Source organism: Apostichopus japonicus, chromosome 15 (assembly GCF_037975245.1).
Source record: "Apostichopus japonicus isolate 1M-3 chromosome 15, ASM3797524v1, whole genome shotgun sequence".
NCBI classification, from domain to species: Eukaryota; Metazoa; Echinodermata; class Holothuroidea; order Aspidochirotida; family Stichopodidae; genus Apostichopus; species Apostichopus japonicus.
In genome coordinates, this window is record NC_092575.1 from 2,108,968 (window position 1) to 2,685,683 (window position 576,716).

A 576,716-nucleotide genomic window follows, 5' to 3' on the forward strand; every position below is an offset into this window, starting at 1 on the left:
GGATCAACCGGTTCGTCGTTTTGGTTTTTCGTGCTCAGGTGACTTTTCTTCAAAAAATATCTATCTTACTCACCGGTACTGAATTTGTCGGTCTCCGAGGCCCCGGCCTTTATACTGCGACTGGTATGTCCTGCCTAGTACCCACACCGTACTAAACAAATGATGGTTTGGACTATATATATATTACCATTAAAGTTGAAACTTTACCACGACCGTAAGCCATAGTTTTTTAACTATATTGAAGACGGTGACACTTTAACTCAGTACTTCCCAACTTGTCAGATCTCGTTGCGTAATCTTCCTACGTGCCTATTCACCAACGAATTCCTCAAATGCTTTAAATCGCCTTCAATCGTCTTAACGAATACATCATCAGTATAGTCTAGTTCATACTCTGTAATCAATAATAATAATGACAAATTGTAAGGATGTCAAGAAAAGCCATATCAAATGCTGTCTCTTCAAGGGACTTTTTCCGGTTTACCTTTCTGGCGGATGCATTTCATTCTAATTGTAGTTTATTCTAACTGTTGTATGATACCTACTTTGAGACATCCACGCCATTTTGGGTCGACGATAGTATTTTATCTACAAGGTATCTAGCATACGCCATATAAATGCATGCACATTGACTTACACATTAAATCGTCAAACAGTATAGAATGTAGTCTCTAAGCTCTTGTGAAAGTGATCCATAGCTAAACCCATACCCCTCACTGGATAGCTGACACGTTGGCCATTCATGGCACCTTCAATTTTCCGTATCATGACCATGTATATATATATTTTTTAATCTATTTTAATTTAAGTTTCCTTCAACCGACTTAGTAAAACACATCAATCCGACGACACTGCCCTCAACTATCACCGACGCGGAGACATTCGACGGCATTATCGAAATTGGTCTGAAGTACCCTTGTTTACTTGACAATTAGTTTCTATTCAACATTATAAGATGGTAAAACACCACATTAACGATGTATTGGTACATTAACAATGTACTGTTCACTAGCATGACTAGTCAAGTATCATTTCGAAATAGTAAAGAATTAGTCGAAAATGTAGAAAATATTCCTTTCCATTTCAGCAAGTATGAAGCCTGTATCTATAGCAGAGGTGTTGGAGCCGTAGGGAGAAGCACACGGGGAACACCATCCAAAAACTTGTGACAAAAATATATGTCGTATCGTTTTACTTGTTACGTAACATTAAAAGGAATATAGGCTATACCTTCTTTCGATAAATCGAAAAGACCGACTGGTGAAAAGCATTTAAATTATTACTCTCAAAGAAATTGGTTATTATGGTACGGACGCTCAGAGGATTCACTTTGTCGGAACATTTTGATGTATATCCTCCCCAGTCATATTCATACGTTCTCTGGTCACAAGAAGTTCATATATTACCCCCTCGTCAATATGGTGCTGAATAGAAATATTAATCCATCGTTTTACAAATGAATGTTGAAAGCCTTTGAAACTATTCTTCCTGCTTTATTAAAGCGGAGGGGAAGGGTGGGGGAAGGGTGGGAGAAGGGTGGAGGAGGGTTGGGGAGGGTGGGGGAGTTAAATAAAATCTCATTAATTTATAGTAAATGATTAAGGAGTTAATTGAGGCAAAATATTACGCTTGCTTTCTTTCTTTTTTTCGATTTTTCATAAGAGCCGGATCGAGGACTTGAAATAGGAGAGGGTAGTGGCCCTGAGGTTGTTGAAACCGAAACTCACATAAGGGGTTTTTGGTTTACCCACCAACCCACCCACCCCTCTGGATCTTAGCATGTTCATCTTCATTTTAATTTTAGTTTCACTAAGAAGTCGATTTGATCAATGAGTCTGCATTGTGTTAAAGATTAATTTTTCAAGCCATAAAAGTGGTAGGCTATACACGAGCGATGGAGCATGGGGCTCTGTTGGTATGGGAGGGGGGGGGGCTGTAACCCGCCCCACCCCGGTTTTGTATAATTAAACACTTAAAGATGCCCACTTTGCAACATTTTCCCTCTCTTATATTAAAAATGCCCTCTTGTTATTTGAAAACAAAAGCCATTTGCTACATGTAAAAACATTCAAATTCTGGAATTTGTGTTATACGGGATACACAAATGTTTTCCGTAATATGTTGTTTGTGTCGTGTCCAGGTAATAGACGATTTACATTTCACCCTGGCAAACCATCTCAAGCAGATAGTGACGTCATCATACTACCTCTCGACTCTCTAAAGCCTGAGATACATTTACATAAACTTATTCAACCTCAGTAATTTATCCCACCCCTTCAAAGTCTGTCAACACTTAAAGAGCGACGCCCAAATATAAGTTAACGTAAGTGAAGCCTTGGGAAAGTCTTAAACATACATGCTGAAAAAGAAACAAAGGAAAAGAAGAAGAGGGGAAAAAATAAGAAGACTTTAGCAAATATTGGAAGTGGATTCGGCAAATATTTTCAGACGCCCATTTGAAAAGATTATAATCTGTTTGTCATATAAACCGTTACCTTGTTTGGTGTTAACTTTAGCATCGTCCTTTTGCAGCCACTTTCCTTTCATCTTTGGACCTTTGCTTTATAACTGTTGTAAGAGAAATTTTAGAGTCATTATTGCCTCTGGTGGTTAACGGGAATAAATCCAAGATGAAGGTCTATCTACTCCTTTTGGTGACTTTTCTTGCTCTTTCGGTCTTCTTCATCCAAGAAATCAATGGCTCGAAATTTTCGAAAAAGTCTAAAAAGTCTGAAAAGATTGAAGCTTTGAAAGAATTGATGATGGCTAAGAAGTTAGCTCAGGTAAGTGAAGTATATATACTGTCAAGTTAATAGACCTATGTATAAGTGGCGATACTTTTTTCCCAAACTGTTATATAATACAATCAGCTTTACCATAACCAACTCTCATTTCCAATAACGAATCAAGAGTGTAAAGTTATAAACATCTCCGATTAGAAGTTCTTTGAAAAGAATTGTTACTTCAACACGATTTTTGACTCGAATGGCATTATTAGTTCATCCTTATCTGTAACGTTCATTTTCTGAGAACACGTTACAGACAGTCTAACCAGGGAGTTCCATAACAACTCCCTGGTCTAACGTCAAGATAGGTTGACTGTTTTGTTCAGTATGCATAGACGTATGAATACGGCAAATAATTTGAATGAGGAGAGGTGGAGGGGATGTGAAGGGAGGTGGGTGAGAGGGGGAGGGTGAGTGTGAGTGTGAGAGGGGCTTTGCCCGAATATAACCAATTAATTGAATACCTATGATTGAATACCTTTAAGTGAATACCTTTATTTGAATACCTTTAACGGGACCTACAGTCAGTCAGACCAAATCTCAGAATAGTGGTTGAAAAATGGGAATCTCTTTAGTGTATTTTGGGATTGGAAAGGCATGTTTATGTTTGCATTTTGTATAGGACGCTGAGAAATTCTTACTCTTAAAATGTCGAGAAAGCCCGAAAAAAGATCGGATAAAGAATAGTGTTAGGGTTAGTGTTAACCCATACCCTAATGAAAACCGTAAGACAGGGGCAACAGCTATAATTGTTATAAAGAAAAAGACGCATGGCATTATTTTGTTATGCACATGATAGATGAAAGCAGCCCGACGTAATACCGACGTGAAGGAAAGAACTCCAGACAAGACCAATGATCAGAGCAAGCGCAGTAAGGTCAAAAAGAGGCTTCATTCTCTTTACACGGAAGCCAAGAGGGAGTACGAGCAGGATAAGAAACAGGAAAAGAAGATGGCGAAACGAGATGAGCTGTTACAGAATAAGAAAGCCTACATGCTGGAAAAGGATGCTTACAAACAAACGGTGAATATATAAATTTGTAAACCAACAAATACATATCAACAGAAATATATATATATATATATATATATATATATATATAGTATGAACACTGGAACAATAAATATACAGTTATCCTTGAATCACATTAAAAATTGGACGTATAACTATATGTGCAGATGAATTTGTGGAATTTTGCAGGGGGTTGTGTAACAAACTTGTTCTCTTGCATTTTGGGCTTCAGAAATTGAAAAAAGCAAATGAGAAACTGGCAGAATCCAAAGCCAGAAGAGATGCCATGATGACTAAGTATTCTGTGTCCATGAAGAGAGGCGTTCATCCATTCCACGGTATTTTATAGCTAAATTTTTCTTTACTTTAATTTACATTAAAATTGATTAGTATACTTCGATGTAGTCGATATTGCCTACAAATATGATAGGGAAATCGGAAATGGTCAGCAAGAATAAAAATGTACACAAATGTCTTCACTGCATTCGCGCCTCTTTTATTTTATTGACTGGTATAATGCTTTTATTTTGCCCGATTCAATGTTTGGAGGGCTAGGACTTCTAGCATTGCCGTTTTTGACAATATTTGTCAGCAATTCTTATCACATAACGTAGAGGCCGATATTAATGATGATTAAATTGAGATACCCAGCTTCCTCGCTTGAGGTAACATTTTTATGCAAGTATTCATGTTTCATATTGTGAATATTTATGTTTCATATCGGAACGTTTCATACATATTTCATACATGAACGTTCCATACGTTAAGATGGAATAATGTTTAGTATTAAGAGACGTAGAACGACAGGGGGTCTTAAATGAACATCACTTGAACAATGTCAGCCTTTAATACCACAAATGGTTAAGAACAATTGTAATTACCGATACTGAATGAAAAATCATCTGAAGATGCGGGTGTGTATAATATTTGACTGAAATATGATTACATCCCATTTGTAACCGTAAGTTCTTCCATTTTTTTATTTATTTATTATCTATTTATTTTTTTTTCCTTTTTCTTTGCAGATGCCATATATTTGACCAAAAACCAAGCAGGTGAGTTAATGACATTACATTCATTAATAATGGAAGTAGTTTTAATAAATTAAATTAATTAAGACTAAATCATTTAACAAGAAATACATCTGTTATCCACCCGATTTGATCTTTGTATATTCTAGTCAAAATTATATTCATTATTATCCAAGCAAAAAAAAACTAACAAAAACAACAACAACAAACAACCAAAACGTAATGATGATGTTTGTACACATGCCAAAAAATCATTCCAGAGTTGTGTGTGTTGTTAGTAGTTAGGAGGGGGATGGGGAAGAGAGGGGTAAACTGCATTACCATTTTCCCGAAAAGGAACCGGTGTACTTCTGGGGTTTAGGTGCCAAAGGGTGCAGCTAGGTCGAGGTGTCGACGGTAACGATTTGCACTTGGTCACGACAAATGCTTGTTTTTCGTCTGAGCAATTCAAGTAATCCTGGGGTACTTTTATTCGGTGGGTCTGATACTAATACTGTACAGTGAATAATTTTCTAATAAATAACTGGATATTAATATTAGCTACCGAATATCGTCTTTGTATAACGTTAGCCGTTTCGTTAATGCATGTTTTTCCATAATTCACCCATATATGGAAATTGGAAGATATGATTGTTTCTTCAAATCATGTTGATTAAGTCGTCTATCGTCTTCTGTTTTTGTCAGGTTGCAACAGTGGTCAGTTCGAATGTCAAAATGGCCAATGCATTCCTGATCACTGGGAGTGTGACGTCATCAGTGATTGCTCTGACGGTAGCGATGAATCAGGCTGTGAGTTATTCATACCATCATCAGATTTACAAGTTCAAAACAGTAATTGGCCGCCTTTGGTTGTGGCATAACATGTAATGGACGTGTCGTTCGAAGTATGATAAAATGGTACCAACATGAAGTAACGAATTGAAACGTTATTGAAAAGTGTACTTAACACTAACCTAAAACATGATCAATGAGCACTGGTCTGCCAATGAACACTGACATAAGCCATGCGTACAAAACTAAACACTAAACTTAACTCTGAACACTGACATGAAAACTGAATTGAACTGTCGGATCTGAACACTGGAATGAAAACTGACGTTGACGGTAAAATGGATGCTTTTCATCGACCTGCACACTGACCTAATTAACGTTGAATTGAATGGTGATCTGAATGAAAACTGACTTGAGCACTTCAATGTGACCTGTGCACCACACGGTAACGTGGAATGAATATGTACTGACCACTATACTAAACTGAACACAGAGCTGGACCCTTATTCGAACACCTAAAGACGAAAGTGAAGATGTAATCCCAGAATGGAGGTAGAATTAGAGGCACTTAAACTGCAAACTTGCAATGCACTCAACAATGACCAGAACAATGAACATTGAACTATAACCTGCAAACTGAATTAAACTATGACCTGAACGTTGTACTGGACCGAAACTAAACTTTGCATCGGCAGTTTATATAACTTAACTTATTTCATAGTAAGAAGCTGTACTTGTGCACAGGGGAATTTGTATAGCTTGGAAATGTTTGATAAGCATATACTTTATGCTTCTTTCTCATAGGTTCATGTTCATCCTCTCAGTACACATGTGATAACGGTAACTGCATTCCGTACGCCTGGCTTTGCGACTACGACAATGACTGTGGAGATTATTCAGATGAAAAAAGTTGCTGGGGTATGTATGTCCTCTAAAAACCCAGAAATCAATTTTCAGTTGTAACCGTTTCCCAGTAGTTTCTTTGCTACGATTTCAACCCCTGGTTGCTGGTTACGGTTCACATCAACACACCAAATGTGTGCACAATCCAAACAGTGGCTACCGGGGCATTTAAGTGCACCACATCCCATGCCGCGTTCACTGGGGTACATTATATGCACCATAACCCGGTTTTTCGGACCTGGAGTAAAAGAGGAAAGTACGTGCGTGCCCATGGAAACAACGGCCAAGGCTTGAACCTGCAAGCCCGTATATCCATTACAACCGTGACTTCACCCACTTGATCGCATCGATATGTTAAATAGAGTTTTTCTCTTTCAATATGTGTGTCTTCACCTTTCTCAGTAATCTGTTTGAAAAAACAAGAATAACATCTCTCCTTGTAAATGTGGAAAACAGTGGTCACATATTACGATTTGAAGTCTCTTATACTTGCGAACAAATGGATATGAAGGGGAGGTTTTGAGTTCAGAACATTTTATAACATCCCTATCTTTGCAGATCATGGACCCGATCCTAGCTGTTCTGGCGATGAATTCCGTTGCGGGGATGGAGAATGCATCCCTTGGTACTGGGAATGTGACAGTTACAAAGATTGTGAAGATGGTAGTGATGAAGAGGATTGTAAGTACAGTTTTTTCTTTAGTTCTTCGTTGGATTGATTTAAATCAGTTTCACATACAGTTGGGAGAGGAAGGTGTGGGTGGATGGATGCGGTTTCTGTATGGAAGTGGCGTAAATGGCGTATATGAGACGCAGCTGCCTTGGCCCCATTTCTGAATAAAATGTGAGCTGAAAAATTCAAGTCCAACATTGAATTAAACCCTCTCTTGTCCATGTAGCATCACTTGATTCTCCCAGAAATGTTTTAAACTTCATTTTAACATATTGAAAAGATGGTTACGTTAATATTAATTGACGACATGTTTCTTTGACATTATTTATTTCTTTTCATCTCTTCCATTATCTTGCATTGTATAGGTCAATGTGGTGATGGTACGTTCACTTGTGACAGTGGGTCTTGTATCTATGCTAGCTGGGAATGTGACGATTGGGATGACTGCGGTGATAATTCCGATGAAAAGAATTGTGGCTCCCAAGGTTTGTTTCTAGTAATTCATTCGTCAATAATTTGTAATTATTTTCATCATTACTTTATTCCTTTGCTGTTTTTATCACACATCTGTTCACGTCACTGAGGTGAATATACACAAGTTTTACTTCCAATTAGCATTATATAATCATACAATATTATTCAATTATATTAAAACTATGTTATATTATGTAAAAGTATATTATTATTTTTTCTAGTAACACTCACGTACCGTAATCTTCAACTATTTTGTTATCTTCGTATATAGAGTCTTCCTCCAGTTTTAGCGGATATTCCTCTGGAGTCAGCTCATCCATAGTTGAACCATCTTCCAGTCTAGCCTCTTCTTCCAGCCTAGCCTCTTCTTCCTCCGCTTCCCAAAGTTTATCATCTGCAGTTCAAAGTTCATCATCTGCAGATTACTCATCTTCCGACAAAACTTCCTCCTCGGTATCTTCGTCCGAAGCAAGTTCTTCCAGTGAAAGTTCATCTTCCGCCGGCTCGTCCTCCTCCTCCTCTGGATGCGACGGTTTCACCTGTCAGAATGGGAATTGCATCCCTGCAACTTGGGAATGTGACAACTGGGATGACTGTGGAGATTCAAGTGACGAAAATCATTGTAAGTTGTTCATCCTTTTTTCTTAATTCCCATGTGACGTCAGATGTGTACAAATATGCCTAGTATGCAACATTTTGATTTTCAAAGCATCTTCTTCCATTAATAATGTCAAAGATGACTATAGCAAGTATTCCAAGATTGTCTGTTAAATTGTTGAATTTAGATTGAAAAAAAAAATGTTATTTGATCGAAAGATTGAGAGTCGACGAAAGAAAACAGAAAAGAAATATGACCAAAGCTGACAAGGGCTTAGTGGAATACGACCTAATGAAATGATCAGATAGGGAGAGGGGGGGGGGTGTTCATTGTTCTCATGCATACTTTCCGTTCCTCTTTATTCTCTATCTCCCTTTACCTCACACACTCATCCAATACTCTGGAGTTACCAACATGATGCGTCATGTATAACTTGCGGTGAAACAGATCCAAATGATGTGTCTCCATTACATCCATACTGTATTATTGACTTTGAATCAAAACCTAGAAAATAGCAGATATAATGACTTTTTCCTTTAGTTTACCATCAGCATGGTATGTTCTTGTACCATCGTAGCAAATGAAACATTAGGGAAACAAGGGAGGGGACGTGTAACGCCCAGCGATAGGCCTCCTCTTGATCACGGAATAACATACCAATACAAAGCTGGTCATTATTTTTAAATATATTTTGGAACTATTGATACAATAGGTTCTGGAGATTGCCCCTCTAATAACGTCAGATGCCCTAACGGCTGGAAGTGCATTCCAAATTCCTGGATATGTGATGACTACGATGATTGTGGAGATAACTGGGATGAACAGAGCTGCTCTGGGCAAGGTTCGTCTCTTTTGTGTTTACTTGGCCAATCAAACGTTGGGTATACTAACATAAATAAACTGAATTTGAGTGACTATCGCTAGCTAATATGTATTGTGAAGCAACATTGTTGTAAGAAACCTATCGTTAATTATCTGAAAGTTAAGAGGCAAGTGGCTTCGTGGAAGTAAACTAATATCATGGGTTACTGTTCTGAACCTTTTTTAGAGACAATATACTCATACCAATTTGAAGCGTTGATAAACAAGTGTTTCAATTGCATGGGTACTGATTCATGTCGTCCCATCGAGCGCCACTCATGTTTGAAATGAAGAAACGACATCATATGGTCGTCAACGTAAATGGATGTGTTCTAGATTTCTTGTCTTATAGTTTGATAGTTTGTCTTTAAATCTACCGTTGCACACCTAAAGCACATTGTTCCTTTATTTAATCTAGTTATATTTTGCAAAATATTCCCCACCTTTACCTCTCAGGTGATTCTTCCACTCAAGCTCCCTGTGGTTGGTCTGCTTGGGGAGATTGGAGTCAATGCAACACAGGGTGTAACGCAGGTCTGAAACAACGAACTAGGACCTGTCTGTGCCAAACAGGTGGCTGTGCAGGGGAAAGCACAGAATGGGAAGAATGCCCGGATGACGGATGCTTCCCCGAAGCACGTAAGTATTAATCTGCCTTATTAAAATATAGCCATGGGAACACCCAAAGACACACAATAGCAACAACACAATTTGAGGTTTCTTTCGTCTGAAATGACCTGTAAATAAAGTGCTTGAAATCATTAACGGGGAAGTGGTGTATCTAGGAAGGGCTATCTTTTGGCAAGGGAACCGTGGGCACGGTAAATTGCCACCCAGGAGAAATTATATCGATTCGAAGAGTATAGCTCCAGGCGAATTAATAAATCTTTCCCGGCTCAAATCTTCTCTTCTACTAGATGGAAATATATGAAAGAAAAGTGGGAAGGGATTCATCCCTCTTCTCTGTGATGTACCCGTTTTGACAGCCCTTTTTTCAAAAGTTCATGACTTGTGCAAATTTTGTCTGAGAGCTGTAACTTTTCTGTTGAAACTTCGCATATATATATATATATATATATAAGTACTACAATATTTCATTACAGATGAGGGATGTGGAACTCGTGTACTTCAACAGCAGATGGGGCGCATTGTTGGTGGCGAGACTGCACCAAAGGGTGCATGGCCATGGCAAGCACAACTTTTCGTCTCGGGAAGCTATTTTACCTGCGGAGGAACATTGGTTGGACCACGTCACGTCATTTCCGCCGCACATTGTTTCCAGGGAAGAATGTGAGTTTTCAAAAGGTTCTTATAAAATTTATGTTAAAACAAGGTAAGAATTGTGAAAAACTTTTCATTGATAGAAGTTATTATTGATTGAAGTTAATATATTAGGTGGTGTGAAAATGAAACTGTCCTTGAACCTTTTTTTTGTTGTAACAAATCAGATCTCTGAAAGAAAGACATATATATATGAAGAACAAATAAAAACAAAAAAACAAGAAACAAACTTCACAACTCTGCCTAAAGACATATTTCAAGAGCATTTTCGAGTATTTCCAAACAATAGTTGAAACTAATTTTTATGCAGATATGGAGACGCCAGTAACTGGAATGTCCATTTTGGCAAGCATGACCTAACCTTGAGTGTCGGTACTGGAGAGTCTTCGTCTTCGGTAGAAAGGTTGATTATCCATGAGAATTACGACAGCCAAACACAGGATAATGACATCGCCATGATGATTTTATCAGAGGATCAATCACCGTCGGATACCATCAACTTTGCTTGTTTAGATGTCGATCTCAGCAAGATCTTCAACCAGACATCCGATTGTTTCATCACCGGCTGGGGCGCCACCGCTTGTAAGTTTACCCACGATCGATAAATTGTCTTAAACATTGAAAAGCGGATCAGTAGCCTAATGTCTTCCAACAGGCAAGAAAGTGACATAATTGTTACTCTAAAAGAAACATTGTATTGCCAATTTATCACTCAAAGATAATAAAAGAGATTTATTCGCATATCCCTACTCAATGTATGAGGGAAAGGGATTGGGTGGGGATGGTCTGATAAAACGATAACATGTAAATGTAATACTGCCGACCGATAAGTCCCTTAAGTCCGTGAGGAGTTTTAAATTCAAATGTGGGATGTTTATCTGAGGCGGTGGGACGGGGGGAGGGGGGGGGGGTAACCATATCATCAGTAGACTCGTTGATGAAGACTTGCTAAACTTATTTATTGACTGCCCTTAATATATCATAATGAACTCAATCCATCTTTTATTCTACATTCTTAGGGCAAGGTGACGTGGCAGATCAATTGCAAGAAGCCAACGTTCCGTTAGTAGATCGAGCCACCTGCAACCACAGTGGATCATACGGCGGGGCTATTACTGACAACATGATCTGCGCTGGATTTGCGGCTGGTGGGGTAGACGCGTGCCAAGTGAGTCTAACCCTTATAATTGTTCGGAAATGTTAGAAGCCACTCGGTACAAACAAAATCATAACTTGACAAAGTTGCTCAAGTATTGCACCTTTTCTTTTTTTTTCATTCTGCCTCATTGTTTTGTTGTTGTTTTTTCCCCATCAATTACAGGGTGATTCAGGAGGACCTCTTGTCTGCTCCGCTAAGGATGCCAATTCTGACGAGGACAGATGGTACCTGGTTGGCGTCACTTCCTGGGGTTATGGATGTGCCTTTGCCGACTACCCTGGAGTATATGCGGATGTCTCCAAATATATGAGCTGGATCCTAAACAACATTAACGCTAACTAACTAAACTTTAGTCTTCACATTAGAAAATGAACAGATGTTTGTTTTCAGTGTGTTTGTAAGTAAGTTTATTATAGTGATTAGTATTGGATTTGAACAAGAGACCTCACGAAACTCGAACGGTCAAAATTTCTATCTCTTTATATTTCCCCCTACTTCGCTCTACCCATCACCATCCACTTAAAAAATAATATATTTAACATCGATTCAAAGAAGCCAAAAGAATATATATATATATTTACGTAGCGTCAAGTGTTAATAATTCCTTATCTATCGTTACAATATTCAATACAAATATTGAGAAAACCGAATATATTGTAACCCTGCATATACCGTATATTTGTCGTTTTTAGTTTTTGTTTGTATTCCTTCATTTGGCCCGTATTCATAATTCTACGTTATTAAACGTCAATGGATAATGTAGACATAATGACTAATCATATCATTCACTATATCTATTCATTATTAATTATTAATTATTCATTATGAAAAGGAGAAACAAAAGATCGCTACAGATTTGACGCCCTTTTCATAAATTACTATTAGCTTAAATATAAAGCAATGTGACTTAAAGAAGACGCCGAACTTGAGAAGACAGTCTTATATGTATATTGACAAGAAAAACTCTGCAGAGATTAGTAAGTCGAGCAAGATGTCGAAGGACAATATTGGTGCAGGGAGTCCCTGATACATTGAGCGTGGGGGGGGGGGGGGAGTTAGGAAATTAATGACAATTTCTTCGACGTGTTTTTATATCTAAAACTTGTCCTAAGCTGGGATTATGATTCATTTTGGACAAAAATGAGATATTTCAATAATGTAAGGCTATTTACAGAATGAACAGCAATAAATGAAATAATGAAATAAATGGGTTGATGGTGGAAATAAAATGACACGCCTCCCCGCCCCCTTCCAACCCTTTCTTTGTGTTGAACATTGTCAATCAGCTTACATCTAATCCTCTATGAAAATATTAGTTTCCAAGTATTGAATTTATTCCCTAGCAGTATTTTGGTAATATGACTATGGCCAACACCTTGGATCACAACATAAGTTAGGAGACTGTTTACACTTTACAACACTTCTAGTAGATACTCCACTCTAAAATGTGAAGTAATTCCTGGACCCCATTTTTCGTTAAATTTTTCCGGACAATTTTTCAGACGATCAAGTCTAGAGTATTCTTCGATCTTGCACCAATCACCTGCCAAAAATATGAAAGAATATACGACAGCTTGTCTAGAATCAACCTTGAAATAATAATAATAAGCTGTCAATTCTCTCAAAGACAGCGGCATTGTCTCAAGAACGGTTATCAGAGGTCATTTTATAACCTATAACTTTCTAAACAGGGAGGAATACTTGTGTGTTACGGGTGGAGAATGTTTTCAAAGGGTAAACAATATATTATAATGATGGACACATCTTTTGGACAACGGCCGGCAAGAGGGAAGGAGGGATGATGAACAAAGAGGAAAGAGTGGGGAAATACTGAGGGCACATTTGAGATAATCAATTAGGGAGAAGGGGGGGGGGGGTAGAAGGAAAGGTAGTAAATGGGGGTGGGGATAAATTGGGCAGTGGGTGGTAATACTCTCTGACGGGCTTGTCCTTCCTGCCCAGACTCCCTGAACACCGTAGCAACCTACATGACGTGAACGAACAACGAGATGTTTGGTTGACTTCCAAAATGTGCTAATATCTAGATTATGAAAATATTCACATTCTATTTATTTCTCGCGACAGTCATAATGAGATGTTACATTACTAGGGACGGAGCCAGGATATCGAAATGGGGCGTGACCCTGGGGTCGTTGAAGCCAACTCCAATGTATGGGCCCTGGTTTCCTCTCAAGAAAAAGTTATTCTAATAACTTTAAATTATTCACCTGAAACTACTCTAACATGTTTAATAAATAATCCTTAATTATTTTATGGGGGTAAAAAACGGGGTGTGCAAAATTCACCCCCTTCCATCCGCGCCTGATTCCCTTAAGTTCGTTTGAGTATAATTTAGGAATAATATTAAAATACATACCGAATAAAGTTTCCACATCCTTCCTACAGACTGGATAAGGTGGTCCTGTTACAGTAAATAAAAGAGTGATGTCAATTATGAATATCATCAGTAGTCGCCACCAATGAATATGCTAGAAATCAAATAATGGTCACTAAAAAGCTCAAGTTTTACGGTAAACATGGGTTGGTCAGTCCAAATCGGTTGAATTCAATGAATCGTTTCACGTGTTAAAAACACGTACACATTTAATTATTACCGTCAAACCTTCCCCCCCCCCCTCCCTACTCCCCTCCCCCACTAATTCTCCTCCCGACCCAACAGTATTCCTCCAATGACACTGATGTTATCACATAAATATATTTACCTTTGATTTTCCGTTCATTCCAGTCATATTCTTGCACTGCTAGTAATATTTTACAACCTGTTTTGGAGACGCTCTTCATTAGTGTGACATACCTGGAAAAGAGACGCAAGGATTGTATAAACCGTCAAAAATTAAGACATTGCCCTCATCGAAGCTACGTTTTGCAAAAGATTTGGTTAATCCTCTCAGTTTAACTCGAATAACTTCAATTGTGATTACAATCTTTTGGGTACACATACTCCTCTGCCTCCGATTATTAAAGGATGACTTTAACATTCCAGAACATTCAGTCTACAAAAGAGAAATGTTTGTATGGTACTGGTGTTTCTAATATAATAGTTATTTCATTTGTTCAAGGTAATCAAGTCCAACATTTGCTATCTCTCTGGGAAAAAATGCTCTTATTGTCAACCATTTTAATTGGTGTCACAACTCAACATAAAATAAGTATAGGTTTACCCTGGCTCAAAGGGAATATGAAAAAATTTTTCTCTTTAAAGCGAACTATGAAAGATCACGCTCTCAAAGGGCAAAAATTCCTTTCCTCCTTGATAGATTTTTCATTCCTGACAAGCAAACTCAAGGGTTGATTAATAATGATGGGGTTGTTTCTCGGGAGTGAATCTGTTACGGTATATATGTATGAAAACTGAAAGAGGGATGGTTAGATGGACCTTTGATACCCATTGTCACAAACTGCCACCACATAAGAACACATCGTTAAAATTGGTTTTCATTAGTTTGTTATATATATGAGTCTAGACTTTAACAAAATCTATGTTTCCGTTTCGTTGCTAATAATCATGGTGCCCAAATCAGTACATGCACCAAATAGCAACAGGAGTGGGTTTTTCATGGGGTCGTGTGCGCTGGAGTAGGGCTGAGGTTTGGGCGGTCATAACTGTGCCGGTAAGTATGGCGGAGGGAGGGGAGGAAGGTGTATTTTATATGTGTGCATCTGAGGGATACAAATATATCAAAATGTGAATCCCTGGTCAAAAATGTAAAACAAAGGAAACATATATTGTTCTACTATATACCTTTGCTGTTACAAAAACAGACCAAAAAACAATTTGCTATGTGGTTCTCTATCGTAATATCACATTAACTACGGTATCTCATATCACCATAGTAACATAACTCTTAAGTCTATACCTGTATGTGTTATGTTACTTAATGTTATGTTCTACTACTTACTTTGGTCTTAGTTCAAAATCCATTACAACGAATGCTCCTCTGTCGAATACGGCATCAAATTCTCCTAAAATTGCACTGAGAAGACCAATCAAATTCGAGCAATCAATCAATCAATTAGTAAATTAACATAATTTATTCATCACAAATGTATAGGCCAAGAATGTCACAACAACAAAACGCAACAAGAAACAAGTATATAGATGTACATTTGCTCAAATATACGGAAAAATCAAGCAACCACTATTTGGGAAAACAATTAAGTCAGTGACATTTTGTAATGACAGCTGAGCCAAGAGAAGCTGATTTAGCGTATACCGATATTCACCTACCTTTCCAGTTTTAAGACATCACAGTTGTATATTTCAACCCTCCCGTCATCACTCTGCAAGAAAATTCATATTGATGATCGAAATTTAACAAAAACCTAAAGAATTCTCTTAGATAGTTTAAAATGCCGTAATGTATAGTTTGTCTTTTAAAGTCAATAACTTCTTCAGTAAAATTTATAGTCCTGTGGAAAATTTCCGCCTTTCCCTATACCCCACCCAGCGAACGAACACCCGGTAACGTCAGCGTGTAGTAGCAATAATATACTATTTTGTATATCATACATATTTATACACAATCCATGTATGTAAAAGAAAGGGTTAGCATATATTGCAATGAATATTCATGTAGACCTACTGTAATGTTGACTGTAGGCACAAAATTAAATCTGATGTCTTAGCCCCTTTGTAACAACACAAGCTGTCAATCCAGGTTATATTGTATCGAAACCAAGTTCAATTGTGCGAGAAATCTTCACGAGGAGCCTCATGCTCATCAATTAAAGTGGCTGGAATTGTTAGTCTAACACAGAGATCCTTCGGTCAGTAGTACAGGTGCAACATAAAGCTCAACAGGAAAATATAAAATATCTGTGGCCTAACACAACATCTCTGTCACAAATCATTGCAAGGTAGACTCAATAGTTTTAATGCAATTGTTGATGTAATGAATATTCATTTGTCTTTCTCCAATCAAATGAGTAATTTTGACACGAACCTTGAAATGCTTACCGCCCGGTATTTCAGAAATATCAGCAACGGAATAATCGATCTGTTGCCGTTTGAAAAATTCTTCGCAAGGTTTTTGAACGCCTTCTATACCGACAACCACTTGACCTTGATCTACGAGCCTGTATAGAAAGAGACACGTAATTAAAAGTGATTAGGTTGCAAGTACACTCAGCAGTAATGATGATGGTGATGGTGATGGTGATGGTGATGGTGATGGTGATGATGATGGTGATGATGATGACGACGACGATGACGACGTTGACGACGACGTTGACGATGATATTGATGATATTGATGATGATGATGATGATGATGATGATGATGATGATGATGATGATGATGATGATGATGATGATGATGATGATGATGATGATGATGATGATGATGATGATGATGATGATGATGATGATGATGATGATGATGATGATGATGATGATGATGATGATGATGATGATGATGATGATGATGATGATATCAATATCTTCATAAAATCATAACAGACTTTTAAGGATGGCTCATAGTAGTCTTTTTGTTTCTATTTTTTTAAGCCAGATCCATCTACAACCACCACTCCAGAGAAATGACACACGTGACCTAAACCTGACCCGGAAGTACTAAACGTGCATGCGCAATGATGATAACCCCAAAATCCCCCCTAACCCTCTCCCTTAATTCAGTCAGTCAAGTCGTTTGTTTTAAACTCAACGAAGCTTCCAAAACCCATTTTATTTCTTTTCTTACTTTATGATCAATATTTCTTATGTCTGCCCATTTTATATGCATTACATAATTTCCCCTCAACCCAACGGGTCATTTTAACATCATATCCCTTTTGTCTTGCCCTTCCCCACTCCCCCCCCCCCCTAACCACTTCGAGTGAGTCTTCGCCCTCGACCAGACCAAAGTCTCTACCCTGGCTCTTATAACTTATGATGAACGAGGTACAAACGAGGTGGTAACATCACCTCGCTTGGAACAGCTCTGACAGTTGATGTCAATTGCTACTACTTCTTACCATTTCATTTCAGGAGACTTCCCACAAAGAGGAACCAGAAATCTCAAACCTGTCTTACCATCTGTTAACTTTTCAATGTGTTCTTCTGTGAGGTATCTGAATGTAAGAATCAACGAACGTTATTAAGTACAAGACTTTAACTTGCTGTTTCACCACAAATGGTCTGAACCAACAACAAAAAATTGGATGCATCTCCGAATCACAGATCTTTGGACATAAACCTATTAGCTTCTTCATCACCATTATATACTTAATCTCCCAGAATGTAGGAATAACTTAGAGCTGCATTCCGGGACTTAGGAAACGAGAAATTCGTATTGTTGGCACGTCAGAAAAGCAAAGTGTTTTCATATGGGTAACAAGTATTATTCCATAAAAATTGCTGAAATCTACACACAAAAAACGATCCTAAGCCTATACATTTATGTTAAGAATTGTACGCAAGGGGGGGGGGGTATGGGGTGCTTTCTGTCTGACAAACGTTCCTTAGACGAATATAGAGGGGGAGTGGTTGGTGTACGTCTTAGAAGAAAACACAATCAAGTTCGACAATGTAAAACTGTAAAGTAGTTTGTAAATATGATATGGTCTATTTATGAACACCAACTTACAGGTAATAGTATAGGCCTACAACAATTATGCGGAATCAGAGCAAAAATATATATGTTCTGAATAAAACTGTACAGCAATAATGGAAACTTACTGTTTCGGCTGTCGTTCATGAAAGTTCATTTTTTCACCCTCTTCCCATCTCTCAGACCATAAGTCCAGACCAGCCTTGCTGGCCATTTCGAGAGCTTTGTCAAAGCAGTCGAGAAAATGGCAGTCATGCAGAACTTTTAAGTTCTAGCCCTTTAGTTATAATTCTGTACGCATATACAAGTAACTGTCTTATATCCACCACATATATAAATACGTTCCGATATACCAGCAAATTCTTCGTCGTAAAACAGATTGAGATGTATAGGGCTACCTTTTCGTTTCGGCTAAGTATAGCCTAACAATTTAGCTACTATGGGGATAAGTTCATAACCACTGCACAAACAGTGATGCGTTCTGGTGTACACGTATCCTATATGATATGCTATTGCAATACAACGCTTGTTGACTGTTGCTCCCTGTATGATGGGCCTGCATACTTGAGTATCGTTCTTTTATCAACGTGATCTCTGCAGGTTGACGTTGTCAACAAAACGAGTCCCTGGTAAATCGGCATAATAGTTAACACGTGACATATCCTGATAGGGTTAGCCAGGCTGTACTCTACTCCATATTTACCAGGGACGCCATTTCTATGTGTGTTTTGGCCAATATACCAAACTGCACGGGAATTGTTTGTGATCATAACACGGATGTGGTGAGGGGTTGGGAAGGCTGTGGGTGGGGGGGGGGGGGTCGGGGAGGGTGTTATATCTCACGCCATTACGCAAGCATTTCCACATGGTGGTGCGTTTTATGAAGATGTTTGACATACATGTTTGTATTAAACACTGTCCTGGGAAAGAGGTCTATTTTTTATATAATTAAGGGTGCTTAAATCACAGATAATTTGTGACATTTGAGGCAGTTAATGTCATCGTCCCTACAGCACGAACACGTCATTCTTTGCCCAATACAATGGGGGGGGGGTACGGGTACGCCGTACGGGTAGCGTAAATACGATGTGAACACTTCGATTGGTCGCAATTCTAAGAAGATCGGCGATCAATATTCATGAAATATTAAGTTAACCCGCTGCCGAAAACCGTAAAGCTATCAACCGATAAGGCATTCGTTTAATGCCATGATGGGAGTGTATTTCAAATTATCATTTTATTATAAGCAATTGTGGCCTGAATTTTTATGGGTGGGCCAGAGGCGAATGAAGGATTTCATAATGGAGGTGTACTGTCCCGGGGTAATTGAAGCCATCACCTTTGTTACTGGGATATAGGGGTCCACCCCCAGAAAAAAAAGGTGGTCAAATGGTCAGTGCATTCTGTCTCATATATTAAGACTACGATATAGGCCTACTACATTTAATCACTGTAAGGGCACAAAGATAGTAAGTCCACCCTAAAGAAAGAGATCAATCCGTTTGATATATATATATATATATATTATATATATATATATATATATATATATATATAAATATATATATATATATACATATATTAATATATATATATATATATCTTTATAATATATATATATATATATATAAATAATATTTATATATATATATATATAGGCTATATATATATATATATAGTTGTCTTTTCTCAAATAATAAGAAGTACTGTAAACATTACACATGCACCGATGGAGGTGGTCCAATGCGATTTTAACTTCGTTTTGAGAAATTGGAATTAGTGACCAATTCTGGAAAAAAGACAATAGCGAATTTGAACTACATAAAATTATGACGTCACAGAAAGAAAATCACCCACAACTTATTTCCTTCAAATGTAAAATTAATTTCGGTAACCTTTGACATGCTCAATTCCGTAATTATCCAACCTGAGACCATTACAATGTCAAACATGGAAATATTATCCCAGCGGAGTGACCTTCCGCGAACTTATCCCCTTCGAAACTGGTCTGGGGCAATGTCGCTGGTAGGTAAGGAGCTACGTCTCGGAAATATCCCGTTGCGTTGATCAGTGTCATCGACATGGGGCAACGTTTGCTGAAAAGCATCGATTCTTGAGTGCAAACGTCACTTCCGGCTCGCTGCAATTGACATTGGTAGTCGCGGAATACCTTGCAGTAGCTGACATCTTCGAACAATCTGCCACAACCCCAGTTATCGAACGGCATGGGAAAGTCAGTGACGTAATTCTTCTTCCCTGCCAACTCGTTTATGTCCTGTTTCAAAGTTTGTTGTGCAGCTTTGTCGCACAGCTCATTGGCATATTGAATATTCAACACCATTACGTCGTCACCTTTAGACATGTATAGATCACCATTATCGGTCATTTCGATTTGATCAACTCGTTCTATGATCTGAGTGTTCGTGTTGTATGGTAAGAGAACATCTCGAGTACTGTTAGTAAAAATCGCCAAAGCAAGGGTCCCGCGCTTTGATGCCGAAATGAAGGGTAGCGAAAAAACGATGTAACTGTATTCGACAGCGATACGGTCCTTCAATTCACTCGTCAGTTCATTGTCGAGAGTCAAATCCGTAATCGTTGAGAAAAGAACATCGAGTTCACCTTGAGATGGGTCAGGAGGAGTGATGGTTTCTAATAACTCCATGTGTACATCTGATAATATAGAGAAGGAGAAAAAACATACGCTCATTGACCATTCAGAAAGTTGGTACCCTATAGGCTAACACGCTTGAATAAAACGTATAACCGCCATAATCTCTCAATAATCTAGTCTTGCCAAATCTTCCTTGTACACATTTTTTGGGGGGTGGGGGTGGGGGGTAACAATTGATTTCATTGACCATGTATGGTCCTATCTATAATTATCTGTTTTGCTTTTAATACGCTAATGTCTGTTAGTCACCAAACCATCATCAATACACATCTGAAAATTCCCAATACATAACAACCCTTGCCCCGGGCCCGTTGTTTGAAGTCTTTGCTGTTCGTAATTATATAGGTATATTATGAGAATTTGAAAACAATATTCTTTATCGAGTTTTTAAACCGGGCGTATGCAGCCCCTTCTCGACATGCGTTTTTGGTGAGAGCTTCACCAGTTCCGTGAAATAATGTTTGGTAAATCTCTTCCCCGAAATTCAGTGGCGGAGCTAGGGGTATATATTGGTCAGGAGGGGCGAGAATGGTCTGTAGGGGCGCTTTCGACATTATCTAAGCGGAGCGCCACCACAGGTTGGCGCGTAGCGTACAGAAATTTTTTGAGTAAAGATACTCCCTAGATCGCCGGAAATGACCCTTTCCGGGCCTGGCTAATTTGCAGATAAACGAAGAATAAATAGGTGTCATCGCCAAATTACACCTACAAAATGTGACAAATGTCAATAGGTAGATGAGAGCGCAATAAAAAAAGTCAATAATCGCGAATAAGTAAAAAGTTGTAAAGAGCTGAAAAGGGCAGTCCATTTGAGTCCGTCAGGGGGGGGGGGGCATCCGCCCACCTGACTGTATGGACGCTCCGCCACTGCCGAAATTCTTCAATCGCATAAACTTTGAAATTCATTATAGTCAGTTTCGATGTTTACTATTGTAACAGTGACATGTCGAAACTAACTTATAAAAAAATGTTTGTATAGTAGAATTTACTAGACGATACTGCATACACTTACGTCGACTTGAAACTTTGAAAAAGTGAAAAAAACACTGGTGGAGACTGATTGAGACCAATCAAAGAGAAACATATTTTCAGAATCTGGTAATGGCGTACTAAGCGGGGGTGGGGGTTCTGCCCGGGTACCAGTAAGAGGGGTGTGTGTCATGCAACAGCTTATCAAAATGAATATTTTTAACTAACAATAGGATAAATTAAGAAACATTTTTGAAAGAAGGAGAATTCCCAAACTTATAATCAGTTCAAAGCTTTGCCAAAGATACCACCATTTTGAATCAAAGCCACCTTACCTTAACAAAAACTTCTCACACCCTCCCTCCCCTCCCCTCCCCTTACAATTCTCCCCAAGGACGGCATCCGGTGCACGGGGTGACAAAGAAATTATCCAACTATTCTAGGTACGCCACTGTAATAATGACAAAGCTTATAAACCCAAATCTCAAATAATTGCAATTAATTTATTTAGACGAATTAAGGAATAAAAAGCGAAATGCTTTGTTTGTTCTATTTTCTGTTCTGAATGATTTCCTCAAGTCAACAAGAATTATAATAACTGTAATGAATTTTACATTTAAGAAAATATGATTTATATTTACCATCCTTGCATGGATTATCTCCTTCGGAAACCCTTTTCTGAAGCTCATTTTCGAGTAGAAATCTTGGAACCTTAAATCTACCGGCCAGTCCATCGATATTGAAATTACGGAGGTCAGCTAAGACCGTTGGCGTAACACCCTCCGCTGATGTAGAGATGAATGTTGCACTGATGAAGAGCAATGACAGATTCAGAAGAAAATACACGGCCGCCATGTTGACTGTTTGTTGTATTATCAACGACGAACTATATACTGATTTGACTTATTTTGGTTACTTATTTTAATCAGACTTTAATCAATTGCAAAACCTTAAGGTTTTATCATTGGCTCTACCTGTAGGGAAATATAAATACTTCTTAATTGGACACGGTTAAACGCGATCATAACTAAGACAATATCATTTCATGACTGAAGTCGTCGGAATAATTTTCTACTCTCTATTAATTTTTTCATTGAATATTTTTTATCTATTTTTTTATGCCGATTGGTAATACGGGTACAGTTTATAAATGGCACGTTTGTCGACTGCAGTTTATGCATCTGTAGTCCAAAAGAGACGTATTTCCCTGTTCCAAAGGCTCATAAAATTATGTAAGTTTAGAAAGAATTGGATATAATCTGTTTGGAGAAATGTATACTTATTACCTATAAATACATCTTTGACAGCCTCTTCCTTATCAACAAATGATCTCTGTTCCCCACAACTATGACACAACAATTTGATAAAAGTTCATGTTTTCCTCCACTTTCTTCTCGAAATTTTACAGAAAACGACTGGACTGATAATCCAAACTCAAGTGCGTCTATATATGACGGAAGTTCAACTCTTGTGATTTCCATAATTTTTTTCATTTTCAGGAATTGGTGAGGAATAAAAGGTTCGTAGTAGGATTCGAGAGTTGGATATACCGCGGATAGTTATATGGACAAAAAAAAAACAAACAATTTTTAGTGGTTCCTAACGTTCCAAATGTTTACATAAATATGATATTAATATAACGAATCTATCACTGACAATATATTAATTTGGCAGAATCGCCCTCCGTTACTAATTTGCAGCAATTTTACGCAGTAAAATTATATATATTATTTATGATACATAATATATTTATTATAACGTCCATTAAGTGAAACGAAGTGAACCAGAGTTTGTTTTAAGCTACGTTGTGGGGAGTCGTCTAAAGTTTCCCGGAAGACTGGAACATGTTTCCCGCCAGATGGGCTTAGTAGTAATGAGAAAATATGATCTGCTACAACGATTTTGGAACAGCGCCCTCGTTTAAGCGCTAGGCACAGCACACTGTTTTCCTGAGCTTTTTTGTCCCGAAATATGCCAAAATGCTTCTCAAAAATGGTGCCAAAGTAACGAGTACATTTTTCTCTTTCAACTCAGGGCCAAAGCTAAGAGCTAAAGCTTGCTGGATGTTGGGAGTGATGAAGGTTTCAGAGGTGTTAAGTTTCCCTCCCAGGAGCAGCGTACTAACATTGTTTGTGACTAAGAAAAGAGGTCAGTTTGTTTACAAGTGACGAAAACTTCCGGTTCTCATAGCAGAGCAGCTTTACGGTGCCAAAAAAAAGGCGACTTGTCAGCTATCCAGTGATGGATAGCGCTTAGCTAGACTGTGTAAGTCAATGGGGGTTTTAATGAGAAAATATGATCTGCTACAGCGAATTTGGAACAACGCCCACATTCTCAGCTCTAGGCACAGCACAGTGTTTTCCTGAGCTTTTTTTGGTCCCGATATCTGCCAAAATGCTTCTTAAATGTGGTGCCAAAGTAACAAGTACATTTTTCTCTTCCAACCTTGGATTGGGTAGGGTTAGTAGTTTGTCTAAAGAGCATGGTAAGTTTATAAAATACCGATACCTATGGTACATTCACATTATTATGGATGCATCCAATTGTGGAGTATAAAATTAGAAGGAAACATAACATTATTTATCAGTGTACAACAATGACGTCACGCCTGTTTGCTCCAAGTTCCCTTTTGGTACGAAAGGTGGCAACTTCAACTGTCAATATCTCAAAAATGGTATAAAGGAATTGAATGCAAATTATACCAAAATGCTTAGATTATGTTCTTCTTAATCATATCAAAACGATCTTTTGACCTGGACTATTCTTTTAAGTGACTCTTTGCCTCGTCTTTCCAATGATATTAAACATTGTGCAACATGATTATGGATTCGAAATTATTTAGAATCATCGTCTAGATGGGTCAACAAAGGGAGCTAGCCTTTCAATCGAAATATACTCAAACATTAACTTGAGAAAACCGTCGCTGTCGGTTTAATGATATAGCTTTAAAAAAGAGGGCGCTATACCTGTTTAAAACACATCTTTGTATATTACGCTTAACCAACATTGAGTCTGAATTTAGTAACAGAAGTAACTTGATACGCCTGTGTGGTGAAGCAAAGCAGAAAAAAGACCTTGGTACTATTTCTGTGAATGATACAGCCTACCTCTAATGTGAAAGATGGCTATAGGCATTTACTCGTCTTTGATTCACGACGTGAATTCAAATCATGCGCGTGTGTTTCAAAAAATGCTTGCTGCCTTCGATGCATCACCGTTCAGAAGCGAGAATTTAGTCACTGATGTAGGAAAGTTGCAGGGGATGGGGTAGGTATGTGAATGGCGTGGGGAGGTTGCCATTGTGGTATACCAAGGATCCAGAAAAAGGTGCAGGCACAAGCGTTTGCCTTTATTCTATAAAGAATGGTGGGACCATTGTGACCGGGTAACGCAACGCAACGGAAGATGTGGCAGGCAGCACGTGTGTCTTTGTGAACTGAGTTACGAAACAAGTTGGGCAAGCCACTGAAGTACTTTACTATAAATAATAATCAATATACACGATAAAAATATTGTCTCCCTTATAAAATACATTATGTCTAATATATGTCTCTTATAACTAGTACAAACTTTTCTCACTTCCCAAACGTTGGCGTGCAAATGGACCCCCTACCCCCCCCCCCCCCCCCCCGCCTTCGTTATTTGGGAGAAATGGGATTTGTTCACATTCACACAGGGAAGGATTTGACCACTGCTACTGATGTACACCGCCAAATCTTATTCAATGACACCAGATTGCATCTCTTCCTATTATAAAAATCTTTCATTCACTTCTGCCGTTTCACAAAGGTACATGGCCACAACTAAATTTAAAAAAAATTGAAGTGTGGGGGGGGGGGGCTGAGGTATGTACGATCCCTAATTCCCTCCCTGAATCCGCGCCTGATACTCTGGTCGCCATTTTGGTCATATTCAGCTCAAATGTTACAAAAAGTACATAAATATTTGCACTATTTGTTGGCATATGAAAATCTCACCTTTTAAAAATTGTTGTAGTACTCTATACCATTACGTATAACAATTGAAAATCCCGCTACCTGACAAGGTGACGGATTGCAACCATAGTGAGAAATATTTTATAGGTTTCTATGCCAACAGATATCAAAGTGACAATCTATACATTTAATGTTACGAAGGAGTGCAAAAAAATATCCAGGGGTAACATTATAAATTTGTTAGAATTGCAAAAGTCGAAGCAGCGCCCTATATAATATATGTCGTTTAATCAGGTAAGGCAATGATCAGAACAAAACATTTAATCTAATTATCAAACATATTAGAACATATTGCAACGTAACCAGACTGACCTTATATTGCTATAGCTGTTCATACTTGTCAGCAAAATTTTCTCATTGTTCTGCAGATTACTTAGTTTTTAATTGTAACATAATTTCCCTTTCTGTACTTTCCGACGTAAACACAGACCTTTTGCTTCTTAATTTGTAAAGCAGCTGTCGATAATGAAATTATGGTGGATATCGATAAACAATCTTGTGAAGACACCTTTACATTCAACAAAAGGTAACAAAATAGACCAGTTGTTAAGCTTTATAGTCCCTTGATTTCATACATGTATCTTGTTACCCGTTCTTAATAGCATTAAGTCTTTTAGACCAGGCTATGAATGAGCTAGGTATCACCTGGAAGGAGGATTTATCTCATGTGGTTTTTCTAGACCAAAATTTCATAAGGAAAAGAATATCTTGGATAAAAAGCCCAAATTCTGTACGCACCCCTGAAAAGGGTGGTTTCTTTCTCGTTGGGGGGGGGGTGGTCCATGAAACAACCACATGAGATAAATCCTCCCTCCAGGTGATACCTAGCTCATTCATAGGCTGGTCATTGGAATGAAAGGTAGGCATGGTGGAAACTAATTAGAAAACTAATTATCAAACTTTCGCCAAAAATAAACTGAAACTGATAAATTTTTCTAAGGCTGCATGACAGTTGACTGTAACTACTTTTATTTTTAGTGTTTGTTTTTTTGACACCAATCTTATCCAATGCGAAGGAGTATGGCAGATGCGAAACTAACAAGGGATAACAAGAGGAAACAGCAATTTTATTTTTCGTTATCTGTTAATGAAGCTGAGTTCATTAAAATAGCAAGCTCCAACTTAAAATCAAATAAGGAAGCAGGTAACGATGGTTTTAAGCCAGGTATTATCAAACATGTAATTCATTTTATTGCCAAACCCATGACACACGATAATGCTGCACTTGCATCGGCGTCTTCCTCGACCTGTCCAAAGCATTCGACACAATTAACCACTCCATTTTATTATCCAACCTATCTTTCTACGGAATCAGAGGACCTACCCTAAATTGGCTAGACAGTTATGTCACCAATAGGTTAAAATACACTACATACAAGAATTCATATTCTGGACTTGGTGAAATCGCCTGTGGTGTGCCTCATGGCTCTGTATTAGGTCCTTTGTTGTTTATTATATACGTTAATGATATCTGCCATGTCTCCAACATCGCTCATACAGTCTTATTTGCCGATGACACCAATCTTTTCTTCCACTCGAAGAACGTAAATTCACTCCAAAGTACTCTCTCTTATAAACTGGATAAGTTCTGTGATTGGTTCGCAGCAAACAAATTAAGTATTATTATTGATAAGACTTAGTACATTGTTTTTAGTAGTAGAGCAGTTCTTTGGGATAAGGATATTACGATGAACGGTAAAATAACTAAATGTGTAACTGAAACTAAGTTTCTTGGTATTAATATTGATAGCAAACTTTCTTGGAATAGCCATATTTCGTCAGTATGTAATATTGTAGCTAAAAATACTGGTAAATTATCTAAACTGAAAAATTTCCCACACAACATGTACTTAGAATGCTATATCAAACATTAGTTCTGCCACACCTATCCAACTGTACAACTATTTGGTCTGGTACATACAACGTTAACATTGACCGCATAAATATTCTCCAAAAGAGGGCTATACGTCACATTGCTAATGCCCCACCACTTGAATATACTAGTGGAATATTCAGGTCCCTAAATTTATTAAAACTTGGTGATATTATAACAGTCAAGGTTGCTACCTTTGCTTACAAAGCATGGAATGGATTACTGCCAGTCACTTTTAATGACTTTATATGTATGTGTAAAAGCAAGTTGGCCTGACGTTTCGATCCTAGCAGGATCTTCTTCAGAGGCTAAATGAAAAGGAACAGTAACAGAAGGGACAAAAACACGCACAGAATAGCGAGATGAGTAAATGACCAAAATGAATAAAACACAGGAACCCAAATACAAGTACAAATACAGAGTAGATAAGGAGAATCACCCAATCACCCAATAGTTTATGGCTGGCTTTTACTTTGTAATCTCTTCGCATATAGAGACTTTATATGTAGTAACAGAGTCTTACATAACCATCACACAAGACAATCCGACAACGCTCATTGCAATTTTTACCATAGTAACATAGGGAAATTCGGTCTTCGTAATAGAGCAATACAAATTTGGAATGATTTATCGAAAAATTTGAAGTCTATAACTTCAAAATTACTGTTTATTTAATCCTTACCTATATACTGTATTATATATATTTGTACATATATATATTTTATCCCAGGGAGTCTCCTACCTTCTTAAGTCTTTTTAAGACTTTATAGGAGACTTCCTTTCCCATTGTGCACAATTGGCGATAAAAAAAACCCATATAAATACAACAACAAAAATAACTCAATAGTTCATAGCTGGCTTTTACTTTGTAATCTCTTCGCATATAGAGAAAGCCTCAGTGTGTTAAGTTGCTTTTATGCACTGTGTTACGTGACCGTTCTCAAACTCAATGTGGGGAACAGATCACGTGACGTGAAAAGGAAACACACGCTGTAACGCGGAAGTACTTAAAACAGACCAGGCTATGAATGAGCTAGGTAACACCTGGAAGGAGGAATTATCTCATGTGGTATTTCTAAACCAGAATTTCATAAGGAATAAGAATATCTTTGGTAAAAAGCCCAAATCCTGAACGCAGCATCGAAAAGGGGGGTTCTTTCTGGTGGGGGGTCCATTTTTTAAGGAAGAAATACCAGAGGTTACATTTACACACAAATAGGATAAAATGTGGTTTTTGTAGACCATAATTTCATAAGGAATAAGCCTATATCTTGGGTTAAAAGCCCAAATCCCGAACGCACCCCCGAAAAAAAATTCGAGGGGGGTCCATTTTTGAAGGGAAAAATACCATAAGTTATATTTACACTCAAATAAGATACACCAAACTCTTATTAACCTCAAAATGTAAACCCAGTTAGTTAATTAAGCCTTATATATTGGATGTGGTAATACTGTGGTGGTGGGGGAGTATTATGGGGTCTCTTAAGTACCCAATATTTAACCCTAACTGCACTTGGGGAGCATTATGACATTTTTGCCACGGATTTTGAACCGTTTGAGATATGAACTAGATTCTTTCATAACCTTTCCCCCATGTCTTGCGCACATTTTGACACCACTTTTGTCCATATAGGACCTCTGTAGGGTGAGTTATGTACCAATTTGTGATGATGTCACAGAAATGTTTTCAATATTTACATTGACTCATGTACAAAAACGTTAGTTTAAATAGGATACATATACTCTAACTTGGGACAAATTTAAAAGTCTGTTTGCTTTGAAGTACATAACAATTATGATTACTTAATCTTCTGAATCGCTTTATCATCACTGTCGCATAGAAAGTCTTCACAATCATTATCTAGAAACAGTTCTTGCACATCGTCAGGTATAACTCGGGCCATCTCAGCTCTAGTGATTCTGTCCATTCGTTGTCAACGATGTTTCCAGCTTCATCACTACTTACGATCGCTGAGCGCTGATCGCTGACCTCTAGTAATGAAGTTTGATCTAAGAATGTGTAGCTTAAGAATCTGCTGGCATGGTGGTAGCAATGACATATCAATGATCTTGTTCTGCTTTGTAAATTTGCGATCAAAGATTGCATATCTGGCTGTCAGTGTCCACTTTGACCTCATGTGATTCCGGGGTTCGCATAATCTTTACTTACTGTTTAGTTGTAGTCTTTGCTTATAAGGCACAAGAAAATGGTCATGTTTAAAACATACCACTGCAGACGGGGAAACCGATCAACAGTAAAGATGTATAAGGAAGCAAAACATATCCCACTCAATTCAAGAGAAATGGAGAAGACCGAATTGAGAGACCAAAGGAAGATTTCTAGATTTGACTTAGTTCCCTTTTTGTTTACCCGTTATCGCGATCGAAACCACAGCTGCTCGTAGCTAATTTGACTATACCTTTCTTCTTAAACAAATGCGGAATCAAATTAAAGGGGAAGATATTTTTGAAACTTATAGAACCAATTGATTGAAATACGAATTTTAATTTCCGGATTGAGAAAGACAATTGGTTGTCAATGGAGCTATAAACAGACTGTTTATAGCTCCATGGGCTGTTCGACACATAGATGTATGTGGACATTTGGTTATTAAAGATTTCCAGACTTTGACCTATGTTGAACTCAAATGACATTTGACCTCCTATTTAGACAGGGGTCTTGTAGAAATATACCCCCTTTCGTACTGAGAAAGTGACTGTCCTTTTGTGAGAAGCAAAGAAATATCATGTAAAAATCCCTGTTGTTAAAAATCATTCAACTGAAGACCCTGTTCTAAAAACACATTCAAATAATGCATCTTCGTATAGTGTATAAGGAGTACTTACAAAATACAAATTTAAACAGTTGAAAGTTAAAAGGTCATGAAAGAGCATAAGCAAAACTTGAAAGATAATAATTGCAAAATGTGGTATTGCAAAGTAGAAATTAAAGTTATATATATAGCCTATTAAGTTTCATCATCGCTGGAAGGATGGGTGAGGGGAAACCCCTTCTCCGTCATCCACTTGTATGGATTCAGCTCAGTTAACTGAAGTTCTGAGAATTAAAAGAAGATGACAAAAGATACATGGTTACATTTGGTTCGGTTGTCTATCCAGTTGTGTATGATGCCACTCAGCAGTGATTCTAACGATTCTAACAACCCCCCCCCCCCTTTATTTCTTCTTATCATAACTGGGAGATATAAGCCGAGAACGCATTGATGTTATTGAAACAACAAGTTTCAATTACCTAGTAAACTTTTGCACTTACCCTCAATCAATAATTAATTATTCATTTTATGTGTTAAACTTTTAAGAATCTTACTTACTATTTATACACATATATTTAAATTGTTTTGATGATTGTAGTGAGGGCAAGTGGTGGTGTGACTGAAGTCATTTTCTCTAAACCAACTTACCTGGTTTGATGCATTCAAGCTCTTGTTTCAGGATCAAATGGAAGTGAGCGCCTTCTCTAACTTCAAGATGATGATCACTACATTGGATCGGTGGTGAAGGAGGACCTCCTAAAAGAGACACATGGTGAAATATTTTCAAATGATTTTGTTTTCTCGAATTAGATGAGATTGCTTTAAGCTAGCTAAAGCCGTTAACTATTCAATATGTTCTATTGAACAAAACTTTCCATTTCCCTGCGCATCACGATCAACTGTACTTTTGTACCAACCATACGATTGTATTTAACATCACTATGTCAGTAGTGATCCCTATACTGATGCGGATATTACCTGTCCTACTTTGTCAGGGACCATGGTCATGTCTGGTAGTGTGTTCATGATAACATATTCTAAATATATATGAATGTCATTTGCTATAGGAAATGGTGTTGCCTCGACATTTATGATTACAAGCATGCACCTTGATCCCACAAAGTGATAGGAACAAGACATCTTGTTCCTATCTAATTTGTGTTCAGTCATTATTTCATTTCCGGTACATTGCAATAACCTTTTCACATCTTTCATCAAACTGAGTTTAGTGCAAATCTCAATGAAATTTAGCCTGATGTTAAATTCTGCAAAAGTTAGAACACACCACATTAAAAGAAATAAGTTCTTTCTCTACTTGTTAATAATCAGATCAATATTAGCTGTACATAATATCAGCTTAACCTGCTAATTTACTTAACACAGTCTGCATTAATATTTTGTTACAACAAACATGATATATACTGAATACTAGATAATTTAATTTGTTTCTCCTTTCAAGGTGCTCATCTCGGTAGAGTTAAAACCAGAAAAAAAGATAATGTCCAGATACTATTGGAAAACTCTTAATACTGATGTGTCAATGTTTGCCCAATGTTTCAATGTATACCATGCAGGAGACAATACCCCTATTGTTTTTGGGTGTATAGCCACGTACAGTAGACTGATCTGTGTTTATTATGCCATAGTGTCAGCTAGTTCTGGTTATACTCAAGCAGAAGTCTAGTGCATTGACGTCATCGAAACCTCAATCTATTTTGCATTCTGGTCTAATGTGCATTTGTCATCTTTTGGGGAAAAAATTATATTCCATTGTAATTTTAAAACTCAAGACACTTTTTATTTACTTTTTCCACTTTTTATTGGGGTGTAATAACTGCAATTCAAGCAGACTGGAGGCAAACTAATTGTGCCATTTGAAGTAATTGATTTAAATGACAAAGACAACCTGCTGAACAGAGCTATAAATGCCTCTTCTATGTCCCAAGTTTGCTACTCTATCATCTTTTGTTCGAAAATATTAAGGACAGAGAATGGCAAAATAGTATTATGAGAAAACACATACAGATATGATAAAGTACAAGAATGATTCATAAAATCGACTAGTTTTGTAAAAACATACACATATAGAAGTGCACGTTTTCGCAGCTGCTTTTTTTTTTTTGAGTTTCGGACGATTTAGGAGCCCTAATTTAGTGTTAAAATAATGTTTTCTGTTGGTCAAGATAATTATGAGGGCATCTACGGTAACTTGATTAAAAGGGCACCGCAGTTGTTGCCGTTAATACGTCTGTTAATAAAGTAAACAGCGTCTTTTTCTATGATTTTTTCAACCTCATTGACCCCACGATGCCGTTAACTAGCTTATCTATTCAAATCTTTGAACGTTGTTTTTCTCGAAGATATTTTCCATTTAGGATTGCAATCAACCCCGCCCATAGTATGAATATTTATATTATATGAACGTCATTGAATAATGAGGTAAATAATTGTCACTTGGCCGCGTCGTAAGCAACCCAGTACAGCGGTATGTACTACAACACTATACTTTATTTGTGTGCATTGTGATCGGCTGTGATACGGACGCAACTTTTTCGGATTGTTGTGAAATAATCTATTTTAAGCAACGGCTCATAAATAAACATGTTAGCTTTTCACTGATTGCTTGAATTCAAACAGTTCCAAGCAATGACACATCGGTGAAACGCTGGCAATCTATTATCATTTAGTATATAACTGATCCCCTATATTAAAGTGAATTCGTCCAACGCGTCTGAATAACTTTTCCCGCCTTTTATACCTTTGGGTATATTGCACTGTATTTGAACTCTTACTATAGCAGAGCTGTTGAGGCTGTTACAAAATGAGATCATCCTGCATTTTTAAACTCTCAGTAATTAGCCCAGTGTGAAAGATATAAACAATATGTGTCTACGAATACAAACTTATAAAAGCTCCAAGCAAGATATGTTGTCCAATTGACATTTTAAGAATTTAGCACGTGAACACTTATTTCCAAAATCAATTCAAATCAATGACACATCGGTGGAACGCTGGCAATCTATAATAATTTGGTATCTAACTGGTCCCCTTTACTAAAGTGTATTCGTCCACCTTGTTTGGACAACTTTTCCCGCCATTACCAGATTTAAATGGCAAATTGTAAGTGCAAGAAGGGAAATTTACTTTTCAAAATGAAAAAATTAAACTATTGTAGGCCTAAGCCATAAAACTGATAAGACTGGTCGGTATAGTATTGGCTGTTAATTGGTTTATTGGGAAAGAGTTTTATCTGTGTATAGGCTACATCCTAAGCTTTTTCTATCGAGCTATTGGAATTTTGAAAACAATTCTTTAATCGTATAGGGGGTGCACTTGTTTGTGTCAGAGATGATCTGCTGATCTTGTTACTCCATAAGGTATGGTCAACTATAGATCCCATTAATCCTTTGAGTTTTGAAAATCAAGAAAATGATTACTTTGTTAATAAACCAGCCAGTAACTTAACAATTCTATAATATAGCAGATTATTTCGCAGCTGATAGAATTTCGTCGTGAAGTTGTTGATTGCTGTATATGGCATTGCGACAAGAACATTAATAGATTGTTTCTCGTCTACAGTTCTAGCTGCATCATAATTTAATATTTAAAAAAAGGTGCCCGACCCCCAGGTGCCTCCAGATTTGGTGTGTTAAAAAAAAATACTCAAACAAAAACTATTTTTTACAAAGGACGAAACGTATTATGTTCATCAGTAAAATTTCTTTCCACCGACCATCACAATAACCAGTTGTTTTTTCACTAACAAGGTCACAGAGGCACCTGCGTGAACCGCTGGTGCTTAAACTAAACTACTACCCTGCATGAATTTAAATTTCATATTTTCAACACTCTTATTTAAAACATTATCGAAGCAAAAGTGTTCATTTTCATACTTGGTTTCGATGATAATCGTAACCTATGCATTCATGCAGGCGGAGAGTATGTGTATGTATGTGTGTGTATGTATGTATGTATGTATGTTAAGGTGACCAGACGTCCCCGATTTTCGGGGACAGTCTCCGATTACAGTGTACTGTCCCCGATGAACAAGTGTCCCCGAAAATGTCCCCGATTCGTCAAAATGTTCAGGAATTTCTAAAATATCCCACGTTATTAGTAAAATAATTGTAAAAACAAAATTCCGTGGAGTAATGCATCAGTAGAAACTGAAGGGTGTTTCCTCTCAGCTGGAAGGTAGAAACGGTGAAAGCCATGCTGCAAGTCAGAACCCATTTCAGTATGTCTTGTTTGGAATTTAGCAATAAGCTCAGTAGCACCAATGAAGTATTGATGAAAATATACTCTTCAGAGAAGTACACTAAGACCAATTGATCACGAATTTATGACACAAGCAACTCAAAAGCTCTCAAAGAACCACTTTAAGTAAGTGAATTTCATCTAAGAAAAAGCTAAATAAAATTGATTTAAAAAGTGCTTCTAAGTATCACCTTAATGTATGTATGTATGTATGGGTGTATGTATGTAAGAACATAACTATCGGACAGACTAAGCCCGAAAGTCTTGAACATAAAGTTACTTCAAGTTGCAAAATTAATATTCAAGTTAAGCACACCTTAAACACGTTATGTATTAAACAGAGACTTACCTTTATTCTGCGAAAACATTTCTCTAGTGAAACCAGCACAAAATAGGCTGCATTGATCTAGTGAGACGAGTCCATATAACAACTGCCAGTGGATGTCTTGAGAGCGAATCGATATGTATATATTCGCGCCGTTCACCGCTGATGTACGTCCCGAAATTCGACCTGGATGCGCGAAAAGGGCAAACTGATTTCGTTGTCAAATACTGTCCCTGACGTAGCAGAATGGTTGTCCAATGAGAGCACGATAACCGAGCTCGAATTCTGTCCCTGACGTAGTCAGAATGGTTGTCCAATGAGAGCACGATAACCGAGCTCGAATTCTGTCCCTGACGTAGTCAGAATGGTTGTCCAATGAGAGCACGATATGAGAGCACAGAGTCCAATGAGAGCACAGAGACTTACCTTTATTCTGCGAAAACATTTCTCTAGTGCAACCAGCACAAAATAGGCTGCATTGATCTAGTGAGATGTGTCCATAACAACTGCCAGAGGATATCATTGAGAGAGAATCGATATGTATATATTCGCGCCGTTCACCGCTGATGTACGTCCCGAAATTCGACGTCGGCTTCTCGTGCTCTCATTGGACAACTATTTTGAATACGTTTCGCGCTCTGCCTACGTCAGTATTTATTCGTCATGATCATTACATGGATGTCGCATAGGTTAGTTTTACTGTGCAGTCGCTTGCAACAACTTCATTGCATTTCAATCTCATTTTCATCACCCCTTATTTTGTAGCAGAAATACGACCGCATTCTAAGCTGTAAGGATCCAGTGCTATACCTTGTCGATTTTCTGACGACTTTTCTTTACCATCTGCGATCCACGTTTAGTTGCATAGTATAGGCCTGTATAGCATTGAACATTGTCAAGTATATTGTCCACCGACACACTTCTCCCAAAAAATTGTTTCAAAATATGCAGACATTCTGGAATAATTCTGGTTTCTCTTCTGGTTTTACTCTCCATTTTGCATGACTGAAGAAATATCAGTGCTTTGTAGTATAAGGCAGAGGAAGGGCTGTTTCTGTCCACGACCGCGTACGTACATTGTTGACATTAACATCCGGGTAGTAGCACCACCGTACAGGCATATCTGTATATACCACACGCTAGACTGCAGAATATAGATCATTCCAACTACACTGTCACAAAATAATCTGAAAACACTAGGAATAGAGGAAGGTATTTGTTCGCAAGCTGTAAATTCAGAAGCATTAATCCAATTAACATAAAACTTAACAGAAATCCAGGAATCATAAAAGAATGAAACGTTTTTGAAGTTAACATGTCATCACTTCCTCAAATACATAGCTAGAAAACTGCAGTGTATCGCGGTAATTACACGTTCTTTAGTAACGATACATACATACCCTATAACTGGTGTGCTTTTTCCTGGTGTACAATAGAACCAGTAACCGTGGCGGAAATAGGTTCAAAGATCGTTAAAGGGAATGGTGTAAGTGCTATCAACGATTGACGAATATAGGCTGCATTTATTTGAAAATTGTTAACGGACTTAACACAACTGATGCATAAAAATGTATTAAACCCAGCTTGGAAGAACGAATGCAAATAAATCACCCACATGTTCCACGTGACGTTAAGTCCTTCAACGGATTTGTTACCATCAGCGCATATAATGGTAAACCATCTTAGCCTTCTTAATACCTTGCCATAATTCTTCAGTTTTAGCCAAGCAATGTGGTACCGATTCAACGTGAATACTTAATTATTACATTCAGTACAGTAATCAAACCTAAATAATGCTCATTCTTTTAGAAAAATCATGTGATAGTGGTAACGTGCATTCCTATGATCTGATGGTTAATTCATGAAGCTGCTGTTGTTGACGTGCACTGTATGGCCTTCCTTTCTTTCAGTGTAAAAATTCAGTAAGAAACATTGTCGGAAAGTATATTCGCAAACCCTCAATTAGTATAACCACCAGTACAAACCATCTTACCAATATTGTTTTTGTTAGCAGATCCATTTACAGCTACAAACACTTGAACAGATTACATGAGAGTCCGTTACTCCTCGAGATCAGAAGAGATACACTCATATCAAAGTTACGCTCATTTACGATGAATAATTGGAACGAAAGCCCACCACTATATAGTGATATATTTATATAAACCAAGCATTGGCTGTTTTACTTTCACTCACTTAATTTTAGTTTTGTATCTCATCTCGTAATGTCACACATATATTATACAGGCCGGTTAGACACCCTGGTAATGTCACATATATAATATAAAGGCCGGTTGGCACCCCGGTAAAGTCATAAAAGAGAATGATTAAAGTTACTTACAATTATCAACCTGCGATGCAAGAGAGACATTGCTAGCAGGATCCTTTTATCCTTGAGTGTTCCATTACATAATATAGGTTATGCGTAACTAACATTCAGTAAGAATACGTGAGTACTTTCAGTTGACAGTTGCTTCCTTCATAACATTTTACATACTGTTATGTTAAACCGAACATCCTTACCTAAACCATTCGTTAACCATGTACGGTACGTTTTATTCTGTTATAGCGAATCCAACAAAGACCAGAAAGGAACTCGTTCCCTTTCGACCACCGCTCCATTTGCTAAACTTTTGGGTTGATGTTACCGGTAAGTTGTCCCTTTAATATGTCACCGTTGGGTCACGGGCGGGGTGCGAGGGATATTATGGGATGGGGATCAGGATACGAGAATTTGGGTGAAAGCTGGATAGGCATTCATTCGACATTGATTCCCTCTGATCATTAACGTTCACAAATCATCGATTATTCCTCACATTTAAAATATACTTCGATGTAAATATGACATAGGCCTAACGGTCATATTTGTAAATGATGACCACATTCAAATCCACATCCACATTCAAAGAATTGAAAAGAGACCTTGCATACTGAATGAAAGATTGCTTCCTTGTTACGTTAATGTATGGCGTGGTCGAAAATCAGATAAAAGACGATACCCAGATTCGTTTTATTCACCGAATTTATATCTCCGTCTGACGGTAAATTATTTAAAGTCGATGAAGTCACAATTTTCTCTAAACAGCCGCTCGTGAGGTTGCTCGATCATTTGATACCATCATGGCCGCCACAAAAATACATCAAGATCTGAAAGAACTCAAGACCTCATGACTTGACACGAGAAAAAAAGTTACTCCTTCAGGTGAGGGTGAAGGTCTAATAATTATTTTAATTGGCATTGATGATGTCACGTGATATATTGTGTTAACTGGACTTCGAATATTTGCAATCAAGAGATCACTTTTCGATATGATACGTTATAGCTAATGAAACAGTTATTGTGGACAGCGAAGAACAACTGGTAGAGAGAACTGACTCAACCCTCAACACAGGTAAGGAGAAATAAATTCCTTTCTATTTCTATTTAATACAAGTTTACGATGAAAACTTTTCTAGGTATTTTCATCTTGGAAGGTTTAATCAATCGCTAATAATAATGTCGCCCTAACATTCCATTTGTCGTTAAAATGCGACGTAACAGGTGAGCTTGGTCAGCAAATTTGAGTAGATGACATTTGACTCCCCCGTTATTTATTCTGGAGAAACACAAGTATAAAAAGTTGTTATTTTAAAATCTGAACATGCGCATTTGGCAATCTGCCCGTTCTTGTCTTTTCAATAGCTGCTTGTGACCTTGCTCGCGTGTTTCAAAACATGCTTGCTGCCGTATCTCTATATACGTCTCTGAAGGCGATATGTAGCTAGCGCCCTCTATTTCAGATGTAGGATAGCTGGGCAAAGGTTATGGTTGAAAAGAGGACAACATTATGAGCCTATATAGTATATAGGTTTATTGTTAATAGTAAATTTTATTGTATCAATCTTGAACAATAATAAAAAGATATTCAAATCGGTGCTAATAATGAGAAACAAACATAATTTTGAATAAATTACAGCCTCAGCCGACTGACGTCATTGTACTGGACATGTCACAGGAAAGAAACGATGAGAAAAAATACCAAGATTCTCACCAAGATCAGCTCAAATTACTTTATTGTTAGGGTAACACATCATCTTAATTTGCACGAATTGGTGGTCCAATCCTGCACTATACCTTTTGTGGAAGCAGCTTCTGTTTTCAGTTCTATGGAACCGCCGTATACGGCAAGCCGTTTTACTTTTTATTCGATATTGATATCAACAATTATTTGGTGATATCATCAATTCATTGCTGATATCAACAAATATTTGCTGATATCACCAATTATTTGGTGATATCAGCAAATATACGATAGTTAATTTTGTAACTGTTACTAGAGAACTGTATATAGAGCCATCCTGAAAACATCTAAACAAGTTGTCAACTATATATAATTGTTGTTTGCGAGAATTTAGTCACTAATGTAGGAAAGTTGCAGGGGATGGGGTAGGTATGTGAATGACGTGGGGAGGTTTCCATTGTGGTATACCAAGGAACCAGAAAAGGGTGCAGCCACAAACGTTTGCCTTTATTCTATGAGGAATTGTGGGACCATTGTGACCGGGTAACGCAACGCAGCGGAAGATGTAACAGGCAGCACGTGTGTCTTTGTGAACTGAGTTACAAAACAAGTTGGGCAAGCCACTGAAGTACTTTATTATAATTAATAATCAACATACACGATAAAAATATTGTCTTCCTTACAAAATACATTATGTCTAATATGTCTCTTATAATTAGTACAAACTTTTCTCACTTCCCAAACGTTGGCGTGCAAATGGACCCCCTGCCCCCCCCCCCCCCTGCCTTCGTTATTTGGGAGAAATGGGATTTGTTCACTTTCACACAGGGAAGGATTTGACCACTGCTACTGATGTAGACCGCCAAATCCTTTTCAATGACACCAGATTGTATCTCTTCCTATTATAAAAATCTTTTATTCACTTCTGCCATTTCACAAAGGTACATGGCCACAACTAAATTTAAAAAAAAATTGAAGTGTGGGGGGGTATGTAAAATCCCTAATTCCCTCCCTGAATCCGCGCCTGATAGTCTGGTCGCCATTTTGGTCATATTCAGCTCAAATGTTACAAAAAGTACATAAATATTTGCACTATTTGTTGGCATATGAAAATATCACGTTTTAAAAATTGTTGTAGTACTATATACCATTACATATAACAATGTAAAATCCCGCTACCTGACAAGGTGACGGATTGCAACCATAGTGAGAAATATTTTATAGGTTTCTATGCCAACAGATTTCAAAGTGACAATCTACATTTAATGTTACGAAGGAGTGCAAAAAAATATCCAGGGGTAACATTATAGATTTGTTAGAATTGCAAAAGTCGAAGCAGCGCCCTATATAATATATGTCGCTTAATCAGGTAAGGCAATGATCAGAACAAAACATTTAATCTAATTATCAAACATATTAGAATGTATTGCAACGTAACCAAACTGACCTTATATAAACAATCATTAAATTGGGATTCATTCTCCCTTAACCTACCAAAACAAAAACAAAAGAAAAGAAAAGAAACAAAAAGGAAAACAAATATCTTTTCATATACAATTCGTTATTTCCTCTTTTCTACACTTCCTCTCTATTTAATATCCTGAATATCAGGAAACAATTAAAACATAACGTTCCACTAAATAATATGGGAATTTCCTGTAGTTGATTGAGAAGCTGTTAAAGACATATAATTGAGTCAAGTCATGATAAAGGGGTACTGGTAAAGATTGTTAATAATATGCTAGTCCTAAATGTCTAAGAACTAACACTGAAAAGGGACGCAACCACAATTATTGTACTGGGTTGCGACGTTATACTTCCTCCGGAGCAAGGTTTCCCCCTGCCAACCCACCCCATCGATAAACAATCTTGTGAAGACACCTTTACATTCAACAAAAGGTAACAACATAGACCAGTTGTTAAGCTTTATAGTCCCTTGATTTCATACATGTATGTTGTTACCCGTTCTTAATAGCATTAAGTCTGTTTGACCAGGCTATGAATGAGCTAGGTATCACCTGGAAGGAGGATTTATCTCATGTGGTTTTTCTAGACCAAAATTTCATAAGGAATAAGAATATCTTGGATAAAAAGCCCAAATCCTGTACTCACCCCCCGAAAAGGGTGGTTTCTTTCTCGTTGGGGGGGGGGTGGTCAAATCCTCCCTCCAGGTGATACCTAGCTCATTCATAGGCTGGTCTAATTACCTTTCACTGAAATGAACTAATTAGAAACGACTTAACCTTTGGCACAAAAATAAACTGAAACTGATAAATAATTCTAAGGCTACATGACAGTTGACTGTAACTACTTTTATTTTCAGTGCTTTGTTAGAAACCAATCTTAACCATTGCACATGAGTATGGCGAATGCGAAACTAACAAGAGATATTAAGTAAGAGAAGACAGCAATTTTCTTTTACGTTATCTGATACTGAAGCTGAGTTCATTAATTAAAATAGCAAGCTGGAACTTAAAATCAAATAAGGAAGCATGCAACGATGGTTTTAAGCCAGGTATTATCAAACATGTTATTTATTTTATTTTATTGCCAAACCCATGACACACGCCTGTAATATCTCTTTTAATACTGGCATATTTCCTAACAAACTCAAAGTCGCAAAAGTAGTACCTATCTTCAAGAAAGGTGACATGAGTTCTTATCAAAATAATCGCCCTATATCACTGTTATCGTGTTTTTCAAAACTGATTGAACGGTTAATGTTCAATCATATTTTCGGTTTTATGTGCAAGTTCAACATTCTTTGTAACCAACAGTATGTTTTCCGCCCTGGTCATTCTACTGAACTTGCTCTGGCAGATGCTATTGACAGACTTTACATTAATCTCGATAATGACAACACTTGCATCGGCGTCTTCCTCGACCTGTCCAAAGCATTCGACACAATTAACCACTCCATTTTATTATCCAAATTATCTTTCTACGGAATCAGAGGAACTACCCTAAATTGGCTAGACAGTTATGTCACAAATAGGTTACAATACACTACATACAAGAATTCAAATTCTGGACTAGGTGAAATCGCCTGTGGTGTGCCTCAGGGCTCTGTATTAGTTCCTTTGTTGTTTATTATATACGTTAATTATATCTGCCATGTCTCCAACATCGCTCATACAGTTTTATTTACAAATGACACCAATCTTTTCTTTCACTCGAAGAACGTAAATTCACTCCAAAGTACTCTCTCTTATAAACTGGATAAGTTCTGTGATTGGTTCGCAGCAAACAAATTAAGTATTATTATTGATAAGACTTAGTACACTGTTTTTAGTAGTAGTAGAGCAGTTCGTTGGGATAAGGATATTACGATGAACGGTAAAATAACTAAATGTGTAACTGAAACTAAGTTTCTTGGTATTAATATTGATAGCAAACTTTCTTGGAATAGCCATATTTCGTCAGTATGTAACATTGTAGCTAAAAATACTGGTATATTATCTAAACTGAAAATTTTCCCACACAACATGTACTTAGAATGCTATATCAAACATTAGTTCTGCCTCACCTATCCTACTGTACAACTATTTGGTCTGGTACATACAATGTTAACATTGACCGCATAAATATTCTCCAAAAGAGGGCTATACGTCACATTGCTAATGCCCCACCACTTGAACATACTAGTGGAATATTCAAGTCCCTAAATTTATTAAAACTTGGTGATATTATAACAGTCAAGGTTGCTACCTTTGCTTACAAAGCATGGAATGGATTACATGCCAGTCGCTTTTAATGACTTTATATGTATGTGTAAAAGCAAGTTGGCCTGACGTTTCGATCCTAGCAGGATCTTCTTCAGAGGCTGAATGACAAGTAACAGTAACAGAAGGGACAGAAACACGCACAGAATAGCGGGATGAGTAAATGACAAAAATGAATAAAACACAAGAACACAAATACAATTACAAATACAGAGTAGATAAGGAGGATCACCCAATCACCCAATAGCTTATAGTTGGCTTTTACTTTGTAATCTCTTCGCATATAGAGACTTTATATGTAGTAACAGAGTCTTACATAACCATAGTAACATAGGGAAATTCGGTCTTCGTAACAGAGCAATACAAATTTGAAATGATCTATCAAAAAATTTGAAGTCTATAACTTCAAAATTACTGTATATTTAATCCTTACCTATACTGTATTACATATATTTGTATATGTATTTTTTCTCCCAGGGAGTCACCTACCTTTTTAAGTCTATTTAAGACCTTATATGAGACTTCCTTTCCCATTGTGCACAATTGGCGATAAAAATATGTATATATATACAACAACAAAACACTCAATAGTTCATAGCTGGCTTTTACTTTTGTTATCTCTTCGCAAATAGAGAAAGCCTAAGTGTGTGACGTTGCTTTTATGCACTGTTTGGCTATAAACACGGAAGTACTTTCAACAGACCACGCACAGAATAGCGGGATGAGTAAATGACAAAAATGAATAAAACAGAAGAACACAAATACAAGTACAAATACAGAGTAGATAAGGAGGATCACCCAATCACCCAATAGGTTATATTTGGCTTTTACTTTGTAGTCTCTTCACATATAGAGACTTTATATGTAGTAACAGAGTCTTACATAACCATCACACAAGACAATCCTACAGCGCTCATTGCAATTTTTACCATAGTAACATAGGGAAATTCGGTCTTCGTAACAGAGCAATACAAATTCTGAATTTGGAATGATCTATCAAAACATTTGAAGTCTATAACTTCAAAATTACTGTATATTTATTTAATCCTTACCTATACTGTATTTCATATATTTGTATATATATATATATATTTTTTCTCCTAGGGAGTCTCCTACCTTCTTAAATCTTTTTAAGACTTTATATGAGACTTCCTTTCACATTGTGCACAATTGGCGATAAATATATATATATATATATATATATATATATATATATATATATATATATACACACAAAAAATAATAATAACTCAATAGTTTTTAGCTGGCGTTTACTTTGTCTTCTCTTCGCATATAGAGAAATGAAGTTGCTTTTATGCACTGTTTGACTGTAACGCGCTTGAATGAGCTAGGTAACACCTGGAAGGAGGAATTATCTCATGTGTTATATCTAAACCAGAATTTCATAAGGAAACAGAATATCTTGGATAAAAAGCCCAAATCCTGAACGCAGCCCCCGAAAAGGGGGGTTCTTTCTGGGGGGGTCCATTTTTTAAGGAAAATATACCAGAGGTTACATTTCCACACAAATAGGATAAAATTTGGTTTTTGTAATATATGTCATAAGGAATAAGAATGTCTTGGGTTAAAAGCCCAAATCCCGAACACACCCTGTGAAGGTTTTTTTCGGGGGGGGGGGGGGGTAGGGGGGTACATTTTTGAAGGGAAAAATACCATAAGTTACATTTACACTCAAATATGATAAAACAAACTCTTATTAACCTCAAAAGGGAAACCCAGTTAGTTAATTAAGCCTTATATATTGACTGTGATAACACTGTGGTGGTGGGGGAGTTTTAGAGGGTCTCTAAGGACCCCCTATTTAACCCTAACTGCACTGGGAGGAGCATTATGACAGTTTTTGCCACGGATTTGAACCGTTTGAGATATGAACTAAATTCTATCATGACTTTTTCCCACGTCTTGCGCACATTTTGACACCACTTTGTCCATATAGGACCCCTGCAGGGTGAGTTATGTACCAATGTGTGATGACGTCACAGAAATGTTTTCAATTTTTACATTGACTGTGTACAAAACGTTAGTTTAAATAGGATACAAATACTCTAACTTGGGACAAATTTAAAAGTCTGTTTGCTTTGAAGTACACACCAATTATGATTACTTAATCTTCTGAATCGCTTTATCATCACTGTCGCCTAGAAAGTCTTCACAATTATTATCTAGAAACAGTTCTTGCACATCGTCAGGTATTAACCTTCTCGGGCCATCTCAGCTCTAGTGATTCTGTCCATCCATTGTACGTCAACAATGTTTTCCAGCTTCCATAACAACTGAGCGCCATTCTCTAGCAATGAAGTTTGATCTAAGAATGTGTAGCTTAAGAATCTGCTGGCATGGTGGTAGCAATGACATATCAATGATCTTGTTCTGCTTTGTAAATTTGCGATCAAGGATTGTATATCTGGCTGTCAGTGTCCACTTTGACCTGATGGGATTCCGGGGTTCGCATAATCTTTACTTACTGTTTAGTTTTAGTCTTTACTTATAAGGCACAAGAAAATGGTCATGTTTAAAACATACCACTGCAGACGGGGAAACCGATCAACAGTAAAGATGTATAAGGAAGCAAAACATATCCCACTCAATTCAAGAGAAATGGAGAAGACCGAATTGAGAGACCAAAGGAAGATTTCTAGATTTGACTTAGTTCCCTTTTTGTTTACCCGTTATCGCGATCGAAACCACAGCTGCTCGTAGCTAATTTGACTATACCTTTCTTCTTAAACAAATGCGGAATCAAATTAAAGGGGAAGATATTTTTGAAACTTATAGAACCATTTGATTGAAATACGAATTTTTATTTCCGGATTGAGAAAGACAATTGGTTGTTAATGGAGCTATAAACAGACTGTTTATAGCTCCATGTGCTGTTCGACACATAGATGTATGTGGACATTTGGTTATGAAAGGTTTCCAGACTTTGACCTATGTTGAACTCAAATGACATTTGACCTCCTATTTAGACAGAGGTCTTGTAGAAATATACCCCCTTTCGTACTGAGAAAGTGACTGTCCTTTTGTGAGAAGCAAAGAAATATCATGTAAAAATCCCTGTTGTTAAAAATCATTCAACTGAAGACCCTGTTCTAAAAACACATTCAAATAATGCGTCTTCGTATAGTGTATAAGGAGTACTTACAAAATACATTTAAACAGTTGAAAGTTAAAAGGCCATGAAAGAGCATAAGCAAAACTTGAAAGATAATAATTGCAAAATGTGGTATTGCAAAGTAGAAATTAAAGTTATATATATAGCTTATTAAGTTTCATCATCGCTGGAAGGATGGGTGAGGGGAAACCCCTTCTCCGTCATCCACTTGTATGGATTCAGCTCAGTTAACTGAAGTTCTGAGAATTAAAAGAAGATGACAAAAGATACATGATTACATTTGGTTCGGTTGTCTATCCAGTTGTGTATGATGCCAGTTAACAGTGATTCTAACGATTCTAACAACCCCCCCCCCCCCCCTTTATTTTTTCTTATTATAACTGGGAGATATAAACCGAGAACGCATTGATGTTATTGAAACAACAAGTTTCAATTACCTAGTAAACTTTTGCACTTACCCTCAATCAATAATTGTTTATCCATATAATGTGTTTAACTTTTAAGAATCTTACTTACTATTTATACACATATATTTAAAATTGTTTTGGTGGTTGTAGTGAGGGCAAGTGGTGGTGTGACTGAAGGCATCTTCTCTAAACCAACTTACCTAGTTTGATGCATTCAAGCTCTTGTTTCAGGAACAAATGGAGGTGAGCGTCTTCTCTAACTTCAAGATGATGATCACTGCATTGGATCGGTGGTGAAGGAGGACCTCCTAAAAGAGACACATGGTGAAATATTTTCAAATGCTTTTGTTTTCTCGAATTAGATGAGATTGCTTTAAGCTAGCTAAAGCCGGTTACTATTCAATAATAATCAAGTATGTTCTTTTGAACAAAACTTTCCATTTCCCTGCGCATCACCATCAACTGTACTTTTGTACCAACCATACGATTGTATTTAACATCACTATGTAAGTAGTGATCCTTATACTGATGCGGATATTACCTGTCCTACGTTGTCAGGGACCATGGTCATATCTGGTAGTGTGTTCATGATAACATATTCTAAATATATATGAAATATCATTTGCTATAGGAAATGGTGTTGCCTCGACATTTATGATTACAAGCATGCACCTTGATCCCAGAAAGTGACCAATACGCAAACTTACGAATGGGTTTGACAAAATAGCCTTTAACGTACGACAATGTGAGAATACCATTCTCATTAATTTAGTAGCTCAGGATAATCCGTGCAACAACTCTTTTGCTATAAGTTGATGAGAATAAAATACAGTATGCTTTAACTTTTGGAAATTTGCCATTGAGTAAAACAAATATATATATGTTAGTAGTGTCGGTCACATATATTGGTGAAAGTATAATTAAGGAAATGACATATTTCGAAGTATAAAGATGAAGGGCTAAAAAGGTATACAGTTACATGATTGTCAATATGATTTTCAATTAGAGAGATGATTGGCTGATTGCATAAAATATTGGCTACACAGAAGAGTAACATTGACCTACTTAGTAAATAAAGACTACAATTTTCATGCACAGGGAACTTAACATATTAATTACATCAGCGTGACGATTTACTTCCTCTGCATTCGAGTATGCATCACAATACTTCATGAAATGTGTGTTGTTCAGCAGAAGTTGGCTATGAGTGTAAGTAGATCCATGTGGATCATGTTACACAAGTAACTCAAGTAACTAACCACAGACATGCGGGCACTTTTATGGCAAGCCGTACTGCAATAATTTGATAAGCTGTGGTTCGCGATAAACTTAGTTTATCGAACGAAAAGCAGAGTTAACGGCGAACTCGGGTTATCGAATTATTGCACACGTGGCGTGCCATGTCCTATTTGATAAACTCGGTTTATCAAGCGATAAACTGAGTTTATCGATAAACTGAGTTAATCGATCGAAATACAGAGTTAACGGCGATAAACTCGGTGTATCGAATTATTGCACATGTGGCGTGCCATACACTTTGACAACAGAACGACATCTTGTTCCTATCTAATTTGTGTTCAGTCATTATTTCATTTCCGCTACATTGCAATAGCCTTTGCACCTCTTTCATCAAACTGAGTTTAGTGCAAATCTCAATGAAATTTAGCCTGATGTAGAATTCTGCAAAAGTTAGAACCCACCACATTAAAAGAAATAAGTTCTTTCTCTACTTGTTAATAATCAGGTCAATATTAGCTGCACATAATATCAGCTATAACGTGCTAATTTACTTAACACAGTCTGCATTTTGTTACAACAAACATGATATATACTGTATACTGATAATTTAATTTTGTTTATCTTTTCAAGGTGCTCATCTCGGTAGAATTAAAACCAGAAAAAAAAGATAATGTCCAGATACTATTGGAAAACTCTTAATACTGATGTATCAAAGCCTGTCCAATGTTGCAATGTGTACCAGGAGACAAACATTACATTATCTCGACCCAGAACAAATCTAAATAGCATTCCAGTAACTGGATTGTGGCAATAGGTACATGTACCCATATCTGATGTTGAAGGAAACAGGTATACACTGGGTGATTGGGTGTGTATATATATATATAAATATATATATATATATATATATATATATATATTTATATATATATATATATATATATATAGGCTATATATATATAGGCTATATATATAGGCTATATATATAGGCTATATATATAGGCTATATTTATAGGCTATATATATATATATATAGGCTATATATATAGGCTATATATATATATATATATATATAGGCTATATATATAGGCTATATATATAGGCTATATATATAGGCTATATATATAGGTTCGAAACCGGTAAGGAAGGTCGTAATCCCACTGTAGGCGTTTGGAACCTGTATCGAACAATACTAGTTCTGTATTTTGGTGACATATTTTGCCTTACTCTAGAGATCAAACATGATGCTAACCAACTCGAAAATCATTTGTGATTCCTACTATACAGCCGGATCTCGAAACGGATTTTGTTAATGAAATGGCGGTTTAAGAGCTATAGATATCGAGAGATTTATCCACACTCGGAAATGTACGTGGGTAAAGCGATACTGTATAGTGAACACTTTGGCCCGTGGAAATCATTTGTTGATATTCATTTGTCATCGTTTGCGGAAAAACCTTATATTCCATTGTTATTTTTAAACTCAAGTCACTTCTTATTTATTTTTTCACTTTTTATTGGGATGTAATAAATGCAATTTAAACAGGCTGGAGGCAAACTAATTGTGCCATTTGAAGTGATTGATTTAAATGACAAAGATAACCTGCTGTTCAGAGCTATAAATGTCTCTTCTATGTCCTAATTTTGCTACTCTATCTTCTTGAAAAGATTTGCTTGCCGACCCACGGCGCTAACGAGACGGATTTTTGTTCGAAAATATTAAGGACGGAGAATGGCCCCAAAAATATTCTCACTGTGTTTCACAACTTCTCTTAAACCCAAACTGAAGTACTTTTCATATAGATTACTTCACAGAATTTTACCAAAACAACAACTTGCTCTTTTAAATAAAGTGAAGGGCAGATTCGCCTCACCGTATGTTGTGTAGTATTGAAGTGGAGACGCTAGTGCATTTATTCTTGGGCTGTAGTTTTACTGCGGAATTTATTCTGAACGCAGAATGTAGATTCCTCTGCAAACAATTTTGATTCTCTAAGAGAATATCAGTGTGAGATAGCAAATTGGTATGCAAAATTGGCAAAAGTGCAGGATTGTAAAGATGTATCGTACTTGATTACACATTGAAACATACAGTACTATTTGCCAGTGGCGTAGGAAGGTATACTTTTGAGTGGGGGGCTGAAGACTGATGGCTGGCCTGGGGGAGGGGTCTAAGGGGAGGGGGTGTCCCCCTCCCCTTTGGAATTTTTTTTGCATTTCCAGGTGGCCTCAGATGCAATTTGGTGCAATATAGCACACTTCAACCCACCACTCCATTTTGTATATAATTTTGCATTTTCACCTGCATGGCCTTAGATGCAATTTGGTGCTCCAAATGAGATTTTTTTCTCATTCGGAAATGAAAAAGGGGTTTTCTGACTTGCGAAGCGGGGGGGGGGGGCGGAATGATACTTCCGCCCCTCCATATTTTTCACTGGGGGGCTGGCGCCCCCAGCCCCCCGGTTCCTACGCCCTTGCTATTTGCAGTAGCATAGATAGGGCCAAGATTCATAAATCTTCAAATAGCTACAAACAAAAAATTAACACAAATATTTGTATTCACTATCCTATAAGATCCTCTTACTCTGTATTTCACTGCTTACAGTAACCAATGTGTATCTCTTGTCATTGTTCCCCATGTCGTACTTTACATGACCGAATTGTTTGCAATATATTATCCAAATTCTGTGATGTGCACTTTGTGGTGAATTGCACTAGCTGGTGATATTGAAGTTGAATTTTTGTTTACCAACAGTCTGGTATGTGAAAGGCTTGTCCACAGTCCAGAGAGAGGTTGGAGGATGTTGCAACGGAGCTTCTTCGAAGAAAGCCAGAAGCCTTGAGTGATTTCACTCCACCACAAACGACAAGAGAAAACCAGCCTACAGAGATTCCACCGTGGTGCAAGTGTACCAAATGTAGTCAAATGCCAACTATCATTGAAAACAGGTGTTGTTGTAGGAGGATTGCTGCTTGCATTATAGAATCTCAAGCATTCAGAGATATTTGCTTGAATGCAAATGTTCTATCTGTCAACATGCTAGTGCGCGAGGATGAACTGGCCAACGAAGAAAACAGATCAAATGACAGCTACCGTCACTATGCATATGGGAACTATATTTACTGGAAGTTTGGACGTCTTGGCCGTGGCAACAGACTGGTCATCCCTGCTTGTTGTGTTATTAAAATAAGTCAGAGATTCCCATCAGCAGATGGGCAGTTCAAGGGTTTTATTGCAGGAGAGAACCTCTAAGTTTAGACAAATGGATTGTTGCCAGGCTCCAAATTAATTCATTTTGATAGTACACAGGAACTTTACTTGTTGATTTAACTAAGAGACATATGCAGTTGAACCCCTAAAATAAAGCCCTTATCATTACCATCATTATATCATCATAAAAAAGCTCAAATCCACTTTAATGTAACACTATTCTGAATGGGTATGCCTTGATATGCATAACATGTGGCTCATATTCCAGTGTCAGTTTCATTTTCTTATGGTAATTTAAGATCATATATATGAGGGCATCTACTTACGGTACTTGATTAATCGGGAACCGCATGCAGTTGTTGCCGTTAATACTTCTGCTAATAAAATAGACAACGTCTTTTTCTATGATTTTTTCAACCTCATTGACCCCACGATGCCATAACGACATACATAACTAGCTTATCTATTCAAAGCTTACTTCAAAATGTGGAATGAAAGTCTAAAAGTTTACAACTTTGAACGTTATTTTTCTCGAAGATATTTCCGTTAGGATCGCATAAACCCCGCCCATAGTATGAATATTTAAATTCTATGAACGTCATTGAATAATGAGGTAAATAATTGTCACTTTGCCGCGTCGTAAGCAACCCAGTACACCCAGGTGCGTATCCAGGGGGGGCGTTGGGGGCGCGCGCCCCCCGGGTAAGAAAAAGAGGAGAGAAAAAAAGAAGAAAAAAGGAAAAAAGAGGGGAAAAAGAGGAGGAGGAGAGGAAGGAAGGGAAAAGAAAAAGAAGAAAGAGAGAAGAAGGAGAAAAGGAGGGAGTAAAAGAAAAACGCGAAGACACCGGGAAGAGAAAGAGGAACAGTGACATCATTACAGCGCTGAAGGGTAGCCAGTGACGGATCAATGATTTCGTAAAAGTGTGCCTCACCCTACCCCTTACACCGACAACTCCATTTTTGTTGACGTTTCCATTTTCCTCTCTCACTAATGATCTATATATATACTATATATGGTCTATCATAACGCGTGTGTATAGATTGTGCTATGAAACCAACTGTGCAACTGATGCATTTTGGAATGGGGCGACCGCCCCCCCCCCCCCCATTCAGCATTTTTTTAAATGATATCGCTAAGTAATTTCAAAATAGAAAGTGCTTAGATGCAACTTACAAGGCCTGGGAAGTGTCCTTTCCAGCGATCTGGGAGACATTTTCGGCCAAAATTTGCTTGTACGCTTCGCGCTAACAAATGGTCCTGGGTAGTGCCATTTCCAGCGATCTGGGAGGCATTTTCGGACAAAATTTTCTTGTACGCTTCGCGCCAACCTATGGTGGCGCTACGTTTAGATAATTTGCCTACAGGCTTCGCCCCTCCCTTGGCAAATTCCTCGCTACGCGCCTGTTCGAATTTGTAACGCAAATAGCAGATATGACATCATATCAGTGAGCATGAAAATGGCGTTCCAGGATGAAAATTCTCAAAACTGTCCGACTTGCCTGAAAAAATAACCAAAATTTTTCGCTCGCGAAGCGCGCGTTCAACGTGTCAATGTCGAGATCATATAAGCAAGCATCGGTTATTACATCGCATGCCATCATGTATACCGTACGGTCCGTTAAAATTGAGCAGTATACCGCGGGATGCTAATGTAAACAACGACATGTCTCATGCAGATGTATAAAAAGCATGGAGGTCCAATTATGTCAAAAGTTTCTTTTACATTAGTAATGGCGAATTAGGGGCTGCACCCCCGCCGCGCAGTGGCGGAGCGTCCATACGGTCAGGGGGCGGATGCGTCCCCTGACGGACTCAAATGGACTGCTGGCGCCTTTTTCAGCTCTTTACCACATTTTACTTATTCTAGATTATTGACTTTTTTATTGCGCTCTCATCTACTTATTGACATTTGTCACATTTTGTTGGTGTAATTTGGCGATGACACCCTATTCTTCGTTTATCTACAAATTAGCCAGGCCCTGAAAGGGTCATTTCCGGCGATCTAGGGAGTATCTTTTCTCAAAATTTGTCTGTGCGCTACGCGCCAACCAGTGGTGGCGCTCCGCTTAGATAGTGTCGAAAGCGCCCCTACAGACCATTCTCGCCCCTCCTGACCAATACCCCTAGCTCCGCCACTGCCGCCGCGCCTCCTACGCCTATGTGTGTAGTGTTCGGTTTCGGAAATATCTGCTATTTTTTCATTTCCTTCAACCAAGTTTTATAATAGCCGTTATAAGAGGTTTAATATTTGTACACCAATAAATTAACTGTGTCTAAATTTTGGAAAATTTCTGACCAACATTCTGCATCACACTTCCCTCTACTCGTGCAATTTTGACCGGTCTGTTGGGGTTGAAGGTAGTTTTTCTATATTGGTTGTCCATAGATGAAATTTTGTACAACATTATGGGTATGTTTTGAAGTGAGTTTATTCACGAGAAATGTGAATTTTCAAATTCTGAACAAATTTGGGGCTTAAAACCTTGAAAAGTGGGGCTGACGGGTATTGTGGGCCGCGACGTAGAATCACCTACAAAAGCAAAGACCCACAGGACATGCGATCAGGTCGAACATGACGTGTGCCGGGTTGACATCTTCAAAAAGGTTATGGATGGAAAAAAAAAACTATTAGGAAATACTTGGTTCTCAGGCCAAAAGTGTACATCTGGTTGGTCATTTCAAGCCCGAGAAGTGCCGTTTCCGGTGATCTGGGGGGGTATCAAAACCAGAAATTTTCTTGTACGCTGCTCGCCAACCGATGGTGGCGCTCCGCTTAGATAGTAATTCGCGCCCCCCGGGTTAGAAAATCCTGGATAAGCGCCTGTACACCGGTATGTACTACAACACCATATGATTTATGTGTGTACATTGTGTATGGCTGTGATACGGGCGGAACTTTTTCGGATTGCTGTGAAATAATCTATTTTAAGCAACGGCTCATAAATAAACATGTTAGCTTTTCACTGATTGCTTGAATTCAAACAGTTCCAAGCAATGACACATCGGCGAAACGCTGGCAATCTATTACCATTTAGTACATAACTGATCCCCTATATTAAAGTGAATTCGTCCAACGCGTCTGAATAACTTTTCCCGCCTTTTTTACCTTTGGGTATATTGCACTGTATTTGAACTCTTACTATAGCAGAACTGTTGAGGCTGTTACAAATGATCATCCAGCATTTTTAAACTCTCAGTAATTAGCCAAGTGTGAAAGATAAAAACAATATGTGTCTGCGATTACAAACTTATAAAAGCTCCAAGCAAGATATGTTGTCCAATTGACATTTTAAGAATTTAGCACGTGAACTCTTATTTCCAAAGTCAATTCCAATCAATGACACATCGGTGGAACGCTGGCAATCTTTAATAATTTGGTATCTAACTGGTCCCCTTTACTAAAGTGTATTCGTCCAACTTGTTTGAACAACTTTTCCCGCCATTACCAGATTTATCTGGCAAATTGTAAGTGCAAGAAGGGAAATTTACTTTTTAAAATGAAAAAATTAGGCTATTGTAGGCCTAAGCCATAAAACTGATAAAGACTGGTCGGTAGTATTGGCTGTTAATTGGTTTAATGGGAAAGAGTTTTACCCGTGATAGAATTTCGTCGTGAAGTTGTTGTTTGCTGTATATGGCATTGCGACAAGAACATTAATATATTGTTTCTCGTCTACAGTTCTAGCTGCTTCATAATTTAATATTTAAAAAAAGGTGCCCCCCCCCAGGTGCCTCCAGATGTGATTTGTAGTGTTAAAAAAAATACTCAAACAAAAACTATTTTTTACAAAGGACGAAACGTATTATGATCATCAGTAAAACTTCGTTCCACCAACCATCACAATAACCAGTTGTTTTCTCACTATCAAGGTCACAGAGGCCCCGGTGTGAACCGCTAGTGCTTAAACTTCACTACTACCCTGCGTGAATTTAAATTTCATATTTTCAACACTCTTATATAAAACAGTACCGCATCAAAGCAAAACGGTTAATTTCCATTTTATGTATAACTTTTATATCCTCCTCAATTGAAAACAGTGGCAGACTGACCACATGACCATTTAGACCATGCCCGGTGGGCCGGTGGGCTGGGGAGCCTGGTAAAAATTGCAGCCCATTTTCACAGTAGTTAATAGAATACAGACGGGCTGTGTATAAATAAATTTTTAACTGTGGGAATAAGCTCATGAAATCACCATGTTAGTTAGTCGGTTAGTTCGTAACAAAAGAACGTGCTATTGGCAACCCGTCCGTGCTAATGGATTTTATTTAGTTTTTTTTTTTCCATTTTTTTCAAGCACGTTGTCACAAAATGCTTGAAAAACTAAATAAAATCCAGTCTAAAACATATATTTTTGTTTACGTTTTGAACTTTCCTCGGTTTAATCAAGTGTTGCCTCTGGGAAATTATTTTTGGGTCATTTTTAAATGATTATTGTAACCTACAAAATTGAGAAATATAGCACCATTTTGCATGTAGGCATTCCTTAACTTTAATAAAAATCTCAATGGGTAGGGGGACACCCCTCCCCTTAAGGATTGTCCCCCAGGACGGCGATCACTATGTCAGTAGCATATCAATGAATAAGGGGCCGGTCTAGGTGGAAAATGCCCGGGCCGGTTTTAAGACCCAGTCCGCCCCTGATTGAAAACATAAATATCGGACAGACTAAGCCCGAAATTCTTGAACATAAAGTTACTTCAAGTTGCAAAATTAATATTCAAGTTATGTATTAAACAGAGACTTACCTTTATTCTGCGAAGACATTTCTCTATAGTGAAACCAGCACAAAATAGGCTGCATTGATCTAGTGAGATGACAGTGTCCACTGCGATTAGATCTCATTGATTGCGAACCAATATAACGCGCCGCTCACGTACGTCTCAGAATGGCGCATACACAGTAACTGAACAGAGCCGTATATATATCTCTCTGGCTCTCTACGGCTCTGGTACTGAAAAAATTGATTGAGCCAACGCCCTCTATCATCATGATCATTGATGTTGCATAGGTTAGTTTTACTGTACAGTCGTTTACAACAACTTCATTGCATTTCGATAAACTCATTTTAATCAAATCCCTTATTTTGTAGCAGAAATACGACCGCATTCTATAGCTGTACGGATCCAGTGCTATATAGCCTATACCTTGTCGATTTTCTGACGACTTTTCTTTACCAGCTGCGATCCACGTTTAGTGGAATAGTACATATAGCATCCAACATTGTCAAGTATGTTGTCCACCAACACACTTCTCCAAAAAAAATGTTTCAAAATATGTAGACATTCTGGAATAATTCTGGTTTCTCTTCTGGTTTTACTCTCCATTTTGCATGACTGAAGAAATATCAGTGCTTTGTAGTATAAGGCAGAGGAAGGACTGTTTCTCTCCACTACCGTACGTACGTTGTTGAAATTAACATCCGGGTATAGTAGCAACACAGGGATATCTCTCTATATATACCACACGCTAGACTGCAGAAAAGAGATCATTCCAACTACACTGTCACAAAATAATCTGAAAACACTAGGAATAAAGGAAGGTATTTGCTCGCAAGCTGTAAATTCAGAAGCATTAATCCAATTAACATAAAACTTAACAGAAATCCAGGAATCATAAAAGAATGAAACGTTTTTGAAGTTAACAACATGTCATCACTTCCTCAAATACATAGCTAGAAAACTGCAGTGTATCGCGGTAATTACACATTTTCTTTAGTAACGATACATACATATACGCCTGTATGCTAACTGATTTGCTTTTGCCCGGCGTACATCCGACAGCTGTATTGACAGACGGTTCAAAGATCGTTATAGAGTACGGGGTAATATATGTCACATGGGGTGATATAGGCGGCATTTATTTGAAAATTGTTAACGGACTTAACACAACTGATGCATGGAAATGTATTTAACCCAACTTTGGAGAACGATCGAATGCAAAAAAACTCACCCACATGTTCCACGTGACGTTAAGTCCTTCAACGGATTTGTTACCATCAGCGCATATAATGTAAACCATCTTAGCCTTCTTAATACCTTGCCATAATTCTTCAGTTTTAGCCAAGCAATGTGGTAACGATTCAACGTGAATAATTGATGATTTCATTCAGTAGTGTAATCAAACCTAAATAATGCTCATTTTTTTTAGAAAAATCATGTGATAGTGGTAACGTGCATTCCTATGATCTGATGGTTAATTCATGAAGCTGCTGTTGTTGACGTGCACTGTATGGCCTTCCTTTCTTTCAGTGTAAAAATTCAGTAAGAAACATTGTCGGAAAGTATATTCGCAAACCCTCAATTAGTATAACCACCAGTACAAACCATCTTACCAATATTGTTTTTGTTAGCAGATCCATTTACAGCTACAAACACTTGAAGAGATTACATGAGAGTCCGTCACTCCTCAAATTCAGAAGAAAGAGATACATATATTTTACGTATACGCTCATATCAATATATGTATATATATAGTGATATATTTATAAAAAAAAACAAGCATTGGCTGTTTTACTTTCACTCACCGTAGTTTTGTATCTCATCTCGTAATGTCACACATATATTTAATAGGCCGGTTAGACACCCTGGTATTGTCACACATATATTATATAGGCCGGGTTGGCACCCCGGTAAAGTCATATAAGCGCATGATTAAAGTTACTTAAAAGTATCAACATGCGATGTAAGTAGGCATTGCTAACATGATCTTTTTCATCCTTAGGTGTTCATTACATAGTATATAGGTATATGCATAACTATAACATTCAGTAAGAATACTCCATGTGAGGAGATGAATTGTCTGGTTCATCTTGTACTATTTTGTTTTCCTCTAGGACAGGACCAGACTACCGCAAGTAATAATGTCCTCATCTGCCTCTTTGATATATGTCTCAATCAACCTTAGACCTTAGATTGACCTTGCTTACATGAGTACTTCCAGTTGACAGTTGCTTCCTTCATAACACTTTATATACTGTTATTTTAAACCGAACATCCTTACCTAAACCATTCGTTAACCATGTACGGTACGTTTTATTCTGTTATAGCGAATCCAACAAAGACCAGAAAGGAACTCGTTCCCTTTCGACCGCCGCTCCGTTTGCTAAACTTTTGGGTTGATGTTACCGGTAAGTTGTCCCTTTAATATGTCATCGTTGGGTCACGGGCGGGGTGCGAGGGATATTATGGGATGGGGATCAGGATACGAGAGTTCGGGTCATCGGGTGAAAGCTGGATAGGCATTCATTCGTCATTGATTCCCTCTGATCATTAACGTTCACAAATCATCGATTATTCCTCACATTTAAAATATACTTCGATGTAAATATGACATAGGCCTAACGGTTATGTTTGTAAATGATGACCACATTCAAATCCACATCCACATTCAAAGAATTGAAAAGAGACCTTGCATACTGAATGAAAGATTGCTTCTTTGTTACGTTAATGTATGGCGTGGTCGAAAATCAGATAAAAGGCAATACCCAGATTCGTTTTACTCACCAAATTTATATCCCCGTCTAACAGTATATTATTTAAAGTTGATGACGTCACAATTTTCTCTTGACAGCCGCTCGTGACGTTGCTCGATCCTCTGATACCATCATGGCCGCCAAGAAAATACATCAAGATCTGAAAGAACTCAAGACCTCATGTCTTGATACGAGAGAAAAGTTACATTTTCAGGTGAGGGTAAAGGTCTAATAATTATTTTAATTGGCATTGATGATGTCACGTGATATATTGTGTTAACTGGACTTCGAATATTTGCAATCAAGAGATCACTTTTCGATATGATAGGTTATAGCTAATGAAACAGTTATTGTGGACAGCGAAGAACAACTGGTAGAGAGAACTGACTCAACCCTCAAAACAGGTAAGGAGAAATAAATTCCTTTCCATTTCTATTTAATACAAAATTACGATGAAAACTTTTCTAGGTATTTTCATCTTGGAAGGTTTAATCAATCGCTAATAATAATGTCGCCCTAACATTCCATTTGTCGTTAAAATGCGACGTAACAGGTGGGCTTGGTCAGCAAATTTGAGTAGATGACATCTGACTCCCCCGTTCTTTATTCTGGAGAAACAAAAGTATAAAAAGTTGTTATTTTAAAATCTGAACATGCGCATTTGGCAATCTGCCCTTTCTTGTCTTTTCAATAGCTGCTTGTGACCTTGCTCGCGTGTTTCAAAACATGCTTTGCTGCCCTCTATTCATCACAATCACGACTCAGAAACACAGGAAGGATTTTGCGCCTGCTGGAATGGAAGTTGTGGTTTACAGACCTCGCACTTCTGCCATGGATTGACCCTTGACCTCAAAGGTGAGTTAATACCTGCCAAGTTAAATAGGTTTTGCATAACTTGACTGACGTCATCAAATTGTAAGTGATCTATGCATAATCTTAGAAGGAATATCAAGTGAATGATAAATTGTAAAATAAATGAATTGTTGTTACAATAGATTAATAATATTACTTCTTCCTTACTTTTTTTGTTCAAGTTGTATGTGATGTCGCCCGGAAGAAAGGGGAAAGCAGAAGTGGAAAAAAAGCTTAAGAAAAAAATAATGTGATCAGAGCCGTATCTCTATATATGGCTCTGAAGGCGATATGTTGCTAGCGCCCTCTATTTCAGATGTGGGGATAGCTAGGCAAAGGTTAAGGTTGAAAAGAGGACAACATTATGAGCCTATATAGTATATAGGTTTATTGTTCATAGTTAATTTTATTGTATCATTCTTGAACAATAATAAAAAGATATTCAAATCGGTGCTAATAATGAGAATCAAACATAATTTTGAATAAATTACAGCCTCAACCTACAGCCGACTGACGTCATTGTACTAGACACGTCACAGAACAGAAACGATGAGAAAGAAGACGACCGAGATTCTCACCAAGGTAAGCTCAAATTACTTTATTTTTAGGGCTACGTATCATCTTAATTTGCACGTATTGGTGGTCCAATTCTGCACTATACCTTTTGTGGAAGCAGCTTCTGTTTTCAGTTCTATAGAACTGCCGTACGGCAAGCCGTTTTACTTTTTATTCGATATTGATATCAACAATTATTTGCTGCTATCATCAGATCATATGAAGATATCATCAAATAATTGCTGATATCAACAAATATTTGCTGATATCACCAATTATTTGGTGATATCAGCAAATATTTGATAGTTAACTTTGTAACTGTTACCAGGGAACTGTATATCGAGCCATCCTGAAAACATCTAAAACAAGTTGTTAACTATATAATTGTTGTTTGCGAGAATTTAGTCACTGATGTAGACAATTTTCAGGGGATGGGGTAGGTATGTGAATGGCGTAGGGAGGTTGCCATTGTGGTATATTAAGGAACCAGAAAAGGGTGGCACAAACTTTTGCCTTTATTCTATGAGGTAATGGTGGGACCATTGTGACCGGGTAACGCAACGCAGCGGAAGATGTGACAGGCAGCACGTGTGTCTTTGTGAACTGAGTTACAAAACAAGTTGGGAAAGCCACTGAAGTACTTTACTATAATTAATAATCAACATACACGATAAAAATATTGTCTTCCTTACAAAATACATTATGTCTAATATATGTCTCTTATAACTAGTACAAACTTTACTCACTTCCCAAACGTTGGCGTGCAAATGGACCCCCTGCCCACCCCCACCCCCCCCCCCCCCGCCTTCGTTATTTGGGAGAAATGGGATTTGTTCACATTCACACAGGGAAGAATTTGACCACTGCTACTGATGTACACCGCCAAATCTTATTCAATGACACCAGATTGCATCTCTTCCTATTATAAAAATCTTTCATTCACTTCTGCCATTTCACAAAGGTACATGGCCATAACTAAATTTAAAAAAAAATGAAGTGTGGGGGGGGGTATGTAAAATCCCTAATTCCCTCCCTGAATCCGCGCCTGATAGTCTGGTCGCCATTTTGGTCATATTCAGCTCAAATGTTACAAAAAGTACATAAATATTTGCACTGTTTGTTGGCATATGAAAATTTCACGTTTTAAAAATTGTTATAGTACTCTATACCATTACGTATAACAATGTAAAATCTCGCTACCTGACAAGGTGACAGATTGCAACCATATTGCGAAATATTTTATAGGTTTCTATGCCAACAGATATCAGAGTGACAATCTACATTTAATGTTACGAAGGAGTGCAAAAAAATTTCCAGGGGTAACATTATAAATTTGTTAGAATTGCAAAAGTCGAAGCAGCGCCCTATATAATATATGTCGCTTAATCAGGTAAGGCAATGATCAGAACAAAAGATTTAATCTAATTATCAAACATATTAGAATGTATTGCAACGTAACCAAACTGACCTAATATAAACAATCATTAAATTGGGATTCATTCTCCCTTAACCTACCAAAACAAAAACAAAAGAAAAGAAAAGAAACAAAAAGGAAAACAAATATCTTTTCATATACAATTCGTTATTTCCTCTTTTCTACACTTCCTCTCTATTTAATATCCTGAATATCAGGAAACAATTAAAACATAACGTTCCACTAAACAATATGGGAATTTCCTGTAGTTGATTGAGAAGCTGTTAAAGACATATAATTGAGTCAAGTAATGATAAAGGGGTACTGGTAAAGATTGTTAATAATATGCTAGTCCTAAATGTCTAAGAACTAACACTGAAAAGGGACGCAACCACAATTATTGTACTGGGTTGCGACGTTATACTTCCTCCGGAGCATGGTTTCCCCCTGCCAACCCACCCCATCGATAAACAATCTTGTGAAGACACCTTTACATTCAACAAAAGGTAACAACATAGACCAGTTGTTAAGCTTTATAGTCCCTTGATTTCATACATGTATGTTGTTACCCGTTCTTAATAGCATTAAGTCTGGTAGACCAGGCTATGAATGAGCTAGGTATCACCTGGAAGGAGGATTTATCTCATGTGGTTTTTCTAGACCAAAATTTCATAAGGAATAAGAATATCTTGGATAAAAAGCCCAAATCCTGTACTCACCCCCCGAAAAGGGTGGTTTCTTTCTCGTTGGGGGGGTGGTCAAATCCTCCCTCCAGGTGATACCTAGCTCATTCATAGGCTGGTCTAATTACCTTTCACTGAAATGAACTAATTAGAAACGACTTAACCTTTGGCACAAAAATAAACTGAAACTGATAAATAATTCTAAGGCTACATGACAGTTGACTGTAACTACTTTTATTTTCAGTGCTTTGTTAGAAACCAATCTTAACCATTGCACATGAGTATGGCGAATGCGAAACTAACAAGAGATATTAAGTAAGAGAAGACAGCAATTTTCTTTTACGTTATCTGATACTGAAGCTGAGTTCATTAATTAAAATAGCAAGCTGGAACTTAAAATCAAATAAGGAAGCATGCAACGATGGTTTTAAGCCAGGTATTATCAAACATGTTATTTATTTTATTTTATTGCCAAACCCATGACACACGCCTGTAATATCTCTTTTAATACTGGCATATTTCCTAACAAACTCAAAGTCGCAAAAGTAGTACCTATCTTCAAGAAAGGTGACATGAGTTCTTATCAAAATAATCGCCCTATATCACTGTTATCGTGTTTTTCAAAACTGATTGAACGGTTAATGTTCAATCATATTTTCGGTTTTATGTGCAAGTTCAACATTCTTTGTAACCAACAGTATGTTTTCCGCCCTGGTCATTCTACTGAACTTGCTCTGGCAGATGCTATTGACAGACTTTACATTAATCTCGATAATGACAACACTTGCATCGGCGTCTTCCTCGACCTGTCCAAAGCATTCGACACAATTAACCACTCCATTTTATTATCCAAATTATCTTTCTACGGAATCAGAGGAACTACCCTAAATTGGCTAGACAGTTATGTCACAAATAGGTTACAATACACTACATACAAGAATTCAAATTCTGGACTAGGTGAAATCGCCTGTGGTGTGCCTCAGGGCTCTGTATTAGTTCCTTTGTTGTTTATTATATACGTTAATTATATCTGCCATGTCTCCAACATCGCTCATACAGTTTTATTTACAAATGACACCAATCTTTTCTTTCACTCGAAGAACGTAAATTCACTCCAAAGTACTCTCTCTTATAAACTGGATAAGTTCTGTGATTGGTTCGCAGCAAACAAATTAAGAATTATTATTGATAAGACTTAGTACATTGTTTTTAGTAGTAGTAGAGCAGTTCGTTGGGATAAGGATATTACGATGAACGGTAAAATAACTAAATGTGTAACTGAAACTAAGTTTCTTGGTATTAATATTGATAGCAAACTTTCTTGGAATAGCCATATTTCGTCAGTATGTAACATTGTAGCTAAAAATACTGGTATATTATCTAAACTGAAAATTTTCCCACACAACATGTACTTAGAATGCTATATCAAACATTAGTTCTGCCTCACCTATCCTACTGTACAACTATTTGGTCTGGTACATACAATGTTAACATTGACCGCATAAATATTCTCCAAAAGAGGGCTATACGTCACATTGCTAATGCCCCACCACTTGAACATACTAGTGGAATATTCAAGTCCCTAAATTTATTAAAACTTGGTGATATTATAACAGTCAAGGTTGCTACCTTTGCTTACAAAGCATGGAATGGATTACATGCCAGTCGCTTTTAATGACTTTATATGTATGTGTAAAAGCAAGTTGGCCTGACGTTTCGATCCCAGTAACAGGATCTTCTTCAGAGGCTGAATGACAAGTAACAGTAACAGAAGGGACAGAAACACGCACAGAATAGCGGGATGAGTAAATGACAAAAATGAATAAAACACAAGAACACAAATATAATTACAAATACAGAGTAGATAATGAGGATCACCCAATAGTTTATAGTTGGCTTTTACTTTTTAATCTCTTCGCATATAGAGACTTTATATGTAGTAACAGAGTCTTACATAACCATCACACAAGACAATTCTACAGCGCTCATTGCAATTTTTACCATAGTAACATAGGGAAATTCGGTCTTCGTAATAGAGCAATACAAATTTGAAATGATCTCTCAAAAAACTTGAAGTCTATAACTTCAAAATTACTGTATATTTAATCCTTACCTATACTGTATTACATATATTTGTATATATATTTTTTCTCCCAGGGAGTCTCCTACCTTCACTCTAAAAACTGTTGGGCAAAACTGGTTGAGCAAACAAAGCATTGCCCAATAAGAGTAAATATTAACCAACAACTGGGTAAAAGAAATTACACAACTGATATGGGTAAACTTTGTCGTGCAAAAATTAAGATGTAGTTTGTTGTTACTTTCTGTTGGGCAAACAAGCTTGATTTGCCCAATGTTGTGCAAAAACCAGCATTTTTGCGCCATTACTATACTTGTACTCTTCGCGATGTGCATGCATCATGAGTAGATCGTATATAGTGAACGTGTTCAGTGGCGGCGGAACCGGGGGGGGGGCTTGGGGGGCTCAGCCCCCCCCCAATAAAAAAGTTGAGGGGGCAAATGCATGATAAGCCCCCCCCAATATTTACCAAGGCTCCGAAACGTGCATCTGCCCATTTTTCAATGCATACTTGTCGATCTGTCCGATGCACACGTATACTCTATAGGTGTAATAATTTTAGTAATTGCTGGGGGACCCTCGGCCCGTCCCCTGGCTATAGACCACATTGTCACCCCAACCGCGTCTTCACGCCCCGTGAAAAGTGGAAGCAGTGAGTGTGAGTACCGGTAAGCGTAACACAACTTCGTCTTAGGCCAATGACTTGCCTCATTTCAGCCAGTTCTCCAACATCCCCTTACTTAGTGGCGGAGCGTCCATATATACAGTCAGGGGGCGGATGCCCCCCCCCCCCCTGACGGACTCAAATGGACTGCTGGCGCCCTTTTCAGCTTTTCACAACTTTTTACTTATTCGCGATTTTTGACTATTTTATTGCGCTCTCATATACCTATTGACATTTGTCATATTCTGTTAGTGTAATTTTCCGACAAAATGGCGACGACACCTATTTATTCTCCGTTTATCTGCAATTAGCAAGGCCCCGGAAAGGGTCATTTCCTGCAATCTAGGGAGTATCTTTACTCAAAAATATTCTGTACGCTCCGCGCCAACCTGTGGTGGCGCTCCGCTTAGATAGTGTCGAAAGCGCCCCTACAGACCATTCTTGCCCTCCCTGACCAATACTCTAGCTCCGCCACTGCCCTCACTACACTCAAAAACATCTTTGCGAGTACACTACGACGAGTAATAGCTACTCTCTTAAAAAACCATCGAATATACAAATTACAATGTTTTTACAGACTTTTACGTGCAATCTGAGAAATTGCAGGCTTGAGACCCATATTTTAGGGCTAGGTATTCGCAGCATAAAACACTCGGAAAGTGCCGTTTCCGGCCATCTGGGGGTTTGAAAAAACCCCAAAATTTTTTGTACGCTCCGCGCCAACCGATGGTGGCGCTCCGCTTAGATAGTCTCCACACATTAGCCCCCCCCCCAATAATTTTTCCGTTCCGCCGCGCCTGAACGTGTTATAATTTACACAATGGCTGACGAATTTGTAAGCGCAGTACTCAAGAGGTGGGAAATGCCAGAGTTATGTGCTACATTTGAAGGTGAGCGTAAAGAAAAACAATCCTCTGCTTGGTGTGTGCATCGAACACTGCGATCTCTACATATTAGTGGTATCGAATGATCGTTCGTTCTCTCGGTGCTACATGTAGACTATACCAGGCATACGTAAAGCCCGGGTCGCATCTGCAACTCGCAATACAATTGAAGGTTGAATCGCGTAGTTAGACACGGGTATCAACTTGTTGCGCAATAAAAGTTGCGCCGTCGATTTGGGTTGATTTGCAATAAAGCAATGTCCTAATCAGCGCAACTTCTCAGAAGCAACTTTTCTGATGCGCGTGATTTTAGTTGCGAGTTGAATCGCGTGTTGAATCGCGCAGATGTGACCCGGCCTTAAAGGCTACTAATACTAATTGTATTTCCAGCATAGTTGTATTACGTTAGGCTAGCTTGTAGTGAAGCGATTGACAGGCGCCACAGGCGCGCCCGCAAGTGTGTAACTAGGCCTCACATTGTATTAACGTTGCGAACGCCTGTGTAATACAGATGCTTGTCAACTTACGGTAAGCTATGCGTATGCACCAGGTCTCTCTAGCCTATATCTTGGCTAGACAAGGTTTCATTGTAGCACATTTTCGTTGTAAATCATAAATTGTACTCCCTTTTTTTCTTTTAAGTTTTATACGGCAAATGACCACATGAACCCTTATTAGCTTAACGTTAGACCTAGCCTGTCATAACTTAGGCCTAATGTTAGACTTACACGTACGTTGTTAATGCTAGTAGTAGTACGTACATACAGTAGTATAAATAATGGACCCTTCGAAGTTCGAACACTTTAGCACTAAAATGCTCTAGAATTGTATCTGTTCACACTTCTTTTAAAATGATACTATCGATGGCAGAAGAAACATTCTCGTTAGAAAAAAAGTCGCTTCATAGGTTTCGTCAAATTGATCCTATTGTAGCCTATTTGTGCCATGGTGAAATCATGCATTCGTTAGGGGTGTCCGAACTTCGAGGGTTTTTCAAACTTCAAAGAAGCCTAAGTTAGGCCTGGCATTTAATGAGTTCTAGGCTATAATAATATTAGTATAGCATAGAACATCAGCGCTAGTAATGTTATAGGCCTATAATGCTGTTTGCATATTTTTCTCTTTCCTACAAGTAGAACATACAGGACTTCGAATTATTACAAAAACCAACTGCCAACAAATTATACAACAGAGTGGGATATTTGACAATGGACATTTTGTGCTATACAGGCGATCATCCCAAACTGGCCGAACTTTTTGCATTTAGAGAAGACGTTGGATGCACTGACTGATGGTAAGCCAAATTTATTGTATAGTCATGGCCTGTGAATTCATAGCTAGCTTCATTCAGAGCTTATGCCATGACAATATAGTTTCTCTTTCCAGTATGTCTGTAAAGATGGGTCAATATTTGGATTAACCTTCAAAATATGTTTTTGGTGGTTTGTTACTTTTTAAAAATCTATCAAAATCAACTGATCTGAATTGACCAAATCAGCTGGTTAATGTCAAATGGTGGCTTCTGAACCTTTCTGCAAACTTTCTCCAAACATTGCACTCAATATGATTAATTGGCTACTATTTTATTTGTAGTCGTGTTCGGGTTTGTGTGTGGTTGAAGTGAGACCCAGCCCTGTTATAATATTAACTCAATGACAGTCACTTGGACATGTATCAGTGTTGTTTGCCTGTTCCACATAGGGTTTGAATAATTCCTGTTGATTTCTCAACAAGTGAAATGATTTTTTTGACAGCAGGAGTAATGACTGAAAACCTCATTATTAGCCTTGTTTACTCATTAATGCTCAATTGAATATAATATTTGGATTAATTCTACTGTCGATAAGCACAAACTTGAAAATGGCCAATGAGATTGATTCCTTATGTGTATACTTTTCCAATGCTGAGGAAAAGAAATTAGCTTGTTGTGTTTTGTACTCTTCTCAAGATGATTTATGAGCAGGAAGATTAAACATGTTAAAACGTCTAGAAGTTGATTTTTCCAAAAATCTTTGGACAATTGTATTCAGATTTTAGTACGACTGTGTCAATGAAAGGTTAGCACATACTATGAGCTTTTTCATTTTTTTCCTTCAAAGTCTTATAAAATTTGGCTTGAAATTAGTGTGTAGGGTAGGTAATTAAGTCTTCTAAAACAAATGTGTAGGTCCCCTATGAGTACACATGCCACATTAACTTTCATGTTGCTGTTATTAATGTGTATGAGCATAAAGTTGTGGAGCACATTTAGGGCGGTGTAGATCCCTTGAATTTTATCCTCAGTCCTTGAAGTTTTATATGGTCAGACTATAATGTGCCTTATTAATATTTTTGTCGTTTATACCTGCAAGCATTCTCATTTCTTGCCTTAATCTATTTTACAGATGAAAAGAAGAACTTAGCTTTCTTTCTGTTGCCATTGCTTTTTTGAGGATGGGCAAAGAAAAGCGGATCTGCTACGGTGACTAGTTGCCTTCAAGCATTCATATAGACGATCAGCCAGTAAGCAAAATCATTAATTATATATATTTTTTGGGTATTCTTTTGGTGGTACACCTTTTGGTTCACACCAGCTCAGCTGAAACTTTGTTTAACCTCATAAACTTGGTGTGTTGTTGTTTATAGTGAGTAGAAGAATGCTACTTATTGTGCTAGTGGTCAAAGGTCATGTGAGGTTAACAAGGGCCAAACACTTAAAACCTTGAAAATATGCTAACTTAAAGAGTGAAAGTTAGATGAATCTCATATGTGATGCATATAGGTTTGCCAACATGAGTACATGAATCCCATTGATTATAGTAGAGGTCAGAGGTCATTAGAAGCCACCAGGGCAATTTTTTTTTAAATTAGACTAGTGATGAAATTGGGGGAAGGTTCAATAAATTTCATCGTCGGTATGTAAACCCTGGTCATAATAATGAAGTGATCCGGTACTTGATAGTGCAAGGGAAAGGTCATTTGACATTAATGGGGTGGGCGTTACACTTTGAAAACCTTCAAGATAACTATGTTGACTTTCCTGACCTGTTTTTTCTTTTTAATTATACTGGTCCACAGTATCATAGCATTGTGCAGAAGTCTTAAAACTCTGTCTATCCACCTGTTTTTGTTACATTTTATTTGCAGCTCGAGGAGTTTATTTTCTTTAATTTGCAGTCGGTGACAAGTGTTAGAGGACTACTGCAAGACAATATCGAAGGATGAGCGACCACAGCCATTCCTTCTGTGCTTAGGAGAGAGCAAAGGTTCCCCTCAGCATTTTTTTGTGATAATTGAGAGACGTCCAATAATGCAGTCCTCACTCCTAACGGCAGTAGACTATTTGTTTTAAAGTCATTATGTGTTGGACATTAACTTCCAAACTCAATGTAAGGGGGTTTGGGAGTTTTTTCATGCTGAGGTATATGAACTTGGTTTTATCAAAAGTCGTTCACTGGGTGCCTTTGGAGCTTTCGTAGCAAACAGAAGTGTTTAAGGGTCAAAGTGTCTGCAACAAACTTTTCAAATGGTTTCTCGGTATTAACCTGACATGTTTACATTTTAAGGTTGCTTTAGTTTCATATATATATTTAAATATTAAAGGGAAATAGTAACTGTTTGCCTTGGCAAACTGTACCTACAAAAAATCTGTATTTTTTTTGGGGGGGGGGGGGTGGGGGTAGATTTGTTATTGTATACAGTTGTGAAAGGTTGAGGCAGGGTTGGTATATCAAACAAACATTTAATTTTGTGTGTTTAACAGATCAGGTGCCAGCAGTGTCCCTATATGATCACTTATAATTGTGATCTTGAAGCTGCTTTTATTTCTAGTATGTAGAATCAATGTGGGATGTGTAACCATTTGGCTTTTGTTTGAAAAGATGTCTAAATTTCACAGTTCATCAAGCATCTAAGCACAATCAAAATGTTAGCAAAATATGCCTTGGCTCCTGTTAAAGCAATTGCAGATACAATGGTGTATCAATATTTTTCGGTTTGTGTGTCCTTGTTTAAAACATAAAATGGTTAGCTTCAATTGACCAGAGTTGCTTGAAAGAGACCAACATTAAGCTGTACATGATTGTGTGTTGCACCTGTACCTTGTGTAGTTGATGTCAACATACAGGAGGTCTTCTGTGGTCAACACATTTCAAGAAATGAATGTAGTAAACAATGGCAAAATATGGATAGCTAATATTTTCAGCTTTAATATTGTTAATATGTGTTTATCCCCATTGTGAGTTTATGAAATTATTGCTTTGGATGGAAGTCACAGATCATTTAACTAGGTAAATAGAGGTCAAGCACTGAATGCTGTGAGAATTCATACCGGAGGAACAATCTGAAGTCGGCAAAGACCAGAAAAAATAAAAGTATGAAAAACATGTATTACTTGTTTGTTCTTTATCATTCTCTGTTTAAGCTTTATAACCTATTAAATAAACCCAGTTGTATGAAAAATGTTTACAATCCAATGTTGGTATTGTATTAGTTAACCAACCATTATTATTTTTAACTAGCTGTTGGGCAAGAATCATTGGGTAAAGAAAAATCCATTGGTAAAAGGTTTCACACAACCATTGGGCAAATCGCTGACCAACATTGTTGGGTAAAGGCGTTGGGCAAAGGTGTTGGGCAAAGGTGTTGGGTATTTATTTAACCGTTTGCTGGGCAAAATCATTAACCAACTTAGTTGGGCACTTTTTTGCCCAATATCAACCAGGAGGCATACGGACCCAACGGTTGTGTAAATAATTGCCCAGGTTGGGCAATAATTTGCCCAACAATTTTAAGAGTGTTGTTAAGTCTTTTTAAGACTTTATATGAGACTTCCTTTCCCATTGTACACAATTGGCGGTAAAATATATATATATATACAACAACAAAACACTCAATAGTTTTTAGCTGGCTTTTACTTTTGTTATCTCTTCGCAAATAGAGAAAGCCTAAGTGTGTGAAGTTGCTTTTATGCACTGTTTGGCTGTAACGCGGAAGTACTTTCAACAGACTTTCAACAGAAATGAATAGATGAATGAATGACCACGCACAGAATAGCGGGATGAGTAAATGACAAAAATGAATAAAACACAAGAACACAAATACAAGTACAAATACAGAGTAGATAAGGAGGATCACCCAATAGTTTATATTTGGCTTTTACTTTGTAGTCTCTTCGCATATAGAGACTTTTAATGTAGTAACAGAGTCTTACATAACCATCACACAAGACAATCCTACAGCGCTCATTGCAATTTTTACCATAGTAACATAGGGAAATTCGGTCTTCGTAACAGAGCAATACAAATTTGGAATGATCTATCAAAAAATTTGAAGTCTATAACTTCAAAATTACTGTATATTTAATCCTTACCTATACTGTATTACATATATTTGTATATATATATATTTTTTTTCTCCTAGGGAGTCTCCTACCTTCTTAAATCTTTTTAAGACTTTATATGAGACTTCCTTTCCCATTGTGCACAATTGGCGATAAATAAATATATATATATATATATATATATATATATATATATATATATATATATATATATATACAAAAAATAATAATAACTCAATAGTTTTTAGCTGGCGTTTACTTTGTCTTCTCTTCGCATATAGAGAAAGCCTCAGTGTGTGAAGTTGCTTTTATGCACTGTTTGGCTGTAACGCGGAAGTACTTAAAACAGACCAGGCTATGAATGAGCTAGGTAACACCTGGAAGGAGGAATTATCTCATGTGGTATATCTAAACCAGAATTTCATAAGGAAAAAGAATATCTTGGATTAAAAGCCCAAATCCTGAACGCAGTCCCCGAAAAGGGTTTTTTTTTTCTGGGGGCCATTTTTTAAGGAAAAAATACCAGAGGTTACATTTACACACAAAAAGGATAAAATGTGGTTTTTCTAGACCATAATTTCATAAGGAATAAGAATATCTTGGGTTAAAAGCCCAAATCCCGAACGCACCCCCGTAAAGGTTTTTTTCGGGGGGGGGGTCCATTTTTGAAGGGAAAAATAACCATTAGTTACATTTACACTCTAATAAGATAAAACAAACTCTTATTAACCTCAAAATGCAAACCGAGTTAGTTAATTAAACCTTATATATTGGATGTGGTAACACTGTGGTGGTGGGGGAGTATTAAGGGGTCTCTAAAGTACCCCCTATTTAACCCTAACTGCACTGGGAGGAGCATTATGACAGTTTTTGCCACGGATTTGAACCGTTTGAGATATGAACTAAATTCTATCATGACTTTTTCCCCACGTCTTGCGCACATTTTGACACCACTTTGTCCATATAGGACCCCTGCAGGGTGAGTTATGTACCAATGTGTGATGACGTCACAGAAATGTTTTCAATTTTTACATTGACTGTACAAAACGTTAGTATAAATAGGATACAAATACTCTAACTTGGGACAAATTTAAAAGTCTGTTTGCTTTAAAGTACATACCAATTATGATTACTTAATCTTCTGAATTGCTTTATCATCACTGTCGCCTAGAAAGTCTTCACAATCATTTTCTAGAAACAGTTCTTGCACATCGTCAGGTATTAAGTTAAACCTTCTCGGGCCATCTCAGCTCTAGTGATTCTGTCCATCCATTGTACGTTAACAATGTTTTCCAGCTTTCATAACAACTGAGCGCCATTCTCTAGCAATGAAGTTTGATCTAAGAATGTGTAGCTTAAGAATCTGCTGGCATGGTGGTAGCAATGACATATCAATGGTCTTGTTCTGCTTTGTAAATTTGCGATCAAGGATTGTATATCTGGCTGTCAGTGTCTACTTTGACCTGATGGGATTCCGGGGTTCGCATAATCTTTACTTACTGTTCAGTTTTAGTCTTTACTTATAAGGCACAAGAAAATGGTCATGTTTAAAACATACCACCACAGACGGACAAAACCGATCAACAGTAAAGATGTATAAGGTAGCAAAACATATACCACTCAATTCAGGAGAAATGGAGGACACAGAATTGAGAGACCAAATGAAGATTTCTAGATTTGACTTAGTTCCCATTTTGTTTACCCGTTATTGCGATCGAAACCACAGCTGCTCGTAGCTAATTTGACTGTACCTTTCTTCTTAAACAAATGCGGAATCAAGTTAAAGGGGAAAATATTTTGAAAATTATAGAACCAATTTGATTGAAATACGAATTTGTATTTCCAGATTGAGAAAGACATTTGGCTGTTCGACACATAGATGTATGTGGACATTTGGTTATGAAAGGTTTCCAGACTTTGACCTATAGTATATCTACAAGACCCAAATGACAATTGACCTCCTATTTCAACAGGAGTGTTGTAGAAATACCCCCTTTCGTACTGAGAAAGTGTCCTTTTGTGAGAAACAAAGAAATATAATGTAAAAGTCCCTGTTGTTAAAAATCTTTCAACTGAAGACTCTGTTCCTAAAAACACATTCAAATAATGCATCTTCGTATAGTGTATAAGGAGTACTTACAAAATACAAATTTAAATAGTTGAAAGTTAAAAGGTCATGAAAGAGCATAAGCAAAACTTGAAAGATAATAATTGCAAAATTTGGTATTGCAAAGTAGAAATTAAAGTTATATATAAAGCCTATTAAGTTTCATCATCGCTGGAAGGATGGGTGAGGGGAAACCCCTTCTCCGTCATCCACTTGTATGGGTTCAGCTCAGTTAACTGAAGTTCTGAGAATTAAAAGAAGATGACAAAAGATACATGGTTATATTTGGTTCGGTTGTCTATCCAGTTGTGTATGATGCCAGTTAACAGTGATTCTAACGATTCTAACAACCCCCCCCCCCCCTTTTTTTATCATAAATGGGAGATATAAACCGGGAACGCATTGATGTTATTGAAACAGCAAGTTCCAAATACCTAGTAAACTTTTCACTAACCCTCAATCAATCATTGTTTATCCATATAATGTGTTTAACTTTTAAGAATCTTACTTACTGTTTATACACATATATTTAAAATTGTTTTGGTGGTTGTAGTGAGGGCAAGTGGTGGTGTGACTGAAGGCATCTTCTCTAAACCAACTTACCTGGTTTGATGCATTCAAGCTCTTGTTTCAGGAACAAATGGAAGTGAGCGTCTTCTCTAACTTCAAGATGATGATCACTGCATTGGATCGGTGGTGAAGGAGGATCTCCTAAAAGAGACACATGGTGAAATATTTTCAAATGCTTTTGTTTTCTCGAATTAGATGAGATTGCTTTAAGCTAGCTAAAGCCGGTTACTATTCAATAATAATCAAGTATGTTCTTTTGAACAAAACTTTCCATTTCCCTGCGCATCACCATCAACTGATGTACTTTTGTACCAACCATACGATTGTATTTAACATCACTATGTAAGTAGTGATCCTTATACTGATGCGGATATTACCTGTCCTACGTTGTCAGGGACCATGGTCATGTCTGGTAGTGTGTTCATGATAACATATTCTAAATATATATGAATGTCATTTGCTATAGGAAATGGTGTTGCCTCGACATTTATGATTACAAGCATGCACCTTGATCCCACAAAGTGACCAATACGCAAACTTACGAATGGGTTTGACAAAATAGCCTTTAACGTACGACAATGTGAGGATACCAGTCCTATTAATTTAGTAGCTCAGGATAATCCGTGTAACAGCTCTTTTGCTAGTTTTTACAAGTTGATGAGAATAAAATACAGTATGCTTTGACTTTTGGAAATTTGCCATTTAGTAAAACAAATATATGTTGGTAGATATGTCGGTTACATATATTGGTGATAGTATGATTTAGGAAATGACAATATCATTATCAAAGTATAAAGATGAAGGGCTAAAATGGGGTGGCTACATGATTGTTAATATGACTGTCAATTATAGCGATGATTGCAAAAAAATATTGACTATACACAGGTGTAACATTGACCTATTTAGTAAATAAATAGAAGCATTAACTAGCATAGAATATACATAGCTTGTGTATGTATGTGTCATGTACTGCATAAAATCCTTACTGTAGTTCAACGCAAATGTTTCCACAACAAGGGAAAGACTCCAATTTTCATGCACAATGAAATTTATTATGTCAGCGAGACGAATTATTTCCTCTACATTTGAATATGCAACACAATACTTCATGTAATGCTATGCAATGCATGTTAACTAATGTCCAGCAGAAGCAGCTGAATACTATGTTTGACTTTGCATGAGAAATTGACCATAAATATGTGAAATTTTAGACGGTAGAAGTAGGCACATTATCAATTAATGTTTAAAGATAGAGGTATCCTAAGAGTATGGAGCAAATATTGGTATTTGAGTGATTTCTTCATTGCAAACTTAAGGGTAAGGGGTGCTTTCTCTTTTATCTGAATATCATCTGCTTTAATGTGCAAACAATCTGAACAAAACCTGCTATATTACGCTTACCATTATATACTTAGAATTTAGCTGTAGGGTATAGTGTTAGTAGATCCATGCACCCTCATAATGTTACAAAAGTAACTCAACACAGGCCTACATGCAGACATGTGGGCACTTTGACAACGGAACGACATCTTGTTCCTATCTTTATTTGTGTTCAGTCTTAATTTCCTGTCCGGTACATTGCAATAGCATTTCCACCTTTTTCACTGAACTGAGTTTAGTGCAAGTCTCAATGAAATTTAGCCTGATGTAAAATACCACCTTAAAAGAAAATAAGTTCTTTCTCTACTTGTTAATAATCAGGTCAATATTAGCTGTACATATATCAGCTTAACTTGCTTATTTGCTTAACACAGTTTGCATTAATATTTTGTTGCAACAAACATGATATATACTGTATACTGTAGATAATTTAATTTTGTTCATCTTTTCAAGGTGCTCATCTCGGTAGAGTTAAAACCAGAAAATAGATAATGTCCAGATACTATTGGAAAACTCTTAATACTGATGTGTCAAAGCTTGTCTAATGTTGCAATGTGTACCAGGAGACAAACATTACATTATCTCGACCCAGAACAAACCTACATAGCATTCCAGTAACTGGATTGTGGCAATAGGTATATGTACCCATTTCTGATGTTGAAAGAAACAGGTATATGCACTGGGGGATTGGGTCTGTTCTTGATTGGGTCTTGTTCACATTGTTCACAGCCCATAGGGCTGCCTTTTGAGCTGACGGTATGGAAACACACATTTTCCGAACATGCGTCCATCAGTTCGATGCTTCGGAGTTCGTATTGGCAGTTTGAGCACAGGCGGGAGGGGGGGTGGAGCTGCAGCCTCCCAATCAAATATTTTTGTGATAATTCGGGCAATATGCTGATAATTTTCGGGCACCTACTGAAAGAAAAATAAATTGCAATGTGTTTTTCAATGATTAAACTTATATTATTATTATCATTATTATTGTAACGACTTCCCCCAAAATGGTAATAAGACGGCAAATGATTGTATGCCATTGGCATGCGAAGTAATAACCGAGAAACCCCTAATTCTTAGTTTACCAAGAAATTTTTCAGTATGTGTTAATTAATGAGCTGATGTTTTGGTTAGTTCTGTTTTGTTAATTGGTTAAGGTTTTCTTTTGCTTTGTGGCATCAATTTGCCTACCTCAGTGTTTCAGAAAATGGTAAAAAGTTGGGTTTCACTTCCTGCCTTTGGATGGGGATTGTATTAATACCATTACTAGGTTTCAAATTGGCAAATGATTAACTTAACTAGACTATGTAGTTTGAATTCCTGTAAATGCATTAAAATACATGATAAAGTGTAAAATGTTAATTGTCTTTATTTCAGGAAAGTTCAGCAACAAGTGAGGAAAGCACTTCTGATGAGGGAAGGACTGAAGAAGTTCAAGGGTCAGTTGGAGAAGCCATTGATGAAAGTGCAGCCTCCATTTCCCATGAGGCGAATATTCAGGTAAGAAATAATATTTCATTAGTATACATTAAACATTCACACACTGTTCTCGCAAGTAAGAATCATATTTACAGTCTTCCTGGACAAAATTTATAGAACAACCCTGATCTGCTGATCAAAACCATTTTGTCTTTTAAGGAGTAATTTATCCAGTATGACATAGCAAATTGGTATGCAAAATGGGCAAAAGTGCAGAGTTGTAAAGATGTATCGTACTTGAATACACACTGAAACATACAGTACTATTTGCAGTAGCATAGATAGGACCAAGATTCATAAATCTTCAAATACCTTCACAAAAAAAAAATTAACACAAAATATTTGTGTTCACTATCCTATAAGATCCCCTTATTCTGTATTTCACTGCTTACAGTAAACAATGTGTATATCTTGTCATTGTTCCCCATGTGGTACTTACATGACCCAATTGTTTGCAATATATTATCCAAATTCTGTGATATGAGGTTTTTATTAAAAACCTCATATCCACTTAAACTATCAGATTAACAATATGTAATACTATTCTGAATAAGTATGCAATGTGAAATATGATATGCATAACATGTGGCTCATATTCCAGTGTTTTCATTTTCTTGTGGTAATTAAAGATAATTATGAGGGCATCTACGTACGGTACTTGATTAATCGGGCACCGCAGTTGTTGCCGTTAATACTTCTGCTAATAAAATAGACAGCGTCTTTTTCTATGATTTTTTTCAACCTCATTGACTCCACGATGCCATAACGACATACATAACTAGCTTATCTATTCAAAGCTTACTTCAAAATGTGGAATGAAAGTCTAAAAGTTTACAACTTTGAACGTTGTTTTTCTCGAAGATATTTTCCGTTAGGATAGCATAAACCCCACCCATAGTATGAATATTTAAATTCTATGAACGTCATTGAATAATGAGGTAAATAATTGTCACTTTGCCGCGTCGTAAGCAACCCAGTACAACGGTATGTACTACAACACCATATGATTTTTGTGTGTACATTGTGTATGGCTGTGATACGCGGGCGGAACTTTTTCGGATTGCTGTGAATTAGTCTATTGTAAGCAACGGCTCATAAGTAAACATGTTACCTATTCACTGATTGCTTGAATTCAAACAATTTCAAGCAATGACACATCGGTGAAACGCTGTCAATCTATTATCATTTAGTATATAACTGATCCCCTTTATTAAAGTGTACTCGTCCAACGCGTCTGCATAACTTTTCCCGCCTTTGTCACCTTTGTGTATATTGCACTCTGTATGTGAAATCTTACTATAGCAGAGCTTTTGAGGCTGTTACAAAATGAGATCATCCTGCATTTTTAAACTCTCAGTAATTAGCCAAGTGTGCAAGATAAAAACAATATGTGTCTACGATTACAAACTTATAAAAGCTCCAAGCAAGATATGTTGTCCAATTGACATTCACATTAGCATGTGAACACTTATTTCCAAAATCAATTCCAATCAATGACACATCGGTGGAACGCTGGCAATCTTTAATAATTTGGTATCTTACTGGTCCCCTTTACTAAAGTGTATTCGTCCACCTTTGTTTGGACAACTTTTCCTGCCATTACCAAATTTATCTGGCAAATTGTAAGTGCAGGAAGGGAAATTTACTTTTTAAAATGAAAATATCAGGTTATTGTAGGCCTAAGCCATAAAACTTATTAAGACTGGTCGGTAGTATTGGCTGATAATTGGTTTAATGGGAAAGAGTTTTATCCGTGATAGAATTTCGTCGTGAAGTTGTTGTTTGCTGTATATGGCAGGCATTGCGACAAGAAAATTAATATATTGTTTCTTGTCTAAAGTTCTAGCTGCATCATAATTAAATATTTAAGAAAAGGTGCCTCCAGATGTGATTTGTAGTGTTAACAAAAAATACTCAAACAAAAACTATTTTTTACAAAGGACGAAACGTATTATGATCATCAGTAAAATTTCTTTCCACCGACCATCACAATAACCAGTTGTTTTCTCACTAACAGGTTCACAGAAGCCCCGACGTGAACCGCTAGTGCTTAAACTTCACTACTACCATGCATGAATTTAAATTTCATATTTTCAACACTTCTATCTAAATCAGTATCAAAGCAAAACGGTTAATTTCCATTTTTTTGTATAATTTTTTATCCTCCTCAATTGAAAACAGTGGCGGCCTGGCCACACGGGCATTTAGGCAATGACCGGTGGGCTGGTGGGCTGGGGAGCCTGGTAAAAATTGCAGCCCATTTTCACATTAGTTAATAGAATACAGACGGGCTGTGTAGAAATATATTTTAACTGTGGGAATCAGCTCATGAAATCACCATGTTAATTAGTCTGTTAGTTCGTAACACTTTGAAAAACTAAATAAAATCCAGTCTACAACATATATGTTTGTCTATTTTTGTTTACATTTTTAACTTTCCTCAGTTTAATCAAGTGTTGCTTCTGGAAAATTATTTTGGGGCCATTTTTCAATGATTATTGTAACCTACAAAATTGAGAAATATAGCACCATTTTGCATCTAGGCATTCCTTAACTTCAATAAAAATCTCAATGGGTAGGGGGACACCCCTTTCCTTAAGGATTGTCCCCCAGGACGGCGATCACTATGTCAGTAGCATATCAATGAATAATGGGCCGGTCTAGGTGGAAAATGCCCGGGCCGGTTTTAAGACCCAGTCCGCCCCTGATTGAAAACATACATACCGGACAGACTAAGCCCGGAATTCTTGAACATAAAGTTACATAAAGTATTAAACAGAGACTTACCTTTACTCTGCGAAGACATTTCTCTAGTGTAACAAGCACAAAATAGGCTGCCTGGATCTAGTGAGACAGTATCCACTCTGAGTAAATCTCATTGCGAACCAACGCGTTGTAACGTTGTCAAAATTTCCACAAAAAAAAGAACACATGTTCCTGTTTGTGCACGCCTATCTTTTGATACAAACACGAGAAAACGTCGCTCGGTTTTCTCGTGCTCTCATTGGACGAAAGATTCACAGGGCGGATCCAGACTTCTGGCGGGAATTATTTTTCCCACTTCGACGCGGCATATTAGCGTAATGGGCGTGGACTATCGGTCGTTGTTACGGCTTATTGGTCCACGTCACAGACTATGCAGTGATATCTCTCGGGTGTTTGTTTGGGTGCTGGAAGTTCTCAATTAAGTTACATGTCAGGGATTCTAGTACACGTATATGGCAAGCCATGTGGGTCAAACACTGCATAATATATCCGCGTATTAATTTATCTGTGCAACCGATGTGAATGCTCCGCATTCGAATACGAAGTGCTAAGCACACAAGTAATACACGTCCGTGTCGCGGGCATATGGCAAGCCGTTTTAACATTTACCTCGCAATTCGACTTAAGTCGAATACATTTCACTTAAGTGGAGTTCAATTTCACTTAAGCAGAATACTATTTAACTTAAGTGGAATTCTATTTCACTTAAGTGGAATACCATTCCACTTAAGCTTAATTGTATTTTACTTAAGCTGAATTCATCAACTTGTCACTGCATTTTACTTAAGCTAAATTCTATTTCACTTAAGTGGAATTGCATTCCACTTAAGTGGAATTGTATTCCACTTAAGTGGAAATGCATTTTGCCCACCGAAGAAAACGAAACTTGTATTTTTCTTAGAAGACATTCGATTGGATTGTACTTGGTCCGATTGAAGATAGTGACCAATGAAAATGAATTTAACATCAATTTAAAGTTAAGAAAAATCCTTTCCAAAACCGTTTGAACTAAATTTGTCAGATCACCGGAAATGGCAGTTCCAGAGCTTGAGAATGACCAACCCGATGTACACTTTGGCCTGAGAACCAAGTATTTCCCACTAGTTTTTTTTTTTGGTCAATTTGTTTTAGTGCTCTGACTATACGTCAGTCTGCCCTCTATCGTCATGATCATTGATGTTGCATATGTTAGTTTCACTGTCCAGTCGCTTACAACAACTTCATTGCATTTCGATTAACTCATTTTAATCAAACCCCTTATTTTGTAGCAGAAATACGACCGCATTCTATAGCTTTACGGATCCAGTGTTATATATACCTTGTCGATTTTCTGACGACTTTTCTTTACCAGCTGCGATCCACGTTTAGTTGCATAGTACATATAGCATCCAACATTGTCAAGTATATTGTCCACCGACACACTTCTCCCCCAAAAAAATCAAAATATGCAGACATTCTGGAATAAATCTGGTTTCCCATCTGGTTTTACTCTTCAATTTTGCATGACTGAATGAATGAATATCAGTGCTTTGTAGTATAAGGCAGAGGAAGGGCTGTTTCTGTCCACTCCCGTACGTACATTGTTGACATTAACATCCGGGTAGTAGCACCACAGGCATATCTCTCTCTATATATATAACACACGCTAGACTGCAGAATAGAGATCATTCCAACTACACTGTCACAAAATAATCTGAAAACACTAGGAATAAAGGAAGGTATTTGTTCACAACCTGTAGATTCAGAAACATTAATTCAATTAACATAAACTTAGGAGAAATCCAGGATTCATAAAAGAATGAAACGTTTTTGAAGTTAAAAACATGTCATCACTTCCTCAATTACATAGCTAGAAAACTGCAGTGTATCGCGGTAATTACACGTTCTTTAGTATCGATACATACATACCCTATACTAACTGATGTGCTTTTACCTGGTGTACAATAGAACCAGTAACCGTGACGGAAATAGGTTCAAAGATCGTTGTAGGGTATAGTGTGAGTGCTATCAACGATTGACGAATATAGGCTGCAGTTATTTGAAAATTGTTAAAGGACTTAACACAACTGATGCATTAAAATGTATTAAGCCCAGCTCGGGAGAACGAATGCAAATAACTCACACACATGTTCCACATGACGTAAAGTTTACGTTTAGAATGAATTCGTGAACAATTAAACATTTTGCAGAAAAATGAGTTGACGAAAATTTTTATTTGTTTACTTCATTCTAAATGCTCAATTGGACAGAAACATGTTGAATTGACGAGATACGATAAGTTTTCAATTAACAATTTTGCAGAAAATTGTTCAATTGCTCAGTTGGAATGAAGTGAACAATTGAACATTTTGCAGAAAAATGTTGGATTGACGAGATACGATAAGTTGTCAATTGAACATTTTGCAGAAAATTGTCCAATTGCCCAGTTAGAGCAATTATTGAGCAACCCAACAGTTCCGGATCTTTAATAAGATATTATCTTGTTATCTAAACAATTTACTGAAAAATGTCAACTTATGGGGCAAAGTTTTTCTGATGTTGAAGTAACTTTGAAGCTTCCGTAGATTAGCATTTAGCGTTTTATGAATAGAGACAATACATATCCTGAATTTATTGAAGCTAGCGAACAGGGTCAATTAACCCAATATATGAATAGGCCTAGGTAATTTAAATTTCCGACTGTCGCACTCCAATTTTCCAACTATCGTCAGCTTTACCAAGTTTGGGGTGAGATCCCCACACCCCTCTCTAGCGACGTCCCTGTGCCCACGTGAGTACTTTCAATTGACAGTTGCTTATTTCATAACATTTTATATACTGTCATGTTAAACCAATCATCCTTTTACCTTTCATTAATCATGTACGGTACGTTTTATTTCAGTGTAGCGAATCCAACGAAGACCGGAAAGTAACTCGTTCCTTATCGACCGCCGCTCCGTTTGCTAAACCTTCTGGTTGATGTCCTTTTAATATTTGATCGTTGGGTCACGTGCGGAGTGCGAGGGATATCACATGATGGGATGGGGATCAGGATACGAGAGTTCGGTGAAAGCTGGATAGGCATTCATTCGTCATTGATTCCCTCTGATCATTAACGTTCACAAATCATCGATTATTCTTCACATTTAAAATATACTTCGATGTAAATATTACATAGGCCTAACGGTTATTTTTGTAAATGATGACCACATTCAAATCAACATCCACATTCAAAGAATTGAAAAGAGAACTTACATACTGAATGAAAGATTGCTTCCTTGTTACGTTAATGTATGGTGTGATCGAAAATCAGATAAAAGCCAATACCCAGATTCGTTTTACTCACCAAATTTATATCTCCGTCTAACTGTGTATTATTTAAAGTTGATGACGTCACAATTTTCTCTTGACAGCCGCTCGTGACGTTGCTCGATCCTCTGATACCATCATGGCCGCCAAGAAAATACATCAAGATCTAAAAGAACTCAAGACCTCATGTCTTGATACGAGAGAAAAGTTACATTTTCAGGTGAGGGTAAAGGTCTAATAATTATTTTAATTGGCATTGATGATGTCACGTGATATATTGTGTGTAAACTGGATTTAGAATATTTGCAATCAAGAGATCACTTTTCGATATGATAGGTATTCGCTGATGAAACATTTATTGTGGACACCGAAGAACAACTGGTAGAGAGAACTGACTCAACCCTCAAAACAGGTAAGGAGAAATAAATTCCTATCCATTACTATTTAATACAAGGTTACGATGAAAACTTTTCTAGGTATTTTCACCTTGGAAGGTTTACCAAAGGCCTTTTATGAATTCGATTAAATTTTTGTAATATTTCGTCGCCAACTCACATTTCCATCAAATAACAAATCAGGTGAAAACTTCAAATAAAATTCGACTTCATTATTTGACATGAACGTAAGTCATGTTATTTAACCAGATTTTATGCGATGTTAGTTCGAATAACATCTCTTATGTCAAACCAAGTAAAAAAAAAAACACTGTTTCCAAGACCTAATGAGAAAATCAATTTTAGCAAATGAAAGTTAAAAAAAAGTAACATAGGATCTCGTTATAAAAAGGATTAACACATATTCCCATCAATGGCAACTGTTTTCACGATAATTTGTTTCTTCTAATAGCCCGGCAATTAGCAAGATCGGAAGTGATGCTTTGTCGCCCTCACATTCCATTTGTCGTTAAAATGGGACGTAACAAGTGAACTTGGTCAGCAAATTTGAGTAGATGACATCTGACTCCCCCGTTCTTCATTCTGGAGAAACAAAAATATATTAAGTTGTTATTTTAAAATCTGAACATGCGCATTTGTCAATCTGTCCTTTCTTGTCTTTTCAATAGCTGCTTGTGACCTTGCTCGTATGGCAAGCCGTTTTACTTTTTATTCAATATTTAATGATATCTTTAATTATTTGATGATATCATTAAATCAATTGTTGATATCAAGAATTCGAATTGTTGATATCATTAAATCAATTAATGATATCATTAATTCAGTTCATTTCTTGATATCAATAATTCATTTAATGATATCATTAAATGAATTAGTGATATCAAGAAATGATTTAAAGATATCTTTAAATGTATTTGTGATATGTACATATCACTAATTCGAATTGGTGATATGTACATATCACTAATTCGATTTAATGATATCAACAAATATGACGTCATATTTACTGATATCACTAATTCGAATTGGTGATATGTACATATCACTAATTCGAGTTACTGATATCATGAAATATGACGTCATATTTACTGATATCACTAATTCGAATTAATGATATGTACATATCACTAATTCGATTTAATGATATAAACAATTATGACGTACATATCAAGAATTCGGCCATATTTAATGATATCATTAAATATGGCTGCGATATGTCTGGTTATACGGCGTAGTCTCAGTAACTCATCCGTACATAGGCCTAATGGAACTAAGCTGGTGGTAGTTGGTATGGGTCTAGTGCAGTGCAGTATACATTACATTAGTTATACGGTAGGCTCAATACGTAAAACTACTCTTAATATGGCGGGGATTGAAGCTCAACCAGTTCTAGACAGAATATAATGCACTAACCGCACTGCACTGTACTTCCCGCCACATAATCCCAGGCGCTCAAACTGAGAGCGTAATTGATGATATCATTAAATATGGCCGAATTCGTGATATGTACGTCATATTTGATGATATCATTAATTGGAATTTATGATATCAAAAATTCTAATTAATGATATCATTAAATATGGCCGAATTCGTGATATGTACGTCATATTTGATGATATCATTAACTGGAATTTATGATATCAAAAATTCGAATTAATGATATCATTAAATATGGCCAAATTCGTGATATGTACGCCATATTTGATGATATCAATAATTGGAATTTATGATATCATTAAATATGGCCGAATTCGTGATATGTACGTCATACTTTTTGATATCATTAATTTAAATACAGATATCTGAAATTGCATTTATGATATCTTAAATTGAATTATTGATATCTATAATAGTTCATCTATTTTAAGATATCACAAATTCAATTCTTGATATCAGAAAGTTTAATTATGATATCATCAAATAAAATAATGATATCAATAATTTCCTTGCACCAATTAATGATATCATCAAATATGACGTACATATCATTAAAACAATTTCAGATATCATGAAATAATTCATGATATCATGAAATAATTGTTGATATCATTAAATAATTGTTGATATCAATAAATACTGAATAAAAAATAAAATGGCTTGCCATATGCTCGCGTGTTTCAAAACATGCTTGCTGCCCACTATTCATCACAATCACGACTCAGAAACACATGAAGGATATTGCGCCTGCTGGAATGGAAGTTGTGGTTTACAGACCTCGCCACTTCTGCCATGGATTGACCCTTCATCACAAAGGCGAGTTAATTCCTGCCAAGTTAAATAGGTTTTGCATAACTTGACTGACGTCATCAAATTGTAAGTGATCTATGCATAATCTTAGAAGGCATATCAAGTGATGGATTTATTGTAAAATAAATTAATTGTTGTTACAATAAATTAATAATATTACTTCTTCCTTACTTTTTTTCATAGTTGTATGTGACGTCGCCCGGAAGAAAGGGGAAAGCAGAAGTGGAAAAAAAAGCTTAAGAAAAAAAAGGTGATATGTAGCTAGCGCCCTCTATTTCAGATGTAGGATAGCTAGGCAGAGGTTATGGTTGAAAAGAGGACAACATTATGTAAGTCTATATAGTATATAGGTTTATTATTCATATTAAATTTTATTGTATCATTCTTGAGCAATAATAAAGAGATATGCAAATCGGTGCTAATACTGAGAAACAGAAATTATTTAATTTCTTGATTTTGAATAAATTACAGCCACAACAAACAGCAGACTGACGCCACTGGACTGGACACGTCACAGAACAGAAACGATGTAAAAGAAGGAAACCAAGATTCTCACCAAGGTTAGCTCAAATTACTTTATTTTTAAGGTTACATATCATCATAATTTGCACGTATTTTGTGGAAGCAGCCCCTGTATATTTTATGGGACCGCCATCAAATTCCATTACATTTCCACTTCTACCGTGAATATTAAGCTTTCAATGACTTGATTTATGTTGCCTCTACTGCCTTCCTTTACGATGAACATATTGCCAAAACACCCATTCGTCGAACCAATCAGACCGCAAAAACTGGTCAAGTGGGAGGGGCCTAGTGACGTATCTGACAATGACCTCGATTAACATCAGGTATATTATTATTTTTCTTCTTTTCTCGTTGCACATAATTTTATGACGTCACACGATGGTGTCCAGCCGACTGAGCCGAGCCATAGTGTTAAAGAAAATCGACCGTGCGCGAACACTTTTAATTTTTTTTCCTTCAACTTTTAATGTACAATAATTGCAGATGTTTGAACATATTACTTTTTTCTTATTACGATACTTATGTAAATGAAATAATGGAGATTTTAGACAATCGAAAAGCGCAAAGAAATGTAAGTCAAGAATGTGACCTCTGGAATGTTAAAAGTCCACCGCTCTACCAACTACAGCTATCCAGCAATTAGTTGGTGGCGATCCCGTGAAAGCCTACCCTACCGCTCTCAGGATTGTATCGCATGAAACTGGGGCGTGATCAGTGGTTACACGGTATGCAATGAACTGTGGCTTCTGACTGGCGCCCCAAAGAAATGTAAGTCAAGAATGTGACCTCTGGAATGTTACAAGTCCATCGCTCTACAAACTACAGCTATCCAGCGATTAGTTGGTGGCGATCCCGTAAAAGCCTACCCTACCGCTCTCAGGATTGTATCGCATGAAACTGGGGTGTGATCCCTGGTTACACGGTATGCAATAAACTGTGGCTTCTGACTGGCGCCCCCAGCAAACAAATGGCTATACAGGGATCGCCACCAAACCAAGGGCTAAATAACTCAGTTGATAGAGCGCTGGACTTGTAACCCAAAGGCCACTGGTTCGGATCATGTTAGCAAATAATTGCCCTTTTCTGTGTACGATTGGACTTGATGTATTAATTGTTCTGTTACTGAATGTGTTTCTACAAGCTTCAACTAAATTGATGTAATTTTACCTATATCAGCAGGGTGAGGCCTGGGACGTGAACGATATGTTTGCTACAAACGAGGCTGGCTTTGGTTATAAATCATCCTTTGATGGAACCATGTCTGAGTGTACACGTAAGTGATTCTACTTCTGTTAAAATCATCATGGAATTAGTCTGGTCAATATTCGTCCAAGGAACACGGAACATAATTTTAAAGATTGGTTCAGGTGAATGTGCAATGCATCCACTGAGTGTGTACCTTTCTATAATTGGACTTACTACAGACGGGAGAGGGCCTGTCGTCCTGCTAAAGCAGATCAAGGCAACAGGGGCGTAGCGAAGGTTTTTTTGTTGGGGGGGGGTAGAGAATTTGATTTGCCGACGGATCTGGAAGTGGTGACTGAAATGGGGGAGGGGTCTAAGGGGAGGGGGTGTCCCCCTCACCTTTGGCAATTTTTTAGTTTTGAAACGTCCTTAGATGCAATCTGGTGCATATTTTAAGTCAAATTTGATTTGCCGACGGATCTGGAAGTGGTGACTGAAATGGGGGAGGGGTCTAAGGGTAGGGGGTCTACCCCTCCCCTTTGGAAAATTTTTAGTTTTGAAACGTCCTTAGATGCAATCTGGTGCATATTTTAAGTCAAATTTGGCACGGAAGAAGCTCCCGTTCTCCTTTTCTCTATTCAGCTTTCCTTCTTTCTTCCCCTTCCGCTCTCTTCACCTTTTCTCCTTTTGCCGACAGACCCAAAATTTGCCGACAGCGACCAAATTATTGGTCGCTACGCCCCTGCAAGGCAATGAAGAAAGCAGGGCAAGCCAATCAGGCCAACAAAATCAAAAAGCGTACAAAGAAAACCTGTCAGTCAAAGAAAACAGGCATTCCCTCCTGATTAAAAAAAAAAATTCAAAACTTAGAATTCAAAATAAAAGAATTCAAAACTTAGAATTCAAAATACAAAGATTCAAAAAATTCAAACTTCAAATTTTAAAAATTAAATATTAAAAATTTAAAGAAAAAAAAAATTAAGAGAATTTTTCACAATTGTCAGTTTTGTCTTGTATTGTATTTAATGTTTGTACCTCAAAAAATAGATCAAAATTATATGTGTATTTCAAAATGTATTTTTCTTATTGTTTTGTAATTGTTACTAGACAATTGTACCTCGTGCCATCCTGAAAACACCTAAACAAGTTGTGAACTATAATTATTGTTTTCCAGAATTGTAATCACTCAAGTAAAAATATGGCTGTGGAGGATGAGGTGGGTATGTGAATGGGGTGGGTACTCTGGGGAGGTTTCCATTGTGGAGGGGAACCAGAAAAGGGAGGCACATACAATTGCCTTTATTCTATAACTGGTAAAGGGTGGTGCCATTGTGGCAGGGTAACGAAACACAGCGGAAGATGCGACTGACTGTCTGTACTATAATAGCTGACTTTCTGTAGGAACGTAGGTAGTTAGGCAAAGCCACTGAAGTGCTGCTTAAAGTAGTGAAGTAGTAATCAACATACATGACGAAATCATGTCTTCCTTAAAAAAAAATCTTTTATATTGCTTGGAACAGCTGCATTTCATTACAAACCTTTTTCCATTTCCTGATCAGTGGCATGCACAAGCCACGAATTCCCCCCTCCCCCCCCCCATTGTTAGTTGTGGAAATGGTTCATTGGGGGATTGTTTACATTCAAACGTGGAAGAATTACACCGCTACTACTTGTGTACACTGCCCCTATTCCCCTCCCGCCCCCCCCCCCTTCATAAGTGGGCGAAATATTCCATTTGAAGGATTTTTTACATTCAAATGGGGAGAATAACACCCCTACTCGAGTGTACACTTCCCCTCCCCCTCCCTTCCCCTTTTTAAACCTCACACAATAAAATAAAAGTTAATTTATCACAACCTTGCATATAGAGCTCCTTATAGAACTAATTTATAGTGTAAATATGCTACAAAATGCACCATTTGATATTTAAACTATTAACATTTTCTTGTGGTGATGCCCCAGATCCCCCGACACAGACGTCTTCTTAAACGACACCAGGGCTGCACCCCTTCCTTTATAAAATCCTTCATTCGCCTGTGGCCATTTCACAAAAGGTAAAAAGGCCCTAGCTAAAACTGTCAGGGACAATTTGTCATTTTTGTCCCTCTCCCCCTCCCCCCCACCCCCTCATCTTCAACATGTCCACTCCTGTCTTGTTCAAATACCAAAGATGTTAAGTAATATCTCCTGGAAAAGAAGTTGCCACCAAGGAAAAGATACATGCTTTACAGTTTAACCCACTTTCGGTATAATATTTTACTTGTACCATACAAGATAAATGAATCCCTTGATGAATTCACGTGGGGTAAACTTCCTTACAACTCAAAAACCAACCATGTGAACTGGTTTGTCCAAAAAAAGCACACGATCGCAACATCTTTCAAAAACCTATACGGCACCCACAAAAAAAAACTGTTAAGCTACTAGTACTTGCTATTGTATTATATTAGTCACACATGTCGAGGCTACTCAGGTTACCCATATAGCAACTGTATACAATAACCGTGCAAATCCCACTTCCTGTTTATACAGGGAGTGGGAAGTGTTACATCTACTTGGTTCCACTAATTTAAAAGGTATTCACATTTTGCAGTGCTGACAGAGTATTTGCCCCAAAGTGGCACGTTCCAGGTAAATTTCCCCCTTGCCCCAAAGTGAAGCAATCCAGGTAATAGTTAGCCTAACTGCCTGGTCCTGAGATGGCAACGGCTACTGTCTCCAAACCTATTACGTGGATATCATAGTAACAGCCATGCAGGTCCCCGTGGATGTCCGGTCGATCATCGAAACACCAGGAGTACATCTTCATCCGTGCCGTGTGACTTTCTGGCTTCATCGAAATTATCAAACGAGCAGTAACAGGCGGCACACAGATCTGAAGTTTAAAAAACAGGTTTGATGGATCGTGTAAAGTCATACCAAATATATAAACATATCTGCATGGACTAAACAATTGGAAGAATTTGTAGCGTATGTATATTCACTAAATGGCAACCTTTGCTCGTCAGGAACATCAATGCCTTTATAAACAATACTTTGCAGCTGTTTTTTCAATACAAAGGAGATGATACACCAGGGTGGATCCCTCGAGGGCGTGGATCCCTCGAGGGCGTGGATCCCTCGAGGGCGTGGATCCCTCGAGGGCGTGGATCCCTCGAGGGCGTGGATCCCTCGAGGGCGTGGATCCTCGAGGGCGTGGATCCCTCGAGGGCGTGGATCCCTCGAGGGCGTGGATCCCTCGAGGGCGTGGATCCCTCGAGGGCGTGGATCCCTCGAGGGCGTGGATCCCTCGAGGGCGTGGATCCCTCGAGGGCGTGGATCCCTCGAGGGCGTGGATCCCTCGAGGGCGTGGATCCCTCGAGGGCGTGGATCCCTCGAGGGCGTGGATCCCTCGAGGGCGTGGATCCCTCGAGGGCGTGGATCCCTCGAGGGCGTGGATCCCTCGAGGGAGTGGATCCCTCGAGGGCGTGGATCCTCTAACAGAATTAGCATAAATGTCAAGCTCTGAGCGGACGGGGACAGCGAGATATATGGCGCCTAGAAGACTTGCATGGTAAACCGGTTTTAGTACCGAAACCGGTGTTTTCCAACCGTATTTCGGTTCTATTTTTTATTTTAAGAAAACCAAAAAACCGAAATGCAAAATCTTGTCCTAGATATGGAGTATGGTAACCGTACATCGAGGACAACCCTTAATAATTAATTCAAACATTGAAACAGAAACTCACCTGCATGGAATGTCGGATTTTTGAAGAGAAATCTTCTCTTAGATTTGTTATAACCACACAGCACTATAAAATGTCCTGTGAGATAGCAACAAAGGAAACTTGATGAAATTTATTCATTAGGCTTAGAATTTGGATCACAACTCAATCCTGAAGAGGAAGTTTTGGGTGTATTGGTTTGTAGAGAGTTCAAGGGTCAATTGGGACGAGAACAATTATCACGGCTGCCACACCTTCAGAAATTAAAACACTCAACTTTTATGAACATCTGTCATGACCCAGTTACGTCTCTTATGCAATGACTGTACCTCAATGTTGCTAGGTAACTATAGACCGAGTCACTTTGACCCTATGTAAAGATCTGCTTTCTGAACCAACAAACTTAAATTTCAACTTATAAACATTGCTTAAAGTAGGTATACCAAGACCAGCATATACCTGTGATAACCAACTCTGATTTGTTCAGGACTAAGCCTGATTTTGCTTATGATACTTATGAAGTTTACATCATAATCCAGGTTTATCAAATTATTTCTTCTATTTGGCTTGTCATAAAAGGCTGTTTTGAAAGTAAGCATAATAAACGAGACAATTCTCACTATTGTACCACAAACAATGAAAATGAAAAAATTGAAAACTTGAGATGAAAAAATAAGATTGAGATATTTGTTCATACCTTGATATTGTCTTTCCCTAGTCGGCATTCTATTCCAGATGCAACAATCACACTTTCAAATTGGGAAACAAAAAAGGACAATATCAGAATATTTAAATGATTTCAAAATCATAAATGGATGCCTTACAAACCAAAAGTGAGTCCTTAGTTACTTTTCATACTGTGTTGAAACCTCACAAGCTACTTTACATAAAAACAACCTAGGCAACATCTTTTAATTTTTTCCCTTCACATAGCTGCTTTTTAAACTGGCCTAAATATTGAAATTATTGAGTATTAAGTGCATCAAGTATGAATATGATTTTTGTCACTACAGGTACTTTCAAACAAACATTAGGAATCCCATCCCTCGACCACCACCACCCCTTCCTTTCCCCCCTCCCCCTCCACATTCATTTCCCAGATAAAAAACTGCAAACAGTCCCCTAGTCAATTTTACATTATTTTTCACATCCTATGAGGAACCTAAAGTATTTGATCTTTTCTTGTTCAGCTCGCCTCTAAATCTAAAATAAGGGACTCTTTATCTTTTGTTCAGTTCCCCCCTCCATGCAACGTACTGAACCTAAGATCAACATTACTGCACAGGTCGGCCACTTGTATATACACAGCATTTCGGTTAAACACAGATTAAGTTAGTTCAGGATTTCATATGGTTAATCATTATGCAAGGTCTTGAAAATTTACAAACAGCTGACCAAACACAGATATTGTAATATTGATCATGAAATTCTTATGCACTTAATCCAGAGATCATCCCCTACGCACCTGATCTAGTAAATCCTCCCTGATCTGCCTAAATAGATCTAAATAAAATTTTATCCCACATTGAAAGATAAGCATTATTTATATTCACCTCCACTTCATGCTTTCGGTCACAATTCACACACCGTAGGAGAGACGAGTCCACCAAAACAATGGCTACGTTTTGTCTGCTGAGATGTTGGATTAGCTCCTCTTTTGTCACTGATCTATCAAGACAATGGGATTAAGAGGGAGATTATCACTGGTGCAAAGCAAACATCTTCCTGCATTGTTCATACTGGTATCATTTTATTCATAATCCACCTTTATTTTTTTATTTTTTTCTATTATTTTTAATAAACACTTTGACATTATGACTAACCAGAGGGCAACCCATGGTGTAGTGACATATTGAAAGAAAAAGAGACTTTCAGAATAATTTGTCCACTGGTCAATCCATTTAAGGTACCAGGAATAGACTAAAACTCTCTCTCACAAGGAGGGTATATATTCTAAACCTATTTAGAAGTTTTCACAAACAAAACAAAGGTATTCCTGAAACACTATATGAGCTATGTACCTTTTCTCTACGTTGATGCCTTTTTCCGAGGCTTTAGAAAATAAGTCATTAATCCTTTCTTCTTCCTCCGTAAATCTCTCTGCCTCTTTCCTCTTGGTGTAAAAATCCTGAAGGAAAAAAAAAACAAGTATATATATGACAAATGAAAGGGTATATCTAACCTCTAAAGGGTGTTATAGGCAGAATTTTAGTCTTGATATGTCATAGTACAAGAAAGAAAAGAAAAAATTGGTTTGAGTGCAATTTAATATTTCTTCACAAGTTATGTAACTTTAAAATATGCGATACATCAAGAATGCTCCTTAAAGGATGAGGTCTTTGAGGAGATGATGATGTCGATTCCTCAGCAGAGGCATCAATGTTATTGTTTATGTCTTGTTTTATTAATCCTAATAATTCAACCAGTTATGTTCTTATCATTTTAACAACAACAAACAACCGTTGCTGTCGCCGAGTGGATAAATGGGAGGGCATTTGAAGCAACAAGGCTTAGCAATCGGGACGTTTGGGGTTCGATTCCTGGCTGGGTGATAGCAAGGTGGGTTTTTCATCCAAAAGCAATCTACGGTTTTTCCCATCTGAATGGCCTTTCTGAATTGAAAAGATTCCAAATTTGAGTTAAAATGTTGAAGTCACCCGACCTGTAAGTTGTTATCCATAAGGCCCTTGGAGGTTTCTCCCACATTTGTTGTCGCTTAAGAGTCGTAAAAATGACTGCTGATTATTATTATTTGTTATTATTATTATGTAAACAACAGTGCATCCTAGGATGACACTGATCAATACTATTTGTCCTTGACAAGTTCGTTTTGTTATTGTAAACCTGTCATTTCAGACCATGAAATTCTTAATGTTTTCCATGTTGAGTTTTGTGTAGCATTTGAGGAGTTGACCTGATGACCTGTACAGGTGTTATTAGAGTAAATAGTCCAGTCATTTTAATTGACAGACCATATTTTTCAAAAGGGAAATTCTCAAACATTAAAAGTGGTATAGCTATACAACATGAACTGATAGCAGTGTGTTTTGATGGTCTACAACTTATCAAAATTAATTAATTATGAGACTAAATTCATTCTTTAACAATTGCCACAGACACAGACCTTTGTTAACTTGTGTTTTGTTAAGATTGTAAGTCATTCACATCCATGGATTAAAATAACAATTTCATCCCACTCAAATTGTGTGGGAAAAATCTGTGAGGTTTTGAGAATTCTTTTTTTTTCTTCAAAGGATTATACTCACCACCGCACTGTAAGTGGGGTCTACACCAAGTGTGACTGTAAAAAATTGGTGTTTGACTCCGAGATGCTGCATGATATGAGCCAAGTCGATTGTCCAAACGCTAGTTTTCACAAAGAGTAAGACAAAATAAAGTTCTGCAGTTAGTCTCTGAACGATAAACCAAAGTAGAACTTTATTAGCTCAATCAAAAAGTATTTATAAGCACAACCTTGCCTTAAAGACCTACTTTATAGACCTAAATATAGTCTAAATACAGAATTTCTCAAATGTACCAAACTTTAACCTCTAAGTTTTTAATTTATTTCTGTGGGGAGGACCTCAGACCCTCCCCCCCCCCACATGGGTGGGTGTCACATTAAGGGACCCCACAGGCACATTCCTCATTCATAAAATATTTCATCTGCTTGCAGCCTGTCCATAAAGGTTCATGTAACTACCTAACACAGTCAGGGGAATTTGGAGTCTGCTTTCTTAACCCACCCCGCCCCCTCCCCCCGGGTTTGAATTGTGATGACATAGGTGAATCTGGTGAGCAAGTACCTTATAATTTCATCACTTTAACCTGGGTTTATGTGGACCAAAGCCAGACAGAAGGTTCTCCAAATGAAATCCAGCTAACTAAGTTTGTCGCTCTGTAAAGTTTAGTTTGCTATTGTATTAAACTGTGCAAATATGTTTTGCTTCCTGACAGAAAATAATCAACTTCAAAACTGCCTGCTCCCAAACAATCCCATGGATTGAAGTACAAGTATAAAAACAACCAGAATGCAAAAATGCATTGTTGTTTGGATGATGTAACATGAGCTGTGTTCTTCATGAATCTGATGTTATGTATGAGATACTAACCTATGTCCGACCATTAGTTTCCTTCTAATTTCGTCAAAGTCTTCTTCGCTCGCAGGTGTGCTCGGTAAAACGAAACTGCAGGACGACAGGTAAGAGAAAGAACTTGTGAGTTTTGCAGACTCTCATTTGAGTTTACATTTTATTATTATTATCAGCAAGTACTAAGCAGTGATTTACTGATTATCTTTCAAGGTTTGATTTTTAGGAAAACACTTTCAGAATCAACATGTGGAATACAGTAGATGCCAGAATATTTGCGGAAATAACTTTCCACCGAAGGTTGGAAAGTGCATATTAGTAGCGATTGAAACCTCACAACTTCTCTTGAATTTACAAACCTTCAGGTTCATTGGCAGTAAGAACTGATTTGTGATGTTTCCTTTAACTGACAACCAAATGGACCAATCAAAATGTTATTAACTCCTATTTGTCTTCATATACCTGCAAACTTTGATAACAACTGAATGCCATGCAGTTTATACATTAACCAAAATGATGGAAGAGATCCCAACTACACTCCCACTTCTTCATCAACCCTCCCCCCCCCCCTCCCCCATCCCAACCTCCAATTCTCCTTTTCCATATATCTTGTATACTATATAGTACCACATTCTATCCTCATAAAGCTGTAAAAATTCACAGAATTATTGATATAGGCCCATAGAGTGATGCACCAGACATTCGCCAATAAGTGGGTGTACAGTGTATCCACAGTTTATTATTTACAAAAATATTTCTAATTTGTTATGTACAAGTCACCACAGTGCCCTTACACTTTGGCATCTCTGTTTTACCTCAAGACCATCTGAGCACAAGCGATACCACAGTCCCAGTGGTATTTCTGATAGGTACTGGAAATATCTACGCAGGCTTCGTCTGGTTCTTCATCCTTGGACAAGTCTGCCATTTTCAACTGTAGTATATACAACATGAAAATAAAAGGGCTATGAAGTACCGTTTCCAATTGATTTGGTTCAGTGCATATAACCAAGTCTCAAGTGATTAGTACTTATATCTTCATGGCAATGTGCATAAGTAACTCAATAATAATAAACTCGGAATCTCTGCAAACATTACTTATCGTTTCATTTCCTGCCTGGAATATATAGCAAACCTGCCATTGTCACTGCATCATGTTAATTTATTATAAGTGATGAGTCAGTAACTTACACTATACAGAGTAGTTTACACTACATAGTCCATAGGCCTGATTAGGGGAGATCCTTATATCTTCATGGCAATGTGCATAAGTGTGCATGGCAATGTGCATGGCAATGTGCATAAGTAATGTGCATAACTAACATAAGTATAAACTCGGAATCTCTGCAAACATTACTTTTCGTTTCATTTCCTGCCTGGAATATAGCACACCTGCCATTGTAACTGCATTTTACATACATCATGTTAATTTATTATAAGTGATGAGTCAGTTACTTACACTATACAGAGTAGTTTACACTACACAGTCCATAGGCCTGGTTAGGATAGGGGAGGGAGGTGGAGTAGGGTACAGTAATCGCTATAGCAACCATGGAACTTCAACTTGCACCTTCAATGGTCTTTAGAATTAACTGTAAATATGCTAGCAAGACAAACAATGGTCACTCATGCTCCAACTTCCAAGTTCAACGTACACCACTCTAGTAAAATTTCTTTTCCCCACTTTGTAATTAAATCTTCCAATTTAAAACTCCACCCTCCCTTTAAAGCCTAACAGGTACTAACCCTTGCGGGAGCCAACATTATGGGGTATATTGCAAATGCAATTGGCTTGATGCCAATACAATATAGTCAAGTGTGCAAAAGTGCAAAACATTACACAACATTTTGGCTTTTGCTTGCCATGGAGGCAAAGTGTGTCACGTAAAGGTAATATATGCCTATGCCAAAAGCGTAGCCTATTTTAAACTGTAGTGTTAGGCTAACACTAGTAACATTATAACACTTACTTTCGATACTGACTTCTAACAATAACAGAGTACATCGAGGGTTGCAAAGCACAGTCCAAATGTTCCCATAGTCGTATGTACAGTACCAACCTACCTGAACTTCGAAAGACCAAAGACAAATGGCGTAGAACGTGCGATGATTCAGGATTTACATTCTTAAACCGTTTCCCGTCAAACGTATTTTCTTGGTATCCATTTCGTGAACTTGAGGGTATCCGGAAATCGTCCAAATGTCACATTGCGCCTGTACCCTCACTTTATCGGTGTACTTTGTAGTAGGGCAGCCGTGTGTACTTTTGGTTAGGGTTAACCTTGCCGTTTGCCTGAAAATGCACCTGTTAATCGGAAAGGTGCCGAATTATTTACATGAAAATGACAGATGAAGATCAGGGAGCGGAATCACGTATATCTTTAGAGAGCGGGGGAGAGGGAGGGTGGGAGGGGGGGCTGGTATCTGATTTAGATAGTACGATCTCGAGTTCAAAGAAAATTATTATTAATATTATTATGTGCGGGTCACCCAGTTACGGTGGAACACATGTTTCGTGATACTAAACAAAAAATTCATTCCATTTTGACTAGGAAATCAGTGCGCAGTATTTTTGCCCAATGAAATTTCTATGGACCGTTTTAAGGGTAATTACTGTAATTTAAAAACATAACCTCGAGATTTAACATGGATGGTTCGTTGGGAACCAAAGTTGCTACATGTTCATCGTCAAACAATTACCATCTTCTGGAAATGTTTAGTTTATTTCGACACTTCGAATTATATCTCAAACTTTACATCATCACATATTTTCGATGATATATTCTCGAATTTTCGTGTCAAAATCCAAGTTAACTCCTTTCACTCATTTTCCTCGAAATTAAGAGGGATAGTTGAAGTTTGGCCTTTTTGTATCAGTGGAAAACAGAAATTTTGAGCAATTTATTTCAACTTTCCACAACATTCGCCAAGTAACAACATTCACTCTCAAAATTTCGACTTTGTGAATAACAAATTAGGAGTACATCCACAGTTTATTTGATTACAATTACAAACTTTCTGACATTTTCTACAAGAAAGTTCCTTTTCTGGGTATTTCGACTGTTTATGTGAAATATGTCGAACGTGAAATATGTCGAACGTGGAACCTTCGACCGCGTTTATCTTGAATTTTACAATCATATGTTTTTTTATTGGGTTTTATATCCTGGCAATTGTGACTTCATTGTAGGGCCATTGATCATATTGCTGTATTGGCCCCAATATGTTATATTCAAATATAGTCACCTAATTAGGTCAAATTTCTTATACTGTATTTATTCGAGGAACGTTTCATCACTGGGACATTCAGTCATCTTATTGTGCGTTCCTTAAAAATTCTGCGAAAAATATGGAGAGTAAAGACCTCCAGCGGAAAGCACTTTTCAAAACTTCTAGCAATTATAGCATGCTATAATTTTGGGCCAAGTATACTGACTACCTTTAAAGGGTGTGAAGACTCGCGCAAAAAGAAACGTCTTATGCCGGTAATCTGACCTAGTTTCGAATGAGGTGTAACAGAAATGTAAGACATCACCATCGATGCCAGAAAACACACACAGCTTGCTACCGTCGGTAATTAGACACTAGTGCACAGTCAGTACATACAACTGCGGTCAATACCCACAACTTAACGAAACACCGATGGACATCTCAGGTCCAGCTAGAGATAACAAGGTATCACGTTTCATTTCTGTCTGCATTTGGTAGCGACACGAACAAACCGTCACTTGCAAGCAACAGAAAGTTTACTTTTTCAGATGGCCGCACGCGGTTTGGGGCGAGTCTTCAATGCCAAGTGTGTCATTGTTATGTCGAAATTCTTACTTTCATGTCAAAATGATGACGGAGCTTTTGTCGAATTTGTGGATCGATGCCAAGAGTAAATACACAAGCTTTTCAAGTTCACTTAAGTAGTTTCCCCTACGCTGGAAGTGATTGATTTCAATTTCTATGGTTTTTGCTCATAACACAGACTTTGTATGGCCATTTTTATAGTCAACACGTAATGTAGTTATACCAGGGAGTTGTTCCATAACAACTCACTGGTTTATACTTTTCACCATGATATGGTAGTAGTAGTAGTAGTAAGTTGAGTCTCGTCTATCCGACATGCTCAGTGATTAACCTCCGCCACGTATCACGATCTTGCGCAAGGTTTATTGCTTCTTCGAAATTGTTAATATTAATGTCCTTGAATTGCGATTTTATTTTCCCAAGCAATGTAGTCACGGGCCTTCCAACTGGTTTAGCAGTATGTCTCAGTGCTTCTCTTAAAGCAACCTTTGCTGGAGCGTCCTCTTGGAGTCTTGCTACATGACCGAAAAATCTCAATCTTCTGTGTGCGACTATCGATGACCAAGGTGTTTGGTTGGTTTCGTTGTAGAGCTCATCATTTGATAACCAATTATTATTGGTCCATCTAATGTTGAGAATATTTCGAAGTAGTCTCCTTTGAAAAGTGTCAATTTTGCGATCAAGATCCTTCGTTGTGCCCCACAGTTCGCAATTGTACAAAAAAATACTCTTTAATAAAGTCTCAAAGATCCTAAGCTTAATTTTCCGGCTTATGTTTTTGCTTTTAAAAATGCTTGACAGTGTGTTGAAAGCACCGTTGGTTATACCAATTCTTCTGTTAATGTCTTCTTCGGTCCCCAGCAAGCTTCCAACATATTTACATTTCTTCCAACTGTCATTTCCTTTTCTTTTTATTGTAAATTTCTCAGTTTTTGTGCAATTGATTTTCAGATTTCTTACTGCCAGTTTGTCAGAGACTCGTTTTTCGATGTCTTGCAGTATATGCTGACCAGTTGATGCCCAAGAGATATCATCAGCGTATTGTTGGTCTACTGTGAAAAAAGAATTAGTGGTGGTAGTGCTGTAATCATGATCAACTAACTGCGATGGCAGGATAACTGCATCGATATCATTATCATCTGATTTCATAGAGTTGGCTAGATAAGTTATAAAAAATAGTGCACTTGCACTATCTCCTTGTGGTGAACCAATGTTAGTGTTAAAAGGAAGTCCTAGTTTGCCCTCTAATTTGACGGTGTAAGAGACGTTATCGATTAGTAGTGATATCAGGTGAAGTTCGTCGTTGTCAAGAACCTGTTCTAGGTCAGTTAGCAAGGATCCTCTTTGAATTGTGTCGAACGCCTTGCTCATATCTAGCATCAATAGATTTATAGTGTAACCTATGGATGTTATAGCTTTCTCTGCTAGCACTTTAAAAGCAAAGACAAGTTCAGCTGTGCAACGTCCTGAAGTGTAGGCAGTTTGGGTAATGGGGAGGATATGCTCATCAATTGACGGACGAATCCTCCTGGCCACACAAACCGCAAGAATTTTCCTCAGTGTTGATAATAAAATTACTGGTCTTAAGTTTTCTGGTGGACCTTTAGTCTTTCCCGGTTTTTGGATAGGAGTTAGGATTCCTTGTTTAATTTCAATTGGGAAATCTCCTGATTCGGCTATACTCTTTAAGATATTTGCTATGTGTTTGTGTGTGCATGGGGCATATTTGAGATGTTCGGCTGTGACCTTGTCGAGCCTGGTAAATTTATGTTGGTTGTGTACTACTGTTGGCCATACAATGTAAGTATATGTATGTGTTACGCGATAAACTGAAGATCAGGTGTGCTTCGTCTATTACTAGTAGTTACTTGTACATATCTTATTTATATGCTAATTGAGTTACAACCCTGTCTTATTTATTGTTGAATTTCGTTTTGATAGGGAGCCAAGTCCGAAAAAAGAGACGAGGAAGGAAACCGCTTAATCATAACACCCTTCAAAGTAAGCAACGAAGAATGGAACGATCCAAGAACTATTGCAAGGCTCGTGGGCATATTCTCCATAAACAACACGAAAGATGAATGTCACTGATATTTTCCTTCGGAGTCAAGACGTATGGGGCAGTTGCAAGGATTTTGTTGGATAGGTATTAATGTTCGCGCCTTAAAATTAAAAAGAAAACGGTCTAGTAGATGCTGGAACATACCATTATTTTGAAGGGTTATGTATTATTAAATGGCACATTTTCGTAATATGTAATGGAAAGTAACGTTGTGACTAGGTGACGAGTCCAGGCCTAGTCCTAAAAAAGCGAATATTAGCCACAGCAACGTCCGTTTTCCTTACTTGATGTAGCGTCCAACTAAGTGAGATTTGGCCTAGGTCTAACCTTTAAATTTATACTTAAGAAAACTTACAGGCAATCTATTCTTCCACACACAATAGGCCTAGGCTATAGTACTACTACGTGTGTGCAATCAACCAAAGAGGTTGTACTGTGCTAAGTAACAGTAACAATCGTCGAAGTAGTTAGTTAGGAGCTCTTAGTTGAAGCTAAATTACTAGACTAGCCAAGGGTAGTTAAATTAGACTCCAGTAACTTAAGTCTACTGTAGACCTAAGACCAAAGAGTAACAGTATAATTAATGGCCTGAAATAACATCTAATGCATCACAATTTTATCAAGGACAAATGGTTATGTTTGTTTATTAATGTCAGTTAAATGAAATTGTTTTGTTTTTTTAGGATTAACTTCAATTAACATTGAACACCTAATGAACACCTAATGAGTTGACGTCATCATTAATTTAGCCATAGAAGTATTACACAGAGTTACAGTACTATGTTTTAAAGATGAAATATCTTGAAATTAGGAATAAATATACCCTGAAACCTTACTAGCACTCAATTTTATTCATTCGCTCTTAGAGTAGACTGACATATCAAGACAAAAAATTCTGGCAAATTCATCCTTTTACGGTTGTTAGTCTTTTGATTTCTGGTAAAGAATGAGTCCTCATATCTGATCACTCAAATGACCAATCATGAGCCTTCTAGTGCATCTGTAGTGATGCATATACTACCAGCATAGTTTTCACTATTTCGATAATGAAATAGTGAAAATAGAACTCCTTCATAGTTCTCGTTCATAGAAAATAGAACTCGTTCATAGTTCGTCTGGTGTACCCCTCCTAGGTACGGATGGACCCTGCCTTTATCTTAAGATTCTGTAGAATCAGAATCAGTTCTGTGGAATCATCAAACATATTTTTCTCTTTTCAGCTTGTACGAGATGGACACTTTACTTAGTACACCTGACATATACAGTGGAATTCACCTTTCTTCTAAAGATATCAAGAGTAGAAATTTGGAAGAGTTTGGAAAGAGGCTCAAAGGTTATATTGAAGTCACTTTTAATTTGAATTATTCTGATTTCTGAACTTGAACTTCCTCTACATGTTTTCCATTGAATTTTCTTGCAGTCTACTGCTGTGAGTAAATTGAAATTTTGTATTGATTTTGATCAATTGATGAGGTCAATCAATACTAAAAGAGTAAACTCCCATTTAGCTTGACTGGTCAGTATTAGCTTGAGTAGTTATTAGTCAATATCCACCTCAAATAGTCAAAAAAATATTTTCCCGATTTGTGTTAGAATTTGTGACAAATATGACCAAAATGTATTAAGCAGATGATAGATTGTGAAGAACCAAAATGGAATCTTGGTCATTAACTTTCATTTGACGACAAAAAGGATTAAAATTAAAATGGTATCTTCGACTGAGCAATTGCTTTGGACCATGTTTATGCAGAACTTGGCAGGTTAGAAAGTATTGTCGAACAAAGATTAAAATTGCTTGAAAATTCCACCTAACTGCTTAAAATTCCCATATTACATTCAAGTACATTAGCATTTAGTGTTGAAAGAACTTCCATAATATACCATACCTAAGTTTGAGGTGCTTATATGTTAATGGTCTTTGTAATAGACTAAGTAGTCCCTGCTGTGTTTATACATATCATACATTCCAGGAATATGCAATCTAGATTGATAGCATTTAATGTTAACGGGGCTTCCATAATATATCAAATTTAGTTTTGCATCTACAGTCACCCCGACATGTGAACTGCTATCAGGGATTCTTCCTTTATAAAACAAGGAGTTTCTTATTCTGAATTTTTCTGTTCTTGCCTTCAGAGAGTCTGGGAGTGTGGAGCAGCGAAGGTGTCCGAGGAGTGTGGATCAAAATATTCCTTAAAGATGCAGATCTTGTCGGTGAAGTGGCAAAGGTACATCTCAGACGATGACACTTAGCTCTTTAGAATAATTTGATGTGAATCAATGATGTCTTTAAAAATTATCATGCTAGAAAGTTATGGTCACCAATCATTAGTTTGTCGTTATGTCACACTCTCAGAAATTGAGAATATTCTTGTTCCTTCAGTTTCTTACAAGTAATGAAAGATTGAGATTTGGAGTTTTAAAATTTTTATTGCGACAGTTTTTTTGTCAAGGTCATCGCAGAGTTTTGAATCCTTACAGATATAAATGCACTGACATATTTGCATTTTGAGGTGATTTTCTGGTGATAGGTACTTGATATTAATGTGTTACTAAAATGCCATTACAATGGAGTTCATTAGCTTGAGTAACCAAGTTTCCTTTTACAAATGAAAGGAATAACCAAACAGGTCAATAAGAATTATTGTTTTGCTTACTGCAATTTCTGGATGCAAATAGTGTCTAGCCATGAAATATTCCAGAATTTGGGGGGGGGGGGGGAATCAATAATATTACAAATTTGAAATTGCAAAAATTCTTTATTCCTTCACTGTGTTACAAGTAATGAAGATTTGGCTTGGAATTTGTTTTATTGTTGCACTTCTGTTGTCAAGGTTACCACAGAGTTTTCAATCTTTGGAGATATAACTGAAAGCTCCAGTGGGTTCACTGACGTAATCATTTTGAGGTGAATTTTCAATTAATTAAAATGAATAAATTAACAAAGATGTTCGAAACATATCTTTCACTCAAGTCTAACTTTCCTTTTTGTACTATAATCATAAATATTATATAACATTCCGTTTCGTTTGTAGCATGGTTTCAAATTTCATCACGCTCAAGAAAATTATGTGATGATGACAAGATGGCTGCCTCAAACAGAACCAAATATGCTACCATCCTTTGCGAACCATTATATTGGTACGTGTGTCTGCTTTGTGTTTACAAATAGTCCAGAGGTATAGGCAGACTTACTTTTTAGGGTAAGGGCTGTTAAGGGGGGAGGAGAGGGTGGGGGAACTCAGAATCCATTTACTAAAAAAAAATTATAAAAAAAACACCTTGGGGCAGACAAATAATTAGGGTGAGGGGTCTCTCTAGGCCTAATTTTGAACAATACTTGCAAATTTGCAATAAAAAACGAACAGAGTTCTTGTCATGATTTGACACAGTCTTACCAGCAAAGTTTCTTCAGGAAAATGATAATTTTTATATTTTCCCTTCCCACAGGTGTTGGAGGTTTAGTTATCAACAGTAAAAATCAGATATTAGTCATACAAGAGCTCTATTCTACATCGCCAAGGAGATGGAAGCTTCCTGGTGGAGCAGTGGATAAAGGTGAACTTGAAGGACTACTTGCTTTTGGGCGGATTTACATTTACAACGTCGCAATTGTGAATGAAATGTGACTGGTTCCGTTTAGTAGTAGTTTTGATTTCATTTCCCTTCAGTCTCACTGGAACAAAAGCTTTATATTGATCTTTGTTCTTGGTAATGTTGTTTATTCAGACAATCAATAATCAGGTCAGGTCATCGGGAAAAAAGTATGTTACCGGGGCCCCCTTCTTAAAGTCTCTGTTAACTCATAGATAGCCATATGAATTAGTTTTTAAAAACAATGAGAATAAAAAAAATTCCTTATCACATATATCTCTGTGCTTCCTAATTCTAATGGTGTAATAATTAGCTATCAATCCTTTAAGGGTCCTTTTAACCAATTTCTTCCTCCGTTTTTCTATTCTCTCTTTTTTCCCCCTCCCCTGTCGCTCTCAGGCGAATTTTTATCCAAAGCAGTGGTGAGAGAAGTCCGAGAAGAAACAGGCATTGACTCGGAATTCCAGTCCGTTCATTGCTTCAGGCATCTTCCAAATTTTAGATACAAGCAGTCCGATTTTTATTTTGTTTGCCTCTTAAAACCACTGACAGAAACTATCAAACACTGTCGTGCTGAGATAGCAGCCTGCCAATGGATGGATGTGAGTCAGTTTAAATGTGTTTTCTTCTTTAATTTATCTGCATATATGTCACGATGTTCGTGCATGCGTGTGTGTGTGTGTGTATTTTCCTTCATCATCCATGTTCACTTCTGTTGTGTTACTTAAAGCCTTAAGACATTCAGAACAAATTCTTCCCAAATGGAAGAAAAAATTTTATTCTTGAAGAGTCACTAGTATTTCCATTTAGGTGTTCCTCTCATACCCAGGGGAGGGGTAAGTTTGCTGATTTTGTGACCTTAAGATTATATGAACCGTTACAATCCAAGAACAGCTGGGTACCTCACAATGTTTAGTCCATGTATCCATATGTGACAATCCTGTGAATTTTTTTTGAAATGGACTTCATAGGATTCGCTGGCTCAATATGGGTGGGGGTAGGGGTGGGGTGGGAGGGTTGGAACAAGGTTCAGGAACTGGGTACCTGATCCTCATATATGGGAAAGAACCAACAGACTTGGATACAATAACAGAGTCATTTTGTTACCATGATGTTTCCTAGCCATTGTTCTGATCACCCCTTGCGCCAATTCAATGGACTTTTGGATATGTTAGTATTCCCTGCCTTACTCCGTTTGCTTCTTTTGGGCGTATTCCCCAAGATAATTGAGGGACTTTTGCTTGTCTCTTCTCAACAGATGGATGACTTCCTAGCTAACGATGAGGTTTATCAGTTGAATAAGAAAGTGGTACTCCTGTACAGAGAGAAACTTGGCGGGATAAACTTACTCCGATCAGATCAGTATGAACTTTACTCGACAGAGAAAACTTTGTCGGCATTAGCTGAAACTACAGATAAGCCTAAATCATAGTATTTATTAAAAATAATCATAATAATAGTGATTTATAACGTGCGCATATCCACCCGGAAGGGTGCTCAAGGCACGGGAGAGAAAAAATGAATGAGAAAATGAATTACTGCTTAAGATTGATGAATGCTTGACGTACAAGATGAGTTGCAGAAGTTTTTTGAACGGAGTGAGGGAAGCACAACATCCCAGTTGTAGCGGTAATTCCTACCAGAGGCGAGGAGCAGCTACTTCAGATGATCTGTCACCCCAATCCATGTATGTTTAGGCCGATGTTCTTGAAGAAAATGCATGTTACTGGAGCGAAGATGTTGCGTCGGAATGTGTATGCCTGGAGCATGTCATAGATATAAGAGGGAGCTAAGCCATTCAATGATTTGTAGGTAATTAACAGGAGCTTGTAAATAATTCTGTGAAAGACTGGAAGCCAATGTAGCTCTTTAAGAATTGGTTTTTTGAAACAAGACTTTTTAGATAAAGCAACAATCCGTGCAGCGGTATTTTGAAGTCGCTGAAGTCTAGCGAATTGATTCTGTGGTAGACCGTTATCGATGCGTGAAGTAATAAAGTAATTAAGTATGTATAAAGGTTTTTATTCCCGTTTTCATTCAGCTCAGGGATTAAGTATTCTGTGTGTGTCATATCAGGCTGGACACTGATATGTCATCAAAACAGAGTACACCTCCAGAAGTATCAAGAACCCCAGGGCAAGTGTCACTGGGTCCCCTTATTTGTATTCTTCATTTTATTTAGTGTCAAGCCTTGATATAGCACCATTTGCAGTTAAAGCACCCTCCATTTCACCCAAGATTTCATGATCACAATCAACAGTCATTGACTAAGATTGACACTATGTTTGTCCCAGACTTTAATTGAGCCTGTAATTTTACCCATTAATTATTTACCCATGTAATTTTACCCATGTAATTTTACCCATTTTTTAACATAGTCACAGATAGTTGTGTACTTTTAATGTAATCGGTTAGGGCCTGTTTTTTGGAATTATAGTACAGATACTTCTGCTAGATTCAGTACTCATATATGTACTTACAGCTTTGTGCACATACCACAAGGAATTTTGACTTTTACTCATACTCATGCTGTTGCTTTTGTAAAAAATAACTTTTGGTTATTTCCCATTGTGTCTCTGAGCTCCAGCCCATTTTTCTAATATATGACAGCTGTACCTATATTATTTCCACACAGATAATGTTAGTACCTCTTTGCAACAGGTGGATGTCCCATCTGATTAGTTCAGGTTCAAAAAGATGAGTATCAACTACAAATGATTTCTCTGAAGTCTATGTATAGCTATAAATATATATGTAGATATATATATGTAGATTTTTATTTATTCGATAAGGTGTGAAATATTTATATTGATGTGGCCTTTGTTGAAATTAAATGAGACATTGTCATTATTTCTTACCTAATTTTTTATGACATTTTTAAAGTTCTTTTGTATCAATTCTATAACTATTCTCGTGGCCAGGGGTTGAGGGACGGCCTCGTTTAACAGCATAAAACTGGTGCTGCTTTCAATCTACTGACCTATACGACCTAGGGGTTCCATAGTCCACCTAGGGGTTCCATAGTCCACCTAGGGGTTTCATAGTCCACCTAGGGGGTCCATAGTCCACCTAGGGGTCCATAGTCCACCTAGGGGTTCCATAGTCCTCTAATATTTCCAGACTGAATAACTAATTGCCTAAGAACCTAGTGGCTATGTGAAAGTAAAACTGTGTTCTGCTTTGACAGAAACAATGAAGAGAATCACAGGTTTAGTTTGATTTGAGTGTGCATCACCATAGTGACCATACCGGCTCTGTGGGAGGGTCACCTGGGGGAGGGGGGGGGAGAGGAAAGGACAGAGAATGGGTGCTAGGAGAGGAAGGGAGAGAATGGGTGCTCGAAAGTAGTGTGCAATTTGGAAGTAGTTAGTATAGCAAAGAACAAGCAAATACTAAGTTGCATATATTTTTTTATGCATTGATTTTATATTTGATTCTATATTACTGCTTTACAGGGCTTAGCCAAGAATTCCACAGTGATGCATTGGCATGGAGAAAAGTTTGCAATTTGTGAAAATGCTACATGTATTATGAAAAAGTACATATAACTACTTTACTGTACGTGTCTATTATAAATATAGTGTACCTTCTAAACTGTATGTTTACAACATCTGAATAACTGATTTTAGAGAAGCTCAATTTGCAGGAGCAATAAGTGTAAATGTCCACACATAAAACTCAAATGTCCAAAAAAACATTCATGTAAGCTTAATTTTGCCAGAATGATCTGTTTGCAGACCCTTGGATACATATCTTTATCGTACAATTTATAATATAAATGGTTTATCAAGATGATGATACCTGTACAATTGTCCATATATAACAATAACAGATTTTCCTGACAGTCTACTATTTTAGTAGCAGTGGTTTGGACACAGATCGATAGTTTTAAAGGGTGTGAAGACTCGCGCAAAAAGGAAACGTCTAATGCCGGTAATCTTACCTAGTTTCGAATGAGGTGTAACAGAAGTGTTAGATACCACCATTGATCCCACAGCTTGCTACCGTCGGTAATTAGACACTAGTGTACAGTCAGTACATGCAGCTGCGGTCAATGCCCACAGCACAGTGTACAAACGATACAGCTATGGACATCTCAGGTCCAGCTAAAGATAATAAGGTATCACGTTTCATTACTGTCTGCATTTTGTAGCGACAAGCAGAAAACTTCATTTGCAAGCAACGGAACGTTAACTTTTTCAGAGCCCGTCACACGGTTTGGGGCGAGTCTTCAATGCCTTTAAAGATCAAAACGTGGAAAGACGAAAAAATACCAGATAAAAAACAATCCAACGACGTCTACCAGCTAAAATAATCACAACACAAAAGAGAAGAATCGTATGTCTTTACATTACTCTTAGGGCCAAATGTTAATATATTTTGGAAACATCACAGATAATAAACTTTATCCCTTTTCATGCGAGCTATACACAATGCTTTCGAGCTTAAAATTTTGAAAAATTGTACTTAAGATATTAACAGCAAATTTGTGCAAAAAATGCTTTTAACAACTCAACTGACTGAGGTTTGTGTATATTTAGTACTTGGAGACAGTAAAAGAAGAATTGCGACAACAGGTATACCATCTATTATTTTCAACTTACTTTCAACTCGTATCTACCATTGTTTCATGTGCTCAAGATACCTTCATGATTTAATATAAAACATTTCAACTTGGAAAAGACGTTATAACGCACCAACCCAGCTGAGGCTGGTGTAATGGAACATGCTAGAACAACTACTGAGGTTGAGGTGTGGAGATGAGGGTCAAACTCTGGAGGGCTTGAATTTGTGACTGAAGTATAAACATTTTACAAAGCACAAAGTTGATATCATTGGTTCAAGAACAGCAGAATTTGGTGATATGAAAAACCTTACTTTGATACACTACACTTCACCATCTTGAAAAATGTAGGTCATAATCAACAAGGTCAAACCTGAGACTAGACTAGCTCCACAACATTTCTACTGAACACAAAAAGCACCCTAATACAATGGAAAACCTCACGATAACATTCATTTAAGAAACAAGATGGAAGAACATGTTGTACTTGAGGTGTTAGCTCCAACAAATTTGGAAAGGAGTGGTGCAGTAACACCACTAACCCACCCTGTTGCCTGCCCCTCCCTCCCTCCCATCACCTGTAAACCAGGGAAAACTGTTGCTCGCTACACTTCCCTACTGCCCCCCCCCCTCCCCCAAATCTACTCTTCGTGCATTCTTCAAATTTAACTTCAGGAAAATATCACTAAAACCAAACTAAAGTCATGACCTTTGACCTGTCCTCCAAACTAGCAAAAATCAACACTGTTGACAGACTGGAGCATAAATTGAGAAGGAGCATCTTCTGAAACCAACAGGAAACCCCAACCTAGCATCGAGGCCTCCAATATAGCGGACCACTCAGTTCCGGAACCAATAAACCCTTAGGCTTACTATCCCTGGTCAGCACTAAGGTTAAAGGTCATCACCATTGGTCGCAAAGCTAAGCATGCTAAAACTTGCTTGAAGTTTTCAAAAGTATTTTTTGCTGTCTAGAGACATGATCCACAAAATGTATTCCTAGCCATTCAGGAGTATAACTAAAAAAGTAGTCAATTAAATATCTGTGTGGATATTAACTATTTTTAAAGTGGCAGTAAAAAAAGAAAAAAAAAAATTTGACTATCTGGCATATTTGTGGGCAATACAGACGACCTTTACAGCAAGAATCAGAAGATGACACAGTACAAATATTGATATTCTTAGCTGAGAGCTATCCAATATAATTCTTATACATCTTGCACAATACATATCAATGATGATTAAATATTAAGCAAAAAAAAGTCTCCTCAAATATATTTCCCCTTCAAAATGACAACGATCACCTAGACCTACGTTTTTCATTTTCTTCACATATTTGAATCAGTACCACAGTTTACAATGGACAATGCAAAGCCAAGTAAGAGATTACACCAAGTGTACTTTGAAAGACTGTAGAAGTAACTTGCATTACTATAAAACAAAAAATATGAAAAAAAATTAATAACTTGCCAACAATTGAACAAGCATGATAATCTTGTATATCAGAATCTATGTAAAGCTGCCAACTATGAGGAATGACAAATTTGTGACAAAAGAAAAAGCTTAAAATAAGGCAAATTTGTGTGTGTGTGGTTTAAAAGATGGTTGCATGGGACGGGGTGGCATCGAGTATTCACCTGACAAAACAACCACCAATCCAACGTTCTATATTCTTTTCCAGGAAATCCCGTGGAAATATTTACCGGCAGGAAATGGACATTGTGTATTGGTTACAGGATATCCTAACACTTGGGGGGGGGGATCTAAATTCTATCGTTGTAACAGCTTGACCTTCCTGACTTCAGTGAGAGAGAGACAAACGTTGGAAAGGTGAGCATTTGATTTCCATCTTTGAAGCCAATAAGAATTATTTTACATCTGACATTTTTTAACATTATGTCCCATCATATGGAATACATGATTTCACCTGTTTTGAGCCACATTTTTTACACAGAGGGCAACCAGAGCACCAATGATGAAAAGCTTCACTGACATGACAATAACTAAACTAAATAAAAGAAGTTTCTTAGAGTCTTCTTGCAGCATTTTGGTCAGCCTACATTTGTTTAAAAAATGTATATTAACTGTAGATTCAAGGCTTCATACCCAGATTTATTGGAACAGAATATGGCCCTTTTATTGTTGCACCAGAATATGTCCCTATATTATTGGACCAGAATATGGCCCTATATTGTTTGGCCAGAATATGGTCCAATCAAGGACCACAAATCCAGTCAGGAAGTTTGCCATGAAAATATTGGTGTTCACATTCGATCATCCATGACCATTTGTGGACTTGTCTAGCATAATTGGATGTAAAACTGGAGCAAAAATATTAGGCTCATCAGAGAATTATTTGCATACCTGGCTTGGATTCCTATTGAGTCTAAGAAGAAAAAAAAACTGTCTTCTACATTCACATGAATAATTTTTAATATAAGTACTATCCAATGTGTATTATCAATTCAACACAAACTTTTATTAAACATGTACAACCTAGCTTTCTTATGATATCATATCAATAATTGTAAACAACACATTTTTATGGCCAGAAAGAGTGGAGATAATTCCGAATAGTCACCTTTCTCTTAGACATCATCAATCACATTGGAATAAACCAAAGCATTACTAGCAAGTTTTCTGGAAATGACAATGAATTTGGGATCAATTTCATACTTTTTTTTTAATTCACTTAAAAGTGCAGCTAGAAACCAATTGTCTTCATTAATGTTCAGTGTTTAGTTACAGTTAATTTATTGATAGAGAATGCACTTTTTAAGATTAATGTTACCATTAGTGTCATGAGCTATCCAGAAACTTTAACGATACAATGTGTACTTTATGGACCTGCAAAATCAAAGAACAAAAGGTCCCTCCAATTGTAATATTTGTTTTTATTTTCATTGTGCATAGAGAGATTTTTGTTCCCCTTAGGGATAGCAAACCTGACAATATCTGAGAGTGGGAAATGCTGCTGTAGACGACGATACCCTGAGCGCCCGCCCATCGCCCGGGGAGTGAAAATAATCCGGGGCCAAATATCAAACTCTACTTTGGCAGGTAAAGAAGCAAAACCAGAAAAAACATTGAAAATCTTTCAGATTTTACAAATTAAAGAAAGAAAAAAAAAATACATAGCCTTGCCACAAGTAAGAGAAACTTGCCCTTTCGATTAATGTTCACCATTAATACACGTTGTACTACTATGAAGATTATTATCTATCCCTAAATCTCTAAAACTACTTTTCACACAAGCCCACCCCAGAAAGAAACTGGGCACAAAATACCAGACAACTGATCTGCTCTCAACCCCAGTCACCCCTCGCATCGAGACTGTGACTGTGTGATCATGGTCAGGTGTGTATTACGATTCCCCTGGGAAGGAGATGGATAGTAGAAACGACCATCTCAGCTTGAGTTTTAATAACTAACACCTTCAGCAGAGCAACTAAATGTAACAAACAAATTCACCCCCTTTTGAGACCTGATGGGTTGACCATTCCAAATTCATGGTCACAAAAGTTTGGCACGTAATATTGTGTTGGTTTCCCTGACACCCAAATGATGATTACAAACCAAGGAGGAAGAACAGATAAGCGCAGGTATGCTAAAAAGGAGAGTTAATGATGAATAAATGCCAACATTCAAGAACTATCTTTGGAAGTGCTCTCTTTGGAATCCAAGGACCCCCCTTACTTGGAGTGATATTCCATACGGCTGAGATTGTAAATATCTTTCTATTCATTATTCTTTTTATTTGACATAGTAGAAATATTAAAGCAAAACCAAAAAAATACCCGCCTTATACTAATACAGAAGTGGATATATCACGTTAAAGCAGCAACTCCTCCCCCCTTAAAATGAAAAGCAAGACTGAGGATAAAAAATAAAGGAAGTGAGAAAAACTTGGCAGGTGGGACAGGGGCTTGGGGGGAGGGAGGGGGGAATGTTTGATAAAAAGAAAAGGAACTTGGGCAACAAATTTCTGAAAGAGCTACCATCTTTGATTAAGTTACGATTTGGCGTCCCAATGAGCTTTACGGTGAACAGCTGTTATGTGTATAAACTCTTCGTGACTCGCGTATAGAGACAGGTCAGAGCTTATGTCGGCCCAGTGGGCATCCTGAGCATCGTCTCCGGCTGTTAAATTGAACTTTCCGACGCTCTTGCCTTTCTCATCGTGAAAATTGACCGCGATAGTTTCCATCCAAGCATTGTCAGTGTTCCTTGGATCGTCCACATAACCTCTGTATACCTAAGGAACAATAAAACAAACAAACAAATCCAAATCACTGATTCATAGAATAACATAAAAAAGAATTCTAATTCCTACCCCCCCCCCCCCCTCCCATAGATGCTATCAAGTTATTTTCCTTCTCTCATAAAAAGGTACCAACAGCTTAATTCAGAACAGTTAGATAATTTAACTAGGTTAACTTGGTGTTGGTGAAACAACTTTGACCAACAAGGCGGGCCTCCCCGAGTACATTTTATTCTGTTTTCTGAAAAAAGCATTGGAGGGGTACTAGGTTAATTGTTGTCATCTTTTTTCAAAAGTAACAAAAATTCTTGCGGTATTAATAAAATCTGTAAAATATATTAAAAACAAAAAAGAGGATTCTTGTTACTATATGGGTATTCCTAGGGAAAACTGGATTTGGCTTACTTGATGGAATTTAGCCGACCGTCAATAAGGTGCATGTCATAATAGCAATGAAACTCAAATAGGTTAGGAAAACCACTCATAAGGATACAAGGAGAAACAGGGAAGGGTATGCCCCTCTGTAATCCTTTATAACACCCACAAGAAAAGTTACTGGGCTTTCCTTCAGCAGGCCGTTGGCCTCTTTCCATCTGTACTGTTCACCTTACCTCATAACCATGTTTGAATAGTGCAGCAATCTCCTTCTCTGTGGATTTTCTCTCTTTATCTGGTATGTCTATGCTGTTAAGTGCTTCCTCTCCAAACTCTCTCTTCAGGGTGACTGACACTCTTTCTCCTGCGTCTACCATACCCTGTAGACGAGAGACGATCAAACTGAAACTCGTAAGAGAAGGCCAATATGTAATACAGAAAGTCAAGTAACAGGCAGTTCATTCTGCATAGAAGAACAGTCAAGGTCATAGAAGTACAGTCAAGTGCATAGAAATAAAGTCAAGTGTATAGTCAAGGGCATAGAAATACAGTCAAGTGCATAGAAATATAGTCAAGGGCAAAGAAATATAGTCAAGTGCATAGAAATATAGTGAAGTGCATATAGTACAGTCAAGTGCATAGAAATATAGTCAAGGGCATAGAAATAAAGTCAAGTGCATAGAAATATAATCAAGGGCATAGAAATATATTCAAGGGCATAGTAATATAGTCAAGTGCATAGAAATATAGTGAAGTGGATATAGTACAGTCAAGTGCATATAAGAACAATCAAGTGCATTGAAATACAATCAAGTACATAGAAGTACAGTACAGTATATATAAGTACAGTACAGTGCATAGAAATATAGTCAAGGGCATAGAATTACAGTCAAGTGCATAGAAGTACAGTCAAGAACATGAAGTTTGCAATCAAAATAGTACCTTTTTTAGTCTCATACCTAAAAAAGACTTGGCATTTGAGTCAAATCATCCCCTACTATATAGTATAGCCACTACTGGAACAGTCCATAATCAGCAATACTGTACAACACATGTAGGGAAGTACAAGGGCGGATTAAAGGGGGGAGGGGGCTGGGAGTAAAAACTGGTTGATAGGGCAGGGTGGGCGAAAAGAGGGGCGGGCCAGGCTGCCCATGTCAAACAGCAAAGCTAAGGCACTGGGCCACCTGCCCTTTATATTGTGTATAACATTCACAAAGAATAGGCAGTGATATGATCGCATCATTACAACTACACTAGTTAAAGTAGGTCACATAATAAATGCAATTGGTATTCAATCCGGACTCAAGCTTTTTTTCACGGGACGAAACATTTGGGGGGGGGGGCTTGCGTCCCTGGGACGCAAACCTTTTTGTTTAAATGTTTACTCACCCCTGGTATAGCCCATACTCCTGAATCTTTCCGCATTATGGATACAAATTGTAGCACTGGTTTTCCTGAGGTAGGATCTAAAATCTGTTTACCCTTCTTGTCTCGCTTCCATCTGAAAGGGACGAAAAAATGAAGAGGAACTAACGCATCAAAGTATTTTCACAGTTGACATGGATCAATAAGTTATGTTGACCTGCCCATGGTTGACTCACCACACACCATCCCAAAAATGCTCTTGCCACCTTCCAAACACAGTGCTTAGAGAATAGGGTCAAGACAGGTATATGATGAGCTCAACAGGTTTCTCCTACGCAAAGTCACCTTGTTTGGAATAGTTTGTAGGTGTACTTTCAAGTCCCAAAAAGTATAGGTTAGGCTGTGCAGGGTTAAAAAATCTCACGTTATTTTGTGCATTGGTGGTATCCCTATCATGTTTGTATATGTATAGTATCTTAGAAAGGTTTGCACAGTGAACAGCATATAAAAAAAAATTTAAAATTTAAATACCGTTCTAAATACAGAACATTTTTAACTTGTGTAATAGACTTGTTGACAATTATATTTTAACAGCTATCAGACGTAAATAAACGCAGTTTACTGTTATTATACAGTACTTTACCTCTGACTCAAGTGTAACTTTTCATGACATATATGGCAAAACTTGGTCACCACTGCAAAGAATCTACTGTAAGTTTATTCCATGAACAAACACATTCTTTGTAACTTAGAAATTTAATGAGAATTAAGCAATTTACCATAAAATCCAGATCACAACTGTACAACAAGTACAATTCACAAAAAGACATAATGTTAGATAGTAAAAAATGTGTTCTTTTGTTAAAGTATCTTGGAAATAACCTCTAAATCAAGTGTGGAATGTGACCATACGACGTCCATTGTCTCGTACACCTGCGAGCATACTTCGTACATCATGTGACTGCATTTTACACCATGTGACTATGCATTTTTTACCCATGTAACTGCATTGCACACAATGTTACTATGCATTTTACACCATGTGACTATGCATTTTACACCACGTGACTGCATTGCACACCACGTGAATATGCATTGCACACAATGTTACTATGCATTTTACACCGTGTGACTATGCATTTTACACCACGTGACTGCATTGCACACAACCTGAATATGCATTGTACACCATGTTACTATGCATTTCACACAATGTCACAAAGTGCATGTGTGAAAGTCTCACCTAGTGACAATGGGATCAGCTGCATGATTCGGTCCCCATTTCCCTAGAAGACCTCTTCCATTCATTCCTGTTCGGCCGTTTGGATTCCTATCAAAATGGAAAAAAAAATTACATAGTATATCATCTGAGTGGTAGATTTGGAAGAAAGAGAAATTGGGCGTTCTCCTAAAGATTGTGGTGGGCGGGTCAGTCATGTAGCTCAAAGATAAATTGGGCGGTCTTCGAGGATGTGGTGGGCGGGGCAGTCATGTAGCTTAAAGGTACAGATTGGAATGTGCATATGTATGAAGAGTAGGAGACGGGTAGAGATTGGAATAAAGTAGACTGCATACAACGCACGTAAAAAATATTCAATCCTCCCAAAAACTCTGGATGTATCAGAGTTTACAGACTTACTGGTTGGCTGAGAATAACGGGAAAACTATTAATAGGCTTGATGTATTGGAATTTACAGTACAGGTACAGAACTAGAGCATGCATAGTCTATAAAAAGTGAACAGAAGATATCTTCAGTTATAACAGGAGACCGATGTAACTTAGAGCAGGCATCAATTTTCACTTTACCTTGGAATTCCACCTGGCGTTGTATACTTTGAACAGTGACTTTTCCTATTCACTTTCCCGTCAATCAAATTAAACTTGAATTTCTTGCTGTCATTTTCCCTGTTGAATAAGCCCAAGAAGAAAATAAAGGGTAAACAAAACTATTAGTTTATTGTCTAGTACTATGAGTTGACTATAAGATAAACAAGGTATAATTGTGAAGGTTACCTCTTAGGGTTACTTCTAAGAAGGTACAAAATATGAATAGTATATAGTTTTTGTTTTGTAGCCTGTTCTTGAACAAAGGTGTACAGAACTGTGCTTTTCCATTCTCATTTCAAATATTGACACAAACATGTTTTATACCTGGTTAGGCTGGTTTACATCATGTACAGTACAGTATATATTCTTAAACTTAATACTACCGGTTAGAACAGGCAACGGTAGACGATTATTAGTCCTGATGTGAAAAGCTCCAATGAAAAACGGATAGGTTGCCTTTCAATGAACAATAAATACTTTCTAGAAAAATGAAATGTTTTTACACTTTTGCTAATGGTACAATGTGCTATAGATACACTGTACACTATGGTACATATTATACATAGCTCTGCCTACTGTTACAGGGCGCAGTCATTTTGGCAAGTGAGAGAGCAGCTGGGATTTTCTTACAAAAGTTATCTCTGGATTGGCGCTATTGATTACAGCTCGCAACAAACATTAATGTTTGATCAAACATTATCTCTGGATCGGCACTATTGATTACAGCTCGCAACAAACATTAATGTTTGATCAAACATTATCTCTGGATCGGCACTATTGATTACAGCTCGCAACAAACATTAATGTTTGATCAAACATCTGGAGGTCTCTGTCCTCTAGCACATTAATCAAACTTATAAGTTTGAGAATGATGGCACAAGTGTGAAAACAAGTACAATTCCCCTATTACCACCCCTCCCTCACCCCTGTGGTACGGGTACCAGTACCCTCCTCCCCACCCATGGGCTCTAAGCATGGATACAAGTACTGCAGGTAATTTGGACTATATACAGTAGAGTGGTATCCACACTAGACCCCATGTGAATGAGTACCAACTGGTACAAATCTATGAGATTGAGTATTAGCAGTACAAATCTATGAGATGAGTAATTCTGGCAGTACAAATCTATGAGATTGAATACTGGCAGTACAAATCTATGAGATTGAGTACCAGTACAATCCATGACATTGAGTACAAGCATCGGTAATGTAACTATGCTAGAATAAGAGTACCAGGATGGGCTCACATTAAACCGACAGTAAGTCAGAAATCAGAAAGGAAAAATGGGCAATTGATAGCATTCCTGGTAACTGTGTCTAATGTGTGTTCAATTGCACTGTGTGCTTAATGCACACATACTGTACTGTATACACATACTGTATACAGTATCAATCTGAACAACAGAATTCAATGACTGACCGAGGAGGGCAAATTTGAATACTCTAAATATACTGTAGTGCAGTAAGTACACTCATACAGTATGTAAATAATATGTATGTGTTATATGCAAATACAGTATTGTATCGTTGAGACTCCTTCACTATATATTTGTCAGTTGTCACAGGCACTGTTTGGTGCAACAAAAAAGCTTTTCTTTAACACAATTTAGGGAACAGTACAATATAACTTAACATCACATTGATAAACAGTTAAATATTTGACTTACGATGTTATATCGACGTCTGCCCATACAGGACCAGCCTTCACGGACGGTGCTGTGTATTCCACGGGGGAATAATCCTTCCACTCTGCTGACCAATCCACCTTATCGTCAGGAACGGTCGTGCGGTTCACAGTGGACCCAGGATATGGAGATGAACGGGCCTTGGTATGGACCCCTGTCGTGGTAGCCATCTCGGACAGGTGTCGAATGTGGCCAAAGTAGATGAGCCCGCTGAAGAGCCTGGAAATATAATCAAAACACATCCTGTTTACTAGCAGGATTGCTACAGATTGTATTAAAGGAAAGTGAATGTTTGCTTGAAGTACTATATATAGCACACTGTGTACAGTACTTAGTAGCATCCACCTTCCACACACAGCATTCTGTATACAGTTGTACAGTAGGCATACTGTAGTAGTACAAGTCATATGATGTGCACAAGGTCTATTGCGAAACTAAATTGCAAACTGTTTATGCTGCAGTTATTATTCTACACTATGGGCAGTGTATTGGCAGATCATTGCACTGTAACAGCAGGAAGGAAAGTAAAATTGAAGTGCTGGTATGATTATATGGCAAACTGCCATCCAGTCATGCTATGTACAGCAATTCAATATGACAGTAGGATACACTACAGTAAAACCAGTATCAATGTCCTTCACCACTACTACTACTACACAACTCACAGTACAGTGAACGCCTGGTAACAGACTCTACCATTTCATGTCAAAGGGGAATAACTTCTATGCCAGAGTAAAAACTCAATGGTGAATGGGTTTATTATTGAAATATATATGCTACTTTTGTGACTGACATACGGTAATGGGTACTAATAGCTCTTACTATCTGCAGGCCATACAAAGTCACAATTACAGGCTTAATAGTTTAGTTTTAGTTTAGTAATAATAATAATAACTGTTATTTATATAGCGCAGGTATCCAGAGCACAAGGCAATGTTCAAATGCGCTCCCATGTAGAAAAAAAGGATCAGGAGGGACACTTAAGTCCCCATCAAGGACCCTATAGAGAGAGAAAAAACTGAAGACACAAACACTCAGACCTGATTACAATGCTTAAAGTGCTTGTCCAAGCATTCTTAAACCCATTGACACTACTTGCAAGTACAACTTTCTCAGGCAAACCATTCCACTTATTCACAACCCTATTAGCAAAAAAGTTATGCCGAATATTAATCCTACTATGTGACTTTTGGAGTTTAAGACAATGACCTCTGGTACAACTACTGTTAGCAAACATGATAAAGTCGGTAAAGGATAAATAGCATAATAACATAGCAACGTGTATTAATCGGCACTTTAAACAGAAACAGAGATTTAAATATAGATCTGGTGACTAATACTCACTGCTTAATATCAGCTCTGGCTGATGTACAGTACTGTAGATAGGTTATAAGGTGAATACTGAATAGCCTAGTTTGCCGTTTACAGTGCAGTATATTTACATGTAGTAGATACAATCACGTAGAAATGCATCATAATCCTCAAATAACTTATTGAGATTACTACCATAGCTCAGCCTGTCCTAGAAACTTGTTTAGATCTCCCAGATTGGTAGCCAATCTGGGCATGAAATGATTTCAAATGACAGGACATGCATCACTACATATCTTGAACTGATAACCAGTTGCTTCACAGACACAATGAACACATCCAACATACAGAACGGGAGGGGAAAAAACAGTCGACTACAGATCGCATCAAGCTGTATAAACTTCAGAGATTTGGCACCAGCCGACCTATTATAATGAAGCTGAGCTCTGTATAAAAAGTACAGAAAAATAAAGTTTTGTATGCATGCCTGTATGATACAAACTGTCAACCTGTGAGTAGTCACCACTTCATTAAAATGACTTAAACCTGTCCACCATACGGACTATTTATACCTTATGGTGGTGTTGAAATTTGGGACACAAACAAGGTACCACCACCTCTGCGATTAGTCAACATCTATAGTCACCAGGATTTAAGAATAGATACTTCCTTCTTACCCATGAAACCATAGCAACCATCGAAAACTTAACAACATAATATAGTATACATCACTGCTATAAAAAGAATAAATGTGTACGGTGTTTACTTCCTTCTCGTGTTTCTACCACATATGGCACAATGAATATTAATGATCGACTCACTACCATATATGGGCAGGCAGGCAGCCATTACTGCCCAAAAACAAATTTGTAATCATTCCAAATCAAAACATTAGTATATACTGTAATAAATTCTCAAAAATTATAACAGATTGCAAGATCAATCAAGTATCCAATGAAAGCCATAATTTTAATTCAAAATTAGCATGATCAAGACTAATTAATATCAACCTTAAATACAAAAAAATCAATGTTATCGATAAGAAATGAAACTATATGAAATAAACAGTTTGTAATTAAACACTGTAATTTAAATATTACATGAGGACACCTATTTACAATAGTTAAAACAAAAGCCAATCTGTCACAACCAAAATCAAGACATGGGAAGAAACAAACAACACAGCCTTAAAGAGCTACCGTAGCAACGTTATCACATCAAGTATTGAACTAACAACAGGAAAAGAACCTGTACAAAAATAAAATACAGAGGGCAGTAGTTAAAATGTGGTGAATATTGTAGTCAAATTTGATAAAGATATACAATAGAAAAGGTCACGCTTTTAAGGAAAATGACATCACAGACCAGATATTGTGATCTACTCCAGGAAAGACTAGAGGGTTTAGTAAGACAAAATAAGTTCCATTCAATCAACTGTATCTTCAGTTAGATCCTTAGATATTGCCAAATTGGGATTTTCATTTGTAGTTTCAGTTGTCACATTGTCTTCCAATGCCCTATAATTACAGTAGGATAATGAATCATAACCCTATTTGTAGAAGTAATCATTAGATCTGACATGTAGAAACATTTGGCAAACTCCCTCTAGATATTTCTCCAACAAGCTGCTTTAAATGTGTAGTCTACTATACTGTACATGTGAGTCAGTACTTACCAACATTACAAAGGTTGCCTGATCCTGTATTAATACATTTATAATGTATAGATAATAGATATGATCACTACAGGTACATATTAGACAGTCACTGCACATCTTGAATGCAACTAAATCAACAGAGCTCTACAGAAATATTCATTAAACCCTGCTACAGAAATGTTAACAATAATCCAATTCTATGTCAAGTGTACTGGCTGCAGCACTACATAACTGCACAAAACACATGAAAGATGAAATACGACTGAAAAAAATTACATATCTCTTCTTACACAAATAGCTTGAGTAACTTGAGTAAGCTACATTGTCTCTAAAAGCAGGATGTGAAATGGCAAGGTCTGGTGTGAATGACAACATGGGGGGGGGGGGGGGAGTACTGTTACTCAAACAGGAAATAGGTCCATCTAAATTACAGATTAAGTGACAACAGGGTATAGCCTGTCACTCAGTTAAGCTGACCCACAGGCTTAATTACTGTACATATTGTTTTCCTTGACAACCATTTGAATTTTGAATTACCAGGATTGAAGCCAGAAATGTGCTCTTTTAAGGCAAAAAATTATATATTACTGTATTGTGCTCAACATACCTTTAATAAAAACTGCTGTATGTAGCATCCCATCGGTCCGATAATATTTAATGATGATATTAATGATGATGATGATATTAATGAAGCTTTCATTACAGGGCTATATTGTTATGTATGGGAGTCATGCCGATTCTTAGCTATCAATACGAATATTAACCGCCTTACCATGTGTTAAGAGTTCATAATAATACTACTGGCAGAAAATTGAACTTGGCTTTATCCTACTGTACTGTGGGTTTTCAATCATTAGTATTAACAGGGATTCCTTTGCAGTTTGTTAATCGCTAATGTTCATAGCACTGCTCACTGGATTATATTATTTGATTTAAGCTCAAAATTTGACTTGAGCTACTGCTCGAACTATGTTTTTTATTATTATTTACCAGTAGCAACTCTATCTATTTAAACAAACTCAACCATTCAAGGGTATAGGCAAATATGGTCACTGAACATTGCCCATGATGTACTATAGCATAGTGTCAGGTAGCCTGAGATTGCACAAACTTGCTTATGTACAATCATGTTGTATCATTTTCATTGATATTAATATTGTTTGCAAAAGATTTACTGTACACTTGTGTACAGTAGCATGTATAAACTGAAATTTAAGATTATTCAGTAAAATTAACCTTCTGGATATCACTGACCTCACATGGATCACTGATCTTTCTAATGCATCATTCTTAAATTGCATTGAATAATGGTTAAATTGTCAAACAAGTAAAACATCAGTTTTAGGTGTATTCTAACATTGCTTAGACTGATACTGTAAGAGGCATATCATCTTGTCTCTAGTAATCAGTACTGTAGCGCCTAGTTAGTAGTATAATACAGTGAGTCAGCACTTGACCAATTTATCCGGTATTGCTTCACTAAGGCAAAGGCTTGGTTCAGGGGTTAGAGTGTCCGCTTCACAATCGCTAGGGCCCAGGATCAAAATTCTGCCAGGAGCCAGATTCTCTTGACCTATTAAAAAATCACTGCAGTGCAGTGGTGATGTGCGTATTCTTCCGTGGATTTGGTATTTCTGATTTGTGAACTTGGGAATAGGGTTTTGTTTCTGTTCTTCACTTGGTTTCGAAACAACTTTATTCGTCATGGCTGTACTACAGTGGTGTCAAATGGGGGTGCCTTTGCCTACCTGAGTATTTGAGAAAGTGGTCAGATGCTGGGGGCATACACTCTTGTCCGTCGGATGGGGACGTTAAATGGCGGTCCTAGGAGCAGGAATGGGAACGAATTCACACCCGTCTTGTTAAGTGTAAGGCTTCCTGATTCTTGGGTCTCTAAACTAAACTTAACAAAATGCTACGCAAAATGGGCAAACTGCATGTACAAAGATGTATAACAGTTTCAGTACACAGGTACTATAGTACTTAACTTTGACAGTTTAGATACACTTGCTTACAACTCTTGCAACTGTTGGAATTACCCAAGAAGCAGGACATTTTCTTAAAGTTTGTAAATTCACCCAAAGGCTCACATCTAGGCCTAAGATGTAAAACATAGGACCGTCCGAGTAATCCGCTAACTACTGTACATGTGTCTGGGGATATTGTTAAGTATATTTGAACTTTACTTTGATATCTACACAGTACTATGACAGAATGACAAGAATATGCGTGTTTCGCATAATTTTGCAGGGGCATTGGTTGAGCAGTTATAATGAAATAATATAAGTGGCACCCATGTTGATAAAGGTGCATGTGAGAAAAAAACATAAGACAGAACGTTAAACCATTTGTATCATTTATTTTCGTTCTTGAAAACATGAACATCGATATTTCAAATCACTTATCCATGTTGGCAACATTTCTTCACTTTGATTCAGAGGTGAACTTGCCATGAAATAGGTCTCGGCTATATTGGTCTGAATGTATAATTGACATCTTAAATAACATTATCGTCTATTGTGTTTGTCATATATAATTATAATTTGTCTTTGACATCATACCATTTAGACTTAATGCACCAACTGTATGATGGTCTTATGCATATTTCTCACAACAATTATCTGAAACTTTGTGTTTTTTCGTGCATATCCACTGCTTTTAATTTCCTGTGCAATAGAGTAACTTTAGTCTGGTACAAAAGTGGTAGCCTATGACCACTTTTACCTAGGCCTAGAAGTACTAGGAGTACGCCTAGTATAATAACATAACAGTGAGGGGAACTACTAATTAGTTTCACTAGCCACTTTCTTTTTCTGTTAAATACTTGTTAAAAAACCCCTATCGGGTTTCACAACGAGGAAGTTGGTGTGCAGCGCAGCAGTGCTAGTAACAATGCGTGGGCAATATAGTTTTAAACACCTCAAGACTAGGGCTCTCCTTTACGGCCAAGGATTGCGTATTCCAGTCTTTTATAGTCCTAGGATAGAAACTTTCGTTACTTGTAAGTTGTAGCTAATATAATGTAGACTAACCTACTGTAACACTAACAGTAACACTAAAAGTAACAGCTTACTTATTCTATTACTACTACTAGCTCTACCGTCTACGGTAGCTTAATATGTGCCTAGCCTAATTTGTTAGGCTAGAAATAGATTCGAGAAAATGAATTCCACTTACCGTTTAGGAATGTAAGTAAAAGAAACACAACACGTCATAGAACCAACTTGGGTCAATGAATCGGTGTAGCCACACACTGTATTTAATACTGGTTTACAGCTGCAATTAAAATTATTTCTTTGCCGGGCGAAGTTCATTCACACTCAGTCACTGTCCCATACGTAATAAAATAGGCGTCCCTAGATTGATGAAGAAACTAAGGTACAGTAGTTAACGTAAGAGGTCAACTAAGAATTTCTTTGGAGGTCAACCATGCACAAAACCCGTTAGAGGCGGTACATTAATATGGAGCGCCAACAGAGTAAATATTTTTCTTTACTGCCTGCATCAGGGCAACGGCGCTGAGCCTGTATCATTGCAACCTCATGAAACTCAACTCATCATCCAAACCAATCGCATCATCAAAGGCATTTACGCTTGAGAAAAGGCTCATGTCAAATAAAAACACCATAATACATCTCACAATAGATGGTACTCCGTGTAAAAGGAATAAGGCTTGTTTATTCAATACATGGTATTTGCAAGAAACTATAATTTGTCTCATGTCAACGCAATGTCGTGTAACTGAACAATTAACATCAGCCAATGAGTAAATATTAAAATTCCAATGGACAATGTTGCTTCACTGCATTGCTGTATTATAAATTACTTTGAATGATCAAATCAAGAAAGTTTTGGGATTATTACGTTAATTATTACGTTCAACCCTGTTGAAAAGAAATCATAAGAGGTAATGAATTATTAATCTTAATTAACTAGTATTCAGAATTTCTGATGTGAGTTTTTTGTGGATTAAATATTCCTGCTTTATGAATTGAGAAAAGGGTTCGATTCTCTATCTTTCACTGGTTTCGAAGCAAACTTTGTTTTCTGCCATCTCGCCAACTGTGTTTCTTCACATCGTGTTTCAGTTTTCAGTTTATTTCTCCACAAACACAGTAAGGTATAAGAGACATTTACACGGTAAAATTCAATAACAATCCAGAGATTAACAAAATGACAAATAACATATATCTTAAGAGCATAGGGAGTAAAAGGAAAGAGAAAAGAATGACACACGAATCTTTCAAAGATTTGTGCTGAAAAGTTTGAGAGAGGGAGGAAGGGGGGGGGGGGAGAGACTTTGGAAAAATCTCAAAGTGAAACGTGGCACCAGAGACTGTTATGAGAAAGATACGTTTTTAGAATTTTACTACCAAATTTATTTAGATTTACAAGGACATTTCTACATGATGATTGAAGCAAACGCTTCATTTTAGTAGAACTGGGTATTTTCCTAAAACATGGTTTCAAGAACTCAATCTTATCGGCTGAAAAGTAAGGACAATAAAAAATGTAATGAAATTCGTCTCCTAAAGGGTTTTGGTCACATAAGTACTCACACACTCTTTCATGAAAATCAGTGTTTGTGAACCTTCCTTGTACGATAGGGAGTTGACTATTTACATAGCGGAATTTACTTAAGTTTGTTCTGTGGGGGAATTAAGTTAGTCAAATAAGTTTCAAACTCAAGTTCCTCTTTTTGTATACATTCTGTAGACTTTGCATTGAGTGTTGTTCGTAACATCGCCTAGCTAGTCTTGTTCGTAAATATCACTTAATCGTTGATCTATGGTCGCTTTGAGCCAATTTTTAGATATTACAGTGTACGGTAGGCCTACTGTCTGTGAAGGGTAGCAATGAGATCTTCATCAGGGATATTCAAAACATAGGACATTCCACTTTTATCTTAAATATTTTTAACTTCAACTAACCAGGATGAACTGTAGAAACCGTTATCATGAAAAGATTTAACGAACATATGTGAGTTTCTGGGTGTCGTTGTCCCTTTTTGGCGTTCCATGCGAACAGAAATTTGGGCGAACAATCTTTCTCTGGATAAACCGGCAAACTGGGCTTCACAAACTATCCGCGGCGGTACTTTATACACCACCAAACTAAGAAGAAGAAAACATCAAATCAGGTGACGATGATATTTAGATACGTTCCTTGACAGCGTTAACCCTTCTTTACATGGGGGGTTGGGCACACAATTAGGATTTGGGGCACTTATCTTGTTAGGGCTGGTTTATAAAGGTTAGGGACAACTTCTCTATTAGGAAGTTGATTTAGATCAATAGAGAACAAAATTTGGAATTGATAATTTTATAAAAATTGCAAATTATATGCAAATTTTAATATGCAAATTAGTTTTAATTGGAAAACACCAAAATACAATAAAAATCCCTAATGACTTCAAAATTGACTTCAAATTGTATGATAAAGGTTCTTCTGGGGTTGCTCTTTCAGATGATACCTTATTTTCTGAAATCTATTGAGGATTGACAGAGTTATGACTGATTTCATTTAGTACAAATGATGTTTACTTTGTTTACTTTCGAAAATTACAGCCTAACGTTGGCATAACGTTAGGCCTAGCCTAGCCTTTTTTGTAAACAAAGCTATTGACTTACGATTTCTGGGTCCTCAAAAGGACCGAACCTTGATAAACTGGTTCGACCAGAAGGTCCTGGACCTTATCATGGTATCTGACCAATCGTCCCACATCTTTAGGGCCTATTGGACCGTAAATTTGGGCCACGGCCTATTGAAAGTGTACACGTAACTAATTAGTCCATTGAGACTGTACACTAAACATTCAAAGACAATATTACGCAAGAACAGTGGTTGCTATCGACTTTACAAAGGAATGCGAGGGCGCTATGCCATAACTATCAATTACAAATGTTGCAGTGGCCTAAATATCTAAAATAAGAAAAAAAAACCACGTACGTAGGTTGAAGCGTTCGGGAATGAGAATTTTATCAAAAATGAACGGATTTGGACGATTTTGGTGTCAAATTACAGGAAATTTCAAGGTCATTTGCATTTTTCTCAGAGCTCTCTATAGATATGTTCCTGAAATGCTCAGAATATGTTCAAAACATGTTAGGGTTTATACCAAATATAATGGGGGGGTTTGTTCAACTCTTATTTTCTGTCACGATTTTTATGAAGCGAACATCGATTTTTAGCCAAATTACGTCATTTTCAGATTGACCTTTGACCTTTGAGCCCCACCCACTAAAAAAAAATCACAGTGACCCCCCTTTTTATTTGTTTTATACACAAACGTATGGTCTTAGCTACATTTCAATACCTTAATGAATGTTGTATGATGTAAGATGGCTGAGTACTATTTTTTTATAAATTCAATGATTATTTGGGTCGATATCGACCCAGTGTGCATTTAGGGGTTAATAAATGATTAAAGGAAAGAATGAAAGAAGGAAGGAAGGAAGGATGGAACGGATGTATGGATGGATGAATGAATGGTTCTGAGACGAATGGATGGATGGATAGCATGCATACAGTTCAAAATATATTATATTTTACTTACTCATTTGTTGTTGGTTTCTTTTTCAATCTTATTTTCTCATTTTTTCTTTGACCTTGGGCTAAAGAACAGCTTGATAGTAATCCTGGTGGATATCAGTCGGTATCTATTAAGGATCAATCTTGCGCTATTGTCGGCTACCTGGATAATCTCCCTGACGTACGTCCCAACTCGACACACGTTCATGACCAGACACCCCCCCCCCCCCCGATGGAAGCATACCTTCCCTGAAGAATATGATGATTAACAAAACCTTTATTTACTTCGATTCGCACTCCTGTGATTAGAGCGACTTAATCGACATCCTGATTATCCTTATTGGCATATGAGGGCATTAGGGCATGAAGGCTGAATCTTCTTCATAGGCTGAAACCATTCAGCCTCTGAAGAAGATCCTGCTAGGATCGAAACGTCAGGCCCTCTTACTTTTACACACTTAATAACTGGTAATAGTAAGTAGTAATGCCAATGCAATTAATTTAAGATTGGCCAAGGCTATATATGCCTAAGTAAGCCTAACTGAGCAAGCCTGGTATCCATGGGCTTTAGTGAAGCGTGGAACCATGCACCTTCATTTTAAAGGGTACACTCTATCCACGGTGGTTATGTATCGCTGTGTTCGTATAATATGTACCGCATATACAGTGAACAATACAATTGCAAGTTAGAGAATTCAACTTCACCAGCATGCCTGAAATATGCGGGCATCATGACTTAGCTTTATAAGTGTGTAATGCTGGTAACTCCGGTTATTGAAGATAAAGCAAATTCTTAATCTTTTCTTTTGCATATTCAATATTGTCAGCGAAGCCATTCTTCAACAAGTGTCCTAGGCAATTGAGAAGTAGTTATTGTATTCCTATAGTTTCTATTGTTTTTTATCAAACATGTAAGTACCGTTTCATTTGTTCTTGCACAATTTTATCGTTTGTAAAAATATATTGCATAGTGTCATCATTTTATGTAGAAATTGGGTGGAAAATGGGATTATGTTAGCAGAATTATGTGATAAAGGTATTATATTGTCATTATCTCATAGGTTATTTTATTGTGGAAAAATGATTTTGACTATCGTTACAATGTATATTAAAACTTTGGTTTTACTGGATTTATATTTTAACTTTTGAGTTGTAACCTATATGTTAAGCTTTAAAGGGTGTGAAGACTCGCGCACAAAGAAATGTCTCATGCCGGTAATCTGACCTAGTTTCGATTGAGGTGTAACAGAAGTGTTAGACACCACCATCGATCCCAGAAAATACACACACAGCTTGCTACATTCGCTAATTAGACACTAGTGTACAGTCAATACATGCAGATACGGTCAATACCCACAACACAGTGTACATATCAGGCATGGGGGTTAGGGGAGGGTTCAATAGCTCCGCCTATCTCCAGCCGACAATAATCCAATCTGACCTCACGATCAATTGTTAGAGGATAACAAAATGTTTCAAATAGAATGATTTGGAAAGAGAAACGTCTGGTGAGAGTGTCATTCGTTACATGAAATAATGTTGAATAGCACGATGACATAGCGAATGCATCCTCTGGTCACCATGGTGATTTTTTATTTTATTTCTAATTTTTTTTATCTCCTCTGTGCAGTTTAACATGGCGACCTCTGATCCTCTTCTACCAAAGAACGAAGAAACAAGTGAAAATTCTTCCGAGGATGACGATGAAAGAGATGAAGAGAAATGGAGGATGATAAAAGGATGTTCTCTGTCTCTCATTGGCGCCATCTGCTTCGCAGCGAGAAATTTCATCACGAGTGTACAAACGAAAGACATCGATCCAACCTTTGTGACATTCCTAGAGCGCGCATGGTGTATCCCTTTCGGGGCTGTATACTGTACATTACGCGGATGTTCCGTCAAGCTGGATAAGGTATTGACTCTTTCACTAATCGCTGGCGGACTTCTCACGGGTATCTTGATCCTTCTTCTTATCTGGGCCTTCAGTCTCATTGCGGTCGGTGACGCCGTGGCTGCAGGTAGCATTGTTCCAGCATCTACGGGCGTGTTAGCCTGGTGCCTCATCGGTGAACGATTCACGTGCAAAGATGTTATATTCTCCTGTATAGGAATAGCGGGTGTAGTCTTCATATCCAAACCGGCTATTTTCTTAGAATTAACCGATGAAAATATTCCCAAAGGACCACTTCTCGTCGGGACTGCCGTAGCGGCCTCTACATCTGTCATAAGGTCCGTCACCCAAATTATGTATCGTTATGTAGGACGGTACGACGTGGATCCAAGTGTATCTGTTATGTTCGTGTCCGTCTTTTCAACAGTCCCCTCCATCGTCGCGTGTAGTGTATTTGCCACGTGGAGTCTCCCCGACCGGAGGACATTCATGGTATCCATTTTGGCAGCAAGCCAAGGCCTTTCGGGAGCTCTTCTTTCGGCAGAGGCATTACGTCGAATCAAAACGATGCATCACTCATTAATTCAGTTAAGCGTACCTATATTCACCTACAGCTTAGACATTATTTTACAAGGGACAGTACCGGATTGGCAGAGTGTCCTCGGTTGCGCCCTAATTATCACATCGAGTCTGGCAATTATAGGTGAACCTAAAGATGACAACGCCAAAAGCGACTCTAGCAAGTCTACTGGAAAGTGATGATTTAATGCACTCTTAAGTGGAGTGGCGCTGCCGATAGTAACATGCTTACACACTGACATTCGTAATTAGTGCCAGAATATATACAAACGTACGTTTTTGTGTTCCCCAGTACTATACACAATTGTTGACAACCTCCGATGTATACCTTACTTACTATACTCCTGGTACTGTCTTTCTGACGACATTCGTAAAAGTAAAGTAACTTGAAACGTTTCGGTTTGTTTCTTTGAGTTTTTCTGTATTTAGATAGATCATTCATTTTTCTGTATTTAGATAGATCATTCATTCATTAGTTTGCTATGGAAGGAGAGCCGAAAACGTTAAAGATTCCTTTTCTCTTTCCATACGAATATACCGTTTGAAATGTCTCACAATTCTGTGTATTTATTTATTCTTCTTTTTTTTGAGACTTTCTTACAATCTGGAAAAATAATTGGGCTGCAGTTTCACAAGTTATTTTAGGAAGCGATATAGTAGAAACAATAACGTAGGAATCTAATGAATCTACTATCATAATTTCAAAGTCAAATGTACAATGTATGTATGAAGACGTACAAACGATCTAGCTTTTTGCCATACCACGGAAAGCGCCCTTGTTTTTTTCAAGGCTTCAATGCTTAAACACGCGGCGATACACTGTATCAGCAGTCTTCCTAGTTCAATTCTATGGGTACACATCATATTATGAAATAGTAAATTTGACTTGATCTGGACTATAATATTTCTTGTTTAGCGCCATCATTTTTCTGATTTTATAACTTCCACAGTGTATACTTTTGATTTTTCAAGTTTGCCTGATTAGTATATTACCCTGAGCCGTCTGTCTATATACGGCTCCGATATATAACTATATTCAGTAGCTTTTATATGCGTGTGTATATGTATTATTAACGTAGAGTAAAGAAACACAATGTAGGGCCTACTTAAAATCAATCTCTAATGTATGTATGTATGTATGTATATGTGATCTTCCCGCAAGCAGGAACTCGCGAAAGAAGCCATGGAGGCTTGTAGACTCGCAATGAGGCTTGTAGACTCGCAACTTGTAGACTCGTAGACTCGTAATGCAATACTAACAAACAATGTCGTTAAAATGAGCAAAAAATGTAATCAAAAGATAACCGTCAAAAACGCGGTTGGATCGATTTGCTAACAAAGTCACCAAATGTCTCAATCCCATCAATAAATCATGATTTTTCCTGAATTTTTACCTATTTGAGCAGCGATTCTTTTCTTATCATCAAAATCATAAAATTGCGCCAAAAGGTCTATAACCCTTTATAGGTCGCTGGACATCCACACATTGCACGATACCACACGATTCCCATGAAAGGGAGGGACAAAAAGTACAATCTTTAGGCGTTAAATGGTGCATATTTAAGCTATAAGTCATATCTTTATGGATAGCTCCACACGCAAATTGTTTGTGTTTACAAAATACTTTTTATGAGGCTCAAGAAAAACGAGAGGAGGTGTACCCCGTAAAAGTGATCTAATCATTTCTGGCTTGCTGCCAAAAATCTCCCAATGGAACCATTTGCCGTAGACTGACGAAGAGAGTGGGGAATGATTCCCCTGCCTCTTCACCACTACCCCCCCCCCCCTCTATAGGCACGCCACTGTGTGTCAAGTCGCGTGTTGTTTTAATCTTGTCATTCACTGTTTGAGAACAAGACTATGCTATAAGGTCCGAGTAAAAAATGCATGTTAGCATTACACTGACCTTAAGTCATTTAGTATATATAGAAAACATTAAGTATACTATAGGCGATAACAGGACGTTCGAAAAATAAAAACCAGAATCCGCCAAAGAAAAGAAAGAAAAGCAAGTTATGATAATCATAAGTCAACTCTTGTGACGTCATATTTATTGAACGACCTTGATTTATTGAACGACCTTGATTCCGTACAAGTAAGAATGCCAACCACACAAGTAGTTTGGACAATCTCTCTTGAATATCACCTCTGCTTTCTTGGTTTTCTCCAGTTCTTCCAATACTTGATTCAAATGTTCGACAAACTCTTTTGAATAATAGGTCTCTTCACCCTCAATAAGTTCCAGGAAAACTCGTCGGATTGAAAAGAGAATGAAGCCTCCTGTATGAAAATAATATATATATATATATATATATATATATATATATATATATATATATATATATATATATATATATATATATATATATATATATATATATATATATATATATATATATATATATATATATATATGTAAACAATGTAAAAAAATCAATACAATTGAATTGACTTTTACGCAATTTATATCTTATTACGGAGATGATTTAAACAACCGTGAAATATATAAACCTTTTTTTGTTATGTTTCCTGATTACTATGCCGATCGGAGGTGCACCTCTCATCCCTCCCCCTCCCCCTCCCCACACACACACACACACACACACAAGTGTGTTACGTTCAAACTATACGTGCCCTATGTGACTACTTGATTCCCATGCAGAAGAAAGAGTCCAGCGTGACTAGGACTTTTTAGACCTATTTGCATTCAAGTGATAATCGCGTGAATATCTTTACGATACCATTGTGTTTACCAGAGTTTAACTAGTCTGTGATTACCAATGCTCCCAAGACAACGTTAGCTTCTATATCTTCGTGGATCCTCCCATAAAATTTGCGATCAACAATTTCTATGAGTACTATATAGTACATTTTGCTCCTCCACCATGAAAAAAACCCCGAATCCCCTGCACTCAACCCCTGCCACCTATAACCCCCATTCCACACCCCCCCCCCCACACACACACACTGACACACACGTTTTCAATGATATCTTTTATACCTGGTTTCACAATGCTGACCCATTCTCGTAACGCATCTGGGCTGATGTGAGTCGGTAGGACACATCCAGAAGCCACCAACACATCAAACTCATCTGAATAAAGGAAAGGAGAAACTTATCCGTCATTAAATAGTGTAAACGGTAAGAGGACCAAAATGTGTAAATGTAGAAAAGTTATCAAACGATTAACAGGCGAACATTTTATTTGCTAAAATTTGCTCATAACGGTGTTGTAAGAACTGTGCAGTTCAAATTGTGTGTGAATTAGCGGATGTGAAGGTGCTTTCCCCAGAAGAGTCAGTCAGAGATTCCTCAAAGGAATTCTCAGTGATTTCAGAGACTGCAGTTTGTCAAGTTTCGTGGAACTAGATATGACAGCTTCCTGTGTGGATTTAGGGTGTGGCTGGATATTCCCCATTTAAGGTGTAGGCTATATAATCGTTGCATGATACAATGCAACGCTATAAATCGAATGCGTGTTACTATCAAAGCACAGCCTACACCCCGTCGTTGTATTCGAGATATCGAATTGAAACCAACGGCACTCTGACTTGTAAAGCTGATAGGCCTATATAAAGACGAACTGCTTAGCAATTATACGTGAATTTATCGTTTCTCGACGATGCAAGGTTGTATACATGCTGATCACAAACGTATGGAAGTTTCAATGACCGGCGTGTCGCCAGGTTCTAACATAGTCGTTTTCATCAACTTGTTTAACATACAGATGGATGTCGTGCAAACTGGAAAATTTGGAAAGTAGGAAACGAAGAATTGATAATAAAAAATCAAACTTCCAAGAAAGGTAGATTATGAAAAGGTTAAACAATTGTAACGAAAATGTAAGAAATAATTATAAGACGTTATATGGAAAATAAAACCAGAATGCAAAATGCATTGAGGTTTCGATGACGTCATTGCACTAGACTTGTGGCTGCCTTGTTAACCAGAAATAGCTGTCACAATATAAATTGCCCGAACCACTACATTGATGTACAATTACACTACGGCATGGTTAAACGCAGGTCAGTCTACTGTACGTGACAATACACACCTCCACCAAAAACAATAGGACGGTCTTGTACCCAATGTGATTCATCCGGATCCACACACTAAGTATGAGAAGTAGGCTATCCACAATTCCCATCGTTAGGTATCTTGTAAAAGGGTTTTCGGAGTTTGACCTCTGGTGACCTCAAATGAGATTTGACCTCACAGGCAACAGGATTCTTGTACTCAATATGGCAAATCCATATAGCCTACATTGAATGAAAAGTACCCATGATTTCTATTATGAGAAATTATGTTTTATAGCCTTTTCAGGCCTCGACACTGAAATATTTTTAAAGTACTCGCTCTTTGGCGACCGTGACTAAAACTCTGCTCGCCAAAACGCAAAATTCACTCGCCACTATGACTGCTGTTCAAATCTCCATAGTACAGATCTACAACATCAATTCTTTGTATGAACAAAGGTTATAGGTACAGAAGACACTTAGGCAGATACATGGTGCTACGTAATTGCGCATTGGACAATAATGTTTCTGTACAGTGTAAACTTTAAACTTTTCTCAACCAAAAGGAAGTTATGAACAAAATCAAACATGTGGCAGAATCGTAAATAAGCAGCTAGGCTTCTGTATTGTCTCAAACAAATACGAATAAAACATCTGCAAATATATCTACGAAGACAGCTTGGCTTCTGTTACATAATGGCTTCTCTAGAACAAGGCATAAACTATACAGTAGCTAGGTGTGCACGAATCCTAAGCCTATACAGTACCTTACTGCTACTTTGAAGCGCTACTCGATAAGCGTGATTCGTACATTTTCCAAATTATTTATCTTGTCTTTTAGCTGCAGATTGGTATGCAAAAAAATATATGGCTATTACTCCATTACACTGCCTAAACCAAAGCGAGCTTTTAAGCACTGAAAATGTAAGTCTGAAAGAGCATCTTTCTTCCATCGTCACCGGTGCAATAAAAATATATAGCAGAAAGAACAGCAAACTTGTTTCAAAACTTCTGAAATTGTTCTTTATTTTGCGAATTATGACTGATGACATGTAGGAAATGCCAAATAATTTCTAGGAGATGTTTGTATTGGAATTCTGACACAAACAATTTTTCCTTCACGCTTTTGTGTCAACGAACCCAATTTTACCTTACCATTGTACGTACAAGCAGTATATAAAACGTTATTCATATGTATTTATAGAGTGCCGATCAAATAGCGACACAGTTTGTTCAAGGCCATTTTCGTCGCTGCTTTTGCTTTTTTGCTGGTTCGCTGATACTATACGGATGCCTATAATATAATTTCCAATTGCCAACAACCTAAGCTATTGTTATGAGGCGTATCGCACATAGATTATTGAAACGGTAGATTATGAAACAAGTTTTCCACAATTTGACCTCGGGTGAAACCAAATGACCTTTGACCTCCACAGAAAACACTAGACGTCTTCTACAAGAAAAAAACAAACAAAAAACAATGGGCTTCTTCTACTTAATGTGGTACTTCTACACACGACATAAGGGATCGATCCAAGCTTCCCTTCTTGAGATATCGTGTTTACGAGGTTTTCACAATTTGACCCCTGGTGACCCCAAATGACCTTTGACCTCCACCCAAAAAAAAACAATAGGCCTTTTCCCCGAAATGTGCTACTACACACGAAATATGAGATTTCATCGAAACCAAAAAGGAAAACAATTTCTTAATATCAGCATGGAGAGTTGCTTTATTTCTTACTGTCGTCGAACGGCATCTTCTTCTTTCCGACCTCAACACAACTTAACTTTTTATAAACGCCTTTCTTCGCAGCCAACTTGAGACTCTCCTGCGAAGCGTCCAGAGCAGAAATATTCGTGAAGCCTTCAGATTTCAGCTGGAAGCGTGGGGAAAACAAAAACAAACAAAAAATGTTATTTCTGTTTAAACTTCACAACAGAATTTCGAAAAGGTTAAACTAATTAGTACTAGACATTACTTGCAGAAAATGAATGTAACATATTACCAAAATTACAGAAAAAAAGTACCTTTTCACCAATAAGGCCAGTCCCAGAGCCACAGTCTAATATGGAAACGTCTTTCCTGTTAGTGAGTTCGGACAAGGCAGAAACCACGAAGGATGGTCCATTATAATCATTGTGGTCCTGTCAGTGGGGTGAAAAAAATAAATATTGAATATTCTGCGAACCATCATTTTAAAACGTTACGCACTGTATGACATAGGCCTACCTACCGCGTATATAGCAGGAACAAAGATAGCCTATATGATGTGGTGTACATGCAGGCTCTTCCATGGCAGTCTATTTACTCCAAGACGGGCTTATAGCCTAGGTCTGTACAGCTTTGTGACTATACAGATCGTGTTTTATTTTAGCCTTTGTTGGTTTTGTTTCTGTTGCAACCCAAGTGTAAATTTATACATATTCCTATCTCCCTCCTCCTATTTCCCACACGCTTTTCCCTGGTAAATAACTGGCAAGGGCCTGCTGTCAGTGCTGTGTCATTGAGTGAAAGTGTTTGTAAGCCGAAAATGCGTTTCGCTCGAAGTATTGTTTTCCACCCCCCCCCCCAAAAAGAGCACAACTCTCCTCCTAACCACACCACCCACGGAAGATCTTTTCACCATACAAAAAGGATTAACAGCTGCTTTACAGACGATGCGGGCTGCCTGTATAATATTTTACTATATTTCTTGCATGGATGAACCCCTTCAACATTGAAGGTTGCAACTCATAGCAGTGGCGGCGGAACCGGGGGGGCTTGGGGGGGCTCAGCCCCCCCAATAAAAAAGTTGAGGGGGCAAATGCATGATAAGCCCCCCCAATATTTACCAAGGCCCATTTTTCAATGCATACTTGTCGATCTGTCCGATGCACACGTATACTCTATAGGTGTAATAATTTTAGTAATTGCTGGGGGACCCTCGGCCCGTCCCTTTGCTATAGACCACATTGTCACCCCAACCGCGTCTTCACGCCCCGTGAAAAGTGGAAGCAGTGAGTGTGAGTACCGGTAAGCGTAACACAACTTCGTCTTAGGCCAATGACTTGCCTCATTTCAGCCAGTTCTCCAACATCCCCTTACTTAGTGGCGGATCGAGCGTCCATATATACAGTCAGGGGCGGATGCCCCCCCCCCCCTGACAGACTCAAATGGACTGCTGGCGCCCTTTTCAGCTTTTCACTACTTTTTACTTATTCGCGATATTTGACTATTTTATTGCGCTCTCATATACCTATTGACATTTGTCATATTCTGTCGGTGTAATTTTCCGACAAAATGGCGACGACACCTATTTATTCTCCGTTTATCTGCAAATTAGCAAGGCCCCGGAGAGGGTCATTTCCTGCAATCTCGGGAGTATCTTTACTCACAAATTTTCTGTACGCTCCGCGCCAACCTGTGGTGGCGCTCCGCTTAGATAGTGTCGAAAGCGCCCCTACAGACCATTCTTGCCCCCCCGACCAATACCCCTAGCTCCGCCACTGCCCTTACTACACTCAAAAACGTCTTTGCGAGTACACTACGAGTAATAGCTACTCTCTTAAAACACCATCGAATATACAAATTACAATGTTTTTACAGACTTTACGTGCAATCTGAGAAATTGCAGGCTTGAGACCCATATTTTAGGGCCAGGTATTCGCAGCATAAAACACTCGGGAAGTGCCGTTTCCGGCTATCTGGGGGTTTGAAAAAGCCCAAAATTTTCTTGTACGCTCCGCGCCAACCGATGGTGGCGGTCCGCTTAGATAGTCTTCACACATTAGCCCCCCCAATAATTTTTCCGTTCCGCCGCGCCTGACTCATAGTGGTTATCCCGCCGTACAGGGATATATAGAGAATAACAAAACTATAGGAGTCAAGTTTACACTGAAAGTTCGCTTCACTTTTGCATCATGATTTATATTTTTACTTCACACAAATCCATCATGTAAGTAATGGGTATATTTCATTCCATTTCATTTATCGTCTTTTTCCAAATAAATATTACATTGTGCAGTCTGAAGTCTTCTGGAAAGCCTATATTCATTCATACTTAGTAAAGATTCCTAAATCCTATTGGTCCATTCAGGTCACCTGACCGTGGTTAATCCTGTGAGTAACGCACGGTAAAATTACGGGGCATCACTTTAATAAATCTTTGGTTATATGTAACCAAAAATGTTTTGTTTTATGATTTTTCCCCCACACAAATGGTAGTGTATGAATGCACGGGGTTAATCAACGGTCTAGCGTGCGTTACTCACATGATTAATGCACTCCGGGTGTTAATGCTATCGCTGGATGCACTCGGGCTCCGCCCTCGTGCATCGCTTGCATTATCCCCCGATCGTGCATTAAACCCGTGAGTAACGCACGCTAGACCGTTGATTAACCCCTTATTGGTATACATGTATAGCAAACGATATGTGTTAATTGCAATGGTTTAGGCACATTGTACTCAACATGTATATATAGGCTATATATGTGTGTCGTGAAATCCTCATTCTCGTTTCTTCTATTTTCTGTCCATTAAATTTAACTTTATATTATTCCATTTTGCATTTCTAATACTTTCTTTTGTTTTACTTTAAGTTATATTGTTGCTAAACATTTAGTAGCATGTTTCAAATGACATGATTTTATATTCATTTTCGCGTCGATAGCACCAGCCTATTATATTCTTAACCGTATATATATATATATATATATATATATATATATATTGTATATATATATATATATATATATATATATATATATATATATCTTTGTCAACATGCAGCTCATTTCCCTATCTGTATTGGCCTATATGATATGTGTAACGTGGTAGGTTCAATATGGCTTGTTTTGAGAACATGCTGCACATCTACATTTTACGTATACATGTTCGCAAAACATCAAATTCTGGTAAATTTCCGGATAAGAATATCTTCGCTAATAATGACACCATTTGTGACGCAGTCTATATATACTCAGAGTGGAAATGCATATTTAAGGACAACATTAAATACAAATACTATTCAAATATATAATACGTATAATAAGAAAAGTATGCGAATAATATTTTGCGGAAATTCTTTCATTCTATAAACACATTCTTGAGACACAAACTTATCACATTTTGAGCTGATAAAGGTTAGCTAGTTATCATATAGGCCTACAAAAAAAAAACTTGAGTTTTACCGGGAAATGATTAAGTTTAATTCCTGTTTCGTTTTGACTTCATGTTTGTGTAAAACACATCGAAAGACTTGATACATATAGGACCCATCAAGTTACAGCTTATATTTCTGTTGCTATGGTAAAATCGTGACCTTTTTCAAAAGTGCGCGTCATAATACCCATAAATTTCATAATAAAAACAAAAAGTGTAGCTTAAAACTCAAATGATATTACATGCGTTTAATCATTTTTATTAAAGATGTTTGTTCTGCGTGGAGTAATATCTAACTTCTTTTTTTTTTTGCTCCAGAAATTATCAGTTTGACCATGGCAACCAAAGGATTTGGAATAATTCGTTCATTAAGATTCATAATAATAATATCTACTTGGCCTATAATTCTAGTGGCGTCATGCTGGTATATACTGTTAGTCTTGAAATACCTCTTCCCTGTTATAAGGGTTCGTTCAGTCTTGTCTTTCAAATCAATTCAATTAAGTTCGATCTAATTTCAACTGAACACGAAGTTCCATTTCACGATCTGGGTTATAGGCTGAATTTCTGGTCGTCCCAAGTGAGTGCAAACATTCTATTGCTAAACATCAATTATCATAGCCTACAGATCCAGATGATTTCAGTCAATTCTATCTAAAATTTCAATCACACTCTGTCGCAATTTAAGTTTAACATTTATTTGGTCAAACAGAATTTAATGCCTCTTAAAACCGCCATGGAAATGACATGCTGATTTAAGTTCGACTGATGATGATAATAATAATAATTCCATCCAGGACCTAGTTAGATGGCAACGTGCAATATTTCATTACACCTTACCCTGGGAACCATCCAGCTGCTACACTTAATACATGGGTAACACTGATGACGCCCTCCCCCATGCATTTGGTGCACGCCTTTTGTCAAATAATTATAAACAGGAGACAATCGAGCGCATTTTAATGGAACTGCCATGTTGCAGGCTCAAATTTTCATCTTGACCTCCCAAGTTCTAAATATTTCGTTGACAATTCTTTTTGTCCAAATGAAGACTTCTTACTATTTGGTAATCTTTCTCTATTTCTTACAATCCATTTGGACATTTTTTACAAATCGTGGAACCTGCGTATAGACGTTATAGTCTCCTTTTGATAAACTTTACATATCATATATCCTAGCTATAATACCTGTACGTATTTCAGGTGTTAAAAAGGCCAACTACATTCACCTAAAATAATATGATTTTAAAATTACGAAATTAGAAATAAATATGAAACCACGTCATAGTTTACCTCATCATATTTGCTCCAATTGTCGTAGGTACCCGCCACTCCTTGGCCATTGGGGCCCTTTCCCTCCTTGATAAGCATAAACACAGCCTCTCGGGAGTTCGGTTGGACCGGTGCGTGTTCAGTGGACGCCATCGTTTCACAGTTCCGTACAGGTACCTATCAATACTATGGATCTGGTCCCAAAGAGTGCAACACTATGAATTTACCAGCTGAATATATATATGTACAGCATATATCACAGTTCGATATTCCCACGAGGACACATAATTGTTTTCCCTATCTTTTTGCTTATGTTCTCTCAGCCCTCATACTTTTCATAAGTTCACAGACCAAGGAAAGTTTACTACACTTTTATGGGAAACAGCGCGTGGTTGGTGTCATGCACTGTAGTCTTGCCTCGGGGTTGGCATGGTGACAATTGCCATCAACTATGAAATCACTGAATTGCATGAAGATGTGTTCGTCCATGGAGCTATAATCTGTTTATAGCTCCATGGTTAGTCACATCTGCATCTGAGAATATCGGCTTCACTAAATCTTTGAATATGCTGGTATATTGACTTGCGCTGTGTATCAAATTAAGCGGTAACCTGTATAGTCATGCATTTCCACCATATACTTAGAAAGGAACCTAATACTTGGAGTGAAAATGTCTTTAAAATGGTTAAGGAAAAGTACGTGCGTTAGTTTGCGAGGGTGTATATATAAATATATATATATTTAGGCGTTGTCACGATTTTCATTTATATATATATATATACATATAAATATATATATATATATATATATATATATATATATACATATATATATATATATGTATGTATATATATAAATGAAAATCGTTATGAGTTGGAAAATCAGGAACAGTGAAAAAACTTCCAGCCTCCACCGGGATTCGAACCCGGGCGCGGACACCCTAACCAACTAGGCCATGGACGCTGATTGTATGTCCAGAGGTTCTAAACCGGTAAGGAAGGTCGTAATTCCACTGTAGGCGTTTGTCACCTGTATCGAACAATACTAGTTCTGTTTTTGGTGACATGTAGTTTGCCTTACTCTAGAGGTCAAACATGATGCTAACCAACTCGAAAATCATTTGTGATTCCTAAAGCCGGATCTCGAAAGAGATACTTTGAACAGACTCTATGTTAATGAAATGGAGGTAAACGGCAAAGGCAAATAAATATATATAAATATATATATATATATATAAATATATATATATATATATATATATATACATATATATATATATATATATATATATATATATATTATATATATATATATATATTTATATATATATATATTATATATATATATATATATATATATATATATATTAATTTACCACTTTGTTCAATAAACCAAAACAATATTATTATAGCAATGAACCGTCTGTGTCGCAGTTAATTATTTGTTATAGGACCTTTCTTTCCCTGCCTTTCCATAACTTCCCATGAAAACAACTTTAGCTGAAGAGTGCAGCTGAGCGAAACGAACAAGCAGACTATTTATTAATTTATAATTTTCATAACGGCCTATATATATATTTCTTTTCATGGAATATATGGCTTTCTTCTTGTGCATTAATCTGTGGCTTGTTTAACACGAACAATACATCTGTGCAATAACACTTACTATACCGCCGATTTACAATATATTAGCTAAAGAATGCACCTCACCGAAACGAGCAAGCAAACAATTAAAAAAAAGAAATCCTTTTCATTACGGCCAATATATATATATATATATATATATATATATATATATATATATATATATATATATATATATATATATATATAAATGAAAATCGTAAATAAAGTATATATATATATATATATATATATATATATATATATATATATATATATATATTCGCTATAGAAGATAAGGCTTTCTTGTTGTGCATTGATCTGTGGCTTGTTAAACACGCACTTTACAGCTGTACTATACCACTTCAAGTTGCAGTGTGTGTACCATTGTACTTGCTCATTTTGTTTGCGTGTTATGAAGAATACACTAGTTATGCACTAATTTGTTCTTTGTTTTGTGAACCCCCTAATAGCTACAATTTGATTATATAGTTGGGACTTATCATCGCAAAAGAGTGTCCTTGGGAACTTTCAAGATGGGCCGCAAGGGACATCACTTTACCGCTATTTTCATAGGCCTGATTTGTTTGTCGGGTAAGTTCAGCTGATGTATATTTATGAATTAGTAATAACTCCTTGGTTTCATTTATCAATATGTTACTACCAATTTAGTTCCAATTTCACTCAGTTTGAAGGAATGTTGAAAGAAAAAGCAATATTTACGAATTGATACCAAGAGGTGTAGAAATTGGATTAGTGATATGTCTTTTGTGATTCAACGAAAATGTCGGATTTCTTTTGGAATCTCTTTTCTCTACCACTTGCTGAATTGTATCGAAGGAACCCGATGAATTAATGTGATCCACAGGTTACACGATATGCAAGTATAAATTGTATACCGTGACATCTATAGTAGAACCACCTCTCCTTTGCCTGCCCCCATTACAAAGTAATGGCCTAATCCAGGGATGGACCACCAATTAAGGATTGGAATGCTCCCATTGGGGGAGGGGGGGGGGATCGGGTGAGTTTAATTCTGACATGATTGGCTCGATTTCATTTCTATCCAATCATGTCTTTGTTTACAAGTTTATTTGTTTTTTTTTGTTATACTGATTATTATTATTATTATTGAAATACTAACATGAAACGCATCTACATGCTAAATTTTAATATTCTCGTCAACATGAAATGGCCTGGCAGAATTCCTTTTTCGATATTATGTTGTTTCTTTCTTTCCTTCCTTCCTTCCTTTCTGTGCACCTTCACAAATGTTTTCTTCAGATTCGTGGGGATAGATATAGATGGAGGGAGGGGGGGGGGGGGAGTATTTGTCATCGGGTTAGTGTTATTTGGATAGCCTCCTATTACAATTTATCCGGCAATGGGTTTAGTTTGCATAGGCATAGCGTATAATAAGTGAACTGCTTGAATTTCACTTGTTGTGTAATGGTAGTATTCGACTACTGTACTTCCTTATGATTAGCTATGAATGGCTTTATTCCACTTACTTCCTTGTGAACGTCCTCGTATAGGTTAACATGGCATCGCAATATGACGCCGTCGGTTCACTGGTTATGGGATCTTGTACCCGGTGATGCAATAGTTAATTTGACCCTGGAAGTTGATATGTATATATATATATATATATATATATATATATATATATATATATATATATATATATATATATATATATATATATTTATATATATATATATATATATATATGTATTTATATATATATATATATATATATATATATATATATATATATATATATATGTGTGTGTGTGTAAATGTATATGTATATATATATATATATATATATATATGTGTGTGTGTAAATGTATATGTATATATAAATATATATATATAAATGATATATATATATATATATATATCATTTATATATATATTTATGTGTAAATGTATATGTATATATAAATAAATAAAGCAAAAACGAAATTTTGAGACCGTACAACAGATCACTTTTAATTAGCATTGCATTATTCAACTAATATCACCTGGTTCAAGGATTGCCTATTTGGCAGGGAAAGTGACGTTGCAGGTGTTGTTTTGCTTGGACTGCTTTGTATTGATATTTTTGTTTTGTAGATTGATTTGTATTTTTAGATTGTTTTGATCATTTTGCTGACTCACTTAAATTATCTTCATGCCGTATTGCTCTAAACCTGGAAGCACGCAGCCCAACTGAACGCGACCCGAGTCAACTCAAACATCGTAATATGGAGAGTCGTATATAGGTAGTCGGGCAGTATATACATTGTGTGCTGACGAATATATTCGATGATCGATCAAGAAGATGATGCCAGTTTCGTCCGCTGCAGTCCGATAATCCTGACATACAATTTTAACTAATGTATAGTAATATATAATCACAAAAAGAGTACGAGTCAGTTATGACTTTGCTATATATTGTTCGATGTTTTTCTTTATATATTAAATATCATGTCTCTATGAATATCTCTTTTTGCTTCCAATTATGAATATTCAGTACTTATCGACACAATCGAAGGTATGAGCAAAAGCAAAGACTCCGACACAGGATCTGGGTCTGACTCAAGAAGCGGAAGTCGGGGCTCAGGTAGTAAAGACGAAACCGGAAACTCTGGCAGTCAGCCGTCAGATGAAAGTGATCAAGGGAGCCAGAGCTCTGATGAGGATGGAACCAAAGAAAGCGGAACTCGTGATGGAGGGAGCACGAGCTCTGATGAGGATGGAACCAAAGAAAGCGGAACTCGTGATGGAGGGAGCACGAGCTCTGATGAGGATGGAACCAAAGAAAGCGGAACTCGTGATGGAGGGAGCACGAGCTCTGATGAGGATGGAACCAAAGAAAGCGGAACTCGTGATGGAGGGAGCACGAGCTCTGTGGAGGATGAAACCGATAAAAGCGGAAGCTCCGAGAGAGAAAGCCAGAGCACATCGAGTAAAGAAAGCGTAACTATGCCTAGTAGTGAAACAGAAAGCCAGAGCACAACGAGTAAAGAAAGCGTAACTATGCCTAGAAGTGAACCCAAAGATTCAGAGGATGACGAAAGTAGCGACTCTGGTCAAGATAGTCAGAGGTCCGATGACAGTAGCGACAGCAAAATGTCAGATGGTGAGAGCCGAAGCACTGGGGTAAGAAGTGAAGATAGTGATAGCAGCGAAGAAGTGTTGGTAGTCTCCACACAGTCTGCTACAGTGAATCTTACTACTGGCCTTCCTAGTGCCACAGGTGAGCCATCATCATACGTACTTACTTCATCATTGCTGGAACGCATGTAAAAAACAAAACAACAAGGTTAACATTCATGTTTAGAACTTGACGTAAAGTTTGTGGAGTAAGTAAGATGATCAGACTGGTGGCGCTATTGCCTTGAAACAATTAGAGGTTCTCCTTTATAAAGGAACTCTAGAAATACTCAGAATCGTTAGTGCTTCCGATGAAACTACCATTATAAGGGCGCCGGTCGATCATTACCGCAAACAAAGTTACCATCAAAAACATGAAATAAATTTGCTAATTTAAACACTGTTTAGCCAAAAGGGAACATGTATAACTAGTTATAACTTGTATTTGTAACAGTAAATGTGTTCCTTGTTTTTTTTTTTGTTTTTTTTAAGATATCTTTGATTATTGGTAATGGCCTCCCATAACTATGTTCCTTTTGCAAACCAAAAGGAAATTGTTGCCTTCGGTGTTTCAACCTAGCGCCACCTTCAGCATCTCTGCGCTACACCGATTCTGGTATAGGCTAATCCGCCAATATAGATGGTGATTTTATAATGCCATGGCGCTATTCTTCCTTGAAAAGCAATTTTAATCCTAAAACCAGTTGCTTTATAATGTGAACTATGATTTTGTATGAAAGCGATGTGGTTTTGAAATAATACAAAGGCTTAAGTTGCCTACATTCCAAATTTTATCCAAACTTCATTTGATGTCCTGATGTCAAATAAGAATTGCTATATTGTTCAAAATCCTTCATTTAATTTATTTTTCATTTTTATATTTTGGAATTAAATGAAATTTAAAAGAAATGAAAATTGAACAACGTTATACTGTTTCCATCATGTTAATTACTCAATTAACATATATAACAGAAGATGTTTAATTCGACGAGCAGTGTATTAAATGCGATTTCGTATTTTGTTAACAGACCTGACAACTTTCGCGGAACCGTGTCCAGCTGAGAATGTTACCATCAGTGGCATAGATCTGACCTTTGAGATGACCGAAGCAGGCACAATGGCTAATTCTACTCAGTTTTGTCCGAATGGAACCTCAAACTGTGAGACATCATTCAACACATTTTCGATTTTCTATATGCAATTTTACACTACATGAATGTTGGTTTTTAATGTAACAGTTTAGGTCACGGTGGCGTATCTTTTTTATCATTCTGACCACGTGGCATGACATCTCTGAAATGGTCGGAATTTCATCAAATTCCTTCCTACTGAGTAAAAATTACATAAAATTCCATCATCTTGTTACCGTAGCTACAAAGCACACTTTAAATATTCTTCTTCAGCACTATATATATATTTCACATTATGAAACAAAATCTACTACGTAAGAAAATTCACCATGGAAACTTCTTTATCACATTTTGTTTTGTTCGTATCCGGATAATGTCCGACGCCAATGTGTCCAGCGGATAATTCAGGTTTTCTACGTGTTAATGCAAATAATTAATACAGCCTTTATATCAGACCTAAATCAGTTGGCACTCTGAAGAAACTATACAAGACTGCGTTGTACTATCTCGACTACCTCCCACCTACCCCCCCCCCCCCCACCCGCCAACTCCCCATCCCACCCCACCACACTCTACCTCGCCACGTTTTCAACGTGTTATTCGATTTCGATTTATTTCCCCCCATTTTGTTCAGTCTTTTTACCACTGGCAACAAGAATCTGTGCCTCGCCATGGCTGGATCCAGAATTAACAAATTGCTTCAACTCAAGTAACCTTGAAATGGAATTGGCCTTGCTCGACCAGGTAAAGGAATACCACCATTTGTTACAGACTAAACCCTGTACAAATCGTATGTTCAGAAACATACGATAGGCAGACGAGTGCCACAGCGTGAGTCAGGCGTGTAGCCATGAATTTGCCCAAGGAGGGGCGAACCTGTAGGCAAACTATATCAGAGCTGTATATATGGCTCTGCAAACTATCTAAGCGTAGCGCCACCATAGGTTGGCGCAAGCGTACGAGAACATTTTTGGCCGAAAATTCCGCCCAGATCGCTGAAAATGACACTTCCCAGGCCTTGTAAGTTGCAGTTAAGCATGTTCTATTTTGAAATTACTAGCGATATCATAAAAACATACAAAAAAATATGCTCAAGTGCGATCGCCCCTTCGCCCCCCCCCCCCTTGGCTACGCGCCTGGCATGAGTAAAAGTATGGATATTCTCCTTCGTATGAGTACAAGGCTCGAAGTGCGACTGCGCGAGTACTAAAAGATGTTTATTTCGTCTCAGCGGAATCCCACAATGTTGTATGCCGGATTTTGCATGACGTCACCGCTTTCCCGGACTTTTCTCAGTGAAGTTCGGTCAGTTGAGAACCGATATTAAAGTTACAATATGGATAGTAAATAAACAGCACGGTAACGATGATAAATAGTTACGGAAAACAACGTATACGTGAAAAATGTGTTGTCTGCATGGCGTCATAGTGTTTAGCAATTATAAAACTGCCGATTCAGCAGTATAAAACTGGGAGACCGGGAGGGTGGGTATTTAAAGAAAATATTAAGTAAAGAAATATGAATTATTCCGACTTCAAAGATATGTAATCGTAGGCGACTTTGATAGAAATCTTGAATGTTTTTAATTTTTTTTTATTGTATTAATTTTTTTTTTTATCTCTTTCCATTTCTGATATCACCTCAGGGAAACATTACCTCCGACAATGTAGCTGATGTAGGTGTAATTCTTGTGCTAGCTTCGAACGAGCCAGAGGCGATTAGCCCAATTGGATTAGAATTAATCCTCGACACGCTCACGAGAATCGTGGAAGTAGACAGCGAATCTAAAAGAGTAAGTATATACTGTGGACTATACATTGAGCAATATATATAGCTATCTTACAGACCATCTCTAGGTTTTATACGTATTTTAAATCATTAAAACAATACATTTAATCTCGTCAACGATTTACTAACCCATGATCCATGACCAGGTAGTAAAACTAACCCTTCCTAAATGGTAAAACAATGAACCTGCATATCATTATCCTCATGCAAGTCTGATGTATGAAGACAATCATGTTGTCAGGAACGGCTGATAGTCTGTCTGTAAAAGCGCATGCTCAGCACGGTCCAAACCCACTAGCCTACATCCCCGCAAGCCCAAACCCGCCGTGACCGGACAAATACCCCCCAGACAAATACCCCCCGGACGATTACCCCCCAGACAATAACCCCCCGGACGAATACCACCCGGACAGATACCCCCCGGACAAATACCATCCCGGACAACTACCCCCCAGGACAACTACCACCCGGACAGATACCCCCCGGACAATTACCCCCGAGGACAAAAACCCCCCGGACAAGTACCCACCCGGACAACCACCCCCTCGGACGAATACCCCCTAGACAATTACCCCCCGGATAAATACCCCCGGACGAATATACCCCTGGACATATGCCGTTAACTATAGGAGACGGATGCAGCGACGGATACGCCCGTCTTTTTTCGAGTTTAGTTTCCCGCGGGCCTCAACATATACCCTGGTCCCTCGGGCAACTCCGAGAGCATATTTACAATTGGGTCAGGGTGACGGTTTAACTGGCACCACTAGGGTCGTCGTGTGCCCTGGCCCTTATAACCTCCTACCAACTTTAAAAAAAAATCGAGCTTTTCATATATAAGCCCCCAAAACTCCTGGATAGGGTTTGACAATGGACCGAGGCCCGGGGGTTGGGTTGGGCATTGCTCAATGCTGGTAGTAACTATTTGTTTACTATTTGTTATAGTGACACTATTCTGTATTATTAATCTCCGAACAATTCCGGCTTATTGCGACTTACCATTTTCAAGTTTTCGTCTGAGTAATTTTACTTGTTGATTTGTTATGTTATGTTAGTTTTTGTATAGCGCTTCATATGGCACAGCTATCTCATAGCACTTTGAATCCCTGGTCATCAGGCTGGCTGCTGAGAATCCAGCCCACACACCTTAGTTACCTCACAGGTACCCATTTATACACCTGGATGGAGAGGGGCACTCGAGATAAAAGTGCCTTGCCCAAGGACACAACATAACAGGTTTATATATAAAACAAAAGCATTAGCCACTCGGCCTCCACGCTCCTCTTGTTTTGCTTATTCTAATCTATTTTTTTCCTGTGAGTGCACGCTTTTTTAGGATGAGAGGAGCAGAAGGGAGGGGCGGGGCAAGCACAACCACGGTCCACCCCTCTTGTTCGGTGTGCATCATGATCACCATCCAAACCCCCCATGCATTGTTTCATGGACCGCTGGGCTATCATATAGTCAAACCCGATTACGGTGGAGCCCGTTATACCAGCAGAATTGCCTGTAAGGTTTCATAATAGTATGTACGATTGTATGAAACATAAGTAAAGAAAGAGGCTTGAGACCACGACTTCACTACCATTTGAAGAAACCTATTCTCTGGTCATTCTGTTTGCAAAAAGAATGATGATAATCTAAGAAATCAATTTAATGTTCCGTAGTTATAATAATTCTACATTCCAACTATAAACAGATTAGTGATTGCTACATTGCCCACAAATAGACACAATCGGCGACTCCGAGCAGCGGTGGTCACGTGACGTATAGTGGGTACAGAATCATTAGTTATTTGTTATTATTGGCTGTACCTTAAAATGCAGTTTTTTTTAAATATCAGTATTAAAATGCAGGTGCTATGAACCAAAGTATAAGATTGTAGGACTAGGAGTAGGATTGTAAAGTAGGATTTTGAACTTTGCATGGTGGAAATACTATCCAGTAATTTTTGCGGTGAAACCATAATGATCTCTCAATGAGTGTGGGGTGGTTCTGAACAAACAATGGTATTGAAGACGATCAGAGCTTATTAATCGAAACGTTGAGTTGCTAAAACCACCCCAATTCATTGAGAGATCATGGTGTTACCTCAAACCAATATATTATAAAGATTGTTGTTAATGTTAATTTACTGCCATTCATTGCCTTAAAACTAAAAGTTAAATGATTATGTTTCCATGTTGTATTTATTACCAGCTGGGGCAGATCAAGGATTTTTTTTTGGGGGGGGGGGTGTTCATGCGTACACTCATAAAGTTTACCATCACAGATAATAACCCCTGCATATTGTCATCTTTTTTATATGTTTCTATGTTGACAGAGATCTGATAAATGGAAGAGACTTAACATAAAAATTGTTCAATTTACTTAACAAACTATTCCAATATTCTTCATCAAACAGTATCCTTATTACTGCCATCTCATGTGAATCACTTAAATATACAACAAAGTCACACCATGATAACCCTGAGATTGCTAATTGTCCTTGGACCTGATCGTAATACCCATGAGGATGATTTTTCATGAGGGAATACATGATGTTGCCATACACCGCACTTGATTTGTTTACGTTGTATACCCACTATAGGTCACGTGACGCCGGTCGCCGATTGTGTCTATTGCCACCCATAAGCCAAAGAATAATAGGTTTTCCTTGTAATAATTTTCACAAAGGCTGGTAGCGTCTGGCCGATACCCGGGATTTTTCATGGGGTGTCCCATCACCTTTAAGAGATTTTCTACTGTACGAAAGTGTGCTTAGATGCCAAATGGTGTAATATGTTGCCCTTCTAAGGCAAGACTATACTAACATCATTGGCGCCGCCAGGAGTTTCGGGTAAATTTGGGGATTTGGGGCATCCAAATTCATGGTGATGTCACATATACACAATCAGCATTGAGCGTGTGTTTTTATTTAGAGGTATCAAAAAACTACACCTCAAGGTCCCCACCCCTATAAAAATGTCTCCTATAAGGTCTTCGCTTCTTCACGCCTCCATTTTGTGTGTTTGTGACGCTGGCCCCACAGGTTCAATTCCCATCTCGAGTATGGTTGTCAAAAGCTGTAATGTTACTTTTTTTTTCAATTTCCGGTGCAGTCCAATAGCTGTACTGCAGTTGTTGTTGATTCCATTGTAGTGGTAAGCAATTGATTCGGGTTAACTGTGTTCATTAGTTAGGTTCGACAAGGCTCTCCTGCAGTGGCGACGGACAGGTTGCTACCTACTCTCTCAGCATTCCGGAAGGTGGCTTAAGGCTGAGAATTGACTCACGTCTGTCGGATTGGGACATTAAATGGCAACCCCGAGAACAAGATCAGATTGTAATAGTTACAAACCTGCCTCTCCTCTACTCTGAGCACTGTGCGGAACTACAAGGAAGATTAAATCACACTCGAGACAAGTCGACAAGGGGCCCTGGTATATAAACACAAAATTAGTATACGCGCAAATCGGGTATATATGCAAATTCGGTATACACACAAAATTACAGGCGCAACGACGCTCCATGGAACTGCTACTCTGAGTAGCAGTTCCATGGACGCACCAATAGAAAAAAATTGAGGCATGTGCAATAAATCTTCCTATGTAATATGTTATTAACAATGTTACATTTTTTTTATCTTAGTTGCTACAGAATACCGATACTGTATAGCTTATAGGCAGGGACGTACTTAGGACTGGTAGGACCAGAATTGGAGTTATAGGGTAAAACAATTGATTAGGGTAAGTCTTTAAAGCCCATAAATTACGACTGCGGCACAAACTCGAAACGCAATTTTTTTTTCAGCCGTACTATCGTGTCCGATCCTACGATCATATGACGTCTTGTTGAAATACAAACAGAAGGTAGGCTAAACAAACAAAGTTAGAGACATCACTTGTCATAAATGAAAACAGTTGAAGTAAAAATGATTAAATCAGACTTGCAACTTGTAATACATGCATGACATCATATACATTCTTACTTTCTATTTCAATCTTTAACTCTCAATTAAACTAAATATTCACAGAAGCACGGAGTGCCACTGTTCGACAATTATTCGCTGTTGTTGGACCGAAAAGAGACTGGGGATAGAAGAACTTTGTCATGTGTACTTTTTTGGATATCACTGGCATGTGACGTGATTCTCAAATGAGATCTAGATCTACATACATTCTACATAAAATACACGTTCTTCGCATTATGTGCAAAATGCGCTTTTCCCTTATACCCTTCCCACGACCGTCACCATTTCCCCATTTCCACTCTGCTTTGTAAATCAGACACGCACGCATGTTTTCGCCATGGGTGTCGAATTCACGATACTGATCTGTATCCCGTGGGAGAAGTCTTAGGGGAGGGGTGGCCCCTTAATTTTCAATATTTATTTATATGATGGTCGTCCAAACCATTCGACCCCCCCCCCTTTGTATGGGCCTGCATATATCGCAATTTTCGAAATGCCCTTGCATGCAAATCGGAGCAATCAGTTACACATCCATGTACTAAAATCGTTTTTGATCGCTCGTTCTTTTCACAATCGCTTTTGCGATCCCAACATTTCTGATGGTAGTATTTCATATGTCCCCCGCTTGCTACGCCAGTGGTCCCTTTCGCAGTACCCTGTTCGGTAGAGAGAGAGAGTTGTTTTGTTGATTTGTTAAGGTTTTACGTCTTAGTTTCTAACCAATTGGTTTAAGTTGCGCCGACCAGCCTTTTTTCAGTTGTTCGGCCGTAGTAAGCTGGGTGAGGTATCTGTGCCGGTGTATTTATGCGGGTGGAGTTTTCCCGGAAGTAATTGTTGGGGGTAGGGTTAATTGTCCTCGGGGGTATTTGCCCTCGTGGGTGTATGTCCGGGGGGTAGTTGTCCCGGGGGTTTTTGTCTGGGGGGTACTTATCCTCGGGGGTATTTGTCCTCGGTGGTGTATGTCCGGGGGGTATTTGTCCGGGGGGTAGTTGTCCGGCAACCAAACCCGCTAGCCTACATGATCATACTACACTGTTTGTTTTTCTACATGTACAGGTTACCGATTCAGTTATTGGGGTTATTGATAACATCATAGAGGTTAACTCCGAGACGCTTGAAGAAGTCCCCGACGTACAAAACATTATAGACTTACTCGAGAAACAGTTGTCCAATGTTCAGAAAGCTCCTGGAGATTACCATGAGAATCGTGATAATGTTGCAGCTAGAGCAATCAAGGTATCGAGAAGATCACTGAAAGATGGTTTAACATATAATGATTCGTTTCAAGGAGAAAATCGGAAAGATGATGATAAGACATTTTCGAGAACAGCTATTTTCATTCCTCCGTCGGTGCTTGACCGAATTCCAGGTATGAATAAATCATACTTCACCCGTATGAATAAAAACCATACTTTTCCTGTCCGCTTTCTCTCCCCCTTCTCGGCATTCGTCTGATATTAATAATAATAATAATAATTTATTCTTATATAGCGCTTTACATCAAAAGAATGATCTCAAAGCAGCTTCACAGAAACGCATAAAAAATACAACTTAAAAAGTATTACAGCTTAAAAATAATACAATCTAAAAATATTGCATCCTAAGAATTACAGAAATAAATAACTAACAATAATTAATAAAAAACAATAAAAATATTGGTGAGGCCGTTGCCGACCCCCCTCCCCCTCCCTCCTCGACCACTATCATGTAAATTGCCATCAGATAACAACGTCACTGACAACAGTTTTAATGTAAATTGTGTGTCTAGGAGTGAGTGTGAGTATAGCCTATGTGTTTTGTGTTTGAACGATTTCTGAAATATTTTTTATTCTCTATCCATTTCGACTTAATTCTCGTGTTTACACAATATATATATATATACATGCGTTTCTCGTATACAATGCAGTATATGCCACTAAACACAACAGAACAGTGTGTCTGTATATGTTATGCCAGCTATAGGACTGATCACGAACATGTTAGGACGTTCATGTATAGGCCTATTTATATCGGCAAGCTTATAAGTTCGTTAAGAAAAGCAGAAATGTATTTGTTGACCCATAATTTCTAAAATGATCCATTGATTCACAGATCAAGATTTTAGGACCGAGATTCCTCTTACGTTCTTTGTGTTTCGAGATACTGACGTCTTCATGACGTCAGAGGAGAGTGACGTCATCTCACCAGTGATTTCTGCCAAGGTTGACATAGCAAACGTCACCATTAGAGACTTGCCAAAGGTTTCACCTGTTGTCATTAAATTCGAACGAGGAGTAAGTAAAATGTTATGGAATAGCTATTTTCTTTTGTTCCAACTGTCAACATATAGTAAGGAATATCAATGAGACACGTGACTGTACCGTTATTACATTGTTCTTTCTAAAATCAAAATACAACTCGAAAACTCCATCTCAATCTTACTCCAACGTTGTTTGCATATTAGCCATAGTAAGTACACTTATTTGTTGTGCGATGAAATGGCATGTTGCCTGTTATTTTCGATCAAAATACTATTATTAATTGTTTGCAATTTTTTTCTCTCTGTGTTTTTTTCTCGAAAAGAGCGGTAAAGAAAGCAAAGATTCTAACAAAGATGCCATCTGTGTTTTCTGGGATAACACGAATATTGCCACTGGAGGACAATGGTCCACAGAGGGCTGCGAAACCAGATCAGAAGGAAATATTATCGTCTGCCTTTGTAATCACTTGACGAGTTTCGCTTTGCTTGTTGTAAGTTACAGTAGTAAGTGTTGTAGTTTTAGAAACATAGATGGTAATTGTGTTTGTAGCCTATTATCACTATAAACACTAAGTGACATGCCAGCCATACTAAATTGTGCATTTTGTGTCCATATTTACTGGAAATGTTGCTTATTATTAAGGTCGAAAAATGGATCATATATGGCACCATTTTGCATTTCAGCCCTTCTTCGAAAGCAAAAATTGTCCACCCCTCCCCTTAGACCCATCCCCAGGACGGCGATCATTCATGCCTGACGCCCCCCCCCCCCCCTAGTGGAAAATCCTGGATACGCCGCTGAAAGTATTGAAATCCTATATTAGTCTCTTTAATGTGTTTTCTTCATTCAATTTTAAACTGATCATATATTACCTGACAGAGAGGTGAAACTGAATTGGAGCGATTTGTAGAAGCATATCACCAGGTTCTGAGTATCATCACCAGTGTTGGCTGTTATCTCTCCGTGATTGGGTTGACGTTATGCCTTATCATGATGGTAGCTTCGAAGTAAGTTTCAGCTTAGGGGTGGGCAGGAAATTGATCTTGAAATGGTGTGACCAATCCATGCGCGGCGGATCCAGTGGGTGTGGTGTTGTCCCCCCCCCCCCCAACCACCCCATATGCCCCTTTATTACAAACTCACACACACAAAATAATATGACGAAAATTCCGGTAGCTATTTGTAAAATATTGTGCTTTAAACCAAGTGCAACAAAAGTTTTGATTTCCGCTGATAGCAGTAGGCTTAAATTACTATTCTACGAGGGCCAGCCTGCATGGAGAAAACCAATATCTCAATATACCAATGTGCAAGATAGACCGGTAAGGTGCTCAAGCCTAAGGCCTTTTACGGTCCCACATACCTGATATTTACCCTTCTGGCCCTCTCCTGTGACTCTTCTCTTCTCCTGCTTCTAACCAGCCATTCCCCTATCCCCTACCTCCCCCCAAGGCATGTCTCTCCCTATATCCCATCCCTCTCCCTATTCCAAACCTTCACTACCCCATATGCCCTCTCTCCCTATATCCATTGCCTCCCCTATGCCCTCACCCTATAACCCCCTCCCTTCGACTCTACCCATGTCTCTTTTACTTGTATCATTTATCTTGTTTACCCCTTCCAGGAGACTCCGGGTAAAACAAGAGACCCAGGTCCACATGAACCTCTGCCTCTCCCTCATCGCATTCTACTTGTCATTCGTACTTGGTGTCGACAGGAGAGATAATCCTCAGATGTGTAAAGTCATCTCTGCTCTGATCCACTGGTTCTGCCTCGCTTCTCTTGCATGGATGGCTGTGGAAGCATTTATCATTTACAAACTCATCTATCGATTTGAGCGATCTAATACTAAACACCTGATGCTCTATGCTATAATTTTTGCATGGGGTAAGTCAACAACGAATAAGGGTACATATAGTACAAGAGCTTGGCATGAGAGGCTGGGTGGTGGGGCTGCAACAGAGGAGTGGTGGGTGGGGCTGCAGCAGAGGAGTGGTGGGTGGGAGGGATGGATGGGTGGATGGATGGATGAATGGATGTACAAACTTAGTCGTGTACCTGTATTATATCAAGGCTAACATTTACTAACATTAACCTAAGAGAAACGTTATTTAACGTCTCAATGCCTTTTCAGTGTACGTATTCCTAACCGGTCAACTTCTAGCTGTAATACTCGTGTTATCTAACCAGCGAACCAAATTTCATTGCATTTGCTTAGTTGACTCGCATGTTAACACAATAGAGCAGGTTTTCTTATTGTTGGGTAAATGACAACTCAGCCTATGCCTGATTAACATTTCAATCACTTGACAAATCGGTTGAGATAACGAGTCAAAAAAAAAGATCATACAATGTTTAACTTTCATCATCCTCCAAGTTCGCATCAGATGATACAGCCTGAGACCCGACCCCTACCCACGGCTACACCCTATCCCCTATATTGTCAAATATGATGACGACACTGTTATATTCTGCATTTGCTTCAATTATTAGGCTAACCAACCGTTTGAAATATAAGTTTTTCAGTTCTCGAACAATTTAGTCTTTTAATATACCTACAAAGAATAGTTTATATTCAAGATTTTTGTAACCGTAAAATTTTTGTTCAGGTATATTTTCAAAAATTCAGTTTGTTTTTATTTCAGGTATGCCGGCAGTGGCGGCCATTTTGGTTTTTCTCCTGGACAAGTCACATGACTTTGCTATGGAGCCAGATTTGTAAGTCGGGGAAAATTTTATACAAACAGTGAAAAGTTTATAGTTTTTTAACTTCTATGATTTGCTTTGTTCTAGCTGTTGAGGGTTTGTCCTTTTTTTCGGCGTTATCACTACTACTATATATAGGCCTGCTGGCTTCGTCAAGCTCATTGACCGACTCATGAGATTACCTGCGCATGCGCATATCGCACATCACTATATCATACGGCTAACGCCAGTCAGTTAATTTCATATACGACTCACTCCAAAAAGACAGCAAGAACGAAAATGAATATTGACAGTACTGTTATAAATTCAATCCTCTTTCTTATTTTTTTGGGGGGATGGGTGGAGGTTGGGTTGTTTTCTGTGACTTTCATGGCATTTATCCAATTGATTTGCTGTTACAGCTGTTTCCTCCATCGTGGCATCGGCTTTTTCTTGGGCTTCCTGGCGATTGTTGTTCTGTTGACCGTATACAACGCCAGTGTTTTCATGCTGGCCTGCTATCGTATCATCTTCCGAGAGATCAACGAAACCGACAAGAAGGGAAGAAGAAAAGAAACGGCTGAAAGAGTCTACAATGCTTTTTTCTTCTGGGCGCTTCTTGGTCTGAGCTGGATTTTCGGAATATTGTCAACTTTAGAACACGGAATCAGCATTATCTTTCAATTTCTCTTTTGCGTGTGTATGGCACTACAGGGTGTTTTCTTGTTCTATATTCTCTGTGTGCAGAATCCCAAAGTCCTAAAGAGAATGAAGAACATGTTTCTCTGTAAAACTGGAAGCTTTTGGTTTAGCGCTTCACGCTCCAGATCAGACCTTACTCCGTCAGGAAAGTCTTCTGTGGAAGATACAATCCCCAACAAGTTTCCGATAAAACAGTAAAATATATTGATATGTTTTGTTTTTTTATTCTATAAAACCTTTTTTTTTTAAATTTTACTTCGATTTCATTAATAGCCATGATTGTGTAAAGATAGTAATAGCCCGTATTTAGATGGCTCATTCGACCACCTCGACCCCCCCCCCAAATTCCCCCATCATTCCTCTCCTAATTGCAAATCATTTATACAACAAACGTACAAAAAAATCCGATATTAATTATGTACACGTCTACCGTAACGTTCATATTAGCGAACCACTGTCTACGGAATAATTAGTGCACCACAATCATCAACCCCCCCCCCCCCCACAACCTTCTCCAATTAGGGATATGGGACTGGGTGGGGGAGCTCGACTGTTAATAGACAAACGCGTTCGTCAGTCAAAGACACTGGAGAAAATTGCCACCACGAAAGACTATGGGTGAATTAGGAGGGGCGGAGCAAGTTAAGGAGAGAGAACCGTCTTTTTATTACACGTTATGTATTTGATAGACATTGTCAATTTGCGATGAAGCATTCTAACAGTGTTACTTGGTATTGACGCGACTGTAAAGACTTAAGTTTCGCTTTTCCACACAGAGCCTAATTATATTAATTGTAAACGGCTAGTAAAAAAGTCTACATGGAACTATAGGCCTATATACACAAGTGAGACATATATTATCTGTGCAAACCTTTCCATTTGATTTAAAAAGTGCAGCTGTATTTTTTTTAATTATTCTTATTTTTATATAAACTTTAATGATAAAATTGTAAGTTGAATTTAGTGTAATTAAGTGATATAATAAGTTCTTGTGTTTTTTCTGTATTTTAAGTTTATGTGAATTTTATAAATTTGTTGTCTTTTCAATATTTTCAGAGAATTCGAGAATTCTTCGTTATTATTACCAATGGTGTCATTGTCTTTAGTTTCTGTTGTAGTTCTATAAGTTGTTTATTTGAAAAATTAATATAAACTTGTAAGGTAAAATAGTCGGGGTTTTTTTTTCTCTCTTTTCTTTCGACAAACCTGTACAGGATTCATAGAATATTCCTTCAAATAATCCCATATTATAGATGACAGACATTGAAAATAGTGTATTGAAACGTAGTAGGCCATCGGTAAATCTATAGTTTTGACTGAAGGAATTTCTTCCTTAGTACTACTGGCCAGTGGCGGCGGAACCGGGGGGGGGGGGGCTTGGGGGGGGGGGGCTCAGCCCCCCAATGAAAAAGTTGAGGGGGCAAATGCATGATAAGCCCCCCCCCCCCAATATTTACCAAGGCTCCGAAACGTGCATCTGCCCATTTTTCAATGCATACTTGTCGATCTGTCCGATGCACACGTATACTATATAGGTGTAATAATTTTAGTAGGCCCTAAATGCTGGGGGGTCCTCGGCCCGTCCCCTGGCTATAGACCACATTGTCACCCCAACCGCGCCTTCACGCCCGTGAAAAGTAGAAGCAGTGAGTGTGAGTACCGGTAAGCGCAACACAACTTCGACTTAGGCCAATGACTTGTCTTAGGCCAATGACTTGCCTCATTTCAGCCAGTTCTCCAACATCCTCTGAAGGATATATATCCTTCTAATGGTAGCACATTTCCCATGGATATATCCTTCAGGGACATTTCCTTCTAATTGGAGATGTATCTTTCGTAGGGTTTATCCTTCTAAAGTGCCTTAAGTGTGATAACAAAAACACAATATTAGCATTTCACCTGTACTGTATAGGGTACATGTATTCGTGACAGTGCTTAGTTCATGGAAATTTGTTGGCAACTGCACATGGTTTGGAATTACCCATTTGTTCACATTAAGAAATGCTTTCAGTGTTTTCTTATGACATTTATTTAATTATTGCATTTAATTGCAAGTAGTAATTTACTACACTCAAAAACGTCTTTGCGAGTACACTACGAGTAATAGCTTCTCTCTTAAAACACCATCGAATATACAAATTACAATGTTTTTACAGATTTTTACGTGCAATCTGAGAAATTGCAGGCTTGAGACCCATATTTTAGGGCTAGGTATTCGCAGCATAAAACACTCGGGAAGTGCCGTTTCCGGCCATCTGGGGGTTTATAAAACCCAAAATTTTCTTGTACGCTCCGCGCCAACCGATGGTGGCGCTCCGCTTAGATAGTCTCCAGAGCCGTAAGATCTCTATATACGGCTCTGATAGTCTCCACACATTAGCCCCCCAATAATTTTCCCGTTCCGCCGCGCCTGCTACTGGCCATCATCCATTCATTGCTACATATGTCGGTTTGGGAATTAACAACATTAGTGGTTGAAAAGTGAACTTGTAACCTACCGTAGAAGTATATATATATGTTGAACCCCACCTCGATCACTGCGCGTTTATTCTTGGCACAGTTATAATTTATATTTTGCATTTATTTTATACCATCAGTAGGTCCCATAATATTCATCTTAACCGACTCACACTCAATTAATAGGCTATGACCTAATTTACTCCCAAACATTACTCACTCAACTAGCTAGCCGAATGGAACCTCCGGGGGGGGGGGGGGGTGGTATTGCTCTCGATCCAGCCTCTAAGTTGACTAACCAGGAAGATGTAAGGGCAACTCCTGATTGGAAGAAATGTCCGCTCACCTCTCCCGGCCGGCCTTTAATTTGCAACCCCACCCATTTTTCTTCGGGTGGGGGGGGGGAGGATGGGGGAGACTAGAGCCCTCTACATGGGAATCGATTTCGCGTGACGACCTCAGGGCCACACCCCTCATTTAAGGTCCTGGGTCCGCCCCATGACACTTGTCCATATTGATCTCACAAGCATAATCGACTTCCATGCAAAAGTTTTCTGAACCCCATATTCGACCATTTCCAGGCTTCATTTAGTCCTCACCCCATCCTCTCCTCCACCGACAACAACAATGTGTGGTGATACGACCAGCAGCGCTATATCGAGCTGATGGCATGGCTAGGGCTAGGTCAGCCTGGCAGGTGAGCATTATAGTACTTCCGTGCACTGTATATCAAGAACTGACAGAGCTATCAAAAGCATTGAACAATCCTATGGCTAAGCGCAGAACACGAAATGTAGACACAGAATAAAAATACTTGCTATTGCTGGACTTGTACTGCTAGAGCTGATATACAATGGAGTGCATCAGAAAAGCAACTGTTTCACGTTCAATTTACTCTAGTTTTGCTGTTGTTATTTGTGGTAAGAATTGGAATTAATCTATTAAATACTGTCCAACTTTTTCCTAACGTTAGTGCTATTTAAGCCAAGCCTAACGTTACATTGACTGAGCCAACAGTACTGTCAGTAGTAGTAGCTTATGCCTAGTAAAGTATTATTATTATTGTTGAGTTAGTGTACAGTGTTACAGTACCACGTCACTAGTACCAGCCTTTAGGCTACCGTGGCGTTTTGGTTGTGTAAGAAACTAACATTTGCACCATTGGTTCGGATAGAATAAAAATATGACATGTCATTGATATGAAAGTATCATGAGTAAAAGACGAAGACAGTTTTGATAATACAAATTCTGAGAACACGATGGCTGCCATCGTTCAGGCAGCTTATGCATGTATGTAGCCTAACTGTTGTTACTGTTAGGAGTAGCCTCGGCCTACCCTATAACTTAGTGTCGGTGTTACTGTAACTTGTAAGGTTGATCAGGTGACATTACTACTTAGTAAAAGGTTACATCGAAGCTTAGGACCCAATGCATACAATGTACATTTAAATGTGATATCTGTTTGTAAAATATTTCGTCATATTTCTATGATCTTAGGTAGTATGGGCATGGGCTGCTGGATTTAGTGAGTCTTAATGAAGTGGTGTGTCTTACGCTGCTGGTATTACTATTAGATGAGTTTAACCTACCTTTGAGTGACATACTGATGCATCAATTCTTCAGTAGGCCACTCAATGAAAGGCCTTTCTAAATGACACGGGTTCTAGAATCTCCCATTTGAACTTATTGTAGCATGGTGGGCTCATATATAATTGATGCACTTGAGAATTTGATCAACGAAGTTTTATCAAGGAAAAATCCAAATCACTCAACTGTATGCGTTTTTCATATGTGTAGTTCCTCATTAATGTGGTGATCTCAAAATATTTATCGTTCTGTGCCTACGCAATGTACAATTGAGCAGAATTTGACCACAAAATGTCTCCAAGTTCTTTCATTCCCCAAAATTGACACATTGATCGATAAGCTTACTGTAACTTTGTGTAAGTATACATCCATTGCTGTTTGCTATGCTCTGAGCCTCTAAGCTCAGACAGCACAGGTCCCAGAGAGTAGTGGTATCATGGAAGATTTCCAAATGCTCAAAATATGTGCAGACTGGGAGGGGGGGTGTGAAGTGTTTCAAACAAACACAATTTGATCAGCACATAGCTGAAATGGATTCAAACTTATGAAATAGGTAACTCTGCTAAAAGTTTAGGTTGCCTGCTGTATAGTTGCTAGTAATATTTGAAGGTGTGTCAATTATGAAGACCTGTGAGTCAATTATGAAGCCTTTGCTGTACATGTTAGAACAATGACGAAAGAACAATGAAGACAAGAGAAATAAAGGCAAATTCTGTATATATTTAAACTTCCCTTTGTTTTCAATGCCATGGATTTAGTAATGATGACCACTACTATCATTCACTAATGAAAACCACAATTTTGTGCCCATGAATGGAGTAAAAAGTATAAAACAGTAATAAACTGATCATTGAGGTCATCATCAATATTAGCTTTAAAAGCTAAATTGTTGATTTTAACATCAATTGTGATTCTTTAGGCCATAGCTTAAAATTGGAATCAGTGTTTATTTGGGACCTGCATAAATTGCCACGAATGAATCACACATTACTGTTAATGCCTGATCAAGTTGTTAATATGACTGACTTCCAAAAACCCAAGATTACAGCATAAGTTTTCAAATCTTTCAAACTCATTAGCTCTGCTGTTTAGTAATCAATGAATATTCAGAACTATTCTCATTGAGAGATTTGTATTTGCTAAGTTCTTAAATCATTGTCTGTGAATCATTTGGAATTCAAAACCTCCAGGTGTAGTTATTCATGAACCTTTGTTTTTTTCTTCTTTTAAGGGCATTTGTCTACAATATCAGTATGTGTTGTATATATTTTAACATGCACTTAACTTTGTTTCTTTCCTTTAGCAACATCTTTCATCCATGCAGTCCATGGGAATCCGAGCAGTATCAGAGATGCCTTCACACAAGATGGTAATTGTAAGTTTTCATATGAAACCACAGCGTTTGTTAGTTTTCAATGAAAGTTGAAACCACGGCTCAGGTTTCAACTCTCTTCCACAGGTGATATCATCATCACCATAAGGCATCCCTAGAAATTCAAAGTGGAAATATTTCCTATGCTTAAAGGCATTGAAGACTCGCCCCAAACTGCGTGCCGCGCTCTGAAAAGTTACCTTTCCGTTGCTTGCAAGTGAAGTTTTCTTCTTGTCGCTACAAAATGCAGACAGTAATGAAACGTGATACCTTGTTATCTTTTATCTAGACCTGAGATGTCCATCGCTGCTATGTACACTGTGTTGTGAGTATTGACCGCAGCTGTATGTACTGACTGTACACTAGTCTCTAATTACCGATGGTAGCAAGCTGTGTGTATATTTTCTGGGATCCATGGTGGTGTCTAACACTTCTGTTACACCTCATTCGAAACTAAGTCAGATTACCGGCATGAGACGTTTCTTTGTGCGCAAGTCTTCACACCCTTTAATACTGAACAGTTTTCAGCCTGTTATCTTAAGAGCGAAACATGGTTTATCCAGATATAGACCTAAGGACGGGATGTTGTATTTCTCACAAACAAACCCATTTCCTGGCCTGTATTTTGTTCACCTACCATCTGAAATGTCTGCTTATATTTGATTTTATATTTTTATTTGATTACTAAACAATTTATTTTGCTTAAAGTACTGTCATATTGATTGAATCTTTTTCCAAGAAAAGTCTTCTTTTTTTTTGTCCCGTTCTTTGCAGTAATTTCATGCCCGGAGAATTGGGACTTGTTCATCCAAGATAAGATTTGCCTGAGCAGACCCAGTGAGGCAGAGGTCCAAACCCACGACGTGGCTCAGAAGATATGTCGGAGACAGGGCGGTTACCTAGCCACGGCCACCGATCCCCAGATTGAGTTCATCTCCCAGAACTACGCCGTCAACCCCAACCAGAATCGAAGCGAGATGAATTTTTGGATGAACTACGTGATGATCCACAACAATAGGAATTCTTCGACTTGGAACGTCGCTCAAGAACCTGTCGATGAGCAACAGCCCGAGCAGCTTCCCTCTGGTCTCTTACCCACGTCCGTCCCCAAGAACCTGAGCGACAGTTCTGTGATCTGCCTGCAGCTTCTCTTCAAGTACAACCGCAACAAAGTGGACAGGGAATGGAAACCCTCCAATTGTAACCAGAGGGTTCCGTATATGTGCGAAAAACGTGAGTCTCTGGCAGAGAGGAAAGAGCCTCTGGAATTCTTTCCGTTGTGCCGTTCTCTTGGCATTTGGTCATTTGGGGAGGGGGCAGAGGATCCAGGCAAGCGAGTGGAAAATGTCCCAATCCTTTTCTACATTTTGTCCAGGTTAAAGTTCTTGTAAAATGCCGATGGGAGCAGAATCCTAATAGTTATGATAATATTTGTGTTCGGAGATTTCATCCAAATCTTTCTTTCTAACGCAACACACTGGCAGCACACCAAAGGCTGTCTGACATAATCCTTATCGAGGCTGCATATTAATTTATTGTCAGATTAGGTATGTTCTGTTGTTTTTAAAACTAGGAATAAAAGAACAATCGTTAGCTCTGCATAAAGATTTATGCAGCATCACAAAACAAAGTGTTGATTTTTTCACTGATGTAAAACATCTGTTTGCAATTCAAACCGATTATTTGTTGCCCTGAAACGGTTGCTTACCCATTTCTCCATCAGTGTCACAATCACTCCCGTGCCCAGAATTTGAAGCGAGTCTGTACTCCACACTGGTACTCTATATCCAGTCTATATCCAGGGATGCCAGAATTCTGGCAATTGCCGGAATTCCAGCTTTTTCCAAATTTGGTTCCGGCTCCACACGATCATTCCGTCTTAGTTGAAACAGGCATGAACTTTTCCCGCAAATTTCTAACTCTTATCCTAACACACTGTAGCATATGCAAATTGGAGCCTATACCGCAATTTTTTCTCTGGATTTTCATACAGTCCCAACATTAGCTTAAATAGTCTTTGGGACATCCAAGTCCCCACAACTTTCAGACCCTAGGGGCAAACCCTGCTGCTATCCCTGTATATCGTGACAAGCTTCCCTCTTTTTCTTCTCATTCCCCCCAGCCGCCAGCGGGCATTGCATCGACCGATTGGGCAACATGGTAGCCGAAGGGGAGCAGTTTTCTCCCCGCAGTCGGAATGATCCGTGCATCCGTTGCCACTGCTACCAGGGGACGGCCAGCATCTGCAGCAGCGCTAGTTGCGGTAAGCCGATCTGCGACGCCTACATACCGGACGCCAACGAGTGTTGCAAATACGACTGCGTGGATAGCAATGGAAATATCTACATTCCTAAGAAAGATGGGGATGAATTACCTCCAGGTAGGTACAACTTTTGCTCACTTCCTTTAGAGCCATAGAGGGGGTGGTAGTAGGGCGGGGGAGGGGGGGCAGTGGAGAGAGTGCTCACATACTCAACAGAGGAAATGTACCTAATCTTTTAACAGTTAGAAATTTATTCTAGTAAAGAGAGAAAATTGATTCGTTCATGTAATAGTATTTCACTTTGATTTCATATTTTTTCTCAGTTTACTTGGGTGATAGCATGCGCTGGGTGTTAACGATGATTACATCCTTTCTGCTACTCGGCATGATGCTGTTCATGGTTTATCGCATGAGGCAAAAGAGACTGGCTTACCTTCGTTACCGTAAGTAATTAAGGTCAGGATTTCAATATGTCACATTTCGGTACTACCCAAAATTAAGTACAGAATAGGGTTGATGTCGTTCATGGTTTACTGACATATCAGGCAGAAGAGACTGGCTTTCCTCCGTAACGGTAAAATTTAATTTGCATATTGATACCGATTGGGGGGGGGACATGTAACATTTTGGTACTACCCAGATTAAGTGAAGAATAGGTTTAAGTTGTCCATGGTTAATGGTACGAGGCTAAAGAGACGTACCTTTTATTAACTGTAAATATTTGCACCTAATGTCGATAATAGCATTTTGTTACTACCGAAGTAGGGTGAAGTGGAAATAAAGAAGGCTCTCCATGAGTGGAGGGTAAGGGAAAAGAATTCCTTGCTCCTTGTATGGAGAGGCATGGACATATCCTGTATGAAGAGCTCTGTGATTTATGAGAAAGTTATTTCAACGACTGAACAAACAGTCGAAAGTGTTGTAAAATATCCGTTTTCTGTTCGTGCATGCACATTTTCATACTGACCGTGAAAAGCATCTGTATGGCACGTGGAATCTTGTTTTGAGGAGGCGCAGGTTAAATTGGTATAAAGCAGATGTGATCATTGGTTTGAAAGTCAAATTTTGATGTACGTATGAAGTTTTTTCTATATCATCTGCCTACATCCTCTCTCTCTCTTACTTATTCATTCGGATCAGGCGTGAGGCAGCTTCAGGAATCACAGATGGACTTTGAGCCCGGCTCTGGGCCGCCAGTACCTTCTGTCGACGATCTGGATGGGGGCTTCTTTAGGGAACCCCCTCCTCCTTACTCGTAAGTAAACAAAGACGATTGCAGAACTGTTTCTGGAGTTGATGTCATTCCTCGTAAACATTGTTTGATTAAATTATTTGACGCTCAAACTTTCCAGATTGCCAGAGAACCAAGTTTGTATGACAATCCAGTTGTTGCTAGCCTTGCTTTTATACTTAGCCAATGTGACATAGCCGAGTTGCCGTGTGACATAGCCGAGTTGCCGCACGTGACCTGAACATATATTTCTTGAAACGGTGGGGGGGGGGGAGTGGAGGGTTCCCAACTTCACCACAAATGAAATAACCCTCTGTCATCCCCTGTTACATAACTTTTTTCAATTGACAAATAAATGCTGATAAAGTGTCACAATTTTGGACTAAAGGGTTATACATCCTGTATGCTTCCACAACTTTGTCGACTCTGAGGCAAACATGTCAAATGTCGAATCAATCAAAACGTGAAAGAAAGCATCTGCCACATCTCGACAACTTTCTGAAGTAACTTGCCCTGCGTGGCAGGAGTTGCGTCGTCTGTCGGTTTGTCCGGTTGGGTGAGGTGACTGAGGTCGTAGTGTGAGTAGGAGATAAAACCCTCAGTTTCCCTTTTAGTTTGCTGTTGTGAGCTTAACGAGACAGATATTCATAATGCATGTTGAAGTTTTCAAAGTTTGACAGTAAAAAATGGATGTAGTCAATAAAAGTTACAGCTTAACGAGACATATCCATAATGCATGTTGAAGTTTTCGACAATACCAAATGCCGCCTCTGTTCACAATAATAACTCTGTTTAGGCTCACCTTGGAGATACCTAAAGAAATTGCACAAAAGGGGATACTGGTCAGGAGACTTCACCTCCGAAACGACAACCAGTTGTGATATCACAGAATGTGATATCACAAAATAGACCTTGTATTTTTCAAACCATAACCCTCCAACAGAACAGGAAATTGTTTTTCTTAGAGTTTTGCAGATTCAAGTTTTCGTCAGACGCATCTTTATCATATAATGTAAAGATGATGCTACGATTTGCTTCCACCCTCCCCTACCCCTCCCTCTACCCCCACCCTATTTAAGCTCTACCTTTGTTTCGGTACATTTTAATGTTTCGTCCATATTCCATCAGCCATATTCCTGAGTACTCCACTGCATGCAAATTAGAGCTTAAATATATTTTCCCAAAGGTTTATTTTTCAACTTTACAACATTCCTCACTCTTGCTCATATTTGTTTTGTTTTTAAAGGTTTTTCAACGACGATCCCCTTCACAAGGATTCTCCGCCCCCCTACCAGCATCATTGCAACAACCAATCACGCAGACTCATGTTGGATCGGTCGAGTCGTCGTAGCGATGAGGTTTCTCTGCTTCGTCATTCTGCTACCGGGTCTGTGCCTGCTTCACCGGCTTCAGATCAAGGTGAGTGACGTATAGAGTCACGGTCGGATTAGGCGTGAGTCGTAATTATCCTGGGGGAAAACTGACTTGTGAGACTAATGTATATATAGTACTGCCTGAGTTAGTCCATGACTTATATCCATATTAGTACATTCATACATTTGTATATTCAAGAAAACAGACCAGAAACTGACTAATGAGATTAATATATATAGTCCTGCCTGAGTTAGTCCATAGTACATATCCATATTAGTACATTCGTACAAGAAAACAGACCGGAAACTGACTAATGAGATTAATATATATAGTCCTGCCTGAGTTAGTCCATAGTACATATCCATATTAGTACATTCGTACAAGAAAACAGACCGGAAACTGACTAATGAGATTAATATATAGTCCTGCCTGAGTTAGTCCATAGTACATATCCATATTAGTACATTCGTACAAGAAAACAGACCGGAAACTGACTAATGAGATTAATATATATATAGTCCTGCCTGAGTTAGTCCATAGTACATATCCATATTAGTACATTCGTACAAGAAAACAGACCGGAAACTGACTAATGAGATTAATATGTATAGTCCTGCCTGAGTTAGTCCATAATATATATCCATAACAGATATCCATGTTAGTACATTAGTACCAATCAGATGTGATGATCTTGCTTTGATTAGAAAATGAGATGTTATCATCACATTAGACTCGAAAATGTGAGGAGCGTTTCACCTTCTACCATATAGAAAGAAGGGATGGTGGGGGGGGGGGGATTTATTGTACAATTAGTTTTAGAAAAGGTCAAGAAAGTGTTCTCCAGGACCAAATTTGAGCCGTGACCTTGTGTCACCAATTTTTGTTGTTGTCTGATCAGACAAGTTGGCTGAGAACCCTTTGCACCCTTTTTTTGCTGGCCTTGGAAAAGGATGTGGGTATAGGGGGAGTGGGTGGGGGGTGGTGCAGTGGGTATGTTGCTTGTCAGTATCTTGTATAAAGTGTAACCTGGGATCACATTTCCATTTGATTTGATTTGAACCACGTCCTTACGATATCACACTCTCTGTCTCTTGCAGCCTCCGCATCGGTGTTTATAACTCCCACGGAGACTCCGAACAACACCTCTCCAGATGATAACCTACCCCTGACAGCTGCTCACGCTTCCTGTGTATCTGCCGCCACCACTCCCGTCGAATCCGCCACGAGTACGCCGCTCAACGCAAACACCAGCATGACTTCCTTTCTCGGTGACCCGATGACCTCCCCGGGCAGAAATACGGCAGTATAGTGAAACAGAGAGACATTCAGCCGCTTATCGAGCTGGCTAGGGAGTTCCCTGGTGTTAGGTCCGGGCATACTCGGAATACTTCAGTATCGTTCCAGCTTTTGCCCTCGGCTAACGATGGAGTACTCTCGGGGAGGAGTACTCCCAGAATGTACGTACCATAGCTCTGTTTACTTAAAGCCCATAGTTACCTCATCGACCATGGCGCTGAACAAAGGGACTTATTTCGGTGAGGGTTAACCCTGATAAAGAAGAGGTACCCAGAACAGATACTACCACAACTGTAGCATTTTGTTTTCACGCTTTTGAACATCCTGCGATGCATGGGAGAACTCTATTGGTACTTAGATATCGTATCATGGATCTATGGAGCATATTCGACAGAATGTTCTAACAATGTAGTAGTGTTACGCAAAACTTTCAGTTGCCCACACAGAGTTGTAGTACCCCATGAGAATTCACAGAAGAGAGTGCCGTTGGTTTTGTGGAGTGAAATCTACAGATATCCTTTAACATTCTGGCTTTGCTCAAGCTAACAGACAGCTGGCCGGTACTGACGGAAATATTACATCGCCCGTCCACGGAGTCAAAGCCACGGTCATGATAGGCACACTAAGACGGGTTACATGTCTTGTAAGCAAACTCTGATAGAACTCGCAGAAGACTGTTGAGTAACCGCAGTGTACTCAGAAAGAGTACCCAGAAGAATGTGGGCCTTTTTCTCTTTCTTTTTCAATAAGCTCTTCACCCTCCCCCCCCCCCCCCCCCCAATTTGAGCATGCTAAACCTTGCTACAAATTTTCAAAACTGTCTGCCGGGAGGTTCTTCGATCCAGATTGAATGTTCCGTGAGATGGTCAAATGTCAAGTGGAAGTTCAAAAAGGCTGTCATTTATTCTGGCCAATTTTTTAGCACATTCTGGCATTTTTCGGTGAAGGGTGTATGATCATAAATTCCCCCCCCCCCCCCCCACTGTTACAAAAACAAACAGCCGAATAGGAAAGCAGGAGATAGGATTAACCAACAAAGTTAAATGCAGGCTAGTTAGCTACATGGTTAACCTGTGTGTTACGTACTGGAAAGCTGCAGGATTATTGCATGGTAAACTGTAGAGTAAATTAAATATGGAAACAGGCTGCTTGGAAGGCTAACTAGCAGTTTAGTGACAGATTCCCTTAGGTTCTTGTAGGTATGTGAAATTGGTCACAATTATAGTTATTATTATTTTTTGTTTTTTCCCCCCAGCAAGGCTGTTATCAATTTAATTGCACATATAATTCTGTACAATTGAAAATGACTGCGATGATCAATTTCATGTCTATAAATATCTCATTTGTGTATGTTAGTCATGTGTTAATATACTACAATATTATATAACCTCTGTATTATATCAAAGTAAAAAATGTGAATAAAATAGTGGAACTAACAAGTAATAAAATGTATAAGAAACAGAGCAGGAGGGGGGGGGGTGGGGAAGTGTCCTGGCAAATTATAAAGAAGACTCCACCGGAGTTCTTTTTAAGGTCAGTAGTCTTACACAAAACATTGTTTTTGGAAGTGGTTGATGGGTAAGGGAAGGAGGGAGTAGGGGGGGTGCTGTTTATCTGAATTTGAGGAGAGATATGTCGGTTTAAAATGAATTATCAGGTTTAAGCAACAACCAGTGGAGAGGTTGCTTGGACAAGTCACTGATATTAGGTACATCAAAGAGGAGTGTTGTAGGGAAGTTATATCCTTCCCTTATTATTTTCCATCTTAGTGAATTGATTTAATCATGAACTAATTGCTACAGCGCCCTCATTTTAAATGTTAATATTACAAGTACGTCAATTTTGTTGACCAAAGATTCAAATTGGATTCCGTCTTCTGACAGATCATAACATGATCATCCATCCAGGAAAGTAATCTTCATAAGGGTTGTGTATTGGGGGGGTGGGTCGGTCAGGGGGGGGTGGGTTGGGGTGTGGGCTGCGATGCAACCAATAAAAGGTCTTCGTTAATTACTTCCATCAGTTAACATCAGCGATTATGTTGCAAAAACTTTTATTTTAAAAGAGAAAATTAAGATGATGTACATTAAACAAAAATTTTTTTTTTATCAGATATCAGTATCACATGTTTGACCATATCGTTTCAACATCTAAACCTCCATGTTTAAAAATCGTTGTTTGGGTATCCACAATGAATCAACATCTGGTTTATCGTTCTTATATGTACTGCTGTATGTCATACTGGTAAGTTACTAGATTGAATCCTCACCCCCCCCCCTCCGCCCGCCACCCACCCCATCCCCAGGCCCTTGCTTCCTCCCATCTAACTCAACCCTCATATTTAGTGGGTATCATTCCATGCGAGAGATAATACTGATCCTTCCTATTTGGGTCAATGTAGGATTTCAACGACACCATGTCCATCGTTTTGTAAAGTGAGGCGGGTGGGGTTAGGGGTGGAAGGTAGGAAAGCGATTGGGAGGCAGATCTTGACATTCATACAGTATAGCCTTGGAAGTCAGGCCAAAGGTATTTGAGGAAATTAAGGTTTAGCGTATTGTTGTAAGCTAGAATTGGTTGAAGATAAGGCGGGACCTGCTTGAAAATCATATTTGTGTATCAATTAGTTATTACAGTACCTCTACTGATAGGACCCCTCTAAGAAATTCCCACCCCCTCTCCCCTTATTCCGTGTTGGTCACAATTGTAGTTAAAAGGTTGCGCCTTCTTGGTGCAGGTATCTTAGCTGATGCATGTAATTATCTTTCCTAGTTATAAATTGAATGTGGACCTCTTGTGAGAGTGAGAATGAAATTTGGTGTAACTTGCCCTCCTGCCACCCCCCCCCCCCCTTTCTGCAATTTACATTTAGCAAATAATTGTAATATTTAAGTACAGCATGTAAATAAAATATGTTTTCTCAATTTTGTGTGTTTGGCTGGTGCATACGTGTATTTATTTCCCCCTTTTTTGTTTCCTTTCCTTTTTCTCTTCCCTATCTTCTGTCATCTCTCTCATCTCTCTCCTCTCTCTCCTCACATCTCTTCACATCTCTCATCTCTCTCCTCTGTCATCTCTCTCCTCTGTCATATCTCCTCTGTCATCTCTCCTCTGTCATCTCTCCTCTGTCATCTCTCTCCTCTCTCTCTCCTCTCTCTCTCCTCTCTCATATCTCTCATCTCTCTCATCTCTCTCCTCTCAACTCTCTCCCCTCTCTCCTCTCTCATCTCTCATCTCTCTCCTCTCAACTCTCTCCCCTCTCTCCTCTCTCATCTCTTATCTCTCTCCTCTCTCTCATCTCTCTCCCTTCATCTCTCTCCCTTCATCTCTCTCCCTTCATCTCTCTCCCTTCATCTCTCTCCCTTCATCTCTCTCCCTTCATCTCTCTCCCTTCATCTCTCTCCCTTCATCTCTCTCCCTTCATCTCTCTCCCTTCATCTCTCTCCCTTCATCTCTCTCCCTTCATCTCTCTCCCTTCATCTCTCTCCCTTCATCTCTCTCCCTTCATCTCTCTCCCTTCATCTCTCTCCCTTCATCTCTCTCCCTTCATCTCTCTCCCTTCATCTCTCTCCCTTCATCTCTCTCCCTTCATCTCTCTCCCTTCATCTCTCTCCCTTCATCTCTCTCCCTCTCCTCATTACTTTCCCTCCCTCAATTTCTTTTCTTTTCCTCTTTGAGGAATTTAAAAGAAAAGCAGAGGTTGGAATTGAACCAGGGATCTTGTGCTGCAAAAACCATGTTTCTACCACTATTCCATTAGATAGGTGACCGCCAATAAGAGCTTTTCAAATATTTAAAGATCCAGTTGTTTGGACTTGGCCATTTTATAAAACTTTTTCTCCACTGATCCTTGTCAGGGAGGGGGAGTCTGCGCAACCCATTCGGCCGTGTGGAACCTTGTCAGATAGAGGGGTGCCGGCGAACTCCTGCCAGCGAGCTCCTTTTACCAGATTCCCTCACCCGGGTTTCGAACCGACTTACTGGGAATGTCCAATCGCTCGCAAACGACGGACCTACCCACTACACCATTTCGGTTCCCTCTTAATAAACTTCGTTTCTTATATTTATACTTCCACCTACCCCAGAGAAAAGAAAATTAAAAGGCTCTACTGGGACTCGAACCGGAGACCTGGAGATTGACAGTCTGTCTCAATTACAGAGCACTACCAACTGCGCCACTGTGACTGTTGAGAAATAATGCTCGTTTCTAATATTTCAACTTCACAACGGAAGAAGGAAAAGATAAAAAAAAATTAAAATGTTCTGTCTGGGGATTGAACTCAGGACTTTGAGTTTATCTGTCTCTCACAGTTACAAAGCACTACCAACTGCGCCACTAGAACTGTTGAGAATTAATGCTCGTTTCTAATATTTCAACTTCACAACGGAAGAAGAAAAAGATAAAAAAAAATTAAAATGTTCTGTCTGGGAATTGAACTCAGGACATTGAGTTTGTCTGTCTCTCTCAGTTACAGAGCACTACCAACTGCACCACTGTAACTTATGAGAAATAATGCTCGTTTCTAATATTTCAACTTCACAATGGAAGAAGGAAAAGATCAGAAAATTAAAATGCTCTGTCTGGGGATTGACCTCGGGACTTTGAGTTTGTCTGTCTCTCTCAGTTACAGGGCACTACCAACTGCGCCACTGTAACTGTTGAGAAATAATGCTCGTTTCTAATATTTCAACTTCACAATGGAAGAAGGAAAAGATCAGAAAATTCAAATGCTCAGTCTTGTGTTTGAACCGTCAACAAGGAGTTTGTCTGACTCTCTCCAGTCCAGAGCACTAACTACTGCGCCACTGTAACTGATGAGAAATAGTGCTCGTTTCTAATATTTCAACTTCAGAGTGGGAGGAGGATAAGGAGCAAAATGCTCTCTAGTGTTAGTGGTAGATAATTATTGGGTGTACCAACTTTATTCCAATCAAGTTCAGCCCTTAATATACCATATTACTTGCAGAATTCTTCAAGAAATGCATGGCACTATCTCATCCATATCATCCTAAGGAGGATAAAGTCAAAACAAGACAAACTGACAGAATTGTCTCCTTGCAAATGCTAATTTTCTTCTTTTTACATTTACTTTCTAAAAGAGGGAGGGAGGGAGGAAGGGATGATTTGAAATTTCTTTGGCAACCTTTTGCATTTGGATGCATTGTTTTTTTGTTTGATTTTTCTTCTAATGCATGTTTTGATACCATATCTACTGAGCACTTAAATCAAGAAAAGGTTTGTAATTGATCAAACTAAGACACATCTCCTGATTCCATCAGCAATGACCATTTACTATAACAAATTCTACAATTTCTGTCCCTGGACACTTTCCCCATGTATTATTTATCACATACAAGTGGAAACACAATTTTTTTTCCCCAGGAGAAGGCAGTTGATGGGGGTTTTGGGGGATTTTAAATTTGACCTAGTAAAGCTAATGAAGTGTGTACTACGGCGGCCAGAACCAGGATCATACCCTTATTTCATACGATACAACCCAGAAAGTGGGCAAGGGAAAGGATTTCAGGAGAAATAATTATGGTCTTTACGGCAACCCGAGGAATGAAATCTCCATATAGGGCCCTCCACCCACTTAGGGCAGGACAGCCTAACTGTTGGTACAGCGCAGGCGTTTGAAACCCTTGTGTTACCGCTTTAAATCCCTCTCTGGTCACAAGTTTCTTTGTTCTTTTTCAACGAGACATTACGATGTGATTTTTCTATCAACTTCTGCAAATAGCTGTCTCTTTTAAGCTGGGAGTAGGAGCCAGGGGGCACTGGGGACACGTGTCCCCACCCCCACTTTTTCCAAAATAGCAAATGTGCCCTACTGGCAAATAAATGTGCCCCTTTGATGAAGAACTGTCTTTGGAAATCTTAAGCCTTTTTTAATTTTAATATTTTATTTTAATTTTTTTAGTCTGTACATGCTTTTTTTTAAATGGCATATCATATCTATTTTTTAGCACGGTTAACAATAAACCATCTCAATAAATAGTATTGATAGCATACTAACACATCATCTATATTTAAGTGATATGGCCGGTGTGTATCGGTTTATAGCGTAACGAGTGGTGGTTGTGGAATGAGAAAGTGCCCCTCTGATGTTGTGCCCCCCCCTCACTTTTTGGAAGCTTCCTACCCCCTCCCCTACTTTTAAGCATAGATCATAAACAACAAAAACTACTAGATGATACAGTAAATTCACTGGTTCTGCGCTTTATTTCACTCAAAATTTTTTACTAAAAGGCTATGCCAAGAACTGCCATTGTAAGAACAGCTCACTGGCCATCTATCTCTACAAATTCTCTTTCATACTGTACAGTTCCAAAAAAAAAGTGCAAAAAAACAAAACTTGAAAATAAATAGAGTTAGATTTATAAATAAATACGAATTAACCATGATTCTTGTTAAACTACCAGAAAGATAGAGAAGTAGGAAGAAAAAATAATCATAATAATAATAATAAGGAAAAAAATAAAGAAAAGACATTGAAAGATGATTTCACAGAAGGTTGAAAAAAAGAAATTATAACATCGAAAAATGAACTTTAAGGTATTTTATATTTAAAGAAAAGAATGAATGAAAATTGAATTCCTAATCAACAAACTGCATGACCGGTCAATCTTGTATCTGAAAGCCAAAATTTTATGGAAATACTCAAATAATGGAAGGGTGACGGTCCACTAATGTGAAAAAAAGTTTAGGATAAAATCTGTTCTGAATTGATTGTCACAAATTTTGCCTGCAGAGGATATGAAAAAATTAGGAGGGTGTCTACCTCAAAAAAGAGGGTTTGTTTCATTCCCTACAGCTTTCCACAAAAGCGTCAAACTTCTTTCCCCCATCACCCCCCCCCCCCAACTCGGCCCCATACCCATAAATATGCTAATATGCAACATCTCTATTACAAAGCACTCTCGATTTATGCTTGTTTTCTCCATCTTATATTAAGTCAATATATAAAATATGTTTTGTAATCTGATTGTTTTTTTCTATCTCTCTTTCTCCAGTAATTTGTTTTAAAAAATAGAAGTGAACAGTTATTTTAAAGGTGTGATTGTTATTTTAAGTTATTATTGTTATTAGTTTTAATTTATTTTTGAAACAAAGAAACCGAAACATGATGGATGGTTATATAATGTGCATTGAATAAAAAGAAGAGCATTATAAAATTGTAGTATTCCACATGCAACGGCCTCCAAATATTGGAAAGAGAAAATAAAAATGCGATTCAAACATTTTCGCGAATGGAATAAGTATAACAACAGAAGTAAGACACGACACCCCCCTCATTTTGCTCCTTAAACCGGTCCGCATTTAGCACCGTTTCGGGAGACATTCGCGAGATGTAACTTGACAAGAAAACTATTGCATTGCCAAATAAAAGAAGGTAAACAATCGGTTGTGAAAACCACAGATCAACAACTCTGCACCATATATAAACAACTTGTTTTACATTCCAAAACATTCAGAGATTAAATATAGTTAAAATGAATGTCGTCTACTCATTAAAAATATATCATAAAAAAAATGTCCTCTCTTTCCCAGTTATTTCCAATGCAGCATTTGAAATCGGTCCAATTTTTATTCATATTAAATCCCCTCACATTTATCATTTGGTAGCATTTTGGCAAAATGTTGATATCTTGCCAGGTACAAATTGTAGGAATGGCCACGCTAAAAATTGTCTACGATTTGGGGAAACGTCACCTCGAAACTTTCTGGCACGTTCCACGATCCAAAGATCAAATCTTGTGACAGATATCGAAAACCTGTCCCTCCTGTATTTGGCCACAAGCCGGTTTAATTTGCTGGTTTAATTTGCCGGTTTAATTTGCTGCTCCCTGCACGTACAGGCCAGTTCAAATTGATTTTAACCCAGTTTCACTAACACCTGTAATAGTGCCAGCCCATCGACTTTACAAAGTGCAGAGCACAGATATATATAATGTAGAGGGCTACCAGCGACCAACATAATCATCCAAAGGATGTGGCCATTTTGTCACTGACACTTCATTATCTGAACTATTTGTCAAAATTAAACATCCACATTGATTTGATATCACTCGTCGGAAACTGTTGTTAATAACTGCACCATTAACACACGTACCAAGCATCACTTTTTGCCAAGTTTACACCATAGCTGTCGACATTGTTATCTTATCAAGGCTTTTTTGACGATTACAACGGGAGACATGCCCAAATTTTTTGACAAAGTAGGATGTTTTCTCCGTATCTTTGGTGTGTGATACCACAAGAAAGACAGACTTAATAAATCTTCCATATCGTCTCAGATGTCTTAAATTGGGGGGAAATGTAGCTCGTTATTTTACTTCTCGACAATTCTCAACCGTTCATTACCTAATTAAAATACTCTGTAATGACTCCCAGGCATGTGTTATCATTGCTTCACAGAGGGCTCTACAAGGCTTCTAACCCATGTTATTGTAAACACAGTTCATATTTGACGTCTTCAACGTGACGTTTACTTGTAAGGATGATTCTTGAAGCGGAAAGACTTCATACTGCCAGATATGATTCACGTAATCCAAAATAAAATTTGTGCACGGCATCATCAATAATTTCATTATTTTCAAATCTCAATTTTAAAAAACCTTGATATGATGTAAAAGGTCCCTCAATCCAATCTGACCAGCTGTCTCCATCTAAGGACCCAAATTAGATTGAAAAATAAAAATCAAATGAAATGTTTTAATTACTACTACCGTTCTAAGACTTTTTTTTAATCTTTCTTTTCTCTTATTTTTCAGCTAATCCAGAATGAAAAATTTCTAAAATCATCTTTCCAATCTTCTTCTCTACTTTCCACGATAAAATATTATTCTCATCTAACATTTCATAAAAACTCACCTAGAAATATCGATTATTTTTTTACTTTCTTCCATCATTTAACTATTTGATCTATGAAATTGATTTATTTAAAACAACTGGACTATGTTTTTTTAATACTATCTAACAATCTCCGATATTCTTTACTAAAATCCTCTCCTTTTTCTTTTCCAATAAATCCACATCCACCAACAACTGACAGTCATGACAAGAGAAAGCCTTCATTAATTACTCATCCCCCCCCCAACCCTCCAACAAAATAATCCCCTTTCAACTCTATTTATTCCCCCCCCTCCTTCCAAACCCCCTCCCCTTTTTATACGTAAGAGTAAGAATTTACTTCTGAGGAAAAACTGAATACGATAACATTATTTCATATTAGCACAATCACAACGAAACGAAGCTGTACTGCAATTTAAACAATAAAATTTACTTCCATTTCTTTCTCTCCCACAACTCTTTCCTCACCACCCCCATCCTATCCCCCCCCCCCCAAAAAAATTAACTCTAAACATTATGAATGATTCAAGAAAATACCCATTGTGAAAATTCAACAAACAGATTGAAGTTGTTTTTCTGACTATGTTGTCAAACTGTAGGTTATCTTTCTGCCAATAACCCCATTTATTCCATGTTTGTGCGATTCATATGCGATGTACATATATATATACCTTTATCAATTTGTGCAAAAACAAAAAACAAAACAAAAGAGATTTCAGGATGGGATTGAAGTTAACATTAGAAGGAGGTTTGGCATCTCCTTTCTACCCACAAGAAAAGATTTGAATCTAGAATTCTAGAGATCATTTCCAGTTGTTTTCTCTTCTTCGATATCAAAGAATTGCTCTTGGCTCAAACATGAAAAACTTTTGTTCCAATTTGATATTTCAAGAAAGGAAAAAATGAATTCAGAACTGCTTGAAGGAAAGTTCAAAATAACGCACTGTCTGTTAAACACAGGTGAATCGAATCATTACCTTCGACCAAAATGCAAATTTTTAATTCAACCAGAACCGTAACAGACTCGTAAAAAAATTGTTTCTTTTGCTTTTATGTTCGGTTTCAATATCATCAATCTAATTTCATTTTCATAATTTGGCTGCAAAATAACACTTTTTTGGGCCGGTTGCCACTGGTAGAAAATGACATCTTTCGTTGGATACGAGGTCTGTGCCAACTTGGATGTAAGTGGTACATGTATGATCACACACACACCAATTACAAATATCAGAATGTTGGCAAACAACATATGCTAGACATGTCCTTAAAAAAAACATAAACACAATCATTCCCAAAAATTATTTTTGAAGCAGATTTCTAGAGATTCCAAATACAGTTGCATAATTTTGCATAGGTCAACAGAGGGATGGGAAGGTTGAGGATGTGATATTGTCATATTTATGTATTGCAATGTTTTCTTTCCTCCCACACCCTTACCGCATCCCTCCCCCGCCTCTTTACGGGAGTTTACTTTCGATTGAAAGTGTAGGCAATAAATATGAATTTCTTTGCAAGATGTTTTGTCTTGCTAACATGAACAAATAAGTGAAACAAACAGACAATAATCCAAGCTAGGACAGCTTTGAAATATGGTGGGTGGAAATTTGATGGGTCAGGTAAAAAGAACTTCATCTTCATCAATCGTTTTCTTCGGAATGTGTGATTGAAATTTTACTAAGGGATGGATTTTGTGAATTAAATCTCTACCAACATCGACCCAACCCCCATCCCCCTCCCCTGTATCTAACTTGGGAGGTAACACGCCAAATCTACGACACACAACCATTTATCTTGAAGCAACACTGAGGCAAGCTTTAAAGTTGAATTATTATTATCATCTTTCCTCATTCAGACTGCTATCAAATGATTTTGAATACAAACTAGATCGGTTAAACCCGGGGGGGGGGGGTTGGTGTTTCGATCTGATCGACTGAAATGATACAGATATTGACCAAATTGGCATTTTGGAAAGGCACAAAAGATGATTCGATTTGGTGCCCATAACAAATACGGACAGAGCAAAACTCGTACCAAAAGCTAAAGGCCTTGCCATTTAAATTGCAAAGAAATTTCATTTACCCAGCTCAAAATTGTCAATTCTTCTTATTATTATTATTATCATCATTATTATTATTATTTATGATCCCAAGGATAAAAGATATATTTTAACAAGTTTTTGAATCCTTTCCACAAGCCCAGAGCTTTACAATTAGCATCCAGTTTGAATGAGTCTTTCTTCACTCAATTCTCCATCAGAGGATTGAAGAAGTAACTCCATTTCGATTGAAAATTAAACATTAGCGTTTTTCATCTCGCTAATTGATGTGCTCTTGGCACTTCTAAATTTCTCGTTAGGACATGATTCTGAGCTGGAGTTCTGTCTTATTGTTTTTATAAGTTTTTCTTGCCATGATGTCTGATTAATACTGATAACATAATATTTAGACTCCCCCACTGGGGACGACTAAACATTTCACCTGAAAAAACTTGATAATACTTGCACCTGGAGCTGTCCAACTCAATATCTCAATTTCTATTAAAACGTTAAAGAGTCCTTTTACCCAGCACCGTAAGAAATAGATACCTTACGTTTAATCCCCCAATGCCTACGAGACTAACTTGACACAATGCAACACAAAATATTTATATGTACTAAGGTAAAAAGAAAAAGTAATAATAATAATAGTAATAATAATAATGATAACATTGAGAACACAAAAAAAAAATATATATATAGGTTACAGAAGTTTACCCTTTTACAACATCAAAAAGATACCCAACATTGCAGTACAATACCCAACATCTCACAAATTCTGAACCCGTCCCACGGAAAGAGGATAAACGTAATAACTTGATCCTTAAAAATATTGCAGCATAGTACGACACTTCCAAAATCTGTGGATACTTTTTTCTTTGAAAACAATATTGCTGATTGAGTTGGAAAGTTTCGAAAAACTACCACAGCTAAGCACCGTTTGGCCTCCGTTTTGCTTTGGTTTCGAGAGTTCTAGGCAGGACAGCGCCCTCAATCCCACGGTTGAGGCGATGGGGGCAACTCTGACGTACTGGCAACTGATGAACTGGAGACAAAACAGAAACAGAAATAAATCAATTTATTCGGTTGGAATGACCGGAACTTTCACTTGGCAAAATGCTTGAAAAAAAAAATCACGATTTTCTCCTTAACCTGTACCAAGAGTCTCTGCATACATGGTGGGCTAGTGTCGCCATAGTAACCCCATCTAAGTTTTTGTAACTCTCTCTGTTGTAACAAACCAATAGAATAGTCAAATAGATGTTCAAACGAACAAAACAATTAACAGCTAATTCTTCAACATATTTCACTACATTTCTAGTGAAACCTTTGAAATATTTTCCAAGGCTTTTACATCCCTAATTAATGTTAATTAGCAAATTCTGATTATTTGATTTATATCAGAACAGAAATCTGCAGCTCACCGAAGATCGACACCATGTTGAGACTTTAATTATCCATTACACCATCTTTAGGCTTTTACTATACATAACACCATCTTTAGGCTTTTACTATACATAACACCATCTTTAGGCTTTTATTATCCATAACACCATCTTTAGGCTTTTACTATACATAAGATCTTGTTTAGGCTTTTACTATACATAACACCGTGTTTAGGTTTTAACTATGCATAAAACCATGTTTAGGCTTTCACTATGCATAACACCATGTTTAGGCTTTTACTATGCATAACACAATGTTTAGGCTTTTACTATGCATAGCACCATGTTAAGGCTTTAACTATGCATCACATCATGTTTAGGCTTTTACTATGCATCACACCATGTTTACGCTTTTATTATGCATAACACCATGTTCAGGCTTTTACTATGCATAACACCATGTTTAGGCTTTATTATCCATAACACCATGTTTAGCCTTTAACTATTTATCAAACTTTTTACTATCCATCACATTCGAACATTCCCAAAACTGTCAACGTTTAGAATTCTCTTAGGTTCATTTAATTAACCATTTCCATTGGTTTATATTTTCCTTGTATATAGTAACCACAGCAACCAAAATAGCTGTAAACATGTTTACAGCAAGCTATCACGCTTTCAGGTGTACAGGTTGCCAAACAAATCCTAAAATCTCAAAATTTGTTTTTTGTAAAGTTAGCAAATCCTCATCTCAACAACAAAACATCAGGGTCACATTTTCCGTTCAGCATTTTGGTTTCAGAATTTACTTACAACACGGAACCATTTTCTTTTCTATTCTTTCTTTTTTTCCCCTGCAATTCTTAGTTTCCTTTCTTGACTGTGGGTAAACTATGTTTACACCATTCTCCACATACTGATCCAAACAAACATGGCTGATGCAAACACACTCACAGAATGGATCTCTCCCAACATGTGTGATATATAAGAACTAAGGGTGTGTTTACATACACCTTGCAAGGAGCAGATCCCAGGGGGTGTGGGGAATACATACCCCCACCCCCCCTTTTTTCAACCCCCCACAAAAAAAAATTGAAAGTATATATTAGTACACCATTCATACCAACCTATTTATTTACCTAATTTATAGTCTATTATGCACCATTTCATGTCTAAGATATTACTATGTTCTGGTCCTGGTGGCAGACACCCCCCCCTCACACATGGGGGTCCTCATTTAATGACCTCAGGGTCACACCCCCTCCTTCCTAAAATCCTGGCTCTGCAGCTGCTTTGGATTCTTTGTTTACAATAAACTGCTTTGATATTAATTTCATAATTCCTTTACTCATGATTTTTGCATACAATTTTAACGTTTATAACCTCCAATCTTTAGGAGCCTCCATCAGTAACATATAACAAACATTAAAAACAAATTTGAAATAAAGGGAGCTCCCCTCCCCACCCCCTCCTTCCCTCCCCCCCCAAAAAAAATAAAACACACCTACCTGGCAAAACTTTTAAAGGCAGCCGACTGTGGATTTATGCAGAGAGGTACACTGGAACCTTGGTGTCTCTCTGTAATAAACTTATGTAATGCCTCTGCAAATGTAAGAAAACAAATAAAGAACGATTCAGTGCTACTGCAAATATTTTAGTTTATGCACATTATGCAATGAACACAAAGAGCCCCAAATGGGCACTTTGGTTCCTTGCTTGGTGGAATATTAAGGTGTTGTATGGCATCACCTAATATCATAATATTTATGCCTACGTGTACCAGTTATTAGTCAATAAGAGCATGGTGGCCAATTGGCTAATGCGTCGGACTCGTGATCCAAGGATTGCTGGTTCGATTCCTGCCTAGTTCATTACATTGTGTCCTTGGGCAAGATGCTTTATCTCACTTGCCTCTCTCCACCCAGGGGTTAAATGGGTACCTGTGAGGTAACTTGTCATTGGGCGCAGTATATAACTGCTGCCGACTGGAGGGATTGTCTCTGGGACAGGTTATCATTGACCAGGGGTAATATAACGTCTGAAAAGTGCTTTGAAACCTACCGCTGGTATAAAGCGCTATATAAAAAGCAAATATTAAATATTACTATTAATACCTTGTATGTTCGTAACTTTGCAATCGTTTTGTGTCGACAACTTATCATCATGAGCGATACTTCTCCCTTGCCACACACAGTAGTCCTTGTAACATTCTAAGGTCCTCACCTTTACATTGGTAAACCGTGTTGATTCCGTCTTCATAGCCATCGTCAAATCTCTCTTCTACGCTCGGTTCGAAGTTGCTTGTGTACTGTCTCCCGCTGGGAGTGTTTACACAACACGAGCACATACAGGTGTGGTAACGTAGTCTTCCCTCATCCAGATAAGGGTGTGCTAAGGCATCCGTACATGACATCCGTTTGTCCTGAGGAGGGATAAGCAATTAAAACGTCTCGTCTCAGTGGGTCGTCAAGATAAACTTGGACAACAAAATTGAACAAAGCCAGATAATGTCAAAAGGACCCCAAACTCCACATTTTCTACCGACAGAAACTTGTGCATATTTCAAATTCACTTAACCACAGATTTTATGTGCAGTGCGCTTCGAGCAACTGCATGCTACTATGGGTACTAACAGAAATGAAGGAGAGAACTAGATCTTTCGTCCCAAAATTGTAGTCTCTTCCGAATACTTTGGTTACAATTATGTGAATCAACTGTGTGCACCTACATCTATCTTAAAATTAATTATTGGGCCTGACATTCCATTTCCATTTTTTTTAACCTTAGCAGGAGGATTTTCTTCAGAGGTGGACATAGTTTGTACATATCTATCTATACATATATATATACATAGAGAGAGTGGGTTTAACATATTCACCTACACAGGTTTTTTTGCAGTAAATACACATTTTGCTCATTTTTTGCTCTTTGAAAATCAATTACTGTCAAACAAGTTTTTCATATGTGCAATTGGGATACATGAGACTCACTTACTTTACCCCTCCCATCCCCAACACGTCCACTCCAATTCCAAACCTCCTCCCCCACGCCCACCAAATTGAAACGATTATTATTTTGTCTACAGCAAATTGTGCACGGCCACTCAAGCGAAGAGAAAACTGTGAACTCTGCTAAACTATGGGACTTACTGGATTGAAGACGAGCATTCTACTGAGAAGGTGAACAGCCTCATGGGTGGCATGACTGGATAAGTTATATAACGCTGATAGACAAGGCTGGAAAAGAAAAAGAACGAATGATGACAAAAGACGTTATTATAATTTCACAAACTGGCAATAACTAAAAAATCAATCCATTTGTGTAGTAGGTGGGTTAACAAAGACTGGAGTATTGTTGTATGTCAATTGGACACAGATAAGAGAACAATGAAGTTATTAGATATCTATTTGTAGGAGGCCTATTCATTGGTACACAGAAAATCCAAAAGCTTAACACTAGGCCCTTAAATGCTATTGTTTTGACTGTTAGTAAAAAAACCACTGAGAGTATGGGTGTGGATCTAAATTCTTTGGAGATATGAGACAGCCATGTCTCTTATTAGTTATTATTCTTTACCAAGATGTGCATACTCAAATTACATAAAACATAAATGTTGTTTCAAAAGGAATAACTTAAGCAAGACCACATAAACTGTGTGATGGATGAAAGGCAGAAACTTACAGGTTTATGTGGCATTCTTAAGATGTGGCTTTTAGCTCCATTGCACGCATACTTGAGGTCTTCTGAGGAGGGTGTACCTAACAAATCTGTGATTAAATTGAGCTGTCGGAAGAAAAAGTAAAATATTAAAGGATAAGCTCTTTGAAAGTTGTGGGGAAGAATTTATGGATATTCTTATAGGGAATACAATACTGCAAGCCCAAACAAATAAGACTTTAGCAAAGAGGAACATCTCAAATTATCAATTCCATGACCTTCCATGGCACGAATATTCAGAATTTTTTGAAGTTAGTTATGTTTACACATTGGGTTTCTAGCCTAGCTATCTGACCTCTTCCTATAGATATAATGTACTTATCTAATGAGTACTTTTATGCATACAGTTAAGTACCTAGTTTGCAAAACAACACCTTTTGGGTGGGGGGCGGAACAAAATGTGTTGAAAATCATATGAGTATAATCCATTATTATAATAAAAACATGGTTAAGAACTTAAGACTTACGTCAAAATCTGATTGAATAACTGAAATTGTCTCACAAGTAACATTTTTCATTGTAGTATTAACATGGGATCATGATAACATATAAATACTGTCACTTCGGGCAATGGAATATCCTTACGAATATGCATGACTTCAATGGTTGATGTGCTGCGGTGATAAAGACGATGGCTATGATAATTGTCATTTAAAGCCACAGGGTACGTTTTTCCATTTTTAGTGTTGAGATTTTTTTTTCTTTTGTATCTAATTCTTCATCAGAGAGGGATTGGCAACATTGCATTATTTGCTTCTTGGGGGGTTTTGGTGCAATAATGGGCAATTAATAAATTATATATTTTTTGGCTATCTCAGCGAGAACGAACAAACAGTTGCCCAAAAATTTTCAGACAAGAAAGTCTAAGGTATGTCATATTACAAAGATATGCTCTTTTTATTTTAAATTTGTGTAAACATTTTTTTTGACTGTTATCTGAAAGAATGGAATCCTACAGCACATTGTGACATTCATCAATACATTAAAATGCAAGGAAAATAAATCCCCAGATCCCTTTGTATGTGCAAGTCCAGTCACATTAGAGAGAGCTAGTGCAGCAGTCTGAATTGACTTTCTTAGTAAGATTCAGGTGCTATTTGATACTAAATTCCCACTACAATGTATTACAGGTCTCGAACTTGCCACTAGTCAACTTTCGTTTCATTTAATGACATAAAAAGTTGAAAACAAAAATTCTTTACATGTGTTAAACACTTAACATGTCCAAGTGTCTGGTCGACAAATTGATGGGGTATTGAACCGGATTAATTAATAACTAGCTTGTTAAGCCCTCCATATTTAATTAAAAAGAAGTACCATGAACATGCAACAAGGTGGGTGTCTGTATAATTTTGATCAATGGGAATCTTAATTTGCAATTAAACAGAGTTGACTAAGGTGTGCTAGGGTTGTGGGGAGACAGGTAGACGAGGAGCGAAGTAAATTTGACTATTTTAAAACAATTGTTGACTCAATGCAAAAATGGCACAGAGCAGCTTATTATAGTATCCCAAATTCCACTCAGGGTCTAGCTCACATTTTCTCTTCTGGGTTTTTACTTTTTTTCATTTTTATTTTTTCATTTTCCCCCCAAAACAAAATTCATATACGGTCAATCGGTCATCTTCTTACCTGTGACACTGGACTTTGTGCTTGGAAAAGTATCCGCCGACCTAAGAGCTCTGCGAATATACATCCGACGGACCACATGTCGACGGCCGAGGTATAATGTTTACTTCCTACCAAGATTTCTGGGGCACGGTAGTACTGTGTTATGACCTCCTGGGTCATATCCTTCGTCGTGTCGGGCTCTTCGACTCTCGCAAGGCCAAAATCACATATCTGAACGAAAGGGGACATAACATTTAATCAAACAAGAGAATTGACGGTTTAGTCGCAAAGTTTGTTCAAGACGTTAACCGAGCAATGCATACACGACACTTGCGACAAATGTATCGGAATGTCCCCACCCCCCTCCCTTACCTTTCCTAAATGATTCCATTTACATACACTTCTTGAGGCAGTATGTTTGCTACCACAAACTCAAGAATCAGGTTTTCATTTTGTCTTTTACACAAGCTTAAAGGGTGTGAAGGCTCGCGCAAAAAGAAACGTCTAATAATGACGGTAATCTGACCTAGTTTCGAATGAGGTGTAACAGAAGTGTTAGACACCACCATCGATCCCAGAAAATACACACACAGCTTGCTACCGTCGGTAATTAGACACTAGTGTACAGTCAGTACATACAGCTGCGGTCAATACCCACAGCACAGTATACAAACAATACAGGGGTGGACATCTCAGGTCCAGCTAAAGATAACAAGGTATCACGTTTCATTACTGTACTGTCTGCATTTTGTAGCGACACAAACAAAACGTCACTTGCAAGCAACGGAAAGTTCACCTTTTCAGATGGCCGCACACGGTTTGGGGCGAGTCTTCAATGCCTTTAACTTTCAAAGGGTGGGTCAGCATTTACCCTACGATGATCGTGTAGTGGGGAAGGGGGTTGGCGGGGGGATAATGTAGTTTCAAACTTACCTTAAGTATACAATTGCTGTTCACTAGAAGGTTACCAGGTTTGATATCTCTGTGTAATATTCCTGCCATATGTAAGTACTTCAAACCTAAAAGTAAGGGGGGACGAAAGAGACAAAAATAATTATTATAATATTCTATAATGCCCATAAATATTATTTAATTTCATTCACTTTACAATGTCAATATAATATAATCATCAACACGACAACTGAAATGCCACCATCAAAACATGTTCTTGTTTTTTAAGTTTATGGGGGTGTCTTGAGGCTTTCTGATTTGCAAAATATGCATCACCTGAACCAAGTAAACAACAAACTGCCTTACTACATTCACACTGTTGTCATTGTTGTGGTGTAGTACATTCCAGCAGACAGACATTTGTAAGAGTTCACCAGACTAATTTTTATCACCTTATTCAAGTTCCAAAATAAACGAGTAAACTTCTAAAAGTCTCTGTGGTCATGCTAATTACATATCAGACAAGAAACATTCCTTATAAACGAGTCACCACAGGAATTAGCAAATATGTAAACAGAGAGGTAGAACTTTATAAAGGAACAAAACACATTTTTGGAGTATTATTTGTCTAGGTGCTGTGTATTTCAATACCAGAATGTTAAGATATATCCTAACCACTGACCCCTAAAATCCAACACCTTCTCCTTTAGTTTCTGGTTATCGAGTACTCTAGACACAGAAAACCGATGAACCAGAGTGCAGTTGTTAAATTGTGTGGAGACAGGTAAGTGAGGAGTCAATCCAAGGGAATTTTTCCACAAGAAAATCCGTGTGATGACACTTTTAATGGTAGAATGAGAAGGAAGGGCAGTGACCAGGGGGGTCCGGTCATAGAGGGCGCACAGTGTTATTATTTTACCAGGACTTTATAGGCACAGTAGAATGAGGTGCTACGGTTGTGAGGAGACAGGTAAGCGAGGAGTGAAGTCAAATAAAGCATTTCCATGGTGGTGGCCTGGTGGGTATGACTTACCTCTTAGTATTTGGTACAGGAAGACCTTGACATGGTCAGAACTCAGCGGTTGAGGTGAGACGATAATCTTGTGGAGGTCACTTTGCATTAACTGTGTCACAACATAACTGATGGTCAAATGTTAAGGAAGGTCTTTTTTGCATCCGTGAATATACACGAACAGGAAAACAAAAAAATACTTAAAAAACACAACATATCCGGGAAAAAGACAATCGCTAATTATTCAAAACAAAATGATAGACCTTAATGTTACTTCCTGGCACAACTTCAGCAACTACACAACATTTGAAATCCTCTCCCAAATCACACAATTTTGAGCACATAGTGTCAATTTCTTGTTCGTTTTGTCCTTTTCTTGGGGGGACATTTTTACAATAACATTTTGCATGGTTTTCATTAGGCTTATGACCATCTGCGCGTTCACGAGGTTAGATGACGATATGAACAGAAATCTGAACAAGGGAGCATCCGCTTACTTTTAGTATCATTGCGTCACGATGCTACTTCTTACATCATTATCTTGACTTTAACACTTTGACACCTTCACCTCGTGAAATCAGTATATTTTTCCGTAATGCTTAGAAAAAATATTTTTTAATATCTATATATTTTTTGGAGGAACCTGAGGCATATGAAGGTAAAGGGGGTTATGAGGACATGGTTACCATGGCAATATCATTTATCCAAAGAAGTAAACTCCTTAAAGATTCATTTTACAGATAAGTCTGCCTGGAAACAAGGGGAAAATATGAATTTTCCTACAAAAAAAAAAGAGTTTCTGATATTTTCATCAAGTTACTTGTTTACCACACTGTTTGGCATTCCAGTTGTAAAGTTATTCACCAAATGCAGAGCGCCCTCCCGTTACCGACAGCGATATTATGGACCAATAACATGTTGATCATGTCACAACAAAAAAGGTTTATCATTCAACTAGCCACAAAGACCAAACTGCCGATGAAATTACAAGAATTTGTTGATTCAAACAGATCTATTTGAACTTTGAATATTCCCCTGAACTTTACTCTTTTCTCCCCAAAGACACTTCTCCTTAAACATTTAGGGTAAATTATATACCGGCACAAAACAGACAAAAAAGTTCGAAAAAACAAACATGTTTTTCCTGTCTTGAAATGTTACCAGCTAGAGGCTAGAAGAAAATGTACTGCGATGGTTAAACCAACCAAAATCTAGGTTTTTCAATTTAAAACAAAATTTTTATTTTGGAAGCAAAATTCCTTGCCTCCGTGCAATTCAACTTTTGAGATTGGTCGAGAATCTCTCAAGGTGGCTAAAGCAGCTTATTTAATAAATGATACTGTTAATTTTCTGCATCTCTCAGCATCATTTTGTGTGGTATCGATCTTATCAAATTTGGTAAGCATTTTGCTTTTGCATCTGGCAACAGTCAAGTGAATGACAGCATTTGCATATATTCAGCTGACAATGTTTCACTGTTTTTCTTTATAATATTTGATGAAACTCTACATGCAGAGAAACTTGACAGCAAGCTTTCCAAATGTATCACATTTCAAGGAGAAATCGACAAGAAGATGTACTGTAACTGGGTGAATTTCCAATTTGTTTCTCTTTCACATTTTTTATTTTCACTTCTCAAGCTGATAACCTACATTTTGGGTGAGATTTTACTGTGGAATAGTGTCAGCATAAAAAATGCAAAAGGGTATAATTCTTTGCTATACAGGAAATTAAAAAAAATAAGAATGTTGTAGACACACAGAATATTCCTAATTGTGTTAAAATAAAACTTAAGCAAAATACTTCTCATAATTTACTGGTACCGTGTACTGTAGGTGTAAAACTGGAAAAGGCAAATGCCGGCTCCTTCAAATAACACCGCAAAAGTTTTATTACTATTCGATCTGTTTCTCCCTTCAATCCATTTTTGAATGATATGTGCCCTGAAGGCCTTTGGCTTATAGGCACATTTAGCAATAAAACTTGACACCCATCTAGCCGCAACTTTTGAAAGACCCTGGCCTAGATAGGATACTACCTACAAAGCCAAACCATCAACCCAACTATGTCAAACCTCTCTCAGCAAACGGGTACGAACACTCGCTCTCGACACAGCCCCGAGTCCTGTCGGAAACCCGACTCTCCTTGTTAATAACTCCAAACCATCTAGGCTCCATGACCGAAACAAAAGGATAAGAAGAGGGAATTGGGTAACGTGAATTCGAATTAGCAGAAGGGAAATTTTTTTTTTCCCTCTTCGAAGACAGAGAACTCTGTGATACTATGGAAAAAGCATACACAGACTTGGACACAGGTTGGACTAGACGTTATGTCCCTGCTAGACCTGTGGTATTTGAAACTGTGGCAGGGGGGAGAGGGGGGGCATTGCTCCTTTTCAAGGTTAGGTAAATTATTTTGTAATGAGGCATCGTCATCATTAAAAAAAAAAAAACTTTTTGCCCATTTCCTCTACTTCCGTTAATTCCAATGGGTTTTTTTCAAGAAGCTTAATGGGCTTTCAGTTTCTTTTCCTTTTTCATTACAAATGTTTGATTCGGTTGTTCAACTCCTGAAAGTTGGTAACTTAGCAGTCAAGAACCTTTAAGACTATGACTGTTGAACAAATTGGCTGATTTTGGAAAATTTGGCAAAATAGGCAAATTAGCAAAATTTAATGGCTAAACTAGCTTTGTCCCCACCACTCAATCTTCTACCCCTCCCTCTCCCCCCTCCAACCCACCTTCCTCTCCAACCCTCCCACCCTCCCACAAAAAAAATACAGGAAATTGTATTTCTGCAAGGGACAGAAGAAGATAGTGAGAGGGAATAGGAACCAAGTGCAGTAAACTCAGGAACAAGTTTTGTTTTAAAAAGTCTGTAAAATAATGACTGTAATTTTAAAATTAATTCATCAAAACTTAAAGTAAATGAAACCTAAATCATCAGACATCATTTAAAGTTGATTATCTCTAAAGTACTGCCTTCCTATACATAGAGACCTTAATCACTGTATGGTTTAAACTGTGTTGTTTTACCGCACCTGTTTCTTTGGCCGGATACAAACAGTTCAGTACACAATGCTTAGTCTGGTAATCACCATATTGTATAATTACACTAAAAATAGCATCTCTGGACACGTTCCAATGAAATAATAAATGACAGGACGAGATTACAAAATTTTGAAATTGTTATTTTAAAGTCACAAGGTCGGGCTGTTTCAATTCCTGGTGTTGTTAAGATTATTAAATTTGTTTACGTATATTTAGATCCTCAGCAGGAAAAAGAGGTGGGTTGAAACGGTCACGTTAGCCGATGAACAGATTCTAATAAAGAATTATTCTGTTTTCCCTCGGTTTGAAAATAGTTCAAGAATTTTCCTCCATAAACAGGAAGTTCTGTAATATTTTAAAGAATTCCCCACATTCCCCTAAAAAACAAATAGGAAGTTCAATAATACTGTGAAGTCTGCTTTTAGAAGAAACTCTTATTTTATCATCAGCCTACAATCAGCATATCTATCATGAACTGCACACTTTGAAAGCAAAACTACTCATAGTATTATTACAGAGAATTATATATAAAAAAAAGGTTAAATATTTTTATTTCAGTTTATATATATGTATCTTTGTTGTGGTGGCATTTGTTAACCATAGGAGGGTAACCCTATTGTAGATACACTTGGAGAAGTAACATTCATAAAACAAGATAAGCTGAGTGCACTATTACTAAGAGGGAGCTGTTACCATGGTGATACTGTATTAGCGGTATCTGAAATCCAAACCTCAGTTTCAAATTTTATTTTATATTGTTACTGTACCATATTGTGCATATGCCAGAAACATATATACCTATTTCCTTTCTCTATTGAAATGTTCCTTCAGTGAAACAGATTTCCATCATTTGAAGAAAGTACAAAAAAGGTGGGAAGAATTATTAGAAAACCCTGATCAATAAATATTGTTCAAATCAATGTTGCCTACAATACTACTGTGTTAAGAGTGCTATGTAGCATTACTATAATCCAGCGGTGAAGTACAGTATGAACAATATTAATTAGTTCAAAGCTCTTGTATTTGTATACGACTGTCATGTTAGGCTATGGTTATAATACTACAGCCTAAGCTGATAATACTACAGCCTTAGCAACATGACTTAGCTGGGGTTAGCTGCTGTGCTCTGGGTTAAATGACATGTCCCAGCATTGAACAGAAAGTCAGATATACAGAGTACAGCTTCATATGAGTTATGCTATATATACTGCATTGAGACTACAGGCAAGAGATTGGTCTCCCAGATTACCTGACCGAACAAAGGTTATTGCACTGTTGTAACCAATCGCAGACAGCCTCTCTTGTACTGCCAGACATATGGCTCCTTCCATTTATCTAGTAGGGGGAGTTACAAAATGTAGGACACAGTTAAACAAATAACAGGGAGCCATGGAAAAGTATAGCAGATACCCCGGGTTAAAGCATACATAGGAATGAACCACTTCTAAATTTGTAACCCTGAAGCAACTCTACATTACATGTGGACGTGTAAGCAGCTGTTTGTATTTAATATGATGCCAATTTCACAGCAAACTTGTTAAACTCTTAACCAAGAATGGCTCAATAAGATTCAACAATTGTTCAACACTGCTAAGACTAGGCATCCATCCAAGGATTTTATTCCATTTATTATCAATTTTAAATTTTAATGTAATTTTTTCATTTCACCTTAAAAAAGGAAATGAACGTTACATAGTCACTTAAATACTTGAATAATTTGCTTTGGATTTTCAGAAAGTTTCCTTAAATGAAAATGTCTTCCATAAATTAAGTTTTGCACTTATTCATACAAGAAACTAAAAAACTTTTCATAAATTTTCATATTAATTTCATAAATTAATAAACACCAACAATTATCAAAAGGTGATCACCTCCCCCTCCCCCTCCCCATAAAGGCCATCTGTAGTATTAAAAAATATGCTAGAATTGCTAAAGAATTGTCACTCACATTCAAAAGCACACTTAATTGCCCTGACCTGAATGCATGTGCATTTTGTACATATCACTAGGGACATTTAATTACATACTTTAATAACATTCCAGTGCCTGTATATATCTTCAAGTTTCTCAGCAAGACCTACTCAGTACAGGAAATTATATTTGAAGAGCTCTGAGCATCATTTGCATTTTCTAACATGATAATATTACATGGTCACAATACTGGTGGCCTTTATAAATCTACTAAAGTACAACCAGCATTAAATTCAGCATTGAGTTGACACTTGCATGTACCATTTGTATTGTATGTTTGTATTGTATTGTATGTTTGTATTGTATCTTATCGTATCATTTGTATTGTATCGTTTGTATTGTATTGTATCGTTTGTATTGTATTCTATTATATTAATTTTGTATTGTATATTGAACTGTTCTGTACTGTATTGTATTATACTGAAGTGAATCATTTGTATTGTATTTGTATTGCATTGTTTGCATTGTATTGTATTAATTTTGAATTGTATATTGTACTGTATTGTATTTATATTGTATTATATTGTGTCATTTGTTTTGTATTATATTGTATTGTATCGTTTGTATTATATTTATTTTGTATTGTATATTGTACTGTATTGTATTGTACTGTTTTGTATTTATTTTGTATTGTATTGTGCTGTATTATATTTATTTTGTATTGTTTTGTATCATTTGTTTTGTATTATTTGGAATTGTACCGTTTGTATTATATTTATTTTGTATTGTATATTGTACTGTATTGTATTGTATTTATATTGTATTATATTGTTTGTATCGTGTGTATTGTATTGTACGTATTGTATTGTATGTATCGTTTGTATTGTATTGTATGTACTATGTATTGTATAACATGTACCATCCCATTACTGCAATGACTCCTTCCATCATACATCACTACTATAGATCTTGACTATATATGTGTGTGTGTATACAGTTAAGGTTCACGTCAAGTAGTGCCACTGATAGCATTGTGACACAACGCCACAAAAGCAGACCTATAATCTCTACATTCAACAGTTGACAGTTAAGTATCTCCTTCAAGGCATACCCTCATATTTCATCAGGCAACACAATTGTCAAAAAAGTTTAGGTTTTCTCTTAGCAGGTCAAATGTCATAATTACAACAACAAAAATGGATTACAATATGTAACTTTTTGCCTAAGTTCTCCTTACTTCAGTTTTCATAACCTACATCATGAAGTTGTAAGGTTAGGTTAGGCTGTCAGATGCCTCTTCACCACCGAACACCCCCCCCCCGACTCTCTCCCCCTCCCCTCCTTTCTCCAACTCTATTTTCAACCCCTCCCACAGCTTCCGCCATCTCTTTACCCTTTTAATTTTAGAACACTTTCAGGATACAAAATTTACCAATCTATGATTTCCACCAGATTATGCAACATTCTTAGAAGATCACATTTGTATCACTTCTTTCAACGAATTACCCAAAAATAATACTAATAAAAAAAATAAGTCCCTCAACAGGAAATTTTACAATCTGCAATAAATGCTTAGCAATCAACAATTGCTTTGCCATTTCAAGCTAATTCACAAGCCATGCAAGCATTCTTGGTAGAAAATCATTTTTGGTAGAAAACAGCTTTCAGGAATATTAGTTCTTTTGGCTTTAAAATGCCTGAGTCCATTCTTTTTGAAACAGAAACAACTAAAGCGGTTGGCATTAATTACATTACGGGTCAATGCACTATAGAGGCCAATACACTATTGTCTGCGTTAGTCTTAAATTCCATATTTTGATGACTGCATATTTAAAAATTTCAGTATATTTTTCCAACATTCTTTTTGACCGCTTTCCTTATTCTAAACTCAATAGCATCTTCCTCCTCGACTTTTCTTTAACCTCTCATCCTCTTCTTTTCAAACTAACCATAATTGACTAAATCACATTAAAGCATTAATTTTCTCCTTCTAACCCCTCAAGACTTACTTCAGAAAATTACTTGGATGAAGGAATTTATTTTTAATGGTGGCAACAAAAACTTTGAACAGTGTAAGAATCTGACCATACTGGAAGGGACAATTAACCTATGACCATTCACCAAGCAAGACTAGTAAACCAACAATAATTGTTAAAATATACACTTCAGACATCCAAAAGTATGGTTTCATAATGTAAATATGACTAACACAATCTCAGATATGAATACCACCTCAAGTATGTACATTATTAGGACTTGACCTGTTGCTATGGAAACTATTGTAACTCAGGCAAGAAATGCTTCACCACAGCATCAGATTCCATCTGTGTACAACACTATGATCTTCTAAGTAGCTTGTTACTGTAAATGTTCCCTCCTCCGCAGAAACTAATCTATCAGGCATCTCTTCCACTTATAGTTTCCTGGGATCCCCCTTACTCCCTCCCCATACCCTCATCAAAGTTTCTGCAGTCACTGATACCACTGCTGTAAACAAAATCATTACAATCTATAAACCAAAAGATTGACAAAAGTCAACCATTTTGATTCCGTTCTTGTGGGAAAATGTATTCTGCAGCCTTAAATATTCCTAAGACCTCATACAGTATTTACTACGGTAATGGGAAAGTTATCTTTCAAGCTCAGCAGATTTTATACCGTCCACACTGTTCCTCTATACCCAGGGGTCCTGTTATACACCCAGCTAGGGTCCTACCTTATTTCTTAGTCTTCCCATTCAAGTACCATTTGCATTTAATTAACTGAAAAAGGATACATTTCCTCGAAGAAGTCAATGTGCGGTGGTTGTAGAATGTCCAGCGCTTTCAAGACCTGCAGATAAATCAGGAAGAGAGGAGAAAAAGAAAATGCGGTCAGATTATATACGAATTTGTGAGACAGTCTGGGGGTACAATTAGGGATATTCCTGACACAAATAAAACCGTTGGAGCTACGGCTATGATTACATGAACTACGAACGGAATAACATCGGACGAAAAGCCAGCGAGATGGAGACGAAATGCCACAACCTCTTCTTCTTCGCAGATGGAGAGGCAAGGGTTGAAGCGAGGTGTAGTATAAAATGTCACATAAAAGGAAAGAACCTTGTACGTGTTGATGTATGTTGATTAACCATTCGGTTGTTTGCAGATACAAACAAGGGAGCTTGTCCAAAGGATAGGACAGGAAATACAGGAAAGGAGCTGTAAATAATTCACTAAACGTCGGGAAACGAATGTAACGTGTCAGAATTTTTCAGGAAAGAAAGGAAAAGACAAATAATGATTGATTTCTAATAAATGTGGAATAAGATGTGAAATAACTACTTGCAACTCTACCGCGAATGAATGATGCCAAGCTTCATTTCAAATACTGCAAAAAGGTTTGCACTTGTGATCTTTGCGGATATCAAGCAAAGGTAACGGCACAATAAGCTGCATTTTCTTGCATACTGTACGCTATAAATACAGTACGGCTTGTGGTGATGGATACAGTATCTATACAACATGTGAAATTGATTCCATTCTTGTAACTTAACAGGAAAGTTTTAATTGATTTTTAAGTTACTCTGTGGAGTAGCTAGAATTTAAGAGGAAATTTGAGATGAATTCCTGTGTTGTTGTGCAGCCTGTTAGGTAAATTTAGTGATTGGACGACCAACTCCCATTATCAATAATATCAATTAAATATTTTAATTGCAAGTTTTTAGCATAAATGTATGATCCTGATGATGTCACATTAATGTTATCATATTATTACAAAATTTTGGGATCGGACATCACCTACGTAGCTGACATATGAAATGAAAAAGGTTACAGTGTTTGGGGGGTGTAAGTTTAATATTTATCTGTTCCCATTACCACCATTACGTTAGGTGGCATTTAATACACAGTGGGCTGGTGCATACAGTAATGTCACACTCACACTGTGCTTCCTTTAATTATAGAACATGCTGATATCTTCGATGTATGCACTCATGTGCAGTGAGTTTAATATCAGAATAATCCATGTAGTCTTGATAAATACTCCACTATGTGACTCATATGTAATGCTGCACCTGCCATGTATTCAGTCTATAAGATTGTATCTGATAAGATCATATCTGATCATATTAAAATCAGATGATTTCCCTGCCAGATCGCCATCGTTCAGATCCCAACCCAACCCCCCACCCATCCCCCACCCCCACCCATCCCCCACCCCCAACCATCCCCCACCCCAACCACCCCCACCCCCAACCACCCCCACCCCCAACCATCCCCACCCCCAACTATCCCCCACCCCCAACCATCCCCTCCCCCAAATAAAAATTGTGATCTCCATGGATACAGAGCATAATTGCTCACAGTAGCTCTAATTCACAACCATTTCCGGAGAGATTTACCAAAACGATTAGAAGGCAATTCCCCAGTCCCTGTTAGGAGATAAAATTTTCACATTCCTGGCCAAATATAAAGCCCTGCTCATTCCTCCCTATAGCTTTATGTAGAATATTATAACGTCTGATGTGGGTTCTTTTTTGTCTTTTCTTTTCTTTTCGCCATTTTCACAAAAACTGAATATTTGTGCTAATTGTAGGTGCATGCTAATTTGTCTCCCTTTAGGGTGTTAATTCTAATGTACTGTACGCCGGTGAGCTCATGACTGCCATATAATGCATATAGCAGAACTATAGGACACAGTATGTAGCTAGTTTGTGCTAAAGCATATCAATTCAACACTTAAAGTTGTTTGCAGACTGCAGGTTTTTCCCCCCTTATTACATGTAACTTAATCGATGAATTTAGATTGAAATCCCTCTTTCTTGCAACATCCAAATGACCTTTTGACCTTCATACCCATCAAATATTCCAAGGCAGTAAACAGCTATTAACACAGGTCTACAGGACCGAATGTGTGGTAGACAGCAAAGTAATTCAGAAAAATATTGTTATTACCATAATAAAAGAAAATAAACATCGTCAAAATATGGGATAGACGATATATACACACACGCCAAGGTCAAAAATCTCTAGCAATTAAGCAATAGGTGTTTGTCGTATTGTTGAACATGCATATTTATCAGCGAGTTGGCAGATTTAAACTGGAAGAAACGGGGCAATATACCTCTATTAGTCATAGATATTATCACTACAAATAGCAAACTTTGGCACACCTCCAACAAATTCAACACACATTGTAATCTGAGATGACGAGTTCCACCATTGGACAAACAGGAACCTGTTAAGAATTTTCGAACGAAACTGTTTGCATCAGTATTCATATTATCTCATTATTAGTCAACAATCATCATTCCATTGCTGGCAAATGCTTTAAGAACTCATTGTTAAAAACATTTTGGAAAATCTTAATATGAATAGACAACTTGCTATAACATCCCTAAACTGTTACTCCCACTCCTCCCCCTCCCCCTCTCCCCTACTTCCTCCCATCCCCCATTCTACCCCCTTGCTATAAGATATGGATCTGGTCAATTAAAAAATATTACACACTTTCAAATATTCTGGACATATCTTTATTTGCTATTCAATATTAACCTCACAGAAACAAAGTACTCTTTCATAAAGCCACAACACTGTACATCCTGATAAACCAGTTGATAACTGAACCAACTTGACCTTTTTATCCAACACTTCATTCCCAAAGTGCAAGGCCAAAGGACCCAACTTGTGACTTTCCAGTGTGGCAAAAATACAACTCAATGGGTATTTTGCCACTATGGAAGAATGACCAATAATTAAAACCCTGAATCCCGGCAATGTTATAGCAACTGTCCTGCAATCATCCAAAACCAGTCAATTTGCTGTTAGAACTACTGTACAGATGTAGTGTACTTTAAACTGTATGCAATAATGACTATTGTATGCAAAGATGTACAGAAGGATAGATGAACCTATACTAACAGATATCATCAGAGCTTCTATGGCAACATTTTGTATCAAACTACCGAAGCTGAAGATTTGTTAATAGTTGCCATCAAATTTATTGAAGTAATGGACAGCTGAGTATGCTTTGAATAAACCACTGAGAAAGCTGATGATGAAAATTTGAAATCGAATCTGTGTCCCTTTCTCAAGCTGGACATCTATATACATGTATGTAAAGGCAGCGTCGTGGAAACAAATTTAACTCCAAATTGAAATCAAATTAACTTTAATCCGTATTTTGATTGTAGTTGGTCGCAAAATTCAAAAGTACACTGTACGGTCTTCAAAATGTATTTTGACCAAACTGTAAGAAGTTGATTTAAATCGTAATAGTACAAACAAAGACAGAAAATATTTTTGATAAAACAAGCAGATTAACCCAGCATATTTCACATCACTTTAACGCCTAATGTCTTGTGTATAACAATGTCCTGTGTAAGAAAACTTGTAATTCATTACAAAATAACTACTGTACACGTATACATCAAGACGATAAATTTGGATGAGAACTTTGTTTCTAAATTTCTGGACAATGTGTTATTAGTTCATTCTGCGTCAGATACAGTACCTGTTTTCCTTAATTTTGACGGCTCCCTATGGATAGGCTTTTAAAGAGGTAACATAACACAATGAAGGCATACAGTTTGCAAACTAAGGCAATATGGGTAGCATACAATATTATAACACTTAACTCCCTGATTTCCCTCAAACCTTGACCTTTACAAAATACTCAGTTGGGGGTGACTGGATAATGCAGGGATTCAGTGCAAAGTTAAAGTAAATTAAGGGAGATATTGATTATTTTTCCTGGAGATTTGAAATGCAATGATGACTTGAGGCATAAGACTTCATTTTTGACACTATAAGTGACAAAACATGGAACAAGAACATACCTCTATTGTGAAACCTGGAAAATCTGTTTTGCCAACTCTGAGCTTTGTTTGAAAACCACAATGCCACCCTTTCATTGTGGTTTTGCACAGGGAAAATTGCACCTTTCAATTTCCTTGAGATATGGGGAGTTACTCAGCTCATTTAACTTGACATGATATATTCACAAACTTCATATAACTGTGATTAACTTAGACGTCATGCCCTATTGAACCCTCATGTTTTGCTCTTAACTCCTTTCAGACTTTGTTTTGTCGGAATCAAATGTTATTAGAGTTGAACAAGTAGACATAATGTATAAAAAAACAATATTAATTTTGTCAAACATGTAAATTGACAGCTAATATATGTTTTTCCAATATTGGATTCATATTTCCTTAGAACTTTTGAGCTGATCAGCATAAAACTTCTATGAAATGCTTAAATACTAATAAACATGATCCTAACTTAAGAAAATATTTGGAAAATGTAATAAATATTGAAATAAACAACTGTTAACCTCATAATATTCCAAAAGCTAGGAGATGATGCTTTTCTTAACCTTTAATTCCGTTTTTTTTTGGGGGGGGGTGGGGAGGGAGGATGGGTTGGTATCTTTCTGTATGTCTTTTAGTGTCATTGACACACCACATTTCAACACCACTTACTGTATAAAAGTCCATTCAATATTAAACAGGGCCACGGTACAGTACTGTACCTCTGTGTATATAATTATATATTAACCCAGGGCCCCCCAGCAAGGCAACAGCTCTAGTTCAGGAGTGAGATATTTCTATCATTCTCAAGTGAGATAGAAACCAGTCACACAAGAATGCCAAGAATGGAAACTCCTGCCCATTTTTGGAATACATGCCTTTGTCTAAAGTTCAAATTACACTGAGCTAATATCAGATTGCTCTTCTGAGAGGAGTCTGCTTACTAAAGAATGTACCACTTTTATTCTCTCTTTTTGCCCCTCTTTTCTTTCTTTTAGACTTCTTGTTCAAATATAGTTTGGTATTTTTGAGATATGAATAGGCCTACATATATGGCAAAAACTTTCAAGTCAATCAGTTGAAAATACTTTTTTATCAATATCAGAAATTGAGACCAATGTCTATATCATTCTACATCATTCTATTTTTTTCCATTTTTAGTCAGGATATTTCAATGAAGCATTTTTAAAGTTCATGTTTCCATGGCAATGATTACTATGTAAAGTGTCAAGAGTATTGACTAAAACATAAAGGTCACAATTTCGACCAGACTAGGGCATACTCCTATAAATTAAGCTTTCAGCAATACATACATTTGAAAGATAATAGGAACAATCACTGGTAAATCAATGAATATTTAATGACCACCATTAATTTTTCCATATTTTTGGCTTTTCCATTTATTTTCTGAAAGTAATAAATGTTATTATACTGATCCCAATGTAAAGGCCAATCAGTTGGGAAATTTCAAGATTTTTTAGAGTTGCATTAAATTTCTTTGAATGGAACTTAATCAATGACATAAAACCGCCATAAACACAAATGTGTACTACTATTAGACAGTAGATGTGCAGTATAAATGCAGTTAAAGTACCACAACTCAAATGTTGCATGGGTAACTAGTGGACATCGCTCCAGAACTGTTCAATAAATTTTTGGTTTCTTTCTTTTTACCATGACCTCTTACCCTAAAAGTGGGTGATTTATATGATAGATATGAAAGCTTGGATGTCCCACTGTCAATGACCAATCCAGAAAATACCAACAGATATGATTCATGGTGGTAGTAGGTAAGTGGTGACTAAGGGGTTTATAGAGAACGATGACATCAGTAAATGATCATGGAGGGCCAATTGGGACATTTTTCTTGTGTTCAGTTTAGTCTGCAGGATGAGGTCTAACATGAGTAATCTATGGATCATTCTCTGTGTATAGATGCATAAAGTTGCTCAAGGCCAGTCTGTGGACATCAGATAAGATCAGATATATAGGAATACACAGTGTGACAGTGATATAGGTAATAAACTGTATAGGTTTCTACACTGTACTGTACACTGTACTGTACAAGGAGGGAAGTAAACACATCAGAAGAGACCCACGGTACATAGAGTACTGTACATTCAATACATGATTATTCAGCAGGGCCGTACACTTGCTATCAGTAGCATATAAATGCTTCTCATCTCTGGACGGAAAAAGATTGAAATAAAGTTTGAATTATATTTCAACAAAAAAAAGTTATCTAATTTACAGAATTAAGATGGTAGCCTAAGCTATTACTATATCTTGTTCAGAAGAGTTAAAATTCTAATTTTTTGGTTTTCCCCTTTTTTTCCCTTTGTTTTTTTTTTGTTTTTTTTTACAGTTTTTCACCCAAAGTTCACCCCAAAATGAGAAACACTTGGGTGAGTTTACTGAGCCTGGACAATAAATTACTTCCACGTTGGCTGTCAGAGGACATACGTAAAGTAATTAAGTAACTTCGAGGAAACAACAATACATTCGTCGTGGGAAAAAAATAGGGAAAAATAAGAATCTGATTGCTAAGGTTCAAAATTGTTGAATGCATGAACTATTGATTACCTATTTTCACCTAAAATTGACCCTTTACACTTACCTAACACAGTACTACTATACAACCTAATGGAAGAATATATGTCCTTGAAACTTGTATAGCTCTTTCATGGTTTTTACACTATATTACACCTGGGTATACAATTCTCAGAGTTTAACAGTTCGTTGTATTTACCTAGGGGGAATTATCTCTTGACTTATCAATGGAAAATTGCGGAGAATTACACACAAAATGAGCAAGAGAATCACGGAATACATACAACTACTGCTACATTAAAGTAAAACCATTAAAGTATTGTACTTTCTATGGGGTATAAACTAATATATACTGTAAACAGTATGTGTGTGTGCGTGTGTGGTTAAGTGTGTAGTATCATGTAACATTTATTACAGCATTATGCCAAAGAATAATTAGCCAAATACCATTCCCGCAACAACAAGTGTTTATTAATTTTGTTCTCCAAAAAATTTGGGCAAGTTTTTTTTTTCACCCTATAATTTCCATTTTATGGGGATTGAAATACATGCTACCCATACTGTAGATCGATGTATTAACACTCAGTGTCAGTAATGTGTACATTTAAAAGTGTAGTTTAAGTAACTGTAAACCATCAACTGTGCAGTATTTTATTACTCCCTCTTGGCATATAAATTGAAGATGGAAAGGACATAAAAAAAAATAAAAATCACTCTAGACTATAGACAGATCAGAGGACAAAACAGATCTGCTTAAACATTTGATCCTATTCACTGGGACACCAAGAGGACCACAAAGTTCTGCTGGTTTCCTAACGGCCCCCAACGCCCCCCCCCCCGACCACTCATTTCCTAACCTCGGGATTTATCGTGCAACCATACCAGCTGACGAATAAAAGATAATTAATTTAAAGCTGCATACATGTGCACCATTTAACCCAATCTGTTGAGTGGTGGGATTTATAATATCACAACTACCTTATTTGGGTGTGCAATTCTGGTAAAGTTGTTAAATTGTCTCGACTACAACGGTAATTAAATGCCTGTTTTTTCCTGCCTTTCATGAACTCCCGTCATCAACGGGCAAAGTCTCCGCGTAAACATGGAAATCAAAAGCGTCTTCCTACGAATTGATGCACTTTTTCTGCTCTTTTTTTCTTTCTTTCTGTCTTTCCGTCTGCCCAAAGCTAACCCGACCACATCCTCTTTTTTTTAATCTGCTGTTCGCTGTATACGTAGGTCTTGGACTGTCTGTTGCCTGTTCGCCTGATAGTTATGGCTCATTAATGACGATATACTGTCGCCCACGACGACGAGTGGTGAGGTACCATGAATTTACACATGAGTCAAGAGGGCTGGAAATTTAAAATGTAATTTAGTATCGACGCACACGTACCGTATATATTTATACATATATATGTATGTAGTTATGTATGTATGAATATGTGTATATAAATATATATTTATTTATATATATATTTATATATCAACAACCATTGGTTCCGTTAGTAGACAAACGGTAGTCCAAATGTAAACAGTCATTCACAGCTCTTTGTTTCAGAGCTGATGTCCATGAACTCACAGACAGGAAGACTTTGAAAAGATTTATAAGTGACTACAGTATCTGTCTGTGTGTCTTGTCTATGTGCCTGTCATAAAATTGTGAAACCACTCACTGGTTCTGTCTACAGATGCAATGTTGTAACTTGTACTCACTCACAACTGTGTGAGGCATTGGTTCACAATTTGTCCAAATGCTAACAAGCACTTTTGCCATGCTTTTTGGATGCATATATCTTGTGCATTTGGTCAGACGAGTATACATGTGCATGTTCTGTTTTGCGAAATGATTTTACCAGACCTACACAGAATATTCCTCCCACATTAACATTGTATTTTTATCAAGTTATGAAATTACTCTTTTTTTTCATAATTACTGTAAGTAGGGTGTCAAAGCAAGGCAAACTTGGAAATTTTCATATTTTTTTTTCCATATTTTTTTAACCTTTTCTTCATTCTTTGGAAAATGAACCTTTCCTAGTCATGCTAATGGACTCTGTATGTTATCCGTATGTTTCTTTAATATCAAAATCCATTGCGAATAATTTACCATAATCGATGATGCAACAAGCTGCTTTTTAACCAGAAAATAAATAAAATATGTAGTGCAATTAAGGAGATATTGAACGACACTGGAGTTATTTCCGAAAAATGAATTAGTCTTAACTAGAAATGTTGGTAAGTGAAGGAGGATAGCTTGTTGGAACAGGGAGGGGATCGGGAGAAGATGAGAGAAGTTCAAATATATGCCACTGTTTATCTGGACGGGAATTGAAACAACTACTAAACAGTACTCGTAGCACTAATTACTGTTTCCCTCACTTACCTGTCCCCTCCATCCTCCCACAATTACACTACTCTTTCCATGCCACATGATTTTGCAGCTTAACAGTAGAGAAATTAAAGCAAACTTTCCGTAACAATTTTTATTTTATTTTTTCCCTTACATTGTCGTGATTGAAGTAAAACAACATCTTGAGTTCTCTGTACACTCTCTTGCACGAGATGAGATTCTGGAAGACATTTGGCATCTTCTTCAGGGCCACACGTTTGCCGTCTCTGGGATCTGTGACAGACCTGGAAGAAAGAGGCAAACGATATTTAATACAATCTGGTGAAAGGGTAAACGACAAACATCTTCGTGACACGTTTTTGGGAGAAAGGGGTCAGCGATTTTGTTCATAATTAAGTATTTCAGTATAGCAGGCCTGAGCTTTAAACTACAGTGAGACAACAAACAAATGAATTTTGTTAACAATTTTGTCATCGTTTTTAATAAAATTTATTAATAGTTTACATTTCCATTGCTTCTCTTTTGTTTTCTTATCTGAAAGAAACACCTATCCGTACTTTAGGTTTCCCAGTACTTTGCATCCAGGAGAATCAGTGAATAACTGTTCTGGTACTTCCCCCAAAAATAATTGTTTTGGTGTGCATTTTAAAAGACGGAATATTTTCCTGTCTGGAATCTACTGCTGGATTGAATGGTCTGTATTTACATAAGAGTTACACAATTCGCTAAAAGTGAGCATGAAGAATAGCATTGTCTGTCATATGATGTGCAACAGCCGAGAAGCTAGCATAGCGTACAGTACTAAGAACTGTTGCCAATTATGTGGACTTCACAAATGGTAAGTATTGTACATTTCAAAAGAAGGGGAAATGGTACTACAGTGGCCCTAGAGGGCATCACGCCAAAGGTCTGAAGTATTCACCATGGCAACAGACTTTTACTGTCCAGTGCAGTAATATGCTGTAGTACAATACTGTAGCTCACAATAAAACATCAGTTTCTCACAGAGATTTTCTTTCAAATGTCTCATTTCCAAACCTTTTTTCCAATTAATAAGATCTTTGGTCACAATTTAAGCCCCCAAAAAACATTTACATGAGCAAAGAAGATTGCCAAAAGGTGAGTGAACTTGTTAATAATATGGTCATTAAAGGGTACTGTACATTCTGGTGGTACGATGCAATGATCTCTGAGGTAAATAACATGGGTAAACTATATCCTAGGAGAGTTGAAGGTAAAACTATCTGCAATTGAGGGAGGAAGAGTAAGATAAAGCTTTAAACCACCAACATCCTTTCCATGGAACTCAAATTTTCTGGTCCACATCTTTGAACTATTTTAACTTCTTCACCTCTCGCCTAACTTTCACAGAACAAAGGGGGAGTAAAGTTTCAAGACTGTTAGTTAACCAGATCACACATATTGTACAGACACATTGTACAGTAGGATTGAATTTGGAGATAGTAACCCTAACCATTTCAGCCATAGGACACCCAGAACTTCCTTCCTGGCCTGTCTAACATACAGTAGGTTGTAATACAAGAGCTTTTTCAAATTGGGCAAAGGTTCAAAAAAGCTGGCAGGTTGTAATGCGGTAATTAAAACTTCCCAACACCTAAGGGACTGTCCCTGGATTAAACCCATTCACAAGTTCTACCAGACAAATAAGAGCTGGTATTGAAGGAAATTAAGAATATCGATACAATATAGGGAGGATGATACATACTGGAAGTTTATATCACAAGACCATTTATGCATAGTTAGTTAACAATGGCTCCTTAGATACCCTAGATACCTTGACCTTTGAGACATTTGACTTCAAATAAAAAAGATTTCAAAGAGACTTGGAAAGGCTTTTCCCCTAACATTATGCAGTACTATTCATGAGTGATCCATATATATGCCACAGCTTCCAGGGAGGTGATGGTTGAAAATTCAACACTGCACTGTATACTAACCATTGAACATCATACTCTGTGTTTAACAGTAGTGATACAGTTTTGTAAGTAGGCCTGCAGTGCATGATTGGAATTATGACAAGATGGAAGGTACACAAAAGGAAGGAAGTGAAGTCCATCAATGTATGAAGAAAAACAGCACTGCAGATCAAAGCTGCAAATTCCTGCTCATCTGAGGGATCAGTTAATATAAAACAATCAAGGGATTATCTCCTGCTTAGCTGAGGGATCAGTCAATATAACACAAACATGGGATTATCTCCACAGACCAGCACTGCCTACGGTACAGTAGGCTATTAATGTGTGAACCTGTGGAGTACAATACATAAATGTGTATAGGCTTCACAAAGTTTGGCTGGATGATGCTGCGGTCCCCTCAGCATTCCTACGTTTGACACGGAAACTAAATAGATTCATTCTTGAATTAATGTACGTATATCTTAGTGGTGGGATGTACATATTCAAATGTACAATTTGTTTCAACAAAAAGGTTTATGAGACATCATTTACTAGATCTATAGATAACCAGAGATACAGCTCAGCCATCTTCTAAGACTCTCATGTTATTCAATTATCATCCAGAGTGTTTTTATTTTACACAGGATTTCAACTAACACCCAGAGTGTCTATATTTTACAAAGGAATTGGTAATTGGTATTCTAGAGTGAATGAAGTAATACTTTCCCACAATCTCAATTCTTACCCCTGCCCCCCCCCCCTCTCTCTCTCATATCCTCTTATCTTCACATTTAAGCTCATCCTACTGTAGTTGAATCAGATATTGCAGTGAGCACAGCTCACAATGCATGTTAACTGACATACAGAAACACAAAGAAACTCCATAATGGACACTGCTATGTTCATTATGCATCAATGTGACATACTGTACACAATAATTAGCACTACAGATACAACATTGTACAGTATGTGTTATGCACATAATTAAGTCTAGAAAGTAAACACAACACAACTGGTTTAGCAACCTACATGTGCACAGGAACTAGGCTATACAAATTATGTGGCATGCACTATAGTGAGCATGCACTGCTATAGCTATGCACTGTAATAGCCCATATACTGTGATATATGCACTGTAATGTGCACACTAATATAGCTATGCACTGTCATAGCTAATATAATAGTACTCAATATAAACTGTACTGATTCTATAATTAGCAATACATAATTAACAATGCATAATTATGTACAGTACTGACCATGGTGTCACCTTGAGTTGACCCTAGTGTTGTAATACCTGTTCACTAACTAAAGTACATTACAACACAGGGCTTAATGACATCGATGGTACATATATTACAGTAGTCCAAATTATACCTCCATGCCACCTCCATGTACATACAATATATACACACATACCAGTGCTAGCACTTAACAACACTACACTATGTGTTGTACACATATAAAAGTCTGAAGACAAAACAAATGTTACACAACCTAACTTCATTCAGTACCTAAATTGTCACCCAAGGACACAAAGGCCAACTGAGTCAAGGGTCACCACAAGGTCGCAATACCTATTCACCCTTGTATTGACACATTTTCATCATAAGTTAAGTAGTACTACACCATACCTTTGCCCTCTGTGTATGTTCTTACCAAATGTTACCAAGGTAGAAATTTCTCAGTAGGCCTTGACTTAGTCAAGAGAGGTCAGTGCCATCCATAGCAAACAAAGTCAGGGAGAGTTCAAAACAGGTCAGGGCTTTTTTTTTGTATTCTTCTTCTTTTCCCACCTAAATCTTTTTGCTGAGTTGCCTTATAATTACTTGACATACAATTGTTGGAAAACAATTTCAGATTCCACAAAAACAAGCTGTTTATTTACATAATTAAACCGGGAAAAAAAATACATGACAAGAAAGCGGAGAAACAATTGTTAAAGGTGTTGCCAAGAACTTCAGGAAAACAGGGTTTCCTTTCTTTCTTTCATTTTTTCAAGATGCTATAAACAATCTGTAAATTTTCACCTGACATTTCCTATCCTTTTTAAACTATTCTGGTCTGACAAAAAACGTAGCAGTCAGAAACATCGTTGTCGTCGTTTCAATAAAAATAATGACTAATTCAAGACCGCTGCCAAGAATGATAATTTAAAGATTGCTAATTCTGGTGACCAACTCTTGTTGATCTTTCACCGACAGAGATATTTTGGGACTGGATGTAAACAATTCTGGCTGCAATACAAAGTACTGTACAGTTAGTTTACACAGATGACTCCATGGAAAGATTAAACGCATCCTTATTTATACCTTTAAAAAGATGTGATGTACATGGGCTTTAGACCCTCTAAATAACTCCAAATCTTGTTTGAGCTCAAATTTTGGTTACATGTGTCGTCATCAAATTCCAGATATTAGTGCAGCCCTCAGTTACATTTAAGCTAAAGCCTACAGTACATCCTGCACATTGCATACAAATTAGCCTATACTTAGGATACCTCTTAGGTAGCTTACATTAATGTTACATGTACAGCAGTCAATGTTATGTGAAGAAACTTGTTACCACTTTTGGTCTATGTTGGGACAATTGACAATGCTCGCCTTTAATGTACATTACAATATGCACCACACACTGTAGTTTGACTGAATTGCACATCATTGTTAACAAACTGGCAGGGGCACAATTCATATAGCAAGAGTGCAGGCATTTTTTGTTTTGTGTGCTGACAGGTAAGTTGTTTGTTCATGTTAAGCAGGTAATATCAACTGTGCCATACATGGAACCAAAGTGTCAGCTATCATACTCCTGACTGACAACAAAAGCAATCAATTTAAAAACCCTAAAACCTGGGCAAGCTGGCACTCTTGGAAATTTCCAAGAATATCCATTGTTATTGGTTGGACAAGCAGAAGAGTTCTTCCTAAATATTTAAAGGTAACATCCCTCCAATGACTTTCACCTTGCAACCACAGACCTGAGAGAGGTTCAGCCCGTACAATCTACTGCTAACACAGTGTAGTGTAAAAGTTCAACGGGCTAACAGAAAAACCACCAAAGAAATGGCTGGTCAATGACAGTACAGTGAAAATTAATTATAATTTTAGAAAAAGTTCCAAGAATTGGCGATTGACAAAATTGGGTAACCACTTCCAGTTACAAAGTAGAGTCAACTGAAGTTCAGTTACTTTGCCCCTGACCTTGTGTCAGAAATAAACAACCTGGGTCATAAAAATAAAAAATGAATTTTCCTTTCAGCCTTTCGTCATTACATTTACATATTTCTATATTTAGCAAATCTTTCACAAACTATTTATAAATGTTTTTCTTAACGTTAAAAACCATTTTTGACTTTATTCTAAAAATAAGTTTTCGGAAATTAGAAAACATGAAAATTTGTCAACCAATTCTATTTCCACACAGAGTCAATCCTAGTTCAGAAATATTATTCTCCTTAATTAATTATGTGTCAGAAATTACGAAAACCAGGATGTACAGTATGCTTGAAACTGGGTCACACAGTCTCAACAACAACTAAAAAACATATTTTTGAATTTCTGCAGATTTATTTTTCTTTCCCCTATTTTTAATTTTTTATGATATTTTTTTAAAATAAAATTATGATTCTTACTAAAATACATTTGCGGGTTTTTATGTTTAGCAAATTGCATTCTTTCAGATATTGTTAGATCCATCAGTTTTGTTTTTTCTTCAAGGAAAAACTGAAAGCTAACCCTGACAGAATTGTCTGAACATTCTAACCATTCATCCAACCAAACTATATACAGTACAAGGAATTGGGAACTGTTCAGTTTCACTTTGCTGAGATTCTTTGTAGTCATATTGAAACAGAAACTTCCAAAAAGTAGGCTCACTTTTGATGAATATTTTTAAAACCCAAAACACTGAGTACCAATAGTGCTATCAGAAAAGATCTTGTACAGTACCCTCCCCCCCCCCCTACCCCACCCTACCAGGTTACTTTAAATTCCCTTTTAAAACCAGGAACCGTAACAGGAACTGCTTTGCATTCACTCTGGAGTCCCGACCAAATTTCCCAAAAGTTCCCTCTATGGAATTTTTTTTTCTTTTCTTTACTTGTTGGAGAAGTGACAATTTACGTGACAGTTTTGGGAATCGGGCCATCAACTTCCTTTAACGAGGATTTTCAGGAAATGATGCAAAACTTTGAATTTGAACAGTGGAATATATTGCGAACAGTCCTACATGTAGGAAATGTTCTTTGATGAACAAGAGAATCGGCTACAGAATGGACAATTGGTATATGAGTACTTATGCTTACACAAGCTACTGTATATGGAAAGCAAATTTACAAGTTGTCATCATGGAAGTGCTAAGTTGGGAATTTCTTGGTACACACATCTTTTCCACCTAGGCTCTGGGTCCCCATACCATCTTGATGTCAACTGTCACCTAGGCCCTGGGTCCCATCCATCTTAAAGTCAACTGTCCCCGAGGCTCTGGGTCCCCATACCATCTTGATGTCAACTGTCACCTAGGCCCTGGGTCCCATCCATCTTAAAGTCAACTGTCCCTGAGGCTCTGGGTCCCCATACCATCTTGATGTCAACTGTCACCTAGGCCCTGGGTCCCATCCATCTTGATGTCAACTGTCACCGAGGCTATGGGTCCCCATACCATCTTGATGTCAACTGTCACCTAGGCTATGGGTCCCCATACCATCTTTCATGTCAACTGTCACCTAGGCCCTGGGTCCCCATACCATCTTACATGTCAACTGTCACCTAGGCCCTGGGTCCCAATACCATCTTACATATCAACTGTCACCTAGGATATGGGTCCCCATACCATCTTACATTTCAACTGTCACCTAGGCTCTGGATCCCCATACCATCTTACATTTCAACTGTCACCTAGGCTCTGGATCCCCATACCATCTTACATGTCAACTGTCACCTAGGCTCTGGGTCCCGATTCCATCTTGAATTCTTGATGCCAACTGTCACCTAGGCTATGGGTCCCCATACCATCTTTCATGTCAACTGTCACCTAGGCTCTGGGTCCCATACAATACCATCTTGATGTCAACTGTCACCTAGGCCCTGGGTCCCCATACCATCTTACATGTCAACTGTCACCTAGGCCCTGGGTCCCGATACCATCTTACATATCAACTGTCACCTAGGATATGGGTCCCCATACCATCTTTCATGTCAATGTCACCTAAGCCCTGGGTCACCATCCCCATACCATCTTTCATGTCAACTGTCACCTAGGCTCTGGGTCCCCGTACCATCTTTAATAGGCCTAAAAATAACAATTACCTACTACTTCACAGCAGCATAAAAATACTGTGCTTGTTTCTAATACCTTTGTACAGTATATGGTCAAATTCAATTTTTTTTTTATAGACAAATTCAGTTCAATGCCCACTCTTTGAATCTGAATGGAGGTCTTTGTATAAACCTAGATGCATATATATGCAGTTAAATATCATGCCTTAACTTGACAAAATGCAAACTCATGTTGAAGTCAAAAGCTTGTGCCACTAAGTTGTGTAAGTTCATTCAACTATGACCTATCTGTGGTGGCCGCACACACACACACACACTACTTTGAAACACAAACAATACACCAATTGTTTTGACACAATGCCAATGTAGCATATATGTGGCTATTGTAATGGCAAGGGTCATTATAAGAGGGAATTTGATTACTACTTGAATGGGAACAAAGAAACTGACCAATTGCTCACTTAATCTGAGCTGAATATCACTCCTAAACTAAATCATTCCAACTTCTCTCTGTTTTAATTTCTTTCTTCTTCAAATGGTTCTTTGTTGTTTTGTTTTTCTTGTTCTTTTATGTTCTGCTGTTACATCAATTACTGATTGTGTCTTGGATATTTTCTTTTCAATAGAAAACTTAGAACCGATAAACGTTGAATTAAATTCCTGAGATCGAAGTATATCAATCCCATATGAATGTATATACTGTATGTGCTGTCCTTTCAAAGAACATTTTGAACACAGAACTGAAATGCAATATTGAGCATTAATATGTTAGAAGTTAGGGTATAATGGTTGAGTAAAAAGGTCTTTCATTTTTCCAAACCCTACCATCCAATACCCCCCCCCCCCACCCATATCCCAGCACCTTTCTTTGGCAGTTCATATTCTCTTGTCATCAACATGTACTACAAATTCATGATTTTTTTTTATTCCACTCCACTTCTCTTCACATTGGTCTAATTATTATTGCAGTCAAATGAAATACAGCCCATTAATTTATCCCATGATCTATTTCTGCAAACAAAAACTGGCAAAAGTCTCTCTTTTCTCAATAATTGTTCTGAACATTACATTTGGGAATAGAACTTTGAAAGTTAACTTTGTGTTTCTTGCAAACGACTTTGGGGTTAAGAATTTAGACTGTTGCTATGTACTGTACTTAGCATTGCAGACATAACACTATTATAATACTAACGTTAGTTACATTATAGAATAGCATGTACAGTTGGACCTCCTAACATTAATAACACTTAAGTTGTGTTTAACCTGTACATTTTAACTGCTTCATCATTTTCCTTTATTCCTTATATCCCTCCATCCAGCGTCATGCTGACAAAGCTTGGGTGAGTTAAGACGAAAATCGTGCCCATCCTTTGAGGGGCGAGGTTAAAACATCAAATTTAACACTGCTCAAGGTCTTGCACGCAGCATCATTATGACTGAGTAGGGCAAAACGATCAGCTGATTTCCACACCCAACACGCAATACTATCTTACTAGCGAAAGGATTTAAAAATGGCCGAAGTAATGACCAAAATGTCGACAAAGCGGGCAATATGAGATTTTCCGTTAATCTTCATCGCCTAAATTGATGAAGAAAATCGAGTGCAGACAAAGGACAGGATATACGCCATACTGAGAAAGCCGCAAAATATATTATAACGTGGCTTTTGTCTGAGTCATCCTTAGCGTGCAGAAAAATGCTATACGGTACAGTGTATACAGTGTAGTGTACACTGTACTGTATGTACTGCCCTTTACAACGTAATTAGCGAAGATCAGCTGGCAAATGCACCGGCGTTAGAGAAACAGTATTTTCACGTTTAAATTTTATGAGATTTTAACAGAAACAAATAACCAATAATTTTCCACGTTATGATATTTCATAAAATTCCCGGCTATAATATTACATCTAGATTCCTATGGAGTAAAACAAATACGATCGAATTTTTAAATGCCGGTCGTTATCATGATATGGTTTTTCGAGAACAAAGAGATGGGCATGTGAACTCACCAAACAACTCCAAAAGCTCCATAACCGATGGGTCTATCTGGCTCAAAATCTCTCCTAACGGCTGCTGTTGAACTAGAATGATAGAAAGGTTGGGCAGCACTTAGAATAGAACGTTCATGTGGTCCTGGGGTCGCGTGAAACGCCATTTGGCTAATTCTAGAGCCACAAACAGCCATGGCACGTTGAAACGGGAAGAACTCGATTTAATCAACGGTGAGCTTCGGGCTGTGGTTGAAGCGCGTTGCCCGTCGGTTACAAAGAGAAACCGCTGAAAATTATTCCCCAAAATTTGGTGGTTTAACACTAGCACATCGCTACTAATTGCACACAAGATGAGGCAGGCATCCAAAACAAAACACTAAAATAGCCTACGATTGGTAAGTCCTGAGGTAGACACACGAAAACCGCTTGAACAATAGATGATTGAGTGGCGTAGTAGCGGCCCCGGCGAGGAGCTTAGCCACTCTACAACAATGCTATCGACTTTGTCTGCAATCCAACCGGTGCAAACATGAATATTCAAATTTCATTTGCGGTTTTCGTTGCCCGGGAATCCAACACTGTAGCGAATTTGCATTGTATTACATATTAACTGCCAAGTTATCCCGGTTATGGGGCAATAGGCTTTTAACCAGTCTCAAAATAACTATTAGAGACATTGCATAATTCGGCAAATAAGGCCGCTTCCCCCTTTTTCTTAACATAATCTAAGTAATAATAATTTTATCTTCATATCACTTCAATATTTCATTATAACCTGCATTGCTGTACAACTATTTCTTGTTAAGATCAGCTCGGCCTATAAAGTTGTTTATTTCCAAACAGGGTATCCTGCTTAAAACTTATTACTAAAACTCGATTAATCGAGAAACTGATAAATTACTTAAAATTACCGAGACTTGAATGAAAGGGTTGTTATATATTCTCAGGTTTTGTGTCAATCACATCTGCGTAATAGGTTAGTTTTGAAAATAATCTTAGAAGTTTTTTGTTGTTGTAAGTAGAATGCCTCAAGAAGCTTCATAAGAATGCTCTTCATCCTGGCGTGGACACGTCTAAACATTGGCCTGACAACTATCCACCTTCTCCGATGTTCCTCCAACTCAACGATGTGTCGTCGTCTCTCATATAAAATATTAAATGTTGTCGTAATTTGTACCTGTATGACTAAGGTACCACACTGAATTTCCCACATGTTTTGTAATCACAATCATCAGCACCCTCCCCACCCCCCCCCCCGACCCCACCCCCATTTTGAGCTACGTATGCATTATATGTCATCTCAATATGCCTTAGAATTCACCATTTGATGTCAAAACTTTTATATGGCTTTTTCTTGGGAATGCCCACCAGACCCCTCTTCGTGGAAATTGGCCTCAACGACCCCAGGGCCTCAACCCCTCATGAATTTTTTCAGTCACCTCTGGCTCTTCCATAAAGATTCATGTCCCTACCAAAAATCAGTCGGGAGATTTTAATTCCCCTCCCCCTCCCCTCCCCCTAATTGCTTCCTTCTCTTAAAAACAAGGGTGGCCTTCTTAGGGTATCATTATTGCCACAAATAAAGACAGATAAAGGTCACACATGATCAAACTATTTGATGAATTTACTGCAACATTAATGCGGTTATTCGCTCACAAGTACTTATCATATACACATATATCTCAAGTATACACAATGTATAGGCCCCATGTTAAGAATCAGAACCGTTCAGGGAAGTACTTTTCCAAACTTTGAACAATTTTTAGTTTGTATAAAGGAGGGGCCAATCATGTTAATCTTTCATTACCGAATCTTCTTCGAATCGCTAATAAATAGCCTTGACACGCTATTCAATACGGGTCACCGGTTTTCAACCGCATCACCTTCAAAAGACACGTGCCAAACGGTAAGAAAGTAGTATGAATATGCATTAACGTGAAATGGATTGCCACCTTCGTATCGTAAACAAAGACCTCCGTTCAACCTGTCTCATGGAAAATGATGACATCTTATGACGTCACCATTCGTCGAATCTGGACTAGTTTTGTTTCTGCGTTGTATGTATACAGAATTTGTCAGAAAAGTAAAGCAATTTCCTGGTGAGTCGCGGTAGTGTAGGTTTGTTACGTAGGGGGCGAGTGAAGTTTAATGGTTTCGTGGGAAAATGGTTAATAACTACACGGCTACATAAGGAATTGTATAATTTAGCTGTTTAGCGATTACCAAAATTTTCATAACATCTGTGAGAAATAAGGCCGCTTGCCATAGGAAATGATAAATGGGACCAAGGAAATGTAAACCTTTCAAAACCCTGCTAGAAAACCAGTCATTTCCCGTCTACAAAAACTAGCAGAGATATACATTTTGGGTATTTAATCTTACTTAGATGTGTAGCTTATAGTGGACAGGAATTTTTACGTGGATCCTTCCAATAGGTATATGGCCTACTCCATTGACCCCAAATTTTAGCACTGTCTGAACATTACAACCAAGTTTTTCAAGAGTATACTTTGCTAGGGGTACTGATTCCCGAAATTATTTCCAGCCATTTGAGATGTTTTAATTATAGACCTATATATTAAATATCCTCAGTGTGGGTAACTATATATATACTTTTACAGCACTTGGTAGCAACATTCTTGTTAATATTTGAACAAGTGTGACCATTTCTTGGTTTATCAGGCATATTTGGGGGCAAAAGTTATGTCTTCTTTATACCTTTTCCCAATCACCGCCTTCAGCAAAACCTGACCCCTTGCACTAAGTTGATAATATGATACTACCGGTAATCGTTTGCTTGTAGCTTAAATTTCTTAAGTAGTAATTAGCCAAAGGCAAACTGACTGGGATATTATTTAAGAAAACTGAAAGAGTCAAAGCAAATGCCGATCTTTCGGTTCAATCAAGGTTCTATTGGGGGGGGGGGGGGGGGCAGGCATTGGAACATAGCAAGTAGCCTTATGTTTTCATGAATTGACTAGTTCGAATCCCGTCTATTGCCCTAAAACAAATCGTTGCTGTTCTGTAGTTTTTTAAAAGGTTTGGTATGTTGTTTGTGACACAAGGGTTGATTCTGATCGGCATTTCTTCGGTAAGAAGATTTATTTTCGTGATATGTAGTCCAATAATGTTTAATCGTCCCTACCTTACCCCTTACCCCACCCCTCCCCCTCTCCCCTTCCAACGCCCTCCGACCCCACGGCACGATAACACAGTCCTTCCAGGCGCAGTAAACTATAGGCTCCCTGATTGCAGGTATTTTCATCTCTCCGTGGTGCAGTGACTCGCACATAATTTCAAAGGTGCCGGGGAGGGGGGGGGTGGGGTGGGGATTCCAAAATTCCACAGACTGATTTTGGTAGATGGGTGAGTCTTTATGGATTACACAGGCGGATCAAAACTTTTTTTCGAATGATGAGTGTCGCCCGTGGAATCGTTGAATGCGGCTCTAGTGTAGAGAGTTTTAACTTGTTTTTCTTTTTTTCCCACTGACGACGGGTGTGGGGATGTCCCTGCCTCCCCTCCCCACCCCCCACCCGCCCCTCCTTTGAACACACCACTTCCATAGTGGTAAACTCCGTTAACATAAAAACGCGCAAAGAGCCAGGAGTATCCAGAGCGGACAATCCCCTCATACGCACACACAGTTTATCGACATATACGTCACTATGAATATGCATATTTGTAGGAAGCAATGTATTCCGAGAATAGCGCCTTAGTCAACGTGTGTATGTTTTTTTTTCTCTGTTATCTAAAATATACACAGAAGTATCGGTATGGTATTTATACGGTACTTCCCAACTACAATATAAATACGTGCGTACAAGTATAGGTTATGACGTAACCATCGGTTATTACGTATTACCTTTCATCGAGCTCGTTACATTTATGAAGTAAAACTAAATGCCCACCCCCCCCCCCCAAAAAAAAGGAAATATATATATAAATATAAAATCTTTTCACAAACTAAATGATTCTTCGATCCCAAAACCGTACAACTATTATGCAGGAAGTATATGACGTGATCGGTGTACGTGTGCATACGTAAATTGTAAACGAGTGTTATTGTTGATATCTATTGTGTAAATTTATTACCATTATATCACCAGGGTGTCACGTGTTGCATAAAATACCAAAGGGGAAATATTTGGCACAAAAAAAAATAGTTTTTTCTTCTTCTCATTCATCTTCTTTTTAAATCGGTCCAGAGAGCCTACGGGTCTATTTTAATACGAAAAATTTACAAAAAAAGTGAACGGCGTATGACTCCTATATAGCCTCGGGTGTAATCTATAGATTATGGCTGGCCTACCAATGACACTGCAAATATCTCCACGAGGGTAATCCAAGGTGTGTAGATGTGTACACTCCGATGCCCCCCCCCCCCTTCCTTTGTTTTAAATTAGTTATTAGTACAAGTGAACTTTGCGCGTTTATTCCTTATTATAAAATTAATTTATTTGTCTAAATATGGTTCAGAATGCATTATTTGACGTCTCAAAGTTTCATTTTTTGGTCTGATGAAGGTTCCCCTAAACCCGCCTGCACGGGGGAAGGCGCTCCATCGACCCCAGGGCTATTCCCGCCTGTACATAATCCTGCATGGATCCGGCCCTTGATCAGTGACGAAGCCAATGAAGTTACCCCCTCCTTTAGCTAATCCTGCATGGATCCGGCCCTTGATCAGTGACGAAGCCAATGAAGTTACCCCCTCCTTTAGCTAATCCTGCATGGATCCGGCCCTTGATCAGTGACGAAGTCAATGAATTTACCCCCACCTTTACAATATCCTATATCCGGCCTTTGATCAGTGACGAAGCCAATGAAGTTACCCCCTCATTTACATAATCCTGCATGGATCCGGCTCTTGCTCAGTGACGGAGTCAATGAAGTTCAGGCAATACGTTACATTGTACAGGGACACCAAACTTCATTTAATATCTTTCTCATAATGGATAAAAACACAATTGAAACCGATCTGGTGTAAAATGGAAAATGCAAATCCTGTTTACTTTTCTTTCACAATTTTTATCTTTGGGAACAAGCTTTCTCTTCAGAATCATCATTCTGAAAGCATATACAAAACAGAAAAGATATCGGAAACAAAGCCAGTCACTGCTATTCATTATACTTCCCGTCTTGCTATATAACAGGACATGATCAGAGCCTATCGCCAGAGAGTGGGAACATATTCTTCGAAAACGAAATCATGCAGGCAGTTTATTTACTCGAGGCCTATATGAAGTCGGAAATTGACAAAACTTAAGTTGATCTGATGTAGACTGTTATACACTGACGTCATCATCTTTGAAACCTTAAAGGAGCCTTCCATAGATTTAGCATATTTTAAAGGTCATTACAAAAAAATCTCAATTTGCACAACATGTTTCGTTTGTCATGAACTATAACAACATATCAACAATACAATTCTGCTTCAATTCATCAAGTTAATTGGGTCTTGAATTTTCTTATATATCTTATTTAATATATATTACCATAATATTACCATATAAGGCATATAGGCCACAATTAAATGAAAGCTATAAGGCACGTGACAACAAACCTCATACGTTACTCAATACGATATTCAATTGTTCATCCACTGTTTTCATTCATTCATAATAATCATATACGCTACTTGATTTCAATCACTGAATCTGATTCCTCTCTGCCCCAGTCCCTACTCATTCCATTCCTCCCGCCAAGCACACCCTTCCCCGCTTTTGCCCCCCCCCCCCATTGTAACAATGTAAACCAAGTCTATTAAATCAGGCGGAATGTCTGTTCAACTAATAGGTTTATGGCAGGGACGCAACCACATACACTTCTGAGGTGGTGGGGGGTGGGGAGCTTGGGACGAAGGCAGCCATGGCTAAAAGGGTGTGCTACTCCTAGGGACGTAGCCAGACATTTGAAGGGGCAGAATTTTAAAAAGGGTACTTCTCATTAAGGGAGCATTATTACACCGGAGCGCCATGATGTAAAAAAAAAGAAATTTTTGGCCAAAATGCCTCCCACGTTGGAGAAAATAAACAATAATAAGAGTATTGTATTACGTAGCAGACGAACTTTCAGGGGAGAGATTGAGAATAGTCGCATAGCTTTCTTCAACCAGGGAGTTGTTATGGAAGCTTCAACCTGAAATGTGTGCTTTTATGATAGTTCCTGCTTTTAGCTAAATTTTATTTGGGGGGGGGGGTACTCAAGGGAGGGGGCCACCGCTCCAGTTGTTCCCCTCCCCCTCTGGCTACGTCCCTGGCTACTCCCCTCCTCCATGAATCCTTCCACTCAATCAGGGACTGTCTTGACACAAGGTTAGGGTGAAGGGGGAGGGGGGAGGGGGGTGGAGTAGTTAGACCAATACCAATGGAGTGTTGAAATTACCTTCCGTACGTGGTGCCACCATGGGCCGCGTGGAAATCATTGCTAAAAGAAATTTGCCAGGAGCTTTAGCCAATGCCCGGTCCAATGTCGGTGTTAAAGAACTAACTGTTCCATAAGAATTGCACTAAGGTCACTCTGTTTATAGCTCCATGGGTCACTATATTCAGCTTCGCAGATATCAGTTGTCGTACACATCACACGCTAACCCAAATCCTTTACTCATTTGCGGCATTTCTTTTGAACGGGATAGAGAAATAAAATCGAAAGTTTGAGTCCCATGGCAAATACCTCCCGCTTTGTTCAATAGAAACCGCAGATTTGCACACTATGCACAGCTGTTGCTATGCACATCCCACCACACACTATGAATACTGTACCGCAGTTTAGAGATTTACAGGGAAAAACACAACCTCCACAGTGCTGCCTGTGATATGGTCGGTTAGATGAAGAAAAACATAAGTATATAAAATACAAATAAGTGAAGATGACAATTAGAAATGTAATTGATACGAAGGCATGCATAAATCACATTTCATTAGTTTGAGCGGCCCTTTGTCTTTCTTTGAAACATTTCCCAAATTTGCGCTTTACATAGCCACAGGAGGGCAGGAGCCGGGGAGGGGTACTGCGGGCACGTGCCCACCCCTTCCCACTTTTTTTTCCAAAATATCAAATGTGCCCTCCTGGCAAACAAAATGTGCCCCTTTAATGATGGATATCTTATCTTTGGATATCTTAAGCCTTTCTTAATTTAATATTTTATTTTAATTATTCATTTTTGGTCTGTACATGCTATTTCTAAAATGGCATCCTATATCTTTTTGTAGCATGGTTAACAATAAACAATCTCAAGAAATAGTATTGATAGGCATACTAACACATCATATATATTTAAGTGATATGGCAGGTGTGTATCGCTTTATAGCATAACGAGTGGTGATTGTGGAATGAGAAAGTGCCCCTCTGATGTTGTCCCTCCGTTATCCCTACTCTCTCCGGTATCCCTTTCTCCTCTACTATCGTTCCGAACCTGCTCAATCCAAACGAGTTTCAAGGCCCAACTTAACTCAAGATGGGTGTTTATGAGACAATTATTCTATGTAGCCTATATGTGACGTAGGCTATATGCCATTGTTTAGCACATAGGACTAGCATTCTCCAAATATAGTAAAGTCCCAAAAAAATGAAAAAGTCAAAACAGCGGGAAACATAGCTATACATGACGGTCACATTTGTTGTGAACAATGCCCTCCAAAAAGTGTTCTCCAAAACCTCAGTTATTTTAATACTTCATCTTTGTATAACGTCAAATTCATTTAACGCGAGTGCAATGCGTGCGAAGCGCGCAACAGCTTCAGTTCTGGAAAAATGCAGTTATACTCTTTTGACTACATTTTAAGTTGATATGCTGTACAACTTTACAAAACATCCCTGCTACCAAAGCGGTTTATAATTCTATACACCTTTAAAGTTTTGAGAAATCATGACCCTTTTAAACACCTGAAGATCATCAATTAAAATGGCTGGACTACTTAATCTAACCAAACAGGCCTCTCGTCGGTCAGTTCCTCAGATGCAACACAAAACCGAATAGGAAAACAAGACTTTCTTTTATTGCCCCAAATCAAATGACACATTTATAAGGTAGTACAAATATGTCAAACACCAGTGGCGTAGGAAGGTACTTTTGAGTGGGGGGGGGGCTGAAGACTGATGACCGGCCGGGGTGAGGGGTCTAAGGGGAGGGGGTGTCCCCCTCCCCTTTGGAATTTTTTTGCATTTCCAGGTGGCCTCAGATGCAATTTGGTGCAATATAGCATACTTCAACACCCAATCCATTTTGTAAATAATTTTGCATTTTCACCTGGCCTTATAGATGCAATTTGGTGCTCCAAATGAGATTTTTTTCTCATTTAGAAATGAAAAAGGGGTTTTCTGACTCGCGGAGCGGGGGGGGGGCGGAATGATACTTCCGCCCCCCATATTTTTCACTGGGGGCTAGCGCCCCCCCCCCAGCCCCCCGGTTCCTACGCCCTTGTCAAACACAAATGGTGTTGGATGTCATCTGCCAAGGGTGCTCTGTTTTTCATTATGATCATAAAACAACATTTTTGATCGAGTTATCAGATTTATCAAACAATAATTTCACTTTTAACATTTAGGCTTACATCTATAGGAGCCGACGTCACCATCGTGGTAATTTAGCCTTAAAGAAGCATTTCAGATATTTCACATTTTGTAAAGCTAAACATTTTGAAATCCGACACACCTATAGAAACCTTACTAGCGCTGAAAATTCCTGTTGTCTTTAACTTAGACAAATTAATACTAACAAGTGTGTAAAATCATCTCTAAAGTACCTGACTCTTACTGTGTTACGGTAGTTGCCTGAGTGGTGTTCTGTGCGAAGTCTGTGCCCCCCCCCTTCCCCTCTTCTTCTCCTTTTGTCATTCAGAACGAAGAGTTGCAGCTAATTGATCTATCTATTTAGCTTAGCAGGTAACGACAATATCGGCTTTAACTCCGATTCTATTATGCAAACAAAGGGTAGGTTAGATACCTCATATATGAAAGCGTGCATGGATGGAGTTTTGGAAAGAAAAGAAAAAATTCCAATTGGCTGCTATTTATTAGCTGAGCAAATAAATTGTTCAAAACGAAATAAGGGGGGGGGGGAAATGTTTTACCTCCTGGTAGGACATGTGATATCTCGAACTGACAAAAAGAAAGCCACACATAATAATATACAGTGATATATCCCAAACGGAATTAAATTGTCTTTAAATATTTGGGATATTTGGGGAGTTGTTTATCCACAGGGATTTCTATATAGAAACTGATTGGTTTTGATTCGGCTTTAGTGTATACACACAGGTATATATAGGCACAATAGGCATCAATATATTATGTCGGTTCGAAAATACGATAGAAAAACGACTGAAAATGTAACCAGCTGCTTTAGGTTCGAGCTATCTAGCGCTGAGTTGCTTTTTGTCTTGCTATCGTTTTATCTCCATCTCAGGTTTCGACTTGAGAATGAAGTTTCTGTACCCTCGAAATCGTGGACATCACTTTACTATCTTAGTTCACCATCATTTGCAATCTGTGTTTTATTGTTTGCTTTCGTATCGGTATCGAAAGCTTGAGTTAAATTTTTTTACCACGATCTGCTCGACTGATCCACAAGAGGAAGATCCAGTCTAAGAAAGGGTAAGATTAACTCTGTAAATATTGATTTTTGGCCGGAAAGGGTTAGAGAGGTTTTGTATTGCAGATGGTTGCTTTTAGATTTCGACGTGTACTGCATTCTATGGATAAAGGCACCGGTCGAAATGATGGCATAGGCATATAATACTCCGCCACTGAAAGATTTTTAGTTTAGCCAGTAACCGTCGCGTACAACAAAGTTCTGCAGGTGGTGGAAAATAATTACTGTGTTTATTCATTGGTCTTCTAGTGTATTCACGCTAAGTGATTTATTCAGTTGTAGAGAAGATAAATTCTTGGCTACACAATACTATACTTTCATTGTAAGGTAGCTTAGATCCATTGTCGTAGTATTTAGCACGTCTCTGGTAGGTTCCTTTGCGGCTCAACAGTCAGTGGTTTATTTATATGCGGGACCTTTGTCTCTTGTATATAGCGAGAGACCGGAAAGAGATTAAGTTGTCTAGGTATTGGGGGGGGGGTGGGCTCGGTGGGAAGGGGAGGGAAGGGGTATAAACTATATCCTACGTTAAGGATACATGCCTCATCAATGTACAATAGTGTTGCATCTAATTAGTTTCAATTGCTAGTTAATCTTTTCAAAGGTAAGGGTTAGCTCTTTAATATACGTCCGAATTATTAAGTCTCACATAGAATGGAGAAACGTTACATTACTGAGCGGAAAGAACTTTTGAAAATTGACCATGGGTCTCCCAATTGCCAGTCTTAAACTTTATAAGTGTAAAGATAGCGGCAGTTAGGTTTAGGAATATGTAGGGGAAGGGGAATGAAGGTGGTAATTAATGGGCTTTATATAGCGACCCTATAAGTTTGATAATCTGATTGGGGTTTGGGATAATTTCATGAGCCTTTCCACTTTAATCAGACGGCTCACATCTTCTCGGTAACCCTCGGTTGTTTCGCTTTTTATGAGACGCCTAATTGGTTTGTTTGGTAAATAAACGGTCTTGTTTATGATGGTACACTAGCTGGTTTGTTTGTTGTGTCATGCATTATCTGAGAACACATCCTGATTTTAACATTGACAAATAAACTTTCGCAAAACAACAAATGCATGGAGAAATGGAAGAATGGATCCAATCGGCACGATATATTGCATTACATTGAAAATTACTTCTCAACAATTCTTTGCTTAAATATAATCTGACCTTCTTCCAAATAAACAAATACAATTTCATACGTGGTAAATATGAGGAAAATAGAGGGCGGTATACAAGATAAGCTCGAAGGGAAAATCGGAGAACAAACCGATTGTCCACAAACTTAGGAAATTGAGTGCGAGAAAGGTAAAGGGGAAGAGGGGTGAAGAGGAGGGATTTTATTACCAATTGGGGATGGTCTTTTTTTTTAATTTCCTTGTTAAGCTTTTCAAAGAGTCTGTTCTCAAATTCTATTCAACAAACTGGTAAGTCATTGCAAAGAAGTGTAATGCTGGTTTTCTTCCAACAATTTCGATTTTAGTCAGGACAGATCAGAAACAACAGCAGGAAAATATAACTTCGTGTGGGGGGGGGGGGCAATCGTACAAATATTTAAGAAACAAGAACAAGTGATGGATAAGAAGAGAATTTTTATTTATTAAAACGAAGATGCAGACATCTTTCTTTCAAAGTAATTATTGAAAAACAAAATGGCATAAAACAAAAGTTTAAATATCGTAAAGTTTTGCAAGAACCTTTAAAATATTGTACAAAGCCCCTAAGCCTACCTCACTTCCCCCCCCACCCCCTCCATTCCTTTCTCTTCCTGGTAGAAACCTGGATCAATCATGTAACATATTAGATAACAGGAAACGACTTGAGCAAACAAGCAACCTCTCACAGCCCTTTTTCTTGTTGAATGAAAATAAAAGGAAAAGTAATTCAATCTAAGGTTTTAGATTGCAGGCCTGCACCATGGGAAGGGGTGCATGGAATGCTGTTCCATATCAGGCAAGTACCTATAAATTAATGAACCAACAGTTTCATATCAAAAAAAAGAAAATATGAAACAAAAATATAAAATTTGACAGGTGGGAAATTTAATTTCAAGATATGTAATACCCAATGTAGATTTAAAAAAAAAAAATATGATCATATGTTTGGCAAAGAGTTTTAATTATGCGTACGAAATATATTTTCTCTTAGATTTTACTACATAAACATATCTTTATGGATGGCAAAGACCGACTAGAAATGTAAACTGCCCTATTGTTTACTAAAATTTAGTGAATTTTTTATCCTGTTGTTGTAAAAGTCTGTTACAGTTGCTTACATAACATATTTTTAGTTAGGGGCATGTCACCCAAAGCCCCATTTTTACTGAGAGGCATGTCACCCAACCCACCCCCCTCCTTCCCCAATCCCCCTCCCTCATGGTTGATTCAAATCCTCAAAAGTGCACCTATTCATAACTACAAAGTGCCTATTTTTTACCCCCAAAAATGCCCCTTTTCCATTATGGTAATTTAAAATGCCCTTTTGTAATATAAAAAGTGCCCCTTTGTTGGGAAATTGAATAAAACTCATAAAAAAGTGCCAGGTTATTGAAAATTTAAAAAGAAATGTTGTTAAGAAAAAGTAAAAAAAAAGGGTACATATTCGACTTTTTGTAGGAATTGGAAGAGGATCCATTTTATTAGAAACTTTTTGGGAGATAATTTTGTGGACTGTCCCCTACGATGGCAGTCACAGAACACAATGCCCCTTGAACTTGATCCCCTACCTATAACCCCCCCCCTCCCCCCGGATGGACCCTCTTTTAGGATCAAGTACATTATGAATTGCCACTTTCATTAAACTAGGAACAACCACCTCAACAATTACTTCAGTAATATTTAAAACTTAAGAAGTTTCCTGTAGATTATAGTCAAGTTTACATAGATGTAGCAAGGATTCTTTAAAGGGTGTGAAGACTCGCAAAAAAAGAAACGTCTAATGCCAGTAATCTGAGCTAGTTTTCGAATGCGGTGTAACAGAAGTGTTAGACACCACCATCAATGCCAGAAAATACACACACACAGCTTGCTACCATCGGTAATTAGACACTAGTGTACAGTCAGTACAAACAGCTGCGGTCAATACCCACAGCACAGTGTACAAACGATACAGCGATGGACATCTCAGTTCCAGCTACAGATAACAAGGTATCAGGTTTCATTACTATACTGTAATGTTTTTGTAGCGACACGAAAAGAACGTCAGTTGCAAGCAACGGAAAGTTAACTTTTTCAGATGGCCGCACGTGGTTTGGGGAGAGTCTTCAATGCCTTTAAGGATGGAAAATGTATGATGCAGCAACCCACTTTCTGCACACCAATTGCCTTCATCTTTAATTTTTTTTGTTTTTTTTTTTGTTAGAAGAGGCAGCAACAAAACTGTATCTCACTAACATAAATTTAAATATACGTCTGAAAGCTTTAATTTACGTTTTTAAAAAATGTCTTAGTAAAATTGGAATGTATGTACAGTGAATAACCTCTCACGACAAAATTTCTTCAACAAATGTTGAACATGAATGAAAGATAGTAACGTCACCGAGTTTTTGTTCAAACAATAAACCTGAAGGGTGATACTGCTTGCTATTTCAAAGTCTTGAGGTCTGCTAAATCAGCAGAAAGTTCTAAACAGAGGAACTAATGATTTCACATTGCTGGGTACTAAGACTATCTAAGCCTATATCTTTTTGCTGGTAATACACACACATAAAGAAAAACATTGGTGGGATCGATGATGGACTATATGTATATATATACCCATAGTTTCAGTATACTGCCCTCACTTACTGCATGGCCACTTTAATAAACTTAGATAAAACAAACAGACCAATTCATTGATACCTTTAGAAGGGTCAGAGAGAATAAATTGCCCTTTATGGTGGCAAAGCATGGAAAACATATTTCTGTAAACTGTCGTGGGACATGGCCCCCCAGCCCCAGTTGTCAGGGGCTGTGGGACCATAGCCTCCAGCCCCTATTGTCATTGGCTGTGGGACCATGGTATCCAGCCTCTCCTGTTAACCGTTGCAACCAAATCGACAGGGCCACGATTTTATCAAATGACGGGATCCAGGAAAAACAAGCATTGGTAGATACAGAAATGACTGCTGAAAGACATTGCATTGCATAAGAAAACATTGATAAATAGTGCAAGGAATGCCTATGTACACAGCCTGCAAACTTTTTCCATCACTTAGCTCGTTTTGAGGTGACGGTTTTGTGCCAAACAATTTCATAATAGGGAGCCTGGGCTTTTGTTCCCCCTTCCCAGATCCCTCTCCCCACCCCCCCCAATCTAGTCCCTAGAATACAGTTGCATTTCTATTTCACCCTAAATACAGACTAGATCGGAGTCGGTGAGAGAGCTTCTCTTTGGGCGTATCCGTCCGTTTCTTCTGATTCTGGATGGCCTTCAGCCGTTGAGCCATGAACTGTCTGGTGTACTTCTCCCATTTCGATCTCGCCTGAAGGATCTACAAAGAATGCAAAGAGCCGGAGGACATTAAACAGGCAACCAGGCTTTTTTAGCAATTGGTGGACAAATTTAACAAAGCCTATCGAGTCTTAGCCAAACTGGAAATTCATTTGCTAACACTTTTTTCTCTCATTACAATTTTAATTCTGTTTCAACATTTTATTGACTCAGACTCTCTTCATAGTTGATAATTACTGTATTATTCATATTTTTAAAAAAGGTGATAGAAAAGAAAAGTTAAATTTTGTTTAATATTACTTTTCCCACAGCCTGTTTCCTACTTGAAATCACACTTAAAAAAAAAAAGTATTGTCATTGAGCCCTTGAAAAAGATCATGCTAGGATCGAAACGTCAGGCCAACTTACTTTCACACATTAAAAAAAACATGGCTGAGCTTATCATAAAATAAGTTTTCATCCAAAACTTGGTATAAAACAAAGTGATATTATCTTAATACCTTGAATGGTCCCTCTTGTTCCTTGGGTCTCCTCAGGGTCAGCATGATCGCCGGACAGTGGTCAATGGACTGATTCTCCTCCAGACGTCTGGCGCTGGACACGCTCAGGAAAGCCTCACCGATGAAATCGTCCTTCCACAGGATGTCGTGGTCGTAGATGGAAAGGATGACCGTCATTCCGTCCAGACTAATTACTTCAGGTGGTATATTTGTACTGGAGAGGGGGAATGGGGGAAAAATGGTTTTACTAGAATGGTTAGAATACTGTTGTGTGGAATCAATTTGATAACAAACTTTCTGTCAATATGTTACTTCAGGTGGTATATTTGTACTGGAGAGGGGAATGAAAAAACATGGTTTTACTAGAATGGTTAGAATACTGTTGTGTGGAAACACTTTGATAACACACTTTCTGTCAATATGTTACTTCAGGTGGTATATTTGTACTGGAGAGGGGAATGAAAAAAAAATGGTTTTACTAGAATGGTTAGAATACTGTTGTGTGGAAACCACTTTGATAACACATTTTCTGTCAATATGTTACTTCAGGTGGTATATTTGTACTGGAGAGGGAAATGGGGGTAAGAAATGGTTTTACTAGAATGGTTAGAAAACTGTTGTGTGGAATCACTTTGATAACACACTTTCTGTCAATATGTTACTTCAGGTGGTATATTTGTACTGGAGAGGGAAATGGGGGTAAGAAATGGTTTTACTAGAATGGTTAGAATACTGTCGTGCGGAATCACTTTGATAACACACTTTCTGTCAATATGTTACTTCAGGTGGTATATTTGTACTGGAGAGGGGGAATGAAAAAAAAAGGTTTTACTAGAATGGTTAGAATACTGATGTGTGGAAATCACTCTGAGAACACACTTTCTGTCAATATGTTACTTCAGGTGGTATATTTGTACTGGAGAGGGGAATGAAAAAACATGGTTTTACTAGAATGGTTAGAATACTGTTGTGTGGAATCACTTTGATAACACACTTTCTGTCAATATGTTACTTCAGGTGGTATATTTGTACTGGAGAGGGGAATGAAAAAAAAATGGTTTTACTAGAATGGTTAGAATACTGTTGTGTGGAACCACTTTGATAACACATTTTCTGTCAATATGTTACTTCAGGTGGTATATTTGTACTGGAGAGGGAAATGGGGGTAAGAAATGGTTTTACTAGAATGGTTAGAATACTGTTGTGTGGAATCACTTTGATAACACACTTTCTGTCAATATGTTACTTCAGGTGGTATATTTGTACTGGAGAGGGAAATGGGGGTAAGAAATGGTTTTACTAGAATGGTTAGAATACTGTCGTGCGGAATCACTTTGATAACACACTTTCTGTCAATATGTTACTTCAGGTGGTATATTTGTACTGGAGAGGGGGAATGAAAAAAAAAGGTTTTACTAGAATGGTTAGAATACTGATGTGTGGAAATCACTCTGAGAACACACTTTCTGTCAATATGTTACTTCAGGTGGTATATTTGTACTGGAGAGGGGAATGAAAAAACATGGTTTTACTAGAATGGTTAGAATACTGTTGTGTGGAATCACTTTGATAACACACTTTCTGTCAATATGTTACTTCAGGTGGTATATTTGTACTGGAGAGGGGAATGAAAAAACATGGTTTTACTAGAATGGTTAGAATACTGTTGTGTGGAATCACTTTGATAACACACTTTCTGTCAATATGTTACTTCAGGTGGTATATTTGTACTGGAGAGGGGAATGAAAAAAAAAAATGGTTTTACTAGAATGGTTAGAATACTGTTGTGTGGAATCACTTTGAGAACACACTTTCTGTCAATATGTAACTTGAGGTGGTATATTTGTACTGGAGAGGGGTATGGAAAAACAAAATGGTTTTACTAGAATGGTTAGAATACTGCTGTGTGGAATCACTCTGAGAACACACTTTCTGTCAATATGTTACTTCAGGTGGTATATTTGTACTGGAGAGGGAAATGGGGGTAAGAAATGGTTTTACTAGAATTGTTAGAATACTGTTGTGTGGAATCACTTTGATAACACACTTTCTGTCAATATGTTACTTCAGGTGGTATATTTGTACTGGAGAGGGAAATGGGGGTAAGAAATGGTTTTACTAGAATTGTTAGAATACTGTTGTGTGGAATCACTTTGATAACACACTTTCTGTCAATATGTTACTTCAGGTGGTATATTTGTACTGGAGAGGGGAATGGGGGTAAGAAATGGTTTTACTAGAATGGTTAGAATACTGTCGTGCGGAATCACTTTGATAACACACTTTCTGTCAATATGTTACTTCAGGTGGTATATTTGTACTGGAGAGGGGGAATGAAAAAAAAAGGTTTTACTAGAATGGTTAGAATACTGATGTGTGGAAATCACTCTGAGAACACACTTTCTGTCAATATGTTACTTCAGGTGGTATATTTGTACTGGAGAGGGGAATGAAAAAACATGGTTTTACTAGAATGGTTAGAATACTGTTGTGTGGAATCACTTTGATAACACACTTTCTGTCAATATGTTACTTCAGGTGGTATATTTGTACTGGAGAGGGGAATGAAAAAACATGGTTTTACTAGAATGGTTAGAATACTGTTGTGTGGAATCACTTTGATAACACACTTTCTGTCAATATGTTACTTCAGGTGGTATATTTGTACTGGAGAGGGGAATGAAAAAAAAAAATGGTTTTACTAGAATGGTTAGAATACTGTTGTGTGGAATCACTTTGAGAACACACTTTCTGTCAATATGTAACTTGAGGTGGTATATTTGTACTGGAGAGGGGTATGGAAAAACAAAATGGTTTTACTAGAATGGTTAGAATACTGCTGTGTGGAATCACTCTGAGAACACACTTTCTGTCAATATGTTACTTCAGGTGGTATATTTGTACTGGAGAGGGAAATGGGGGTAAGAAATGGTTTTACTAGAATTGTTAGAATACTGTTGTGTGGAATCACTTTGATAACACACTTTCTGTCAATATGTTACTTCAGGTGGTATATTTGTACTGGAGAGGGAAATGGGGGTAAGAAATGGTTTTACTAGAATTGTTAGAATACTGTTGTGTGGAATCACTTTGATAACACACTTTCTGTCAATATGTTACTTCAGGTGGTATATTTGTACTGGAGAGGGGAATGGAAAAAAAATTGTTTTACTAGAATGGTTAGAATACTGTTGTGTGGAATCACTCTGAGAACACACTTTCTGTCAATATGTTACTTCAGGTGGTATATTTGTACTGGAGAGGGAAATGGGGGTAAGAAATGGTTTTACTAGAATTGTTAGAATACTGTTGTGTGGAATCACTTTGATAACACACTTTCTGTCAATATGTTACTTCAGGTGGTGTATTTGTACTACAGATGGTTGGGAGGGGGATGGGGAGGGGAGGGGGAGAGGGAGAGGAAAGGGCAAGGGATGGAATTCAGAAAGTGGTTTGCAAGAATGTTTGAAGTACTGGTGGTGTGGAAACCTATGATTACAACAGATATTACTTCAAGTGCCACATTTGGACCAGGGGATGGGGGAGATGACATTGAGAAAGTGGTTTTCAAGAATTGGTAGCATTCTGTAGTGTGGAACCAATATGGTAACAGACAAGGTGTTTTACTTGTACTGAGTGGTGAAGTGGGGGTAGGTGAGGGGAGTGGGGGGGGATGGAATGAATTGAGAGAGTGGTTTTGCAAAATGATTAAGGTACTGTGATATGCAAGCACTATTATAACACCCCATCAATAAATATAACTTTAGGTGTGTGTGAGTGTGTCTTCTTGTACTAGGAGAAATAATGGAAAAAAAATGATTGTACCCAGAAATTTGATCATTTAGTACTGGAGTGACTATGTAAAAGAACAGCCGCTATAAGACTGTTACCGTCTGCACAAAAGGCAGCGATTCAGCAACCATGCTTGCCACGTGCAGTGTAATAATTACAGTGTGAAAGCCCCCGTCCCAAATTTATTAATTTTTTTTATTTCTCTGTAGTATCAAGACCAGTATCGGGAACGAACGAATTAATTACTTACAAAGTGAAAGTCTCGTTGAACTCTGGATCCAACGTCTGCGAATGAACTGCCGTTTTGAATATCTTGGACTTGTACATGGTCGTCTCGGGGCAGACTTCTACTGTCACGAACGGATCGCTGAGACCTGCCCCCAAAAAATTGAAAAATGGTTAACAAATAAAAATATTGAGATGATGGGGTTTCATCTATATAGCTGAAGGTTTAAAGCATTTGCAACTTTGTTATTCATATTTTTTGTCCCAGAGGTGGAACCTATATCATCAGAAGAAAAGGAAGTTGATTATAACGCTAGTCGAAATCAGGTGTCGTGAGGATACTAGAGCGATATATTTAACAAGGTATGGTGGGGGCAGGGGGGTGGGAAGGGGGGTCGATGTTTCTAAACGGTTATCTCACCTGATCTATCCATTCCTGGTAAGTCAGAAGCATTACAAACTGAAATTAACAAAGAAGAACAAAATATAAAATGCTAGATTATTAAAGGGATGAAAAATTATGATGAACACAATATGACCACCAACTTCATCTACTTTCCTGCTACACTAAAGGCCTTTTTGCAAATATACATCCCTGCTGAGACTCCCTCCCTCTCTCCTGGTTCCTACAATGTTGATGCCATTCTTCAGTTTGATTTCATCCCCCTTTCCATCCCCCCTCCCCCAAAGATGATAAGCATCAACCTCAACCACATTCATACCCCTCTTTTCTTAAAAAATAAAGGCTTTTCCCACTATGCTATTATTTCCTCCCCTCCCTCTCCCCCTCCCCCTCCCTCCTACGCTACCACCAGAGTTGTAACATCAAGCCACTTCAATTTTCAAGTTGATTCATTGGGTGTTATCATCAAGACATGACTTACGGCACCGACTCAGGTTACCATACTATCGGATAAACCTCAACGAACTTCACTTCACAAAGTCCCTTCACTTTTTGAAATCTACAGAATCGAGTTACGACAATACACTTTACTAACCCAACAGATGAGAGATCTTTGACACCATCCATAATAATGATAATCAATTCTTTTTCCCATTTTTTACAAAGCACAACAAATGACTACCGGCCCATCGTTCCCCTTGCCTCACCTTTGACGACAATCGTGGTATCACCGTCTGGTTGCTCCTTGCAAGCGATCTTGACGTTGATGATGCCAATACTCTCCTCCGGTCGTCTGACGTCCTTTGACATGTCCGTGCAGTACTGTAACATCAACCTCTCGGAGCTCAGGGAGTTTATGTCCAGCTGGGCTACCAGGGTGTGGTATTCTTCCGTCTTGGTCTTGGTGTCGTCTAACTTGATGGCGGGACTGTGGAAGTATCCCTCCAAGCAGTTTAAACTCTGAGCAGGAAAGCAAATTATAATTTAAAACATTCTTAGAAAATGGAAGCTATAATTCTGACAGTTTCATTTCCATCCTATAACTTAGTGAGAATGAAATCACAGGTTGCTACTGTACCATAACATCTCTTTCAAATTTGCTTGAACAGAAACTATATTTGTCATGTTGTGGTCTTGTGTTGTGGTGAAAATTGGTTATTTCCATCTATCCCCCCCACCCTCCCCAATAAAAAAGATGTCATTATTGATATTTTTATTGTGCCTTCTTCTTTTGAAAATGTAGTTGTTGAACAAGCATCTCATCCCAATACCTAACTTTATATGTTTGCTGAGTCCATCATGATGCCAACTAGACTGTGCTACAGAACTCCACATACTCTACAACATGGCCATGAGATGAGGGTTATATGATCATTACTAGACCAATGTACAGTTCCACAGTTCCAATTAACATTTACCTCTCGCAGTTCTTCGTAATAATCTGGCGGCTTGCCGACTTTCATGAGACGAGCTATTAGTCTGATGAGACCCTCCCAGAGAGCCAGGGTGAGTCTGGGGAACAGTTGTGCTAAGAGTTGTTTGTAGAGGGTACCCAGGTTATCGTCAATGTACTCCATCATGCTATCAAGAACCTAGCAGAGAAAGAGAGGCAAGAATAAATCAATGGAGGCATCTTAGCGAGACGGGTGAAATATAGACTGGCATCCTTAGAATAGAACAACCCAAAGTAGAATGGTACCTTAGCAAAGAGCAGGAATATAGACTGGCATAGTTAGAATAGAACAGCTCAAGGAAGGATGGCACCTTAGCAAAAGAGCAGGAATATAGACTGTCATCCTTAGAATAGAACGGTGCAAGCAAGGTAGAATGGCACCTTAGCAAAAGAGCAGGAATAAGACTGGTATCCTTAGAATAGAACAGACCAAAGTAGAATGGCACCTTAGCGAAGAATGAAAATATAGAATGACATCTTAAAAACAACAATAACAACATCACACCACATATTTCAATTCTACACAAAGTTCAGAAACCAGAAGTGATTTCAAGAGCTTATATTTTTTACCTCCTCTTTTGATTTCTTTGCAGGATCTGTAACCTTCTTCATGTACTTTAACACCTCCTGACACATCTTCTCTGCAATGTTCCTCTCCAGGACGCTGGACATCATCCTCACGTGCTCACTGGCTCTGGCCGTCAGCCTCTGGAATGTCGACAGGGTCAGTTTGCCAGCCTCGGGGTTGCTGTGCTGTTTCACAAACAGTTCTATATTTTTCTCCCATTCTAGGAGGTTCGGCAGCGTGTCCAGGTACACCCGCACATGTTCGATGTTGTTTAAAGTAATGCACAACTGGTTGGAAATAAAGGAACAGGGATGAAAAGTTGAACTCATCATCTGATATTTTATGCATAAAATGTCCTTCATATATATATTGATCATGCTAACTGTTTTGCTCCCTTTCCTAACCTGAGAAGTGAATGAATGTGAGGTACCAGCACCGAGAGCACAAAACTTCAGGGAGGGGGTAGGGAGGGGGGTTGTGGGGGGGCATTGGCAGAAGGGAAAACTAACTGATGGGAAATGAGATATTTGAGAGATATTGCACATACTTTGTCCTTGATGTCAAAGGTCTGGTCGGGACTTGTTCGATAGAATCCACTTTCTTCAAGTCGAGAGTGAATCTGTAGAGCATAGAGCTTTGCACCTTCGCATATAGCCTGGGAGGAATGAAGATGAGAAATATCATGAGGTGGAGAGTGATTAGTATTAAATGACGAATTTGTGATAATTTATAGATGTAAATATTTCTTAAATTTAAAACTTTTTACACTTATTTTTTTTATTTTTATGGTAATGGTGGGTCATAAAATTCCAAAGCAACACAACTGGATTACTCCTTGATATTTCATTTCAAATAAGGTTCAATCAGTTTGTTAAAGCTGTTTAAACTTAAGAGGTGGGCCGGTTCTCTCCATCCTGTAAACCAACCATAATGGCTAGAATATGAAGTCTCCATTCAAAGAGCTTCTTTTTTTTTATGTGTGTTTGTTCAAATATTTTATCAAACCATCTTAGTATTACTCAATACTGAGAGTTAATGATAGTGAAGCTAATGATGTAATAGCTATGGGATATAAGCAAGGAATAACCTCAAAAAGTTACACCAAAATTTACCCAACAAGCTGTAAGAAAACTGTCTGCCCCACAGAATCCTGAAAATTCATTGTCGACGAGGATTAGTATGACTTCAATTAAATACCTAGTCATTGAGTCTGTCACAAGTTAACCAAGAATGTATGTATGCATTTTAGATCCTCCTGCAAGCAGGAACTCCCAAAGGAGCCATCATTGGCTTATCAAAGCCGCAAGCTCTCAAAGTCAGTCTACTTAGATTCATATTTAACGTCCATGATTATGAATTGTCAATTGTCAACAACTCTGTAACTGGACGACATACATTAATCTTGGAGTGACTCGAACTCGGGACCTTATGATTGGAAGGCACCGGCGTTAACCACTGAGCTAACACTCCTAATGATATCACCTGACAAAGATATCACCTGACCACTCACATTGAGTACGTAGCACCTGCACAGTTGGACGGGGACTTGCGCTTAGTGCGTGATTCATATAATTATGTACATTATTACATTCTCTGAAGAGATTACACAAGCAAATGTGCCTGGATCGATGAAATTGATATCATCACAAATAACATCCTACTACTAATACACCACACATCAATACTCAATCTTGGTTTAAAAAATATGTCATCTTGGTTTAAAAACTATATCAGTTCAGGTACTTCTTGAATGTAGCTAACAAAAAAATAGCCTCTTTGTTTCTTTTCTCGACTGCAGCTTTTCATAACTTTGTGGATTACTACTAATTACCTCTGTTATTCTTGCAATAGCTATGCAGTTACTATCTGGCTCCTCGAACCCGATACTGTTCCATTCCTGAGTGACCTAGAGAATTTAAAGAGGAAAAGAGAAAAATTGTATCAACCTCTGAAAAAGAGGACTTGACATCTAACAACTGAATCGGAGAAGTTGACCACAATATACCAAATATTTCAAAGACCAAATATTTCAATGAGAAAATTCAGTCTAGAATGTCATCGGAAATTAAAACACATTTATGCAGCACAAATCACTACTTCCATTCCTCATGTATGGAAGAGATACACAAAGTGTCCGTTTGTTTAAAAAAATATTAACAGCAAAAAAAAAAAAAATTAACAGCAACAACAACAACAAGCACACAAAAAAAAAAAGGAAAGTAAATTAAATTAAAACTGAGAATACACAAACAAGCAACAGACAAAGAAGCAAAATTAATAAAAAAAATTAAAAAAACAATCGAAAAAACCCCCAAAACAACATAACAAGAGTCATTTTTGTTGAGTTTTTTGGATAATTACCTTTGAGAAACATGATTCGACGTCTACAGCGGAATGTGAATACTTGACCACTGAATGGACGAGCTCCATCTCTTTGTCCACTTCCAACGCCATTTTGACACGTTGAGATATTTCGTGTTGGAATGTGACCAGCCAATAGATAAGTGGTTCCTGAAACCATTTGTGGTAGTGCAACAGATCCAGCTCGTCTCTGAAGGAAACAAAATTAAAAAAATATCCAGTGAGATGTGATTAACTTTTACACCAGTTGCTAAGAAATCCAAACATTACATGATAAATTTTAACAATTTGTGACAAAGGTAAAAATTTATGTCAATTCACTTTAAAGACCATCTTTTTCCAGGGTTGAAAATTTGCTTTCTTTAATTTTACATGAACATTATTACAAATGCCATGAACAGAGATGATCCCATTTCAATGGAGGAAATTCTACTTCATCCCTTTGTTACCCCTATCCCATCCATACACCCCTTCCCCTCCCCATCTCCCTGCCACAAACATTACCCACATCTAAAACAAGACAGTTGTGGATAATAAATGTTGTCCTTAAGTTGGATTTTTCAACAATTGTATTCCAATTCCTGGAACAGCAAAGGGCGCTATTTGACACAAACAGATGAAGACAGCCACACCTTGTAGAGACCACAGTTAGGAACAAGCTATACTGATATGGCCCTTGCAAGTGTAGTAACTTGGATCAAAGTTTCTCTTTGCCTACTTCTTCTTCATCCCTTTTGCTACCCCAATCCCTCCATACCCCCCTTCTCCTCCCCTCTCCCCCCTCCCTGCCACAAACTTTACCCACATCTAAAACAAGACAGGTTGTGGATAATAAACGTTTTCCTTAATTTGGATTATGTCTTCCACTGGACATTTACTTATACTTGTTGCAATGCTGCTAAGCTGGTGTCTCTTTTTTTGTGGGAGGGGTGTTTGTTACCACTCATCCAGAAGGGTATCACTTACCCGTTGTTTATATTTTCAGCGAGGATCGTTACCAGTTTCTTGACCGTGAAGTAAAGCCGAAGACTGGCGATGCTGGACTCGCTGATATTTTCAGGAAAGCGTTTGTATTTCAGAAGATAAAACGTTATTCTTTTAATCATATCTTGCAGTGACTTGGACAAATAGTTGTCTGTCACCTTGGCAACCACAGAAAAATATTTCACATTGAACCTGTGAAGGGAAGAAAGTGAAGAAAAACAAATCTTGCTTTATTTATTAATATCAAGCAAAAATCTTAGGTTGTATAAGGAAAGATGAAGCAATTTATTTACAAGACAAGATAAGACAAGTAAAACACAAACTGTTTAGTTTTGGAATGAGTTGCGAAAATTGTAAAATTCTGGTAGTAGTTTGACCCAACAACAATGTGTTACAGAAATTAAATTTGCAGTTAATCATATCAAAACACCTTTCCAAATATTTTTACCATTCCATTCATCACCCAGAAACTGTTCTATCGAGAATGAAATCACATACCAATAGCAAATTTTGGCAGAGATTTCAAAAGTTTGGACATTTTCCATTATTTTGAAATATGACTTGCTCAGTCAATCTATGAATTGCATTGTTGCATGATTCTACTATACCAAATAGAATATTGAACATTAATAAAAATCAATGCAAAAATGCTGATTTATGAAAATAAATGAATATTTTCTTAACTGACCTTGCAAAAGAGTTTTTATACTCCTTCATCGTCTTGCAGTAGACACAGAGATCGCTAAACACGGAAATAACTTCATCAATCACTGCAACCAATTCCGCAGGTTTCTAATGAGATTGAGACAAAGAATATGATTATAACTTCCGAGGATTGCTCTATATAAACTGGTAGAACATAAACTATTTTTATAGGTTTATAGATAATGTAAAGTTAATTACACCCTCCACCCTCTAATGAAAACAGTGTTCGAAAAAAAAGGGGGAAAAAGAAAAGTGAACATTAATTATGTGACCTATTAAGGTTAAAAATGTAGACATCTTCTTAGTTATAAACAATTATTTTATGATTTGCTTTTTATGCAGTTGACTTCAAGCATCTATGATATTAAAAAGATAAAATGTTATTGACCACCAAAACCTATACATAATGCATATTAATTTTTTTCTTTCTGCATTTGTTTTCTATAGATAAGGTATTATATACAACCTCAATGAAATAATAGGAGGAGAGGGGATGGGTGATGAGTGGGAGAGTAGGTGGGTGGGGGATTGGAATAACAGAACCTTACCAGAGGTTCATCTTGCTGTGGTAATTCCTTCAAGTTTTCTATCAGCCATTTCCGTGTGTCTGTTGTGATGGCCGTCGTCAACACGTCTTGCATCTTTTCGTGAGCAGTTCGATGGTCCACAGGCCATATCTTCATGGACAGTACCGTGTGGATGTTCTGGAGCCTGAGAAGATGGGAAGAAGTTAGAATCTTTACTAACGTCAGTGAATGACTTAGCTCACAGGTGCTCAAAAACCAGCATGTAAGATTTGACTGAAGGCCCCAAGATCGATTATATGCTCACATCTGCAGGCATGGAAGTAAAAATCTTCAGTTTGATATGCAATATATCTAAACATTTAAAGGAACGAAAACATTCAGTGCAGGTTGCAATTCAATACCATCTTTGTTTTATAAGTCATTATTAACCATAATGCTGAAAATGGAAATGCATTACAAATTATATATGAATCAAAGACAAATGATGTTGGACTTCAATTCTTCAGGTTTCTCTTGTTGATATTGAGTAAATAATAAAACTGTTTCATGAACTTTCATAGTTTTTATGAATCGTTGAAACCCGTTGGATGTCAGGTAAATATACGGCTATAAGAAGCTGACATGATTGCAATGAACTTTTTCAGACCATTACAGACCATTTCCAACAACCGAACTTCTTGAAAAGCAGATATCCTGGATTTCGGAACAAAATTCTGTATGTTGTTTCACTATCACATGTATATCAATTTTGATCTTTTGTGCTTTAGTCATGTTTTGAGACAGTTCTCATACAGATGTCAATGACTTCAACCACAGACAGGGTACAAAGGTACTACATCTTGAGAACAGTGGCTTACCTGTAAAGTTGATGTATTTCTTCCAGGAATTCTGGCTTCCCTGGAGGAAACAGAGACGGTCCATTCTCAATATCCTTGAGACACATATCTATGTATTCAGTCACAGAGCCCTCTAACATTGTCAGCTGTCGACGAGAGAAAAACAAGGTAAATAAGAATTTGAGTTTTCATGTAATCTAGTTTGCTTTGAAAGTTTTTCTTTATTGGGTGGGGGGAGGGGTAAGATTATATATTTACTGTCACTGTATTTTTGTTAACTAGAAGAAAGAACTGGCCAAAAATGAAGAAAATTGAAAAAAGACGGACAGACAGACAGACAAAAATTTCTCAACAAGAAGGAAGCAAACAGCAACACTCTTAAAGGGAAACAAACGCTTTATGAAAACAATACCAAATAATCACCAAATTAATCACCAAATTAAATCAAATATTCAATTTCAAATTTTCAATGTATTCATTTACTGGATGTGAATGTTTGACTGGATTAGTAGGGACATCTTCACAGAGGCATACAGCCTGAAATTAAATTGTTTTTCCTTACAACAAGATCATGATTAAATTAATACCCGGTCCAGAAATGATGGTTTCGGCAAACTAAGGATACTGTACCAGTATAACTTGCTTGACAAGTAAGTTATCAGAATAACTTACCAGAATAACTTACTTGACAACTAAGTTATCAGAATAACTTACTTGAAAACTCCATCCTCCAAGAAGCAGGAAAGAAGAAAATGACATCAGACTTATCAAATCATTAAATCATCATCCTATTTCCTATAATTATCCCCATTCTGCTTCCATTTTTTTGTTCATTTTAAATATATTTTTGGGAACCAGGTACAGTTACATATGAAATGTCACACATAGGCCAATGTCATGCAAACACAAATTAGCCCAACATAGTTTGTGAATACCTCATTGAATAATTAGTGTCCAGACAAGATGCTAACTACCTTAATAACATTTTTTCAACATTCTTTCCAATTTTTTTTTTTTTAAAATGTCTATTATTTCTTATTCCCACAAACCTTACAAAAGACTTACATCAAACTCACAGACCGAACAAGTTTTCACAGATTTTACATTCAGCCTTGCCTACTTTTCTAACAAAAAAACAAAAACAAAAAAATGGGGTGCTGTTAATTTTGTAATTAATTGAAAGAATTCTTGATAGCATCCCTTCATCAAAGTGCAGTAATTGTAAAATGAGTCCATATATTTATTTACCTCATGAGTCATCCATTTGGGGTTATTCTCCAAGAATTCCTGGTGGTTTGCCTGCGGTTCGTCCACCTCTGACGGACACAGCAGAGCAACAAACTCTGAGTGGATGCTGTAGGTTATCTCCCGGAATACTCGATCCATCAACAGTGCCGGTACCTTCCCCTCTAACCCCATCTCCGCCTTAGGGGAGTCTGGAGAATCCCGACCGCCCTTTGCCACATCTGGCTGGTCCGATGATCCTTGGACAGCAGTGTCTGCGGCACTTTTGTCTTCTCCATTTTCTGATTCCGTCAGACCTTTGTCGAGGGCAGCCATTTTGACGAGTTTCTTTAGATATTTTTTGCTGCTATATTCTCTGACGTACTGCAGCATGCACGATAAGTGGCTGGGTATTAATAAAAAGTCAGAAAACGGAACATTTGCATCAAAAAGTGGTTGATAAACTTTTCAAGGCTGAACAAACACAAGCAATTTGATCAGATAAAAATTGGTAAAATACAGATATACATCCCGCAACCTCTTGTATCCACTTTAAATTTTGCTTACGTGTGTCATGCATACCCTTATAAAACTGTCTATGGTAACATACCATAACCCTTTGCTGACCTTGCAAACCTTCAAAATAGTTCTAAATCAAACTAGATACAAAATTATTATCTCAGTAGGAAGCCAAAAAAAGAAACACCCATCGTCAGTGACACACACAAAGCTTCATAAAAATTTTAATATAATTGTGACCATTTATGGCTATTGCTAGCAGATTTGCAGCCAGTATACTGCAGAAATATCTAACTACCATACGGCAGTTTTTTTGTATTTGGACACCGATTACAAGAGTCAAAAGAAAGAGCACCATCGGTGAAACTAGGACGCCCTCCTAGCGAACACCAAATGACAGCTAATGAGTGAGTATCAAATGATTCTCTTCTCAAAATTCTGTCCGGCCCGTAGGCATATTTACATATAGTAATAATCAGATATAAAAAGCAAACTGGAATTTCTTTCTTTATTATATACAAATTTTATTCCAATATTTGTGATGGAACTTGTCAAGTCAAAAATTTAACAAATGACCTTGTTTGGGGATTTTGGTATAGAATAGCATTGAAAACTAAAACAAAAAAAAGATGAAATCTAACTGAAAAAGCACGTATTAAAATTGGTTGAAAGTATACATAAGAGACTTACACAATCAGCTGGGCTAGCTTGCTGATGTCTTGCAGAATGGCATAATAATCAAGAAGATGCTGGCTTAGTTTACTGAGCTTCCCATCCCAGGGACCCTTTCTTTTCTAAAAATTAAACAGTTTAAAGGAAAGAAGACAAGAACGAAATCAAAGTTGTGATCTTTAAAATCCGTTTAGCTTAAAGTTAAAGAGATATATGCAACGTGGCTGTTGTATATATATATCTGAAAATGTAGTGAGTTGGAAAATCAAGAACAGTGAAAAAACTTCCAGCCTCCACTGGGATTCGAACCCGGGCCTCCCGCTTTATATGCGGAAACCCTAATGACTAGGCTATGGGCGCTGATTGTATGTCCAGAGGTTCGAAACTGGTAAGGAAGGTCATAATTCCACTGTAGGCATTTGTCACCTGTATCGAACAATACTAGTTTCTGTTTTGGTATATATATATATATATATATATATATATATATACAGTGAAATTATGACCGAGAAGTACTACAGTGAAATTACAACCTTCCTTACCGGTTTCGAACCTCTGGACAAATTCCTGACAAAGGTTCTAACCTTGTCAATCGTTTCCCTGACTTGAGGTCTGTTCAGTTAGTTAGTTAGTCAGTTAATTAGTTAGTTAGTCAGTTAGTTAGTTAGTTAGTTCGTTAGTTAGTTAGTTAGTTAGTTCGTTAGTATATCAAACTTCCTTAACTACAATGCCATAAATTGTTTAGAGAACACTTTCATTTGAATTATCATTATGTACTGAGGCATATACAGCAATGTTTCTATACTGTAGGACAGATTATGTTTGCATTAATAATGCATATAATTTAATGTCACTACAAGCGCATGTGCAAGACATTTTTGTCACCACACTGAAACTTTAATGCTGTCAACCTGACCAAACACAAAAAGACTGTTTTAGCCATTTATTAAATTTGAACATTATTAGATATGTTCCTCAATCTTAAACTTTAATATTCCCTGTATATAGCATTACAAACATTTACACCATGCTAAATATCCAAGGAATTATTTTTTTAAAGTTAAAAAATCCAATCCAATTTTTTGTTTGCATCAAACAGAGGCACAGCATATATCAACTGTTGTTCTCTTTTGTACACATAATACAGCTCCAAGACTAGTACATGCAAAAGTCTGTGTGTGTTACAGGGGGTGGGGAGGGTGGGGGAGGGGGGTGCAGGGGGAACTAGGGAAACATGTCAATATCAGCATGATATGAACACACAGTCTATAACATAACCACATCATTTCTCAGTAGGCCTTCCTTTTATTCTCCAGCAGTTATTGCAAAACCTACAATTAGTCTCAATCCAACTGAAGCTTGGTCTATACACAAAAACCAACAGTTCATTTTGAGGCTCTCTCTTAAACCATTCTCAGGTAGGATGGACAATTTTTCCTATCTCAGTTTTCAATTACTCAATCTTTTTCATTTGCTTGCCTTTACATAGTACTTTATTGAAATATTTTACAACATTTGAGACTAGAACATTCCAAAACGACCATGTAAGATTGAACTCTGAATGAGCCCACCCTGACCCAGGGCACTTGTTGTAGTATGTTTGCAGTACGTGTATAACTGAAACAGGTGGGAGCAAACCGGCAGGGCAAAGGTCAAAGTTGTCAAACTCTCTTTTTGTTGACTGATGAAGTATATGTAAATTAAGGCAAACCGTATGTACTCAGTAAACAACGGAGCAGACTACATAGTTTGTAAACTTAGTTCACTGTAATAAACACTTAATGTTAGGAAGACACAGGTTAATTACACTGCATAAGTGGGTTCTACCACATCAACGATATATCTATGTGTTCTTCTACAACAGCATAAGTGGGTGGGTTCACCACATTAACTGAATATATGGTTGACACTTGAATACAATTTACACCAGACTCAACCGTCCCACTTACTGAAACCTTTTATTTATCTAAACCCAGCTCAAGTCCCAAGCAATTACAACAATGAAACAAAGACTATACTGTAAATCTAATTTTTGGATTAATAAGTACTCTACCCCCCCCCTGTCATCCCCACCACAACTCCCCTGCACCCTGTGAATTAACAATAACTACTTCAAACACTAAACAAGGTTTCTCAAAATCATGGGATTCAAATGGCAGCAGTTACTTCAAAGAGCATATCTTGCTCTAAAACATCCCATCACACAACACCTCTGGCCACTCCCCTCCCGCCCCCTTACCTTTAACCGTCTTTTGGCAACCACACTGTATATAGGGTGATTCCTTGCACTAAAGAATAGCTGAGTTGAACCTTGCGCAACAGCTTCTAAATTGAAGTGCCCTTTTCCCAAATGGTTGACTATCTGCTAATTACGGGAGTGTCCCCCAGTTCTGCCATCTCACCATTTACTTAGCTTTTTGTGTCTTCATATCTCACAATGTTTCCATTATTTTAAAATTTGCTTGTCTTCCACACCTCTAGTATACAAGTTTACATATATGCTGACTGCCCCCCCTTCTCCCTCCACCCCTGCAAAAGACAGAGTTCTGCAAACCTAAACTAATTAAGACATATACATCTTCACCTCCAACTGCACTTTAAAATAGCATCCATCACTAATAAAAAATGTTATCTACTTCAGTTCCAGCAGACTAAACCGTCTCAAACATTTGGTGTTAATTGTTGTTAGACAACGTCTTCTCCCTCCTTTCATAATTTGAGTGAGTGAGAGGCAAGATTCAACTGTACAAGCTACTGCTTTAATTCAAAGTGGATTTAGCATTGTATCCCTTGACAACAAACAACTACCAAAAGACCTTTGATATTTGGATTCTGATAAACGGCATCTCCACTAAGCTTTAAAGGTCTTCAGGTATTTGGTTTATACAAATATTTAAGGCATGCCTTAGAATCGCCAATCACAGTTTCCCAAAAATACTTAAAATTCCTGACAAAGGTTCTAACCTTGTCAATCGTTCCCCTGACATTGAGGTCTGTTCAATTAGTTAGTTAGTCAGTTAGTCAGTTGGTTAGTTAGTTTGTTAGTCAGTTAGTCAGTTAGTTAAATATCTCACAATGGGGAAACTGTTTTTAGGGTGGTTTGGAAAATTCTTGCCACACCTTTGCCCATGAGTGACAGTATCACTAGAATCTCTTTTATAACAATGGCATATTTGGGGGCAACACGGATGACATTTAAAGCCTTCTAAATATGCTACTTCAGGCAACCAACCTGCTCCTAAAAATTAGACAGGTACAAGTAGAAGCGCTTGACTTGTAAACATTTATGAATGCCTTCTTATCACCCTGATATCAACTCATGCCAGATTAATTCAATCACTTAAAACATACATGTTCTAGTTTCTTTTATCTCTAAATCTTTAACATTAACTGTTTTTGGAAAACGGCTAGAGATAACCTTATCTGTCTTTTGTTTATAATAAGAACCGATAAATATTGTTTTGATCAACAAGTGTGGTCTCGCAGCTAACTTACAAAATACAGTCAGTCAAAAATTTGTCATTAAATCCTTCACCATTATTAAGTACAGTGACGATGGGAAGATATGGAAGGTACAGTTTCTTAACTTTCTTCTTTCTGACACTTTATCAAAACCCTTTCCAGACCCTTCTTTGACCCCCTCTTCACCCACAGACTCCCCTAAGCCTAGCCCCCTTCTCCTTCCATACCCCACAAATAAAAATCGTCCTTTATCACTCATACAGTGCACAGAAACTTGTAGACTGATAACTATGTTTCTCTCAAGGAGATTATTCACTTTGACACATGAAAAGGAAGCCCAACCCCCACCCCACCCACCCCCACCCAAACACTTTCGCCCTCTTTCAGCTTCCATTATTTGAAGAAACATTTCTTCTGTAATAAATAGCAAGAGCTAAAGAGTAGACTTTCAATAATAGCACAGAAATCACTCATCGGCCACATAAATTAGCACATGTGGCATAAAAGTTCAGCAGCCATTATAACATTTGCATATTCAAATTGTCAAACAAGTTGTCTCCTCTGACACCATAAAGATTATATAAGTTGGTGCCTATACTCATTGTAAACTACAGAAATCCTAATAAACTGTTTATTCGACATAGAAACAACAACATAATACTTTAAATATAAGACTAAGACCTGACGTGACTAAGAAACATTTTTTCAAGATCGAACTGTACACTGAAGCTTGTGATCTCTCTTTTCTTACCTACGAGTGAAACCTGAGGTACACTTTCAGGGGACGGAACTTTGTCCTCAAGTCCACCCAACCCAACCCAACAAACAAACAGACAATGTCAACACCAATCTAGAAATTCACCCATAAATAAATAAAGATCCAAACATCATACCTCCGTAAAATGCACTTCGGCTTCGTACGTGTGGACTGCCGCTGACAGCTGGTTGTAACAGTCAAACCGAGCGGTGGCATACCCCTCTTCCTAAAGTAGAATGAAGCAATCAGGAGAATATAAAACAAGTATTAAAACCCTGAAGTACACTTTATTCAAATTAAAAGAGGAAAGATTGGGAAGCAAAAGAGGGAACCATCGATAAGAACGAGATGGTTTTCCTAACCTTGAGGCAACGCGACATGTACACATTCTGGACTCGAAGGCTTTGTATGCTTGCCCCCCCCCCACCCTTCCCCTTCCCATAATTAAGTTTGAAAAGCAAAACCTGAAAATAGAATGCTTGGTGCGTCTTGTCTGAAATATTCACAGATGAAGTACCTGATCTTTGGCGCCTCTAGGTAATTGCCCCATCTTCTTATTTTGATATCTGGCAAGGTATACACTCAAGCAAAAGAGGTAGCTAGGGTATGGGGGAGGGTGGACGTGTCACTGGGTCGAATCCCAGTGTGGTAAAAAATGTCTTTATCTCTTTTTCCATTGCTTGTAATTGCCAAGTCAAGTTTCCCATTGTCCATTTACTTATATCTCTCTATATATATATATATATATATAAAATATATATATATATATATTTATATATATAAATATCTCAACTCTAACTTTGAGGGCAGTTCTCAAAATTCTTCCTCAATTACTTATCATTAACAAAATTGTTTTGCATCTGTTTTGTTGAGTTTTGTAATACAGACCACTCCATCAAGCCGAATAAAGCAAAGGCCAATACCATTGGCTAAAACAGTGTAGTAAAAACACACATGTATGATTAACTATTTCCTAGTCCTACCGTTAAACTTACCACATCTTTTCTTGTGTACTGCATCTTAAGCCTGCACTGGCCCGTGACGCTATGCTTCGAGGATCCCTTCTGGAGCCGGTACCATTTCTCAACTCTGGTAGCTGCGGGGATGTCGGCCAGAGGGATCACCAACTGACCGATGAAATCGTCGCCTGATTTATTGATCCCGTGTTTCATGTGACGAAAAATGCTGAAAGGATGAATGAGTTTGAGAGAAGATATCACAGACCAGCACATCATATGCCAAACTTGTGGTAAAATATGCGGTATATATTCAGTAAGCGTCTCTACTTAAACAAGCAGAAACTTTCTGATCAAGCAGCCATCAGCGACAACTCAGAGAATATTTCTGGAGATTATATTGGAATCTGAATAAAAAATTGTCTCAAGACACAGTTTCATGTTGGCATTAATCACAAGCACAGACACACATTATATTTTTCAATTTTTGATATTTTCCTTATTATCTGAAGTGAAATTTAGCTAGAGAAACTAATAAACTGTCTTGACATGGGTTCCAAAAATTTTCCAAAGTAATAAAACAAGAATCCAAAGAGAAGTCCACCTATACAGTAAAATGAATGGAAAACAGAAATAGAAAAAAAACAAGAAATATTGCCTACTTCTTGACACCGGCCATTTTGTGTCCTCCTTCAACGCCCTTCATAGCAGACCACAGGCTGGTCTCCTCGTCAAAGTCCCACATGGTGATGCTAAGGCTACGACCTTCGATCGCTAACACCTCCCTAGATGTGCAAAAAAACCCACAAAATTGATAGAGCTATATGTAGTTGAGTTTTGATGCTAATGAAGGGGGGGGGGGTCAACATGTGACAGTTTGGTGTTGAATAAGCAGGGCTCACAATACTGTGGTGACAGGAGGCCATGGACCTCTCCCAACCCCAACCCCCAATAATCAGTATTTTGGCTATACAGAGCTCTTGCTACTGCAGAACGAGTCAACTATCAGGCTTAAATTACTGGAAAAGAAAATGAGAGTAAAAAATACTTGCATGTGAAACTCTTCGTTCCAAACCGGATGAAGCGTCTCCTTCTGACATTCCGTCTTAAAGAAGGCTTCCGCACCTTCCATCCCAGGAATCAGATCGGTGATATCGTTGGACTGTTTCCGTGGCAACCCGGGACTCGGAGGCTCCATTTCACCCGAACTGACTGTCTTTCGTTTCAGCTTGCCTATCAGGGTGGGAGGGAAGGTCAAACGCACGGTATGATATATACCTTTTTAATTCTTTCTCTCGGAATATTAAAACGGGGGAAGGATGACAGTGCACTGGAGGAGGGGTAGCTACTCTCCTTCCGGGTCATAGGTCACAGTTCAAACTAGGTTTAGAGGGGGCTGTCCATGTGGTTGTAGTAGAAGGACAGATATGTTGTCAGAGAGGTCCACCCTTTTCTCAAACCTTTCATCTTAAATTTTTATTTTTATTAATTTTTAATAAAGCAGTATTTTCCTTGCAACAAATGTAAACAGCTAGATTTTGGGGTTATCATTAAATAACAAATTATTTAAAATGTCTGAAAATTATTCAAGGTCCCCCTCACCTGGGTTGGCGGCTTCGGTTTGATCGACCACAGATGTGGAATGCTGGAGGCTGGAATTGTCACCTGCAGCAGCGCCCTTGTTTAGGAGAGCTATCAGACAGTAGGGGTCACTCAAACCTAAAGAATGGAGAAGAAGAAACAAAAGTGAAAAAAAAATGGCGCTATTAATTAAAGGATTATCCAGGCTTGCAGGCTTCAGATTATTAAATTCTCATCTTACCATTTGCATCCATGCTCTTGATATCCTTGGCTTCCACAACTGTCACCTTCAGTAGGTAGCTACTTGGCTGTAAGACAACAACAAAATAAGATAAAATATAGTAAGCAAACTTACTTTATCGCAGTGTGCTCTTCCCACCCTTTTTCTATCCTCTTTTTTTTCTGATGGGAATTTGGTTAAGGCTTCAAATACATCTTTACAACAATACTACAATACTGGTCCCAGGTCAAGAGTGTGACTTCAACATATCCTCCACATACCCTAGCTGTGATAATGTTCCTTAAACCTAATTTCATTGCCAAACTTAAACTGAGACCTGTCATATTCATGTAAGTGCCTATGATTTAGAAAAACGTAACCAAAAATAAGCCAAAATGTTATCTTTCTCCCCTCCCCCCTTCCTCCCCCTCCCCACAGAATTTAATTTCAAACTTTACTTACAATTTTAGTGAGTTCCTTCTTCACCAGTTTGCCATGCTCAGCATTGTCCACACCAAAGACCTATTGAAATGATATAAATAATAAGATGAAATAATAAGAATGCCCCAGAAATCAATAGCAACTTTTATCAAAAAAGTGCCTCAAATTATGTAGAGTAGTATTCAGATAGAATGACGCTATGTTTGACACACAAAAAAAAACAACCCCTTGTACATTTCCACTAGGGGTGGGGGGGGGGGTTTAATTTATAACTGTGATGAAGCAGCTAGATGACACAATATCAGTTTCCTTTCTTCAAACCATTGACGTAGTTGGTTGAAGAAAAACGATGCTGTGTAGCTTCCAATATTGTAGGTTAACCTTCATCAAAACTTTTATTTTAAATTAAAAGTAACTAAGCACCATTAGTGTAATATTTCATAACATCAACTGTACTTTTTTCTTCTATTTTCTCCATTACTACCCAATCCCCCCCTCCTCGGTCTCCTTCTTTGACAAGAAGCACTACTGCCAGATAGTGTACTCAGAAACCAAGTAAATCAAGAGAGGGATCCTTTATAATAATTTCTGTCAAGTAAATCAACAATATTTCTTTTCGTATTTTAAACAAGTACACTTGCCCTTTGATGATTAAATACACAACTCTTGAATAAGTAAATCGTACGATGCTCGTTTCGTAAATTCATTGATTTTCTGGGTTCAACTATTAAGCTTTCCCACCTAGTTCCTTCTGTTTTACGGTCCAATGGATTCGAGATTTACATTATAATCCTAATATTTTCTTTGGATTACTCGTGATCTTTTTCACTTCAGTTGTATTGTCTCGTTTTCTTTGTCTGTGGTTCACATAGTCAATATTCCGACCGACCCGTTAAATTTCCTCAAACAGCTATACATCTCACACTACCTTTCAATCTACCTATCAAGTCTAACTGAGTGTGTATGAATATATACCAGCATGCAGCCTACAACTGTCAAAATCATCCTATGAGTGCGTTACAATAAAACAAGCAACAATAGTTAAAGTGCGGTTATGGAATCATCCAGGGATGGTATTTAAAGCGGTGAAGGGTAACAACTTCCAAGTCCTTGGATATGTCTGACTCTGACTAACCATGCCCCTCCCTCTCTCAAACTTTTGTTGTGGGGCAGTGGCGGAGCTAGGGGTATTGGTCAGGGGGGTCGAGAATGGTCTGTAGGGGCGGAGCAGAGCGCCATCACAGGTTGACGCAGAGCGTACAGAATTTTTTTTTAGTAAATATACTCCCTAGATCGCCGGAAATTACCCTTTCCAGGCCTTGCTAATTTGCAGATAAACGAAGAATAAATATTGTCATCGCCAACAAATGGGAAAATGTCAAAGGGTAGATGAGAGTGCAATAAAAAAGTCAATAATCGCGAATAAGTAAAAAGTGGTAAAAAGCTGAAAAGGGCACCAGCAGTCCATTTGAGTCCGTCAGGGGGGGGGGGGCATCCGCCCCCCTGACTGCATGGACGCTCCGCCACTGTTGTGAGGGGGGTCCACAAATTACCTAGTGTATCTACATGTACCGGAGTATATGAAGGATCTCCTCCAGAGGTGTAACCCAGGGATGATGTCAGGTAGCACACGTACTAAATAGCCACTATTAGCTTTACAAGCTCCGTCTGCAATTGTCTTTGAGCTCAATATTGACAAATCTCCTGACCTCTGATATTTTCAGAAATGTGGGATGACGAAGGATGTGGGATAGTTAACGACGACTTTGTATGCAGAGTAAACACTTTAGCTGTTTGTTACTACAGATGCAGCTAAGCAGTTAGAGTTGGATCAACACAAAAGACACGACTGAAATTCTGAACATGTACTAGTTCTAGCAGTGAATACAAAACCAAACTGTTAGTCATAGGGAAACTGTTACCTAGCATTCACAGTAAACATAAATAGTAACTTATATCTACAAATGGAGTTTAGATGAGGATTCCCTAACCTCCTCCCCCTTTAGCCTCCCCTCCCCTTCCGCCATCTTCCCTCCCCTCCTCCCCATTTTCTCTCTCCTCTCGATACTGAAAACCCCCTTCCCCTCAATTCCCTCCATAGTCGAAGAAAAATAATTTTATTCGGTAAAATTTAGCGCACGTTAGTACAAATACAGATAAAATATAATTCATATACACTTACATTTGCTCGATCCCCTTCTTCCCATTGCTCCGACGACCCTTAATGATCACAGTGGATTGACATGTACAAATGGTACTAATTTAGAATCCGTACCATTCCTAACCCCTAACCCTACTTCCTAACCATAATTCCTAACCCCTAACCCTACTTCCTAACCATAATTCCTAGCCCCTAGAAAGCTTTCCCATTCATATGGTACAGATTCTAAAGTTAGGCCGTACAAATTACCACTGACTACTTATTTGAAGGAATAATTCAAAATCACGCTGCCCTTAACTCACCTTCTGACAATGAGCTACTAATGCCAGGGGATTGCAGTCCACTGTCTCCATCCTACCGAGAGGATGCAACAGAGTCTGGAGTAACAAGCCATAGAAATCTGTAAACTCCTCCTGGAGGGCAAAGAGAAATGTGGAGGAGAGAAAAATACCACAGGGGTGAGAAACTCTGAAGTAACGACCAAATTAGAATATAATCGAACCACGTCATTGCTCCCTGAGCTAGACTAAAGGTACGATACTTTATTAAATCCCAGTGATCCACACTCGAAACCGAGCGATATATGCGAAAACCGATTCGGCATTGCTTAACCGTATGTAGCAAGGGTATGTATGCCAGGTAAATTGCTTGTACCCATGTGATAGGAGGTATAGAGTATCTGGCAATGCATGAAACTATTGTGGTATGGGTAACATGGATGCTTGTACCTTTGTGACACCTTTGAGTCGAAAGCAGTGTCGAGACAAAGGCTAGATCCACGTGCGAGCAAGGTTTTGACGTGAAAGTCTTGCTAGAAACAGGCTTAAAAGATGAATATCAATAATGAACGATCAATGAAAGAACAAAAGAATACATCAGAATATAAAGAGTAAAAGAAAGTTTGGATCAACTTTTTTTCACATTGCGTCGTTTTGTTACCATCTGCAATGTAAAGTTGGGAAACCCTACCATAGTTTCTAATCCTTTCCCCCAGTAATGGCCCCGTCGGTCATCCGACATACAGGTATAAACAGGTTCTTCAAAGCCCACGCCCAAATCAACTTCGTCCTCGACGAAAAGATGGTGCGAGGAATGAACGATGGGTGCGGAACCGCGTTTCTTTCGGAAGGCCTTGTTACGGAGATCTCCTCTCTCGGGTAACGTTCTCCTATTTAATATGGGGCTTCTGTGTCCCCCGATCACATGATGGTGATGATGATGATGCGATAATGTTTTACTGTTTGAATTCATCATTCTGCCGCCTTGAAATTTCAAGTCGATCGATTATAATAATTAAAAGAATTTCAAAGTCAGTTTTTACACCAAAGAGTGACAATAAATCAAACACATTTAAAGGACAGCAAATCAGAACTCAGCTTGCATCCATTTCCTAACTTTGAGACATAAATTCTGGAAGCTGAAATTAAGTTCTAAAATATCCAGCTGGATTTCAGTTCAAGTTACATCAGGCAAAATTCCACAATTGTCACATCTGCAACCTGTTGCTTATAAAACCGTTGTCAAACAGCTCATTAATATATTCTGGGCTTAATTTTATAGCTTAATTCATGCAACTTTTAGCAAACCTTCACAGCATATGCCAATTTCGAATGAAATTGTTTCCAACTTGCAAACAACTTTGCAGGAAATGTAGGCTAGATATTAATTAGCCAGGAACGGAAAAAGGAAGCTCTAATTTTGATTGCTGATGAAACCCTGCAAATACACTTTAGCAACCCTGAAAATTTCTTCCAAGAGCTTTTCTGACAGGTTTTAGAACTGGTTCGAAGAGAGAGGTACGAAGTCTTAGTCAAAATTGTGATATGAAATGAGCGGAAAGTAAACTTTTTTTTCTCAAGGTTGCCATTTGAAAAGTTTGAAAAGGTTCTCTATCGACTGATGATGGTGTCACTTTGCAGTCATTCCAGAAAAACTGGCAATAGTAAAAGATGATGAATGTTCGAATCGCGCTCCTTAAAATCCAGATCCAATTCTTATATGATAATATCGTCGAGCAAATAAGGCACTTGAAACCCTTCCAAGTCAAAACAGTTGGAAATTATTCGTCCCAGATGCGAAACTGAACATGCTGTTACCTACTCCTACATAAAATGAAAGTTCTCTGCATACACAAGTCTGTTTATGTAAACACTATGATGTCGTTTTTTGATGTACAAGGAGTATAAGCTTGCGAATAAGTAATTCCAAGTTCAGTAGATGCCTGCTAAATCACAGATATTGGTGTTTCATATACAGTAGTACTCTCTCCTTAACACAGCTAGTACACATTTCCTTGGTCTACCCCTTCCAAATATGAAGTGTTTCGCTGACACCAGGAGATTCAATAATGGTATTATTTAACAATTAGCATTCTCACAGCCACTCCACCTGCCCCGATTCGGCCAATAACAGTTGTTGGAACAGTCCAAAGGACTCAACGTCCCCCCAGTGGGTATTAGAGGAAATTTTATTGCAGGTAAGATAAACACTTCATTTAACACTATTAAATGAGCCATTTGAATTCTCCAACAAGGATAAAGTCCATGGACACAAAGGGTGGTTGAAATACAAGTCCAATCTCGACCAGTGGTAGGTACCAGCACATAAAAATTTACCTCTTCCCCCTAATCCTGAGCTGTCCTTTCTGAAGAAGAGGTACTTAAGTCATGGGGATGAAACAGCCAGCAACTTTAACATAAACATATAAAGCAAGCATTGTGACCAGAGACAAAGAAAATGATGAGGTCATAGATGGAAAGTGATGGGTGTTTTAAGGGGTTGGTTGACAAATTGTTTTAGTCAGACCAGAGTTTCACACATTAGATGAAAAGTAATGTGTTAGGTGAAGGTGGATATTTGACACGGTTGAATATGTCACAGCTAACAAGGGCATTTTACCCTATCAAACTATAACTATATTGCAATTCTGCTGTGTCAGGACAGTATCGTCCATAATATTATCAGCAAGGACTCTGGACTGGACAGACTCATTGCAAGTCTGCTGTGCCAGGACAGTATCGTCCATAATATTATCAGCAAGGCCTCTGGACTGGACAGACTCATTGCAAGTCTGCTGCGCCAGGACAGTATCGTCCATAATATTATCAGCAAGGGCTCTGGACTGGACAGACTCATTGCAAGTCTGCTGTGCCAGGACAGTATCGTCCATAATATTATCAGCAAAGGCCTCTGGACTGGTCAGACTCATTGCAAGTCTGCTGTGCCAGGACAGTATCGTCCATAATATTATCAGCAAGGCCTCTGGACTGGACAGACTCATTACAAGTCTGCTGTATCCTGACAGTATCGTACATAATATTATCAGCAAGGACTCTGGACTGGACAGACTCATTGCAAGTCTGCTGTGCCAGGACAGTATCGTCCATAATATTATCAGCAAGGACTCTGGACTGGACAGACTCATTGCTGCAAGTCTGATGCCTCCTGACAGTATCGTCCATAATATCATCAGCAAGGACTCTGGACTGGACAGACTCATTGCAAGTCTGCTGTGTCAGGACAGTATCGTCCATAATATTATCAGCAAGGACTCTGGACTGGACAGACTCATTGCAAGTCTGCTGTGTCAGGACAGTATCGTCCATAATATTATCAGCAAGGACTCTGGACTGGACAGACTCATTGCTGCAAGTCTGCTGCCTCCTGACAGTATCGTCCATAATATTATCAGCAAGGACTATGGACTGGACAGACTCATTACAAGTCTGCTGTGCCAGGACAATATCGTCCATAATACTATCAGCAAGGACTCTGGACTGGACAGACTCATTGCAAGTCTGCTGTGTCCTGACAGTATCGTCCATAATATTATCAGCAAGGACTCTGGACTGGACAGACTCATTACAAGTCTGCTGTGCCAGGACAGTATCGTCCGTGATACTATCAGCAAGGACTCTAAACATATTATTGAATGATACTATGTGAATTGGTTGTATCTGCACAGTCACTAAATTCATGTCATAAAACCGTCACTAAAAATTGAAGCCAATAATCTGTTCTAAATTCTCACAATGTGAAATTCTTAATATGGCTCTTACCTCCTGAGATGCTGTTCGGACTGTCCTTGGCCTCTGAAAAGGGAAAAACAATGAATGATAGAAAATGAATTTTTAACCCAGTTTATTCCAATGATCATCTTCATCGTTGGAAAAGACCCTGGGTACTTTGCACTATCCTACTTAGAAAAATGTTCTACAAACCTTTTTTATTGAAATTTCATGATTAATTGCTGGAGCTTATTGTCAATCTTAAGTCCCCAGTTTTATGATAAGCTGCACAGCAATAGTTTTTTACTGTAATAAACGATGTTTCCTTCTAATTGCTCTTCTTCTTTCTTTTGGTGTAAATTGTTGGTCAAAAGTACTGCATATAAATTAATATTATGTTATGATTTTTAATGAATACCTGCCCGATGGTCCTGCATAGTGCCTAACCATATGTGACTTACCACCGCCACCAGATATTAAAAAATAGTGTACTGAATATTCATAAACATTACCGTAGCAACCCCAGGGGTGGAAGAAAGGAAGACCACATTGCTCTGTGGATCAGATACTAAAACAATATCAGAAGGCGAAATTTTATGTTGCTTCTGTATAGAGTGGCGTCTCACCTGAAAGATATGAAAAAGGAATGGAAAGAAAAATTAAATACTGAGTGAGTGAAGACAAACAAGACCTAATTAGCAAATATGAAAACAACTAATATGGTAAAACAAAAAGAAAAATATAGCAGACAATTAAGAAGGGCTTATGAATCTTGCTCAACCATCCTTAGGTTTGCCTCCAAACTTGTTTTCCATAAGTACATTCCAGAAGGTTCCTGCCATCAATGTTTTACAACAATTTTTTTTTTTTAACTGCCGGTTCGCAACATTTTTTTTTATACCAACTCTACCACAAGGGAGAACCGAGATGCACTATTAATGGTACTGAAAGTCCCACAAACAATGCATACATCCTGGTTTCAAATAATTAAACTCGTATTATTTGGACTTCAGTTAAAATGCCTCTTAATATGAAAGAGGACTTACTCATGAATGCATGAATTGCCTGAGCCATTGTCAGAACACCAAGGTACGTTAGAGGTTTAGTAGTAGGCTGGAATCAAGAGCGATCAAGGGTCAGAGGGGGGAGGGGGGGGGACACAAGCGTAGACCACCTTGTAAAAGACCTGGACTAGCTATAGGAAATTAATTTTATGGAACATAGGCATGCAAACAGACTATATCATGACTGGCATGCTGGCTTCCTTGAACCCGTGTCCAAGAACAACAGTTTCACCGGCCTTTCATCTTCTGCGTCAATTGTGGTTTTATTGACGAAATACACAAAAAAGTGTGGATTTTAGCACATTCTATTGTAATACAAGTTGTGTACTTAAAGCAAGGTTTAATGTTGATTTTAGGGATGTTTCTTTTTCCATACATATCAGTATTTATAGAGCATCAGCAGAACGAGTCTGCTACCTTGAAATAAGATCCAAAATTTTGTACCTTGTACGTGACTAATATCAACTAGCTGACACAAGTTATTAGGTGGTTATTTGGGTGGGAAAAAAATAATATATGACAGTGTCCCTTTGATTTGAAATGAGTATAAAAGCTCTGTGATTGTAGAAAAATTGGAAATTAACCAGCTTGCAACCATGCAACCCAAACAGTTAATTAATACTATAGTAGTATAAAAAGATAAAATATTATAAGGGACGTCGACAATTGGGCAATCATGGTTCCCCCCCCAGCCTCCTCTCCACCCACAAATAATTTCACAGCAAGAATTTCATGTGGGCAGTCAATTTCAACAACACTGAACATTCATTTAACTCCTGGTCACAATTTCAGCAACACTGAATATTAATCTGACTCCTGGTTATACCCGTACCCACATCCATGTCAAGCCTATGTTGTGTCCCTGATTATTGGCACCATTTAGGGTGAGCATACATACCAGCACCATATATACTGTATGTATTTACATCTAATAGATTTAAGATTTTATTTAAAATTTTAAAAAGCTTGGAACAGGGGCATAGCTATACTTTTTACGTTTTAAGGTAGGCCTAATGCTTTTCTTGTGGGAACAGGCATGACCAGTTTTCTCCCCAAAAAATTCTGAATTTTTTTTTGGGGGGGGAGGGGAGGGAGGGTTGACAGATATTTGCTTTGGATAAAATCGTGGTAATTTATTGCATGCTAGAAGAAAAAAAAGGAATATATAGTGACGCATTAATTCTCTTCAGGTAAAATTCTCAAGTCCTGTTAATTCTTACTGCGTTACTTCTATACTTACATTCAAGTATGAGGTACAAAACTGTTGACTTTTGTTCCTTCTCATGGATAATTTTCTCTCCCAGAACAGACGCATTCTGAGGTTAAGATCCCTTGCATAAAAACCTGAACCTATTTTATCACCTTAAAGTCACTGAATTTGCATTATTGCTGAAGATCCTCTGAGAAATAATTTTCACCAGGACAGAATATTATTCCAAAATAAGACATTTTGGTCATTTATTGTTCAAATGGGTTCCTTTAATTCCTATGTCCGGTGTAAGAATAAATCGGATGGGTGCGCAGAACAGATTACACAGAGTACAGTCAGACACCACAATCTCAGAAAATCACAATTTCTGGTTATTCCAACATTTTATATCAATCGAACACAAACAAACAAAGTAAAATTTCTTTCAAAAATCATGATTCCCTTACTTTTACTTGACAAACGCACAGCTTTGTCCGTTTGCCGTAGAGAAATGAAGATCGTTTCACCGAACACAAGCATCTCATCTTGAATAACACACCAGTGACCAATTACAAAATGAGGACCAAAAAAATAAAAAAACACCCTTTATACAATCTATCAGATGTTCATTCTACATTTAACTGACTGGCATACTGCAGCAGCCACAGAAGTTCAAAAGGAAATTTTTCTTCACCTAGTCATTCTAACCTTAATTCTAAAATACCCTCTTTTATCTGGATCCTTCCCTAATCTCGAAACAAACACACAAAGACCTGCGATATCAGTGTGTCTTCCTTATTTCGGACGTCATGGCTTCTGAGAGCGTGTCTCAGCTTTTTAAGCGGTCCATCGTGTAATCCCAAGTTACACATCGGTAAGTATGTTTTGAGTCGGTGGTATCTCACCTCCAACAATGGGTTGAAGCCAATTACAAAGGGTAGCCAAATATGTTTGACTGTAGTTTATCTTGTTAAACACCTCTGGTATCTTTGATTATATATTGACCATGTTCAGAATAAAACCAAGGAATTAAAACTTTAAAAATAACGATGATCGATTTGTGATTTGATCTTCAGATAAAATTTAAAAAAAAGAAGAGAAAACAACTGTGGTTGCAGAGGGGGGGGGGGGGGGTGAGGACCAGGAGAGTTTGATCCCTTCGAGTTTGGAATCATTTCTTACAAAAATTAAGACTTTGTACAATTCCATTAATAAAAGCAAAGTGCTGACAATTAAATGCATCTATATATTCACTATGGAATGTAATTTGTCAATCGAAGAAGGGATATTTTATAAAAATTTTGAAAAGTCGAAGATTACAGTATACTTTGTAAAATGTTTCCAAATTTTCTTTATCTCCAAGGAGACCAGATTTTTTAAAGTTTGATCTTCTGTTCGAGTGAGAAGATAACATTTTAGGGTTTCTCAAATTTTGACACTGATGAAGGAAGTTACGATACCAAACATCAACTCTCCTGGTTATTTTTCATACATATATTTTACATCTTACTTGAACCTCAACCCATCTTACTCTAGACCTCTTCATTTCCCCATCTTTCTCTTCCCCCACCCCCCTCCCTTTCCCTTTCTCTAGCTTCTGTAGCTATTTGTTTGATTAAAAAATGATAAATAATAATAAGCAGCAGTTGACCACAAGTAACCACAAATGTGGTAGAAAGCCGCAAGGGCTTATGGATTACAACTTACACATTGGGTGGCTTCCAATTCAACATGTTAACTCAAAAATTTTGAATCTTTGCAATATAGAAAGTCATTTCAGAATGGGAAAACCGTAGATTGCTCTTGGACTTAAGACACATCTTAATGGCTATGACCCGGCCGGTAATGGAACCTGGAACCTCCCAATTGCTAAGCCTCATTCCTTAAAATGCCACCGCCTTTGTCCACTCAGCAGCCACATCACCCGTATCAACGAAAGAACAAAGCTATGGGGCTTGCTAAGTATTGGCTGATGACAACAGAGCTGACTTTGTGATGTTTACCACCCATCCCCCTGAACCCCTCTGAAGTATCATTTTTCAACACTGTTCACAATTTCAAATTCAAAACCAATGTTTATTTTGTATTTAATCTCTACATATAATACCATTAATTTGTTTATCAGCAACAAAAAAGGCCCTGATTTACACACAAGTGAAAAATTTCAATTATTTTGATTAATTTCACATCACAAATTTAAATAAATATTGACAAATACTTAAAGTGATAGGAACATGTATGCATATGATCATTGACTCAACAGATCCATAAGAGCTATTTAAAAGAGGATACTATGAAATAAAAGTACAAAGATGAACAAAGTATTTCTGGTAATTAAATCCTTCCAAACTGCATTCTTTTATACAAATTTTTTAAGTACCAAAACACTTAGCACTTAAGCTAACATCGGAGAATCATAGATCCCGCTCACTGCACCGTAGCCACCGCACTTTGCAAACATGAACTCTTAACAGAACCCCACCAACTATGTAAACAGGCCATGAATGAGGACAGCTTTGTGACTAATCAAAGGAATATCAATACACTCCTTGCCGCCCGCCCGCCAGTCCGGAACCTTCCGGCCGTGATGATATGACAGTTTCTATATTAGGAAAGTCTTAAATAAGGAAATAAATAACTTCAAACTTATTTTTAGAACTTTATCTAGATATCTATTAAGGATCTAGTTAAGACTGTATCGCTTCTGGAGGTCAGAGCAGATTTTGTGCATACCTGACGTACAATCAGCACGTCTTTTCCATTAAGATCAGTCAAGCATAATTGATACAACCAGTCTAACTTTCTAGCTAGAATCAACATTATTGGCAAATTGTCCAACTAACCTTCTAGGATGCCTTTAATTTATTTCAGCCTATCTCCCCGGGGCCCCACCCCCTCCTGCCCACATACCCTCATCCAACTCGTTTTACTATCATTTCTGGGATGCAGCTCAGACTTAATTATCATTTGTCTTGCAATCAGCACATCGAAAGCAGTCTACCTCATATCAGGACTCCGGATAGCTGTTGGCAAAATCTCACGTATTTTTCATTTGAACTAACTAAAGTCATGCCCCACACCCCCCCCCCCCCTCCCTCTACCTAACTTAGGAAGATATGTTTCTTGCTATTGATATCATTTACCTCTAGAATGTAGCTCATCATTTTACTCATTGTTCATGTTTTGTAAAAACGAAGCAAGAGTAAATAAAGTGCATTAATAATTTAAAATCTGCATTGCTTTAATGTTGCACGTGAAGGGAGCTTGAACAGGGTAACCATACTTTTCGGGCTACAAGATCTGTTAGAGTTGGGTGAAATTATCACTTATTCACCAATTATTGATATTGGAGCTTGGAAGGAGCAGGAAAAAAAACGTCTGACTGTAGTTTTACAAACTGGAATCTAAGTTTGAAATATGATCTATGTAATTTGTACCTGGTAATTTGTACCTGTTTCAGCTTCTCTTGCCATACATTCCAACTCGCACACTTCGTTCCTCCAAAAAAACTGTATTTAACTGTTCCTAAACCAAGCTTGAAGACCTACGGTGACAGAAGCTTTGAATACTCTGGCTCTTATCTCTGGAACAAGTTACCAGATCACATTCGAACGTGCTCTAAACTTTCTACGTTCAAAAGTCTACTTAAGACCCATCTTTTCAGTTTTCACTTGTTCTTTTGTATATATTAATCTGCTTTCTCTGTATAGCGCCTTGAGCTGTGACTTTTGTTTACTGATTTGACGCTATATAAGTCTCATTTATTATTATTATTAGAATTGCAGCCAACTAACGAAGAAACCTAAAGCAATGCCGCGTGCAATATAGACATATAGACAGAGCGCCAATGTCAGCAGTATTCATTGTAAATGCAGTTCTACTGTTGACAATAATGCATTGTCCCATTTCATTATCATAATGACTGCTTAAGCAGAGTACCTGGTTAAACTTAAACAAACTTACAATGGATTGCATGCACCAGGAATTTGTGGTAGCATATTAGTATACTGTAATTCTTGCAGCGGGTGTAAATATATAAATAGATAGCCATTGTAACATTTAAGTGTTGTCAATAATACGTGATGGCCCGAATTTACACCGCAGCAACTAGAAATATATGCATGCTTTACTATTTGCACATACCGTGCGTATATTCAGTTAATCACAATATACATGCATTTATACAGTGGTTTATATGCTCGAGACTTAGGGACATTGTTTGTTTCAAGGATTTTAATGAAGGTCAGAAGTCAGGCGCCACCTATTTTCTACCTGTAAATAATAACCAGTATATGCATGCACAACCTACGCCATATCCAGGCGCGTAGCCAGGAATTTGCCAAGGGAGGGGCAAAACTGTAGATTCGGCATTGCAAACTATCTAAGCGTAGCGCCACCATGTTGGCGCGAAGCGTACAAGAGAATTTTGGCTGAAAATGCCTCCCAGATCGCTGGAAATGGCACTTCCCAGGACTTGTAAGTTGCATCTTAGCATTTTCTCTTTTGAAAATACTAGGGATATCATAAAAACATTAAAAAAAAAAATTTTAAAATATGCTCAAGGGGGGGCGGCTGCCCCCTTCGCCCCCCTTGGCTACGCGCCTGGCCATATCTATGTCGTTATTCAGTCTACATCCCCATCTAACCAACCCCGCTTATGGTGCCGAACATGCCATAGTAATGGCGGCTGTTGGCAGCTCTTATAAAACCCTGACTCACCAATGACAACAATGCATTGTTAAGCTATGGAATTCCATATGTTTGTGATTGTATTTCAGCTATTTCTACTGCACCTGCTTTTACAAATGAATCTATGAAGTGCACATTTCAATGTGAAAGTAAGAAGGGATATTTTGTAGACAAGACCCAACAAGTTTCATTATAATAGTTTGAGGGCAGCGTGGAACAGGGCTATAAATTTGTAAAGCACAATTGGAAGAATTCTTTGCAGTTTGAAAAGAACAGAAACTAACTGACAAAGTATTTTTAGTATGTAAGTACAGTACATGTAATTAAACTTTAACACCACCAGCTAATGCACTGCCTGTGAATTCTGCCAGTGCTTTACTTCAACTGTGAAATTTTTTTTTTTTTTCATGACATTATGGCCATTTAATCTCCTTTAAGGTACCAAGGCACACCATCTTCAGCCACTACTTGTTACTGATCAGATCTCAGTCTTGTAAAAAAACACAAAGGTAACATGAACAGTTAAGAAAAGGACAGATGTGTTGAATATTCGGCCCTGTTTCTGGAGGTTATATCCCTCAAACATATTCCCAAAAATACTGGGTTGGGGGTTTGGGGGTGGGGGGGCGTCGGGAAAATTAATGAGACGATCTGATGTTTTTGTTGTCACGTTATCACCAAATGTTGTACCTCTGTTTTACTGTACTCTGCAAACTTAACCTTGGGACACCAGTTAACTTGGAGGCAGTATTTCAATTTTAAGCCAAATAGACAGTGCATGGATCAATATTGCAGTTTGAATAACAATCTTAAAATTAAGAACTGCTGCGAAGAAATATTGGGATGGCTGATTTACGAAATTGTGTAAAATAGAAAATGCACAGACAGTTTGCTAATCTACAAGGTCTTGTTTTACCACTTTATTGCCAGTTAAACTGCTATCTGAGAACCTTACATTTTGTTTAACGAACAAAGCACAGAGTAACTTAAGATTGTTGTAAATTATTAGTGAGCTATGGTAAAATGCTCTGTACAAAAGATGGAATTATAACAGGTTTTGTTCAATATCTAAGTGAGCATTATTCATTTTTCTTAGCATTTTCATGGGGGGGGGGGGGGGGGGTGGGTCGATAGGCTTTCAACCTATAAACCTCCTGAGAAGTGATAATGCATTAACTATATAGTTTCCAAACATCCTTTCACACATGCAAATCAAAGGCTTCTATTCCAACATACACACACACCCACGTACAGCACGCACACACAATTATTTGTTAGACTACAGTACAATTCTTAAAGGGTTACATTTTGCTGGGACTATAACAGGCACCCCAAAATTGTTACACCTATAATGGCCACTATCTTTTTAAAAGCTACGAATGTATCCATTACTTATTTGACCACTTGTGTTCCTTTTTGAATGAAACAGAATTACTAAAGATGATCTGCAGTACTTTTACAGAGATTTTATCAATTGAAAAAAAAAAAAAACTAACTGAGTGAGGTGAAATATTCTTTTTTTTTAAAGTTTGATATAATCTCTCTGTTAATTAACATCTCGACAACAAAAGCTCAACTCAACAATAACCTGGGCAGGTCCACAAGATATCTCTCTTGTAATATCCTGTACAATATACTGTACATGCATGTCTTATACTGCAACATACTATGGTTTTTGTGTACAAAAACTGCCATACTGCATCTAAACACTTGAATAGCAATCATTTACCCATATTCCATGTAGTATTTTGCTATGCATTATGGGATAAATTATTCCCTGGAAACTTACTGCTTCAACATACTCCATTTTATAGTATGATCATATTTTATTATAACTGCTTTATATCAAGGTCATTGAATCATCCCTGACTATAATTGATAAAGAGGCCCTGCAGTGTTTTCTGGATTTTTGTTTGTTTGTCTAACGCAGATAATTACAGCTCTAAATCTACAAAGATAGGCTAATCAGATAAAATCATACCTCATAATTGTACACAAAGAGTCAATATAGGTGCCTGTTATACACAATTGCAATAAGGACATATGATGGACAGTATACACTGTATAAAGAACTTTAGGTTGTTTATCAAGCTAGTCACCAAATGAAAAGAAAAAAAAAGTAGAAGAAAAAAATAAAGAAAAAGAGAAAACTTCAACAAGAAATATGAGAACAATACCATTCACTAACATATAATTGCTTTGTGGCCTATACAGTACCATGCAGACCTGTGATACAATTACCACAGCACTGAGTACACTATGTTCTAAGTCGATTTCCTCTACACGGTATAAGTATAATTAAATGCAATGCTCTATATGCACAAGTAGTCAGCTGGAATCTTTGCAATTGCAAAGTAAAATAAAGAACTGAAAATAGGAGAGCAAAACCAATAGGAGTGCCCAAAAATTGGAATCTTCCTACTTGCAACATACTGAACCTGGCTGATCAAACCCTCCCTCCCTCTACCCCTCGCCCCCCCACTTCCCCTCCACCATGTTTCTAAAAAAAAATAAAAGATTCAAGAAACATCGACATGGGTGCCCCACCTCTTGAATAATTAAGTTGAATATACTTCTGAACTTAATATGATGCACACCTGACACAACTGGTATACGTAAGACAAAACTACCAGTCATATGAGACTCTAGCTGTTTTTGGCCTAAATATGAATGAGAATACATGTGAAAAAGTTCACAGAGGAACACTATACTTGCCATGATGTTTTACTCATACAGGATAATGCAGAAAGTTCTCTCCCAAAATCTCACGATTTAGATTAATAACATCTTAAAATCAGAATCAGTGTTCATCAGTAGTTAAAATCCACTGTGATGTATGACGTTAGCTCGAGACGCATTCTACGATCCTTCCATGAAATAGACAGTTTGAACTTCCAAAATAATACTGTTCATAGTTAGATGTGGACCACCATCCTGTCAAAATCGATGATTTACTTAAGACCTTGCAAATTCAACCACACACTGAATAATTATTGACAGTTTCTTAGCCCATGAAGCCCACACATGTGTATTAATAATGCTGTAAAAATACCAGTAGTTATTCTAACTGTGGTGTGCGCAGGTAACAATAACAGGCATGGGTCACATGTATGCTACAGTAGGTTGTGACTCGCAAACTTCACCAAGTAATAGTTTTTGGGGTGGAAATTTGCACGCACTATTGGTTCCTAAGAGCGGAGAAGAAAGAAAGTGGCCTCCACATCATTGTTCGGGGGCAAATCCCATTAAAAATCCAGGTTTTTATCAATAAAAACAAAGCACTGTGATTAAATATTGCAGTGTGTTGTGAGTGCATTTGCTAATTGCACAGTTCAATGACTTAATTGAGCCTAGCTGGTGTTCCAGATGTTTTCATTAAATTTGAAGGATATCTAGGACACCTGTGAGGGTGAAGGATGCATGTATTCAGCAGGCCTTATTCACATTCGAGAACTCGAGGAGGATCAGTATGATCTTGCTAATTGCTCTCTGGAATGTTATAAAGCTGAACTCAGACGTGTCCACAATTGAGGACAGTGGAGGTGCATGGATCAAAATCAAATAAGAACAGGATTACACAATTAAACGAAAATGTGATGATTGATTGTTTACACATACTGAGGCGACTTGATCTAGCACACCCACCTGTGGATGGTTATAGTGTTTATGCAGAATTACTTAGAAGTATAGTGACTAGGGCAAGTAGATTGAGTTCTCAGTCTCACGTTACGATCTTCCCTACCTATACTACAGCAAATACAACCTGATTCCATTTTTGGCCAAAATCAGGGGAGATTGAATATCTACCCGAGTTGGCTTGACCGTCATGCAGGTCATGTGATCCCTGAGCATTTTCAATACAATCTTGATCACCCTTGCAAGATCAACATGGGGGATTTCATTGTGACTGTGGGATGTATTTTTATTTGCTCCCCATGTTAATGGCATATATCCTAGGCCTACATAGTTTTGATCTATTTCATACATATGATTTTTAAAGTGTTATGCCTCTCATATATAACTGAATTAGCTATCATCCATTCCCCCACCCTCCCCATCACTCCCCCTCCCCCACCCCTGGTTAATGTACACGATGACTTGCATTAGGCCTACGCTAGTGTCACTGCATGACAGTGACATTGTATTGACTTAAGCCTACCAACAAAGTACCAGACAGTAACAAGTCTAGGCTAGGCTGACACAAATGACAGTGAAACTTGAATAGGTCCAGAGGAGGCTACTACTAGGATTATTAGTTCATTAGAGTGTTCCCTATTATAGGTGATCACAACTGTTGAATCTCACCACACTGGAGCTTAGGAGGTTACGTGGGGACTTGATCCAGGTTTTCACGTTTTTGTATGGTTTCTTCAATTTATCCTTTACCGACAATTTCATGTTTGCTAACAGTAGTTGTACCAGAGTTCATTGTCTTAAACTCCAACAGAAAGTTTTCTGTCTTTAAAATGATGTTACTATTTATTTATAATTTGAAGAACTATATTATCTGTCTGTCACTGTCAGCATCTCGAGCAGACAGCCAGGTCGTGATTGACGTCTGAATATTTGATAAAAGTACGAAAACGTATGGCAAGCCGTTTGGATTTTTAAACCTAACTTGGCCTACATATTCTTTAAAAACTTAACTGCAATCTTCCACGGTGAAATATCTGTAATTTGAAATTCAATTAGGCTAGCTGCAATTCTTGCTATTTGCTTATTGGACGTATTGGGTACTTTAAAATATTATATTTTTTATTTAGTGATAGTAGAGGGCTTAGCAGCATGATAGGATCTTAGTCGCAGATGTTCAGATGTTAATGACTGGCATTTTTTGGCAGTTTGTTAACAGTGCTTTAGTTATCATCAATTTGTGATAGACCTATCTTGAAAATCTTTGAAGATAACAAAGTTAAACAAAAATAATAATAAATGAAGATGTCACGAGATGTTTCGAATTCTCAGTCTCACCACCCTGGAAAATTATAACATTTCGAGGTGGGGGGGTCGAAAATATTGTCTATGGTGTTGATAACTTAAATATCATTTAGTGACTTTTTCAATTTACCCATGGGTAAGGAATAATGCGGGTGGGACGGGGATGTTAATTGTTCCTAAAGCCCGATCTGGCTCTTCAACGGCCATCGATAACGAATGACATTTCTAGCAATTAGATATCTACAGATCTAGAAGGAATGACCGCAGAGACACCTATTAATTGCTTAACTTATAGAACACTCGTGTATAACGTTAGGCCTAATTAAGTAACCATTTGTTGTCATGATACGTTTGTGGCAGTATTTGCTGTCATCTCTTTTCATGCATGGTGACGTAAAACGTGAAACAAGTGTCTTCACTAATATTGGACCATCAGGCGACATAAGGGCCTCCCTTTTATTTAAGCAAGTTAACTCCAATTTAAGTTTGTTAACTGCATGGTTTCTTTGCCGCTAACAAGAAGCCCTTCAACTCGCCCTTCTCAACACTCCCACGCCAGTTCACCAGTCAACAATCCTACGCAAAGCTTCGTTCCGTTGACATGTGTCATATAAACTACACTTTATTTATTTGGTACTTGTAAAAAGCTACTAAAAGTTGCTACAGCTTGTTTGGTCATTCAAACCATTTGCAGTCTTCATCACTTTTTTCTCACTTATCAAGTGTTAGTATCTATTTAATGTAAACACAGGTCGGAGTTTGCGTCACATTATTCAACCATCCATAAAATAGATTACTTTACCCCACCCCCACCCCCACCCAAAAAAACCCGTCTTTTTATTGACTTGTTATATATATTTAGTAGTCCACGCAATTAACTTCGTGTTATTGTCCAGATGTAATTAACAACATTACATATCAACATGTAATATTAGCAAAAAAATGTGCTACTGTAGAATGACAGACAATGGTTACTAAATGCATACGCAAACTTCAACCCTTTATTCCGAATGGCACTGACAGCTTAAGTTCTTAGCTGTCTTCCTAACCACAGACATTTCATTTGCTAACTTAGACACGTCTCAATATCTGGCAACAGCTTGGAATGTCAGAAATTCCAGGAAAGTATACTCTTGAAACTTTCCACAATTTTACTCAAGTTTATTTCAATACTGATGACCTTTAAGGCAGCTTCTTCCGCACCCACCCCATTCCCCCCCCCCCCCTCGCCCTCTACCCGCAAATACAAAATAAAGAGGAAGCTTTTACAAGATTACGTCACCATACCTTCGAGTTTTTGAACCGTCTTTTCTTTACAACCAGGGGGTTGGACAAAAAAGGATAAGGGACTAGCTTGCAAAGAGAGCCACATTTTCAAAGTTGCAAAGGACATAACATGTAGCAAAACAACTGCAGTTGGTATATGGTAACATTATGTGGTTATGGTATAATGTATTACGTAATACAATGGGTTTCATTGCAGTTTTTGTTCACAGTTTAAGTGTAGGTAAGCTCCATATGATCTCTGAATTAATAAATATAATAATTTAATGGAAAATATAGCTTTTTTATAATGTTCAAATCTTACACCTGCCCAATTTGTAGATCACCCCTGTCTCTATACCATTATATCGATCTATTAAATGTTGAGTGAGTTTTACGTGGAGAGAATATCTCATTCATGTGGGTTGCCTACGATTACCGCCACCTCCATATATCTCTGAAGATGATTTCCCTGACATGGTGGAGTTCGAGGGGTGGGGGGGGGGAGAGAAATTCCGGACCCCAAGATTATTCACAACAATGTACGTTTTAATGCAACACCATGGGACATTGGTCTGAGTCCTGCCACCTTTCCACTCCCCTAATGTTAAACTGCGCTGGTAGAATCCTACGCTATGATACTTCAATAACCAATATTTCAGCTGCAACTATCTTAATCCTTCACACTGATACATATAAGACATCAAATCCCGTACCAGTACAGTATCATTATAGTTTTCTGGCCCTCCACCCACCCTCCAGCTCTCCCCGTCTCTCTTGGTGTTAATATCGCTTACCTTAGTTTCAAGTTCATCATCTGAATCTTCTTCCGAATCTTCATCTCCCTTGACATCATTCTTCGGGCCCTTCTTAGATTTGCTGCCGGCCGCATCTGTATCACCCGCTGAGGAACGAAACATGCTCGGCAAGCTGACATCGAAGATCTTAGTGCTTGGTAACGACGGAAGGCTGGCAGTTGGTAAGTTGGATAACAGATTGACTTTTGCCAAAGATGGTGGTTTGAAAAATCCCGGAATTATACTTTGCTTCACCTCTGTATTCTCTTTAGGCTCCTCGGGTTGTTTGGTATCTCTCTGTTCGTCTTCGTCATCCATAAGTGATATGTTGAGAACCTCATCATCATATGCCGAGGAAACGGTGATATCTTCACTACTTGAAGGAGGGGGAGGAGGCGATGGCGGGGGAGGGTCTTTAGCTGGTTCTTCAAGAGGTACTAATGCTTCCTCGGACTTTTCCAATCCTCCATCCACGTCATCGAATTCGGCCAGAGGCGCTTGTTTCTCCTCTTGTTGTAAGATGTTGTTTTCCGCATCGACGATATCGGCATTCTTCTTATCTTTCTTGTCCTTTTTATCCTTTTTATCTTTTTTCTCTTTCTTCTCCTTCTTCTCTTTCTTCTCCTTCTTGCCCTTTTTACTTTGCTTATCGTCAATGGACGGCAAATCTGTCTCGCTTTTAGCCAAAGGCTCTGGTTCCGCCGCTTCTTCGGTCTGTTTCGACGTCTTCTTACGGACTGCTAGTCGACGTGTATTTTCATCTCCATCCTCGTTGGAGACACCTTTCTTTTTGCTTCCTTTCTTCTTTCCAAAATTCATTTTCAGGATTTTGAGCTCAAACTTCACAATAAGTACCCAAAATGAAACGTGTAAGGTACCGTGGTTACTTGATGGCCTGCGAATGCTGTCACTCCTTGTCACAGTGGTCTTGTTAAATTGTCGAAAAATCAAATCAAATATCCTTTTTTTCCCCGCAAAGATCACTCAGAAGCGAATCACAATAAATGAGCTTTATATAACGAAAAACATGTGCCCTTACTGATTTGGGTCACATAGATAGTGGCAACGACTGAAACTAAAGTTAATAATCCGTCGTACACCTATCACAAATTTTTATGGCCCTTGTCAATACCATCCTACCGACTTTAAACACATGGTATGTTTCTGGTGGTACCCGGCGTCTGTATATTGTTGAAGTCACTTGGGAAGTATTTACCAAAATATTCCAAAGGTCGAGTAAACTGAAGGGTAACAAAAAAGGCTTCCCAAATGAAAATCAAATAAGACCATCTGATAATCTGGAATATTGTAAATGTCAAGTTATGCTAACCTAACATTGACGAAGTTTGATCAACAAGAAAAAAAGATTCGAAAACCAGACAACACAAATACCCAGTCTTCGTTGTGCAGGGACACGATAAAACAGAGAAATACAGTCCCCAAGTACGAGTCGGTATCCATGAAAACGATTGTTAATGGGTTGGTTTGTATTGCAGGGGGATCCCAACGACCAGGCATCACGAGTAAAGGGAGGGGGAGGGGAGGGGAGGGGGAGGAGAGACTAGTCCCGTTGGTCGGGATCAATCAGGGAGTCAGGAAAATAAATGTGGGATAATGTTATTTCTCTCATTGAGACGTTAATAAACACTCCATCGATATCTGTAAAAAAGTTCTAGGGTCAGAACCGACACCAGGAAAGTGCTTTTGAAAACTTTTGAAAACTTTATATAACTTGTAGCATAATAAAATTTGAGAGCCAAGAAATGATGGATTTTAATGGGTAAAAAATTAAAGCCATGGCTGGAGGGAAAAGTTTTTCTTTAAAGTACTTCAAAGAAGCATTCCATAATACAATTATTAAAACAAATACAAAAGCAAATTTTCTGAGTTTTTTATTTATTTACACATATCTACAGAATGTGATCTTCACCATGTAATGAAAGAAAGACATTTCTTTAAAGGAAAAGTTAAAACTCTATATCAAAATAATCTTTTCTAAGTAGTTATGTAGTAGACATTTTGTTTTTCTTTCAGAGAGCAAAGCTTTATTGATTAATTATCTTCTAAAATAATCCAGAAGAATCATCAATATCTTCATACTTATACATGTAAATGGTGTGCATGTGTGTAGTTTTTTATATACTTTTTTTCAACTTTATTTATTATCTGCTATCAATTGTTTTATTATTGTTCTTGTTGTGACAAAAGCAATGTTATCTGCATTAGCACTGTGTTAATGTTCCAGTAAGTTTACACTGGGTAATAAAGAAAGCTAAATGATGATCCTTGGTTTGGGCCAAAAACACCCCCGCTTCTTTCTCGTTCCCTGAGCGCTAATGTAGAAAGAGGGAAATGACTAAACAAAACAACAAGAGACATAATAACTTATTTGAAAGCAAACTAATAAATACATGATGAACATATCAACCCTGTCAACCTTCAATATTTAACATGCCCAACATTTACAACAACTTTTAATTTATTTGTGACTAAATTTTAAAGGTGTTAGATGAGTTTGCAATCTCCTCCCAATAGAATCAGGGAATGATCTTATGCTGTTAAAGTATCAAACATTGTACCAGTTTCTCGAGTGAATTCCATGGGAAGGTGAATGACAGATAATGTGAACAACAGACGTGGAGTGTTAGCTCAGTGGTTAATGCCGGTGCCTTCCAATCATAAGGTCCCTGGTTCGAGTCACTCCAAGATTAATGTATGTCGTCCAGTTATAGAGTTGTTGATAATTGACAATTCATAATCATGGCCGTTAAATATGAATGTAAGAGACTGACTTCGGTCAGCTTGCGGCTTTGATAAGCCAATGAGGCTTCTTCGCGAGTTCCTGCTTGCAGGAAGATCTAAAATACATGCTTACATACATACATAATACAAAATACATACAAAATACATACATACATAACAGCACATTTAGTGAAGCAATCACCTGCATACATTCTCTCCTATGATAGTAAATAAGGATTACATTATAGAAATGAAGCTACCATGGTTGGGTTGACAAGCAAACGGCTGGTCTGACCATCTAGAGATAAACCTGTGGCCCCTTGAGACCATTTTTGGAGGTTCTTTTAGCTTTTTTTTTTATAATACTGTTTCCCTGTAAGGATCAAGGTGATTAATCTAATTATGAATGCATCAAATAATACTTCTATGATACAGCAGCAGAAAGAAAAAACAAAAACAAAAATAAAAATAAATAAATAATCATTCCCTCAATTGTCAACATCTAAAACTATCTTACAACGAACAAACACTTTATGACTCCAAACTGAATTTGAAGGAGTCTTAAAAAAGATCTTTGCTGAAACAAAAACTCTTTTCTGAACAAGACGAAGCTATATTTTTTCTGATGAGTACTGAGCAGCAGAATCATGGTCCTTGGCTGAAAAGAATCTAGAACTTCCATATCATAAGTAAATGGGTACAAAGTACACATAAGTTTTGTACAAAATTTTCACTATATATAACTTGACCAATAACAATCCACCCTTGAAAAGTTGTCAAAAGTGACTAACTCATTTAACCTTCTTCATCATGCATAAACCCTATATCAGTTTACTCATTGACATGGTAACGCCACAACAATTTGCAGCAAACAGATCGAAAATGTATAACAAAGAAAAAGGACATGTCTTACCATTTAAAGTCCTCTACACCATCCGCTCCCTCTAACAAGCTGCCCCACCCCCTCCCTTCTCTTTTAACTCTCTGCTCTCAAAATACAGTTCCATTTTACCAAAATTTCATGATAGGGTTTAGTTTGCAAAAACAATGTTGGCGGATGAATGGGGGGGGGATGTAAGAGGTAGGACTGGAAATATTTTCAACATTCCAACTTCAATCATCTTGGATATTGGTCATCTCTCAAAGTCCTAATAATCACTGAATAATACTAAGTTCCTCTTCATTCTGCCGATGACTGATGTTGCTGAAAACTTTCATCAAAAATGCCTTGAAGTCTCTCCTTGTCCCATCTGGATCGTTGTCAAGGTTACACTCCACGTGCCGGACTTTTGCCAAGGGGTTAGCTGTTTGATGAAGAAGAAGATAAGGAAGAAGGGGGGAAATAATAGATGTATATAAACATAAGGCTCAGGTTTAAAAAATATATGTTGTACGAATCAAATCTAAGTAAGTCAGTCTTTCACATAAATTTGCCATCAGCTGATATAGTTGAGTCTCTTTAAATCATATTTTTGCTCTGATTTTGCCAAATTCTTGATATCGTTGGATTTTTCTTAAAATCCCCAATCCACCATACAACACTCAGATCAATTCAGATTATGACCAAGAAAATGGAACAAATTTTGGAAATTTTCATCTTGCATGAAAGAAAAAAATACTTTGATAAATTTTCCCAGCAACAATAATAAGTAATATTTATATAGCGCATAATCAGCAAAGCTGCTCAAAGCGCTTTACAAATGTAAAACCTAAAAACAAATAGTACTTAACAAAAACCAAAATATTAAATATATAGAACCAATAAGGCAAAAAAAATGTAAAAGCCAAAAGCAACAATATAAAAAACTTCCGTACTAAACGATACTAAAAAAATTAAAACCAACTGTTTTCTTAGAATCCAATGTGAACAACTGATCCGATTCTAAAATATTAAAGAAGATGGATGATTTCTTAGGTGTGACTGCACCAGTGTGTGTGGTTTCTACCACACTTGCTTTATATCAAGCTGTTCATTTCTTTAATTTTATGACTTGCAAGTTTTAGTTCCATCTTGAAAATTGGATGAGAAGGTAAAGACTGTATCTCGAACGGAACTTACGAATGTTAACTCTCCTTGCCGCTGCGCCAGGTTTGAAGTAGCCAAAGATGAGACACTGGGAATCTTTTATACCTTGATTGTAAACAAAATGGTTGTACCTAAGAGAGGGAGAAAAATTGGATTAATTATTTAAAATTTAAGCATTATTAGTTATTTTTACTTGTGACATAATATCAAAAAGAAAAAGAAATCTGTCAAATGCAGGTAACACTTTAATATCAGCTTTTTTGTTCTTGACAAATCACTCCAGTAATCTTGTTATTACTCATTATCAAGAAATGAACTTTTTTGCCTTCAAATCAGTGCTTGTTTATCAATCTAATTATACTGACAATTTAAAGTCAGCTCCTGAAAAACAACACAAATCATGACTAAACCAAAAACCTATATTTTTTTTTTCTATCATGAAATTTTTATGTTTTAATTAATATTCTGTACAACATTGGGTATTAGAGAAAGAATTACAAAAGGCATGTAAAGAAAGCTTCAAATACTGCAATTTATAAATCAATTTGATAATTGTTTCAATGATTAATTTGTTCTGTCTTGATGTATCAGTAATAAGTGTTCCTGGTAGGCCATTTAAGCTGCTTAAAGTACTAGAAGAGCGCCACCACTCAACTGAAACTGGTGGCATAAAATCATCTTTGTTATAACAGAAAGAATAAGCAAAGAATCTTACTTGTATGTACCTGGGTATGTTTATATAGGGTATGCATTTGTATACATGCTGGAATGAAATACCATGTGTGCTGATTAAAGTATTAAAAGAGCACCATCAATTTAAGCTGCTTAAAAGTACCAGAAGAGCGCCACCACTCCACTGACACTGGTGGAATAAAGTCATCTTAGTTATGACAGAAAGATTAACCAAAGAATCTTACTTGTAGGTACCTGGTTTGTAGGTTATGCATTTGTGTACATGCTGGAATAAAATACCATGTGTGCTGATTAAAATATTAAAAGAGCACCCTCAACAACAGACTATTGTAACAAACTTACTTTGTTATATAAGACTAAAGCATAACAGAGGGACATCATTACATGTAAGTATGTATGTATGTGTGTACATGCATATATGTGTGTGTATGTATATTTAAGAAAAAGTGCAATACAATGTTAAAAATAGAATAAAATCAACTCATAATATCAAGCTATGATTATCAATTTCATTATTAAAGAATCATTGTTCATGTAGCCAAAAATATACAAATGCTTATTGATAAGGAGATTCAAATTTGTGCATTTTAGTTTGCCATATTCTTCATGTCTGTGCCATAATTTCCATAGCAATGTAACTCTTCAGCTTTCAACTAATTTGACTTTGCAATGGTTAAGAATTTTGTATATTATACGAATGAATTTTTTGTTTTGGGTTTCTAATTAGGGCGACATTAAAGTAAACAAAGTAACAAACAAATCTGTTTTTAATGAAGGAATTAATTATATCATAGTTAATATTAATCACCGATCACAGAAGAGGGTATCTCCATTTGATTACAAGTCTAAATCACATTTATATTATAAACCAAGTATGTCTGACATAATTGCTGGAATTGTCACAACCAAAAACAGATAACATTTCATCAAAAGACAGAGAGCGACAGAGACTTGCTCTTACCATGTTTCTAGTTCTCTCTCATGATTTAATTGATCTGGGTTGTAGACCAGAATGATGCCGTGAGCATCTTTCGCTAAAGAAGGCCAACATTCATCAAACCTAGCAGAAGGAGAGAGAAACAAAGACAAGGAAATATTTGTTGGTGTGCTTGGAACTGGAGAATTACAGATGTTCTACTTAAACCCTTCGCTCCACTCTTCCACACCCCTCAACATTCCCTTACCCTTATCCACCCCCCCCCCCAACCAACCCACAACTGATAGACACCAAAACTAGTAGAGCATTTGGGAAAGGAAACTATTTTTCAGGAAGTAGTATGCTTCCATGACAATGACAAATTGCCATTGCCATTTGGACCTTACGGTCCTTCTAACTAACATCCATTTAAGATTACAAAAAAAAAAACAGGAAAACTCAATATTTTGCATGAGTGCAATATTAATGAGACAGTAGGAACATCAATTGCCATAGTCTTCTCATGACAGTAAAAAATCTTCCTCATCTCATCTCACTCCACTCAACTCCCCCCCTCCCCCCTCTCCCCACCCCTTCAACCCTCCACTTTATTTAGCTGCTGCCATACTTCCAAGTTCTGACAGCTAGAGTGCTGGGCCATCATACTTACTTTGTGTCACCACTGCAATCCCACATTTCGACTTCAGCTGTTGAGGTGCGATTGCCCGTCCATGAGCCATTACTTTCAAATTCCAAGATTCTGAAAGACAAAGATGAACTTCGTTGGAAACAACATTTCCAGATAGTAGCTAAGGTTTATGGTACTGTAGGTTGATCTCAAATAGAATTCCAGTACAATACAAAGCCATGCTCATAAGGAGTCTGATTCATTGTTAACAATTCTTTCCACAACCAAGTGTTGATTGAGGTACATAGATGAACAGAGATTGCAACAACTATGAAAAAATATGAAGCAAATGTGTCCCAGTTTTTCTTTGGTATAGAATGAACTACAATTATAAGATGTCCGGAGGAGTCAAGTGGGATCCCGGAAAAGGGGATCTGCAACAAAACAAAAAATGACTTGCCATGCAGTAATCTTGGTAGCAATTAATATGGACAATACAAGCTCAGAATTTGTATTACATCCCAATGAGCGAGAGAAATAATTAAGGGGATTGTTCAGGCGTACTCCTGGACCTGCACTCCCACTCATTTGGCCAGAATTTTGAGGTCTGTATATTTTCGTATTTTATGTAAAACTGAATTCCACTGAAGTAACTTATTACTTTGACAGATAAAGATCCATTTGTACCCTGAAATGTCTGTGTTTGTTGTAGATACAGCAGTTATGTAAAGACAGAACTAAGTTGGTGGAAGATGGGGGGGGGGGGGGGTATACAACAGGGTCATATTAAATCTGTCAATACAATTTAAAATCTAATACTTTGTCCAAAGGGAAACCAGTATTGTTGTTGCAACATGAGAGATTTTTAAGTACAAGCAGCAATTGCTCTATATCTTTAAAATTTTGGATCATCCTTTTTATAATATACACAATGAGAGAAAATGCCTGTTAAAAAACAGCTTATGCCCCCCCCCCCCCATAAAAAACAAAAAAACAAATAGAGGGCCTAGAATTTTGATCTTAGCAGAATCTTTATTTCCAAGGTAGTTAAGTCAGACAGTTTGTCTTTGAAGAAGATTCTGCTAGGATCAAACCATCAGGCCCTCTCCTCTGACTAACACATTTTATATTACCAGCTTGGGTTAACCCTGAAGAAGAGAAGAATGTACAGTAGTTCAGATTATTGGTAATATATAAACTATGGTAATTATTTACCTGGCTCCCTGTGTTGGATGGTAGGCACCTCCTGATATATCCGAAGCCTCGGCCAAAAAGTTAGAAAGCACACTCTTACCACTCTGTAAGAAAGGACACCAAGGAAAATGTGATTAGCTTAGCCAATAGTACAGTAGGACTAAAACTGCTGCTTTGTAAGGTTATTGAGGAATTGGTATTTCTGGTTTGTGAATTAGGAAATGGGGTTTGTTCTTTTAATGGTTTCAAAACAACCTTGTTCATCATAGCTATACTGCACTGATGATGGAGGAGGTGCCTTCACATATCCCTCAGTATGGGATGCCTTAATTCTAGGGATGCACCGGATAGTCCGGCCGGATAGTGAGAAATTATCCGGTTCCGGCCGGATATTTTTCAAAATCCGGCCGGATCTTTTTCAAAATCTGGCCTGAATCATCCCTTAAAAAGGTGTTGGTATTAACTTAAATCAATGTAAACTATTTCCAAAAATTAATAAAAACATTCAAAGTAAGGAAAAATTAGGTTTAACATGTTTAATTTAATTTTCTCAATGGTCTGACCCACTGTTTCTAAAGATCAACCAAAACAATACAACTACTGTAATTATATGAAGCTATATACAACAAATACAGTTTGCAGTGAAATCATTTCTTGCAGCCTTCATCAGTTTAATATTGTAGTTATTTTATTAAAGAATGTAGATTACACTACTTCAAGTCATATTTAATCTCATAAATGGGGTCTTAATTTCACCTTCTTGATAATATGCATATACCTCACCTAAGATTTGCTCCTTGTTTCATACTTCTACGTCTTATTAATGATTTTCTTTTGTGTAATGAAAAACTCCGGTTCCGGCCGGATTTTATCCGGCCGGATTTCACGTACTATCCGGCAAAATCCGGTCCGGCCGGATCCAAAAATTTGGATCCGGTGCATCCCTACAGTTAATTCACATATCCCTCAGTTTGGGGTGCCTTCACATATCCCTCAGTTTGGGGTGCCTTCACATATTCCTCAGTATGGGATGCCGCCACATATCCCTCAGTATGGGATGCCGCCACATATCCCTCAATATTTCAGAAAGTAGTAAGATACTGAGGGTTCACTCTTGTCCGCCGGATGGGGACATTAAGTGGCATCCTGACGGCAGGAACCTGTTAGAATATTATGACACACCTGCTCTGCAACTCTCCTAACAGTCATCAAAAGAGAATGATTAGTATAAGCTAAATGTTCATCCAAACTAATCACTTGGATAGGTTTCAAATCAGGTTCCATCAGTTCAGTTCTTTGGCTAAAAGTACGATGGGATTTGAGCCAGCAACCTTTCTTTCCATTGTTCATAATATCGCCAGTCTGTTTTTGGTTGTTTATTTACATACAAACCCACATTTCTCCTGAAATTCCTTCCCAGCCGCTTGTGTTCATGTGTGTAACCTAGGCTAGCTCGTGTAGGCCAATACTATAGTTGGAGGATAAACTAAACAAAGTGGCTATTGTTACGACTAGTCGTAAGAATAATTCCCGACTACGCATGCGCAGTTGCTATTTTCATGACCAGGAGTACTATTTTTACGACGAGGAGAAACAATACTTTCTGGTTAGGGTTAGGGTAAGGGTTAAGGCCCGGTCACACTACAGCGATATTTTATCGAAATACGGTCCGATTTTTCCGATTTTAGGCCGAAGAGTGAGGTTTGTGGTAGTGAATGTAATGAATGCAGTAGAATATTCGAATACCTACTTCAAATCTGAGGGGTTCTAGAACTGACTACATTCTGAAGTGACGTCACATCGAAAAACGATAAAAATCGGAAGAGAAATCGGATAGCTAACCGATAAAAGGAAACGGAGTCAATATCAAAAGTTAGGAGAGGGCTATTCCACATCGGAATGGCTCAACAGATAACAAATCAGGTCCTTTATCACTGTGGCTAGAAGACCCGAACGAAAAACTGTCTGTTTCGATTCCTCTGGGAAAATCGGATAGTATTCCGATAAAATATCTGTATAGTGTGACCGGGCCTTTAGGATTGAGGTTTAGGGTTATGTTTATGGTTAGGGTTACCCCTTCTACATGCGCAGTTGCTTTATTTACTTTACTGCGCTTGAATTTGCCTTTGTCGTAAGAATAGTTTATAAATAATTGTTACGACTCATCGTAAGAATAGCCACGGCCTAAACTAAATCATAAATAGGCCTAAAGTAAAATCAGAAAGATGGTCATTACCGGCAAAGCTTGGAAAGAACAGCTTAGTTTTAGGCATCGCGAAATTATCATACCTTAAATTATCAGGCCTACCATCTTACAGGAACAGATGGCTATGGAGTATGGGTGTGCTACTGAATTAAGTGACACTGTTACTTGTGAGCCGAACGAAGAGTGTTGATCGTGTTTCGCGCAACTAGGCTAGTACGACTACTACTAGGCCTAGGCTCGCTTGCCAAGCGTTAAGCTAACGTTAGATGTTGTTAAATAGTGTGGGAAGTTTGAAGCGAATACAAAATTGTCTACTCACATCACACGGACCAATTACGAGTATCTTAGCTTTCAACATTTTTTAATTTCAATTACTGATTTTCATCAACAACTGTAATGCAATCGCTTTCTCAGGCGAAGATCGACGTAGGCCTAACTTAAAATTAGTCGTCGAGGCAAGGAATGTTGTCGGTCAAAGGTTGTTGCCAAGTGTATCAGTTGGTAGTACAGTCATGTTACAAAAAGCACACAGGGCCAACTGGAGTTGTAACCAGGTAAAGTACAAATGTCTGTATCTAAATGTGTTTAGATCATTAAGTGTTATTTAACTGTATTATTAGGCTCCTTACATCAATTTTTGTTTGAACTAATCTTCCAAATCGAGGAAATTTACTTTCTTCAATGGAAAGTACCGTTTCAGGTAGAATGATTTCCCCATCTATTTTTGTTGCCGAAATCCGCGAATGACAGTTTTGTCAACGCCCTAAAAGATACCTGGTTGATCAATTGTTTCAACTTATTTTTACAGAATCGTATTGTCTTAGCATTATTGAGAGGTTCAACTTTCAACGAGTTTGCTGTATATAGATAACGCCCTCTTCCGGGTATTTTTTTTTAATGAAACTACTCAAATCACGGCCCATATCCGTACACCTGTTACTTAAAGCGTTTGGTGCACAGGGATGTCTGGCGGGGAGAGGGGATGGGAGGAGAACTCTTTTGTATCACCTGACGGACGTGTTCGAACTTTATTTAGAGAGGCATATACTTTGGCTACCAAATATAGCGAGCTAAATGTAACGACCTTTTTCATCATCATCATCATCATCATCATCATCATCATCATCATCATCATCATCATCATCATCATCATCATCATCATCATCATCATCATCATCATCATCATCATCATCATCATCATCATCATCATCATCATCATCATCATCATCATCATCATCATCATCATCATCATCATCATCATCATCATCATCATCATCACACACTGCATTGTCCCGTCACAGTGTCACACTATGCCGCGACTGCACGTCACACACAGTGTGAACACAAGGCGTCCATAAAAAATGTTATTTGAACACGATGCAAACTTATTCTCCAAAGTGGTCAAGACAGTGTCCCTGGTATATAGGCTTAGGTTATTATTCTAATAATGTGACCATTTAAGCACATCTATCAATATCTGCGGGCTCATCTGCTATACGTCCCTTTAAATCATATATAGTGGTATAATGGTGCTATACATCTACGTTTGTTTTCAAATATTCACTACAATACGGTAAGCAGACCTTATACCAATGACCTCGACTCTAGTATACAAAGACAGAACAATTCATAACTGGTTCATTGAGTTTGGGTTTCAACAAGTTTGACAAGTATAACATGTCATTTAAAATGAGGGTGTCGGAGAAGAAAACAACAGAAACTCCCCTTTGACATTTGATGATTAATATTTATGTATTCGTATTCAAATCAAGGACTTTTATCTGTATTTTGGCTTCAAACGATTTCATTGCATTATTTGCGGTGCGTCAACTATCATTGGTGTGATTTAGGACGTATCAGCTGAAAGATCTTTCTAAATTTCACCCTAATTGACAGCTTGGTGGCCCCTGCAGTATATGCTAGTCATTTTGGGCGATTTGATTGCCATGGGCATAAAAATTTATAGTTAAATGAATATAATGAAAAATGGAAAACGTAAAACGTAAAACTATCCTGCACTTTAGGATTCTTATATAGGTAAAGCTGCAATCTTTATTCAAACAGAAGTACTCGAACTTTCACTGTATAGACTTTTATTTTGTTAGTAATTTAAACCTATTAACCATGCCTTTTGCTTTCCTAACCTGTTGAACAAACATATCTTATATTTTACAATTTTGAACCCCCCCCCCCCCCAAGGAGAGAAAAATGCATGGTGTGAACGCAAAGTTTTATAATACAATACAAAACCGGTTTTTAAGTACTTTTAATGGTGTCGCGGTAATTGTGAAAAAATTGGGTCAATTGGGCTATATGTTTACACAAACGAACGCGTTTTACAGAAAATCCTACATGCAAGCAGATGTACATATATACGTGAGTGAAAAGGTTAAAATTCAAGTCAAACCCCCCAAAATCACGAAATATGCCCGGATGTATGTATTTTGGGTAAGTGTTTTAGTTTACATCTTATTTATATTTCCTCTATATAGCCGATACATTTAACATCCAAATCTTATGTTCATATACTCCCCTTCCCTCGGCCGTCCCTCAACCCTGGGATTTGAGTTGTCACGTGGTGAATTGAGGTCGCTCTTAATGTTCAGCTCAGACATACCCAGAATGAGTAAAGCATTGGGGAATGCGCTTTCTTAGATCGTTTGCACACATGCAGTGCATTAGCTTTTGGCTACAGCAACCATCATAGATTTTGTCTTCATTTTATTACTAACTCCAAATCAGACAAGTCTTACATGTTTTACGATTGTGTGAGGAGTGAGATGAGAACGGGAGGGGTGGAGTGGGGGGGGGGGTGGGGGGCATGGGTCCAACGTATAAAAAGCATATGGAAAGTGTAGAGTGCCTGTACACCCCACCTCAAGGTCAAATATCAGGGAAAAGGCGATAAAAGTTTAATTTCAATTCAATCAAGACAGTTTTTTCAACTATACTTACAAGAATAAGAAAGGAAGCGATTTCATTAAGGCGTCGTTATACTAGCTACTCGAAATAATATTGGAATCAGTTTGGCTTGCAACGCTTTAACTCTATCGTGCCATATAACACTATGCAGCTAGTATAGTTTTGCAAACGACGCCAGCTCTTTTACTTCGCAGGTGGTTCTTTTTTTGTTTGTAAGTTAATTATTTTTTCATCCTTAATTTGTGTCTGAGCACTTGACAAATTTCACGTAGACCTATTTAAAAACGCATCATCATCAACAACCGAAAGAAATATCTAATATGTAACCAATGATCCAGGGTAGTTTCGAAAAGACTTGCTGTATAAAGCAACAAGAAAGAAACGGAAGCACAAGGTCGGAGAGAGAAAGACCTTGGAAACGGTGACGGAACTACTACTAAAGCCTTTTCATGTCGAGTGTAAGTGAACGGCCCCAGACAGAGGAACTTGTTGCGTATTTGTATACTGAAGGTAAACATCGATGTGTGTATTAATTATACGCTAACAAAATGAGGTTGTAATCAAGAACAACCCACCGATTAAATTAGATTCGTAATTGACGTAGGTTCTGCTTGAAAGATAAGGTAGTGGATAAATTTGACTGTGTTTGTTCTGCTATGTAGCTCGTTATTAATCTTTTACCTTCTACGTACGTCATTGGATGACGTCAGTATACACGAGAAGTTTTCGGGAGTCCATCATGAGTCTATTGTTCAATTCAAGCAAGGGTGCGAAATACGTCAAACTCCCCTATATATCATGCATGGAGACCATGAGAAACTCGATAGATTTAATAAACGACAAAATGTAACAAAATGAAAAGACTTAACACCCAGTGGTTCCAAAACTTTTTCTAGTAACCGCCCAAGTTACTTCCAGTCCACAACCCTAGCGCCCCCATACACATACTAACACACACCGTGTGGAGAGTGTCCTGTCCAGACCACGTCACCAAGATACAAATAAACGTTCTGGTTTTGAGTGACTCTGACTTTGTACCACAAAAATAAAATAAAAGCTTGCTTATAGATAACTTATTGCTAATTTTTTCTTTGTGAAGCCTACGTGTTACTAAAGTGTTCGTGACTTAGATTTTGTCATAGACCTATAGATTGTAAAAACAAATTGCCTTCTTGGTTCAGATGCAACCCTGGTGCCCCTACTACTGCCTTTATCCACACAGCCCCCATACCGCCCTTTTCCCTCACCGCTCTTGGATCTTTCTAACGACCCTTGGAGAGGGGTGCTGGGCGGTACCGCCCCCTTTGGGAATCACTGCATGGTTTACACCATCAACCTATTAAAGGAATTGGTTCCTCAATGTTTCGTGCCTCTAGATGGAACTTTCAGGTTGTGTGGTAAGGGTAGGGGGTGGACATATGTCTGTTTTTTCAACTTCAAGCCCCCTCCCCATCTATAACAAGGAAAGCAAATACTTAGCTGCTGCAGCATACCATTGACCGCACGGACCATTAACACAAGCAGAGCTGTCACGGGCAGGTGTTTGTATCATCTTATACATGTGATCCTGCGGAAGTTGCATGGGCCGGAAAAGCTGTGACATTTAGTTTTCATTACCATATTTGTTCTATTAAGTGGTAAAATGACAAGGTAGACTCCCAATATAATTAGCTCGTTGGACAAATTTGTCAATAAACAGCTCTTTTCGCTCTTTCTCATTCATTCAGTCTGTAAGGCCTATTTCACAAATTAATCTGAATGTTCTGTCAGGTCATGCCTGTAGTCAACGGATTACTCTTGATGTTCTATCAGTATGCATGGGGAGGTCATGCCTGTAGTCAACATATTACTCTGGATGTTATGTCAGTATGCATGGGGAGGTCATGCCTGTAGTCAACATACTACTCTGGATGTTCTGTCAATATGCATGGGGAGGTCATGCCTGTAGTCAACATTTTACTTCGGGAATTTAGGATAAAGAATGATGTATTATCATTTTCATGATATATATATATAAGGGAAAATTAAGAGTTTAGAAGTGAGCCCGTTGACATAATTGACCTCTAGGCCTGACCTCACCCCTCCGCGTCGAGCATATGGTTCAAGTATGGACCGAGGGTTGGGTACACTTGACACACAAAACGGTGCAACTGTTGTGAATGATGGGTCGAGGAAAGAGCTGAAAATTCGCAAACTCAACAGAACTTTCATTCCAGCTGATGAACTCATGTACAAGGGATGATGTTTTCGGATCACATTAGCATATATAACATTGCGGCTCGTCGCCAATTAACCCCCAATTCCCGTTAAGCTATCATCCCGTTTATTATAATCGGCTGCATAAATTTTGCACGACGTACAGCTCACATGCAAGTAACGAACATTTAAAAACTATTTTGATTGGTCAGTTTTCTAGTCTTTATGCTCCAATTCAATTGGTTGGAAACACTTACTACTAATCGTGCGCTCTTGTTCAAGTTGGTGTAAATACACCGCCACAATAGCTTACCTTAGACAACTTCATTTCATGACAGGGTTGATATGTTGATGCTTTATTAGCGACGATCGCTTCGTCTGAAACGAAAGGAAACCCGGTGGATTTTATATATTTGACATTGAGAGATGATATTTAAGAAGGAAGTTAATATATCAGTGAAGTATTATTCGACTACATACTTCTGAATGTAGGCTAGCTATACTGCAACTTGCACACTATCGACGGATCCTAGGCGCACCGACAGCAAAGGCCCATCCAGGCTATACTGCCTACAGAATCGGTAAGGTAGCTAGGCTAAGTGTAAATGAGGACAATAGCTAGCCTACTGTATTACAGGTTAATTTAGTCATAACCATTGCTTGGAGTCTATACGGAGGTCGATAAGACACCGAAGAAACTGCCGCAGAATAAAAAAAGAAGAAAAAACAAAGCTAAAAAAGGAAGTATGTATCATTGCTCATTTTTAAATCCCTCATTAGCCAAATCATAATGTCGGATAATGGGACTAACTAGTATAAATAATGCTATGTCACTGTATGTGTGCAGCATCCCTCAGAAGATTGAATAATACAACCAAATGAGATTTAATGCTGAAATGCCAGCTTCGGTTAGACTAACTTTATCTCAAGAGCTGCAAGCTTCTTGCCTTCTCTTTTATGTAAAATACTGTCTGGAAAACTATAAGCTGGGAGCAACCGAGATACGAACTATAGATCTAGGCTAGGTATGTTACACATTGATCATTTGTCCAAATAGGTTGAGTGAAACCCTTCTAACTCTCCTTCTCTCCCTTTTCCTCCATCCCATTTCTCCCACAATTCAGTCTTACCCTAATGGCATCTTCAACTCCCAAACTTAGAAGTCACAGAATTAAGTTTCGGTTTGCTAACTTGGGTTTGTAAGTTTGGACCATAAAGCCATATCATACGTAATATTACCCATGATATGTACTGCCTAATATTTATTCTTACTTAGAGATCTATGTGGTTAAAATTGTTTTGATATTTTTAATAGCAAGATATATCAAATTCTGTAATATGACACAGAAAATTTTTTGTTCTACAAATTAAGTGTTTTAATGTGTTTCTCGATCCACATACAGTCCTTTAAACGTTTCCGTCCGGCACTATCTTTGATGATTAATTAACAAATTTTACCATTACCAAATTATGGGTGAATTCTTGGCACAAAATTTAGCAGCAGAATAGGAGGAAGCACCATTTGCAATCTAAGTCAAAGTGGAAGGGATCACCCCCCCTTTGACCTCCACCCCAAGACATGTATCACACTGTCGCACAAATCCACCCTGCACTCAAATGTTCCTGAGCACACCGTGACCCCTGCATGAACCAATAACATGGGAAGTTCTTTTTTGTTTGTCTGTCTGTCTGTTTATCAATGATTGTTTTATTTGTTTTAAGCCCATGGGGACACCCCCTCCCTTTCGACCCCTCCCCCTCCCTTTCGACCCCTCCCCCTCCCCCATGACCGCGATCCTCCTGCATTGATGTGCACCCCCCCGAATCGGTTACTCTGGCTAGGGCCCTGATACTACACAATGGCAAAGATACAGAAAATATAGTTATTGTACCCTGAAGCATACTATAGTTGTCAGTATTATCTGAGAAAGCAATTCCATAAACCTGCAAAATGGTATACAAAATGTCAACATTAATTTTATTCCCTGGAATTGACGATGTTCAGCTATTATATAGTCTCTTTTAGGTATGAAATCATTGCAACAAATAAAACATCTCTTGCGATCAATAAATTGTAAAATATATATTTTTTACTTCATTCAGTAAATATATAGAAGTTGAACTGGTTAATTTTCTGTATGTTTATGATTCTGTGGACCATTTTATCATTGTAGTACGTTTTACTATACAGCTGAATGTTGGTTTGTTGTGCTGGCTAACAGCCTGTTCTTTATTGAAAGTGACCTACTATAGTTGACAATGACGATTGTAAAATCTTTGGCAACAGCCTTTAATGGTGAATGGAAATCAGCTCCCAGGCACCTATACCCATTTAAACGCATAAGTAGCTGAGTATTCAAGAATTAAAAAAAAAAAAACCAACAATAAAAACAGACCAGAACAAATGTCCTGCAGGTGATTATATCATATGCTATTTTTAGAATGGAATTTTTCTCCAATCATGTGACAGGGTGTTCCATGAACTGTGTACTTGGATTTGTAGATAACAAGGGGACTTTACCTCTGATGAAATATTGAGTGGGAAATGCATAGAGTTGATACAAGCGGTATGCCAGTAGATATTAAGAGGGCAAACTTGTGACCAAGTTGTTATATTTTGTGTGTATAGGACTGGTTTTAACACAGCAGGGAAATGTATGTTTACTTTTCATCAGTCAAATTTAGAAGTCACAGAAGTGGAAGGCTGGTAGTAATGTAGTATGTCAACAGGTTTTTAAGGAGCAGTTGTAAAAAATTTATACAAAATTGATAGAGAAATTCCAGAGAGACCTTCAGAATTAAATGGACGCTGAACAATTGTGTTGACTGATGCTGCCATCACTGTCATTGTTGGACAATTTAAGCAGGTAGAGGAAGCAAATGTATGTCGATAAATTTCAGAAGTTTGAGGTTCATTTTCATCTGGGATTTCTGCGCTGACACTTAAAATACAGTTCTGTATAATTACTGTACTACTCCCAATCAGAGCAAGAAAGTTGTGCTGTTTAAAAAAGAAAGAAGGAAACAAAAAAACAAGTGTTCTATATATACTACATTTTATTAAGGTAAATTTTTTTTGAAATATTTTTTTGATGTCTTTGTTTTGTAATCCCAGCACAATCTGGGAATGCTTAAAATTGTGTTAACTATTTTCCTGTTGAGTAATGTAAACTACAGCAGGAAGCAAATGTTGATGTCATGGAAATTGACTCATTTTGTGTTTGAAACCTCCCACTGACACGGGCCTGTACAATAGCTCTCTCCCATCAAAGTAATGGAAATTGTGCAGAGGTGAAGTTCATGCCATTAATTTCATGTTGAATTATCCTAGTAACCTCTGCAGGGATGTAATGTTGATAATCAGGAAAATTGACTCATTGGTGGTTCTGAATTCCTTCACGCTCTTGTTCGTACAAGGATGTAACCAGCATCAGAGACTTCAGAGTAATAAAGATTTTGCAGGCCGGCCGACAGCTGTAATAAAAAACGTAAAATCAGTCACCTCTTGACACCCTTGTGACTATTGGTGCCTGTCTCGAATTTAATTTGTCTCTTTGTTTTTTTTTCTCTCCTTGGATTGCAGTTCCAGTCTAACTTTCTTGAACAATCTCAACTTTTGCAGAAAGCCAACTGGCTGGGAAATGTAAGTAAGTTTGACTCATCTTGTTTGGGAAGAATTCATACTAAAAACTTCACCATATTTTTTTTTAGCTCAAACTATTGTAAGGTTTGTAGAGGTATTAAATATTTAGGTCTCTAGTTTAAACTTTTTTTTCAAACAATTTGGGAAGTTTTTTTTTCCCAGCCCGCTACAATGACATATAAAGTGACTTTTAATTTAGCAAGGTTAGCATGTATATATGTACAACTGCAGACTGCAATATCCATTATGATTCTTATCTTATAGTGTGTATATTTGTTAATGCATTTGCTTGTTTATTTTGTTTTTAATGCTGCAGGTATCATCTAATAAAGTTATTTTGTTAGTACTGCATGCTGCTCAAAGCTAACAACAGTTTGAGTGCTATAGTCAGGTCCATTTCGGCTAATTGCCACCTTCCCTTCTCTTCTGAATGCTGTGGGGGGGGGGAGCAGGGAGAGAGGGGGTTGGGCTTGTCCTTTCTATACTCATCAGCCGCACTCTAACTCTGGCTGTGAGATAAATCAGTGTATTCAATCTTTTTCGCCCGGTGACAGAAATAGTTAATTTTGTAGGGCTACGTGAAGTATGACCCAGTATATATATATATACAGTATATATATATATATATATACAGGGATGTGCCCACGTACGCTGGGCGGCCCCGCCCAGCACTAAAAATTACCACCCAGCACTGTCTTAAAAATCGTGAATCCCGCCCAGCACTACTTTCATCTAAAATCCCGACATTCCTAACAATATATTTAACATAAATTGGGCCTAGCCTATGCCAAAATCATACAGACTAATAATACATCCGTTACGCATGCGAGAAACATTACTTACGGCTCTCAATCGGTCCCTTGTAAAATCTCTTCGAAACAAACTAATAACTTTTACCAGGTACAAATATAAATTATTATTATATATAAATTAATATTAATTTCACAAAAAACAAAATTAAAAAATGTAAATTGTTAGCAAAACTAGTACTTGTTTATGTGCTTAAAAAGCTACACAAGTGCCAGCATTTGGCATCTGAGCACCTTCAAAAATCGAAAATCCCCAGGACTGCGATCAGTATACCCGGCACTCAGGAAATCGACCCTGGGCACATCCCTGTATATACTAATTGTCTGATTCTTTGAACAGGCCTGTAAAATCATATTTGGGCCATTCCACACTAATGGGGTACTAATTTGTGACATAGTGGGTGAAAATTAAAAGTCATAGGGAAAGCATGAAACTTGGTTTGAGTAATGACCTAGAGTCTATAGCAACTGTATATACCCTCAATGAGATAAGTTTTGGATAAGGTTGGCAATGACAGCCAAGCAAAGTATAATATATGGCGTGTATTACGTACGTAACAAGGACAGATATCTGAGCATAAACAGGCCACAAAAAACAATTGTACATGAGTTTTAACAGTTTTTGTTTATTGCAAACTTTGTAATTATAACAATTAACAAAGACAAAATGGATCCAAGGGTGAAAAACTGGAAAAAATATGAATCTTTGATAATACAACGAGAGGGCATTTCAACATTCCCTATGCACAGAACAAATTTTAGTGCCACAAGTACCTTTTTTCCCTGAGTATTTGTTACAATATATCTCACATCTTAATGAAAACCACTGCTAGAAGCTATAGTGCAGAAAATGATATGGACTTGCATAAAGGTAGGATGTATGGTTACCATGTTCAGGGTCTTACGTACGTAACAAGGACAGAATATTTTTCAATCTCCACATTAATTTGTCATCAGAAATTCTATGGATTACAAATTATTATTTTCAATTGAATGTACATCTGGGCACTCATTTGTAGCTGTTTCTTTGCTGCTGTACTTTGTAATTATCATGAAATTGTGATGATTTATCATATCCTGTGGGAAACAACAACATATCCAGAGTGGTCTGTTTAAGATTGTAAATGTCAGACTTTAATTAAAGAAAAATTAAATAGTTGAATGAATAGTTGTAAGCTTGCATGTGATTAATTGCATATATCTAGCAAAGTTAAAAAGATACTACTAATACTGACACCTCTAGTGTAGGTCATTGAATGCATTGTTGAACTGAAAATTGAATAGTTAACAATTGAATATTTATAAAATTCAATAATTTCAAAATTGCATATGAATAGTGAAAATCCTAAAATTTCATATAATGGAAGGATGGTTAAGCTGTAGACTTGAATACAGTTTGTCAGAAATTTTAAAAGAGTAAACTTGCATACCATTGGAAAGATATCAAATTACAAGAGGGTGTTAGATACCAACAATATTAGCACCAATGCAACACTAAAATGTACCAATATGTACACTAATATCATGTTTGAAACATGGACAGAGGAAAAACCATAAATTGTTTTTACTTTTTTATCAAACTGGCTAATGATTAAATGTTTACTTTTCAAACTTTCTGAAATGTATCAGATGAAGTGGGATAGCCTCACATGTCATGGAATGGAATAAACATAAATTTGAAGATGTTTTCAGAAAAAATGCTAAAAAGAAAGCACACACTATCACAAGCATATCTGACGGTTTCTTTTTTGCTCTTTCCCATATAGTCAAGCATGCAGTATATTGAAGACAAGCAATCAAGCAAGAACCTAAAACATCTAAGATTCCTGCAGAATAGATGCTGTCAACTGAAACTGTACACAGTACAATTAGCTAGATGGAAAGCCAGAGTGTACTTGTTAAAACTTTGAAATATATACAAAATATGCATTATGTGATTAGCATGGGAATGGACAAAGACTATGCTTTACCACTTTACAGCTCAGCTTGTGTTATTGCTTTCATTTCAGCATATGCTTTCTCCACATTTTCAATTTCTTGCACAGAAAATGGTCCACTGCCCACCAATGTAAGGGGTCCATCGATAACGAATTTGCCTAAAACCTTCTCAGAATCTGACCTTATAGGCCAATCATACATCTTAGATGCACTGCGAACTCTATGGAGAAACTTAAACAGATATTCCTCCCCATCTTTCTCAAGCAATCGTCCAATATAGAATTCGTTGTCATAGAAGACAGCATAATACTCTTCAAGGCGAATTTCAATCCCTCTTTGCTGTGGTTTTAGTAATGCCTCATGCTTGTTCTCTGGTAGGCAGACATCACAGAAGAGATCTTTTAAGACCTTTTCATTCAACACATCCAAGTGTGTCTGGACAACTTCAGATTCATCATAATCTGTAATTTATGAAAAGAGCAAAAAAAAATTAAATAGGAAATATTCACTGGCTGTCTTCAATCTTGATGACTGCAATGACCAACCAAATGGTATGGGCAATCCATAACAACTATTCCAGCATTTTTCACGAAGAAGTGAACTTAAAGTCCACGACTCACCCCACCCTCACGTTTGATTAGAGTTCACTGATAAGGAGTTTCAATCTAATCAATGAAATCAAGGCCCTTAATAAAGTTAAGTGACATATCATTTCCCATGAAAAGAAACACTGGAATATGCAACATCAAACATAACACTTCTGTTGATGCATTTTGTTTTTGATTCTGCAAATAGAAGGAAATCTCTTTCAATGTCATGTTGCTTAGCACTTAAAATTTAAGTAAAAAGGGACTGACCCACTTTGTTGGAAGTTAGTATGCCACCTGCATTACCCACTTCAGATAAGTCCCCTGTCTCAGATCTTTCAGATGATGATTTACCCACAGTTGCTCCAGTGGCATTATCAGTTGCACTCTCAAGTGTACAGACCGGAATCTCATCCATCTCAGCGTGACCTACATCTGCAGCTTCCATATCACTGCTAGTAGTTGCTTCAAATGAAATCCCTTTAGCAGACATCTTGCATTCACTCCAAGACTTCACAAACTCCAGATTGATGCACGGTGCTACTGAGTTCAGATCCTGACAGGGTGAACAGAAGCATGAAAGACGCCTTTTGTGCAATTAGTATGGAGAGATCCCAGCTACAGCATGCAACTTTCGCGTTCCAGCCACAGTGTCAACATTTGTTCTGGTTGGCCTTTCCCTCTGTATATCACCTTCCTTCACTAAGTAAAAAGTACGACGAGAGTGGTTGCATGATCCATCTGGTTTCACTGGTGCCTTAGCAAGATTTTTGGAGCAGAAGTCATAGAACTCCCAGGGTTCATCAATGGTGATGTTGACATCAGACTTCACTGACCTTGTGACTGCATTTTTAACCACCCCCACCCTCTCCATCACATGGATTTTTTCCATGGAATGAGCCAAAGAAATGCCGCTCAACTTGCACGCCAAAATCTATGTTTCCAAATGAGATGTCAGCAAATCCTGTGCGAGATTTGTATTGTGCACCACACCCATCAGTGAACTGGATCAGTCTGTTAAACTCCACTTTCCCCTCCACCTTCAGATGTGTGCAGGTCAGTTTACAGAAGTGGGTAACTGCATGTGTATCATGTATCATATCCTCGCTTCCTGAGACAGGGTTTGACGATATTCTTTCACTCGCTCAGTCTCTTTAGCTTGATACTGAACATAACATTCCTGATCAGCTTTTATGCGGCCTCAATACCTGCGCATACATTGCTGCATTGCTAAAACCAGTTGTTCGTTGTCCTTCAATATCCTCTAGTTGAGGTACCGTCCTGTTTAAGGAACGAAGGCGAATTTTCAGGCTCATCTTACCTGAAAAGAGAATAATTTGTAAAACAAAATATCCTGGAGCAAATAAGGTAACATTTTCCATTTTAATATGGAAGTTAAGGAAAAGACAAAACTTGGTTTGTTTCAAAATACAGGAGAAAGTTGTAATCCATGGTATGGTAGAAGAAAGTTTCAAACCTTCAATACAGGAGTGTCAATTTCAATGGTGAAATTGTTGCCTCCATAAGCTTTTAAATTAAAGAGATTTGTCATCCACTGGAATTTGCCAATGATGTTATTTGTGTTTGATAACAGTTAGAGCTTACATGATAATTAAAAGCAGCCTGTAGGTAAGTACGTGTAAAGACAGCTGCACCTCATGCATATATTATATTGTAAGCTGCCTTAATATGGCAGAATGTTGTGTATGGAATTAGACTGTTTTGAGATACAGAATCAGGGGCAAGCTGCAATGAAAACTACCACCAGAATTTTTAATAAGAGGTCCCAAGATACTGACATTTGGTGGCTAACTCCCTAATTAGGCCAGCCTGTCCCTGAGAACAATAAATACACTGTGGGTTCTTTAGGCCATAGATGGTTCTTCTCATTAAAGCAATTACGATGAACATGCCCATTTTCAGTCCTCGCGGATCAAACTCAATGGTAAGTTTTAATTAGAAAGCAAGACGATACATGTTGATTGTCGTTTTTTGTTTGTACTAAAAATGAGAGTTGAATAAACAAAATTTTTTTTATTTATTTATTTTTAAATTAGACATAGGCAGGCCTAGCCTACACATTACATGCATCAGTAATGAGAAAACCCAGTGTTAGGCTTCGCCTACGTGTCGGCCTAGTTGCAAATTAAAATACGTAATAAAACATGAAGCATCGTCAATTGTCTGTACTGCATTTGTTTAAAACCTAGGCTAGATCTGCACGAAAATATAACGCTACCCTTAACGTTAGGCTAGTAGGCCTAAGTTAGTACTCAACCAGGGAAGATACTAACGTTCGTAAAACAGACCGACTGGGCAAATATGTCTTACCACAGTTAGATTCGAACGTGAGCTTTTTCAATTGAAGCCTAGCATGCAGGTCTAACCTAACCTTTGCTTAATGAAATATTGTTAACGTTATATTTACGGAATCATCGTATGCACTCAGTTCATTTACATCGGTACGTCGACATTAGATTATACATCAAAATACCGAAATCATGCTAACGTTCACACGAGTGACCGAATCTGAAATCTGTCTACCAACAATTACGTTTGAACGTAGGCCTAGGCTAGTTCATTTTAACTAAACTGCTATTAAATTGCACTTCAATGCCAATGCGAGATGAACATTCGTGCCCAGTAAACATTTAGCAAGTTTCATGGTATTATCATGCACCTTTACATCGAACTAAATGAATAATGGAGGTCTTTTGCCAACGTTCGTAACTTCAGACATATTGACTCAATCTGTCTGCAGTTACGTGCATTAGTTGTGTTTTCTGTCTCACGCAGTGCAATTATACCAAAGGCGGCAACTGCATCTATGAATCCGCTCACCTAGCGGTGTAAGAACTTTCACTTACTGAGTGAGAAGTCTCTACATTGAACCATACCTTGATCACATTACAAAGTGCTTTATTTTCGGTAAAATTGGTAGTGATTTCGAACGCTCGTAATTTGACTTGCGCTCGTAACTTACCGAGATTCAGAAGACAGATCTCAAACTTCCCTCCATGGTTTTAAAAGTCGGTGGGTGACCAGGGTTGTTGTTTTCTCTGAAATACGCATGCGCCCAAGGATGTTTATCATACTAAACACTCACAGGATCGCATGCGCGATTTCCGTGAAAAGTGATGTAAAAGTACGTTCGAACGTAAGCTCTCTTGGACAGATTTTTTTAAAGCTAATTTGGCCGTCGTTTTCCGGGGGATTGGAAGGCTCAACTCCCTCAAAACCATGTTCATTACTGAGATACGATGTTGTAACAAGGCACAACATTTTATCTCCTCCAAATGTTTTTAGATTACTTTACTCATGGGGCAAGTTACGCTCGTAACTGTTAGGACAGATGTCAATTACGAACGTTTATATATTTTTGTGTGATCATTTTCTCAATTTTCACGAGTTGGACAAGAAAGAAGACAACAACAGCATTCAGATGATTGAATTCTTTAATCATTATGATACATTACATTGGTCATTTTTGTAACTAAAACATAAAACAAGTGGATTAAAAATCTCCATTAATGCTGTGTCACATATTCCTTGCACAAATTGGTGGGACATGCAAAGAGTTTTTTTAAAAATAATTACCAATGAATTGACATAAAGACTTCCAGCTGTTAACACTATTTTGCAATATTAAAGTATGGCATCAAATACTTCAAACCATGCAGTTTGTGACTGCCAGGAAGCTTTGTAGACCGATTTCCAACAAGGCTTTGCAGTAACATACATAAGTACCCCATTAGTGTGGAATGGCCCATTTACTACTTCCAAGCAATCCGTAGTTAGAGTTCACAAAATTGATCAAAGCACCTTTTAGATATATTTGAATGGTACCATCCTTGAAGGTGTACATGATCCCTGGAGAGCAAATAATGCCATCATTTACTAACATATTGCTTGGAATTTATCGTGTGAACTTGCAAAAGGCATGCAATACTAAAGTAGATATGAAATGCTGTATAGGGCAAAAGAATGCAGTTAACCACCTACCCGTAGTGTAGAGACCACAAATTGGAGTGATTAAGTTATGACAACCCTAGAAAGAGTTTACATGTGTTCTACAATGTACCAGTGAGCATGTGTGTGGATCAAGGCACATGTGCATGGAGCAAGTTCTCCCTTCTTTAGAGATATCGTTGACACTTGATCGTACCAGCTTAATTTCTTCCCGGGGGGGGGGGGGGGGAGTGGGGAACAGTTCTATGGTTGTTCACATTCCGTCACTAAAATATTAAGTGACCAGGTAGAAACTGCTTCAAAATTGTGAAAATAAGCACCATAGCACCAAGAAATAAGGTTATTAAGGTAGTCTGTATTTGCAAGCACCATAGCACCAAGAAATACGGTATTAAAGGTAGTCTGTATTTGTTTTGTGTATGTATGTATTTTAGATCCTCCTGCAAGCAGGAACTCGCAAAGAAGCCTGAGCATTGGCTTATCAAAGCCGCAAGCTGACCGAAGTCAGTCTCTTACATTCATATTTAACGTCCATGATTATGAATTGTTAATTGTCAACAACTCTGTAACTGGACGACATACATTAATCTGGAAGTGACTCGAACCTTAGGATTGAAAGGCACCGGCGTTAACCACTGAGCTAATTACACTCCTAGTTTTTGTCAGTGATACTGTGCTGTTCTCTGCTGTTTGTAAATGCTTTCAGCCTATATGAGTATCACTGTGATCATGTGATCTATGTTCTACTCTAGAAGAAATATGTCACCAGGTGACCTACGCTAGAACTGAACCGACATGGTGTTTTAAGTTTGTTAGCCTATAAAGCAGGGACACATCTATTTTGGGGATTTGGGAGGTGATGTGAGGGGACTTAAGGGCACGAGTCAGACCAATGTTCAATGTGGGGGGAGGAAGGGAGGGGAGATACCATTCTCACATGGAGATCGTTGATATGAAAATTATTGGGGGAGGGAGGGGGGCGTGGTCCAGTGTCGTGGACCCTGTTTAAATTGCTCAATTAACTTGCGATAAAATGTTTTGAAAAATAGTTTAGGTAAGAATATTTTCAACTTATTTATTGTACTACTTGCATATATGCAACCTTTATGCTGAGGATAGAAACATGTTTTTCCCAGTTTAGTTTTGAATCAATATACAATCCTAGAAATTTAGCATAATCAGATGCGTTAATACGCACTCTTTCAAGTATTACTGAGAGTTTTGTGTAAATCACAACAAAATTGGTTTCCAAACACCATTAATGTTCTTTTACCTTAGTAAAGGCATTGAAGACTCGCCCCAAACAGCGTGCTACCATCTTGTAAAAGTTACCTTTCTGTTGCTTGCAAGTGAAGTTTTTCTCTTGTCGCTATAAAATGCAGACAGTAATGAAATGTGGTACCTTGTTATCTTTAGCTGGACCTGAGATGTCCATCTCTGAATTGTTTGTGCATTGTGCTATGGGTATTGACCACAACCCTATGTACAGACTGTGCACTAACTAGTGTCTAATTACTGACGGTAGCAAGGTGTGCGTATTTTCTGGGATCGATGGTGGTGGCTAACACTTCCGTTTCACCTCATTCGAAACTAGGTCAGATTACCGGCATTAGAGTTTCTTTTTGCGCGAGTCTTCACACCCTTTAAGTGACAATCTATTAGATTTTAGCCAGTCAGAAATTTTGAATCATTCATTACTGATATTTTGAAGAGCATTAATCTCTAAATGATTATCTTGCATAAAAACAGAAGTGTCATCAGCAAAAATAATAAAGGAAACCGTATGAGAAGACATGTAAATATCATTTATATACGTAATAAAAAGTAGTGGTCCTAAAATGGACCCTTGTGGAATGCCAATATTGCAACAAATACCAGATGAGCTTACACCATCATACAACACTAAGTGATAACGATCACTTAAGGAAGTCCAATTTAAAGATATTCCACGTACCCCATAACAAGTAAATTTTCTTAGTTAATCCTTTACTTTGTCTGTGTATAGTTTTAGAGGATTAGTGTGTCCAAGTAAAGTACTATACTTTAGGAAACAACGTTGACGATCTGCAGGCTATAGCTTGCATGCATAAAACTGGACTCGGGCAATATACTGACAGACAGTTTAATTTTGAATGCAGGCTAGGTGTTACTGAGATGGAACAGTGCCACAATTGACAAACAAGACTCAGGTGGTGCTGGAGACTTGTGAGCCCTACTGTATATAAATGCACAATGCCAAGGTGTTTAACCCCTTATTTTTAGTTTACTTAATACCTATGCCACAAAATTGGACAATATTTAAGTGAGAACTTTACCAATAAACTGGTATATAGTGAAGTGTTAAAATATGCTGAGGGTGTCCTATCAGTGTTTTTAATTATTGATAATTGTGCTAAGTGTGTGCTAAAATATAATGCAGAATATGCTAAAAGTGATTTTATTGACGATTTCGAATTCATATCCAAGTCAAGTGTTCTTTTAAGTAAGTGTGCACAGTGCTAAGGTGTTCAGACCAACCTTCTCGCCAGTACTTGAGATGCCGTCAATGACAAGTTCAATATTAAACAGCACATCTCAAAGAAAACATAAGCAGTTAAGAATAATAATTAAAAAAAACTGTCACAAAAGTATAAAAAGAACAATGTCGCAAAGAAGAAAACCTCTCTTTTACATTATTACACAATTAAATCTATTCAGTAGAAAACACTACACTGTAGCCTTGATCAGCGGTTATATCAATGGGCCCAATACTGGAGGCTTGATCAGTGGTTATATCAATGGGCCCTATACTGTAGCCTTGATCAGTGGTTTTTTCAGTGGGCCCTACACTGTAGCCTTGATCAGTGGTTATATCAATGGGCGCTACACTGTAGCCTTGATTAGTGGTTATATCAATGGACCCTACACTGTAGCCTTTATCAGTGGTTATACCAATGAGCCCTATACTGTAGCATTGATCAGTGGTTATATCAATGGGCCCTATACTGTAGCCTTGATCAGTGGTTATATCCCTGGGCCCTATACTGTAGCCTTGATCAGTGGTTATACCCCTGGGCCCTATACTGTAGCCTTGATCAGTGGTTATATCAATGGGCGTTACACTGTAGCCTTGATAAGTGGTTATAGCATTGGGCCCTACACTGTAGCTTTGATCAGTGGTTATATCAATCGGCCCTATACTGTATACACTGTAGCCTTTGTCAGCGGTTATATGCATGGGCCCTACATTGTAGCCTTGATTAGTGGTTATACCAATGGGCCCTTTACTGTAGCCTTGATCTTGCACATGCCTTTACTGCTTCCTATCATTGAGTCAGCTAGTAATTGGAAAATTTAGCCGGTTGAGTGCCAGTTTCTTCTTCTCAGTTTGTTTAATATAGTTTATATTTTCCCTTTTGGGATGAAATAAAGTTTCACTTACTTACTTATAGAGTTTTGATAGCTTTCATATTACAAAAGTGAGTGATAAAATGCTGAAATTTTATAACAGGCCCTTTTGGGCCCCTTCATCACCGACCAGGGGCTTATCCCTTGGAAGGCCACCGGGGGAAACCCCCAGATCCCCCCCCTCCCTGGCGACTTTGACTGGATCTCTAGTGCAAGCACTGGTTCAGACCAGTGTATGTATACATATAGGTCAAAGTCTTTTTACAATTGCAATAAAGGGTATCTTAAACTGATGACTCAATCTCAAAGTTACGTATGTACATGACTCATGCAGTTGGCTTTTTGCATTTGAATATAAACATCTCTTGTTTGCATATATCGCTGTATCAATGTATCATCTATTTCATATAGCCAGGTTCATGCATGAGAGTGGTAAATCCATCACCCTTTCTACAGCGATGATAATAAAGCTTAGTTTGCACGAATAACACTATGGGACAATGGGCTTGACGTCAGAGAAGATTATTCTTCATTGCACAACATACAGAACTTTACAATCTGAAGAAAATACTACCTACAAAAGGTACTCTTTCATCATAATTTATTTGAAACATACAGTAATGAGAATATGCAAATGAAGGATTGCTGTAGGACCCAGTTTGAGCTTAGATACAGCTGTATCTATACAAACTAATCACTAGGTGGTGTCCAGTCTAGAAGAAACAAAGAAGTTTTGATACATGTTATGAGCTGTAGCGGGGGGAAGTGGGGGGCGGGGGCCTTGAATGCAGGGATTTCATGCCCCACACTCCCTGCCTGATGACTGTCTTATAACAGTGGCTTTTGTGTGTTACACCACCACAGACAGCATCATAGAACATTGGTGAACGAATTTCTGTCCCCCCCCCCTACCTGTGTTGGGATGCCTGTAGCTATACTGCTTTTCGAACATCTCTAGCCAGACCACTAGAATCCCAAAGGGGTACATGTTCCCCTCCTATCACCCCTCTCGCCTTCCAAACTTTTGCAGCAGTTTGTATCATCAATTTCAGCTCTTTATGAACATTGATCTGACTCGTTCCCCCTCCCCCATATCCCACGAATATCTCAACCCATGCGGGATCCCCCCCCCCCTCTCCCATTCCCCAGAATATCTCAAGCTCATGCATGAGTTCCACTTTACAAAGATAGGAGACTTGGGACATTTCTGATCCTACAATTGCACCACAACTGCTCTTCAACATTCAACTCATCATGACTGAGATTATCCATTATGTACACTGATATTTGTTTTGTGCAAGAGGTGAATTCACATGTATCTGTGCTTCCTGGTAGTACGTACAGGGGTTTATCATGGTTCAAATATGTTATATCTCAAATAAACATGTTGAACTTTGCAACTTCTGATACCTTGCACAGAGGTGCTCAATATATGCGGTTTCGAAATTGAACGAATTATGCGGTTTTAAGATAGTATATACTGAAAATAATAATGATGTAAGTTCTCCACATGAGCAACAATATAGAGTCTTTGAATTATTCTGTCACTAAGTATATCATTTATTTTATGAAAATGTTATTAAATTAAATAAAAAAAATTCTGTCCCCAAAACTAGTAAGCTTGTGAAGATGATCATTTAGCATATTTCAGATCAAACTTGTCTGGGATTAAATTTTGTATTGAAAATGCTCTACCCTAGAGAATAATGTAATGTAATGTACTGTTATATGTACTGTAATGTAATGTACTGTAATGTAATGTACTGTTATATGTAATGTAATGTACTGTAATGTAATGTACTGTTATATGTAATGTACTGTAATGTAATGTACTGTAATATGTAATGTACTGTAATGTAATGTACTGTTATATATGTAATGTACTGTAATGTAATGTACTGTAATGTAATGTACTGTTATATGTAATGCACTGTAATGTACTGTAATGTAATGTACTGTAATGTAATGTACTGTTATATGTAATGTACTGTAATGTAATGTACTGTAATTTAATGTATTGCAATGTACTGTGATGTAATGCACTGTAATATGTAATGTACTGTAATGTAAGGTACTGCACACCTATAGTATATATGGCAGACTAATGATGGAAGCACTTACCTACATTATAGGCTAAGTTATTCATGATGCTTTAAAGATGTTGTGTAATGTCAGTAATGTGTGTGCTCACTGGTGAGATATGGGATGATTAAGGGGGGGGGGAGAATTTGGGATGGGGTTAGATATAGGAAAGCTGCTAATTCAATAAAGAGTGTTTATAAACATGTATAAATTGTGGTTTGCCAATTTTAGACAGTTTTGTCCATACCAAGTCAAATATAAGGAGGGGCCTGAAGGGGGGGATGGGGGGAATCAAGTTTATGGAGGTCAAACGTGGGTACACCATGCAAGCCAAAATGATTTGAACCTAAAAAGTTTTATACCCATGAATAATAGTGAGTGGAAAAATATACTTGATCAATATTTTCGAACTAATTCTTATGTATATCTCAAGTGACAATTGACAACAATCAAGGTGGTAATTTAATTAAATTACATTCTTGTAGAACTGAAATATCCAGACAAATAATGATAATTTTCTTTTAAAAAATGCCACCTCTGCCCCCCGCCCCCCCCGAAAAAAAAATAGAAGAAAATCAAAATAAGCACTGCTCTAAAAGTTGTTTCGATAACAGGAAAACTCTTGAAAATTGACACCTTGGTTGCCCCTGCAGACAATTAGGCCTTGACTTCCGCTGGTGATGATTCATGCAAATGGGGTATTCCCCATATTTGTTAAAAATAAAGTATATACTGTAATTGTTCCTGAAGCAGGAAAATTATTCTAGCCTAGTCGTTCATTTTCTATCCAGGATTTTCATGGCCCTGGTGAATAAAAGAATGACCTCAGTTTGAAATTGTAGTGAGTTGGAAAATCTAGAATGCCAGTGAAAAAACTTCCAGCCTCTAGCCCTCCACCGGGATTCGAACCAGGGCCTCCCGCTTTATATGCAGACACCCTAACCACTAGGCTATGGACGCTGATTGTATGTCCAGAGGTTCGAAACTGGTAAGAAAGGTCGTATACAGTGGTGGAGCGTCCATACAGTCAGGGGGGTGGATGCCCCCCCTGACAGACTCAAATGGACTGCTGGCGCCCTTTTCAGCTTTTTACCACTTTTTACTTATTCGCGATTATTGACTTTATTTATTGCGCTCTCATCTACCTATTGACATTTGTCACATTTTGTTGGTGATGACACCTATTTATTCTTCCTTTATCTGCAAATTAGCAAGGCCTGGAAAGGGTAATTTCCGGCGATCTATTCTGTACGCGATTTCTGTACGCTCCGCTCCAACCTGTGGTGGCACTCCGCTTAGATAGTGTCGAAAGCGCCCCCACAGACCATTCTCGACCCCCCTGACCAATACCCCTAGCTCCGCCACTGGTCGTATATAGATAAACATAGATATATGTATTAATATATGCAGACACACTATCATGAAACTTGTGTAATATGCTCTCATTGACAGTTGTCTACTAGTTTGATCAAATTACAGTACAATATATATACTTCCCTGAATTCCTAGGTTTTTATCAAACATGGGCAATGACGCAGACATACGGGCAAAGCTATAGTCTTTAATTAAGACCATACATACATTCAAATTGAACAGGGACTGCATTGTAAGTATATACAACACAAACATGGTACAAGACTTTCTGAGGGCAAGAGAAAAGTTCACCGCTTGTGATGTCATCTTTACGGAGAATAGAAAGCAGTATTTACCAACAATAAATATCCACGGTAAGGGAAGAAAATGGGACTTTCCCTCCAATGATTATAAACCACTAGGGTCAATCCTAGTGTTTAAACAAAAGCCCTAAAGGTATGGATGTTCATTGGCGCCATGGTGGAATACGTCTAGCTAATTTGTGTTGTTAAACTTGATAGTGATAATTTATGAGAATCTCAAATTTCATGTGATGGCAGTCTACTATCATTAACACTTACTAAGTGAAGTATCAAAATCCCATTCCAGCTCATTCTCCCGAGCCTTCCCTTCCCCCCCCCCCCCCCAAGTGGATGGGAGTTAATAATTTACCCTGAGCTGTAAAGTCTCACATATGACTCTGAAGCTATGGTATGAATTACGAGAGTATATCAGTTAATCAAAGAAGCATTTTTTCAGTTCAGGACATTTAGTATTTGTTAAATAGAATTTCAATAGAAGTGTGTTCATTGTAGGCCATCCACTCACCTATCTACCATTCTTTGACCTTCTAGCATATCTTGGGCCAATGTGTACTGATGACTGTTATTTGCTATTCAGTACAATATTTACTCACATTCCATGTAAGCTTGATATGTTATTGTATACAGAGAACATTTTTTTGTGACCGGCAGAACCAAAAAGTTACACTCAAAAGAGAGTTGGTGGTCATACTTGTGCTTGTGCATTTGAGATATAAGAATTGTTCACACCTCGATCTGTTTATTAAAGCTCAGCCTTGCAGAGCAAGCTAACTGCTATGTGTGCCTTACGAGACTCCATAGCTTCCCTCACCTATGAAATTACAAGCGTTCAAAGATCAACTTTCGGAGGGGGTGACTGGATGTCTGAACCAACAAAGTTGTTTGCCAAGTTTGCCAGTTTTACATCTGCATTTGCAAGGTCAGAAAGGAGTATTTACCGCAGCCAACCAGACATATATATAAAAGCAAAGGCCGTGTAAGGTTGACTTAATCTATGTTGTTTTCCGAGGATCCAGTCCATCGAGACTGAAATTAATTCACTGTTAAAGCGGGTCTTTCCAAGAACAATGTATACATAATTTTAAAATTAATATTTCATCAAAAGGAGGAATTATATATGTGAAGCATCGTTGTTGCAGAGAGACTATAGTTTATATGTGCCACCATTTTTACGACTTACTGTTATCTTTTGTCTATCTCGTCGAAACTTTGTGGATTTTGTTGATGATCAGTTAAACTGCAGAGTATCCTAGTTAAGCTATCATATTTGAACAAGTATTTCGCTAAGGTGCACATGGTGAATCTTTTGTCAGCGAGTCCTGCAGTCCATGCAGAAGCAATCAAAGTGGACACTTTTTTTCTTTCTATTTTTGTAAATATTCCTGCATAAAATTTCCTTCCCGCGACGGCTAAGGAATGTTTATTCTGCGATCAACTCAGCGTAAATTCTCATCTGTTTTTTGGGAACTTAATTACATGGATTACTATATTGCTTAATTCCGGTAGGTTTCCTTTTATTTATTTTTAAAATAAAGTTCTTTCTGCATAATTATGACAGGTAAACAACTAATTATTAAACCGGAAAACTCAACCAGGAAACGATAGTCTAACCTACCGACCAAAATTGTTAGTCAGAACTAGGGTTGTAATCAATCAAACCTCCTTTAATGGAAATCCTGAATAAATGCATTGATTATTAAAATGTTAATAATCAATCTTCAAATTTTCAGTATTTTGTTCCCCCTGAAATTTTTTGGTTTTTTAATTGAAATGTACAGTTCATAAAAAAAAACTTGGAATAACTTGAAAAATTCAGTTTCTTACTTAGAGATTTGTACCTGAAATAAATTGTGAAGCTTTGTCTAATATAATGACCTATACCATTGTTAGGTTATTTTGAATAAGTATCAAAATCAACCAATGATACAGCTGCAGCTTTAATTAGTGGCCAAATCACCATAGCAACAAGCCTCACCTTTTACTTGGACTAGGTCCACACCCAATTGTATTAATATGCATGATCTCTATCTGTACATACATGAACATTAAAATATTTTTTTTTTATCTATGGCATATGCAGCGATAGTGGTTTTTTTTTTTTATATCACATACCTAGGTGATAAGACGTTTCACAGACATACAATATAGCTTTAATTGCTTAATCAATTTATCAACTCATTTCTATATTTAGTAAGTACTACATTAGTTCCGCCAAGTTCTAATGTTTGAGTTGATTGTAAATTGTTGTTTATATATAACATTATGACACCATGTATAATTTTAACGCCCAGGAAACTGTGCAAATTTGTTTCCTCTACAACTGACAATGACTTAAAGGCATTGAAGACTCGCCCCAAACAGCATGCCGCCATCTTTAAAAAGTTAACTTTCCGTTGTTTGCAAGTGAAGTTTTTCTCTTGTCGCTACAAAATGTAGACAGTAATGAAACGTGATACCTTGTTATCTTTAGCTGGACCTGAGATGTATCGTTTGTACACTGCTGTGGGTATTGACCGCAGCTGTATGTATGTCTAATTACCGACGGTAGCAAGCTGTATGTGTGTGTATTTTCTGGGATCGATGGTGGTGTCTAACACTTCTGTTACACCTCATTTGAAACTAGGTCAGATTACCAGCATTAGACGTTTCTTTTTGCGCGAGTCTTCTCTTTGCTGCCATATATACGTACGTAACTTGTATTTTCGTTCATGTCTCGACAGGAAGGTACTGTCAGTTTACCTGAAGTCTGAAAGAGTACAGCTCCGAGGTGGTGATTGAAGAGAGGCAGTCTCCTCTACCCTTGTGGTGGCGGTATTAAGATCACATTTGTCTGTGATCAATCTGCGATAGCCGACTGATTAAGACCACCGTAGGAGTTCCTTTTCGTAATAGTGGATGCCTTTCGCAGTATGCTATTAGGATAAATTTGGTGAATTTCAGAATGCCACGTGATCAAGAGGACAGACCTGGTAAGATGGAAGGCAAAGAAGAAGAAGAAAACGAAGAGTTACTCGTCATCATTTTAGCGATCCTCTCGGCTAGTCTCGCATGTCTTGTCATAATTTTGTGCATCAAACTTTTCTGCTGCAAAAGAAGATCTAACACATATTCCATTAATAACAGTAGTCAAAATTTTGCCGCCGAACAAAATGAAGGCCAAACTGCTTCCCCTCTTCCAAGGGGAGGCAGTCAAGTCTGGATGGAAGACTGTTTCGATAATGAATACCTGGGGGCACAATACGACAGTGTTCCCATGGGTACGCCAATGATTGGTAATGGCAACCCGAGGATCATTTGTTTAGGAGACAATCCAGCATTCCGCTCTCTCGAAGTAGAAGAAGGGGATCTTCGTCCTAATCAGCTGGTCGCCATGAAAGATGGTGCGGCATCTGATGGTGCGGCATCCCTCCACGAAATCAACGAGGAGGAACACGATGCCACCGCGGCCTTGGATCAAGGACAGGCGAACCACGCATTCGTTCCGTCGGCCGACGAAGAGATCCTGATGGACTCGGAGCTGCAAGAGTTAATGGTCCCGGATATGAAGGAGAGCAAACTGGTGGAAGTTCGGTCCAAGCTTTTGGTCTTCATTTCCAAAAGAATTGACAGCAACGGGGGCCAACTGGTCTTGGACAAGATGGGGATATCTCTGTTCATACCGCCGTGCGCGATAGAACGGGGTAAGCCCCAGACAGTGTTTCTCGCTCTCAACTGGGATCTGAAAGATTTCCCGGAGATGTCCGCATCTCAGACCATCGTGGCGCCCGTGGTTCATGTCGGACCCCACGGCCTGCAACTCAAACGGCCGGCGACACTGAGCTTCCGCCACTGCGCTTTCGATACCAGCCAGGTCAAAGTCTATTCCAGTGAGACGCATCTAATGGAGAACAAATCCTGGAGTCTTTCAGAAGCTACCATACAGAAAGGAAAAGACAAAACACATACGATTCTGGATACCGAGTGCCAAGTACACATTTCCCATTTCACTCTGTACACCTGCATAGCGGAAGGCAACGAGTCCAAAAAGTGGCTCCAGTTAGTCGCCTTCGGTGGTAGGATGAGGGTGCACAGGCACTATGAGGTCCGCGTGTACCTTCTGAACAACACCCCGTGCGCACTGCAATTTGCCATCGAAAACGAAAAGAAACATGGGTTCAAGGCCATCAAATGTCCTCAGGAGTTTCTCTTCGATGGAAACGGAGCGGACATGTCCCTCCAGGTGGACCGTGTCAACGAAGGTTGGTCGGCAAACTTATCGGAACTCAAGGAGACAGTTCCCTACTTGAACATCTGGCACGGTAAATGCCCGTTCGTATCTTTCATATTCAAGCACGAGAAGCGAGCCACGAAAGACATCTGCACGACTATCAGTGCCTTCCAGAAAAGTCACTCCGACTACAAGCTCAAACTCAAATTAGTGGCCAAAATGCCCCGAAGAAGCAAGAGGCAGCGATCTCACAAAAGCGAGTCGTCGCAGAGCGAACGAGAATCCGATAGCTGCACTAACAGCGAGGGAAGTCCAGCGTCTTCTTTGCAGAGCTCGGGCTTCGGGCCATCCCCGACACGCGACGATTGCAACTTCAACCCGGGGGAGCCGCAGATGGAAAGTTTCTCGGACGACTCTCGCAGCTCGTACAGCTCTTGTTCCTGTTCTCCGGAAGGTCATCATAAAGATAGGAGGAGAGAGTGTTCAAAGTTGATACCTCATAAACTTAGAATGTCTTTGGTTCATCTGTTGGAGCCTTCGGACACTCTCGGCAACGACTGGCGCATGATCGCCTCGGACCTGGGCATGGACACTAAGATTCCCATGCTGAAGGAGAAAGATAGTCCCTTCCAAGAAGTTTTGAAAGTTATGGAAGAGCAAAACAAGGACTTGAATTGGTTGGTTACAAAACTCATTTCTCATCAGAGATTGGATGCAGCTGGCATTGTAACTACCTACTTACAGACTGGAGAAATCCATAGTTGATTGTTTGATGTTATTAAAACATACCAAGTCATACATATGGTCATCAACTGGCATGGATGTTAATTTTGTTAGCATTTTGAAGATTTGTCAAAGATTTTGTAAGTATTTTCATCAATAAATCCCAGACATTGAGGATGGGGGAAAGGGGGAATGGATAAGTTTGACAATTCATTCAAATAACAGCATTTGAAGTTAATAGTCATTTTGCAGCAGTAGTGAACTTGAAGCAAACAGGTTTTTGATAGTTCATAGAAGCAAACTGACTATTTCTTTTTTCCCATTTTTTATTCAAAATTTTTAATAATAATTTTTTACTTCAAACTTAAACTTCCTCTAGGCTATCTTTTAAATCCAGTGGAATATTTCTCTCCAAAGAAAAGACCGCAAATTCAGTACTACAATTTTCAATAAGCGTTTATCATGAGGTTAATTAAATCAAATATGATCATTTTTATGAAGTATAATAATTTATACTGTCACTCCCCCAAGGTTCATATCTCCTCAAGTTATATGACGTATCAGTTCAATAAGTCTTTCACAAAGTAATTGGTTTTAATTCTCAATGCAAAAAATAAAAGGAAAAAATATTATTTTGTAAAAACTATTTTGATACTAGTTCTTAGGGCAGTCACACAACCATGAAGTATATTACCAGTATAGAGCACAACAACGCTCTGCTCTAACCAATGTTAGAATCTGCTTTTATCCAGCAAAAATAATGTTCAACAAGCATCTTTGAAAATTAAAACACCAACATTTCAACTTGTAGAAAGACACAGATCAAGAAAACTAATAAGTTTTAAATGAAACATTTAAATTTTAGTCATTTTGGCATCATAAAAGAATGTGATTGATATTTAAATATTTGGTTATTTTCCTAGCATGTTTAAGTGCAATACTGTTGACCTAGCTTTTTTAACTCTGAGAGCCGTGCTTAGCTTTTATTGAATGTAAACAAATTAATATATTCAACAAACTAACAACATAAGTTGTTGATGACATAATCACATCACAACATTATATTCTGCACTTTCATCGATTCTAAGTTGCATGAAGTTTTTCAAGATAAACCAGCCATCATCCATATTATAATCTCATATAAGTCAAATCCTCCTCCCCTTATTTCCAACCCCCCCCCCACCAGACCCTCGTCCCCTTATGTCCACTCCCCCGTTCTCAAGCTAAGATATGTTAGCAGTTAGAACTGACTCCAGGCTATTCCTTAACAACTGGCATATATTTAACATTTCCAACCACTTCAGATATGACAACCACAAAAGTTTGATTTAAATTAACAAGCATTTTCTTTGAAAAAGTTTTACGTCGCTAATTGTGTCTTATCCTTTTTCCATGTTAGGTTTTATTGTACTCTGGTTTAGTTTTGGTGTATTCCGATTAAAAATTGATGCCAACAATAAACTGATGACTTAGTTCTCGTTCTGCAGTCAGATAAACCATCGTTAAACAGGTTAACGCCGGTGCCTTTCAATCATAAAGTCCCGAGTTTGAGTCACTCCAAGATTAATGTATGTCGTCCAGTTACAGAGTTGTTGACAATTGACAATTCATAATCATTGGACGTTAAATATGAATCTAAGAGACTGACTTCGGTCAGCTTGCGGCTTTGATAAGCCAATGATGGCTTCTTCGCGAGTTCCTGCTTGCAGGAGGATCTAAAATACATACATACATACATACAAACCAGGAAATCAAATCAGTGGGTAGTTGTCTCTGATGTTGATTTCTCCTGGAAAATTGATATAGTATTTTTGACTAGCTGTCAATTTACACTAAAGTCAAAGCTGCCTGAATATGCAAATTTTCTGGTTACTATGCGGAAATATTATCCTCCTCATCCATCGATAAATGGATAGCTGAATATATTTTCCAAAAAAAATGCAGACAATTTCCTGTTCAGTTGTCTTATTTCATTGACATTGTGCTGGTGGATATGGATAGGATATTAAAGGGGAATGAATCCATTTATACAAAACTTGTGAGTGTCTGAAATGATTAATGAATGATGAAATTCATACTTCATGCATGTACACTACTGTTGAGTGTTATGCCTAATGACACCATATCTTTCTGATGCAACTTTTAATTAATTATTAAAAGTAGCAAATAACTTGTTTTAGTTCCTGTAGTCTAAATTTGGAAATGGTTTGTATATATGGTACTATCATGCATATACTCTCCGTCAACAAATTTACATCATTCATTCTTTATGGCAGAATTCAAATATTAATGCATTTGCAAAGTACTCATACATATTTTGAGAAAAAATGAAAAAAGCAGCTCCCTCCCGAAAACAAATGAACGTAAATACAAATTTTTTGGGAATTAAAACCGATCTGTTTGAAAAGTACCTGTTCTCTTTCTCAGACATTTTAATGAACAAACAGACAGCCACATTTACTTTTAGCTAGCATCATTTGAAGAAAGCCTTTTCTATTCTTGTTAAGTCCAACCTACATCCTCCCACTCAGTACTGTATGAGTTATTAAATATGTAATCAATTTGAAGCAATCTGTGTTGTCAACTTATCATCATCAAACACAGAATTCATTGCTCTGAGCTGTGAAGCCACTTGAAAAAATTATTTGATAATCGAATTAATCATATCTATTTAGTTTTCTCGCTTCCACCCTAACCTGACATATCTCCATACACTCTGTACTTTATCACAGTACGGTGTGATGTGATGTTTAATTTGATGAAGTACGTCATTCACCGTCTCCAAATTTGTACTGTACCCGAAGATGATGCTAGGCATCTCGTCGCCACATCGAAAAATTTCTTGGCTCGACTCGGCAAGTGTACTTCCAAATAACAATTAAACAATAATTGAATACGTCAATGTTTTAATTTTGCTCTTTCATTTTGGTAAGAGCTTAATTAACTACTGATGCGAAATTTTCTGAATCGACTTGTCAGAACTTTTAATTACTCACATATTTAATATAAAATAATATTTAAAAACAAAAAACTCCAGTTAGGAAAATCCTTCACCTACTGTACTTTCATGTCAGTCTTCAAAGAACTGTTCATACTGACAGTATATGAGCAGTATGAATATTTTGTTTCTATTAGATAAAGGTTTGGAACTGTTCATACTGACAGTATGAGTAGTATGAACTCTATTAGATGAAGGTTTGGAACTGTTCATACTGACAGTATGAGCGGTATGAATATTTTGTTTCTGTTAGATAAAGGTTTGGAACTGTTCATACTGACAGTATGAGTAGTATGAATATTTTGTTTCTCTTAGATAAAGGTTTGGAACTGTTCATACTGACAGTATGAGCAGTATGAATATTTTGTTTCTATTAGATAAAGGTTTGGAACTGTTCATACTGACAGTATGAGCAGTATGAATATTTTGTTTCTATTAGATAAAGGTTTGGAACTGTTCATACTGACAGTATGAGCAATATGAATATATTGTTTCTATTAGATAAAGGTTTGGAACTGTTCATACTGACAGTATGAGCGGTATGAATATTTTGTTTCTATTAGATAAAGGTTTGGTACTGTTCATACTGACAGTATGAGCGGTATGAATATTTTGTTTCTATTAGACAAAGGTTTGGAACTGTTCATACTGACAGTATGAGCGGTATGAATATATTGTTTCTATTAGACAAAGGTTTGGAACTGTTCATACTGACAGTATGAGCAGTATGAATATATTGTTTCTATTAGATAAAGGTTTGGAACTGTTCATACTGACAGTATGAGCGGTATGAATATATTGTTTCTATTAGACAAAGGTTTGGAACTGTTCATACTGACAGTATGAGCAGTATGAATATATTGTTTCTATTAGATAAAGGTTTGGAACTGTTCATACTGACAGTATGATATTGCATTGAAGCCTGTTGTGAGAGTGCAGTATGAAGTGATAGTAAAAAATTATTGTCCCAACTTTCTGAAGTCTAGGACAGCATCTTAAGTTTATCAATTACAATCATATTTTAAGGTAACAAATGCTTTTGTAAACATTGTTGGTACTAATGCAGCAAAATTACAATTCACCAAATGCAAGAAATGTTTTTTTGCTGTATTACGTATATAGAAATATGATAAAACAATATTAACTCTAGAGAAAATCATGGTTACTGGCTAAGCTAACTATAATGAATGAAAATATGTATTCAAGATATTAAATAATGAGGTAATTCAGGTAATGCTGATCACAGCTCGTTTATATTTGCTTGCACAAGCTCCATGAAGCACCTATACCTTACATCGATCACTAAAACAAAACGTGAAGAATTACTTGCTTGCAAAATTTGTTAGTCACATATTAATTTACACTCTCAAATATGAGAATACCTAACTTGAAAAGGTTTGATGCAATTTCTCACGATGTTTTTATCAACACTAATTAGCATTTTTTTATTGGTGGGGGGGGGGGAGGGCTGGGGGTGAACTGGTGTACTTACTTTGCTATAGAGGTACTTGCCATGGCAACCAACAACAGTTACTATAGTCTGCCATGTTTTCATTCAATTATATTACAGTCCATGCATTTCTTTCTTTTAATGACGGAGGTGTACTTCTAGCTTTATGGAAGAACCGTTGCGACTTGCCAAAGTTCGCCTTTTCACCAGCTGACATTTAAGTCAAGTTTGTGGGCATGCAATGTGCACAGTTATGTACTGTGTTACAGAATGCTATGTATTTTATGGAAGGGTATGTACTTATACTAATAATGAATGTGCATACCTTTAATTGTGAATAAAATTGACCACATTTTAGCAATGTTTCACTCGAGATTAAGATGTTAGCCACCTGTGTAATACTAACATGCTCAGATCATCATTAAAAACAAACATGATGGAGAGGACTATTAACTAAATTATTCATATCAATGTGCACTAAAGTCATGCAGCCATCGTTTGTTGTTGACAAAAATGATTTTCGTGTGGCTGGGGACCTTGAGTAGTATTGGTGACTAGTATCGGTCACTATTACAAATGCTTGTACAATCCTGCCAAGTTAAGATTACCACTTCAATTGCAGAGGTCCACTACAGCCATAGCCAAGACTTTTTCTAGTTGTTGTTGTTGTTGATGTATAGTGACAACAAGACTGAGTGGTTGTCACAACAACTAGAATATATGTTATCAGGCTCCTAGTTTGTAAACATGGCCTCCCAAAAAAGGGCAAGAACTGCCACAGATAAAATAAAAGCCTGCTGATAAAATAAATCCCTTCTAAATAAAAAAATAATTTGTTGTCTAAGTGTACATTAGAATTGCATCATACGCACACTGTTGCCATGGTAACACTTGACTTATTGCATCAGACAGTGATGATGATGATGTAAGGGGATATCCCTTATTCTGGTCTTTGTGGTTACAGCAGGGAGTTGTTCCACAACAACTCCCTGGTAACAGACTAAGTATTGTATGTATTCCAAAAACTGTCAATAAAGTAGACTAAAGTGTTTTTGTCTTTAAGGATTGGAAGCAAATTGTGACCATTTTAGCATATCTAACAATTTGTGTTATTATACATTTCCTTTGGCATTTGTTAATTTGTTGGCATTTATAAGGGTCAAGTGGGTCAGTTTACAAACACGGTAATAAGAATATATCTGTTAAACTCAAAATATATTAAATATGTTACCTTGTTACTAATTTTTTAATTAATCAAAGGAGGTAATTGCGCTAACAGCTATGGAGCTCAAAGGATTGCCAAACTTTCGCAATTTTGATTCAGCATTCATACGCATTATGATCAGTTAAAAAATGTTTGGAATAAAGTGATGAAAACAGGGATATTAAAAGACAGTAATTAACCACATACCGAGGTATATAATTTAAATCATTAAGATATCGTTAGATAAATCCATAGAAAAATCCATATATTCATACGCAAAACGTATGTTCAGGTTTTTATGCAGCCGTTTTCACACATCACGTTCTTTCTTAGGCCAAGCTTAAGAACAATGTCCTGGGTATAAGTGCCTGCATCATAAATAAATGAAAATGTATGCTTTCTTTTAATATTTTGAATTCTCATAACATCTGAAAATATATCCATATCACATAGTAAAAAACTATTATATACCATTTTGTATCATAGCCATTCCGTCAATAAAATGTCTTCATTTAATTATGACCAAACATTTGACAGTATGTTGTATACATGCATGGGAAACTACAAACTGTTTCTATTGTCTTATATTTTTTTTTATTTTTATTTACTTTATTTTATTTGTAAATGATGTTAGTTTGTATTATACAAGAGATGATAAATTATATTATGCAAACACTATTTAAAAAGAAATTATAATTTGTCTTTTCTCTATTTTAATTAGTTTGAATTAGCTCTACTCTCCCTCCATACCCCCTAACCCTTCTCCCCCACTTCTTTTCTCATTCCTTACCCTCTCCTTTCCCTTCCTTTCCTGCATTTTCTCCTCACTCTCTTTCCCCTCTCTTTTCAAGTATCATCAGGCAACAGGCAGTAAGAAAAGAAAGTGTGTTAGAGAAAAATAAATTGATGACCTTATCTCCTGCAAAGAGATAGACATTGACTAATATGTATCCCCAATGATCATAGGCGTAGGAGCCCAATTTGAATTGGGGGGGCTGTAACGACTTGCCCGAAAAATATTACCAAATTTTTTTGCGCGTTCAACATGTTAGTGTGCGTATCATATAGGCATGCGTCGGTTATTACATCGCATGCCAATAACATACAATCATTTGCCGAGTTATTACTCTTCCATATTGGTTATAATTATTGGGAAAGTCATTACAATGATAATGATCATAATAATATCAGTTTAACCATTGAAAAACACATAGCAAATTATTTTTCTTGCAATAGGTGCCCGAAAAATTCTCAGCATATTGGCCGAATTTTCACAAACAATTTTGGTCGGGGGGGGCTGCAGCCCCCCCGCCTCCTACGCCTATGCCAATGATGTGGGCTTTGGTTGATCTAACACAGTTTACACGACACTTCTGCAGGGGTGCACAGTTGGATATGTGGCAAAATACAAAACAAAGTGGGCTGGGAGGGGGTGTGGGGTCGAGTGAGGGATGGGAGAGTTACAGGGGGGGGCATGGCAAGTTGTCCTGTCATATATGCTTGCACCTTCACCATCCATGATTATACACTTACTAATGTTTGAGGGGGTGGGAAGATGGTAAAGGTTTTTCTTCTTTGGTGGTGGGAGGGGGCGGGACGATAAGGTATATGCAAAGCCTACATCTCAATATTAATTAGTCTTTCTTTGTGATCTCAAAAATTCTTCTTGCCTTCAGAAGTATCAACCAGTGATTAACCTAATTTAGTGAAGAATTGTCCACACGGACAGTGGGAGTTGTCATTATACCAGTACCCAATTGTAACTAATGCCATGTTTACTTTTCCTGACAAGCTGGTAAAAAGGTAACTTGGAAACGCTGATTTGGTTATCTTTGCTCACTAAGAAATCTTGAAGCACAAACAGTCAAATCTTCTTTTCGAAGATAAAACGCTGTACCATTTGACAGGATCTTGTGTAGTATACATGCTTAGGAAAATAAAAACTGTTTTCTATTGTTTTATATTCTTCTGTTTATTTATATACTTTATTCGATAACAGGGTTCCCTGTCACCTGTACACCCAACGATGTACATGTGACAGTAGTAAAGAAGTGCAGCTAAGCTGCAGAAGCTCAGCTAATTAAGCTTCTATTTGAGAAATATTTGATTTGATTTGAAACATTTCTGAGCGTTTTATCCATTTGTTTGTGTGAAAAATATAAGGCGGGATAACAGTGTCATTTTCATATCTATAGATATATACTTTCTTCCTTGCCTTATGCTCCCTTCATAGGCAGACATAGTTAGTTACAAAGTTGTAAGAATAAAAGAGACAAACTAAGATAAATATATTTTATTAATATTTTTATTGAAATAAACAAAATAAAAAATAAACTAAATTTTGAACAAAATTTGAGAAATCAAATTGCTATAATTACCGCTAGTTGTGTTCTTGAATACTTAAAATGCAGGGTAGTAGTGCCTTGGTAGTATTAAAGGTATGCTGTATTGGCCCCATATATGCTAGAAATTCAAATATGGTCACCTTTGGTCATAATTGTTAGACCGTGTTTAGTACAACCTACGAGGAAATTTTCCTCACTGGGACATTCAGTTATGTTGTGTGTTCCTTAAAAATGTCTGAGAACAATTTGGAGAGTAAAGACCTCCAGGAAAGTACTTTTTGAAGACTTCTAGCAATTATGGTGTGCTATAATTTGGGGCCTATACTGACTACCTTTAAACCAGAATGCAAAAACTGTATCTAGATTTGATGGATGACTTCATCTTACGACAGGGTATGAGCCAATGTTATCCTTGTAAGATATCATGTAAAGGGTTTGAAAGTTTCTCCCGAAATGGACTGATTTCAACGGTTGTTAGCCCGAATTACTGTAAGGTGTATACGAACCGTTCCTTGGTAGTCCCCGAAAAAATTCCCGATATTGTCGTATTCCTGGAAACTTCCCTCAAAGTGGAAACACGGTCATGAACTTATTTATCGTTGTTATTACTAGGGGTAAACTACTGTATGAACCATTGAAAAAACAAAGAATCAACAGTATTAACACTTCGTAGTTTTTATTAATGCAATAATAGAACGATTAAAACGTAAAAAAAAGTATTCCTCTGCTAAAATATTGTAGATATCACGTTTGAATTGCGCTGACCCAAAATATGCTCACGAAAATTGCCCCGATATAATAATAGAACGATCTGCAACTTGTTTACAATCGACGTTACCACAGAGAAAAGTTCAAGGTGAAAAATTGGTAACGGCTACAACAATAAAAGTCATGTCGTATTCCAAACTGTGGAAAAGTCCAACTTATTGCAAATCTGCCAAGTAGTCCTTTTCCAGAGGATTACATCGAACTAGATAGGCAGCCAGAATAACAAGTAAATATTTGACATTGATCAAGCCTCTACGGGTGGAATTATTTCCCAAAATGATGGGAAAATTAAGATGGGAGACATTTTGCTAATCACACCAAATATGCGAACTGGTCATGGATACTAAAAAGTTGAAAACAAATTTGATGATCATCGCACATGATATGTGGGATACATTTCATCGTAACTGAAAACTCTACAGAAGGACCTGTTTTGGGCCCTGACGTGACGACAAAAAGATCTTTCCTAAACAACTAATTGGTTCACCACCATTCAAACGTTATATCCACAACATTTCAGCAGATTTGGACAAACGCTTTAGGAGGAGCAGAATTTTCACGTTTTCAGAAAATGATCCCTCGTGACCTCATAATGACCTTCAAATTAATAAAATGTGATCGCATGTATGAAAACTTAGCTCACACGAACCACTGACGAAATTTCAGCCGGCAAATCGAATGAAAAATGACAACATGGCAGTCATTCAAACCATGGAGGTAAAACAGAGGCAAAAAGTGACAGAATTTCGTCAGAATCGCACGCGATCGCTATAACTTAGCTGAAAGCTTTCAGCTGAGGTTACAACAGGATATCACACAAGCAAACTGCGGCAGTCTTTCAGAGGCACCGATTTTGGTTATTTAATGTAATAAAATACAAAACCACAGTATACACAGTGGTGTAAAAGCTCACATTACAGAGGGCTCGAAATATCTGCGATTCTGGTGTTACAGTACTGGTTTACCTTACTACCTGTAAATATCACCTATTAAACCACGGGTAGATTGACCAAGCGATTTATAGTTTCGGGAACGGTGCGCTGCCGGGTCAGAGACACCACAAGGCAACGGCGGGTTCAGGTGCCGATTCTTCTTGGTCAAGAAAGGTGATCGGATTCGACCGATAAGCCAAATGCGGCGTTTGTTTCAAGATCCGCCACGAACAGCGAGTTCAGCCTTAATATGGCAAGCTAGCGAACTCGATTTTATAACATTACCGAAAGTGGACAATGTGTTTACTGTTTATCATAAAGGCCTATAGCTATCGTTGCAGTATTTGAAATTCTTGATCTCTTTGCCTCAAGATGCCATCCAAATTTTCGAATTCTTTCCATTTTTGGAAATGTGTGAATTTGAAAATTTCAGACAATGATGGGTTCTCACTTAAAGCTGATCCACATCGCGGAGGTATAGAGGGCGCTAGAACTATTTCCGTTAACCCAGTTATACCGCTACCTGTGCTGGAGATACCGGCCAGTGAACGTAGCTAACCATTGAATTACATATATGTTCGCGCACTAATAATGTTGGTTAATGTGGTGAATGTATGCAAAGAAGTGCATTCTCTTCGTACATGGAAACTTACGGCCTAATTGTGATAACAACTAAGGTGACTATAGTCGCAATCGGATGTAGGCCCATCTTGTATCGATAATGTTGATCCACAATGGGTGAATTTATTATTTTGCAAGTCTACCTTGTACATAAATGTTAAACTTTTTCACTGTAAACATCTTGTCCAGATCTCTTGAGTGTTGGGTATTGAATGCTTTAGTTCTCCTTTTTTCATCACAAACCTCCTACCTTACAAAAGTGCAGATGACTAAAACTAACATACAAAAGTGCAGATGACTAATGCTAACATACAAAAGTGCAGATGACTAACGCTAACATACAAAACTGCAGATGACTAATGCTAACATACAAAACTGCAGGTGACTAACGCTAACATACAAAACTACAGATGACTAACGCTAACATACAAAAGTGCAGATGACTAATGTAAATAGCTCTATTTCTGTTTCTTGTTCTCTCCCTTCCTAGTGGTTATGTAATAGGTATGCCTATACTCTTCCACAACCTGTGCTCATTTCCCCCTGTATATTTAGTAGTGAGCCAGTGGCAACAGTACTTTCTTTGTTCTGCCAAGTTGCTGGTTTTAGTAAACACCTTCTCTTCTTACTTTCTTTTCTTAGATAAGGGATGCCTTGTCTTAGTTGTTTCTGTTATAGGATAGACATTTGTATGTAGATTAGCCTGTGTAATTAGCTCTGATTGGTTCTAAGTGTTACTCTTGGTATCTAGGGTGTGTATAGACCAATCAGAGGTGTTAAAAGGGTCACATGTTGTTACCCTGTGGTTTAGGAGCTTCCTCCAAGGTGTTTTAGGAGAGAGAGGCAGTTTAGTTGTCAGCCAGTCAACAGGGCATGTGTATATATTAGCCTCTTTTTGCATAATGTAGTCTGTACACTACAGTATACATATATATTATTTATTGGAGTATTCCTGGAATCTCACTCATATCTATTTTCACTGTCCAAGTATATTCATGGAACTCTTACTACTCACCTTATATTTCGTACTATCGGACATTTACTGTATTAAACCTTTCAACACCGTCCTCTCTGTTACTTCCCGCTATCGGACATTCATCTATCCTATTAAACCTTTGATCACCGTGCCAGTCATTCAACTACATTGCTGTGCCGTGCTGCTGGACTATACAGACCCGCCCGCCAGATAAGCTCTATCTCTTTTTTTATTAATGTGCACATACATGTATTAGTCTTGTGGCCACTTGACACCCCTAGTTGTTTATATTATATCTCTTGTTTTAACTGTTGATACAAGTTTAATTGTGTAACAGTAAAGAGTACTTTTCCAAGATTCTTTATGTTGCATACTTTCCTGTGTGTGACCGAGCAAATATAGCTACTTATACTGTATACCTAACAGCCAGTCTTATTCTTGTTTTTAGCCTGTTGTATTTGTTATACAGTGGTCAATTGTCCCCACACATCGTGACCACTAGGGGGATTCCCAATAATCCTGTTGGACAGCTAGCTGCTGTCAAGAACCCTGTATCCCGCAATTCTTACACTAACATCAACACAAAAGTGCAGATAACTAACACACAAAAGTGTAGATGACTAACGCTAACATACAAAACTGCAGAAGACATAACATACAAAACTGCAGATCACTAACGTTAACATACAAAACTGCAGATCCCTAACGTTAACATACAAAACTGCAGATAACTAACATTAACATACAAAACTGCAGATGACTAACACTAACATACAAACTGCATATTACTAATGCTAACATACAAAACTACAATTGACTAACGTTAACATACAAAAGTGCAGATGGCTAACACACAAAAGTTCAGATGACTAACGTTAACATACAAAATGGATGACTAATGCTAACATACAGAACTGCAGATGACTAACACTAACATACAAAACTGCAGATGACTAACGCTAACATACAAAACTACAGATGACTAACGCTAACATACAGAACTGCAGATGACTAATGCTAACATACAAAACTACAGATGACTAACACTAACATACAAACTGCAGATTACTAATGCTAACATACAAAACTACAATTGACTAACGTTAACATACAAAAGTGCAGATGGCTAACACACAAAAGTGCAGATTACTAACGCTAACACACAGTAGTGCAGAAGTAAAACATTTTGAATAAAATAATCATCATTTCATGAATTACTCTTGTAATCAATTGATCAATTTCTTGTCCAATCTTGAGTAATACTTTGCATTTTTAGGTTTCCTTTTAAGGTAGAAATTGCTAATCAGTGGAGGCAAACAGCTGTTTTAAGCTGGCTTGGAATTGAACCAAGTTATTTATATTCTACAAAGTATATAAAATAAATGAATCACTCAATCGTTAAACAAACAGACAAAGAAACAACAAGAAATAAACAACAGAAATGACTTTGACTAGTTTATTTGCATTTGTATTTTAAATCAAGCATGCACATCTTTCTTCTTTTTTGTGGTAAATACTTAAAAGCTCTTGTTCTGTTTTTTTTATTTCTTGTTCCTTTTTTTTAATGATTTAAAAAAGTTCAAAGAAAGTTGAAATCACCTCAACATGACATCTTCATATCACTTTTATGATGAACATAAATCTCTACATATAGAATCTATCAAATACCGGTAAGTCAAGTTGATCAATCATTATAATGTTTCTGGCTGAAACTTGAGACAACAAACAATTAATTTCAGTTTTATTTAGTTTTCCATTTGTACCTGTTTTTTTTTTTAACAAAACGTTTATACAACCGACATAGGATGTCACAGAGATCATACAAGAAAACGAATAAAGAAATGCAAAGAGAGCACAAAGAGAAAGAAAGAACTTTAACTGGGTCAAAAGATGAACGGGGGAGGGGGGGGGGATGGAAGGGCATGAGCTTAAAGTGTATGTCCTGTTGGGAATAACCTTGTATTAACATATTTCACAGATATATAAGTCTATGCAAAGCGGTTGACAAATTTGATCACATAAATGCATGGTATAAAACAACAAAAATAGGGCAATACCATTGATTAACACTGCTCCTATTAATTACTCTTTTTGTCCAACTTTGTTCAAACAAAGATCTGTTGGACATTTGAACCTAGAATTAGGCCAAAATGGTGACATTTTCCAAAGATGTAATGCCAAGGAGAAGAAGAAGAAAAGAGACATTGATTTATCCCATATTCTTCTTTTACCTACTACTAAGCCCATCAAAAATGTAATTCAAAACATTTGCTTTTAATAATCTAACTTTACACGCTCCTTAAAAAATCTGTGCCAATCATAACCTAAAAAATGTTGGGTTGTTTATGGAAAAGAGTCAATCTTGATAATTCTTGTAGAACTTATACTGTACACATCAAACCTTACACTGATTTATTGTCTAAGACCATCTCCAACCAACCCCCCCCCCTCCCCCCCAAACCCACTACTGATTACAACATGAAACAACATTTACAACACTTAATAATTTCACCACTTGAGAACCACTTACATAAACCAAGATTTGATGGGTACTATCGACACTCGTATTCCCTAGAAGAAACCTAACCCCATGCTTCATTTGGTCTCCACCCGCACGTAGCATCCAACAAATAAAAATGACAAATTTCTAGTTCATCAGAAAAAATGAACGATTGCTCCTAATTTTCATGTAAAATGTATGACATGTGCTAGGTTACGGTTCCTGCAGACCAAACTTCATGTATTTTGTTACGTTGCTAGAATTACCGATACTGGATGTGGAATTTTTAAGGCGCAGTGAATTAATTAGATGTCAAATTAAGCCTAAATGCAAGAAGTACTTTAAATGCAACACTGCTGTCATGGTCTGGATGAGGCTATATCCTGCTCCTCACCCTTCATCCTACGTCACCCCACTCCCCCTTCCCCCGCCCCACCCCCTCAAAAAAAACTTTTGTCACAAAGAACCATATCAGTTAAGTTGAGTAGCGGTATATTCTTAAATTGATGTTTTTTTTTTTTTTTTTTTAACTTTTATCGATTTCAATGTGCATTTTTTCTGTTATAAGGTAACAAGTAAATTGTAAACAAACCACATACACTCAAAACACAACAATGACTTTGGGAACACATGTCCTGTCCACCACCAGCTGAACACGGCAGCATTTCCTTCGGGTTGCTACATGCTTTCTCCTTGAGAAATGTTATATATTAAGCTATGGCAATCATTTTTAAAAGTAATTTATGTGTCTCTCTCTTCCAAATTTCTCTATCTTTTGATAAAAAGATAGGAAAACATTTCAACTTGAGAAAAAAGAAAAGAATTAAGCCCGAGTCAAGTGAAAGAACACTTAGGGAAACAAGATTACTTGTTGACCAATTAACTCACTTTCAGGGAACAACATGTGAATGATTATGCCCCAGAGGGGCTAATCCTGCCCCTCCTCCCACCCCCAATGTTAACCCCATCTCTGTAGGTACTATCCTTAGCAAAGAGATTGAGAGATTTATGCAAAAAACAAAAAGAGGCCCTAAAGCATTTGCCAACAATTTAAAGTAACTTCTCATCTTTAATATACAGTACAAGCACAAAACATAAACACATAGAAATATCGTTTCTCTAGGACAATTTCTCTGTCATTTTTTTTTTTTTAATTTCATTTCTCTACAATTCCAACAGAGGAAATGTTTTTCAAATCTGTCTTGAAACATTTATCCTACCTGAAAATCTTCAGCTGCTTCAACCTATTTCAAAAATAGTCATAATATTCAGCTTGATAGAGAAGACACTAACCTATTATTGCAATTCAAAAATGGCTACGTGGCAGCTACGAATCACCTTGCCTTAAAAAAATAATAATAATATAAACATGACTTGGACAGTTACATGCTTCACAAAGGAAACTCTACACATCGTGAGTGGGTTACACACTATGCACATTACAAGTACAAACATTATATGGAACTGAAAAAGAGTAAAGCAATATATAAGTATGTGTTTTCAACATTTTAATAATTTGGTCAGTAGGGTGTGGCATTGCCATGACGATAAAGAGGCAGCCTGATCTAACATTAGTTTTAGACATTTGTAGTAAAATTTATCGTTGCTGCAACGTTAAGTTGGACAGAAATTATTTTGTTACTTTCTTGGCTAAGTAATGCTATGACAATTTTGTTATTTGTTTTTTTATTGCATCTTGAAATAAATCTTGTTTCTTTTGCAAAACCAACACAATAGACTGGATACCTTAAAGGAGGGAATACCTACAAAAGACCAAACCATCTTCATACCACATTTTTTAGGAAAATTATCCAACAATTTTTGGAAAATAATATTGTCATCCTTTCAAACAACCCATGAATTGATTTTTCACAAAAATGTCAAACTGTCATGCCACATAATTTCTGGTAAATTAAGCTCCCAGAAAGTGATTTTTTATTAGGAAATTTTCAAATCTACTCTTGACATGTTGTCCAATACTGTTATGGAAAGGGCACAGGTAACAAAGAGAGAATTAGTTCATATACATCTATATACTGGTTAACCTTCAATCGGTAAAAAAGGGAAAAAAAATTACTTTAATCAACTGCAATTTTAGTCAGAGTATTAATACTTGGTAGGATTTGGGTAAGATTATTGATCAAATTCACATAGCTGCTTTTGAGCCAAAAACGATTCACTGTACCGTTTGAAAAAATTTATGAAGTATTAATGTAGTGTATGCTAATTCTGAGCAGATCTAAAACGACCTAGGAAAAAAATGAAAGAAAACAAAGCAACGGAACTTAATAACTTGTCATCAGACAAGAAGACCAAGAACTGTCAAAACTGCGCAGCATTAGTCAAGTGTATAACACTCAGAATAAATTATCCAGTATAAACTGGAAATGGATTAAGTATCCAAATATTTGAAGCCTTTGTTTCTAGTTAAAGAGTTTGTAGGGCTATTCAATGTGGCCAATAAAAAGGAGGTGAGTGGGTGAGAGAAGCTACCACAAACAAAAGATGGGGGGGGGGGGGCAAATGTCTCCTGAATTTAGGTGGGTAAAAAATAAATTCTCTGGCAGGTTTGAGGTGAACTAACTTAAACTTGTAACAGTTTTTTCTTCGAACAAAATGAATACCATATCAGCAGAGAACTCCTCGGTCTCTTCCTTACGAGTTGTCTCCACAAGGATTTTCTTTAATATTGTATAATTAAAACACAACAGAACTCTTTGACCAATACCCGACCGTTCCCCAAACTCATGCTAGTAAGCTACAAAAGTGAGAACTTGGTCATTTAGCTGTTCCAGAAACACTAGTCTACTTATTGACCCTCCTCCTTCCATCCTCTAGTCATACCCCTTCTAAGCTATAACTACTACATCACCACAGAATCTACTCACAGAGAGATGCCATAAAAAGTATCGGATGATTTTTTCAAGCAAAAAGGGTTTTTAGCGATAAACTTCAAAATAATTGTGTTAAAAGCTGTTCCTTCTGATTTGCACTACCACTCCATCTAAGACTAAATAACCCCTAAGTTACCATGTCCCTTATTTCAACTGCAGAACATTGATATCAATGTCAGATGCTGAAACAATGCTTTCAATTATACAAAACTGTTTTAATTCTGCAACCAAGTTGTTGACATTATCGTGGACAATACCAAAGATGCCCAATCCTGCTCTTTTTAAACCTCTGCATGTGACGATGACATCAGTTTAAACTGGATGGGAGCGTTATGTGACACAGATCTTTAATGGTACTTAATGCCGCTTCCCATCAGTGCACCCCAAAAACAAAGCATCCTTTGAACAAGCAATGTATAAAGACTTAGCTTCCATAGTTCAGGCTGTATACTTTAACATTGTTACCTCCTGAGGCCTTCATTTCAACCTTTTATATGTTATTACCTTTAACGTTGTTACCTTGTCTAAAGTGGTAATGAACCACATTAATTTTTATCTCTCTCTCTTCATACCATTGACTGTTAGGTAAGGAAGCCTACCCTATCTCATGTTACTTTGTTGGATGACAACAATAATGTCTATATTTTCCAATAACATGTCCTATATACTTGAATGACTTTAAGCTTCAAGAAACCGTCAGGCTTTTCAGTTCCAACGTCCAATGACACCATTTTCTACACTTTTCTGTGTAGAACTTTACATGGTGTTTCATTTCTAACTTCAGTCTTATTCCTGAAACAGAAAACGGACCGATGGCTTCATACTTTGGGTTTCCTGACGGGCTTCTGTACCTTACTGGAAATATAGTTCAATCATTTAGACTATAGAATGGGGATTTTTCAGCTACTTTGGCAAATGTCTTCCATCAGCATACAAAATGTTTTCTTTGGTACAGCAGAGGCCTCTGGTATGATTCTTGAAGAAACGTCTCGGCACGAACACCTGAGAAAACGCTGGTCATATTCTGACTCTCCCTGAAGACTTTTAAGTCACAAAATCTGCCGTTTCCCTCCTTCTCTCGTAACCATCGTTTGCCAGTCCTTATAAATCAAACTATCAAAACTTATCCAACAACACAGCAACCGTAGAAATCACCTTCAAACATTGTGGAGGGATGGGGGGGGGGGGGAAAACACAAAGCAAAAACAAAAGGTTTGCTTGAAAGAGGAGGACACTGTCAAATTCTACTCTTCACCACACAGATCAATCAACTACCAAAACTATGACAAAACAACCACAGGTTGCTGTTAAAAAGTCATTCAGTCCTCTGAGAAGCTTTGCACCATAAGTGGTTTCTAGAGGCAGACACCCTAGTGCTTCCACTTGATAGTCATTCCGGGTGTTCGGAGTGACAGAGTCATACCGTGTGGACGGGCACCTGCTGGAAAGTTTTGCTTTACACTTCCGATGTAAACTCTGAACTTCCTGCAAAAGTCAAATACAATCGTTCTCCACGACACACAGTGGCTTCAACAACAGCCGTTCTCAGCGAGAGGACCTTATTTGATCAATGAGGGTACAAATAATACAAAGCCCTTTGTGGGGGGGTCTCAGTTTGGGTGAGTCCCCCTAGCCACTGATGGTGTACTACTACTACGAGGCAGGAACCAGGTAAGCCTCCTCGGAATATTCCACCACAGCTTCGTCAACGCCCTCGTACCAGGCTGCCAGACCACGCTCTACCAGCTCACGGTTAACTGAATGGACCTTGAAATCACAAACAGAGAGAGGTAGATGGATTTTCAGATGCGCCACAAAATAGAATCAAAATAAAATAAAACTGTTAGCAAACTGCTTATCCACTAGAGAGCCTGTGTAGGAGAATGTGTAAAAGTAAGTTGGCCTGACATTTCGATCCTAGCAGGATCTTCTTCAAAGGCTAAATGACAAGTACCAGTAGGGACAAAAACATGCACAGAATACAGACAGGTTAATGAGCATGGTGAACACAAAGAGATAGATGTAAGGGGATAAGTAGACAAGGGATGGAGAGAAGAAAGAAAGAAACCAACAGGGGAAGAGAAGAGGTAGGAGATAAACAGTGGAGGGACAAAGATCCCACTGTTTATCTCCTGCTAGGATCGAAACGTCAGGCCAACTTACTTTTACACACAAAATAGAATCACCGATCAAATAGCTCTGCAGGAGCATATTTAAATTTAATGCCAATGTTTGTCAAACAGTGACATGTTGGCAATATAAACTCCTGTGGGCCACATCTTCCCTCCTGACAATGAAATTTTGTTAATGAACTATACTCTACGTTTGCTGTGTAGAGTGTTAACTGCATGAACCTTGAAATCAGATACAGAGAGAGGTAGATGTATTTTCAGATGTGCCACAAAATATAATCACCGGTCATAAAACTCTGCAGGACACAAAAGCTGGCAAAGAGCATATTTAAACTGAATGCCAATGCTTGTCAAACAGTGACATGTTGGCAATATAAACTCCTGTGGGCCACATCTTCCCTCCCGACAATGAAATTTTGTTAAAGAATTATACTCTACGTTTGCTGGGTGTTTAGGTGGGAGGCAGGTACAACAAAACTGGGCTTAAAAGGTTATAACATAAAAATTTACTTTCAAAATTGTTACCTTTTCCCAAAACAAATAAAAAGGCATGTTGTGGAACTCCCACAAAATGAGCCAAGGGCATCATATCTTATCTTACCAAAAATACGAAATCATAGAACCGTAGCAATACGGTCTGCAAATCCAGACAACCAAATTAGATGAATGCCTTGTTTGGTTTAGATTTTTTAGGTTTACAGGTCCAGTTCACTCTGAACAAAGACTTCTTTTTTCTTTGAAGTACAATAAAATACAACTTAAAAATATTCAGACAATGCCAAAGTTTGGACTTGATGGTCCATGCTTTCCATATTAAACCTCTCTATATTTTTATATCTATTAAATCAAAGCCTCCTAGCATAGCATCCTTCATCTAACCAGGGGACATAAACCGTACAAAAGAACCACCGAATACTCACGTTGCCGTTCTCCGCCTCTTCGTAGAAGATCTCTATGAGTGGAATGCCGTCCATGGAGTAGGCCAACGTCTTGGTCTGAAGGAGAGTAAAATTCTGTGCTATCTGTTCGATAAATAGCCTGGCATCTTCTGAAAAGTCTGCTTCACCTATTTCAACGACGAAAAATAAAAGTTGTTAGGAATGTTGCAAGGAAATCAAACCAACACGAAAAGTGGTAGGTTAGCATTGTCCAATCTTTAAAGCCTTACAAGTTTGAGTAGTATTAGAAGGACTGGCCTAGAAGGCTAAAACTATTATTGCCAACATCAAATTTTATGCTTCTAACTGCATGTTGTGTGCAGTGGAGGCTAGGTAAGACAACCTAAAACTTGCCTGTACCCTCTCAGAGAGTGTTGTAGCCCACTTTTTTCTGCAATTGCCAATGAATAGATTTTTCTGCACTCGTTTTTGAGTACAATTTTCTTCACTTGTAGTTGAGTTCATCTTTCTACCTCAAGTACATTTGTCTTTACTCATTGTACTCAAGTACATTAGTCTGTACTCATACTTCAGTACTCTTACTTTACTACTTCTATGGACACCATACTTCACAATACAAATCTGCGATCAGTTTTATCACATCGACTGAGTCTCTCCTAGTTTTAAGATCATGCGAGTAAATACTTTCGAAGATAATCGACAATATTAAGTGGATTCAATAAGTCAAGCAAATCACTTCCAAAAAACAGAACATCTTGTGTCTAGTAGCTATGTACAGTTTGTACAATATGACACACACACACCACTCGACCTTGTCGGAACGATACATGCACGTTTAGAATTGTGAGATGGCAAGTAAATATCACATCATTCAGCTTTTTTCGTAAGAGGCATAATGGTCACCAAATTAAGCTGTCATTGTCTAATGACAGCTGTGCTCAATGGTTGCACAGTCATGTATGACTAGGCAAACTTCAATGATTTGTCAAGTATGAAAACAATGAGACATTTGTGATCAGAACCTCAGGAATACAAGTCATGTGCTCTATGCTGTTTTAACCCTTTTTTTTTTTACTCAAAACTTCCCAGTCAGTATTGAAAAGCAGAGTCTCATATACAGTTCTAAAAGGAAACCCGATTGAAATACTTGCCTTGTAGCGGTACAATGTTAGCCAGGTAACATTCAACTGCCTGAAACGGCAGAGACAGAAAGTCTGATCGGATCTGGCGTAGGCAGCTGGCGTCCGTGCGAGCGTAGCCGCCGTAGTCCATGAATCTTAAATCTGCCTCATTTTCTTCGGGGTAAAAGTTGATCAACTGGGCCCGATACCAGCTGTCCATGACTGGAGCGGCGCACACGATACCAACTGAAATAAAGACAAATAAATAGAGAACACTAGTTATCTTTGTGTCTTTCAATAAAAGAACCATTGATTTCATCACAGTGTGTGACAATCTGTCTTCCATCTTTCATGCAAAATTCTAATTTCACTTTTGTCTTCATGTATGTTAATTCATGACTAGCACCAATTATCCTAAGATGGAGATATATTTAGAAGAGGTAGTTATAACCAACTAACTTATAATGAATAACATTCATTACATTTAAAATGTTGGGTTACCTAGAATACATGATAACTCAAATCTATCACTGGCTGGGGTAAGGTTACCACCAATTACCTTAGATGAAGAGAACTTATAATGAGTTAAACTACATAGACTACATGAGCACTTAAACCGATAAGTTCATCTGTAGTTACCTCAGCTGTAAGCACACACTTCATTCAGCTATTCAATATGCTGAGGTAAGATACACACCGATTACCTAACTTACCTTCAATTGGCTGAGGTAAGGGAGGTACCCTATCCACCTGACAGTAGCAGTTATTCATACAGTTATTCAACCTGTTCAGAGCATTGAATGAAGGTTGGCCTGGTTGCTGCAGGAAGACATGGCCTGCACTCACCACACTGGTAAGGATGATGTTATTGACAGCTTCATCGGGGAGTTGGAGCTGGAGATTGACAACAAGAAAACAACATATTAAAACAATAACAGCACAGTAACATTATAAATATCATATTAGAAAAACAATACAATACAATAACAATAGAACAATATTATTAGATTTACAATACAATAACAACAGAGCAGTCATATTGCAATAACATTATCAATGTTCGAATAAGCTTAGAACAATATCACAGTAACAATATACAACAACAACAATATTAGAATAATACTGCAGTAAGATATGACAAATTTAACACATCAGTATTTATGTAACAGTAATACACTGGTAAAACATAACAAAAACAAAGCCGTAACATATGCAACCCATCTATATCACAATAATATAGCAATGTGATTACTGCTTAGTGCATATTAGACCTGGCTTTAGTTAACAAACAATATTTTTCATTGTTAACAACCTTACTTGGACAAACCATGATCAGAAGATCTGTGTATCCAACAAATGTTTCTAGCTTGGACATTTATTTCAAGGTGTCAAATAAAACAAAGGAAGACACTTGGAAACTTTGTCAGCTAAAAAAATGAAAACTTATCTCAGCATTTTCACTGAAATGTGGAATAATTTGAGTAAATTCTGAAAAGTGATTAAAAAATCCACAATCCTTTCTTTAGTTCTCACAAGTCATTGCAACATTAGCAGGCTGCATTGTATTTACCCCGACTTGCCATATCACAATTGGGATTATGTACTAGCTGGCAGAGCACCGCCAAAATCCTAACAAATTTTACGGTTGGAATTTCTTCATCTGGCAAATACTGCGGAAAACTGTATCAGTAATGTAAAAGTACTCTCTGGATAGGGTTTTTAGAGTCATTGTAGGATATAAGTGTCATGTAGTCTTGGAAACATTTGACACACAGGTTGTAGTGTACAAAATCACATTGTACTGTAGCATATTCATCTTACATAATACCATCTTACATAATGCATAAATTTCTAAATAAAAAGAAATCACAGGCTTTGTCTGTATTTTTGCTTTCTCTCTCCTCGAGCTGTGACATCCGTTCAACAAAGATCTCTTAAACTTTTCCTTTCTATGACTTTGTCTCTTAGAACATAACTAAATGTTTGTTTTTCATTGACAAAGGGCTGTGCACAACGCGTTAACTCGCAACATGATTTATCATCACTTTTAATGGGTTGTAAATGTGGCTGAAATAACTGACTGTACATGGATCATGTGCGTATATTACGGTTGACTTGCAAGCACTATCAATAGAGTGTGCAAGGTTCAAACACTCTTGCAAGCATATATATACCACAGTTGATTTGCATTCCAAACACTATCAATAGAGAGTGCAAAATTTAATCTCTTGCAAGCATATATATAGTTCAGGACACTTCCCAGGATCCAAGCAGACAAGACATTTAAATTTCACTTTCAAATTTAGAGAGGACATAGACTGAAACACAGCAGGTGTGGACAAACAGTAAATGAATGTTTGTGGGGTATAAATATTTATTTATATAGATATGTATGGAAATTATACATCAAATTGTAAATGTGAATGAATGAGCACATAGGCCATTGACTATTGGTGGGGAGGGGGAGACTATTGGGGAAGGGGTTAGGCTATGTAGATCAGAGCGTTTTTATGTATTAAGTATGCAGGTATGAGAGACATATATATTTATTCTGTGCAAACAACCACTCAGCCGTTATAAAAACACTACTTAAAGAGCAACACTATCAATCTCACCTCCAGACGAGACCTGTAAATATCTTGATTAATGGATCCTGAATTATAAGCATTGTGAGGAATAAGAACTAATTACCACTTCAGCTGGATATACCAGCATGAAGACTTAAATTACCTGTGACATGCTTGGCATCTTGACATTCTGACCTTGAGAATCTGCGGTTAGTGACTGCCGATTTGTGTCAACATCCGGGAAACGCCTCTTGATTATGTCGATGGTCTGTTCGATACTCTTTGGTAAACCTTTAAAGATGAAAACAATTTCACAATTCTCTAATCTGTATCTAGATGGATGGGAGGGGTATCAATGTTTCCAAGAGAGAACAACTATCCCAACAGAAATGTTAAGCTTAGGTTCTCTTTTATTACGTTAGGCAACAATCTAACATCACCACAGTGTGGAAGAGTAGCAAGTCAGGGTGTAATAGTATGTGAGGAAACTAATTTAAGTGCAAAAAGCAACATAAATACTACAAGTTGTTGCCAACTTCCAAGCCTTTGAAGAAGATCCTGCTAGGATCGAAACGTCAGGCCTACTTACTTTTACACATACAACTTCCAAGCCTTACAGACATTTCTTACACGCATTCAAAACCTTGATTCCAGACATTTAAACTAAACTTATCATAAACTGAAAAGTGCTGAGGTTTTACTTCTAGCATCGACACATTTCTAAGATGCATTCTGTTATTTCTAAGATGCATTCTGTTGACGTACCGTCTATGATACATAGCTGATACTTGGTACTGACTGGCGAGGGCTTTAAAAATATCTTTGCGCCCGTCTTGTCCCTCAGTTCTTTGATGTTTCGTCCCTGCGAGAAGGAAGAAGACAAGTCAGTGCTCATTAATTCCTCAAACACCAACTCCACACACACACATATACAAGCAATACAGACTTCACAGTCCTCTTCAAATTACCAGCTCCATAAATCAGATAAACCAAAACGGAAGAGAGAGAGGCTGGTATTGGAGGATAGGTAAATTGAATTTCATAGGTCTGGTATGGGTTACAAGACTGATCAATGGAACTATGATTCTTAATGATGCTATGGAGACTGAAGTATCCAAGTATCTATTGACTGTAAATCATGGTTATAACTAGCAAATCCTACTGCTCTGTTAACATCCAGTATTGTCTGAATCCGCATTTCAATGTGGTTAATACTATTATGAGGAACTGTCAAGAGAGATCCATCACTAATTCACCAAATTAACCTTCATTTGGGTACCAAATCTAGTATGATGTCTTTGTAACGTCACATAAAATATTATTTTGAACAATTCTCTGTATAGTTTGGGTCAAATCGCCCCAAATTGGCAAGCCCAGTCAAAAAGCATCTAACTGGTTTAGGGATTTACTTTGCTCCTCTCTTACCTGTCTCCCACTCCACATCTGCACTTTCCCATCTACCTAACTACACATTGGAACGTTTTAGCACTGCGCCCTCACTCCCTGAGATGAGCCCACTTACACCTCCTTCCTAATCTACCACCCAGGAAGAACGGGTCAAAAAAGCATACAAACCTGTTTGCCAATCAGTCGGCCGCACAATTCTGTTGGAAATTCAAATTGGTAAAGGACTGGTGTCGGAGGCAATTCTGGCGAAGAAGTTTGGTCTTTGCCGACCAAGGATGTGTCAATCGACCCACGACCGCTGTCGCTAGATGAACCTTCACTGTTGACCTCTGACCCACCATCAGAGCCTGCCATAGAGCTGGAGAAAAAAGAAAGAAATTACAACATTATTAATGTTATATAACATAACATTAAAGTAGAATGGAGACAGGCAAGTGAGACAATTGACACGCACAGTATACTCAGAAACATTATTACACCTTTGTGACTGAAGTAGCTGTGGATCCTTATTATATTACTTTACATGAATGTATTTCATTTCTTTCCATGTTTTCGTTGCTAAAATGGGATACATTTTGACTTTTGACAATGTTTGTACGTCACTTATGTCATGAATTTTATGGCTTTAATAAAGAATTTTTTTTGTACGGTTTATTCTGGTTAGGGGTATGCACGCTGTTACAATTTTAAAAATTTCGACAGTGTAGATTCGATAACACTATAGCAAAGAGGAGACATGTTAGATAGATAACCAATCACAGTTCTTTATTTTATTTCATAGGAGATGAGAAACACAAGTTGCCCAAGAGGTCTAGCAGCAGGTACTATTGCTACAGTATACTTGGCCTTAAGGAATACTATAATCTCAATACCTATAGATAGTAGTAGTATGTCTTGACATCAAAAGGTCTTGGTTATGTCTTGATCAGAGAACCTATGCATTAGATTCCCCCTTTTTGTTCCATAAACATCTCAAAATTAAATGTTGCTGTTCAATCATTAGATTACATTCAAAAAACAATTTCTTTAATTGAGTACAAACACCTAAGAGATTCATTTGTAACATGGTACAGGTCTGGATAGTTTGGTCCTAGCAGAATCTTCAAAGGTTCCCAATAAATCTGTCCAGAAAAGATCCTGATAAGATATGTCAGGGGTCTTCCAAATTTGACATAATTAGAGTCATTTCTACCAGACTTTGGGGCTCAAATCTGGTACAAATCAAGTAACGGTACGAGACAATCAAATTACTGTACATTCCAGGAATGAAGCCAAACAGCGGCGGCGTTACACTTCCCTTCAAATGATAACTTGCTAGATGAAATTAATTCAATCATCACAGCTGGGAAGCCCCTTATCTATATCCAATGGAATTTTCCAGGACCGAGCTAATCAAATCAACACTTCTATTTACAGTGCAAACCATGAATACAAAGAACAGTTCTGTAGCCTGATTACTAGTATCACACACGTGGTACCTTTCTCAGGGAGGAGAACAATGTCAGGTACAGGGCTATAATGTCCTGTAGTGGTAATACTGGTAAATCAGTACTACACATTTTCTGTTATTGATTGATGTGGTGATGTACTACACAGGATGTAGTCCCGGGTACAGAACAATGGCTGCAGAACTTGTCATGTGTCATGTGAAACAACAATTTGGAAAACTTCCAAAATGGTTGACTTAACATTATTATTTGAAAAGAAATCTGTAATATGGGATATAAGTAAAATGTCCTAATATTTGAACAAAAATACTCCCATTCCTACACTCAGATAGTTACATTCAAATGGAAGAAAAAGTGGATATTGACCTGCAAGTGGGTCAATGGAGCAGGGAGGGAAGGGGGTAGGAGATGGAGGTTAGCACCAGTGCTCAAATATTACCCAATTGGTGTTGGTTAAGGTAGAGTTGTTATGGACTCCCTGGGTAGACTAGCATACAAATGTTGCTCGGAGACAGCCTAATAAGAGAATAAAATAAATTGTCCTATTATTCACTCTCTCCACCTCACCCCCCCCCCCCCCCCCCCCTTTATCTCTTCTATCTGCTTTTCTCCACATTTCCACTTTGTTTTGGCATGGGAATACACTGGAATATTGTACTTTGACAGTGTCTTCAACAATGTTGCCGACAAGCAAAGTACATGGTATTTATCTTAATTTAAGAGACATATGGTGTGACATGATAAAAGTAGAATGGCATAAATTCATCTTTCATAATTATCATGTTATGAAAGAACATATATCATGAACAAACAGTTCAGTGCCAGATAGCTATGTCAATTAATTATTTGATCCAGATTGATAATCAACACCAATGAATGATTCCATCGTCCTCATAAGACAATCATTAATCTGTGTTGATGATAAGAAAGTATTTATATATATAATGTATCCATTTCAATACCTACAGTACAGTACTTCAAACACGCACACAGTATCTCCTGTACAATCACACTTTGTATCATGAAGATAGACATATAAATACATACTTTAAATACTTAAATCAGCAATGTCTGCTGCTACACTGGTTGCCTTCACAGTACACTACTACATGGCATAGTTTACAGAATCTGTTCTGTACCCTGGTATGGCAAAATGAAAGTTCACCTACTTGCGAAATGCTTAATTCTAACATAGGTGCTCCCAACAGTATAACGGTAAGGAAAGAAAGGAATGAAGTAGTGAGCAGGGGGAGGGGGGGGGGGGGTTGGGGAGGGCAAGGTGAAACAAAATTGATCATTGACTAATAAACTATATGGACACAAATTATAACACATGATAACATAACATCCTGGGATTTTAGTATGTTACACTACATCTCTGTATGATGTAGTTACCAAATAATATACAAGTTCATGAATATAACAATGTTCACATCACAATGCATGAAACTATACAAACAATCACATTATTAAGATATACCAATGCAATGTCCAGTACTACTCTGGGGTGTAATTTATACAGTATCACATCGCAAAATGCTGTAAGACTATCAATTTGCTACACAAGTTCAAGGATGTAAATCTATTTACATACGGAATTAAGATTTTTACAACCTTTGTAGCCTTCGTTTGAAACTGCTACACAAAATTTGAAGACTAAATTATTCCCTGTAATCTAGAAAATATGCTCCAATGCAAGTGTACGGAAACCTAGCTTAATACAGTACAGCACCAAAGTTACCGTTGTACCAATATATTAGGTAACCCTATAACATTATTTGTTTATCTTAGAACCTACAGTACTACAGAGATTGAGGGGAGAAGGATGAAGGATGAAAAGAAGAAGGGGAGATGGAGCAGACAAAATTCCAGCAGGGAAGGGACAGAATGAAGAAAGGGATGGAAGTTTATAAATGTATTAAAAGTTCTTTGCTCTCTTTTAGCGTACTGTAAGCCTATATGAGGCAACTAACCCTCAGTGGCATTTATTGCTCCAAGGTACAGTACTACTGGTTAGGTACTTTCTCATGGATACATTTCTGGGTCTTTTGTCAAAATGAAACCCAATGCCAGGACCTGTGATGAATATAACTAGTGTAGGTTTACTGCTTTTTTTCTGCTCTCACTATCTATAGGGAACTTTAAAGACAAAAGCAATGATGGACAGGTCAGTTTATCTCTCATTGCCAGATACAAAGGGGAGGACAGTAGGTCATTATAAATTAAACTTGACCAAGTCCTTGCTGATCTGAATCACTTCCCTACTATTAGTATTTTGTAACGATGCACCAGGATGTTGTTAAACCTACCAATGTACTGGTTCTCATCATGCCCTGTATCTTCACAACAGGAAATGCTTCATAACCAGCTATGTAGTCCATTTTGCATTCCTCAAGTGGTCTGATCCCAACAAGCGAAGAATCTCTTAGTCCCAAAGAGACATATTGCATGTACACCTACAGTCTGTACGTTGTCCTTCAAAACATGCATTACAGGTCAGATACAACATGTTTCTGGTAGGATTATAGGAGGGTGACCTGTTTACTTGTAAACATCAATATGCACTCCCATAATGTAACTTTCCTCCAATCAACATCACCTTCGTAAACCTCGATGCAAATTTTACGACTAAATATGAACTGTTTTGAGTGAAAGCATATAAAACCCTTCATCTTCACACATGTGCAGTACTGTACATGAAAATACCCAATGCAGGTTTAGTTTGATTCTAGATCTAGATCTAATACTGTAACTACATCGCTTAGACACTTAAGTTTCAATGTTTAAAGAAAATTTTGTATTATTATAGAGCTCTTTAATAAATCAATTCAACTTTAAGATACCACTTCAACTTTTCAATCACAGCCTCACCTACAGTAGGAGCTACTGTTCAATTTATTATGACAAAATCTTTGCATTGTATACTCTCCAACCATCTCTTAGGTCACTTTGAATTCGCTGTACGTACAGTACAATATTCCATTTGGAAAATTTTCCTCTATAGATGTTAGGGATATATCATTGCATAGCAGGGAGTGAATTATCAGGTATCGCATGGCAAAATGCTATGCAAAAATTAAATGGTCCAATTGCTCTACAAGTACAAAGATCTGCATAGAAGTTTTGCACACAGAAGCCATAGTGTTTTCTATTAAAGGGACCAACTTCAGAGTCTTCAACACTGCTACACACAATGTGAACATTAAATGATTCTCTATATGTCATGGGCAGTGTTCTACTGTATGTCACCATTGCCAGCTGTTGTAACACACTTTGTGCTAGGCTGTATATCACGGTACTACACTACGGTGGATAAACAAGTGCCTAGATGTTTACTATCCATGAATTGCATGTGATAAATGTTAATCATTTTATAGGTTCCAATCTCAAGTTCACTGTCGAAGGACAGATGTGAGGCTATACTAGATGATATCCTCTAACACTGACCTTAATCATCTCTGGCATTGAAGATGAAGTAGGTATACCCATGTTAATTGAGATGAGAGGGGCTGGTATGTATCTCTGGGTAGAGCTATCCAATTACAGCCTAATGCCGCTGAGCATATATATATATCTATGTACAGTATATACCTATTTATATATATATATATAGATATATACAGTATATATATATTTGTATACATAATACTTAGGCTACTTCAGATGGTAAATCAGATTGTCGACTGCCGGCTCTTGTTTCGTCTTCCCCTGTACGTTTTTGGCGTGATGCACAAAAACAAACTACTGAACACAGTTTAGAAGGGCATAATGTACAAACTCTAAATTTAAATCCTTGCAAGAATATAGAGATCAGGATATAATTATACTAGTGGCGTCATTGCTAGACTAGGAGAGTGCGTTAGTGTGGTAGGAGACAGGTACGTAGGAGATGAGTGAAATAAATAATTTCATATCATGATGCAACGAGAAATCATGCTACTGTGGATCGGACAAAACGTCCGATCAATATAACGTTAACTCAGCTCTGGATGTACGGCAGACTATGTTTACAACAGCACCTTACCATTTACGGAATTAAATTTTTAACCAAAATGTAAAAACTTCAACGGCACTACCCAGAATGCTAACGGTGAGTCCAATTTAGTGGATGGAAGACTGTGCACAAGTGGTGCAAAGTTTACATATGCTTCTTTTCCACTTGGACGTCAGAAGATATGTTTACTGAAAGTCTTTAAAACTACTCTTTAAGTGGACAGTAAATATGTAAATTAACTACTAGTATGTGCAAATGATACAGTAGTGATTTAATGGTAGTACTACTGTACCTGTGGACTCTTATTAAACAGAACAACAAATAGAGTTTGGTATTCTACCGTACCTTCCCCTTGCAATCCAGTCCGGACACACGGAATTTCCAGTACAGTCGGGTATATATCACAAAATACTTCTCAATGTCACAGGTTCACACTGTGCAATACCTCAGAGAAGGATATTAATTTCTCTTTCATATCAGAGTCTGCGATCAGATAAAAAATATGCAAATACGTCTACAGTATCAAACGACTCGAGGATCCAAAACAACTGTTTATCTCCCAGCTCAGAGTAAACAACTTCTTCCAACGAGAGTAAACATCGTCTTGTACGACACAGGGGATACGGTATAAAGGTTACTGTGTAGCCATCCACATGGTTAAAGAATTGCAGATATTAATAGAGTGGGGGAAAAAAGATGAAAAGTCCTGTAATTCCGGTTAAAAGGTGTTTATAGTCTGGTAAAAATTGTGAGAAAACTAGCAAAATGGTCAACATTTTTCAACTTCTTGTGTAAACTTGTCTACACAGCTTTGCCACTCACTAGAAACACATTATCCAATACAATCCTTCTCTGTGTTGAAAATGAGGATAAAACAAACTATCCACTAAATTAAAAAGTTTCTTCAAAAGTTCACCACCAAATGTGCTGTTCACACACCTTCTGGTGAAATTTATCAGTTTAGTCTGCTGGAATCAAACAAGAATATTGGCAAATTGTCAAACTTTTTAAAATTCCTTTGCGACTGTCTGCACACTGGACTGTTTCGTGCACAGAAATATAAATTTTTCTAGACTTATAGGAAACATTCTACTGTGGCTCAATAGGTACAAAAATAAAAACTTAGGAATTCCCCAGTTTCAACACAGTTTTTCAAACAATGTGTGGAAGTCATTTTAGCAGCCTGATTCATAATACCGTACTTCACCACCAAACTCCATTCATTCTTCTCAACTGCCTTAAGTAAACACTCAAAAATGTTTCATTTTACAAATAAATTCTTGAATCTACGTACAGGAGGGGCAATCAGGAAATCAAACAAATTATACAGTATAGAGTATCTGTGCTAATGTTGCCATATTAGTGCCTCAGTTTATATGTGAAACATTTGCTGAACATGCAGGTTCTGATACCAATACTAACTCCCTGTGGTGAGACCTGTAGCCACTTTTACATAGCACTCCCATCTTACTGTGCAATAAAAAAAATCTAATCTAGCACATACTGACAGCCTTGTGGAATTATCATTGAATTTTGAATGTCATATACTGATCGTTCATCCCAAAACTCACCAGGTTTGGTATTTACGTGGAACAAGCTAACCTGTCCCCTCACAACAAAGTCATCACTCTCTTGCTCTGCCATGCTTACAGCGAACTGGTAACGTTTTTACACACACTGATTAATGGCCGGTCACTAAGTAGTACTACTACCACGTACCATTTGAAATGTAATTTGGACGTACAAAAGAACCAGCTGGCGCTGTTTACAAATAAGTCGGTGGTCCGTATGAACTAACTTAAATCGACGGACAAAACTTTCATTTTGCACGTCCTTTGCAAATGAGCTTATTCCTGCGAAAATGAAATAGTGTACATCATCTTGATCCCAATAATAAAGGTAGCCTGTCAAAGCTGAAAGAAATGATACAAGTAGGTACAGTATTGGTCTGTGGATGTATAAAATGGAATGCAAAGAGCGGCTTAAAATCGTAACGGTTCGAAACTGGACATCTTTCTCTTCGCCTCAAGCAAAACAAAAGACACTCCCCTAATCTTTTTTTCCGCCACTTGACTATTAATATTTGTGAGCCCAACTTTAATAAATATTACCAGAGTTTATTCCCTGCACCCATCAATAATATTCCTGTGCACAGGAGATCCATGAGTCCAAGCTCAAAGCATTGTACATTTACTGTAAACCACAGCAAGAACCGTTTGAACCATTGGAAACAAAAGGCAGTGTTACCTTAACCCACCTTGTGCAAGATATCACTGAGACAAAACTAACAGAGTGCAGTACGGTATCAATAGTGATTGATGTAATCCTAACAATTGAATTGAATCATAATACAACTTTCTTTCACGCCCACGGTTACTGTAAGTGATTCATTTTTGTAGTTCTGCCAGGATATGTTATTATCCTACTGTAGTAGCCTACCCTTCACTTGCTTAATGTATTCAAGGATGTTACTGTATGAGTTTGACTGTTAAGTATAAATCTAGTCAGCATCTCCAACACTCTCTCCAGTTAACTTGACAACTACTGTTATTTGCATTCAGAATGTACAGTAGTGAAATGAAATAAGAATCAAATACTGTATGTGCAATGCATGTAGATAGAAAAGTGCAATTGATGAGTGGAGACAGGTACAGTAAGGGAGGATTGCAATCGACATCTTGTGTTTACATGTTTATACTATCAAGTCTGCCTTTATATTAAGGTATTACTGTTATCACACCATATGTACTGTATGTAGTACAGTACTTGCTAAACATTACTAATTTATTGCACAATTTACATGTGGAGGGTATGATTTAAAGTGTGTTTGTGAAGGGTACTAGTGTCTGTAAGATTTACCAGCTCCAAAAGTAAACATGACTAATTTTGTTTTAAAGATTGCTTCATATTACATCAGAATTGCATGGAGATACGGTCAAAGCAAGACTGACTGATTGAAGTGATATACCTGAGGGCTTCCTTAGTTCATCATTGGTATGGTAGGAAGGTCTAAAACTCCTGTGTGTACAGTAATACTGTGTCAATACACACTCACTCAATATAATAAAAAGCATCCATGAATGGTATATTCGGAATGATTGGGTGGGCGGAGTCTCAGATGTGGGATAAGGCCAGGGGTGCAGTGTTACAATGTTACCAGTTGGTACTGTAGCTTTGGTAGATGAGGTAAGTGAGTACTTATAAAAAGACTGGAAAAGAGAGGAGCCAATTTATGTATATCTCCACTGAGTGTCCATCAATAAACATCCACCAGTGTAAAATCTCCCAGTTTCTAAAATCATATTTTGTTGCCTTAATTACACCATTCATTCAGAATATTGAAATTTGTTGTACATTTATACTACCAACACGTTCCTTTAAAAATATCCATGTGCATTTAACATGCAGGCTGTACAGTAAACTCAATAGCAATATTAAAGACCAACTATGGAGACTTTTCGATGAACATAAAATCCCACCATTTTTCATGTATGTAGTCCTTAACTGACTCCAATTACATTGCTGTAATTAACTTTACCAATTTCGGACGTTAAATAAGTGAAAAATGGGACGAAAAGTCAGCTTCTATTTCAGACATTCCTGAAACATTCCTAAGACATCAGGTGACCATGTGACATCAACGTTTGTATACCTCACTCACAACTATACTTTTAGTGTGTAAAGTCGTATACTTGAGCTGCCAAAAACATCAACGATATTACTCCTTTTTCCTCAAAATGTCACAATTCTGTGTTGTTGGAGGTTGCAGTTATACCTCATCCAACAAAAGCATCAGCTTTTTTAGATTTCCAAGTAAAAGAACCGACGTAAAACGTAAAAGTTAGTTACAACTCTCGTCGGCGTTGGCTCACAGCATGTGTAAATAGCCATGTTAGGATTTATCTATTTCATTTGTTGTATTCCAGTATCGTGAGTTCGTGATACATGTGTAATATTGTCCGTTCTGTTTATTCCGACATCTGCATGGTCCAAGGAGTTGAATAAAAACGGTAGTATGTAGCGATCGGACGTTTTATTTCGTTAGTGACTGTCTTGTGATTGTGGGATGTTAGTACTGGTCAAGGCCTGTTTCAACTAGACGTAACTCTATGGAATTACACAGACTCACGGTAGTTTTTCGCCCAGGATTGAACAAGAAACGTGGATTAGGATATTCACTGCTAAATTTGTTTATTGACAGGATACTTTTTCTGTGTTTGTATACTTTTGGATATTAAAACGAGTAAGTACTATGTAAGTATATTGTACCGTACGGACCTATTGACGCTACGCTATGTAAAAGATGCCTCCATTTGAGTGGAAATTTTGCTAATAAAATAAGCAATTTAACTAACATTTCTGCTTATAATTGTCTTAAACCTTGTTGTTAACCTTCATGTGTTCTTGTTTTAAGCTAACAGCTTTTCAAACGCTCGAAATTGGAAGTCAAAAACAGTACAATTGTTCGCTATCTGTGTACAAACAGTGCCTATATCAGCGTTTGATTTTCGCGGTATACAAAATTTGACGTCACACGGTGACCAGAGGCTCCTTTGGGTCAATCTCTGTTTTCAGACATTCCAGAGGTTCATGTCACGTGACTACCCAAAATGTCCATTTTCGTGGTCGCTTTTAATGGGTTATAGTAGGTTTTCGAAGATTATTTTTTACACATGTTGATTATGGGTATGTAAACTCCTAAATTAATGGAAAATCTCAACAACAAAAATTGCCTCCATATTTGGTCTTTAAGGATAACAAGTGTGTCAAAAGCACCACACAGAGCATGCTCATCAAACCATCCTCTCCAATAGACGAGAGCGTCGGCCTCTCTGATTACATCGCAGCCAAAGATTTCCTGCTTTTAATGACCGTACCGTACACACTTAATTGACAGACCTGTTTCACTTCCCATATACTGTAGGCAGCTGGGTATGATGGTGGTAATACTGTACATACTAAGTATATTTGACTGAAGAAATATATTGACACGGTATCACCAACATGTGTGATAAGTAACAATGATCTTGAAGATGAAAGCATACTATACATATAGAGTGCTTCTTGAAAGTGACGGGGAAAGTGTTCCTCATGTGTTCGAAGATCCCAGATGTGGTTCCCGAAATTTGTAAAAAAAGGTTGAAGAATGCTTAGCAAATCTTGCTAACAAAACGTGTAGTTTCCTTCCTGGGTGGTAGATTCGAAAGGGGGTGTAAGTGGGCGGTGCCCGGGGAGTGAAGGCGCAGTGCTAAAACGTTCCAATGTGTAGTTGGGTAGATGGGAAAGTGCAGATGTGGAGTGGGAGACATGGTGCTATGGTGCAGCAAATATACCATTCTCTAACATTTGGCCCAATTTACAAGTATGTTTTGAAACATCTGAACAACCATTCAATCAGTACTACTGTATGTATGCTGACACACTGGCAGACAGGTAACTTACTTATTGGCAAACTAGTGAATTTATTGCAATGTTTTAAAAGTTAAGGTTGACAAAGAAGCTGAGACACTTGCAACATCTGCCTTGCAACGTGATCTTTTACATTTCTGAGAAACATACTTGGGCACTACAATGTGATTTACCTGACATACTATAGTCCAACCGAAGACATGTCAACATTTAACAGCTTAGCTCCACAGTACATCAACGGAGCACACCTAAGCATGCCAGGTATTCAACCCGTTATGCTTCCGAAAAGGTCACTTTACACTGTGGTGCCAGAGCAATATACAATTCCTTCTGTGAAGACAACCCAAGGACAATAATTAAACGCTCTGTGTTGCAATTGTCTCTCAAATCTTCGTGGCAGGCTGCCTCTCTCATATTTCTGCTTTTTTTCTTCTTTGAGTAAATTAAAAAGCTGTTCTATTGAACTGGGGGAAGCAAAAATAGATGCCTATCATGCCAGTACATTTTAGTGTAAGCAATGTACAGTGGGCTATGGTACGGTACAGTATAAATGTAAAGAATGGCTAGGCGGTTGAGACCAGGTCAAGGGGGATCCATTTAGTAGCAATAAACTGTAGCAGGAAAAAAACAGTGACTTAATTTTTTTTTTTATTTATAAAAAACCCCAGATCGGACAAACTTTATTTCTATCACACATTCATTTCCTAAAATACTGATATGTATAAATCTCCAAATTTCTGTTTACAACAATATCCCCTAAGCTCACTGGTTTCCAGGTAAAAATTTACCAACAAGTTGACAAGATTTACCTGTCTCCATTCTGCATCTGCACTCAAATCTATCTACTATACCTACAGTAGCCACGTTTCTAGATAAAACAAAAATTGTACCTTTGCTTGTACTGTATACCCGGCCAACAGCTAACAGTTTATCTAGCATCTTTCTGTGACACCGCCCTTTCTCCTTAATCTTCTTACTCCGATCTTATACAGAAGTCAAAGTATCATACAGAAGTATTACGGTATACTAGTCTACAAGTAAGTTAAACTCTGACAGCCCTCTCGCAACAAATAAAGACAGAAAATTATCCCTTCCTTTGCCTCATCCCACCAATTGCCCCTGCCCCCCTCCCACTCCCATCCACCTCCCCCATTTCATCTCTTCCACTGGCGATGTAACCACCATATTGTACAGTGCTGTATATACATGCCAGTGCCCCAGTTATCACAGACCAGTGTCCCAGTTATCACAGACAAAATGATGTACTGTAATGTCAATACAGATAAACTGAACATATTACAGGGAAGGTCCACAATGCTCTCAGCTACAGTACAGTATATACATGTGCATAATTTATTGTAATCTAAAAACAAATCTGTCTGTACAAAGGATGAAAAAATCTTTGTTACAGTTCATTCATAAACTCTCAGTTATTTTCAGCTAAGTACAGATAAAACTGCTTGATTGAAATGGTAGTGGGTGAGGGGTTGCTGTACAAAGGTTACACCTCATCTGGAGGGAATGATGAGGTGCAAAGATCAAATTCACCTTGCAAGTAATGCCGAGGGATTAGTCAGTGTTTAATGTACTGGGTTTGATCCTTCTAACTTTCCCATGTACTGGAAAATGCAGTTAATAATGTGCTAGGGAAATATCATTTTTTGACATCAACTTTTAAACTAATATAGTACTCTTGTGAACAGTTATCTTTACTCTGACCCCAGCCATGATAGCAATGTATACAGTATTTACTGACATGCCAGTCTCACATCAGCTTTAGAATTAAGATCTTACTTACTGTAGTCATATTGCAAATAAGCTGTGACCAAACCAAAATGAATGATTAAATGGCTCTGTTGACCCAATGACCCTATCTAAGGTCACCAACATCCTCCTTTCAAATCTACCCATTCCTACATATCTGCTTAAATTTAAGATGAGATGTTACTAATCCATTGTAGACTGGATAACGCAAAAAATAATCGCAAGTGGCTTTGTACTAAACATTTATTCCAAATGCGATCAAATTCCCACAGCTAATGCGAACCCTGGGCCTGCATAATACTTAGTACTTAGTAAAACTGTTTGAGAGCTAAATTGGATATTTATATTGTCTAATCCAACAGAGGTGGAGAGCAAACATAAGCAGCGGCGACAGTGCTACAGTATGTTAGTAGTGATGTTAATTATATGAAGTTATTAACAAGTTAATCAAAGGAACAAAAGCAAACAGATGTTATTGAGGAAGGTTTTATACCTTATCTAATCTTACACCTATTTGAACATGAAAACATTGTTAGTGGAGAATATTATTCATTTAGTATAGCATTAGCATCCAATATCTTGAAAATCGTGATGCATGAGGGTAAACAATTTTTTCTGGGTACCCGGATACCCGACGGGTAACGGCTCTCGGGTAACCAGTCCCCGATTTTTGGACCAGTGTAAACACCGGTGGAGACTTTGATGAGACAGAGATTAATTTTGTCTACAATTTGAAGGTTTCTCCAAAAAACGAAACAAATCTTGCAAAAAATATTATGGTTCTATGTACAGTATCAACCCTGTTATATTGTAGCTACAGTACCGAGATATAAATCTGCCTTGTTTCAACTGCCAAAGAATTTTTCTTCAAGAGGCCAAATAAATTGTTCCCTAGCAAATGAGCTGTCATTAAAAATAATACCAGCACTTAATTGTTAAGATCTAGCATTTCCAGGAAGTCTCAGTGAAATCTCTTCCCTCATTCCACTTACTACGGTAAATGTATACCGGTAAATTTTCAAAGATTTAGCAAGTAACCAAAACTGGATTCAGGAAATCACCCCCCCCCCCCTTGAATAAGAAAGAAAAAGGATGAAAATATCAGGGCATTCTAAATATGTGCATTGTAAAGTCATGATATGAACAATGTTCACTGAAGGAGAGTTGGTTATCAGTGCTAACTTCTTATGATAGACATGGTCATATGACATGACTGTTATTAAACTACTGTACATGTCTGCAGATAGCCAAATGTTTAGGTAGTCAGTGTTTCAAAACCAATTTGCAACCCCTATCCACAAGAACAAGTACTGTACTTATATATCACACTTTACTGGTACTATACATTAATGCTGGTTAGTATACAGTTCATAACTCTGAACATAAAACATTTATTTCAAACTGGCAAATTCAATGTTAAAGAACTGTAAAGTTGTCTTTTAAAGTGTGGAAAAGGTGATAAAAACCCTTCCACGTGTAATTTGTGGTCAAGAAACAAATTCCACTTAAATCTTAATCTCACTTCCAACTACTGTAAGTTGATAGCAATCATAGGGTAAACAACCTTCCTCATTTACTTTAATCGGACTGAAAATAGTGTAACTTTGTACCTTCTTGATTCATACTATAGCAGTGACTGCAAATAATGGTGACTTAGATGCACAAAGGTCAACTGTAGTAAGTGAAACCGAGGTCAATGTTGGCTCTAGGTCACAATCAATCTGTCGAATATGCAACCTACATCAAATATAAAGTATGGTCACGTATTTCAAAGCTATTACAAGTAATGATCAGATTTGTATCTCAGTACTGTGTACACAGGACTATAGAGCTCCGTCCCAAATATTGGATCAGCTGGTGTCGACCATTAGTATTTCAAAACAATAATTTTCAATAATACTGTATTGTAGTTAACTAGTACTACAGAGGGTAACAGTTGATACCCAAGATCTGAGACCCCATTGGGGGAGGGGGCCAAGAGAGAAACCAACATTCAAAGTGGTTTGGAAACTGCAGTTGAAAATCATTGCTGTGGTAACTTCTTTTTGGGCTGAAGGGGAGAGTGGTGGGGGTGGAAATCCTTACCTATATGCACAATACCCGATTGGGTATCAAATGTTGTAAACTCCCTTGAAAAATAATGATCAACACAACTACAGTATACACCAACTGGGCATTTGGTTATGGTTTGGAGGGAGGGTAGGGGGTGGGGGAAGGAACAGAAGACTTGAGATATGAATATTCAGCTCCTTCACAATGGACATCACTGGATGAAAATACAGTTTGTGTTGACCATGACTAAATGGTAACAGGTACAATAAGAGAGTAAGTGAAGTACCTTTAAATATATTTATATAGAAAGCCATTTCCAATGTTTGTATCCCTTTAAAATGAGCCCTACCTTTGTCATACATGAACAATATGACGTCCAATGCCTGATCATGTGTGATGGGTTCATGAAACACAAACATGTACTGTGTACAGAATAATGTACCAGGAAGTATCTGCTCGGTTGATCTACAGAAGAACAATCACATTACAATGCACAAGCTACTGAACATTTACAATGTTCATTTACTGTAGGTCATGTAGTACTCTTAAGTACAGGCTGTAAACTGCACACATTACGTATGTACCACTCCAGCAAGCATGGAATAACATATCCATTCAACATGCTCAATGTAGTGGAACAAACCATAACTAATAATCATTCATCTTGAATAACTGCCATCAAATGTTCCATTAAGATAGTATCTGATTGATCCTTATGTAGTTTTGACCTCTTTTTGAGCTATAATTTTTTTGTCCAGGTTTTTGGAAGAGATTGCTCTAGTGGTTCGAAGTAAAATGAAAGTTGAGGCTGTAGCATTTTCTAAGTCCATGTTGACAGTAACTGTTTAAGTTTGATCCAGTCACAATTTATGCACAAACAAAGTACAGTATTTTTAAGAGACTTGATAGAGCTGTTAACTTGATTACATTCAATTTGCACTTGCCAGCAATTTTAAATACTGTACCAACCTTACCACATCATTGACTTTGTCCTTTCGATTCATTTTGTCAACAGATTTCCAACTGTTTTTTTAACAATCTAGCTTGATACAGTAAGTCGAGATAAAAACATTGTCATGATATGGTTATAATACATACTATAGGTCAAGTCACTCATTAAGATGCTTTAGAGGTAATTTACATTGAGATCACTACTTTCAGGTAAAAACTATGTAGTTAACTATTTACTGTACAGACTCAAATGTTTAGAAGAAGGGCATTCTTATATAATGTTACCTGGGAGGCTGTGACCCTTTGTGTTGAACTTACTAAATTAGCTCTGGGCCACAACATGAACTTACCAGCAGCTCTCGAGTATGCTACCATGAGATGGATAACCTCATACACATACTGCACAGAATGTAAGTTCTTCAAGAGGAGGGGGAGGAGGAGGAGGAGGAGGATGCCGTGAGTTATGAGTGCAGGCAGCGATTGACTAACTGCGATGCCAAGTGTTATGACTAATGCTCAGTGCTGTTAGTGCATTGTGACACAATCCACACAGAAATTGACATCTATACATATGTATAATACTGTATCTTTATGTTACAACATTCTGACATAAATCTGAACAGTACTGGTGTTTTCAGAAATATAAGAAACTTGTATCAATTTGCTGATGGTACTCTACTATTTTTCTGTAGAAATTTTAAAAAGTAGACAGTCCATTTAAAAAGCCAGCAATCTTTGCTCATTAATGTATACATGCATACCAGACGTCACACTGCAAGCACACTGTTGTACACTTTCTAAGAATCAGTAACCCGGAAATCCCCAAATATCATAATTTTTTTGGTCCATTTAAAAGGTTTTCCATCCCTCCCTGTAGTTGACTGTCAAACATCCTCAGTCAAAGGTGAAGATGCTAATAAGTTTCTTTTATTTGTTTGTGGGGTAGTGAAGGAAAGAAGGAGGGTGGGTGGTGGGGGGGGGAGGGTGACACCTTACCTCTCTAGTTGGCCGTTGCTGGTATTACTGTTGGTATTGACATTAGTGTTAGCTTTGCTCGCATCGGTGCTGTTAGAATTGGCGGCGGTTTCAGCTGCCATTTTATCGGTCTTCTCTGCTTCTGCGACAGCAGAGGCCCAATCCAGGTGTTCCACTGGCTCAGACAGACTTGCAGGTATTGAAGAGTCTGTTGCAACGTTTGTGAATACTTCATCTGCTTGAGTGTCACCTTCCGTCTCCGAAGATACTGGTGCTGCCGACCTGGTTTCACTGACAGATTGTGATACGATAGTTTCTTCTACTACAGGTTTACTAGTCTCTAGCGCTGCCTGCTCTGAGGCTATTACCATCTCCTCTAAGCCCTCTGCAGCTAGTCTTATTAACTCGGCCCTATCCATATCTAGGTTCTCGTTTATCTTGTCACTATCCTTTTCGGCAACAGGTTTCTCCACTGAAGAACTCTCATTGCTTTCTGTGTTAACTGTCACCACAGGGGTGTCCTCACCATCGGGCTCCATATTTCCACACTCACATCCAGCCGTACAAGTCTCTCTACATTGGTGATGCGGAGATAGCCTATCTTCCTCTGCGTCACAACTGCTCTTCAAGTCGTGTTTGTTTTCTTTCTCAAATTCCCGTAGCTTACAGGGCTCCTCCCCCAAGCTCTTACGCAAGATCCTTCGATTGATTCTCTTTTTATAAAGGTACGCTCCAACTAATCCCACTGTGATAGCCGTCCCACAAGCTATAGCCTTTGAATACCGAAGCTGAGCCATAACAAGCACACAACTTCAGATTCAAAGGAAAGAGGTCCCTCTTTTTTGGCTAAAGTGATGGGACTCCGTAACACCTTTTCTGGCTGAGAAGTGACTTCAAATGCTTCACAATACTCCACACAGAGATAATCAGATCACAAATCAAAAGACCCGCTGTCAGAAAAATTGAGAATCAGGGTCAGAGTTTGAAGTCTCTGAATCTAAATTTAGGAAACAAGTTTTTGAAAAGACTTCTTGGACATACAACCTGTTGCTTATTGCTTTCTGACCTGAAAATAACATTGAACAATGCATTAGATGCATAGACATCCATACAAAGGATCTGGAAACAAAAGATAAGAAAACACAATTAAACACTATGAAACACAAACTAATGCATTGTAAACTTGTTTTATGCCAAAGTTATTCTTTTCAAAGTTCTGTTTGGTAAACATGTTATCTGCCTAACCATTGTAACTTTTTTTGTAAGGTTTCCACATCACAGCCATCGGAACTTTTGCTTACATGGTTGCAGTTCATCAGCATTTGTGTATGTTATGGATTCGGCTAATAAGACAAATTTCTACAACCACTTAGTTATGTCTAATGATATTAAATTAATAACTTTGCTGTTCATAGGCTAATTTGACATATTTGCAACTGACCATAAACAATTAATGATCTATTTCTATTTCATCACATGTATGCACTATTTAATGTCCATTGGTAAGCTGTACAGAAATTTTACATAGCAACCACTCTGTAGACTGTACCTAGACCTATGCATACTTTTTATTTAAACATAAATATAGATCACCATCCAAGAGTATGGATCCACATGTGGGGCCTGTTGTCAATTTTTTGTCTGAAATGTTATAATCATTCTATCAATTAATAATAAAACTAGGCCTAGCAAGGCAGTATTAGTCTGACTAGCCATGAAAGAGTCTGACTAGGCCTAGGCTAGGTCTATATTGTTAGGTCATATGTGATATCTTGGTCAGGTTAAGGAGAATCAACTGGAAATCTGTGAGTCTAACTTAGGCAACTAATATAAACAATAAGTGCAAAGCAACCACAGCCGCCTAACCAGAATTAAACATGCACTGAGAACTTACAAAGTACACAGTACAGTAGGTTTAATGCTACACAACAACACAAGTATACAATTATATTATGTTTAAATAAATTGTGTTCATTTAATTTCATCTTAGTCCTAAGGCTGAACCTAGTTTTTATGCTGCGATTTTTATTTCAATACTGTAAAATATTGACCATGATCAGCACAGAGGTAACAGTTATCTTATTGAACAATTATTACCAGGCCATGGCCTGATATAGTTACCGTGTTTACTAGGCTAAGGTTAGCCTAAACATAACATCACAATAATTTTAGGCCTAACGTCGTTAGCAGTTATAAGTTAGGATCACTAAAATGTTTGTAGTTGTCGACCTCAGACTGTGGAGCTTGACGCTAGTTTTCAGCTTTATTAAATTGTAATCACTCGGTGGATGGAAACGCAAAAGAAAATTGTCTTCATAACTAGGTGAAAGAGGAGAAAATCTTACCATACGAGATACACAGGAGAACGTTGCGCTTGATACGTTCAATTGTATTAGGCCTACTGCTCTTTACCAACACAACCACGTGGTCAATTGAAAACATGTAGGATCGGATTTGTACGTACAACTGAACCAACTATACAACATAGTGCTATGTAACCAATTCGTAAAACGTATTAGTTTTCTTTGTACGCATGCGCCAGACCTGTTCGATATTGTATTTTGACCTTTCAACCCAAATCAAGGAAAAAATTCAACTAGTGATCGCAGTTGCAACATCCATTTGCAATTAATTGCTTAATAATAAGTAATATTGCACTTATGTAGTAAATTATTGTTAACATATACTGCTGCACTGTTGGTAAAGATTAGCCTAGCTCATCGTGAGAAAATAGTTATGTGTGTCTGAACAAATTTATTGGCATTCCGGTGAACATATTTTGTCGTTCAGTTCAAGTAAACAATCAGTTGCGTCTGGACTGGGTCCTCGGGAAATGACAAAGTGTTCTTGTAATGTGTGATGGGAGCATAATAGTATATACGATGGAAGTACTAGATTGGGATGTTAAAAAGTTAATCAAATCTCGGTAAGTTGTGAGAGTCGATTTCTTGATGAAACCATACCTTTGCTTCGGATTGAGAACCCAAGTATCAACAAATGACGTCATGGAATCTCATTTGACCCTTCATCCATAACATGTTTGACTCGTTCATTTTTTCCGGAGGGTTTGTCAAAGTTTGTTGATTACACTGCAGCCAAACGGACACAGTTAGTAGCTTCAGTTGTTGTCCGCTAAGAATGACGTTATAATGCCCATAAACGTGCTCTCACTTTGCCCATTCCTTTAGTCAGTACAAAAATCAAATTTTATTAAAAAGCCATATTACTTTAAGTAGTTTTGATTTACAACGATATGAAAGTAGAGCATTTTTTCCCCTCAGAATTAAACATTTAAGTAAGGGCGACGCTACTAATCGCTACAAACATGCACGTCTCAATGACGTAAGAGTAGCGATAAAAAAAGATGGCGCGCTAACAGAAAATGCTATAACAACAAATATCTTTATAAACCTCAAAGCATGCGATTCATTTATAGAACTAAAACTTTTAAAGTCCAACTTATCGAATAAAGCAAGAATTATGTAAGTTTTAGAGATGAGCAATTTTACTGATTGTCGTTTTTGCCAAAATTCACTCGAACATATATGACTTGAATTTGTAACTATAAGAGCATTCAGCTAAGTAAAGAGGGGGGGGGGGGGGGGGTGTCATTAGAAGTGTGAGAGGCCTCAACCGTACCTGTATCTACATCTCCGTGAGAGGCTAGAAACCCGGATTCAGACAAGGGAAAGTGAGGGAGGCAGAAGCGGGTCGGATTGCCCAAGTGGTTAAATTAAATTCAAAAACAACTTAAGAGATATTGTATCCCTCAAACTTGACAAATTTGGAAGGTGGAAGTGCTTTTATAGAGGGGCAGAAAAATTGGATTGTATCAAGAACAAGTGTTGTATCTGTTTCAATGGGATGCTGCTGCATCTCGAAACATTAATTTTTTTGACGTGTTTTGATACGGTTCAGTCGTGTGAAGGGGTTTTAATGACTTCAACAATCCTGAGCTAACAAACTATTAGACATTACACAAGTAGGCTTCGAAAGCCTATTAGTATCATCAAACTTGAAATTTACTGTGGAAAACCTTTCTTGGGTTGTTGAGGATTATATTTGGGCAAAACATGTTTCTCGACCCCCCCCCCCCCCAAAAAAAAAACCCCGCCTAAATATTTTTTTCTCGAATACACGCACACACACACAAACAGCATTTTCCAAAAACAAATTTCCAAATGCCTTATATTAAAAAGTATATTTCTCAAAAAGAAAATCTCCTTCCCGACTCCTCAAAAAAAAAAAATAAATAAGTAAATAGCAAGAGCGCCAAAATGAAAACACAAATTCTTCAAAAAACATTTCTCGAAAAACTTCCAGCTGGATAAAATATATTGCTCAAGAAGCAGATTCGTCAATATGTCATCTTTATTTCTACAAAAAAATAATAAATAGAAAGAAGAAGAAACAGCTTGGCCAACACATATATTTCGAAACTTTCGATAACAATAATATTCTTCAAACTTTACATGATATCGCATGCAACTTTTTACTGACTGCACTTTCGTCCGGAAGAGGATAAATGAACTTTTTTCAAGGAATGTCCATTAGTCTTCAATATCACCGATGATACATAGGGACAGATAGCATGCGTGGTATGCATGGATAAATGAATCCTTGGAAGCAAAGTAAATATTCCAAAGCCATCCCTCTGTCTTGGTAGCTCACATTCTGCTCATGTCTGTTTTGCTTAGTATATACAACAAATACCCTACATTATAAATGGAACAACCCTTACTAGATAGTCAGCTGTACGCTTTACAGTCCGTCTGTACGTGTTGCGAAACAAACTGCGCCGAATATAACTGTGTAACATCGAAAGCTTTGTTTACTACTCCCATTTTGCCGGCAAATTGCGATATATCGACGAAGAACGGACCTACTTTTATACCAGTGAGAAAGATTCATTCCACGGCAATTAAGACGAAATTCTGAGGGTTTCTATAATCATCGTAACAAGCACTGGTCGTATTTTCATGAACATACTCTCTAACAATCTTTAGAAAAAATGACGAAATGATTACACAGATTTCGTAGCTGTGTATCATAACAATACTAGTGTGAGTTAGGTTTATATACAGTACAATAGTACTAGCCTAACTTACTGTAGTCTGCAGGTTCAATACTTTGTTAATGGTGCTTTGTTAGGCCATCAATCGTATCGCAAGTTTAGCCTATAGTCCATCTGAGCTTAGACTTCGAGTTGGTGCAACAGATTGCACAGTTTCTTTTTTCGATTAAGAAGGTCATCTTGAAAAGCCATTCCCAATACAATTTATGTGAATGTCATAACTTGAGCTGGATGCCAGAGAGAAGTGAGAGCTTAACGTTGGGAGCCATGCGCCGATGATGGAGAAGATGGAATCTGTGGATGATTATGAGTACCATACCTCAGATTTCATTGGTCATGGGGCATTTGCAGTTGTCTTCAAAGGCCGTAATAAAAAGGTAAGAAATCTTAACATAAGCCTGCTATTTTTACCAAGACTCAGCACATGCACAATTTTCAACATTAATAATTGATTATATAGAACAGGTACTCGGTAGGATACTCAGGTACAATCTATATCCTTTCCAGACTTTTATCCCTAACTGCTATCCCTATTATCTCTAGCTCAATTGGGTTAGAAACTGCAGGCCATGAGCTCCAACCAGATAATGAATTTAGTAGATACTTGCCAGTCACTTAGTATTCCGTTATACTAGATGCAGCTCAGATCCCGTCTTATCAGTCTTTGATCTTGATACATAGTTTTACATTAAGTTCCTCTACTTATATTCCTATGAAAATACAATGATAATATCCAATCATGAATGTCAAGGCCAGGAACGTAGCCAGAAATTTGAAAGGAGGGTCCGAGCAGAATTTTGAAAGGGGCACTTCTCACAAAGGGAGTATTATTACATTTTATATGGAGCGCCATGATGTACAAAGAAACTTTTTGACCAAAATGCATTCCACGTTGCAGGAAATGGCATTTCCCACAGGTTAAGTTGATCTAAATAGTCTGATTTCAGTATGAGGTCAACTTACAACCATTGCAGGTCGATTACATAACCATGGAAACTCTTCCAGCTGATAGCATGCTATTTAGCTGTCAGTCCAGCTGATCATTAAAGACTGATCATTAATCAGATAGTTATGCTACCTAGGCAGTGTTCACTGTTTACAAGAAAAGAGTCTCTGAAACATTCAAAGGAAATGAAGAACTTACATCCTATAGCAAAAGTAAGCGTCGATCCTTCCAGCTGGCAAGTATGTCGTACAGTGTTAAGATGAAACTTAGGCCAAACCTTGTCATTGTAGAGATAATGCAATGCTTAGCATATACCTGGTCTACCGTTACACTATATGCGTAGCTAACATGCTGTCACATCAACGAACGAACATGCATCAGTGAGTGCAGATAAATCTATGTGGCCAAATGAAGATGTGCGCTAGGTGAGCTGAATTTTCCCAACTTACAGTACTATTAACCTTTAGTACATTGAAGAGACCCAGTTACAGTATCAGAATGAAAGTCGCACAATTTCAAAGTCTATGGGAATTCAAATGATTACATTGTTTAGTTAATATTTGGCTCTAAAACTCTAAAAATTGATATTCCATTATAATTCTGCAGTGCATAAATTTACTTCAGGCATACAGTACTTACTGCTACGAGGGAGCACTACTGTACTATCAGTGGGCCTACTCTTCTATGCAGAATGTTCATAATATTTGTACCAAACAGTACAGGTACCTAAAGTTGGCCCATATTTGGTCACATTGCCATTCAACCTGTCATTAACTAGCATTTACATGTACACTATATCAGGGCTTCTCCTGGCATTCATTTTGTGAGGTGGCTTGCTGGCTGCCTTTCAGTATTTTGCGGCCGCCTCTCAAAAATATCACCAACGTCGCCACCTTACTGTTTCAGAGAGGGAATAACAAATTGCAATGATTGCAATCCAACTTTTTTTAACCTATGCCATCATTTTGACTTTGAAAAATTGGCTGTGAACACTAAATTATAGCAACAAATAAAAGTTCTTCTGCTATTTAACACATCATTTTTATCTAATATATTTGTTAGGATGATTGACAGTAGGATGTTTAACAAAGTTTTTTTGGGCAACTATGCCCCCAGACCGACCCCCCCCCATCCAGGTATGATCACGCCCTCCAGTGTCACAAACCAGTTACTGCTTCTCTCAAAAGAGAAATCCCAGCGGAATCCCTGCCATATGATTAATTCAATTTTTTCATACCGAAACTATACTGCACCATACAGTTCATTGTTCTTGTATAGCATGTATTAATACATGCTCTCAAACTACGCTGTCACTTTTGTTGCATTCAAGAGTCTAAACACACAGTAGGCAAGAGCAAACCTCACTCAAGTGGACGACTAATCTCTTAGTTATTGACGCAGTGTTTCTCTTTCCAGTTGTCTTAGGAATATCTCCATTGTATTTAAATGAATACTGTATACATCAATTTTCTGAGTGACTAACACTTTTAATATTTATTAATTTGATCTCTCATGAAATACTGGTAATTATATAACTTGGATCAAATATGAACAGCATGTAAAAACACTGCTACTGCACGGCTATGTACAGTGCTACTACACTGCTACAATGTAGCGTATAGTGTACTACAACATATATACTATATAGTGTACGGCTACAGTGTACACTACACTGCTACACTGTTACAGTACTGCTAAAACACTGCTACTGCACAATACTAAGTGCGGCTATGTACAGTACTAGTATATACTACTACAGTGTACCGTATAGTGTACTGCTACAGTATACTATATTGTGTACTGCTACAGTACACTACACTGCTACACTGTTACAGTACTGCTAAAACACTGCTACGGTTAGTACATGTACTATGTATCTTTCCACTAGTGTCCAGTCATGCCATATTTTGCATGTAGCATTTTTGCTACATCTACCAGATAAACATTGCATTACCATGAAATCTGAAATATGTTTAGTTGCATACTGTACATATAGTATGTGTTCATTGTGGGGCCTCTTACTTGATACGTATTGCACAGTATGATATAACCTTTTCATTCATTACATACTGGGTTGATATAAAATGAAAAGTCTTTGTCTCAGAAAACTGGATGAACAAAGGAAGCTCGTTCGGCACTTGGAACTTAGTGAAACTAACTTGACACTTGAAACAGAGGGTTTGGTGTCTAAACTGGAAACTTGCTTAATTACAGGAAGGTGATCAGCAGAAAGTTTGTCTGAAATCAGTTCTGTAGGATTCATGAATTATAATGAAAATTCATCAGTTAATATTCAATGTGTCATTGTTATCTTGAGTTACTTTGTATCAGGCATTTTAATAGTTTTAAATATCCAGAAATCAGAACTAAAAGTGTTAAATGTTCAGTACTCATAAACAATATCAGAAATTAAAGAAAACAAGAAAATGCAAATTGGCCAATTGAAATATGTTTGGGATATACATGTACAGTAAGGTAAGGGAATATACAGTATGTCTAGTGCAAGAAATTAGTCAATTTCATTCTTTGAAATTAAACTGGTGAAGCTGATAACCTGAACGTACTGTAAATTGATAATTTTTTCAATACAGTAGTGCAGTGTACAGTATGATATGCAGGGGTACATGTACAGTAAGACTTTAATGTAAGATCTATATATAAGCAAGCTGGAAGAATCATTGCCAACAATTATGACATGGTATACTGTATAGCAACAGTACATAGTTTAATCACTTCCTCTGATTCCAAAATTTTGATAAGAATTGAGCAAATGCCAAAGAAAGAAAAAAGAACTCACTGTAGATCCATTATCCTCTGATTTTCTTTGTTTTTGTTTTTTGTATTGTACATATGCCTGCATGAATTAACTTTGTTCTCGTTTCTTTTCGACCAGAAAACAGACCAAGTGGTAGCCATCAAGAATATTCACAAGAAGAACCTTTCCAAGTCTCAAACTTTCCCAGAAAAGGAAATTGAAATTCTCAAGGTAAACTCATGAACTTGAAAAGGCCATAGACAAGGTTTTAATTGAATCCCTGAAAAAATGTGGTACAAGGGGAGGGGTGAAGGAAGCCTCAGAAAAGTTTGCAGAACACAGGCCTAGAATGTCACAACTGTAGCCACTTGGTAAAAATACAAGTGCTTTAAACATCTTATGGCTAATATCAAGTTCCCACTGCAATCTCCATGAGTTACAACACATATTCATTAGTTAAAGTACAACACAGGCATTTGAGAACAGCCCTATGATATTTGCTGATAACAAGCAGTAAATACAGGGATTACGTTAGGCAAAAAATCATTCCGATTATTTGACAGATCGTTACGTGACCTATCATGTGTTGACGTCTACTGGCGGAATAATACCTTTGCCTTTATTGCTACTGGCAAACGACGAAAACCCACCTATTAAAAAACCCAGAATTTTGGGCCTTCTTCCATTCTGTTTATGTGGAGCTTGTCAAAAGTTTTGTCATTGTTTAATTCTGATCAAGAGACTACTGTGCATAGCACTCTACTTATCCATCACTATTGAAAAATTTACCCTTCTGCTGTATAGTTTGTAATTTTCCATACTTACAAATTATCATTTCAAATGTTTCGGAGAGCAACGACAGTTGTAGCTCGAACAGCTTGAGTCTGAATCAGTAACCCTGGGCAGGATTTCAATCTCCTGTCTACAAACTGAGCTATGCAGCCCCTTAGTCAATGATGATCCCTGCACGGTCATCTTTTGACCAGAGCACCTTAGACAATGGTGATATCTGCATGGTCGTCTCTTGACCAGAGCCCCTTAGTCAATGGTGATCCCTGCACCGTCATCTCTTGACCAGAGCACCTTTATAGTCAATAGTGATCCCTGCACGGTCATCTCTTGACCAGAGCCCCATAGTCAATGGTGATCCCTGCACGGTCATCTCTTGACCAGAGCCCCTTAGTCAATGGTGATCTCTGCATGGTCATCTCTTGACCAGAGCCCCTTAGTCAAAGGTGATCCCTGCACGGTCATCTCTTGACCAGAGCACCTTAGTCAATGGTGATCCCTGCAACATCTTTTGACCAGAACCTGCCAGTCAGAAGCCAAAATAACTTGTGTGCTGTGTCTTACACATGGGTCACATTTCAAAGTCCACAAGAAGATAAATTTGAATATATTGGCCTAATAGTATGTCATATATATCACAGATTTTTAGTCAAGGTATATACTTACTTTATATCAAATAAAATCATGAAAATTACATTATTACATGTCTCTTCATTCTATAAAGCTGAGAGAAGGGCCAGTGCATTTATTTTGTATATCATTATATGAACCTAAGTTACCATTCTAGACAGTATTATAACCTCTTCCAGTCCCTTTTCCAGGCACATTTTTGGTTTGCAACGTTGACAGATGTACCCTTCTTCTAAGTCATACAGTGTGCTTTGACGGATAGTAAGTCTCCAAAAAACTAAATCAAGAAATGACTATGAAATATGATACTGTATTATTCTTGTTTCTTTTTCCAGGAACTTCATCATGAAAATGTTGTCGCTCTGTTGCATTTTAAGGTATGTAATCTATCTTCTATTTCTTGTGCGTGTGTATCTTATCATTGATGTTCCACCCAATATGCACTTCCAAATAGAACATTGGAAGTTAACTTTCATGAAATGATCATCTTAAAGGAAAATTAAGTTAAACACAGATGTTGACATATTTGCTCAGATCATTTTAAGATGTCATAAAACATGTTGAAGGTAGGCATGTTTCCAATAGACATTTTGTTTTTAGACTTTTTGCAGCATGTAGGATACACACATGCATAAGCACAAGCACACAAAGACAGAAAGAAACAGAAAATAGAACCATTCCTCTTAATATTACTCAGGTCAATTTGCTCTCTCTGTTTCAATTTATGTCATTTGATGTTGTTTGCTGTCAAACTGTGTCAGTATCAGGCAATGTGATGGCTTGTGTTGAGAGGAAGTTACATATATATATGTTGTAGAGCTCAACATTACAGTACATGATCCCGGCACCATCATGCTGAGTGTATAGTGACTAATAATCAGCACACAAGTACAGTATGAGTTTGAGTAGTAAAGACAAAGATCATCTCACCAGTGATTCATCTCCTCCCAAAGGGCTCTAAACAGAAGTAGATTTATTCTAGTAGACAGAAGCTTAAATCCACATGACACAATGCTATGCACACATTCTGTGCATAAACAGTGGCCAGTGGTGGAGCTAGGGGTATTGGTCAGGGGGGCGAGAATGGTCTGTAGGGGTGCTTTCGACACTATCTAAGCGGAGCGCCACCACAGGTTGGCGCGGAGCGTACAGACATTTTTGAGTAAAGATACTCCCTAGATCGCCATAAATGACCCTTTCCAGGCCTTGCTAATTTGCAGATAAACGAAGAATAAATAGGTGTCATCGCCAACAAAATGTGACAAATGTCAATAGGTAGATGAGGGCGCAATAAAAAAGTCAATAATCGCGAATAAGTAAAAAGTGGTAGAAAGCTGAAAAGGGCGCCAGCAGTTCATTTGAGTCCGTCAGGGGGGCATCCGCCACCCCTGACTGCATGGACGCTCCGCCACTGACAGTGGCTATACAATGAGGAAAGTTTGAGACCCAAATTCTGTCAAATTTATTATGTTGTAATACCTTTTAAAACTGATCAGAGGTTTAAGAAAGGAAAATCAGATTGGAAAATGTTTGAAATTTACCTCCAAATTATCAATCAATTCACAAATGTTGTCTTCATTTGTAATGACACCTTAAAAAATTATTTTTCATTATTTGGATAATTTTCTATTTTTCTTTACTCTGCTCTCACCTGTCTCCACTGCAAATTTGCACTCAAATAAAATATTGAGTGATACAAAAAGATTTAAAAAAAAAATACAGAAGGACTAACAGGTTATTGTGTCCACAGAAAGGAAGAGGGCAAAAGGCAAATGTAACCATGAATCTGGGAAATAGAATTCTGATACTATGCAATATAACTAGTATTGTGAAATTTAATATATTGTTCAACCTGAATTATCAAGCAGGTTGAAAAGATTTGACCACACACCAACAGACGATATATTGAAATGATATGTCCTTGACCCTGGTTTTGTCTTCATACAAATTCTAGACCTGCGGAAAATGTTATCAGGTTAAGTTTATACTGTGCCATTAAATCACAGGCAAGTTGATTCAGCTTTTATACATACTAGTGCACTCTAGTATGATATTAAATCTAATATCAGTTTATGGTATTGTAACCTGCCATACTTCATTAACTCTATCATTTATTCTGCACCAGTATAAAGATAAAAATATTCATAAAACAGGCATCGAATCGAAAATACGGGATGTAAAAAGTATGATAAATACTAGCGTAAGAGGTTAAAAAATAGTTGAATAGGTTTATATAATACTAAAAATTAGTGGAATGGCAAAAAAAAAGAGAGAAGAATTTTGTAACAATTGCTATCTATAATTTGACAAGATGCTATATGAGGATTTTGTGAATTGCTATTGTCTTTAACAATTTAAAGACCCTTTACTGCAGGATACAATGGGTGTTTTCCATCCATCTGTATTAACTTTTCTGCAAATCTTGATGTACTCGACTTAAGCAACAGTATGAATTTACTACTAAAAATTAAAATAAATCTGATATAATACGTGGTATGTATAAGTGGATATTATGGATGCAGTAGTTCTGTGCTTTTCCAAACTGAAACAAGCACTTTAAGCTAGATTTTCTGCTCCGGATTGCAGACAGGGACTTGAAACAGCGATCAGCTGATCCTCCCTGCCAAAGTAACAATTGATTTGACCGACGTACTAAATCTTAATCGAAGTAAAAATCTTGTTCATTGTACGTGAACGTACACAGCACACAGTGGGTGCTTGATAGCAGGGGATACATGCAGTAGTATTGATAAGGGTCTATTCTCTCATTACATGGCACCCTGCATAGTGTGCTTGCTTACAGTTTGATCGTACAGTAGGCATTCCAGAAACTCAAATATAATAATTGCTTGAAATAGATCTCCCTTCCCCAGACAAGACGTTTCAGTACTGGACTTACGAGATGGTCCAATCTCAGTATTGGAACTTGACTATTTTTGTGAAAGCTATATTTAGAAATGTTCGGAGCTGTTGAAAAATTTACACGCTGCTGTCGTTCCACTTTGGGCTATATGTATGTTAATTTATAAGTTTCTTTCACTTCCTCATGTGATAAATGAAATAAAGAACAAAAAACAAATTGTGATATCCATATATAGTTGACAACAACATAACTTAGATTTTAACACTAATTAAAATATTAAAATATTTAATATTTGACTGGTCAACAGTAGGGTTTGATGGATCTTCATGACCTAGTCCATTTTAATGTTGAGAGAGAGAGAGAGAGAGGGAGAGAGAAAATGTGGATAAATGTGGGTAAGATTGAGCTGAAGATATTACACTATTGGTGGTTGGTAGAAAGGCACAAAGAAATGAGATGTTTCCCCCTTTCAGAGAAACACAGCAACTGTTTTTTTTTTCAATGGTATTTTAAAGTGTCTTTATTCAAGGAGAATAGATCAGGGTCGAGAGGCAAGGGGATTTGTCCTCCACTATTTTGTCTCACTGACCTTGGTTAAATTGATATCCTGTCAACAGAATTGCAAAGTAACTCCGACAGCTTCAACTTGAAGAACTTAATTTGCAGAATACAAAATAAATATTGCCATACTGCCTGTGCATTGATTCTATTCATTTTGCTCTAATTTTCAGAATTGATTACCTTTTCTTCTTGCACCCACAACACTCTCATTTGTCCTATAATTCTAGACTTGCCCATGAAATAATAAAACTACAACGGTACTTAGTATATATATCATAAAATGTAGCTCCAGCAAGAACTGAAATTCAAATTTGTATAATTTATGATTGCTTGTTTACTTAATTGTTTATATTGGGAAGGTATTTTGCAAAACCAATGAAATCCAATTGATCAATAGCCAATAGTAAAGTTCATTATAGTAGTTGTTAACAGGTTATATAAAGTCTCAATTGTTACAGGTGTGTGTAAACACAGTTAACAACAAAGGTTGGCCTCTTGCCATCTGTATTGCTATTGTTTATAAATTTCTGTTTTAAATACGTGCTTATCTAGTAAGCAGTTGGAAGTGAACTTTACTCGCTGTGACCTTCAGGCTTTATACTGTAATTATTAAAGCCATGTTTTATAATGTTGACATGCATTCTGTGTTGTTGTCATAGAAATTGCATAAATTTAGTTTTAATTAACAATGCATTAATTTGAAAGTAAATGTTATCATATGGAGTATTGTGTCTAGTAACGTACTGTACAGTATGATTTTTTTTTTTAATTGGGTATGGTACTGTCCAGGGTGGCTTTTAATGTCACCAAAATGTTTGCATATTTTTAAGTAAAAAAAGTATTGTTGGCACCCCTATTTCTAAGACTTAAATCCGACAAAATGTCCTCACCGTGTAGCTTTATAAGGTATCTGTACAGTAAGGTTTGTACAGTAACGTGCTACAATTACCTGTACTGTAGACAACAAATTGCTATGCTAATGGAAAGATGTAGATCTACAGTTTGCATTTCTGTACAGAAAATGATATTTTGTAGGATTTCTTAGGAAAACAATACTTAAAACTGTTGCACACGACTGATTGGAACACTGGATTATTCTGTGACCACTGTGCTGTATAGTATGTGGCTTTCTTGCATGACCACAGTGGTTAAGTGATATGATAACTAACTATACCATTGAATATCTTAAAAACTGTACAGTACGATAACACACATTTACACAATATAATTTAGTTCACTCCTCTCTTACCTGTCTCCTTAACCTTTACACACCTATCTACTGTACCCTAGCCTATTAACTGGTAACATTCTTGCACTGCCCCCCCATGACCCTGGGGGTCTAAGGTCACCACCCTCTTCCTTCCTACTGTCTACCATTCAACAGGCCTTCTAGACAGTATGTTACTATCATTAACATACATTACACCATTTTATGACACTGTTTGAAGAAGTGCCTGCAGTTGCACTTAGTATAAATGGTTGTCTGTAGATCTACTGTACATATATATATGGCATCACATACTGAACAGTACTGTACAGTCAGACATTAGTTCCTAGGATGTGTTCATGGAAACATACAAAATTATACTGTTCATCATCTATATTTTATTCACCCTATACTGTATGATTTGAATATATACCCTACATGTATCTTGAGGCGAAACTAGTACTAGGAAAAGTGGCACAAAAAAACCCAAACAAATGAACCGATCCACTTTCAATCCCAGTCCCCTTTACATGGGGACTTCAACAGTATGATTGGTCACATTGACGATGTTATGTCATGTGAAAGGGTATCACAAGTCCATTGGAAAGGGAACAGATACAGTATTACACACACAAAAAAGAAACATTGTTGATATTGGTACATCACTGTGTAAACTATACTATGCAGAACTTGGCAGTATTGTAATTAATGTTGCAACACACCAATTGTTTTTAAGCTTATCCAGTCGTTAACGACTTTGTCTTTTGTTTACCAGCAATGGCAGATATTGATGTTTATTTCTTTGTACACTAATAGTGTGACAAAAGAGCAATTAACATGTACATGCATACTAAAACCACAACCGGTGGTAATACTTTATGCCCTGTTTAAATTTTTTCAATCTTCTTGACATCTTACGTGTTTTGTGGATCGATGGGGTGACAAACTACAATGCACACAGGTCAGACAAATGAATGCCAACAAGTGATTCATACACCTTAATCAGTTGCTTTATGTTGGCAAAGTGCCCAAATAGTCCATGACGTGCTTTATCATACCCTTCAAGTAGATATCCATGAAGTGCTTCCTCATTATTTATATGATAACTGTTTTTTTTTTTCCAATTATAAGTCAGTTACAAGTACAGTGTGCATGGGATGTCCCATTTCTAAGATATTTATAATTTTCATTAAACTATGATTTTTGTTTTTTCACTTTTTTTCTTGAAAGAGATTTCTTTCTTGAACAAACTGTTTTCTGTGAAAATCATTGAAATTTGATCTAGATTGTTTAATGATAACTTGATCTGGTATCAAAATTTTATTGGTAGTGTTAATTAGGGTGTGTGTGTGGGGACAGGGTGGAGGGAGGTCCAGAATTATTATTAAGGAGGGGTATGACCCTGAGGTTGTTGAAGCTGACCCTCATGAATGGGATTTATGGATACTCCCCAGAAAAAATACAAATATTTAATGTCAAATGACCAACTGGTGCATTTCTGAGGTATATCTAGACTATAAATTAGGTCTATACGCAAGACTGTTCTAATAATTACTTTTGAAATTTTCTGTCTATTGAACTGGGAAGTGGTATGGGCTCCAACACCCCTGGATTGATATCAGTGAATGAACAATCCAGGGAGCTTTTGTACTTTTTGGTGAATATTTTCATTAAATTTTATATATTGTTTTAACAGTCTGTTACCTGAATCTCTGTGTATGTAGATTACCTGTAGGCAGTAGTGCAGATTAAATTTGTGTGTACATGACGTACTTACTGATTGCTCAATAACAGCAGTTACAGTAATGTCAGTTAGTGACAACACAGTTTCAAGGAATGACCAATCATTATTGGTTGAAGCTAGTACTGACCATCCATTATATATCTGTTTGATTTCCGGGAAAGAGAGTTGTTTACAAATTTTGTTATATATCAAGGGAGTAACTACAGTATGTAGAACATTAATTGTGGTAAATTGTTTTTTATTATACGTTCCATTGGAGTGGTGGATTGAGGGCATGGGAGGGGAATGAGGATGGGGGTTGGGAGGGAGAGCAAGAGAGGCCATAACAGGAAAAGGAGGGTGGTTTGATTGGACTAAGGTGCAAATTATTGTGCACACTTATACATAGACCTGTACCTCAATAACAGTGCTTATCAGGTAGAAACAATACAATGGAAAGAATGACCATGCAGACATTATTTGTTCAAGGAAGCTACAGTATAGTTTGTGACCGCTGATTATTTACTCTTTGATTTCTGAGAAGGGTTTGTCTGTAAAGAGGTCTATCCTTTGTTACACTGAGGGAGTAGGATGTTAAAAGAAAGAAATGATTGTTACACAGTCCACAGGAGTGGTGGTTTGGAGAGGAAGTTGGGAAGGGAAGGGGGTTAGGGGATCAAGACAGGCCATAAAGTGAGAAGAAGGATGGTTTAATAAGTTAGGCTGCAGTGCAAAATCTAAGGTTCACTAACAGTACTAAAAATATATAAAAATAGAGTTGTCTGGCAGTTAACTTAATTCAAGCTCCTCTCATCATGCCTGTCTTCACTTCGCATGCAAAACGATACTTTGTAAAGTATTAGTAAATTGCTATGCTACACAGTCAGTACTTAACACAGTGTGTGTACACATGCATTTCCACTAAAGGAACATGCTACTTGTAGGCATGATATACCCCTCCCCTCCCCCATCCCCCCACACCCCATCGCCCCATCCCCCTTACTTGCATCTTGCTGCCCTTCATCTGATATATGCTTCAAGTCCAACATGAACAGCTGAATAGATTTTCAACTAAAGAAGTGTATTAAACTATAATGCCTTCTCTTTCTCCCTCAGTTGTCCCCGTTTTAACCCCATTACCTACAGTAATGTTCCCACCTCAGATTTTTAATCTCAAACAGTTTGGATATCATCCAACTCATTATTTTTTGACTGGAAGAAAGGAAAAGTTTTGATAAAACAAATTTTCCCCTATCTATTATTTAACTATCCCTGACTGCCTATAGATACAGTTCCATATACACTCAGCTAAAAAACCTATAGTATAGTCCATCACATGAAGAACAGTAAGAAGCTACATGATGATTTAGCATTAATAGCCAGCGTAACACAGTTATAACAAAGGTGTGTGTAATAGCAACACTCGTAGTGCAGTAAACATCGTTTTGCCAATTAATGCTGTTCAGTGATTCATCAACTTTCACTATCACAATCAAATGAAAACTAATTTGTTGATTTGTAGATCCTGTAAGATGCGACTTCCTACTTTTGCTTTAAATCAGTGCTCTGCACTGGAATGTATTGCACATTATACAGTAGTGTATTTTCTATTGTTTGTTCATGATGCATAATGTGCCCAAAATTTTTCAAAATGAGAAACAAATTAATTTAATTTAATTTACAATTCTTGTTTTTATCATTTAGGGCTAAGAAGAAGAAAACCAAGTTATGTCAGAATTAGTAACAATGTGAAGTTGAAAGTAATTCATTAATTGTGATTTTAATAAATTAATTGTGGTATTAATTTTCCGCCCTTCCTCTGCCTTTCCTGTCTCCCCGGAAAGTTAGCACTCTCGCTTAACCATGTCTAGTGTACTGTGAACTGGTAAATTACCTGTTAGAGCCCTGTACACACTAACTGACAGTTCAATTCTAAAGTGTAGTTATACCCAAAGTGGGTAGTGCTGTTGTCAATACATTATCCATACAAATATTATTTTCCTGGTTGCCATGGCGACAACTATTTGATGGTCATCGTTTTTTTTATATTCTGTTTTTAATTCCAGGAATCTCCTTCCTCGTTATTCATGGTCATGGAGTTTTGTAACGGAGGAGATTTGGCAGACTACTTACATGGTACGTAAAACATCCTCAAAGTAACAACCGAGTGTTTGTAATAAGAAGATTATATACCCAAAAATTAGCTGTAATATAAATTTATGACTTTGGTCTGGCAGTTGACAGAATAATACCACTGTAATCTAACTAAGTACCTTAGTCAAAATAGAACAAAACTGTTAGAAAACTGCTTATCCCCTTAAAGAGCCTGTGTAAGAGAATGTGTAAAAGTAAGTGAGCCTGATGTTTTGAACCTAGCAGGATCTTCTGCAGAGGCTGAATAAATACTGTAGTATGTGGATGTTTCAAGTAGACCTATGGCCAGCTGTTGATCATTGTAATAAATAAGTTTGTATGATTTTGTTTTAATCGAGAATTGGATGAGTCGTATGGTATTTTCTTGATAATGTAATCACTCTGTTTGTCGACTTGTTCAAGAAAACAGTTCAAGCATTGTCTTGTTTCTTAAATAAATTTAATTCTAGATTATAGTATAGGTATTTTATGGTTTTGTGTTCCGATAGACCTGCGTGACCTTTTCAAGGAGACCTACTGTAAAACACAACTGTAATCATGTTTAAAAATATTTTAAATTTAATCGAACAATGAAAGCATCTGACAATGATTCATTTAGTGACATTATCAAACAAAGCTGATGAGCTACAGAATTTTAAAATTTTGTTTATTAAATTTTATCATTAATGTTACGATATCAAGAAATAATTTTGAAGGCTCTGGATTCGATCTCTTATAAAATATTATAGTATCTGTGTACAGAAACTGTTATCTTTGTACTCCTATGTACAGCAGGGATGTGCTCACACTGGGCGGCACCGGGCGGCTGCGCCCAGCAGTTGTGGATGCCGCCCAGCACAAACAGTATTTTAAACATTTCCTCCCGGCACTTTTTGATGACAATGTAACAAATTTTACCATAACCATAACCAAAATCTGGGAGAATACATGGCACAGAATAGCAAAAATAGCACCACCTAAGCATACTTCATGTGCAAAATTTGTCCATTGGGGAGGGGGTACCCCACCCATGAGATCCCTCTCCCAGGGTATGGATCACACTACCGCACAATCTGCCCGGCACTCAAATATTCCTGAGCACATCCCTGGTACAGTATAGCAAGTTGCCCATGTATCTATGAAATAACACTGATATTAATTAAGTAATTAAATCACTCTTTTTGATGCCAGAAATATGTTTGACATTATAATGTAATACTAAGTAAACACAAAGCCAACATATAGTTGATATTAAAAGTAAACATTCAAGAGTTGGAAAAACATTTTTTAAGAGCTATGAAAACAAATTCCATTTCTAGGTATCTTTCTGTCAGAAAAAACAAACAAAAACGTTTTGGTCAGAATATCTGTTATGAAGTGTTCAAGGCCAAGTGGTTGTTTGTCAGTCTACATACATATATACTTAAATCAAGTAAGTCATATTAATTGAGCCTTGCTGATAAAAAAGCATGAAACTGATGAAAGGAGTGTGAAGTTGTGAGAAGGTTCGTTTGGTACATCAGAAAACTGCTGGCTTGTGACATTATAGGATCCAATGTGTTTTCATTTCAGAATTAATACTATGTACATATATAACAGGTTTATTCTGTATGAACAATCAATACCAAACTAGAGAGTGAAGCATAACTGTAAACTTGGTGTCAATAAACATGGTATCATGTATTAATTCATCCCTAATTTGATTGGTTTTCTCCACAGTGAAAGGCACGTTGAGTGAAGGCACTATTTGCTTATTTCTACGACAAATCGGTAAGTTAGTTTTAACAGTGTTTTGACATTTCTTTGCCAGAAGCTGATGTTGGTGGGTAGGTGGGTGGGTGGGGGGATTGGTTGTTACTCATATTCATACATTTGGCAGAGTACTGTATATCAGTGTATGTCCAAAACTCTCTGCATTAGGAGATCTAAGATCTTCAAAGCTCTGTGTTTAAATGTGGAGATATTGTGTTAGGGTATAAAACAGAAAGCTTGGTATTTGTTTTTGTTTTTCAAATCACACACTACAACACTTTCTATGTTTTAAAAGATATTGTTCTATGCTAAATGTATTGTTTCATTCTTCAGCTTTTTTTTTTTTTTTGTGTGTGTGTGTTGATGGTAGAATGAAAATACTGCAAAAAGAAGGAGAAAAACAGAAAAGAAAACAAATTATTGTCTGTACTTGAAAGTTTGGACCTTATTTTTCTCTGACAAGAAACCATAGTATCTTAGTTGTGGGTGATGTGACTTTGGTAAAAACTGAAACCGACAAAGTATTTTTCTAATCTCTCTTTACAGCTGCAGCCATGAAGACGTTACATGCAAAGGGCATTATCCACCGAGATTTGAAGCCTCAAAATCTACTTCTGAGTCACAAAGGAAAGGCTAAACCTCACCCTCCTCCCTCCGAAATCATTATCAAAATCGGTAAGCATTTATTCTACTCTGTAATATCATTTCACGACCTTCACAGTGAAACGATAGAGGTGACAGGCCTCAAAATTTCTCTTTTGTTGCCTTGATTTGTTTTGTTTTGTCTTTACTTGACTTTGTACGGCGCCTTTGATTAATCCTTCGTTTAGTTGGCACTTAAGCAAAAATTTTGAATAACAATGATAATAAAATGTAATGATGATGATGATGATGATGATGATAATGATAATGAGAATAATAATAAACTCTTTGCTTTCTTTTCTCAGCTGATTTTGGGTTTGCAAGATTTCTTGAGGAGGATATGATGGCAGCTACCATCTGCGGTTCACCTTTATACATGGTAAGATGTAAACAAAGAGAGTAGCCGGGCGCCATCTTTGGCTAACCCTTAAATAACAGTATAGAAAATAACAGTTATTATAGTTTTCTGGCAGTTTCCAATTTGCTTTTTTTGAAATTTTTGACCTTGTCCAAGATAGTCTAGAGTAATTAAAATGATTAGTTCTATGATAAATTATTTCCGATTTCATGCAGCAGCCAGTCCTTTAATTTCTTACTCTTGTATTTTGTTTCAAGGTTTTAGTAACCAAAATGAAGAGAAAAGAGGTTGAGTTGGAGTGAAATAGGGGAGAGAGGCTTAGGTCAAATAGTCATGTTACTCCTGTTTGCTATGTAACACTTTTATGAAGTGAACAACTTGAAAGAACCATCATCTTTATGTCGGAGGTTGGAGGGTGGGGGGGGGGGTGGGAAGAGCATAGAAGAAGAGGAGGTTAGTTAGGGACAGTGAGATGTCCAAGCCAGTAAGGTGAAAGAATGAAATGGTGGGGCCTGACAGCTTCTAACCCTTATCTGCAAAACGTTTATGTGATTATGTTTACCGTGTCATCACTTCATGTTTTTTTGGGCAGGCTCCTGAGGTGATTACATCCCAACAGTACACTGCCAAGGCTGATCTATGGAGTGTGGGCACTATCATCTATCAATGTTTGACAGGTAGTGCCCCTTTCAAGGCATCAAACCCCAAAGAACTCAAAATGTTTTACGAGAAGGCCAGAGCAGTGGAACCCAAGTAAGTCAGATTTAGTTAATTAGCATTTCAAATTGTTATGCAAATTTCTTAATCAGTACCAAGTCCATGCCATTATGCATCACAGTGCGTGTCATCGAAACGGTTCAATTTACACTTCGAGTAATCCAGGAAGTTTTTATCTCATTTAAATCATTGCTTGTTTGAGACTGAATATATGATTGACACCAGACTTGAAGGGTGAGTACAGTTTTTCAAGTACAAGGTCCAGAGTGTAAGTACCAATGTGAGGTACACAATAGCGAGAGTATTAAGAGATTAAGTATTAAGCATAGATTTAAGTACCACAAGTGTATTGGAAACAAAATTAAACTGTAAGAAAAGATTTCAAGTGTGTGGATGACCGATTTGCTTGCATAGAACTCGAATCGTTAGGTGCTGTCCTTTAAGCTACCTTTCAGTTAAATAGTTAAGGGCAGTACTTTGGATAGATGAATGGAAAACAAGATTTATATCAAATGTGACTGTTTGATGAACTGTAACCTTTCATTTGTCAGATGTGATTGTGTTTTGATGAAATAGCAACCGTATTTACATCAAATGTGGCTGTGTTTTGATGAAATTATGAAATGTAACCACTAAATATAACATGCCCTGAAGCTTTCTAGATTATTTCACAGGATTTATGCAACCAGTCTTTCTGAATATTCTTTGTTGTCAGTAACAGCAACTTTACAACAGTATTATCTATTCTTATTGGGTAATTCCTATGAAATGTTGCAATTTTATTCATCTGTCAAGTCATGCAAAGGCAAGATTGGACAATATTTATCACTGTAAATATTTTTCTCTCGACAGAATATTCCCAGGTACTTCAGAACATATGCGAGATTTACTTCTTAGGTTGTTAAAAAGAGCTCAAAAAGACAGGATAGAATTTGGTAAGTATAGAAAAGTAGTGTTGCGCCGATATTACCAATATCGGTTTTGGCCGATATCCGATATTATCATCCCAATATCGGTCCGATACCGATACGATACCGATATTTTTTAACAGACAAAATAAAGGCAAAATCGTACGTTTTAGTCATGCATACATTCACAAATAAATCTTCAAGTAAACAACAAAATATGGTGTTTTGTTTTCCTTTTGTCCTAAGTTGAAAAGAATGACTTTTTTCCTGATTTTGAAAAAGAAAATGGTAATTGAAATCCAACCGGAATCTTTTTCACTGCAGCGCTGCACACGATAATAAAATGGACGCAGTAAATGTGAGCCTTAATTCGTAAAGACTTACAAGTAGCTACAGTGTTAACGTATGCTTGCAAAATTGCATCTTAATTAGGTTCGAACTGTCGATCACAATGTAAAAGTTAAAATTTATTGAGTTTATACTCAATGTACAACTTATTCACTTGACCGAATAGAGAAAAAAAAACTGAAAATCAGTAGAGAAATGACCAATTGTGTACGGAAAGTAAGGTGGTACACCTTTCAAATATTACGAAAGATCGAGCAAAACACTTTCGAAAAATTCACGCAAAACTGGCATATCGTACTAAATGCAACTAATGTCATGTAAACAAGGCTCTAGTGCATCCATTTATGAATATACCGTAAGACCAAATCTGTTGTTATGCGGGAGAAAAAGAAAGTATTTTCTAGAATTTCCAAAAATACGGAAAAAATTATATCCTACCATACTTAAGTGTATAGCAAATAGCCTAACCACCTCAGCGGTTACGGATCTCACGTAACTAAAAAGTTCCCTGGCAACGTGCCAAAAAATGTTAACAAACAGGTGTTACACGGGGGATGAGCTCACAGTTGTGTGGGAAGGTACTTGGGAAAATTCACAGCACATGTACCGTGGTAGTTGGGTATAGGGTTAAACATTGCAGTTGTAAAAATATACGCATAGTGCACGCTATTCATTGTTAGGCAGTCTAGAAACAGGGCTTTGCTGAACGTTGTTTGTTTCATAACATCGGAGGTTTTGTAAAGTGCACTTTTTAAAGATTGAAACACAGATTAAATCTCGTTTCATTTTATAACATAATATAGCTACTCTAACTTGTCATTTTAAAATTTTCATCAGTTTCGTGACAATTAAAAGAAAAAAAGTTGTCAGTATTTTGCATCCGCAACTGCGAATTTTTTTCATCGCCAGACACGCAAAAAATGCCAAAATTTTCCCACGAGGGGTTCTACCCCCATGACCCCACCAAGGCCCTATGGCGGGCCCCTGGACACCAAGCCTTTATGCTCGCACGCTACGCATGCTCGGCGTGTTCGCTGGGCGAACACAGGCGGGAAATCGGCTGTGTGTTCGCGAAAATTGAACAAGGTTTTCCAACACTGCTGAACTGTGCAGACTTTACGCATCATGTTCAAGGTTTTCACGGAGGCCTTTTGGAAAATGAATGGTTAGTACAGTGTATGTATGCTGCACTAATGCTGTGTGTAGGCCAAGGTTCACGAACGAAGGTCATTGGTTATATTCGCGCGCCGTAGACGTGTTTTTAGAGGTTACGGAGCGTCAGGTCTACATGGATATTAATCGGAAATGAATCTGAGTTTAACTGACGCTAAAGAAATGGATCGTCTTAAACAGATTAACAAATCATTGCAAGTATAAAGAAGTAGCTCTGCTGTTAAAAAGAAAAGTTCAATATCGGTTTGCTGTTATCGGCAATTAGGCAAAATTTTACCGATACCGATATGCTGCCGATATTGCAAATATCGGCCGATACCAATATTGAAAACGATTATCTTGATTGCTTATCTTTTCCTACCCACTTTCTGGATTTTTAAATATGAAGTTTGTTAATAAACTGAGGTTATATCATTTTATGTTTGTGATTGATAATATGCGGCATGATTTTTCACTGATGAAAGAATGACAATTTTTTGCCAAAGATCAAGTTAATTTGATTTTAGTGTGCTTTTGTGACCTGCCGTTCCATAAAACGATAGATCAATCAATCAGACCGTCAAGCAAGCGTGGTGGCCAATTGGCTAAGGCGTCAGACTCATGATCCAAGGATTGCTGGTTCGATTCCTGCCTAGTTCATTACATTGTGTCCTTGGGCAAGATGCTTTATCTCACTTGCCTCTCGCCACCCAAGGGTTAAATGGGTACCTGTGAGGTAACTTGTCATTGGGCGCAGTATGTAACTGCTGCCTACTGGAGGGATTGTCTCTGGGACAGGTTATCATTGACCAGGGGTAATAAAACGTCTGTAAAGCGCTTTGAGACCTATCACTGGTATAAAGCGCTATATAAAAAGCAAATATTATTATTATTAATTGGTCGATGGCTCGATCAATCAGTGATATTTCAAGTGTGCCAAATACATTTAATCTCTACAGAGACTCTTGAAAGTTCTGTACTGACTGTTTGTCTTTACTTATATATATATATATATATATATATATTCTGGCTGTCTATTCCATATCTTTGGAGCATAAACAGAAAAGCCTTTCTCATCTAAATAAACACAATTAGTTCTGGGCTCCAGAATTAAAGGCATTGAAGACTCGCCCCAAACCATCTGAAAAGTTAACTTTCTGTTGCTTGCAAGTGACGTTTTGTTCGCTACAAAATTCAGACAGTAATGAAACGTGATACCTTGTTTTCTTTAACTGGACCTGAGTTGTCCATCGCTGTATCGTTTGTACACTGTGTTGTGGGTATTGACCGCAGCTGTATGTACTGACTGTACAGTAGTGTCTAATTAATGACGGTAGCAAGCTGTGTGCGTATTTTCTGGGATCGATGGTGGTGCCTAACACTTCTGTTACACCTCATTCGAAACTAGGTCAGATTACCGGCATAAGACGTTTCTTTTTGCGCGAGTCTTCACACCCTTAAAGGGTGAGGAAAGGCCGGATGACCTCTGGTGTTTTCATTCAACCCTTGACTTAAGAGTACATCTATTATGTCAGATGAAGCACCATCGTCAATCTCTCTGTTTTCTTCCTTTTTGGGTTGATGAATTCAGGCTTTAAGAATTCCATCATTCTGTATTTTCTATTTTTTCTGTCTTCTTCTACAGATGCTTTCTTTAACCATCCGTTTCTTAGGACGAAAGTGCAATCAACCGCCTCGAGTGAGTACCCAAACACAGTCTATCCAACCTTTATATGAGTGTAATTTAGATGTAAATTAGAAGGGCATTACTGGAAATTGAAATTCCCTCTCATTATTGCTTAGATACTACCTGATGCTTGGTATACAGTATGAGTGCATATCAAGATGCAACTGTCTAACCTTTTTTGTCTTCATTCAACAGCCTCTCCTCTTCCAGTTCCAGCCAGGACCTCTAGCTGCAGTTCTGAGTCACCTGATGCCCCCATGTCAATCTCTCCTGGGACCTCATCCATCCCTATTTCTTCTCCTGAGGATCCCATTGTCATTGACCCCCAGGGGAAGTTCCCTTCTCCGGACAACAGTCCCATTCGAAGCCCCCTCCTCAAAACCATCGTGGAGACCAGCGGCATGTGTGAGACAGTTGAAGATGTGAGTACATTTGTTTTAGCTTGAAGTAGATTTGTACTTAGAGTACACAACAGCATGAGGACAAGCAAAAAGTAGAATTATTCTTGATATAAGTACAAGAATGAGTACAAACCTTCTTAGCTCAAGAACAAATACTCAATCTTCATCTGTAGGTTGACTTTAAAAATGCCTCGAGTACAAATATAAGTACAAATCCATCAGAATGACTATAACTTCAGGCAACTGTGCAAGATTATGAGTACTGTATGGATGCAGGTACTAGCCTCACCACGGTTCTGCTTGGAGGTAAATAAAGGGATTGTCAAAGTCTGGGAAGAGAGGTTGCACTGTAAGAGAAAAAGGAGATTTGTCAGTACGAAGGGTTGGGGAGGGTGCGGGACGGAAGCATTCGCTCCATCAAGGGCAAGACCCCCAAGACCCAAACAACTTTATGGATTAAATATAAAGTAAGTTTAACGGACAGGATTTCTAAATTTCCCAACATCTATGTAGACTAGCCTAATTTGAGATGGGTTGTGGTCGTTATGATAACGATTTTGAGTTTTGTTCTTAGTATGGATTACAGTGTTTATCATCATCATATTCATTATTTTTCACTATTATTTTCACCATTATTTTGTCGATGCAGGACTTTGTTTTAGTGTCTACCTCTGTACCGAGAAGGACAACAGGTCATTCTGATAGTGTGATTCAAGTGAGAGCATCCAGCAGGTGAGTCATAGTGAAAAAAATTTGATCAGAAATAGGAAAAACTCAAACAGGAAACAATGACAACAAATATTTTTTGTGATGTCACTGATGTGATTTAAAAGTCTTTTCAAGACTCACCACTTTTGGCTGCAAAGACTTTTGATGAAAAAAGACTCTTTGGATATCATCCACACCATAAATGAAAAATGAAATATTTTTTAATTTTGTATTTGTATCCTGAAACATTGCCAACAAAATGCATCGAACTTGGTCAGAAATTCAAAATACCTAGAAAGCTTCCTGGTGCGGTTTGGTGTTTTCAATCAGTTCTTGATTGTATGGCAGCAAACATCTTTTGAAATCTTTGGGAACAAGATGCGTCCAAGTTAAACTTGAGTGGATTTCACAATCATTTTGTATTTATCATACATGTTGCATGTTTGAAATGTCATTCCATAATATTTAAAGGGTGAGATTTTCCTGTAGCTCTAACACTGTGTATCAATAATATTCTCATTACTTAATCTCGTATTAGGAGAGTATTAAGAGGTATAAAGCTAGGAAAATGTGTTTGAAAACAAGATTGGGAGTCGTTAGTCACAGAACGACCCTTTTACACGGCAAACTCAAGAACCATATCGTGATTACTGCAGACCAGTGAATAAACGCTGCATTATGAAGCTTGTCTATCAACTCTTAATTGAAGTATATTCTACTCCATTCGATTTCAGGGGTCAACCGTCGGTACAACCATCTGGTGCCCAGGCGTCTCCTCCATTTCCTTCTCACTTCAGCACACCGTTCGGTACTGGTGATAATGGCCACGACTCCAGCCCCTCTCCTAGTGGAAGGTAAAACTTGACCCAAACTTATAGTAGATACGTTATTGTTGAATTGTACAATTTCAGAAAGATCTGATGCATTTAAGACAAAGCTCAGGGATAGAAGAAAAAGTTCTGTTATTCTGTTATGCTCCAGTTTAAATTATCTTATCGACAACAGAAGTTTTTTTTTTGATTGATTGATTGATTGATTGATTAATTTATATATATATATATATGGCTTAGTAATAAACATATTTCTTTAGAAAAACTGAACAAATTTTTTAATTTCTAGGTTTTTGTACCTGTTTCTATCAAACATGTATAATACAGTTTTTGGTATGTATATATGTGCACTGCATGTAGTTCATTTCCTTATCAGCCCATATTGTAATCTGTAAATACAATTCTTTGTTTCACTCAGGCCAAGCAGTCTTCAGTTAGGATCGGAATCACCTCAGTCCCAGCCGCCAAAGAAGTCTACCAAGTTGTCTCCAAAGGCAATTCCGGCTAATGCTCTAGTGCTTCACAGAACCTCACCACATGTATGTCGCTGTTTTGTAGCATCTTCCATGATAAATAATGTCTTTTCGGTTTTAAGCCATGATTTAGTCTACAAAAAGCCCCCCCTGAGCTCTTTTTGAAACCTTAGTGGTGGAACTCACAGATTCAAACAAACTTATTTTAAACTAATTTTCAGTTTTCAATGACAGTAATAATTCATCTTAGCAAATCATTGAAACAGATTACATCGGCATGGGTTAGATTAGCCTTGTTAATCCTATGTCCGAGAAATCTGTTATAAGCTTTGCCAGAATTGTATGGGTGCGTGTTGTAGTTGTACAGGTGTGTGTGTGTGCATGTCAGTTTCAGGTAACGGTAAAGGAATACAAAATGACTGCACATACATTACACGTAGCATACACACGATGTGTATCTGGGAGAATAAACAAAGAGGATTTTTCCATATTTTCTCTCATTCTTTGGGAGTGATAGGCTCTTTACATTGTCAAAGTTATAGAATTGGCTTTCAAATGATTCAATCTCATTTTCTCATTGATTAAGAGGGATTCTATTAACCTGTTGACTAAAGGTGAAGCTATGTATCTTTGTGTCATGTAAGACTTTACTATGGACATGTCCAGCTACAACAACTGAATTGTTTGTTTAATCATTGATGACTCTTTAACCTTTAGATGTCTCATTTCTTTCAAAATATCTCCCCCATTCACAGGCTACGCAAAAAAGAACCAAGGTCTCTAGTCCGACTCCAGGAACAACCCTTTCACCCATCACATATTCTTCATCATTACCAACAGGTAAAATTCCTTGTAGAATCTCACAAACACATCTTTGCAGAAGGTTTTGGTCTCTTTGTTACTTTTTGTTACCTTATATATATATTTTTTCATATATATTTCCAAATTTATCTCAACTAGTTTTCTGTGGCTTCATCGGTTCGACAAAGAATGTTTGTAATATCCAGAAGTCAATGCAAGGGATAATTGGACTTATTGTAATTTAAAACTTTCAATCACAGGTTTTTTTGTACCTCAAAGTTTTCTTTTAATCTGTCGGATAGGTATCAACAGTTACTCTTTACCCCTTTTTCTTGACGGATGTAGTTATTTCTAGCATACAAAGGATGCACAAGTTAGTCATGTTACCAGGTTAGAATAAATGACAAGCTACTTGCATCCTTTCCGATAAGCAAGAAATAAAAAATATAAAAAAAATACTTGGAAGTAATTTTGAGAAAAATTACAACACTGGCTCGAAGTGAACCTGTTGCATATATTGAATATGTTGGTTATTGTAACTTCTGTAGTGAAATGTTTCCAACTGTATGAAAGATTTATAAAAAAATTATCTTTTCTCTGCTGCAGGCGGTATTCTCCATCGAATCAGCCATTCCCCTTCCCCTTCGCCGCCTCTGACAGGAGGAAGGAGGGGGTCACCATCGTCTGGTGAGAGCGATTCCCCTAAATCATGGGTGCTAAAAATGTCCCCACCTAACCCCCTAAGAAAACACACAGAGACGACTCCACCAAGGTTAATAAAGTCACCGACGAGGAGAAAAAGTAAGTTTGTCGTCTTAATCGTCTGACCCGATCTGCCTGAAGAAAAAAAAGTTTTCAAGTGATGTGTAGTACTATGAAACCATTGTTCATTTGTTGCATTCTACAATTCTTGCAAGAAATATAATTTTGATCACTTCTAGAAACAGATTTTCATCACTTCTAGGAACTTGTTTAGTGGATGACTAATTAATTTTCTCTTCGTAAGAAGGCTTGATTCAAAGAATTCACTTTCCTTTCCTCCGATATGTGAATGGAATAACCATCAGAGACAGCACAAGTTCAATGTTATTCAAGAGAGTTACTCTCGTTTTATAATCAAAATCATATTTTTCATTGCCATGATAAACTTTGGCCATCTTAATAAACATTCACGTTCCAGTTAAAGGAATGCTTTGAAGGTGGTGTGTTCACTCTGAGATACAAGAATCTTTCAGTCAGTGTTTCACAAATTTCTTCCACCAATTATATCCCATATATTGGTTTCATGTTCATGCATCTTGGTTTCATCCAAATCTTTTCTGTTTTCATTTATCATGCTCAGAGCTTTTTCATACTGATCAAGGTATGGCTTTTAGCTCATTTATGACTTTGATTGGTTTGAAGTTCCTCCCAATTTGTAGTTATTTGATTCCCCCCACCCCCATCCATTGACCACCATTTTGCCCTGGTTTTGAGCACTCCTTTTCTTTTCCCCTATTGAACCCCCTCCCCCCCTTTCCCCTTGTTTTAGATCCCACTTTCACCTTTCTTGACCCACCTCTTCAAGTAAAGCTGTTTGTGTTTGGTTGCAATAACCCTCAATTTAATGAAACTAAATAACAGTATTATTCAAAGTACCCCTGTCCTCGTTCCCTGGGTTACATTTCTACCCCCCCCCTCTCAACCATTTATTTTTATGCGTGACATATTTCCATTACATCAAAAGATTGGATTATTCAAAGATTGGATTATTCAAAGATTGGATTATTCAGAAAGCTCAAAGGCTTAATTTTCATCAATTTTGCAGGATTTGTCAAGTAGAATTATTTGTGTACATTAAAATCTTATGGTACAAAAGTTTCCAAAGGTTTAGGTTTAATCTGTGTATGTCATTCATCCAAACCCCTGGGGTTTCAATAAATAATATATAGATATATTATAATCCATAAATCCATCAAAATATACTTTGCTATAAACCCTCTTTTTATTACAAAGTCATTTCTGTTCTTTCGTCATCCTCAGGCTAAAGTGCAAAACATTTTCTTAGCTTTTGCTGTGTTTCTTCTCCTTTTTTTCTTAAATTTCTTTTTCTTTTTTATGGCAATCCTTCTAATAGCCTGATACATGAGCTGTTATAAAAATGTACATCTGCTTTATATCAAACTAGAATAATAGTGTCAAGTTTCCCATGCAATCATTCCAAGTTCTTTTCGCATTGTTTATCTTTTAAAATTGTTTCCTAAGTCAAGTGCAACAAAGGTGTACCATAACAGTTTTATATTTATGTACTATTTCTGTATTGTTATTCATTGTTTTCATCATTATTCTGAAAGTTTGTTGTGAAAAACTGCTATTTACACTTAGGTGAAAAATTAGTTAAGTGGGGCTTGTTAGTAGTGTGAGTCTTGTCTTGAACCAGTTGTTGGTGTTTGGTTAGGAAAGGTTGACGATACATGTGAGATATGCTAGTACATCTCTGTACATTTTACAGATGTTTATGTTAAATCTCTTTGTTATGAAATCCCTTCTTTTGTAGTCGTTAGTATAAATACACATAATTTAATGATAACTTAATACAGGCATTTGTTTTAAAGGAGTAGACACCTACTTGTACATCCCCTTGTTGTCATGACTATTTCTATAAAACAGAGGAAAATAATGGACAATATCTAAATCAAATGCTACTTGTCAGTTACAAACAACACCTGGAAAACAAACAAATGTTTGCCATATTTCCATATCTTCTTGCACGTAAAATGTGAAATTCTGATAGGATTTAGCTTAAGTCATGGGATCATTGATAGAGGTCTGTGTTGATTCTCTCTGATGGGCTATCTTTTTAATCTTGTTCATCTTGCGACAGCTTCATCACCTGCTCGACTGACTTCACCGCAACAGTTCACTTCCCCACCTTCACTGCCTGCCATCCAAGCTGGCCCAGCATCGAGACATGATTCTAGTCCTTCTGAGGTAAGAAATCATCGTGCTATCACTGATTGTTCGAATTACTTAGGAGTGTGTGGGGAGGGAGAGGGAAAGGGAGGGGGGAGGATGGAGGTGTAGCGGTTACATAATACATTATTTTCAAAAATAAATTATGTGGTCTTTTAGAATTAAGTTCAGGTGATGGATAAAATATGTGCGTTACTGTGGGGCAGTGCGATGTAAAATTTAAACTATTTAGAAAAGTTTGATCTATTTATGAAAAATTTAGATATTTATCAGATAAGCTAAGATTGAAGAGATCATTACTTAATCTTCTGGCTGATTCTTATTGTTCAATTTGTCTGAGACAAATGTGAGTTTGTTTTATTTCTCCTTCCTCCAACTTTGGTAATTAAGAGATTATTTCCTGAGAAAGTTCACATTTGATGTTAATCAGTGATACAGATGAGATATGTGCTCTTATTTCTAACTGATTCAAACTGAAAGGGGGTGATTAGGATGTGTCTAACTTCTTCAAAGAATAAGCGAAGGCCTGAATGGTTAAGAAATTAGTAACTGGTGACCTTCTTTGGGTATATTTAACCACAGTGCCATTGCGACAGATATCGGTTCGTAAAGATACCCTATTGACAGCATGAGCTAAATTGAATATGGTTAAGTAATGAGTGACTGGTGACCATTTTGCCATATGTTATTAGCTGATTGTGATATTGTCAGATAAGAATCTGCAAGCTACCTCTTGATAGAGTGAGCTGATGTGAAGTGGTTAAGGAATGAGTGACTGGTGACCATTTTGGCATATATGTTATTAGCTGATTGTGATATTGTCAGATAAGAATTTGCCAGATAGCTCTTGATAGAGTGAGCTGATGTGAAGTGGTTAAGGAATGAGTGACCGGTGACCATTTTTGAGTTTATAGGGTGTTTCCCTGAAGGTGTGTATAAACAATTTGCGGTATTCGTGTATATAAATGTCTTTGTTCCCAACAGCCAATCAGTCTGCCATTTATATATATGAGCCGAAGGGTACGAACATCCTCCGATCTGACGGACGATGGTTGCAATTCACTGAGAGACAACATCCCCTTCAGACGGAGCGCAAGCTTTAGCAGAATAGCCGACCAGAATGCACTGAGGGCAGCATTTGATTCCTTACCAAAGACCCCTTCTGCCAGTCTGGAAGGAATACCAGGTACTATTGTTAACTTGATTTAAATATTCCTTGAGAAGTTTAATTGCATTTGTAAACAACATTGAAACTGATTCCTTTTCTTGTGTACCTTAAAACCATCATTCAAATGTGTGTTTGGAAAGGTGTTACTTAATAGTTTTCACAGTCCCTCATTATTTGGAAGAGAAGTCAAAAGATGAATTAATTAATTTTTTTTAATCTGGGAATCCTTCTGGTAAATGTTGCTAGTTCAACTAGTCACTTTTGGCTCTCAAAGTATAATGATAGTTGATATTGTCATAGCTAATAATAGAAGTAAAAAGCCAACAGGTCCCAAATAAAAGCATACTATGGATTTTTTAAGGTACCAGTCAACTTTTAATACACGCCAAACTAGATCAATTTTAGATATCAAACGTTTTCAAAATTTGTAACATACTTTAAAAGCATTCCTTTTGCCGGCGGTGGAATATTTCGTTCCGGGATATTTTTCAGAGCTTTGTGAAATTTTTTGCTGAGCTCTGTCAGTTATGGGTTGTGTAGTAGTCACCTTTTATTGAGTAAGAATATCTTCTGTATGGCGCTTTTGACAACTATTTTGTTTATACTTAGCACAATCATAAATCTTAGTTTATTATTATGATTATTCTTTTGTCCTCTCATTGTTTTAGGTGCGTGCCTTGCCGTCACCCCACCAACATTCCCGACCTTCTTCGTAGGGGCTTCCCAATCCAGGAGAAGCTCCCAGTATGGGGAGGGCTCCCCATCCAGCCAGGGGTCCATCACATTTGCCGCCTCTCCTCCTAATATGGAAGGACCAATCACCTTTGAGGCTCCAGAACTTGTTGAGGAAACCATCATGAAGGTAAATAAACATACAGGAAGATAAGCCCCCCTGCCCATGAATGTACACAGTTAAATGTAACGTTAAGCAAATTTTTACTTACTTTACCTTTTTAATCGTCTTTGGATAGAATATTGAAGTTTGGTTCTGTTTTGAACTAAGAGTTAGCAATAAATGTCATTCATTAGACTAACTTAATGAGAGAAGTAACTTCTGTAATTCCAAAAATGAAAAGAGCTTAATGAAAGATGAAACATTTATCTCCATTTGTTCTCAACGTCAGACTTAAAACCTACAGTTTCAGTCAGTGGGTTTTTATACCACCAGTTGGTTTAGTTTTTGCAGTGATATACATTGATAAGAACACCAGACAAAACTGTGAAGCTTTCACAAGTTGCTTAGTGCAGGTTACTCCACCTTCATCCCAGCAAAATTCATTTTATTTGTTGATTAAAGTTTGTTCCATTAGTGTTTAATTTCTATCGCTCTATCAAGAGCAACTTTTCAGTTAAGAGGTTGGCACTGAGTGTGGTTCTTTTCTTCAATATTCCAGAGTTTTGGAGTTTTGACAATCATTTGTTTTCTCAACATAAATGTGGTCCTTGAATATCTAAGACTCGCCTCTCAGATATTTTTAATTGCATTTTTATTTTAATTTGACGATTTCATGCCTACTATGTGATCCATATGAACTACTTCATCTTTCACAGCCCGAGCATAACGAAACTGTCGAGAGGCTAAACATCATGTACGGGATTGTGTCTGCCATTATGGAACTTGCGCAGTCCCGTAGCGACCCGCTGGCAGAATCTGTGTATTACAAAGACATTGCCAGCAGCGCAAGTCATATATGTTTCATCAGCGAAAATCAACGGTGGGTTCTGCAAATTAAAGAAAAATTTGCACTTTTGATTGTTGTTATTTTATAGCCATATTTGTAAATCTTAACCGCTCTTTCAAATCCTCTCTCAACATCATTAAAGATATCATAAGGATTTTTTTATTAAATTTTCATCTTCCCATATAATTGCTTTGTAGTGGATTTATATTTAGTTTCCATAAATGCTTTTCTTGTTTGCATGTTTCAACTAAGAGTAAAGCTTTCATTTTGTACCATAAATTGATATCTCAAAGCACTGTTCTCATTTTATTTTGACAAATGTCTCTATTTCATCCACAGGAGAGCAGAGCAAATAGTCTTGTATGCTCGTGCAATGCAGCTGTTAACTGCAGCCCTGAAATTAGCCAAAGATGAAATTAAATTGAATAAACTTATGAATTCCAAAGCTGTTAGAAATGGTAAGTTATCATGAGACTTAAAATTTATTTCAGTTTGCATATACAACACATTTTCTTAAACATATCAATAAATGAACAACAAGAAAACGGACTGGAAAGAATTTTCAGTTGTTCTTTTACTCATATATGTAAGTGAAAAAACCTGTGACACTTTCTGGGTTGCATCCGTAAAAATTAAATATTAAATATCAATAAAAAACAGGAAAATTGGGGCTTGATGTCTTGTTACACGGTGTGCAAGATACTGTTGCTTCTGATTGGCAAACCCAGAAAAGAAATAGCTAGACAGGGATCTTTACCCAACTAAGAGCTGAATAGCATAGCTGGTAAAGGACAGGAATTTTTAGACCTGAGGTAGGTAACGGATTCAAATCCATACCTGTCCAAACAATACTTCGCTCTTTTTTTTTGCTTTAATTTACCATAGTTTGCTTCATTTCATCGGTCTTGAATTTTTTTTTTTTTTTTTTTTTTTTGAGATGAAATCTTTTCAAAGTGAAATCCCTTTTTTAGTATTGAAACTTCTTTTTAGTATAATTACAATAAAATCGTTATTTACTCAAACTTTTGCTTCAGTTTGTGACTTTGAAAAATTTCTAAGTAAACAGTCGTAATTCCTCAAATAAAGGTTACCTTTCTTTTGGCAATTTTATTAGCTCATACCAGCATGCTGGTGTGAGCTATTGCTACAGTGCGGCGTCTATCACTCTATCATTCTATCACTCTATCCGTCAACAATTGGTAAAACCGCTCCCACTCGCACAGTGTTTGATGGAATTTCATGAAACTTGGACACAAGGACCATTGGGTATAGGGCCATCAGAGATGGTCCAAAATTTGGGGTCAAAGTTCACCTGTGGGCCGTAATGGGCCATTTTGTGGAAATACGCAAAATGCTTCTTCTCCTACAGATTCCATGGTACAATGTTGAGGGTTTGTCATGATAGTACTATGGAAGTTTTACCTTCAGGGTGTTCATGAATTTGAGATCAAAGATCAACTAGGGGTCTTTTGTGGCCCGGGCCGCGGCCCTATATTTTCAAATTGCTCCTGTTCGTACAGTGTATGGCCAGTTATAATGAAACTTGGTCACAACGTTCCTCGGGATGAGTGTTACAAGGGGTGTTCGGAAAATTGAGGTCAAATGTCATTTAGGGGATCATCGGGGGTCATTCTTTGTAATATTTTCAAATATCTCAATCTCCTCAAGAGTTTGATGGATCATATTCAAAGTTGAACTGATGATTGTTGGATTGTGTATGAATATGGTGATGTCAATAATTTTTGGTCAAAAGTTAATTACAATTAATCCCCATTGTTTAAAAAAATCTGAGCCTTCACCTTTTGCCAAAGCTCCTTTAATTTGTCTCCCAGTCTCTGCAGTGTTTGTTTACATTTGTGGTTAAGCTCTGCAGAGGCTGTTAGTGGAATTAAAGCAGGACTGGGAGTTGTTATTAACTGTTGAACTGTAAGCATGAGAGCCCTATAGCCAATCAGCACTTGCCGATTCTTAGAAGTCTTTGAGCCTGAGGTATGTAGGCAGCCAGCCAAAATTTTGGCAAGGAGTGCTTCAGGTCTGCTCAGGTAGAGGGGAGAAAGTTTAATAGGGTAGGTCAGTGGTATTGTTTGAGAGAGTGGGTAAAGTAGGATTTAAAGGGGAAAAATAGGAATTATAGCCAGTGGTGTGGCCAGGATTCTGCTAACAGAGGGGGGGGGGGGTTATCCCTCATGGGCCCAATATTGGTGGAATCTGAAAATGGCCTGAAATTTGGTGGGCCATGAAGTTTTGTGGGCCCTACATTTTTAAGCTCGAAAAGGTATGAGCTTCTGCACCATTGGTGCTCTAGTCTCACTTTATTTCAATTTTTTTATGATATATTTTTATAAAATATTTCTCTTTGTATTAATATATTTTCTCTTTTGATTTGTTTTTGTTGTGTGTTTGTCTTTACAGTTATTACTCAGCTCCACAACCAGTACAAGGAGTGCTTTCATCAGTGTAGATGTTTACAGACGAGGAAAGTGGACTTCACGGGAGGAGAGGTGGAGAAAGACTCGGTTGAAATAGCTGCCGACCGTCTCATGTACTCCCATGCCCTGGACCTTTGCCAATCTTCAGGGTTTGAGGAAATGTGTGGCAATCCAGAGGAGGTTGGTGCAAACTGATTTTCACTGTTTAGACACTTTCTTAGAACTGTTTGCCTTTTTCAGTATTTTCCACTTTTATTTATTTATTTATTTTTATAAGATGAGGTGTTTTTCCCTGCTAATTAATTTGCTACCCATTAGTCAGTCTCAAGATTTGCTGATTTGCTTAGTTTTGTTGTTTAATTAAGGCATAAGAATGAATTCATTAAAAATGTGTTAGCGCCGTAACCCAAGCACCCAACATCGGGTAAACTCACAGTGGCAGCAATGTCTGGTGAAAGAATGATATTTTGAAATATTTTTTTTCGAGGGCCATGGGATATGGACCATAAACCTTTTTTTTTGGTATTTGTCCATTGGAAAAATCTGATACGAGCTTTAGCAGAATCTGCGCTCGAAACAGGCGATAATTTTTCCTTCTAAAAAGCGTGACCATTAGATTATTCTCTTCTTGTTTGACCTGTTAAGACAAGCATTTTAACACCCAACATTTCTCTCTCTCCTTGTATTGTTTCAGTGTATCGGGAGGTATCATTCAGCCCAAATGCTGCTACACGGACTCTGCTTACAAGCTACACAAGACAGGGATCGAGATCAGCTACTCAAGTGTGAGTCTCTCCTTCCATGAATTAAGGTTTCTTATTAAGTGATAGTTTTGGTTGCCCTCAGGGACTAGCCAGGGGGGAGCAGGGGGAGATATTTGTTTTTAGGCCACTGCCCATCTGGCTGTCTTACAAAATATGAAAGTTTATATTGTCCATCGGTTAAGTTCGTCAAATGTATTAAAGTTCAGACTTTGGACAATAAACAAGAATTTTCCTACTGGAAAAATTGTAAAGGAGCACTTTGTTTGTCCTCTGATATTATATGTAAAAGAACATGTAAAAGAATTCAAACAGGAAACAAAATCTGCTGTTAATATGATATCATATGATAATGATGAAACTGGCAAAACATTGCACCAGATCGCATCTAAGGACCTTCGATTGTTCAAAAATATCTCAAAGGGAAGGGGGACCCCTCCCCTTAATCCCCTCCCCCATATCAATCGCAAATTGTGCTCCCCCCTTTCAAATTCCTGGCTACGTTGCTGGTTGCCCTTGTAACATCGGTGTATCTGTAGGACGTGTCACATGTCTTTACCTTTCATTGCACAGATATCAAATATGAGCAAGTTTGAGTAATTACACATATATAAATATATCAGATTTTCTGTAATAGATTGTTGCCTATTATACTCATATAAATCTTGCTATTTTATATTTTGAAATACAACTTTTTAAGTCGCAATTTCAGTCTAGGTTCAAACCCCTGGTTGGTGTACGACCAATACTCCAAGTATGCCACAAAGTTATATTTGTGGGGAAACAAAATTCAAACAATAATTTAAGATTTAACTTTAAAATAGCGTAATTTTGGCACAGAATAACCATTTCCCCTCAATGATGGAAATAAATCAAATAAAGTAGTTCTCATATAAGTATAGCAGGTACATTTGGAATAATGTTTTCAATGAGAATTTTTTTTTTTACAGTGTTGTAAGGAATACACTTTTTGTTTTCTGAAAGAATTCAAATTTTGGCAAAAAGGGGCTGAAAAACCTCATTGATATAATGTAACCATTAGGCTACTACAAGTTTCGATTGGTTTCTCTTTTAAAAGAACATGTCTGAATCAGATTTGGAACTTGATCACTTTTCAATGCTTTGTTACATTTGTTTTGGTTATATTCATACAGTGAAGAACATACTAGACCAGCGACTGATATTCCTAGAGAAGCAGGTTCACTCCACCACCACGGCCACGCCGTTTGCAACGTGACAAAACTAGAAGATTGACTGCTGGAGTGCAGAATTTACCCAGAATAGAGTGGAAGGGACGCAAACAAAGGTACTACTTGCAAGCCGGAAGTTTAGGAGAGTGTCCTTGGTCGGAAATATAGTTGGTGGGAAAACGAGGTTGTCTCTACCGTAAAATCTTCATGGTTACTTTCTGATGGTATCTTCGTGAGGAAAAGCTGTCTGGATTAACTGTTGGAGAGGTCGGTACTACTGGGTATATATAAATATCTATATATATATATATATATATATATATATATATATATATATATATATATATATATATATATATGTATATATATATACATTATATTTAGATATTATATGTCACAACTCTGATCACCAATTCAGTTTCAAGTCGGTGCCCGTACACAGATATGTGGTTTGGTACATTTCTTTCGGGTACGGTTTGATAACGCTTGTTATCAGAGGTATTTGAAATGTTGTAAAATGTTTTCTTATCTTTTTATAGAGAAAGTTAAAGAGTTTGACTTACATTGCGTTTCAATTCTTGAGACTATCCTCACATCAATGCTGTAACACTGTAGACATACATGCGTTTAGTCCTGGGATCCGTACAAGCTAGCAAACAAAGTCAACCACACTTGTGACACAAATGGTCACGATTGTTATTCAATTTCACCGTCACTGACAACGAATGGTCTATCTTGTAGTCATTTGAGTAGACATCAAGTGTTAGATACATTTGGATGGCAGTTATTGTACATGGTGATACCTATGATGGTTCTGCACATGTTCGTTCCGTTACCATTTTCTTCAATTTTTAGAAAATGCTTTTTAGGTGTGGTACGTGCATTAATTTCAGTCTCACAGTATGCTAAATAAGCCGGATGTGCGTCAACCGTTATAGTTGTGCTGTTACTTGTAACAAGTATCAGACGATGTCATCAACTTACCCTGTTCCAAAGTGTTGAAGATAAAATGTCTGTTGTATTTAAACTACCAGTTTTTTATGTGACAGGATGTGAGGGAGAAATGGGGGAAGGGGGGAGGAAGGGGAGGTGAGAGGAAGGGGAGGGGCAATTGAAGCCTGTTGCAAAGTTTGCAGAACACAGGTCTAGAATTTCAAAATTTAGCCACTTCCTGATAAAGTACAAATGCTGAAAAAAATCTACTGCCTTAAATCAATTTTTCACTGTCATATTTCCTAAATTACAACATACATCACTTTACTGTACTGGCTTTCTTGAGAGAAGCACAATAAGATTTGTTGGTACTGAGGTAGTAATACTACAGGGCTTGTGTCAGGTTTGGGAAATCATGACCATTTCTTTATCTGACAGTCATTCACCTCCTGTTTTATATAACGACTCCGTATCCTCTCAATGCTTGTAACTTCTGTTACCCGAGTAAACCAAACTTATCGATTTCAAGAACGTTAAGAGTGTTAGGGTGGGAAGGGTGATGAAATAGGGAAGTTTGTATCCCTAGATGATTTTGGCGATATTTTTCTGTTATCACATATCTCACTAGTTGACTATTTTAATAGCAATATCAAAAAGTGTTTCAGCTCCGAGGTTGCGATTTGCAAGAAGTTTAAGTGATTTGAGAAAACAAGAAAGTTTAAAATTTTACAGATCTCTTTAAAAGATAGCTTAATATGTTTATATGTAAGTTCTCATCTCATCCTCCCCCCCCCCCTTGTCCCCCTCTCCTCCCAAATTCCACTTCTTCCTGAAACATGGTTTGATTTCACACTTGATCTCATACTGTTTCTTCAAGGATATATATATATGTATTAGAGTATACCTATACGGTAACGTGCATTGTGCTTATATACAATGTGAAAGGGTGACTTACTTTTTACTCTTGTCCTAAGGTATCCCTTATTTTTCGAGGGGGGGGGGGCTGATGGAGCTACATCAGTCATTCTCTGTACAAGGAATAGGCTTTCACCATCTCCTGGTGTGATGTATCCAAACTGTTGTGCTTCCATACTAGTTACTTTGAATTAACTGCAATCAAATAATCTACAGTTAGACCGATTAAAGTTACTACATCACTCAATACGTTCATCAGGTACTAAGTTAAACTAGCATTAAAACATGATTTAGAAGAATCGGTCGGAGACATTGGGCATTATTCTTTCTTTCAAGTGTTTCAAACATAATCACCTTCATTTTTCTACATATTTGCAAAACTACGCCTGACTCTAATTGGTTAGAACTGTTGTCGAACTACATCGGGAAGGATTTCTTTCTTTTATTTGATTTTCTCAGTAATTCGTTGTCTCTTCTAGGTATTCCATGTGAATCCTTGTTTTCAAGAATCACAAATTTAAATAGAAGGCAGCCTCTGCTAGGAGCTCAAGCACTTGCTACAGAATCACAAATTTAATGTAGGACATACTAGTAGGCTCCAAATATTTACGAATAATTGAAAAATGTTTTCTAAGCAAAAAAGAGAAAGAAAAAAGGAAGAAAAATACAAAGGGGAATATAGTAGAGAGAAAAACAAGAGGAATTTGCAAAGTACTCAACTTGATTTCTCTGCTTACATTTTCAAGTTGTCCTTATTGAATAGAACAATTTTATTTCTTGGATAAAAGGGAGTTAATTTCTGAAATGCAATATTTTAATGCTCAATTACCTCTGCTTTGTATCTTGATGTTTGTCAGATTGTTAATGACAGAAAGAAGATACTTTTTATTGGATATTAAGAGCGTCTTCAAATGTTTGATTTTACCCTTGTAAGGAAGAACAAATTTTGATTTTTTGTTTGTTTTTGTGTTTTATTGTTACTTTAATTGTTTGGGTGTAAACTTTTTTAACGTTCTAATACATCAAACTCGCACACTAAAATAATAATAATATTGCTACAGGAATTATATCATTTTATTTATTTATTTTGTTTGGTAAAGTAAAGTGTAATCTTAAGTTGAAAAGAACAAAAAGAAGGGGAATTATTATCCTGTATGTTGCCTAGGTTGGTATTCCAAAGGTGAAAGGTCAAACTAACACCTAGTTTATCATTTTCTTTTTGTCTGAGAAAGTGTTACCTGTTTTAAAGGACTCTAGTCACTGGACCATGCAAGTTGTGTTCAATGTTTTTCACTTATTGAAAGCAAGGAGGTTCTACAAAGGAAATATGAAAGTGTTTAACAAAAATTTGCTTCTAAAATCGAGTGTCTCATTTCCACGCATTAGTAACACTGTATTGATTTTGGTGTTTATTATCTACTGGCCATTATTATCTACTGGCCATTATCTACTGGCAGAAAAAAATGCCTTTTCTTCCTACTGGCAGAAACTATGAAAGCCACTTGCCAACTACCCATTAAATAGCCTGAATAATGCAGATCCTGTCTGGTCTGGTAGTGTCCCAGAGTACAGCATTTAGTAATGCAGTGTGGCACTTCATGTAGCACTTCTTGTGGCACCCTATGGCACTTCACGGAAGTATACAAACAGATGGAAGGATTTTCTATGCTAAGCCAACTACCCAGTAAATAGCCTGAATATCCAGATCCTGTCTGGTCTGGTAGTGTCTCCGAGTACAGCCTTTAGTAATGCCATGTGGCACTTCATGTGGCACTTCATGTGGCACTTCATGGAAGTATACAAACAGATGGAAGGATTTTCTATGCTAAGTGTGAGATTTCTTTGACATAGAAAGTTTGCTATAAACTTGGACCATTCCATTGAGGAAACAGGAGGGAAAGCATTTGTTTGTTCTCCTAAACGATAGCATATGTGTTTCTTTGAACATCCTCGTGTCAAAAACGTTGCTCTCTGCCTTTTCTTTCATGGCTCTGTCCCTTTCCCCTGACTCTTTTGGGTAAATCTTCTTTTCTTTTTTTTAAATGCAATAAAATTTCAGAATGAGATTATTAACGTCATGATATTTTTTTCATCATTTTGCTGCAATATATCGTCACATCACTAAAGGTGTGAAAGGCAAAAAAGGGGTTACTTGAATAGCAAGCAAAATAGTTGTATTTACTTCACAAAATACAGATAAATTCAGTTCAGTTTTACTGTTCTTTTCCTTTTTCTCAACAAAAATTTGATATTTAATTTTTGGCTCACTTTGTTAAGAAAATTCTGTATTGTCTGTGTTCTGGTGAAGGACCATCTTAGTTTATTTATTTTTTTGTCACTTCACTGATGAGAACAGAATGTAGTTAAGTAAGTTGAAGTATTAAAGAAGGTATATGGTTGGGGCTGCTACAACTCCTGTGGTTTAGAACTTCTCTGTATTTATGCAGGTACATTTGTGTGTGTGCGTGTATGTATGTGTGTATGGTTAGGATTGCAGGAGGAAAAAAGGACAAGCAAACACTTCATTAATATTAAATATAATTGAATTTAAAGTAGAAATAATAAAGGGATGTGAATATTAAATTAAATTTTAAAGTTTTACCGCAAAGAAAGTATATTAGAAACAGCTTTCAGCGATTCTTTTATAGTTTGATGGGTTAAGTATTAAAAGTACTATTAAATTTGAGTTACAAGAAGTATAGAGTAAGTAAGTGGGGTTAAAACTCAGGTAGTCAAATTATTATAATAGGTCAAAGGTTATTGGAGAACATCCACACAGCCAGCATGGCCTCTCTTTGACCTCAGTGTCATTCACAAGGGGATGAATATCTACAGATTATGATTGTTAAGGACTTTGATGGGAACTTGGAAATTATTTGCATATATCATATTTTATGATTTAGAGGGCAGTGTCATCATTTTGGAAGACAAAATTAAATTAAATTGAACTGGAACAGTAAAAAAGAGAAAGTAGCAAAAAGTGTGTACTGTAAACTAGATAGCACTGTTCTAATTTGTTGTACACTAAATTGGCTAAGTGTGCTTTCTGTGTGGTCATTAGTGTCAACCGTTTAATGTCGTTCATTGTTGGTATGAATCGACCAAATCTGCTTTATTTTTGTTTGTAAACAAGACTGAAATATGTATTTGATATAAAGAATGCCGACGAAGGTGTTGAAATGTGGGTTAGCTACTGTTCTGAAGTCTTGACTTGTAGAGAGATAAAATCTGATCGATATTCTTCGGAATACAGATTTTTATAAAATGGTTATCATCAAAGCATATTTGATCAAAGTTTAAAATCATCTAATTTTGGATGTTTGATGAGGACTACACGGTTAACCATGAAACAAAAGGAAACATTTGGCTGTGTGTCGAGTTAAGATGTGGTCCTGTTTGTATGAATGGGTAAGATAGTTCTTTAAGAAGGAGTTTTGTAAAATGAAGGCTTCTTGGATGTGGAAATTAAGGCTTTTGATTTTTAAACTTTCTCTGTTTTCAATCCCACCTTTTGCTGCATAAGATTATTAATTGCTTTCAAAGTATTGAACAATCTGCATATATTTGCATGTATAGTGTCCTAATGTAGGACTTGGTGGCATTAGGGTGTACATTTTAACCTTCCTAAAGAAATATTTTCCCCGTGACCACTGAAAGAGATACATTTTATGTTTTATGTCTGTCAACGAGGAACTGTCACTTATTTCATTCCGACCCGTACTATTTGCATAAATATTCAGTGTGTTTCAATAAACTTTGAAAGATCTCGTCTTTTTACCGACGACGACTTTAGGTGAAAAGGAAACTCTCATCCATGTTTGAAGGTTTTTCTTCGTCGTTATTGCTCGTTAAAAATTACTGATGAAGACTGAATGGAGGGTTTTCTTGCATCATTTCATAACCATGAGGAGACTTATGGTTTTAATTTCGAGCTAATTTGGAGCTAATTTCTCACTAAAAGTTGAAACATTTTCATAACATCTGTTTTAACCCATCCATCTGTCAGAAATATGAAGACCAACATGAGATCCATCTCCGCATACTTTCATTTGAAGAGATTTCTACTCTTTTTGAGGCAATTAGTAGCTGATTAAGTAGGTCAGGGATTAGTCTTACCCTGTGGTGAAGCATCTACAAAGAGAATAAAATGCAAAATAATTTTGTTGAGGAAGAAAGGAGAGAGAGAAAAAAAAAAGGGTTGGTATTTGAATTTGATGTTGAAGAGAATTTTGCACAACAACAACTACATTATTAACTGGCATTAGTTACGTAGTAACGTACATATTTTCTACTCTTTTTCTTGTTTTTAGAAGTCACTTTTCTTCAATATAGACATTTCTAATTGTTGAGAGATTTTCATTTCACTCGCTTATATTTAATGAAAGTGTGCGCAGCAGTACAGGAAACGATGTTATGTGTTGGCATTAAGAGCTTAACCTAAACTGCCTGTCTATAGATTAGTCTCAGTAAAACGAGGTATTGTTTGTGCTTTTTTCATGATGATCATTTTTATCATTTTTGTGATTATCATTTTTTGCATCTTTGATGTTCTAATAGATACTGTTAATCTTGGTCATAAAATATTCACAAATCATCCATTAGCTCATTCTTTAGATTTCTTCAGAGTTTTTTGACCAATTATTATTTAAATTAATTTTTTTTGTGGTGGCGGGGGAAGGGGGGATTTTTTTTGGGGGGGGCAAAAGCTTTGCAGTTTATCTAAACATTCCAATTTTCATTTGTTGACGGTAATAAAAATTTAGTAAATTAGGAATAAAAAGATAAATAAATAGTAATAAGTACATAGAATTGCTTCAAGAAAGGGTCGTTGTAGTTGGTTTAAAACTGTTCTTTCGTAATTCAAAATTAACAGTAGAGACAGAAAAACCAATTAGGTTGGATATAGTATCCCTTGCATTTATGTGTTTGATGCTTACACACAAATTTATCTTGCAAGCTTAACCATTACATCTGTCAGAAAGATGAGTTTTATCCTCTTGCCAACAAACATGTGGACCTGAAGATCCTTCAGTCTTTTTGTGAGTACAAGGACAACGATTTTTGATATTAATATCCATGTCGAACTTTCTTACAGTGATCATGCTTTTGCAGATGGTGGGGTGGGGAGGGGGATGGGAGGGAGAACTGATGTACAGGTGTGTGCAGACAATTCATTCATGGTTGCATATTTCTAAAGATTTTTGATCACAGACCAAAAATAAAGCTTGCACATCTCTTGTCAACAGAGTATTGGGTGAAAATTTGGTGCTAGATCATTTTTCTGCCAATTAAACCGTTTTATCCTTTGGCTGTAATATTGCTGATATTTGTTCACCTGTATAGTACAATTGTTGGGAATAAAGTAATATGATGAACTCTTATTAGAAAAAATTAAATGTTAAAAAGAAATAATATAATACAGAAAAATATTATCTGGCTTTTCTGTTTGCTTCCCTGCATTTACGAGAGATCAATGTCAGTATTTTAGTCCGTTTCTAATTTCTTTTTTTTTTCAACCCAGCCGGTAACAACATTGGCTGCTATTTGGCTAAGTTCATAATTACATCTTACACCCTGAAGGTTTAATAGGTTACTTATTTTCTTTCCTTTCTTCATTTCATCTGTTTTTTTTTTCTCTTTTATTTCTTTTCTTTTAAATATTTGGTGTGAGGTGTTCGTTGACATTCAGTCCTGTCACAGTGAGTCACAGTGAAGTAATGGGCTATTTTCTATACCCTCAAAGACAGCTTCCTTTTTATTGTACAGTAAAAATTTAAATGAAATAAACTTCTTTGTAACTTTAAAATGCAGTGTTGTGCAATAAACTGTTTGGAGTGGGACGATAAAAGATACACAAGCAACTATTTGGGGGGGGGAGAGGTGTATCTTAGGCCTATGGAACAAGGTCATGGAGAAGAAGTGGGCCAGAAGGGGGCCAGAAGGGGGCCAGGGTGGTAGTGTTGGGATGGTCATGGTCATGAGGGAGTGGGTAGGGTTTTGGTTGTGTAAACACTGCTTGACAGTGTTCCTGATGCAGGGTATGTTATGAATGGGTGTAAAAGGTAGGTGTTGGAGGGGGGGGGAGGTGGTTAAGGAAGGATGGAAGGGGTTTAAGGATGGATGGATGGGAGAGGAGGGATGGGATGGGTATTATTGAGTTCAGTAAATGTTTGCCCTGTTCTTTTTTTTATTCCTCACAGCTAATGATCTACTTGAAATTGCCTTATAGAGTTGAAAGTGTTTTTTGTTATTTGTTTTGATTTCTGATTCATTTCGTGTATGTTTTTTACTATTTATGTTTCTCCCTGCAACATTGTAATGTGGTTTGTAAGCAGTGTTCCAATATGATAATAATTTATGAATTACCCTGCCATTTTCAGCTCGGATGGATTGTTCACGTCCCTCTTTTTGTTTTAAAACAGTTCCACACTGTGTTGCATGCACGTTCCTTTAAGGTTTCGAGCTAGCAATCTTTCTTATTATACTTTTGCCCAGGTATGTTGAAATAATGTGTGGCCTAGTGGTGATGTTGCAGACGAAAATGATTTGCAATTGATCTGTAAAAAAAAAGATGCAACAAAGCATGGGGGGGGGTGACTACTAGAGAGAAGGAGGAGCCCCCCTCCCACATCCCCCCTCTCACATCCCATTCATCTGGAGATTTGATCAGACTTGAAATTTTCATGGAATTGTTAAAAATGTAATTTGCAGGAATCCTATCCATTGAATTATTGTTATTTTTCTATTTTTCATAAAGTTTTTTTTGTCTTTTTTGTGTGATTTATATTGTAAAAGATGATGGTTGTTATATTTAAATACTCGAACAGTTATGTTCTTTTAGGAATTCATGCAGATCTTTTAACTTTTATATTTAGTGAGGTGCCCCTTTTTTTCTTGTGTTTTTTTTGGTAGTTACCCAAGCCATTGCAGTTTGTTTATGGTACAATACAATCAGGCTTTCTTCACCATTGGGTATATCATGTGATATGCAAAGGGTTACCTGTTTCTTATATTTTTTATTTATTTATTTACTTAATCTCATTTTTAATTAATCTGCTTGAATATGATGTAAACTACTAGATTTGAAAGTTAATCCTAGATTTTACTGAAGCTAAATCGTTTTTGCTTTCTTTATTGCAAGGTTGCGACTTCCGTTTCCTGTTTATTAATTAAAATAATAATAACGTTATAAATGAAAACCTTTTTTTTGTTTTGTTTTTTTCTGTGTGTGGAGCATATAGCATGTAATAACCAGTTCTATTTAAATAATTTGTATGAATATTCATAATGGTGTGCTGCTGAATATTTAAGTGAATGAGTGTGTTTCAGGTTTGAGTAAATACAATGAGGAAAAATGTTTCAAGTCGTTGCTCACTGCTTGTTATTTATGTGTGTACTGTTTTGAAGACTTATCAAAGATGAAACCCATTACTAACGGGATGGACCATCAGTATCACATACCACATTCAGTTGTACAGTGGTGGGCTGGGGTGGGGGAGGGGGGGTGGGGTATGATTGTGGATCAAATAACCATAAGTCAGACCTTTTCCTCAGGATGCAAGGAGCAGTTACAAATAATATTACAGATAGGCTACTAACCTTCTTACATTTGCTCACAACAATAAAAGTGCTAAAATGTCACTATTTGTCCTCCCATCCCCCTCTGCCCTCTCCAATATTTCACTTCCTCACCCTGTCCTCCCCTCATCCCTTCCCCTCCCTCATTCCTTCCCCTCTCTCATATACTCGGTACTCACTTTCGATAAAAAGTACTTGGATGCTAAATATTTTGTAGTACCATTGTCATTCAGAACCCGGCTTGGATATTAAAGTACTCATATACTTGTATCCAATGTAAGGACTTGGTACTCGTTCACCAAAAAAAAAAAAAATAGTTATGTAAAAACTGACGTCATCACAGGAAGTGCAAATTTATTTCGATCTTTTCGTCATGCTGTATTGTGATACTCTATAATACTTAGTACCATATACGTCTCTACTCCAGCAGTACCATATACTATGGAACGCGAAAAGGGAAAACTTATTTCGTTGTCTAAACTTTGCACTTTGAGGCCTTTGCATAAAGCGCTCTATAAATATTTGCTTATTATTATTATTATTATTAAACTAAGTTTGTTGTTGTCTGAACTAAAGTTGTTGCTGCTGTTTTACCACGCACATTGTTGCTCAAACTCATGTTGATGTCTGAACTTCCGTTGTCTAAACATACCTCGTTGTCTAAACGTACGTTGTTGCCATCGGCGCTGTTCAAAATTGCTCCACGGCGTAATGTAAACCAGAATGCAAAATGCGTTGAGGTTTCGATGACTTCAGTGCACTAGATTTCTGCTTGTTGGTAAATGCAGGTATAAGCAGAACTAGCTGTTACAATAGAAATGGCCCGAACCACCATTTTGATACAATAACACTATGGCATAAACACAGGTCAGTCTACTGTACGTGGCTATACGCACCTCCACCAACAACAATAAGGGTCTTGGAGGTCCAAGTCCATTTGGGGTCACTAGAGGTCAAATTGTGAAAACCTCGTAAACTCGATAACTCAAGAAGGGAAGGTTGGACGGTATATTTAGTATGTAGTTATGACACGTTCAGCAAAAGATTTGATTGAGGTACGTTAAAGGTCATTTGGAGTCACCAGACGCCAAATTGTGGAAACCTTGTTTTTATAAGCTACCGTACTCTCCCACCGTATCAGATAACATGTGCGTTACGCCTCATACGAATTGGAGGCTGCACGGTAAACAACTTTTAAAATGTTATAGGCTATGCATATACGCTGTGAATGTCGTAAATCAAGTAAAACGAGTGTCTAGACAAAGTACCAGCATAAAAATACTGCACTTGTAAACTGATTTCATGGAGCCCTAGCTTCAACAACTTGTTTAGAGATACGCTGTGAATGTCGGCCATCAAATAAAACGAGTGTCTAGACAAAATGCCGGCATAAGAAAACTGCACTTTTAAACCTATATATAGATCAGCCCCTTCAACAATGTGAAGAGATATACGCTGTGAATGTCGGCAATTAAGTAAAATGAGTGACAGTAATATTACTAGTGACAGAAGTTTTTGTCCCGATCGAACACCAATTGCGTTTATTATATGACCTATACTTTTACAAGTTTAGTTGTAAAGATGCGATCATAACACTGCCTGTACTTTGTGAATGCTCTACACAATATATGGCAGCTGCCATCCAGTGCCCTAGCTTCGCCGTTTTACAGGGGCGGCCGCCCGACCTTAATTTCGCCTGCCCTGCCATCTTTCCTCCTCACCAACTCCGTATATGTAGGCCATACCTCCATGCTTTGACCTTGCAGCGATTTCACCAGCAACCCCAACTCTTCAAATATCCCCGTACATGCATTTTGCATATCTCGCTTAATTCCACGCAATTGTATTAGGCCTGTTCGTACTTCGGAGTTTCAACTGCACATGCGCAAATACTGAAAATGTGTGAAGAAAAGATCATAATAAAATAAAACTGTTAGCAAACTGCGTATTCACTAGAGAGTCTGTGTATAAGAGCCTGTGAAAAATAAGTTGGCCTGACGTTTCGATACTAGCAGGATCTTCTTCAGAGGCTAAATTAAAAGGCAAAATAAATGATCATATTACCGTACCTACAACACATATAGCCCTCGAAAAAGAACTCGAGTTTATCTTGGAAGATTCATTTCTTGCATAACATGTTAGCGGTCTTTTTGGTCTAAAAATTCGCAACAATGCTGAGCGAGGTTTGTGTATATTCCATTTACCCCACAACCCCACAATCCCAAATCGAAACTCCGAACATAGATTGGTGTTACGATCTGAAATTGCTTGACGGGCTTAGTAAACTAGTTCAGTGAGTGTATTGGGGCCTACGTACTAATTGTCATTTAGCCTCTGAAGAAGGTCCTGCTAGGATCGAAACGTCAGGCCGACTTACTTTTACACAATTTTTTGAAAAGACAGAACGATGTTCGTTCACAGTGTGTTACAACAACGGATTTTTAGATAGCAACGAAAGTGTAGACATCAACGTGAGTTTAGACATCAACGTGAGTTTAGACATAAACCGTAAGTTAAGATAGCAACGAAAGTATTAGACGTGAGTTTAGACATCAACCGTAAGTTTAGAAATCAACGTGAGTTTAGACATTAACGCGCGTTTAGTCATCAACGTGACTTTAGACATCAACGTAAGTTAAGACATCAACGAACAACAGCAACATGGGAAAATAGTAGCAACAACTTCAGTTTAGACAGCAACATTTGAACTTAGTTTAAACAACAAAATAATGTTACCCCTTTTCGCGTTCCATAACCTACCGCTTAGTCGTTTCAATATCAGACACTCAGAATTGCCGAACAGTAACAAAATCCGAGAAATTATCGTCCAGGAAGCAGTTATAAGCACTATGAAGGTTATTGTTTATTTATTAAATATAAAAGGTAGGCCTATACTCGACGATTGGCTACTCGAAAAGTACTCGGATGAAAAAGTACTTGTACTTGGTACTCGGATTATACTATGCGCTCCATACTCGGACACCGGGTACTCGGTACTCGGATCCTAGAAGCCGCAGTAGAAATACTGGACCTCAAGTGCCGAGTACTCGGATAAGAGTTCTTGGCTACGACACTTCATGACGTTCAGATGAGAAATTGTGCTATATACTTTACAACTCTTGAAACAATAAAGTTTAAGAATGTTCGACTGCGGTTTAGGTTGTATCCGCATTTACATGTTATATTTTTTTCATCATACTCTGCACCAGTAGTTCTTGGCTCCCCCAGCACTATACTTGGCCGTTGTCCCTCGGTTGCTTGTAACAAGCCACCACTGATGGATGAATGCATTCAAGTTATCAGCTTTTTACCGTTGTCTTGTTTATTCTTGGTAGGCGTGTTTGTTTGTCAGTGATCTCTAGATAAATTTAACCAGCTGTTAACTCATATACTTGTTGTCATGGGGAGAAGCTAGCCTCAGCCGTAGTCTTGCACTGTGCATGGCATGAACTATGTGCACGAAAAGTTTTTTTTTTTTTTTTAAGTTAGTTGTTGCACTTCCAACGATTTAAGAACTTTAGAACAGACAATTAATGCCTACTGCATTTTAATGAAAGTAATTAAGGGGTGGAGGTGCTCAACTATGATTGCCTTTAAACTTTAGCCGTGGATGATGTCTGCCTCCTGCAACAGCTAGCTTAAATTATCTGTTTAATTTTCTAGAAGGAGACCAATTAATAGACCTAATGGAGGGGCTTTATACCATATGGTGTGCTGATATACCGTGGTAGAAATTTTGCTGTTTTATGACTTTCTAAAAGCTGTTTGTTGGTTTGCAAAGAAAAATACCCCCATTTCTTAATTGTTTCCCTCTTCGGATCCCTCACTCCCTCCCCTCCCCACGTTTCATCCCTTCCTCCACCTCTTCAAGGGCGCTGCAATAAGATAACAATAGCAGCTCCTGGTTAGAGCGAACCATCTGCAATCTGTTTCGTTGGTGTTTTTGTCTTTGTGTGTGGCTCATGGGTTCCAGGCCAAACTATACATATATATTTCTGATCTTTGGTCAAGGTTGTTAGCTAGTCAGAGTTGCTTCTGCCCTTTGTAAAGCTTTCATGGCCGTTACAAATAATGGGAATTATATGACGCATGCAGAAATAGTAAGCATAAACCATGACTACGTTATTGGCTCGCTTCCAATTGTATTTCGCAACAACTGCTGTGTTTTGTATGCAAATTCAATACATTATAAACACTGACTGAGAATTGTTCTGTGTAGGGCGGATTGGTGTGGAATCCACCTTTCCTGTGGTTGATATTGTTCATGCTCGCCGAACAATGTAAAGTTCGTTATCTCCAGCTTCTTGTATTTTGTTGACTCTGTCTGTGATAAAGATAAAAGCGATACTTATCGCACAAGTCGTATCGTTTTATCTTAAATTTAATAACTAAGTTAGAGCACACAACTAATGTAAGTTGTAGCCTAACCGGACCTGTTGTATTCCTAAATCAAATCAAGTCAAAAAAGCACGACTAGTAGCATAGTAGTTAATACTACTACTGTACTAGCCTGCTGGTCTAACTTAGAAACTCTATTATCACAGTATTCTAGTGGTAAGCTGCGAGTCAAAGTGACAATAAAGGAGAAAGCGGGAATGGTAAGATAATTTTCTGTTTTCTTTATTACAAAGTAAAATAAAAACTGTTAGCAAACTGCTTATCCACTAGAGAGCCTGTGTAAGAAAATGTGTAAGAGTAAGTTGGCCTGACGTTTCGATCCCAGTAACAGGATCTTCTTCAGAGGCTAAATGACAAGTTACAGTAACAGAAGGGACAAAAACACGTACAGAATACAGACAGGTTAATGAGCATGGTGAACACAAAGAGATAGAAGTAATTTCTTTATTAGAAGTTCTTAATCTTTATTACAACACAGTAGGCATAGAGCCTTTACCATCTCTTTTCCCTCTAGAACTTGGACGTAAAGTGTTTTGAATAGGCCCAAAGTTAGGCAAAGACAAAAGCTAGGCCTTATTTTGTACTAAGTTATAGGCCGACTCATTTAAGGAGCCTACCTTTGCCAATCGTTACTATTGTTTGTGTGATTTACTTCACCATGAGTAAGTCAAGTTAACAGCATTTATTATTGGCCGTGGCTATTCTTACGACTACGGCCAATGCATGCGCAGTAAAGTAAATAAAGCAACTTCGCATGTAGTAGGGTTAATCCTAACTCTAACCCTAAACCCTAATCTTAACCCTTACCCTAATCGGAAAATAATGGTTACTCCTAGTCGTAAAAATAGTACTCTTGGTTGTAAAAATAGCAACTGCGCATGCGTAATCGGAAATTATTGTTACGACTAGTCATAAGAATAGCCACTTTGTTTATTATTACCATTGCATTAGTGAAGAATCCGAGTTTTACAGGCCACATGCAGGCTCACTGAATGTTGTGGTAAAATCATGACTGCGACACAGATTTAAGATGGGGGAGAGGTAACTTAGGGTAATGAAAATTATTATGTGGGGGTGGGGGGGGAGGGGGATAACTTGATTGCCCATTTGCTGTTAGCGGACTGGATGCATGCCTGTTCATAAGCCCTATAGCCTAGAGTCAGAAAAGAAGACCCACTTCCAGCTTCTAAGCTAATTCTTTCAGGATAAAAATACTGTAGAGAATGCTACTGCATATAAATCAGTCTATTATAGTATTGCAAAAAAATGTAGATTTATAGACTTTTTACTCCTTTGACGTGCCATTTAGGAGAAAGTTCACATTTTGGACCCATCGGTGGTGTACAGACCTGATTTATCAGATGAAGAAAAGAAGAAACTTGGTCTCCATCTAGAGGAAACAACATTTAAACCAATTAACCAGAAAGAAGAGTCATTTCGAATATTCTCAGAGGTAAGTGAGCCCATCGATTTTGGTCATGTAAACATTGATCAACTAACAGAATTTTGTTTGAGTGAATGGATGAATTTGTCACACTGAAGACTTGTACTTATTATTTAGTATATATTCTGTCACATGGATCTTGCTGCTATATCATAAGCAAATAAGCCACAATATCAGTCGGTGTAACCATGATTATTCATATTGTAGAGATCATAGGCTAGTTCTCTCTAGTTTCCACCATTCAAACCTTTCACATGTGTTGCTGCATACCAGTACATTCCTGTCATAGTAATTAATTAGTGATATGTAATTACCTGTAAACACATACCCAGGTTGCATTTATATCATAGTAAAGTGTCATTGTTACTTACCTGTAGGTAAATACATTACAGTCCTGTATAAATACTGTAGGTATTGTTTACTTAATAGTTGTTATTAGGGTGGACCTTCCTGCATTTAAAGGACTCCTATGTTTTGATTGGTTACTGTTTTGTATTATCAATTTGATTGGTTGAAACCCTGATAACCAGCCAGGGTCAGACTTTACAGAAAGTACAGCAGATTTGCACAGAACCCCAGAGTGTGCAGGTGTCTTTTTTATTCTTTGAGTTTTCCCACTCGGTCTCTACAATATTCTCACCCCTCCCCCAGCCACCCATGCACCCACCCTTTGCCATCACATTCTATTATGTGTCCTTACTAATATCTTATTTGTTATATCAATCATCTGCTATTTAGAAAGACTGGAAAGTTTAAGTGCATAATACAAGCAAAAGTGTCGAGCAGTCACAGCACCTAGCAAGTTTAGTTTTGCTCCATTGCCACTTAAAAGTTAAAACGAGACATCCAAATGATTTCTCTCTATTAACACAACTGTGTCATTTGCATACACATTTGCATACATCGGCCATAACAGTTAATGTCAGTTTTAAATATAGATTTTGATAGAAATTTATATCAAAACTTCTTTCAATGGATTACAGCATGTTAATTGTCAAAACTCAAAACCAGTTGTTTTTCACAACTCCATGTGAACATTTTTGAGTAGTCAACTCTCCCCACCCCCCTCCCACACCACTCACCCAACCTCACTTGGTGCAGAGCACCCTGCACAATATATATGCATTCAATTTATGCTCCATGTAATTGCTGTGTGATATCACAATAAACTGTAGGGTGTGTGGAGCTGTAATGTAATGTAATGTACTGTACTGTATACATATGCTTTTCAACACGGTTAATGTTAGCTACAGTAGGGGTCAGCCCTTATTGCTCTACAGGTATATATTGTAGGCTACCTGGTAAGTAGCTGTTCAGATATGTGTGATTTGTCATCGTTCAAAGTCCCTTTTACATGACTTTCTTGTTTTCTTCTAATTTTCAGGAAAATGAACTAGTGAAGAAGACCTACAAACTGATGCACACAAATCAGACGTTTGATTTTGTCGAAAAGAAGGTTCAGCAGTTTGAGCTTATTTAGTACTTTTATACTCCTCTGATGTGTGTGTTGGTTGCACAGGGATTGGGTAAGGGGTTGGGTAACAAGTGAGGGGGTTGGGGGTGGGGAGAGTTGTTGGGACAATGAGGGTGGGGAGGGGGGAAGAGTGGGGGCTGTATCATCCAACTCAGAATTCATACCAAAATTCAATACTGTACACATTTTAATGTCTGAATTTTTGTGGTTTGCCATGAAATTACTTCCAGCCTTCGTTTGTTGTGCCAAATTTGACATTTTATTATATAATTTAAGTTAGTGAGTATCTACCCCAAGGTGCCATGTGATGAGCCCTGTCATTAATTTAATTGTCATTGTGATGTAATATAGTAGCTTTCCTTATTTCTTTACCTTAGCATGCAAAATATAGGCAGTTCAACAAAGCAGAGATGACCATTATGGAAGCATTGGAGTTCATGAACACTTTGATCGATGAAAGTGATCCTGATGTAAGTACGCCATAAAAAGAGAAAAAAAGAATCTATATTTCATATCATTCGCAGTCAGCACCATCATTTCTTAAACGATACTATCGTTTGTTGTAACTGCTTTATTATAATAATCTTGATTACAGGCAATTTTTATTCGACATTGTGAACAGACATATCCACGTTCAGTTGTGATACTTATTTGCCATATGAAGCCCCTCGTTATCATTTACCAAGACATTTAATGGTATGAAGTTTCAATGGTGAATCTGTTCCGATCCCTCAAGTCCCTGACCTTTGAAATTTGTGGATAATATCTGCAACGTTTATAAAATGGGTATTTTATTCACCTTTTCTTTTTTGTTACTTTTTTTTTTAAGTATGTAGTTAGTAAAAAATGTTTGGGACCATATCCTCCCCCCTCTCAAAAAATAAAATAAAAAAGAAAGAAAGAATATTACAATATACAGATCTATCAAGGTCTACTAATTAAAAATTAAGCGACTTGAATATTGTCTGTGTTGCACCATCGAATGGCTTGTAGTTACTAAAACAAGGGCCATTATCATATTACAATATTAGAAGCTTGTTATTTGGATGAAGGTATTGTTTGGTTAAACTTTTATGTTTATGTACATAACTTAGTCATCCCATACTTATCTCTTCGTATACATACTAGTCCTTCCTTCACAACCTGTGAACAGTTTTGCTCTGCTTTCGACAGAGTGTGCGACGCAAACCTAACTGTTTATTTCTGACCCATTGGGCATTCCTGAGCTAGGTTAATTCAGTTTGACTTTATGGGGGGGGGAGGGGGGGGTTTGACTGTTTTGTATGTTTGGAACTACAAATTTTTGCACACAACCTGTTTTCCTGCAAGAGCTGCAATCTTTATCCTTAAAGTAGCACCGGGTTTGCGGTTGGTTCTACCATATTGATAACATCGGTTTTATTTGCTTAGTGTTTTTGTTCTTATTGCTAGAATTAGGCTTGTTAGGCTTTACCTGTTCCTGTTTTTCACATTGTTAATTTGTCCAGATTCCAAAGACCTTAGAAGTCATCCATTACCCATAGCAACTACTGCCATGTCCCCTTTCTCAAGTTGCCATACCATACCCTAAAATTATCTTGAGCAGGGCACAAAAAATTGCCTGAAATACTAGTGATGTTTGTGGCAGACAAACAGCTGATAAGTATGTATCAGGGTAGCATTAAAATCTAGAGGTACAGTTTGATCAACAACATCATGAAACATTCATGCTCCTTCAGAAAATGCTCTATCTTGTTCTGCACGGCTTAAATTTAAACAAACTTCTCAACACAGATTAAAGCCTCTTTAGAATGTGCCCCATTTCAGTAAACACTGCAGAATAAGAAAATTGGAACAAACTTTGTTGTGATCAGGTGACTAATAAATTTTCTAAATAGTTTAAAAAAAAATGAAAAACAATGTTAGGCTGATTGGTTTCATTCGGTCCATGTCGATTCATAAATTGACTTCTGTATAGATTCTGTGAAGTTGAAGAAATAACCTCTCAAAATTCAACCCTACTTGAGGCCTGACCTTTGATACAGTTCTGACAATAGGTACTTAACGAGTGTTTACACGGCTTATTTGTTCACTGTTTGAAGGTTAGGTTAATGTTTTCATTTGCCTGTTGATATGTTTTATCTTATCATTTAATCTCTGCCTATCTCTGTTTTAGACCTCCTAAATTCTCTTCTATAGTAATATACCCTATTCAGAAGTAAAAATTGCACAAATCTGGTTTTGTGTCCACACTTGATCGGTTACTATATTTTGGTATAGGGTAAGATATGTTACCCTGCTGAGTGATAACACAGCTGGGACATAGCAAGGAAAGTTGTACTTGATAAAAGCACAGTCAATAACCTATTTAAAATAAAGTTATCTTTGAAATTCCATTTTGACGTATGGTTAAAAACTCCTACATACAGTATACAAGTGCTGCAGATGCAATTTCTGTTCGGGAACAGGCATCGTTAGACTGTGTACATTTCACGGCACGTTTCCCTCTATTAGTAAAGGCAGTCATAGATAATAGTGCCAGAGCCCGCAGAGCTAGCGCTCGTTATGGTATCTGAGCCTTGTACAGTTGTACTCATGTCAAGGGGGAACCCTCCTTGTATTCATGTTTATGTTGTTGTACCGGTACTACAAGTCTGGGTAGCACTGTCCTTTTCGTCCGTTTACAGGTCGATGTCCCTAACATCTATCATGCATTCCAGACCGCGGAGAGAATCCGGGAGCAGCACCCCGATCAGGACTGGTTCCATCTCGTCGGTTTAATCCATGACTTGGGAAAGGTCATGGCTATTTGGGGTGATCCACAGGTATTAAAATGAACCAACATCTGGTCTTGCACGAGTAAATATAAATAGCACCTCGTTCAATGAGACAGTTTATCGCTTCCTCTACTCACTTGTGTGCATAATCGGTTATTCGTACGTCCCCATATCCAACTGATTGGGAAAACACCTGTCCGGTGGTTATGGTATCGGGAATGCACGATACAATAATCGGCCTGCGTCCTGTGACCGGCTGTTTCCAAAAGTGCAAATAAGTGGTATTCCTATAGTTGGGATGAGAAACATTTCTAAACTTGATGAGAGAAGAAAAGTTCAATGAAGCAAGACAGACCAAGATAGAAAAGCTGAATATTTCCATCATTTGATTATGATTTTCCTGCAGTCATGTTCTCTCCCCCCTCTCCCCCTCTGCCCCCTCTCCTCCTCTCCCCCCCTCATCCCCTCTCCCCCTCTCCGTCAGTTGCTTATGTCTCTTTGTTTTTGTTTTCATCGACACAGTGGTGTGTAGTCGGAGATACCTTCCCTGTGGGTTGTGCTTTCGACCCGTCTATTGTCTACAGCCCGGAGAGCTTTTCTGACAACCCTGATATCAACGACCCCCGATACAATACCAAGTTGGGTATATACGAAGAAAACTGCGGACTGGACAATATCTTTATGTCTTGGGGACATGATGGTTTGTGCATTTTTTAATTTTTTTTATTTGGTAGTCGTACAACTGCTGTAGTGTCAAAGTCAGGTTTTCAATTTTTTCGTAAGAGAAGTTTTTAATACTTAAACATGTTTGTTCCCTGGTTATTTTGTAGACTAATAAGAGAATGTATGAAACAATTTAACCAGTCGAAGAGCTATAGTAAAAAAAAAAAAAAAGTAGATATTCTACTGTGTACTACTAATGGAGTATCTAGGGCCGAGGAGGGGATATGGGAAGGGAGGAGGAGGCGGGTATGGAGGTGGGAGGAGAAGGGGGTATGGGGGAGGGAACAGGAGGGTGTAGGGGTGGGAGAAGGAGGGGGTAGGGGAGGGAGGAGGAGGGGTTAGGGTGAGGGAGGAGGAGAGGGGAGGGAGGAAGGGAGGAGGTAGTTCCAATTTTTTCTCCAATTCTACAGTATAATATGTTGTTATTCAATGTTGTAGGATGTTTGCCGCTCATTTTGGACATCTGGATCATGAATGTTTCTAGGATGGGCTTGGGTTTATTTGTTGTCTACTAGACATCTCTGGCTACACCCTATAACAAGGCTCTTTTTCATTTACCCTCTATTTTGATTGCAGAGTACATGTACCACGTTCTACTTCACAACAACTGCAAGATTCCAGACGAAGGCCTTAATATGATACGGTTCCATTCCTTCTACCCCTGGCACACCTGTGGTGCCTATGAGTACCTCTGTAGTAACAAGGATAAGGAGATGATGAAATGGGTGAGAGAGTTCAAGTAAGTTCATTAGCTGTGGCTCACCTCTTCTTCTTATTTCATCCCTTTTGTTCACACTTCCACCTCTTTCCCATCTCCCCTGACATCTGCCCTGGCACTCCTGTGGTGCCTATGAGTACCTCTGTAGTAACAAAGATAAGTAGATGATGAAATGGGTGAGAGAGTTCAAGTAAGTTCATTAGCTGTGGCTCACCTCTTCTTCTTATTTCATCCCTTTTGTTCACACTTCCACCTCTTTCCCATCTCCCCTGACATCTCCCCTGGCACTCCTGTGGTGCCTATGAGTACCTCTGTAGTAACAAAGATAAGTAGATGATGAAATGGGTGAAAGAGTTCAAGTAAGTTCATTAGCTGTGTCACACCTCTACCTCTTATTTCATCCCCTTGTTCATACTGCTACCTCTGTCCCATCTCCCATCATTTCCATCCTCTCCCAGTACACATATTGAAGTCCTTGCTTGAACCCCCCCCCCCCCCCCCTTGAAAATAGAAAGTGGTTACACTTTTATCAGAATCTTGTCATTTAATATAAAGGCTGTAAATTCCTGGAAAACATTCATTACTATTTTGAGTTTATTCTTTCAGCATCAATAATAAAGACAAGATCATATTTCCAGCACTGTTCCATTCCTCTTAATCATTTGCTAAGACATTCCATACTAATTGCTAGAAGAGATACAATCAGTAAATCTTGAGTGTGAAAGTGGAAATGTTATGCAAAGCCCTGTAACTAAAAAAAAAGAAATGTTTTAAAACAGTAAAATTGCCAAGTGTAGACCAAATGTGATGCAGTTATCATTGTGTTCTGCTGACAGGTAAGTGAGTGTGCAACGTATGTGTGCACATTTATGCAAGGTTTTCCATGGAAATTTATCTCATGGTATACCACTTGTGGTATCATTTTGACTAATGCGGCTCTGTAACTTAAAGGCATTGAAGACTCGCCCCAAACAGCATGCCCCCATCTCTAGAAAGTTAACTTTCTATTGCTTGCAAGTGAAGTTTTTCTCTTGTGGCTACAAAATGCAGACAGTAATGAAACGTGATACCTTGTTATCTTTAGCTGGACCTGAGATGTCCATCGCTGTATTGTTTGTACACTGTGCTGTGGGTATTGACCGCAGCTGTTTATAACGACTGTACACTAGTGTCTAATTACCAACGGTAGCAAGCTCTGTGTGTATTTTCTTGGATCGATGGTGGTGTCTAACACTTCTGTTACACCTCATACAAAATTAGGTCAGATTACCGGCATTAGACGTTTTTTTTTGTGCAAGTCTTCACACCCTTTAATTAGACCCGCCTTTACTCTCTCTCTCATTTGAGAGCAAATGGTCAATTTGGCAGGAATGGGATATGGATGGTTGGAAAGAAGGAATTCTGTTATTAAAGCCTCATTTTGTATTCCATTATAAACATGGACCAACCGATACCCATCTCCACGTTACTCTTGGAGCACTTAAATAAGCCAAGATGCTAAAGCACCAAGAGCAAAAAAAAACAATTGTACGCCCGTATTTGTATGATACGAAACTTCATATCGTTTAACCCAACTAGCTGGATTTAAATTGTCCTCTCTCTTGCAGCCAATTTGACCTCTACTCCAAAGTCGACAAGCTTCCAGACATCGACAAGCTGCGACCCTACTACCAGTCTCTGATCGACAAATACTGCCCTGGCAAACTGCAGTGGTGATTTCAATTTCAAAGTTAACTCTGAATGAGACTTTTGGCTCAGCATGGTATTAAATATGTTTGATATAGTCAGGTAGCCATCTTATCATCAATTCATTTATTCAACAGATTTATACAATTAATAGAATAGAGGGCGGTATGTCAGAATGGTCATTAAATACAAGTATTCTGAATACATGACACATGGTATGGATGGTTTTACAAAGTAAGAAATGATTCAAGCAATATAATTCAATAGGATTGAAAATTTTGTAATATAATCGATAAATGAATGCAAAAGATAACCTACATTTTTTTTTACATTTTTTAAAATTCTTCTTGAAAACTTACAGCCTGCAATCAATCTGTGTTTATTTCAAAACAGACAGTTGTGAAAAGTATTTGTTAAAGAAACGGGTCTACTTTCATAAATGCAACCGATTTTAAAGACTATTTTGTGAGGCTTTATTACCCAAATAATTATGTATTGAGAAAAGTAGTATGCAATCGTTGTTTTCTAAGGGCAAACCTTTAAAGCAGCAGTCAGTTTTGGCCCCAAATTTCAAAGACATCTTACTTACAGTCTCTGTAAAGAACTGATATGATTTAAGAAAATTGGTGTCTTTCATTTAATCTCCAAATGTTTTAGGTGAAATGTATTCTTGTTTGTTATTGTCACTGTAGTGTATGCCTCTGTTAATAGTGAGATTCTTGAAACCATATATATATATGACCCTACATGCTGCTTTCAGTTTTATGAAGCTAGTATGCTGCTTGAAGCAAGGAAAATGAAAGTAGTTCTTTTTGATCAAAAAGTGCCCCCCTTGAAGCATGAAAGTGATCAGTGTCCCCGCTAGCTTGGACAGGATAACAATGTCCACTTAAAACTTGGATGTGACAAGGGTGCCTCCTTTATACTGCTTGGGAATGATAAAATTGTCCCATTACAGCTTGGATGTGACAAGATGTCCTCTTAAATCTTATACGTGCAGCCTGACCTCGATAACAGTGTCCCCTTAAAGCACGTACATGCTTGGACATGATCCCCTTGAATACAGGATATATGTTATAGCAGTGTCCTCATATATATATATATGTATTCAAAGGAACAGTGATATTACAAAGTTTAATGTTTCTGAATTTTAATGTGTTTCTTGTTTACTGGAAAACATAAAAAACTTCACGGGTGGGTATTAAAGAAAGCAAAGTACCTTGTCATGAAATTCGAGATGATTCTAAACAGAATTTATCAGGATTTAGTGTTTTGTCATTCAAGTTGATTTTTTAAGCACCTAGTTTCTGGTAGCTTGCACCTGTGAGATATCTTTCTTATTGTAATAACTAATAATCTGCCTCAAACTAATTTTTTTCCCCATTTTATTCATAAAAGCTATCACAAGATTAGATGCGCAGGTACAGCAAAGGTTGCAAATACATTTCCATAGCAACCAATTATATCCGCACAGGATAGGAGTGTTTAATATGCATATCTACAATAATCTACAAGAAATTCAGAAATTAGCAATGTATCTTTTTTATTAAAATATTTGAAAATCTCCTCACAACCAGTTGATTGAGATCATTCATGTATATTGACAAAGTCTTTTAACAACTTATAAAATCTGGTGAAAGCTTGCCAACCTTTTATTGAGGTCATAGTTGTTCTGCCAAAAATAGCTAAAATGACCAGCGACTTATTGAGAAATTGACCGATATGTATATATTGTAGACCATTTAATGCCTTTGATGAAATGAAATTTAACTAAAGGGGAAGGCTAATTGTGGAGAACTTGCCCAAATTCTTAAAGTGCCTTAAAAAAAAAAAAAAAAGGTATCGTCATATTTTAAGAAATCTTGCAGCAATCAGTTGAATTGAGCAGTCTGCAATAATTCGTCGTTTTAATGAATAATTACTTATGAAAGTCACGTTGGATATTACTAACTTGTAATACTCAAATCCCATATTTTGTACATCTATTGACTTATGTGATTTAAGATTTAAAGAGATATCTAAAAACAGAAGGGGGAAAAAACTTACTTATATCGAATTTGTTCATCAGAAAAAGGGCATCAAGTTTTTGAGGTATGACCGATTTGTTACGGGCATGAAATCCACCAATCGGCGCTGCACCGAGTCATTTTACTTAAATCACGAAAATATGCAAAAAGCGAAGAGGCTGACAACAAAGGTTGCGAAGTTCTTCCCTGTCGAAATAGTTTGGTGTAAAAGTAAGTCGATGGTGTTCTTGATTTAAGTTGGTGGAAAATTGGTGCAACTCTGAAAAAAGCATTATGATCTCGTGAAGGGGTTGGTCCATTGTTAGCACGTCTTAGAAGATACCCCCTTCCTGTCAGCTTGTTGATTTAGAATGTCTGAATATGTTCCTTTCGGATGCACAGTCTACAGTGTAGGTCACTCACACAAAACTTTAATCTGATCATGTGTTATATCTGATCTCCTTTCCAAGTAACTCCACATACCTCACAATGTCATGAACACACTGTTAAAGCCATTGAAGACTAGCCCCAAACCGCCTGCTGCCATCTGAAAAAGTTAACTTTCTGTTGCTTGCAAGTGACGTTTCGTTCGTGTCGCTACAAAATGCAGACAGTAATGAAACGTGAAACCTTAATTGTTATCTTAAGCTGGACCTGAGATGTCCATCGCTGTATCGCTGCCATCTGAAAAAGTTAACTTTCTGTTGCTTGCAAGTGACGTTTCGTTCGTGTCGCTACAAAATGCAGACAGTAATGAAACGTGAAACCTTAATTGTTATCTTAAGCTGGACCTGAGATGTCCATCGCTGTATCGTTTTTATACTGTGCTGTGGGTATTGACCGCAGCTGTATGTACTGACTGTAAACTAGTGTTTAATTACCGACGGTAGCAAGCTGTGTGTGTATTTTCTGGGATTGATGGTGGTGTGTAACACTGTCTGTTACACCTCATTCGAAACTAGGTCAAAATACCGGCATAAGACGTTTCGTTTTGCGCGAATCTTCACACCCTTTAAGGGACACTTTGTGAATGATATTCTCCGATTTTCTTCCAATCGGATGACTGCTGTTTCTTTTGATAATGGTACTGTAGTCCGCTCAGGCCCATGAATATCAGGTACATTCCAAACAAGTTAAGCTCATAGTAGTGGTTCAAATGAGCCACAGTTGGCCTGTTATTACAAAACATATTGGCAGGTAGCTCAAGTGTGAAAATGAGATTGTCTTTCAAGATGTTACCTAGAAGTGTAATAGAAAGTTATTTTGTAATCGTTATGTATCGAACAAGAAGGTTCATTAATCAGGGTTAATTCAAGCATTCTTTATTATTATTTTTTTTTCGGATTCGTAAGTAGTCAGGAAGTCTGGTAGTTAGAAAGTCTAGTCCAGTGGCCAGTCTGGGTAAGATTTACGTTTTACAAAGTTCCCAAATTGATTCAAAAGATAGAGAGAAATTTGAGGTGGAGAGAGAGAGAGAGTTGGTTTTGTTATGAGTTTGTTATATAACAAAACATGTGACAGATATACAATTGAATTTAAAGGGCATTTTTCACTTCCTATGTCGTTTGTTAATAAATCAGTTACTGCTTTATCTTAGATCAGTTGTGATTTTATGGAGGAAAAAGCAAAGATGAATGGCCAGAATGGGAATCGGATCGGTGACCAACATGTCACAATCCCAGTGGTCAACCAACTGAGTTTAATCCAGCCATTGGTTGGCAGCAGTCCCTATAAATGACTTTACTCTTTCCATCGTCTAAAATTTCCCAGTTAGTTTTCTGTTACTCATTTACTTATATGTAAGTTTAGTTTTTGGATAGTTTAGACACAATTTTTAGTAGTTGATCAGCGTATTAGAACTATGCAAAGATGTTCAGATATAAAATTCACATTTTGTAATCAAGAATAAAGAAACTGTCCTTTTAAATACAGTAGTACTTTCAATATCCTTCAAGGTAATCCTGCATTGTCTAACCCAATATATTCTATGACCATTTATAAGTTTCCATAATGCACATGTCAGTTCAAAGCAGAGTTGAAATTACTGTTTCCACTAAATTCAAGTTTTAATTTTGATATATTATTTATTAATCTAATGTTCTTATCTTGCATGTTATAAACGCATGCACTTAGCTAATGCACTTGTATGCATATTACAATCATATACTGTAAAACAAGGTAAAGTAGTTTGAAAAATTGAACTTTCACTCTACAGTATTTCTATAACGAAATTTTTGTGTGATATATTTCCTAATGTTACTTTCATTAAATTTAAAGTAATTTTCATTGTTTTCAAATTTCATTTAACTGCTTGCCATAAAAATAAAAATAAAAAGAATTTTGCATGTATGAAAGCCATATATAAACAAAGAAATGAGAATGTTATAAAATCTTCAAGAAGAGGGAAATATTTAAATCAGCAATCTCTTCTTTTTTCCCTTTTTTTTAGATAATGTATATTTTTAAAGGAGATAAAAACATGATTAAGAAAATGGTTCTTCTGTATTAGGGTAAAAATGGGCAACAGAAAATGTTACCAATTTAAGTGTTTGCATAATCATGAATATTCAGATTATAAGAGGGCGATCTAATTAAAGCATGCCAAAATTGGTATTCTGATATTTACCAATTGTTTCTTTTCTTCTCTGTGTCAGATATGGGTTCCAGTCATTACAAAATAATCTAAATATTCCTGGAGAATCTTGTGGATATTTATGTCAGTTTATTATGTTCTTCGGTAGGTTAACAGGGTTATGCTCTCTCTGGTAATAGAGGGCGATATCTTAGAATAACAATAATCATTACACAATAACACAATGTGTTTGTGTATTACAATATGTAGGGGATATTTCATACAAGACAACGAGCATTGTCTTTTACTAATCTACCTGGTTCAACTGCGAATACTGTGTCCTTGCCATTTTGTTTCGTAAGGTCTGGGGCAAGATTATAAAAAACAATGTAAACAAATATTACCGGTACTTAATATTGCAAAACTGGTCAAACTAAGACACATTTCAAATTATCATCATAGTTTGCAGAGCCGTATACGGCTCTGATAGTTTGCAATGCCGCATCTACGGTTCTGATAGTTTGCCTACATTTTCGCCCCTCCCTTGGCAAATTCTTGGCTACGCGCCTGTTACATTGCCTAAATAAAAGCAGAAGTCACGAAAATCTGTCAACGAGTATAAAGAAGTTTGGTGGCATTTTGAGTTCCTATAGCCAATAACAAACTATAAGGTTAACTGTAAGCTCTATATAGGGAGCTCCACAAGGGCGGCGGAACGGGGGGGGGGCACAGGGGGCACGTGCCCCCCCACTTTTCCTCAGATTAAAAATTTGCCCTTTTTCTACATAAAAATTTCTAAATAAAAAAGAGTTTACAAAGCGAAACCCACGTCGAATGAAATATTTCGGGAAGTTTTAAATGTTTACTACCACAGGCGTAGGAGCCCAATTTGATTTGGGGGGCTGTAACGACTTGCCCGAAAAATATTACCAAAATTTTTCGCGCGCTTCGCGCGCGTTCAACACGTTAATGTGCATATCATATAGGCATGCACCGGTTATTACATCGCATGCCTATAACATACAATCATTTGCCGTCTTATAACCCTTCTAAATTGGTTAGAATTATTGGCAAAGTCGTTACAATAATAATGATCATAATAATATCAGTTTAACCATTCAAAAACACATAGAAAATTACTTTTCTTTCAGTATTTTCACATATTTCATTTGCTTTCATGCATGTATCGATCGCGTGTGCAGGGACTTGGACTTTATAATGATTTCACCTCATTTTGTCTTTTTCCTTCTTTCCCAATTTGCACATTAGATACTGCAGTGCTAGTATGCATTGTTTCCTTGAGGGGGGGGGGGGGGGGGGTGGCGTTGATGGAGTGATGTGTATACGCAAATAAGATAATACAATAAGAGTTATAAAGGGTACTAAATATCAGGCTGCATCAGTCCAATCGAATTTCTGCAAAGTGCCCTTCGACGTTGGTGCCCCCCCAGATTGAAAGTGCTTCCGCCGCCCTTGGAGCTCCATGAACAATACGTCACGGGTCCTAACCAATCATAAAACTTGGTAATGGTTGAAAAATAAAACAGACAGTGCAGTACCTTCCTTGTATATATATTGCCATAAGTGTGAGCTTCCATGCTGTAAATGCTGACGATTTTTAACTATTGCTTATGATCTTATAGCCGATGTAATTCAAATGGTTGCCAACTTGTAATTAGATTCTTTATTGTGTCTTGTAAATGAAAAAAAAAGATCTATTAACAAGTATAAGGAAGTAACACGTTGAGTTCCTAGTCAATATCAAACTAAGGTTAATTGTAAGCTCTATATTGGGAGCGCCATAATCTACGTCACGGGACCTATACCAATCATAAAACTTGGTAATTGTCTAAACAAGTATATAGAATGTGCAGTATTTTCCTAATACCCTCATTTAGTGTTGACTCCCCATGTTGTATATGCTGACGGTTTTATCCATTGCTTATGATCTTATAACCGATCTATTTAAAATGGATGTCACTCTAATTGGATTCCTGTCGTTTTTCCTTCTTTGCGGAAATATTTTTCCAGGGAAAGGTGAGATATTTCCATCATTTTGGTTTCAGAATCAGCGACTTTTGATTACATTATTCTCAAACAGCAGCAAGTAAGGTATTACCGGCTTCTTGGTCATACATACCGTTCAGTGTGCAAGAGACAATACAAGTAGGGTCGTTCTTAGACAATGGCACTTAGCGAGAGAGATCTGGGGGCTGGGAACCGTTGCGCGGTCACTTAAGTGTCTGCATGCAGTAGTTTTTGTGCTGATTTTCAAACCGTATAATACGTATTGAGAATATGAAATAGTTTATTCTTTCATTTCAATGTTGTGTTACGTATGTGTCTCAGACGAAAGACATACGATTTAAACGTTCTCTGCTAAGAACACACAGTTAAAAATTAATGTTTTTTACGTTAGCGACTTCACTGAGCTGAGAGCTTGTCACTATATTCTCATGAAAACGCTGTAAACATTTTTTATATAGACTCTCCCTGCAGACAGCGTGCTGCAGATGATAAGAATATATAATTGCATGTGTCTGAGTAAGGGGGGGGGTGGGGGGGTGAGCCATGAGGTGGTGTTACTGGTGTAAGATAAGAGAGGAGCATGGCAGAGTCAAGCAGCCGGCCCCTCGATGCGGACAAATATATAAACCTCCTGTTTGTATTCCCAATTTTGTTGTCACCTATGAAATAAGATAAACTATTGTTTTTCCCATTTTCCCCGATCCCCCCTGTATCTTCCCGGGTCTCTAATTCATCCCGGGCCCAGGGACGGTATAGCTTCCTGATACTCTCGTACTAAGCGTAGGTTGGCATATGCCACCAGATACACACCCTCAGGTTAAGTACTTGACTGGTTTGTGTAGAAGGTAACAATGGTGGCTTCATACACAATGTTTCAAGAGCTACGTTACTGATGAATTGCTCCCACCCCCACCACCCCATCTGCACCCCACACACACATTTTACCAGTTGTCATTAGCAATATTTGTGTTTACACCAAATAAGAAACACACTTCCTTATCATGTACAACTTTTCAATTTCTGTTTTTTTTTCTGTTGTCATTTAAAAACAAATTAATTTGTTTTGTTAAGGCATGGACGATTATATATATGGAGGACTAGCGAGCGTTCTTGCTCGTAACTGCAAAAAGTGCACTGTAATGGTATTCCCCTGTTTGTTGGATTGGTTCAAATGGTTCATTCTAAATAAACTTGTGACAACAGTCTACATACATGTATACGCATAGGCGTATAGTAGCCCAATTTGACTTGGGAGGGGGGGGGGGGGCTGTAACGACTTGCCCGAAAAATATATCCAACATTTTTAGCATTCAACATGTTAATGTGCATTTAGGCATGTATCGGTTATTACATCGCATGCCAATTACATACAATCATTTTCCGTGTTAATACCCTTCTATATTGGTTACAATATTTGGGCAAGTCGTTACAATATGATGATGATAATAATATCAGTTTAACCATTGAAAACACATTGCAATTTATTTTTCTTTCAGTAGGTGCCCGAAACTTTATATTAGGCTATGTACGGTCACAATGGTTACACTTGAGTGGGTGTCTATACATGGCTGCAACATATTTTTATAATTAGTAGGTCTATCTTCCAGTGTCAATATAAATTTATTGCGGAGGAATTTTAATACGTTTACGAGAAAAAACCCCAATCTATTCATTCGTTGATAGCGTGACTTTCTTGATTATTATATTTACATAAAAGCATAGCCTGTCTTAGTGTTCAGATTCTGCTTCTATAGCTTACAGAGTTAACTTTGCCAGTGTCTATATGCTTACCATTATAGAAAATTAACGGAGCAGTTAACCGCGTTCCTTGTGGGTAAATATTTTTTCCGCTTGAATTTTCCCCTTTTAATCTATCGACAATTTATGTCACAAAATAGGAGTGGACTGACATTGACAGTTAGTAGACGTAGATGTCAGAGAATTTTTTTGTTAGTTATAACGTTTTCTAACAGTGCATAACCATGATATATTACGTATGTACAACTTTATGGACCTGTATATTTAGTTTTGCCCTCCCCCCCCTTTTTATTTTAAGTGAAACATTCAGATAGACTCCACTACCCAGTCGTTCATTTAGCAAAACATGTCAACTGTTTTCTTTTCTCTATAGAAAATTTAATTTTCTCGTTTTACTTTTGTAAGGGACCAGACTCAACAAGTTATCTTATACTTCTGGTCGCGCTGCCTCATTGTGATATCTTTGTATTTATTATTTTTTTATTAACTTTATTCGTAACCAGGGGTCCTGTCACTGGTAAACCAGTGTTCTCCCCAGGATCCCTGCACATATAAAACATACAAAATATAACAAATAGAACACATAAATAAATACAGAAAATAGATATAAAAAAATAAAAAATAAAAAATAAAAAATAAAAAATAAAAAATAAAAAAATATATATATATAAAAATAAAAATCTAATTCGATTTCAAAGCCAGGCCATTTCTAATTGCACATTTTAGTTTATTTTTAAAGGTATCAGTGTTATTGCACATACGAATATGCCGAGGCAGTGCATTCCATTGATTAACCCCATGGCAAGTTTGACGACGTCTCCCCCAAATAGTGTTGGAATATGGAAGGCAGAAACCACCAGAGGTAGAAGCTCTTGTGGCAGATTCACTCGAGGAGACATGGGCATACTTGTCACAGAGATAGTCAGGAGCAGCTGCTATGTGGATTTTATGCATAAAAACCTGACGGTGATAATTCCATCTTTGCTCTATAGGGATCCAGGATAGAGCTGAGAGAACATCAGCTGTAGGTGCAGTCCTAGGAAGATCTAGAATAATCCGACCAGCTCTTCCTTGCAGAGATACCAGACACTTTTTATACTTGGCACAGGTGTTAGACCAGGTACAACTAGCATAATCAAAGTGGGGGCTTATCAAACTATTGTACACCATAATCCTGTATTTGTGTGGAAGATACTTCTTAACCCTCCCAAGTATCCCAAGACGGCAGGATATTTTCTTGCAAATCATAGATAAATGGTCTTTGAAAGTTAAGGTACTGTCCAAAAGCACCCCAAGGTACCTAAAAACATGAACCTGTTCTATATCATGTGAGTCATAATGGAGAATGAGAGGGTCAGCTCTCTTCATCATGGTTGGTGTGCCAAAAAGCATACTTTTGGTCTTTTTTACATTCAAAGTCAATTTGTTTTTGACCAGCCACTTGCCAATCAGAATAAGATCTGTAGAGAGAACCTGCTGTATTTCACATATTTTCTCAGAGCTATAAATAACAGCTGTGTCATCTGCATATAAAATTGCCTGGCTTTCACTTGTGGCAGATGGAAGATCATTTATGTATATAGGTAATAGTAATGGCCCAATGATAGATCCCTGTGGAACGCCAAATGCAATTCCCATCATATCTGAATACTGGTTCTCAATCTGAACAATTTGGTATCTGCCCGCAAGATAAGAGCCGAACCAATCCAATGCAGAGTCAACAACTCCATATGACCGAAGTTTGTCAAGCAAGATGTCATGATCAACTGTATCAAAAGCTTTTTTAAAGTCAAGGAACAAGATGCCAGTGTAGTTCTTTCTTCCACAGGCACCGTCCATGTTTGACAAAATATCATCAACCACATAGCTGAGAGCCGTAGTAGTGGAGTAACCAGGTCTGAAGCCTGATTGCCATTTGTTAAGGATCTTGTTACTAGTTAGATACTGATACAGTTGATCATGAACAACTCTTTCCAAGATTTTTGACACAACTGGCAGAACTGAAATAGGTCTATAATTGTCGACCTGACCGCGTGTCCCATCTTTGAAAACTGGTGAGACCTTGGCAGTCTTCCAGTCAGAAGGGAAAACCCCATGAGAGAGTGTATGAACAAATGTATATCATTGCGGTATATTGGCAGAAATAAACGAAAAGAAACTGTTCATTTTGAGTTGGTTATATTTTATAATTTCGTATTTATTCACACAAGACAACACACCCACACACACAAATGATTCATAAGAAACTGCACTCCGTTTTTAGTGAATTCAATCACATTTGTGTCTTACAAAGTTAGAAAAGCACTAGCTACTGTTTTCAGTGGGCGGCGGAAGTATATTGAATCTCCGGGGAAGAGATGGGGGTGGGGGTGGGGTGAGCGGGGGGGGGGGGACGAGTGGAACACGAACCTTATGAAGTAGTGTGTTTTGGTTTTGATGGGGTACAACGTTACCTTGAAACATTACCGTATGAAGAAAGCACAGCAAATATGCACTTATAATTTACCAACAGAGGAACTTTTCAACCACGAGTACGTTAAAAAAAAAAAATTACAGCACTCACTCATTAACAAACAGGGACCATTCTTCTGTTTTGAAAAGAAAAGATAGGAGAAGAGGTCACGCACCCCACCAACGTACCCCGTAACGTACCCCGCCAACGTACCCCGCCAACGTACCCCGCATGTACCCCTCAACGTACCCCGCCAACGTACCCCGCCAACGTACCCCGCCAACGTAACAGTGTCACGGTAGCCCATGGATTTACAATCCACACTTTCCCGCTCATTATAATCACTGACGGACCAAGGTATAAACACATCGGTGCACGGAATGATTAAAACACATTTCCTCCTTTTGTTCAGCTTCAGATCAAACGTTGACCAGTTCCTCCGGTACATTCTCTACACCATCTTATCCTATTCCCTATGAACCTAATTTGACTTGTACATGGCATCTGGTGGCTCCTATCGGCATGTCAATCGAGCTCATATTCGATGTCGTTGATCTTCAAGATCAAAATGGCGAACGCGTTGTCTTGATACGATAGAGGTAATGAATATTTATTTTTACACTACTACTAATGAATATTTATATTTACACTACTCATTAATGAATATGTATATTTACACTAATACTATTTTGTTTTCCACTGTCCTTTCATAAAGACAAAAAGCAATTGAGTATGTCCTGATTTTTTTCTTGTGTGTGGTTGGGGGGGGGGGGTTGTGTGGGTTGGGGGAGGGGGTGGGGAAAGGGTGCGGGATGAGAGACATAAACGATTCCAAAACGTATTGGGGTCGCTGAAATAGTTGGAGAATGATTCACATAGTGGATGATGTTAAAGTTGCAAAAAAGGACAATGTTGTCCAACTGTATCAGCCACTTCATTTCTAGTATGCTGTTTAGGCTTGGAATTCATACTTTTTCTGAAAATATGGATGTACCAGTAAAAAAGAAGCATTGCTGATGACCGTGTACTATGCGCGTCTGATCTCACAAAGTTGGACAAAACTCTTCGGGAGCTGAATCATCGATATAACATGAAAAATGACAAATCAATTCCATTTACTTTTATCAGGTTTTTGATGGACCACCTGGATCTTCTGCGCTCACATTTCCATTTTGTGGAGATGGACCAATATGGCCGCAACATCCGATTCGATTCCTTTCTTCGTCTAATCAGTTATCGGTGACCATTAAAACTGATAGCATTGATAACGGAATGGGGTTTCAAGCTCGTTATACACATGGTAAGAATAATTATATAACCGACATAATCGTATGCATTGATTCATAATACGCTTAAGAGACCTACATAGATATATGATATAGTCGAGGATATAGACATGTAAAAATGAACCTTGAGACATTTTTGTCGTCATGCAGATAATCGACACACCAAGTTTGGCAATTGTTTTTAAACCGTAATTTGATGACATGCTTCAAAGCACATGATACTGTTAGCATGAATATCTTGTAACTGTTAGATAAAGCATAGGAACTTGTTCATGCTGCCAGTACTAGTGCTTCATAGCACATGATACTGTTAGCATGAATATCTTGTTATAAGATAAAGTATAGGAACTTGTTCATGCTGCCAGTACTAGTGCTGCAGAGCACATGGTACTGTTAGCATGAATATTTTGTTACTGTAAGATAAAGCATATGAACTTATTCATGCTGCCAGTACTAGTGCTTCATAGCACATGATACTGTTAGCATGAATATCTTGTTATAAGATAAAGTATAGGAACTTGTTCATGCTGCCAGTACTAGTGCTTCATAGCACATGGCACTGTTAGCATGAATATATTGTAACTGTTAGATAAAGCATATGAACTTGTTCATACTGCCAGTCTGAGGCCTACTAGTGCTTCAAAGCACATGATATTGTTAGCATGAATATCTTGTTACTGTTAGATAAAGCATATGAACTTGTTCATGCTGTCAGTACTAGTGCTTCATAGCACATGGCACTGTTAGCATGAATATATTGTAACTGTTAGATAAAGCATATGAACTTGTTCATACTGCCAGTCTGAGGCCTACTAGTGCTTCAAAGCACATGATATTGTTAGCATGAATATCTTGTAACTGTTAGATAAAGCATATGAACTTGTTCATACTGCCAGTCTGAGGCCTACTAGTGCTTCAAAGCACATGATACTGTTAGCATGAATATCTTGTTATAAGATAAAGTATAGGAACTTGTTCATGCTGCCAGTACTAGTGCTTCATAGCACATGATACTGTAAGCATGAATATCTTGTTACTGTTAGATAAAGCATAGGAACTTGTTCCCGCTGCCAGTACTAGTGCTTCGAATCATTGTATGAAAGGACAGTATAGATTGGTATATATTAGCTTTAGAGAATCTTCCGGCTGGCTGAATCTATATCATATCTACAGGTGCGTATCCAGGGGGGGGGGTGTTGGGGGCGCGCGCCCCCCGGGTAAGGAAAAGAGGAGAGAAAAAAAAGAGAAGAAAAAAGGGAAAAGGAGGGGAAAAAAGAAAAGGAGGAGAGGAAGGAAGGGAAAAGAAAAAGAAAAAAGAGAGAAAAAGGAGAAAAGGAGGGAGTAGAAGATAGCCAAGACCTCGGGAAGAGAAAGATCCCTATTATATACACAGGGTAGCCAGTGACAGATCAAGGATTACGGAGGGGGTGTGCGCCTCACCCTACCCCTTACCCCGACAACTCCATTTTTGACGTTTCCGTTTTTCCTCTCTCACTAATGTACTTGAACTCGACCGAGTCGTCGGGGAACATAACGCATTTCGGGAAGGGGGCGACCGCCCCCCCCCCGAGCAAATTTTCTTTATGACATCGCTAGTAATTTCAAAATAGACAATGCTTAGATGCAACTTACAAGGCCTGGGAAGTGTCATTTCCAGCGATCTGGGAGGCATTTTCGGCCAAAATTTTTCTTGTACGCTTCGCGCCAACTCATGGTGGCGCTTCGCTTAGATAGTTTGCCTACAGGCTTCGCCCTCCCTTGGCAATTACTCGCTACACGCCTGTTCGAATTTGTAAAGCAAAGAGCAGATATAACATCATATCAATGAGCATTGAAATGCATGTTCCACGATGTACAGCCTCAAAAACTGTCAATGTGTGTAGTCAAAGGCGTAGGAGCCAGATTGGATTTGGGGGCTGTAATGACTTGCCCGAAAAAAAAGCCAAAATTTTTCGCGCGCAAAGCGCGCATTCAACATGTCGATGCCAATAACATATAGGCAAGATCGCTCATTACATTGTATGGCATCGTGTACCGCACGGTCCGTCAAAGTTGCACAGTATACCGCCGGATGCTAATGTAAACAACCAAATGTCTTATGTAGATGGAGAAAAACCATACAGATCCATTTATGTCAAAACTCTCTTTTACAGTAGTAATGTCGGCCAAGCTTACAACTTTATTTCAATTACCAAGGAGATCATTTTAAGCTATTCATTGCTATTTATTTTTCTTTCAGTAGGTGCCCAAAAAAAATGGGAAAACAATTGGGGGGGGGGGGCTGCAGCCCCCGCCTCCTACGGGACCTACGCCTATGAGTGAAGTGTTCGGTTTCGATATACCTCATATCGGAAATATCTCCTATTTTTCTGTTCCTTCAACCAAGTTTTGTAAAAGCCATTATAAGAGGTTGCAATATTTCTACACCAAGAAATTAACTGTGTCGGAATTTTCCAAAATCTCCTCACCAACATTCTTCATCATACTTTCCTCTACTCGTTCAATTTTGACCTGTCTGTTAGGGGTTCAAGGAGGTTTTTCTATATTGGTTGTCTATAGATTGAATTTTCTGCAACATTATGGCTATGTTTTCAAGTGATTTTATTCACGAGAAAAGTCAATTTTCAAATTCTCAACAAGTAATGGCTTAAAACCTTGAAAAGTCGGGCTTTCGGATATTGTGGGCCGTGACGTAGAATAACCTACAAAAGCAATGATCCATAGGACATGCAATCAGGTCGAACATGATGTGTGACTGGTGACAATCTTCAAAAAGGTTATGAATGGAAAAAACTTTTGGGAAATACTTGGTTCTCAGGCAAAAGTGTACATCTGGTTGCTCATTTTCAAGCCCGAGAAGTGCCATTTCCGGTGATCTGGGGGGGTATCAAAACCAAAAATTTTCTTGTACGCTCCGCGCCAACCGATGGTGGCGCTCCGCTTAGATAGTAATTCGCGCCCCCCGGGTTAGAAAATCCTGGATACGCGCCTGATCTATATCATATCTTTATCATGAATATTCATTTGCTCCTTTATAGATCTTTATATCGTCACAATAATGCAAAATGCTTTTAAACATTTTGTTTCAACTTGAATTATCTTTACAGTTCAACCAAGAACCGAGTACATTGCAGCGATTGGTGTAGAGAGCACGGATATTATACAGTTCACCAGATTTAGTGTACATATTCCTCGACAGCCGCTAGCAGTCTCGACTCGTCCATCAGCTTTGACCTTTGACCACATCAGTGATTTCTTCTATTACACGGATACACAAGAGAAGTTCATTGCTCGAGTTCATATTGGTGGTAGCAGCTCTTCAGACATTTTGATAACAGATGCCGTCGACAGTAAGTTCAATTGGTACCATTTTTTTCTATGTTTGGGTAATGTCATGTCCCACTTCCGAGCACTCGTATTGACAGTACGAGCAGTATGGATATTATGTTGCTATCAGGTAAAGGTTAAGAACTGTTTGTACTGTCAATACGAGTGCTTTGAAGCATGATGTGGTAGGAGAGTTTAGAGAGGTATTAGCATTAGGAAATTGTCCCAACTGGCTACTTTGGGTAAATCTTGTCGGTTAAGAAACGGGCAACCATAAATAAATGACAAAGTGCGCCCTCCACTTTACAATGACTCCTGTTTTACCCAAAACAGTACCCTATGAAATTAACGCGAGAAGATTTGTGTGGAGGAGTGACAGAAGAGGCAGATTGGGGAGTAAGGAAAGATGGAAACATTAGAATTGTATTAGTAAAACGAAAAGACTATAGTAGTCCTCTCCGAAAATGTGTGACGACGAGGTATATCTTTATTTTATAATGATCCATTTACATTCATAACTAGCTGAAGTCACTATCCTGTAAATGTGTATATGTTATTCATAGACTTCTTTCCACCCACGCTGATAGCTTAAGCCAGATTCCCTCTTTTCGCGTTTACCGCGGACAATGAAACTTCACCAAGCGAAACGCCATCAGCTATTCAGAGGTGTTCTTTTCTATCGAACAATGATATAATCTACATGCTATTACCAGCTTATATACAATGAAAGGTCATGTGATTATTCGTCTGGCCTTTTGTTCTTCAAGAAACAAAGAGGAACAATAATAAACTTTGCGAATTCGCATTCATAAAGGTGTAACGTCATTAATTCACACAGATCCGCTGGGTATCGCTGCCGCTTACCTAACAGGTTTGCTGTACTGGACTGATGCTGGTCGCGATGAAGTGTCTGTATCTCGACTGGATGGATCCTTCCGAAAAACTTTGGTTCCTTCAAATTCTGGTTGTGCTTTTCCCAAAGCCATTGTTCTAAGTCTGGATCATCAGTAAGTATATGCAGTTGTTGATTTGGTGATTTATTTATTCATTTACTTTTTTTTTTAAAAGGTGAGGACAATACTGATGTTCAATGATCATAGACGTAAGAGCCTAATTTGATTGGGGGTTGGGTGGGGGGGGGGGGGCTGTAACGATTTGCCCGAAAAATATAACCAAAATTTTTCGCGCGGTTCACGCGCGTTCAACATCTTATTGTGCATATCATACAGGCATTCATCAGTTATTACATCAGATGCCAATTACCGGCATGAGACGTTTCTTTGTGCGCGAGTCTTCACACCCTTTAATAAAATTCTTCTTTAAATCTTTACTTGTCTTGTCTAGACATGTGTTTTGGAGTTGCAGTGATCGGATCGAGACATGCAAAGCAGATGGGTCAGAAAGAGAGGTGTTCCTTGACCAACTAGGAAACGTGAAGTCATTGGCTATCGATGTAGAAGGTAATAAACATGATTTCAAAGTACTTTATACCGGGGTAACTCAAGGTTTCGACATGGTATAGTTTGTTTAACAGTATTCTAGGTGCAGTGACAATTGCTTAGCTGTAATAAGCCATGCTACGGTGACTGTTCTCTCACTTGTATATTCTTGCCTACTAAATGATGTTACTAAAATGAATTATAACAACAAGGTTTCGTAACGAACCTTTTCCCTTCTTTTTAACTATTTTATTTTTACTCTTTTCTTATTGTTGTGGAAATATACTCAAACTTAATTGTGTCGGATGTTACTGAAGCAAACGTTTGAAGTAATGCAGTCTGACATCTCAAAAAAAAAGACTCCTATAAAAATGAAGGAATTCAACCAACGTTGCATAACATAATGGTATTCTGGTGTGTTCGGTCTCCAACACCAAAAGTACTTATTTAACCAGTGCTACGAAACCTAAGATTGAGGTTGTAGGTTAGATGGCCAAAGAAAGGTTGGGTGTTCATCGAGAATATAGCCTATCCACGGTTTCCCCATATGACATGTCTTCCAAATTGTAAATAAGTGTAAGTAATAAATAAGCCATTCGGCTTTCTCCCACATACATATTTATATGAGACTGCTTATTGACGTCGTAAAATAACTGCCTACCAGCACGATATTTGATATGTCGATAATTTTAAATATTTAACAATTTTTGCATACGTATATGTTATCCTTAAATTTGTGGAACCATGTAATCTACCATGATAGAAGTACACATTTTTGTTTATATTAAATAGTATTTTTGTGATTAATTATAGGTCAGACCCTATACTGGGTGAGTTCTACTGGACACGGCGGTGTTGTCGAAGAGATTAGCTTGGACGGTTCTGGTCGCAATGTAATATTTCAGGCAGCTTTTCTCTCTAAAATTCATGATTTTGTGGTGGATAGTTTTGCGTTCTTCTGGTCAGTCCCGAGTGAAGAACGTCTATATCACAATGTGAGAGATGGTACCCTTGACGCAATAAGACTCGCTGAACCACGGCCAAGTCTGGAAGGATTGTATTACTATAAATCAGATGAAGTCATACCAGGTAAGTCAGTGGCGTAGGAAGGTACTTTTGAGTGGGGGGGGGGGGCTGAAGACTGATGGCCGGCCTGGGGGAGGGGTCTAAGGGCAGGGGGTGTCCCCCTCCCCTTTGGATTTTTTTTGCATTTCCAGGTGGCCTCAGATGCAATTTGCTGCAATATAGCACACTTCAACACCCAATCCAATTTGTAAATAATTTTGCATTTTCACCTGGCCTTATAGATGCAATTTGGTGCTCCAAATGAGATTTTTTTCTCATTTGGAAATGAAAAAGGGGTTTTCTGACTCGCGGAGTGGGGGGGTGGGGCGGAATGATACTTCCGCCCCCCATATTTTTCACTGGGGGGCTGGCGCCCCCCAGCCCCCCGGTTCCTACGCCCTTGAGGTAAGTATCAAAACATTCACCCGTTAATTGTTTCAAGCACAAGATCACAAAATATAAATTGCTAGAAAACAACTAAGGGTAGACTCCTGGACACATTGGAATGTGCTTTATTCTCAGTTAAGGTAACGTGGCCCGACGTTTTCTTTTAACCGATGTTATATGTTATGTTATATTGTCTATGTGTATTCTTCATTAACAGCCCAACACCAATGTGCCATCGACAATGGGGGTTGTGAAGAGTTATGCTTGCCCGATCAGAACACGTTTACATGTAACCAAGGTTTGACCCATATTTTTATGTCACTTCTCTCTCAAAACTATGGTAAATAAATATGACCACCGTGATGGACAGTTTCTTTTCGCTTGTACATACAGTGACATAAATTTAATTTGTGAGAAACATCTTTAAATTTGGTCTTAATTTAATTACTTATCGTCAATATATATCGACATGTTGTTTTTTTTTCGCTTCAATGTTATTATTTGTTGTTTATCGTTTATCGAAAGGTAACACAATGTTGTAGAACATTTTCAATATCTGGTTTGATATTCTTGCAAACATCAGAGTTTGATTAAAATTCAAGAATCACGCTGACACAACAATACCACCTGACAACGATTACAGGAATTTATTCTGTGTTTCAGCGACAGATATTTATCAAAATAAAACGTATATGATATGAATAAATATATAAAATAAAATAACAATACAATACAAAATAGAATGGAATGGAATGGAATGATATCAAATAAAGAGAATAAATCCTAACTGCATGCCCGAATCTTGCTAGTATAATTGTTACGTTGGAATGCGAGAGGTCTCGATAATTAATTTTAACGAGACACAAGCCTGGGTTCGTTTCCGTAAGGAACACAGACAAATTGACGAGTTAGAGATTTTAAACGAGAACGTAAACTATATTGAACAATGGATTTCGAACCAACAACAACAAGTGGTAATTACAAATAAATAGAAAATTACTCACAAACTTAACAAGATCGGATACACTTTAAAACACGCTGGTCTCTTCCAACGGCGATATCCAGCGGCCACGACCTCGATGACGACGATTCTCGGTCCGTTGTACCGCGAAATTCACTGGTCCTCGACGAAGTTTCTCGCGATCCCAGAAACAGCAGTCACCTTCTTTCCGGCGATGCTCCAAAATAGAAGACGGACTTCCAGCCACAATCGAGTGAAGCACAAGTCGAACTTCTCGCCGACTAAATATTACCAGAGTCAGTCCAAATCAGCTTTATAGCCACCAACTCCTGGCGTAACGAACTTCCTCAACGGAGACAGAAATTCTTCACCTTCTCCGAAATAAAGCCTGAAAAACTGTACTTTCACAGCAAAGTCCTCTTCAAACTTCTGAATGGAAGTGTAGAATCAATCTTGTTATCGATATCTCAATCCTTCAGAAACTACTGGCAGTTGAGCACTGACGATATATAGTAGAATGGTATAATATGTGTCGTCACTTGTATTCGTACAGAAACTGAGAAACTCTCCGATCTGGGCGGGTTTATATACGATTCGCCATGTCAAGAATCATCTAGATCTCTCTCGATACACCTGAGTAACAACGCGACCCGGTTTCTCTATTCTTGGAAGTCCTTTGCATCGCTCGCGAATATTCCAGAGAATCCACGAAGATGTGTACAGCTTACACGCGATCTCACGTAAACCGACGTCAACCCGAGACCAGCGCGTCATCATGAGGAATATACTAGAACAATCGTGTATTATAACATTCTGACACGGTAACCCGACCTAATTTCTCAAATACTGATTTATCACGTAGGCAATTTCAATACTTTCTATATTATAACATTAGGTTCTTTACTAGCAGTGACTAGCGTTAGGCTACAATGGGCCCTCGTAACATAATGAATCCATTTATTGTGTTTGTGAAACACCAGTTGATCTACAACAGACATGTTATTTTGAAGAGGCACTGTGCCTTAACATGCAGCTCTTTCACAATACGTGTTCAAAATGTACTTAATGTTAGTTTGTTCTTAGTTACATGTTCATTAAATCATTATGATTTTGTGCTTTCTTTTAGTGACACCTGTAATCTCAAATTGCTCTCAAGATATTGTAATGTTCACCACTGGACCACAAAGAGTCTTATGGGAAGACCCTACTGCAACTAGCTCAAGCAATGGCCCAGTGCTGATGGACCTACCTTACAGAAGTCGATCACACGACCCAGGAACACTCTTCATTTGGGGTACCACGAAAGTGACTTATGTTTTCTCTGATGATTTTGGCAACGAAGCAGAGTGTTCCTTTAACATCGTGCTGTCGGAGATCATAACGATAGGTTAATATTAACATTTATGATTGTGTCACTTTAATCATGATAAAACACAGTGATTAGCAGAAAAAACAATTTATGTTCTGTTGAATTGCCATATTAGGTATTCTTGCAAAAGGTCATCAGTATTGCCACCACCATAATAAACATTCACAGCAAGCTTAGCAGACATTTCCCAGTCAGGTTGTGAGGCTAAAGGGTGACAGTGACCATTCACATCAAGCTAAGCAGACAGTTCCCAGTCAGGTTATGAGGCTAAAGGGTGACAGTGACCATTCACATCAAGCTAAGCAGACATTTCCCAGTCAAGTTGTGAGGCTAAGGGTGACAAGTAAACATTCACAGCAAGCTAAGCAGATATTTCCCAGTCGGGCTGTGAGGCTAAGGGGTGACAGAGAACATTCACATCAAGCTAAGCAGACATTTCCCAGTCAGGTTGTGAGGCTAAGGGTGACAAGTAAACATTCACACCAATCTTAGCAGACATTTCCCAGTCAGGTTGTGAGGCTAAAGGGTGACGGTGAACATTCACATCAAGCTAAGCAGATATTTCCCAGTCAAGTTGTGAGGCTAAGGACGGTGACAGTGAACGGTTTGCTGAAGTTTTAAGTAGAGAAATCATCTGCTTTTCTAGCATACAGGATATGTGAATGGGGGGGGGGGGGAGAGGTTGAACTACGGTTAATATGCTTTCTGCTTACACAAATGCATAATATAATTTTCTAAGTAATGAAATGAACCTATATATTATACCTCCAGGTTCTCACAAAAACATACATATGCAATGTGATGAGCTATTCAAAATTTACGTCTCACTTTTGACGATTCCTTCCTGGTAATGATGTCTCTCTCTCTTTCCCGGTTTATTCAAGATCCACCGGTGATCTCAAATTGTCCTGAAGACATTAAGAAGACTACAAGTGGACCATTGGCTGTCTTTTGGCAGGAACCGACCGCGGTCAGTTCTATCAACGGACAAACACCGGTTGATGTACCCTTTCATGTGCGTTCGCACAAGCCTGGATCAGTTTTCTCTTTGGGTACAACAATTGTTACTTACTTGTTCTTGGACGAGGGTAACAATGCCGCTCATTGTTCCTTTAATGTGATTCTCTCGCAGCTAACGACTGCAGGTAAGTTATGGTTTAAAAAGATAATTTGAAAGTGATAGACTTTGAAACAACAGTTAGGGAACTTTAGATTAGATGAATGAATTAATTGTTCGACTGCAGGGCAAGAACACCAATGTCAAACTGTTTTCCAATAACCAAAACACATTTCAACAACGGAGATTTACCAACCCTGAATGTTTTGCTAAAGATCGCCTCGTAAGATAACAAGAATGTAACTCGTTTTAATAAGTCACATTTTCTAAGTTACACATGCTTGCAAGGAAATGGCTTGACTTGTTGCTCAGATGATCGCCTGTAAATAACCGATACTGATCGTAATTCTAACTTTAACCTCATCCAGCTCAATGTTAAGAGACTCGGCACTGTTACTCACGGGACGAGTAATATTGTAGTGCGCGTGCGCGCTACAATTTTGGCATTTTTGCCAAGAGAACGATACCTACATGACTGCACGTTGAAACTTTAAGTTTCACATAGTCTCTGTATACTTGCAGTTTCAGAAGCCAGCTGTGTATGCAACTTATTCTGAGCTTGTCACGGCGCCCTCACGTTGTCGTTCCACCTCGTTTCACCTCGGGTTTTTACCATTCTAATCGGTGGGAATTAGTGACAGATAGCATAGAATACCAGGGCTGTGGCCGAGTGGATAAAGGCGGTGGCAATTGGGGGCTTAGGGCATCGGGAGGTTCCGGGTTCGATACCCGGCCGGGTCATAGTAAGGTGGGGTTTTCATCCAAGAGCAATCTACGGTTTTCCCATCTGAAATGACTTCTTAAATAGAAAAGATCCAAAATTTGAGTTGAAATGTTGAATTGGAAGCCACCCAGCGTGTAAGTTGTAATCCATAAGCCCTTGCGGAATATGCTCTCACATTTGTGGTAGCTTAAGCGTCGTATAAATAACTGCTGATTATTATTATTATTATTATTATTATTATTATCATCATCATTTCTGCTGCCAGTTTCTTTACTACTTGGTTTGTGTCCTCTACCCTACAGCTGAACTGACACAGGTGATACATATGCCGCGTGTTCGTGTGTATTGTTCAACTTTGGTTGAGTGTTACATATCGTGTCCCTTGGACTTCCCTTGTTTAAACTGAAATTCCTTTCAGTTTAGGACCGTTGTAGATGATCTCCTATAGTTTTAACTGCAAATAGTCTAGCCTCTTGTTTATCTATTTGCTATATGAGGCTGCTAATTAGTTTACTTTCAATAGCGATCAACAACATATAAAAATGATTTTTTTTTTTTTTGGGGCTAGTCATCCTTTTAAGTAAATGTGCCTAACGTGTGCGCGTTCCTTGGTTATCAATAAGTGTGGAACAATGTCACACTTGTTGAGAATAATATCTAGAATACAACAGAAGTATATAAGTACCGTATAAATGGTTAATTAATTAATTGTAATTTATGAAATTAAATCTGCAGAGTTAATGGGGGATGTGCTCTTCGACCGATATAGAGCTGTTACCCTTTTTGCCCCCCCCCCCCCCCACACACACACACTTGGTTTTAGTTCTTAAAGAGAGAAATAAACTGCACAGGTTATTATAGCTATTATTATTTTATTTTATTTTTTTACTATGATTTATCTTGAAATTATTCATTTTCTTGTTCACAGGTTCGATAGAGGTGGAAACATCAACCGCATCTCAATCATCGTCGTTTGATATCGAGAAGTTATTTACCGAATACCTGGTTTACACCGTTATCGGTATCGCCTTTATCGCGGTTATTCTACTTTTGATGATTATCACTTGCATAGCATGTTGCTGTGGATGTTTGAAGTGTACCTCTGCCTCCAGAGATGACGAACGTAGTGTTGAGCAGCACGATATGGCGGCCATGAATTACCATGACAACGGAAATTATGATTACGCACTTTATGAGAAGTCGGTGCCTCCCTATACTCCACGTTAAATTAGATTAGTCTGCATGGCAGGTGCAAACTATAATGGCTCCCATACTCGTTGTCCTGGTCATCATTACCCATTTGTAAGATGTGGTGAACAAGATACATAAAGAAACACCCAACGAGGGCTCAAACCCCTACATAAAGTCAGTCTGGGGAAATTTATAAACCAACCACCCTTTTTTTGGGAAATCCTGTGCACGCCAATGGTTTAAACCTCCCTTATTTCTCAGTATATGTTTCGAGTAGTTCAACTAGGTACAGACAATAATCTAACCTTTGGTCTGTTTGATTTTGCTATCACATAAGACACACAGTATGGTTCTACCAGGGAGTTGTTATGGCTCACTGGTTCTATCATCCACGTACGTGCTTTTGATCTCGGTGACAGAAAGCCATTCTGGTTCAGAACCCGAATTTATTGCATCCTTTTACTTTTGAATCATTACAGTATAAGCGACAAAATCAATGATTTGGAGCTAGGATAATTTTTTTAAACTTTATTAAGTTACTTTGTCCGTGTTATACCTTAGGTAGTACACGTGGTGAGATATGTATAGCTAATTTATGGGATGTTTTCTGTATGCTTATTACCTCCCGTAATAATCGATACTATCCACAAAAGTTTTATATGGAACGCAAAAAGGGAAAAATCAAGCAACAACAACGTTTATTACAGATCATAGTCTTATATATAGAATATCACATGCAATCAGTCCACTCTACTAACTGTTCATGGTTATCTGATAGGTGACATCCATAAACTAACTGATCAGGGGTTGGGAAGGGGAGAGGGGGGGGGGTAAGTCACAAACAAGCCAATTTAAATTCATCCTTGCTGGTATTTTGGGGGTAGCATTAATTCAGAGTCGTCTGGTGAAGACTCATTGTTTTACTTTATTTTCATCCACGTATGTTTTGTTTTAATTATTGTTGTGGTATGGTTGCTGTATATAAACTTAGCTGACATGGAAACTCTAAGGTTCTATTTCTGTAAGGTCGTTTCTGTCCATTTACTCAGTGTTGGTCTCTATTGCTATACTTTACTCTTTTGCTTATCTGTACGGTACTTCTTGGTTTTTAGTACTTTCAATAATACTTTCAATAATAACATTCAAGGAAACCGGAATTCTGCTTAGTTGTCGTTTTTACGTATCCCTTATCATTGAAACCATGTACGACTGAATGTTTACTGCCATAATAGTCTCTTCAATCCCGCTCCACACATTCTTATAAAATAATGGATCTTCTGTTTTCCTTTTCTTTTGTTAACAAACTAAAACAATAAGGAAAAGAGCAGAGAAACTGAATTGTTCATTACTGGAACCAGTTTAGGAATTTAACTCTCAACAAAAATGGTTCTCCTCAATTACCACGTTCAACCTTGCTTTGATCCATGGATGTGTTACATCCGTTACACTGCTAAAACAAAATGTAGATTTACAGTTAATTCCTGTAGAATTTTCAACTTAAAAAGTCGTTTTTTCATAATTATTTACATGTTAACTTTTGTTATTATAACAGACGTTTTTTGTAAAGCAAGTCCATGGTTTACCAAAGAAAAAAAGTTGTATTTTTCCCTCCAATGAAAATATACAGGAAAAAACAAATTTGCAGAATATGTTAGTGTTTTTTATATTTACATATAAAATTCTGTGATTATTTTTCTACAGAGGTTTAACATATGTCATGCTTTTTACAGAATAAGTTTGTTATTGCAATCTAATGCATGTAAATAGGAATTTGAAGAATGTTTCACGGCTATTTACCTGAAGTTAGAAACACGGTACCAATATACAATGAGTATACAACAAACTCAATCGTGCAGGAACATTACAGTAGGGTTAAGAAACGAATCATGTGATGTCCAATCCACAATTACCAGTTGATTGTCTCTATAGAGTTGTTCTCTGCTTCAGTGTTACATTTCAGTAACATCCCCCCCCCCCCCGTGAGGCTCATCAAGGACCCTTCCCTAGCAGACGTGTTTATATATATATATATATATATATATATATTAACACCTCATACAGTACAAAAAAAGAGTCATTGAGACTGTTGTAGCGTAGCAGCGTGCATGGATACCGTATAAACGATGACGTCATGAGCTAATTTAACACCTTTCAGGAACAAGAAGAGGAATTAGGAGATGAGTGAAAATGACTGAACTTTGCCCATTATTAGTTACCTATTCGATGTCAATACAGCTGTCTCGGATACACAACTCACTCCCGTATAAATGATCTCTGGAATAAAAAAAAAAAGAGAACCAATTTGAAGAGTTATTTAAGAGACCTTTGTACTCTATGAGACTGTTAAGGGATGATCAATAACACAATTAACAAGACGTTATTAAGTAAACAATTGTTGTATATTTCATTTGAAGAAATACATTAGCCACTTTATATGCGAGCATAAACTTTCTACACGACGAATATATTTGTTTCCTTTCCGCTACATAATTTGGTGAATTCTGCCGAATTCAAGTAGAGAGACAGTGAAGAGAAGACTAGGAAGAACTCCTCTTGGAGAACAGATAATTTGGATATTTCTGCGTCGTGTTGATAAAGCACTTCTCATCAATGTCTCAATAATGTCCTCTTCGTACGACATTTTTAATGGTCTTGATGTCTTTACTCTTGTGTTGTACTTTATTTCCGTATTAGCAGTCGGTATATGGGTGAGTACATGCTGTCAAATATGTTTTTTTGTTTTTGTATATATATATATATATATATATATATATATATATATATATATATATATATATATATATATATATATATATATGTGTGTGTGTGTGTGTGTGTGTGTATAAAATAAGTTGCAGTCATAAGGTTATTGTTATTTACGATAGAAATATGAGTACGACCCTTCAAAGGGGGGTAAGGGCCAAACTCAGAAGGGGAACAACCCGTTTTCTATATTTTTCTAATATTTTTATTTGGTTTTGTGGAACAGATATTCGAAATGGTGGATTCCTGTTGAGTTGTCTGTATTTATTGAGACTTTAAAATAAGAGCCGTACCGGCATTCTATGGGTTTCTGTGAAGTATTTGCCAGGTTCATGAGCAGCACTTCCGGGAAAGTGCTTTTGAAGTCTTAACCGTTTTATTATACTAGTGATTAGTGTCGAAAGTAAAAGCAGTGTTAATGATAGTAAAATTGTGGTGAATCGCTTGGTTCTTAAGATTATTAGATTTTATTGGTTTTAAAACATGTGTTGTCGGTAAGTAAAAAATTAATTTGTATGATCCCCCCCCCCCGGCCACCCACCGTTGCCTAAAATAGTTAACAGCAATCTCCCTTCGTTGGTGAGATGGCATAGGTTTAATATAGTATTTCATATGCAAGTCAGACCACTTGAACAAGTCTAAACGTGATATCACTTAACAACTAGTGACTGCCAATGTTAATATTTTGGTTTATTCGTTACCTTCTTTATTCTTATTTTTATTATCGTTTTTGTGACAAATAGTTGCACTTGCCATTTTTCTGCTACAATAATAAAACATTACCTATACCACTAGTATTGTTTGCACCAACGTTTTATTTTCAAAATGAAAATATCTGAAAGATAGGGGAACCTGAAGTCTTAACTTTCCAGTTTGCAGTCTTACATTATCACGTTGGAATTACTCATTTAAAAACGTTTCATATTACCGAATGACGATATTCAAAACTACACTTTGACTCCTCTTGGAAGAGAAAGATATATAATAACTATCGTTTGGGTTGCCTTACCTTCTTCCAGTGTTCTTTCCAATCTGACCGAAGTACGGTCAGAGGTTACTTCCTCGCCGGAAGTAAGATGGTATGGATGCCTGTAGGGATCTCATTATTTGTTAGTAATGTCGGCTGTGGTCATTTCATCGGCTTAGCTGGAATGGGAGCTACTGGAGGTATTGCCGTAGGAGCGTTTGAATTAAATGTAAGTGATCCTAGAAAAATTGGCAAAGTGTCAAGGGTGGCCAAAGCCAGCAGTTGGATATAACGTCTCTGTAATGTTCATGTTTAATCCATGGGGGAGGTGGGGGTGAAGGAGGGGGGAGCTGGGACGTGTTATATTTAACCAAACAGTAAGGTGTTTTAGAATATGTCGAACTTGAGTGATTATAGGCCTCATATTTATTTGGATGGAGTAAAAAAGTATATGTCAAATGATTTAGGCAATTGAGGCATTTTTAATTTGGTACTCCGTGTGATTTTGTTAGTTCCATACAAAAAATATATAGGCCTTCTGATACATACATTTAAACAAACTGCTTTCGAAGACCTTATTTGTAAAGTAATCCCTCTCTATCTACCAAGCCAGGATAGAAAAGTTGATCTATTTCCGTTTTTGTTTTTGTGTGTTCTTTTTAAACAGGGTATGTTCGTTCTCTTTCTGCTTGGATGGGTGTTTCTACCAGTTTATCTCTCAGCTCAGGTGAGAAATAAATTAAAAAAACTAGAATCTGTAGTCTTCTCTTTTAACAAAACATACGATAGTTTGGTATGTGATTAAACCTGTTTTATTGTCTCTTAAATTTGGAAATTCTGGTGTGGTGAAATTACTGAGATGATAAATAGTCTTAGTGAGGAACGATATCGTATGAAACAAGCATTAATATAAGAATTCGAACATTTGACCATAGCTGACAATTTCTCCTTTTTCTTGAATATTTTGGTGGAAACACAGATGGCATAAAGAAACCACAACTCAAATCTAACAGCCTATATTATGCTATACTGTGTTGCTAAGCCTAACGATATTGTCACTGCTTTATACGAGACCACGCTATAAATGTCTGGAATTTTCTCCTGGTCCAAAACACAATACCCTCCATTTACCTCACGTTTTAAAGCCGTAAAGCACAGCATCATGGGTTGTGAGTTCACTTTGTTACTTCAGAAAGATAGGGTTGTAGTTTATTATTGAGTATCCTACCCCGATAAAGGGTTATTGTTCGTTATTTAACATCTCATAGTATTTTGTGTTCATGCATTCTGTTTACGTTTGTATACAGAAGTAACCAGACATTTCTGTACTTGTTCTTGCTTCCTTATTATATCTTCCTTCCCATTATAGGAGTGTTCTATTTTGTTAAGCAACGATGCTTATCAAAGCACTGCCTTTCACTAGTACTATATGCATGGTGTATTTTTAACTTAATTTTAGTGTATATTATGTTGTTGTGGAAATGAAATAAAATAAAATGAAATGAAATCCGTTACCCGTCACAGCCTTCTGCGTATTTAGCCAGATTCTGAATATTTTTCCGCCCATTTTTCTGCCTAGTTTCCCATATATTTCAGCGTATTTTACCAACACCGTATTTCTGCGTTTTTTCCCTCAAAGTCGTCGTTTTTTTTAATATATATTTTACATCTCTTTAGGTTTACACAACACCTGAATATCTGAGGAAGCGATTTGGTGGACAAAGAATCCGAGTTTATTTTGCTTGTTTTACGCTGGTAACATCAGTGCTGACCAAAATATCTGTAAGTCTTTTTCGAAATAATGTCAGTACATGTAATTGTTTCCTGAAGCCTGCAGGAACTCATGATGACGTCAGACCGAGTCTGCGCGATATGTACTGCCTACTATACATGATAATGAATCCATGCGAGAGGCATAACATACTGGCTCAGTAGGTCTTCTAATTTGCACATCAGAGTCTTGTTTCTGTCAATCCATGCATGTTTCCTCATTATTAATCAAAACTACACTATGAAATGCCCCCCCCCCTTTTTTTCAGCGGGAAATAATGAGGGCGGTATTGAAGAACTTAGCATGCATAGGCTCCAGATGTGTGACAAACACACCCGCTGGACCCGCGCCCATACATAAATAAGTCGTACGGCGTGGTACGGCATGGGCTGCATTTATTTATTAATTTGACAAAAGATATAACAATTTGGATTTCAGGATTATCTATAGGATCCAAATAAAAGATGTTCAAATATTAATAGTAAATGTATATATAAATAATAATGATGATGATGATGATGATAATGATGATGATGATGATGACGATGACGATGACGATGACGATGACGATGACGATGACGATGACGATGACGATGACGATGACGATGACGATGACGATGACGATGATGATGATGGTGATGACGATGATGACGATGATGATGATAATGATAATAATTATAATGAGGATTTATAAAGCGCAGATATCCACCAATAACGGTGCTCAAGGCGCAAATAATCCAGATATTACCGATATAAGTCATTCCTAATGTTCTGCCTTATTGCATTAATCCATCAAACAGTCAGGGTTATTACCTGAGAAAACTTACAGATCAAAAGCAATGGCGTAATTATTCAGAAATTGTTTTCTTCTTTCCTTTTGTTCATTTGGGGTCATAGGAAGTGCCAATATAGTGATCGATTCACTTAAGTAAAGCTCCAAAATAAAAGGCGAAATAAACAATAAAGCGTTGTGGACTCTAAATGTTAACTCCCTGAACACACAGGCTGTACAAATGTAGCTATTGTTTAAGAAGTTCTCACTTAGCCTCTATCTCACCATTTCAAATGAAATATGACCACTTAAATTCAACTATTTAAACGTTTCACCTTACAAACGAACTTGTTCTTGATGACCTTGGTTATTTTGTCTGTTTAGCGAGGTTTTCTTTTCTGTATAGATTTATATTCCTTGTATTATGTTATGCATTGTATCACACAGGGATTCGTTCCCAAAATTCCCCAATGAAGTGTGAACTTATATAGGCCTATGCGTTTCTACAGAACTTACATATGCACAAAGACGTATGCCCAATAATTAACCTTCTGCAATCAATATATATTTTCTATCGCAGGTTGAAATGTACGCAGGCGCACTTTTTATACAGCAGACGTTAGGATGGAATCTTTATATATCTACTGTGGCACTTTTACTACTTACAGCAGTGTACACTATCACCGGTGAGGGAACCTGCATCTCTTATTACTATGCTTTCGTCGCCATGGTTACACTTTAGGCTACGACGTAACATGACTGAACCAAAATGTTCAATTGATTGGTGTGAATTATTTGGTTGAATAAAAACAAATTCTGAATTATAGAAATATTCTTCTTGTCGGCCCAGAAATTCAACCGTTTTTGTGTGAATTTCCTTCCAAATCCTCCCATAATGCCAATAAAAACACATCACGCACACAGAATAGCATGGGGCTCTATAACCTCATAAGTTAGGTATGTTCCTAACTTAGCGTATATGTCGAAAATGCTGTGAAATTTACCATATATAAAACTTACAAACATATACCATTGCAACCCGTCAGAACAACAAACAGGTGTCAGACAGTCCCTAGCAACGCATATGGTCATAGCGTGTTAGGCTGTGCTTCAATCCCATTATAGCCTAAGTTTAATTTGACAAATACTGACATTAATATATTTGTCAGACTTATACCAAAAGAAAATCATTAGAGTCGTGAGTAAAAAAAAGACATTTACATGTTGCTTTGTGATGTTATGTTTAGACTTGTTCAAGTCTTCGGTCCAGTATGTTAAGAAATATTATAAACATGGTATCGTCTTGAGTCAAATGTCCCTCAGCATTTTTTCCTTGGGAGTAGGGAGGTGGTCAGAGGAGAATTTGTTCCTCTTAAGATCTCTGTCACATGGGTTAATGGTGATGATGGTTGTTTCTACTCTTCTATATAAAATAAACTTATGCGTTTGTATTTGTAACTGTTTGATGCTTGAATGGTTGTTAATATTTTGAAGAAAAAAAACATTTTTTTTTTAGCAAAGTTGATCATCTTATTTCGATAAGTTGAACATTATCCGATAGAGTTGGTACAGTCACGAAAGATGGCGCTGAAACAGAAATTGATGTTTTAATTCGTGTAGATTTTATTTTGGCCTCTTCTTAATATGTGTTTGTTTGTTTGTTTCATTCTAACAGGTGGACTCTCTGCTGTCATATACACTGACGTATTGCACTGTTTCTTTTTACTGATTGGAGGTTTTACCTTAATGATTTTGTGTAAGTATAATTTAAACTTTTAATTTTAGGCACCCATAACCCCCCCCCCCCATCCCTCTCCCCTTCCCGCTCATCCCCTTCCTTGTTGTGAATGTATTATCATACTAGCTGCAAAACGTTATAAAGTTATCAATTTAAAGGAATTCCTTTTTTATCCATTTTTATTAGCCTTACAAGCAGTACCGTGGGGAGAGTTACCTTTATTTTACGCATGCGCAATACCCACTTCAACAATTCTTGATCCCAACGCTACCTGTGGCTACCCAAGGGAAGACGCATTCAAAATGTACCGTGATCCCAGTAATGCTGATATACCGTGGCCGGGATCAATCTTCGGTGTGACGGTGTCTGCCATCTGGTACTGGTGCACAGATCAGGTGTGGTATCAATTAAGCTTTTTTCAATTAGAATTGATTTATAATCTGTTTATTTAACTTATTTTGCTCTTCTTCTGCTAGGATGGAAACGTCAGATACGCTGATTTTCAAACATAACGTATGAGACAACACCACGAAGAAAATAATCGCTGTAACTGTATGACTTTATTTTCGAGGCTAAGCTGTATTATACAGTACTCTTTACCAGTTTTTCTCAATTTAGCAAATGATACCATAAATAACAGCATATCTCTTTCCCGGATTCATCTGCGGATACGTGGTCACCAACCAGTTCCACTTCGCCGGTCATCTCGCATCGCTTTGAGACAGCCCCCACGGACTCTTCAGAGTCTTTGACGATTTTCTACTCTACTACCATTAATTATCGTATTTTTTTCTTTAAAAGGGTAATTCTTATTATAAAATTCGAACTTCAATTGTGCAATTGAACAACTTTCATTTTTTTTTTGCGATATAGGACACGGACACACAAAAAAATGTGGCAACTTATACAGAAAATAGAAAAATAATATAGCACCCCTGTTTGTTCAAAATAATATAGACCTTCTACTCTAAATTTATCATCCACACAATCGTTACCAGAGAAAGCATCACTTTCATAATTCTATGTGTGCAGTGTGTTCTTTTATTTAAGGTTACCGTCCAAAGAACATTAGCCTCCAAAAATATATTACATGCCCAAGGGGCTTGCATTTTGGCTGGATTCCTCAAGTCGCTGCCGATATTCATGTTGGTGATACCAGGAATGGTGAGCAGGGTACTGTTCCCAGATGAGGTAGCATGCGTCACCGCCGAAGTTTGTGCACAGGTCTGTGGCAATCCGTCTGGGTGCAGCAACTTTGCATATACAAAGCTAGTGGTCGAAGTCGTACCGGAAGGTTAGTTGAACGTATACAAAGATACAATATATACGATATCAAATGGGTTGGAAAGGGCAGTGACCAAGGGTGAGAGGCAAATGTCCTAACTTTCATCCTATTTGGAAAATGACGTCGACCTCCCCCCCCCCCACCCCCAGGTGCCCCTTCTTCCGCGTTCTGATTAACTAGTTGCATGAGAATGTTTATATTTCATGGCTAAACCATGACAAGGAGAAAGCCAAATTATGCCACAGAAATCTGATTCTTCAAACAATGATGCCCCCTTCAAGAATTCACTCCATTCCCCAAACCCCCAGTCCATTATGTCCCTCCCCAAATTAAACCTTCTTAATGTTTGCGATCTACACTGGCCTCTTTAAATACGATATTGACTTATAATTGTGACTTTCTATCATTCTAAACATAAATACTTCTATTGATCAACGTTTCAATGGAATAAACAAACAAACAGAAAAAAAGCGGTTTTACTTACATGTTTTTGTTTTCGTGTTTTTATTTTATTTACAGGACTAAGGGGTTTAGTGATAGCCGGTGTTCTCAGTTCTTTAATGAGTTCCTTGACATCCATATTCAACAGTTGTAGTGCTGTGTTTACCTTAGATATCTGGAGGCGAATACGACCGAATGTGTCAGAGGTGGAGCTTATGATTGTGGGAAGGTAAACAAGCTTTATTCTCTGACGGAAGGGGAACGGGGGAGGGGTGTGACTACATGGACGATCTACCCTAAGTGCATAGCTGCATCTCCCCTCCTGCCCCCTAGCATACTCCTTCATGTATCCCCTTTCGCACTGTCACAGACGCACAGTTTCACTGCAACATATCTCTTGTGTTTGGTCTACACTGTTCAAGTTGCAGTGCAGTGAAGTTCAGTGCGGTGCATTACAATACAGTACACGACATGACAGTGTAGTACAACACAAAACAGAACAATGAAGTGATGCACAGTGCAGTACAGTACAGCACATTACAAAACATTATAATACCCAATAGTTTAACAGATTAGTTAATTCAACTCCGATCCTCGCATAGTTTATTCCGTTTCTGAGTTGTAGAGCACTAAAATTTGTTCATAGCCTATTTATTTGCGACTGAATACATTGCGAGATAGTCACTGTGGATCAAAGCATGAATTATGTTTAATATGTTACGATTAAGCTTAATATTTGTCTTCTATATCTTGCTTCTTCGGCTACCTCCCACCCCTCCCACTCTCGACACCTACCATCTCCCACCCCTCCCACTCTCGACACCTACCACCTCCCATCCTAAATCTGTCCACGCTGTATGCAAACTTCAGAATTTGTTTTTCCTCTACATGTTTGTTCTCTCATAGGGTGACTGTTTTAATGATCGTCGGTATGAGTTTGCTATGGATACCAGTCATCCAGGTGTCCCAGGGAGGCCGCTTATTCGACTATATTCAATTCGTTACAAGTTACCTATCTCCCCCAGTGACTGCAGTCATGGTACTCGCTGTTACATGGCACCGTACTACAGAAAAGGTTGGTTCATTCGAATTGAAAGTAACATTCATATCACGTTTGCAAAACAGAATTATTCTTATTCTATAATATTATAACAAATAAACAAACATGGAGTAAACAAAACCAAGCAATGAGACAAACAAACGAGCAAACGGGAAGTAAATCAAAATGATAAGTTTAATAATACAGTGCTATTTTTGGTGTATCAATTTTGATAGACTTAAAAAAATCAAGAAATAACAAGGTTGGACACTTAAAACAATGTATTGACTTAGTTGAAACTGTGGAATGAACACGTGCCAAACTTTCATGGAACGACTTCATTTTTACTTAAAAGTACATTATGATAACCTTCTTTGGGATTAAAATAGTGTTGGTTCACCCTTCCAAAGTATCTGAGTGACAACTGATCAGAATCCAATGGAATGGATTCAAAGATCTTATTTGTATGTGAGTGACAAAAGCGAGCATTGAATTGTGGTGTGAGGATAATCTGGGGGAGGGGTTTCTAAGTCGCAGTCGTACACATTTTGATTACTCGAGAATTTAAAGGCATCGTTTATTTATCATTTTTCTTTATATTTCTTTGTATTGCCAGGGTGCTTTTATCGGTCTCATGGTTGGTCTTGTCATAGGATTGGTCGGTTTTATAATTGAGATTATTTTCCACATACCGACCTGTTACCATGGAGACCAGAGACCAGAGTTCTTCAAAAGATGGCATTATCTCTACTTTGGATTATTTCTCTTTGTTTTCGTCATCATACTCTCTGTTGCTATTAGTCTTTGTACGGAACCTCTTGATACAAAAATGGCAAGTTCAAAACGTATTTATTAGTTTTTTATTTTCTAAAGTAGATTTGGTTTTGTTGGTTTTACTTAAAAAGTAACTATATCTATATATAGTCACGAAAAGACAATTTCGTGAAGCAAGTGTTAGTAGGGTTCTATAAATGCCACAAAAGTAATTCAAGCTAGCAGAAAGTGTGTCTTTACTTTTAGAAAAGGCAACTTTCCATTTCATAATGTAAATTGTAAGGTTCTATCATAATACGCTACAACGTTTTTTACAGTATATATTTCACTATATATTGGCATAACACAGTTTGTGTATACGAATCGAGGCGAACTTAATTGTTACTGTACTTTGGAATGGTGAGCAGCGAGCAGAGAGTTTCACATTTTACAAATCTTTGTAGGAACAAATAGTTCTAGAGAATTAACTTATTTCACACTTCTTTCTTTGTTATATTTTAATAGAGTTAAAAGTCACATAATTACTATTGATTAAGGATACATTGATGTGTCATTTTCATTATAGACATATAGCTGTTTTTTTAGAGTGTTTACACATCGTAACGGCTCTTGCTGGGCAAAAACGTGAGCATAAATCGTATTTTTTTAATGAATATTTCATATGCAATCTACGGTTATATTTTGAAAGGTAAAAAAGGGTTTAAAATGCCACGTGTCGTTAACGATGGTAGTTTTGGAGCAATCATTACTCTAGGTAACCATATAATTCCACTGAATTATTCATGAAGTCATGCTTTTCTTCTTACCTTGATAAAGATTGACGGCTTGACATGGTGGACATCACATAAAAAGACCCGTCACTACACCTCGATGTCTCGATACGAAGAACTATACCACGGCCAGTCCTCTGGAAGCAGACCGGGTGAAAGTTCAACAGGTAAAGTGCTCAGCACAGTAACAAAAGCGTGTCATAGGCTCTGACGTGTGTTAATTCACACTCTGTAAAGCCGTTTAAACACAAACCTTGTAAACACGATATCCCAAAGATAGGTTACAGCACATAGCTGATATTTGGCATGTGTCTTTCTTATAGTGAGCACAAGAACCCTATTATTTTGGCTGGAGGTCAAAGATCACTTGGAGTCAGCAGAGGTTCAAATGTCAAAATATCAAAAGTACTTCATCTTGAGAAATTTACCTTCAAAAGAGATTATTTATGCAAGGTAGATTACTGACATGATAAGTAAATTTCTCCACAATTTGGCCTATACGTGAAAGCTCATTTCAGGTTTGCAGAAGCACACCCTACCAAATTTCTAAAGGTCACTTTTCAATGAAAATGTGAAAGTTATGCTGATTTGACTTCCGCGTTTGTAGAAGAACCTCCTTGTTGTGTTTGGTGGAAAGGTTGGCTTAAGTATATAGCTAAATAAGTAATTCACAGTTTGTGAAGTCGGAGGATTCAAACTTTCGGCTGTCTTATGACTCTGAACAGTTTTTCATTACTCTTGCTCTTACTCTTGAGTCAGTGAAATCATGCCGATAAAGTTTAGACATCCTTGGGTTTTCAAGCAGCTACTTTTACAAGTATTTTCAAGTTCTCTCATTGTGTTTATGCTCTACTAAACTAAACTACTCATTGTACTTCCTATTATGGATGATTTGTTGTTATAATATTGCTTATAACAGCTTTTTACCTGTTGAACTTAAGAAGTGGTAAATCGCCATCACTGCATTTCCCATTTGTGTTCCCCCACACCCCCCCCCACACTTCCATATGTTACAATGTAAGCGCTGACTCTGTTTAGATTCATACTGCTCTCCAACTGCAGATAAACTACAGCCAGGATTAGCTTTCAAACTATTCTTTTACTACATATGTAATGTATTTAAAGGCAGTATTTAAAGGCAAGTAACCACTAGAGGAAGGGGGTTCCCTTTGGTTCTACATGCAGCCAGTTGGGATATTCTTCCATGCTAATACCATTCTAAGTATTAAATACTGTGCCCTCGTGCTTCGACGTACGGCGAATATGTATGCTTTTATACAATAAATATAATTTTAAATATACAAAGAGAAAGGAAGTGGTCAAAAATCTTAATAGGATTAACGAGTAGATGCGCCCCCCCCCCAAAAAAAATATAACACAAATGGACTAATATACAAGATCAAATTATTTGAAACATTTAAACATTACATCATTCCAGGTAACACAGTATTATGTACAAGTGACTATTCAATAGCTATTTGAATAATAAGTACTAAAATTCTCTTTAAACGAATGCGGTGAAGCATTCATTTTCATTGTATTAGGCAAAGAATTCCAATAAGTATTAGCTCGATAACGTAAACTCTGCATAATAGCGTTAGTTATATTTAGAGCACGTACTTTGTGCATGTTACCAGCCTGCCTTGTATTATGATTATGTATATATTTATTGTACGTAAAATAACAAGTGATAACAGCAGAGTTATGATTATTATTATTGGAACGGTAAGCAAACTTAGCAATGTGAACAGTATTAAGGTCAGGAAATTCAAGGAGATTGACAGAAGCAAATAGCTTGCTGGTGTGATCATTGAAGGAAGCAAAAGAAATATGACAAATTGCTCTCTTTTGAAGAATCAGAAGTTGTTGATATTAGAATACATTGTACTGGACCAAACTGTCATACAATAAGTGAGATGGGGATGAATAAGAGTAATATAGAAAGAACGAAGAACTTGTCTCGGTAATGAATGCTTCATATTAGAGAGAATCCCAACTCCTCGGGTAATAGTCGTAGAGATTGAATTAACGTGATTATTCCACATCAGAGCCAGAATCAGTAGTAACCCCAAGAAACCTATAATCTACTCTTTTAAGATATGTTCCATCCATTGATATGTCAAATATCCCCCTTTTCTCTTATGCTGCTTTTCTTATTTTGAAAAACAGTGTAATTAGTCTTACTCACATGAAAGGAAAGTTTATTGGCATGCAGAGAACCAAGCATAGAATCCGAAAATCAAATTTTGTCTTTAACCCACGTCATTGAACTGAAAAGCAATAGGAACCCTATTGCCTATAAAAGTAAGACAGACATTATGTATAGTCATGATTATATTACTTAATGTGTATTTATTTATACATTTTTTCATGTTATATACATAATAATCCGAATTCTCGTGAAATCCATTCTTGTCTACAACTTTGTTAGTTGTATCGAAAGAAATACGTTTGTTCCTTGCTACGACGGTATCCACCCCCTGCCCCTCCCCAAGCTAGTAAAGAAATCCTATAAAGGGATCATAGCACCTACGCAGAAAGCAGGGTGGGTTTTTTTTCCCTTTAATTTCGATCAAATTATTTAATATTTCTCACACTGACTTATATGTTGTTCATTTTTTGTAAAAATGTTATTTTTAATTCGTATTTCAATTCTTTTTATAACTTTTCGCAGATCCAGGCCCGCCTTTGGAAAACTTTTGTGCTGATTGCGTCTGTGGAACGTCAACCAAAAGTTACGAAAGCCATGATGAAAAAGAATCTAATTTAAAAATATATCAAAACGATTTGAAGGTGAAACTTGTCGGAACAAGTCTGGTGCAGAAAATCTGTCTGAATGTTTCCCTTGTTACGATGTTAGGATTTTGTTTACTTCTAATGAGTTATTTCGCATAGCAGAAAGAACACAAAAACACTTTTGGAAGCAGATATAGAAAGGGCGCTTTCTTACTATCAGTAGTTTTCAAATTTGTTTCGGAAAGCAGCGTTTTTTACTTTCAAATTAGTCAAGGGTGTACCAGTCCGCCAAATTAATGTGCTTTTTAAAAATTAGTCGCCGAAGATAGAGATAATACTGTGTATGGCTATGGCGTTGTTATACGTCTACTGTAGGTTCAATAGTCCATTCCAAAAGGAGTATAGATAAAAACACATGGTTCATGGTTAACGAGTAATGAACGAGTGATTCATAAATTTGATTGTATGCTCAACATTGTTTTTCACTAAGAACTAATTAATCAAATGAAACCAAAAATGGTTGAAATATTTCAAAATTTCAAACCTATTTGTAATGAAACTTGTTTAGTCAATTAACGAGCAATGTCTTTTATGAAATCGTATCGAATCGCATCAATAAAATAATTTTATTCATCTGGAAGAGCCCAGCCCTTTCAGTGGATGAAACCGGTTCTGCTATCACCTGAACTGATATGTATCAAGTCATGTGTACTTATTACGTGAGAATGTATCTACGTATCAAGTCAACTTAATACACATAAATATGTGCCAAGTCATGGATACTTATTACGTGAATACATATGGTCTGCCTTCATTTCCATTGATTTACCAAAATGAATCCCCTCTGATTTGTGTTGGTAATCGTTTCGATTAGCTAGTCAAAGTTACTAATCCAGAAATGAATATTCAGATTGGCCAAAATCTTTCAACCACTTGTGTTTTCCACATGCCTTACAGCTGCCTAGCCAATCGGGTCCATAAGGATCGACTTTTGTAATTAACGGTTCTTTCCTCCAAGCATTGTTTTCCAAATATTGTAATAGATCACATGCTTTCGCATTATGACAAAAGGGAAAAACTCTTTTATTGGTGTACACCTCAACTTTTCCATCTTTTCTCCATTCATGATATTTCCTATATAGAGTTGCGTTTCCAGCCACTTTCTTAACATATTTGGCAAGATCCTCGATTTTCTCAAAATCGTCTGCGTATATGAAAGAGTTTGGGGGAGCTAATCGTGTGTATTCCGACTTTTTCGCGCCAATTACGATAGGCACAGATTCGTACTCTGCGAGTGCTTTCCAAAATTTCTCCGTAATGTATTCTGAACAACATGTATTCTCAAAAGCAAGATAAAATCGATGTTTTCTTAAAATTTCTGATCCCCCCGAGTTACGTGGAATTTTGTGATTGCCACATCCTCCGTACATTTCAATATCGATGAAATTTGACAGAAAATAAACAAGTGCCGTTCTGTTCCAGTATGCATGGTGACAATGGCTACTTGCCCAACTAACCGTCGCCACCTCCGGGGACTTTCCCATTGTAACGTTAGTTGGAAAGTCTATACTATCGTCGAAAGGAATGTAAGCACCAAATGGGGCGTACACTTCAGATTTACTATGGTAACCAAAAGTCATGTTGAATTGTAAGTCTTCAAATTCTCGTTTACGGCTCGCGGTAGGCGGAGATGTATAGGCACTTTCAGGAGTAGAATAGAGCCAAATTTGACGCGGATTTCTTTCACGCAGTAGCGTCTGCCAGTGTCTTATAGAGGTAAATTTAGTAAAGATAAGAACGTCCGCGACTTTACTGGAGTTACCATTCGTGAAACCATCTTTAAATGAGATGGTTCTGTTCGTTCCGGGACATTTAACTGTTCGAAATAACCACTTGCCGCGATACTTTGTGGTCACTGCAACCAGGGATACAACTATGTCCTTATTGATATCATAAACGGGTTTTCCCTTCTTTACATTTTTATTACCATCACTTTCATCATTTAACGATATTACTTTTTTAATATTTTTACCAATCTCACCTTTCGGAGTAGTCGTGTTATGGACGCGTTCAATAACGGTCAAAGAAGTCACATTTTCAACATCCGAATTTCTGATAGCTAAATCAACAGTGAATTGATGTGAAATATCCATATTGATCATATCAAGTCCGCTAGACCTCTCTGGATCCGATATTTCCATTTCCGACCAAACCGGAGATGATTTATACCGAGGCAGTTTTCCCATCTCCAACGTTGACCTTGCACTTTTCGTGTAGATTTCCATTCCAATGAACACGGAAAAGCATAATAATGCAACAAAGATCGACCTAGGCTGTGGCACTTGTACTGTATAAAACATTTTTGTTTATTGCTTGCTCTTGATTTCTGGTCATTAATTGTATTTACGTTCAGAAAACTATAACTAATTTTACCTCTATTTTACGGTGATCCTAGTAGAACGCTGTGCGACTTCAGTGTCTAGTCGATATACTTATAGGCGTCACAAGACCGTATATATAGCCTTCTGTTGAGTAAACAAGAAGAAAGATCTTAACCTCGCTATGATCTGTATACCACAATCCGTAAAACGACGGTGTAAAGCCGTTTTATGATGCTTTCAACGTTATTTAAAATCATTGAAGGGTACACAGAGCTGGGTGAGACCTGATCGGTACAATAGTATAATATTTATTCATATGACGTTAATTGACGATTGTTGAAATTGCAACGGTTAAATGAGTTCAACTAACACAATAATCATAGGGGAGTGAGGAACGATTTAATTGTTTAGTTAGATTATTGATTTAAACTACTTTATATACACGATGATGTTTAAAAATAATAAATCCCCCTTTTGGGAAATAAGGAATGTTTTGTATTGCCTGATATGTGATTTGTGTGTTCTAAAGTCTCTCTTTATATTACTCTTATTAAAGCTTGGAATACTTTTCATGGAAAGGATAAATTTGTACTGGAGCAGGTTCAGAGAAGGGCTGCTAGGGTTATTTCCAACATCTCCCTTATGGAATTCGTTAAAGAGTTCTTGGGCTAACTACACTTGAATTGATGATAGCGACATGATACAGTTTTATAAGTTCGCTAGTGATTCTTTAGGTGCTTGTGAATTTTTGAAGGTTTCAACTACTTCTCGAACTCGTAGTCATAGACTCAAATTAACTAAAGCTTTTTTTCGTCTGGATATTAGAAAATTTAGCTTCTCTCAAAGGGTTGTGAATGAAACTTTCCAGACTGGGTGGTCAGTTCTGATTCTGTGCTGTCTTTGAAAAAAACATTGATATTATCCTTTACTAAGAGTGGTCGTATTTAATGGGGTTAAGGGTGCACTGTTTAATTTATTTATTTATTATTATTGATTTTTGTTATATAGTAAAAATTATATGTATATATATGAATGTATATATATATATATATATATATATATATACGATGATGATGATTTTACGCATGCGCAATACCCTTTTAAACAATTCGTGATCCGAAGGCTACCTGTGGCTACCCAAGGGATGACACATTCAAAATGTACCGTGATCTCAGTAATGCTGATATACCGTGGCCGGGATCAATCTTCGGTGTTACGGTGTCTGCCATCTGGTACTGGTGCACGGATCAGGTGTGGTATCAATTAAGTTTTTCCAATTAAAATGGATTAACAATCTGTCCATTTAACTTATGTTGCTGTTCTTTAGTCTGCCTCTGAAGAACCTGCTTGGATCGAATGTCAGATAGGCTGACTTTCAAACATAATGTATGAGACAACAAAACGAAGGAAATAATCGCTTTAAAAACGGAGTGTTAACTGTATGAATTTAAAATGTTTCATATTATTTTAATGTTCGAAGTTAAGCTGTATTATACATTAGTACTCTTAACCAGTTTTTCTGTCTGAACCACAATTATCGTACTCTTCTTTTAAAGGGAAATTCTTGTCATTTTAGTTTTCTTTGCCAAAGGACAGGAACACACAAAAAGGAAGCAATTTATACGGAAAATAGAAAACATAATATAGCAATCCTGTTTGTTCAAACTACTATAGACCTTCTTCTCATAATTTGTCATCCATACAATCGTTACCATAGAAAGCATCACTTTCATAATTCTATTATGTGTGCAGTGTGTTCTTTTATTTTAAGGTTATCGTCCAAAGAACATTAGCCTCCAAAAATATACTTCATGACCAAGGAGCTTGCATTTTGGCTGGATTCCTCAAGTCGCTGCCGATATTCATGTTGGTGATACCAGGAATGGTGAACAGGGTACTGTTCCCAGATGAGGTAGCATGCGTCACCGCCGAAGTTTGTACACAGGTCTGTGGCAATCCGTCTGGGTGCAGCAACTTTGCATATACAAAACTAGTGGTCGAAGTAATACCGGAAGGTAAGTTGAACGTATACTATGATACGACATATATACTGTATCAAATGGGTTGGAAGGGGCAATGACTAAGGGTGCGAGGCAAATGTCTTAACTTCAATCCTAATTGGAAAATGCAGAAATGAGAACTTTACCTTCAAAAGAGATTATTTATGCATGGTAGAGCACTCACATGATAAGTAAATTGCTCCACAATTTGGTCTATAGGGGAAAGCTCATTTCAGGTTCGCAGAAGCAAACCCTACCAAATTTCTAAAGGTCAGTATGATGAAGATGTGAAACTTTTGCTGATTTGACTTCCACGTTTGTGGAAGAACCTCCTTGTTGTGTTTGGTGGAGGTCAAAGGTCGGCTTAGGTATATAGCTAAATAAGTAATTCACAGTTTGTGGAGTGGGAGGATTCCAACTTTCGGCTGTCTTATGACTCTGAACAGTTTTTCATTACTCTTGCTCTTACTCTTGAGTCAGTGAAATCATGCCGATAAAGTTTAGACTTCCTTGGGTTTTCAAGCAGCTACTTTTACAAGTATTTTCAAGTTCTCTCATTGTGTTTATGCTCTACTAAACTAAACTACTCATTGTGCTTCATATTATGGACGATCTGCTGTCATAATATTGCTTGTATCAGCTTGTTACCTCTTGACCTTAAGAATTGGTTAATCGCCATCTCTGTATTTCCCATTTATCCTCCTTGTCCCCCCCTCCCCACCCCCATTTTTATATGTTACAATGTAAGCGCTGACTCTGTTTAAATTCATACTGCTCTCCACCTGCAGATAAACTACAGCCAAGGTTAGCTTGCGCAAACTATTCATGTACTACATATGTAATGTATTCAAAGGCAAGTAACCACTAGGGGGAATGGGGTTCCTTTTGGTTCTACATGCAGCCAGTTGGGATATTCTCCCATGCTAATACCATTCAAAGTATATATATACTGTGCCCTCGTGCTTCGACGTACGGCGAATATGTATGCTTTTATACTATAAATATAATTTTAAATATACAAAGAGAAAGGAAGTGGTCAAATAATCTTAATAGGATTAACGAGTAGATGCACCCCCCCCCAAAAAAAACACACAAATGGACTAATATACAAGATCAAATTATTTGAAACATTTAAACATTACATCATTCCAGGTAACACAGTATTATGTACAAGTGACTATTCAATAGCAATTTGAATAATAAGTACTAAAATTCTCTTTAAACGAATCCGGTGAAGCGTTCATTTTCATTGTATTAGGCAGAGAATTCCAATATGTATTAGCTCGATAACGTAAACTCTGCATAATAGCGTTAGTTATATATAGAGCACGTACTTTGTGCATGTTACCAGCCTGCCTTGTATTATGATTATGTATATATTTATTGTACGTAAAATAACAAGTGATTACAGCAGAGTTATGATTATTATTATTGGAACGATAAGCAAACTTAGCAATGTGAACAGTATTAAGGTCAGGAAATTCAAGGAGATTGACAGAAGCAAATAGCTTGCTGGTGTGATCATTGAAGGAAGCAAAAGAAATATGACAAATTGCTCTCTTTTGAAGCATCAGAAATGTGTTGATATTAAAATAAATTGTACTGGACCCAACTGTCACACAATAAGTGTGATGGGATGAATAAGAGTAATACAGAAAGAACGAAGAATTTATCTCGGTAATGAATGCTTCAAATTTGAGAGAATCCCAACTCCTCGGGTAATATTCGTAGAGATTGAATTAAAGTGATTATTCCACATCAAAGCCAGAATCAGTAGTAACCCCAAAAAACGTTGTATAATCTACTCTTTTAAGATATTTTCCATCCATTGATATGTCAAATGTCCTCCTTTTTTTTCTTATGGTGCTCTTCTAATTTTGAAAAACAGTGTAATTAGTCTTACTCACATGAAAAGAAAGTTTATTGGCATGCAGAGAACCAAGCATAGAATCCGAAAATCAAATTTTGTCTTTAACCCACGTCATTGAACTGAAAAGCAAACCTATTGCCTATAAAAGTAAGGCATACATTATGAATAGTCATGATTATATTACTTGATGTGTATTTATTTATACATATTTTCATGTTATATACATAATAATCCGAATTCTCGTGAAATCCATTCTTGTTTACAACTTTGTTAGTTGTATCAAATGAAATACGTTTGTTCCTTGCTACGACGGTATCCACCCCCTCCGCCCCTCCCCAAGCTAGTAAAGAAATCGCTATTAAGGGATTATTGCACCTACGCAGAAAGCGGGGTAAATCTTGTTCTAATTTCGATCAAGTTATTTAATATTTCTCACACTGACTTATACGTTGTTCATTTATTGTAAAAGTGTTATTTTTAATTCGTATTTCAATTCTTTTTATCACTTTTCGCAGATCCAGGCCGGCCTTTGGGGAACTTTTGTGTTGATAGCTTCTGTGGAACGTCAACCAAAAGTCACAAAAGCCATGTTGAAAAAGAATCTCATTTAAAAAGATATCAAAACGATTTTAATGTGAAACTTGTCGGAGCAAGTCTGGTGCAGAAAATTTGTCTGAATGATTCCCTGGTTACGATGTTAGGATTTTGTTTACTTCTAATAAGTTATTTCGCGTAACAGAAAGAACACAAAACAACAACAACTACAAAAAACTTTTGGAAGCAGATATAGGAAGGACGCTTTCTTACTATCAGTAGTTTTCAAATTTGTTTCGGAAAGCAGCGTTTTTTACTTTCAAATTAGTCAAAGGTGTACCAGTCCGCCAAATTAATATACTTTTTAAAAATTAGTCGCCGAAGATAGAGATATTACTGTGTATGGCTATGGCGGTGTTATACGTCTACTGCAGATTCAAGAGTTTATTCTAAAAGGGAGTATAGATAAAGACACATTATTCATGGTTAAATAATAATGAGCGAGTTGTTAATAAATTTGATTAAATATTCACTTATTTTTCACTTAGATTTTCACTTAGAATTCATTAATCAAATAAAACAAAGGTTGGATGGAAATTTTAAAATTTAACACCTATTTGTAATGAAACTTGTTTTATCAAATTAATGAGCTCTGTCTTTTATGAAATCGTATCGAATCGCATCAATAAATTAATCTAGTTCATCTAGAAGAGCCCCTTTCAGTGGATGAAACCGGTTCTGCTATCACCTGAAGCGATACGTATCAAGTCATGTGTACTTATTACGTGAGAATGTATCTACGTATCTATGTATCTTAATACACATAAAAATGTGCCAAGTCATGGATAGTTATTACGTGAATGCATATGGTCTGCCTTAATTTCCATTGATTTACCCAAATTAATCACCTCTGATTTTGGTTGGTGATCGTTTCGATTAGCTCGTCAAAGTTACTAATCCAGAAATGAATATTCAGATTGGCCAAAATCCTTCAACCACTTGTGTTTTCCACATGCCTTACAGCTGCCTAGCCAATCCGGTCCATAAGGATCGACTTTTGCAATTAACGGTTCTTTCCTCCAAGCATTGTTTTCCAAATATTGTAAAAGATCACATGCTTTCTCATCATGACAAAATGGAAAAACTCTTTTATTGGTGTACACCTCGACTTTTCCATCTTTTCTCCATTCATGATATTTTCTATAAAGAGTTGCGTTTCCAGCCACTTTCTTAACATATTTGGCAAGATCCTCGATTTTCTCAAAATCGTCTGCGTATATGAAAGAGTTTGGGGGAGCTAATCGTGTGTATTCCGACTTTTTCGCGCCAATTACGATAGGCACAGATTCGTACTCTGCGAGTGCTTTCCAAAATTTCTCCGTGATGTATTCTGAACAACATGTATTCTCAAAAGCAAGATAAAATCGATGTTTTCTTAAAATTTCTGATCCTCTCGAGTTACGTGGAATTTTGTGATTGCCACATCCTCCGTACATTTCAATATCGATGAATTTTGACAGAAAATAAACAAGTGCCGTTCTGTTCCAGTATGCATGGTGACAATGGCTACTTGCCCAACTAACCGTCGCTTCCTCCGGGGACTTTCCCGTTGTAACGTTAGTTGGAAAGTCTATACTAACGTTGAAAGGAATGTAAGCACCAAATGGTGCGTACACTTCAGATTTACTATGGTAACCAAAAGTCATGTTGAATTGTAAGTCTTCCAATTCTCGTTTACGGCTCGCGGTAGGCGGAGATTTATAGGCACTTTCAGGAGTAGAATAGAGCCAAATTTGACGTGGATTTCTTTCGCGCAGTAGAGTCTGCCAGTGTTTTATAGAAGTAGATTTAGTAAAGATAAGAACGTCCGCGACTTCACTGAAGTTATCATTCGTGAAACCATCTTTAAATGAGATGGTTCTGTTAGTTCCGGGACATTTAACTGTTCGAAATAACCACTTGCTGTGATAACTTTTGGTCACTGCCACTAGTGATACAACTATGTCCTTATTGATATCATAAACAGGCTTTCCCTTCTTTACATGTTTATTACCATCACTTTCATCATTTAACGATATTATGTTTGTAATATTTTTACCAATCTCACCTTTCTGAGTCTTTGCACTAGTCGTGTTATGGACACGTTCAATAACGGTCAACTTATCGATCAAAGAAGTCACATTTTCAACATCCGAATTTCTGATCGCTAAATCAACAGTGAATTTATTTAAAATATCCATATTGATCATATCAAGTCTGCTCGACCTCTCTGGATCCGATATATCCATTTCCGACCAAACCGGAGATGATTTATACCGAGGCAGTTTTCTCATCTCCAAAGTTGACCTTGTTAATTTCGTGTAGGTTCCCATTCCAATGATCATGGAAAAGCATAATAATGCAACAAAGATCGACTTATGCCGTGGCACTTGTACAGTATAAAACATATTCATGTATTGCTTGTTCTTGATTACTGGTATTAATTGTATTTACGTTCAGAGAACTTTTACAAACTTTTCCCCTAAAGGATTAACAGTGATCCCAATTGAACGTGTTGCGACTTCAGTGTCCAGTCGATATACCTATAGTCTCAAAAGACCGTAATATACTGTTGGATAAAACCAATAGAAATCTTTACCTCGCTATGATCTGTATACCACAATTCGTTAGTAAACGCCGGTGTATAGCCGTATAGTGATGCTTTCAACATTACCTAAAATCATTGAAGGGTACGAAGAGCTGGGTGAGCCATGATCGGTACAATAGTATATAATATTTATTCATATGACTTTAATTGACGATTGTTGAAATTGCAACGGTTAAATGAGTTCAATTAACACTATAATCACAGGGGAGTGAGGCACGCTTTAATTGTTTAGTTAGATCATTGATTTAAACTACTTTATATACACGAAGTTGATTAAAAGTAATATATTCCCCCTTTTGCAAATAAGACATGTTTTGTATTGTCTGATATGTGATTTGTGTGTTCTAAAGTCTCTCTTTATATTCCTCGTATTAAAGCTTGGAATACTTTTCATGGGAAGGATAAATTTGTACTGGAGCAGGTTCAGAGAAAGGCTACTAGGGTTATTTCCAACATTTCTCTTATAGAAGTCGTTAAAGAGTTCTTGGGCTAACTACACTTGAATTGATGATAGCGACATGATACAGTTTTATAAGTTCCCTAGTGATTCTTTAGGTGCTTGGGATATTTTGAAGGTTTCAACTAGTTCTCGAACTCGTAGTCATAGACTCAAATTAACTAAAGATTTTTTTCGTCTGGATATTAGAAAATGTAGCTTCTCTCAAAGGGTTGTGAATGAAACTTTCCAGACTGGGTGGTCAGTTCTGATTCTGTGCTGTCTTTGAAAAAAAAAACATTGATATTTTCCTTTACTAAGAGTGGTCGTATTTAATGGGGTTAAGGGTGCACTGTTTAATTTATTTATTTATTATTATTATTACTTTTTTTATATAGTATAAATTATATGTATATATATATATGAATGTATATATATATATATATATATATATATATATATATATATACGATGACGATGATTTTACGCATGCGCAATACCCTTTAAACAATTCGTGATCCGAAGGCTACCTGTGGCTACCCAAGGGATGACACATTCAAAATGTACCGTGATCTCAGTAATGCTGATATACCGTGGCCGGGATCAATCTTCGGTGTTACGGTGTCTGCCATCTGGTACTGGTGCACGAATCAGGTGCGGTATCAATTAAGTTTTTCCAATTAAAATGGATTAACAATCTGTCTATTTAAATTATGTTGCTGTTCTTCAGTCTGCCTCTGAAGAACCTGCTAGGATCGAACGTCAGATAGGCTGACTTTCAAACATAATGTATGAGACAACGAAACGAAGGAAATAATCGCTTTAAAAACGGAATGTTAACCGTATGAATTTAAAATGTTTCATATTATTTTAATGTTCGAAGTTAAGCTGTATTATACATTAGTACTCTTAACCAGTTTTTCTGTCTGAACCACAATTATCGTACTCTTCTTTTAAAGGGAAATTCTTGTCATTTTAGTTTTCTTTGCCAAAGGACAGGAACACACAAAAAGGAAGCAATTTATACGGAAAATAGAAAACATAATATAGCAATCCTGTTTGTTCAAACTACTATAGACCTTCTTCTCTTAATTTGTCATCCATACAATCGTTACCATAGAAAGCATCACTTTCATAATTCTATTATGTGTGCAGTGTGTTCTTTTATTTTAAGGTTATCGTCCAAAGAACATTAGCCTCCAAAAATATACTTCATGACCAAGGAGCTTGCATTTTGGCTGGATTCCTCAAGTCGCTGCCGATATTCATGTTGGTGATACCAGGATTGGTGAGCAGGATACTGTTCCAAGATGAGGTAGCATGCGTCACCCCCGAAGTTTGTACACAGGTCTGTGGCAATCCGTCTGGGTGCAGCAAATTTGCATATACAACACTAGTGGTCGAAGTTGTATTGGCAGGTAAGTTGAACTTATTCAATGATACGACATATATACTGTATCAAATGGGTTGGAAGGGTGGTGACTAAGGGTGCGAGGCACATGTCTTAACTTCAATCCTAATTGGAAAATGACGTCGACCTCACCCCCCCCCCCACCCTTCGTCCCTTCTTCCGCGTTCTGATTAACATGTTTAATGATATATTTCATGGCTGCACCATGACAAGGAGAAAGTCAATTTATGCCACAGAAAGCTCTGTTTGATGCCCCCTTCAAGTATTCAACTCCCTTCCCCAAACCAACCTTCTTGATGTTTGGGATCTAAACTGGCCTCTCTAAATGTGTATTGTATTGACAGAACTAAGAGGTTTAGTAATAGCCGATGTTCCCAGTTCTTTAATGAGTTCCTGGACATCTATATTCTTGTATGTGGTCTACACTGTTCAAGTTGCAGTGCAGTCAAGTTCAGCGCCGTGCATTACATAACAGTACACGACATTACAGTGCAGTACAACATAGTACAGTACAATGAAGTGTTGCACAGTGCAGTACAGTACAGCATATTATATTACAGTACATTACAGTACCATAAAACGATGGTAGTTTTTATCGCAATCATTATACTAGGTTGCCATATAATTCCAATGAATTATTCATGAAGTCATGCTTTCCTTCTAACCTTGATAAAGATTGACGGCTTGACATGGTGGACATCACATAAAAAGACCCGTCACTACACCTCGATGTCTCGATACGAAGAACTATACGACGGACATTCCTCTAGAAGCAGACCGGGTGTAAGTTCAACAGGTAGAGCACTCAGCACAGTAATGTAGGCGTGTCATAGGCTCTTACGTGTGTTTATTCAGACTCTGTAAAGCCTTATAAACACAAACCTTGTAAACACGATATCCCAAAGAAAGGTTACAGCACATAGCTCATATTTGGCATGTGTCTTTCTTATAGTGAGCACAAAGAACCCTTCTATTTTGGGTGGAGGTCAAAGGTCATATGGAGTCAACAGAGGTTCAAATGTCAAAATATCAAAAGTACTTCATCTTGATAACTTTACCTTCAAAAGAGATTATTTATGCATGGTAGAGCACTCACATGATAAGTAAATTGCTCCACAATTTGGTCTATGGGTGAAAGCTCATTTCAGGTTCGCAGAAGCAAACCCTACAAAATTTCTTAAGGTCAGTTCTCAATGAAGATGTGACATTTATGCTGATTTGACTTCCACGTTTGTGGAAGAACCTCCTTGGGTTTTCAAGCAGCTACTTTTACAAGTATTTTCAAGTTCTCTCCATGAGTTCATGCTCTACTAAACTAAACTACTCATTGTGCTTCCTATCATGGATGATTTGTTGTCATAATAGTGCTTGTATCAGCTTGTTACCTCTTGACCTTAAGAATTGGTTAATCGCCATCTCTGTATTTCCCATTTATCTTCCTTGTCCCCCCTCCCCCCCCACTTCTATATGTTACAATGTAAGCGCTGACTCTGTTTAAATTCATACTGCTCTCCACCTGCAGATAAACTACAGTCAGGGTTAGCTTGCGCAAACTATTCTTTTACTATACATATGTAATGTATTTAAAGGCAAGTAACCACTAGGGGGAAGGGGGTTCCCTTTGGTTCTACATGCAGCCAGTTGGGATATTCTTCCATGCTAATTAATACCATTCTAAATATATATATATACTGTGCCCTCGTGCTTCGACGTACCCGAATATGTATGCTTTTATACAATAAATATAATTTTAAATATACAAAGAGAAAGGAAGTGGTCAAAAATATCTTAATAGGATTAACGAGTAGATGCACCCCCTTTCCCTCCCCCCCCTCAAAAAATAACAAAAATGGACTAATACATAAGATCAAATGATTTGAAACATTTAAACATTGCAAAACTCCAAGTAACACAGAATTATGTACAAGTGAATATTCAATAGCTGTTTGAATAATACGTACAAAAATTCTCTTTAAACGAATGCGGTGAAGCATTCATTTTCATTGTATTAGGCATAGAATTCCAATGAGTATTAGCTCGATTACGTAAACTCTGCATAATAACGTTAGTTATAGAGTACGTGCTTTGTGCATGTTACCAGCCTGCCTTGTATTATGATTATGTATATATGTATTGTACTTAAAATAACAAGTGATAACAGCAGGGTTATGATTATTATTATTGGAACGGTAAGCAAGCTTATCAATGAGAACAGCATTAAGGTCAGGAAATTTAAGGAGATTGACAGAAGCAAATATCTTGCTGGTGTGATCATTGAAGGAAGCAAAAGAAATATGACAAATTGCTCTCTTTAAAAGCATCAGAAGTTTGTTGATATTAGAATACATTGTACTGGACCCAACTGTCACACAATACGTGAGATGGGGATGAATAAGAGTAATATAGAAAGAACGAAGAACTTGTCTCGGTAATGAATGCTTCAAATTAAGAGAATCCCAACTCCTCGGGTAATAGTTATAATAATTGAATTTACGATATTATTCCACATCGAGTCAGAGTCAGTAGTAACCCCAAGAATCGTTGTATAATCTACTCTTTTAAGATATGTTCCATCCATTGATATGTCAAATATCCCCTTTTTTTCTTATGCTGCTCTTCTTATTTTGAAAAACAGTGTAATTAGTCTTACTAACATGAAAGGAAAGCGTATTGGCATGCAGAGAACCAAGCATAGAATCATATAATCGAACTTTGTCTTTAACCCACGTCATTGAACTGAAAAGCAATAGAAACCCTCTTGCCTATAAAAGTAAGACAGACATTATTTATAGTCATGATTATATTACTTTATGTGTATTTATTTATACATTTTTTCATATTATATACATAATAATCCACATTCTCGTGAAATCCATTCTTGTCTACAACTTTATTGGTTTTATGGAAATACATACGTGTGGTCCTTGTTACGACGGTATGCAACCCCCCCCCCCCCCCGGCCTCCCCAAGCTAATAAAGAAATCGCTATAAAGGGATTATTGCACCTACGCAGAAAGCAGGGTAAATTTTGTTCTAGTTTCGATCAAGTTATTTAATATTTCTCACACTGACTTATACGTTGTTCATTTATTGTAAAAGTGTTATTTTTAATTCGTATTTCAATTCTTTTTATCACTTTTCGCAGATCCAGACGCGCCTTTGGGGAACTTTTGTGTTGATAGCTTCTGTGGAACGTCAACCAAAAGTCACAAAAGCCACGATGAAAAAGAATCTACTTTAAAAAGATATCAAAACGATTTTAATGTGAAACTTGTTGGAGCAAGTCTGGTGAAGAAAATTTGTCTGAATGATTCCCTGGTTACGATGTTAGGATTTTGTTTACTTCTAATAAGTTATTTCGCGTAGCAAAAATAACACAAAACAACAACAACAACAAAAAACTTTTGGAAGCAGATATAGGAAGGACGCTTTCTTACTATCAGTAGTTTTCAAATTTGTTTCGGAAAGCAGCGTCTTTTACTTTCAAATTAGTCAAAGGTGTACCAGTCCGCCAAATTAATGTACTTTTTAAAAATTAGTCGCCGAATACAGAGATATTACTGTGTATGGCTATGGCGGTGTTAAACGTCTACTGTAGATACAAGAGGTTATTCTAAAAGGTAGTATAGATAAAGACACATGATTCATGGTTAAATAATAATGAGCGAGTGGTTAATAAATTTGATTGAATATTCACTTATTTTTCACTTAGAATTCATTAATCAAATGAAACAAAGATTGATTGGGAAATTTTAAAATTTCAAACCTATTTGTAATGAAACTTGTTTAATCAATTAATGAGCTATGTCTTTTATGAAATCGTATCGAATCGCATCAATAAATTAATCTAGTTCATCTAGAAGAGCCCCTTTCAGTGGATGAAACCGGTTCTGCTATCACCTGAAGCGATACGTATCAAGTCATGTGTACTTATTACGTGAGAATGTATCTACCTATCAAGTCAAGTTAATACACATAAAAATGTGCCAAGTCATGGATAGTTATTACGTGAATACATATGGTCTGCCTTAATTTCCATTGATTTACCCAAATTAATCACCTCTGATTTTGGTTGGTGATCGTTTCGATTAGCTCGTCAAAGTTACTAATCCAGAAATGAATATTCAGATTGGCCAAAATCCTTCAACCACTTGTGTTTTCCACATGCCTTACAGCTGCCTAGCCAATCAGGTCCATAAGGATCGACTTTTGTAATTAACGGTTCTTTCCTCCAAGCATTGTTTTCCAAATATTGTAATAGAACACATGCTTTCTCATCATGACAAAATGGAAAAACTCTTTTATTGGTGTACACCTCAACTTTTCCATCTTTTCTCCATTCATGATATTTTCTATAAAGAGTTGCGTTTCCAGCCACTTTCTTAACATATTTGGCAAGATCCTCGATTTTCTCAAAATCGTCTGCGTATATGAAAGAGTTTGGGGGAGCTAATCGCGTGTATTCCGACTTTTTCGCGCCAATTACGATAGGCACAGATTCGTACTCTGCGAGTGCTTTCCAAAATTTCTCCGTAATGTATTCTGAACAACATGTATTCTCAACAGCAAGATAAAATCGATGTTTCCTTAAAATTTCTGATCCTTCTGAGTTGCGTGGAATTTTGTGATTGCCACATCCTCCGTACATTTCAATATCGATGAATTTTGACAGGAAATAAACAAGTGCCGTTCTGTTCCAGTATGCATGCCGGCAATGGCTACTTGCCCAACTAACCGTCGCCACCTCCGGGGACTTTCCCGTTGTAACGTTAGTAGGAAAGTCTAAACTTTCGTTGAAAGGAATGTAAGCACCAAATGGTGCGTACACTTCAGATTTACTATGGTAACCAAAAGTCATGTTGAATTGTAAGTCTTTAAATTCTCGTTTACGGCTAACGGTAGGGGGAGACGTATAGGCACTTTCAGGAGTAGAATAGAGCCAAATTTGACGTGGCTTTCTTTCACGCAGTAGTGTCTGCCAGTGTCTTATAGAAGTAGATTTAGTAAAGATAAGAACGTCCGCGACTTTGCTGGAGTTACCATTCGTGAAATCATCTTTAAATGAGATGGTTCTGTTAGTTCCGGGACATTTAACTGTTCGAAATAACCACTTGCTGTGATACTTTTTGGTCACTGCCACTAGTGATACAACTATGTCCTTATTGATATCATAAACGGGCTTTCCCTTGACATCTTTACTACCATCACTTTCATCATTTAGCGATATTATATTTGTAACATTTTTACCATTCTCACCTTTCGGAGTCTTTGCCGTAGTTGTGTTATGGACGCGTTCAATAACAGTCAACTTATCCATCAACGAAGTCACATTTTCAACATCCGAATTTCTGATAGCTAAATCAACAGTGGAGTTGTGTAAACTATCCATATTGATCATATCAAGTCTGCTCGACCTCGCTGGATCCGATATATCCATTTCCGACCAAACCGGAGATGATTTATACCGAGGCAGTTTTCCCATCTCCAACGTGGACTTTGTCATTTTCGTGTAGATTCCAATTCCAGTGATCACGGAAAAGCATAATAATGCAACAAAGATCGACCTAGGCTGTGGTACTTGTAATGTATAGAACATGTTTGTTTATTGCTTGTTGTTGATTATGATAATAAAAGTAATAACAACAATAGAAATAATAATAATAATGAAGATTTATAAAGCGCAGATATATCCACCGATAACTGTGCTCAAGGCGCAAATAATCCAGATATTACAGGTAAGTCATTCCAACTGTTCTGCCTCACTGCCTAACATCCGTGGAACAGTCAGGTTTCAGTACCTGAGAAAACTTACAGATCAAAAGCAATGGCTTAATTATTCACATTTTTTTTTAATTAGTTTTCTTAGGATTCTTTTCACACAGGCGGCACAAATAGAGCTATTGTTGTGTGAATAAAGGAATTTCTCACTTAGCCTCTATCTCACCTTTCCAAATCAAACATCACACTTAAATTCAACTATGTAAACGTTTGACCTTACAAACGAACATGTTTTTGATGACCTTGGTAATTCAGAAATGCTTCAACAAGTCATTATAGTAGATTTGTCAGTTTGTCGTTGTTTTATTCTTGATATATATATATATATATATATATATATATATATATATATATATATAATTGTATATTTCTTGTATTATCTAATGCATTGTATCACACAGGGATTCGTTCCAAAATTCCCCTATGAAGTAATAACGTTTAGGCCTATGCGTTTCTTGTTTGTTTGTTCAACTATATTTCAACCATCAACGTAATCAACATTTTACATGATTCAAGTTTATACATACAAAGTATATGGTTGTAGCGATCCTCGAAAAGTTCATAAGTACTTGTAAGTAAGGTATCCCCAAAATACAAACTGACAAAGTATAACAAAGTATAACAAAGGTAAAAAGTATGACAAAAAAAATTGTTTCAAGAAAAATGAATAATAATAAGAAGAAAAAGTGTGGGGGAGAGAAAAAAAACTTTAACATATTATATAAACTATATATATAATTGTTTAGCAAAGTTAAAAATCTTGTTTCGATAAGTTGAACATTAGTCGATAGAGTTGGTACAGTCACGAAAGATGGCGCTGAAACAGAAATTATTCGTGAGGATTTTATTTTAGCCTCTTCTTAATATGTCTTTGTTTGTTTGTTTCATTCTAACAGGTGGAATCTCTGCTGTCATATACACTGACGTATTGCACTGTTTATTTTTACTGGTTGGAGGATTTACCTTAATGATTTTATGTAAGTATAATTAGGGAACTTTTTATTTTTAGGCACCATAACGCATGCGCAATACCAACTTCAACAATTCGTGATCCCAACGCTACTTGTGGCTACCCAAGGGAAGACGCATTCAAAATGTACCGTGGTCCCAGTAATGTTGATATACCGTGGCCGGGATCAATCTTCGGTGAAACGGTGTCTGCCATCTGCATGGTACTGGTGCACGGATCAGGTGTGGTATCAATTAAGTCTTTTTCCAATTAGAATGGATTTATAATCTGTCTGTTTAACTTATTTTGCTCTTCTTCAGTCTGTCTCTGAAGAATCTGCTAGGATCGAAACGTCAGATTTGACTTTGACTTTCAAACATAATGTATGAGACAACAAAACGAAGGAAATAATCGCTTTAACTGTATGAATTTAAAATATTTCATATTATTTGTTATTTTCGAGGCTAAGCTGTATGATACAATAGTATTCTTTACCAGTTTTTTTTCAAAAATTAGCTAATGATACCACAATTATCGTATTTTCTTTTAAAGGGAAATTCTTGTCATAAAATTCGAATTTCGAATTGTGCAATTGAACACCTTTCTATTTTCTTTGTGATATAGGACACGGACACACACAAAAGAAGCAACTTATACAGAAAATAGAAAAATAATGTAGCACTCCTGTTTGTTCTAGATACTGTAGACCTTCTTCTCTAAATTTCTCATCCATACAATCGTTACCACAGAAAGAATCACTTTCATAATTCTATGATGTGTGCAGTGTGTTCTTTTATTTAAGGTTACCGTCCAAAGAACATTAGCCTCCAAATATATACTTCATGCCCAAGGAGCTTGCATTTTGGCTGGATTCCTCAAGTCGCTGCCGATATTCATGTTGGTGATACCAGGAATGGTGAGCAGGGTACTGTTCCCAGATGAGGTAGCACCGAAGTTTGTACACAGGTCTGTGGCAATCCGTCTGGGTGCAGCAACTTTGCATATACAAAGCTAGTGGTCGAAGTCGTACCGGAAGGTAAGTTGAACGTATACAATGATACGACATATACTGTATCAAATGGGTTGGAAGGGGCAATGACTAAGGGTGCGAGGCAAATATCTCAACTTCAATCCTAATTGGAAAATGACGACGTCCTCCCCCCCCCCCCACCCTTCGTCCCTTCTTCCGCGTTCTGATTAACAAGTTTAATGATATATTTCATTGCTACACCATGACAAGGAGAAAGTCAATGTATGCCTCAGAAAGCTCTGTTTGATGCCCCCCCCCCTTCAAGTATTCAACTCCCTTCCCCAAACCCATACCCTACCGTCCCTACCCAAATTAAACCTTCTTGGTGTTTGAGATCTAAACTGGCCTCTAAATGCGATATTAACTTATAATTGTGACTTTATATTATTCTAATCATAATATTTCCATGGATCCACGATGCAATGGAACAAACAAAAACCGTTTTGCTTACATGTGTATGTTTTTTTTTTGCTTTATTTTATTGACAGGACTAAGAGGTTTAGTGATAGCCGATGTTCGCAGTTCTTTAATGAGTTCCTTTACATCCATATTCTTGTATTTGGTCTACACTGTTCAAGTTGCAGTGCAGTCAAGTTCAGCGCCGTGCATTACATTAGAGTACACGACATTACAGTGCAGTACAACACAGTACTGAACAATGAAGTGTTACACAGTGCAATACAATACAGCATATTATATTACAGTACATAACAGTACCAGAAAAAGACGATGGTAGTTTTTGTCGCAATCATTGTACTAGGTTGCCATATAATTCCACTAAATTATTCATGAAGTCATGCTTCCTTCTTACCTTGATAAAGATTGACGGCTTGACATGGTAGACAACACATAAAAAGACCCGTCACAACACCTCGATGTCTCGATTCGAATAACTATACGACGGACATTCCTCTATAAGATATAAGAATCTTTATTGGCCATAAAAGGAATTGGAGTTTACTCCATCTCAGTATAACATACATAAAACAGTCATAAATAAATCAAAACATAAGATTTATAATATATACATTTCTTAAGACAATAAAAATCCATGTACTGGCATATAGAAAAAAAAACCTATTTCCTACAAAACTCGTTGGCAAGACTAAGAATGGCCCTTGGCAAGAACGAACGTCTGTATCTTTCTGTCCGGCATCTGATGACAATTGGCCTGCCAGTTCGACTGCTATACTCAACCTGATTTCCTAGAGGATGTTCCGACGACGTAATTGACATAATATTTCTTTTAGTAACCCTGACAAGCAGCTCATCTACTGATCTGAGATCATCAGACCGGCAAACTCGCCTCGCTTTTCTAACAAGAAGCAGACCGGGTGAAAGTTCAACAGGTAGAGCACTCAGCACAGTAACGTAGGCGTGTCATAGGCTCTGACGTGTGTTATTTCACACTCTGTAAAGCCTTATAAACACAAACCTTTTAAACATGATATCCCAAAGAAAGGTTACAGCACATAGCTCATATTTGGCATGTGTCTTTCTTATAGTGAGCACAAGAACCCTAATATATTTGGTGGAGGTCAAAGGTCATATGGAGTCAACAGAGGCTCAAATGTCAAAATATCAAAAGTACTTCATCTTGAGAACTTTACCTTCAAAAGAGATTATTTATGCATGGTAGAGCACTCACATGATAAGTAAATTTCTCCACAATTTGGTCGATAGGTGAAAGCTCATTTCAGGTTCTCAGAAGCAAACCCTACAAAATTTCCAAAGGTCAGTTCTCAATGAAGATGTGACATTTATGCTGATTTGACTTCCACGTTTGTAGAAGATCATCTTTGCTGTGTTAGGTGGAGGTCAAAGTTCAGCTTAGGTGTATAGCTAAATAAGTAACTCACAGTTTGTGAAGTGGGAGGATTCCAACTTTCGGCTGTCTTAGGACTCTGAACAGTTTTTCATTACTCTTGCTCTTACTCTTGAGTCAGTGAAATCATGCCGATAAAGTTTAGACTTCCTTGGGTTTTCAAGCAGCTACTTTTACAAGTATTTTCAAGTTGTCTCCTTGTGTTTATGCTCTACTAAACTCAACTACTCATTGTGCTTCATATTATGGATATTTGCTGTCATAATATTGCTTGTATCAGCTTGTTACCTCTTGACCTTAAGAAGGGGTTAATTGCCATCTCTGTATTTCCCATTTATCTTCTCTGCCCCCCCCCCCACTTCCATATGTTAAACTGCAGATAAACTACAGCCAGGGGTAGCTTGCGCAAACTATTCATGTGCTACATATGTCCCGTTGGTTCTACATGCAGCCGGTTGGGATATTCTTCCATGCTAATAACATTCTAAATATATATATATATATATATATATATATATATATATATACTGTGCCCTCGTGCTTCGACGTACCCGAATTGGCAATTTCAAATATGTATGCTTTAATACAATAAATATAATTTTAAATATACAAAGAGAAAAAAACCTTAATATGCTTAACGAGTAGATGCACCCCCCCCCCCCCAAAAAAAAAATTAACACCAATGGATTTAATATACAAGATCAAATGATTTGAAACACTTAAACATTGCAAACTCCAGGTAACACAGTATTATGTATAAGTGAATCTTCAATTGCTATTTGAATACTAAGTACTAAGATTCTCTTTAAACGAATGCGGTGAAGCGTTCATTTTCATTGTATTAGGCAAAGATTTCCAATAAGTATTAGCTCGATAACGTAAATTCTGCATAATAGCGTTAGTTATAGAGCACGTTCTTTGTGCATGATACCAGCCTGCCTTGCATTATGATTATGTATATATTTATTGTACGTTAAATAACAATTGATAACAGCAGGGTTAAGATTATTATTAATAATGGAACGATAAACAAACTTAGCAATGTGAACAGTATTAAGGTCAGGAAATTTAGGGAGATTGAGAGAAGCAAATATCTTGCTCGGGTGTGATCATTTAAAGGAAGCAAAAGAAATATGACATATTGCTCTCTTTTGAAGCATCAGAAGTTTGTTGATATAAGAATACATTTGTACTGGACCCAACTGTCACACAATAAGAGTGATGGGGATGAATAAGAGTAATACAGAAAGAACGAAGAATTTGTCTCGGTAATGAATGCTTCAAATTAAGAGAATCCCAACTTGTGTGATAGTTGTAGAGATTGAATTAACGTCATTATTCCACATCAAAGCCAGAATCAGTAGTAACCTCAAGACATGTTGGCTAATCAACTCTTTCAAAACCTTTTTTTTCAAACCTACTTGTAATGAAACTTGTTTTGTCAATTAACGAGCTATGTCTTTTATGCAATCGTATCGAATTGCATCAATAAATTAATCTAATTCATCTGGAAGAGCCCGGCCCTTTCAGTGGATGAAACCGGTTCTGCTATCACCTGAACTGATACGTATCAAGTCATGTGTACTTATTACGTGAGAATGTATCTACGTATTAAGTCAAGTTAATACACATAAATATGTGCCAAGTCATGGTTACTTATAACGTGAATATATATGGTCTGCCCTAATTTCCATTGATTTACCAAACTTAATACCGTCTGATTTGTGTTGGTAATCGTTTCGATTAGCTCGTCAAAGTTACTAATCCAGAAATGAATATTCAGATTGGCCAAAATCTTTCAACCACTTGTGTTTTCCACATGCCTTACAGCTGCCTAACCAATCAGGTCCATAAGGATCGACTTTTGTAATTAACGGATCTTTCCTCCAAGCATTGTTTTCCAAATATTGTAATAGAACACATGCTTTCTCATCATGACAAAATGGAAAAACTCTTTTATTGGTGTACACCTCAACTTTTCCATCTTTTCTCCATTCATGATATTTTCTATATAGAGTTGCGTTTCCAGCCACTTTCCTCACATATTTGGCAAGATCCTCGATTTTCTCAAAATCGTCTGCGTATATGAAAGAGTTTGGGGGAGCTAAGCGTGTGTATTCCGACTTTTTCGCTCCAATTACGATAGGCACAGATTCGTACTCTGCGAGTGCTTTCCAATATTTCTCCGTAATGTATTCTGAACAACATGTATTCTCAAAAGCAAGATAAAATCGATGTTTTCTTAAAATTTCTGATCCTCCAGAGTTTCGTGGAATTTTGTGATTGCCACATCCTCCGTACATTTCAATATCGATGAAATTTGACAGAAAATAAACAAGTGCCGTTCTGTTCCAGTATGCATGGTGACAATGGCTACTTGCCCAACTAACCGTCGCAACCTCCGGGGACTTTCCCGTTGTAACGTTAGTTGGAAAGTCTATACTAACGTTGAAAGGAATGTAAGCACCAAATGGTGCGTACACTTCAGATTTACTATGGTAACCAAAAGCCATGTTGAATTGTAAGTCTTCCAATTCTCGTTTACGGCTAGCGGTAGGCGGAGATTTATAGGCACTTTCAGGAGTAGAATAGAGCCAAATTTGACGTGGATTTCTTTCGCTCAGTAGAGTCTGCCAGTGTTTTAAAGAGGTAAATTTAGTAAAGATAAGAACGTCCGCGACCTCACTGAAGTTATCATTCGTGAAACCATCTTTAAATGAGATGGTTCTGTTAGTTCCGGGACATTTAATTGTTCGAAATAACCACTTGCTGTGATAACTTTTGGTCACTGCCACCAGTGATACAACTATGTCCTTATTGATATCATAAACGGGCTTTCCCTTTTTTACACTTTTATTACCATCACTTTCATCATTTAACGATATTGTTTTTGTAATATTTTTACCAATCTCACCTTTCTGAGTCTTTGCACTAGTCGTGTTATGGACACGTTCAATAACGGTCAACTTATCGATCAAAGAAGTCACATTTTCAACATCCGAATTTCTGATAGCTAAATCAACAGTGAATTTATGTAAAATATCCATATTGATCATATCAAGTCTGCTCGACCTCTCTGGATCCGATATATCCATTTCCGACCAAACCGGAGATGATTTATACCGAGGCAGTTTTCTCATCTCCAACGTTGAACTTGTTAATTTCGTGTAGGTTCCCATTCCAATGATCATGGAAAAGCATAATAATGCAACAAAGATCGACTTATGCTGTGGCACTTGTACAGTATAAAACATATTCATGTATTGCTTGTTCTTGATTACTGGTCATTAATTGTATTTACGTTCAGAAAACTTTTACAAACTTTTCCCCTAAAGGATTAACAGTGATCCCAATTGAACGTGTTGCGACTTCAGTGTCCAGTCGATATACCTATAGCCTGAAAAGACCGTAATATACTGTTGGATAAAACCAATAGAAATCTTTACCTCGCTATGATCTGTATACCACAATTCGTTAGTAAACGCCGGTGTATAGCCGTATAGTGATGCTTTCAACATTACCTAAAATCATTGAAGGGTACAAAGAGCTGGGTGAGCCATGATCGGTACAATAGTATAATATTTATTCATATGACGTTAATTGACGATTGTTGAAATTGCAACGGTTAAATGAGTTCAACTCACATAATAATCATAGGGGAGTGAGGAACGCTTTAATTGTTTAGTTAGATTATTGATTTAAACTACTTTATATACACGAAGTTGATTAAAAGTAATATATTCCCCCTTTTGCAAATAAGACATGTGTTGTATTGCCTGATATGTGATTTGTGTGTTCTAAAGTCTCTCTTTATATTCCTCTTATTAAAGCTTGGAATACTTTTCATGGAAAGGATAAATTTGTACTGGAGCAGGTTCAGAGGAGGGCTGCTATAGGGTATTTACAACATTTCAAACATCTCCCTTATGGAAGTCGTTAAAGAGTTCTTGGTCTAACTAAACTAAACAAAAATATACTTCATGCCCAAGAAGTTGCATTTTGGCTAGATTCCTCAAGTCGCTGCCGATATTCATGTTGGTGATACCAGGATTGGTTAGCAGGGTACTGTTCAAAGATGAGGTAGCATGCGTCACCCCGAAGTTTGTACACAGGTCTGTGGCAACCGTCTGAGTGCAGCAAATCTGCATATACAACACTAGTGGTCGAAGTTGTACCAGAAGGTAAGTTGAACGTATACAATGATACAACATAAACGGTATCAAATGGGTTGGAAAGGGCAGTGACCAAGGGTGCGAGGCAAATGTCTTAACTTCAATCCTAATTGGAAAATGACGTCGACCTCACCCCCCCCCCCCACCCTTCGTCCCTTTTTCCGCGTTCTGATTAACATGTTTATTGATATGTTTCATGGCTACACCATGACAAGAAGAAGGTAAATTTATGCCACAGAAAGCTCTGTTTGATACCCCCATTCAAGTATTCAACTCCCTTCCCCAAACCATTCCCTACCGTCCTTCCCCAAATTAAACCTTCTTGATGTTTGGGATCTAAACTGGCCTCTCTCAATGCGATATTGACTTATAATTGTGACTTTATATTATTCTAATCATAATATTTCCATGGATCCACGATGCAATGGAACAAACAAAAACCGTTTTGCTTACATGTGTATGTTTTTTGTTTTATTTTATTGACAGGACAAAGGGGTTTAGTGATAGCCGATGTTCTCAGTTCTTTAATGAGTTCCTTGACATCCATATTCTTGTATTTGGTCTACACTGTTCAAGTTGCAGTGCAGTCAAGTTCAGCGCCGTGCATTACATTAGAGTACACGACATTACAGTGCAGTACAACACAGTACTGAACAATGAAGTGTTGCACAGTGCAATACAGTACAGCATATTATATTACAGTACTTTACAGTACCAGAAAAAGACGATGGTAGTTCTAATCGCAATCATTGTACTAGGTTGCCATATAATTCCACTGAATTATTCATGAAGTCATGCTTTCCTTCTTACCGTGATAAAGATTGACGGCCGATTTGACATGGTGGACAACACATAAAAAGACCAGTCACTACACCTCGATGTCTCGATACGAATAACTATACGACGGACATTCCTCTAGGAGCAGACCGGGTGAAAGTTCAACAGGTAGAGTGCTTAGGACAGTAACGTAGGCGTGTCATAGACTCTGACGCGTGTTAATTCACACTCTGTAAAGCCTTATAAACACAAACCTTGTAAACACGATATCCCAAAGATATATTACAGCACATAGCTCATATTTGGCATGTGTCTTTCTTTTAGTAAGCACAAGAACCCTATTATTATGGGTGGAGGTCAAAGGTCATATTGAGACAGCAGAGGTTCAAATGTCAAAATACCAAAGTACTTCATCTTGAGAACTTTACCTTCAAAAGAGATTATTTATGCATGGTAGAGCACTCACATGATAAGTAAATTGCTCCACAATTTGGTCTATTAGTGAAAGCTCATTTCAGGTTCGCAGAAGCAAACCCTACAAAATTTCCAAAGGTCAGTTCTCAATGAAGATGTGACATTTATGCTGATTTGACTTCCACGTTTGTAGAAGAACATCCTTGCTGTGTTAGGTGGAGGTCAAAGTTCGGCTGAGGTATGTAGCTAAATAAGTAATTCACAGTTTGTGAAGTGGGAGGATTCCAACTTTTGGCTGTCTTAGGACTCTGAACAGTTTTTCATTACTCTTGCTCTTACTCTTGAGTCAGTGAAATCATGCCGATGAAGTTTAGACTTCCTTGGGTTTTCAAGCAGCTACTTTTACAAGTATTTTCAAGTTCTCTCCTTGTGTTTATGCTCTAGTAAACTCAACTACTCATTGTGCTTCATATTATGGATGATTTGCTGTCATAATATTGCTTGTATCAGCTTGTTACCTCTTGACCTTAAAGGTATGCTGTATTGGCCCCCAAATATACTAGATATTTAAATATGGCCACCTTCGGTTATCCTTAAACTGTTCTTATTACAACCTTCGAGGAAATTTTCCTCACTGTGACATTCAGTCTTTTTGTACGTTCCTTAAAAATGTATGAGAACAATTTGGAGAGTAAAAAGTTCCAGGAAAGTACTTTTTGAAAACTTCTAGCAATTATAGCGTGCTATAATTTGGGGCCTATACTGACTACCTTTAAGAAGTGGTTAATCGCCATCTCTGTATTATCCATTTAATTTTTCCCCACTTGTCACAGTTTTTTTTTTCTGTCAGAAACACTACTAGAGTGTCCTGTCTGCTGACAAATTCCATATGTTACAATGTAAGCGCTGACCCTGTTTAGATTAACACTGCTCTCTACCTGCAGTATGAACTTCAGACAGGATTAGCTTGCAAACTTTTCTTGTGCTACATATATAATGTATTTAAAGGCAAGTAACTACTAGTAGGGGTTTCCCTTTGGTGCTACATGCAGCCAGTTGGGAATTCTTCCATGCAAATGACATTTTAAATTTATGTATACTGTGCCCTCGTGCTTCGACGTAACCGAATTGACAATTCATTTCATGTATTTTGTTTTCATCAAGATACATACAATGTAGGTTAAATATGTATGCTTTTATACAATAAATATAATTTTAAATGGACAAAGAGAAAGGAAGTGGTGTAAAAAACCTCAATAGGCTTAATGAGTAGATCAATTCCCAAAAGGAAAGAAGGTAAGAAACAAAATTAAATCAAAGGATTAATACAAGATTAAATTGTTTGAAACATTGCAAAAGTCCAGGTAATTCAGTATTAGGCCTATGTAAAGTGAATATTCAATAGCTATTTGATGATAAGTACTAAGATTCTCTTAAACGAATGCGGTGGAGAATGAAGTTTCATTGTATTAGGCAAAGAACTCCAATAAGTATTAGCTCCATAACGTATAAGCTCTGCATAATAGAGTTAGTTATAGAGCACGTGCTTTGTGCATGTATACCAGCCTGCTTAGTATTATGATTATGTATATGATTATTGTACTTACAATAACATGTGAAAACAGAAGGATTATGATTATTATTAGAACGGTAAGCAAAATTAGCAATGTGAACATAAATAAAGACAGGAAATTTAAAGAGACTGACAGAAGCAAATAGCTTGCTGGTGTGATCATTGAAGGAAGCAAAAGAAATATGACAAATTGACTCTCTTTTGAAGCATCAGAAGTTTGTTGATATTAGAATACATTGTACTGGACCAAACTGTCATACAATAAGTGAGATGGGGATGAATAAGAGTAATATAGAAAGAACGGAAAACTTGTCTCGGTAGTGAATGCTTCAAATGAGAGAGAATCCCAACTCCTCGGGTAATAATTGTAGATATTGAATTAACGTGATTATTTCACGTCGAGCCAGAGTCAATAGTAACCCCAATTATTTTCCATCCATTGATATGTCAAATATCACCTAACTAATGCTGCTCTCACAAGAAAAACAATGTAACTAGTCTTACTCACCAGAAGGGGAAATTTATTGGCAGAGAACCAAGCACAAATTCCAGAAAACAAACTTTGTCTTTAACCCACGTCACTGAACTGAAAAGCAATAGGAACTATTGTCTATCAAAGTAATAAAGACGGAATATAGTCATTAATATATTATTTTATGTGTATTTATTTATACATTTTGTTAATCATATGTACATACAAATCTATAATAAATTCCTCGAGAAATCCATTCTTGTCTACAACTTTGTTGGTTGTATCGAAAGACATACGTGTGGTCCTTGCTATATAGAAAGGGCGCTTTCTTACTTTCAGTAGATTTCAAATTTGTTTCGGAAAGCAGCGTTTTTTTACTTTGGTAAAAGCTGTACTAGTCCGCCAAATTAATGAACTTTTTAAAATAGTTACACAAGATAGAAATATTACTGTGTATGGCCATGATGGTGTTACGTCTAGTGAAGGTTCAAGAGTCAATTCCAAAGGGAGTATGGATGAAAACACATGATTCATGGTTAAAGAGTAATGAGCCAGTGATTAATAAATTTGATTGTATAATCAACATTGTTTTTCACTAAGAATTAATTAATCAAATGAAACAAAAACAAAGTTGGAATATTTCAAAATTTCAAACCTATTTGTAATGAAACTTGTTTAGTCAATTAACGAGCTATGTCTTTTATGAAATCGTATCGAATCGCATCAAGAAAGTAATCTAAACCATCAGGAAAAGCCCCTTAAAGTGGATGAAACCGGTTCTGCTATCACTTGAAGTGATACGTTTGAAGTCATAGCCTAGGTACTTATTACGTGAAACGATTATACGTATCAAGTCAAGTACATGCATATGTCCTAAGTCATGGATATTTATTACGTGAATACGTATATACTTATCTAGTCAAATATATTAATTATGTTAATACACATACAAGTACGTGAATACGTACACACGTATAAACTCAAGTATATTTATTACGTTAATACACGACAATATGTATCCAGTCTTGGATACTTAGTACGTGAATACGTATATATATATACCCAATACTAACCACCAAGCTTAACCCCCTCCACTGGCGACGTAAAGACTTACTTGAAGGCCCTGTCACCGAGTATATGACGTGCTCCTATAGTGGAACACCACTCGCTGGGGGTCCGGGTTTTTAAAAAGACAAACAGCTTCAAAACTGGGATAGATTAAGGGTTCATTACCTAACCTTATCTTATTATCGCAATGTGCTGTGTGCTGTGTGTACCGTCAGAATCCCTGAAGCTCAGGGACCCAGGGTATCTCCCCCTTCAACCACTGGTGCAGGGTCTATTAGTAAACACACATGGTCTCCCCTTATTACACTGATGTACCAAATAGAAGCCCTTCTGATTTGTGTTGGTGATCGTTTCGATTAGCTTGTCAAAGTTACTGATCCAGAAATGAATATTCAGATTGGCCAAAATCTTTCAACCACTTGTGTTTTCCACATGCCTTACAGCTGCCTAGCCAATCAGGTCCATAAGGATCGACTTTTGTAATTAACGGTTCTTTCCTCCAAGCATTGTTTTCCAAATATTGTAATAGAACACATGCTTTCTCATCATGACAAAATGGAAAAACTCTTTTATTGGTGTACACCTCAACTTTTCCATCTTTTCTCCATTCATGATATTTTCTATAAAGAGTTGCGTTTCCAGCCACTTTCTTAACATATTTGGCAAGATCCTCGATTTTCTCAAAATCGTCTGCGTATATGAAAGAGTTTGGGGGAGCTAAGCGTGTGTATTCCGACTTTTTCGCGCCAATTACGATAGGCACAGATTCGTACTCTGCGAGTGCTTTCCAAAATTTCTCCGTAATGTATTCTGAACAACATGTATTCTCAACAGCAAGATAAAATCGATGTGTCCTTAAAATTTCGGATCCTCCAGAGTTACGTGGAATTTTGTGATTGCCACATCCTCCGTACATTTCAATATCGATGAAATTTGACAGAAAATAAACAAGTGCTGTTCTGTTCCAGTATGCATGGTGACAATGGCTACTTGCCCAACTAACCGTCGCCACCTCCGGGGACTTTCCCGTTGTAACGTTAGTTGGAAAGTCTATACTAACGTTGAAAGGAATGTAAGCACCAAATGGTGCGTACACTTCAGATTTACTATGGTAACCAAAAGTCATGTTGAATTGTAAGTCTTCCAATTCTCGTTTACGGCTAGCGGTAGGCGGAGATGTATAGGCGCTTTCAGGAGTAGAATAGAGCCAAATTTGACGTGGATTTCTTTTACGCAGTAGTGTCTGCCAGTGTTTTATAGAGGTAAATCTAGTAAAGATAAGAACGTCCGCGACTTTACTGGAGTTACCACTTGTGAAACCATCCTTAAATGAGATGGTTCTATACGTTCCGGGACACTTCACTGTTCGAAATAACCACTTGCTGTGATACTTTTTGGTCACTGCCACCAGTGATACAACTATGTCCTTATTGATATCATAAACGGGCTTTCCCTTTTTTACATTTTTATTACCATCACTTTCATAATTTAACGATATTGTTTTTGTAATATTTTTACCATTCTCACCTTTCGGAGTCTTTGCACTAGTCGTGTTATGGACGCGTTCACTAACGGTCGACTTATCGATCAAAGAAGTCACATTTTCAACATCCGAATTTCTGATCGCTAAATCAACATTGAATTTATTTAAAATATCCATATTGAGCATATCAAGTCTGCTCGACCTCTCTGGATCCGATATATCCATTTCCGACCAAACCAGAGATGATTTATACCGAGGCAGTTTTCTCATATCCAACGTTGACCTTGCAAATTTCGTGTAGGTTCCCATTCCAATGATCATGGAAAAGCATAATAATGCAACAAAGATCGACTTATGCTGTGGCACTTGTACTGTATAAAACATGTTTGTTTCTTGCTTGCTCTTGATCTCTGGTCATTAATTGTATTTATGTTCAGAAAACTATAACTAATTTTACCTCTATTTTACGGTGATCCTAGTAGAACGCTTTGCGACTTCAGTGTCTAGTCGATACACTTATAGGCGTCACAAGACCGTATATACAGCCTACTGTTGAGTAAACAAGAAGAAAGTTCTTAACCTCGCTATGATCTTTATACCACAATCCGTTAGTAAAACGACGGTGTAAAGCCGTTTTATGATGCTTTCACCGTTATATTATTTAAAATCATTGAAGGGTACAACAGAGATGGGTGAGTCTCGATCAGTATACAATAGTATATAAATTTATTCATACGACGTACGTTGATTGACGATTGTTGAAAATTGGACGGTGAAATGAGGTCAACTAATCATAGGGGAGTGAGGAACGCTATAAATGATTTAAACTACATTTCGCCATACACGATATGTTTTTCTTTTAAATAAAGGTTTCCCCTTTTTGGCAGATAAGACTGTTTTGGATTTCCCTCCCGTGTCACTTTTTATAGTCCACTTATTAAATGTATTAATTAACAAGAAAATATTAACGTCGCACATAATTTATCACATGCCACGGCAGGCACTGAGAGAGAGGGTCCGACATTCAAGAAGGGGAAGGACATTTGTAAGACATTTCTGCTTTAAATTATATAGTGAATTTAAGCCTTAATGAATGTGACCAGGTCTTCGTTCGGTTGCAACCTACAAAGTATATCCGGAATCCAGGGTATGTGTTGGTGTACATTGCTCACCTCCGCCCCTCCCCTTCTACCAGCTCATGACACAAACAATTAAAAGAATTGGGTGTAGACTAATTAATTGATGCGTCAGATTGCACCACTACCGTGAAACTTGATGTAAAATGGGACAAGCAGGCGCGGATTCAAGGTGTGACGGTGTACCCCCATTATTTTAACCCTGTACTAAAAAGAAATAAAAGTAGTTAGGCCTACTAGCACAATGATGGCGTGCATAGATCTAGTCTAATACCTATGTTATAATATAATCATATCTCAGAATGCACCTTTTTCAATTGTAAAATTTCTGTTTATTGGGGAGTTACACCCCCCCCCCACCCCTGTAAACCTAATAAAAGGGAATCACTTTCAACGAAACTAGGACCATATATATACTCCCTTCTTTTTAAAATCCTGGATGTGGGCGTGATTTAGTGAGGTCGAGGGTAGCGGGGTCAAGTTTTTTTTCGTGCCTCTGCAAGCATCACTTTTCTTTGGATGAACCCCTGTCCCTTGCATCGAGACTGTGACTGTGTGATCATCGTCATGCAGGTGTGTATCACGATTCCCCTCGAATGGGAACAGAAACTACACATGATCTTAGCCAAAATGCCGAGAAACGATCCGCTACATGGTATAGTCGCCTTTAACGGAATAAGGGCCACACCGAAACCCTTGTGAAACCCCTATTTACCCCTACCTAAATCAGTGCCCCCGCACCATTGAAACCCTGTGCACGCCTGTATTCTCTGCATTCTCTTATCATATGTATGTTGCACAGAACTCACTAGGAAAACGGAATTGGTTGTAAAAAATATACACAATATAATCATTCCTTAGACATAAGGCAAGAGTTGCAACAGACACTTGAAGTAATATTGACATGAGCTACACCAACTTTCAAGTTGGGTCAATTTAAGAGCTGACTAGCAACTAGCGTCGTGCTACCGTGGTAGCGAGAAACATCGCACTGTTCTAGTTACGCGAAATTAAAAATGATGTGAAAATGTCGTATACTGCAAAATGATATTTGCAATGGATGGCAAAGTTACAAGTGGAAAACGTTCAGGAAAGAAAAGAAGGAAGAGCAAAACATATCGAGACAGAAAACGGGGAACAAAGTCAAAATTTAATTCGTGTAATGACGTTGATGAAGCGAATTCCGACAGCGTATTATATTCATGTGAGCCCTTTTTGCTGCTTTTGGTAGGCTATAGTATAGTATAGGCTTCTATTAACGATAGATAGCCTACATCCTAAAACGGGTTACAAATTTATTCGGAGCCAGTAGGCATATAAATAGAGTGTAGTGTAAACCAGTCTAATGTTTTTGTACCTCTAATCATCCGTGTTTGTTGTTATCATGGTTACCATAAGGCCAATGTTAACACCATACTATATTTACAACAGAGTGTTATTGTAATGTTACTGTTAGCGTTAATTATTTAGTGTTAGTGTTACTCTACACTGAAAGTTGTGAAGCTTGTGTCTCCGGCGTGTGATTGCACAGGTGTGTGCTTTGGGAAAATTACTAGCCTCAGCCTACTGTCACAGTTTGGCTTTCAGCTTGGTCCACTTCTGTTTGGGATTTCTTAGAACATTGCCATTTTCAATCTCATTTCTCCACTCAAGTCAAAGAATGTAGGGCCAAGGAGCCGACTCAATTTGGAGAGGTGGAGACCCAAATAGAAGGGAATAATGTATTTGTTCAATGGTAAAAAGAAATTTGCATAGAAGTGTACAGGACACAACATTAATATAGGCCAGTTTAGCAAACAACTCCAGTGTACACAGTAAAAATATATGATAAGTAATATTAAAATGGTCATGATTGTTTAGAACTGTTGATTTAGCACATTGTTAAGGTGTGTTAGCTCAGTAGTTAACGCCGGTGCCTTTCAATCATAAGGTCCCGAGTTCGAGTCTCTCCAAGATTAATGTCAGTCGTCCAGTTACAGAGTTGTTGACGATATACTTAACTGGAGTATTTTTTGTTACAATTTTGCAACACATTTTGTTCAGTCATACTTCACTAATTATATATGTGTCTTTCTCTTGTCCACCATAGCTTCACGAAAGGGTAGCAAAAGGTCAACTGAACTTTCAGAGAAAAAGCCGGTATCTTCACAACGCAGTACACCGTCATCGGCCGGTGAGAGACGGCTAGGAATGTCTAGGAAAAGGATTGACCAGAATGAGACACAGAGATTCACCGAGCTCATCGAGAAGGATGCTGCTCTGATCCAGAAGAAGAGAAAGAACGCATGAGAACGTACAAAATCAACCGTCGGAAACGTTATTTGGTAGAATCTTTACGGACCCGGCAGGACAAGGAAAGTGTGTTAAAATTCGCTAGGGATATTGCAGCTCAGTGTAATGATGCAGAATATTAAAGGCAGCCGTACTTTACCGTTTCCATGTTCTGCATGATTCATGAAAGACGTTAGGGCAAAATTCTGCCTGGCTGAAAAACTTTATTCCATGGGTGTCACTTTTGCAGCACTTTCAAATTGGAGTTTGACTTTGAAAAGTTTGGAGAAAGCAATTTAAGAAACGACTGTGCAAAATTTTCAACACAAAAACAAACTTAAAGAGGCTGTGTGGCATGTGTCTTTGATTTGAGGAAGATAAACCACCAAACCGTCTCAAAGAGTCCTCTATGTAGTCCTCTGTAATTGTAGATATTGAATTAACGTGATTATTTCACGTCGAGCCAGAGTCAATAGTAACCCCAATTATTTTCCATCCATTGATATGTCAAATACCACGTAAGTAATGCTGCTCTCACAAGAAAAACAATGTAACTAGTCTTACTCACTAGAAGGGGAAATTTATTGGCAGAGAACCAAGCACAGATTCCTGAAAACAAACTTTTTCTTTAACCCACGTCACTGAACTGAAAAGCAATAGGAACTATTGTCTATCAAAGTAATACAAACGGAAATATTGTCATTAATATATTAATTTATGTAAATTTATTAATACATTTTGTTAATCATATGTACATACAAATCTATAATATATTTCCTCGAGAAATTCATTCTTGTCTACAACTTTGTTGGTTGTATCGAAAGACATACGTGTGGTCCTTGCTATATAGAAACGACGCTTTCTTACTTTCAGTAGATTTCAAATTTGTTTCGGAAAGCAGCGTTTTTTACTTGGTAAAAGCTGTACTAGTCCGCCAAATTATGAACTTTTTAAAGTAGTTACACAAGATAGAAATATTATTGTGTATGGCCATGATGGTGTTACGCCTAGTGAAGGTTCAAGGGTCAATTCCAAAGGGAGTATGGATGAAAACACATGATTCATGGTTAAAGAGTAATGAGCCAGTGATTAATAAATTTGATTGTATAATCAACATTGTTTTTCACTAAAAATTAATTAATCAAATGAAACAAAAACAAAGTTGGAATATTTCAAAATTTCAAACCCATTTGTAATGAAACTTGTTTAGTCAATTAACGAGCTATGTCTTTTATGAAATCGTATCGAATCGCATCAAGAAAGTAATCTGGACCATCTGGAAAAGCCCCTTAAAGTGGATGAAACCGGTTCTGCTATCACTTGAAGTGATACGTTTGAAGTCATAGCCTAGGTACTTATTACGTGAAACGATTATACGTATCAAGTCAAGTACATGCATATGTCCTAAGTCATGGATATTTATTACTTGAATACGTTTATACTTATCAAGGCAAGTATATTAATTACGTTAATACACTTACAAGTACGTGAACACGTACATACGTATCAACCCAAGTATATTTATTACGTTAATACACAACAATATGCATCAAGTCATGAATATTTATTACGTGAATACGTATATACTTATCTAGTCAAATATATTAATTATGTTAATACACATACAAGTACGTGAATACGTACATACGTATAAACTCAAGTATATTTACTACGTTAATACACGACAATATGTATCAAGTCTTGGATACTTAGTACGTGAATACGTATATATATATACCCAATACTAACCACCAAGCTTAACCCCCTCCACTGGCGACGTAAAGACTTACTTGAAGGCCCTGTCACCGAGTATATGACGTGCTCCTATAGTGGAACACCACTCGCTGGGGGTCCGGGTTTTTAAAAAGACAAACAGCTTCAAAACTGGGATAGATTAAGGGTTTATTACCTAACCTTATCTTATTATCGCAATGTGCTGTGTGCTGTGTGTACCGTTAGCTCAGAATCCCTGAAGCTCAGGGACCCAGGGTATCTCCCCCTTCAACCCCTGGTGCAGGGTCTATTAGTAAACACACATGGTCTCCCCTTATTACACTGATGTACCAAATAGAAGCCCTTCTGATTTGTGTTGGTGATCGTTTCGATTAGCTCGTCAAAGTTACTGATCCAGAAATGAATATTCAGATTGGCCAAAATCTTTCAACCACTTGTGTTTTCCACATGCCTTACAGCTGACTAGCCAATCAGGTCCATAAGGATCGACTTTTGTAATTAACGGTTCTTTCCTCCAAGCATTGTTTTCCAAATATTGTAAAAGATCACATGCTTTCTCATCATGACAAAATGGAAAAACTCTTTTATTGGTGTACACCTCAACTTTTCCATCTTTTCTCCATTCATGATATTTTCTATAAAGATTTGTGTTTCCAGCCACTTTCTTAACATATTTGGCAAGATCCTTGATTTTCTCAAAATCGTCTGCGTATATGAAAGAGTTTGGGGGAGCTAATCGCGTGTATTCCGACTTTTTCGCGCCAATTACGATAGGCACAGATTCGTACTCTGCGAGTGCTTTCCAAAATTTCTCCGTAATGTATTCTGAACAACATGTATTCTCAAAAGCAAGATAAAATCGATGTTTCCTTAAAATTTCGGATCCTCCCGAGTTACGTGGAATTTTGTGATTGCCACATCCTCCGTACATTTCAATATCGATGAATTTTGACAGAAAATAAACAAGTGCCGTTCTGTTCCAGTATGAATGGTGACAGTGGCTACTTGCCCAACTAACCGTCGCGACCTCCGGGGACTTTGCCGTTGTAACGTTAGTTGGAAAGTCTATACTAACGTTGAAAGGAATGTAAGCACCAAATGGTGCATACACTTCAGATTTACTATGGTAACCAAAAGTCATGTTGAATTGTAAGTCTTCCAATTCTCGTTTACGGCTAACGGTAGGCGGAGATGTATAGGCACTTTCAGGAGTAGAATAGAGCCAAATTTGACGTGGATTTCTTTCACGCAGTAGTGTCTGCCAGTGTTTTATAGAGGTAAATCTAGTAAAGATAAGAACGTCCGCGACTTTACTGGAGTTATCACTTGTGAAACCATCTTTAAATGAGATGGTTCTGTTAGTTCCGGGACACTTAACTGTTCGAAATAACCACTTGCTGTGATACTTTGTGGTCACTGCCACCAGTGATACAACTATGTCCTTATTGATATCATAAACGGGCTTTCCCCTTTTCACATTTTTATTACCATCACTTTCATAATTTAACGATATTGTTTTTGTAATATTTTTACCATTCTCACCTTTCGGAGTCTTTGCAGTAGTCGTGTTATGGACGCGTTCAATAACGGTCAACTTATCGATCAAAGAAGTCACATTTTCAACATCCGAATTTCTGATAGCTAAATCAACAGTGAATTTATTTAAAATATCCATATTGATCATATCAAGTCTGCTCGACCTCTCTGGATCCGATATATCCATTTCCGACCAAACCGGAGATGATTTATACCGAGGCAGTTTTCTCATATCCAACGTTGACCTTGAAAATTTCGTGTAGGTTCCCATTCCAATGATCACGGAAAAGCATAATAATGCAACAAAGATCGACCTAGGCTGTGGTACTTGTACTGTATAAAACATGTTTGTTTCTTGCTTGCTCTTGATCTCTGGTCATTAATTGTATTTACGTTCAGAAAACTATAACTAATTTTACCTCTATTTTACGGTGATCCTAGTAGAACGCTTTGCGACTTCAGTGTCTAGTGGATACACTTATAGGCGTCACAAGACCGTATATATAGACTTCTGTTGAGTAAACAAGAAGAAAGATCTTAACCTCGCTATGATATGTATACCACAATCCGTTAGTAAAACGACGGTGTAAAGCCGTTTTATGATGCTTTCAACGTTATTTAAAATCATTGAAGGGTACACAGAGCTGGGTGAGCCATGATCGGTACAATAGTAGAAGTTGTTTAAAAGTAATGCATTCTCCCTGTTGCAAATAAGGAATGTTTTGTATTGCCTGATCTGTGATTTGTGTGTTCTAAAGTCTCTCTTTATATTCCTCGTATTAAAGCTTGGAATACATTTCATGGAAAGGATAAATTTGTACTGGAGCATGTTCAGAGGAGGGCTGCTAGGGTTATTTCCAACATTTCTCTTATGGAAGCCGTTAAAGAGTTCTTGGGCTAACTACACTTGAATTGATGATAGCGATATGATACCGTTTTAAAAGTTCCCTAGTGATTGTTTAGGTGCTTGTAATTTTTTGAATGTTTCAACTACTTCTCGAACTCGTAGTCATAGACTCAAATAAACTTCTTTTTTTTCGTCTGGATATTATAAAATTTAGCTTCTCTCAAAGGGTTGTGAATGAAACTTGCCAGAATGGGTGGTCAGTTAAAATTCTGTGCTGTCTTTGAAAAAAAAAAACATTGATATTTTCCTTTACTAAGATTGGTCGTACTTAATGGGGTTAAGGGTGCACTGCTTAATTTATTTATTTGTTATTATTGATTTTCTTTAATAAATTTATATAATATATATATATATATATAATGTTAATATAATTATGATGGCGATGATGATGATGATTTTACGCATGTGCATACCCATTTAAGAAATTTGTTATCCGGAGGCTACCTGTGGCTACCCAAGGGATGGCGCATTCAAAATGTACCGTGATCTCAGTAATGCTGATATACCGTGGCCGGGATCAATCTTCGGTATGACGGTGTCTGCCATCTGGTACTGGTGCACGAATTACGTGTGGGATAATTAAGTTTTTCCAGTAAAAATGGATTAACAGCCTGTCCATTTAACTTATGTTGCTGTTCTTCAGTCTGCCTCTGAAGAACCTGCTTGGATCGCAACATCAGATAGGCTGACTTTCAAACATGATGTATGAGACAACAAAACGAAGGAAATAATCGCTTTAAAAACGGAATGTTTAACTGTATGAATTTAACTTGTTTCATATTATTTGTTCGAAGTTAAGCTGTATAATACATAAGTACTCTTAACCAGTTTTTCTGTCTGAATTTTTGCAAATTATACCACAATTATCGTACTTTTCTTTTAAAGGGAAATTCTTGTTATAAAATTCGAACTTAGAAATGTGCAATTGATAAACCTTTTAGTTTTTGCCAAACGACAGGAACACACACAAGGAAACAACTTATACGGAAATAGGAAACATAATACATCACTCCTGTTTGTTCAAACTACTATATACCTTCTTCTCTGAATTTGTCATCCATACAATCTTTACCAGAGAAAGCATCACTTTCATAATTCTATGTGTGCAGTGTATTCTTTTATTTTAAGGTTATCGTCCAAAGAATATTAGCCTCCCAACATATTTTTCATGCCCAAGGAGCTTGCATTTTGGCTGGATTCCTCAAGTCGCTGCCGATATTCATGTTGGTGATACCAGGAATGGTGAGCAGGGTACTGTTCAAAGATGAGGTAGCATGCGTCACCCCCGAAGTTTGTACACAGGTCTGTGGCAAACTGTCACACAATAAGTGAGATGGGGATGATAATAGTAATACAGAAAGAACGAAAGAACTTGTCTCGGTAATGAATGCTTCAAATTAAGAGAATCCCAACTCCTCGGGTAATAGTTATAATAATTGAATTTACGATATTATTCCACATCGAGCCAAAGTCAGTAGTAACCCCAAGAATCGTTGTATAATCTACTCTTTTAAGATATGTTCCATCCATTGATATGTCAAATGTCCTCCTTGTTTTTCTTATGCTGCTCTTCTTATTTTGAAAAACAGTGTAATTAGTCTTACTCACATGAAAGGAAAGTTTATTGGCATGCAGAGAACCAAGCATAGAATCCGAAAATCAAACTTTGTCTTTAACCCACGTCATTGAACTGAAAAGCAATAGGAACCCTCTTGCCTATAAAAGTAAGACAGACATTATGTATAGTCATGATTATATTAGTTTATGTGTATTTATTTATACAATTTTTTTTCATATTAAACACATAATAATCCGAATTCTCGTCTTGTCTACAACTTTATTGGTTTTATGGAAATACATACGTGTGGTCCTTGTTACGACGGTATGCAACCCCACCCCCCCCCCCCCGGCCTCCCCAAGCTAGTAAAGAAATCGCTGTAAAGGGATTATTGCACCTACGCAGAAAGCAGGGTAAATTTTGTTCTAATTTCGATCAAGTTGTTTAATATTTCTCACACTGACTTATACGTTGTTCATTTATTGTAAAAGTGTTATTTTTAATTCGTATTTCAATTCTTTTTATCACTTTTCGCAGATCCAGACGCGCCTTTGGGGAACTTTTGTGTTGATAGCTTCTATGGAACGTCAACCAAAAGTCACAAAAGCCACGATGAAAAAGAATCTACTTTAAAAAGATATCAAAACGATTTTAATGTGAAACTTGTTGGAGCAAGTCTGGTGCAGAAAATTTGTCTGAATGTTTCACTGGTTACGATGTTAGGATTTTGTTTACTTCTTATGAGTTATTTCGCGTAATAGAAAGAACACAAAACAACAACAAAAACACTTTTGGAAGCAGATACAGAAAGAACGCTTTCTTACTTTCAGTAGTTTTCAAATTTGTTTCGGAAAGCAGCGTTTTTTACTTTGGTTAAAGGTGTACCAGTCCGCCAAATTACTGTACTTTTTTTAAATACTCGCCGAAGATAGAGATATTACTGTTTATGACTATATATGGTGGTGTTATACGTCTAGTGTAGGTTCAAGAGTCCATTCCAAAGGGAGTATAGATATAAACACATGGTTCATGGTTAAAGAGTAATGAACGGGTGATTAATAAATTTGATTGTATTCTCAACATTGTTTTTCACTAAGAATTAATTAATCAAATGAAACCAAAAATTGTTGAAATATTTCAAAATTGCAAACCTATTTGTAATGAAACTTGTTTAGTCAATTAACGAGCTATGTCTTTTATGAAATCGTATCGAATCGCATCAATAAAATATTTTTTTTCATCTGGAAGAGCCCGGCCCTTTCAGTGAATTAGACCGGTTCTGTTGCCACCTGAACTGATACGTATCAAGTAATGTGTACTTATTACCTGAGAATGTATCTACGTATCAAGTTTAGTTAATACACATAAATATGTGCCAGGTCATGGATACTTATTACGTGAATACATGTGGTCTGCCTTAATTTCCATTGATTTACCAAAATGAATCCCCTCTGATTTGTGTTGGTGATCGTTTCGATTAGCTCGTCAAAGTTACTGATCCAGAAATGAATATTCAGATTGGCCAAAATCTTTCAACCACTTGTGTTTTCCACATGCCTTACAGCTGCCTAGCCAATCAGGTCCATAAGGATCGACTTTTGTAATTAACGGTTCTTTCCTCCAAGCATTGTTTTCCAAATATTGTAATAGATCACATGCTTTCTCATCATGACAAAATGGAAAAACTCTTTTATTGGTGTACACCTCAACTTTTCCATCTTTTCTCCATTCATGATATTTTCTATATAGAGTTGCGTTTCCAGCCACTTTCTTGACATATTTGGCAAGATCCTCGATTTTCTCAAAATCGTCTGCGTATATGAAAGAGTTTGGGGGAGCTAATCGCGTGTATTCCGACTTTTTCGCGCCAATTACGATAGGCACAGATTCGTACTCTGCGAGTGCTTTCCAAAATTTCTCCGTAATGTATTCTGAACAACATGTATTCTCAACAGCAAGATAAAATCGATGTTTCCTTAAAATTTCTGATCCTTCTGAGTTGCGTGGAATTTTGTGATTGCCACATCCTCCGTACATTTCAATATCGATGAATTTTGACAGGAAATAAACAAGTGCCGTTCTGTTCCAGTATGCATGCCGGCAATGGCTACTTGCCCAACTAACCGTCGCCACCTCCGGGGATTTTTCCGTTGTAACGTTAGTTGGAAAGTCTATACTAACGTTGAAAGGAATGTAAGCACCAAATGGTGCGTACACTTCAGATTTACTATGGTAACCAAAAGTCATGTTGAATTGTAAGTCTTCAAATTCTCGTTTACGGCTAACGGTAGGCGGAGATGTATAGGCACTTTCAGGAGTAGAATAGAGCCAAATTTGACGTGGCTTTCTTTCACGCAGTAGCGTCTGCCAGTGTCTTATAGAAGTAGATTTAGTAAAGATAAGAACGTCCGCGACTTTGCTGAAGTTATCATTCGTGAAATCATCTTTAAATGAGATGGTTCTGTTAGTTCCGGGACATTTAACTGTTCGAAATAACCACTTGCCGTGATACTTTTTGGTCACTGCAACCAGTGATACAACTATGTCCTTATTGATATCATAAACGGGCTTTCCCTTGACATCTTTACTACCATCACTTTCATCATTTAGCGATATTATATTTGTAACATTTTTACCATTCTCACCTTTCGGAGTCTTTGCCGTAGTTGTGTTATGGACGCGTTCAATAACAGTCAACTTATCCATCAAAGAAGTCACATTTTCAACGTCCAAATTTCTGATAGCTAAATCAACAGTGGAGTTGTGTAAACTATCCATATTGATCACATCATGTCCGCTCGATCTCGCTGGATCCGATATATCCATTTCCGACCAAACCGGAGATGATTGATACCGAGGCAGTTTTCCCATCTCCAACGTGGACTTTGTCATTTTCGTGTAGATTCCAATTCCAGTGATCACGGAAAAGTATAATAATGCAACAAAGATCGACCTAGGCTGTGGTACTTGTACTGTATAAAACATGTTTGTTTATTGCTTGTTGTTGATTATGATAATAAAAGTAATAACAACAATAGAAGTAATAATACTAATAATGAAGATTTATAAAGCGCAGATATATCCACCGATAACTGTGCTCAAGGCGCAAATAATCCAGATATTACAGGTAAGTCATTCCAACTGTTCTGCCTCACTGCCTACCATCCGCGGAACAGTCAGGTTTCAGTACCTGAGAAAACTTACAGATCAAAAGCAATGGCTTAATTATTCACATTTTTTCATTAGTTTTCTTAGGATTCTTTTCACACAGGTGGTACAAATAGAGCTATTGTTGTGTGAATAAAGGAATTTCTCACTTAGCCTCTATCTCACCTTTCCAAATCAAACATCACACTTAAATTCAACTATGTAAACGTTTGACCTTACAAACGAACTTGTTTTTGATTACGTTGATGGTTGAAATATAGTTGAACAAACAAACAAGAAACGCATAGGCCTAAACATTATTACTTCATAGGGGAATTTTGGAACGAATCCCTGTGTGATACAATGCATTAGATAGATATATATACATATATATATATATACATATATATATATATATATATATATATACATATATATAAGTACTTGTAAGTAAGGTAACCCCAAAATACAAACTAACAAAGTATAACAAAGGTAAAAAGTATGACAAAAAAAAAATGTTTCAAGAAAAATGAATAATAATAAGAAAAAGTGTGGGGGAGAGAAAAAAATTTAACATATTATATAAACTATATATATATAATTGTTTTTAGCAAAGTTAAAAATCTTATTTCGATAAGTTGAACATTAGACGATAGAGTTGGTACAGTCACGAAAGATGGCGCTGAAACAGAAATTGATGTTTATTTCGTGAGGATTTTATTTTAGCCTCTTCTTAATATGTCTTTGTTTGTTTGTTTCATTCTAACAGGTGGAATCTCTGCTGTCATATACACTGACGTATTGCACTGTTTATTTTTACTGGTTGGAGGATTTACCTTAATGATTTTATGTAAGTATAATAAGGGAACTTTTTATTTTTAGGCACCATAACGCATGCGCAATACCAACTTCAACAGTTCGTGATCCCAACGCTACTTGTGGCTACCCAAGGGAAGACGCATTCAAAATGTACCGTGGTCCGAGTAATGTTGATATACCGTGGCCGGGATCAATCTTCGGTGAAACGGTGTCTGCCATCTGCATGGTACTGGTGCACGGATCAGCTGTGGTATCAATTAAGTCTTTTTCCAATTAGAATGGAATGATAATCTGTCTGTTTAACTTATTTTGCTCTTCTTCAGTCTGTCTCTGAAGAATCTGCTAGGATCGAAACGTCAGATTTGACTTTGACTTTCAAACATAATGTATGAGACAACAAAACGAAGGAAATAATCGCTTTAACTGTATGAATTTAAAATATTTCATATTATTTGTTATTTTCGAGGCTAAGCTGTATGATACAATAGTACTCTTTACCAGTTTTTTTTTCCAAAAATTAGTTAATGATACCACAATTATCGTATTTTCTTTTAAAGGGAAATTCTTGTCATAAAATTCGAACTTCGAATTGTGCAATTGAACACCTTTCTATTTTCTTCGCGATATAGGACACGGACACACACAAAAGAAGCAACTTATACAGAAAATAGAAAAATAATGTAGCACTCCTGTTTTTTTCTAGATACTGTAGACCTTCTTCTCTGAATTTCTCATCCATACAATCGTTTCCATAGAAAGAATCACTTTCATAATTCTATGATGTGTGCAGTGTGTTCTTTTATTTAAGGTTACCGTCCAAAGAACATTAGTCTCCAAATATGTACTTCATGCCCAAGGAGCTTGCATTTTGGCTGGATTCCTCAAGTCGCTGCCGATATTCATGTTGGTGATACCAGGATTGGTGAGCAGGATACTGTTCGCAGATGAGGTAGCATGCGTCACCTCCGAAGTTTGTAAACAGGTCTGTGGCAATCCGTCTGGGTACAGCAAATTTGCATATACAAAACTAGTGGTCGAAGTTGTACCAGAAGGTAAGTTGAACGTATACAATGATACAATATATACGGTATCAAATTGGTTGGAAGGGGCGGTGACTAAGGGTGCGAGGCAAATATCTCAACTTCAATCCTAATTGGAAAATGACGACGTCCTCCCCCCCCCCACCCTTCGTCCCTTCTTCCGCGTTCTGATTAACATGCTTAATGATATATTTCATTGCTACACCATGACAAGGAGAAAGTCAATGTATGCCTCAGAAAGCTCTGTTTGATGCCCCCCCCCCCCTTCAAGTATTCAACTCCCTTCCCTTCCCCAAACCCATACCCTACCGTCTCTACCCAAATTAAACCTTCTTGGTGTTTGAGATCTAAACTGGCCTCTAAATGCGATATTAACTTATAATTGTGACTTTATATTATTCTAATCATCATATTTCCATGGATCCGCGATGCAATGGAACAAACAAAAACCGTTTTGCTTACATGTGTATGGTTTTTTTTTTTGCTTTATTTTATTGACAGGACTAAGAGGTTTAGTAATAGCCGATGTTCGCAGTTCTTTAATGAGTTCCTTGACATCCATATTCTTGTATTTGGTCTACACTGTTCAAGTTGCAGTGCAGTCAAGTTCAGCGCCGTGCATTACATTACAGTACACGACATTACAGTGCAGTACAACACAGTACTGAACAATGAAGTGTTACACAGTGCAATACAATACAGCATATTATATTACAGTACATTACAGTACCAGAAAAAGACGATGGTAGTTTTTGTCGCAATCATTGTACTAGGTTGCCATATAATTCCACTGAATTATTCATGAAGTCATGCTTCCTTCTTACCTTGATAAAGATTGACGGCTTGACATGGTGGACAACACATAAAAAGACCCGTCACAACACCTCGATGTCTCGATACGAATAACTATACGACGGACATTCCTCTATAAGATATAACAATCTTTATTGGCTAAAAAGGAATTGGAGTTCACTCCATCTCAGTATAACATACATAAAACAGTCATAAATACATCAAAACATAAGATTTATAATATATACATTTCTTAAGACAATAAAAATCCATGTACTGGCATATAGAAAAAAAACCTATTTCCTACAAAACTCGTTGGCAAGACTAAGAATGGCCCTTGGCAAGAACGAACGTCTGTATCTTTCTGTCCGGCATCTGATGACAATTGGCCTGCCAGTTCGACTGCTATACTCAACCTGATTTCCTAGAGGATGTTCCGACGACGTAATTGACATAATATTTCTTTTAGTTACCCTGACAAGCAGCTCATCTACTGATCTGAGATCATCAGACCGGCAAACTCGCCTCGCTTTTCTAACAAGAAGCAGACCGGGTGAAAGTTCAACAGGTAGAGCACTCAGCACAGTAACGTAGGCGTGTCATAAGCTCTGACGTGTGTTAATTCACACTCTGTAAAGCCTTATAAACACAAACGTTGTAAACATGATATCCCAAAGAAAGGTTACAGCACATAGCTCATATTTGGCATGTGTCTTTCTTATAGTGAGCACAAGAACCCTAATATATTTGGTGGAGGTCAAAGGTCATATGGAGTCAACAGAGGTTCAAATGTCAAAATATCAAAAGTACTTCATCTTGAGAACTTTACCTTCAAAACAGATTATTTATGCATGGTAGAGCACTCACATGATAAGTAAATTGCTCCACAATTTGGTCGATAGGTGAAAGCTCATTTCAGGTTCTCAGAAGCAAACCCTACAAAATTTCTAAAGGTCAGTTCTCAATGAAGATGTGACATTTATGCTGATTTGACTTCCACGTTTGTGGACGATCATCTTTGCTGTGTTAGGTGGAGGTCAAAGTTCAGCTTAGGTGTATAGCTAAATAAGTAACTCACAGTTTGTGAAGTGGGAGGATTCAAACTTTCGGCTGTCTTAGGACTCTGAACAGTTTTTCATTACTCTTACTCTTACTCTTGAGTCAGTGAAATCATGTCGATAAAGTTTAGACTTCCTTGGGTTTTCAAGCAGCTACTTTTACAAGTATTTTCAAGTTGTCTCCTTGTGTTTATGCTCTACTAAACTCAACTACTCATTGTGCTTCATATTATGGATATTTGCTGTCATAATATTGCTTGTATCAGCTTGTTACCTCTTGACCTTAAGAAGTGGTTAATCGCCATCTCTGTATTTCCTATTTATCTTCCTTGTCCCCCACCCCCCCCCCACTTCCATATGTTAAAATGTAAGCGCTGACTCTGTTTAGATTCATACTGCTCTCCACCTGCAGATAAACTGCAGCCAGGGGTAACTTGCGCAAACTATTCATGTGCTACATATGTCCCGTTGGTTCTACATGCAGCCGGTTGGGATATTCTTCCATGCTAATAACATTCTAAATATATATATATATATATATATATATATATAAATATAATTATATATATATATACATATATGTATATATATATATATATATATATATATACTGTGCCCTCGTGCTTCGACGTACCCGAATTGACAATTTCAAATATGTATGCTTTAATACAATAAATATAATTTTAAATATACAAAGAGAAAAAAAACCTTAATATGCTTAACGAGTAGATGCACTCCCCCCCCCCCCCAAAAAAAAAATTAACACCAATGGATTTAATATAAAGATCAAATGATTTGAAACACTTAAACATTGCAAACTCCAGGTAACACAGTATTATGTATAAGTGAATCTTCAATTGCTACTTGAATACTAAGTACTAAGATTCTCTTTAAACGAATCCGGTGAAGCGTTCATTTTCATTGTATTAGGCAAAGAATTCCAATAAGTATTAGCTCGATAACGAAAACTCTACATAATAACGTTAGTTATAGAGCACTTGATTTGTGCATGATACCAGCCTGCCTTGCATTATGATTATGTATGTATTTATTGTACGTTAAATAACAAGTGATAACAGCAGGGTTATAATTATTATTAATAATGGAACGATAAGCAAACTTGAACAGTATTAAGGCCAGGAAATTTAGGGAGATTGAGAGAAGCAAATATCTTGCTCGGGTGTGATCATTGAAAGGAAGCAAACGAAATATGACAAATTGCTCTCTTTTGAAGCATCAGAAGTTCGTTGATATTAGAATACATTGTACTGGACCAAACTGTCACACAATAAGTGAGATGGGGATGAATAAGGGTAATATAGGAAGAACGAAGAACTTGTCTCGGTAATGAATGCTTCAAATTAAGAGAATCCCAACTCGTGTGATAGTTGTAGAGATTGAATTAACGTGATTATTCCACATCAAAGCCAGAATCAGTAGTAACCTCAAGACATGTTGGCTTATCTACTCTTTTAAAACTTTTTTTTTCAAACCTACTTGTAATGAAACTTGTTTTGTCAATTAACGAGCTATGTCTTTTATGCAATCGTGTCGAATCGCATCAATAAATTAATCTAATTCATTTGGAAGAGCCCGGCCCTTTCAGTGGATGAAACCGGTTCTGCTATCACCTGAACTGATACGTATCAAGTCATGTGCACTTATCACGTGAGAATGTAGCTACGTATAAAGTCAAGTTAATACACATAAATATGTGCCAAGTCATGGATACTTATTACGTGAATACATATGGTCTGCCCTAATTTCCATTGATTTACCAAACTTAATACCCTCTGATTTGCGTTGGTGATCGTTTCGATTAGCTCGTCAAAGTTACTTATCCAGGAATGAATATTCAGATTGGCCAAAATCTTTCAACCACTTGTGTTTTCCACATGCCTTACAGCTGCCTAGCCAATCAGGTCCATAAGGATCGACTTTTGTAATTAACGGTTCTTTCCTCCAAGCATTGTTTTCCAAATATTGTAATAGAACACATGCTTTCTCATCACGACAGAATGGAAAAACTCTTTTATTGTGATACACCTCGACTTTTCCTACCTTTCTCCATTCATGATATTTCCTATATAGAGTTGCGTTTCCAGCCACTTTCTTAACATATTTGGCAAGATCCTCGATTTTCTCAAAATCGTCTGCGTATATGAAAGAGTTTGGGGGAGCTAATCGCGTGTATTCCGACTTTTTCGCGCCAATAACGATAGGCACAGTTTCGAAATCTGCGAGTGCTCTCCAAAATTTCTCCGTAATGTATTCTGAACAACATGTATTCTCAAAAGCAAGATAAAATCGATGTTTTCTTAAAATGTCTAATCCTTCCGAGTTACGTGGAAGTTGGTGATTGCCACATTCTCCATACATTGCAATATCGATGAATTTTGACAGAAAATAAACAAGTGCCGTTCTGTTCCAGTATGAATGGTGACAATGGCTACTTACCCAACTAACCGTCGCCACCTTCGGGGACTTTCCCATTGTAACGTTAGTTGGAAAGTCTATACTAACGTTGAAAGGAATGTAAGCACCAAATGGCGCGTACACTTCAGCTTTACTATGGTAACCAAAAGTCATGTTGAATTGTAAGTCTTCCAATTCTCGTTTACGGCTAGTGGTAGGCGGAGACGTATAGGCACTTTCAGGAGTAGAATAGAGCCAAATTTGACGTGGATTTCTTTCACGCAGTAGTGTCTGCCAGTGTTTTATAGAGGTAGGTGTAGTAAAGATTAAAACGTCCGCGACTTTGCTGGAGTTATCACTTGTGAAACCATCCTTAAATGAGATGGTTCTGTTCGTTCCGCGACATTTAATTGTTCGAAATAACCACTTGCTGCGATAGTTTTTGGTCACTGCAACCAGTGATACAACTATGTCCTTATTGATATCATAAACGAGCTTTTCCGTGACATTTTTATTACCATCACTTTCATCTTTTAACGATATTGTTTTTGTAATACTTTTACCATTCTCACCTTTCGGAGTCTTTGCAGTAGTCGTGTTATGGACGCGTTCAATAACGGTCAACTTATCCATCAAAGAAGTCACATTTTCAACATACGAATTTCTGATAGCTAAATCAAAAGTGAATTTATGTAAAATATCCATATTGATCATATCAAGTCCGCTCGACCTCTCTGGATCCGATATATCCATTTCAGACCAAACCAGAGATGGTTTATACCGAGGCAGTTTTCCCATCTCCAACGTGGACCTTGCAAGTTTCGTGTAGGTTCCCATTCCAATGATCACGGAAAAGCATAATAATGCAACAAAGATCGACCAACGCTGTGGCACTTGTACAGTATAAAACATATTTATGTATTGCTTGTTCTTGATTACTGGTCTTTAATTGTATTTTCGTGAAGAAAACTTTTACAAACTTTTCCCCTAAAGGTTTAACAGTGATCCCAATTGAACGCGTTGCGACTTCAGTGTCCAGTCGATATACCTTTAGCCTCAAAAGACCGTATATATATACTGTTGGATAAAACCAAGAGAAATCTTAACCTTGCTATGATCTGTATACCACAATTCGTTAGTAAACGCCGGTGTATAGCCGTATAGTGATGCTTTCAACATTACCTAAAATCATTGAAGGGTACACAGAGCTGGGTGAGCCATGATCGGTACAATAGTATAATATTTAGTCATATGACGTAAATTGACGATTGTTGAAATTGCAACGGTTAAATGAGTTCAACTAACACAATAATCATAGGGGAGTGAGGAACGCTTTAATAGTTTAGTTAGATTATTATTTTTTTTAAACTACTTTATATACACGATGTTGTTTAAAAGTAATGTATTCTCCCTGTTGCAAATAAGACATGTGTTGTATTGCCTGATCTGTGATTTGTGTGTTCTAAAGTCTCTCTCTATATTCCTCGTATTAAAGCTTGGAATACTTTTCATGGAAAGGATACATTTGTACTGGAGCATGTTCAGAGGAGGGCTGCTAGGGTTATTTCCAACATCTCCCTTATGGAAGTCGTTAAAGAGTTCTTGGGCTAACTACACTTGAATTGATGATAGCGACATGATACAGTTTTATAAGTTCCCTAGTGATTCTGTAGGTGCTTGGGATATTTTGAAGGTTTCAACTAGTTCTCGAACTCGTAGTCATGGACTCAAATTAACTAAAGATTTTTTTCGTCTGGATATTAGAAAATTTAGCTTCTCTCAAAGGGTTGTGAATGAAACTTTCCAGACTGGGTGGTCAGTTCTGATTCTGTGCTGTCTTTGAAAAAAAAAATTGATATTTTCCTTTACTAAGAGTGGTCGTATTTAATGGGGTTAAGGGTGCACTGTTTAATTTATTTATTTATTATTATTATTACTTTTTTATATAGTATAAATTATATGTATATATATATGAATGTAAATATATATATATATATATATATATATATATATATATATATATATATATATATATATATATATACGATGACGATGATTTTACGCATGCGCAATACCCTTTAAACAATTCGTGATCCGAAGGCTACCTGTGGCTACCCAAGGGAACACGCATTCAAAATGTACCGTGATCTCAGTAATGCTGATATACCTTGGCCGGGATCAATCTTCGGTGTTACGGTGTCTGCCATCTGGTACTGGTGCACGGATCAGGTGTGGTATCAATTAAGTTTTTTTCCAATTAAAATGGATTAACAATCTGTCCATTTAACTTATGTTGCTGTTCTTCAGTCTGCCTCTGAAGAACCTGCTTGGATCGAAGTCAGATAGGCTGATTTTCAAGCATAATGTATGAGACAACAAAACGAAGGAAATAATCGCTTTAAAACGGAATGTTAACTGTATGAATGTAAAATGTTTCATATTATTTGTTCGAAGTTAAGCTGTATGATACATTAGTACTCTTAACCAGTTTTTCTGTCTGAATTTTTGCAAATTATACCACAATTATCGTACTTTTCTTTTAAAGGGAAATTCTTGTTATAAAATTCGAACTTCGAATTGTGCAATTTATAAACCTTTTAGTTTTCTTTGCCAAAGGACAGGAACACACACAAAAGAAGCAACTTATACGGAAAATAGAAAAATAATATAGCACTCCTATTTGTTCCAACTACTATAGACCTTCTTCTCTAAATTTGTCATCCATACAATCGTTACCATAGAAAGCATCACTTTCATAATTCTATGATGTGTGTAGTGTGTTCTTATCGTCCAAAGAATAATAGCCTCCAAAGATATATTTCATGACCAAGGAGCTTGCATTTTGGCTGGATTCCTCAAGTCGCTGCCGATATTCATGTTGGTGATACCAGGAATGGTGAGCAGGGTACTGTTCCCAGATGAGGTAGCATGCGTCACCGCCGAAGTTTGTACACAGGTCTGTGGTAATCCGTCTGGGTGCAGCCAATTTGCATATACAACACTAGTGGTCGAAGTTGTACCGGCAGGTAAGTTGAACTTATACAATGATACAACATATACGATATGAAATGGGTTGGAAAGGGCAGTGACCAAGGGTGCGAGGCAAATGTCTTAACTTCAATCCTAATTGGAAAATGACGTCGACCTCATCCCCCCCCCCCCCCCCCTCTTCGTTCCTTATTCCGCGTTCTGATTAAAAAGTTTAATGATATATTCCATTGCTATACCATGACAAGGACAAAGTCAATGTATGCCTCAGAAAGCTCTGTTTGATGCCCCTCTTCAAGTATTCAACTAGTACCCTGCCGTCCTTACCCAAATTAAACCTTCTTGGTGTTTGGGATCTAAACTGGCCTCTCTAAATGCGACATTGACTGATAATTGTGACTTTATATTATTCGAATCATAATATTTCCATGGATTCACGATGGAATGGAACAAACAAAAAACCGTTTTGCTTACATGTGTATGTTTTCATGTTTTATTTTATTGACAGGACTATAGGGGTTAAGTGATAGCCGGTGTTCATGTATTATGAATTCTTGTATTTGGTATACACTGTTCAAGTTGCAGTGCAGTCAAGTTCAGCGCCGTGCATTACATTACAGTACACGACATTACAGTGCAGTACAACACAGTACTGAACAATGAAGTGTTACACAGTGCAGTACAGTACAGCAGTACATTACGGTACCAGAAATAAAAACGATGGTAGTTTTGAATCATTGTACTAGGTTGCCATATAATTCCACTGAAATATTCATGAAGTCATGCTTTCCTTCTTACCTTGATCAAGTTTGACGGCTGATTTGACTTCCACGTTTGTAGAAGAACATCCTCGCTGTGTTAGGTGGAGGTCAAAGTTCGGCCTAGGTATATAGCTAAATAAGTAATTCACAGTTTGTGAAGTGGGAGGATTCAAACTTTCGGCTGTCTTAGGACTCTGAACAGTTTTTCATTACTCTTGCTCTTACTCTTGAGTCAGTTAAATCATGCCGATAAAGTTTAGACATCCTTGGGTTTCAAGCAGCTACTTTTCAAGTAATTTCATGTTCTCTCCTTGTGTTTATGCTCTACTAAACTAAACTACTCATTGTGCTTCATATTATGGATGATTTGTTGTTATAATATTGCTTGTATCAGCTTGTTACCTCTTGACCTTAAGAAGTGGTTAATCGCCATCTCTGTATTTCCCATTTATCTTCCTTGTCCCCCCCCCCCCCCATCCCCACTTCTATATGTTACAATGTAAGCGCTGACTCTATTTAAATTCATACTGCTCTCCACCTGCAGATAAACTACAGTCAGGGTTAGCTTGCGCAAACTATTCATGTGCTACATATGTAATGTATTTAAAGGCAAGTAACCACTAGGGGGAAGGGGGTTCCTTTTGGTTCTACATGCAGCCAGTTGGGATATTCTCCCATGCTAATACCATTCAAAGTATATATATACTGTGCCCTCGTCCTTCGACATACGGCGAATATGTATGCTTTTATACTATAAATATAATTTTAAATATACAAAGAGAAAGGAAGTGGTCAAAAAAATCTTAATATGCTTAACGAGTAGATGCACCCCCCCCCCCCCCCAAAAAAACACAAATGGACTAATATACAAGATCAAATGATTTGAAACATTTAAACATTACAATACTCCAGGTAACACAGTATTATGTACAAGTGACTATTCAATAGCTATTTGAATAATAAGTACTAAAATTCTCTTTAAACGAATCCGGTGAAGCGTTCATTTTCATTTTATTAGGCAGAGAATTCCAATAAGTATTAGCTCGATAACGTAAACTCTGCATAATAACGTTAGTTATAGAGTACGTGCTTTGTGCATGTTACCAGCCTGCCTTGTATTATGATTATGTATATATTTATTGTACGTAAAATAACAAGTGATTACAGCAGAGTTATGATTATTATTATTGGAACGGTAAGCAAACTTAGCAATGTGAACAGTATTAAGGTCAGGAAATTCAAGGAGATTGACAGAAGCAAATAGCTTGCTGGTGTGATCATTGAAGGAAGCAAAAGAAATATGACAAATTGCTCTCTTTTGAAGCATCAGAAATGTGTTGATATTAAAATAAATTGTACTGGACCCAACTGTCACACAATAAGTGTGATGGGATGAATAAGAGTAATACAGAAAGAACGAAGAATTTGTCTCGGTAATGAATGCTTTCAAATTTTTCAAATTTTTTCACATCAAAGCCAGAATCAGTAGTAACCCCAAAAAACCTTGTATAATCTACTCTTTTAAGATATTTTCCATCCATTGATATGTCAAATGTCCTCCTTTTTTTTCTTATGGTGCTCTTCTTATTTTGAAAAACAGTGTAATTAGTCTTACTCACATGAAAGGAAAGTTTATTGGCATGCAGAGAACCAAGCATAGAATCCGAAAATCAAACTTTGTCTTTAACCCACGTCATTGAACTGAAAAGCAAACCTATTGCCTACAAAAGTAAGGCATACATTATGAATAGTCATGATTATATTACTTGATGTGTATTTATTTATACATATTTTCATGTTATATACATAATAATCCGAATTCTCGTGAAATCCATTCTTGTTTACAACTTTGTTAGTTGTATCAAATGGAATACGTTTGTTCCTTGCTACGACGGTATCCACCCCTTCCGCCCCTCCCCAAGCTAGTAAAGAAATCGCTATTAAGGGATTATTGCACCTACGCAGAAAGCAGGGTAAATTTTGTTCTAATTTCGATCAAGTTATTTAATATTTCTCCCACTGACTTATACGTTGTTCATTTATTGTAAAAGTGTTATTTTTAATTCGTATTTCAATTCTTTTTATCACTTTTCGCAGATCCAGGCCGGCCTTTGGGGAACTTTTGTGTTGATAGCTTCTGTGGAACGTCAACCAAAAGTCACAAAAGCCATGTTGAAAAAGAATCTCATTTAAAAAGATATCAAAACGATTTTAATGTGAAACTTGTCGGAGCAAGTCTGGTGCAGAAAATTTGTCTGAATGATTCCCTGGTTACGATGTTAGGATTTTGTTTACTTCTAATAAGTTATTTCGCGTAGCAGAAAGAACACAAAACAACAACAACTACAAACAACTTTTGGAAGCAGATATAGGAAGGACGCTTTCTTACTATCAGTAGTTTTCAAATTTGTTTCGGAAAGCAGCGTTTTTTACTTTCAAATTAGTCAAAGGTGTACCAGTCCGCCAAATTAATGTACTTTTTAAAAATTAGTCGCCGAAGACAGAGATATTACTGTGTATGGCTATGACGGTGTTATACGTCTACCGTGGATTCAAGAGTTTATTCTCAAAGGGAGTAAAGATAAAGACACATGATTCATGGTTAAATAATAATGAGCGAGTGGTTAATAAATTTGATTGAATATTCACTTATTTTTCACTTAGAATTCATTAATCAAATGAAACAAAGATTGGTTGGGAAATTTTAAAATTTCAAACCTATTTGTAATGAAACTTGTTTAATCAATTAATGAGCTATGTCTTTTATGCAATCGTATCGAATCGCATCAATAAATTAATGTTATTCATCTGGAAGAGCCCCTTTCAGTGAATTAGACCGGTTCTTTTGCCACCTGAACTGATACGTATCAAGTAATGTGTACTTATTACCTGAGAATGTATCTACGTATCAAGTTTAGTTAATACACATAAATATGTGCCAGGTCATGGATACTTATTACGTGAATACATGTGGTCTGCCTTTATTTCCATTGATTTACCAAAATGAATCCCCTCTGATTTGTGTTGGTGATCGTTTCGATTAGCTCGTCAAAGTTACTAATCCAGAAATGAATATTCAGATTGGCCAAAATCTTTCAACCACTTGTGTTTTCCACATGCCTTACAGCTGCCTAGCCAATCAGGTCCATAAGGATCGACTTTTGTAATTAACGGTTCTTTCCTCCAAGCATTGTTTTCCAAATATAGTAAAAGATCACATGCTTTCTCATCACGACAAAATGGAAAAACTCTTTTATTGGTGTACACCTCAACTTTTCCATCTTTTCTCCATTCATGATATTTTCTATAAAGAGTTGCGTTTCCAGCCACTTTCTTAACATATTTGGCAAGATCCTCGATTTTCTCAAAATCGTCTGCGTATATGAAAGAGTTTGGGGGAGCTAATCGCATGTATTCCGACTTTTTAGCGCCAATTACGATAGGCACAGATTCGTACTGTGCGAGTGCTTTCCAAAATTTCTCCGTAATGTATTCTGAACAACATGTATTCTCAAAAGCAAGATAAAATCGATGTGTCCTTAAAATTTTTGATCCTCCGGAGTTACGTGGAATTTTGTGATTGCCACATCCTCCGTACATTTCAATATCGATGAATTTTGACAGAAAATAAACAAGTGCCGTTCTGTTCCAGTATGAATGGTGACAATGGCTACTTGCCCAACTAACCGTCGCCACCTCCGGGGACTTTCCCGTTGTAACGTTAGTTGGAAAGTCTATACTAACGTTGAAAGGAATGTAAGCACCAAATGGTGCGTACACTTCAGATTTACTATGGTAACCAAAAGTCATGTTGAATTGTAAGTCTTCCAATTCTCTTTTACGGCTAGCAGTAGGCGGAGACGTAAAGGCACTTTCAGGAGTAGAATAGAGCCAAATTTGACGTGGATTTCTTTCACGCAGTAGCGTCTGCCAGTGTTTTATAGAGGTAGGTGTAGTAAAGATAAGAACGTCCGCGACTTTACTGAAGTTATCATTCGTGAAACCATCTTTAAATGAGATGGTTCTGTTCGTTCCGGGACATTTAACTGTTCGAAATAACCACTTGCTGCGATACTTTGTGGTCACTGCAACCAGTGATACAACTATGTCCTTATTGATATCATAAACAGGCTTTCCCTTCTTTACATTTTTATTACCATCACTTCCATCATTTAACGATATTATGTTTGTAATATTTTTACCAATCTCACCTTTCGAAGTCTTTGCACTAGTCGTGTTATGGACACGTTCAATAACGGTCAACTTATCGATCAAAGAAGTCACATTTTCAACATCCGAATTTCTGATCGCTAAATCAACAGTGAATTTATTTAAAATATCCATATTGAGCATATCAAGTCTGCTCGACCTCTTTGGATCCGATATTTCCATTTCCGACCAAACCGGAGATGATTTATACCGAGGCAGTTTTCCCATTTCCAACGTTGACCTTGCACTTTTCGTGTAGATTCCCATTCCAATGATCATGGAAAAGCATAATAATGCAACAAAGATCGACCTACGCTGTGGCACTTGTACTGTATAAAACATGTTTGTTTCTTGCTTGTTCTTGATCTCTGGTCATTAATTGTATTTACGTTCAGAAAACTATAACTAATTTTACCTCTATTTTACGGTGATCCTAGTAGAACGCTTTGCGACTTCAGTGTCCAGTTGATATACTTATAGGCGTCACAAGACCGTATATATAGCCTACTGTTGAGTGAACACGGAGAAAGTTCTTAACCTCGCTATGATCTGTATACCACAATCCGTTAGTAAAACGACGGTGTAAAGGCGTTTTATGATGCTTTCAACGTTATATTATATTATATTATTTAAAATCATTGAAGGGTAGCCTACACAGAGATGGGTCAGTCTCGATCAGTACAATAGTATATAAATTTATTCATACGACGTACGTTGATTGACGATTGTTGAAAATGGGACGGTTAAATGAGGTCGACTAATCATAATGGGGAGTGAGGAATGCTATTATATTGACTTAAACTACATTCCGCCATACACGATGTTTTTCTTTTAAATATATGTTTCCCCTTTTTGGCAGATAAGACTGTTTGGGATTTTCCTCCCGTGTCATTTGTGTGTTCCAAAGGCACTTTTTATATTCAACATATTAAATGTATTAATTAACAAGAAAATATTAACGTCGCACATAATTTATCACATGCCACAGTAGGCAGAGAGAGGGTCAGACATTCAAGAAGGGGAAAGGACATGTGTAAGACATTTTTCCTTTAATTATATAGTGAACTTAAGCCTTAATGAATGTGACCATGTCTTCGTTCGGATTCAACTTACAAAGTATAACCGGAATCCAGGGTGTGTGTTGGTGTACATTGCTAACATCCGCCCCTCCTCGTCTACCAGCTGACACAAACAATTAAAAGAATTTGGTGTAGACTAATTAATTGATGCGTCAGATTGCACCACTACCGTGAAACTTGATGTAAAATGGGACAGGCAGGCGCGGATTCAAGGTGTGACGGTGTACCCCCATTATTTTAACCCTGCACTCAAAAGAAATAAAAGTAGTTACTAGCACAATGATGGCGTGTATAGACCTAGTCTAATACCTATGTTATAATATAATTATGTCTCAGAATGCGCCACCTTTTTCAATTGTAAAATTTCTGTTTATTGGGGAGTTACCCCCCCCCCCCACCCCTGTTAACCTCATACAAGGGAGTCCCTTTCAACGAAACTAGGACCATAGATATACTCCCTTCTTTTTAAATCCTGGATGTGGGAGTGATTTAGTGAGGTCGAGAGTAGCGGGGTCAAGTTTTTTTTTTCGTGCCTCTGCAAGCATCACTTTTCTTTGGATGAACCCCAGTCCCTTAATTGCATCGAGACTGTGACTGTGTGATCATCGTCAGGTGTGTATCACGATCCCCCTCGAAGGGGAACAGATACTACACACGATCTTAGCCAAAAGGCCGAGAAACGATCCGGGTACATGGTATAGTCGCCTTTAACGGAATAAGGGCCACACCGAAACCCTTGTGAAACCCCCATTTACCCCTACCTAAACCAGTGCCCCCGCACCATTGAAACCCTGTGCACGCCTGTATTCTCTGCATTCTCTTATCATATGTATGTTGCACAGAACTCACTAGGAAAACGGAATAGGTAGTAAAAAAGATACACAATATAATCATTCCTTAGACATAAGGCAAGAGTTGCAACAGACACTTGAAGTAATATGGACATGAGCTATACAAAGCTGGTCATACAATTTAAGAGCTGACTAGCAACTAGCGTCGTGCTACCATGGTAGCGAGAAACATCGCACTGTTCTAGTTACGCGAAATTAAAAATGATGTGAAAATGTCGTATACTGCAAAATGATATTTGCAATGGATGGCAAAGTTACAAGTGGAAAACGTTCAGGAAAGAAAAGAAGGAAGAGCAAAACTTATCGAGACAGAAAACGGGGAACAAAGTCAAAATTTAATTCGTGTAATGACGTTGATGAAACGAATTCCGACAGTGTATTATATTCATGTGAGCCCTTTTTGCTGCTTTTGGTAGGCTATAGTATAGTATAGGCTTCTATTAACGATAGATAGCCTACATCCTAAAACGGGTTACAAATTTATTCGGAGCCAGTAGGCATATAAATAGAGTGTAGTGTAAACCAGTCTAATGTTTTTGTACCTCTAATCATCCGTGTTTGTTGTTATCATGGTTACCATAAGGCCAATGTTAACACCATACTATATTTACAACAGTGTTATTGTAATGTTACTGTTAGCGTTAATTATTTAGTGTTAGTGTTACTCTACACTGAAAGTTGTGAAACTTGTGTCTCCGGCGTGTGATTGCACAGGTGTGTGCTATGGGAAACTTACTACTAGCCTCAGCCTACTGTCACAGTTTGGCTTACAGCTTGGTCCACTTCTGTTTGGGATTTATTAGAACATTGCCATGTTCAATCTCATTTCTCCACTCAAGTCAAAGAATGTAGGGCCAAGGAGCCGACTCAATTTGGAGAGGTAGAGACCCAAATAGAAGGGAATAATGTATTTGTTCAATGGTAAAAAGAAATTTGCATAGAAGCGTACAGGACACAACATTAATATAGGCCAGTTTAGCAAACAACTCCAGTGTACACAGTAAAAATATATGATAAGTAATATTAAAATGGTCATGATTGTTTAGAACTGTTGATTTAGCACATTGTTAAGGTGTGTTAGCTCAGTGGTTAACGCCGGTGCCTTTCAATCATAAGGTCCCGAGTTCGAGTCACTCCAAGATTAATGTCAGTCGTCCAGTTACAGAGTTGTTGACGATATACTTAACTGGAGTATTTTTTGTTACAATTTTGCAACACATTTTGTTCAGTCATACTTCACTAATTATGTGTGTTTCTCTTGTCCATCATAGCTTCACGAAAGGGTAGCAAAAGGTCAACTGAACTTTCAGAGAAAAAGCCGGTATCTTCACAACGCAGTACACCTTCATCGGCCGGTGAGAGACGGCTAGGAATGTCTAGGAAAAGGATTGACCAGAATGAGACACAGAGATTCACCGAGCTCATCGCCGCTATATTCAAAGCTACAGGGGGAAACGACATGGATATCACCGTTGAAAGATCTGTAGAGAACGAGACTGGTTCGCTGTCACCCGAAGAGTCGGAGGAACTTATGCAATTAAGTGATAGATTCAGTGAGAGTTTGAGATGGGAAGGGTGCTGCTCTGATCCAGAAGAAGAGAAAGAACGCATGAGAACGTACAAAATCAACCGTCGGAAACGTTATTTGGTAGAATCTTTACGGACCCGGCAGGACAAGGAAAGTGTGTTAACATTCGCTAGGGATATTGCCGCTCAGTGTAATGATGCAGAATATTAAAGTCGTACTTTACTGCTACCATGTTCTGCATGCTTCATGAAAGACGTTAGGGCAAAATTCTGCCTGGCTGAAAAACTTTCTTCTGTGGGTGTCACTGTTGCAGCACTTTCAAATGGAGTTTGACTTTGAAAAGTTTAGAGAAAGCAATTTAACAAACGACTGTGCAAAGGTTTTCAACACAAAAACAAACTTAAAGAGGCTGTGGGGCATGTGTCTTTGATTTGAGGAAGATAAACCACTAAACCGTCTCAAAGAGTCCTCTGTGCATTCTATACCATCGTCCCCGGTATTATGAATGTTTTGAACAAGAACATGGATACTTTCTAATTATAATGTTTTTCTTTCAACAAAGATCACTTGTTAAATAATTAAGAAGATTAAAAATACTCACAAATGGTACTTTTAATTAACAAAAAACGGGCACTTTGGATGTCTTTCACTCAAAATTGAGCTCACAAACCCCCTCTACTCCATCCTTCCACCTACCCACCCTGTCCATGACATATGAGCAACGGGCTTCAAGGTTGATATTATCATTATCCTGTAAGGACATTTTACAACCTTCTTGGTTATTCTGATTTTCTCTTAACTTTTTATTATAATAAATATTGAAAGCCTGTTACAAATATCATTATGAGATGAGGGAAGAACACAATGTATTTTGTTAACAACTAAATGGGTACTTCTGTGGTGCTTACCGTGAGCTGCCTCATTGATCTTTGCTAGTATTTTCTTTACTATTTACCCCTCCCTCACCTATTTAAGGATGAATCGCCAACCAGGGCTATGAATATGTTTTTGGTACAGGCAAAGCTATATTTCACTTCCACTGAGCCAACAGGTCCATGCAAGTATCCTATACTTTAGGTTTTTTATCTCTTTGTATATTCTTGAAAGTTTTGCATTTCTGAAGAGCACCACCGATTTCGACTTACCGCCCCAGAGAAAAACGAAGTTAGTACATGTAGTATTGTATTGGTCATTGTAAATATGAAACATAAATTTATCAATACAGAGTGATATTTCAACCTGTAAAATCAATGTTTTTTACTCATTGTTTCAAATCTGATTTATCATTTCGTGAAAGATCAACTATGTGGTTTGCAATCACTGTGTATCTCTTTGTATATTCTTGAAAGTTTTGCATTTCTGAAGAGCACCACCGATTTCGACTTACCGCCCCAGAAAAAAAACGAAGTTAGTACATGTAGTATTGTATTGGTCATTGTAAATATGAAACATGAATTTATCGATACAGAGTGATATTTCAACCTGTAAAATCAATGTTTTTTACTCATTGTTTCAAATCTGATTTATCATTTCGTGAAAGATCAACTATGTGGTTTGCAATCAAAAATTCCACTCGACTCAAATTTTACCCTTTAAGTACTTTTGCGAAACAACCATGTTTGATCTCCCGAAAGGGAAAACTAAAGAGTAGTACTTTTAACAACCTTGCAAACTTGTTAGGGGGACTGCAGATTTAAAAGTCGGCAATGACTTCGGTATATATATATATATATATATATATATATATATATATATATATATATGTGTGTGTGTGTGTGTGTGTGTGTGTGTGTGTGTATAGGAATAACGGAAAAACTGTTAAACAACTATGCTGCATTTAGAGAAAGGCATTTAGAGAAAGGCTGATATATATAGGCTATATATATATATATAAAGAGAGAGAAAGGCTATATATATATATATATATATATATATATATATATATATATATATTAGTGTTTACACGGGTCCAAAAATCGGGAACCGGGTACCCGAGGGCCGTTACCCGTCGGGTATCCGGGTACCCGGAAAAAAATTGTTTACCCTCGTGTATCACGATTTTCAAGAAATTACATATTGGATGCTGTAATAAATGCATTATATTCTCTACTGACAATGTTTTCATGTTCACATACGTAGGTGTAAGATAAGGTATAAAACCCTCCTCAATAATATTTATTTGCTTTTGTTTCTTTCATTAACTTGTTAATAAATTAATTATTTAATTATAATTAGCATTACTACTAACATCGCACTGCCGCCGCTGCTTATGCTTGCACGTGCACGTCTATTGGATCAAACCATATAAATATCCAATTTAGTTTTTACTACTACTACTATCTATTATGCAGGCCCAGGGTTCGCATTTGCCGCGATATTGCGCGATTCGCGCAAAGTGATCGCATTTGGAATAAACGATTAGTAAAGAGCCACTTGCGATTTCTATTTTTTAGTTATCCCGTCTATAATCCATAAAATTCTCGTAAAATTCCTTTTCAGCCTTTCCTTCCATGAAATAAACGAATGAGTAAATAATTATTTCTTTCACATGGTAGCCTAACACCACACTAAGTCAATGAGAAATCTAGCTTAGCCTAACCATCTGTTTATTTGCTGAAGTTGTGACACAGTTATAAGACATCCATGGAATACTTTCGTTATTGCTGTTACGTTCGACCACATGGTAGCCTAACAACACACTAAGTCAATGGGAAATCTGCTTAACCATCGGTTTGCAATTTTTTTTTTTTTTAAATCACACTTTGCGTAGGATTCGGGTAATAAATTAGGAACCGGGTAGTATCACGTCGGGCGGGTATTTTCGTTATTGCTGTTATCTTCGAACACATTGTAGCCTAACACCACACTAAGTCAATGGGAAATCTGCCTAACCGTCGGTTTGTCAATTTTTTTTTTTTTTTTTTTTAAATCACACTTTGCGTAGGATTCGGGTAATAAATTAGGAATCGGGTAGTATCACGTCGGGCGGGTACCCAGATAACCCGTGCAAACACTAATATATATATATATATATATATATATATATATATATATATATATATATATATATATATATATATATATATATATATATATATATATATATATATATATATATATATATATATATCAAACATAACTGCATGCACGGCAGATGACGTATAAAGAACACACGTATGTTTGATGAAGTCTGAAATAAAGGTCTCATTCGACTACTCAAAAGTGTATGTTAAATGCCAACCTTACTCATTACGAGTAGAACCGACAAATCTAACGCGCTACAGGTTTTTTCTAGCAGGATAACAACTCATTCAGAATCGAAAGAAGATCCTGCTAGTAGGCGTCAGGCCCATTCCCTATTACACATTCCCTTACACAGGCTCTATAGTGGATAAACAGTTTGCTAACAGTTTTTGTTTTTTATTAGGATAACAACTTGTGTAAAAGTAAGTGGGCCTGACGTTTCGATCCTATCAGGATCGTCGTCAGAGGCTGGAGGGAATGACAAGTAACAGAAACTACAAGGGACAAAATACAAGCACAGATTGCAGATAGGTTATAATGAGCAGGGTGAACACAAAAAAGAGATGTGAGAGGGTTATAGTTGACAAAGAGTGGAGAGAAGAAAGAACAACTTGCTCGTGCATCTGTATCCACACCCATCGCTCACTTTAACAGAATCTGATTAGTGCAAATCTGATCTGTGAAGTACTTTGAGATCATTCTTTTGATGTAAAGCGCTATATAAGAATAAATTATTATGATTATGCAAACAGCCCTGCCATTTCCATAATCAAACAATACCGCCCTCATTTCATTTCATAACGTAGTTTTAATCCAAGTAATACATTCCAATTAGAATTAAAGGTAATATAACATCAGGCCTGCGGCGGTTGAATACTACCAGTGGAAAAGTTGAAAACATATAGCACTACCGGTACGCGATGGTTAATATTACTATTCTCTCATATGGAAAAAAAAGCTACTGCAGATATTGTTTCATATATCACTGAATATTTTGGTTGTTGCCTATAATGTAGGCCATCTTGCACATTTATATTAAACTTATATACAAGCAATATATCACTTCCCACAATATTCATGTTATTTTTTTTCAATCTCGAGTGGTTCTAATTAATGCACTGCTGCTAATAACGAATGACAAACACGATATTTAAGCAATCAAAATAAACTAATTTTCTCGATGTTGAATATTTGTAATGTCATTTGAACCTATCGGATATTATGAATTTCAGATTTAAGTCATTTTAACTTAGTATATAGGCACTAAACTTTCTCTTTCAGAAACTGCTTTTTGAGTGGCAAATGTAATGCATTTACTGCATTTTGGAAATTGTGACCATTGTTTTTTATCTTTCTGTCACATTGGACTCAATTATGAAGACTATTAACTCACGTGACATTTCAAATCATCGTTTTCGGTGTGGAAAGTATAATGACATCTCATGTGATCTATGATAGTTGCGTTAAACCTATATAGTTTATGTATATTGTCGTCAGCACATCGGTTACTAACATATTTAAACGCGCATCCAATACTTCTCGTTATGAATGTGAATCGTTTTGGTTGTGCCGTTTTATTTCCTTTCCGGCTCTGTTATTTTTTTTAGTTTAGAAAAGCAACCTGTGATCTGCTTTATTCATTATTTCACAGTGAATACTTGATTTTTCCTTCCCCTACCCCACTAACCACCCCCCATCCCCTCCATATATCCCTTCTTTAATATATTTTTGTTTTATAATATGTTTTCTTCTTTCATTATTAATTACAATGAAATGCCAACAGCCAAAGAGAATTACTGGCAATCATAACGGATTCGTATTAAAAGTTCCGTGAATCGAACCAATTCTTAATTCTTAGAAGAAGTCTTACGCCCTTAACTACGACGACGTTCTCACGTCTCGAACGTAATAACGATGATCCATATAATACCGTACGGTGGAGGTGTACAGGATGTAAACAAAACCACAGCTGGCTGTGCAGTCACTGTGTATGAAATAATTATTTATATACTTGTGTGTGTTATGGTATACGGACTACATGTGGAGACTAGATTATTTGTCCCTTCAAACATCTGTGGCACGGTAATGTAAGCAGCAAATAACCACAAAGAATATGGCCTCTTCGGAGGGGTTTATTGTTTGGGAATGGTTTTCGGATCATGGTCGATGGCGACCTTACTCACCAACAGTTTCGAAAGTAATTGAAGACAAATTTGGCCAGGAATCGACATTTCACCTCGGTCTTATAGATGATAATCTCGGAGCCTACGAAATCAACTTTGGGACAATGCAACAAATACGGATAGCATCCGGTGAGTGCTTATACACATTTGTAATTGTAGTGGACTTTAATTGATCGATTATGCTTCAAACTTGCCATAATTGTTTTTTGTTGTGGTTTTAGTTACATTCTTGTTGCGGGGTAATTCTATACCTTGACGCAGGAAATGATGTTATTTCCTAATGTTTGCGTACCCTCTCCTAACGTTACAAAATTTACAGTCGGTCCACGATGTTGAAAGCAATACAATATTCACACTTAGCATTAGGCCTAGGCTTTAATAGTGATTTCTATTGGTATTACTATCACGTTCTCCAACACGCCTAACTTTGGCCAAAGCACATAGCCTAGGCCTAATGCTAAGTGTGAAAATTGTGTTTCCTTCTATAACTGTGGCAAGTTTGGCCGTGTCAGTTGCAGTTTTGCAGATCAAAATTGCGATTGAAACATTGGTTACAATTCGACTTACAAACACAGCAACCACAGACTTGGCTATTAGTGCAACTGCATATGAACAACACAGTAAGAGAATTTTAGAGACACGCAAAATTACTGTACTTATATACTGTATGTCCATCGTTGGTTCTAATTTAACTACATAACTATAATGTTGAGCCTTACCCAAGTAGACCTATGTAGCATTACATAGTTAGACCTAGGACTAGGCTACGTATATTATTAGCATATAAGTTTAGTCTTAACAGGGCAGTGCAACTGATATGTAGCTCGGTTAAAATTGGTTAACTCTAACTCCTTGGTAATATAAGTTAAGTTTAGTAGAAAAAAAAAGGATCAGTAGAGACACTCAAGTCCCCATCAAGGACCCTATAGGAGAGGGGGCAAAAAATATGAAAAATAAATATGTTAATGGGACACAACTTAGTGGGAAATACAGTAGTTACAACAAGGTTTTACAGTGAACATGTACAACGCACAGTTTTAGCCTCAAATGTGCGCACAGCAAAGTTTTATGCACCAACGATGTAATATCAAGCCCGTTGTTGTCTTTTTCATTGCAACTTCAGGAAAAGGCAGAACTGTTAGACGGAGCATCGTGTCTGATGACTCTCCGGCTGCTAAGGGAGTAGAGTGGCAATGGTTGGACAATGGGTGCTGGAGCGAATATGACCTTTTTGCCAGTCAGTTTATCGAGGAGGCGTTCTGCGCCAAGAAAACGGGCGTTGATTTGTCCAAAACTAAGTGCCATCTGCCATACGTTATAGATTTCCCATCGATGACTCAAACAAAACATTACACAGGGTTCCAGCGAGTTGTGAGGCGAGTGCTCCTGAAGGAGAGCTATGCTCGGACGGGTGGTTGCCAGGGAACGAGTACGTCCTCCCCCACCACGGCCGATTGCTCAAAGAACTCGGATGAAGACCGTGTCAGTTCGAGCACGGTGGATGCTAACAGTCCTTCCACATCTATGGAGAAGTCGCTGCCATGTAGCACGACGAAGAGATCATCCCCGGTACATCACCAGGAGAGTGACGATTCGGACCTGTCGTCCTCCAAGCCAGCGAGGAGGCTGTCTGGTAAGAGACCGACGGGTCGTAAAGGGGTTGCTACAAAGGCAGACAAGAAGGCCTCTGTCGCATGGACAAGTGTGAAAGAAAAAACAAGAGCAAAGAAGATTGGTAAGTTTTACATTTATCCATTGGTTGGTTGGTACAGTTACATGTAATGTACTGTACAGTATGCTTTCTGTATGAACAGCATCTGAGAGCAGGTTTTAAAACATTTTCAATTTCCTTTTGTTATAAGTTTTTTAATTAATTTGTATTGTTTTGGTATGAATTCTTTTAATAATAAGTCTACAGTACGGTATGTAGGTTTGACTTGGCAGAAAAGTTGTGATCACACCTTGAGCTGTCAGTACACAGACAAACGTACAGTAATAGTGTGCTACATATACAGCACTATTATTATTATTATTAATATTACAGCATAAGTCATTATACAGCTAGCAAATTCAATAGTGATGTGCTTGTACACATACCAGTTTCTTACACAAGTTTGTGTGTTCAAATGGAATAATGCGACTCAGCAGCTTGGACATGGTGCAGTACAGTACCTGTACTGTGCTGTAGTGTACTGTCCTGTATAAAGTAGTGCTATAATGTTCTCCTTTACATTGTAAATTCTTGAGGAAAGTATACAGCACTGTACATTATGTACTACAGTACATTTACAATACAGTACATGCAGTACAGTACAGTACAGTTACTACAGTAACTGTACATATCCAGTAATAGTATCTGTGTACTGTATAATTTACTATGAGCACTGTAAAGTAATCGACTGTAAGATTTGTTTGTGAAATACTGAATGGCTATTGAAAACTACGTACCAAGGAATAACAAGGAACTAAAGGTACAATGTTGAGATGTATATACTGTATTAAACATACATGCATAAACTTAATAATACCTTTTTGTCAGTTTTGAACAGACTTAACTACAGTATACTTTTGGGCTTAACAGGGACTGGAAACTTATATTCCAAAAATAAGAGCTACTGTATGCTGGACGGTACTGAACTTCATGGAAGTGATCAATGACTAAGGGGAGGCTGGCAAATTTCATTGTCGGCCCAGCCGGCAGCACACCACTGCTCATTATGCAGCCTGCATATCAATCACGCTTGAGTGCACTCATCCACAGAGCCGCCATGAAAGTAATGAGCATCCAGTTCCAAACAAGGAAGCGCTGTGATTGTTTGTAAACAAAAGCTGTACTTGGCTACAGTAGAAGGCGATTTAGTTCCAGTTTGTTTGAGTTGAAATCATGATACACTGTTTTCGTATTGAATGTGTCAAAATACTTTCTGACCTCTTTTCCTGTTCAAAGGTGTCTCATTCACTAACACTGATCCATCTCTTTTTATTCTTAATTTTTTTGGGCTGTCCTCTGAGCAACCAGTACATCACGATTTGACAAGTTTTGGTTGCCCGACAGTTATTTTGGTCGTCTGGTACGACTGTAAATTTAAGCGCTGTTCCCCCTCTCTCCCCTCCCCCCTCCCACACACACACACGGCCTCACCTCCTTCCTGTTCCCTTCCACCTTTAATACCAGTTTCCATCCATACAATTTCATGAACAGTAATGAATTTTCTTTAATACAGCCTGCACAAAGTACTGCAAATAACCAATGGTTTTGGAACAACAGTGACATTACTGCACATTAAAAAAAGCGACGTTAACAGTACTGTATAGGAATAAGTATCCCATGTCTACCATGAGCTGTTGCACTTCCTGTTCCCCAATCGATAATTTACTTCGGTAGAAAAATATACAGGTTCAGTTACTGTACAACAGAGTATTTTGAATTGTTAAAGTCAACACGTTTGTACCCTTGAACACAAACTACTGTAGCGTTGCAAAATATCAGTTTGCAGAGAACTGAACTGGTGTGTGTTATTGTCACTAAGTCGCACCAGTTGTGTTTTAAAAGGCGTGATCTGTGACACCTTGTGGTAGCACCAACGTCCTCATTAAAATGAAGATAGAAACAAGCACACAGTCCAACAGCTAGACTGTAGACCTCCCAATGTCCCTATCAAAAATCTCAACTTTGTTTTAAACTATCCGAATTTCGAAACTTTGTATTCAAAGACAAAAAATATTTATACTTCATTTTACAATAAATTAAATCTAGTAAACATTCTCGTCAAAAATTCATACAATGTTTGTATGTGGGTAAAATTGTTCAAAGCATGCCTTGATTTTCATAATTATCCCAAACAGCCTGATACCCTTTGGTAATTTGTAAGACAAATTAACTTACCGTCTGCTAACGTTACGTAGCACATTGGGGTGAATTCGTACATTTACGGTCAGTGAAGCTTTGATCGTGCTAGAACACACTTCAGTATCTCTACAGGTATTTAGGTTTCTTTGTGTAGACTGTATGTACCGTTCAGTATACAAATAATGAATGGTTTCCATTCGTGCAATAGTGCAAATATTTCATGAGTTGAAAGATGGCATGTTCCATTCAACGAGGCGCAGCCGAGTTGCATGGAATGTGTTACATCTTTCAACGAATAAAATATTTGCACTATTGCACGAATGGAAACCATTCATTATTTGTTTTATACAACATATTAGATGGGTAAAATGCACTCATGCAACAGATTGTTTTGAACAGACAGGTTTCTCTGCTCTCTTACCATTGAAAAAAGTGCTACCAAAAAGAATAACCCATGGTTCTATTTCATAGAGTGGAATAGAGCGGATTTTGCATGCAATCAACGAGCAATTGACCAATCAAATGACCAGAATACAATTAGGTGTTGTAATACATAATATTACAATATACAGTAACTAGTACAGCTACAATATATACTGTGTTACACATTTATGATGTGTCTGAGCTTTGTTGCAAAGTGTAACATGGACATTAAAACTGCCACAAGTCAAATTCCATCATTTAAACCAATTTTGATCCATTGTTAACGTAAAGTTCTAGTGAAATTGGGGGCAGCATTGATCAGCTACATACAGTAGATCCATGATAATGAACTAGTAGTATTATACTGTACACTATGCACACTGTATACGCGGTAGTCAGTTGTATGTAGTAGTACTGTACTGTAGGCCCAAACCAGCCTACTGTACAGTACTGTAGGCCCAAACCAGCCTACTGTATAGTACTCTACTGTAATATAAAAGCTCAGATTCAGGACTGAGTCTCATACAGTTTTTTAAGTTTTCCATGATGTCTCACTGTACAATAGATATGGTGAGCAAACCCTTTTTGAAAGAACTACAGAAAATGTTGCCTCAAGCCCAGCATTTGAAAATCCTTTGGAGAAATATGGATTTCAATAAAAAAAAACTGACAATTTATCCCATCAATAAATAACTGATCTCTCATGTAAATGAATCTAGAGTGGTGGGATGGGATTTATATGGCTTTTGTATACTGTACTAGTGTTAAGTCAAGTATAGATTTTAAGTGATGTATGTTGGAGTTTTGTTAATTTATATATTCGAAAGAATGAATTGGATCGGACTACTATGTTGGTGAATGGTGTGGTGCTGGTTTCCACATTACTATTCTACTGTACTGAATGCTTCAGATACTGTGTGAGTGTGAATCCTGTGATGCATTTACAGTGTTCCACAGATTATATGTTATATAATCGGTTATTACCAAATACGGTATTTACCAAATACAGTTATGACGGTTATTACCAAATACAAATTAGTTCATGTGACACTCGGGACGATGTCAGTTACCGATTATTTCATCGTTTTTCATGGAACTGGCCTAATATATGATTTAGTGTTTAATACCAACTTGCAACTTCTAGATACACTCCACGATGTAAATGAACGACTTAATGTTTCACACTAAAGATTAATGGAGCAAATGAATAACACTGTAATACATTCATAGGGCACTGTACAGTATGTTTATTACGATGAGTCCCGCCACAACACAGTAAGTGGCAGTGCTGCACAGACTACAGAGGGGGGGGGGGGTAAACCTTCCGGCTTTGAATTGTGTTGAATCGAATGATCTACATTCTTCTCCGGTTGTGGTTGTGGGGTGGGGGCAGGGGCACAGTGCTAAAAGGCTACCAAGTCAGTAGATTAGGTAGAAGAAAGTGCATATATGATGTAGACTAGAGATAGGTGAGCGTCATCTCTGGTATATTATCCCCGAACCAGGTATGGTTTGGTGATTCCTTTGTAGTACACTAAGTACAGTATGGTAGTACCTTTGGTTGCTAGCCACACATAGATCTACTGTACCTTTGTACAGTATAGTACACTAAGTACAGTATGGTAGTATTTATGGTTGCTAGCCTAACATAGATCTAAGTACTGTACCTTTGTTTAGTACACTAAGTATGTACATGGTAGTATTTATGGTTGCTAGCTGTACTGTACCTTTGTATAGTAGACTACAGTAAGTACAGTATGGTAGTACTTATGGTTGCTACCCACATAGATCTACTGTACTGTAGGCTGGCATTCTATAATGAGGGGTAATATACCTATGTGTACAAGTACTGTCCTTACTATGGTTACCTTGCTCCTCTTACATCTTCTGGTCTCCTCTATACCACTGCACTTAAACTGCCATCCACATGATGCACTCTAGTACAAATCTATAGGTTACAACAGTTTGCACAGTTAACAGGAAGAAGTTATGTGTCATGTGTTACTGTTTACTGTACATTTACAACTTGTAAATTATAAGTGATTGATGTAACTAAATAAGGTGCTAAATCTCCCCCACCCCCCACCCATCACAATGTATATACATGTGCAAAATACTGCTTACATTTCAACAAACTTACGATATATTATGGATGTATAATATTGGTTAAGTTTAAAAAAAAATTTAAAAATACACAATAAAATATATACTACATAGAGTAAATAAAATTTAATTAGTATTTGTTTGTAAATTGTATTATATAGTCAAACAGAGCAATACACAACTGCAGTGCAGAGCATACTGTACGTACAGGAGTACTGTATAATTATGCTTTTCAAAGTTGCAAGTTACAGTGTACCACCGTACATTTTTACAGTCCTGTACTGCATTACACTACAGTAGTCTGTACAGTAGCTCTGTATAAACCTTTGATTTACTATAAATTTAGATCGGACTACATGGACATTAACTGTGATATATATCTTTGCACTTAATAAGAATTTGATTTGATTTAGGATAGAATTGTTGCGATGCGATACTGGAAAAAAGTTGTTCCCCAGTAATTTCCTCGAAGAAGTCAATCTGACCAAATAGATTGTATATCAATGATATGATGTGGACAGTAGACCAGCACTACAGTGCAGTTGCTTTCCATCCCACAGTGCACCAGTTCTAAACCAGAACTGTACAGTAAATCCATATTTCAACATTTCTGTAACCTTTTTTTTTTTCATTTTTACTTTCCAAAAAGTGACTAACTGTACAGTGCAAATTCACTGTATTATCAGCCCTGCATTTTTCATGTCCTGTTAAAATTTTAAAAGATGTCAAAAGAAGAAAATAAAAAATTCCTTTTTGCATGAAATGGTCGTTTCGTCAATTTATATACTGTATGATACAAGTTTAGAACAACTTGACCTTTCAGAGTTTTGACAATCACAAGTGGTTTTTTAAGTGCATGTGTACAAACACTGGCTAGTACTGTACTCGCTGTTTGCTGTGGTCAAGTAAAACTTGACGTGGAATGCTTTAAACCGAGCTTTAGTTGGCTATTACTTGACAGGATTGAAATATACTGTACCTCTTGAAGTGGAGATTTACAATTCGAGTTGGCACTAGACAAAAACGAGTGTTGGGATTACAGATCTGACTAAGATACTGTACGGCAACTGGAAACGTATAAATTTCATTGAATATGTAATATACTCGATGTCATAATAATACTTTAACTCACTGTCTCCAAATTTGAGCACATTGCAGGTAACTTAATAGATCTAGAAATTGTAGTTACAACTAAATATATACAGAGTGAAACTAGACTTTTTGAAAATATTCACTCTTTTTCGGAAACTCATGTCTGTAAAAAGTGTATCGGATCTGTATTATTTTTCATTACGTTGGAAACTGCTTGTGGGTCAATAAGAGTATGTACAGTACAGTATGTATGTGTGTATGTAGGCATGTATGTGTGTATGTGACATGTGTGCATGTATGGGTGTATGTATGTTTATATGCAAGTGTACAGACAGTTTTCTAGCGTGTTCTTCGAGGAGTTTGGAGGACAGATGCATGCAACTGAAATGTTTTGGAATCTATTTAATCATAAATTGGATATTTACAATATTAAACTTCCAGGGGTGTTAACTTTTAAAAGTGTTTAATCGTGTAATAAACACCAATAGATCTATATGTGGATATTGCCATGGATGCAATTTGTCATTTTTTTTGTTTTACAGAAAAACAGAAGGAAATTGTTTCCAGAACTGTGAGTGTACCTGATGACCTGTCAACGACCTTTCCCCCGGCTTCTACGAATCTCGGCACCACCGCTAGTACCTCCCTGACACACAGTGCCACTACTTCCCAGATCGACAGTCTGGCCCAGTCACGAAAGAGTGGGACGAGTAAAATGGTCAGGTAATGTATTTTGCAAAAAGTTTGTTATTTTTCTTTGCTTCTTTGCTGGCTTTACCTGTCTCCTCACAACAACAGCACTCAGTCTATACCCTGCCTAGAGTGAACTGTGTAATAAAATTGAAGCTCTTTACAGTGACCCTATTGATTAGTCACTTCTGTAGGTCAGTGATCCCCGTCCTCCCACCCCCCCCCCCCCCCATGCTACCACTCAAAGGGTATCTATGAGGCTTTGGACTTTGTTTAATGTCTGTTCAAAATCACCATGTGCATTTTACTCAATCTGTTGCACCACCTTTTCTCATAGATTCAGTAGATTTTACTTAAATGGAAAATTTATTCCAGCGAACAAAATTCTGTGGTCACAATTTTCCATTATTATGAAACCATCAGATTCTACAAAATTTCATGCAAACTGTATCCCTTTGTTTTGTCTTTTTGTCAATTTCAGTTCAAACTCCTTTACAATTTGAGTTACTGTAGCTGTCAAATCTCATTTACTAATTTGTTATGAAATATGTCAACCTATGTGCATCATTAACAGGACTTACTGTACTTAGAAGGGGCGGGCAGGGGGGGGGGAGGGAGAGAATGAGATGTTGGAAATTCAGCCAATGAAAAAAATATAATGTTAGACCCATTAATAGTTACATCAAAACTACATCAAAAATTGTATCCCCGATTTTTTTCCTGACAAAGCGAAAGGAAATTTGCTCTCCCTTGTTATTTTTTCTTTGTTTCTTATCCCTTTGTGAGCTAACCCATCCTGTCTAGTCACATGAATGTTGAGTGAGGTACAGTATTTCTAGCTGTTGCAATGTTGATATACACAGAAATAGTCTTGAAACATTATTTGTTTTGAAGCGTGATCGGACGTTTCAATACACGTACTCGATTATCAAAAGGGGGAAACTGAACGTGGTTCAGTCTGTGTACTGTACAAATGCTACATTACATACAGTACAGTATGTATATAGTATTATATGGTGAGCTATTGTTGTGCAGTGCAGTTTATGAACCATAGCTGTTTCCTTCTTACAGATCGCATTCAACACCTAACCAGATCACAGCCAGAGCTGCTTATAAAGCCGGCCCAAGACTCAGTCCTGTCATGACAGGTCAGTAATTATAAGAAAGAAAACAATCAAATAAAAACTACATTTCTTTCTACTTTTTCTTTCTGTTTTGTCTGATAATTGTTGGTTTTGTGTAAAAGTAACTTGGCCTGATGTTTCGATCCTAGCAGGATCTTCTTCAAAGGCTAAAAAAAAAATTATTGGTTTTGTTAGAGCTTAGTAGACCTTGCTAAATTTGAGTGAGCTTTTCAGACTTTAAATTATAACTATGATAGTACTATAAGTATCAGCTGCATACAGCACCATACCGGTGCTGTGGCCGAGTGGATAAAAGGCGGTGGCATTTGAAGCAATGAGGCTTAGGCCATCGGGAGGTATCAGGTTCGATACCTGGCAGGGTCATAGTAAAGTGGGTTTTCTCGTCCAAGAGCAATATGTGGTTTTCCCATCTGAAATGACTTTCTAAAATGAAAAAATTCCAAATTGAGTTAAAATATTGGATTGGAAGCTTGCTGACATTAAAGCTGTAATCCATAAGAACTTGGGAGGCTTCTCCAACATTCGTGCAGGGATAGCAACAAAAAAAACAACATGAATATTGTTGTTAAGAATCAGCAAGCAACTGACTGTTTTAAAAGACATACAGAACACTTCATTTGTATGCACCTCACTTGTATGGTAATTAACTTACTCATGTTAATAGTGGTTGATTTATTGGCCTACAGCAAAGATGGAAGTTTGTATTATATTGTACATACTGTAATACAAACATTTCTATATTAATTGCAAGCATTCAGATACTGTACATTCTAATATGACATACAGTAGGTATTGTATGGGGAGTATTAAAATAACATTGACAAAATATATTATTTCAGTGACAAATCATGACATTTGATAAAAATAAAAAAATTGGAAAACACGTTCGTACACTGGACTGTCCAGGGCACAATTTTCAGCCATTTTCCACAAGGTCAAATATACTGTTTGTAACTCAGAAGAAATTATATATTTTATATATCAAGAAAATACATCAAAGAGTGGATTTTATAAGCTGTCATGTGTTTTATGTTTCTTCCTGCATACCATTATATAAACATGAAAGTTATATAAGTGCTGCTTCATATATGCTGATAATACGAGCCTGGCATATTAAGGAGAACCCAGTTAACATGCCGACCCTGCTCTCTCTTGTAATTTACTGATCTTTGCATGCAATTGTCTGTGGTATCACCTCTGTGGTATTATAGTTAACTGTATGAAATTTGCTAATCATATTAGCATATTCATGATCATTCGAATCATGCAGACGTCCTTGAAACGCAAAATCAAACTACTGTAGAAGCACCATTGTATCACTGTTTCACTTCCAACCACAAGTTTACTGCCGAAAAGTGTTGTTATGTATTGTGCAGTATGTACAGTGTGTATTCAATCCACAATAGTTAACTGTATTAATAACAGGCTGTACTGTATGTACACAACATCAAGAGTTCAAATGGACGGTTTTGATAACAGTCTGTAACACTTTACAAGTTTACATCGAAGAATGGAATCAGTGAGCCTAATCGGTCTCTGTATTCAGTCACAGGGGATATATAAGATGTCGCACAATTAATAGAAAGCAAAGTCTACTTGTATTTGAGCAAAATACAAAGAAAATATTTGTTTCTCATTTTGAAGTTCTGCTTTTCAAATCAGTGATACAAAAATCTCAGGTGAGTTGAACTTTAGCTTGGATAACCAGACAATTTTTTTTTTTTTAAATATATGCCTATTCAGCTTTCCTATAGCATTATGGGTCCAAAATGGTCTTGGTGTTATTGTTTGACAGATTGATAAAGAGCTTGGAAATGTATACACTAATGCGCAATGGGAAAAGAAAAGTACCGTTTTGGCATCTTTGGTATAGGAAAAGATTTATATGAAATTCAGTCACCTGACATATATAATACTGTAACAGGCTCTGAACTTCAGTTACTACCCCCTCTCCCCCGACCCTCGCCCTACCACCCCAACCTTTCACACCTCTCCTTTTCTTACTCACTCACCAACATCATTTTGAACATTTCTCAGGTGTATCTCAAATTTATTTTGGTAGTAACAAAATCTGTCTAATCTTCAAATGATCCCAAAAGCTTGTGTTACAATTCATTTCAGATGTCCAGACCGTAGACTAAAATATACATGTATTTGTCCAGTATAGTTAGTTTACTGACATCAATACTTATGTAATTAACAAGAGACTTTGCCTATAGTATGCCTATTGTATAATGCAGTTATTTTACAGTCTATTCACTGACGGGGTTACTTAACAATGTAGTCAAAGCCTTTGTTTTTTAACTGTAACTATCATTTTCGTTGCTCCCTATTAGCTATACACGATATTGTCAAGACGTCTGGGAAGGAAAAATGGTGTTCAAATCTTGTGTACATACAGTAGCATATTTGAAAGCTCTGAAGTTTGTCCCAGGATATAAACTAAAGTTGCATATAAAGTTACTGTGTAAGAAAAAAACTGTGATATCACCTTTGTAAAGTCTGTATAGCAATTTGACCATTTTACACGGTATTTTGCTATGCGATAATGGACTCATAATTTACACACCGGGCCCTTCTGTGCAGTCACTTTCTGTTGCGACTTTGCGTGTTGATTCAAAAGTAATTCTGTTACACCGGCGACTTGCGAAGATAGTGAAACTAGTCCAAGTATTGACTACCTGTATGCCTGCTAGGCTGTGAGTTCATTCCTTTGCACTCTATTTACTATATATTGTTTATATATAGACTGGCTGCATGCATACTGTACAGAACCCTGGCCACTCAATGACAGAATCAATCGTAATCGAGCGCCAGACAATTGGTAAGATCTTGCTGCTGCAGGCCTGGACGGTATCTTTATTGAATCGAGATCGGAGAAAAGAAGGACAAGCATACTTCAAGTGTCCAAAAGTGTCGCAATCAGGTTTAATGGAGATATAGAGATAATTTGACAGTTGTAAAGTTGTACTTTTCGAAGGTGGCAAAGTGAGAACATGAAAGGGTTTCTTTTTTTAAATAAAAAGCTAACACAACAAATGTCCCAAGTGTAAGAGACTGATTAGTTATTATATATATATATATATTTTTTAAATGTTAATGTCCCCTCCTCTCTCACTCCCCTCCCCTTCTCCTCTCCCTCCCCAAGCTCCCCTCCCCTTCCTCTCACTCTACCCACCTACAAGTGCACTTTCCAAAGTATCTCAACCATATGTCACACAATATTCCGGGGTTGTCTGCAGATTTTGTTAAGAAGTCAAATTTGGCTTCATGAGGAGATACCCTTGTGCCCATTCATTGCTTTCCTTGTAGGTAAACTATGCTTCTTAGTCATTCAAGACGTAACTTCTTGGTCGGTGGTTTAAAAAAGAAATTGCATAAACTGTGCCAACAGCCACTGCACTACAGTAAGATTCTTTTCCATGTTTTCAGTTCTCTGAGTATCACTCAGTTTTGTTTCAGAGAGCTAATTGAAATGCCAAAAGATGAAACTCTCAAAGATGAGATAAGGTCTACGCTAGAGGGCAAACTTTCATGGTTTGACATTTTCTAGCTCAGACATTTTCTGGCAGACAATTGTCAAAGGACAATTTGTTTAGGATCCATAATTCAATGGCAATGTACGTTTACGTAATAATATTAAATAATAAAGTACAGATTGACATAGGGGATTACAAATGTTTGTAATTTATGTATTAATAAGTATGTCTTGATACAGCAAGGCTTTAAGTCAGCAAATGTGTTAAAAAGATAATAGGTAGCAAGAAATATACCCCCCCCCCCCTTAGATACTGTACCTTCTATATTGTAAGTCACAAGTTAAGTTATCACTTTTTTTTTTGCTTTGACAAATTAGCATTATATATGTGTTTTGTGCAAATTTACTGTGGCATTTAATCTCCGTAAAAAAAGTCAGATATTGATATGAACCCTGAAAAATACAGTACAACACTTACAGTATACTGTACCATATGACCTTAGTCTGTCCGAAAAGCTTATGGGGGGGGGGGGAGGGGGGTTAAAGTGATCTTAGGTCAAATGGCAGTGAATGGTGTGAAAACATATCTGTGTTAGATGCACATTGAAGGGCAAATTTCCTCTATCATGATTTTATTTACAGTAGCTTTAGATTCAGTCTGATATGGTATGTTACATACATACAGTAATGGATGTGTTCTCCATTGTACATAGAGCTATACACATAGATTTAGTCTAATATGGTATGTTACAAACATACAGTAATGGATGTGTTCTCCATTGTACATAGAGCTATACACATAGATTCAGTCTGATATGGTATGTTACATACATACAGTAATGGATGTGTTCTCCATTGTACATAGAGCTATACACATAGATTTAGTCTGATATGGTATGTTACATACATACAGTAATGGATGTGTTCTCCATTGTACATAGAGCTATACACATAGATTTAGTCTAATATGGTATGTTACATACATACAGTAATGGATGTGTTCTCCATTGTACATAGAGCTATACACATAGATTCAGTCTGATATGGTATGTTACATACATACAGTAATGGATGTGTTCTCCATTGTACATAGAGCTATGTATACACATAGATTTAGTCTAATATGGTATGTTACATACATACAGTAATGGATGTGTTCTCCATTGTACATAGAGCTATGTATACACATAGATTCAGTCTGATATGGTATGTTACATATATACAGTAATGGATGTGTTCTCCATTGTACATAGAGCTATACACATAGATTCAGTCTAATATGGTATGTTACATACATACAGTAATGGATGTCCTATGTGTTCTCCATTGTACATAGAGCTATGTATACACATAGATTTAGTCTGATATGGTATGTTACATACATACAGTAATGGATGTGTTCTCCATTGTACATAGAGCTATGTATACACATAGATTTAGTCTGATATGGTATGTTACATACATACAGTAATGGATGTGTTCTCCATTGTACATAGAGCTATGTATACACATAGATTTAGTCTGATATGGTATGTTACATACATACAGTAATGGATGTGTTCTCCATTGTACATAGAGCTATACACATAGATTCAGTCTAATATGGTATGTTACATACATACAGTAATGGATGTGTTCTCCATTGTACATAGAGCTATGTATACACATAGATTTAGTCTAATATGGTATGTTACATAGATACAGTAATGGATGTGTTCTCCATTGTACATAGAGCTATGTATACACATAGATTCAGTCTGATATGGTATGTTACATACATACAGTAATGGATGTGTTCTCCATTGTACATAGAGCTATGTATACACATAGATTTAGTCTAATATGGTATGTTACATACATACAGTAATGGATGTCCTATGTGTTCTTCCTTCACTGTCTACATGTACCTAGCTTTATACACACACATGTTGTCCAATGAATCTGTGTTACACATAGTGAACTGCCAATGTCCTCTTTCCTGACTCTACATAGGTACACATAGATTTTACAGTACATACTTAGAGCTATACAGTACACATAGATTCAGTCTAATATGTTCCATACTGTACACACAGTAATGGCTGTCCTTCTGTAAGTACTGTGTTCTCCCTTGACAGCAGTCTACATAGCTGTATACATGTATGTATGTAGTACACATACAGTTTTCCAGTGTGTGTTTTCTTCAGTACACTATGATAATATGTATACTTGTATAGTGTGTTTAATAGAGACAAGAAGAGTTTTTCAATGGTTTGAAGATTCTACACCCAGACAGCCTCCTGGGATAAGCTTGCATTATGTTTTGTTGGCAAATCATTTATCATTATTACTTTGATCATTATAAAGGAGGCAGTGCAGACAAACTGACTGTGTTTTTTTTTCTGTCCTATCACCATAAATGGCAGAAAGATATCAGAATTAGAAATTTAACACTGTACTGTTCTATTGTAAGTATGTATAGCCTACAGTAGTAAGTGCAGTACTGTCGCTGAAATGTCATGCATCATTAACACGATGAAAGGTATTTCATATCACCAAATGTGTGAGCACATGTAACAAAATGTATCTAGTATCTACTTTATTTTTTAGTTCAAACACTGGCTAAAATTAAATGTTTTATTTACTGTATTGAAGATTTTACTTTACCCATCTCCTCAAAACTATCACACTCTCCTCCCCCCCCCCCCACCACCCCACATCTATTCAAAACTAGGAGAAAATAATTTGCCAATACCTAATCAAATTTTCCGGCCCACCTACTGCACACTTCCTCGTATCAGTCAGGTAGTGTTGGAGGTGTGTGTGGAAGGGATGGTTGGGAGTTGAGGGAGGGGAGGGGGAGGGGGGGTTGAGGATCAGAAGATGCATGCATACTGCAGGCTTGATTTTAACATAGATAGGAAGGATGTCTACATAGCAGAAATTTTTACTACTTTCCTGTCTTCATATAAAATATCTAATAATTAAATTTCATTGACTTTTTTTTTGGGGGGGGGGGGGTACTCCACCTTACCTGTGAGTTTCAGCAAGGATATTATGACATTCACAAACAGTGGCGTCGTGAGCTAGGTCTGTCCACGTGAAAAATTATGTCACCAGCCCCACCCCCCCCAACCCCCTTACCCATTTTTGAATCTGTCATTAAAGTATATCATGAAAACGAGAAAACTTTATTCTCTATCCCTATTCTTCAAGTCCACTACAGTAATTGATCCAGATCCTTATCACTGTAACCAACCCAACCTCCCGCTCGTCAGAACCCCAAAACATCACCATATCACCATATCATGCAGGAGGAATCAGCTTGTAAATATGATAAAAATATGAAAGCTATATATATATCTATATATTTGTGTTTATATAAATATATATACACACACATTATGTTAATGAAATGGAGGTAAACGACAAAGGCAAATGAATATATATAATTGAAAATATTATATATATCTATATATTTGTGTTTATATAAATATATATTCCATATATATGTTCATGCAAATGCACTTTCTAGAGCAGACATGTATATTTCTTCACAATTAAGCCTAACTGTGATAACAGTTAGTAGTAACTAGTCATGAAACTGGAAATATTTAGTATGAAGTTGTTTTCTAACTGTGGCTTTCATCTCATCTTTCCTAAACTCATCGTCATGGATGATCATCCACAGCTATGACCAGTCTCTTGATTTCCACTGCTATACCTGTCACTCTCACACCAACTCTCTTTCCCATCTACAACAACCCATCTCGGATAGGTACGAGGCCAGTCGAGGGGGTCCCTCTGCCCACCAGACCACGAAGACAAATGGCAAAGGTGCAAGGTAAGTCTGCCATCTGACATTTATTTCATCATCATCATCATAAACATCATCATCATCATCATCATCATCATCATCATCATAAACATCATCATCATAAACATCATCATCATCATCATCATCATCATCATCATCATCATCATCATCATCATCATCATCATCATCATCATCATCATCATCATCATCATCATCATCATCATCATCATCATCATCATCACATCACCTTCATCATCACCTTCATCATCATCATCATCATCATCATCATCATCATCATCATCATCATCATCATCATCATCATCATCATCATCATCATCATCATCATCATCATCATCATCATCATCATCATCATCATCATCATCATCATCATCACCTTCATCATCACCGTCATCATCTCCATCATCCATCATCATCGTCTTCTATTGTGCCTTTATCTGATTCCAAATTGTGCTCAAAATAATTGCCAACATGTTGCCTGCCACATGTATAGTAAAACATCTTCCAAGCATGCCTCCCAAAACTGTGATATTACAGTACTGTAATCAACAGAAGCATTCTCATGGCCATCTCTATACTAATATTACTGGGAATTATGTACTTAGATCTGTTATTGCATAATATATTTGACATTGCATATATATGTATATAACATTTAGTCTAGCTACATGCACAAAATGCTACATAAAGTGGTATAAGACATATATACTGTAGCAGTTGCTGTAACCTGTGTGCCGTTAGATCGTCAGATTTGCTACTGATACTGTAGTTGTAAAAGGGAAAATTTGTTCTGTGCAGAATGACACTTTTCTTGCTCAAAAAGATAATCATCTTAATCATCTTCTCCATGGTAGAAAGTACATGTGATTTTGCATATTCATGTATGTAAATTTTCACAAAATGCCACTCGATTGCAAAGATGTACTGACATATCAGTTTCTGTACGTAGTTCTTGGCTTTTGTAAGTATGTTATAAAAATAGAGAAATAGCATAAAACTTCAACCTGCTTTGTAACAATTTGAGCTCAAAATTTTTGTCTCTCGCATGTGGCAAAGAAATTATGTTTCCTTTTCCATATCACAGGAGGGTTGGGGGAGGGTAGGAGAAGGGATCAGATGGGGGCTCTCTCAGTTCAGGGAATTATTTGTTCTGATGATACATCTGTTGATAGAGGTCATATTTAGCTGGGAAGGAAGATTTTCAAAATTGCTAAAATACATGTTGACATTACAGCATAGCACACACAATATGCCTACAGTACTATTCAGTAGGCTATAGGCTATACAGTACACAGTTTAGGACAGTACAATACAGTACAGTGAAATATACCTAGAGAACTGTACAGTGTAATTAAAGAAACACGTTGATATGATCATTATTGCTAGAACTACTCTTAACAAAATTCTAAGAACTCATTTATCCAATGTATGACACTATTCAGTTTGCAGACTTACTTTGTTATTTATTTCACACTAATTCACATTTCATTGAAGAAGGAAAAGCTTGGTTTATAGCATGTCTTGCTACTGTTTTCCTTCAAGGTTTGCTGTCACTAATGAAAGTATGCTTTATTCCCGTTTTGCAAAATTTGTATCCACATTCAGTTTGAAATCTTTGCAATCTCAATGGAAATTTTAAACAATTTTGATGAAATTTGCAGCGAATTAAAATTTTGCTTTCAGTCTTTGGGTGTTCTCCTCTTCTTTGAAAGAATTTTTTAACCGTCGCAAAAATTATAATTTTCATTTTCATGATGTGTGACTGAGTGTGTGTCCCTTTAATGACATTTAACCAGACACACACACAACTGTGTTATGTATTCTATAGTAGTAGTACAGTATAATTAATGTGTGAAACTGTATACAGACCGGAGAGCTAATCGAAAAGATGGCAGTATGTTTCAGACACTGGTGTCTTTACTGATCTGCACAATGTCAGTCTAACAGGAGCAGATGTAGACATCTAGTTGGATGAGAATGTGAAGCTACGAAGAAGATGAAAAATCATCTTCATCTTGATTGAGATGTACGTCTGTAGGAGCCTCTATAGGTTACTACATCACCATTAATTACTGTACTCACTTCAAAGCAAGAAGAAACACTGTTAAATGTACACTTAATCCAAACAGCATTGCTGAGGGAATATAGAGGCAAGGGACCTTCATGTGATTGAATTTCTATTATTTTCCCTCTCTTCTCTCGTTTAAGTAGAAATCCTAGAAGGGTTTTTTTTTTCTTTCTTTTATTTTGCATTACTAGACAGTGAAATTTTTCATCGAGAGTGGGAGTAAAAGATTTCTTGGCTGATAAGAATTTTGTCTTGTAACAGGTTTCCAATTCATTGTCACTGATTTTCTCTGTCATATGCTGTCCAGATGAAAAAGGGTAGACCTTCTGTTGACTCATTTTGTAGTCACTTCCCTTATACCAAACCACAAAACAAACATTTGTGAGAATACAACAGCAACGACCGATTTCTGTCGATGCATACCGTAAAACCTGTTTCGACCCTGGTTTAATGGGCTCATTGCAGACTTGCAGTAGTAAAAGTACAACACCATGAATATGACTACAATTAGGATTCTCCATCGATTGGAGTACAAGTTCGAGCGCTTATCGCAAGAACGAGAACTTAATGTTGCTGCACTCTTGTAGTGCTGGATCTTTGATACTAAATTTTAAATTTGCCCCAAGTGTGCGAGTACAGGGAATTCAAATCCACAAGGACAAGTATGGACTCAGTATGGACAAGATGAACTCAGTATGGACTCAGTATGGACTTAGGATGGACAAGTATGGACTCACCACCGGTCTGGCAGATGTGTGACTCTCTTCTCATTTCTACAGATTTATGGCTCACACTTCTGTAGCATTGCATGAAGACTCCAAAGAATATCTTAGATTCTCCTATTAAAGGGTTGTCAGTTTAAGTGGACTGTAAATGTGGACCTTCTAAATCCCTTCCATTTTTGTTTTTCATTTCTCAGAATCACCAAGCAAGGTTGTGGAGAAGTACGTTGAGGTCCTTGATGCTACACCTGGGGAGGTATGTTTAGCTTGCATTTATCTATATACCTTATTCTGTATTGATGTCTACCATTGCAGGGAATAATAACAGCAGAACAAATATACTGTTTTCCCGTTGCTCACAACATAATGCTTTTCCTATCTGATACTCTCCAAATCCCTCTCCTCCACACCCCTCCTCCACACCCCTCTTCCACCCCCCTCTTCCACATCCCTCGTCCAACTCATCATATGGATATATTTGCTTGTGACAGTAATAATGCTATAAAATCCTTGCAAATGAAAAGACAAAAGCAGCTGCAGTACAAATAAACTGCATCTCAAAGTATAAAAACACTGTAATGTGCATTGTATAATAACATACTTGAACATGTCTAGACGTGTTCAAGTTTACCGCCTGTAGGGTTTTATTCAACTTAGATAGAAACTTTATTGTCCATTTCAGACAAAAACGGAAATGATTTCCCGTCGACAGTAAACATAAAACAGTAGTGAATACAAACAAAACCATACAATAAACAAGCTATTAGTTGAACAACTACGAGAACAAAACTAAACAGAACAGTAACAGAAGCAGCACAGAGAGCTGCAAGTGACAGATCACACACTGGCCAGATCGACCACTTGACCACTTTACAGCAAAATATACTTTAAATGAAAGCAGTTGCAGTCTCTGTATCTCTCTCTTCTTCCTCTTCATCGTCAGGATTGCTCCATCTGCTTTGGTGACCTTTGTTCTCCTTCCTACTACCACGAGGAGCCAGAGGAGGGTGCCGGAGAGGGTGACCCTGTCATGAAGCTGGACCGATGTGGCCATTGTTTCCATAGGAGTTGTCTGATGGCCATGTATGAAAGTGGACCTCGGGTAAATCTCTTTGCTACGTCTTGTAACCTATGCTCAGCCTCTGCATTTTGTTTAAGTTTCATCTCTTCATCCCCCCAAACCCCCTCTCCCACACCCTCTGCATCCCTGCTCTACTCCATAAAAGTATACATGACATTGAAGGAAACTTCTTTTGATATTTTGTTTCTGTATTGATAATTTTCATAGAAGGTGACAAAAATTGCACTCGGCAATTGATACTTGAAATTACCTTCCTATAAGTTATTTCAAGTCTGCACTCTGGTGACCTCTCTCACTCATATTTGTGCCGCTTGTGACTTCCTGCATCTCGTAGAATTGTGGTTCTCCGTAAGTAGAAATTTCCAACCAAACTGACCTTTGAACTGGATTCGATGCCTCCTACTGTCAGTACTTGTTGTTAAAGAGGGCGCCCTTCAAACAGTCATTTGCATTTCTTTCCAGAATGGCAGTATACAATGTCCGACTTGTAAGACCATCTACGGCATCAAGCTAGGTGATCAACCGCCAGGGTTCATGGACTACTACGTGTTACAGCGCCCTCTGCCATCATTCCCAGAACACGAGACAATCCGCATCATTTACAACATTCCCCCAGGGATACAGGTAAAGATGTTCAAAGAATGGTTATGTACAGTCAATCTTATTTTGCTGTTCATCTGTGTAATAGCTCTAATCATTTATCATGCTTGCAATGGCGTAGTGGAGACAAGGTAAAACAAAACTTAATAAAATAAATAAACTTGGGAGGGCTTAGCATCCCAAATACTGTAGATTTAAACCAAAACTTTGGAGAAAATTCATGTCTCTTCATCAGAATTTACAGCCTGAACTCAAAAGTAAAATGGTTAGTCAGAACAAGTAGACAGTTGCTTGTAACTTCACGTTGCAAAGTAGACTAAAATCTCGTCTTCATCATGAAATATGAAGATATGTTTAACCCTAAAGATTCATAACGTGTGATGTCGAAAAGTCCAAGCTTTTGGATCCGGATTTGGTCGGAACCTTCACAAATTCGGTTGAATTTTATCCGGCCAGACGGTATCTTTCTGTGATGAATTGAAATCAGAGGAAACAATAAAACTAAAGAAAATTTCCCTTCCTTTATTCTCAACTTGTGAAAATATGCTCAGAATGTATTAAAAAGAAGGAAATTTAGATTTACTTTCGTTGTTTACATTTCATCTTCACAAGTTCACACTTGTTGGAGAAAGATGCTCAATGACCTCAAATTTAAGTTACTACAAACATCATCTTAAGAGATAATTCTGGGCAGATTATCGAAGGGGGAAAAATGTGACCAGATTTGTCTGTAGACCCAGCTGAAACCGGAACGCTGATAATTTTTCATTATATCAGGTGCATCCCCTGATGTCATTGAAGCCAGTGGGTAGAGTGAAGTGCATAATTATAGAGGAGACAGGCAACTGAGGATTGCTTGACAAAAGTCAAAACGGATGCCCAATTCATAGGAAGTTGGTCTGTTGTTTTAAGTGTCAGTAAAGTGGTCTGTTGACTGTTGATACATTGTTTTCCTTAAATCCAGGGTCCTGAGCATCCCCATCCAGGCCAGCCGTATACTGCCAGGAGATTCCCTAGGAGCTGCTTTCTTCCAGATAATGACATCGGTAAAAGGGTAAGCGAGGTTTTGTCTCTAGGATGATTTATCCAACAACAAAAATGAAAAGAAAATGTTTTTACATCATCAGCTTCAGTTTCGGTACAAGCCTGCAAAATGGACACTGGGGAGAGTGGGGTTGAACAGGGGGGCCAGAGAGGGGACATCTCCTCCCCACAAAAAAAGGCACACACACAGAAACTTGAGTGGCATCTGAGTACCGTTGAGGAAACGTGATATGGACTGTTTTGTTCATCACGATTATTTTTCTGTGAATGCTAATGGGTACAGCTAAAACTCTCAAGAGCAGATGTTCCTACACTTCATATAATTAGCATATAACATTCTGGGCTAAAGTTGTTTTTACCATCAAGTTACACACTAGCTGCTTTAACCCTGTTTTCACTGTAGACTGATGAAAAAAAAAAGAAAAAAAAAAAAAAAGATTTTGTGTGACTAATTTTTTTCTTTCGTTTTTTTGGAACGCCAGATCTTAAAACTTCTCATCGTTGCATGGGAGAGGCGGCTGATTTTCACCGTGGGTACCTCTGCCACCACCGGAGAAACGAACACAGTGATATGGAATGAAATCCATCACAAAACAGAATTTGGTTCCAATAGGACTGGCCACGGCTATCCGGACCCTCACTACTTTGATAACGTGATGGCAGAATTGGCCGCCCATGGAGTCGTCGAAGAGGCGGTACCAACGGCGGGATCAAAGACCGTCAAAAGTGGAGTCGAGGAGGTGGGTCTGTAGAATGGACGAGGTGGGTCCATAGATAGTATGAGGTGGGTCCGTAGAAGGGACAAGGTGGGTCAGTAGGAAGTACGAGGCTTACAGGAGTGCTGAACAGTGGGTGAGGTTGTTGTGGCCATCTCTTTTCCTAAACCAGAGGCTGAGAATATTTAAGTCATAAGTCACGTTTATAAGTCACGTGCGGCAGTAATGAAGACGGATCTTTTATGCTGCGGTTGCAGAATTATAACAGTCGTTGCTGGTCTGCCTGGGCGTCCACATGCTGTAATGCTTCCTCCGAGAACCTGTCCAGGGTCTCACTCGACTAGAACAAAGGTTGTGGTTTGTGCTCGTTATAGCTATTTAAGAGATCCAGGTTACTGTTAAGAAGATAACGAAGATCAAACGATGATAAGGGGAATATATTCTTAGCATTCCCGCTGAAATGTTTGACAGTCCATGTCGTTTTTGAGGTAACATTTGAAGATGACGGCACGCACCAGAAATGAACTTGTATGGTGTCACAGATACGCACTGACAACATTTGTGTGATGGTTTTTCTTGAAAATTGACATCCGTTTATCTACTTCAAACTTGCGATAAGTTTTCTCAATATGTATACAGTCTTTGGGATATTGCTGGCTTCAGATCTCGTTGGGGGTAGTTGGAAATGCTATCCAATCCAAAGTTGAATCAATGAATGAAAGATAAAGCCCAACAGACTAATTTTGACTGTCAGTGTGCAGTGATGACATCACACCTGTTTGCTTCAAGTCCTTTTAGGTGCAAACTTTTGTAGGAATTGAATGCAAATTTCAACAGGATGCTTAGTCTTTGTTCCTCTTTTTCAAATGTCATATTTCGTCTCGGACTATCCTGCTTTCCTTACAACACTCCATCTTTTCTTACTTTTTTTAAAACAACTGTGGAGCATTTGCAACAAATCTTTTAACATATGATCCCATTTTGACATGTCTTGTGCAATTGTTGAAAAAGGTTGAAAAAGGTAAGATATTGTCATAATTTGATGGACAAGATCAAGCCTGCAACTGTTGCCAAATTGGAATTTATTGGCTAAGAAAAAAGGAGGTCTGTATTAAAGTTTGAGAGAAACAGTGATTTGGTGGTGGTGGATAGGAAACCATCCCCCCCCCCCCGGAGAGAGTATACCTTGTTGTTATTTACAGCAGTTTGCCTTCAGTTAAATATCCTTGTTGCCATTGGTTACTACCATCTGCAGTACTAAGATGTACCTCTTCCAATGTTTCTATATGTTCCATATGAAATAGTCACATTAGAGGTGCAAAACTCCTGTTGTTTTATGTTGTTGTGGGGATCAAGGTCACTTTAGGTCAACATGGTTGAACCGTATGTTGCATGTGTGACATCGAATGGGTGCATGGTCAAATTGAAATCAACACTCAACAATGGTAAAATAAAACAAATGTAAAATGTTGTGTGCGGTGTGACATTGTATATGTTCTCTGGTAAAATGTGGCATGAAATCACTTAAAAGACTGATGGCTATTTTTCGGTTCCACATTAAATGCCAGATATCTTCTTGAAAGTGGGTTCTACTTTTATAAAGAAGAATAAGAAGCAACTATGACTACACTACACCAATTTATATCCATTTAGTGTGTATGCAATTTGGAATATGCATTTATTGTGTAACACTAGTGGAAGGTTTGTAGAAATTTGTTTGCCATTAAGTATTGACTGTTCAAAGATTATGTATATAAGAGTTGAATACATATACTTTACATTTGTCAAATACTTTAGCCATTCAGGGATATAATTTAGTGTTCAAATCCTGTGTCCCCCTCCCCTACCCTTATCTATTAAAATCTTTCTTTGTTTTTTTGGAGCATCAATGAATCATAAATCTGTTCAAGTAAACCATTCAAGCTTATCTTGTCTTCTTCATTATGTAGAAAAGAGGAATTTTGGCAATTGTAAATTTTTCAGTACTTAATTTAATTTTGAAAAATGTATAAAATGTTTTACTATCTTGGGATTTCTCTTTTGGATGTGTGAGGATAAATGTAACATGTATTGTGAATGTTACAAATGCAATTCAGATTTAAACAATGCAAGGTTTTTTTTCCTTCTTCTTTGTCAGTGTGTTACGGCTCTCGCCAAGGAATTTACAAGCGAGCATGAACATGGTTCATACTTTTAATCGGTTTTCACCAAAAATTAACCAGATTGTTTGAAAAATTATCAGAAAAAGTTATTTGCTGTTCCTTTAACCTAGAACTGCACCACTTTCATCACAGATTTGATCTAGCCTGGTAATGATATTATTTGCCTAAAAGAAATGGGCAAAAATTGTTCTGTATTTCACAGTATTTGTCTGAAAACTTATGTGGACTTGGCTGTACTGTGATGCTACACACCAATGTAGCAAGTGCATGAATCTAGTGGTTTTGATAGTAGAAGAGAGGAGGGTTTGGGGTGTGGGGGATAGCCAGTGCAAAGTAGCTGCTTCTGTACAGCAATTACTTACACTTTCATGTCATCTTAATAACCAATTGTTTAATGTGATGAATGAATATTTCATGATGCTTGGATTTTTCCTATTATATCCTATCACACTAACTCAATGAAGAAACTAGCCTAATGTTATAAATATCTTGGTGTGTGAGTAATATGCAACTGTTCCACCTATGTGTATAAAAGTAATGAAGCTCTTATTGTAAGGTGTGTCATAATGGTTACGGTTTTTTCATATTTTTGAAAAATTGATAAAAAATTGCAATTTCTTGAACATGCATAGATCTTAACTTCTTGACTCTAGTTTTATAGAGCGATATTGATAAGTTTTGAAAACAGGGTCACTTTTTGGTGCTTAACAATTAATTTTTTTCTATTTAATCTTAAGAAAATAATACCTTTTTTGAAATGGAATTGTTCATTGCAAAAGAGATTAGAATATTATATCCAACCAGTTACAATTCTTAAAAGGGATTTTCATCAGACTTTCTATAAGATTTATGAAAGCAAAGAATACTGTTAAATTGTTTAGGAGTTTTTGTCAAGGTTTGAGGTACATGGCTTTTATTTGTCAGTGCTTGTTATCATTCCAGGTTGACCCTAGCATTTTGCATACATGCATGGTTAAGTTCTTCCTTTGTTATATAATTTTTTTTGCTCCGATATGGTCGTTAACCTGAGAAGATAACTTATGGATCGATCAAAGATCTTTTAGATATACATTCTGATTTTGCTGAAATTATTGATCAGTCAACCACCCTGGCTTTTCAAATGTCGACTGCTCCTCTGTTCCATAGGCAAAAGGACTACATTGATTTATTCTTTGGGCTGTTTTTTTTTTTCTCGTCCCTTGTCACGACTACTTACAGCTGAGAACTCTATAAATGGCAGGGTCAACCTTACGTCAGTCTCGTTTATTTGTTGTTTGACCGGAAGTAGTTTGGCCAAACATTTTGCTCTGCTCTTTTCTATTCTACTGGTTTTGAAGTTTGAACAAAGAGTTTGAACACAGAGTGTCCTTTGTTACAATTTGTGGTTGGAGGAAGGATATGGAGGGGTATTTGGGAGGGGGCATGATGAGGTGAGGGGGTATGGTCTGATACATTTGTCGTTTGTCCAGGTTGCCAATGTGTCATGTATTCCATAATTGTTTGTAGAAGTTATATGTAGCGTGCAATATTAATATGTAGTAAAACTTGCAATATGTGTGGGTTGAATTATAAAATCTGTGAACATTTTGATCGTCAGTGGTGACAGCTTACTGAGAAGCTATTCAATATTTGCGCGGTTGATTTTATCCTTTATCAATGATTATTCGTAAATCATGAATAAAACATCACTCGATTATTTCAGGTCTCTGACCCCTTATGTTTCTGAGTTCAGCATTTTCCAGAGTGGTATTTTAGTATATTTGCTATCAATTTCCTGACAAAATTTGTTATTAATATTCCATCAGAATGTTGCTCATTTTGAACGAGTAGTCAAATTTCAATTCAGTTCTATTAGTCACCGGCTCCCTTAACGTTCATTTGCACAAAACAAAATGGGAGAACAATCACAAAATTATGCTCCAAAATTGAATGTTGTCATGTAAACTTTAAAAGAAGCAGCAGTTGCAGAAACATTTTGGTAAACATTTTGATAGCTTGAAATGTTAAAGCCCGCTGTAGCACACTGCCGGACTGATCACAACCAAACTCAACCATACTTATGTGATAGTCAAGCAGTGTATGTGTGGTAAAGCGACTAGGATTGATCAAAAATCCACAACTTATAGGTCTCATTGGCGTCATCACTTGAACACAAAACTGAACAGTTTTAAAGTAAATGTAGCCCATATAGATACGTTTGTTGTCATTTTCATTTATTTGCAGCGGAGTGGTGGGCGCAGAGAGGGGGCAGGGGAGGGGGGTAGCCCTAGTGGCTTCTGTGGTATTTTCTCGTTAAAGACAGCTTTTATGGCGAAGAAAATAATGCACCATTTGAATAATTGTTTTTCTTCCATAATCACGGTAACTAATGAAAAGAAGAATTTATTATCGCACAGATACTATCGTCAGAGATTGGAGTTATCTCATATTTATGATTTGATATAAAAGTGTACATGGGGACTAGACAGAAGGAATTGTTTGAACTGGAGGTGAATAGTTCAAGTTGAATTAGCAGACTCTCTCAGTTCTTGCCCGTAGACCTATGTATGAGTAAGGCAGGGGTTATTGCTGGAATGATGTTTTATTTTTAACTCAGGACACCATTGTCACAGATGAGGGAAACTTCTTGGTCAGTTGATATCTTGGTATTTTTCAATTATGATCTCAAGACTATGGTAACATTTTAATATTTCTTATGTATGCATCCTCTTATGGGTTACGAGGCTTCTTAGCAGTATGCACTTGTTCAATACAGCTTCACAACAACTTTTAAATGTCATGTACATTTTTTTTTTCCAGTGAAGTTAAATATGCAGTACAAAAGTATTTTAAATAATTATGAATGAAATTTCTCTTATGCAATCTGTAAATATACATCTCACTATAAATGGTGCAAAGAAGGAGAAGAATGTTGGTCAAGCAATGTCAGTATTTATTGTTTTATCTTGTCCAGACTTTTTGTATCTCTTGTTTTTCATTAAAAAAAAGAAGCAGGATATTTAGTTTATTACCACCCTTTATATCTTCCAATTTGAACCCATCTCTGCCCCCTTGACCATTGTTTAAGGCCCTTACAACTCTTTTCAATTTGTGGCCAAATTAATCATCATATTTCTTGTTTACAAAATCTTCCATAGGATAGAGGGCATCCTCCTGAACAATGAAGCAATCATATACTAAAAACTTACTATAAATATTTTGAAAATAAATTTTAATATGATATACTAATATTCCATAGACTGCCCCTCTCAACTTCATAGAATATCAAATCTGAGCTCTGGGAATCCATAATGACCATCCTGACTGATATTTGAGAACTTTGATTTTTTGGGCAAAATTGACGATTTTGTAAGGCTATACCCTTATGATTTTTTCAATTTTTGGCCAAATTCAGCAATTTCTAAATTCTCTCCAAAATCATCCATAGGATGGAGGCCGTCCTCTTTGAAGATGAAGCAATCATATAATACGTTTCTATCTTCAAAGAAACTTAATATCAATATTTTGACAATTAATTTTAATATGATATACTTAATACTCCATAGACTGCCCCTCTCAACTTCATAGAATATCATATCTGAGCTCTGGGAATCCATAATGACCATCCTGACTGATATTTGAGAACTTTGATTTTTTGGGCAAAATTGACGATTTTGTAAGGCTATACCCTTATGATTTTTTCAATTTTTGGCCAAATTAAGCAATTTCTAAATTCTCTCCAAAATCATCCATAGGATGGAGGGCGTCCTCCTAGAAGATGAAGCCATCATACGTTTCTATCTTCAAAGAAACTTAATATCAATATTGTGAAAATTAATTTTAATATGATATACTTAATATTCCATAGACTGCCCCACTCAACTTCATAGAATATCATATCTGAGCCCTAGGAATCCATTAAGACCATCCTGACTGATATTTGAGAACTTTGATTTTTTGGCCGAAACTGACGATTTTGTAAGGCTATACCCTTATGATTTTTTCAATTTTTGGCCAAAATCAGCAAAATTTTAATTCTCTCCAAAATCATCCATAGGATGGAGGGCGTCCTCTTGAAAGATAAAGCAATCATTTAATATGTTTCTATCTTCAAAGAAACTTAATATCAATATTTTGAAAATTAATTTTAATATGATATACTTAATATTCCATAGACTGCCCCTCTCAACTTCATAGAATATCATATCTGAGCTCTCGTAATCATAATGACCATCCTGACTGATATTTGAGAACTTTGATTTTTTGGCCGAAACTGACGATTTTGTAAGGCTATACCCTTATGATTTTTTCAATTTTTGGCCAAAATCAGCAAATTTTTAATTCTCTCCAAAATCATCCATAGGATGGAGGGCGTCCTCTTGGAAGATAAAGCAATCATATAATACGTTTCTATTTTCAAAGAAACGTAATATCAATATTTTGAAAATTAATTTTAATATGATATACTTAATATTCCATAGACTGCCCCTCTCAACTTCATAGAATATCATATCTGAGCTTTAGGAATCCATTAAGACCATTCTGACTGATATTTGAGAACTTTGATTTTTTGGGCAAAATTGACGATTTTGTAAGGCTATACCCTTATGATTTTTTCAATTTTTGGCCAAAATCAGCAAATTTTTAGTTCTCTCCAAAATCATCCATAGGATGGAGGGCGTCCTCTTGGAAGATAAAGCAATCATATAATACGTTTCTATCTTCAAAGAAACTTATTATCAATATTTTGAAAATTAACTTTAATATGATATACTTAATATTCCATAGACTGCCCCTCTCAACTTCATAGAATATCATATCTGAGCTCTGGGAATCATAATGACCATCCTGACTGATATTTGGGTACTTTGATTTTTTGGCCAAAATTGACGATTTTGTAAGGCTATACCCTTATTGATTTTTTCAATTTTTGGCCAAAAATCAGCAATTTCTAAATTCTCTCCAAAATCATCCATAGGATGGAGGGCGCCCCATTGAAAGATAAAGCAATCATATTATATGTTTCTATTTTCAAAGAAACTTAATATCAATATTTTGAAAATTAACTTGAATATGATATACTTAATATTCCATAGACTGCCCCTCTCAACTTCATAGAATATCATATCTGAGCTCTGGGAATCATAATGACCATCCTGACTGATATTTGAGAACTTTTGATATTTTGCCCAAAATTGACAATTTTGTAAAGCTATACCCTTATGATTTTTTCAATTTTTGGCCAAATTCAGCAATTTCTAAATTCTCTCCAAAATCATCCATAGGATGGAGGGCGCCCCATTGAAAGATAAAGCAATCATTTAATACGTTTTTATTTTCAAAGAAACTTAATATCAATATTTTGAAAATTAACTTTAATATGATATACTTAATATTCCATAGACTGCCCCTCTCAACTTCATAGAAAATCATATCTGAACTCGAGGAATCCATTTAGACCATCCTGACTGATATTTGATAACTTTTGATTTTTTGGGCAAAATTGACGATTTTGTAAGGCTATATACCCTTATGATTTTTTCAATTTTTGGCCAAAATCCACAAATTTTTAATTCTCTCCAAAATCATTCATAGGATGGAGGGCGTCCTCTTGAAAGATAAAGCAATCATTAAATACGTTTCTATCTTCAAAGAAACTTAATATCAATATTTTGACAATTAATTTTAATATGATATACTTAATATTCCATAGACTGCCCCTCTCAACTTCATAGAATATCATATCTGAGCTCTGGGAATCCATAATGACCATCCTGACTGATATTTGAGAACTTCGATTTTTGGCCGAAATTAAAGATTTTGTAAGGCTATACCCTTATGATTTTTTCAATTTTTGGCCAAAATCAGCAATTATATTTTTATTCTCTCCAAAATCATCCATAGGATGGCGGGCGTCCTCTTGGAAGTTGAAGCAATCATATTATACATTTCTACTTTCAAAGAAACTTAATATCAATATTTTGAAAATTAATTTTAATATGATATACTTAATATTCCAGTCTGCCCCTCTCAACTTTTTGGCCAAAATTGATGATTTTGTAAGGCTATTGTCATATCTGTAGTAGCTTACAATTAACTATGCATTCCATAGAAATTATATTCATTTGTTCAATATTATTATCTTATTATCATGAGAGATTTTTTTGGCCAATATTATCAATTTTGTAAGGCTATACCCTTATGGTTTTTTTTTTCAATTGAGTACTTAATACCATTTAGTGCAACCCATTTGGAATGTTGTACACAGCATGTTTACAATTGGGTATAATATACCTTTTGCAATAATGTTTCACTATGGAAGCTCAACAACCTGAACTTTAAGCACAAAAGAAGAGACTGAAGACAGTTTAGTTGGTTTCGGACGAGTTATATTTTCAATTTTTGTCTGCTCAAGAAATGCTAGACAATATGTATCTTACTCACACTGATATAATCCCTCAAAACAAAATAAAATTTAAGAAAAAAAGTTTGGTTAGTTACACTTATGGGAAAAATATCTATGAAAGTTGGTGACGTAATTGTGTTTGAATCCGACACCTATTCAAGCTGACAGGTCAAAGAATAGCCTCCTGATTAGGGAATGTGATTATCTGAATTAAATCTTACAATTAATAATTTTCCATAATATCATAAAAGAAAATATTGAACTGCATTAGAAATGATATTATAATTTTCACCACCAATCTGTCTTTGTAACACAGGGTCAAGGAATCATCTAATAAATATAATAAAATCATAATAAATCATAAAATGACTCTACTCACTAAGTTTCTGACATACCAGGCTGAATTAGCCATACAAACTAGGACTTTTCTGAACCCAAACACTGGGGTAAGGGACCTTGGCTACCTGAAATGATTCATGGCAAGGATTTCCATGTGATTGTTTTTTCACCAGAGGTGACCATTTTATTAAAGCAGCAAAGAAAAAAATTTGCTCTTCTCTAAAACAATGTTATCATTCTTGCTATCCCCCACCACTATATATATATATAACTATAATATGTAACTATGACAACTGTTACTTTTACTGGCTTTGTGAAATTTATCCACCAAACTTTAAATTATCATTCTGATACTAGCCAAAAAATCTTTATGTCACTTAATACAATTGGCAAGTTTAAGGTTGAAAACAGAAAAGTTCACATCTTGCTTCATGTGACAGAAAATTACATACCGTCACTACGAAAGGAGATGATTTGGGCTGACAGGAATAACAATGACGGTATATAAAAATAACTGTGGCTCTTGAGCTGCATATCCTCCCCGTCAATGTCCGTGCCGAGTACAAGATCCTCCTCCTCGTTTATAAGTGTATACATAATTCAGCACCAGCTTATCTGTCAGAGTTGCTGGAAATTAAGACACCTGGTCGTTCAACACGCTCGTCAAAGGGCATTCTTCTCAAGGTTCCTTTCACACGCCGCAAATGTTTCGCAGGCCGCTCTTTCTTTCGACACAAGAAATTCGAAGACCATCAGAACTTTTAAAGTTGCTTTGAAGATTCATTTATTTAAGAAATCGTTTTTATAATTGTATTGTTGTTCAGCGCCATTGAGTGTTTTAACAGTAATGTGCGCTTTACCAAGTGTTACCACCTTAACCTTAACCTTGTCTAGCATCCCCTCCCCCACGGCCCCCCCACCCACCAACACCCTTTAATTGGTGCAGCACAGGTTTGAACCCTGTTCTGGTTGATAATCCTTTGCTCTTTTAATCCTTTTTTCCATCTCTCTAATTTTTCAAGCCCTGTTTCCTGTTCTTGATAACCCCATGGTCTCTCTTTACCCCTGCAAAGCATGATCAAACTTTCAGTTATTAAATATACAAAACAACCAGATCTATTTTATAATTTCTTCTTGATAATTTTTTCTAATCTTCTTATCCTACTGAGCTCCTGTTCCTGCACCCTTATCTTGGATTTTGGTCTGTTCGTGTCTGTGTTTGTCTGTCCGTGTGACTGGGAGGGAGCCCTCGTCCTGTATAGCTCCAACAGAGCATTTTGCTCGTTCCGTTTGAGACCCTGTGTAAAGTTGAAACAACAACAAAAAATATTTGGTTTAGTTTTTTTCTTTGGGTTGCAAGGGGCAAAGAAATGTTTGACTGTAAGAATTATTCAGAGATCGAGGTGTCACCTTTAACACATTGATATGATACAAATTATACACCATACCCTACCATTACCCTACCATATCTTGCCATAGAATACCATACAGAATTATACCGTATCGTACCATACCATACTATATGACACCATGCCACAACACACCATACAATGCCATACCACCCCACCCCACACCAAACCATACCATACCATACCATATCCTACCATGTCATGCCATAGAGTACCATACAGAATTACACCGTATTGTACCATACCATACTTCATCATACCATGCCACAACACACAATGCCATACCTTACCTTACCACACCAACCATACCACACCAAACCATATCCTACCATGTCTTGCCAGAATACCATACAGAATTATACCGTATTATACCATACCATATATACCATGCCACAACTCACCATACAATACCATACCACCCCACCCCACACCATACTATACCACACCAAACCATACCATACCCTACACAACCATACCATATCACACCATACCATACCATTCCCTACAATACCATACCATTACCCACCAAACCATACCACACTTAACCCTACCATACCATACCCTACAATACCATACCCAAATTTAGGTATTTTACCAACAAATAAGAAACATGCAAGTCCAAGTTAATGACCATCTAGGTCTTCTTCACAAACTGCAAGCTTCGTTTTGTTTCGGATCAGATTTTTAGGTTAAACTTATTCAACCTTCCTTGTGACATTTAAAGTTCCATCCTAGTGTCTGCTGCGTTGGCAGCTGATGCCAGATAATCTTCAGAGAGTTGTTACCAATATTCCTGATGATAGAACTGCATCACACATGACACACACCCCCACACAAACCCAGCTGTATGTTACATTCAGACCGAGGACCCCATTGTTTATTTCCATTGTTTAAATCCACCCACCCTAACCTTAACAATACCCCTTAACAATAGAATTCATGTGTGGTGATTCTTTAGAAATCACCTCCGAGGACCTGGAATTCTTTTGTTTAAGCCCTCAGTCAGAAGTCAAAACAAACGCACAAACATGCACGCAATCTGCCATTGGGTTAACCTATTAAATACCCGGATAGATATTACAATGACAGTGTGAGCTTTCCCGTGAAGCCTAAAACTTACCTTCATGTCTAAGATTTTCTGGAAATCTGAAGTCTCTGTATCCATCATGAGTTTGATGTAATTGTCCACGAAAGATGACTGAGGATCGGCTGGTGACATCACAATCTACAAACAAGATGAGATATCTATCCTTATTTGTCTCAATTTGTGAACAACCGTGTCAGAGACAATAGCTGTCTTGTATGCGATGCTATTTGTTCTCGTTAACGAGAGGGTGAGAGGTTTTTCCGTTTAACTGACGAGTGTTTAGTCCACACTATTACTAAGGGGCAAGTGCAAACATTTGAAGAACTGTTCATTGTCTCTTGAGACCACCTCTTAAAGGGATATGCTGGAAAGCAGCCAATGCGACAATAACAACTGTTAACAACTGTTAACAACAATAACAACTGTTAACAAAACTAACAACTGTTACAACTTCTCTTGCCATATATTCCAACTCGCACACTTCGTTCTTCCAACAAACTGTATTTAACTGTTCCTAAACCACGCTTGAAGACCTATGGTTACAGAAGCTTCGAATACTCTGGCTCTTATCTCTGGAACAAGTTACCAGATCACATTCGAACATGCCATAAACTTTCTACATTCAAAAGTCTACTTAAGACCCATTTTTTCACTCGTTCTTTTGTAAATTAATTTACTCTCTTTGTAAAGCCCCTTGAGCAGTGACTTTTGTCTACTGATTTGGCGCTATATAAGTCTCATTTATTATGATTTTTATTATATAACAATAACAACTGTGACAATAACAATGAGAGAAACATGATTCTACACCGTCCATTGAACACCTCCATCTCAACATCTTTACTCAAAACTCTAGATATGGTTGTTTGAATGGAACCTGTTCTGACTGGCTAAACCTTTCCTTTTCTCAAGGAAGTGTATCAAAGTGGGTGGTCTGTGATGCTATGTAACCACAGTGACGGTCATTGTAACCATGGTGACCGCAGTGTCACCACGGTGATAGACACCGTAACTATGGTGACTACAGTTTACCTATGGTGAATCAATGAGGAATCCAGGAAGTAACTTGATCAAGTAGCATTTGCAATTCTGTTACAGAATGCAGCAAGTTTATCAAATGTCCTGAATATTGATATAAACATGATGGGAAAAACCATCAAACAAAATAAAGGTGTCTTAGCGCTGTTCCATCGATTGATCATAATAAATTATACATTAATAATGCTATTAAGAATCTGTCAAATTTAGCATGAAATACAGTTTTGTTACAATTTTTTGAAGTACTGACTAAAAAACACCAATGAAAACTGATGAAAATATTACCAAGTTTCATTGCCTACTTTTCAAGTTTGTTTTGTTTCAAATTCCCCATCAGTTTTCTGTTTTTCATGAGCTACGTTTCTCGGTTTATTATTAACGAGATATTGAACAGTTTCAACTTACAAGCAAATGTATAACTGATTTTTGTAATGGGATTGAAGACGTATGTACAAAAACATCTGCACTTTATAATTAAAACATTGAAGAAAGTATCAAAGAATGGAATGTTACCTTCAAAATCATTTCAGCTTTGGTCATACCCTTCACGACAATCTTGGTATAACTGTAAACAGATAGTAACATGAGAAGATGATGATAAACGTACCAAAAACTAAACAACAACAAAAATCATAATAAATTATGACTTTCAAGTCAAGTCTTGAAAAAAAAAACACTTATACAGTATACTTATCTAATCTACATAGCTTGAAATGACAACTTAAGTGTCATGTGATCAAACTCTCCTTGAAAAACGTAAATATTGATCAGAAAATTAATCAGGACTCCTAAAGAAAAAACTCCTCCAGTAAAAAACTAAAGAAAAACCACTAAAACTCAGTAACTAAATAATATGCATTTTCATGTTACTAATTTTTGTGTCAATATATTATTTATTGATACGCTAGGAAATGAACGACACTTTTGAGGGCAAAAAGCCACTTATTAGGATCAATCTTTGTAGTTTTTGAAATACATAATCCAGAAGGTGGGTTGATTGTGAATAACCCAACAGCACAATAACAAGATGGGCCAAACCTCAGATCTGTTGACAAAGCCAAATATATATTTTTTTCCATGTTATCTATAAGCACAAATTTACCTCATTTCACTTTGACGAAGAATTGGATTTGTAACTTCTTACACAGGTGATGGCCATTTCAAACTCATCCTTCCCTTCCCCTCCCTCATCCACCCCTCCCCCACTCCCCAACCATTTCCAAATACTCCCTCCTTCCCCTCCCTCCTCCACCCCTCCCCCACCCCCAACCATTTCCCAATACTCCCTCCTTCCCCTCCCTCCTACCTCCCCCACCCCCCAACCATTTCCCAATACTCCCTCCTTCCCCTCCCTCCTCCCTCCCCACCCCCAACCATTTCCCAATACTCCCTCCTTCCCCTCCCTCCTCCCTCCCCACCCCCCAACCATTTCCCAATACTCCCTCCTTCCCCTCCCTCCTCCCACCTCTCCCACTGTGTCTCAATACACCCATGTCTGAAATACTGTAAAAATCAGCCACTACTGAAAAGTCAAAAAATTCTGACAACTTAATAATTGAGTAAATTAACCTTTTGAAGAAAATTTTTATTCTGATGCATCATCAAGTTTGCCCTGAAAACATAAAAAGCCCAGGAAATTAACTATTCCACGGAAGTACTGATAAAGTTACCCACGAGACTCTGACCTCTGCATGGAACTATGATCACCTTCGGTCAGCAAATCTTAATTTATTTCCTACAGAAGAACGATACTGAACACATGGCACATTGAGTACCTGTGTGATCTGTCTGTGACCTTTGACCTTAAATTCCCAACTCTCCTCCAAAACTTACCTGGCAGGTGCTTTCCTACCCGCTTGGGAACCGATGGATGGCAGGTCTAAGAGAACGGTCTTGAGAGAATGGGTATCCAATAGCAACTGTTCGGCACCCACGGTGCTGATTGGCTTACACTTGAACAGATGGTTGATGAAACGAGGAATGAAAGAGCTGCAATAGACAGGAAAAAGAAACAAAAAGAACAACATGCTAATTAATCATTCTTGTAATATACACTTTTCCCCCCCTCCGCCCCCCCCCACCGCAAGGATAACAATGTTAAACAGACCATATTCACTAACACAGGCTGGGCATGTACAGTAGTGGGCATTTTACAGAAGTGAAATTTTGCACCCATATCAAAGATTTTGCATTATGGCCCCCGAGAAAGAAAATCACGATGGATATTGTCCATCTCTCAAAAAATAAACTTTGAAAAAGTTTTGGAGCTCCCAGGAAGTTCTCCTGTGGGCTTCAATGTCAGATGAAATGTTCTGATGGAGAATGAGCAATGGTGAAAAATTTATTAAAATCATTTGTCTGTTTTTAACATTTCCTGAGACTTTACAACCGAGTCCATTGAGAATAACTCAGAATGGAAAATATTAACACATCTGTCAAGACTTTTGTCACCTCATGAATATTAACTAGTTACAAAATACTGATGAGGGGTTGGGGGGCTTCAGCCACACCCAAAATCAGAAGACATCACTGTCATGAGGGTCCTATGTGGTTTTGCAAAACTTGACAAGCTGCAGTCTCTGACTGCAGGTCACAATGGTACAGAACGATTTCATTTGTTATTATTAAAGAAGAGATCTATATATCTACATTTATTTAAACTTTCGAATTAAACTAATTACTTTAAGCACCTTACTTGTGTTTTCTAAATCACATTTTTTTGTTTGGCTGAACTGCACAAGTGGAATCTAAAAACTAGTCAATCACCCAGCGTGTCTGCAGACAAATTCAACCTGTGATCGAGCACGTTTGCATGCCTGTGAGCACTGTCACACACTCATGTTTCTATGATCAAAAGATCTATAAACAGTAGTAGATATATGACAGCATCCACAGTTAAAATGCTGAAGTGCTTCAATATTGATACCATTCAGTTAAAAAAAGGATCAACAAGGCCCGTTTCCATGTCATTACTAATCAAAACAAATCTACACCCCCTCTCGCTCGCCCTTCGTTTCCCTTCACCCCCTCTCGCTCTCCCTTCGTCCCTCTACCAGTTACCCCCAAGCACCCACTCTCCCTCTCCCTTTGTTCCCCTACACCCCCTCTCCCTCTCCCTTTGTTCCCCTACACCCCCCCTCCCGCTTCCTCTGTTCCCCTACCAGCTATCCCAAAGCCGAAGAAAAAATACAGATTGGCAATATTTTTACAGGATCCAAACAACTCACTTGACAAATTTGATGCAAAACTGTGTGAAATATTTCCTAGCAGATGCTAAATTCTCTCTGACGACTGGCACTGTTCTGGATATATGAGTGGTGATGGCGTTGACGTACCCACTCTGGTCACCCACGGTCTCTATGCTTGACCAATTGACCTAAAGAGAGACGATAGAGAAGAGTCACCTCGTTGATATTTACTTTAAGCTTAAAGAACCCTTCAGGGAGAACGACACAGTATTATGCAGTCAAAAAAACAAACATTACAAAAATATCAACAACAAAAAATCAAAACCCCCCCAAAAAAAAAAATCAAAAATATATAAAGAAATAAATATAAAAAATAAATAATAATAAATAAATAAATAAAAACAAAACAAACAAGGGTAGAAACTTCGCACAAATTAACAAATCCCAGAGTAACTTGATATGCCATAATTGTATATGATGTCACCGACCATTGACATGCTAGACTTTATCTCAATTTGATAGAATTTCAAATCTATTAGTCTATTTGTGGGAATCCATGATTGTCACAGTTGCGCAAAGCAAGAGTGGAGAGAAAAAATTATTGAGAATAAATAAGAGGAACTTTAAGTTGTTTTTATTAACAAGCGCTTTTTAAACTAAACTTGTAAATTTAGTGTCATTGCTCATATAAAAATGGCAAGTTAGTCTTGACCCTTCATTCCCCCTTCCACAAACTCCCCCCCCCATCCCCACCCAACAACCCTTAACCAACCATTGTCCCACAGGTGAGATATTGGTCTTGTTTTCATTTAACCTAGTAACACCACAACAAAATACCATTCTTCACATGAGTACAATTCGCATCAAAACATCGTGTACCCCAAAAAACTTGAAGGTAAAGAAAATGGACTAGGAGATCTGAGAATTGGAGTCAGATCGACGGAGAGGGATCTAAGACGAAATATCTTGCAAGATACTGTATTTGTTGAAATGTTTGAACAAAAGAATGAAATAAATCTGTGATCTTATCTTTTTTCTCTGTTGGCTTAAAGAATGTGAAGACTCGCGCAAAAAGCAACGTCTAATGCTGGTAATCTGACCTAGTTTCTAATGAGGTGTAACAGAAGTGTAAGACACCACCATCGATCCCAGAAAATATGCACACAGCTTGCTACCTTCGGTAATTAGACACTAGTGTACAGTCAATACATACAGCTGCGGTCAATACCCACAGGACAGTGTACAAACCATACAACGATGGATTTCTCAGGTCCAGCTGAAGATAACAAGGTATCAGGTTTCATTATTGTCTGCATTTTGTAGCGACAAGCAGAAAATTTCACTTGCAAGCAACGGAAAGTTAACATTTTCAGAGTGCGGCATGCGGTTTGGGGCGAGTCTTCAATGCCTTTAAATAAAATTTACCTTGTTCATGGCTGTCATAGCTGGTTCACAAGCTGATTCTAAATCTTGAACCAAGAGTTGAATACAATTTGATATTACTCTACGAAAAGAAGAAGAAGAGGAAGAAAACGGGAGGTAAAAAGAAACAAGACACCTTCTCCTTATGGAAACAGAATCATTTGTTATCCACCTTCAGGAAGATGATATTAAGCTCAAAAAACAATAAAAATTAAAAATACTTAGGAAATGTTACTTTAACATAAAGTCTAATGTTTGAATCGACTCAACCTTGATCTGGTTTTACAATAAAAAACAATAAAAATTACAAAAAACAATAAAAATTAAAAATACTTAGGAAATGTTACTTTAACATAAAGTCTAATGTTTGAATCGACTCAACCTTGATCTGGTTTTACAGCATGGTGTCAGCAGAATTACAGGCCTAGAATCTCACAAACTTATTGACTTGTTTAGAAAAAGGAGGTGTTTCATAAATCTATTGGCTTAAATCATGTTTTCATGAATTAAAATACATCTCAGTCACTGTACAGGCTTTTGAGAGCAGCCCAATAGTATCTGCTAATAATAAGCAGTAACAAGGGGCTTATGCTAGGTATCTGACATTTATCACAAAATAACAAAGAAGCTGCAACACCAAATAACTCACTCATGAAATACATCAAATAACTCACCCATTAAATACATCAAATAACTCACCCATGAAGTACACCAAACAACTCACTCATTAAATACATCAAATAACTCACCCATAAACTACACCAAATAACTCACCCTTGAAATACATCAAATAACTCACCTATAAAATACACCAAATAACTCACCCATGAAATACATCAAATAACTCACCAATGAAATACATCAAATATCTCACCCATGAAATACATCAAATTACTCACCCATGAAATTCACCAAATAGCTCACACATGTAATACATCAAATAACTCACACATGAAATACACCAAATAACTCACCCATGACATTACACCAAATAACTCAATCCATGAAATACATCAAATAACTCACCTATGAAGTACACCAAACAACTCACTCATTAAATACATTAAATAACTCACCCATGAAATTCACCAAATAACTCATACATGTAATACATCAAATAACTCACCTATAAAATACACCAAATAACTCACCCATGAAATACATCAAATAACTCACCAATGAAATACATCAAATATCTCACCCATGAAATACATCAAATTACTCACCCATGAAATTCACCAAATAGCTCACACATGTAATACATCAAATAACTCACACATGAAATACACCAAATAACTCACCCATGACATTACACCAAATAACTCACCCATGAAATACATCTACTTCTCCACTCAGAGATATTTGTTCTCGTAAACTTGAATCTATTTTCTCCTTGAGTTTTTCTTCCAGCTGAAAGAATGAAGAAGCAGTAGATTTATTTTACAGGACCATTCTAAAATTATATGCAGGTGTAGGGCACACTATACCTGTTGTGTGGTATCCAGGCAGTCAATGGGGGAATAACATGGAGTGACTATGCAGGTGTAGGGCACACTATACCTGTTGTGTGGTGTCCAGGCAGTCAATGGGGGAATTACATGGAGTGACTATGCAGGTGTAGGGCACACTATACCTGTTGTGTGGTGTCCAGGCAGTCAATGGGGGAATTACATGGAGTGACTATGCAGATGTAGGGAACACTATACCTGTTGTGTGGTATCCAGGCAGTCAATGGGGGAATTACATGGAGTGACTATGCAGGTGTAGGGCACACTATACCTGTTGTGTGGTATCCAGGCAGTCAATGGGGGAATTACATGGAGTGACTATGCAGGTGTAGGGCACACTATAACCGGTTGTGTGGTATCCAGGCAGTCAATGGGGGAATAACATGGAGTGAATAACAGGTGTAGGGCACTCTATACCTGTTGTGTGGTGTCCAGGCAGTCAATGGGGGAATAACATGGAGTGAATAACAGGTGTAGGGCACTCTATACCTGTTGTGTGGTATCCAGGCAGTCAATGGGGGTATTACATGGAGTGACTATGCAGGTGTAGAGCACACTATACCTGTTGTGTGGTGTCCAGGCAGTCAATGGGGGAATAACATGGAGTGAATAACAGGTGTAGGGCACTCTATACCTGTTGTGTGGTATCTAGGCAATCAATGGGGGAATTACATGGAGTGACTATGCAGGTGATGGACACACTATACCTGTTGTGTGGTATCCAGGCAGTATTCAGCCGTGACCAGAATGCTACAGACTCTGTACTGCTCATCTGCTGTAAACTTTGGCACCTCGCTGGAGCTCTCCTTCAGACCCTCTTTAAGTAACGTCGAAAAATTCAAACTGGTCGGCATCGGCGTTTGAGATCTGTGAATGAGGAAGAACAATGAGAACTAACATATCAAGAAGAAGTGGAGGTAAAAATTGGGTGGGTGGGGGGGTGGGTGGGGGGGGACTTGTAAGAATTGTTTCAGCTCAAAATAATCTCATTTATACGGTGATCATAATTCAAAGTTGACTTGTGAAAGTTCAGCCTGACTTATGTGATATAAATATAAAATATCATTATTTCTTATGAAAATTCTGTTTAATTGAAGAGAAAATATATCAAATTCTTGATAAGGGAGAGCACTGCAGGTCAAGTCAGAAACTCGATACAAAATATTCTTTACACAAAGTAATCGAATGGTACTTCATAAAAAAAGAAGAAAAAAATGGAAACTATCTTTCAAGAAGAAAAATATTTGACAGTAAGCCTCTGAAGAAGGTCCTGCTAGGATCTAAACGTCAGATCCTCTGGCTTATATATTTTTACCTACAACACAAACAAATATATTTTACAGACACAAACACGAATATATTTTAACGACACGAGCACAAACATATTTAACCTACACAGGCTGCAAGAGATAACCTTCAGGGAGTTAGCAGGGTAGATTTGAATTCGTTTGAGATAGACACACAAGTTTGCAAAAGACTGTTACAATTTCAAAAGTTGTGACTTACTTTGGGAGGTTTCCACTGAGTAATCTGTTGGCGTATTCTCGGAGGTATTTCTGGAATGATGCTGTCAGGGAGAGGAGAGGTTGTCCGGTGCTGAGCTGGGAACACTGTACCATACACTTCTTGTAGAAGACAAAGAGATCCGCACAGCTGGGGAGTACCGCCCCGCCCTCCTCCGCCTGGATCGGGGGCGGACCCTGCGTGCGGAAATCGTCCATGAACCTCTGGATAAGGTCCGATAGATTCCTGAGGAGTCGAAGAAAAGATGGGATGAGACGACGGGAGGACAGTGACGGGACTGACCCTTTAAATTTTATGAAAGATTTAACGGTCGGAAGAGGCGGTAAAACATGACGAGGGAGAAAGATGTGTCTGAGATGGTGAAGGATAACATGTCAGTACAAATAATAATAATCATAATAAATGAGACTTATATAGTGCCAAATCAGTAAACAAAAGTCACTGCTCAAGGCGCTTTACAAAGAAAACATATTAATTTACAAAAGAACAAGTAAAAAAAAAAAAAATGGGTCTTAAGTAGACTTTCAAACATAGAAAGTTAAGAGCATGTTCGATGTGATCTGGTAACTTGTTCCCGAGATACGAGCCAGATTATTCGAAGCTTCTGTAACCGTATGTCTTCGAGAATATTTAGGAACAGTTAAATACAGTTTGTTGGAGGAACGAAGTGTGTGAGTTGGAATATATGGCAAGAGAAGTTGGGACAGGTACACAGGCTGTTCCAGATGATGAGCACAAAAGGTGAGAAGAAGTATTTTAAAAGAAGTCAGTGATAGAAATCCTTAGGGATTATTTTTATTGGGTGGGGCAGGGGCGAGGTGGATGGTTGAGGAGGAGGGGTGGGGGTTGGGCAAGCTACTTCTCTTCTTCTTTCTCCTTTTACTTTTTGGTTTATACCGAAAGAAAACCGTTCACTTGCAAATTTTTCACGACATAACAGCATAGACATAATTTCCGCATAACTTACCAAAAAAACGGAGTAAGAAACGAGAACCCTTTTACCGAAATATCTTACCTATCTTGGGATTCGATATAAATGTGCAGGTGAGGCTCAAAGCACTGACTGATGATACGATGGAATGGAGAGACTCGAGGTTTGGCTGCGGGCTTTGAGAATGGAGAAACCAAGAAACGTAACAGACACGTTACTGACTAATCACAAAGTATCTATCGTATAGAACCAACTCTTTGGGTTAAAATAGGAAATTATCGATTTCGATATCTGAGAAGAAAATGTTTTGACAACTCTATACATTGAGAAAATAATAATTTTTGATGATCTGGCTTCCCACAAGGTGTTCCCTCTTTACTAGACTGGTAGGACGTATCGCTTTATTTTTGGAATGCACTATGTCGTTACTTCACCTAAAGTCAAAATTAATTTCAGTAAAATTTTCAAGTTAACAGTAACTCATTTCGTGTCTCCTGTCTTTAATCTGAGGACCATTTTGTCGTTCTGAAGATTCTACCAGGAATTCCTCTTCCGTGAAGATATTGGTCGTGAAGAGACACAGAGTGATGAAACTGACAAGCCTGCTAATGACCAAGACTCACACTTGACCTTTCCGACTCACACTTGACCTTTCCGACTCACACTCGACCTTTCCGATAATAAATCTCTCATCTAAATTAACCAAAGAAATATCTCATATGATATCGCGCAAAAAAAGTATCGCAAATGACCAGTTTTTCACGGCCAAAATCAAACAATCATTGCAAAAGACAGAAATTACTTTGCAATCTTCTTTCTACGGATTTGATCTGAGTTTGATCTGTGCAACTTATACTGCTGTATACCTCACAATGGAATCTTGTCAATTGGTTCTGAATATTATGCAGTTACATCATTGCTACTTTAAAGGTATCTATAGGAAACAGAGAAAGACAACACAAAACTCATATTTCACTCTTCGTTTCTGATCATTCATGAGAAATACAATCACTCATATAATTCTGTACATGATGAAGATATGATGAGAAATACACTTTCTCATACATTTCACATCCAGAGCATTTCTTCATACCTTAATCTCTACGGCTTCCGTCTCGTCTTCGTCCTCGTCCACGTCAAACGGATTCAGAGGATCGCGATCCCTCTGTTGGGCGTCTTTATCTTCTGGTGTCGGCTCGCTGCTCTGAAAATATCGGAGAAATATTTCAAGCCAGATAATCATACTCGCAAGAGTCTGTACTCTCATTTTCATTGACTCACTTGAGTAAAAAATTCCTTAAAAGAGGAGAGCCTGGTCCTGGGGTCCTGCTCCTTTGGGCCTGGGCCTGGAGGCCCGACCTGGCTCTCGACACCACTGGGTACATACAGTCAAAATAGGACCTTTTGTTCTCCGCAGTTTCACAGGAGGCATAGATTGTCTATAGTGATAATTTCTATTGTTTGACATTGATTCAACTTTGCTGGAGAGTTTTTTAAGCTTCTTCCTTTTGACACTCAGTGGGTATCTTGTTATAGCATTGGAATACAGCTCCACGATCTTGTTTCTTTTCCTTTGCATACATAACGAAGACGAGTTAATTCAAAAGGGAATCCGTTAATCATTTGCCATCTCACACAGAAGATGAATAGCATATCTTAAAATAATAGTCTAGGTCAAAATTTCGGTCTGATAAGTTAAAGAGGAACATAATCTAACCAGTTACTTATGAACTATTCAAGTGTGTTAGATTTTTTTACACCCTTACTTACTTGGCTTTTCTCTACATGAGGCAGCAAGGTGGTTCCCTTGAATCTTTTGGCTAATAGTGTTTCAAAATTGGTTGTTCTCTGGATGGCAAACAGTAGTAACTTGACCTCTATCTCCATCGACCTATTCTGCATGACCATCGACAGGCCATCCCTGAAAACAGGAGAGAGAGGGTGCACATCACTCGATACTCTACTACTAACATTGAAACTAACATTGAGGTTCAAGGGAACAGTGATGCAAAAACAGATACTACAATGAATCTTGAAAATAAAACTCCACTATTGAAAAAGCAAAGTCTAAAATATTTTATATTATTTATTAAAAAAAAACCATCCATCATAACGAGAGGAAAACATTTCTGGGTAAAGAAAAACGAGATCTGAATTTTCTCTCATAAAATAGTTTCTAGATTAATTTAAGCATCATGAATTCACTCCTAACTATGTGGTAAAGGTCACAAAAAATCATGCAACACAATTTATCATTTTTTTTGTCCCATCATTTTTTCCTCCCTTCTCTCCCCTCCTTCCCTCCCCCTCCCCACACTCAGTAAAATTGTAATTCAAATGCTTACTGGGTCACATGACAAAATTCCACACAGATCCTCTCTGCTACCTCCCAATCGCTTGGAAATATTCGTCCGTATTTCTCTTCGAAGCCAAGGACGGCCCTCTGCACCCAGGCAAACCGTCTGTCTATTTTATCCAGCCAGGCTACGTCTTGATTCTCCTGAAACAGGACCAAGTATTCTTGCAGCTGAAGTTTGACAAACCACTTCAGTAGATCTTTCCTGACGAGATCAAATAGGAGACAATTTATTAAGAGGAAGTGAGATCAGCGGTGAACCGTTCATCACAAATGTTCTGAGACGTTGTATAGTGTTCATGTACAGGATAACATGTACAGGATAACATGTACACAATTACATGTACACAATAACATGTACACAATTACTTGTATACAAAATTACATATACACAATAACATGTACACAATAACATGTACACAATTACTCGTATACACAATTACATGTACACAATAACATGTACACAATAACACGTACACAATAACATATACACAATTACATGTACACAATTACATATACACAATAACATGTACACAACAACATGGAACACAATAACATGTTTCTTGTTAATAGCTACAAAAGATGACACAACCACCAGAAATAGACTGTCAGGGTTATTGCATGTACTCTGTGTATGTATCTCTTTATAAACAGAAACCATTCTGAAGATATCTGAGTTTAAACTATAATCAAATGTTTATAGGTGCATTTGTCACCTACAGAGCATTTGCCCCCCGCCCCTCCTCCTTAAAACAAAATGGCCAAACATGGAGCTTAATTGTTGAAAGCTTTTGTCCTGCTGACATTCAAGATAACTAAGACCTCCCCTCCTCTTCACAGTTTTAGTCATGCACCAGAAGAGAAGCGATAAAATTACTCACTTGACCTTGGGATCCAAGACATTCACCACCAAACAAGCCTCTGTTAATTCTTTTTGGTTAGTCAATGGCTGAAAGCAAAAGAAAACAAAAGCAATACATGTGCTATGAATATTCATACACTATCCACAAGCATCACGCAATCATCTACTTCCTTGCTCACAAATAGCCAAAGGAAATGTTCTTGGAAGTAAAGGATATATATGCATTCTTTTATTCATGATTTTTTTTTTCTTGCCCATTTTGAATATATACTGATATTTATGCCTGTGATAATAAGGTGAACTTCACACCCAGTTCATACGTTTTCAGCAAGCTTAGTAGCGATTAGACATGTTTGTTATTACATGGCACTAACCACCTAGAAATGAATGAAGAAATCACATGTCATTCATGACGTATTGTTGATACAAGTCAAGCTGCTCAAGCATTTAGCTGTTACCAGTACCCTGACATGACTAATTTACCAAATTTGGCAGAGATATAAATCTAATTGCTTTTACGTATCATGTTTGAGCCCAGAAACGTCGAATGTCCCAAGGCAACTGGTGATAGGAAGGCATGAAGCCAGAAGTGTGTACTGCAGTGTAGGGGCCTAGGCCTACTGTAGCTAGGCCTTATTAAGCCTAAAATGTTAGGACCTAACTTGCAGAAGTAGTGGAATCGTCTTAGGCAGCTTTTTTAGTCTTGCTCGGCTCATTTTCAAAATCCCCAACCCATGTAGACCTACATTTCAGATTGAATTTCGGATCCAGTAAATTAAGTGGCCAGCTATTCCAGCACACAATACTGTGTATGCTGTGCCTGGCAACAAGTGCAGTAACATGCATGTGCTGGTATCTGAGGATGTATGAGGATGTTAACATGTGCCGTTCCTATAGGTTAGTGCCTTCCTGTTTGCATACATGTCCGTTAAGGAGAGTGCCGGCTTGCAAACGTCTTGCAAACGTACGTTTCTAGTGGAACTTCATACATATGCTATGAATATTCACGTTAAATTCACTAATATTTACATACTATGAATAATCATCCAGTGTTAATTAATGTACTACCTACCTTCATAAATACTGTGACAGTTAATGAGGCACTTGAAAGAATTACTTTGAGATGAATCTTACACTATCAATGTCCTGATTTACTGCTCTTGCAGATAATTTACAATTATTTTCAACAAAAGCATTGAGAAAGCTTGTTCATTTAGTTCTTTCAGATGTTTACAACCATTTTGGAAGAAGAGTTCGGGTGCAATTACTCGCTTTCCTCCTTTTTTCAATTAAGCATCAAGTTAGAAAAACAGAAAATTATAACATACACGGCTTCCTTGGTTCGAGAAAGATTCCTCAAAGTCGGCGATAATTTGTGTACCGAGCTCACTCTGAATCTTCTTAACCCTAAACAAGAAAAGACAACAAAAATACCAAAACGTGAAATACACACACAGAGAAAATACTGCTCACGTGAGTAGATATAAAACTCACCAATGACGAGGTGTTTCCCATCTTTTACTGCTCAACTGCTTAAAGGCATTGAGAACTCGCCCCAAACCGCATGCCGTGCTCTGAAAAAGTTAACTTTCTGTTGCTTGGAAGTGAAGTTTTCTTCTTGTCGCTACAAAATGCAGACAGTAATGAAACGTGATACCTTGTTATCTTTTATCTAGACCAAGATGTCCATCGCTGCTATATACACTGTGTTGTGGGTATTGACCGTAGCTGTACAGTATGTATTGACTGTACACTATTGTCTAATTACCGACGGTAGCAAGCTGTGTGTGTATTTTCTGGGATCGATGGTGGTGTCTAACACTTCTGTTACACCTCATTTGAAACTAGGTCAGATTACCGGCATGAGACATTTCTTTGTGTGCGAATCTTCACACCCTTTAACTGGTGAAGAACCTTACCGTAGATTGGTATTGTTCAAAACACAAGAATTTATATCAATTCGTTATTTTGATTTTGATACTTTCTTGTAGATCGCTAACAACCACTTCTATCTATCCAGGCTGTATTTCTATAACACATTTAATTTGAAACTTTAGACAGCAAAGGCATTTCAGTTTAATAAAGTGACTGGACTATGAAGTCTAGTACAAACAACATTAGCACAGCTCTTCAGATGCAGCACAAAACTCAATGAAAGACACAAGATTATTGATTGATTCATTGGACGTGTGTATAATGTTACAGATTTGTCGAGGTTAAATGGTGTTGAGCATCATTCCAAGGGTGCTCTATTATATACATACAAAGTTAAAAGAACATGTTTCGGTTGAGTTGAGAGATTTTATGAAAACCATGGATGAACATCAACACAATAAGATCTGCACTGAGGGGCAGCCTGAAAATCAGTTTAGCCTTTAAAGGAGCACTCCAGAGCGTTAGTACATTTTAAAGGTAAATATCATGAAAAGGGGATTGTTTGTACCCAAATGCTTCTTTTTATTGTTGGGGGGGGGGGGGGCTTGAATGTATATAACAGTTTCAAGACTAGAAAATTCTGCCAATAAGTGACACTTCAAAGAAGAACGCTTGCAACTCATTAAATATTCTTTAAATATTAAACTAAAGTGACTGCACTTACTTGTCGGCCAGCTGTCTAATTTGGGGAATGCTCATGTACTTTTGAAAGTGTTCCAAGACATTGACCACGCCCTGCAACAGGTTGGCAACTTCCCCATATTGTCTTCTTCTTGTGAGACTCCTTTTTTTTTCGAAAGAGAAAGAGGGGGGAACGGGGTGGGATCAGTAAATAAGAATTATAACAGAAGAATGTGACTTGTCATTGGTGGAGCTAATTAATCATTTCAAAATGTTAAAAGTAAAGTAAATTAACATAAATTTGGTATGCAAATTATATGCATACTTTACCTCAGTATTCACTCACCTCGTAGGATCGTTATACAAGTATTAAACAGAGCTGTTTATTCCATCAGTCTAATCTGCTATCAACCAAACACAAGTTTGGGATATGTTGAGAAGCAGATTGGTGTGGAACAAACCTAATATTTGTTTTGCAATAATGCAATCTAGTTTGTCAAAATTTGGTCAATTTTAACAATTTTACAAAGTTAAACAATAAGGCCCCCGTTAAAGCAGATTTAAAGAGCTTGATTCCTCATATTCAATGACTTTGGGCAGTTTTCTGCATTATTCATATATTATTATTATTAAGAAATTTGAACTGCTGACCAATTTTTAGAGCAGCAAACTATTTTAATGAAATGAATTTGCTTCACGTATTCACATATCTTGCCAAATTTCTATCACAGGATTTAGAGGAGACAATTCTCATTTCTACCGAGGTAAATTGTATTCTTTCATTGCTTCAGGCTGAGTAAGGCCCAGAGTCCTGCTTTTAAAGGGATAATTCCACAAACTGCAGTTGATTGCTTTGAAAAAAAACTTTGCAGGAAATTCATCTACATCTTTCGATCAAGCCCTTGTCCTCCTAGTATTTGCATTACAATTTTTTTTTTTTTTTTCATTATCTGTAAAATGCATCTGGTAACAACAGAACAAAAACATGTCATCGTAGCAAATGAGTTGAAGAAATGTCTTTGTTGTCTAAATAAATCATAAATAAATCACTTAGCCAGAGAGGAAATTATTATTTCTACAAAAGAAACAAAAGATTTTAATTAAACTTCAAAATACAGATAATGTTGACAGCTTTAACCCAACTTTCCAAATGTATCACATTTCACTGATGAATCAAGAAGCATGTTAACATAAAACGGATAATCTTTAGCCCGTCAATAATAGGTCACATTCAATTGACCCAAATCTTGAGTTAGGAACAAGATATTTGAGAAGGGGTTTTCAACTACAAGTGTGGAATATGTTGCTTTTCTCCCTCTCTTAGGTAATGGTTACGTTGCCAGCCACCAGATTTGATTATCGCTTCAAATATTTAAGTAAATATATTTTATAAATTTAAAAAACCAAGACTTACTCTAGGGCATCAACTCCTCCTACCAACATATGGAGATGATTTAGCGTAGTGATGGAGGCAGTCAAATGCCTCTTAGCATGATCCAGCTGCTTAATATCTCTAGTTATCTCCTTCACCTGAAAACGGGAAAAAGGAACTGAACAAAACTGAACTTTCTGAAATATGAACTTACGCCGAAGGCAGGAAATTAAAGTTGAGAAGTTTCTTTTCTTTTTTCCTTCTTCTCAGCAGAGATGATGGGATGAAAACAAGCAAGCAACTGAATTTACTTTCTTTCTATATTTTATTTCTTTGCACGATCCCATAGAACAATTGTTAGTTCTCTCATTGGATTTTTTTTTTTTGGGGGGGGGGTATTTCTTTTCCACTTTGGAAGATGACATTTCTCAATGTTGATAGAGTTCAAGAGAATATTGAAAATAAAACTTGAAAGAAAAATACTTTACCATTTGTTCTGATTTTTCAGCTTTCTCTTTAATATCTTTGATCCTCTTGAAAAGTTCCTGGATTGCTCTCTGAGCTTCCACCAAAGCCTACGACAGACAATAGAAACAAAGAAAACATAATCAGAAAAACAACAACTAGTATTGAAGCCGTTCTTAGAACGGTTCACTAATGATATTATTTCTAAATATTTGATTTGAGGTTGATTGAAGCAGTGGTTTCAAGTATGATTGAGGTGTTCCACTGAAGTAAAAAAAAATAACACTTCTCAAGCATTTTGCTGTAAAACGTTCACATTTTTGACAGCTCTTCTTTCTAAAACGCTAATGAAAGAAGAAAAGAACAGGATTCAATATAAGCGAACCTGGAAATACTCAAATTTATGACAAGATGGAACCCATTCATTGGTTAATTGGTATTATATACACTTTCCAGGCCCTGTACATAGTGAAAGCTAGAACTTACCCAGTCCAAGTTCAAACGATGTTCGAACAATAAAGACAGAAAAAAGTCTTGTTCGTTAATGTGAACCTATGACATCAAACTTATGACACATTTTCTTGAATGTTAAATGTCACAAAAGTTTCAAACAACTACCAACCTCTCTTCCATCTTGACCTGCGTTAGTTTGACCTCTGACCACATTACGAATATCATCGTCTAGACGGTGTATCTTGGTCCTCATGCGATTGATGACTTCATCAATATTTGCTAAAGACTGCAAGTTAATAGGGGGGGAGACAAATTCATGACAATTATTCGTTCAAATAGCACGTTCTAATCGATACACAAAGTTACAAACGATAAGAAACTTGGCGATCGTGTTAACTAACTTTTTTCTCCGTTTTTTTGGATGTCCTTGGCCAACATAACATAGATCAAGAAATTATTGTAGGATACTTGATACCCTATAGCATCATTAAATGTGTTCAAAAGTTGCTCTAAAGGTACTGTGCGTCATTCAATTCTTGATGGAAAATTTTATACTCTCAGCCAGAGGGATGCAAACGATAACTTTCACGTTACGAGCAACCTGTGATGAATTGATACAAGTGACAATTTTATGGGGGGTCTTTCATAATGTCAATTGGGCTAAATCATGAAGAAATTTTCACCATTTGAAGAAAAAAAGTATTGGCTTTACTGTTCCATCTGCACATAAGCCTACTGCACTGGCTTTTTCACTCTTATTCTGATTCACTTTTTCTTCACCTTTTCCACTTCTTGCACCCCTTAAGTGATTCAAATTTTGCTCCCCATTTACCAGCTATGATGAACACTTTTGGCCAAGGGTCAAATTTGTCGTTGATGCCTATAGATAGTTTTGCACCCCCTAGAGTCCTGCCTTACAAGCTCAGGAGTGTATACCTCAGGTTGGAAAAACAGAACTTTCTATTTGATGAAATATGTCAACAAAATGAATGATGATATTCAAACTTTACCTGCTCAGTTGGAAATAGGTTATTTATAAACTCCACAGCATTAAAATCTGGCTTATCTAGTGGATCTGTTGATGGAAGGACCTGTGGTATAAACAAAATAAATAACAAAGAATCAAGAACTAAATATATAGCATGTAATTAAGTTATTCAAAAGATTCATGATTTGCTCTTTCCTAAGATCCTATACATATATGCAATTTGACATACAGTATTTATGCAAAGAATGGTTATCTATTCAATCTTAGTATACAGACTGTTGATCCTGAAATCCCTATGGTGAACTGATTTCTGGGAGTAATTATAGAATACAGGGCCACTCGATGATACTATCTGAGCATCCGGATGCGCGGATGCTCAGTCTCACCCCAGTACGTATGTGAGTAAAAAATGTCAAAGTCCCAGTTCTTTCTTTTTGAGTGGATGCGCGGATGCGTGGATGCGGAGTCAAAAATTTCCTAAGTCTTTTGCTAGTACTTCTGTGGTGGAATTTTAGAGGGCGTCACACATGTACGGATGCCTTTTAAGAACGACACACTATTGATGTGGAATATCTTCGTACATTCGGAACTTTCAGTATTGGAAATACGTGATGGTATATGTCGAAACTTTTTCGAAAATTATTTAAGTCAATTCCTAGTACTCCCGGGGTGGATGCGCGGATGCGGAGTCAAAATGAAATACGTGATAAAATGAAATACGTGATGGAAATTAGAGGGAGTCAAAATGAAATACGTGATGGTATATGGGGAAACTTTCGAAAATTATTTAAGTCCATTCCTAGTACTCCCGGGTGGATGCGCGGATGCGCGGATGCGGAGTCAAAATGAAATACGTGATGGAATTTTAGAGGGCGACATACGTGTACGGACATGTACAGACACACCGCGCATCCGCGCATCCGGATGCTGGGAAGAGTTAATGAATGGCCCTGTATTCTATAATTGTACCGATTTCTGTAGTGGCACTGTAACTAGGTGATGAAAATGACTTCTGTGCTAGCTTTAAACCGCTAGCCTATGCATGACTTTGACCTTCAGTAATTTAAATAAGAGTTTTCAGAGCCTTAAATTAACCTGTTGGTAAAGGAAATTAGAGTAACGTAGGCTACATCCAGCCTGTACTATCTCCATATGAAAGTACAGGCCTAACAACATTGGCTCGGTCTGCATGAGCCTAGGCCTAGGTTATACTAGTTATACCCTAGGAGTCTGTGTCCGTAATGTAGACCATAGTTTCACCGCTACATAGGACTAGTCGTTTTAAAAAGAAAAATCAATTAGATTCAAGACTACTAGAATCGTACTTGATCAATCGCCTCCTGAACTTCTGGTGGAAATGTGAACAGGGCATTGTTATAATCTTCGTCCACCGGTTCGACTTCATCTTCTTCGGGCGCAGCCATTTTATCTTTGCTCAAACAATTACAACTGAATTTCTGTCTGCTGCCCTCGAAATAATATCATTACTTGATTCACATACCCAGGCCCTTGGTAACTACGTGAAACATTTTCGTGCCATATCTGGAAATTAATGGTAGGCATTATTTCATTTTATTCACAAAACTTTCCTCTAATGTTAATGTTAGAAAGTAAAACTTCAGGCTGTTTATCTTACTATTTGACTTCCTTTGGTAATCCAGGTAAGTGTAGGGTATGCTTTCTTTGAGTCAGACAGTTTGGTACATCTTACATGACATGATTCCAAAGGAGAAATCTCTAATTAGCCTTACCGTTAGACCTAGTTGCGCGAAATTGTTGAACACTCTCAATTTACTGTTTATGTCCTTTCTTACTTAGATGTGGGAACCAAATAACATTACAATATTCCACATGTAGCCTCACAAGTGCTTGTATATGATAATAAATAAAGTAGCATCTAAAGCTTGAAAAGATCTATTTATCAAACCCAGCATGCTGTTTGCTTTGTTCACCTTGTTAGAAATGTGCTTGCTAAAATTTAAGGAACCCTGGAATAACACCCCCAGGTTTTTGCTTCACTTTAGCTATGCAATAGATGGTATTTAGTGTCATTATCACAGTGAAAGCCTTACTATATTACCTCCCACACCCTACGTTTTGTTCATTTTTGTTTTGTGGGATGGGAGGGAGAACGGTCACGTCAGGATCTAGTAAAAGAGATAGAGTAGATGAGATAGTTCAACATTTAGAACACTTTATTTCATATATATTACTTTGACATTGAATATATAACATTGAATCTTGACCTCTTTTATTGAACAGCCTACATCTTTTCATCAACAGACTACAGACTATCTTAGTTCTAACTATAAGCTAATGAAGACAGTAGATGATGTGATTGGTGACCAACGAACCAGTCTAGAAAATGTCAGATGTGAGTTCCATAGATTTATTCTTCCCCCCTCCCCCCTAGCCTTCAAATTATTGTTTATGAAGAATTAATATTTTGTCAATATTAATTAGCTTGATAAATTAAAATCCAGATCAGTGAAAAAACTTGTTATGCTCCAAACTTTATAACTTCCTCATACAACATGTTACGAGGAGTTCTTTTATGAAATATTAATACTCAAATATTATATTGAATATAAAATGGGGACAAAATTATGAGACGATAGAGCTCTCCCAAATGAAAATGCCATCTTTTTTATTCTTTATGTTGTCTTTTTCTGCTATTGCAGGCTGTTCCCTCCCAGTCTCCTCCTAATGAGCCCCTGGCCACACCCATCATCTTGGTAATCGCCATTGGAGGTTACATGATTGTGCTGGGAATACTTCTTGTAATTCGACAGTTTCTTGTGGTAAGCTGTACTAAATTTTTACCTAGTTGATTTTTTTTAATTGTGAAGAAAGAATGAAACTTTACTAAATTGTGTCAGACATCAGGGAATAATCTATCCAGTGTCGCATCTCAAAAATGCTATGAGAAAATGGGTAAATTGCTGAACAAGTGCAAGGATGCATAGCACTTTTGTACACAGGAGCCATACTATTCTATAGGAGAACAAATTTGGAACCTTCAAAACAGCTACACAAAATTTTAATACTAAATTTTTCCCTGTTCATACATGTTATGTGAAGTCACAGTATCTCTGTGAAGTCCAAACAATTATTTCTTCAGATGGCTACATTCTGAAGTAATGTTAAGTAAAGAACTTGGTGAATGGTCCCATGATGTCATCAAATCAGACATTGCCTAGCCAGTCCTCTGGTACCCCACCTCTCACCCCATGCCTGCCCGATGGACCCCAAGTCCAGCACCTCTTTGATACAGGATTGGAAGTTGCTTAAACAGAACAATGTCTGATGAAGTTTTAGGTTTGCTTGACTCTTTTAAGCTTTTCTTCTCCCTTCCAGACAAGAGGAGTTTGCGTTCAGTGTGCACCTTGTGGTAAAGAAGACGGAAGCCTTCAGTGTTGCACTTGCTGGATTTCTCTCGCAGAGTTTTGCAACTGCTGTTCTTACCCAAACATTAAAACCTGCTTGAATTCTGTCTGTGGGAACTCTAAAAATGTAAACTATTTATGCCAGTTTTCTTAAGATGCTTCTTATGATATTAGTCTTCATAAGTTAACAATTTTTTTCATTATCTATTTTATTTGAAAATCATATGAAAAAAGAGTTCCATGATTATAGGCTTCGACTTTTGTTCAGTTGTTATATTTTTGGTTGTTGTTATTATTTTGTGAGTTTCAAAAGTGACATGTAGGCTTTAGAAACACAATAAGAAGGAGATGGGATGGAAGAGGGCTCAAATGGGGAAAGGGGTGCCAGGATGTTGGGGAGAGGGGGAAGGGGGAGGAAAGCAAAAACTTTAAGGAGGCAGGGGAACATGTGGCCCAAGCAAATCACACAAACACTCTAATGCTTCCAGCGAAACTAGACCCTCTCTGCATAATCTCAAAATGAGAATGTTGGGGGAAAAAAAATTGACTTTGCACATTTCACCTTTTAAAAGTAAAGTTAAAAGTTCATAGACAAGTTCTTCATTGATCAGTTATTTCTCTTGCTCTTTATTTAATGCTATTGGAAATGACAACTCCACACTAGTTTTGCAATTTGCGTGGACCATATCTTTCAATATATCTGTGATATATCTTAATTTTTTATTTTGCAGATTTGTACTGTAGAGAAGTGTGTGACTTGCCAAGTCTGTACGTCACTCTGTGGTCCACAATCTGGCTGTGAAGTGAGTTATTTTACTTTTTAATTTCTTTCCTATTTCAAGAGATACTTCCTGGATTTGTTATATTTGTTACTCTCTACTTGATGTTTTATTCTTAAATTTGTTTTGTTTAAATTTTATTTCATCATCATCATCATCATCATCATCATCATCATCATCATCATCATCATCATCATCATCATCATCATCATCATCATCATCATCATCATCATCATCATCATCATCATCATCATCATCATCATCATCATCATCATCATCATCATCATCATCATCATCATCATCATCATCATCATCATCATCATCACCATCACCATCACCATCACCATCACCATCACCATCACCATCACCATCACCATCATCATCATCATCATCATCATCATCATCATCATCATCATCATCATCATCATTGCATATGTTGCATATATTGTTTTGGCTATGGGACTCTGGATAAATGATTCCCCGATGTAACTGAATTCCTATTCAATACCCTTTCCTGCTCCACCCCCCCTCCCCCCGTCTACTGGGAAACATTGGCCAATTGGGTCCACCAACGGTAGATTTGTATAGCTCAGTGAATGGATTACAAGCGTTATACATTCTGAGGGGATACTTGGGTAAATCCCGTTATGGGCAATCGTCTCTATTATTTCAAATTTGTATTTGGTATCTTAGAAATAATAGACACCTAGTATTGGACTGTGGTCATGGTTTGTTATTTATTCTCTCTCTCTCCCTCCCTCTTTGTGCAGTGTGCTGGATGTGATTGTGCTTGCCAACCACCAGAATGTGAAACAATCGATTGTCTCTGCTTTAAGATGCAACTTCACTGAGAACCATCCAGAGATTAACGTACATGTGCAATGTTATCGAAAATATTTAAAACAAACATGGAAGTTTTTTCAACTTGTCTGCTATAAGTCAATGAGCTGATGACTAGCCAGAGTTTTCCTTTCACTACAAAAACAAGAATCCATCGTGCAATATTGATGACCAAAGATACGCCGAACGTTCGGATTAAAAACGTAAAACCGCCGGCAGATAGATGAACTGGAAGAGCTGTAGGGAATAATCAAGTTCATGAAGAAGGCAATGATAGAATGCCGGAGAAAATTTTAAAAAAACAGCTTCTATGTTGACACTTTGTCTTTGAAAAAAAGGAATGCTGCAGCAACTGCTAAATCCCCTGCAGCTAGGCCGAATTAGTATCAGACAAACTAAAGATTATCTCTGCAGAGGGGCAGTGCCTATTATGTGAAAGTGGAGAGCATGTGAGATGAAGTAGGATGCAGCCTCGCTGCATCGAAGCTGCATTAAACCCGCTGCAGCCAGGTTGAATAAGTATCAGACAAACTAAAGATTATCTCTGCAGAGGAGCAGTGCCTATTATGTGAAAGTGGAGAACATGTGAGATAAAGTAGGATGCAGCCTCGCTGAGTCGATGCTGCACTAAACCCCATGCAGCTATGCTGAATTAGTATCAGACAATTTAAAGATTATCCCTGCAGAGGAGCAGTGACTATTGTGTGAAAGTGGAGAGCATGTGTGATGAAGTAGGATGCAGCCTCGCTGAGTCGATGCTGCACTAAACCCCCTGCAGCTAGGCTGAATTAGTATCAGATAATATGAAGATTATCTCTGCAGAGGAGCAGTGACTATTATGTGAAAGTGGAGAGCATGTGAGATGAAGTAGGATGCAGTATATATATATATATATATATATATATATATATATATATATATATATATATATATATATATATACACATATATATATATATATATATATATATATATATATACACATATATATATATATATATATATATATATATATACAGTATATATATATATATATATATATACAGTATATATACATATATATACATATATATATATATATATATATATATATACATACAGTATATATATATATATATATACATATATATATATATATATACAGTATATATATATATATATACATATATATATATACATATACATATATATATATACATATATATATATATATATATATATATATATATATATATATATA

The 576,716-nt window shown here is 37.4% G+C and overlaps 26 protein-coding genes and 2 long non-coding RNA genes across 57 annotated transcripts; 14 read left to right on the top strand and 14 right to left on the bottom strand.

Annotated features, from left to right (window-relative positions):
- The first annotated feature begins 2,548 nt into the window (after window positions 1-2,548).
- On the top strand, window positions 2,549-12,225 carry LOC139981243 (uncharacterized). The gene is made up of 15 exons (XM_071993471.1): window positions 2,549-2,783; window positions 3,586-3,810; window positions 4,031-4,136; window positions 4,824-4,853; window positions 5,514-5,618; window positions 6,405-6,518; window positions 7,062-7,184; window positions 7,542-7,661; window positions 7,922-8,272; window positions 8,961-9,089; window positions 9,566-9,748; window positions 10,213-10,399; window positions 10,701-10,972; window positions 11,410-11,558; window positions 11,712-12,225. Exons 1-15 carry the CDS (start codon window positions 2,631-2,633, stop codon window positions 11,889-11,891), a joined length of 2,427 nt encoding a protein of 808 aa, XP_071849572.1. The 5' UTR covers window positions 2,549-2,630; the 3' UTR covers window positions 11,892-12,225.
- A 299-nt stretch (window positions 12,226-12,524) lies between these two features.
- LOC139981244 (probable thiopurine S-methyltransferase) lies at window positions 12,525-18,690 on the bottom strand. Its single transcript, XM_071993472.1, has 8 exons — window positions 18,246-18,690; window positions 17,543-17,638; window positions 16,514-16,646; window positions 15,799-15,851; window positions 15,470-15,544; window positions 14,273-14,364; window positions 13,927-13,971; window positions 12,525-13,092 (listed from the first exon to the last, which is right to left on the bottom strand). Exons 1-8 carry the CDS (start codon window positions 18,329-18,331, stop codon window positions 12,962-12,964), a joined length of 711 nt encoding a protein of 236 aa, XP_071849573.1. The 5' UTR covers window positions 18,332-18,690; the 3' UTR covers window positions 12,525-12,961.
- Window positions 18,691-19,786: 1,096 nt separating this feature from the next.
- On the bottom strand, window positions 19,787-22,774 carry LOC139981548 (uncharacterized). The gene is made up of 2 exons (XM_071994015.1): window positions 22,402-22,774; window positions 19,787-20,790 (listed from the first exon to the last, which is right to left on the bottom strand). Exons 1-2 carry the CDS (start codon window positions 22,613-22,615, stop codon window positions 20,054-20,056), a joined length of 951 nt encoding a protein of 316 aa, XP_071850116.1. The 5' UTR covers window positions 22,616-22,774; the 3' UTR covers window positions 19,787-20,053.
- A 5,280-nt stretch (window positions 22,775-28,054) lies between these two features.
- On the bottom strand, window positions 28,055-36,355 carry LOC139981553 (uncharacterized). The gene is made up of 3 exons (XR_011797888.1): window positions 35,009-36,355; window positions 31,051-31,158; window positions 28,055-30,686 (listed from the first exon to the last, which is right to left on the bottom strand). It is a non-coding gene; the product is annotated as an uncharacterized lncRNA (long non-coding RNA).
- Window positions 36,356-45,691: 9,336 nt separating this feature from the next.
- LOC139981552 (uncharacterized) lies at window positions 45,692-80,892 on the bottom strand. Its single transcript, XM_071994024.1, has 4 exons — window positions 78,946-80,892; window positions 73,336-73,443; window positions 46,448-46,555; window positions 45,692-46,079 (listed from the first exon to the last, which is right to left on the bottom strand). Exons 1-4 carry the CDS (start codon window positions 78,962-78,964, stop codon window positions 45,991-45,993), a joined length of 324 nt encoding a protein of 107 aa, XP_071850125.1. The 5' UTR covers window positions 78,965-80,892; the 3' UTR covers window positions 45,692-45,990.
- On the top strand, window positions 66,409-69,053 carry LOC139981554 (uncharacterized). The gene is made up of 3 exons (XR_011797889.1): window positions 66,409-66,599; window positions 67,690-67,807; window positions 68,462-69,053. It is a non-coding gene; the product is annotated as an uncharacterized lncRNA (long non-coding RNA).
- Window positions 80,893-87,564: 6,672 nt separating the features above from the next.
- Window positions 87,565-96,625, bottom strand: LOC139981550 (protein GUCD1-like). 4 transcript variants are annotated; one of them, XM_071994020.1, is made up of 9 exons: window positions 96,424-96,625; window positions 95,175-95,293; window positions 94,381-94,455; window positions 93,535-93,634; window positions 92,290-92,396; window positions 91,822-91,936; window positions 90,966-91,017; window positions 90,293-90,367; window positions 87,565-89,439 (listed from the first exon to the last, which is right to left on the bottom strand). In XM_071994020.1, the coding sequence occupies exons 2-9, from the start codon at window positions 95,285-95,287 to the stop codon at window positions 89,345-89,347; spliced, it is 732 nt and encodes a 243-aa protein (XP_071850121.1). In that variant the 5' UTR covers window positions 95,288-95,293; window positions 96,424-96,625; the 3' UTR covers window positions 87,565-89,344. The 4 variants fall into 4 exon arrangements, with proteins under 4 accessions (XP_071850121.1, XP_071850120.1, XP_071850123.1 ...); XM_071994019.1 differs by having other exon boundaries at window positions 96,330-96,625; XM_071994022.1 differs by lacking the exon at window positions 96,424-96,625 and adding an exon at window positions 95,819-96,194.
- Window positions 96,626-100,085: 3,460 nt separating this feature from the next.
- Window positions 100,086-105,517, top strand: LOC139981549 (uncharacterized). Of its 2 annotated transcripts, none has more exons than XM_071994016.1 (7): window positions 100,086-100,300; window positions 101,437-101,549; window positions 102,353-102,444; window positions 103,252-103,357; window positions 103,667-103,774; window positions 104,210-104,412; window positions 105,069-105,517. In XM_071994016.1, the coding sequence occupies exons 1-7, from the start codon at window positions 100,236-100,238 to the stop codon at window positions 105,240-105,242; spliced, it is 861 nt and encodes a 286-aa protein (XP_071850117.1). In that variant the 5' UTR covers window positions 100,086-100,235; the 3' UTR covers window positions 105,243-105,517. The 2 variants fall into 2 exon arrangements, with proteins under 2 accessions (XP_071850117.1, XP_071850118.1); XM_071994017.1 differs by lacking the exon at window positions 100,086-100,300 and adding an exon at window positions 100,361-100,520.
- Window positions 105,518-108,382: 2,865 nt separating this feature from the next.
- Window positions 108,383-124,223, bottom strand: LOC139981546 (ADP-ribose pyrophosphatase, mitochondrial-like). 3 transcript variants are annotated; one of them, XM_071994011.1, is made up of 7 exons: window positions 124,037-124,223; window positions 117,874-118,110; window positions 116,186-116,284; window positions 115,622-115,708; window positions 114,403-114,514; window positions 113,247-113,390; window positions 108,383-112,629 (listed from the first exon to the last, which is right to left on the bottom strand). In XM_071994011.1, exons 1-7 carry the CDS (start codon window positions 124,171-124,173, stop codon window positions 112,387-112,389), a joined length of 1,059 nt encoding a protein of 352 aa, XP_071850112.1. In that variant the 5' UTR covers window positions 124,174-124,223; the 3' UTR covers window positions 108,383-112,386. The 3 variants fall into 3 exon arrangements, with proteins under 3 accessions (XP_071850112.1, XP_071850113.1, XP_071850111.1); XM_071994012.1 differs by lacking the exon at window positions 124,037-124,223 and adding an exon at window positions 119,690-119,834; XM_071994010.1 differs by lacking the exon at window positions 124,037-124,223 and having other exon boundaries at window positions 117,874-118,519.
- Window positions 121,384-131,747, top strand: LOC139981547 (solute carrier family 35 member G1-like). Of its 2 annotated transcripts, none has more exons than XM_071994014.1 (2): window positions 121,384-123,860; window positions 129,021-131,747. In XM_071994014.1, the coding sequence occupies exon 2, from the start codon at window positions 129,027-129,029 to the stop codon at window positions 130,038-130,040; it is 1,014 nt and encodes a 337-aa protein (XP_071850115.1). In that variant the 5' UTR covers window positions 121,384-123,860; window positions 129,021-129,026; the 3' UTR covers window positions 130,041-131,747. The 2 variants fall into 2 exon arrangements, with proteins under 2 accessions (XP_071850115.1, XP_071850114.1); XM_071994013.1 differs by lacking the exon at window positions 121,384-123,860 and adding an exon at window positions 128,042-128,301.
- A 132-nt stretch (window positions 131,748-131,879) lies between these two features.
- On the bottom strand, window positions 131,880-140,555 carry LOC139981551 (methyltransferase-like protein 27). Its single transcript, XM_071994023.1, has 5 exons — window positions 140,311-140,555; window positions 135,906-136,022; window positions 135,619-135,754; window positions 132,862-132,954; window positions 131,880-132,140 (listed from the first exon to the last, which is right to left on the bottom strand). Exons 1-5 carry the CDS (start codon window positions 140,440-140,442, stop codon window positions 131,929-131,931), a joined length of 690 nt encoding a protein of 229 aa, XP_071850124.1. The 5' UTR covers window positions 140,443-140,555; the 3' UTR covers window positions 131,880-131,928.
- A 1,721-nt stretch (window positions 140,556-142,276) lies between these two features.
- On the top strand, window positions 142,277-158,718 carry LOC139981555 (adhesion G-protein coupled receptor G7-like). Its single transcript, XM_071994025.1, has 12 exons — window positions 142,277-142,505; window positions 144,430-145,155; window positions 146,081-146,212; window positions 146,817-146,926; window positions 147,828-147,974; window positions 152,979-153,291; window positions 154,014-154,195; window positions 154,485-154,652; window positions 155,042-155,169; window positions 155,787-156,049; window positions 156,808-156,880; window positions 157,270-158,718. Exons 1-12 carry the CDS (start codon window positions 142,448-142,450, stop codon window positions 157,745-157,747), a joined length of 2,778 nt encoding a protein of 925 aa, XP_071850126.1. The 5' UTR covers window positions 142,277-142,447; the 3' UTR covers window positions 157,748-158,718.
- Window positions 158,719-160,746: 2,028 nt separating this feature from the next.
- LOC139981474 (integral membrane protein DGCR2/IDD-like) lies at window positions 160,747-175,593 on the top strand. 4 transcript variants are annotated; one of them, XM_071993881.1, is made up of 8 exons: window positions 160,747-160,926; window positions 162,897-162,968; window positions 163,740-164,198; window positions 165,088-165,345; window positions 165,552-165,671; window positions 166,369-166,483; window positions 167,706-167,878; window positions 168,931-175,593. In XM_071993881.1, exons 1-8 carry the CDS (start codon window positions 160,860-160,862, stop codon window positions 169,140-169,142), a joined length of 1,476 nt encoding a protein of 491 aa, XP_071849982.1. In that variant the 5' UTR covers window positions 160,747-160,859; the 3' UTR covers window positions 169,143-175,593. The 4 variants fall into 4 exon arrangements, with proteins under 4 accessions (XP_071849982.1, XP_071849983.1, XP_071849985.1 ...); XM_071993882.1 differs by having other exon boundaries at window positions 162,897-162,962; XM_071993884.1 differs by lacking the exon at window positions 160,747-160,926 and adding an exon at window positions 161,151-161,296 and having other exon boundaries at window positions 162,897-162,962.
- On the bottom strand, window positions 175,334-214,969 carry LOC139981475 (serine/threonine-protein kinase NLK-like). The gene is made up of 11 exons (XM_071993885.1): window positions 214,494-214,969; window positions 205,446-205,575; window positions 196,372-196,427; window positions 188,656-188,762; window positions 187,665-187,750; window positions 186,753-186,962; window positions 185,085-185,186; window positions 184,553-184,639; window positions 183,627-183,825; window positions 182,912-183,005; window positions 175,334-181,063 (listed from the first exon to the last, which is right to left on the bottom strand). The coding sequence occupies exons 1-11, from the start codon at window positions 214,667-214,669 to the stop codon at window positions 181,009-181,011; spliced, it is 1,302 nt and encodes a 433-aa protein (XP_071849986.1). The 5' UTR covers window positions 214,670-214,969; the 3' UTR covers window positions 175,334-181,008.
- A 10,675-nt stretch (window positions 214,970-225,644) lies between these two features.
- LOC139981476 (protein unc-13 homolog D-like) lies at window positions 225,645-271,936 on the bottom strand. 5 transcript variants are annotated; one of them, XM_071993889.1, is made up of 27 exons: window positions 268,098-268,328; window positions 257,363-257,476; window positions 256,902-256,934; window positions 253,146-253,256; window positions 250,704-250,763; window positions 250,263-250,329; window positions 250,043-250,159; window positions 249,493-249,673; window positions 249,103-249,225; window positions 248,480-248,669; window positions 247,621-247,710; window positions 243,284-243,387; window positions 242,099-242,480; window positions 240,872-240,996; window positions 240,036-240,198; window positions 239,471-239,574; window positions 238,765-238,974; window positions 237,799-237,988; window positions 237,269-237,343; window positions 235,985-236,092; window positions 235,440-235,724; window positions 234,835-235,008; window positions 234,124-234,376; window positions 233,435-233,473; window positions 233,039-233,162; window positions 228,997-229,210; window positions 225,645-228,536 (listed from the first exon to the last, which is right to left on the bottom strand). In XM_071993889.1, the coding sequence occupies exons 1-27, from the start codon at window positions 268,188-268,190 to the stop codon at window positions 228,390-228,392; spliced, it is 3,876 nt and encodes a 1,291-aa protein (XP_071849990.1). In that variant the 5' UTR covers window positions 268,191-268,328; the 3' UTR covers window positions 225,645-228,389. The 5 variants fall into 5 exon arrangements, with proteins under 5 accessions (XP_071849990.1, XP_071849991.1, XP_071849988.1 ...); XM_071993890.1 differs by lacking the exon at window positions 268,098-268,328 and adding an exon at window positions 266,508-266,925; XM_071993887.1 differs by lacking the exons at window positions 257,363-257,476; window positions 268,098-268,328 and adding an exon at window positions 270,791-271,936 and having other exon boundaries at window positions 249,103-249,221; window positions 249,489-249,673.
- Window positions 271,937-273,870: 1,934 nt separating this feature from the next.
- Window positions 273,871-281,697, bottom strand: LOC139981288 (intraflagellar transport protein 22 homolog). The gene is made up of 6 exons (XM_071993547.1): window positions 281,515-281,697; window positions 279,011-279,093; window positions 277,838-277,927; window positions 277,213-277,311; window positions 275,592-275,689; window positions 273,871-274,836 (listed from the first exon to the last, which is right to left on the bottom strand). Exons 1-6 carry the CDS (start codon window positions 281,551-281,553, stop codon window positions 274,688-274,690), a joined length of 558 nt encoding a protein of 185 aa, XP_071849648.1. The 5' UTR covers window positions 281,554-281,697; the 3' UTR covers window positions 273,871-274,687.
- Window positions 281,698-286,604: 4,907 nt separating this feature from the next.
- LOC139981619 (UNC5C-like protein) lies at window positions 286,605-329,145 on the top strand. Of its 10 annotated transcripts, none has more exons than XM_071994144.1 (3): window positions 286,605-286,894; window positions 289,897-289,960; window positions 307,125-315,676. In XM_071994144.1, exon 3 carries the CDS (start codon window positions 307,346-307,348, stop codon window positions 309,374-309,376), a length of 2,031 nt encoding a protein of 676 aa, XP_071850245.1. In that variant the 5' UTR covers window positions 286,605-286,894; window positions 289,897-289,960; window positions 307,125-307,345; the 3' UTR covers window positions 309,377-315,676. The 10 variants fall into 10 exon arrangements, 8 of the variants coding, with proteins under 8 accessions (XP_071850245.1, XP_071850241.1, XP_071850244.1 ...); XM_071994140.1 differs by having other exon boundaries at window positions 289,897-289,956; XR_011797896.1 differs by lacking the exons at window positions 286,605-286,894; window positions 307,125-315,676 and adding exons at window positions 288,611-289,378; window positions 329,006-329,145 and having other exon boundaries at window positions 289,897-289,956.
- LOC139981621 (uncharacterized) lies at window positions 291,372-296,130 on the bottom strand. Its single transcript, XM_071994148.1, has 2 exons — window positions 293,561-296,130; window positions 291,372-293,164 (listed from the first exon to the last, which is right to left on the bottom strand). The coding sequence occupies exons 1-2, from the start codon at window positions 293,781-293,783 to the stop codon at window positions 292,740-292,742; spliced, it is 648 nt and encodes a 215-aa protein (XP_071850249.1). The 5' UTR covers window positions 293,784-296,130; the 3' UTR covers window positions 291,372-292,739.
- LOC139981620 (uncharacterized) lies at window positions 322,071-353,243 on the bottom strand. The gene is made up of 9 exons (XM_071994147.1): window positions 353,087-353,243; window positions 350,763-351,860; window positions 334,317-334,506; window positions 333,507-333,603; window positions 332,905-333,032; window positions 330,888-331,068; window positions 330,205-330,420; window positions 329,075-329,220; window positions 322,071-327,789 (listed from the first exon to the last, which is right to left on the bottom strand). The coding sequence occupies exons 2-9, from the start codon at window positions 351,536-351,538 to the stop codon at window positions 327,676-327,678; spliced, it is 1,848 nt and encodes a 615-aa protein (XP_071850248.1). The 5' UTR covers window positions 351,539-351,860; window positions 353,087-353,243; the 3' UTR covers window positions 322,071-327,675.
- A 2,258-nt stretch (window positions 353,244-355,501) lies between these two features.
- On the top strand, window positions 355,502-399,592 carry LOC139981186 (serine/threonine-protein kinase ULK2-like). Of its 2 annotated transcripts, XM_071993389.1 has the most exons (25): window positions 355,502-356,192; window positions 359,655-359,747; window positions 361,271-361,312; window positions 369,356-369,425; window positions 371,142-371,192; window positions 371,721-371,849; window positions 372,122-372,195; window positions 372,767-372,927; window positions 373,744-373,826; window positions 376,945-376,998; window positions 377,182-377,408; window positions 378,037-378,119; window positions 378,830-378,949; window positions 379,344-379,464; window positions 380,154-380,238; window positions 380,806-381,000; window positions 381,542-381,562; window positions 383,063-383,169; window positions 384,136-384,337; window positions 384,988-385,181; window positions 385,871-386,034; window positions 386,341-386,459; window positions 388,414-388,610; window positions 389,125-389,215; window positions 390,346-399,592. In XM_071993389.1, exons 1-25 carry the CDS (start codon window positions 356,091-356,093, stop codon window positions 390,426-390,428), a joined length of 2,868 nt encoding a protein of 955 aa, XP_071849490.1. In that variant the 5' UTR covers window positions 355,502-356,090; the 3' UTR covers window positions 390,429-399,592. The 2 variants fall into 2 exon arrangements, with proteins under 2 accessions (XP_071849490.1, XP_071849491.1); XM_071993390.1 differs by lacking the exon at window positions 381,542-381,562 and having other exon boundaries at window positions 355,505-356,192.
- A 4,396-nt stretch (window positions 399,593-403,988) lies between these two features.
- Window positions 403,989-417,637, top strand: LOC139981188 (inositol oxygenase-like). 2 transcript variants are annotated; one of them, XM_071993392.1, is made up of 8 exons: window positions 403,990-404,405; window positions 405,515-405,658; window positions 407,034-407,105; window positions 407,501-407,593; window positions 409,790-409,927; window positions 410,402-410,579; window positions 411,179-411,341; window positions 412,928-417,637. In XM_071993392.1, the coding sequence occupies exons 1-8, from the start codon at window positions 404,403-404,405 to the stop codon at window positions 413,034-413,036; spliced, it is 900 nt and encodes a 299-aa protein (XP_071849493.1). In that variant the 5' UTR covers window positions 403,990-404,402; the 3' UTR covers window positions 413,037-417,637. The 2 variants fall into 2 exon arrangements, with proteins under 2 accessions (XP_071849494.1, XP_071849493.1); XM_071993393.1 differs by lacking the exon at window positions 409,790-409,927 and having other exon boundaries at window positions 403,989-404,405.
- Window positions 417,638-419,318: 1,681 nt separating this feature from the next.
- Window positions 419,319-437,845, top strand: LOC139981187 (prolow-density lipoprotein receptor-related protein 1-like). Its single transcript, XM_071993391.1, has 11 exons — window positions 419,319-419,621; window positions 424,235-424,421; window positions 424,951-425,122; window positions 428,216-428,458; window positions 429,274-429,442; window positions 429,780-429,895; window positions 430,688-430,963; window positions 431,544-431,624; window positions 433,414-433,674; window positions 434,541-434,801; window positions 436,426-437,845. The coding sequence occupies exons 3-11, from the start codon at window positions 425,095-425,097 to the stop codon at window positions 436,722-436,724; spliced, it is 1,734 nt and encodes a 577-aa protein (XP_071849492.1). The 5' UTR covers window positions 419,319-419,621; window positions 424,235-424,421; window positions 424,951-425,094; the 3' UTR covers window positions 436,725-437,845.
- A 915-nt stretch (window positions 437,846-438,760) lies between these two features.
- Window positions 438,761-497,628, top strand: LOC139981189 (sodium/glucose cotransporter 4-like). Of its 2 annotated transcripts, XM_071993394.1 has the most exons (13): window positions 438,761-439,396; window positions 440,471-440,647; window positions 441,086-441,145; window positions 442,096-442,200; window positions 443,542-443,647; window positions 444,637-444,717; window positions 444,886-445,094; window positions 445,750-445,993; window positions 446,504-446,654; window positions 447,332-447,500; window positions 448,081-448,296; window positions 449,055-449,175; window positions 451,683-454,619. In XM_071993394.1, the coding sequence occupies exons 1-13, from the start codon at window positions 439,310-439,312 to the stop codon at window positions 451,901-451,903; spliced, it is 1,947 nt and encodes a 648-aa protein (XP_071849495.1). In that variant the 5' UTR covers window positions 438,761-439,309; the 3' UTR covers window positions 451,904-454,619. The 2 variants fall into 2 exon arrangements, with proteins under 2 accessions (XP_071849495.1, XP_071849496.1); XM_071993395.1 differs by lacking the exons at window positions 449,055-449,175; window positions 451,683-454,619 and adding an exon at window positions 497,547-497,628.
- A 10,155-nt stretch (window positions 497,629-507,783) lies between these two features.
- On the bottom strand, window positions 507,784-509,202 carry LOC139981362 (alpha-(1,3)-fucosyltransferase fut-1-like). The gene has a single exon (XM_071993700.1). It carries the CDS (start codon window positions 509,200-509,202, stop codon window positions 507,784-507,786), a length of 1,419 nt encoding a protein of 472 aa, XP_071849801.1.
- Window positions 509,203-510,876: 1,674 nt separating this feature from the next.
- On the top strand, window positions 510,877-514,081 carry LOC139981190 (uncharacterized). The gene is made up of 2 exons (XM_071993397.1): window positions 510,877-511,254; window positions 512,137-514,081. Exons 1-2 carry the CDS (start codon window positions 511,095-511,097, stop codon window positions 512,601-512,603), a joined length of 627 nt encoding a protein of 208 aa, XP_071849498.1. The 5' UTR covers window positions 510,877-511,094; the 3' UTR covers window positions 512,604-514,081.
- A 3,261-nt stretch (window positions 514,082-517,342) lies between these two features.
- On the top strand, window positions 517,343-545,519 carry LOC139980560 (E3 ubiquitin-protein ligase DTX4-like). Of its 2 annotated transcripts, none has more exons than XM_071992287.1 (10): window positions 517,343-517,729; window positions 518,724-519,335; window positions 525,611-525,791; window positions 526,830-526,906; window positions 534,139-534,204; window positions 537,183-537,241; window positions 537,929-538,087; window positions 538,529-538,690; window positions 539,631-539,720; window positions 540,193-545,519. In XM_071992287.1, the coding sequence occupies exons 1-10, from the start codon at window positions 517,531-517,533 to the stop codon at window positions 540,460-540,462; spliced, it is 1,875 nt and encodes a 624-aa protein (XP_071848388.1). In that variant the 5' UTR covers window positions 517,343-517,530; the 3' UTR covers window positions 540,463-545,519. The 2 variants fall into 2 exon arrangements, with proteins under 2 accessions (XP_071848388.1, XP_071848387.1); XM_071992286.1 differs by having other exon boundaries at window positions 517,344-517,729; window positions 534,052-534,204.
- LOC139980559 (vacuolar protein sorting-associated protein 53 homolog) lies at window positions 544,868-571,949 on the bottom strand. The gene is made up of 21 exons (XM_071992285.1): window positions 571,797-571,949; window positions 570,494-570,574; window positions 569,653-569,769; window positions 569,054-569,140; window positions 568,608-568,723; window positions 567,237-567,356; window positions 565,966-566,044; window positions 564,657-564,724; window positions 563,765-563,980; window positions 563,190-563,340; window positions 562,513-562,623; window positions 561,504-561,595; window positions 560,471-560,713; window positions 559,672-559,831; window positions 558,784-558,866; window positions 557,460-557,538; window positions 556,074-556,222; window positions 554,680-554,835; window positions 553,360-553,411; window positions 551,842-551,946; window positions 544,868-550,610 (listed from the first exon to the last, which is right to left on the bottom strand). The coding sequence occupies exons 1-21, from the start codon at window positions 571,893-571,895 to the stop codon at window positions 550,434-550,436; spliced, it is 2,541 nt and encodes an 846-aa protein (XP_071848386.1). The 5' UTR covers window positions 571,896-571,949; the 3' UTR covers window positions 544,868-550,433.
- A 5-nt stretch (window positions 571,950-571,954) lies between these two features.
- LOC139980567 (uncharacterized) lies at window positions 571,955-576,348 on the top strand. 3 transcript variants are annotated; one of them, XM_071992301.1, is made up of 6 exons: window positions 571,955-572,026; window positions 572,755-572,845; window positions 573,153-573,272; window positions 573,829-573,984; window positions 574,589-574,660; window positions 575,407-576,348. In XM_071992301.1, exons 2-6 carry the CDS (start codon window positions 572,837-572,839, stop codon window positions 575,485-575,487), a joined length of 438 nt encoding a protein of 145 aa, XP_071848402.1. In that variant the 5' UTR covers window positions 571,955-572,026; window positions 572,755-572,836; the 3' UTR covers window positions 575,488-576,348. The 3 variants fall into 3 exon arrangements, with proteins under 3 accessions (XP_071848402.1, XP_071848404.1, XP_071848403.1); XM_071992302.1 differs by having other exon boundaries at window positions 571,993-572,026; window positions 572,734-572,845; XM_071992303.1 differs by lacking the exon at window positions 572,755-572,845 and having other exon boundaries at window positions 571,966-572,026.
- The last annotated feature ends 368 nt before the right edge of the window (window positions 576,349-576,716 follow it).

Coding starts and splice junctions, on each gene's coding strand:
- LOC139981552 (XM_071994024.1), bottom strand. Junction 46,556..73,335: donor GCTTGAATGCATCAAACCAG/GTAAGTTGGTTT, acceptor TGTCTCTTTTAG/GAGGTCCTCCTTCACCACCG. Junction 46,080..46,447: donor GCTTGAATGCATCAAACTAG/GTAAGTTGGTTT, acceptor TTTAATTCTCAG/AACTTCAGTTAACTGAGCTG.
- LOC139981243 (XM_071993471.1), top strand. CDS start 2,631: ATGAAGGTCTATCTACTCCTTTTGGTGACTTTTCTTGCTCTTTCGGTC. Junction 2,784..3,585: donor TGGCTAAGAAGTTAGCTCAG/GTAAGTGAAGTA, acceptor TGCACATGATAG/ATGAAAGCAGCCCGACGTAA. Junction 5,619..6,404: donor CGGTAGCGATGAATCAGGCT/GTGAGTTATTCA, acceptor TCTTTCTCATAG/GTTCATGTTCATCCTCTCAG.
- LOC139981186 (XM_071993389.1), top strand. CDS start 356,091: ATGATGGAGAAGATGGAATCTGTGGATGATTATGAGTACCATACCTCA. Junction 377,409..378,036: donor TGTGTGAGACAGTTGAAGAT/GTGAGTACATTT, acceptor TTGTCGATGCAG/GACTTTGTTTTAGTGTCTAC. Junction 386,035..386,340: donor TTCATCAGCGAAAATCAACG/GTGGGTTCTGCA, acceptor TTTCATCCACAG/GAGAGCAGAGCAAATAGTCT.
- LOC139981619 (XM_071994144.1), top strand. CDS start 307,346: ATGCCACGTGATCAAGAGGACAGACCTGGTAAGATGGAAGGCAAAGAA.
- LOC139981555 (XM_071994025.1), top strand. CDS start 142,448: ATGGGCCGCAAGGGACATCACTTTACCGCTATTTTCATAGGCCTGATT. Junction 142,506..144,429: donor AGGCCTGATTTGTTTGTCGG/GTAAGTTCAGCT, acceptor ATGAATATTCAG/TACTTATCGACACAATCGAA. Junction 147,975..152,978: donor TAGACAGCGAATCTAAAAGA/GTAAGTATATAC, acceptor CTACATGTACAG/GTTACCGATTCAGTTATTGG.
- LOC139981189 (XM_071993394.1), top strand. CDS start 439,310: ATGTCCTCTTCGTACGACATTTTTAATGGTCTTGATGTCTTTACTCTT. Junction 443,648..444,636: donor AGCAGTGTACACTATCACCG/GTGAGGGAACCT, acceptor TCATTCTAACAG/GTGGACTCTCTGCTGTCATA. Junction 444,718..444,885: donor TTTTACCTTAATGATTTTGT/GTAAGTATAATT, acceptor CATTTTTATTAG/CCTTACAAGCAGTACCGTGG.
- LOC139981551 (XM_071994023.1), bottom strand. CDS start 140,442: ATGGCGTCCACTGAACACGCACCGGTCCAACCGAACTCCCGAGAGGCT. Junction 135,755..135,905: donor CTGGCCTTATTGGTGAAAAG/GTACTTTTTTTC, acceptor CCACGCTTCCAG/CTGAAATCTGAAGGCTTCAC. Junction 132,141..132,861: donor GGTCAGCATTGTGAAACCAG/GTATAAAAGATA, acceptor ATTTTCATACAG/GAGGCTTCATTCTCTTTTCA.
- LOC139981474 (XM_071993881.1), top strand. CDS start 160,860: ATGGAGTGCATCAGAAAAGCAACTGTTTCACGTTCAATTTACTCTAGT. Junction 164,199..165,087: donor TCCGTATATGTGCGAAAAAC/GTGAGTCTCTGG, acceptor CATTCCCCCCAG/CCGCCAGCGGGCATTGCATC. Junction 165,672..166,368: donor ACTGGCTTACCTTCGTTACC/GTAAGTAATTAA, acceptor CATTCGGATCAG/GCGTGAGGCAGCTTCAGGAA.
- LOC139980559 (XM_071992285.1), bottom strand. CDS start 571,895: ATGGCTGCGCCCGAAGAAGATGAAGTCGAACCGGTGGACGAAGATTAT. Junction 563,981..564,656: donor GTCTTGGATCCCAAGGTCAA/GTGAGTAATTTT, acceptor TGATCTCGTCAG/GAAAGATCTACTGAAGTGGT. Junction 559,832..560,470: donor CTCAGTGGAAACCTCCCAAA/GTAAGTCACAAC, acceptor CCTCATTCACAG/ATCTCAAACGCCGATGCCGA.
- LOC139981475 (XM_071993885.1), bottom strand. CDS start 214,669: ATGGCTGTTTGTGGCTCTAGAATTAGCCAAATGGCGTTTCACGCGACC. Junction 205,576..214,493: donor GGAGCTTTTGGAGTTGTTTG/GTGAGTTCACAT, acceptor TCTTTCTTCCAG/GTCTGTCACAGATCCCAGAG. Junction 183,826..184,552: donor GAATGCTCGTCTTCAATCCA/GTAAGTCCCATA, acceptor ATCCCTCCTCAG/GACAAACGGATGTCATGTAC.
- LOC139981621 (XM_071994148.1), bottom strand. CDS start 293,783: ATGTCTGCTAAAGGGATTTCATTTGAAGCAACTACTAGCAGTGATATG. Junction 293,165..293,560: donor ACTAACTTCCAACAAAGTGG/GTCAGTCCCTTT, acceptor CATAAATTACAG/ATTATGATGAATCTGAAGTT.
- LOC139981188 (XM_071993392.1), top strand. Junction 407,594..409,789: donor TCGATGAAAGTGATCCTGAT/GTAAGTACGCCA, acceptor GTCCGTTTACAG/GTCGATGTCCCTAACATCTA. Junction 409,928..410,401: donor CTATTTGGGGTGATCCACAG/GTATTAAAATGA, acceptor TCATCGACACAG/TGGTGTGTAGTCGGAGATAC.
- LOC139981549 (XM_071994016.1), top strand. CDS start 100,236: ATGTCACTGATATTTTCCTTCGGAGTCAAGACGTATGGGGCAGTTGCA. Junction 102,445..103,251: donor TTGTCGGTGAAGTGGCAAAG/GTACATCTCAGA, acceptor TTTCGTTTGTAG/CATGGTTTCAAATTTCATCA. Junction 103,358..103,666: donor CTTTGCGAACCATTATATTG/GTACGTGTGTCT, acceptor CCCTTCCCACAG/GTGTTGGAGGTTTAGTTATC.
- LOC139980567 (XM_071992301.1), top strand. Junction 573,273..573,828: donor TAATTCGACAGTTTCTTGTG/GTAAGCTGTACT, acceptor TCTCCCTTCCAG/ACAAGAGGAGTTTGCGTTCA. Junction 573,985..574,588: donor TCTGTGGGAACTCTAAAAAT/GTAAACTATTTA, acceptor TTTATTTTGCAG/ATTTGTACTGTAGAGAAGTG.
- LOC139981546 (XM_071994010.1), bottom strand. CDS start 118,298: ATGACTTGTACTACTACAGTATGCCTACTGTACAACTGTATACAGAAT. Junction 116,285..117,873: donor GCAGACGTCGATATAACATC/GTAAGTCAAATA, acceptor CTTATTCAACAG/GGAAAATGACAGCAAGAAAT. Junction 115,709..116,185: donor ACGCCAGGTGGAATTCCAAG/GTAAAGTGAAAA, acceptor CCATTTTGATAG/GAATCCAAACGGCCGAACAG.
- LOC139981550 (XM_071994020.1), bottom strand. CDS start 95,287: ATGGCAGACTTGTCCAAGGATGAAGAACCAGACGAAGCCTGCGTAGAT. Junction 92,397..93,534: donor ACCCCACTTACAGTGCGGTG/GTGAGTATAATC, acceptor TTTTTCCTTCAG/GATTTTTACACCAAGAGGAA. Junction 89,440..90,292: donor AAATCCGACATTCCATGCAG/GTGAGTTTCTGT, acceptor TTTAAACTTCAG/ATCTGTGTGCCGCCTGTTAC.
- LOC139981548 (XM_071994015.1), bottom strand. CDS start 22,615: ATGGCGGCCGTGTATTTTCTTCTGAATCTGTCATTGCTCTTCATCAGT. Junction 20,791..22,401: donor AGATAATCCATGCAAGGATG/GTAAATATAAAT, acceptor CTATATTATCAG/ATGTACACATGGAGTTATTA.
- LOC139981362 (XM_071993700.1), bottom strand. CDS start 509,202: ATGGGAATCTACACGAAAAGTGCAAGGTCAACGTTGGAAATGGGAAAA.
- LOC139981190 (XM_071993397.1), top strand. CDS start 511,095: ATGATATTTGCAATGGATGGCAAAGTTACAAGTGGAAAACGTTCAGGA. Junction 511,255..512,136: donor CGACAGTGTATTATATTCAT/GTGAGCCCTTTT, acceptor TGTCCATCATAG/CTTCACGAAAGGGTAGCAAA.
- LOC139981620 (XM_071994147.1), bottom strand. CDS start 351,538: ATGGCTCAGCTTCGGTATTCAAAGGCTATAGCTTGTGGGACGGCTATC. Junction 333,604..334,316: donor GCCGACTGATTGGCAAACAG/GTTTGTATGCTT, acceptor TCCTTCTCGCAG/GGACGAAACATCAAAGAACT. Junction 331,069..332,904: donor AGATGCCAAGCATGTCACAG/GTAATTTAAGTC, acceptor GTCAATCTCCAG/CTCCAACTCCCCGATGAAGC.
- LOC139980560 (XM_071992286.1), top strand. CDS start 517,531: ATGGCCTCTTCGGAGGGGTTTATTGTTTGGGAATGGTTTTCGGATCAT. Junction 537,242..537,928: donor TTGATGCTACACCTGGGGAG/GTATGTTTAGCT, acceptor CTTCATCGTCAG/GATTGCTCCATCTGCTTTGG. Junction 539,721..540,192: donor ATAATGACATCGGTAAAAGG/GTAAGCGAGGTT, acceptor TTGGAACGCCAG/ATCTTAAAACTTCTCATCGT.
- LOC139981476 (XM_071993887.1), bottom strand. CDS start 271,609: ATGAATTTTGGAAAGAAGAAAGGAAGCAAAAAGAAAGGTGTCTCCAAC. Junction 240,997..242,098: donor CCAAATGGATGACTCATGAG/GTAAATAAATAT, acceptor TCTCGTCGACAG/CTGACAATGTTAGAGGGCTC. Junction 234,377..234,834: donor ATTACGAAGAACTGCGAGAG/GTAAATGTTAAT, acceptor TTTCCTGCTCAG/AGTTTAAACTGCTTGGAGGG.
- LOC139981288 (XM_071993547.1), bottom strand. CDS start 281,553: ATGTTGAAAGCTAAGATACTCGTAATTGGTCCGTGTGAT. Junction 279,094..281,514: donor TCGTAATTGGTCCGTGTGAT/GTGAGTAGACAA, acceptor CCTTTCTTACAG/AGTGGTAAGAGTGTGCTTTC. Junction 277,928..279,010: donor CATCCAACACAGGGAGCCAG/GTAAATAATTAC, acceptor TTTGTCTTTCAG/AATCTTGGAATTTGAAAGTA.
- LOC139981187 (XM_071993391.1), top strand. CDS start 425,095: ATGGGGTTTCAAGCTCGTTATACACATG. Junction 425,123..428,215: donor TCAAGCTCGTTATACACATG/GTAAGAATAATT, acceptor TTATCTTTACAG/TTCAACCAAGAACCGAGTAC. Junction 431,625..433,413: donor CACGTTTACATGTAACCAAG/GTTTGACCCATA, acceptor GCTTTCTTTTAG/TGACACCTGTAATCTCAAAT.
- LOC139981547 (XM_071994014.1), top strand. CDS start 129,027: ATGGCGACCTCTGATCCTCTTCTACCAAAGAACGAAGAAACAAGTGAA.
- LOC139981244 (XM_071993472.1), bottom strand. CDS start 18,331: ATGGCCAGCAAGGCTGGTCTGGACTTATGGTCTGAGAGATGGGAAGAG. Junction 15,545..15,798: donor GATGTCTTAAAACTGGAAAG/GTAGGTGAATAT, acceptor TGGTCTTCTCAG/TGCAATTTTAGGAGAATTTG. Junction 14,365..15,469: donor GATTTTGAACTAAGACCAAA/GTAAGTAGTAGA, acceptor TCTCTTTTCCAG/GTATGTCACACTAATGAAGA.